Source organism: Balaenoptera musculus, chromosome 12 (assembly GCF_009873245.2).
Source record: "Balaenoptera musculus isolate JJ_BM4_2016_0621 chromosome 12, mBalMus1.pri.v3, whole genome shotgun sequence".
Lineage (NCBI taxonomy): Eukaryota > Metazoa > Chordata > Mammalia > Artiodactyla > Balaenopteridae > Balaenoptera > Balaenoptera musculus.
In genome coordinates, this window is record NC_045796.1 from 71,734,112 (window position 1) to 72,310,827 (window position 576,716).

The following is a 576,716-nucleotide window of genomic DNA, read 5'->3' on the forward strand; positions in this document are numbered from 1 at the left end:
AAAGCTGAAGTAGCAATACTCATATAAGATAAAATAGACTTTAAAATAAAGAATGTTACAGGAGACAAGGAAGGACACTACATAATGATCAGGGGATCAATCTAAGAAGAAGATATAACAATTATAAATATATATGCACCCAACATAGGAGCACCTCAATACATAAGGCAACTGCTAACAGCTATAAAAGAGGAAATCGACAGTAACACAGTAATAGTGGGGGACTTTAACACCTCACTTACACCAATGGACAGATCACCCAAAATGAAAACAGATAAGGAAACAGAAGCTTTAAATAGACCAGAAACAATAGAAACAATAGACCAGATAGATTTAATGGATATTTATAGGACATTCCATCCAAAAACAGCAGATTACACTTTCTTCTCAAGTGTGCATGGAACATTCTCCAGGATAGATCACATCTTGGGTCACAAATCAAGCCTCAGTACATTTATGAAAATTGAAATCATATCAAGCATCTTTTCTGACCACAACTCTATGAGATTAGAAATGAATTACAGGGCAAAAAACGTAAAAAGCACAAACACATGGAGGCTAAACAATACGTTACTAAATAACCAAGAGATCACTGAAGAAATCAAAGAGGAAATCAAAAAATACCTAGAGACAAATGACAATGAAAACACGATGAACCAAAACCTATGGGATGCAGCAAAAGCAGTTCTAAGAGGGAAGTTTATAGCAATACCATCCTACCTCAAGAAACAAGAAAAAAAAAAAAAACAAGAAAAATCTCAAATAAACAATCTAACCTTACACCTAAAAGAACTAGAGAAAGAAGAACAAACAAAACCCAAAGTTAGTAGAAGGAAAGAAATCATAAAGATCACAGCAGAAATAAATGAAATAGAAACAAAGAAAACAATAGCAAAGATCAATAAAACTAAAAGCTGGTTCTTTGAGAAGATAAACAAAATTGATAAACTATTAGCCAGACTCATCAAGAAAAAGAGGGAGAGGACTCAAATCAATAAAATTAGAAATGAAAAAGGAGAAGTTACAGCAGACACTGCAGAAATACAAAGCATCCTAAGAGATTACTACAAGCAACTGTATGCCAATAAAATGGACAACCTAGAAGAAATGGACAAATTCTTAGAAAGGTATAACCTCCCAAGACTGAACAAGGAAGAAATAGAAAATATGAACAGACCAATCACAAGTAACGAAATTGAAACTGTGATTAAAAATCTTTCAACAAACAAAAGTCCAGGACCAAATGGCTTCACAGGTGAATTCTAACAAACATTTAGAGAAGAGCTAATACCCATCCTTCTCAAACTCTTCCAAAAAATTGTGGAGGAAGGAACACTCCCAAACTCATTCTATGAGGCCACCATCACCCTGATACCAAAATCAGACAAAGATACTACAAAAAAAGAAAATTACAGACCAATATCACTGATGAATATAGATGCAAAAATCCTCAACAAAATGCTAGCAAACAGAATCCAACAACACAGTAAAAGGATCATACACCATTACCAAGTGGGATTTATCCCAGTGATGCAGGGATTCTTCAATATACACAAATCAATCAATGTGATACACCATATTAACAAATTGAAGAATAAAAACCATATGACCATCTCAATAGATGCAGAAAAAGTTTTGACAAAATTCAACACCCATTTATGATAAAAACTCTCCAGAAAGTGGGCATAGAGGGAACCCTACCTCAACATAATAAAGGCCATATATGACAAACCCACAGCAAACATCATTCTTAATGGTGAAAAACTGAAAGCATTTCCTCTAAGATCAGGAACAAGACAAGGATGTCCAGTCTCGCCACTATTATTCAACATAGTTTTGGAAGTCCTAGCCACAGCAATCAGAGAAGAAAAAGAAATAAAAGGAATACAAATTGGAAAAGAAGAAGTAAAACTGTCAGTATTTGCAGATGACATGATACTATATATAGAGAATCCTAAGGATGCCACCAGAAAACTACTAGAGCTTATCAATGAATTTGGTAAAGTTGCAGGATACAAAATGAATGCACAGAAATCTCTTGCATTCCTATACACTAATGATGAAAAATCTGAAAGAGAAATTAAGGAAACACTCCCATTTACCATTGCAACAAAAAGAATAAAATACCTAGGAATAAACCTACCTAAGGAGACAAAAGACCTGTATGCAGAAAACTATAAGACACTGATGAAGGAAATTAAAGATGATACCAACAGATGGAGAGATATACCATATTCTTGGATTGGAAGAATCAATATTGTGAAAATGACTCTACTACCCAAAGCAATCTACAGATTCAATGCAATCCGTATGAAATTACCAATGGCATTTTTTTACAGAACTAGAACAAAAAATTTTAAAATTTGTATGGAGACACAAAAGACCCCGAATAGCCAAAGCAGTCTTGAGGGAAATAAATGGAGGTGGAGGAATCAGACTCCCTGACTTCAGACTATACTATAAAGCTACAGTAATCAAGACAATATGGTACTGGCACAAAAACAGAAACATAGATCAATGGAATAAGATAGAAAGCCCAGAGATAAACCCAAGCACCTATGGTCAACTAATCTATGACAAAGGAGGCAAGGATATACAATGGAGAAAAGACAGTCTCTTCAATAAGTGATGCTGGGAAAAGTGGACAGCTACATGTAAAACAATGAAATTAGAACACTCCTTCACACCATACACAAAAATAAACTCAAGATGGATTAGAGACCTAAATATAAGACTGGACACTATAAAACTCTTAGAGGAAAACATAGGAAGAACACTCTTTGACATAAATCACAGCAAGATCTTTTTTGATCCACCTCCTAGAGTAATGGAAATAAAAATCAAAATAAACAAATGGGACCTAATGAAACTTCAAAGCTTTTGCACAGCAAAGGAAACCATAAACAAGATGAAAAGACAACCCTCAGAATGGGAGAAAATATTTGCAAATGAATCAATGGACAAAGGATTAATCTCCAAAATATATAAATAGCTCATGCAGCTCAATATCAAAAAAACAAACAGCCCAATCCAAAAATGGGCAGAAGACCTAAATAGACATTTCTCCAAAGAAGACATACAAATGGCCAAGAAGAACATGAAAAGCTGCTCAACATCACTAATTATTAGAGAAATGCAAATGAAAACTACAATGAGGTATCACCTCACACTGGTTAGAATGGGCATCGTCAGAAAATCTACAAACAACAAATGCTGGAGAGGGTGTGGAGAAAAGGGTACCCTCTTGCACTGTTGGTGGGAATGTAAATTGATATAGCCACTATGGAGAACAGTATGGTGGTTCCTTAAAAAACTAAAAATAGAATTACCATATGACCCAGCAATCCCACTACTGGGCATATACCCTGAGAAAACCACACTTCAAAAAGACACACCCAAATGTTCATTGCAGCACTATATACAATAGCCAGATCATGGAAGCAACCTAAATGCCCATCGACAGACAAATGGATAAAGAAGATATGGTACATATATACAATGGAATATTACTCAGCCATAAAAAGGAAAGAAATTGGGTCATTTTTTGAGACATGGATGGATCTAGAGACTGTCATACAGAGTGAAGTCAGAAAGACCAAAACAAATATTGTATATTAACGCATATATGTGGAACCTAGAAAAATGGTACAGATGAACCAGTTTGCAGAGCAGAAATTGAGACACAGATGTAGAGAACAAACGTATGGACACCAAGGGGGGAAAGCAGTGGGGAATGGGGGTGGTGGTGGGATGAATTGGGAGATTGGGATTGACATGTATACACTGATGTTTATAAAATTGATGACTAATAAGAACCTGCTGTATAAAAATATACATATATATATATTATTCAAGTCATCCAAAAAAAATAATAATAAAAATAAAACCCTCATCTGCTAAGCCAATATCTAGGCCTCCTCAGGGACAATTTCTATTAACCACTTTTTTCCCTCTATGTATGGGCTATACTTCCTTGTTTCTTTGGATGTCTCAGGTTTTCTTTTTTTGGCTGAGAATTGGACACTGAAAACTGATATAATGTTGCCACTCTGAAATTAGATTTCCTTTTCTTTATTTTAAAATATTGGTTATATTCCCTGTGTTGTACAATATATTCTTGTAGATTATTTTATCCATGATAGTTTGTACCTCTTAATTCCCTACTCCTATAATGCCCCTCCCTCTTTCCCTCTCCCCACTGGTAACTGCTAGTTTGTTCTCTATATCTGTGAGCCTGCTTCTTTTTTGTTATATTCACCAGTGTAAGTTTTTAGATTCCATATATAAGTGATATCATACAGTGTTTGTTTTTCTCTGTCTGACTTATTTTACTTAGCATAATGCCTTCTAAGTCCTTCCAGGTTGCTACAAATGACAAAGTTTCATTTTGTTCTGGTTGAGTAGTATTCCATTGTGTGTATATATATATTATGCCATGCCTTCTTTAACCATTTATCTGTTGATGGACACTTAGGTTGCTTCCATATGTTGGCAATTGTAAATAATGCTGCTATGAACATTGGGTTGCAGGTATTTTTTCTAATTATGGTTTTTGCTTTCTTTGGATATAAACCCAGGAATGGAATTGCTGGGTTATATGGTAGTTCTATTTTTAGTTTTTTGAGAAGCCTCCATACTGTTCTCCATAGTGACTGCACCAAGTTACCTCCCCACCAGCAGTGCGCCAGGGTTCCCTTTTCTTCACATCCTTGCCAACATTTGTTATTTGTGGTCTTTTTGATGATTCTGACCAGTGTGAGGTGATATCTCATTGTGGTTTTGATTTGCATTTCCCTGATGGTTAGCAATGTTGAGCATCTTTTCATGTGCCTGTTGGCTATCTGCACTTCCTCTTTGGAAAAATGTCTGTTCAGGTCTTCTGCCCATGTTTAATCAGATTGTTTGTTTTTTTGATGTTAAGTTGTATGAGCTGTTTATATATGTTGGATATTAATCCTTTATCAGTCATATCTTTTGCAAATATTTTCTTCCATTCAGTAGGTTGTCTTTTTGTTTTGTCAGTAGTTTCCTTTGCTGTGCAAAAGCTTATAAGTTTAATTACGTCCCATTTGTTTATTTTTACTTTTATTTCCTTTGTTTTAGGAGACAGATTCAAAAAATATTGCTATGATTTATGTCAAAGAGTGTTCTCCCTGTTTTCTTCTAGGAGTTTTATGGTTTCCAGTCTTACATTTAGGTTTTTAATCCATTTTGAGTTTATTTATATATATGCTGTTAGAGAATATTCTAATTTAATTCTTTTTCATGTAGCTATTCAGTTTTCCCAGCACCACTTATTGGAGAGACTGTCTTTTCTCCATTGTATATTCTTGCTTCCTTTGTCAGATTAATTGACCATAAGTGAGTAGGTTTATTTCTGGGTTCTCTATTCTTTTCCACTGATCTATGTGTCTGTGGAATTAGATTTCTAACGCCTCTGCCCCTAGGGTTTGTTTTTGTTGCTTTATTGTTGTTTGTTTGTTTAGTGACTTCTCTGGATAAATTCTGTAGAATCTGTATTCCCTACAGTGTGTGACCACTAAAGTCTCAGCTTTTTAAAAAAGTCACTTATAAACAAATTCCTGATTTTATTTTTAAGCCTGTCTTTGTAGGGGTTGACCTGGGTCAGCATAGCTTATTGGTCAGTGTTGACCTAAAATAAGTAGACTGCCAGATATTTCTCCAGCAGAGATGAATTTATTCTGCATCAGAGAGAATTGCGGTTCAGGATATGCAACCATGACAAGCCAGGTGCAAGTTCCCATATAGCAAGGGAAGGAGAACACTTTTATAGAGGAGAAAAGGAATTTGAGAGGTCTGTAGTAAACAGTCCATGGCTTTCCATTGGCTGAGTCATTGCTAGGAAACAAGAGGAGTCTTTCTCCTTCCTGTGGGGCTCTGCTATCTTCACAGGGTGTGAGAGCTCCCCCTTCTGGTCTCTTGACTCTACTTAATTGAGGTTTCTGTTTATTAATTTTTTATAGTCAGCAATTGATTGGTCGAAAGATTTCCTTAAATGCCTTGACCCAGGCACATTTTGATATGAGGAGTGTGTGTGTGTGTGTGTGTGTGTGTGTGTGTGTGTGTGTGTTGGGGACATACCTTCAACTCTCAGGTCATTTATAAGTCTATCTTAGTCTTTATTTCCTGCTTTTGCAGGGCTTCATGGTCAGCCAGGGGAGAGTGATTGGTGCCCTCTCTGGTCCTCCTTGGGCATGAGAACAGCCCTGTACATGTGTATGGTCTTCTAGAGCCCCAGAAATATGTCAGAGCTTTTCAAAGCCCTCTATGCAAGTCTCATTCCTCCAGATCTTCCTTTTATATTTTCTACCAGGCTTCTATTTGCCCCAATTAGTATTGCATTGTTAGTTAAATGGAATTTTAAATAATTGAAGCTGATTATTTCCATCAATGCCCTAGGGACAGAGTCTTTCCTGTGGCGCTGAGCTCTGAATGAGTCAAATACACAACAGCCTGTGAATGTGGCTATTTCAGGGAGCTGTGAGTCAGGTCAGATAGTGACCATGGTCTGAGGATAGGGCTTTTGGAGAAGCTCCAGAGCCTGTCTGGCCCTCTGTTGGCTGCAAGGCTGGTGGCTTTCCAGGCTAATGCTGTGCAGTTGGAGAAGGAGGTAGATAGGAGTAACTCAAGTTAAAATGTCTCAGTCCTTTGTCTTCTTACCAAGGTTTAGTAGTTTTTTGGGAATAAACTCTCTTCAGATGGTTGCAAGCCTTTGGTTAATTTCCAAAGTTCTCAAAAAGTTGATTTTGATAATTTTGCCAGTATTTTCATGGCTTTGATGGAGGGTTGGATTTATGGAGGTTCTGACTCTGTTATTCCAGAAACCTGCCTCTCTCCCAGTAGTTCCATTTTATTTTATATTTTGGTTGTTTCACTCTTCTTGAGCAAAATAACCAGGAAGCATCATTTCTCAATCCAATAAATTCAGATCAGAATTTATATGTAACTCTGGCCAAATACTCTGTTTGTTTGCACTAAAATGATTATAATTCCATGGAAGAAAAAAAATTTGTATCCATAGTGTATGTCCTTGGACTCAGAGGCCTTTTGTTTTCTATGTCTAAGAATGTAGGGGTGGTGTAAACATTCTAAACATTCTGGATACTATTCGGCAATATCAAGTTAAACAGAAAGGATTTGGAACAAATACTGGTGGGAAGGAACCTAACATTTATTGAGAACTTAGTACATGCCATTTTATTAGAAAAATATTATCTTAGTTATCCAATGCATAGTGTAAGCAGTGAATTCTTCTATTGAATTCTTTTACTAGAGGTAAGGGAGAATTACTGGCAAGAAAGTGTTTAGAGTCTATTTTAAGACGCTACCTACCCCTCAGTGTAGTTTTTGCTTTACTCTGAGAATGTTGTGTGTGTACACATGGCAAGTAATAAATGTTGAATGAATATGTTAATACATATATACATTTATGCTTTGCTCATTTTTGCTTTTGCAGATGCTGGTAAATTTTCTTTTGCCCCCTTTTCTCAATCAGATCCTAAGTTATTGGCCTATTTTTTTTTTATTTCATAAATATTGCTGGTAAAAGTCCATCTCTGTGCACAACCCATGTTCAGAAAGTTGCTGACTGATTGACCGTCCACTTCGAAACCTAATCTGACGCTGGAGAATGTCATGGCTATTCCCTTGAAAGAATTCCACCCCAGTTCACAAAAAGTGAAATATCTGTAATTCTTGTCTATAAAAAGTGGCTTTACAGTATACACGGAGGCATCAGTGCCAGAAATATGCCAAAAATGAAGCAGATTTTTGTTCTTCTTTGCTTTTCATAGTAACCAAAATTGTGTGTAAAACCTTAAGGGTGTGTAGTTACCCAGAGGGAGGAAAACCTAGTGTGGATCAAACACCACCTTTCATCTCTCTTTCTCATCCCCTTGACTCTGCTTCCATTCCACTTTACCCTAGTGCACTGAAGTTATACATCACACTGAGACAGACAATTCAGGCAAGGAAGTGGGTGGGAAACCGAAGAGTGTTGGGGACACAGCACATGGAGGCAGACTGGTGCCTCAATGAGTCATAGAGAATAGAGGGTTCTGGATTACGTACTTTCCCAAATATTCCAAAAGTATATGACAGTATTTACTACCTATCTTAGAAATGTGAGGGAACTTTGACGAAAGTGTAGAGAGAAGTCACATTTATTTTTATTATTTTTATTTTTTATTGAAGTATAGTTACTTACAGTGTTGTGTTTCAAGTATGCAGCAAAGTGATTCAGTTATACATATATTTGTATATATATATTCTTTTCCATTATAGATTATTATAAGACAGTGAATATAGTTCCCTGTGCTATACAGTAGGTCTTTGTTGTTTATCTATTTTATACATAGTAGTGTGTATCTGCTAATCACAAACTCCTAATTTATCCCTCCCTCCCTCCTTTTCCCCTTTGGTAAGCATATGTTTGTTTTCTATGTCTGTAAGTCTATTTCTGCTTTGTAAATAAGTTCATTTGTATCATTTTTTTTAGATTCCACGTATAAGTGATACCATATGCTCTTTTTCTTTCTCTGTCTGACTTACTTCACTTAGTATGATAATCTCTAGGTACACCCATGTTTCTGCAAATGGCATTATTTCATGCTTTTTTATGGCTGAGTAATATTCCATTGTATATACATAACACATCGAGAAGTCACTTTTAGATCAAGTTCTTGGGTGTGCTGCTTCTCTCCTTATTGTCACCTCTCGGAGTAACTTTAGGGATGGCAGCAAGGGTTTACTTCTCTGAACATGAACATTTGGCTGGTAGATTGCTGCTGAGTGGGCTAAAGGCTAGTATCATATTCAACACCCTGGGAGCAGCTGTATCCATGTTCAAAAGTGAGCCTCATGTTCCGGAAGGCTTTGGAGCCTCTTTGGATGACTTTGGTCATATTCACCGTCTCTGGGCTGGAGTTTGGAGGACAGACTGTAGTCTGGAACCATTGCACATCTGCTCTGGGTCCATGCTAGAACCCATTATAGAATCTAATTCTAGCGATCCTCAGGGATCCTTTGTCAGCATAAGTGAGAGGAAGTATATAATATAACTTATTAAGTGAAACTGAAATCCCATGTGAACATTTGCATTTAATGCTTTAACTGGTGAAATTAGAAACAGAGGATTAAAATGTCCTTTCAGAATCTTTGGGTGACTACTTGTCCCTCATGGATATAGAGATAACTGTTAGGCTAAGCACAGACTGTTTCAAAACTGTTTATAGGAGTAAAATCCAGGTTGTTTCCGAATTTGTCCTTGCATAACCTCATCTCTCCTTGCACATTATGTGGAAAATGAGTGAGATATGAAGGCATAAACTAAGAACTTAAGGATACACTGAAATCTTAAGACTAGACTAAAGTCATAGGTTTGACTTTATAATTTAGGCTCCTGACATCCTTAGTTCCTATACTACCTCCACCCCCAGCCATCCTGACCTCAGGCCCTTTGAATTCTGCAAACATGATGTTCCCATCATACAAGCTAACTTTGGGGTCATGGGCTCTCTGTCTGACCAAGTCTGGGTGGAAGAAGTAACCCCGGGAGGCTAAGACTTCTTGCTTCAGGAATATGTTTTTGCTCTCCTAAGTTTATCCTTGTCTTCTTGCAGTTAACAATATTTCTGTTTCTCTTTATGTTGGCTTGGACTTCTGTCTGTGGAGGTGTGCCATTGTGAGGTGGGGCATATAGCTGGCCAGGATTTGCTGACCATGAAAAGAGATGATTCCTTTGGCACCTCATGTGAGGTTCTACTCCAGAACTTGTTTATCGATGAAGGTTTTCTCAAGGTCGGGTGTCTAAGTCCGGGTGCTGGGGAAAGTGGTGGAGACCCATTTACTGAGATCTCTCCTCTCCCAGTCCTGCTGTGGTCATGATGTTGGGAGCCTCTCATCTATGGCTTTCATGAAAGTCTGTAGTGATGGGGACCCATGAGGATCCTTCTGCTGCTTCCACCATCTCTTGGAGAGCTGGTTGGCACCTTCTCTGGGTAATTATTCAGCCCGGGAGGGGGCACTTCGGGGAGATGTGGGTTTTGGCCTTGGGGAGGTCACTATGCCATGGAGTGTCTTTGGGAGACCCAGAGGAAGAGGCCAAGTCATTGGCTCTCCCGAACTCTTTCCAATTGCAGCTTGAAGGTGCTGACAAGAAACCTCCTTCTCCATCTTAACAAAGAAGATAAGGAAATCTCTGGTCACATGAAGGACATATAAACAAAGGTGACTTACTTAGCAGGCAAGATAAACAATTGGGTCTGTCTGATTTCACCTATGCCCAAAGTCAAGTGGAGAACTGAGTTAGGAACTAGACCCCTTTGTTTTTGTTTTTACTAATTGCCTGCTGTTTCCTGTTATACCTCCCAGATGATTTTGTGAGGCCCAACAAGAAAATATACACACATCACTGTTCATTCTTTATTTACTAAACTTTGTGTTTGTGATTTGTGAAGGAAACTTTAACATGAGAGTTGGCGTTTTGTAGAATAAAGCTTGTAAGTCTAACGGATTGAGACGACAAGTAGGCTAGGGTTTATAATTAAAACTTTTCTTGTGTGTGTGTTCAATATCTTTTGAATCTCAATGGAAGAATTGGCAATTCACTACATTGAAGGAAAGGCAAGCTTTTACTTGATAGACAACTTACGAGACCTCTGGTAGAGTGGAAGAATTCATTTGCATCACCTGAAGCCCATGGAAGCTGAAGATTATACTTAGGGTTTAGCCTTCTGTATCATGTAGAAAATGTGAGAAATATGAAAATGAGAGTGAGCTGAAAATCTAATGTTAATCTTTTGTCTTGAAAGAAATCATAGGTTTGACTATTTGTAGTGTGGTCTCATGACCTCTGCTAATCCCTGTCAATGGATTAGTCTTTTCTCTTTGCTCTCTTAGCATTTTTTACCGTCTCTGTGATATCACTTCCCACGCTTTGGGCAGCTTACCACCTGCATGTTGTTCTCCCCCCTACATTTTTAGCCACCCCAAAGCAGGGCCTGGGACTGGGCCAGCCCTTAACACAGAGCCAGGCCTCAAGAAGTGCTCCATAAATGCTCGAAGAGTGGAGTTGAGTAGGGCCGCCCACACACAAATAAATCCTTTTCCCTTCTCTCTCTTTTGGTTTTCTATTCTTCAGCCCTCCTATGGTCTTGCTGCCAGCCTGCCCCATGGTACCTATTGTTTTAATTACTCCATCAAAATAACTGTTTGCAATCATCACTTTCCACACTTGCTGATCTTCACCTACTGTATTCATTCCCATTGAATTGTCAAAGTTAGAGCTGGAGAGGACTTATAATTTTCTAGATCTTCCTCCTTTTGCTCAATCACTGATTAGAATCTTCTCCTTGGACTTTCAATGTTTATTGTAACCATATTCCCATTGTACTTTCTGTACAATCAGAACGAAGCATAGTGTATGATGAAACCCTATCTTCATAATCCCCTGGGAAGGAGTATGTGGATTTCAATGCTTTTTTTTTTTTTTTTTTGATGTCACAGTGCACAGATAATAAGTAGCTACTTTAGGTTATTAAGCCAATTAATAGCAAAATCAACAAAACAAGTAGACTTTTCAATTCTCAGGTTAGTGTGTTATCTGGGGCTCTAAACCCCCCTAATTATCCTTAGAAGACTACTAGAAAGAATGAGAGAAAGGAAGGAAGGAAGGAAGGAAGGATGGAGGGAAGGGAGAAAGGAAGAAATAAGGAAAGAAAGAAATCAAGCCAGACCTGTATTCAGTACCTTGGTTTTCCAAAGTGTATCAATTTCATCCTCTTGTAAGATGTGCAGAAGGAAAGAGTGCTTCTTAAGACTGACAAATCTGGATGTGTCATTTTTGCAAAGACCTGGAACTTTTGCTTCTGGAGTCATATGCTTCCTACCATCATGTTTTACAATCATATTCTTCTGTAAACATTGGTGTTATTTCTGAGTTGTTAAAAGAGTACAATGTTATATTTGTAGCAGACTTAGAAAATAATGCTACTAGTTGACTACCAGCTTCTTTTTCATTCTTAAGAGAAGCCATGTGGCTGTGATTTTATTTTGATGCTGCTAGTTGGATGAAATATTTTAATAGCCAACTTCACATTTAAATACCTTTTTTTTTCCCTAAAGCAAATTTATTCACTGGCTCTCTATTACACATTATAATAAAATAGTTTTCTCAACATTTAGGAAAAAAAGTGTCAGTGTTGACTGCAGAGATCTTTAACCATCAGGTCATTTGGGAATTTGCAATGTCACATACATTTCAGCAAGGCGTTCAAACAGTCTCTCAGGATTTTAAACACTCCTGGTTATGAAAACAAATTTTCATCTTTATTTTTCCAAGCTGTCTCCTTACATATAACACTTCAGAAAATTCACCATTACTGGTTTTACTGCCTCATTGCTTAAGAGTTAATTGGTTTAGCACCTGGGCAGGGAGCTATTTTGGCAGAAACTCTGTTTCCTTCAAGTTCTAGCCATAAAATTCTGGATAGTGAATTGTAATCAGGCACAGAATACTAATGTGTAAGCTGAAGAAATTGCAGAGCCTCATTTGGAATATGGAAGTAGTTTCTCGGTCATAACTTGGCGCTAAAGGAATACATTTCTTACTGGTTTTGGGTCTAAATTTTTTATATTCATTTAAAACATATAAGTTAATCTTACATACTTTCTTCTTACCACAAATTCTCCCTGAATGTATTATTTCATACCATTAGATAAGAAAGGGACTTGATGCCCTAAACTTTGTCTCTAATTCTCCTAAGTTGTTAAATTAGAGAAGGGAGGAGGAGAAAATGGACTAGTATATTTTAAATAAGGCCACGCCTGATAAGTTTCATACCTATGTTTCTCAGCACCTTTGATGTTGTTGTCATATCTTTTTATTTATTTATTTATTTATTTATTTATGGCTGCGTTGGGTCTTTGTTGCTGTGCGTGGGCTTTCTCTAGTTGCGGCGAGCAGGGGCTGCTCTTCGTTGTGGTGCGTGGGCTTCTCATTGCGGTGGCTTCTCTTGTTGTGGAGCACGGGCTGCAGACGCGTGGGTGTCAGTAGTTGTGGCGCATGGGCTTAGCTGGTCGGTAGCATGTGGGATCTTCCCGGACCAGGGATTGAACCCATGTCCCCTGCATTGACAGGCGGATTCTTAACCACTGCACCACCAGGGAAATCCCATTGTCACATCTCTTATACAATCTTTGTCTTAATTTATGGTGGCCAAAATTTGTGAGATGGGTGTTCACAGCACACTTCTCCATACCCCCAATCTGACAAAGAGACGTCTAATTGTTAACCCAATAGTTGGTGTGGAAGGAACTACAGGGGTGCAGCACGGGGACAGGAGAGATGTGGAGCTTTAGTAAGTGTTACTGAGGACTGTGAATTGGGATCCTCATTATGGTTTTCTAGAAATATAGCAAAGAGTGGAATTCCTTTTAAATTACTTTTGGCTACCGAACTGTGTTTTTTGAATGCATTACCACTCCAAGACTGAACCACATGGGGCCAGGTTTCATTAGGGTTACATGTTTGCTATAAAAAAGACAACTTCCTACATGTTTTGGGTTGGCCAAAAAGTTCGTTTGGGTTTTTCCTATCTTTTCTTACAGAAAAACCCGAATGAACCTTTTGGCCAGCCCAATACTTAGCTTTTTCACAATTCTTTGCCCATTCAAGCCTTTCTACCCTGTTCTTTAAGAGGAACAGAGCATTGGTAGGTTGCTCTGTAAGACTTCAACAGAGCTCTGTGTGTTAACCGCCACCCCAATAGGAGCATTTTTTACCCAGTTATATGTAAAAGAATATTACTTTCACCTTTGAAGTTCCCTGTATGCTGCTTTATAATCTCATTGCCTGTCCTTTCCTTTCATAAGTGAGCATGATTCTAAACTGTGTGTGTTTTTCAGTTTCTGCTTTTCTACATAGTTGCACCACATTTTGTGTGGTGGGCTCCTGAAATTTCAAAACTTAAGCCTTTTAGTTTTGGGAAACTTTTTTGGAATGATTTCTTCAATTATTCCTTCCAGTCTTCTCCTTTTGAAACTCCTATTATTTGAATGTAGGATTTCCTAGAACACCCTTCAAGATACCTTATCTTTTCTTTGCTATTTTCCATCTTTTAATATTTTTTATATACTTTCTGTGAGAAGATTTTTCTCAAATTTTCCTACCAGGTCTTTTACTGAGTTTATCATTTATATGATAAACTATGTTGTTTGTTTCCAAGAGCTCTTTTCTTATTCTCTGAATATTTCTTTAAAGTAATTTAAAAATAGTGTCCTATTCTTGTTTTATAGTTGTAATATTGTTTATCTTTTTGATGACAGTTATCGTAGTATTTTTCCTTTGCTCTCAAAGTCTTTATTTCCTTAAGTTGCTCTTGTCCTCTTTGTTTTGGGCCCTTACTTTAAAGCTAGAGGCCTTCCCCATTTGTTGGCTCTTCTGTGTCTGCCTAGTCAGATATAAGAGTGGGGCCCTGAAAGGCTGATTGGAAAATGTGTGCCGATGGGCGGGTCTCCATGACAGACTTCACGGCAGCGTGACTGTGTAATTTCCTTGGGGAACCCTGATGTTTGTATCTTTAGGTCTTTTCTTTTGAGATGGTTAGATTCCCCAAGGAAGACTATTACAGTATCCAGTCTGGAGGCTCTTTGCCTGGTTGCCAGCATCCTGAGAGCTAAGTGGAGAAAGAGTGGGGAGTTTCAGTATTCAATGTGTAAAGTGTTGTTTAATCTCCTTTTTTTCATCCAATATTACATGCTCTTAATTGTGCCTAGTGTTCCTCAGTCCAGAAATCTGTTTTGTCTTCTCCAGATAATAAAATTCTAGTCTATTGCTGACATGAGGGAGGAGATGGGAGGTGATCACTTTTTAATTGGACATTCATCCAGTCTTCCAGTTTTTACTTCTCCCCACCCCATATCACTTTCCAGAAGTATCTGGTGTCCCCAGTTCTTGAGCCTTTGGGTATTCTACAGTGGAAACTGGATTGAGTCATGGATTTTCCACCTGGCTTAGTCCTTTCCCAGGTTAATTACCTATCATGCATCTGTTTTCTAAGTTCCAGATTTTTGTTGGTCTTATGTCATCTTCCCTTCCCTCCTCCTCCTTCTCCTTCTTCTTCCAGATTTAATGACAAAAGAATCATTAAAGGAAAGCTTTCATGGAGAGGAGGAGGGGAATATTGGTATTTGTTCACACTAGACTTAACATAGAACCCCATATTACCTTGGATTTCTGCATTTAAAGGGTCAAATGATGATAGTTAATAAGGTAATTGGTAATTTTGTTTCTTTTACTTTTGATGATACTGATTAGAAAAGGCAAAAGAGAGGGGGAGGAATAGATAAAGTTAACCTGAATCCTATAAATATGCAAAATCCAAAGTTTATTGTTCTGTGCAATGTTTTTTTTAACATGGACAGTAAAACAAATGAAACAAAGAACCCATCTTAGACACTTAGCATGAAGAATAGTATCCATTTTCAGTTTTCAAATTTTAAAGGCAGAATTTTAAAGGCGGAATTTTAAAGGAGGAAAGTGTCCCAAGAGTCAAAGGAACAAAACCTGCAGAATTTCAGTTGAAGGGCGAGGTGAGGGTGGAAAGAGAGTAAACTCTATAGTAGAAAAGCAGTTCTGGATAATAGAAAACAAAATTCTCTAGGGATCAAATCAGCTGTGGGCCAAATTTTAATCTCTCTTCTTTTCCAAGTTGAGAAGTTCCCTGTTGCACATGTGCCTTGGATGTTAGAATTGAAACCCTTTCTTTGCCTGCCAAATCGCTGCCTGCCTGATTTTAATGATCAAGCTGTAGAGAAGCTCCAGTTATGATGGTTTTAAAAGGAAAGATGGAAAATCAGTAAGAGGTTTGCAAAGCAAAGAGGGAGCCAGGAAGGGAAAGTTATTTTAACCTAGCAGTCTATAGAAAATACACCATATACCTTGGTTTTTTGGCTAGTTTACAGCTGGTGAAAGGATCTGAAATATTGTCTAGACAGTGGGAGGAGAACGTGTTGGGAAATCTCTGAAGTGAGTGAGGTGCTAAAGGATCTTGGGGTCTTTCTCATGAATATGCTTGTCTCTTCTTCTTGTCAGGGGTGGAGACGTGGCTTTCACTACTAGATTCACCCAGGTATCTGTGCCACGTTGGCAAACCAGGTGACAGTACTGTCTCTTGGGTACCCCAGACTGTCCAAATATGATCCAAGAATGGAAAGAGCCCAACAATTCAGAAGAAAGTACCTCCAATGGGAAATGGGGTTCAGAATTTCTTGAACTGGTGCTTTGTACTGTCACCTAACTGTATAACTTCCCATGTGTTTTATCCATGCTTCCCTATCGAGATCACCAGAAGCTTGAGGCACAAGCCAGGTTCATCATTTATTCACTCAACAATTGTTTATTGAGCATCTCTGATTATTGTAGTCACTGTTAGTGTAGAAGGATTTGAAGATTCACATATAAATGATATCATATGATATTTGTCTTCCTCTGTCTGACTTACTTCACTTAGTATGATAATCTCTAGATTAATCCACGTTGCTGCAAAGGGCATTATTTCATTCTTATTTACGGTTGAGTAATATTGCATTGTATATATGTGGAATGATATAAATGAGCTTATTTACAAAACAGAAATAGACTCACAGACTTCAAAAGCAAACTTATGGTTACCAAAGGGGAAATGTAGGGGGGAGGGATAAATTAGGAGTTTGGGATTAACATATACACATTGCTATATATAAAATAGATAATCAACAAGGACCTGCTGTATAGCACAGTAGGTCAATATTCTGTAATAACCTATATGGGAAAAGAATCGGAAAAAGAATAGATATATGTATATGTATAACTGAATCAGTTTGCTGTACACCTGAAACTAATGCAACATTGTTAATCAACTGTATTCTGATATAAAATAAAAATTAAATTTAAAAAAAGGATTTGAAGATGACTAGCACAGTCAAGGAGTTTAGACTACAATTTTTAGCATTTTATCGTTTATAAACCAATTTTCTTATACATTAATTCCTAAGTGATTTAGTCTTTAATAACAACTATTTGATATACAGTTGATCTTTGTTATTTGTAGATTCTATACTTGCTAATTTGCCTACTTGCTAAAATTTACTCATAACCCTAGAATCAACAGTTGTGCTTTCGTGGACATGTGTGTGCTTAGAACAGTGAAAAATCTGAGCCGCCTGTCATACTTGTTCCCAAAGCAACTGATCAAAGCAACTCTTTGCCTTCTTATTTAGCTCTTGTGCTGACAACAAGTGTCCTTTACGCAGTCTATTTAGTGTTGTGTTTTTTGCATTTCTGTGTTTTTTGTTGGTGATTTCACTTTTTACAATGGCTCTCAAGTGTAGTGCTGAAGTGCTATCTAGTGTTTCTAAGTGCAAGAAGGCTGTGATGTGCCTTATGGAGAAAACACCTGTGTTAGGTAAGCTCCGTTCAAGCATGAGTTATGGCACTGTTGGCCATCACTTCAATGTTCATGAATCAACAATATATATTAAATAAGGTGTCTTTAAGTACAAACACACATATGTACTGAAGGGGTGACAAAAATGTTGTGAGCAGAGATTTGCTAGGATCAACCCTATATTTCCCCTAGGAACAAGAATTTAGTATTTTCCAATTCAATGGAAAATTAACATAAACACACTACTATATATGAAATAGATAATCAACAAGGACCTACTGTATAGCACAGGGAACTCTACTCAGTATTCTGTAATAACCTATATGGGAAAGGAATCTGAAAAAGAATAGATATATGTATATGTATAACTGAATCACTTTGCTGTACACCTGAAACTAATGCAACATTGTTAATCAACTGTATTCTGATATAAAATAAAAATTAAATTTAAAAAAAGGATTTGAAGTTGACTAGCACAGTCAAGGAGTTGGACTGTGCTAATTATGTTCATGGGGATTTTATAGAACATAATTAGCATGAATAACAATAATCAACTGTGCATGTTACATTTATTCTCATTTTACAGATGCAGCAATTGCAGCTCAAAAGAGGGAATAGCTTTTTTAAAAATGTCACTTTGATAGTGAAGTTGAGGCCCACTATATGAAACTGTATCATCTGATTCTAAAGACCACAATTTGCCCACCATAGCATATTGTTGAATGTCTTTTTATTCACCAGATGCATTGCCCATAGTAAACCTTCCAATATGAATGGAATAAACCATGTGAAAACCTCTTGGGCTGGGAAAGTTCCAACCACAATTTCAAATTTATACAGCTAAATATGAATATGAACTAATTGAAACTAACCCAGTTTCAACATTATTAAATAGCACTTAATGACATATATATGTACTATATATACATTATATATTATGTATGTATATAGAGCTAGATTTCCATTTGAATTTATATAAAAAAGAAAGAAAGAATATCTGAAGTTTTTTTGATGAGATAGGTAGCTCTGTCATTTTAATTGTCAAGTTTTTTTTTAATGCTTCTGGAGGTCATAATGTAATCCGAAGATGACATTTTTACTTTTAAGCTTTTGTTTTTTCTTTGATACTTGACTAATTTCTTCAATAACAAGTTGTATGAAGTCATCATAGAAGAAGGCCTTTTGTTCACCAAGACACTGATGATTTCTGAAAGACCAGGTTCTATGGTGTTTGCCGTGTAGTTCAAAACAGCAGCATTGTGATCTTCAGTTTGGAGTCTGAAATGCCAAGGAAAGAAACGTTTTCTGAACAAGTGAAAGTAGAGTCATGAACCCAAATGAACCAAGTTTCCATAATGCTTTCTTCTAAATGACCATGCACCAAAGTTCATCAGTATGATGTAAAATTCTCCCAGAAATAAAGTTTTACCTGGTTTTCCTTACATACTGAGAACAATACAAGAGAATTCCTAGAATAAGGGACTTTTCCCTTAGAAATATGACTTTTGAGGTTGACATGAAATGACAACCAGGGCCTTCTCAGATGCGTTTCCCTGAGAAGTGCAGTGCTCACTGGGGGTGGTTGCATGGCCTCAAGCCCTGTGATCATTCTTATGTGAGTTACTGTGCTTGCACAAGAGGGGTGCATCATTTACCTACCCCAGTCACCACTATGTTCCTTTAATGTTCTGAAGGCATCCTCAGTGGGTCTGCTCTTTATATAGTTGCAAAATCCTTGACGTTAAGGACCTATATTTTGGTAATAAAGAAGTACACATCATTGCTTCATCTTCCCTGAGTAGAGAGGTCTTTAACTAGGACCCATAATGAAGAAAGAGGGCTTAAGTTAAATATAAACACGCTCTAAATTAGTTGTAGCTGGTTACTGTGGCAAGTAAGATCTTTTGCCTTTGGTTCAGTGCCACTAGGAATGTACAATGTATTTGCAAAAGCTTCATTTTTGTAGCTGTGTCTGTATGTATGGAGAAGTCAGAGGCAGTGGTGTACCCAGCAATGCTTTTGAGCTATTTTGATCCTCATATGTTGTCCTGTGCACAATCTAGCCTGCTCTATCCCCACTTCCGCCCCCAAGCCCCTGTGCACTAGCAGCATAAGGTAGCAGCATAAGAGACTTGGGATTGGCTGTGAAGTTTCAGAGGATGATAGTCCTGAGGATATGGGAAGAGGCAGGGACACTCAGGGAGACAGCGATCTGGTCTGTCCCTCTGATTCTGGGCATAGATGAATGGCTAAGAGCACAAATTCTGGAATCAGACTGTTTGAGACTGGAATTCTAACTCAGTTTACTGACTGACTATTTTTACTTAATCTCTTCCTTGAAATTGCTTGTGGTCTCAGAATTTCAGAGGATTATGGGATTAAATTAAATGGATGAATCTATGTAGCACTTTATGTATATGGATGATACTTCAGCACAATGCCTGGAGCATGGTAAGCACTCAATAAATGTTAGCTATTATTTCTTCCAGGTAAAATTGGTAAGCTTGAAAATCTATATCGTGATAGTTGCAAGAGTTGTTGAAGAAGATGGTGAAGATTTCACTGACATACTTTAGAAGTGAGATAGCCTTTCTGACATTCTGGTGTGGTTTAAGGTGCTCTTGGACCTGATCTTGGCCAGGGAGGTGGGGGAGCTTTATAAGATCCTTTGTGATTCCTTTTAGTTCACTAAATTGATGACTTGTATTTCTGTCTTGATACACCTGTCCCTCTCCTATGGATCTCTCCATTCGTTCATTACTTTTCATGGAGGAAAAGTGCCAGAACTTGAAGGAAGTAGATTGTTCCTCAATATAACTCATTTTTCCCCCCAAATCCAGCAAACTCAGACATTTGTTAGCTGTTTATAGGCTTTCATAACAGAATCTATCTTATAGATTAAATTGTATCCCAGAAGTTCATGTATAAATTAGATGTCCGGAACTTTTCCAATTTCTCCATATAATTCTATAAATGGCATTTCAGTTTTTAGACAAGCCCAATCAAATATATTTAATACTAACCATTAGTAAACTCAAAATGCTTATTATACTACTGTGTATTCTAGGTTGTGGAAATCAGGGGCATGTAGTAAAGGAGGAGGGGAAGGAGATAGAAAGCTCTTTATCCTTTACAGCGTACAAGATTGAGTTCAATGAGATTTCCAAATGGATATGCTTTTGGAGGGAGTCACTTTCCTATCACATTTTTTGCACCCTGGCTTATTCCCTAGCTCTCCTATCTTTGGAGCTCTTGGGCTGCAGAAATGATACACTTTTCCTTTCCTGGAAATCACAAGTTTACCACTGAATATCCTGAGGGCAGCTGGTGCCAACTACAAGCTAACAGGAAAACAATCTGATTGAATTTCTTCATACTAATATATCAATGGTTGGTAGTTACTTAACTCTTCTAGTGGTATAATATTTTTAAAGAAAGTTCAAACAGATGTTTAAGTAGCAGAATTCCAGAGAATTTAAGAAAGTGAAATGATACATTTAAGCAGAATTGGGGCAGAAGTAAGTGTACTTTGGATGGAAGAAACACTCTGTAAGGAAGCCTAGTCTGTCCTTCAGAGCAGATATTCAAGTCTTGCTTCTAAAACTGGCACTCATATGTTGGCCTGGGCAGGGGATGTGTTATATATTCCTGGAGTGTCAGTTTTCTTTATGGTAATTAATTTAAAGTATACAAATATTGAAGCAAATACAGAAGTATTGGTGATAGAATGCAGACTCAGTTGAATAAAATACTAGACTTCAATTACATTTCCTGTTTACAGTGGGCTACTTCCAGCTATGCCAGCAGACTCTCTTCAGGGGACCAGTTTGCAGCTCTGCTATCCTGGATTCTCAGAGGAAACATTGGAGAAACACTACACAGAACTTTTTCTGAGTTTCCCAGTTTTTTTTGTTGTATAATCCCACAGTTTCCTTAAAGGTTCCAAGTTCTCCCGAAAGGTAGAGTAGGGAGGAGGGACCAGAAAGTGAATAACTCCCCTACTGAAAGTTGGGGACTAGTTGTACTTTAAAACTTTCAAAGTTTCAGCCAATTATAGTTGAACATTTCTGAAACAAAAGTAACAAGGTCTTCTAGACCCTCCAACATTTCCCCCATTTCAATCAAGTCATTTCAGGGCTGTTCTCAAAGAGAACGTCATTAAAATAAGTAAAAGATGGTGGAGCACATCAAGTTATTGTGTTATTGTTGATACTGTGTTGGAAAGGTTTTTTTTTTTTTTGGAGATTAAAAATGCAAGAGAAAGAAAGATTTTTTTAGTTCCCTTCATTTCTTTAATCTAAGATATTAGATAAAATCAATGATTTTCCAGAACTGTAAGAAAATTCTAAGGACAAAACTTTTCTGGACCGTAGAGTGGATTGTTAGGCTAAGGTATTTGACCTTTGACTAAAGTGTATAGAATCCAGGGCTGATTTGCAAATGCCTTGAATGTACTATGACCTTAAACCAAGGTAGGAAAAGAAGTGAGATTTTCTTCCCTCCTTCTAAAAACAAAAATGATTAAATCTCCTAATCTAGGCTTAGTGTAGAACCCAAACCACACAGTGTAATCAGGAACAGGAAATTCTTCCATGTGGACACCTCTACGATTCTTCTATTTTCAGTATTAAAAACAGGCCTGTTCTCAATGAGCCTATAGTGAACCTTTATTAGGGCAGATACTTCCAGTTTGGCTAAAGCCTATCCCTGTGGTACTGAGAAACTCAGAGAAGTGAGGGCACAGGTCATAGTTTTTAGTTTTTTTCTTTTTTTTAAACATCTTTATTGGAGTATAATTGCTTTACAATGGTGTGTTAGTTTCTGCTGTATAACAAAGTGAATCAGCTATACGTATACATACATCACCATATCTCCTCCCTCTTGCATCTCCCTCCCACCCTCCCCATCCCACCCCTCTAGGTGGTCACAAAGCACCGAGCTGATCTCCCTGGGCTATGTGGCTGCTTCCCACTAGCTATCTATTTTACATTTGGTAGTGGATATATGTCCATGCCACTCTCTCACTTCATCCCAGCTTACCCTTCCCCCTACCCGTGTCCTCAAGTCCATTCTCTAGTAGGTCTGTGTCTTTATTCCCATCTCGTCTTCCTCTAGGTTCTTCATGACCTTTTTTTTTTTTTTTTTTTTAGATTCCATATATGTGTTAGCATAAGTTATTTGTTTTTCTCTTTCTGACTTACTTCACTTTGTATGACAGACTCTAGGTCCATCCACCTCACTACAAATAACTCAATTTCATTTCTTTTTATGGCTGAGTAATATACCATTGAATATATGTGCCACATCTTCTTTATCCATTCATCTGTCGATGGACACTTAGGTAGCTTCCATGTCCTGGCTATTGTAAATAGAGCTGCAGTGAACATTGTGGTACGTGACTCTTTCTGAATTGTGGTTTCCTCAGGGTATATGCCCAGCAGTGGGATTGCTGGGTCGTATGGTAGTTCTATTTTTAGTTTTTTAAGGAACCTCCATACTGTTCTCCATAGTGGCTGTATCAATTTACATCCCCACCAACAGTGCAAGAGGGTTCCCTTTTCTCCACACCCTCTCCAGCATTTCTTGTTTGTAGATTTTTTGATGATGGCCATTCTGACTGGTGTGAGATGATATCTCATTGTAGTTTTGATTTGTATTTCTCTAATGATTAATGATGTTGAGCATTCTTTCATGTGTTTGTTGGCAATCTGTATATCTTCTTTGGAGAAATGTCTGTTTAGGTCTTCTGCCCATTTTTTGGATTGGGTTGTTTGTTATTTTTGATATTGAGCTGCATGAGCTACTTGTAAATTTTGGAGATTAATCCTTTGTCAGTTGCTTCATTTGCAAATATTTTCTCCCATTCTGAGGGTTGTCTTTTCATCTTGTTTATGGTTTACTTTGCTGTGCGAAAGCTTTTAAGTTTCATTAGGTCCCATTTATTTATTTTTGTTTTTATTTCCATTTCTCTAGGAGGTGGGTCAAAAAGGATCTTGCTGTGATTTATGTCATGGAGTGTTCTGCCTATGTTTTCCTCTAAGAGTTTAATAATATCTGGCCTTATATTTAAGTCTTTAATCCATTTTGAGTTTATTTTTGTGTATGGTGTTAGGGAGTGTTCTATTTTCATTCTTTTATGTGTAGCTGTCCAGTTTTCCCAGCACCACTTATTGAAGAGGCTGTCTTTTCTCCACTGTATATTCTTGCCTCCTTTATCAAAGATAAGATGTCCATATGTGTGTGGATTTATCTGTGGGCTTTCTATCCTGTTCCATTGATCTATATTTCTGTTTTTGTGCCAGTACTATACTGTCTTCATTACTGTAGCTTTGTAGTATAGTCTGAAGTCGGGGAGCCTGATTCCTCCAGCTCCATTTTTCTTTCTCAAGATTGCTTTGGCCATTCGGGGTCTTTTGTGTTTCCATACAAATTATGAAATTTTTTGTTCTAGTTCTGTGGAAAATGCCAGTGTTAGTTTGATAGGGATTGCGTTGAATCTGTAGATTGCTTTGGGTAGTATAGTCATTTTCACAGTGTCGATTCTTCCAATCCAAGAACATGGTATATCTCTCCAACTATTTGTATCATCTTTAATTTCTTTCATCGGTGTCTTATAATTTTCTGCATACAGATCTTTTGTCTCCTTAGGTAGGTTTATTCCTAGATATTTTATTCTTTGTGTTGCATTGGTAAATGGGAGTGTTTTCTTAATTTCACTTTCAGATTTTTCGTCATTAGTGTATAGGAATGCAAGAGATTTCTGTGCATTAATTTTGTATCCTTTTACTTTACCAAATTCATTGATTAGCTCTAGTAGTTTTCTGGTGGCATCTTTAGGATTCTCTATGTATAGTATCATGTCATCTGCAAACAGTGACAGTTTTACTTCTTCTTTTCCAATTTGGATTCCTTTTATTTCTTTTCCTTCTCTGATTGCTGTGGCTAAAACTTCCAAAACTATGTTGAATAATAGTGGTGAGAGTGGGCAACCTTGTCTTCTTCCTGTTCCTAGAGGAAATGGTTTCAGTTTTTCACCGTTGAGAATGATGTTGGCTGTGGGTTTGTCATATATGTCCTTTATTATGTTGAGGTAAGTTCCCTCTGTGCCTACTTTCTGGAGGGATTTTTTCATAAATGGGTGTTGAATTTTGTTGAAAGCTTTTTCTGCATCTATTGAAATAATCATATGGTTTTTATGCTTCAATTTGTTAATATGGTGTATCACATTGATTTGCGTATATTGAAGAATCCTTGAATTCCTGGGATAAACCCCACTTGATCATGGTGTATGATCATTTTAACATGCTGTTGGATTCTGTTTGCTAGTATTTTGTTGAGGATTTTTGCATCTATGTTCATCAGTGATATTGGCCTGTAGTTTTCTTTTTTTGTGGAATCTTTGTCTGTTTTTGGTATCAGGGTGATGGTGGCCTCTTAGAATGAGTTTGGAAGTGTTCCTCCCTCTGCTATATTTTGGAAGAGTTTGAGAAGGATAGGTGTTAGCTCTTCTCTAAATGTTTGATAGAATTCACCTGTGAATCCATCTGGTCCTGGACTTTTGTTTGTTGGAAGATTTTTAATCACAGTTTCAATTTCAGTGCTTGTTATTAGTCTGTTTATATTTTCTATTTCTTCCGGATTCAGTCTCGGAAGGTTGTGCTTTTCTAAGAATTTGTCCTTTTCTTCCAGGTTGTCCATTTTTTTGGCATATAGTTGCTTGTAGTAATCTCTCATGATCCTTTGTATTTCTGCATTGTCCGTTGTTACTCCTCCCTTTTCATTTCTAATTCTGTTGATTTGAGTCTCCTCCCTTTTTTCTTGATGAATCTGGCTAATGGTTTAACAATTTTGTTTATCTTCTCAGAGAACCAGATTTTAGTTTTATTGATCTTTCCTATTGTTTCCTTCCTTTCTTTTTCATTTATTTCCGATCTGATCTTTATTAATTCTTTCCATCTGCTAACTTTGGGTTTTTTTTGTTCTTCTTTCTCTAATTCCTTTAGATTTAAGGTTAGGTTGTTTATTTGAGATGTTTCTTGTTTCTTGAGGTAGTATTGCTATAAACTTCCCTCTTAGAACTGCTTTTGCTGCATCCCATAGGTTTTGGGTCATCGTGTTTTCATTGTCATTTGTTACTGGGTATTTTTTGATTTCCTCAGTGATTTCTTAGCTATTAAGTAGTGTATCGTTTAGCCTCCATGTGTTGGTATTTTTTACAGATGTTTTCCTGTAATTGCTATCTAGTCTCATAGCGTTGTGATCAGAAAAGATACTTGATATGATTTCAATTTTCTTAAATTTACCAAGGCTTGATTTGGGACCCAAGATATGATCTATCCTGGACAACGTTCCATGAGCATTTGAGAAGAAATTTTATTCTGTTGTTTTTGGATGGAATGTCCTATAAATATCAATTAAGTCCATCTTGTTTAATGTGTCATTTAAAGCTTGTGTTTCCTTAGTTATTTTCATTTTGGATGATCTGTCCATTGTTGAAAGTGGGGCATTAAAGTCCCCTACTATTATTGTGTTACTGTCAATTTCCCCTTTTATGGCTATTAGCATTTGCCTTAGGTATTGAGGTGCTCCTATGTTGGGTGCATAAATAATTACAATTGTTATATATCTTTCTTGGATTGATCCCTTGATCATTATGTAGTGTCCTTCTTTGTCTCTTGTAATAGTCTTTATTTTAAAGCCTATTTTTTCTGATATGACAATTGCTACTCCAGCTTTCTATTGATTTCCATTTGCATGGAATATCTTTTTCCATCCCCTCCCTTTCAAGGGGTATTTGTCCTTAGATCTGAAGTGGGTCTCTTGTAGACATCATATATACGGGTCTTGTTTTTGTATCCATTCAGCCAGTCTATGTCTTTTGGTTGGAGCATTTCATCCATTTACATTTAATGTAGTTATCAATACGTATGTTCCTATTAGCATTTTCTTAATTGTTCTGTGTTTGTTATTGTAGGTCTTTTCCTTCTCTTATGCTTCCTGCCTAGACAAGTTCCTTTAGCCTTTGTTGTAAAGCTGGTTTGGTGGTGCTGAATTCTCTTAGCCTTTGCTTGTCTGTAAAGATTTTAATTTCTCCATCGAGTCTGAATGAGATCCTTGTTGGGTAGAGTAATCTTGGTTGTAGGTTTTTCCCTTTCATCACTTTCAATATGCCTGCCACTCCCTTCTGGCTTGCAGAGTTTCTGCTGAAACATCAGCTGTTAACCTTATGGGGATTCCCTTGTATGTTATTTGTTGTTTTTCCCTTGCTGCTTTTAATATTTTTTCTTTGTATTTAATTTTTGATAGTTTGATTAATATTTGTCTTGGCCTGTTTCTCCTTGGATTTACCCTGTATGGGACTCTCTGCGCTTCCTGGACATGATTGACTATTTCCTTACCTATATTAGGGATGTTTTCAACTATAATCTCTTCAAATACTTTCTCAGTCCCTTTTTTTTCTCTTCATCTTCTGGGACCCCTATAATTCGGATTTTGGCCCATTTAATGTTGTCCCAGAGGTCTCTGAGGTTGTCCTCAATTCTTTTCATTCTTTTTTCTTTATTCTGCTCTGCAGTAGTTATTTCCACTATTTTATCTTCCAGGTCACTTATCCGTTTTTCTGCCTCAGTTATTCTGCTAATGATTCCTTCTAGAGAAATTTGAATTTCATTTACTTTGTTGTTCATCATTGTTTGTTTGCTCTTTAGTTCTTCTAGTTCCTTGTTAGACGTTTCTTGTATTTTCTCCATTCTATTTCCAAGATTTTGGTCATCTTTATTTTCATTACTCTGAATTCTTTTTCAAGTAGACTGCCTGTTTCCTCTTCATTTGTTTGGTCTGGTGGGTTTTTACCTTGCTTCTTCATCTGTTGTGTATTTCTCTGTGTTCTCATTTTGCTTAACTTACTGTGTTTAGGGTCTCCGTTTCACAGTCTGCAGGTTCGTAGTTCCCCTTGTTTTTGGTGTCTGCTCACAGTGGCTAAGGTTGGTTCAGTGGGTTGTGTAGGCTTCCTGATTCAGGGGACTGGTGCCTGTGTTCTGGTGTATGAGGCCGGATCTTGTCTTTCTGGTTGGCAGGACCATATCCGATGGTCGTGTGTTTTGGGGCGTCTGTGAACTTAGTATGATTTTAGGCAGCCTCTCTGCTAATGGGTGTGGTTGTGTTCCCATCATGCTAGTTGTTTGGCATGGAGCGTCCAGCACTGTAGCTTGCTGGTTGTTGAGTGGAGCTGGGTCTTAGCGTTGAGATGGAGATCTCTGGGAGAGCTTTTGCCGTTTGATATTACGTGGGGACGGGTGGTCTCTGGTGGACCAGTGTCCTGAACTCGGGTCTCCCACCTCTGAGGCTCAAGTCTGACACCAAGCCGGATCACCAAGACCCTGTCAGCCACACGGCCAGGTACATGGGGAGTTTCTTGCCTTTTGGGAAGTCTGAGGTCTTCTGCCAGCGTTCTGTAGGTGTTCTGTAGGAGTTGTTCCACATGTAGATGTAGTTTTGATGTATTTGCGGGGAGGAAGGTGATCTCCACATCTCCTCCGCCATCTTGAAGGTGCCCTACAGGGCATGGTTAATAAGGCATAAGAAAGGTGAGAATTAATTACCTGTTTTTGTACAGTAGCAAACTCAGTCATTTCCCATTACTTCCTTCATTCAGCCATTTGTCTCTCCTTGCTTCCTCTATATCAGGATGTTTGGGAAGGTCATGAAATTCACAGCTCCTAGAGGGAAATCCTGATTTAAAAATTAAGGAAAAACCCTGAGGCTTTGTGCATTAATTCACTGATCTTAGAGTCCCCCAAAGGCAAAATACATATACTTATGTATATATGTATATATGTGTAACTGAATCATTTTTCCGTATGCCTGAAAATAACACAACATTGTAAATCAACTATATTTCAATAAAAAGTTTAAAAAGAAAGGAAAAAACTTTGCCCATTACCCAATTTCTAATTGTAGTAGTTAGATAAACATTTATCCCCAAACTAAAGTTTAGCCATGTCTTGTGAAGATTTGAGTGCTTATTTTAGACAGTTAAATTTTGAAGGTCTTCTTTCCTATTCTGGAAAATTAGTATATGGATGAGTGGGAAGAGAAGAAGGGAGAAAAAGAGGTGGAAAGAACGAGAGAATAGTTTTGACTGATGTATTATGAAGCTCTTGCATAACAGCAATCATAAAAGAGTTGAAAAGATTATTTGTCCCACTGTTAATGTAACTCTCAATTTTCCAAATTTCATTTTCTCTTTATGTTCTTTGAGAGGGAGGTTGGGCTAGTGAATTCGCCAGGCAATTTTTGCCATCTTGTCTTGCACATCCTCGTTTGCATAGAAAATTGAACATGAAAGCAGTTCAATTAAGTAAGGAAGGCAGCCTTTTAGAGATAGTATGAGTGGCAGTAGTCACAACTGGTCCATTCTCAGTTTGCACAGTCTAAGTCCTAACGCACAGCAGCATCAGCAATGCTTTCTGACGGCCATTCAGTTACTTTTGGCTTGTATACTACAAGACGGGTGGTAGAAGCCACTGGCTAACCCAAAAGCAGTGATATTCTTATAAAATCACCATCCTTGGGCTGTCATCTCAAAAGATCTCAAATGAATATTGTGGGTTTCTTGTTATCATATTGGGATACAAATGTTCCTAGAAAAGGTTCATATTGAACACTTGAAAAATGAAATGGAGAATTCTCCAAAGTAACCCAAGATACTCTGTGCCCTTGGAATCTGGCCATTTTTCCTTCCTGAGGTTTGCTACCCAAAGTAGAGACCAGAGCAAGTTACCAAAAGAGATTCCAGGTAGAACACTGCAGATTTCACCATTTGCCATCTTCTGATGCAAAGAAGATGCTTGATACTGAATGGCTTCAATGACAAGGTGCCAGTCAACATGGCAAGCACCCTCGCCCCTCTGTCAAGGGAAAGGAGAGGAACCAACTGAAAAGAAACCCTGCTTTAGGACCGGGAGGATGCTATAATCTCTCAACAACAGCATAAGATGTATGATACTTTCCTAGTTAGTGTACCACTCTGTCTCATAGAGAAGAGAAGAATAGTTAAGCCAAGATTATATTTCTTAAAAATAACTGTGGAGTTTGAGTCTCTCCAGCCCCATGAAAGACTCCCTGGGACTTGTATCTTTGGCTCTTTATGTGTGTCTGTTTGTAGCACTATGTGTTGCAACAAAAGGATGTTGAAAATGTCTCAGAAGAGAATCCGAATGTTGGTCACAAATTCCTAATGGGTCTGGTTCTATTTCTTGTAAATTTATCTTATATTAATGTAATTTTGTATTTTCCACCCAGGGCTAGACAAGTTGAAATCCAAAAATACATCCCCAAAAAACAGTTCTCCGGGGTTGCAAATGAATTTTCATTGTGTCATATAGATGGCCAGTGTTGAAGCCATAGAACAAATTTAGTACATTTTTCCAGGTCCCAACCTCACCTCTTTGTATGTTCAGTTAAGGGCCCCACGTATTAACTGTGGCTCAGAACATTATTTTCGCCCAGTGAGAACATAGCGGCTTTGATCTGCCTTAGTGCATTTGTGGTTCTTGGACACTGCCCGACCCATCTCCACGCAGATAACGTTGACCCTTGCCAGAAGCATACTTGCCAACACTTTTTCTCTTTCAGTGCTGTTCCACTGCATTGTGATGTTTGCAAAATGCATTTAGAATTGACCTTCAGACGTGAGCTGACAGTAAAATAGGATTTACATGGTGTGTGTGTTCAAGTTGGGTCTCTTTCCCCACTTCCATATCCTGCCTTAGGTGTGAGTCACAGTCTCTGATTCCCTACAAAGCACCCTTTTCCTGAGATTTGAATGGGACTCTCAGGTTCATTTTTGATGATAAATTTATGTTTTGCTTATTTCCTTGCTTCCACGCAAAGCCTGGAGATATATGACTGCTCAAGAAATGCCTTTCTAGGGCAGAGGCCGGCTCTAAGCTATGGGTGTGTGCCAAAGGGGTATAGCCTTTCCTACAGTTACTTTGCCTGCTTGATGGTCAAAACTAGATTCTCTTTTAAACTTTGAGGGAGCTGTATGGTGGTGGGAAGAAGACATATAGAGTTCTACTCCTTTGTGAACACACAACTTCAGAAACTGTGTGCCAAGTTGCTGACTCCTGAACCTATGGGAGAGATGAGAAGAACAGAGATGAGAGGGATGGGAGAGGATGGAGTGAATGGTCCAGCCCCGAATGTCTCACAACCCCTCTGCTGGATGTTCCCATCTGCTCTTCTGCTTCTCTTCTCCACCCTTCTCCAGCCTGCTTTCTGCCCCGAGGCCCACCTGTGTGTGTTGAACTGGTGGACTCTGGAAACTTCTGGCTTCTTTTGGGTTCAGCCAGTGGGGCTTGGAGGGAAGGAAGGTGGTCAAGGTGTTATTCCCTGGCCCTGTCTCGGTTAGGCTGTCTTGGACTGGCTGCTCCCCTGACGTAAGGTAATTTCTCCTCTCTAGAAAGCCAGTGCTCCACGACTCTCCTTCCAGGTTCTGGGACCCTTTTCTGCCCTTTGTCCCTTTGGGTCTAGGAGTGGTGGCCGCTCTGCTACTGTCAGCCCCGTGTTCCCACACTATCCCTTGTGGTTCCCCTACATCCGCTGATGACTTTGTGATCAGTTCTTTGTAAATGATCTCTCTTTAATTTATCTTCATTTGAACATATTATCTGACTTGTTAGGACCCTGGCTAATATACCCCATCTTTGAACTCACTAGTTAAATGAGTTATTTGGTTAATAAGCTCCTCATTTACCAAGGAAGTACATCCTGGTAGGGTCAAGCCTGTATTCATACTAGAGTATGAACGACAAATCAGATTTTAAGGAATCTGAGAGGGACTTTCCTGGTGGTCCAGTGGTTAAGACTCCACGCTTCCACTGCAGGGGGCATGGGTTTGATCCCTGGTTGGGGAACTAAGATCCCACGTTCCGTGTGGTGGTTTAAAAAAAAAAAAAGGGAATCTAGGATTTTTAACTTGGAGATTTGAAGGGAGGGAAAGAAAGGGAGCCGTTTTTTTTTTTTTTTTAAATTAATTAATTAATTAATTTATGGCTGTGTTGGGTCTTCGTTTCCGTGCGAGGGCTTTCTCCAGTTGCGGCAAGCGGGGGGCCACTCTTCATCGCGGTGCGCGGGCCTCTCACTATCGCGGCCTCTCTTGTTGCGGAGCACAGGCTCCAGATGCGCAGGCTCAGTAGTTGTGGCTCACGGGCCTAGTTGCTCCGTGGCATGTGGGATCTTCCCAGACCAGGGTTCGAACCCGTGTCCCCTGCATTAGCAGGCAGATTCTCAACCACTGCGCCACCAGGGAAGCCCCAGGGAGCCGTTTTTGAAGCATAGAATGGGGGAGGTGGGAATGTACAAAAGCCAAGTGTGGGCTGCATCACAATGCTTTACCCCTGCTTATCTCTGATGATTATCCATGGCATAATGAAGGGGGTGGAAGAGTGCCTGTTATTTCTCTACCTAAAAGAATTTCTCCATAAGCATTGCCACACCCCTGGATGCATCCTGTCAGAAGTGTGTGTGCCATGGCCCCTTCAGCAAGTGGATTAAGCTGATTTTCCAAGCACGCACAGTTAGGAAGTAGCAAAGTCAGGCTTTCAACCCAAGGGGTCTGACATCAGACACCAGGCTCTCAACCACTATATGCACGTCTTTAACTGTGCGTGGTCTTTAGTGGCCTTTATGTGTCCAGGCCACAAAATAATGGAGAAACCATTCGTTTGGTGGGAATCTTGGGATTTCCAGCATTGAAACCTGGCTGAGCCAAAGAGATTAGAAACTTCTGAAAACTACAGAGACTTATAAGAAAGCAGAACAAAATCCATTTGGAATTTGTGACCAACATTCAAATGTTCTTCAGAGACATTTTTATCATCTTGTAGTGGTGAGACTTCTTGTAAAGGGACCGAGGAAGGAGCCAGAACCATGGGGAATGATCAGGTCCAAGAAGACCTGTAAGGAAGTAATAATGACTTTCACACTCACCAGCAACCAGGATTTCCATGCACTATCAACCAAGTTTGTCACTGAATCAGACACCTTGAGCCGAAAAAACTCTTTATCCCACTAGTAATCCTCTAGGCCACTTAAGCACTGGATTTAAATATTTTTCAGCTGTTTTCCAGCCAGGCTGTGGCAAAAGCTGTTTTGGGATGGAGGTGGCAAGTGTTAATATTTGAGAGAAGCAGCACTTCTGAGCAGATTGCCTGCACCCACATGAGGTCATGTTTTTAGTTTGGGGCTTAGATTTAAGCAATCAGGCGGGGAGAGCCTGCACACCGGGGGATGACTGGGAAATCTCTGCTCTGATGACAAAATGGTCATTTCTATGGTCTCCGTGCTCCTCGGCCATCGGCACATTGCAAAGAAGAGGAACTAGACATAAACAAGCAGCTGGGTTCGACTTCTACAGGCAGTGGTTCAAAAGGTGATACACACCGTGTGTTTAGTCCAACCACTGCGAATTTGAGATTTAATTTTAACCGAGACCCGATGATACATTAACTTGAAAATTTATTAGCTGTAGCAGAAAGTAACTCTTCCACTCCACTGAAATCTCTGACATGCTTTAAAGACAACAGCTGGTTTATTAATTTAGTCAACTTACGTGAAGTTTAATCATGCCTCAGCCCTCCGAAGGACCTTAAAACTAGATGCGCACAAATGATGAACAAGCACAGTGACTGTCGGTGTTTCCTTTGTGGATTTTTGTGTTGGATGTGTTGAGTGGAAGTCAGAGCTAATGCACACTTTGGTTTCCCCCAAAACAAAACAATTAAATGAGAAAAACAAAACCTCACTATATTCTGATTACATTCATCTTTGGACGTTAGCCATGAAAAAGTACTTAATCAAAGACTAGCAAAGCTAGGAGGACTGCTAATCTAGTAGGTTTCTTTTAAATCTGTAAATTTACAGGTAAAAATTTTTGCTTTGACAAACTCCCCAAATCTAGGTTGAAATTTAGCAGAATCCAAAAGTGGCTGAAGAAGCAGTGGGAGGAAAAAATCTTTAGGCCCCATCTGTTACCTTCTCATTTTTTCTTTTCTTTGTTTTCCTTATTTATTTTTTGGCCATAAAACTATATCTCAAGAATGGACTTGAGGACACGGGGTGGGGGAAAGGGAAGCTGGGACGAAGTGAGAGAGTAGCACGGACATATAAACACTACCAAATGTAAAATAGATAGCTGGTGGGAAGCAGCTGCATAGCACAGGGAGATCAGCTCGGTGCTTTGTGACCACCTAGAGGGGTGGGATAGGGAGGGTGGGGGGGAGACACAAGAGGGAGGAGATATGGGGATATATGTGTATGTATAGCTGATTCACTTTGTTATAAAGCAGAAACTAACACAACAATGTAAAGAAATTATACTCCAATAAAGATGTTAAAAAAACCCCTATATTTCAACCCACTGTCTTTCTTCATATAATCAAATGTTATTAATTTAGGCTTTTCTAGATTAGACATTGTGGCCTTTTGGATACAATGATTCTGACAATGTTCTTTGCAGTTTTTATGAAGGAAAAGACTTGTTAAAAGAATGAAGAGTGCAAACATGATTTTCGAGGGATGTTTTAAAATTAAGATAAAGTCCTTTAAGAATAGATACATGTGTATGTATAAAAAAACAGAAGTTTATTTATAAAAACTTCACCCCAGCAGGCTGTAACTTGCTGACCCTGAGTTTATAGAATAAAGTCTGTACTCTAAAAAAATCAATCAATCAATCAATCAAAGGGGGAAAAGAAGATAAAGTCCTTTGCAGACTTTCTCCATTGACTGTAAGCTACTACAGACAATTGAATCTTAGGTTGCATCAGGCAATAAGATGATGAAGTGCTTATAGAACTTTGGCACATTAGTTAATAATGGGCTTTTCTTCCTTAAAGCCATCCCATTTGACTTCTTGGACTCAATTGGTGAGCACTGGTATATTTTCATACAAGTTTCACAAATTTTAAACTTGAGCTTTGTGATTAGAATGTTCTGCTTGAACTCTTAATGGCGGATGGAGGACAAATGGCTTGTTAACATTTCTAGATGATTCAGAAGTCCATTCAGTAAAGAATTAGGAAATCCCTGCTAAGGCCCCGGTGGTGTATAGGGGCTAGCTCGGCAGTGATGGTGACAGGGCAGTGTATAATGGGGAGACCCATGAGCCAAAGGATGATGACCCCACAGGGTGGTAAGAGCTCCAAGGCAGGGAAAACAAAATTTGTTGGAGCTGGAGAACAGGGAACTCAGCCAGCCTGGCACGAGGATCAGGATTGTCTGAGATAGCTTCATGGAGGACGTGACGTTGGATGATGCCTTGAAGAACTGATCAGGAGGACTTTAAGATGTGTTCCTTTCAAATTCTTGTGCTGCTTTGGATTTGAGACTGAAGTAAAAAGTTGACCACAAGATCACAGGGGCTTCATATCTTCAGGATACCACACATCTTCAACAAGACAACTGTGCGGCAGCTTTGCCCAGGGATAGGTGATGCATACGTGTGATTTCTTAAACTGAAGGTGGGGAGAAATGCTTTCCGTGACACACTGTCCTTCTCACTGGCCAGGGTTCCCTAGCTCTAAATCCGCAGGGATTATCACTCAGGGTTCCTAACCTGACTCGGGGATTTGGTGATTTACTCGCATGGACCAGACATCCACTTTTGGACCGTTTTTCTGATGAGCAAGCAGTTCAGGGGCCATGTAGGAAGGGCTTGCACAGTGAGTGCTTAACTGCTCCTGAGAAAGACCCTCCAACTTCATGGTATTACTCAATCCAAAATCTGAAAGATTTACAAACCAGCGGACCAAAAAGTTCACCTCCAGCTGAGAACGCTTTAATTCTTCTTAGCAGCAGTTGGAGAAAGAGGGTCAATGAATACTTGATAAAATAGTCAGTAAAAACATTTTTTTATAGCAGCAATTCTCATGGGAATAGAGATGCAGGAAAATGGGGTGAGACATTGTCTTTACATAAGATCGCTTAATTTTTGGCTTTAAATTCTTGAGTTTTTCTTTTAGTCAGCTTTCTAGGAATGTTTGCTTTAGCTTATGCCTGGCATTTTGTAAGTTGTCATTTACATTCCACTAGATTGTAAAGTTTCTTATTTGACAGCAGAACCACGATGAGGCCAAATAATATTGGCCTTTTAATCCAAACATTGCCTCTCCAGCCTCCACACCCCCATTCCCTATCGCCTTGGGAAACTGGCTCCCTTGGCTCATTTTTGTTTTCTGCCTAATCCTTCTCAGAGTGGAATCTCAGCTCTGCTTCTCTGTGTCTCCATTTCCTCATCTGTAAAATGGGATATTACTATCTACCTCATAGGGTTTTATATGGTTTGAAAATGTTCACATAGGTTAAGCGCTTAGAGCACCTTGTAAAGTGCTCCACTGATATCAATGACTGCTATTGATATTATTATTATCATCATTATTTTTTTCTTGCACAATTTGTTTCCACAAAGCCAGGAAGAAGAACAGCTTTTGCTGATCATTCCATGTAAGGGGAGAGGACAGTGCCTGCTGGGTGGCAGTTATGGTTCAGCAGGAAAAAGCTGGCTCCACCTGGACAGCCAAGGCCTCAGAGAGGTCAGAGGGAGAGAAGGACCCAGTGGTCCCCAATTCAGGGCCTGCAGAATTTCCCCTAGACACAAAGGCAGCAGGGGGACAAACAGAGCTTTGCTCCTTGGGGTCTTGGTCTATGTAAAACCACCAGTGAGCATGACTGGCCTGAAGAACTCAGGGCTGGGGGCCGTGTCCCAAAAGCTGTAAACCATCAGTGAATCGCACAGTGAGACTGACGGCCAGGCTCCTCTGAAGCCCACACAGCAGATCTCTCAGCTGCAACAACACAGTTTGGTTTCAGGGTTTTATTACTTCAGTGGGAATCTCTCTGAATTCAGGTAGCAGTTCTTGAAAAACAGCAACAATTTTTAAGCATGAGGAATTTTTCCTCTCAAGATTATTTTGTCAAGCTTATTTGGAATAAGATAACATTTTGAGAGAAATCACAGAATGGTTTTACAGACAACAGAGTAACTGCACTTATAAAATGCTGAATTTGGATTTTTAAAAATTATTTTTTGGTCGCGTGGCTTGTGGGATCCCAGTTCCCCGACCAGGGATCGAACCCTGGCCCTCAGCAGTGAAAGTGCAGAGTCCTAACCAGTGGACCACCAGGGAATTCCCCTGAATGTAGATTTTTTTTTTCACTTGCACTTATACAACATTTTAAATGAGACATCATTTGAATTAATATACTACATGATAGCTTAATATGAAAATAGACTCTGTGTGTGTATCATACATTTCCATCAAAGCATCCACTATTAAATTTCCACTACATTTTGAAATAATATCACTTCACCTGGAGAAAAATGCCATAACTCTTAGTGCTGCCTCCTGAGATCCTTTGAGCCTGTGTTTTAAAGAATTAACGTCATAGTCGGCTGGAGTGATGAAATAGACATAGACGTTTATACTTACCAACAATTTCGATGTTGCTGTGTTCATCCAGAATAAAAATTTCAGCCTTCAAGTTCCTAAATAGACCAAGAAAAATAAGTGTTACCTACTAATATTAGTGTTTTGTATTTGAGAATATTGCAGCTGTAGGCTAAAGGGGATTCTTTCTTGACTTGAGTCTTAAAAGTGATAATGGATTAAAATTCTGAGTTCCCAGAAAAAACATCAGAAAACAGGGCAATATGCTTTCAGATTTCTGTTCATAGCTGTGTCTTGACATCGACAGCCTGCTAACTTGAGAATCATCTCATTTTAAAGTGGGAAGCTTGTTGAGAAATGAATGATAAGCAGTCCTTATATGAATCATTAAGAAATTGACCAGACAAATGGAGCTTCTTCTTTTCTAATCAAATCATAGTTGGAAAGAATGCAGTTAAAATCACTGACTGGCTCCTAGGTGACCATCCAGAATCCTGTCTAAATATAGCATTATTTTTGGGATTGTCTTTTAGAGGCATGGGACTCAGGGTAAATCATGCAGAGCACTTTCCTCCTGCCCAGTATTTCAGGCAGGTGAAATTTGGCTAAAATGAATGAACACCCTGAGTATCTGAGAAGGGTCTTCTCAGGAGTCTGCATGGAAGAATTTAGAAATATTGTCATCAAGTATCATAGGAGCCACATTTGTTTTTGTTTTTGTTTTTTTAAGAATCAGCTAACTTAAAAAACTAGAACAAGACTCTTCTAATTTTCTCTCAGTCACCCAACTGTGTGATTCATTTGGTAGGGCCAAGTCCCCTAAGCGGAGGTCCAAAGAAAGACCCCTAATTTTCAGTACCCTTGGGAGGCACCAAAGGCAGCATGGCCAACTCCAGGTTTCCTTGGTAACGTTCCCAGGAGTTTCAAGGGCATTAAATAACATGATAGATTTGTATCTTCACCACTATGTACAAAGATAATGTAGTAGGTGATCTCCGTATATTTTAGCCAGAAATATAACGAGGGAGAAGAGATCAGGGCAGGACTTAAAACAAATAATTAAAATACAATCATTAGAAACAAGAACACATTTTTCAGACCTAGTTTGCCTCCTCTTCCCCCACTGCCACACACTGTATCAGAGCTGTTTGTTCTCCTGTTCATCTCTCCTGTCTTTGGTGTATAGGCTTATTCAAGGGAGAGATGACGGTGTGGGTGAGGATGGGAACCCAGCTGGGACAGCAGGGCTTGGCAGGCCCTTGCAGGGGACTCTGCTGCCTTCTTCTGCCCTGACCTTGCTGTGAAGGACAGCAGAGCCTTCTGCGTCCTCTAGTCATGGCTGTGTTTACCCATCCAAGTGGTTTTGAGTGATCAAAAGTTTGACAGCCATTAGGCAATTAAGTGAACAAGTTGCTTTAAAAATAACCAATTTATGCAAGAGTTTGTCAGAAACCATCTCCCCCATTGCTCAGATGAGTATCTTCAGCATCTCTTCTATTTGAAGTCCATTATTCTCCTTTCTTGGAGTTTGTCCCACTTGAGGAGCCCGTACATCAGTGCCTTCTGTGTGTTATGGAAAAGGGGTCGTGTATATAGGAACGCCAGGATGACCAGGAATGAAAAGCTATAGCACTAAGTTATAGGATGACTTGAAATCCCTTTCTAGCCTCTGGAATTCTACTGAAAAGGAGGGATGGAGAACAGTGACGTGAAATGAGCTATGTATAGTTTAGTGTATTCGGGATCTTGGGAATAAGTTACTGTGATCTTTCCCAAATCATAAGACACTTTATAAGGCATTTGAAAAATCTGGGTGGATGGGAATAATAGACACATTGTAAACCAGCTAATTCCATAGGCTGGCCTCAGTAGAGTTTCCCCCCAATCAGTAAACCCATAAAAGTTTGTCTGAATCCCTCTCACATTCATCAGTGCCACATTCTGTTACTTTGATATATTTTATTTATAAGAAGAGAAAAAAATCTCCCTCTAAACTGTAGTCCTAGTTTTCACATAAACACAGTTACTTATGAGCTCAAACTGAGCACTGGAAAGGAGAGGAAGAGATGATCGCTGTTGCCTCAATTCTGTTCTCACGTGGATGTGTGAGCTGGTGCTCAATTTCTCATGATGGCGTATCCAGTGAAAAGCTTCTCAAGGACACTGATCTTCCCTCCAGAGAACTTGGCTATGGACCCTGTGCTGGGCTCACTGTCAGTAATTGACACTTTCACTTCCCTTTCACTCAGTTTTTTTTCTTTTTCTTTTCTTTTGATGTGGACCATTAAGTCTTTATTGAATTTGTTACAATATTGCTTCTGTTTTATGTTTTGGTTTTCTGGCGGGGAGGCATGTAGGATCTTAGCTCCCCAACCAGGGACTGAACACGCACCCCCTGCACTGGAAGGCGGAGTCTCAACCACTGGACCACCCGGGAGGTCCCTCTTTTTCTTTTTTAATTGAAGTATAATTGATTTACAGTGTTGTGTTAGTTTCAGGTATACAGAAAATGATTCAGTTATACATATATATATATATTCTTTTTCATATTCTTTCTCATTATAGGTTATTTCAAGATACTGAATAGAGTTCCCTGTGCTATACAGTAGGACCTTGCTGTTCACTTAGTTTCTTTTGATCCCAGATCTCATCCAGGTGGTTGCTGCCAAGGTATAGCTCCATCACCATATAATAAGAGATTTCTGTCTCCAGTGTTCACACAGCTGGGTAATTTTAGGGTGTTTAACCATTTGTTGGATCCAAGATTCATACTTCTTATCCTTTAGAACATAGAAGTCTCACTTGCTTTCTTCTTGTTGATGATTTTGATGGCTACCTACATCACTGGAGATGTAAGTGATGCCCAGCGAAGGTTAACTAATAAAAGCAGCCAAAGCAGTCTCAGTTAAACACACAAACGTGCGCACACACACACACACACACACACACACAGACATACAACAGGGAGAATGCATAATGATAGACATTTTCTAATGTAATGTAATCTTGTTAAATTGGGACATGAATGAGACACCGTATTCTTATGTATACCTGAAGATGAACTTTTTATTTTTTATTATTTTTTTAAAATTTATTTATTTATGGCTGTGTTGGGTCTTCATTTCTGTGCGAGGGCTCTCTCTAGTTGTGGCAAGCGGGGGCCACTCTTCATCGCGGTGCGCTGGCCTCTCACTGTCGCGGCCTCTCTTGTTGCGGAGCACAGGCTCCAGACGCGCAGGCTCAGTAATTGTGACTCACGGGCCCAGTTGCCCTGTGGCATGTGGGATCTTCCCAGACCAGGGCTCGAACCTGTGTCCCCTGCATTGGCAGGCAGATTCTCAATCACTGTGCCACCAGGGAAGCCCTGAAGCTGAACTTTTTAGAAGGTCAGGATTGACAGTAGCTATACTGAAATGTAATTATATTTCAGCAATCTATTAACTACACTGTTGTGGACTTTTCTGACATAGCAGTCAACAAAGCTGATAAGGTTAGCCTTTCAATTGTAAAGGACACATTTATTAATAAAAAATTAATAAATGGTTTACATCTTAGAATGCGTATCAACCAAAACCAAAAGACATAATTAGTTCAGAAAGAAAAATAGTTAAATATGGAAAGAAAACCTATGCACCAATAAAATTAGCTATAAGGCATTCTAGGAAAACTCATTAAAATTCCTCCTTAATTCTTTTCTTTTAATAGTTGTTAGTTTGACAGCAAGAATTTCTCCCTTTGTTTTTTGTAGGAACAGATAAAGAGGCATTTTATTTGAACAAGAAAACCAAATAGAAGTTATGCTGTGATTGTTTTTATCTTGTTTTTTTGGATTTATTTTTATCAATTGTGAAAATGAATTGATTTTAATATATATTAACATGGTTAATTGGGATACACACACACACACACACACACACACACACACACACACACACAGCTTTTCCATCACTTTGGCAAAGAGCCCTTGTTGATCATTTTGCCCACTAAATATGTCCCAACCGTCATGGTATGAGGGAAGGTCATCTCCAGATCACAAGAGATCTTCCTGCACCGTGCAGGCACCTGAGATCCCTTTGTTTCCTCTCCAGGGCTGGAGGTGACTGGGGCTGGTGACAGAAGCATTCACCATTGCGTCCACTGCTGTGGGCATCCTCAATGACACCATCCTCTGTAAAGCATCGGTCTGTGGCCCCAAAGAGGTGACTTGTGACCACTAACAGATGCTGCTCTTGAATTCTGTGCAGACATTTCTGAAGCCCCCGGATAAGGCAGGTACCAACGCTTCCTCTCTCTTCCCTTGCACTCTGTCCCTGCTGTGTGTGCTCAGGCATGCAGGATGCTCAAGCAGAATCAGCATGTGTATTATTAACCTAACATGGTACATGATGTCAGTGAATGGCTTGCAGTTCCCTTGACACCCAATCCCGGGCCTTGTACAAAATTAACATTTCTCTTCACAGAGCAGATAGTCAGACCATGTATTAAATGCCTTATCAGGGAAAAATCAGCTAAATTATAATCAGGGCCTCTTGACTTGCTTTTTTAAAAAAATAATATTCTTTATATTTTAGGACAGAAAAATAGAACAGGTACATACCCGTATACCTCCCTCCCCTGTCTATGGTTTCTCCTATTACCGCTTGCATTAGTGTGGTACATTTGTTGCAATTAATCAACAATAGATGTTGATACATTATTATTAACTAAATTCCATAGTTTACATTAAATTTCACTCTTTGCATGGTGCAGTTTTATGGTTTTTCACAAAGTTATAATTCCTTAATGACATATATGTTGAGTATCTTTCTGTATGTTTATATGTGCCATCTGTATATCTTCTTTGGGGAGGTTTCCAGGTTTTTTGTCCATAGTTAATTGGATTGTTTGTTCTCTTGTTGTTGTGTTTTATGAATGCTTTGTATATTTTGAATACCAGTCCTTTATCAGATATGTATTTTGCAAGTATTTTTCCCCTGAACTGCTTTTGTAGAGTTGGAAACAGCTCTCTTTCTCCCTAAAAGATATTATGCTACATATATAGGTCAATGAAATGCAATTAGCTGCAAACTTGTGGTAAGGGCTTTAAAAGTGCTGAGGTTACGTTGATGCCTGAGTATATATAACCTACCTTACTGCTTTTTACTGTAGCAGAACAATTATTTTTTGCAGTCTATTCTGGAAGTATCTATTTTTATAGTTAGGCAGACTTAAACTACAGCTAAAAGTTGTCTAGATTTTGCATCTTAAAAATCCTTAATGTTTAAGGGATAAAGATGACTATACATTTAAATTCCAAAGGGAACCTTGATATTCACTGTTTAAAGGACAAAGACTATTTTTTCTAATCATATTCTAAATACAGGGTTGTATAGTGCAAATCCTTGTTACCACTTTAAAATACTGGCTGCCACACAGCTAGTGGCATGTCATAGTGGAAACAATTTCTTACCTTGCTTAGGAAGATGAGGGCTGTATTGTGGCTCAGAGCTCATGTTGGATCAGATACTATGGCACCCAGGCTCTAGAGCTTTCAAGCCCCCCACTCAATTCTGCTACCTCTGACACAATAGCAAAGATTGCTCCTCTTTCTACTCAAGGAAAACTTTATGTATATAGAATGTTCTTGCTGGGAAACATTGGATGACATGAGTTTTTTCTTTTCGTTAGAGAAGGTTGTATTTTCTAGACTGAAGGAAACAAGGTCATTTTTTAGCTAGAACAGTCAGCATTTTCCATTTTTCTTAGTTGTCCTACCATAAACCTGCTCCAGAGGTGATGAATGTTGATGAAATTTTGTTAATAGTTATCCAAATAACACGTGATGTTTGTTTTTTGTGGGGTGGTGGAAAAACACAACATCTTATGACATTGATCATCTTCAAAAAGTGAATCCCATTTCAGGAGGAAATAAATTTGAAGAAACAATATCATAGAGGCTAGGAAGTACTCTCCCAGAAGGCTAAGGAAAGGTACTTGGTCTATGCCTTGAGATCAGGGTTTTTTATGAAATGGAGAAATCAGTCTTATTGACCACAACTTGGTGTTTTTAAAAGTCTTTAAATCATCGAGCTCGGGCTTAATACTCTGTTGAAGTTATAGCAGCTTATCCTATTACGTATTAGTGCTTTTTATTCTAAGAAGAAATATAATTCAGTATTTTCCATGCACCAAGTATTAGCCAGGACAAGCTCATTGCTGTAATGAACAATTCCAAAGTCTTAATGGCTTAACACAGTAAGCATTTACTTCTTGCTTATGTCATGGTACAGTGTAGGCTGAAGGGACAGTGTGTGTGGAGGAGTCTACTTCACATGGTCATTAAGGTTCATTCATCTGAAAAGTCCCCCATCTCCAGGCCTTTGGAAGCCTCTTCTGGATCTTCTGCATCTGGCCTGCAATGAGAGATGAGAAGTGGGAGGATTTTTATGGATCAGGCTTGGAAGGGGCAAACATCCTTTCTGGCCCTTGTTCCACTGGCCAGTCACAGAACCCCGCCTATCTGTGCGGGAGGCTAGGAAGTGTAGTCACAAAGTATGCCCAGGAGGAAAATAAAACAAGATTTAATGAATCAAAGTCATCTCTGCCACTTATGACTACACACACACAAATCTGTGGAGAGAAGATGAAGACCTCGGGGAACCCTCAAAATCAGATGAAATTTCTAGTTACATTGCTTATTTAGCCTCTTTCTACACTTTTGGGAATAATTTACTTCATTGACTTGACTTCTTGTATTTTTGGAAATCAGAAACCTAAACCTCAACTTTTCCCCTGAATAAATGGTCATCCGTGAATGCATGTACTAGAAGATTTGGGAAGTTTAAGCAAGATGTCCCCTGAGTGGGATCCCACAGTGCTGGGTGGTTCTTATTCACTCCTGTCTTCTGCTGATCTCTTTTGAGGTGGTGGCAGAGACATGAGAGGGAAAAAGATACAAGATTTGTAATTGCAAAGCACAAATAATGGACTTGAACTAGTGTTTACTTTGGGCCTATGATTGAAGGGAGAGAAGGAGCAAAAACCCTCTTAAAAAAGCCACACACTTTCAAACCTGACATCTGACTAAACTATGGATTGCTGTTATTGGGGATTAGCCCAAATTGACACCTTGAAAACATTCTGGGGTCATGAAATTTCCACAAACAGTTATTAAAGTCATTCTCTTGGCACCTCGTAGAATCTTTTCGGAAAAGAAAATTTGCTCAGGGCCGCTTTTTCTGTTTGGGAATATATTACTTTTATGGACACCTCCGCTCCCAACTGAAGTTAATCCTCAAATGTGAAAGCCACTGCAGATCTAAGGAGGCAGTTTCCCTCAGGGCTGGATTTGCAGCCTGGGTTTAAATGTCCTGCTGCATTGAAAAAGCGTGGGAGAAATCACAGATGCAGCGCTCTGGTGAATGGTTTCCAGTCTGTGGAGAATAAATAGACTTCCGGAGAGAGGGAGTATTGGAAAAGTCCCAGTGTTCATCACGTGGGTTTCTGTTTAGAAAACCATTGTGCCTAAGTCATCCTCCTGGAATTCCGCTGCCCTCTTAATTGTCCTTGTATGAAAAAGGTGTAAGTTTTTGGCCTTTTTGATCCACTAAACCCCTTCTCCCTGAATCAATGGCAATTTAATGAGACCACTAACCACAAATCAACAAGACTTTTTTTTGTTTTTTGGCCGTGTGGCTTGTGGGACCTTAGTTCCCCGATCAGGAATTGAACCTGGGCCCTCGGCAGTGAAAGCACAGAGTCCTAACTGCTGGACTGCCAGGGAATTCCCGAACAAGATTTTTCTCTGTCATATGAATGTCGGAACATTTAGCCAAGTGGTGCTGACTGGCGGTGCAGGGCAGTGGGCAAACTTGTAGGCAGTTTTGGGGTAATTTTGGCTTACATAGAACTACTACAGAATCATAATCTATGTGAGATCTGTGCCTACACTCATTTTTTAGTTTTAGGTTGAAATTAGAAAACCACAAAATCATGTTAGAATCATTGAGTGACACTCAAGGTTGTTCTTCAACAATGATGGAGAAGGTTGGAAATCAGAAAGTGTCAAATAGTTGACAGTTTTTACCCAGTACCCTCAATTTGTGCCACCAGAAAATACCTGCACAGAGAACTCCATACTCCAGTGAGACATTTTTCCTTTTCTTGTTGGTATTCATTTTGGAGCCAGCCACACAGACAGTAACCCTGCCTGTAGGTGACAGTGATTGTTTTTCTTATTGTTTTGAAGGTTACGGGAAAATAAGAAGCAATTTCTGAGGTGAAATAAAGCAGTTTGTGTGTGTGTGTGTGTGTGTGTGTGTGTTTGTGTGTGTGTGTGTTTGCCTGTGAAGCTATAGGTCTGAATAGTATCTAATTAAAATCTAATGTAGAGTCAGTAGCCCTACTGTTGTGTTGAACAATTAATGCTTGATAATGCTAAGGAAATGGTCTTGTAATACTGCTTACTCACTTTCAGAGGATAACAAAGGTGTTTCTCAAGAGTGTGTTTGCCTCTCCTTCTAAGACTGGAGCAGAGGTAGGGTTTGTGTGGGTCAGTTCAGGGACTCTTTGGCTTTAAACTCATGGTCACTCTTGGTTTTCCAAACTCCCCTCTCCCCCACCACTCCCATCTCTAAATCACCTACCTCAGGTAGATCCTTATGAAAGGATCCCCTGTTATCCCAGAAAGGCACAACTTTTATTATACATATTTTCTTATGTTTCCTCAGAAATACAGTACTTTCTTCTGTAGAGTATATAGTGCCCGAAGTTAAGAAATACTAAGCTTTCCACAGAGGTGCACACATTCTGTCAATCAAGCGCAAATAACCACCTCAATAACCCATAATTGTCACTGACTGTATAGTTCACACCTAACATGTAATCATCGCAGACAATGGCTTCATAATTAGCACCCTGACAGACTAAGGCAAGAAGTGTAACAATGGAGGGGGGTGTGCTGTGTAGACCAGTTGCCAATGCTACAGGCAAGTGGATCCACCCTTCCTTGGGCCAGAGAGGAAGGTTACAGCTTCCTCCCTCTCCCACTAATAAAACATGCATCTGCAAGTGTTCAGATTGATCATGACTCTTCCAGTGCCTAAAGAATAATCATCTCTGGTTGCTCTTTGGAGAGAGAGCATTCCCACAGTGCAAAGTTGATGCAGCAAATTATAGGATGTGTGGGCAATTTAGAAGTGAGACTGAAAGAATCCAAGTTGTAAATTCCTGTTCCTTTAGAGTGACAAGTTAATTTTAAATGCGTAGACATCATCCTGGGTAAGGGAGGCCAGAAGCTTTCCCCAGAACCTCCTGTGGTTCACATTTACTTCTAATGGTGGATATACTCAGGTTGGAGTCATTTTGCCCTGGTGACCATCAGCATAGGGAACACTGAGCTGACAAGGAGGCTGTGGACAAAGGCTGTGGAGGTGGGTGGCCAGTGATGTTTGACCCAGGTGTTCTAGCCTCTGACACCATCGCTCAGGGTTTCTTGTGACTAGGAATAGATCCCTGCAGAGTAGGAGTCTAAGGTTCCCCCAGGGGCCTCCTGTCTCCATCCTTGCTCTCTTGGGCTGCTCCTTCCTCTAAACAGAAATACCATCCTTCACACTTCTCTCTCTGACTCTCATTAATCTGTCCTTCCATCCAGTGTATATTTGCTTGGCTACCAACTAGCCCTGTACTAGGCAGTAGGGACACAAAGATGACAGGGCACAGCCTCTGCCCTCAAGGAGTTCAGTGGGGGACAGATATGTGAACAAATAATGTCAACACAGTAGAAGAAGCAACATGCCTAGTACTGTGGAGGCTCAGAGGGGACTTGGTAACTTTTTCTGGGGGAGTTGGGGGTGGGTAGCTTGGAAGAAGAGTTGATGTTTGAGATGGGTCGTGAAGGAAGAGTAGAAGTATGCCAGGTAGAGATGGAGGAAAATTAAGGTGCTCATTTGGCAAAGTTTAGAGTTTATTGTGTAGGCAACATCAATCCATTCTAAGCAGGAGGGGACATGGTTGGACTATTAGAAAGATAACTCTAGCAGTAATTTAGAGGGCACCTTAAAGGACTTTAAGACAAGGAAACAATGAAGATGAGACATCATAGTCTGGTAGGCAAAAGTGAGGACCTGAAACAAGGTGGTAGTTCTATGTGTACAAGAGAGCGTGGATAAAAACGAGTTCTCAGAGGTGGAATCGACAGTTGTTGATTGTTGACAATATTGAGTGCTCCTATCCATGAACATGGAACATCTCTCCATTTATTTAGTTGTTTTTGATTTGCATAGGTACTTTTATCCCTCTTGATTTACCTTTGTGATGGATGGGATTTGGGACTCCATGGCTTTTCATTCAAGTGTCTGGGTAGATGTTGTAATTATTCATTCATTCAGTAAATACTTATTAAGCCCCTTGTGTAACACATGTAGGTAATCAAGATAAAATTACTCTCCTCAAGGCCAGAAATTTTAAATTTTAGCTGGGCACAAGAATCATCTGGGGAGATTTTTGAAATCACAATGCCCAGGTTGCACTTCAGACTAATTATATTGGAATCTCAGATGTGTTTTAAATGTTCCCCAGAGGATTCCAGAGTGTAGCCAGGGCTGAGAGCTGCTGCTCCACGGCATCACAAGCTAGTCAGTCAACATGTCATTGCAAAACAGTGTGATGAGAGCTCTCAACAGAAATTGGGACATGGTCCCCTGGCAGTAGAGAGAAAGACCATCAGTTCTGCTCTCCAGCTCAGAGTGGCTGTCCTAAAGGAGTTGCTGCTTTAGCTGAGGCTGGGAGGGTGTTTTCAGGAGTTTAAGTGGGGTGGGCATTCTATCCAGGGAGCAGCCCCTGCAGGAGAATGTGCCAATACAGAGACTAGTTGAGGAGGAGCAGGGGGAAGGACACAATACTTTCCACTTTTGAAGGATGATGGGCCCATGGGACATTCAGGTAGAAATGTCAGCATCAGTTGGATACATGAATCAGGAGAACTGAGGTCTGAAGATACAGTTTTCAGAGTCTCAGGTTGGTGGCTGAAGCCGTGGGAGTATAAAGGTAACTCAGGAATACTGTGTGCAGCCCTAATGGGTGAAGAAGAAAAGAGGGAACTTGCATAGTAACCCCTTCATCCTTCCCACCAAAGTGCCCATCTCCCCCCCTCCCCACACTGTCCCCTGGAGTTCTGGGATGACTGGAGGGCTTGGATCTGGGTGAGGAGGGAGGATGGAGTGGGGAAGGTTGTGGCTAATGTGTATGCATAGCTGTCCTTTAATATTGTGAGCTCCTGGCATAGAGTGATTTTCTCATTTAGCTTTGTATCTCCCCACAGAGTCTAACGTAGAGAAGAACTTCAATAAGTATCTGTTGAATGAATGCATGTGAATAAAGTTCAATAAACCTCATGTTTTGCTTTTGGAAACATACACATTTATAATATAATGGTAGGGCTTCTATTAGACAGACACAGGATGCATTTCTAAGAAGCAAAGATGCTGAAAAATTTGGCTAGGGTGTTTTTTTAATGCTGGCGTAGCATAAAACACAGCAGATATGGGTCTAGATGTGTGAGCTGGACAGGATTCTGTGTTCATTGTTTATTTAAATTATTCTGAAAATCATATCAGGTGATGATAAATTTACCTCGGTCCTTCATCTAAAAGCTTTCATTATATTTTCAATGTTATCATTTGCTCATCTGTTCAAAGCTGATTAACTTTTTTAGAAATTAAAGTTTCTATTAGTAAACATGAAGACTTTAAAAATTGTCCATGTGTTATCAATGAGTAGCTATAACTTCTCTTCCATATGATCATTATGATTTTTAGTTATCTTTAACTTCTTCTTGAAACTCAGGCTTTTAGATAGTATGAGCACTTTCATTAACTATATGAAAGCTCATTCATCCAGAGTCTATTCATTGTAAGCCAGAAGGTATAAAATATGAGTATTTAAAAATCTGTTAAATGTATTCCTCCCCAAGTACGGCCAGGAATATTCTGCTTAATAGGATGACAGACTGATTTTGGGGTGTGCTTTGGTTCTCTGAATACTAACACTCCTACTAATACTAATACACTGACACTAAAGGCAATAACAAATAAGTCTTTTCTTTTGTTGGGGCAGCTCTGGGCCCTTTGAGATAGAGGGTTTCCGCACTTGGGCACAGTGCCCCCAGGGGCATGTGGATGGTGGGGCAGAGTGGTTGGGAAGGCCTGCTTCAGGGTCCTCAACCTTGGCCTCCCTGGGGCTCCCATCCCAGGCCCCTTGCGGGGTGGCGCAGATTAGAACTGGAGTCTTAGGGGCATTTCTCCCAAGCAGCACTGTCACTACACTTGGCCAAAAGAGCAGAATCTCTATGAGGATAAAGGCAGCTGAGGCCTGTCTCCTGCCACTGCTGATACCCTCTTACCAGAAGGGAGCTGGTGAACAGACTTGGCCTCCAACCTTGGCAAGATTGCTAATCCCTGCTCTGGCACAGAATTTACTTTCCTTTCATCCTTATTCTTTGAGATAACACTGTATTTCTTTAAAGGCGTAATGATTTCAGAGTCAAGTTGACATCCTCAACATTGGCAAGAAATGGCCCTTGTTAAAATTGAATAAGTCACGTGAATTATTTATTCTCTTCACTGAAGAGAAGATGCACTCACAACTTTAGTTAAATTCTTCTTCTATTCTTTCGGTACTGTCTCTGGAGACCTTTGAACTTTTCTTTCCAAAAGTACCCTAGAGCCAAAGGCAGAAACCCGTCTAAGTGTAGAGGAAGCCCCACATCTCGTGAGGAGTAGTGTGAACAGACTGGAATCCTCAGTCTCCAGGATGAGACCCATGAGGATCTGCTGATATGATTTGCTTTATGGCATAAGGCAGTTTTCAGATCTTGTGTTTCTGTGAATGCTATTCTAGGGTACAGATTTATTCGCAAATGTTTTTATTGGATTCTCCCAAGAACTAGTTGATAAACTTCAAAGTACCAACATTTCTGTGGTTATAAAACAAGTGTCAGAGTGTTTATCAGGTTATTCTCTTGGTGTCATTTCTACTCCCTTTCCTAGCCCCGTTTCCGCCTTAATTCAGAAACAAAATTCAAAATCTCATAATCAAGTACTTATTATTAAACATAAAAAGGATTACTATGAAAACAAACATCTTGAAAATGTCTCCCAAATCTGACCAAAATCACTTAAGTAATGCGGATGACAAAGAGACTCAAGTCAGATTTCTTAACTACAAAAGATGCAGTCTATCTTTCTCAGAGGAAAGGTTTTGAATCGAATTTTCAATGGATGAGGCAGTTGAGGTTTCAGAGATCAACTGGTTCGTCCCAGGTGATAAATATAGTTGCTAATTTTCTTTTGTGTGTGTGTGTGTGTGTGTGTGTGTGTGTGTGTGTGTTTTCTACTAGGCTCCAGATGGAAAAGATCCCATAGCCCTTCTCATTTTTCACCTATGAATAGTCTCCCTCCTCATAATCCAGTTATTTCTGGTTCCCTTCTTTCCTACCATGTGCCCATTGGGATTTCCCTGCCCTTACCTTAAATAAATCTGAGCTCCTCAGGAACCCCCCTTGTCCCATTTAGAGGTCATTGCACCCAAACATGCTGTTCTGCTGCTTTCTTTAGTGAGTGACTAACGGTCCATGTGGGGCATCACAGAGATGTCTGTTGCTCAAAAATTATAATCTCCCTCTTCTATCAAGGGGACAGAGATGCATTTCATAAAACCTTTCAAAACTGGTTAAATTGGTGATCATTAAGATGGCCAGCACTATTCATTGCTATCTTGGGCTGTTTCCCCGTTAATAAGAAAAATCTTCCACTCACTTCTATTTGTCATTTATGACAATAGCAGACTCTTGGTGAGGAGAAATGTGACTTTCTGCTTTTAAGCTTAAGACTAATGAGCCCTTCCTTAAACCTTGCCTCCTGAGTTTCCCGATGCATTGTTTTTCCCTCCTGGAGAATATTTCAACGATGGTTTGGGTTCTTTTTTCTGTTTTTTTGTTTTGTGAGAGGACAGCATGAGCATTCATGTGACTGGCCCGCTAAGGACACATGCATATTTCAGTGATAACTCCCAGGGTCCACTCTCCTCCCACTGGCCTCAGACAGCAAAGCTCTTCATTTTGGGGTTAGAACTTCTCTCTGGGATGTGGCACATTTCTGAGCCATATCATTCATGTTCACTAAAGGAGAAAATTCTCCTCCCCTTGTGGGAGGCTCTGGACTCTATCTCAGTTAGGCAACATTTGCTGGTTTCAACCATGATGTTCCCGCCATGGGGTTTCTGTGGGTGTCCTGCAGAGAGGTCGAAAACCCTCCCGGGTACTCATTGTGACTTTGCCTCTGAGAGACTGCGGGGGGCCCCTCTGTTATGCATCCTGACTTCTGGTGTCTGTAAACTCTCCTGGTACCTATACTGCCTCTAATTTCCTCTGGGGAGTCATCCTTTTCCCTCCCCTAGTCCGTGTGATGTAGATAGTGCTGATCCCAGTGGTGGGTATGGGTTCTATGTGTAACCCAGCTCCTCAGAGCCTCTCAGCCAGAAGGGCTGCTTCAGGGACCAGCCTTGAAGCAGAGAGTCCATAAGATGCAGTTACAACTTTCCTGGGCTCCTAGGAGACACACAGGGGCCGTCTTTGGATTTGTGAGGAGAGGAAGCAGTTGCTGTGAGCATCCTGCATCCACATGGAGGCTGAATCTGGAGCCAGTGCCAAGGGAGCAACGCTGAGGAGTGAAGAGTGAGAAATTGGTCCCTGATGACATTGTTTGAGCCTTGAATCAAGCTATATGAAGCTAGTCTTCTCTATTGCACTGCTGATAAATGATCTTTTCATGTTTAAAGTGGTTTAGGAGAGACCTTCAACATGGCAGAGGAGTAAGATGTGGAGATCACCTTCCTCCCACAAATACATCAGAAATACATCTACATGTGGAACAACTCCTACAGAACACAAACTGAATGCTGGCAGAAGGCCTCAGACCTCCCCAAAAGGCAAGAAACTCCCCACGTACCTGGGTAGGGCAAAAGAAAAAAGAAAAAACAGAGACAAAAGAATAGGGATGGGACCCGCACCAGTGGGAGGGAGCTGTGAAGGAGGAAAGGTTTCCACACACTAGGAAGGCCCTTCACTGGAGGAGACAGGGGAGTGGCGGAGGGGGGGAAGCTTCGGAGCCACGGAGGAGAGCGCAGCAACAGGGGTGAGGAGGGCAAAGCAGAGAGATTCCCACACAGAGGATCGGTGCCGACCAGCACTCACCAGCCCGAGAGGCTTGTCTGCTCACCCGCCGGGGCGGGCGGGGGCTGGGAGCTGAGGCTCAGGCTTCGGAGGTCGGATCCCAGGGAGAGGACTGGGGTTGGCTGCGTGAACACAGCCTGAAGGGGCTAGTGTGCCACAGCTAGCCGGGAGGGAGTCCAGGAAAAAGTCTGGAGCTGCCGAAGAGGCAGGAGACCATTGTTTCGGGATGCGCGAGGAGAGGGGATTCAGAGCACCGCCTAAACGAGCTCCAGAAATGGGCACGAGCCGCGGCTATCAGCGCGGACCCCACAGACGGGCATGAGATGCTAAGGCTGCTGCTGCCGCCACCAAGAAGCCTGTGTGCGAGCACAGGTCACTCTCCACACCTCCCCTCCAGGAGCCTGTGCAGCCCGCCACTGCCAGGGTCCCGTGATCCAGGGACAACTTCCCCGGGAGAACGCACGGCGCGCCTCAGGCTGTTGCAACGTCATGCCAGCCTCTGCCGCCGCAGGCTCGCCCCGCACTCCGTACCCTTCCCTCCCTCCCCCTGGGCCTGAGTGAGCCAGAGCCCCTGAAACAGCTGCTCCTTTAACCCCGTCCTGTCTGAGTGAAGAACAGATGCCCTCAGGCGACCTACACGCAGAGGCGGGGCCAAATCCAAAGCTGAACCCCGGGAGCTGTGTGAACAAAGAAGAGAAAGGGAAATCTCTCCCAGCAGCCTCAGAAGCAGCAGATTAAGTCTTCACAATCAACTTGATGTACCCTGCATCTGTTGAATACCTGAATAGACAATGAATCATCCCAAATTGAGGAGGTGGACTTTGGGAGCAAATGTAGACTTGGGGTTTGCTTTCTACATCGCATTCATTTCTGGTTTTATGTTTATCTTAGTTTAGTATTTAGAGTTTATTACCATTGGTAGATTTGTTTATTGATTTGGTTGCTCTCTTCCTTTTTTTCTATATATATATATATATATTTTTTTCTTTTTCTCTTTTTGTGAGTGTGTATGTGTATGCTTTGTGTGATTTTGTCTACATAGCTTTGCTTTTACCATTTGTCCTAGGGTTCTGTCTGTCCATTTTTTTTTAGTATAGTTTTTAGCACTTGTTATCATTGGTGGATTTGTTTTTGGTTTGTTGCTCTCTTTCTTTCTTTCTTTTTAAATTAATTTTAATTTTTTAAATTTTTAATAATTTTTTATTTCAATAACTTTATTTTATTTTATTTTATTCTTTCTTTCTTTTTTTCTTCCATTTCTTCTGAGCCGTGTGGCTGACAGGGTCTTGGTGCTCCGGCTGGGTGTCAGGCCTGTGCCTCTGAGGTGGGAGACCCGAGTTCAGGGCATTGGTACAACAGAGACCTCCTGGCTCCACGTAATATCAAATGGCGAAAACTCTCCCAGAGATCTCCATCTCAGTGCTAAGACCCAGCTCCACTCAACGACCAGCAAGCTACAGTGCTGGACTAAAATTGGAGCAATACAGAGAAGATTAGTATGGCCCCTGTGCAAGGATGACACGCAAATTCATGAAGTGTTCCATATTTTTGCTGGAGAGGGTGTGGAGAAAAGGGAACCCTCTTACTGTTGGTGGGAATGTAAATTGATACAGCCACTATGGAGAACAGTATGGAGCTTCCTTAAAAACCTAAAAATGGAACTACCGTATGATCCAGCAATCCCACTACTGGGCATATACCCTGAGAAAACCATAATTCAAACAGAGTCATGTACCACAATGTTCATTGCAGCTCTATTTACAATAGCCAGGACATGGAAGCAACCTAAGTGTCCATCAACAGATGAATGGATAAAGAAGATATGGCACATAGATACAATGGAATATTACTCAGCTATAAAAACAAACGAAATTGAGTTTTTGTAGTGAGATGGATGGACCTAGAGTCTGTCCTACAGAGTGAAGTAAGTCAGAAAGAGAAAAACAAATACCGTATGCTAACACATATATATGGAATCTAAAAAAAAAAAAAAAAATTGTTCTGATGAACTCTGGGACAGGACAGGAATAAAGACACAGATGTAGAGAATGGACTTTAGGACATGGGGAAGGGGAAGGGGAAGCTGGGACGAAGTGAGAGAGTGGCATGGACTTATATGTGCTACCAAATGTAAAATAGATAGCTAGTGGGAAGCAGCTGCATAGCACAGGGAGATCAGCTCGGTGCTTTGTGACCATCTAGAGGGGTGGTATATGGAGGATGGGAGGGAGATGCAAGAGGGAGGAGATATGGGGATATACGTATGCATATAGATGATTCACTTTGTTATAAAGCAGAAACTAACACACCATTGTAAAACAATTATTCTCTAATAAAGATGTTAAAAAAAAATAAAGTCGTTTAAGTGGTTTGAATGGGATGTTTGGCCACTTGTAGCCGGAACCCTGTCTGCTAGACTCGTATGGTAGCCAAGAAGTTGTGTGTGTGTGTGTGTGTGTGTGTGTGTGTGTGTGTTTTCTTTTGATTTTTCAGGAATAGAAAAAAAGATGATGACTGACCCGTTCCAAAAATGCTCACCAGTAGATTACAGAATTATTTAGAATGACAAACTAGAATTAGTTAATTTTTAAAAAAACTTTGTGAGAAAATAAAAAAATAGAAACATCTAGGAAAAAAAGACTTCTAGGTACAAAGGTCACTAAAAATTACAGCAAAAGGTGAGTTTTTAAATACTTGTATCATTTATTTACTCTTACCCACAGGTATTCCAGGGTATTTTCACAGTTTGATCCTTTCTGTCGGCTATGAAATAGTTTGGTACAAAATACAGTTTGGCGTATTTAATAGACTTTGTTTGGGAATGTGGTTTGTTCTTTGACCTTGGGCAAGTTTCTTCACCTTAACATTTGAGGGATATTATTCTGGACTTAATGTATGTGAAGCTCCTAGATTGGGGCCTGGAATAAAGGAGGCAGTCAAACGTGGGAGCAGCTGCTGTTTATTATTACTACTCATACTCTGGTCACTTGCTAGAAATATGAGTCACCCTCCCCGTGTGCCTATTTTCACTAGTCCTGGTCAGGAAGTGCCTCTGGCCTGTTGTTGGTCTTCCCTGATGGTGTGGAATTAGCTGCCTTGCATACTGATTGTAACTAATGACAAAATGGTCCCTCCTGGAAATTCTGTATTTCTCCTCACCAGTCATTTCTGGACTTCTGATTTTTATTATCAACAAGGAAGAATATAAAATATAGTTACTTAAGGCAGAACTGGGAGATGAAACAACAACAGAAAGTGATGGATTGTCACTTCCCTCTTGCAAACTGGTATGCTCATAATCCTCAGGTTATTTCCTGCTGAGCAATACTAAAAAATATAAAATTGTGCGATGGTTAACTAATATTATTTTATTATGTTATCCCACGGATGGCAAATACAAGACTTCTCTGGGGCCATCTCCCAGTCCCCTGATAATCTTAGCCCCGTTTCTCACTGAGCCTTAGCTTGGGCTTAGATTCCTTCTCAACCCAAAGCACAAGAAATGGGATGCTTGAGTTGGAAACTTTTTTCCCTCTTTCATCCTTGGGCTTCTGCATTTTGAGATTTTATTACTGAAGTTGCTTACATATTTTGAAGTGTTTTAAACTTTTAATTCTCTACATACTTTGGGTTTCAATAGGAGAAGGGATTATTTGTACAGTCATGAGGCTAGAAGCATCTGGTCCCATGACTCAGTTTCCTCCTTTAGTGAAAAGGGACTGTCTTTCTGGGGTTGCTTTCTTTTTTTTTTTTTAATTTTATTGGAGTAGAGTTAATTTACAATGTTGTGTTAGTTTCAGGTGTGCAGCAAAGTGATTCAGTTATACATATACATATATTCATTCTTTTTCAGATTCTTTTCCCATATAGGTTATCACAGAATATTGAATAGACTTCCCTGTGCTATACAGTAGGTCATTTTTGGTTATCTATCTTATATATAGTAGTGTGTGTATGTTGGGATTGCTTTCTATCTTAGCCCAACATATGAGAACAATAAAAACAAACAAAAACCCCCCATACAAAATAGGTAAAAAAGAATATAAATCTAAAAAAGCAATGGTGGCAGATAAGAGTCTGAGAGGAGAAAATCAGGGAAGAGATGTCATAATCAAAAATTCTGGACTCAGTTTGGATTCATCAATAAACATGCAGTGGGACATCTGCTAAGTGAAACACTGGGATGCAGAAATAAACAAGAATAGTTCTTGCCTTTGAGGAGCTCACAGTCTGGTTAGGTGGTGGATGTGTAGAACAAAGCCCGTAAATACCAGGCACTGTGGCAAGTGCTGTGTTGTGTCTGAGGAGAGGGAGATTGTAGGATTGAGTGTCTGAGGTGACCTGATCACATTAAATAAAGGGGTCCCTGCTGATGCTGCCTCACACTGCTTGTTTCATAACCTACAGATTGGGTATTAATAACTAGGTGAGTTGTTACTTGACTTTCTCTTGTCCTGTGTGAAGCTCTAGTATTCCTGGTAAGTCTGAGGAACCAAGTGTGGTGATGAATAGTTCAAAAACTCAGGCTCTGGAATCCGACGGTCCGAGCTTTGAGTCTTGACCTGTGGCTTACTTGCTGTGTGACTCTGGGAAGGTCAATGACCACTCTGGCTCCAATATCTTAATTTAGTAATTATTGTGGGAATTAAAATAGAGAGTATCTCTGAAGTATCTGAGGCACCTTAGGTGATAAGTAAAAAAATTTATTCTTCTTGATTAATTTTGTTGTCTTTATTATCAGGTCAATGATGTTGAACTCTGCTTCAACAGTTGTGCTTTATTTGTCCACTTCCAATTGGAAGTTTATTGTTTCGAATTACAAAGAAAAAGATGAACTTAATTTGGGACCAAGAGACAAGGATTGGGGACTTGGCAATGGTGGGGGGAGACTTTAGACTTTGTGTTTGGGTTGGGAGATAGGGGTTGAGCAATAAAGATTCTGATGGAAGGAGCAGAACCACCAGAGTGGAGCACAGTAGAGGTCCAGGAAGGATGACCCTAGCATGGGGCTAGAAGATGAAGAAAACTGACATGGAGAAAAGTCTGCTCCTAAGCGTTCTCCAGGGGGCCAGAGAAAACTATCGTAGAATTTTGGAACAGTTTTGTTGATGTGTTGACAGCTAAGGTTAGAGAGGTGTTTCCTTCTGAAAATCCCAAGTGTGTAGAGAATGAGTTCTTGCTGAATATTTCAGCTTTAGTGTAACTTGTTCCGGCATAACCAGTGTGTGTGTGTGTGTGTGTGTGCGCGCGTGTGTGTGTGATGTTTGTTTCTTGGCTGCGTGGAGTTGATTGTATCCTAAATAAGTGAGATTTGAAAGGATAGAAGAAACGATGCAGCAGGGGGCAGGTAACCACAACAGTACTTTTATTTGTTTTGTGAACCAGCAGTCAGCAGAGCCCAGCACACTTGATTGATGGGGAGAGCGCATGGGCAGAGGCGGCGGTAATGCAGTGTTCTCAAAATTTGGCTCCATCTCTACCTGGTGACAGCAATTTGGAGTTGGGTAAAAATTCTAGCCCATCAGGATAAGACGGTCACTAAAAGCTGTCTAGAACCTGAAAATTCCAAATAAGTGATGAGAGGAAGCATCAAAAAAAGACATTTGCACTTCAAAAAACAAGCGATAAAAATACCAATTTCCCAAACAAGTGGATTAGGTGGCAATATTACTAGTTAACATTTCCTCATATGTTTCAATAAGTAAATCTCTGAATTTGGTATTATCTCCATTTTATAGTCTCAGAGGCTTGGGGTAGCTTGCCCAAAGTCACCATCTGGTTAGGGACCAAGCTTGGATTAGAACTGGGTCTGACTGGTACTAGAGAATGAACTCTTAACCACTCAGCTCTGCCTCCTTAAAAGATGACTCACCATAGTAGTCCTTACACACACAAACACACACATGCACACACACCCCAAATTAGGAGTTGGTAGCTGAAATAAGATCAAACCATATCTTTTAAAGATTATATCTGAGTCTGGGATTTACATATACACACTACTATATATAAAATAGGTAACCAACAAGGACCTACTGTATAGCACAAGGAACTCTACTCAATATTCTGTAATAACCTAAATGGAAAAAGAATAGATATATGTATAAGTATAACTGAATCACTTTGCTGTACACCTGAAAGTAACACAACATTGTAAATCAACTCTACTCCAATTTAAAATAAAAATTAAAAAAAAAAAAGACACTGACCAATCCAAAAAATAAATAAAGATCTTATCTGTTGTGTAGGACAAATGCCATACTTTCCACAGTGTACTTTTTTTTTTTCCCCCCCTCTGGGATTGGTGTTTTTTGTTTTTTTTTTAACTTTGGGTTTATTTATTTATTTATGGCTGTGTTGGGTCTTCGTTTCTGTGTGAGGGCTTTCTCTAGTTGTGGCAAGTGGGGGCCACTCTTCATCGCGGTGCGCGGGCCTCTCACTATCGCGGCCTCTCTTGTTGCGGAGCACAGGCTCCAGACGCGCAGGCTCAGTAGTTGTGGCTCACGGGCCTAGTTGCTCCACGCATGTGGGATCTTCCCAGACCGGGGCTCGAACCCATGTCCCCTGCATTGGCAGGCAGATTCTCAACCACTGCGCCACCAGGGAAGCCCCACAGTGTACTTTTTTATTGGAATATGTGGATAAATAACTAACTTTACCTAGTCATTCATATAATCTTGTTGGTAGAGCAACAACGTCCTGTTTTTTTTTTCTTCCTGGTGCAACATATCATTTAATTTCCTTTGACAGGTTCAGGTTTACTTTTTTTTTTTTTTTTTTTTAACATCTTTATTGGAGTATAATTGCTTTACAATGTTGTGTTAGTCTCTGCTGTATAACAAAGTGAATCAGCTATATGTATACATATGTCCCCATATCCCCTCCCTCTTGTGTCTCCCTCCCACCTTCCCTATCCCACCCCTCTAGGTGATCACAAAGCACAGAGCTGATCTCCCCGAAGCAACAACTTTCTAATCTAGTTTCTCTGATGCTAAAATTCATTTGAGCAACTCAGGTCCTAGTGACTTTCTATGGCAGGGGATAAGCTAAAATTCTTCTGGATGACCTCATTGCTGGGAATGCCCTTCTCCGGCAAACACTGCGTGTAATATTAGAAGTCCTGGGAGCATATAGGCTTGCAAAATGTGAGGAGCACTTGGCTTGTGAGCAGGGAGAGTATGGTAACCCTCAGACTGCCACTGGTACAAAGTGTCAGAGGAAGCGGTGCATATTACAGGGAAGCTGGAAGAATTAAAAAAGGGGGATTTGTATCATCTATTAATAGTCTGTTTTATTTTTTTTAATTTTTATTTTTTAATAGTCTCTTTAAAAAGTCTGTCTTAGTAAAGCAAAGAATTTTTTCCACAAAATCAGAAAACTGGAGGCTCAGAGCACACGTGTGTTCCAGATCCTTCTTAAATATTACTGAATCTGCAGATGTCTGTCTCCTCAGTCAGTACAGGAAGTGCTGGTCAGTTGTGAGGAAAGGTCAGCTGTCCACAACACAGAACAGTTCTGAGTCCTGACAGTCACAGAAGACAGGGGACCAGACAGGAGTCAGGACTGCAGCAAGGGCGTGTGCAGCTGGGGTGCAGGGTGGCTGCCACCCTCCTCGCCCTCCTAAGCCTCTGGACACGGCCTAGCTTCTGTGACCCGGGGGCCAGAACCACGGACAGTGCAGCAAGGAGCCTGTTCTCAGTCTTAGATGGAGCCCAGGGCTGAAGAGGTACAACACTACAAGGACCATCCTTGTGCCTTCAGAGAATTCAGCTGACATCTGGGAGGTCTGTGGGCAGGGACTCCGGAGCAGGATTGCATATGCTCTTACAGAAGCTGCCTCCCCACTGCATCTTCTCCCCAAACTTTACCCCCCAAGTGAGAGAGGCAAGCCACAAATATTATGGATTCTTTAAGAACCTTAATATTTGCCCCTCTTCTATGGTTATTCATAGAACATGTCATCAGTTTCATTTAGATGAGAAAAATCTGAAAGCATTGTTTGCTCTGGTTATATATTAACACCTCACTTTTCCATTTCACAGAGTTAGTGAGTGGGATGTGTGTGGGTGTATGTATGTAAAGGTAGACACATATGAATAGGAATACATGTTCTCATTAATCCCTGTAACTTTATAAAATAATATTATTCATATATACATATGTAATACATATACCTGTATACATATGTACATATCTATATACACATTAACTTTATAAAGTGACATGCCTATTTTATTAAAGAAAAAACTGGGACTCGGAGAAATTGACTGACAAACTTGAAAAGTTGGCGTTCCTGAGAGGCACAGCCTGGATGAGAGCACAGGGCTTCTGACTGAGTCCCAGGCCCCTTGACCACTCCCCTCGCCCCCAGTTTCAACTCAATGTCAAGCCCACTGACTACCTTCTCCAGGCACGCTTGAGTCAGGACTGTCCTGGGATGTTTAGCCACCTGGCACAAGTCATCAAAATAAGAAAGTCAGGGGACAGACAGTTTTCAGGGCATTAACCCACTGTGGTCCCCTTTGCCTGGCAAAGCAATAAAGCTATTCTTTTCTACTTCACCCAAAACCCTGTCTCTGAGATTCAGTTCGGTGTTCGGCATCAGAGACATGCATGCAGAAGGTGGAAGCAAATGAGCTGGCTGGGTGCTGAGGATGAGGCTCTATAGAGAGGAGATAAAAGTCCCTGTGCTTCTCACTCTCTGGGATTCTCTGGCAATGTTTCAGCACCTTCAACTGAACTTCTGTGCTTTTTGCAAGAAGCAAGATTGGGGTTAGTCTGCTAGCAGGGAGCTGAGCTTTTACAGAGGCAGTGAGTACACAAAGCAGCGAGAGCAGCCCTGCCAAGCTCGCTTCTTTCCCGGGAACCACACTCAGCATCTGAGCATTGAACCGCTGGTTGGGGTCAAGTTCAGCTTTGCTCCAGCGTCCGTTCTCCTGGGACGAGTCGCCTCCCATAGCTGAGTCTGCGCCTTGTGGCAGGACCATCAAAGGGGCAAAGGAAACAAAGAGATGGGGCAACTCTTAACGTTTTGTGTTGAAATGGGTTGACCTCCGCTCCTCAGAGTTCCAAAGGCCAAAGTTCCAAAGTCCATATGAGGGCAAGACTCTTCCCAGGGGTTTTCTCTGATGATGGCGGAGGAGTAAGATGTGGAGATCACCTTCCTCCCCACAAATACATCAAAAATACATCTACAGGTGGAAAAACTACTACAGAACACCTACTGAACACTGGCGGAAGACCTCAGACTTCCCAAAAGGCAAAAACTCCCCATGTACCTGGCCGTTTGGCTGACAGGGTCTTGGTGCTCCAGCTGGGCGTCAGGCCTGAGCCTCTGAGGTGGGAGAGCCAAGTTCAGGACATTGGACCACCAGAGACCGCCTGGCCCCACATAATATCATTCAGCAAGAGCTCTCCCAGAGTGCTCCGTCTCAATGCTAAGACCCAGCTCCACTCAACGACCAGCAAGCTACAGTGCTGGACACCCCATGCCAAACAACTAACAAGATAGGAACACAACCCCACCCATTAGCAGAGAGGCTGCCTAAAATCATACTAAGTTCACAGAAACCCCAAAACACACCACCAGATGCAGCCCTGCCCACCAGAAAGACAAGATCCAGCCTCATCAACCAGAACACAGGCATCAGTCCCCTCTACCAGAAAGCCTACACAATCCACTAAACCAACCTTACCCACTGGGGGCAGACACCAAAAACAATGGAAACTATGAACATGTAGCCTGCGAAAAGGAGACCCCAAACACAGTAAGTTAAGCAAAATGAGAAGACAGAGAAATACACAGCAGATGAAGGAGCAAGGTAAAAACACACCAGACTAAACAAATGAAAAGGAAATAGGCAGTCTACCTGAAAAAGAATTCAGAGTAATGATAGTAAAGATGATACAAAACCATGGAAGTAGAATGGAGAAAATACAAGAAACATTTAACAAGGACCTAGAAGAACTAAAGAGCAAACAAACAATGATGAACAACACAATAAATGAAACTAAAAATTCTCTAGAAGGAATCAATAGCTGAATAAAAGAGGCAGAAGAATGGATAAGTAACCTGGAATATAAAATAGTGAAAATAACTACTGCAGAGCAGAATAAAGAAAAAAGAATGAAAAGAATTGAGGACAGTCTCAGAGACCTCTGGGAAAACATTAAATGTACCAACATTAGAATTATAGGGGTCCCAGAAGAAGAAGAGAAAAGAAAGGGACTGAGAAAAAATTTGAAGAGATTATAGTTGAAAACTTCCCTAACATGGGAAAGGAAATAGTCAATCAAGTCCAGGAAGCACAGAGAGTCCCATACAGGATAAATCCAAGGAGAAACATGCCAAGACACATATTAATCAAACTATCAAAAATTAAATACAAAGAAAAAATATTAAAAGCAGCAAGGCAAAATCAACAAATAACATACAAGGGAATCCCCATAAGGTTAACAGCTGATGTTTCAGCAGAAACTCTGCAAGCCAGAAGGGAGTGGCAGGACATATTTAAAGTGATGAAAGGGAAAAACCTACAGCCAAGATTACTCTACCCAGTAAAGATCTCATTCAGATTCAACGGAGAAATTAAAACCTTTACAGACAAGCAAAAGCTAAGAGAATTCAACACCACCAAACCAGCTTTACAACAAATGCTAAAGGAACTTGTCTAGGCAGGAGGCACAAGGGAAGGAAAAGACCTACAATAATAAACCCAAAACAATTAAGAAAATGGTGAGATTAACCAAGATGGCGGAGTAGAAGGACGTGCTCTCACTCCCTCTTGCGAGAGCACCAGAATCACCACTGGCTGCTGGACAATCATTGACAGGAAGACCCTGGACTTCACCAAGGAGGATACCCCGCGTCCAAGGACAGAGGAGAAGCCACAGTGAGACGGTAGGAGGGGCGCAATCAGAGTAAAATCAAATCCCATAACTGCTGGGTGGGTGACTCACAGACTGGCGAACACTTATACCACAGAATTCCACCCACTGGAGTGAAGGTTCTGAGCCCCACATCAGGCTTCCCAACCTGGGGGTCCGGCAACGGGAGGAGGAATTCCTAGAGAATCAGACTTTGAAGCCTAGAGGGAATTGATTGCAGGACTTTGACAGGACTGGGGGAAACAGAGACCCCACTCTTGGAGGGCACACACAAAGTAATGTGTGCATCGGGACCCAGGGGAAGGAGCAGTGACCCTGGGGGAGACTGAACCGGACCTACCTGCTGGTGTTGGGGGGTCTCCTGCAGAGGCGAGTGGTGGCTCTGTTTCACCGTGGGGATAAGGACACTGGCAGCAGAGGCTCTGGGAAGTTCTCCTTGGCGTGAGCCCTCCCAGAGTCTGCCATTGACCCCACCAAAGAGCGCCGGTAGGCTCCAGTGTTGGGTTGCCTCAGGCAAAACAACCAACAGGGAGGGAACCCAGCCCCACCCATCAACAGTCAAGTGGATTAAGGTTTTACTGAGCTCTGACTGCCACAGCAACAGGGAGGGAACCCAGCCCCACCCATCAACAGTCAAGTGGATTAAGGTTTTACTGAGCTCTGACCGCCACAGCAACAGTCAGCTCTACCCACCACCAGAGCCTCCCATCAAGCCTCTTAGATAGCCTCAACCACCAGAGGGCAGACAACAGAAGCAAGAAAAACTACGATCCTGCAGCCTGTGGACCAAAAACCACAGTTACAGAAAGATAGAGAAGATGAAAAGGCAGAGGGCTATGCACCAGATGAAGGAACAAGAAAAAAACCCAGAAAAACAACTAAATGAAGTGGAGATAGGCAACCTTCCAGAAAAAGAATTCAGAATAATGATAGTGAAGATGATCCAGGACCTCGGAATAAGAATGGAGGCAAAGATTGAGAAGATGCAAGAAATGATTAACAAAGACCTAGAAGAATTAAAGAACAAACAAACAGAGATCACCAATACAATAACCGAAATGAAAACTACACTAGAAGGAATCAATAGCAGAATAACTGAGGCAGAAGAACGGATAAGTGACCTGGAAGACAGAATGGTGGAATTCACTGCTGCAGAACAGACTAAAGAAAAAAGAATGAAAAGAAATGAAGACAGCCTAAGAGACCTCTGGGACAACATTAAACGCAACAACATTCGCATTATAGGGGTCCCAGAAGGAGAAGAGAGAGAGAAAGGACCAGAGAAAATATTTGAAGAGATTATAGTCGAAAACTTCCCTAACATGGGAAAGGAAATAGCCACCCTAGTCCAGGAAGCGCAGAGAGTCCCATACAGAATAAACCCAAGGAGAAACACGCCGAGACACATAGTAATCAAAGTGGCAAAAATTAAAGACAAAGAAAAATTATTGAAAGCAGCAAGGGAAAAACGACAAATAACATACAAGGGAACTCCCATAAGGTTAACAGCTGATTTCTCAGCAGAAACTCTGCAAGCCAGAAGGGAGTGGCATGATATACTTAAAGTGATGAAAGGGAAGAACCTACAACCAAGATTACTCTACCCGGCAAGGATCTCATTTAGATTTGATGGAGAAATCAAAAGCTTTGCAGACAAGCAAAAGCTAAGAGAATTCAGCACCACCAAACCAGCTCTACAACAAATGCTAAAGGAACTTCTCTAAGTGGGAAACACAAGAGAAGAAAAGGACCTACAAAGACAAACCCAAAACAATTAAGAAAATGGTCATAGGAACATACATATCGGTAATTACCTTAAACGTGAATGGATTAAATGCCCCAACCAAAAGACATAGACTGGCTGAATGGATACAAAAACAAGACCCATATATATGCTGTCTACAAGAGACCCACTTTAGACCTAGGGACACATACAGACTGAAAGTGAGGGGATGGAAAAAGATATTCCATGCAAATGGAAATCAAAAGAAAGCTGGAGTAGCTATACTCATATCAGATAAAATAGACTTTAAAATAAAGAATGTTACAAGAGACAAGGAAGGACACTACATAATGATCCAGGGATCAATCCAAGAAGAAGATATAACAATTATAAACATATATGCACCCAACATAGGAGCACCTCAATACATAAGGCAACTGCTAACAGCTATAAAAGAGGAAATCGACAGTAACACAATAATAGTGGGGGACTTTAACACCTCACTTACACCAATGGACAGATCATCCAAAATGAAAATAAATAAGGAAACAGAAGCTTTAAATGACACAATAGACCAGATAGATTTAATTGATATATATAGGACATTCCATCCAAAAACAGCAGATTACACGTTCTTCTCAAGTGCGCACGGAACATTCTCCAGGATAGATCACATCTTGGGTCACAAATCAAGCCTCAGTAAATTTAAGAAAATTGAAATCATATCAGCATCTTTTCTGACCACAACGCTATGAGATTAGAAATGAATTACAGGGAAAAAAACGTAAAAAGGACAAACACATGGAGGCTAAACAATACGTTACTAAATAACCAAGAGATCACTGAAGAAATCAAAGAGGAAATCAAAAAATACCTAGAGACAAATGACAATGAAAACACGACGACCCAAAACCTATGGGATGCAGCAAAAGCAGTTCTAAGAGGGAAGTTTATAGCTATACAAGCCTACCTAAAGAAACAAGAAAAATCTCAAGTAAACAATCTAAACTTACACCTAAAGAAACTAGAGAAAGAAGAACAAACAAAACCCAAAGTTAGCAGAAGGAAAGAAATCATAAAGATCAGAGCAGAAATAAATGAAATAGAAACAAAGAAAACAATAGCAAAGATCAATAAAACTAAAAGTTGGTTCTTTGAGAAGATAAACAAAATTGATAAGCCATTAGCCAGACTCATCAAGAAAAAGAGGGAGAGGACTCAAATCAATAAAATCAGAAATGAAAAAGGAGAAGTTACAACAGACACCACAGAAATACAAAGCATCCTAAGAGACTACTACAAGCAACTTTATGCCAATAAAATGGACAACCTGGAAGAAATGGACAAATTCTTAGAAAGGTATAACCTTCCCAGACTGAATCAGGAAGAAACAGAAAATATGAACAGACCAATCACAAGTAATGAAATTGAAACTGTGATTAAAAATCTTCCAACAAACAAAAGTCCAGGACCAGATGGCTTCACAGGTGAATTCTATCAAACATTTAGAGAAGAGCTAACACCCATCCTTCTCAAACTCTTCCAAAAAATTGCAGAGGAAGGAACACTCCCAAACTCATTCTATGAGGCCACCATCACCCTGATACCAAAACCAGACAAAGACACTACAAAAAAAGAAAATTACAGACCAATATCACTGATGAATATAGATGCAAAAATCCTCAACAAAATACTAGCAAACAGAATCCAGCAACACATTAAAAGGATCATACACCACGATCAAGTGGGATTTATCCCAGGGATGCAAGGATTCTTCAATATACGCAAATCAATCAATGTGATACACCATATTAACAAATTGAAGAATAAAAACCATATGATCATCTCAATAGATGCAGAAAAAGCTTTTGACAAAATTCAACACCCATTTCTGATAAAAACTCTCCAGAAAGTGGGCATAGAGGGAACCTACCTCAACATAATAAAGGCCATATATGACAAACCCACAGCAAACATCATTCTCAATGGTGAAAAACTGAAAGCATTTCCTCTAAGATCAGGAACGAGACAAGGATGTCCACTCTCACCACTATTATTCAACATAGTTCTGGAAGTCCTAGCCACGGCAATCAGAGAAGAAAAAGAAATAAAAGGAATACAAATTGGAAAAGAAGAAGTAAAACTGTCACTGTTTGCGGATGACATGATACTATACATAGAGAATCCTAAAACTGCCACCAGAAAACTGCTAGAGCTGATTAATGAATATGGTAAAGTTGCAGGATACAAAATTAATGCACAGAAATCTCTTGCATTCCTATACACTAATGATGAAAAATCTGAAAGAGAAATTATGGAAACACTCCCATTTACCATTGCAACAAAAAGAATAAAATACCTAGGAATAAACCTACCTAGGGAGACGAAAGACCTGTATGCAAAAAAACTATAAGACACTGATGAAAGAAATTAAAGATGATACCAACAGATGGAGAGATATACCATGTTCTTGGATTGGAAGAATCAACATTGTGAAAATGAGTATACTACCCAAAGCAATCTACAGATTCAATGCAATCCCTATCAAATTACCAATGGCATTTTTTACGGAGCTAGAACAAATCATCTTAAAATTTGTATGGAGACACAAAAGACCCCGAATAGCCAAAGCAGTCTTGAGGGAAAAAAATGGAGCTGGAGGAATCAGACTCCCTGACTTCAGACTATACTACAAAGCTACAGTAATCAAGACAGTATGGTACTGGCACAAAAACAGAACCATAGATCAATGGAACAAGATAGAAAGCCCAGAGATTAACCCACGCACCTATGGTCAACTAATCTATGACAAAGGAGGCAAAGATATACAATGGAGAAAAGACAGTCTCTTCAATAAGTGGTGCTGGGAAAACTGGACAGCTACATGTAAAGAATGAAATTAGAATACTCCCTAACACCATACACAAAAATAAACTCAAAATGGATTAGAGACCTAAATATAAGACTGGACACTATAAAACTCTTAGAGGAAAACATAGGAAGAACACTCTTTGACATAAATCACAGCAAGATCTTTTTTGATCCACCTCCTAGAGTAATGGAAATAAAAACAAAAATAAACAAATGGGACCTAATGAAACTTCAAAGCTTTTGCACAGCAAAGGAAACCATAAACAAGACGAAAAGACAACCCTCAGAATGGGAGAAAATATTTGCAAATGAATCAACGGACAAAGGATTAATCTCCAAAATATATAAACAGCTCATTCAGCTCAATATCAAAGAAACAAACACCCCAATCCAAAAATGGGCAGAAGACCTAAATAGACATTTCTCCAAAGAAGACATACAGATGGCCACGAAGCACATGAAAAGATGCTCAACATCACTAATTATTAGAGAAATGCAAATCAAAACTACAATGAGGTATCACCTCACTCCTGTTAGAATGGGCATCATCAGAAAATCTACAAACAACAAATGCTGGAGAGGGTGTGGAGAAAAGGGAACCCTCTTGCACTGTTGGTGGGAATGTAAATTGATACAGCCACTATGGAGAACAGTATGGAGGTTCCTTAAAAAACTAAAAATAGAATTACCATATGACCCAGCAATCCCACTACTGGGCATATACCCAGAGAAAACCGTAATTCAAAAAGACACATGCACCCGAATGTTCATTGCAGCACTATTTACAATAGCCAGGTCATGGAAGCAACCTAAATGCCCATCAACAGACGAATGGATAAAGAAGTTGTGGTACATATATACAATGGAATATTACTCAGCCATAAAAAGGAACGAAATTGAGTCATTTGTTGAGACATGGATGGATCTAGAGACTGTCATACAGAGTGAAGTAAGTCAGAAAGAGAAAAACAAATATCGTATATTAATGCATGTATGCGGAACCTAGAAAAATGGTACAGATGAGCCAGTTTGCAGGGCAGAAGTTGAGACACAAATGTAGAGAATGGTCATATGGACACCAAGGGGGGAAAACTGCGGTGAGGTGGGGATGGTGGTGTGCTGGATTGGGCAATTGGGATTGACATGTATACACTGATGTGTATGAAACTGATGCCTAATAAGAACCTGCAGTATAAAAAAACAAACAAAACAACTAATACTAAACTTTCATTGGGTTATTTGTATGGAAATATGTTAATATAAATGTTTCAGACATTACATGAAATTTCTAAAAATCTTATATTTGTATTTGTATGGAAATATGTATGGAAATATGTTAATATAAATGTTTCAGACATTACATGAAATTTCTAAAAATCTTATATTTGTATTTGTATGGAAATATGTATGGAAATATGTTAATATAAATGTTTCAGACATTACATGAAATTTCTAAAAATCTTATATGTTCTGGTATAATGTTATAAGTAATAATCCTAGTTATTACTTTAAAATGTATATCTCAGAAATAACTAATTTTCTTGTCAACTGCATTATTATGAACTTTCATCAAATCTTTAACCGTGGTCATTTTTAAGTCTTTTGTCATTTACAGACAGTTCTGGGTGTACTCTGATGATTTTGCAAATATGTTCCTATAAAAGGGTTTCATCTTCAAGAAATTCATGGAAAAGACTCTGACAAGTACAGGTTTCTGGTAACTGACTGTACTGCTGAACTGAATGAATAAGCATTTTCAGAACTCTAATGAAAAACTGATGAACTCATAAAAGTGCTAACAAAAGATCAAGATGAAAAAAAAAATTAATTACATGGGACTGAGTGAACTGATGAGGATGAGTATAATTTTTGTGACTTTCTGTCTGAATTTAAAAAAAAAAAAAAAAAAAAGAAAATGGTAATAGGAACATACATATCGATAATTACCTTAAATGTAAGTGGATTAAATGCTCCCACCAAAAGACATAGACTGGCTGAATGGATACAAAAACAAGACCCATATATATGCTGTCTACAAGAGACCCACTTCAGACCTAGGGACACATACAGACTGAAAGTGAGGGGATGGAAAAAGATGTTCCATGCAAATGGAAATCAATAGAAAGCTGGAGTAGCAATTCTCATAACAGAAAAAATAGACTTTAAAATAAAGACTATTACAAGAGACAAAGAAGGACACTACATAATGATTAAGGGAACAATCCAAGAAGAAGATATAACAACTGTAAATATTTATGCACCCAACATGGGAGCACCTCAATACATAAGGCAAATGCTAACAGTCATAAAAGGGGAAATCGACAGTAACACAATAATAGTAGGGGACTTTAATGCCCCACTTTCACCAATGGACAGATCATGCAAAATGAAAATAATTAAGGAAACAGAAGCTTTAAATGACACATTAAACAAGATGGACTTAATTGATAATTATAGGACAGTCCATCCACAGACAACAGAACACACTTTCTTCTCAAGTGCTTATGGAACATTCTCCAGGATAGACGATATCCTGGGTCACAAATGAAGCCTTGGTAAATTTATGAAAATTGAAATCATATCAAGTATCTTTTCTGACCACAACACTATGAGACTACATATCAAATACAAGAAAAAAACTGTAAAAAGTGCAAACACATGGAGGCTAAACAACATGCTACTAAATAACCAAGAGATCACTGAACAAATCAAAGAGAAAATTTAAAACACCCTAGAAACAAATGACAATGAAAACACGATGACCCAAAACCTATGGGATGCAGCAAAAGCAGTGCTAAGAGGGAAGTTTATAGCAATACAATCCTACCTCAGGAAACAAGAAGAATCTCAAATAAACAACCTAACCTTACCCCTAAAGCAATTAGAGAAAGAAGAGCAAAAAACTCCCAAAGTTAGCAGAAGGAAAGAAATCATAAAGATCAGATCAGAAATAAATGAAAAAGAAATGAAGGGTACGATAGCAAAGATCAATAAAACTAAAAGCTGGTTCTTTGAGAAGATAAAAAGGATTGAAAAACCATTAGCCAGACTCATCAAGAAAAAAAGGGAGAAGACTCAAATAAAAGGAATTAGAAATGAAACAGGAGAAGTACCCACGGACACTGCAGAGATACAATGGATCATGAGAGATTACTACAAGCAACTATATGCCAATAAAATGGACAACCTGCAAGTAATGGACAAATTATTAGAAAAGGACAACCTTCCGAGACTCAACCAGGAAGAAATAGAAAACATAAACAGACCAATCACAAACACTGAAATTGAAACTGTGATTAAAAATCTTCCAACAAACAAAATCCCAGGACCAGATGGCTTCACAGGAGAATTCTATCAAATATTTAGAGAAGAGCTAACACCTATGCTTCTCAAACTCTTCCAAAATGTAGTAGAGGGAGGAACACTCCCAAACTGATTCTACGAGGCCACCATCACCCTGATACCAAAAACAGACAAAGATGTCACAAAAAAAGAAAACTACAGGCCAATATCTCTGATGAACATAGATGCAAACATCCTCAACAAAATACTAGCAAACAGAATCCAACAGCACATGAAAAGGATCATACACCCTGATCAAGTGGGGTTTACCCCAGGAATTCAAGGATCCTTCAACATATGCAAATCAATCTATGTGATACACCATATGAAAAAATGGGAAGATAAAAACCATATGATCATCTCAATAGATGCACAAAGAGCTTTTGACAAAATTCATCACCCATTTATGATAAAAACTCTCCAGAAAGTAGGCATAGAGGGAGCTTACCTCAACATAATTAAGGCCATATATGACAAACCCACAGCCAACATCATTCTCAACAGTGAAAAATTGAAACCATTTCTTCTAAGATGAGGAACAAGACAAGGTTGCCCACCCTCACCACTATTATTCAACTTAGTTTTGGAAGTTTTAGCCACAGCAATCAGAGAAGAAAAAGAAATAAAAGGAATCCAAATTGGAAAGGTAAAACTGTCACTCTTTGCAGATGACATGATCCTATACATAGTGAATCCTAAAGATGCTACCAGAAAACTACTAGAGCTAATCAATGAATTTGGTAAGGTAGCAGGATACAAAATTAATGCACAGAAATCTCTTGCATTCCTATACACCAATGATGAAAAATCTGAAAGAGAAATTAAGGAAACACTCTCATTTACCATTGCAACAAAAAGAATAAAATACCTAGGAGTAAACCTACCTAAGGCAGACAAAAGACCTGTATGCAGAAAACTATAAGACACTGATGATAGAAATTAAGGATAACACAAACAGATGGAGAGATATACTGTGTTCTTGGAATGGAAGAATCAACATTGTGACAATGACTCTACTACCCAAGCAATCTACAGATTCAGTGCAATTCCTATAAAACTACCAATGGCATTTTTCACAAAACTAGAACAAAAAATTTCACAATTTGTATGGAAACACAACAGACCCTGAATAGCCAAAGCAATCTGGAGAAAGAAAAACGGAGCTGGAGGAATCAGCCTCCCTGAGTTCAGACCCTACTACAAAGCTACAGTAATCAAGACAGTATGGTACTGGCACAAAAGCAGAAATATAGATCAATGGAACAGGATAGAAAGCCCAGAGATAAACCCATGCACATATGGTCACCTTATTTTTGATAAAGGAGGCAAGAATATACAATGGAGAAAAGACAGCCTCTTCAATAAGTGGTGCTGGGAAAGCTGGACAGCTAAATGTAAAAGAATGAAATTAGAACACTCCCTAACACCATACACAAAAATAAACTCAAAATGGATTAAGGACCTAAATGTAAGGCCAGACACTATCAAACTCTTAGAGGAAAACATAGGCAGAACACTGTATGACATAAATCACAGCAAGATCCTTTTTGACCCACCTCTTAGAGAAATGGAAATAAAAACAAAAATAAAACAAATGGGACCTAATGAAACTTAAAAGCTTTTGCACAGCAAGGAAACCATAAAGAAGAGGAAAAGACAACCCTCAGAATGGGAGAAAATATTTGCAAATGAAACAACTGACCAAGGATTAATCTCCAAAATTTACAAGCAGCTCATTCAACTGAATATCAAAAAAACAAACAACCCAATCCAACAAAGGGCAGAAGACCTAAATAGACATTTCTCCAAAGAAGATATACAGACAGCCAACAAGCACATGAAAGAATACTCAACATCACTAATCATTAGAGAAATGCAAATCAGAACTACAACGAGGTATCATCTCACACCAGTCAGAATGGCCATCATCAAAAAATCTACAAACAATAAATGCTGGAGAGGGTGTGGAGAAAAGGGAACCCTCTTACACTGTTGGTGGGAATGTAAATTGGTACAGCCACTATGGAGAACAGTATGGAGGTTCCTTAGAAAACTAGAAATAGAACTACCATGTGACCCAGCAATCCCACTACTGGGCATATACCCTGAGAAAAGCATAATTCAAAAAGAGTCATGTACCACAATGTTCATTGCAGCTCTATTTACAATAGCCAGGACATGGAAGCAACCTAAGTGTCCATCGACAGATGAATGGATAAAGAAGATGTGGCACATATATACAGTGGAATATTACTCAGCCATATAAAGAAACGATATTGAGTTACTTGTGGTGAGGTGGATGGACCTAGAGTGTCATACAGAGTGAAGTAAATCAGAAAGAGAAAAACAAATACCGTATGCTAACACATATATATGGAATCTAAAAAAAAAAAAAAAAAAGGGCTTCCCTGGTGGCACAGTGGTTTAGAATCTGCCTGCTAATGCAGGGGACACAGGTTCAAGCCCTGGTCTGGGAAGATCCCACATGCCACGGAGCAACTAGGCCCGTGAGCCACAACTACTGAGCCTGCGTCTGGAGCCTGTGCTCCTCAACAAGAGAGGCTGCGATAGTGAGAGGCCCGTGCACCGTGATGAAGAGTGGCCCCCGCTTGCCACAACTAGAGAAAGCCCTTGCACAGAAACGAAGACCCAACACAGCCAAAAATAAATAAATAAAAAATAATAAACAAAAAAAAGAAATGGCATTCATGATATTAAAAAAAAAAATTGGTTCTGACAAACCTAGGGTCAGGACAGGAATAAAGACCGAGATGTAGAGAATGGACTTGAGGACACGGGTAGGGGGAAGTGTAAGCTGGGACGAAGTGAGAGTGGCATGGAGTAATATACACTGCCAAATGTAAAATAGATTGCTAGTGGGAAGCAGCCACATAGCACAGGGAGATCAGCTGGATTCTTTGTGACCACCTATAGGGGTGGGATAGGGAGGGTGGGAGGGAGATGCAAGAGGGAAGAGATATGGGGATATGTGTATATGTATAGCTGATTCACTTTGTTATAAAGCAAAAAGTAACACACCATTGTAAAGCAATTATACTCCAATAAAGATATTGGGAAAAAAATGAATAGCTTTCTATAAAAATTAAATCAAATATAAAAAAAGAAAGAATATACAATGGAGAAAGGACAGTCTCTTCAATAAGTGGTGCTGGGAATACTGGAAAGCTACATGTAAAGAATGAAATTAGACCACTCCCTAACACCATACACAAAAATAAACTCAAAATGGATTAGAGACCTAAATGTAAGGCCAGACACTATAAAACTCTTAGAGGAAAACATAGGCAGAACACTCCATGACATAAATCACACCAAGATCCTTTTTGACCTACCTCCTAGAGAAATGGAAATAAAAACAAAAATAAACAAGTGGGACCTAATGGAACTTAAAAGCTTTTGCACAGCAAAGGAAACCATAAACAAGATGAAAAGACAACCCTCAGAATGGGAGAAAATATTTGCAAATGAAGCAACTGACAAAGGATTAATCTCCAAAATATACAAGCAGCTCATGCAGTTCAATATCAAAAAAACAAACAACTCAATCCAAAAATGGGCAGAAGACCTAAATAGACATTTCTCCAAAGAAGATATACAGATTGCTGACAAACACATGAAAGGATGCTCAACATCACTAATCATTAGAGAAATGCAAATCAAAACTACAATGAGGTATCACCTCACACCAGTCAGAATGGCCATCATCAAAAAATCTACAAAAAATAAATGCTGGAGAGGGTGTGGAGAAAAGGGAACCCTCTTGCACCATTGGTGGGAATGTAAATTGATACAGCCACTATGGAGAACAGTATGGAAGTTCCTTAAAAAACTAAAAATAGAACTACCATATGACCCAGCAATCCCACTACTGGGCATATACCCTGAGAAAACCATAATTCAGAAAGAGTCATGTACCACAATGTTTATGGCAGCACTGTTTATAATAGCCAGGACATGGAAGCAACCTAAGTGTCCATTGACAGATGAATGGATAAAGAAGGTGTGGCACATATATACAGTGGAATATTACTCAGCCATAAAAAGAAATGAAATTGAGTTATTTGCAGTGAGGTGGATGGACCTAGATAGAATCTGTTATAAAAAGTGAAGTAAGTCAGAAAGAGAAAAACAAATACCGTATGCTAACACATATATATGGAATCTAAAAGAGAGAAAATAATGTTCTGATGAACATAGGGGCAGGGTAGGAACAAAGACGCAGACGTAGAGAATGGACTTGAGGACACGGGGAGGGGGAAGGGGAAGCTAGGACGAAGTGAGAGAGTGGCATGGACATATATACACTACCAAATGTAAAATACATAGCTAGTGGGAAGCAGCCACATAGCACAGGGAGATCAGCTCACTGCTTTGTGACCACCTAGAGGGGTGGGATAGGGAGGGTGGGTGGGAGATGCAAGAGGGAGGGCATATGGGGATATATGTATGCATATAGCTGATTCACTTTGTTATACAGCAGAAACTAACACAACAGTGTAAAGCAATTATACTGCAATAAAGATGTTAAAAAGAAAAAAAAAGGAAAGTCAGAGTGCCAGCACAGCACATGCAGAAGCACGCCTCCTGCTCATGGGGTCTGATTTCACTGAAGTTGACTTCTTTTTTGCAGGACTGGGGTTAGGCTTTCATTGGCTGACCTTCCACAGTGGGGAGTTTAGTCGATTGTTCAACAACGTAGGAGGTGATGTGGTGTGGAGGAAAGAGGGGGTCGGTTTGCAGCTGTACTGACCTTGGTTGGAATCATAACTCTAGCACTTAGGGGACACTTATGTGTCCTCTGCAAATTACTTTGTGAACTTGCTTTCCTAATCTGTGAAGTGAGGATGACAGTACCTTCCAGAGCTGCGGTCTGATGCTTGGTGTCGTGGCAGGTAACTCATTGTAGCTATTATTACTGCTCCCAGAGGCACAAGTGGCCCAAGAAGTGGAAGGTGGTGTCCTACATAGCCATTGCCTAAAGGTCCCAATGACCAATATTTAGGGACCGAATGTCCCCCAAAATGTGTTTCTACTCTTTCCTCACCTGCGAAACCTCTGTCTGGCTCTCTGCCTATCTTTCCATTTTGCTGATTGGATCAGCAGGGAGATGCAATCCAAGAGCTTCCCTCCTGCTCTGAGGCCCCTGGTAGTGGCCTCTAGAGCTGTGTTCTCTAAAATGTGCAGTGCAACCGTGTGGGCATTCCGGTAAGCCACAGCTATCCTGGCAGGATCTGGGCAGTGGCTTTTGCATACCACAGACCAGTGTCACTGCAGTAGAAACAGGATTTCCAGTCACCCCACTGCTTCTCGGGACTCACGGGGTGGGGGGGGGACCACTTCTGACATCGTCCTGGAGTACTGTAGCTGGCTGACAGCAGAGGGCACCTCTCGCCTGCGCCCGGAATGCTAAGGGACACCCACGCCCCTCCCCCAGAGAGCAGAGAGATGAGAAATAACCCATCGCCCATGGTGGCCACACTCACCGCTGCTCCCTCAAATTCTCTTGCCGCAAAACATTGCATGTGTTTCACCCGCGTTTGTTCCTGACTCCACCACCTCCCGTGTCTGCTGGGACAGCCCGTTGGTCTTTCATGACTTCTGAGTGAAGAGAGAGCTTTGGACTCGGAGGAGGTGGCTTCCCCAGAAAGCCTGGGGACAGCCTGCAGTCACTCCTCCGGGCCTTTGTTGAGAGAGGCCTTCCAGTCGTGTGTGGAACTTTGATTTATTAAATCTGATGAGTTCTATATTTCTGCCACATGTCATAGATCACCCACGTTGACTGAGCCCCGCCGGAGCCGGGCTGCTGTTACCCTGAAATGAAGCCAGCCTTTTTAAGTGCATGGGGGTAATTCCAGTTTGGTGCAGTAAATTATATGGTTCTGCCTGATTTGCTGTGCTCTGGGCTGGGAGCAGTGACGATGGAGCATATCTTGCAGTGTGTGTGTGTCTCGGGGTGGTGGAGCAGGGGTGAGTGGTGGTGAGGGAGAGAATTATAATTTTCTATAGTGAGTGGGTTGAAGAATAGATACAAACATAGCCCCTGGCCTTTCTTTTCCATCCTTTTCCCCAGCTCAGCTTCTCCTTTCTATTTTTATGCTTTCAAAACTTGGGAGCTGGGCTTCCCGGGTGGCGCAGTGGTTGACAGTCTGCCTGCCAATGCAGGGGATATGGGTTCGAGCCCTGGTCTGGGAAGATCCCACATGCCGCGGAGCAACTGGGCCCGTGAGCCACAACTACTGAGCCTGCGCGTCTGGAGCCTGTGCTCCGCAACAAGAGAGGCCGTGATAGTGAGAGGCCTGCGCACCGCGATGAAGAGTGGCCCCCGCTTGCCACAACTAGAGAAAGCCCTCGCACAGAAACGAAGACCCAACACAGCTAAAAATAAATAAATAAAATTAAAAAAAAAAAAAAGTAGTAACTATTATTAAAAAAAAAAAAAAAAAACAAACAAACCTGGGAGCTGGCTTTCTAAAATTCCAGGAGGAAATTTGGGGACTCAAGTTACCCGTGAAATGTGACAGAATTCCTTGTGCTCCTGTATACTTCTCTGTCACCAGAGGAAACTTTGGGGACTTAGAACACCAAGAAATATGCCCTTTAGAAATTCTTTTTTCTTTTTTTCTGTTAAGAGGCTGTTCAGCTTTGAAGGAGGATGCTGGAGAGGGGCGATGACCATTGGTTCTCACACACATTTAAGTGTGGCTAGTTTTCTGGGGAGATGCTCAAGGAACTGCATTGTTAAGGAAATAAGGTTTAAACCTTATCTTTCTCTTAATTAAATAGGAGATTAGAATCATCTGGACTTTAGGAGCAGGGGACTAGTATGTAAAACACATTATGGGAGAGTCCAGAGAGGACAAAGTTAAAAATCTGCTTTTAAGTTCTGACTCTGCACCAGTTCCTGATCTCTCTTAAGACTCGCTTTGTGAATCTGTGAAAATGGGAGTAAAATCCATCTCACAGGACTATCACGAGGTTAGGTGAGAAAATGTGGGTGAGTTCTACTGTGACATCAAGAGAGCTTAATAAACTTTTTTTTCTTACTTTCACACAGTTCTGAGGGGTGGATTCAGGCTGTTGTCAGGGAACATTTGTCTTCTGTGACTTTTCTTTGAAGGGGGCAGTGCTGAGCAAACCCATCAGTGTGACTTTCCTGGCCTTAGAGGTCAGAAGAAAAGCCTACACATCTAAAAGGACTTCTGTAGAGAAACTAGGAATCACATTTTGAAGACACTTTGTATTTATAAATGTGCCCTTCATTTATTTCCAAAACAGATAGATTTAAAGAAGCCTGAGATTTATTCCTTATTCGGGATCACTATATGTAATTAATTCCAGGTTTGGAACCTTACAAATAAAGTTTTAAAAAATTTTGGTGAGATCCATAAAGCATCTAAAAAATTCCTAAGTGAATAAAACACCTTTTTGCTTTAAAAAATCATTTTGGAAAAGCTTAGCTGACCAGAGTGGTGAAAACTTCTTTCTTATTATAACATTTATTTGCATTTGTACCACGTGGGATTGAGTTGAGTTGAAGGTGGCTGCATGGTAATGGTGGATGGCATCGTGGACTTTCTTCTCCACATCATGTGATTTGTTGGAAGCTTGGGCTCTGGCGAGAATCACTGCTATCCAAGTAAAAATGAATCGCCTTGCTTCGCTGTCTCTTTGTTTTGTTCTAGAGGGTAAGCTCTCTGCTTTCTGGATCGCACCTAAACACCTATTTTAGGTTAAAAAATTTCTTAACATTTTTACCTCTTATAACCTTGTGGATAAAAAGCTTAAGCAAAATTTTAAAGAGCTGCTAGATTGAAAAAAAAAAGATTTAGAATCCTTTGGCAATCAAAGGATTGAGCTGGGAAGACTTGCTCATGACCGCAAGAGGCTGCCCTGTTAGAGAATCTGCTCTTTTACTTACACCTGTCACCCTTCTCACTCTGGGCTTCCCAGCTGTTCCCCTACCCCCCCCCCCCCCCCCATCCTTTACTCTTCCTAACCTAGATACCAGCAAGCACTCTGTTTCTTCACGGTCTCTGCCTGGGGATGGCCATTCTCCATCACTCAATCTTGCCAAGATATATTATTACAGGAAATTAGCTAATAATAGTGTTGATATCTGTTTCTTTCAGCTCTATCTTCAGATTCCCTGACTATGCAAATATTCACTTTTCCCACTGAAACTTTTCACAGTGATATCTTCTCCTCTGTTCGACCTGCCAAAATGCAAACCTATTCATTTAAAATCTCTTGAGTAATAGATTTTGCTCTGTGGAATCACATGGAATTTGCTAAATCTTTCCTGAAGCACTTTACTGTAGAATGCCACATATATATCTACTTGAATTTCCCCAAACTGCACTATTAGTAGAACAAACACTTATGATTTTTCTAAGTGTTTCAGAGAGTGAACTGGTGCTAAAAGTAAAGAATCCTTTTCAAGATGAGAAAGAAAATTAGGCAGGCTTTGAAGATAATTGAAAGACCCTATAGTCATCAAAATGAATTGGAATATTTTAAGAGCTCACTACTTGTTCTCATAGCCACAGGATTTATATTATTTAATTCCTTGGACTCTAAATATATGTCTTTTACACTTTTCTATTTTCTACATCATTAAAACTCAATACTCATTGAGTTCCCCTCTTGTGCTAGAAGATATTATATATCACTGGGTAGGACTTGAAATGGACAGAAAGAGGCACGAGACTTCATCAGCTCTGACCACATCTCTGCTCTATTTTTAAGAATTATTTGCTTTATCTTTGAAGTGGATCAGCATTGAAGGCGGAAGGGAGATGGGGGTGGTGGGCCTCAGAGAGGTTGGCACCATCTCTGGTAGAATTTAGGATGTAAATGTAACTATATTTTAACTATATTTTGTCCTCCATATGTAATTTGGACAATGTGTACTTACTTTCCAACATCCATCAAAGAACTTCCTGATTCTTACTGATTCCCCCAATTCATTCAATACACACTTGCCAAGCATCTCAATATTCACAGCACTGGTTTAGCCAGAGGGGGAAGCAAAGCCATAGAAAATAGCACCCCACCCCCAATATGTTCATGGTTGCAATTAGGGAGAAAATACATAAAACACAATATATTAAGTAACAATGAATCAGTAAAAGAACAAATGAAGATATTAAATACAATGAGAGCCACATCAGTGCATTTTCAAGGGGCTCAGAGGGAGGAGAGAGCACAAATATGGAGGTGCCAATTTGGTGGAGTGGAGAAAGTTTTATGTGTTGGTTATTCACACACACACACACACACACACACACACACGCACACACACACACACACCCACACCCTTTTTCTGCCCTGCTCCTGAGTCTTGGAAGGCTGACTTCCATGGACTGCATCACCGGCTCCCTTGCCCTCTGGCTTCCTATTGGTTCAACCAATGGGAGGCTTGCCAACAGCAGGCAGGTGGAGAGGCTGGTGTAGTTCTCCCTCATCCTCTCCAATTTTGGCCATAGCTCTTTTTAAAAAAATAAATAATTTATTAAATAATAATAATAAATTAAATAATTATTAATTATTAATTTATTAAATAATAATAAATTTATTTATTTATTTATTTTTGGCTGCGTTGGGTCTTCGTTGCTGCACTGGGTCTTTGTTGCTGCGCGCAGGCTTTCTCTAGTTGCGGTGAGCAGGGGCTACTCTTCGTTGTGGTGCACGGGCTTCTCATTGAGGTGGCTTCTTTTGTTGAGGAGCATGGGCTCTAGGTGGGCAGGCGTCAGTTGTTGTGGCACGTGGCCTCAGTAGTTGTGGCTCATGGGCTCTAGAGCGCAGGCTCAGTAGTTGTGGTGCACGGGCTTAGTTGCTCCACGGCACATGGGATCTTCCCGGACAAGGGCTCTAACCCATGTCCCCTGCGTTGGCAGGCGGATTCTTAACCACTGCACCACCAGGGAAGTCCCTGGCCATAGCTCTTCTCAGGCAGCCCCTCTTCCATGTAACCTGTTCTCTCCTCTTGCTGAGCAGGTAGAGGGGGTGACAGATCTCCCTTGCTGGGATTCCCAAATGCTGACCACACCTCTGTAAAGAGTCCCTTCATTTGCTATGGGTTTTGAGTGCCACTGTCCTGCCTCCTGCTGGGACTCTGATTGACACCAGAGGTTTTCAGGTGCAGAAAACAGAATGGATAGAGACCAAGTGCAGAAACAAGCTTGGGCAAACCCAATCAGAGCAGAGGAATGGGTTAGGTGAGAGGATGTACCACACAAGGTAAGTTTGGAGAAGATGGTAGAGGCCAGGTAGGGGAAGACATCAAATACCAAGATGTTGGAGTCTTGTGAAAAGGAGAAGTCACGGGAGGTTTGGGGGTTAAAAAACATAAGACAAAATAGTGTAGAAAAATCCATCTGGTAGTTGAATACAGATTAGAATAGAGGCAGGAGAGACTGGTGGTCAGAGAACTGTTTGGGAAGATATGACATAAATCCTGGAACTTTTGTTGAGGAAGTGTCCTGGTCTGTCAGGTAGAAAGCACTGAGAACGTGAGGTTCCAGCTCTACAGACACTCCTGAGGCTGAAGAGGTCACAGCTTGGGTATCCGCTGAGACTTCCAATATACAGATACATAGGAAATAATTATTGGCTTCTTTTGGATGATTGTAGAGAACACCTTAGCAGCTGCGAACACACCTTTGCACAACAAAGGACTTGGCAGCAAGGACCATTTTAAAGGGGACATGTTTTCAGGTTAGTAATGTGTTTTGAATTAGGGATCCAGATATTACATTTCTTACAGATGTTGGAAGAGCATCTGCATTTCCCTGATTACTTTCTGGTGGCTGCAGCTGTGCCCCACTGTTAAGCTGTGGTCTGGAAGTCCCACAGTTTGGATGCTGCAAGTAGTGAAGCTGTGGGGTTTTTGGTCCTCTGTAAACACAGTTGGCTGGAGATTATGGGAACCCTTCAAGGACAGGTCTCAACTTTGCTGACAGAGACTAATTTGAAGTCCCACAGGCAGAGATGATACAGAATGAGGTCTCTGAGTGATGATCAGGGCTCTTCCTCTGTGTTCATGTGCATAGGTGGACTTCAATACGGTATCGCTGTAATAAAGAAACAAGATGCATAAAGATGCTAAGAACAGGGCTTCTCAACAGTGGCACGATTGACATTTTGGGCCAGGTGATTCCTTGGGAGCTGTCCTGTGCATTGTAGGATGCTTCGTGAAATCCTTCGCCTCTACCCACTAGATGCCAGTAGTACTCTACTCCTCCCTCACAGTTGTGACAACTATAAAAACGTCTCCAGACACTATGAAATGTTCCCTGGGGGCAAAATCAGACCTTGTTGAGAACCACTCCTAAGAAAAAGCAATAATAAAGGCACTCTCTTTGGTAAGTTAAACAATTCTTTGCAAGTGGCCAGTGATGCCCATTCGCAAGAAACTGATAGCGGTAAGAGCTTGGTGTGATACAAATAAAATAGAGAAATTGATTGACCCATGACCTCAGCAACACCAGCATGATGCTTTCACTCCCTAATCAATCAGCTAAAGACAACGGCAAGCAATACATTTTCTGGCTAGGAAGTCAACAGGACCGTCCATGGCTATTTCACTTCAGCTTGGGAATTCCTTATTGGAATTACCATGGAAGCTACTGACGCCTTGCTGCTGTTTTATTGTATGGTCTTGGAGTTTGATTATTCATTTAGGACAGGAAAAAAGAATCCATATTTCTCTGTCCTTATAAGGTTTTGGAGACTCTCTAGTAGCTAGAAACATCTAGGAATCTCTAGATCAATGTTTTTCAACACTGGCACATTAGTTGTATCCCATTTGTAGATCAGAAAATCATTAGTGAGCCATGATCAGTATTTTTTTTTTAAATGAAATAAAATTGAAAATACTAGATTGCATCACACAAAGTAGGAGTAAATATTGAATTGAGAACTTTTCATTATGTGTGTGTGGGTGTGTTTGTGTGATGGGTTGTCATTTCTTACAACAAATCCTGGTTAAATTTTGAAGATCACTTCTCTTTATGGATGAAGAAAGAGAACTTTTGGGACTTCCCCAGTGGCGCAGTGGTTGGGAATCCGCTTGCCAGTGCAGGGGACACGGGTTCGAGCCCTGGTCCGGCAAGATCCCACGTGCTGTGCAGCAACTGAGCCTGTGCACCTCAACTGCTGAGCCTGTGCTCTGGAGCCCGCGAGCCGCAACTACTGAAGCCCGTGCGCCAGGAGCCTGTGCTCTGCGGAAGGGGAGGCCACTGCAGTGGGAGGCCCGCGCACCATAACGAAGACCCAACGCAGCCAAAAATAAATAAATAAAATAAATTTAAAAAAAAAGAAAGAGAACTTTTGATTATTCACTACTGGCAAATCATTTGGTTTGGAATCATCACGTGGAAGAACCTTCAGCTCGATGTAATCTATAACTCAACCGCTTTTCTTTGGGTTCTTACAAAGTGACAAAATCCTTGATGATTATGAACAAGGCATGATGCTAGGAGCTGTGGGGAGTTTAAAGTTGAAGAGAATATAATTCATGTCTTCAGAATTTAAGAAATGCAAGTTTCAAATTCTGGCTGAGGATGATGATGAAGCTTTGCAGGTTCTAGTTGACAAATATGCGGAAGAGGTATGGGCTGCTGTACGACTCCAGAGATCTCTGAGGGCTGGGACTGCTTGTGAAAGCTGCCTGGGAAAGACTGGGTTAGGGTGTGCTCGAGCCCATAACCGAAAGAGGATGTGTGGGTTTGTGTGGGAAGGGGAGGTGGGGGCCGTCCAGGCTGGTGGTAGAATGTGATGGGAGACGGTGAGTGGACAGTTTGCCAGAAGGTTTTTATCTAGGTAGTTTAGAGTAAATTCTAAAGTTTACTTTAGGGGCCAAATTTGAGGGTAGTCCAAGGAGTCTGACTTTTCATCTTAGTCTGGCAAAATCATGGAAGGCTTTGGGACAGGGGTTCCAAGATGAGCAGGGTATTTAATTTATTCTTTCACTGAACAGAGTTATCAGTCACTTACTCTATAAAGAGAAGGGATGAGTGAGGTCAAAAGATGCATAATATCTGGTTCTTTACTCAGATTTCTTAAGTCCAGAGAGAACCATACACACTAGTAGCCTCTGGAGTAAGACAAAGAAGGGATTACAAGCAATCAGAGGAAAGGGAGCTTGAGTTTGCCTGATCCTTCAAGGAGTTTTATTTGTAGAGATGGGCAAGGACTTTAGGAGCAAAGTCAGAGGTTAAGAAAGAGGAACGAGTAATTAATCCAGTTGGGCTGGGGCATAAACATGTGAAAGTGAATCTTTGAAGATAAGACTGGTGAGGCTATGGGGATCCCGAGAAGGAAGCCCTTGGACACCCTTTGGTGTGTGTCCTCCCTTTGGCTGCCAAGAGTCTGTCCACCTGGAGACATGCAGTCAGAGTGCTGCTTTAATGTGAGCAGTCCAGAGGTCAAGTGCAGAATGGAACAGCGTGAGAAACACTGGATTTCATAGCATTGCACTATGAACTCCTGTTGTACCCCATCCTTCATCATACTCTGTAGTCCAGGGTGAGCCAGGCTTTTTGTACCTGGGATTGAAGGAACCAGGTGAGTGTCAGCAAGTTAACAAAGAATAGCAAAGCATGATGGCCCATGCTAAGTGTATTGTTCATTGGATGAAAGACGAATAAAAACAATAAAAGGATTTTTTGTTCAACTCCTTTTTCTTTAAGTGATTTTTTTTTTTATTTAAACATTGAAAAAAAAAAACCAATAAAAGGGCAATATTCACACCGCTCCTAAAACATGACATCAAGTCTACACTTTATTTCTAGGGCCCACAGCCCTGGAAAGCAGCTTGTACAATACCAGATTTCTAGAGTCTTTGTATTTCCTTCCCTCTGTGGATCAATAAATTAAGCAACACGTCGATACCGAGATAGCAGATGAACATCTGTCAGGGAGGACGGGTCCTGGGGGCTTTGTGCTCTGGTATGGAAAGTGTTTGATCTCGGTGTGCCGTCATAAAAGATGGGAGAGAGTTTATTATCTTTTATGATCCTGACTTACTAACAATACCTGACAGGGTGATTGTGTCTCGGCCTCTGGTTGGAACTTGGGATGTTCTCGTTGGCTTATGCCTGTACGAGGAACAGGACTTGCTGGTGAAACATCAAAACAAGCTATAATATGCCTCTGACCACGGGATTCAGAACAGCTGCGGGGCTTTCTCCTATCAGGGGCTGGCAGGAAGAAGAAAACGAAAGTAGAGCAATCAATCTCTACAGCATTCTATATATTAATAACGTTTGCCAGCTCCAGACACTGTCTAATCAATGCCGGATGCAGGAGTTTGCAATGGTTTGTAAATACTTTGCGTGCCTTGTTGAAACAGCCTGAGCCCGTGGCCTGGGGAAGGGGGCGTCCATAAATGCTCGTCCTGTGCATCCTCTGGTGCCTGGGCAGTAAAGGTGCTAGGACCTGGAGCTTGACTAAAAAGCTAATTCTTGACATTTCATCACAAGAACCAATTTCCAAAGAGGCTGGACAGCCCACTGTTTACCCTCCTTTTTGTCTCACACTTCTTGTTTCTGAGTCCTTCAGTGAATCCTAAGAGTTTTCCCAAGAGAACAGCAGAGGAGAAGCGGGGTGCAGCCGCCAGGGAGAGCCTGTCGGTCAGAACCCACAGAACGCTCTGAGGTCCAGAAGACAAACGTTGATTTCATGGAGTTCTGGGATTAGAGATGATTGTAAACACTTGGGAGACTCACTGAGTGCAGACATTTGTAAAACAGTAAAAGTACAAACGAAAATCATCTAATGCCATTGAAGAATGTTATTTAGTTTAAGTTTGAAGGCACAGAGAAGGATTTTCCTCTTTGGAAGGTTTAATTGCTGGTAGGCAATGGGGAGCCTCCGAGCAGTTCTTGCTAGCACAAAAGTAGGATGTAGCAAACACAGGTAGGGGTGCTGTGAGAGAGGCATTTCGGCTTTCACAGAAAACTTCAGTGTAATAAGTGGATTTATTTTGATGCAGTCAGCTGTCATCAGTAAACTTTTCCGGTTCTCGTGTGCACTGTTTTAAAAAATTCATCAAAGTAAGTCTTTGCTGCAAACAAAAACAAAAAAAGCAAAACTCCAACCCCAAAGTTCAGCCCTTTTGCTTTCGACAACTACCTTCCCTGCACTCCCCCTGACATATTTTGGCAACGTCATTTAAAGACTGAATCTGCTGAGAGGTTGCCAAGTAAAAAGTGTGTGCACACACATGCATCTAACAAGCTGAAAACAAAAGCTGAGGTGGCAGTTTGCTCATAAACCAGATAATTAAGCATGTGCCAAACTACCTGTAGGGGACCCGGGATTTATCAGTAGCTTTTATTTACTGTTTAATAGTATAGCATTTTATATAAACCTTTAAGTAAAACAATTTGATTATAAAAAATAGCCTTTTCAAAGTCACAGCACCTCCCCTACAGAGTTCTAAAATCAGTGGAAAGTGGGCAGCATCCATAAACACGGGGACTTATGTCAATAAATGTTCTGCCCACCCGGGTACCTTGTTACCCGAGAGGTGTGTAAGGGCCAAGGTTTAAAGACGAAGATGTTTGCCAGTTCTCCTTCTATCACTAGGATCTTAGAAATGTAGATATCTTTCAGCATAAATGTGAAAACTTCTTTTTTCGATGGATCTACTTGAAGGGTAGTCCTTTCTGCCTATATTTCTTGTTTCTGTATTTTCTTATTTTTTCGAGGCTGATTTTTGCTCATGGGACTGGAGCAGTGGTGCTGAAACCTGGCTGCATGTTGGAATCATCTGGAGAAGTTTCAAAAGTACTGATGCCTCAATTTCAACCCCAGAGGTTCTGATAGTAATTAGCCTAGGGTTTGATCCCCAGATTAGAATTAAAAAAAAAAATTGCCCAGCTTGAATGTGCATAGTGATGACCTGGGAATCTCTGCAAAAACTGACTCCGTAGGAGGGTATGGGGGGGGGGTGTCTATATATATATATATATATATATATATATATATTTTTTTTTTTTTTTTTAATTTTATTTATTTATTTATGGCTGTGTTGGGTCTCCGTCTCTGTGCTAGGGCTTTCTCTAGTTGCGGCAAGTGGGGGCCAGTCTTCATCGCGGTGCATGGGCCTCTCACTATCGCGGCCTCTCTTGTTGAGGAGCACAGGCTCCAGACGCGCAGGCTCAGCAATTGTGGCTCACGGACCTAGTCGCTCCGCGGCATGTGGGATCTTCCCAGACCAGGGCTCAAACCCGTGTCCCCTGCATTGGCAGGCAGATTCTCAACCACTGCGCCACCAGGGAAGCCCCTATATTTTTAACAAGCTCCTGGGTGATGGTGCTTCTGCTCTCTGAGAACACACTTCTTGAGCAATGGGTGTTTCAGATGAATCTTTGAACTGTGACGGTCGATATGGAAGGGAGACAGGAGGTGGTGTGGAAGGCTCTTTCAACTGTCCTCTTAAGTCTCACACTGTGGAATTTCTGGGCCCATTGGCTTAGATCCTTTCACTACTTCTAGTGTAGGTAAATCCTGTTATAAGGTTAAGATTTTCCTCAGACAACAACAATCTGGTCTTGAATGCACCATGCTGGGTGGTGGTTCACTTAAGGTAAGGTGTTTCCAGGGATGGCTAGAGGCAACAAAGGAAAGAGAAACACATGTTCTAACCTTGGTTGAGCCCTTACTATGTGCCAGGAGCTATGCCAAGTTCTTTGTGTGCTTGTGCGATTGATCCCCGGAAGGTGAGATTCTGTCTCCCTTTTCACAAATGCAGAAACCATGGCTAAAGCGGAGAAGTTACTCCACCAAGAACAGAATTAACGGGTTGGGGGTGGGGATGATGTCTCTCTGCTGTCCATCCGCGCTTTTGGGGTCCCGGCTACTCCCTGCGCCAGCCACAGTACCTGTCCCTCTTTGGGAGCCTGGCTTGTCCCGTTGGGATGACCTATCTTCCCATTCTTTGTCAAGACAATAAAGTCTTCTCTTTGGCTGGGTCACAGCTACTCTGGTAAACTGATTTATGTTCACATATTTTAAAGGGTTTTGTGGGTTCATTATCATTGTCCCGTGACATAATTATTAAGTGTTTTCTCTTTCATCTTCATTTAAAAAGGATGAAGTTCTGATTGAGTTTCACTGTTTGCTTGGCGGCTCTTAAGTGATGCCAAAGTAACCAGTCAGTTCATTAAGAAAACAAATCTGTCAAGTGGTGTATTTGAGATCTTGCGGAACAAGCAACTGCTTGACTGACCATGTTGTTTTCTTTTCCTCTGGTTTGGTTGGCATTGGATGAACCTGACCACAGAATCTTAAGTACTTATTTTTAAAAACCTACCCGCTGACCTGCGTCCAATCCGGGTGGCTTTCTCGGTGCACACAGTAACGTCATTCATCACTGCTGGCTGAGGAAGATGCAGGGGGAGGGGGGGGGTTAGAGCCTGAAGTCTCAGGCAGGCCCTCCCACCCTCAGCTGACCCTACACCTCCCACTCTTCATCCCTCCAATCCCCAGAGCTCCCTTGGGGAGCAAGATGGGGATTGTTCTCTTCTTTTTCCCTGTTGAAACTTTCTAAAGCTTGGGGCACCGACTGTGCAGATATTTGTGTTGGGGAGAGAACAGTGGTTCTGATGGATGCATGAAACAGGTAGCAAAGACTTCAGTTACCACTCCCCGCCCAAAGCTGCCTCTCCCCACAGCTGCAACTGCTAAAACAATCTTGTTCTTTTGTTTTCCACACTTAAAGAAAGGCCTTCAGCCAAACGGTCGCCCCTGACCTTGCTTTATATTTCCAACGTGCATTTTATTAACTCCTTTTTCATATGGTACATATGGAGCCTGACTCCAGATGAGAAGGAGGCGAATTTTGCGATCCTGATGGAAAGAGCATCGGTGAGCCATGAGAGATGCGATGAACAATTTTTGTAGCAAGTGTATCTCCTGTGTTGAGCTGAGCTCCATTTGGGTAAATGAGCTGCAGGCAGAGATGACAGAAATGCATTCAAGTTGTACAAGACATTTTAGTTAAAAAACAAATACAAACCAACCTACCATTAGCCATGCATTGGAAGTCTTCTTGGAAGGGGAAGAAGTCATTTTGACTAGAAGATAATTGACGAGAACTAAAGGAAGATGCTCTGCCTGGTGATGGAACATTTACTTTTGTTCTTCAACTTGGCAGTTCACTGGGGCTGACTTAGGAAGAGGCTGGAGTACTGTATCGCTTTAAAAAACGAATCCAAATCAAACTCCATCTTGCAAACCCTTTCATTGATTTCTAACAGCCCTGTTCTTTACATAACAACAGCCTGGAAAATGATTTCTGTCTATGGAAGAATGATATACTGCCACTTTTTTTTTTTTTTCAAAAGCAAAGTTAAACTTTTTTCCTCGTTTTTCCCCCCAGAGCGTGCGCCTGTGTGCAGGGGTGTCTATCTAATTGGCCACAAGAGGGAATGAAACGAAAGAAAATCACTATCCACGGGGGGCCTCTAAATATGCCTTATTAATTTGAAAATTTTTGTAGGTTATAGTGTAATTCAAGCTTTTCAAGGTTTATTAGTGCATAGCTGTTCACAGGGGCTCCCCGAGCTCAAGACTCCCAGTCCGATCCGCCTGCCGTGGGTCATGGTGCCTTTCATGTGCCGAACGCCCTACAGTGACACGACCTTCAAAAAGGCCTCCCTCCCATCAAACACACATCAATAAAGGTGACTGAAGGGAGTTGAAGTTGGTAATTTGTGCTGCTGACTTGACACCGCGTTCGTCACTCCCGCTCCGAGGAATTCTGACAATTCACTGTTCCGCCCCGGGACGCGGGGCATGACGATAAAGATGTTGCTGGCAGATGGGAGTCAATGCCAGGGACCTGACGCGCCCGCCGCTGCGGAGTCAAAACACGCCGCTCTGGGTAATTAATCGCTGCGAGAGGAAACAGACCAATGGCGCCTTCTGCTGTGAAACTGTTAATGGGGAACTTATGGAGAGAAAGTCAAGTCCTCCCATCCAAATTGGAATGTGAAAGAAATCTGTTGGAAGGTGATGACAGAAATGAAGTAAAACAGTTGTTTCCTGATCCGCGTGCCAGGTGTGTCTCATACTGTGATAAATAAGATCTGCGTCTTACACGCCAGAAATTGGGGATATTACAAGCGTTTATTATGGAGAGGCACACACAAAAATCTGCACTTGAAGTGCTTTGTTTCTCCCGGCACCAAACAGTGAACGGTTAGGGCACAAAAGTCTGGAGCTGCTAATTCCTTTGTTTAGGTTCTAGCCAACCTGGCCTATTAAAAGCTTAAATTCAATTTTATTGTTAAGGTATTTATTAACTGATTATGAAAAGACATTAAAAGACTCAAAATTGGCTCCTTACCTTGATTAATTCTCCCCTTTTCTTACACCACAGAAACGATCCGTGTGTTTGGACGGAACTGTTCACCACCTTGGCGTTACTTGTTTCAGCTCTCACCTCTGCTCCAGCCAGAGCCTTAAATTAAGGGAAGCTGTGAGAGCCGGGGGCTTAGGGTTACCATCGTTCCCCCCAGCTACAGTTGTGTGCAGTGCTGATGTTCACTTTAAAATTGCTGCCGTGTTTGACCCGAGGAGGGTGTGTGAATGATTCCTGACAAGTTTTGAAAGTAGCTCACCCTTACTTAAGAGGCCGTTGCTAAAATGTTCATGTGCACACGTGTGAAAATGCACACTCCAGGGAACAGGGGATGTGATGTACCCCTCAGGGACTTAGGTAGCTTATTTGTGGCTATCCATGTTAAAATGGTCATTCCACTGAAATGATTTTCCTTTCTTGTTTTTTAAAGTTTAGAAGTATTTCGATGTATTTCATTGACCGATTGCTTTCTCTAGAAACTTCAGGAAGAAGAGATAGACAATATTTTCTTCTTAAGGACAAAAGAAAAATTTTATGAAAAATCATTGAACATCATGACCATAAATTATAATCTTTTTAACTGTATAAAATATAAATTTATTTAAAAAAATATATATCTTTTTGACAATGGAATTTATTTATTGAAACTGTTTGAAAAGTTTTTTTTTTTTAAGAGCAATAATTAATTCTTGGATAAACCTTACTGGCTGCAATCCTGCCAGTAGTCAAAGCAGGATTTGCAACTAAAAAAATAAAGGAATTTTAATAACTTTGAAAACACAAAGTATCCAGCTACTGTTGAATCATATATTTTATTAAAATCTTTGATTTTAGTACCACATCTCCCTGCTACTGTGCAATCATTTAAAACTGGTTTATAAGATGAGGAAGCTTAATTCTTAAAGAGGCCCCTTAAACATATTAAGGAAGTTAAACATACTTAAGTAGATTTGCCTGCATAACGAGTATGACTTACAAAATTATAAAATATCGAGTATAGCTATGCTTCCCTCAAGGATCAACTATAAGTTTTGTACTCATGTGTATCATCGGGAATTTATAGAACTAGTACTAAAATTTTGAAAAAGATCTTGCTTTAAAAAAAAAATAATATGAGTATGGCCAATTTGAGGAAATTGCAGCTTGGTATCATTTGACTTTTTTTAATGTTGAGTTACTGCTAATTTCAAAAATTTAAAATAAATGCTCACTAAAACTAATGTTCTTACCCTGCACAGTAGTCTCAATGTAAAGTTATCAAAATAAGCGTTGTTTGCCATTTAAAGCTGTCTTGTTTATTTCACAAAAATGTTACTTGAGAGATCAAATCACTATTTCTGAAGTAAAAATAGTTTTTCTTATTTGTTATTCATAATCAATAATTTTTAAAATAATATTCTTTATGCAGTACTTGTTTAGGAAAAATAAGAATTATTTTCTCTGAACTATTCTCATTGGAATTAATTTACCAGTCATTTTCCCTTCATTGGTGAAAAAACATAAAAATGGGATTTTTGTAGTTACCATGCATCTTGAAAATGTAAGATCAGCCTGTTTATTTTTCAGTCTTTCAATAGGGTATTTCTTTCATTCATTTCATTCACTCACTCACTCATTCGACAAGGATTGAGTCTCTATAATGGGCATTTTGGGATCCTAAGGACTGATAGTAGTAATAAAACACAGTCTTTGTCCTTGAAAATCTTGACTGAACAGAGGAATGTGTAAAAAAAAGTGGATTTGGGGAAAAAAACATGACCCAACTACCTGTTTTGTCTCTTCATACCTTGAGTGGAGAATCAGAGAATAAGAATCTACAAATGATTCATGTTTGACTGTGGGTAAAACCATCTACACGATTGTCTCATCTCTCCTCCCACTGATCAGGCCTCTTTTCTGTCTCTGTCTATGGCCCTTTCTCCAAATCTCACAGCACACACCTCACGTCCAGTACATCCACAGCCCACAGCCCTTTTCTGATGGTCCCTGATGTCCAGCCAGTGTCAAATCACAGCCTCTCTGCCTCTACATGGTCTGCTTTGGGCGGAAGAAAACACAGTCCCCACAGAGGGTGTATCTACTTCTGTGACCTCCCCTACTGGACTGTGTTGGGTTCTAGGCTTATAGAAGGCTTTCGAGCAAAGGAGGCAACTGAAGAACAATCCCATGTCCTTCAGAAAGTCCCCCTGGGCGTCCAAATGGCAAGAATGATGGGGCCATGAAGGAGCTGTCTCTTAGTAACAGAACACCCATCCTCACCCCGGGCTGCCCCAAGCCAATGGTATCTGGAAGGCAAATATTATCTGGTGCCGGACTGCAGCCAGCACATCTCCCACCACCTGAGTCAAGGCCTGTTGGCAGCTACAGGAGTTAGGTGTCGCTGACTGACACGTGATTATGGCGGACAGAAAAATGTAGATGTGTTAGCAAAGTCAATATTATGGAAGCCTCTGTCTTCCCAAATATTGCAAATTAAATGATACTTCTAGGGTATAGCCAATTACATTCTCTGTTTTTATGACCAGTCACAAATGTATTTTTTATTAGCTGGTGTGTTCAATGTTTTGAGTGCATAGTCCTTATTTCAATCTCATTTTAGTTTGTGGTAAGTGCAAAAGGATTTTTGCTGACTTGAAATAGTGAAGCTGCTCTCTGGGAACTGAACCGCTGGGCCTGTGGCACTGAGAGTTTATTCCACAGCCTTCTGTGACTCTTGACTGGAAATTAGTCTGTGAAGTGGTGTTTATTGCTGAACCGGGAGGTTAAGACAGCCTGATTCTATGTCTGTGCAGGAGGAAACACCATGTCCTCACCATGAGCAATTATCCTGTCCCCTTTTCACAGCTTAATCTAGCTCCAGCTAAGAAGAAGGAGGAGATGGCCTGTCTTCACTACAGACTTAGCTACCATGCGTTTTCAATGTTAATTAGAAATTTTGTTCACTGGAAAAGTGACTTCTCCCATAAGTCAGCCTCCTGCCAAGTGGATGGCATCTGGTAAGGCGACTTGAGGTGTCTTTGTGGATTTGATCTCTAATTTTACCCATGGGACAACACACACGTGGGACTCTTGCTACGCTCTCAACTCTGTTGCCTGGTGCCATTTTCCCTTCTTTGTACATTTAAAGCTCTATATGGCAGGAGAGAGACTGTTAGGATCCTGGGGCTCTGTGTAACTTTTTTTCTAGAAATGAAAATCCTGCTTATCCTAAGGGACTTTTTCTTATGTTAAGAAGGATGTAGCGAATGAAAACCAGAACGAGATCAGCAGGTCAATGTCTTTAAAGTTGGTCATAAAATGTATCACAACAAAGAATCCATGGGGTAGGAATGGCATGCCAAAATACTCTGTCTTTGTTCTTGGACACTTCTCTGTCACAAGGACAGCATACTTCTGGTTCTCTTCAAAAGCATTTGGCTTATATTTTTCATGCACAGGCACAGGCTGAAGTCTTACGATGCCTAGGTTCAATTTCCTCTTAGGAAAATAAAGGATGCCCTCATGTCTTCTCGCACTCAACCAGAAATGCTCATTGTCACTGAAACGAGCTGTTCTCTAAGAAACAGCATCTCAAGCGTGGTCCAATCTGCTCTGAAACGATGAGTTGCCTCTAGGGAAATAGACTTCTCATTACTAGCAAATTTCCAGGCTATCACTCAGTTCTCCCCCTCTTTATCCCATTTCTATGAGTTTTGTTTCTAGGATGAAATAACATCTCTCCTTTCTTTCTTTCCTTTTTCTTTTTTTCCCCTTTCAGCTCTCAACTTTCTTTGCTTCTTAAACAAGACTTCAGCAAGACTCCCTTTCCTTATTGGTTAACCCTTTCCGGGTTCTCCGTTAGCTTAACTTAGTTTCTCTTTCTTTTTTTGCCTCTGATTATTCACACACTGTGCTGGAGGTCCAGACAAGAAAAGCCGGAAAGCAGTATGGAGAGGAGGTTGAATGTTTTTCCACTCCATTTATTTTAAGAACCTAAAACCTTTTCACCATGTTGTAGGACAGCCAAGAATTCTAGGGTGATCTTTTGCATCTTTTTCTCCTTCCCACTTTCTTCCCTGCCTGTCAAAGGAAAACGATTGGGGTGGATTGAAGCTGGCAGAGCTTTCTAATATCTTCCTTATTTTGAACTTCTTTTCAAAAACTGCCTGAAAGACCATGTACATCTCCCAGTGAAATCATATCAGAGCTCCCTAACCACTCTCCTCCTATTTCATGATATGCCAGTGACTTTTTCCAACTAGAAACTGCTGACCTTTTGGCTGGCCTATCATACTACAAGCTCATTCATTTAACAGACATTTGATGAGCACCCACTATGTGCTAAACCTTATTCATATAAGGCTGCTGCTGGTTTCTCAGACTTTCTGTGCTGTCCTAGAGCACATCTTTGTTTTTTGACACATAGGTTTTTTTAAAAATTTTAATCCAAATTTCTTTGAAACGGTTTTCATCTCATGAAGCAGCAGTCTGTTTTGACCTTTCAACTTGCCAGAGTGACAAAGAGATTGTCTTCCCTAGAAGTGTGTTGATATTATTGAGTCTGGTTAATGGTGATCTGGTGGGGTTCTGGGGCAGGGGACAGTGCTGTGGCCATAGTCCCCGGAGAGGTCTCTCTCATATTTTAAACCATGACTATCTTTGACATCCATTCTGCCTTAGCTCTCTCTTTCTATCAGGGAGTTACATGAAAATGACAGGAAAACTTTTTCGCAATGGGAATCTATTTTCTAATTAATACATTTGAAAGGGGCCCTTTGGAGTTTGGAACTCAGATTTAATCTGGCTGCAGAAAGCCCAGGTTTAACCTCTGCACTCTGTCTCCTCTCGGAAGGCTGGAGAGTTTACAACCCTAAGTCCAAGGTCACGTGGCTCGTTAGCAGCAGACTGGGGCTAGACCACAGGGTTCCTGAGTTCCACTTCAGCACTCAAGCCACACACCCCGTGGAGTGACGGCCTTTGTAGCTCAAGGCACCGTCTGCCATATTATTCAACAGCTCTAACCTTGACTTTGTTCAATGTCAGTCATCTTTAGAAAGTTTTCAAAAGGATTGCCAGAGCATTCTTCTCCAAGTCCATTTGAAAACATAGAAATAAACCTTGAGATAAAATTCCATAGCTTATATTAAATTTGTGCTCAACTTTGCCTCACTCCTGACTTAAACTTCAGCTTTAACCAGGTTTCTTGGGATTGTTAAGTCCAAATTAAAAGCTAGCCGACTCTGTCTTATATTCAAAAGTGCTGGTGCTGTGTTTGTTTTGAAGTGAGGAGAGGGAGAATTAGTGTTCTTCTGCTATAGGGAGGTTTATGGGACGAGAAGGTAGCAGCATCCGACCTCAGGAATTCCCAGGAAATAAGCCCTGCTGGGGAAGACTGCTCCCCTACATGATGACCCAGTGGATTGGAGAGAACACTTGAGTCCTGGCTTTGGGAGGCGGGTTAAGGAGGACATGACAGAAGCCACCACGAGACGTGGAGGAAAGAACCTGGTCATCAAGGGTGGAGAGACTCAGGTCTGAATATGGGCTCTGCCCCTTCCTGGCTGTGTGCTCTTGGGGCAGTTTTCTAGCCTTTCTGAGCCTGCTTTCCCATCTCTAAAGTGGGGCCCATAGCGCTTAATTCACAGTGAGTCATGACTGGCGAAGGAAGGGATGGACTATGTATCATACATAACACTGTGCCTGGGATGCTTGCTACATGCCCATGCCCCTTGGTTCCCACAGGCAGGCAGCATGCTCCCTGATCCCCTGCATCTCGGATGCCTGATGACATATGCTTGACCAGTGATTTTCACACTGCAGCCTGCAACCCATTAGTGAGTTGAAAAATCGATTTATTGTTCATGGTTATGGTAGGCTGAATAATGGCCCCCCCCCGAAAGATGTCCACATCCCAATCCCCAGAACCTGTGAGTATGTTACATGGCAAAATGGACTTTGCAGATGTCATTAAGGATCATCAGAAAGGGTGATTATTCTGGATTTTCCGTGTGGGTCCAATAGAATCACAAGGGTCCTTTTAAGAGGGAGGCAAGAAGACCAAAGGGGAAGTAGAAGCTTTTACAGCAGAAGCAAGAGGTTGTTGGAGTTATGTGAGAAAAGGGGCCATGAGCCAAGGAATGCACGTGAGCTCTTCAAGCTGGAAAAGGCAAGGAAATGGATTCTCCCTATAGAGTCTCCAGAGAGAACCAGCCGTGCTAATGCCTTGGTTTTAGCCCAGTGAGGCTTGATTTTGGAATTCTGATCTTCAGAACTGTAAGATACTAGTTATGTGGTTTTGAGCTACTAGTTTTTAGCAATTTGTTACAGAGGCCATAAGAGCTAATCCAATGGCCAACATGTTATGACAAATGAAACAGAAGAGCAAATGCAAGTTTGGTTTCAGTACACATGTGTGTGCACATGCAAACCCACATACACACACATGCATATCGCGTGTATGCACTGGATTGCCGTGGTACTGCACGGTATTCCTAACTGTGGCCTGGGGGGAGGTGGCCACTGCCTCCCTGGGTGTTTCTGGATGGACACCTCTGGCTCCTCTGTGCTGTGCTAACAGCTTGAGGAGTCCTTGCTCTCAAGAGCGGCTGAGTTGGCAAGACCATCTTGCCTCTCCCAAACCTTAATTATTCTTCACAGCCAAAGCCAAATGAAAGTCTGGCTTATAGGAGGCATATGGAGAAAGTGCTGACTTGGGCTCGAGAGCAACATATGAGCTCATGGACAAATCACGAGGTTGTGTCTGACAGCGTTTCACATTAAAGTTAGAAGTGGTTTTTCTGTTGGTGACGTGAGTCAAATGTGAAGTAAACTGAGGAACGCTGGGACTCAGCTGCAGCTGGAGGACCTGTGTACATATGAATTTGGCACACGGTAGGTGTGTTGCTGATAGATTCTTACAGGAAATAGACTAAAAAAAAAAAATACCAGGACCGATGGTCACTGGACTGTGTATTTGCAGGTGCGGTCTGTGAACTCAGAATGAGTTCTTTTCAGAATGCAGGCAGGACTTATCCTGAAATAAAAGTGTAACTCCTGAGTGAGGAGTAAATCTCAACCCAATGACGGCAATGGCCAGCTAGCCGAGTCCTTAATGACAGACTTTCAACATCAAACACAGCTTCAGGGCAAGTTTTGTCAATGACACCTCCTCTGTCTTAGCATCAAGTGATGGGCAAGATTTTCCAATAATAACATCTTCTGCTGGGATGTGGAGAGTGGAACCCAGTCCCACCAGTACTTGTAAAGCCTCAGGAGAACCTCTGTCATTCTGCCTTAATGAAGACACATAAGGGCTTTTCCTAAACCACCTCACCCCCACCCCTTATTTCCCCTCTCTTTACTAACTAGATGCATTAGCAAGTTCCTGGTCCTGGTGACTTGATCACGTCTTCAGGAAGCAACATAATACAAAGATTAAGCAATTAGACTTTGGCATAAGACAGCATGGGTTACATTACTTACTAACCACGTGACCATGACAAGTTACTTCACCTACCCAAGCTTCAGCTTCCTCACCTATACAATAAGGACAGTAATAATACCTACCTCATTGGGTTTTTGTGACAATTAAGTGAAACATCACAGGAAATGCTTGTTCCAAGGTAGCTGTTGTTAATATTTTCCTCTCATACTAAGGAAGTGTAAAATTATCCAGAAACATTATTTTTATAACTTATGTTTATGTTAGCCTGGATACAATGAGAACTCACCCAAAGGGACCGAAAATGTAAATATCCTTTGTTGTTGTCTTCCTCTCCTCAAGTTTAAGAGCTAGAAAGATGACAACTCAGACTGAACCCCAAAGAGGCTCATGATCCTGTGATTTCCTCGAGAAATCAGAGGTAAAGAGTGCTATTATGTGATGGCGCAATTCAATTCTTCCTTTATCTAATAAAAAACAAGTCCAGTATAATGAAACAAAACTTTCTATAATTACAAAAAGAATCCTCACCATTTGCTGCTTCATTAAGGAATCGTAAGATCTCCGGGGAATTGGGATATCATAATTTCTCCTCTCTGTGTTCAGGCCAAATCGCCACATGTCTGTGTCTTGAAGAGTCTGGAGGCAAACAATGAACGGATGCTCAACACCACCTCAAGGTGTATGTTGCACCTGCATTTTTTTCACCTGTAAATCTTGCTATCTGTGTGGCCAAAGAGCAACTAACTAGTGAAATCCATCCTGGAATTTCAAACTAAAAAGCTGTATTTTGCAAAGCCACCAAGCATTTGCTTAGGAAAAAAATTTTGTTAGCAGCCGGGGGAAAAAACTAGAAATTTCTATCAACATGGATCGTCATTTAAAAAATTGCCTTCCAATGCATGGTAACTTAAGTAGCTTCATCTTGTTAGGATTATCATGATAATAAATCAAATATATTAGTCTTCTTTTGAGTAGTGCTGGTCTCTTAAACCATCCTTGTGTTCTATATATAGAAACTCATATACACAATTTCCAGAGGTACTGAATTCTTTGGTTTCCTCTTTGCAAAATTCTGATAAATGCAAAATGGAAGAGGTATGTATCAGAATACTTGCGACAGGGGAAAAAATGTCCTCATTTTCAAAATGTAAGAATGGGTTGGCTCAAGAGAAATATTGATATATTCCTGGAAAATTTCTAGTGTAGCTAATTAAACAGATCACTTGTAAACAGAATGGGAAACAATGTAGTAACCAGGATCCAGAGTTTAATAAAAATAAGTTTCACAAAACTGAACTTAACTTTTTTTTTTAGCGGGGTTAATACATTTTTCTTAATTTCATTTGGTAGAACCACTTTCCAAATAGTTAAAGATCTCAACTATTCAGGGGTTGAGTAATTCACTCATAATAGTATTCCTGCAGCTGCCCAAAACTGGCATGGTCCCTAAGCTAGAAGTCCAAGGATTTCAGCAAATCCTTGGGGATTTCCTCATGTACAATATGGAGAAATGTGGGTAATGATTGTTTATCTTGGCCCATTGATAGTTGCTTGAACAGTTGCTCCCAAAGTGGGTTGATTAATGGATCAATGGCAACCAAGAGATGAATGGCTTGCTGAATACCAGGGGGCTCTGTCCCTGCCCTGGCTGGGGAGCCATTGAAGACTAGTCAGACCTGAGGCAAGCACAGATCTGGAATGTTGCAGCAGTGCAAAGAGGAATTAAATATTCCAGTGACAACCTTTAAAAGAGGGGCCAAAATCATGTGCTGACATTTAAAAATGAACAATTATGTATTTGTGTTGAAAAGCCAGTAACACAACTATTGAATGATGACACTTTGCTTGTGAGCAGTTAATAATGAAAATAGACCACAATACTATATAAATAGTACAAAAATAATATAAAAATGACACCAGTACCAGCCTATGCTTGCTGAAGACTGTTTTCAAGCACTCCTAAGTTCTTGCTAGCATTATCTCAGTTCCTGTGGGAAAGAACCATGTATGATAAAAAGTAAATACAATCTGAGATTCTACAGACGAGAAGTGAGTCACCCTGTACTCTGTACTGACCACTCAACAACTACATAATCAGGTCCCGTTCCAGATGCCAGATGTTAAGTAAGTGTGAGGAAGAGCAGCTTTGGTTGAGGAGGTAGGACTGCCTTAAGCGTGGAGCTGAGGTGGCGTGGTAGAGGGCTTCACCTACTTGGATGAGGCATAAGGTGGAGGCAGTGGGGCAAGAGCCCCACCACAGGGTCGAAAAAAACGTGAAGACTCTTGACTTCCTAACCAGCAGAGCCGTGAGGCTTCAACACAAGCCACTCCATGAAATCCTGAGCACTCTGGAACTGTAAAGATTCAAACTGAGGTTAAATGCCCATTTTTTAGAGATGTTAAATGTAAGATCATAAAATCAATTGAGAGAATAGAATCTATCTCTATATCTTTGTATCCATCTGTCTATCTACCTAACTACATATCTATCTATCTATCTATCTATCTATCTATCTATCTATCTATCATCTATCTATCTATCTATCTATCTATCTATCTATCTATCTATCTATCTATCTATCTATCTATCTATCTATCTATGTATCCATCTATCTACCTACCTATGTACATATCTATCTATCTATCTATCTATCTATCTATCTATCTATCTATCTATCTATCTATCATCAATCCGTATTATTTCTATAAAGCTTCATGGATTTCAAGACACTGATCAACAAAGTCTTACTTTATGTAAGTCTTTTTTCAACTCTACAAATCCTTCATGCTAAGTTTTCTGTGGTCGATGATGTTGAAATTCCTCTTGCCCGTCTTTCTTGTCCACTGAGGTTGGAAGCATGGGGCTTGGGTCTCTCTCGTGTTCGGAGAAGAGCATCATGGAGACAGGCCAAGGGGGGAATTCTTTCCTGATGATTTCAGTCTAATCAAAGGGGCCACTGTGATGACAACTATGCTTCCAGGTCATCTGCTCTTCTTTGTCTTTGTTCCACAATTCGATCCTGCAAATGCTTAAAATGGAACTCCCTTTTGCTTTTTGCATCAAAAATATTGAGAAAGATGCATGTATTTCTTTAGGGAAACACCCATCTCTGGTATCCTGTGTAATGAGCATTTTGTGATCATTGTAACTTCATTGGAGAATGCGGGGGGACCAAAAATGTCACTGGCTAAAAAAGCCATTGAGGTATTATTATGCATGCTTCCCTATTAACAGCCACGAAAGTCAGTGCTAGTCATCAGCTGTTTGCTTTCAAACCCACGCTCTGCTCTTCCTCCTCCAATGTGGACTGAGGGGCTGACTCCTGAAGACTATCAGGTTCAGCCAATGGGAGGCACTGGAGGGCAGCTGAGAGGTAGGAGAAAGGGCCAAGTCAGGGCATTTATTCCTTCTCTCTTCCTTCCAGATGACCTCAGAGGCAGTGTTTTCTCGAAGGCTCCAGCTCCTTCTTGACAGACCTTCCCTTTGGGATCTCACTCCCTCTGGGAGGGCTTCACTGCTGTGCTGCTTTCTGTGGGCAGCCCTCACTCCCTTTCTTGGGTGCGTTCAGCCCTGGGGCCGGCTGTAGCTTCTGGCTTTGTTACTTGACCTAGTTTTCTAACCAGGCTTTTCAGCTCTCCCAATGCCTTTGTAACTATGTCCTGATATTAAATCCTCCCTACAGACTACTTAACATGGGCTCTATTTTCCTGCCTGGATCCTGACCAATGCGATATCTAATCAAGGTTTGTCACAGACAACATCAGTGTTTAGTGCCAAGAAACAATAAACTTTGGCTGACAAGTTATAAGATTCTTTTCCTGGAGGAGTATTCTAAGGAGATGTCAGGCTGGATCCTGAGCCAGAAGGGGCTCTTGATCTTCCTGGGACCCATAGCTAATTGTGGACTTACTCAAGTGTGGAACCAAGGTGTGTCAGATACGAACACCTAACCAAAGTGGCTCAAATCAAATAGGACTTTACTTTCTTACATAACAAGTGAGGAGGTCGGCAATTGTTGATCCTTGTTCAGTGACTTCACAGTATCAGGACTGTAGATTGGCATCTCTGTGATTCCCTGAGGGCAGTCTAATCAAAGGGGCCACTATGATGACAATTATTGTTCCAGGTCATTTGCTCTTGTCTTTGTTCCACAATTCAGTCCTGCAACTGCTTAAAATGGAACACCTTTGTGCTTTTGCATTAAAAACATTGAGAAAGATGCATGTTTTTCTTTAGGGAAACACCCATCCCTGGTATCCTGTGTAATGAGCATTTTGTGATCGTTGTAACTTCATTGGACGATGTGTGGGGGCCAAAAATGTTGGCAGTTCTTTCCCTCATCCTCTCAGTGCAGCTATAGCTGCATCCATCTTGGGGTTTAAAGCATGAGGCAGGAAGGCAGGTCAAGCAAGGTGGTGAAGCTAGCTGCATCTGCTACTTTTATCAGGAAAGTAAAATCATCAGAGCAGATTCTTTCTTGTATCCCTTTGGCCAAAACTAGGTCACCCATAACGACAAGGGAAGTTGGGAAAGTGGGGAACGGGGGTGTCTCAAAGAATGTGAGGATGGAGAGCTGCTGCTGACAGTGGGAGAGATGCTTTCTCCCTTGTTTTCATTCTGTTTCACTATTTAATGCATGCTCTCTCTCTCTCTTTCTCTCTCTCATTGCAGGGCTCTGTGTCAACCCTGATTATATTATTGAATGAGCGCAGAAGCCAAAATTTATTCTTAGTCTTATCTGTTTCTTAGGGAAATGTCAACATTAAAGAATTTCTTTAGAGTTTCTTACATAGAGTTTCTTACATAAATTGCATAGCAACCAGCAATGATCATTTTGCCCTCAACAGGAGGCACCTTGTCCCAGGGAAGTTGCTTTGCTATGTGATGAGAGCTTATGACACCTGGGTGGAGGGATTTGAATGTCTTTCTCCAGAAAAACCAAATATCCACATGGAAGAAAGTTCTAAGCTTAGGCAAGTACCCCGACGAAGGCAAGTTCTGTTTGGCATGGAAGCCAATCATTTGGATGGAAGCATAAATTAAAAAATTGGGCCCTTTAATCAGGGAACGATCTGCTGCCTACCTAATGCAAGATGTTTATGAAACATAACCACATATTAAAGGAAAGCAACCAATAATTAAAATAAGAGTTAAAATTGATTTCCGTGTCCTGCCTCACAGTCCTTTTAACTCCTCTAGGAGCAGCTGTGAACCAAGTACAGTAATGGTTGCCAGATGCTGTTTCTTGGTGAGTGTGAATCATCTGCTCTTGGAGGAGGGGGACAGTGCACTTTATAACATGTATTTCTTGTTCGAAGTTACCATTAAGGGGGAGCTTGGAAAAAACCAAATTGCTTAACTATCACAATGGAAAAAAAACCAGTACCCTCTACCTTTTGTGTCCAATGTAAGCAATTAGAAATTACAGGGCCCTTGTAGTCTCTCTGGAATATTGATGTCTTTGGTGAAAAGAGATCCTGCCAGCAAATGGGCCTTAGTTGGTCATGTTATCCCAAGACTCCATTTTCTATGGCTCTGTCTGGTATTCATTGCCTGTCATGATACCATAGGATGAAGGTAGAATTTTGGAGTTGAAATGGATTTTAGGAGCCATTAATCCAAAATTTTGTCCAACAGCCTTTTAACTGGTATCTCTGCCTCTGATTTGGTCCCTTGCAATCCATTTTCTCACACTGCACACATTTCTCATATTGCTTTCTGCTGCACCTTGAATAAAATCCAGCATCTCTCTATTGTCTGCAATGACCTTCTGGTCCCAACTTACCTCTCCAACTCTATCTTGTATTCTTTCCCCCCTTGCTCAGCCACATTGGATGCTTTTTCTTCCTGAAACATGCCTGCTTCATCTCGACTCAGGGCTTTTGTTCTAGCTATTATCCCTGCCTAGGGTGCTCTACCACCATGCATCTTCCCATGGGCAGTTACTTCTTGTCATCCAGAAATCGGCTCCAGTGACACCTTCTCAGGGAAGCTATTCCTGACTGCCCCATCTCGGGACCCCTATCCCACATCCCAGCATAGAAAGACTCATTGCACTCATGGCCCTTCTTAAGCTCTGAAATTATATTTTTCGTAATTTATTCACTCATTTATTATTTGTCTCCCCTTGCTAGAATGGGAGCCTGATGAGAACATCAGTCTCATCCATTTGATTTACTAAAGTATCTTCCCAGCACTCAGGATAGGAACTAGTACATACTAGGGTTTTGGTTGTATCTCCACATAAAGGGGGAATTGGAGTACCCAGGAGAAACTGTGGAACCATGTGGGCTTATTCAAGTGAAGTTATAGAGGAACATCTTAAATAGATGCTGCCGTTGGCACAACTGGTGCACCTTCTTAGCTGAAAATTCAACTGAACGACTTTCTGACAGTGATATTTGGGGCTGGGGTCAAATGTTAACTAACCACAGTCTATCAGAATGCACTTGTTACACTTCAGGGAAGATTTTGCTCATGCTCTATTTGAACAGGAATAATAAGAAATCATTTGGTGTTTTCCAGTGGGGTTGTCCTTGGCATTTTGAAATGGATATTAGTTAGCTGTGTCTGACTTTCCCAAGCATTAATAGGACATTTAACATTTTTGGTCCCTGCCCACTGTTAGTGGCCTGTCACACCCCATCACTGTGACAGCCTAAAAATACCCACACATTTGCAAATGCCCCTGAGAGGAGTAATGATGCTACACCTGGTTGAGGACCTTAATTAGAAAGTGTTCCATAGAGTGATCTTTACCAATCATTTGAATAAGTTAAGAAAAGGAAAACACTCCCCCCCTGTTATGTGCATTTTAGTAAGGGGCGTCTTCATCTTCCCCTCTTCCTGATGGGCCTATGAAGACCACCGGGAAGGCATGGTGTTGAGACAGGCGGGCCCTGGAAGGTGAATGGCCTCTGCTGGAGAGAAACGTGATTCCTGCTCAAATGATGATGACCAGGTAATGGCTAAATTTATTGAGTACTTATTATGTGTCACACACGATTGTTAACAATATCCAGTCAGTCCTCCATATCCATGGGTTCTGTGTCCATGGATTCAACCAACCCAGGTTGTTTTTGTATTTGGGGGGTAAAAAAAAGGGCCAGAAAGTTGCCAAAAACAAAACTTGAATTTGTTGTGCTCTGGCAACTATTTGCATAACATTTATAAAATATTTAAAACTATTTACACAGTAATTTACATTGTGTTAGGTAATAAAAGTAACCTAGAATAAAGATGTTAAAAAAAAAAAGTAACCTAGAGATGATTTAAAGAATATAGGAGGTTGTGTGTAGGTTATATGCAAATACTGTGCCATTTTATATAAGTGACTTGAGCATCCTCAGATTTTAGTATCTCTGGGGGGTCCTGGAACCAATCCCCCATGGATACAAGGGATGACTGTTTGTGTTTTAAATCATTTAATTCTAACAGCAATCCAGTGGGTGAATATTATAACCCCATTTTATGTTAAAAAAACAAAACAAAACAAAACTGAGGCACAGAGAAGTTGATTAAGTTGTCCAAACAGGTAAGCTGTAGAGCTGTGAGTCTACCCCTATGGGTACAAGGCAGACAACATGAACAAGAGAAGTGGGCCAGGTCCTGGAGGTGAGCAGGGTGGTGGGGATAGTGGTGATGTGGAGCAAGTATTCCCTACCTGGGGCAGACACCACTCACCTCCAGCCCTTGTGGTCAAGCAGGAAAGTGGCCAAATCTTCTGGCTTCTTTTCCAGGGATGCAGACCATCTGCAAAGTCAATTTTAGAAGATTGACTAAAGTTAAAAAATACCCTGTGACCCACATGAGATATTGATTTCTGCAACAGGAGAACTCCATGTTTCTGGACATAGGTTTCTTCCTATCCAAGCGAAAACCATAGGCTCAGGTCAAAACGAAAACTCTAGATTTCAGGTAATGAATAAGATGGGGTGTGCCAGATTTTCTCCATTCTCTTTTGGCTCCAAGAATGTTCTCTTTCTGTTTTCTCAAGTCACAAACATCTGTTTATGGCCATCCAGCTAATTGGGCCCCACTGAGTGTTCTAATGAGGGCAGAGCGAGCAAACGAGTGGATTTAATGCCCGTGGAAATGCATGTTTCTAATTGTGCTCCAGTGAAGGTGGAAAGGTTAAAGTAATGAGCTGCTCTCGAGAGTTCTGGCCAAGAGAGAGAGGGCTTTGTTGTTTCACATTCCATCTTTGTTATTGTCACTGAGATGTGCACTTATTTCCACCATGGCATTGATTGCCAAGAGGTTCTGCTATTACATTTCATTATCATGCCATTTCTGAAGGAAGGAGTCTGCTCTTACTAAGCAATGACAGTGTGCAGGCAACCATAATCTCCTCTCTCTCTGCTGCACTCCCCAACATCTTGTATACAGCTGTGAAGGGCTGTATTAGTGCCAGTTAATCTGGGGGAGGTTTCCTGAAGGAGGGAGTGCTGTACTGTACAAAGGGATAGTGCCTGAGTTTTCCAACTGGAATTTCTACAGAAGATATGCTATCCGAAAGGAGCAGACAGACAAGGAGGCTGTCAGTTTTAAGTATGAGTAAGGGATTGACATCTCTCCCCTGTTCCTCTCACCCAGCTTTCCAAGTAAGCATGAAGACAGGGTCCAAATCAAAGGGCTCGATTTAGTCTCTAACCCAAGGGATTAGAGCTGGAACCGTGTGTTGTTTGAAGACCTTGTGAAGGCCTGCTTTAGTCGAGTCACACTCGGTTAACTTAGTGACCATTGGTGATGAAGATGAGTTGCTATTCTAGAAATGAAGGGTTTCTGTGGCAGGGAGACCCAAATGTTGGGGCCCTGAGGCCACAGGATAATTGGGTGTGGTAGAAGGAATCTTTTCCTTTCAATGATGATGCGCATCTTACATGTTCAAACTGTCGTAAAGTAAATAGAATCATGACTTCTGTTTCAGAATTCAAAGTTCTGACGGTTGAGAATTTTTCCCCATTGTGCCTTCTTTCTGCCACCCTCATTGATCAAGTTGTGCTAACCAGGGCCTCCTTAAAGTCAACACTTTGAAGGTTAAGTATCTCATTTAGATGATTTGGGTTTAAAATATAATTTAAACCCTGGCATTGGACTATATTTTCATATTCAAGGGAGATGGGATGAAACTCCAAACCCCTTATTTTGGCTGACCTGGCAGGTCCGACTGAGCCCCTGCTTAGCCAGCTCCCTGGTGCTGTCTGGGACCTGTGGCCCCCTCTTGTTCTCCTTTAGCCGTATGGGTCTTCTTTCAGTTTCTTGACCCTTCTCACTTCATTTCCGTCTCTGAAACTTGGCACATCCTCTTCCAAAGTGCTTCCCATCCCCAGGTTTTTGCTTAGAGGTTTCCTCTTACCTGTTCAGTCTCAGCTTAAACATCACCGAGCTCCTCTGACCATTTCACTGATGGACATTCCACCTCCCTCCCTCCCTTGGATCCATACCAAGATCTCCATCTAAGCACCATTAATTCCTTTTTAACAGTTACAACAAAAACTTACTTTGTTAGGTTTGCTTTTTTCTTCCCCACTAGACTGTGAAGTTTCACAAGAATTACAGTTCTCTTGTCCCCTATATCTCTACTATCTGGTTCATAGTAGGTCATCCATAGAAATGTAGAGGGGATAATTCAAAGATATAAAATAAAAGGATTCAGTGTTAGTTGTTTCATTTTGAATTCCCCAATATCTGTCTTCTATGCTGGATTACTCAGCTAGAGGACTTCTGTACCAGGTGACAGTTAAGAGGTGGCTTTTGCCATTGATTACTGCCTCGACCCTCATTTCCTAGGAATAGAGACTGAGGCAAAGCTTAGCTTTATTGTAGGTGAAGAGTAAAGGAAATGAGGCAGGGAAAGAGGGAAAGCAAATACAAAGTATGTTGCAAAGCTGGCTGTAAGAAAACACACCCTGGAGCTTTGTCCTGTGGTTCATTTCTAGATAGACTTCCTGGAAATTTAGTACCCTGGAACAGTCCTTCAAGTACCCCATACAAATGTATCTGCTGGTTCCTTCCTGTCTTTTGTCTTTCATTGGCCAAAATTTGCCCCTTAGGGCATCAACTCCCCCACCCTCTGGGTTGTGTTAATTGCCCCTTTGGGCATCTTCGGGGAAGTCAAACCCAGTGGCAAACGTTGCCCCAAAGCACAGGGCTTAATCTGGGTCCAGGTGTAGTGGGAGGATCCAGAACCTCCAGGCATCTGGTTGGCTTGGGCTTGAGGCTCCATCAACCAACGGAGGTGCAATGGAAGCCTTGCCCAACCGAGTCCTCATCTTAAGAGAGCTTAAGATAACTGGTGGAATTCAGAGATGAGGTGGCTAGCTGGAACTTTCTGTTGAGTAACTGGCCAAGGACTTTGGAGGCAGGTAGGAATGGACAAATCAGACGAAGCACATAAATCAGATACAGTGCAGACTCCCTCTCAGTTTCTGGGAATTTGTAATTTTATACAAGCCTATGGTATAGGGGCTTGAGTTATTTTATTGGAATGTCACACTTTTCTTAGTTAAGTTTTCAGTGACGAACTTCAGAAACAATTCTTCAGTTAACTGTCACTGACTCCCATCTGTGCCATTTTATACACACACACACACACACAAACATATATATATATAAACAGACACATATATATAACAGACATATACACACATATATATATACAGTATATCTTTTCTGATATATATAATTATATTTCTGATATGTATATATATATATCTCAGGAAGAAACTTAATTATGCAAATATGAAGGCAAACGAAATATATTTTCTTTTTTTAAAATTTTTATTTTATTTTTGGCTGTGTCAGGTTTTAGTTGTGTCACGTGGGATCTTCCATTGCAGCATGCGGGCTTCTCTCTAGTTGCGGCACACAGGCTCCAGAGTGCAATGGCTCAGTAGTTGCAGTGCGCGGGCTTAGTTGTCCTGTGGCTTAGTTGTCCTGTGGCTTAGTTGTCCTTGTTCCTTGACTGGGGATGGAACCCACGTCCCCTGCATTGGAAGGCAGATTCTCAACCACTGGACCACCAGGGAAGTCCCCAAAATATATTTTCTACAAAGCATATCATAGTCACCTGAAGTCCATAGCATCTCAGGTTTCTTACACACACACCCGTTGGTGTCCTTCTCCTGACTTGGGCAGCTGCACACTCAGGATTATTTCTATTTGTGCATAAGGAGCTGGAAAATTTCTCACGCCAAGCCTGATCTCCTTTCTAATTGCCAGAACTAGTTGTATAACCCTTGCCCAGGGATGCTTCTTGGATATGAGACCTTTGTGGTTGCACAGGGTCCCAGGCTCAGAAGGGCCCCATATTTGGTTTAATACTCTGTTGTCATAGTCTTGAAATTCTCAGTAATTTTGTCTTTGAATTTGTGGTTTTTCAGTGAAGTCCGATAGTCAATGAAGCATGCAAGTGTATTATGTCTATGACTGTGTGAGTGAGGACACTGATAGCCTTAAGTGGCCATACTTTCTGTTTGAACCAGAACTTCTTTTGTATGCAGAAAAAAGGCAATGGTGTTCTAAGAAATATGCACAACCAAAGAACTTTATCATATGCTTACTTACCATTGCTACTTCCCTGTATTAGTCACTCACACTGAAAACGATGACATAAAGGAAAGAGAAAGATAGGGTAACCCATAGTTCCTTTTCTTTTCAGTCTTCCATACTGATGAGTAAGTTGAAAGTAGAGGGCTTCCCTGGTGGCGCAGTGGTTGAGAATCTGCCTGCTAATGCAGGGAACATGGGTTCGAGCCCTGGTCTGGGAGGATCCCACATGCCGCGGAGCAACTAGGCCTGTGAGCCACAACTACTGAGCCTGCGCGTCTGGAGCCTGTGCTCCGCAACAAGAGAGGCCACGACAGTGAGAGGCCCGCGCACTGCGATGAAGAGTGGCCCCCGCTTGCTGCAACTAGAGAAAGCCCTCGCACAGAAACGAAGACCCAACACAGCCAAAAATAAATAAATAAAGATACCTCTCTATTTAAAAAAAAAAAAAAAAAAGTTGGAAGTAGATAGTTTAGGTAGATTGTGCATGTATAAGGAAATGAAATAAAAATAGTTGAGTTAGTTTTGTGCAGTGTTTTCACTGATCTGGTAAGAATTAAATATACGTGCATGCATGCACCACAAATGCAAGTTGAGTAATTTTGGTAATTCTGCATAGGAATTAAATGCTCTTATATTTGCATTTAAAACTGGCATTGAACAATATGAAGATTAACAGTAAAATTTATGCTAATAGCTTAAAATTTTAATTTTTCTCTCCTGAGAATAATATTATATAGCAAAAAAACCCAAAAATAAAACCAAAACCACCGTAATAAGTCAAGAGAGAGATCACAGACGAATGGAAAGGCTTTATACTTGTTAGTACCATTGACAGCACCTTTTCTCTGCTCTTTGAACAAGGGGCCCCCCATTTTATTTTGCCCTGGGCCTTGCAAATTCTGTAGCTTGCTCTGCCCTTCCCTTATGGACTGCTTCTTGTCCATATGTGTGACTTAGCAAGGAGTCCCGTTTGTCCACTGATTTCCTGTCCTTGGGCACTGAGTGGGGAGTGAATGAATCAATGTGGACTCTTGGTGACAACTGAAGGCCATCAGACCCTGGCCACTGTGAAGGAGTATCTTCTGGAGCTCCTAAGGATGCATATCCAGGGGGCCAGCCTCCAGCTGTTTCAAGACGGCCTGAAGGATGTCAGGCTTCTCAGAGAATGATTAGAGTGTAGGTGATCAGGTGCAGTGAGCCAGTCTTGGGGTGTTGCAGAGGGGGTGTGGGTTTCCCTTTGGCCTGCCCTGTCTCCACCAATATCCCATTGTCACCCCCAAAGCCACCCAGATGGCTCCATGGGATTTGACCTAGGAGCAGTCTTTATTTTCTGTTGTGTTCAGGAGGTCAGCACAAGGATTCAGTTTCCTTTGCAGAGAGCACTTCCTTCTGTGGCACTAATTCCAAAACTGAAGTGGTCAGCTTTTTATCATTGATTAAAAATTGCCATAACTTAACTACATTATAGGAATGCAAAAATAGCATACTGTGCCTCAGAGTGTACCCTGAAGACTATTCGGCCAGCTGAGATTTGGGAAGCATAATAACAGTATACATAAAAGAAGCACTTTATCCTAAAAACGAATTTGTAGATGATTCCTTTTTTTTTTTTTTTTTTTTAGGAACTCCTTTATTTATTTATTTATTTATTTTTTGGGCTGTGTTGGGTCTTCGTTTCTGTGCTTGGGCTTCCTCTAGTTGCGGCGAGCGGGGGCCACTCTTCATCGCGGTGCGCGGGCCTCTCACTATCGCGGCCTCTCTTGTTGCGGAGCACAGGCTCCAGACGCGCAGGCTCAGTAGTTGTGGCTCACGGGCCCAGTTGCTCTGCAGCATGTGGGATCTTCCCAGACCAGGGCTCGAACCCGTGTCCCCTGCCTTGGCAGGCAGATTCTCAACCACTGCGCCACCAGGGAAGCCCGATGATTCCTTTTTGTTATCTTCATTCAGCCAGTAAAAATCCCCAAAAGAATGAAGTAGCACCCACAGTGCCACTAATACAAACCCCCAAACGAGGCACTCAAATCAAACCTTTGGTGACACAGTCAGTTTTCTGGCTAGAATAAAGCCAGCAAATAAATCCCAAGCCCTCCAAAATTCTTTTTCTTTTTACAATCTGGCTTTTACTTTTATTAATGTGCATTCCCACCTCTCCCACATACATCAGTTCCTGCTCCCAGGGAGCAATCACTTTCAACTTAGAACTGATTATTTTTTGTCTATTATTTTTTGTATTTCTATATAACATGCTGCAGTGTTCCCACTTGATTTTCCTAGTTTTAGACATTTCTACTACCTTTCCATTATGAAAAATGAGGGTTTTGATCGCTTTTCACGCCCTCCCATTTCCTAACACTCTATCTCTCTCTCTCTCTCTCTCACACACACACACACACACACACACACACACACACACATTCGCTGTACCTTCATCCTCCCAATATAGTTAGCTTCAATTTTGGTAGATCTTTCAGTAAATATTTTAATTTACATTTTTATTATGTCAAGACAAGTGAAAGCTAAGCAAGATTTTATTATTCCTTTCCCTTTCCTCCATATCTTTGGTTTTCTTGGAAGTTGTAAATGTTTGTTTTTTTCCTTCATTTCTCAATTTTCCATATGCACATCACTATTTTATCACCACACTCTTCTAACCATGTGAAGTTCTTCTGGGTAAATTCAAACATACCTGTTAGTCTATCTACTTTATCTGACTGAACAAATCTCAGCAGTCTTCTGAGCTGACCTGGTAGGTTTGACTGATCTCTAGGCCTCTCTCCGGCCATCATCGTCCTATCATCCTGGATATTCTCTTTGCCACTCTCCTGAGTTGGAGCGCCCACTTCCTGGATTCCATCTTTTCATCCTTTTAAAAAACGTATTCCTTCATTTTATTTAAGCACTGCTGCCGTTTTTCCTGAGAAAAAGTTTATGAGTGGTAAATTTTATGAGACTAGGTATGTCTTTTTTTTAAAATCAAAGTATAGTTAATTTACAATATTATATTAGTTTCAGGTATACAACATAATGATTCAACATTTTTATAGATTATACTCCATTTAAGTTTATTATAAAATATTGGCTACATCTCCTGTGCTGTGTAGCATATCTTTGTAGCTTATTTATTTTATACATAGTATTTTGTTCCTTTTAATCCCCTACCCCTATCTTGCCCCTGCCCCCTTGTCTCTCCCCACTGGTAACCACTAGTTTGTTTTCTATATCTTGTCTGTTACTTTTTTTGTTATATTCACTAGTTTGTTGTATATTTTTGATTCCACATATAAGTGATATCATACAGTATTTTTATTTCTCTGACTTATTTCACTTAGCATAATATCCTCCAAGTCCATCCATGTTGTTGCAAATGGCAAAATTTCATTCTTTTTTTATGGCTGAGTATTATTCCATTGTGTATATGTACCACATCTTCTTTAACCATTCATCTGTTGACGGACACTTAGGTTGCTTCCAGATCTTGGCTGCTGTAAGTAATGCTGTTATGAACATTGAGGTGCATGTATCTTTTCATATTAGTGCTTTCATTTTCTTTGGATATATACCCAGGAGTGGAATTGCTGGGTCATATGGTAGTTCTATTTTTCATTTTTTTCAGAAACCTCCATACTATTTTCCACAGTGGCTACCCCAATTTACATTCCCACCAACAGCATATGAGGATTCCCTTTTCTCCACATCCTTACCAACATTTGTTATTTGTGTTCTTTTTGATGCTGTCCATTCTGACATGTGTGGGTGATATCTCATTGTGTATTTGATTTGCATTTCTCTGATAATTAGCAATATTGAGCATCTTTTCGTGTGCCTGTTGGCCATCTGTACATCTTCTTTGGAAAAATGTCTATCAAGGTCTTCTGCCCATTTTTCTATCAGGTTGTTTGTGTTTTTGACATTGAGTTGTATGAGCTGTTTATATATTTTGGATATTAACCCCTTATCAGTTATATCATTTACAAATATTTTCTCCCACTCAGCAGGTTATCTTTTTGTTTTGTCAATGGTTTCCTGTGCTGTGCAAAAGCTTTTAAGTTTAATTAGGTTCCAGTTGTTTATTTCTTTTGCCTTAGGAGACAGATCTAGAAAAATATTGCTATGATTTATGTCAAAGTGTTCTCTGCCTATGTTTTCTTCTAGGAGTTTTATGGTTTCCAGTTTTACATTTAGGTCTTGAATCCATTTTGAGTTTATTTTTGTATATGGTGACAGAAGGTTCTAATTTCATTTATTTTTACATGTATCTGTTTAGTTTTCCCAGCACCATTTATTGAAGAGACTGTCTTTTCCGCATTTTATATTCTTGCCTTCTTTGTCATAGATTAATTGACCATAAGTGTGTGGGTTTATTTCTGGGCTCTTTATTCTGTTCCACTGATCTATGTGTCTGGTTTTGTGCCAGTACCATACTGTTTTGATTACTGTAGCTCTGTAACATAGTCTGAAGCCAGCTCTCTTCTTCTTTATCAAGATTGTTTTGGCTATTTGGGGTCTTTTGTGTTTCCCTATGAATTTTAAAATTATTTGTTCTAGTTTTGTGTAAAATGTCATGGGTATTTTGATAGGGATTGCATTAAATCTGTAGATTGCTTTGGGTAGTATGGACATTTAATAATATTAATTCTTCCAACCCATGAACACAGGATATTTTTCAATTTCTTTATATCATCTTCAATTTTACTTTTACAATATCAATGTTTTATAGTTTTCTGAGTATTCGCCTCCTTGGTTAAGTTTATTCCTAGGTATTTTATCCTTTTTGATGTGATTTTCAACAGAGTTGTTTACTTGCTTTCTCTTTCTAATAGTTCATTATTAATGTATAGAGAAACAAGACTTCTGTATATTAATCTGGTATCCTGCAACTTTACTGAATTCATTTATTAGTTCCAGTAGTTTTTTGGTGAAGACTTTAGGGTTTTCTATATATATTATCATGTCATCTGCAAATAGTGACAGTTTTACTTCTTCCCTTCCAGTCTGGGTGCCTTTTATTTCTTTCTCTTGTCTGATTGTTGTGGCTATAACTTCCAATACTGTGTTAAATAGAAATGGTGAGAGTGGGCATCCTTGTCTTGTTCCTGATTTTAGAGAAAAGACTCTCAGCTTTTCACCATTGAGCATGATGTTAGCTGTTTGTCATAAATGGCCTTTATTATGTTGAGCTAGGTTCCCTCTATACCCACTTTGATGAGAGTTTTTAATCATGAATGGATGTGGAATTTTGTCAAATGCTTTTTCTGCATCTATTGAGATGATCCTGTGATTATTATTCATATGGTGTATCACATTGAATGATTGCAGATATTGAACCATCCTTGCATCCCTGGAATAAATCCCACTTGATCATGGTGTATGATCCTTTTTATATATTTTTAAATTCAGCTTGCTAATATTTTGTTGAGTATTTTTGTATCTATATTAATAAGAGTTATTGGCCTGTAATTTTCTTTTTTTGTAGAGTTTTTGTCTGGTTTTGGTATGAGGGTAATTGTGGCCTTGTAGAATGAATTTGGGAGTGTTCCTTCATCTTCAAATTTTTATAATAGTTTGAAAAGGATAGGTATTAGTTCTTCTTTATATATTTGATAGAATTCCCCTTTGAAGCCATCTGGTTTTGGATTTTGTTGGCTGGGTGTTCTTGTTTTTGTTTTTTCCCTACAAAGTCAATTTCACTACCAGTGATTGGTCTGTTCCAATTGTCTGTTTCTTCTTGACTCAATCTTGGCAGGTTGTATGTTTCTAGAAATTTGTCCATTTCTTCTTGTTGTCCAATTTGTTGCCATATAAATGTTTGTAGCATTCTATTGTGATTTTTAGTGTCTCTGTGGTATTGGTTGTTATTTCTCCTCTATCATTTCTTATTTTATTTATTTGGGTCCTCTCTCTTTTCTTCTTGGTGAGCGTGGATAAAGGTTTATCATTTTTGTTTATATTTTCAAAACATCAGTTCTTGGTTTCATTGATCTTTTCTATTGTTTTTGGTCTCTAATTTATTTATTTCCTCTCTGATCTTTATTATTTCCTTCCTTCTGCTGACTTTGGGCTTTGTTCGTTCTTTTTCTTATTCCTTTAGATGGTACATTAGGCTGTTTATTTGAGATTTTTCTTGTTTCTTGAGGCAGGCCTACATTGCTTAGGTATGTCTTTATTCTACCCTCACACTGCATTTAGAATTTTGCTAGGTATTAATTTCAAGTTCAAAGTGTTCTTTTCTCTCTTAATTAAACGTATTTTTCAATGTCTACTAGTTTTCAATGTTCTTATTGAGAATCCAAAGCCATTTTTATGCTTGATCTTTTGTATGAAACCTGTTCCTCCTCACTTCTCGTCTACTCCAATTAGAGAGCTTTTAAGATTTGTCCTTTTTTCTTTTTTAAAAACTCTCAGGCAGTCTGAAAATTCACAATGATGTGTATTACAGTTTGGATTACCAGGAAACAGACTCAGAGATGGAGATCAGTATTGGGGAGGTATATTAGGGAGTACTCTTGGGATCAATACCTAGGGAAGGAAGGAAGGGAAGTATGAAAGGGGAGAGAGAGAAGATGACTTGTGATGTAATCTCAAAGAAACCTTAGCATGTGGGGGCTATAACTGGGATAACGCTTCAGAGTTTAGGAGTGGGGAAAAGAGGCTGGTCCTTTATAGCCTCCTGTTGATTGGATATGGCTGCCCCTGAAAGGAAACATGACCTTGGGTAAGGCAGTTTTCTCCTGCTGAGGCAATCCCAAAGAGGGATGACACCTAAAGCACTCCCTGCAGCAAAGGGAATACCTTTCCTAAGGAGAGATCTGAGGAATGCATCACAGAACTGTCACAAGGTGCCTTGTGGCATGGGTCTGATTTTATCCATTGTGCTAGCACGTGGTGAATCCTTCCAACTGGAAACTCATCCATTGGTCTGGACCATTTTCTTAAGCTTCTTTTGTTTGCTTCTTCCATCTTCTTTGTTTTTTCTTTCTGGAACTGCTATTATTCAGATGTGGGATTACTTCTAATTTCTTATCCTTTTGACCCTATTATCCTCTCTTTGTCTTTTTGGCTCTTCTTTATGTGAGTTTTTGGTCAACTTTAATTTCCAACCTGTTTCCTTAAGTTTTTTTTTTTTTTTTTTTAACATTTACTATCTTCTTTGTAATTTCTTTGGGCTTTTAAAATATTCTTTGATTTTTAAACATTATACCATTCTTTTTTTTTTTTAATCTATCTCCTTTTTTTAAACTTGTTCAATATGCTTTCTTTTTTCTTTTTTTTTAAATTTATTTATTTATTTTATTTATTTTTGGCTGTGTTGGGTCTTCGTTTCTGTGCGAGGGCTTTCTCTAGTTGAGGCGAGCAGGGGCCACTCTTCATCACAGTGCGTGGGCCTCTCACTGTTGCGGCCTCTCTTTGTTGCGGAGCACAGGCTCCAGACGCGCAAGCTCAGTAGTTGTGGCTCACGGGCCTAGTTGCTCCGTGGCATGTGGGATCTTCCCAGACCAGGGCTCAAACCCGTGTGCCCTTCACTGGCAGGCAGATTCTCAACCACTGTGCCACCAGGGAAGCCCTGCCATTCATTTTTAATGGGTGTAATGTCTTCTCCTGTCTTTCTGAGAATATTAGCAATAGCTGTTACGAAATTTTCTTTCCTTGCATTGTTTTTTTTAACCCCATGTGGTTTTTAAATGTTTATTTATTTGGACCTTCCATTTTTCATATTAGATGCATTCTTCAAAGTTCGAAGAGTCATGTCTTTGCTCATGTGTAAGGGTAGGGCACTAGAGAGCTAACTGCAAACTCTGTGTATGTTGCTGAGGCCAACTGTGGGCTGAAGAGCAGGATGATCTTTTTCAGTCATTTCCCTGAGGCAGCACCAATGTCAATATCTTTGGGCTTTTTTTCTTGGGATATTCAGATTCTCTAGAGAAGGATATTATAATGTCTTATTGGAGGAAATAGTCCAGGTTTCTGGAAGGCAAATATGGAAAGAGATCTGGAAAGCAGAGGTCCTGATTTCAGTGTATGCCTGTCATTAACTGAGCCTGGTGTCCTTCAGGTCAGAGAGCCTCTGTTTTACCTTCTCTGGAGGATAAACATTTGTTTTCTTCCATTGTTAAGGATAGCAGTCACCTGGCTCTTGATACTGAAGTAGATATTTGGAAATCTCACAAGACTGTCAATCAATAATCCTTTTATTAGCTCTACCTTCACCCCTATTTCTAAAAATCCTAGATGCTGCCAATTCCTGAACCTCTTGGAGGTCTAGGGCATAAATATGGCTTCTTCTTGGCTTTCCCTACTGCTGACTTAGCAGTTAGCTTTATTGGGTCTGCTAAATCTGTTGCTCTCATTCGTTTTCTTTCTGGCATCCAGAATTTTGTTGCTTCTATCTTCTCTTCCCTTGGTCTTGTGGGTTTATGACTTAAACAAAAATATGTTTGCTGTCATTCTAATAGAGTCCCTCCAGTAGAGGGAACAGAGATAATACAATAAGCTTCCATCCTTAACCAGAAGTAAATACACAAAACCCTTGATCTTTACATTTCTCTGAAATACCCTTGAAGTATTTTAAATGAAACCAGATTGATTTCGGTACCTGTTAAAATCTTCAAATGATAATATCCTTCTATTTAATTTCATAATAAAAATGGTAATGTCCTCTAATTTGTAAATATCCTCTGTAAACATGGGAATTAATGTGGAAAACACAATAGATTGACCAAATTATGGATTGAAAGTTAGCAAAAGCACAGCAAAAAAGCTGTGTATCTTGTGCTTGGTAGCATTTTTGTGGTAGAAACAGTACAAGTTTGGATCTCTATCTTGCCTCTGCTACTTAGTAGCAGAATAAAACTTAATCCCTTTGAGGCCTCTGTAAAATAGGCATAATAAACCAATATTGTATTTAGCCAAAGGCAAGGCTGAGTAGGGGATGGATAAAGGAGCCACCGATGTCTAGCATATGGGCTAGTGCACAGCAGAAGTTAGTTCTCTTCCGTAACACCAAAGGGAAGTGGGAAGAATGATGGCAACTCTCAGGGGAGGTGGAGGAGGATGGGAATAGGAAATGCTCCCCATTCCTGAGGGGCCTCAGCTAATCTTTGGAGCCCATAGTTACTCACATGAAACTTACATGTTTTCTGTAAGAAACAGAAAGGAGGGAAAGGAGGCCCTGGAAAAAGAGGGTTCGCTGGAAGTGAACAGGAAAAAAAAGAGACAGAGAAAAAAAAAGAAAAGAAAGTGAGAAGAAGAATAAAATGAGGGGCATGTTGGTAGACATACTGTTGGAAGAATCGGCAGTAGTGGGACATCTGGTCACCTCAGGCATTATATACAGAGTAAAAACATGCACTTAGTAAATTAACCTAAAACCAAGGATAAAACAAGTTCAACTTTGACTCAGGAGTGATCTTCCAGTTAAGGGATTATATGATCTTTCTTCTCCTTGGATCTCCTTCTCCTATTGCCTGACCCTGGCAACTCATTAGTCTTCTCACTAGTGGAAAGATAAGATAAATGAAAGATGAAACTTGAACCAATACTTTATACTGACTAATAACTCCTGTGAAAGTTTGGTAAAGGAGAAGGCAAATGAGATTTCTTGATCATCAGTGCAATTAAGTTATGCCTGCTGTGCCTAGTTTCTATTATTGGGGATAATTGTGAGTTGGCTGCATGTCAATGCAGAGGAATGACTTGTAATTTAAATAAATTATCTACATCTGGAAGTTTCTGTTTCTCTAAAAAGAAATCTAAGGGCTGACAAATAGTTGGATGACTCTCAAAATTTTGAATTTGTCAGATTTTAGCGGTCATTAGTAGAGAAGCAGAAAGAGCAACAAAAGGAAGGTAATCAGTTACCTGGGGAGAGAGACTATTTAAAAAATTGTTGAGGTAACAATGTGCAACTCTGCCCAGGTAAGAAGGAGATTGGGTCAGGCACTGTTCCATGAGGAAGGCTGCTACTTATCCTTTGTCATCATCTAGAATCCTAATTGCAGCCCTCAGTTGGATCCACCCTGTGCAAGTACCTTTATAGAAATCACTGGAGGGGTTTCTTTACTTGGAAATTTGTGAATATAACGAAGGAGTTTGAAAATGATTGGACTTTTACCACTGAGAGAGCTCTGCAGCCTATAAAACAGTCTCTTTACTTAAGAGAAAATATACTTAACAAAGCAGTTCTGATATGCAATGGTCTATCTGGTATTGTTTCCAATTCCGCATCCCTAGGGCATCAGCATAACCCTTAGACAGGTGTGGTTCAGAGAATAGTCCATGCCTGGTTTTGTTCAAAACACCCTCTTCTTTCATCATCTTGTTCTGCACCATTTCTCGTCTTCGGTGTCCCATGATGCTCTGCATCCCATTTGACCAGTTACATCCTTGCAATGAGATGAATATCCGAATTGTGGCAAATCTTACTGTCGCTGCTGTGTTTGCTCAGACTTCATTTAAAGTGTCATCACTAGCTGTATTTCTACTGTGAATATAACTGCTGTTTCTAATTTGCTCACACAAGGCTGATACCTACAGGGCTGAAATATAAAGGAGGACCTCTCTCCTTTACTATGTTTCTCTCAACCCTCCCCAGACCCTTGACCGTCTCTGGGCTCTGTTCCTGTGCTCTGCACATGCTCAGGAATGTTAGAAGTTTTATAGAGAGACACAACTTAAAAATATATATATATGTATATATATATATATATTATTATATATAAACCACAACTTAAAAATATACATTTTATTATATATATACACACACACACATATATATACACACATACATACATATATATACATACATATATATGTATATCAATCTTTTTTGCTGAAATTTCTACCATCTGGAAATTTCTCTCCCACTTTGTTGAAGTCATTGACTGGAGTATATCTCTTGGGCTATACTTTCAAATATTGTTCTAACTGTGGAACTGCAGGGTTTGCTATTTAATTGTTTGGGGTCTATTCTGTGTGGCCATAGAACCGAATAATAACTTCATAATTATCAATACTATGGTATATAATGTAATTTTAAAATCTTATTCTGAAATATGCCATACATAAAAAAGTGTGCATAAAGTTTATGTACAACCAGAAGAAGACTAATAACTTGAGCCTCATTTACCCGCCACTTAGCTCAAGAAATACAATATTGTCAGTCCTTTTAAAACATCTGTGTGCCTCTCTACTCCCATCTTCCTTCTGTCCATCAAAGGTAACATTAGCCTGAATTTTGAGTGAATCATTCTCTTGCTCTTCTTTATAGCTTTAATACATATGTAAATCTCTAAACAATGTATTGAACTTTAAATAAATGGAATTCGTCTGTATGCATTCTTCTGTGAGTCTTTTTCCACTCAGTGTTACATTGGTATAATTCATATCAATGCATATAACTATAGTTCATTCATTTTCATTGCTGTATAATATTACATTTTATGAATATCCTATAATTTATTCACTCTACTGTTGGTAGACATTTGTGGGTTGCATATTTTTTACTCTGACAGTTAGCGGTGCTCTGAACATCATCATGCATCTGTTATAATAAGACCTATGAGGAGAATTGCTGGCTTATAAGGTATCTATGCATGTTCAGCTTTCCTATATAAACACATTTTTTAAAATCTATGCATGTTCAGCTTTCCTATATAAACACAATTTTTTTTCAAAGTACTTATACAACAACTTACCCCCTACCAGCCGTCTATTAAAGTCTTCATTGCTGCATATTCTTGCCAATACTTAGTATGGTCAGATTTCTTAATTTTTGCTAATCTAATGGCTGTGAAATAAACTCTCATTATGTTTTAAATTTGTATTACTTGGTTACTAATGAAGTGAAAACCATTTTAAATGTTTGTTGCACATTTCAATTTTCTCTTTTTGAAGTGCCTTTTCAAGTCCTTTGCTCATTTTTCTATTGGTTGGTATATATATTTATTAATCATCTGTAGAAGTTCTTTATGTATTCTGGATACAAGTTCTTCATTATTAGTAAAAATTGGAAATATCTTTTCCTACTCTATGACTTATTGTTTTTAATTGAAGTATAGTTGATTTACAATGTGTGTTAGTTTCAGGTGTATAGCAAAATGATTCATATATATATATTTATTCTTTTTCAGATTCTTTTCTGTTATAGGTTATTATAAGATATTGAATACAGTTCCCTGTGCTATATAGTAGATCCTTGTCGACTGTTTATTTTATATATAGTAGTTTGTATCTGTTAATCCCATACTCCTAATTTATTCCTCCCCACTTTCCCCTTTGGTAACCGTAAGTTTGTTTTCTATGTCTGTGAGTCTATTTCTGTTTTGTAAATAAGTTCATTTGTATCATTTTTTAGAGTCCACATATAAGTGATATCATATGATATTTGTCTTTCTCCGTCTGAAGTCACTTAGTGTGATGATCTCTAGGTCCATCCATGTTGCTGCAAATAGCATCATTTCATTCTTTTTATGGCTGAGTAATATTCCATTGTATATATATACCACATCTTCTTTAGGTTGCTTCCATGTCTTGGCTATTATAGAGCTGCTATGAACATTCTCTGTGACTTACTTTTTAACTTCCTTTAGAGTGTCTTATGATGAACTACTTTCTTTATTTTAATGTAATCTAATTTATCAATCCTGTTCTTTATTTTTGGTGCTTTTTATAACTCAAGAAATTCTAACATACCATGAAGTCATGAAAACATCTCCTAAAATCTTTTATTTCTTATCTAAAATTGTTTTCTAAATTATTATACATTAGATTCTAAAATCTTTATAGTCTGGCATTTCATAAATAGGTTTTTAATTCTCCTGAAATTAGCTTTTGTTATGTTGTGAGTTATGTTTAAATTTTCCATATGGAGAGCTATTTTCCTAGAATCATTTATTAAAAAATCAGATCTTTTACTCACTGACCTGCATTGCTGCATTTTCCCCCCTAGAAATCAAATGTTCATATTTTCATGGTTTTCTTCCTGGGCTCTCTCTTTTTTTTTTTAACATCTTTATTTGAGTATAATTGCTTTACATTGTTGTTTTAGTTGCTGCTATATAACAAAGTGAATCAGCTATACGTATACATATATCTCCATATCCCCTCCCTCTTCTGCCTCCCTTCCAACCTCCCTATCCCACCTCTCTAGGTGGTCACAAAGGACCTGCTGATCTCCCTGTGCTACGCCGCTGCTTCCAACTAGTTACCTATTTTACTAGTGTATATATGTCAATGCCACTCTCTCACTTTGTCTAAGCTTACCCTTCTGCCTCCCTGTGTCCTCAAGCCCATTCTCTATATCTGTGTTTTTATTCCTTTCCTAGCCCTAGGTTCTTCAGAACCTTTTTTTTTTAAGATTCCATATATATGTGTTATCACACGGTATTTGTTTTTCTCTTTCTGACTTACTTCACTCTGTATGAAAGACTCTAGGTCCATCCACCTCAATACAAATAACTCACTTTAATTTCTTTTTATGGCTGAGTAATAGTCCATTGTATATATGTGCCACACCTTCTTTACCATTCATCTGTCAATGGACACTTAGGTTGCTTACATGTCCTGGCTATTGTAAATAGAGCTGCAATGAACATTGTGAAACATAATTCTTTTTGAATTATGGTTTTCTCAGGGTATATGCCCAGTAGTGGGATTGCTGGGTCATATGGTAGTTCTATTTTTAGTTTTTTAAGGAACCACCATACTGTTCTCCATCATGGCTGTATCTATTCCCATTCCCACCAACAGTGCAAGAGGGTCCGCTTTTTCCACACCCTCTCCAGTGTTTATTTATTGCTTGTAGATTTTTTGATGATGGCCATTCTGACCAGTGTGAGGTGATACCTAATTGTAGTTTTGATTTGCATTTCTCTAATGATTAGTGATGTTGAGCATCCTTTCATGTGTTTGTTGGCGATCTGTATATCTTCTCTGGAGAAATGTCTATTTAGGTCTTCTGCCCATTTTTGGATTGGGTTGTTTGTTTTTTTGATATTGAGCTGCATGAGCTGCTTGTAAATTTTGGAGATTAATCCTTTGTCAGTTGCTTCGTTTGCAAATATTTTCTCCCATTCTGAGGGTTGTCTTTTCGTCTTATTTAGGGTTTCCTTTGCTGTGCAAAAGCTTTTAAGTTTCATTAGGTCCCATTTGTTTATTTGTGTTCTTATTTCCATTTCTCTAGGAGGTGGGTCAAAAAGGATCTTGCTCTGATTTATGTCCTAGAGTGTTCTGCCTATGTTTTCCTCTAAGAGTTATATAGTGTCTGGCCTTACATTTAGGTCTTTAATCCATTTTGAGTTTATTTTTGTGTATGCTGTTAGGGAGTGTTCTATTTCATTCTTTTACATATAGCTGTCCAGTTTTCCCAGCACCACTTATTGAAGAGGTTCTCCATTGTATATTCTTGCCTCCTTTATCAAAGATAAGGTGACCATATGTGCGTGGGTTTATCTCTGGGCTTTCTATCCTGTTCCATTGATCTGTATTTCTGTTTTTGTGTCAGTACCATACTGTCTTGACTACTGTAGCTCTGTATTATAGTCTGAAGTCAAGGAGTCTGATTCCTCCAGCTCCGTTTTTCTTTCTCAAGATTGCTTTGGCTATTCGGGGTCTTTTGTGTTTCCATACAAATTGTGAAACTTTTGGTTCTAGTTCTGTGGAAAATGCCATTGGTAGTTTGATAAGGATTGCATTGAATCTGTAGATTGCTTTGGGTAGTATAGTCATTTTCACAATGTTGATTCATCCAATCCAAGAACATGGTATATCTCTCCATCTGTTTGTATCATCTTTAATTTCTTTCATCAGTGTCTTATAGTATTCTGCATACAGGTCTTTTGTCTGCCTTAGGAAGCTTTATTCCTAGGTATTTTATTCTTTTTGTTGCAATGGTAAATGGGAGTGTTTCCTTAACTTCTCTTTCAGATTTTTTATTAGCGTATAGGAATGCAAGAGATTTCTCTGCATTAATTTTGTATCCTAATACTTCACCAAATTCATTGATTAGCTCTAGTAGTTTTCTGGTAACATCTTTTGGGTTCTCTATGTATAGTAACATGTCAACTGCAAACAGTGACAGTTTTACTTGTTCTTTTCCTATTTGGATTCCTTTTGTTTCTTTTTCATCTCTGATTGTTGTGGTTAAAACTTCCAAAACTATGTCGAATATTACTGGTGAGATTGGGCAGCCTTGTCTTGTTCCTGATCTTAGTGGAAATGGTTTCAGTTTTTCACCATTGATAATGATATTGGCTGTGGATTTGTCATATATGTCCTTTATTAAGTTGAGGTAAGTTCCCTCTATGCCTACTTTCTGGAGACTTTTTATCAGAAATGGGTGTTGAATTTTGTTGAAAGGTTTTTCTGCATCTATTGAGATTATCATATGGTTTTTTCCCTTCAGTTTGTTAATATGGTGTATCACACTGATTGATTTGCGTATATTGAAGAATCCTTGCATTCCTGTGATAAACCCCACTTGATCATGGTGTATGATCATTTTAATGTGCTGCTGGCTTCTGTTTGCTAGTATTTTGTTGAGGATTTTTGCATCTATGTTCATCAGTGATATTGGCCTGTAGTTTTCTTTTTTTGTAACATCTTTGTCTGTTTTTGCTATAAGGGTGATGGTGGCCTCATTGAATGAATTTGGGAGTGTTTTTCCCTCTGCTGTATTTTGGAAGAGTTTGAGAAGGATAGGTATTAGTTCTTCTCTAAATGTTTGATAGAATTCACCTGTGAAGCTATCTGGTCCTGGGCTTTTGTTTGTTGGAAGATTTTTAATCACAGTCTCAATTTCAGTGCTTGTGATTGGTCTGTTTATATTTTCTATTTCTTCTTGGTTCAGTCTCGGAAGGTTGTGCTTTTCTAAGAATTTGTCCATTTCTTCCAGAATGTCCATTTCATTGGCATATAGTTGCTTGTAGTAATCTCTCATGATCTTTTGTATTTCTGCAGTGTCACTTGTTATTTCTCCTTTTTCATTTCTAATTCTGTTTTTGTTTTAAACTTTAAAAATTTTTTTTCATTTTTATTTATTTATTTTTTATTTTTTGTTGCGTTGGGTCTTCATTGCTGTGCACGGGCTTTCTCTAGTTGTGGAGAGTGGGCGCTATTCTTCATTGTGGTGCACGGGCTTCTCTGCAGTGTCTTCTCTTCTTGTGGAGCATGGGCTCTAGGAGCACAGGCTTAGTAGTTGTGGCTCGCGAGCTCTAAAGTGCAGGCCCAGTAGTTGTGGCTCACGGACTTAGTCACTCTGCGGCATGTGGGATCTTCCCCTATCCCCTACATGGGCAGGTGGATTCTCTTAACCACTGCGCCACCAGGGAGGCCCCTCTAATTCTGTTGATTTGAGACTTCTCCCTTTTTTCCTTGATGAGTCTGGCTAATGGTTTATCAATTTTGTTTATCTTCTCAAAAAACCAGCTTTTAGTTTTATTGATCCTTGCTATCATTTCCTTCATTCCTTTTTCATTTATTTCTGATCTGATCTTTATGATTTCTTTCCTTCTGCTAACTTTGGGGTTTTTTTGCTCTTCTCTCTCTAATTGCTTTAGGTGTAAGGTTAGGTTGTTTATTTGAGATGTTTCTTGTTTCTTGAGGTAAGATTGTATTGCTATAAACATCCCTCTTAGAACCGCTTTTGCTGCATCCCATAGGTTTTGGGTCGTTGTGTTTTCATTGTCATTTGTTTCTAGGTATTTTTTGATTTCCTCTTTGATTTCTTCAGTGATCTCTTGGTTATTTAGTAGCACATTGTTTAGCATACATGTGATTGTATTTTTTACAGTTTTTGTCCTGTAATTGATATCTAGTCTCATAGCATTGTGGTTGGAAAAGATACTTGATACAATTTCAATTTTCTTAAATTTACCAAGGCTTGATTTGTGACCCAAGATATGATCTATCCTGGAGAATGTTCCATGAGCACTTGAGAAGAAAGTGTATTCTGTTGTTTTTGGATGGAATGTCCTATAAATATCAGTTAAGTCCATCTTGTTTAATATGTCATTTATAGCTTGTGTTTCCTTATTTATTTTCATTTTTGTTGATCTGTCCATTGGTGGAAGTGGGGTGTTAAAGTCCCCTACTATGATTGTGTTACTGTCAATTTCCTCTTTTATGGCTGTTAGCATTTGCCTTATGTATTGAGGTGCTCCTATGTTGGGTGCATAAATATTTACAATTGTTATATCTTCTTCTTGGATTGGTCCCTTGATCATTATGTAGTGCCTTCTTTGTCTCTTGTAATAGCCTTTATTTTAAAGTCTATTTTGTCTGATATGAGAATTGCTACTCCAGCTTTCTTTTGATTTCCCTTTACATGGAATATCTTTTTCTGTCCCCTCACTTTCAGTCTGTGTATGTCCCTAGGTCTGAAGTGGGTCTCTTGTAGACAGCATATATACAGGTCTTGTTTTTGTATCCATTCCGCCAGTCTGTGTCTTTTGGTGGGAGCATTTCATCCATTTACATTTTAGGTAATGATCGCTATGTATGTTCCTATTAGCATTTTCTTAATTGTTTTGGGTTTGTTATTGTAGGTCTTTTCCTTCTCTTGTGTCTCCTGCCTAGAGAAGTTCCTTTAGCATTTGTTGTAAAGCTGGTTTGGTGGTGCTGAATTCTCTTAGCTTTTGCTTCTCTGTAAAGGTTTTAATTTCTCTGTCGAATCTGAATGAGATCCTTGCTGGGTAGAGTAATCTTGGCTGTAGGTTTTCCCTTTCATCAGTTTAAATATGCCCTGCCCCTCCCTTCTGGCTTGCAGAGTTTCTGCTGAAAGATTAGTGGTTAACCTTATGGGGATTCCCTTGTATGTTAATTGTTGCCTTTCCCTTGCTGCTTTTAATATTTTTTCTTTGTTTTTAATTTTTAATAGTTTGATTAATATGTCTTGGCATGTTTCTCCTTGGATTTATCCTTTATAGGACTCTCTGTGCTTCCTGGACTTGATTGACTGTTTCCTTTCCCATGTTAGGGAAGTTTTCAACTATAATCTCTTCAAATATTTTCTCAGTCCCTTTCTTTTTCTCTTCTTCTTCTGGGACCCGTATAATTTGAATGTTGGTGCATTAAATGTTGTCCCAGAGATCTCTGAGACTGTCCTCAATTCTTTTCATTCTTTTTTCTTTATACTGCTCTGTGGCAGTTACTTCCACTATTTTATCTTCCAGGTCATTTATCCGTTCTTCTGCCTCAGTTTTTCTGCTACTGATTCCTTCTAGAGAATTTTTAATTTTATTTATTGTGTTGTTCATCATTGTTTGTTTGCTCTTTAGTTCTTCTAGGTCCTTGTTAAACGTTTCTTGTATTTTCTCCATTCTATTTCTAAGATTTTGGATCATCTTTACTATCATTACTCTGAATTCTTTTTCAGGTAGACTGCCTATTTCTTCTTCATTTGTTTGTCCTGGAGGGTTTTTACCTTGCTCCTTCATCAGCTGTGTGTTTCTCTGCCTCTCATTTTGCTTAACTTACTGTGTTTGGGGTCTCCTTTTCACAGGCTGCAAGTTCATAGTTCCCGTTGTTTCTGGTGTTTGCTCCCAGTGGGTAAAGTTGGTTCAGTGGGTTGTGTAGGCTTCCTGGTGGAGGGGACTGGTGCCTGTGTTCTGGTGGATGAGGCTGGATCTTGTCTTTCTGGTGGGCAGGACCACGTCTGGTCGTGTGTTTTGGGGTGTCCGTGAACTTAGTATAGTTTTAGGCAGCCTCTCTGCTAATGAGTGGGGTTGTGTTCCTGTCTTGCTAGTTGTTTGTCTTGGGCTGTCCAGCACTGGAGCTTGCCTGTCGTTGATTGGAGCTGGGTCTTAGCATTGACACAGAGATCTTTTGGAGAGCTATCTCTGATTGATATTACGTGGGGCCAGGAACTCTCTGCTGGTCCAGTGTCCTGAACTCTGCTCTCCCACCTCATAGGCTCAGGCCTGACACCTGGCTGGAGCACCAAACACCTGTCAGCCACACGGCTTATGGTTGAAGGACACTTCCTCAGATTATCTATCTTCTCTTGTCAGATTCCGAGCTTCCTTAGCAGTGTTCCGGTTATAGTCTGACTTCTCACTATAGATTTGCCATACAATTCAGCAATTGCACTCCTTGGTATTGACTCAAAAAGTTGAAAACTTACATCCACACAAAAACCTGCTTGAGGGCTTCCCTGGAGGCACAGTGGTTAAGAATCTGCCTGCCAATGCAGGGGACACGTTTCGAGTTGAGCCCTGGTCTGGGAAGATCCCACATGCTGTGGAGCATCTAAGCCCGTGTGCCACAACTACTGAGCCTGGTCTCTAGAGCCCGTGAGCCATAGCTACTGAAGCCCGTGCGCCTAGAGCCTGTGCTCTGCTATAAGAGAAGCCACCGCAATGAGAAACCCACGCACTGCAACAAAGTGTAGCCCCCGCTTGCCACAACTAGAGAGAAAGCCCGCGTGCAGCAGCGAAGACCCAACACAGCCAAAAATAAATACATAAAATAAATAAATTAAGAAACAAAAAAAACAAAAAAACCTGCTTGAGTGCTGAGGCACCTTCCAGTCACTGTCCGGATGATTTTTTTTAATGTAATCCCTCTTGGCACTGGTGTAGCTGATCTGGGTCTCGGTCTGCACTGCTGCAGCAGTGGCGAATCTGGCCCCTGCAGGTGGTTGCTGCGGGGGCCGTGGCACCCACGCTGCTGCCGCTGCCCAGCTCACTATGGGCCCTGTGGCTGCAGGCGGCCCTGGGGGGCCAGGACGCACGGCTCGGGGGGATGGCTTCGGCAGTTTCGGTCTGGATGAAGAGGCTGTGCAGGGGGGCCGCGGGGCCCTGCGACATGCTGGTGGTCTGGCGGGGTGAGTTGGGCTCTTCCAGATCCTCGCAGTAGATCATGCCATTCTGTGAGACTTGGATGCTGTGGGCGCAGCCCATCCCTCGGCCAGCCTGGGCTCTCATTTGTGTTCCACTGGCCTACTTGTTTTTCCCTGGGATAATTCTACGCTATCATATGTGCTATAATTTTATGAGTCTTTATATTTAGTAGAGCAGATCTTCCTACCTCCTTTTTCTTTCTCAAGAGTGCCTTGATTCTTTACACATCTGTATAATTATCAGAATCAGCTTGTTGAGTTACACACAGACGCATACAATACTTACTGTAATTTTGATTGAGATTGCATTGAATCCACAAGTCAATACAGAGAGAACTGGTAGTTTAATAAAGCTGAGCCTTCCAACGGATGGACCTGAAATCCTCCCATGAGGCTACCATGCTGTAAGAAAGTCAAGTACATGGGGAAACCACAAGCAGATGTTCCTGTCAGCAGTACTAACTTCAAGTCCTCCCAGCCCAGGGGCCGGGCATGTGAGTGAACAAATCCTCAGATAATTCCAGTGCCCAACTACAGGGTCATTCCCAGCCTTCAAGTGTTCCCAGCTTAGGCTCTAGACATCATGAAGCAGAGACAAGACTTTTTTTCCTTTTCTGAATTCCTTACCCACAGAAAATGGGTCAAAATAAAGTGATTGTTATTTTAAACACCTAAGTTTGGTGGTTTGTTGTATAACAATAATAAATAGTAATAGATAAGTCTTCAACTTCTCTCAATACAGTTGTATAATTTTTCACTAAAGGTCTTTTTTTTTTTTTAAACATCTTTATTGAAGTATAATTGCCTTACAATGGTGTGTTAGCTTCTGCTTTATAACAAAGTGAATCAGTTATACATATACAATATGTTCCCATTTCTCTTCCCTCTTGCATCTCCCTCCCTCCCACCCTCCCCATCCCACCCCTCTAGGTGGTCACAAAGCACCGAGCTGACCTCCCTGTGCTATGCGGCTGCTTCCCACTAGCTATCTATTTTACATTTGGTAGTGTATATATGTCCATGCCACTCTCTTACCCTGTCACATCTCACCCCACCCCCTCCCCATATCCTCAAGTCCATTCTCTGGTAGGTCTGTGTCTTTATTCCCGTCTTGCCACTAGGTTCTTCATGGCCTTTTTTTTTTTTTTTTCCCTTAGATTCCGTATATATGTGTTAGCATACTGTATTTGTTTTTCTCTTTCTGACTTACTTCACTCTGTATGACAGACTCTAACTCCATCCACCTCATTACAAATACCTCCATTTCATTTCTTTTTATGGCTGAGTAATATTCCATTGTATATATGTGCCACACCTTCTTTATCCATTCATCTGTCGATGGACATTTAGGTTGCTTCCATGTCCTGGCTATTGTAAATAGAGCTGCAATGAACATTTTGGTACATGACTCTTTTTGACCTATGGTTTTCTCAGGGTATATGCCCAGTAGTGGGATTGCTGGGTCGTATGGTAGTTCTATTTGTAGTTTTTTAAGGAACCTCCATACTGTTCTCCATAGTGGCTGTATCAATTTACATTCCCACCAACAGTGCAAGAGTGTTCCCTTTCCTCCACACCCTCTCCAGCATTTATTGTTTCTAGATTTTTTGATGATGGCCATTCTGACCGGTGTGAGATGATATCTCATTGTAGTTTTGATTTGCATTTCTCTAATGATTAATGATGTTGAGCATTCTTTCATGTGTCTGTAGGCCATCTGTATATCTTCTTTGGAGAAATGTCTATTTAGGTCTTCTGCCCATTTTTGGATTGGGTTGTTCGTTTTTTTGTTATTGAGCTGCATGAGCTGCTTGTAAATCTTGGAGATTAATCCTTTGTCAGTTGCTTCATTTGCAAATATTTTCTCCCATTCTGATGGTTGTCTTTTGGTCTTGTTTATGGTTTCCTTTGCTGTGCAAAAGCTTTTAAGTTTCATCAGGTCCCATTTGTTTATTTGTGTTCTTATTTCCATTTCTCTGGGAGCTGGGTCAAAAAGAATCTTGCTGTGATATATGTCATAGAGTGTTCTGCCTATGTTTTCCTCTAAGAGTTTGATAGTGTCTGCCCTTACACTTAGGTCTTTAATCCATTTTGAGTTTATTTTTGTGCATGGTGTCAGGGAGTGTTCTAATTTCATACTTTTACATGTAGCTGTCCAATTTTCCCAGAGCACCACTTATTGAAGAGGCTGTCTTTTCTCCACTGTATATGCTTGCCTCCTTTATCAAAGATAAGGTGACCATATGTGTGTGGGTTTATCTCTGGGCTTTCTATCCTGTTCCATTGATCTATATTTCTGTTTTTGTGCCAGTACCAAACTGTCTTGATTACTGAAGCTTTGTAATATAGTCTGAAGTCAGGGAGCCTGATTCCCCCAGCTCCATTTTTCGTTCTCAAGATTGCTTTGGCTATTCGGAGTCTTTTGTGTTTCCATACAAATTGTGAAATTTTTTGTTCTAGTTCTGTGAAAAATGCCAGTGGTAGTTTGATAGGGATTGCATTGAATCTGTAGATTGCTTTGGGTAGTAGAGTCATTTTCACAATGTTGATTCTTCCAATCCAGGAACATGGTATATCTCCCCATCTATTTGTATCATCTTTAATTTCTTTCATCAGTGTCTTATAATTTTCTGCATACAGGTCTTTTGTCTCCTTAGGTAGGTTTATTCCTAGATATTTTATTCTTTTTGTTGCAATGGTAAACGGGAGTGTTTTCTTAATTTCACTTTCAGATTTTTCGTCATTAGTGTATTGAAATGCAAGAGATTTCTGTGCATTCATTTTGTATCCTGCTGCTTTACCAAATTCATTGATTAGCTCTAGGAGTTTTCTGGTAGCATCTTTAGGATTCTCTATGTATAGTATCATGTCATCTGCAAATAGTGACAGCTTTACTTCTTCTTTTCCGATTTGGATTCCTTTTATTTCTTTGTCTTCTCTGATTGCTGTGGCTAACACTTCCAAAACTATGTTGAATAATAGTGGTGAGAGTGGGCAACCTTGTCTTGTTCCTGATCTTAGTGGAAATGGTTTCAGTTTTTCACCATTGAGGACTATGTTGGCTGTGGGTTTGTCATATATGGCCTTTATTATGTTGAGGAAAGTTCCCTCTATGCCTACTTTCTGCAGGGCTTTTATCATAAATGGGTGTTGAATTTTGTCGAAAGCTTTCTCTGCATCTATTGAGATGATCGTATGGTTTTTCTCCTTCAATTTGTTAATATGGTGTATCACATTGATTGATTTGCGTATGTTGAAGAATCCTTGCATTCCTGGGATAAACCCCACTTGATCATGGTGTATGATCCTTTTAATGTGCTGTTGGATTCTGTTTGCTAGTATTTTGTTGAGGATTTTTGCATCTATGTTCATCAGTGATATTGGCCTGTAGTTTTCTTTCTTTGTGACATCTTTGTCTGGTTTTGGTATCAGGGTGATGGTGGCCTCGTAGAATGAGTTTGGGAGTGTTCCTCCCTCTGCAATATTTTGGAAGAGTTTGAGAAGGATAGGTGTTAGCTCTTCTCTAAATGTTTGATAGAATTCGCCTGTGAAGCCATCTGGTCCTGGGCTTTTGTTTGTTGGAAGGTTTTTAATCACAGTTTCAATTTCAGTGCTTGTGATTCATCTGTTCATATTTTCTATTTCTTCCTGGTTCAGTCTCGGCAGTTTGTGCATTTCTAAGAATCTGTCCATTTCTTCCAGGTTGTCCATTTTATTGGCATAGAGTTGCTTGTAGTAATCTCTCATGATCGTTTGTATTTCTGCAGTGTCAGTGGTTACTTCTCCTTTTTCATTTCTAATTCTATTGATTTGAGTCTTCTCCCTTTTTCTCTTGATGAGTCTGGCTAATGGTTTATCAATTTTGTTTATCTTCTCAAAGAACCAGCTTTTAGTTTCATTGATTTTTGCTATTGTTTCCTTCATTTCTTTTTCATTTATTTCTGACCTAATCTTTATGATTTCTTTCCTTCTGCTGGCTTTGGGGGTTTTTTGTTCTTCTTTCTCTAATTGCTTTAGGTGCAAGGTTAGGTTGTTTATTCGAGATGTTTCCTGTTTCTTGAGGTAGGCTTGTATTGCTATAAACTTCCCTCTTAGCACTGCTTTTGCTGCGTCCCATAGGTTTTGGGTCGTCGTATCTCCATTGTCATTTGTTTCTAGGTATGTTTTGATTTCCCCTTTGATTTCTTCAGTGATCACTTCGTTATTAAGTAGTGTATTGTGTAGCTTCCATGTGTTTGTATTTTTTACAGATCTTTTCCTGTAATTGATATCGAGTCTCATAGCGTTGTGGTCGGAAAAGACACTTGATACGATTTCAATTTTCTTAAATTTACCAAGGCTTGATTTGTGACCCAAGATATGATCTATCCTGGAGAATGTTCCATGAGCACTTGAGAAAAATGTGTATTCTGTTGTTTTTGGGTGGAATGTCCTATAAATATCAATTAAGTCCATCTTGTTTAATGTATCATTTAAAGCTTGTGTTTCCTTATTTATTTTCATTTTGGATGATCTGTCCATTGGTGAAAGTGGGGTGTTAAAGTCCCCTACTATGATTGTGTTGCTGTCGATTTCCCCTTTTATGGCTGTTAGTATTTGCCTTATGTATTGAGGTTCTCCTATGTTGGGTGCATAAATATTTACAATTGTTATACCTTCCTCTTGGATCGATCCCTTGATCATTATATAGTGTCCTTCTTTGTCTCTTGTAATAGTCTTTATTTTAAAGTCTATTTTGTCTGATATGAGAATTGCTACTCCAGCTTTCTTTTGATTTCCATTTGCATGGAATATCTTTTTCCATCCCCTCACTTTCAGTCTGTATGTGTCTCTAGGTCTGAAGTGGGTCTCTTGTAGACAGCATATATATGGGTCTTGTTTTTGTATCCATTCAGCCAGCCTGTGTCTTTTGGTGGGAGCATTTAATCCATTTACATTCAAGGTAATTATCGATACGTATGTTCCTATTCCCATTTTCTTAGATGTTTTGGGTTTGTTATTGTAGGTGTTTTCCTTCTCTTGTGTTTCTTGCCTAGAGAAGTTCCTTTAGCATTTGTTGTAAAGCTGGTTTGGTGGTGCTGAACTCTCTCAGCTTTTGCTTGTCTGTAAAGGTTTTAATTTCTCCATCAAATCTGAATGAGATCCTTGCTGGGTAGAGTAATCTTGGTTGTAGGTTTTTCTCCTTCATCACTTTAAGTATATCCTGCCACTCCCTTCTGGCTTGCAGAGTGTTTGCTGAAAGATCAGATGTTAACCTTATGGGGATTCCCTTGTGTGTTATTTGTTTTTTTTCCCTTGCTGCTTTTGATATGTTTTCCTTATATTTAATTTTTGACAGTTTGATTAATATGTGTCTTGGCGTGTTTCTCCTTGGGTTTATCCTGTATGGGACTCTCTGTGCTTCCAGGACTTGATTAACTTTTCCTTTCCCATATTAGGGAAGTTTTCAACTATAATCTCTTCAAATATTTTCTCAGTCCCTTTCTTTTTCTCTTCTTCTTCTGGGACCCCTATAATTCGAATGTTGGTGCGTTTAATGTTGTCCCAGAGGTCTCTGAGACTGTCCTCAGTTCTTTTCATTCTTTTTTCTTTATCATGTTCTGCAGTAGTTATTTCCACCATTTTATCTTCCAGGTCACTTATCCTTTCTTCTGCCTCAGTTATTCTGCTATTGATCCCATCTAGAGTATTTTTAATTTCATTTATTGTGTTTTTCATCGTTGCTTGGTTCCTCTTTAGTTCTTCTACGTCCTTGTTAAATGTTTCTTGCATTTTGTCTATTCTATTTCCCAGATTTTGGATCATCCTTACTATCATTATTCTGAATTCTTTTTCAGGTAGACTACCTATTTCCTCTTCATTTTTTAAGTCTGGTGTGTTTTGACCCTGTTCCTTCATCTCCTGTGTGTTTTTCTGTCATCTCATTTTGCTTATCTTACTGTGTTTGGGGTCTCCTTTTCACAGGCTGCAGGTTCGTAATTCCCGTTGTTTTTGGTATCTGTCCCCAGTGGCTAAGGTTGGTTCAATGGGTTGTGTAGGCTTCCTGGTGGAGGGAACTAGTGCCTGAGTTCTGGTGGATGAGGCTGGATCTTGTCTTTCTGGTGGGCATGTCCATATCTGGTGGTGTATTTTGGGGTGTCTGTGGCCTTATTATGATTTTAGGCAGCCTCTCTACTAATGGATGGGGCTGTGTTCCTGTCTTGCTAGTTGTTTGGCATAGGGTGTTCAGCACTGTAGCTTGCTGGTCATTGAGTGAAGCTGGGTCTTGATGTTGAGATGGAGATCTCTGAGAGATTTTTGCCATTTGGTATTACGTGGAGCTGGGAGGTCTCTTGTGGACCAGTGTCCTGAAGTTGGCTCTCCCACCTCAGAGGTACGGCCCTGATGCCTGGCTGGAGCACCAAGAGCCTTTCGTCCACACAGCTCAGAGTAAAAGGGAGAAAAAATAGAAAGAAAGAAAGAAAGAGGCTATAATATAGTGAAGTAAAATAAAGCTATTATAAAGCAAAGCTATACAGACAAAATCTCACCCAGAAGCATATACATATACACTCACAAAAAAAGGAAAAGGGGAAAAATTAATATATCCTGCTGCCAAAGTCCACCTCCTGAATTTGGGATGATTCGTTGTCTATTCAGGTATTCAACAGATGCAGGCACATCAAGTTGTTTGTGGAGTTTTAATCCACTGCTTCTGATGCTACTGGGAGAGATTTCCCCTTCTCTTCTCTGTTCGCACAGCTCCCGGGGTTCAGCTTTGGATTTGGACCCTCCTCTGCATGTAGGTCACCTGAGGGTGTCTGTTCCCCGCCCAGACAGGACGGGGTTAAGGGAGCAGCTGCTTCGGGGGCTCTGGCTCACCCAGGCCGCGGGGAGGGAGGGGTATAGAGGAGGCAGGGCGAGCCTGCGGCGTCAGAGGCCGGCATGACGTTGCACCAGCCTGAGGCTCGCAGTGCGTTCTCCCGGGGAAGTTGTCCCTGGATCACGGGACCCTGGCAGTGGCGGGCTGCACAGGCTCCTGGGAGGGGCGGTGTGGACAGTAACCTGTGCTCGCACACAGGATTTTTGGAGGCGGCAGCAGCAGCCCCAGCGTCTCACGCCCGTCTCTGGGGTCCGTGCTGATAACCGCGGCTCGCGCCTGTCTCTGGATTCTGCGCTGTTAGCCGCGGCTCGTGCCCGCCTCTGGGGTCCGCGCTGATAGCCACAGCTCGCGCCAGTCTCTGGAGTTCGTTTAGGCGGCGCTCTGAATCCCCTCTCCTTGCGCGCCGCGAAACAAAGAAGCAAGAAAAAGTCTCTTGCCTCTTCGGCAGCTGCAGACTTTTTCCCGGTCTCCCTCCCAGCCAGCTGTGGTGCGCCAACCCCTTCAGGCTGTGTTCACGCCGCCAACCCCAGTCCTCTCCCTGCGATCCGACCGAAGCCCGAGCCTCAGCTCCCAGCCCCGCCCGCCCCAGCGGCTGAGCAGACAATCCTCTCGGGCTGGTGAGCGCTGCTCGGCGCCGAGCCTCTGTGCTGGAATCTCTCCGTTTTTTCCTCTGCGCCCCTGTTGCTGTGGGGTCCGTGCTGATAGCCGTGGCTCGCGCCCGTCTCTGAAGTTCGTTTAGGCGGCGCTCTGAATCCCCTCTCCTTGCACGCCGCGAAACAAAGAAGCAAGAAAAAGTCTCTTGCCTCTTCGCCGTCCGCACCCCTGTGGCTGCGCTCTCCTCCATGGCTCCGAAGCTTCCCCCCTCTGCCACCCGCAGTCTCTGCCCGCAAAGGTCCTTCCTAGTGCGTGGAAATATTTCCTCCTTCACAGCTCCCTCCCACTGGTGCAGGTGCCGTCCCTATTCTTTTGTCTCTGTTATTTCTTTTTTCTTTTGCCCTACCCAAGTACGGGGGGAGTTTCTTGCCTTTTGGGAGGTCTGACGTTTTCTGCCAGCGTTCAGTGGGTGTTCTGTAGGAGCAGTTCCACGTGTAGATGTATTTCTACTGTATCTGTGGGAAGGAAGGTGATCTCCGCGTCTTACTCTTCCGCCATCTTCTCCCACCTCTCCCTCACTAAAGGTCTTGCACATGTTTGTTAGATTGACTCCTAAGTGTTTGATAAAGTTATATATCATTGTAAATAACATATATTTTCATATTTATTGATCATGGGATACATTGTTTTATTTAGTTTTTAACAGCTTAATTGAATTGATATTTAAGAATTGATTCTGAACTCAACAACTTTATTAAACTCTCCTATTAATTTAAAAAAAAACTTGTGCACATTTAAAAAAATTTTCCATGTATACTCTTTCTTGTGGTAATTTATTGGCTCACATAACTGAAAAGTTCAAGATAGTTTTGTTAGACATGGCTGGGTCCATGTATACTCTTATCACCTATAAATTCTGCCAATTTTATCTCTTCCTTTTTAATACATGTAAAATGGATGATATTTATTTATTTTTCTTGCATGATTTTTCTGGCTAGGCTCTCCAATACAATGGTGACGATCTCTAATATAGTGGTGTTGGCCAAAAAACTTGTCCTATTCCTGATCTGAAAGACTAATATTTCACTATAGATTTGTTGTGGGTTTATTGTAGGGTTAGGAAGTTATTTTTTTATTTTTAGTTTACTAGGAGTTTTTATTAAATGTTTAAAAAGCTATTTAATGCCTATTCTTCATGTATTTAGATAAACATACATTTTCTATACATTTCTGGGTTTGCTTTGCAGATATTTTGCTTAGACTTTTTGAATTTATGTTTATGATAGGCCTGCAGTTTTACTTTCTTGTCTGTCTTTGGTTTTGGTATCAATGCTATACTAGCTTCATAAAATAAACAGAGAAATATTCCCTCTTTTTTAATTCTCCAAAAGAGTTTGTAAAAATGGAAATGTTTGTAAATGTTTGTTCTTTCAGTATTTGGTAGACATCATGTTTAAAATAATCTGGCCCTGGTGTTTTATTTTGTGTGTAAAGATTTGTAATTCTGGAGTAAATTTTTTTAATCAATAGAAGAAAAGTCAGGATTTCTATTTCTTCTTGAAGTTGTGTGTAAATTTATATATTTTTAGAGAATATTTCATTTTACCTATATTTTAAGTGGTCTCTTTGGTACAGATTCTTTGAAGTTTGTGGACATTTGCTTTATGGCCTAACATTTTTGAATGTTTACAAGTTAACAAAAAGTTGTTCATTATATTCTTTTATTATCTTTATAATCCATGCTGCAAACGTGGAGTTATAGTCTTTTTAGTTCTTAATACTGTTTATTTGTGCCTTCTCTATTTTGTTCTTGATAAATCTTGCAAGAGATGTATCAATTTTACTAGACTTAGCAAAAAAGGAAGCAAACGTTTAGTTATTAGATTTACTCTAATGTGTCACTGTTTTGTATTTAATTAATTTTTGCTCATATTTATTCCATTTATTCTATTTTCTTTGGGGTTTATTACATTATTTTCTTTTTCTAGCTTTTTAAGTTGATGCATAGGTCAGTTATTTCAACTTATTTATTTTAATACAAACATGTAAGGCTTCACATTTTTCCAAGTGTCATTTCCAAGTTTGATAAGTGTTTTTCATGATTGTGCATTTTTTATTATTTTAACATTTCTTTGATATGTGTATTATTTACAAGCATATATTTCAATTTCCTAATACAAGTGTGTTTTTAGTTACTACTTTCTTCTCAATTTCTAACTTAATTTTGTTGTTATAAAGTGTGGTCTTCATGCTATAGAATCTTTGAAATTTGTTGAGAATTATTGGGTCTACTTCTTGTTTAATTTTTGTAAATGTTTTTGTGTGCTTGAAAAGAATGCATTTTCCAGTCGCTGGGTGCCATGTTCTATACGTGTCTACTGGCTCAAGGATAGTACTTGTGTGGTATCATTTGTGTGTTTCTAATACCCTTTGATTGTTGATTGTGAGCTCTGCTTTCTTTTTTTTTTTTTTTTTTTGGCTGCACCCTTTGGCATGTGGGATCTTAGTTCCCAGACCAGAAATCGAATCTGTACCCCCTGCAGTGGAAGCTCAGAGTCCTAACCACTGGACCACCAGGGAAGTCCTGTGAGCTCTGCTTTGACCTGTATGCCTGTTTGCAAGAGCATTCCTTCTGAGCTGACTTTCCTTTGCCTCTGTCTAGTGGGCACATGAGGGCACTGTCATGTGAGGCCATTTTAAACTATATTTTTGGTTTAGATTTTTTTGTTTGTTTGTTTGCTCTTTGACCATGTAGGTGGCATAAATTCAGGCCCCTATATCTGTCCTCAGTGAGTGTGGCTTGAGGTTAGGAATTAATTCTCAGTGGGAGAGGCAGAGGGGGGCAGGTATTGGCATTGTCTCCTTCCATGGAGTGGATTTTATTCTACTGATACTTCACCCACTGAGAAAACTGGTCCCCAGAGGTCCTGGCTTTTAAGTTGGTGTCTGTGACCTGAAGCCTGCCCTGCTCAGAGCACTAATGATTGGCATGTATCTCCCAGACAGATGCTGGCTCCAGCATTTACTTACCCCTGAGGATTTATGCTTTCTCATCATTTCTGACATCTGAGGAATTCCCTTACTCTCTAGCCAACTTACCCATGCATTAAAATCATGATTCTGTATTTTAACTAGCAGTTTTATTTGTGCAGTACTTGGAGGGGTTTCCACATCACTAGAAAGATAAGTCTATAATGTAATTTGGGAACCACAAAAAGTTAGAGTAATCCAGCATCAAACTACGATTTCAGGTGAAAATGGCTCTGGATTTAATTTTCCAATTAGACTGTTCCAGAGTACAGGAAGAAATAGTGGAGTTAAAAGAATAAATGGAAAAAGAACTAAAGATCATGGAAGATTTCTCATTATCTCTATAATGAAGTTAATATTGTTACTTCCCAGATTTGTGAAGCTTTAATAAGGAAAATGCTATATGTGGGACTTTGCATAGAGAAAGAAAGCACTCAGTAAGTGTGGGGTAGTACTTCATGCACATGCTAATCTCAAAATGAGAACTTCGACTAAATCAAATAGAACGGTGATAGACAATTCCACAGGAAAAGAATCACTTTGAAGCAAACATTCTTCTGGGTGCCCTTTAAACACAGGTCTCTGAGAATTCCCACAAAGTTCCAAGGAACATGGGCTCACAGGAACTCAAAACACTTGAAGCCTGATAGATTTTAGACACCATCCTGATTCTTTGATTCTCAACAGGGCTGCTCATTTGTGACGGTGGTAAATGGGAGACAGTTCCCTGGATCATAGAATCAAGGATAAAATGTCAAAACTTAATGCCTGCATTCTTATTTGATTTTTTCCCATGTGCATTTTTTTATAGAGTGGTAAGTTTTAATTTCTGAAAGGTAGAAGAGCAACTTTGGGTCATTTGGGTGTGCAGACTGGGAATCCCGGGATGCTTTACAATCCAGTGAAATGTGGAGGCTTCAACTTGGCTCACTCAGGGTGAGCACAGATTATCTTTGACATTTACTGGATGGGGACATTCTTGCCACAGGAATGAAGTGTTTTCCAGTTTATTTTAAATGGAGAACGCTCAATTCACTGTGATAGTAGGTTTGGCAGAGTTAGTTGCCTTTAAAAACTCCCCCATCTTGAATGAAACTTAAAATGACTCCGAGTCCGGATAAAGAAGGAAAACTTGACAAAGTAACCCTGGGCACTGAGTATGAGTCATAGCAAAGGAAAGACATCAAGGGCATCTGTCACTGCACATCTCAAAGACCTTGAATGATGTGAGGAATGGACTCCAGCTGGTCACCTGGTCACACCCGTAGCTTCCTCCCTGGCACTTGGACCACTTCTCATGTTACTTAACGAAGGCTGTGGAAAAAATTACCTTTAGCATATATCACTCTCAGATCCTTTATAATCTATGCGTGTGCACACATACACATACACACACGTATGATGAAAAGGGCAGTGAAACAAAAGAATAAAGATAAAATGAGGTATTTCCACCAATGGTTAGAAAATTTGTAAGGAAAGAAAGTAGTATAGTGCATGTGAATTGCTGGAAGAAAAGCAGAGTTCATTAAAGAAGCATATTATGGTTTCATTTGAATTTCTTTTTGACTCTGGGCACGTAAGTACGAGTTAGTAAGCCTATAACGTGCACTATACAATGTTAGGCTCTTATCAAAGGCTTGTTATCTAAAATAGTTACATTATTAGATTGATTTATAAGTATGCGTATTTTCCGATGACAAAAATGGGATGCAAAGAATATTTTCAATTACATCTATTATTTCATTATGAATATAATAGCATTAGTTATTCCTATGATTTATTTCACTTGCATACTGGCAATAAAAAGACACGAACTCAGATTATTATGTTACGCTTTCCCGTCAAGAACGTTTTCATAGAACTGATTAAGAGTAGCATCAAACAGGCCCATGTATCAAACGTTTTGGTCCTCTGAAATGAGATACATTTTTCTTTTCTAGAACACTTGATAAAGTTTAGCTCCCTGTGGAATTTAATTTGATTCCAATCTGCAAATCAAGCATTGTGTATTTTGTTAATTGATAAAAATCAGATGTAATCTATGTGAAAACTACAGAAAGATTTTTTTCCTTTTAAACACACAGTTTACTACATTGGGCAAGGGTTCCTATCTGAGGCCATGAATCCCCCAAAATGTGCAATATTTTGTTTGTGAGAAGTAGTGCATCTGTGTAGGTTTGTGTGTGTGTGTGTGTGGTGTGTGTGCATGTGTGAGAGAGAGAGAGAGAGAGAGAGAGAGGTGTTGTTTGTTGATGTCATTTTTTTTTCTGGGGCAAAGTCTACAGCTTTTATCAGATTCTTAAAAAGGTCTGTCATTAAGGACCCCTGCCCAAAAGTAAGAATACTTTCTCAGGTGAGTTATTTGGTTATAAGAGCCTTTTTTCAGCAGATTGAAACAGATTGTGTTGTATTTCTGAAATAATCTTTTCTAATAACATTTATCATCAAAAATCTTAATGTTGGAGAAATTAAAATGGAACCTTCTGCTAGTGTTTAAGAAAGAAGTGTTCAAAAATAGCTTTTGGGAGAGCCCCAGAATTTTACAGTATTCTGCAACTACGGCCTGTTTTCCTGAGACATGAATAATAAAGATATACAGCTCTATTTGACTCAACGTCTTAAGGCTTATAATTTAGTTGTTCCATTTCACTTTGTTGTTTGCCAAGTGTTCACATCCATAGTTCTTCAACAGTGTCTAGAATTATGAAATTCAATTATGAGATGATTGGAACTTTAGGATAGCATTCAAATGACCACCCTCCCTTCCTCCCTTCCTTCTTTTTTCCTTTCCTTCTCTTCTTTTTGTTTTATTCTTTTTACTTTTTGTAGTAGTCTAAAAATGGGTGTTTTGCAAAGAACCCTGTACCATATTATAAATAATAACAACAACAATAAAGTTTAATCATCTAAGATCTTTCTCATATTTATTGCTTATGACTTATTTCTTAAAGAAAAAGGAAAAAAATGTCTCCTACCTCATTAAGTAGGAAAAAATACCTATCCTTATTAAACTAACATCTGATCTACTGTAGTCCTAACTTCCATTTCAAAGCATTAATAACTTCTTATTGGTAGAAATACTTTGAACAGAGTACCGTCCCTGATTGACTGCAGGGCCATAATTCAATCACCAGCCTCTGCTGACACTGTGATCCCCAGGGGTGTGGCTTGAGGCTTTAGGAATGGCAGCTAAGTCCCAAGCCTGAATTACAGCTCCGTTATTCAATCCGGAGCCATGCTTTGTTATTTATAGTACTTAGAAAAAGAGTATGGACTTTTCAAAGAGGAAAACAATAAATCACACTAACAAGATGACTGGCTCTAATATTAAAATGTAAATCTCTGTGATGTAGAGGTAGAAAGATTAATGAGCATATGATGTAGGGTTATTAAAGGTGTGATGGGCAGGAGAGGGAATGGATTATGGGGAAATTAAATGAAGTATTTCACTGGAAGGAACTTTCCGTGGAAGTTTTTAAATGACCAGCTATTAGAGCCAGTTTTACTACCATAGTGACCTAACCAAAACTCATAGGCCTTTCTCAGACACCCTTTCTTTTAAAATCCCCTAGTCTTGATGTAGTGACATACAATCACAATGGCGTGCAAACACAATTACATGTTACCGTATTGCTACTGAGTCTTTTTTTTTTTTTTTTTTTTTTTTTACAGTTATTGCTCTCCTGGGATGGGTAATCATGTCATTTGGGAAGACCTGAAACAAAGGAATAATAAAGTGATGGTTATCAGGAATGATCACCAAGTAATAAATGTACCAAGATCATTTGTCTGAGGTCATTCAAAGATATTAATATAGGTTGGAGGAATGAGAAGAAAAACATGTTTTCTGATGGTTTTGCTTGAGATAATACACCAGTTAAGATATTTATGAGTTAATATCAGAGGATCCCAGATTATTGGCTCCTGTTTCTGTGTAACAGAATCAGTTGCTAAAACCAATTTCTCAGCACACACCTTTTAACCTTTGCTGTGGTGTTTTTGCAATCCATTTACCTGATCCCTCCTTCCCCTCTGCTTCACCATCCCTTCAACACTTAAGCCTCATTTCCTGACTAGCAGTTCATAAAAGAAAAATATCACCCCCCTAACCCTCACCCAGGCCACCCTCCTTTTCCTTCAAATTTATAGGTGTTTGTCTTACAGTTTTAGTTATTGCACCTTTGTTTTAAGTTTATCAACCTGTTAAACCCAGCGAGTCCAAACCTTCAGAAATCTGCAAGTTGATGCTCAGTCTAACAATTGAGGTATCATTTGCTTCAGTGCAGAGTCCTGAGGCTGTATCAGAGGAACCTCTGTGAAATGTGGAAAGGGAGACAAATATGGTGTTAAAAAACCCACTCCACCAAAACAACAAAAAGCCTTAACTAGATACGTTTTATAAGTTTTTTCAGGGTATATGAACATCACTCGAGGTCCAGTAGGACTTGTAGGGCCACCCTGTTCCACATTTGCTGTGACTGCATAGCTCTGGATGCTTTCTGTGCCTTCAGTCACTTGTATGGGGTCTAAGAGGGACTTGACCCTCTGCTAAATTTCACTCCAGAAATGTATTGAAGTAAAATTACAGGGACTGCTTAATATAGTTTCTTATGGAGGAACAAACATTTTAAAATTTGTACGCTTAAAGGTTCTTCTCTATTAAGCAACTGAGCCTTAAAAAAGAATTTTAAAAATTCTTTATATAGAACTTGGTTTGCTAGTGTTAATCAGTGAATTGTTAGAGAACTAATGAGATGCAGTTCCTTTAACAGACACTTCTATTGTTACTTAGAGTATTTTATATTTTTGCTTCTCTTGAGGGGAGAGATGATCTCAGGATGGTAGAACTGAAGAGGATCTTAGGTATCTGTTAGTTTGCCAGGGCTGCTGTAACAAAGTACCACAGACTGGGTACTTGAAAAACAGAAATTTATTTGTCACAGTTCTGGAGGCTGGAAGTCCAAAATCAGTGTGTTGGCAGCTTTGGTTTCTTGTGAGGCCTCTCTGCCTGGCACGTAGATGGCTGCCTTCTCATTGCCTTGCATGGTCTTTTCCCTGACTGTCTGGGTCCTAATTTCCTCTTCCTTTAAGGACACCAGTCAGCTTGGGTTAGGTCCCACCTTAATGACCTCAATTTTATTTAATCACCTCTTTAAAGCCCCTATCTCCGCATACAGTCACATATAAAATACCAGGGGTAGGGCTTCAACATATGAATTTTGGGGAGGACACAGTTCAGTCTGTAACAGCATCATAGTCTCTTTATTTTGGACAAGAAGAAACTGAGACCCAGAGAGACAGAGTAAATTGTCCAAGGTCACACAGCTAATTATTGGCCCATCTGGCATCAGGATTGGATCTCAGACTTTGTAATTATTAGTGTCCTCTTGGCCAACGTTTAAACGAAAACAAATAGAAGCTAATAGAGAATGTGAGGCCCCAGCATTGGGCAAAAAGTAAACATTCAGTAATATCTATTGAATGACTGACAGCTTTTCTTTAATTAGAAATAAGGACTTGTTACAGATTTGGTGGCTTTTTAAAGTGTGTGTAGGCAATACATTTAAAAGAATAAGGAAAAGGAGAAACACTTGCAGAATCCATGGAAGAATATTTGGAAGGATTTAACAGGAAGTAAATATTTTAAAAAGTCTTTTATTGATAAAGATGTATTCATTTTTGTGGCAAAGAGTAAAAATAATTTAAGGGATAAACCGAAGTAAAAAAAGAAATTATTCTATTGAACAGTAAAACCCTCTATTTCTTTAAAAATAGATTTCTTAAAAACAAAATAAGATGCCAGAAAGGAATTTCTGAAGGGGTGGTTTTATTTTGCTTCTTCAGACATGAGTTATGTTAGAAGATTACATGCTGTACATGTTTTATATTCAACAATGTGTGCACATTCTAAAGATAGAAGCAAGACAAGGGCAGTTATTCCCAACAATATGAATAATAAATTCCTACTTACCCTGGAAAAGCTGTCTTCATAGGGACATTTACTTTGAGATAATTTTCCCTATTTTTAGTCACTTAGTGTACTATTAGATATGCCTTTTCTTTTTCTGAACTTCAATTTCCAGCCTCAGTCTAAGTCTGGAAAGTTATTAGAACTTATTTCTTTATATTCTTTTTACCTGTGGTTTACGGAAAGACACATTTCCCAACTATTACTATTTTGATGGACCAAGTTCTTACATACCCTGAGTATTAGTGGGGATATATGTGAATTTTATATATATGGTCATATCTCTAGTAGAAATTGGTTAGAATAGACTTTTAGAGATGCTTACTCTTGCTTTAACAATCATTAGTAGGAATCAACAGAATGGAGTGATGGGAAGACCATGAGCTTAAGAAGCTGACCTGCCTGAAATCGAATCCTTGGCTGTGTCCTTAGGTAAATTATGAAACTCTGAACCATGATTTTCTCACAGTATGATAAATAATGCCCTGAATTTAAATGAGGTAATATATGCAAAATATGGCTCTTAGTGAGCACTTAATACTTTTAGTTTCCTTTCTTTTTCCATCAAGCTTATTTCCTATTCAAAGATAGAATTCTGGTGAACTACATGGGCACTTGGGAACAAGGTTCAAGGCTGATTGATATTACTTAATAAATTCATTGGTTATTCCTGCTAATCTGAACCCACAGACATCCCTGTGAAATCCTGCCAGAGCTCCTTTGGAAGATGGCATTAGTATAGCATTGACAGCTAAGGGAACTAGAAGTAAGCCAAAGGTCATAAATTGCCAAGCCTTTTACAAAGCCAAACATGATGGAAACTATATGCCATTTTGGGGGTGATTTGAAAAGCACATGGTTTGGAGTTATTTTGATGGATTAAGTATTTTTCCTGAATCATCTAGGTTAGAAGATTAAAACTTGATTATAAAATACTAAAATGTTTTTAGATATAGGAATAGTTGAGCATAAATCAAATACTCTGGGTTCCTGAGAAAACAATCAAGTGAACAAGTGATGTGGTATTCTTTTCTGTCTGATATTGGAACTAAGAAATGTTACAACAGTTTATTGTTCATAGAATAATATATTCTTACAGAATTGTTCTGGAACGCAGGCACTACCCAGAGCTGATTGGTGTTTGGCAACACACCAAAATAATGCCCATGATGAAGGAAAGTTATGAGAATGTAAACTTTTCCCCTTAGTACCTTATGTCTTTTACTTCAAATCCAGATAGAGGTGGTTTCTTAACTCTTCTATGGTTGAAAGACATTCCAGGATAGAAGCTTTCTGGCAGAAAAAGTGACATGATTGTCTAAAGCAATGGGGCTTAACTTTTTGAGTCACAGACCTATTTAAACAAGCTTTGTGGAAACACTTAAAGTCTACATGATAATATGAAACCCCCCAAAATGGCTGTGAGGTGCCATTCCAGGTTCTTGGCAGTTACAGCCAGTCTCAATGAGACTTGCCATGTGATGGGAAAAATCCTAACCCTTGCCCCTGATCAGTTCTTTATCCCATTCTCAATAGCTATTCCTTAATTTACTCTTATTTTCCATAATTCTTGCCCAAATGCAGTCTCAGCAGAGATCCTTTTTCCTTTCACTAAAAAATTTTAAAATGGTATGCGCATGAACCATCTTAATATCATCCCCACTCTATCCTCACCCCTCTCTCTTTCCCTCCTTCCCTCCTTCTCAAATTCAACTGCCTGTGCTTCAGACTCCAGGTCCCTTCTATTTCTTCCATAACTTTGCTGGAAGATCTTCCCTTTTTCATGATCTTTGACCTCTTCTTTTCTAGTGGCGATTTCTACCCCTCAAATAAGCACTCTTACCTCTGCCTGCACTTATGCTAAGAAAACTGGAAACAGGAAAGCCCTCTATGTATGCATTGTGGAAAGTATCAGAGGGAAAGGGTAGCCAAAATGACCACAGCAGAGAAGAAAGGGGCGGGGGGTGCAGTTGGCTGGATATGAGAGGAATTTCCTGGCCACTTCTAACAACATGCCTGATTGTGCAGGCTAGCCCTGGGGGTGGAGTGAGCTAAGGACCGAGGGAAGGTGTTGCCAAAGTGAGACTCAGAATGAAGCCCTAGAAATGGGGGAATATGAGCACAGAAGAACATGAACAACACGGAGGCCCTGCATGCCAGCCCACGAATAAGATTAAATATGTCTGGTTGTGGATGAGGTAGATAGATGGTGTAGATCAAAATCACCAGAAATTCTCCCTGTTTCTAGGCAGGTCATCCATGGATGGTTTAAGATATGCTGTACAATATGACATTTTTGGTCCACCAGACTTTTTGATGTGTCTTTGTGGTAAGAATGCTAATTCAGTATTTCGGGTGTACCCAGGGGTACTGGGAGAGGGGTCAGACTAGGAGGAGGAGGGCTTGGAAGATGGGGAAAAAGAGCACATGGCTGAGGTCTATGAATAAGATCTTATGCAATTAATAACCAGAGGAAGTGAATGTCACAAATGCATGGATTGAGGGATGTTTGTCAAGCACATGGCTAAAACAAAGGGCCATCCACTGACTCTAAAGCCCTGATTTACTTCTCAAAGAATTCTACAAAAAAAATTATGTACTCAGAAAGTCTTGAAGAAACAGATATCTCCTTATGCTTGTACAATTATGTTTCATTAATTATCACAATCTGCCACTTAGGTAGGTCAGGATAAGAGTTTCATTGTTCTTCATTTATAGACGAGGAAATTGTTGGTTGGAGCAGTAGAGTGGTTTAATCAAAGAGGGAAAGAGTGGAACTGAATCCCTCTTACCTGTCTAGAGTTCTACTCATTGGAGTCCAGCTTCCCTGCTGCAGCCAAATCGTGTCATGCCATGAATTGACATCGTCTCTGGAGAACACAGCCACTCTGGGGGACCCTAGTGCTCTCCCCACCCATGGGAGCCCGGGAGAAAGCAGCCCCACCTCATGGCTCTGCTGTCTATGGAAGACCAAACTCCTTCCCTTTGCCTTTTAAGGAGTACTTGGTGTTCTCGCTCTTTATAAGCATCAATCAGATTTTGGTTATGGAGGGCTTATTCATACTGTTTTATGGATGTTTTAACGCATTTTCTTAGCTGGAAGCTAGTTTAGGAGCCAGTTTGAGAAGCTTGTAAATGAGAACTACAGGGAGTGGTCTTTCCCTAACAAATTCTGACCAACTGGCTTCTTAATATCACATGAGTTTTTGTCATTTTCTGGGTGGACTTTTCTTCCTTGATGAATCTGAGCCTTGTTAGCTTGCAGAAGAATAAATATGACAATAGTGCATATGGGAAATAATTGTTTGCACAGACTTTTGAAAGCCTTCAAGCCCTGAGTCATGTTCTAAGGGCATGAAGGTTGCCCTGATCCACTGTCAGGAGCCAGCACCTTGAGGGCAGGGGTTGTACCTGGATGGGCAAAAGCCCCCATCCCCAGAACAGCAGGGTCTGTGGGAGTGGAGCCCTTCACCCTCCCTTCCCAAGCCTGGAGGCCTGTGACTTAATTTTTCTTAAAAAAAACTATTCATTGTAGAACAGTTTGAGATTTATAGAAAAATTGCCAAGATAGTACAGAGAGTTCCCATATACCCTAGGCCCAGTTATCCCTTTTATTCACATCTTACGTAAGATGAGTACATATGTTTTCATGAATGGACAAATATTGTTACATTATTAATACTATTAACTAAAGTGAGCAGCTTATTTAAATTTCCTTGCTTCTTCCCTAATGTCCCTTTTCTGTTCCAGGATCCAAGGCATCCCACATTACATTTAGTCATTTAGTTATCATGTGTCCTTAGGCTCCTTTTGGCTATGTGAACTTTTTGGGCTTTCCTTGTTTTTGATGACCTCGACAGTTTTGAGGAATACTGGTGAGGTGTTTTGAACACTGTTCCTCAATTAGGATTTGTCTGACGCGATTCTCATCATTCCACTGTGGTTATGGGTGTTGGGGATGAAAACTGCAGAGGGGATGGGCCATCCTTATCACATCATATCAAGGGTACATATTATCAGCATCACTGTTGACGTTGATCTTGATCACTTGGCTGAGGTCATGTTTCTCCTCTGTAAAGTTACTTTCCCCCTGATACCAGTAGACCAGGGTTCTTGGCCTTCCCCAATCAATAGAAATTGATAAGAGGCCAGTCAAGAAATTCAGGCAAGGCTTTATTGGGGCCCCTGCCGCAGCAGGGGGAAGTGAAAACAAGTAACAGGTTCCCTTGCTCACTCCCCTGTGGGAGGTGAGCTGGTTCCTTATATGGGGTGAAGGTAGAGGTGTGTCCAGGGTTTGGGCCAGAGGGGTGTCTTAGGTGGTTTGCCCACCCCTTTGGTGGTGTTGAGTGCAGGGGGCATGTGCAGTACCCTGCTTTTTCTCCTGGCTCTTCAGAAGTGGCAGTTGGGTGTTTTTGGGGGTTTTTTTGGTCTTTTTGTATCTTATTGTCCAGAATTTGCTCAAACTGCAGTGCACACAGTAATTTTTAGTCATTTATAGTTTCTTTGTATTTTGTTGCTGGACCAGATGCTTGTCCAGGTGCAAGCGCTGCAGCAAAGGGTCCCAGATCCCAGGTCCCAGCCTATCAGCTCTTTCAGTTGGTTCCCCTGTCCCTTTGACATGCCCCTGTTTTATGGGGTTAAAAGTTTTACGTGTTTCCTTGCTTTCTAGCACTACAAGATACTCCAGGCTCATACTGTATATTTCGAGCTCTAGAATCAACCATTTCTCCAAAGAACCCTGGTTCCTTTTACTGAAGAATACTATTAGAAACCATGATCTGTGTCCTAGGTGTGCTGGTTGCTGTTGGAATGTCATTGCTGCACTCATATATATCAGGCGTGCTGATATATATGAGTGTATACTGACCCATGTATCTAGACACATCTATAGATAGTCCCATAGGCAACCATCTGTTTCTATACATAAATGTGAGTTTACACCAGTGTCAATAACTCTAGAGACCGGAACTGAAATTTGACATATGATAGTGGGTTTTCTCCTTTATTCTGGAAAGTTGTAGCTTTCTCCTTGTTTTAACCAAAGATTGGAGGGGCGGCAGATGGGTAGTGCAAGGAATGGGAAGAATTACAGACGGTCCATGGCAACATGAGAAGCAGCAGAGGAAAATAGAGGCAGCTACAGTTAGTAGAAATAGAAGTATCAAGTAGAACATTCTGGGTGCATTTTGGTATAGGTGCAACAGTTTAATAGGCCTATTGTAGCCACCTAATGAGAAGTGTCAAGAAAGAGAGTCAAAACTCCTACAGATTAGAACAGTTTAGAAGTCTGGGCTCTTAGAGAAATAATCAACAATGCCTATAACTCTGTGGAGTCACCAGCACTCTACATTGTGACTCTGGTCACCAAGAAAAGTTGTGGCATGTTTACTCTATTTATCACAGTTAGGGGCACATAATATATTTTGGAAAGATTTCCATTAGAGTGGTTAAAAATTGTTTTGGTGCTTTAAGCATTATTAGATTTGAGTTTTCTGCCTTAGAGTCTACATTTGCTATGAACCCAGATTGCTAAATCCAAGGCCTCCCGCTGAGATTTCTAGAAGCCCAAATTTTGTAAAAAATAAAGTTGCTTATAAGAGGATTTGATTTTAATGAATTTCTGAACTGTGTCCCTTGAGCTGCAGTGTTACTCTGCCCTGCTTTGCCTTGGTCCCTGGCCCTTGGCAGCCAGAATTTCTGGTTAATCAGTCCCTCCATTCCCAGGCCTGGGGAAGTCTGCCTTTTTTGAGATATTCACTGCCTGTTGCTAAATGAAGTCCAAGGAAGCTGCTCCCAGCTGGGTAGAAGGTCTGAATACTTTGGACCCTCAAGAGGTGGCTTCAAGGATCAGAGATGCATGTCATCCACACTAGCCACTTAATCCCCACCCTCCTCCCTTTCTGAACAGCCAGGTTTAGGGGCAGTGATGTTGAGAGGCAGAGGGAGAACAGGGAGAGGTTCTGTGTCTTTCCTTCTCTTCCTCTCCTTCCCCCTCCCCCTCCTTCCTCCCTCTTCTCCCCACTCTCTTATTTGTTCAACAAATATGTCTGGCCCCTTACCATATCCTGGCACTGTGCTGGCTCCGAGGAGGCCAGTGGAGTCATGGACTTTGACATCTTGGAGCCTTCACTCTATTTGGAAAGCAGACATGAAAAAGTGTACTCAGCTCCTCAATTATTCAGTTGTGTTAGGTGCCAGTAGAAATGGGACCTCACCTATTTGGTTGAGGTGGGTTGAGGCTTCTCTGTTGATTGAGATCTAAAGGATTCTGGTGTTCACTTCGACTAACTATAGCCCTGAGCTAAGCACTCTGCCTGTGCTGTCCTATCTAATTCTTCTACCACTACGTCACCTACTTGGCCATTCTTACCCTATTTTATCTCCATTTTACAGATGAGGATCCTGAGATTCAAAAGGTTAAGGAGCTTGCCCAAGGGCACAGAGCAATGAAGTGAATGTTTCAGGACTTGCTTGAGGTCAATCTGGATACAAAGCCTGTGCTCATTGCCACCTAGTGTCCTACCCACCTCCCTGCTCTGCAGGTCTCATCAAGGGAAAAGCAAGCCGGGGGTGGGGGGGGATGTGATCAAATAATGAGTAAAAGTGTCCTGTGGTCAACAATCTAGTCACCTGTTCCACTCATTTCACCAGGGGCCATCGAACAATATTTAGCTATAATTATTTTAAAAAGGCTGACCAAAGGTTTTCCTCTTTGAGCCCCACAGGTACAGGATGGTCCTTGTCTGAGCCTTTCAGGGATGGATTAGAACAGAGCAGTTATTACTCAGACACTGCAGTTATTACACCACATAGAGTGTTCACTGAATGTATGTGATACGTTGACGTTGGTTAATCTGTTATCTTCGAGACCTTTGAATCCTCCTCTCCATCCAGCTGCCACTGCCTTTTTTATTTCTGAGTCATTATCTCTGGCTTAGACCAATGCAATGCAATCTTCATTGGTTTTTCTGCTCATCTCTTCTCAATCTATTTTCTGTTGCCTCTTCTGTTTAAAACCCTATAGAAAACCTCCACTGCTGACAGGATAGAATCCAACACAGCCCCCTCATGGCCTGCGGAGACCTGCACTTTCTCCCTTCTCAGCTGCATCTCCCTCTGCACCTTTGTTCTCCCCCCATGACCTAACCATTCTCAGAAGCCCCCCTCCCCTTTTGCCTGTTATCGTCTGCCTTTGCCCTTATTCCTGGCTGATCCTCCGTGCTTCCCCTCTGCGCAGGCGCTCCTTGGCAACCCATCCCCGCCTCTGTGGACTGTTGCATATGGAACAGATCTCTGTTATCATGCAGTCAGCAGACCTTTTCGGTAAAGGGCCAGATAGCAAATATTTTTGGCCTTGCAGGCAACAGCATCTTCAATGCAATGACTTAGATCTGCTATTGCAGTTTGAAATCCACCATAGTTGATACATAAGCAAATGAATGTGTCTGGGTTCCTATACAATGTTATATACAAAAATTGGCAGCTGGTCGGATAGAGCCCCCAGCCTGTAGTTTGTTGTGGAATATTCCAATCATTTGTTTACTTGTCTCCCATCCTTACTAGCTGGTGAGTTTCCTAAGATGAGAGAGTGGGTCTTGTTCATCTTTCTATTTTCAGCGTCTAATCTGGGCCTGGCACATAGTGAGTGTTGAATAAATCCTGCACGGATGAATATGTGAGTGAATAAATTAATCAAGTCAAATCAAGTTGGAAACTAAGCATTTAATGGTGTCAGTAAGAACCTTAACTGAGTGAATCATGGTGAAAGTAGAAACATCAGGTCTGTACAGGGGAGAATAAATCTTTTTTGTTCATCTCAGGGGACTCAGATATAGTACCTTTGACAGGATCTGGATGAGTGTGGCTAGAAAGCTTTGACCCTTCCATTGTTGGGCTGCCAAGGGTTAAAAGGAGCCTGAAGCCTTGAGCGGTGGGACCAGTTCTCCACCATTCTAGTGTCTGTAAATAAATAGTGTTAAAACTCAAGAGTAAGGTTATTAAATGTGGATTTTGCTTTGTACCTGCCACTTTCTGTGGAGGAATCTTAGTCACTGATGGGTTTGCTCCAGGGGGTGCTAAGGGTTTGCGTGCACAACCCTCAGCCTTTATGCAATTTAGGATTGGAAACTGCTATAGCCCAGCATTTGCTGACACACAAGGGTTGGCCAGGCCTTATTCATTCAGCCCAAGGTACTGCAGGGGTGACCAGTTCCCTGTGGTGGCAGAGTTCATAGACTTTCTAAGTAAGGTCTTCTGAGTTGGAGGAGGCTATCTGGAAAATTCACTTACTCTGAGCATCTCTTTCCTTGACAAAGCCAGAAAATGAAGACATTAGTGTGCTACCAGGGAAACACATCACCACTTGTTGGGTCTCTAAGATACACTTTTTAAAAGAACTTTTCAATGTTACAGACATCTTACTGAGCCAAAGAAATTACAGAGTTATATTGAGTAGCATTTGGGTATTGACTTTTGATTTGGTAGGAGAGGAAAATCATGGGCACACAGGGCATTTAGAAATTTTTTCCCTTGTGTAAAATGGAACAGAGGAACACAGGATAGACACTTTGATTGGAAAAGGGAACAGATGACTTGCACTTAACTGAATTGGATTGATTTTCCTTTTTACTGAATACTTTCCTCTATTTTGTGCTATTTCACTTTGCTTCGCAATACCAGGTCCAACTCCTCCCATAGGATTTCATACCATGAAGAATGGAAAAGTAAAGAGCCATTTCTGTAAAAATCCTCAAAACATAGCATGATAAACCTAATGCATAGATATATTTTCTCTGTTATTTTTGGTCCAAATGTGTAGATTTCCAGAATTCCATAAAGCTGAACATTAAAAAAAAAGATAGCAGACATTCCAACCTTTCAATTGCACTCAATAAATATTTGGTGAGAGCCTCTTTTGTGCCTCTAGGTGTCATACTATAAACTAGGGATACAATGATGACTGAATGTTTCCCCACTTTCCAGGGAGCCCAGAGTCTGGTTGAGAGGTGCTCCAGTTACCTGTTTTTGGGTAACAAACTGCCCTAGACTGAGTGACATAAAACCACAACCGTTTTATTTTGCTCACAGATTCTGTGGCTCAGAAAATCAGACCGGGCATGATGGAGTAGGCTTCTCTATGCCCCACAATATCTGGGAACTCGGCTGGGAACATTCCAGTAGCTGGAAGAGACTTGAGTGGCTGAGGCTGGAATCATCCAGAGGTTTCCTTACTGCCATATGTGGTGTCTGGGTTGGGATAACTCAAAGTGCAGACTCAGCCGGAGCTGTCGATTGGAGCATCTACACATGGCCTCTCCATGTGGCTTTAGTTTCTTCTAGCATGGAAGCTGCCCCCAAAAAGGAACACCTAAGAGGGGCATCCAAAGAGAGAGCTTTCCAAGAGACCAGGTTAGACGCTGAAAGAGCTCTTTTGAACTATCCTTGGAAGTCATGCACTGTTACTTCTTCCACACTCTGTGGCTACAAGCAAGTCACTATGGACACCCCAGATTCAAGAGGAGAGGAATTGGACTTTACCTCTTGAAGGCAGAATAGCAAGGATACCGCAGAAGAGTATGGGAGATGTTGCTGCAGTCACCTTTGGCAAATCTAGCCTGCTGCAGAGAATTAGACATGCAAATATGTAACTATAATATACCATAGGAAACGTTTCAGTTACCTTGCTGGGAAATAACCCACTCCATAACTTACTGCCTTGAAACAACAATTATCAGTTATCAGCTGGTGGGTCTGTGCCATATGGTGTTGAATGGGGTCACCCATTCGGCTGCATTGAACTAGGAACTTGGAATGCCCAAGACGGCTTCACTCATGTCTGCTGCCTCAGCTGGTGTGGCTGGAATGGCTTGGGGGCTCCTTAGTTCTCTTCCACATGGTCTTGTGTCAAATAGTAAACTCGTCCATGCTTCTTTATGTGGTGTCTGGCTTCTTTTAAGGCTTAGTCCCAGAGCTGGCACAGGGTTACTTCTACTGGATTCTAGTCAAGTCACAAGGCCAGCCAAAATTCAAGGAGTGCAAAATACACTAGAGGAGTGGCATGTACATAAAGGGATGGGGGAGGTTATTGGTGACCATTTTTGGAGAAAATCTACCACATTAGAGGTGTCAAAAATGCTCTGAGATCACAGATGGAGGATCAGTTTTGTCAGGTGGCCTCTGAGGGTTTCTGTGTCAGGCTGTGGAGACAGGGTGGGTGCTGGTGAGGGCATGGTAGATAGTGGGGTATCCAGGAAAGATGTAATATTTGAACTCTGAATGCCCTAGGTAGACAAGATATGGAAGCATTATAGGCCCAGGAAATTCCATGAGTAATGACAGGGAAGCTGGAAAGGGCATGGGGGCTAGAGGGAGGTGCAGTAGAGCTACAGCAATATGTGTATATATTCAGGCACAAGAACGTGGTGGATCTGGGGTAGAAAGAAATGTCAGGAGATCAGGCATGTTTGTGAAGGACTTTCTGGGTCCTGCTGAGGTATTTGGATCTCATTATATTGGGAATATGAACTGAGAGTTTTTAAAAGGAGGAAGCATAAGAGATGAACTGGAGGGAGGAGAGATTAGATGTAAGGAGAGCAGTTGTGATGATATTGTGACAGCTCAAATGAGATCTAATCAAGATTTGTACCACAGACAGAAGGGAGAGGAACCTCCATGAGGCAAGATATAGAGAAAAGGCAAAACCATTTGTTCAGAGAAACTGGACCAGCAGGGACATTGTTGTATATAATCTGAGGGCCATCAGGAGGGTAACCTGCCTAAGTCCTCTTCTATTTATTGATATTGTCATTCTGGAATTCTGCTGTTGTGGTTGGTACATTTGTATTAAGACTTGCCTGTTCCTTTAGTCCCCAGAGCAAATCCTAGTGTCCATGACTTCATCAGAACTATTTCCTTGGAACAAAAAAAATCCAAAGTAGTATACAACCAGCATGGAGTTTTTAGAACTGCTGCCTTGGAAGCATTGACATTAATCTGAGCTTTATGGAAGCTAACTGGATACTAGAAGAGTTTCATTTCTACATAGGCTCAAACTTCTTACCACTGTACAGGTGTTTCCAGTAGAACAGACTAGCCATTCACCCATCCAATAAATATTTTTCAAGTGCCTACTACATGCAAAACACTGTTCTTGGAGATGGGTATGGCGGTGAGTAAAATAAAGTCCTTGCTCTCATGGATGTTCTTTATATCCTAGTAACATGGATTTATCAAACCCAGAGCGGCTTTGAGAACTGGATATGGAGTTTTATCAGGCTGACCTGTTATAAGTGATGTCCTCTCCTCAGTGGGATAGGTGTGCATTTTGTGGTGTCTCAGACCATAGAGTTGGCTGCACTTACCACTCATCATTAACTTGGGCGATCACTTATCATTAACAAGGGAGTCATCCTAAGAGTCTGAGCACAGAAGTGACAGTATGTGGCCTCCCAGAGAAGGAAAGGGACATGCTCAAGAGCTGAGACCCAAAGTTTTGTTTGCTTGTGCCTATTCAAAGTCTGATATCTGAGGGATATGTTCATTCACATTGTGCATTTGTTTCCATCCCATTTGATTTATTTTTTAACACCCATTAACTGTCATGCCTTTGCCTCTGAAATGGTTCTCCAGTCATTACTTGATGGGAAGGATTTTGGCTATGAGGGAATGTGTTTCCAATTGCTGCCTTTTCTAGTAGCATGCACAAGTGTAAAGCAGAAGCCTAGGGGCCACATGCCACAGAGAATTAGAGCAGTGCTGCTCTGGGCTGTATGTATGTATGTATGTATGTATTTTTTCAGTGTCTACAATCAATTTTATTTTAATATGATCTAAATACATACCGTTTAGAAAATATCAAGAAAAATTGATGTACAAGAGTTGACGCTATTGCATTTGGATAAAGCTGGCAAGTTCTTGTTACTGGCATAGCCCACGAAACACCGAGGAAACGAATATATTGGAATAGATGTTGTGGTGTTTGGCCCACAGTTTGATAGCTCTAGGGTTAACCTGAAATTGTCTATGTTTGGTACTAGATGTAAAAATTCATCAGTTACCCTGCAACCATTAAGACTTCTTATGCATCTTATATCTAGATTTTTAAGCAGACTGTCATCTCTTAAGTCCAAGTCTTCTGGGATAGTCTGCAGTGCTAATCTTGCAAACAAAATATTAATCTCTATCCCAGCAAAACACAGTTTGATACCTGGTACAAATGCCTCCTCAGCAGCTCTTAAATCTTTTACTTTTTCCTGTAATTTCAACTTACCATAGAATGAGGTGAAAAAGTCACTTCGATCAACATGTCTTGGTGCAACATACAACTCATCAATATTGGCACCTTTTGTATGTACTCTTAATCCATAAGATCCAAATGTGAAAATTTTCCCCCCAACATTATCAATTACAGACTGTGGAAGATTCTTGCTTTCACTGATTTCTTGTATCCACTCTTTTACCAGGTTATTTAATTTTCCCCAAATTAAAATTCTGTGCTGCAGTTCCTCTTCCTCTTCAAAAACCCCCAAAGGCTTCAGAGTCTCAGTTCTTTCCTGTGTAAGTCAGTCTCCTTGGGGGCTGCTAAGCTGTTGGGAGAGGTAATGCCACAGTGCTTCTGTGGCAGCTGTGTTTGTTGTGATCCCTGCGTTGTAACTGGAAAAGGCATCGTCTCCTCCGCGGGGACCGTCCGGTCACTCCCCTGCTGCTGCTGCCCTGGGCATGACCCACTGAGGTGGGAAGGAGGGGGGTGCCTGCCTCAGCCCTGGGTCCAACCCCACTCCTGCACCCTCTCCCATGGCTTTAAGTGCTTCTCCTCTGGGTTGTATAATATTTAGATGGGCACTTAGAGCAGTCCAAGTCTTGACATTAATAAAACTTGTAAGGGCTACTTTACAAGGTAAATATCTCTCTGGGTAACCCTGAATTTCATCTATAGTAAACTTTCTGGTATTTGTCAGAATTCTATTAGCTGGCACTTGCATACAATTGTAGTTAAGTGATATTTCTTGCTAACCATGGTGACTATAAGGCCCAGAAATATTTTGAAAAATCTTTAACTGCCTCATCAAAGAAAGGGGACGTTCTTTTAGAATACTAAGTGTATTTTATGATAGTCTAAATTACTGATTCACATATGGAACACATATTAACCAGAGCATCTCCCTCAGCAACCAGGCAAGATAACTAATAATTTATGATAAATTTTTTTAAACTCAAATTTTTAACTTCCTTTTTTAGCCGACTTGCATTTTTTTTTGGACCATGTTTTTGTTCAATTATGTGCACAGCACTCTCAATGACTTAAATGGTAAAAAATGGTCCACAGTTTATCTGAAATTCAAACAGCTGTTGTCTTTACATTTTTATTAATATGTATTAATGTTTTCAAAGTAATTTTGCTGCTGGAATGAGAGTGTGCTTGTGTGTGTGTATTGTGTGTGTGCACACGCACACACATCATTCTTCTCAGAGGCATTTTTGGCAGATAAGAACATGATCTGAGTAGCAGATATATGATCTCATTTTTTTTCCTGGGTAGTTTGCAATTTGGATTTAGTCTCAAAGGATTAAGTGTTTTAGCCTATGATGATTTCATAGACACCAATGCCTAGAACTTCTAATCTGCACCCCTAAGCTATTTGGTAATTTTTAACTATACAAATTATAGAGCCTCTGTGAGCCCATTCTACTAAGATGGAAAGGAGTGTGATGCCTTTATTTTGAGAAGATGACTAGAACCTTTGAAGCATTTAATTCGTACTTTCAACATTTTGTTCCTCAACAAGGATATTTTGGAAGCAGTAGTAGCTGGAGTTTACTTTTTTTGGAATTTCCTCTACGTTCATTTTTGGTGGCAGTTTTTGATGAAAAAGACACCAAGGGTAACACTCTATGCATACCTATCTAAAAATGAGAAAGTGAGGATACTGCCTTTTAGCTGGAACCCTCAAGGCGTTATCTAACCACTGAAAACTTCATCTAAATAAAAATGGGATTAAGAATATCAGAGATCAGAGGTTAGCAAACCCTCACATCTGCTGTGTCATGTTGCCTTTTCCTATTCATTCATCCTAAAAATATTGGATGAACAGCTATAATGTGCCAGGCACTTTGTGTTGGGGGGGATATATCAGTTAAAATAGATAAAGATCCCTGTTTTCATGAACTTTACTTTCTAGTAGGGGGAGATGGGCAATATAAAATAGACATGATAATTAAGTAAATTGTATGATACACTAGAAGGTGATAAATGTTTTTCAGAGATAGAAAAAGGAGAGCAGGATAAAGGAGATTCTGAAGCTTTGGAACTGGTGGGGGAGATTTGCAATTTTAGGTAACCATATTAGGTCTTACTGAGGAGTTGGCATTTAACTGAACTAGTGAGACAGCTAGTCATACATAAATCTGGGAAAGGAATGTTCTAGGCAAGGAGACTGCCAGTGCAAATGCCCTTCCGCAGGAATGTGCTTGGAGTGTTGGAAGAACACAAGGAGTCCAGTGTGGCTGGAGATAGTAGGTGATGAGGTCATCGGTATCACTGGGGAGTCAGTCCTGTAGGACTTTCCTGGCTTTTGTAAGGCTCTCAGCTTTTTCTCTGGGAGGAGAGGGAAATCACTGGAGGCTTTTGAGTGAATAAGTGGGATGATCTGCCTTATATTTTAAAGGAACTCCTCTGGTTGCCATGTTGAGACTAGACTGCAGTGGGTATATAAATTTCCTAGGTTTTCTGTAACAAAGTACCACAAACCAGGTAGCTTAAAACAGCAAAAACTTATTCTTTCAGTTCTAGAGGCCAGAAGTTGAAAATCTAGGTGTTGGCAGGGTTACCCTCCCTCTGAAGTCTCTAGGGCAGAATTCCTTCTTGCCATTCCTGAGCTTCTGGTGGCTGCTACCAATCCTTGGTGTTCCCTGCTTGTAGCTGCATCACTCCAATCTCTGTCTGGTTGTCACATGGCCTTCTCTTCTATGTGTTCCTTTGTTTCTATGTGTCTTCTTCTTTCCTTATAAAGACACCAGTAGTTAGATTTAGGGCCTACCCTAATCCAGTATGACATCATCTTAATTTACATCTTAATTACTTTTGCCAAGACCTTAATTCCAAATAAGGTCATATTCACAGGTACTGGGTATCAGAACTTGAACGTGTATTTTGGGGAGACACAATTCAGCCCATTAAATGGGAGGTAGAGGAGGGAGACCAGATGGGAGACAGGATCACAGATGATGAGGACCAGAGTGGGAACAGTGGGATAGTGAAAAGTAATCTAATTCCAAATGTGCTTTGAGGGTAGAGCTAATGATTCCCTGACAAACTGGCTATGAGAGAAAAAAAATCATCAAGGATGATGGTATGATCTGAATGTTTGTGTCCCCCTAAAATTTATATGTTGAAATTCTAATGCCTAATGTGATGGTATTAGAAGGTGGGGCATTTGGGAGGTGCTTAGGTCATGAGGGTGGAGCCCTCATGAACAGGATTAGTGCCTTGTAACTGAGGGTCCAGGGAGATCCCTAGCCCCTTCTGCCAGACGAGGATGCAGTGAGAAGGCTCCAGCTATGAACCAGAAAGAGGACCCTACCCAACTATGCTGGCACCATGATCTTGGACTTCCAGCCTCCAGAAGTGTGAGCAATAAATTCCTGTTGTTTATAAGATACCCACTCTGTGGTATTTTGTTATAGCAGCCCAAATGGACTGAGATAAATGACTCCAAGACTTCAGGCCTGAGCAACTGGAAGAAAGAAGTTGCAATCAGCTGAGATAGAAAGATTGGTTTTGGTGAAAAGATCAGGAGTTCAGTTTTGAATTTAATTTTGAGATGGCTTTTAGATGTCTAAGCGGAGGTGTCCTTGTGCAGTGTGGACTGTAATGAATCCATGTTACCTCTGGTGTCACTTAGTAATCTATTAACCACTGAAAATTCATAATTTGGGGATAAACTGCACAGGCAAACCATGGTTTCCATCATGGACAGGCCAAAACCAAAACTTCTTTTTATCCACTAGTTATCTTTTCTTCCAGCAAAACCTTCTAACTTTACTTGTTCTTCAAAAGCCCACATTACTGGGTCTGCTGTCCCTGCCCAGTGACTCATGGAGTAGCATTTGAACAATAAGGAGCTCCTAAATCAGTTGTGGGGAATTACAGAGGGACTCCTGGGCTAGAGTCACCAAGAATTGACAGTCAATGTAAAATGTATTTCTGTTCTCTCATCTGATCACTGTGGAGACTCCAATTCAACATTCTCTCCGAAACTTCTCTGTGCTCATATGTTCTCTTTCCTCTCAGTTTTCTTCATATAAACCAAAGCCTGGCACCACTGAGTGCTGGGTTAGCAAGTGAGGCATGGTAGCTGTGGGGCCGCCCCATAGCCATGAGGTAGCCCATTTCTGATGGGAAACTGCATTCCCTCTGGCCAGCAGAGTCCCTTTTAGTAACCTAAATTCACTAAACACATTGTAAGAAAATTGGCTTAAACTTGTAGAGTTAAATTTGGTTTGAAAAATCATGCTTACACTTTTCACTATTTTTCCAGGAAATCTTTTTCTGGGAATTATGTACATTTATTTTGCCAACTTCTCTTACTTTTAGTCCAGGATAACACTGCACTTCAACTTGTAATTTCCTGCATTCTTAGTCTAAGCATTCTTAGTCCAAGTTTTTGAAACCATTAGTCTTTGGTTCAGTAGGTTCTCTTGTAAATATGTAGTGGTCACTATAACTGATGCTTACCAGTGATACCTTCAAATCATATCTCGAGTATGAGGGAGACTTGTAAGGTTGTAAATTGTTTCAGCTGTTTTGTACCTTTATTCAAAGATTATAATTTTAGAATTTTTTGAATAAGACATTGATATAAAAATCGTGGAATATTAATTTACTCAGCAAATGTTACTCAAGGTAGTGGGGATACATGAAGAACAATATGGACAAAAAAAATCCTGCTCTTGCATAGCCTTCATTCTAGAGGGGAAGGCAGAAAATTAAGAAACTATGTAAATAAAATAGTCTCTCAGATGGTGGTGATAGCTATAGAAAAAAATAAGGTAGTCATAAAGTATGGAGAATGTTGGGGGAAGATGGAATGTTGCAGTTGTAAATAGGGAGACCAGAAACAAATGTTAAGAAGAAGATACTTGAGTAAAGACCTTGAAGAGGTATGAGAACCACGTAAATATGGGGAGCAAGAGAGTCAAGCATCAGAACAACAAGTGCAAAGGCCCTGAGGCAGAAGAAGCCCTGACATGTTCAGAGAAGAGAAAAGAGGCCAAGTGGCTTAGAGTGAAGAAAGTAAAAGAGACTTTAAAACAAAGACTTACAAGAGACAAAGAAGGACACTACATAATGATCAAGGGATCAACCCAAGAAGAAGATATAACAGAACTTCCCTGGTGGTGCAGTGGTTAAGAATCTGCCTGCCAATGCAGGGGACACGGGTTCAAGCCCTGGTCCGGGAAGATCCCACATGCCACGGAGCAACTAAGCCCGTGCGCCACAACTACTGAGCCTGCGCTCTAGAGCCTGCATGCCACAATTATTGAGCCTACGTGCCACAACTACTGAAACCCGCATGCCTAGAGCCCATGCTCTGCAACAAGAGAAGCCACTGCAATGAGAAGCACACGCATCACAATGAAGAGTAGCCCCTGATTGCCACAACTAGAGAAAGCCCGCGTGCACCAATGAAGACCCAATGCAGCCAAAAATAAATAAATAAATAAATTTATAAAAAAAAGAAGAAATTATAACAATAGTAAATATTTATGCACCCAACATAGGAGAACCTCAATACATAAGGCAAACACTTACAGCCATAAAAGGGGAAATCAACAGTAACAAAATCATAGTAGGGGACTTTAACACCCTGCTTTCACCAATGGACAGATCATCCAAAGTGAAAATAAATAAGGAAACACAAGCTTTAAATGATACATTAAACAAGATGGACTTCATTAGATATTTATAGAACATTCCATCGAAAAACAACAGAATACACATTCTTCTCAAGTGCTCACGGTACATTCTCCAGGATAGACCATATCTTGGGGCACAAATCAAGCCTTGGTGAATTTAAGAAAATTGAAATCGTATCAAGTATCTTTTCTGACCACAGCTCTATGAGACTAGATATCAATTACAGGAAAAAAATCTGTAAAAAATACAAACACATGGAGGCTAAACAATACACTACTTAATAACCAAGAGATCGCTGAAGAAATCAAAGAGGATATCAAAAAATACCTAGAAACAAATGACAATGAAAACACGAGGACCCAAAACCTATGGAATGCAGCAAAAGCAGTTCTAAGAGGCACGTTTATAGCAATACAATCCTACCTTAAGAAACAAGAAACATCTCAAATAAACAACCTAACTTTACACCTAAAGGAATTAGAGAAAGAAGAAAAAAAACCCCCAAAAGTTAGCAGAAGGAAAGAAATCATAAAGATCAGATCAGAAATAAATGAAAAATAAATGAAGGAAAGAAGAGCAAAGATCAATAAAACTAAAAGCTGGTTTTTAGAGAAGATAAACAAATTTGATAAACCATTAGCCAGACTCATCAGGAAAAAAAGGGAAAAGACTCAAATCAATAGAATTAGAAATGAAAAAGGAGAAGTAACAACGGACACTGCAGAAATATAAAGGATCATGAGAGATTACTAGGAGCAACTATATGACAATAAAATGGACAACCTGGAAGAAATGGACAAATTCTTAGAAATGCATAACATTCCAAAACTGAACCAGGAAGAAATAGAAAATATGAACAGATGAATCACAAGCACTGAAATTGAAACTGTGATTAAAAATCTTCCAACAAACAAAGCCCAGCACAAGATGGCTTCACAGGCTAATTCTATCAAACATTTAGAGAAGAGCTAACACCTATCCTTCTCAAACTCTTCCAAAATATAGCAGAGGGAAGAACATTCCCAAACTCATTCTACGAGGTCACCATCACACTGATACCAAAACCAGAAAAAGATGTCACAAAGAAAGAAAACTACAGGCCAATATCACTGATGAACATAGATGCAAAAATCCTCAACAAAATACTAGCAAACAGAATCCAACAACACAGATTATCATACACCATGATCAAGTGGGGTTTATCTGAGGAATGCAAGGATTCTTCAATATACGCAATATACGCAAATCAATCAATGTGATACACCATATTAACAAATTGAAGGAGAAAAACCATATGATCATCTCAATAGATGCAGAGAAAGCTTTCGACAAAATTCGACACCCATTTATGATAAAAACGTCCAGAAAGTAGGCATAGAGGGAACTTTACTCAACATAATAAAAGGCTATATATGACAAACCCACAGCCAACATCGCCCTCAATGGTGAAAACTGAAACCATTTCCACTAAGATCAGGAACAAGACAAGGTTGCCCACTCTCACCACTATAATTCAACATAGTTTTGGAAGTTTTAGCCACAGCAATCAGAGAAGAAAAAGAAATAAAAGAAATCCAAATCAGAAAAGAAGTAAAGCTGTCACTGTTTGCGGATGACATGATGCTATACATAGATAATCCTAAAGATGCTACCAGAAAACTACGAGAGCTAATCAACGAATTTGGTAAAGTAGCAGAATACAAAATTAAGGCACAGAAATCTCTAGCATTCCTATACACTAATGATAAAAAATCTGAAAGTGAAATTAAGAAAACACTCCCATTTATCATTGCAACAAAAAGAATAAGATATCTAGGAATAAACCTACCTAAGGAGACAAAAGACCTGTATGCAGAAAATTATAAGACATTGATGAAAGAAATTAAAGATGATGCAAATAGATGGAGAGATATACCATGTTCTTGGATTGGATGAATCAACATTGTGAAAATGACTATACTACCCAAAGCAATCTACAGATTCAGTGCAATCGCTATCAAACTACCAATGGTATTTTTCACAGAACTAGAACAAAAAATTTCACAATTTGTATGGAAACACAAAAGACCACGAGTAGCCAAAACAATCTTGAGAAAGAAAAATGGAGCCGGAGGAATCAGGGGCCCTGACTTCAGACTATATTACAAAGCTACAGTAATGAAGAAAACAGAAATATAGATCAATGGAACAGGGTAGAAAGCCCAGAGATAAACCCAGGCACATATGGTCACCTTATCTTTGATAAAGGAGGCTGGAATATACAGTGGAGAAAAGACAGACTCTTCAATAAGTGGTGCTGGGAAAACTGGACAGCTACATGTTAAAGAATGAAATTAGAACACTCCCTAACACCATACACAAAAATAAACTCAAAATGGATTAAAGACCTAAATGTAAGGCCAGACGCTATCAAATTCGTAGAGGAAAACATAGGCAGAACACTGTATGACATAAATCACAGCAAGATCCTTTTTGACCCAGTAAAAACAAAAATAAACAAATGAGACCTAATGAAACTTAAAAGCTTTTGCACAGAAAGGAAACCATAAAGAAGAGGAAAAGACAATCCTCAGAATGGGAGAAAATATTTGCAAATGAAGCAACTGACCAAGGATTAATCTCCAAAATTTACAAGCAACTCATGCAGCTCAATATCAAAAAAACAAACAACAACCCAATCCAACAATGGGCAGAGGACCTAAATAGACATTTCTCCAAAGAAGATATACAGACAGCGAACAAACATATAAAAGAATACTCAACATCACTAATCTTAGAGAAATGCAAATCAAAACTACAACGAGGTATCACCTCACACCAGTCAGAATGGCCATCATCAAAAAATCTACAAACAATAAATGCTGGAGAGTGTGTGGAGAAAAGGGAACCCTCTTATACTGTTGGTAGGAATGTAAATTGATACAGCCACTATGGAGAACAGTATGGAGGTTCCTTAGAAAACTAAAAATAGAACTACCATGTGACCCAACAATCCCACTACTGGGCATATACCCTGAGAAAAGCATAATTCAAAAAGAGTCATGTACCACAATGTTCATTGCAGCTCTATTTACAATAGCCAGGACACAGAAGCAACCTAAGTGTCCATCGACAGATGAATGGATAAAGAAGATGTGGCACATATATACAATGGAATATTACTCAGCCATAAAAAGAAATGAAATTGTGTTATTTGTAGTGAAGTGGATGGACCTAGAGTCTGTCATACAGAGTGAAGTAAGTCAGAAAGAGAAAAACAAATACCGTATGCTAACACATATACATGGAATCTAAAAAAAAAAGGTCATGAAGAACGTAGGGGCAAGACGGGAATAAAGACACAGACCTACTAGATAATGGACTTGAGGATACAGGGAGGGGGAAGGGTAAGCTGGGATGAAGTGAGAGAGTGGCATGGACGTATATACACTACCAAATGTAAAATAGATAGCTAGTGAGAAGCAGTCACATAGCACAGGGAGATCAGCTCAGTGCTTTGTGACCCCCTAGAAGTGTGGGATAGGGAGGGTGGGAGGGAGGGAGACGCAAGAGGGAAGAGATAAGGGGACATATTTATGTGTATAACTGATTCACTTTGTTATAAAGCAGAAACTAACACACCATGGTAATGCAATTATACTCTAATAAAGACGTTTAAAAAGAAAAAAAAGTAAAATCCCAAGTTAATGTTATTTTTAAAAATTAAAAATGTTAACTTTATCTTTAGATCTCAAAAACTGTTTGCTGAATGAGAAAATGGAGTAATATGATTTTAATACAAATAAAAATATCAATTTGCTAGAAAAAAAAAAGATTGCTTTGGCTATTCGGCATCTTTTGTGTTTCCATATAAATTGTGAAATTTTTTGTTCTAGTTCTGTGAAAAATGCCATTGCTGGTTTGATAGGGATTGCATTGAATCTGTAGATTGCTTTGGGTAGTATAGTCATTTTCACAATGTTGATTCATCCAATCCAAGAACATGGTATATCTCTCAATCTATTTGTATCATCTTTAGTTCCTTTCATCAGTGTCTTATAATTTTCTGCATACAGGTCTTTTGTCTCCTTAGGTAGGTTTATTCTTAGGCATTTTATTCTTTTTGTAGCAATGGTAAATAGGAGGGTTTCCTTAATTTCTCTTTCAGATTTTTCATCATTAGTGTATAGGAATGCAAGAGATTTCTGTGCATTAATTTTGTATCCTGCTACTTTACCAAATTCATTGATTACCTCTAGTAGTTTTCTGGTAGAGACTTTAGGATTATCTATGTATAGTATCATGTCATCTGCAAACAGTGACAGCTTTATTTCTTCTTTTCCAGTTTGGATTCATTTTATTTCTTTTTCTTCCCTGATTGCTGTGGCTTAAACTTCCAAAACTACGTTAAATAATAGTGGTGAGAGTGGGCAACCTTGTCCTGTTCCTGATCCTAGAGGAAATGATTTCAGTTTTTCACCATTGATCATGATGTTGGCTGTGGGTTTGTCATATATGGTCTTTATTATGTTGAGGCAAGTTCCCTCTATGCCTGCTTTCTGGAGGGTTTTCATCATAATTGGGTATTGAATTTTGTAAAAAGCTTTTTCTGCATCTATTGAGATGATCATATGGTTTTTCTCCTTCAATTTGTTAATATGGTGTATCACATTGATTGATTTGTGTATATTGACGAATCCTTGCATTCCTGGGATAAACCCCAATTGATCATGTTGTATGATCATTTTAATGTGCTGTCGGATTCTGTTTGCTAGTATTTTGTTGAGGATTTTTGCATCTATGTTCATCAGTGATATTGGCCTGTAGTTTTTTTTCTTTGTGACATCTTTGTCTGGTTTTGGTGTCAGGGTGATGGTGGTCTTGTAGAATGAGTTTGGGAGTGTTCCTCACTCTACTATTTTTTGGAAGAGCTTGAGAAGGATAGATGTTAACTCTCCACTAAATGTTTGATAGAATTTGCCTGTGGAGCCATCTGGTCCTGGGCTTTTGTTTGTTGGAAGATTTTTAATCACAGTCTCAATTTCAGTGCTTGTGATTTATCAGTGTATATTTTCTATTTCTTCTTGGTTCAGTCTTGTAAGGTTGTGCTTTTCTAAGAATTTTTCCATTTCTTCCAGGTTGTTCATTTTATTGTCATATAGTGGATCCTAGTAATCTCTCATGATCCTTTGTATTTCTGCAGTGTCCATTGTTACTTCTCCTTTTTCATTTCTAATTCTATTGATTTGAGTCTTTTCCCTTTTTTTCCTGATGAGTCTGGCTAATGGTTTATCAAATTTGTTTATCTTCTCAAAAAACCAGCTTTTAGTTTTATTGATCTTGGCTCTTCTTTCCTTCATTTCTTTTTCATTTATTTCTGATCTGATCTTTATGATTTCTTTCCTTGTGCTAAGTTTGGGTTTTTTTTGTTCTTCTTCCTCTAATTGCATTAGGTGTAAAGTTAGGTTGTTTATTTGAGATGTTTCTTGTTTCTTGAGGTAGGATTGTATTGCTATAAACTTCCCTCTTAGAACCACTTTTGCTTCATCCCATAGGTTTTGGGTCGTCGTGTTTTCATTGTCATTTGTTTCTAGGTATTTTTTGATATCCTCTTTGATTTCTTCAGCGATCTCTTGGTTATTAAGTAGTGTATTGTTTAGCCTCCATGTGTTTGTATTTTTTACAGATGTTTTCCTGTAATTGATATCTAGTCTCATAGCTTTGTGGTCAGAAAAGATACTTGATACGATTTCAATTTTCTTAAATTTACTAAAGTTTGATTTGTGTCCCAAGTTATGATCCATCTTTGAGCATATTCCAAGAGCACTTGAGAAGAATGTGTATTCTGTTGTTTTTGGATGGAATGACCTATAATTATCAATTAAGTCCGTCTTGTTTAATGTATCATTTAAAGCTTGTGTTTCCTTATTTATTTTCATTTTGGATGATCTGTCCATTGGTGAAAGTGGGGTGTTAAAGTTCCCTACTATGATTGTGTTACTGTCGATTTCACCTTTTATGGCTGATAGTATTAACCTTATGTATTGTGGTGCTCCTATGTTGGGTGCATAAATATTTACAATTATTATATCTTCTTCTTGGGTTGATCATTATGTAGTGTCCTTCTTTGTCTCTTGTAATAGTCTTTGTTTGAAAGTCTATTTTGTCTGATATGAGAATTGCTACTCCAGCTTTCTTTTGATTTCCATTTGCATGGAATATCTTTTTCCATCCCCTCACTTTCATTCTGTGTATGTCCCTAGATCTGAAGTGGTTCCCTTGTAGACAGCATATATATGGGTCTTGTTTTTGTATCCATTCAGCCAGTCTATATCTTTTGGTTGGAGCATTTATCCCTTTTACATTGAAGGTAATTATCAAAATGTATGTTCCTATTACCATTTTATTAATTGTTTTGGGCTTGTTTTTGTAGGTCTTTTCCTTCTCTTGTGTTTCCTGCTTAGAGAAGTTCCTTTAGCATTTGTTGTAAAGCTGGTTTGGTGGTGCTGAATTCTCTTAGCTTTTGCTTGTCTGTAAAGGTTTTCATTTCTCCGTCAAATCTGAATGAGATCCTTGCTGGGTAGAGTAATCCTAGTTGTAGTTTTTTCCCTTTCATCACTTTCAATATGTACTGCCACTCCCTTCTGACTTGCAGAGTTTCCGCTGAAAGATCAGCTGTTAACCTTATGGGGATTCCCTTGTATGTTATTTGTTGTTTTTCCCTTGCTGTTTTTAATATTTTTTCTTTGTATTTAATTTTTGATAGTTTGATTAATATGTGTCTTGGCGTGTTGTTCCTTGGATTTATCCTGTATGGGACTCTCTGTGCTTCCTAGACTTGATTAACTATTTCCTTGCCCATATTAGGGAAGTCTTCAATTATAATCTCTTCAAATATTTTCTCAGTCCCTTTCTTTTTCTCTTCTTCTTCTGGGACCCCTATAATTCAAATGTTGGTGCGTTTAATGTTGTCCCAGAGGTCTCTGAGACTGTCTTCACTTCTTTTTATTCTTTTTTTCTTTATTCTGCTCTGCAGTAGTTATTTCCACTATTTTATCTTCCAGGTCACTTATCCGTTCTTCTGCCTCAGTTATTCTGCTATTGATTCCTTCTAGAGAATTTTTAATTTCTTTTATTGTGTTGTTCATCATTGTTTGTTTGCTCTTTAGTTCTTCTAGGTCCTTGTTAAATGTTTCCTGTATTTTCTCCATTCTATTTCCAAGATTTTGGATCATCTTTACTACCAATTCTCTGAATTCTTTTTCAGGTAGAGTGCATATTTCCTCTTCATTTGTTTAGTCTGGAGGGTTTTCACCTTGCTCCTTCATCAGCTGTGTGTTTCTCTGCCTCTCATTTTGCTTAACTTACTGTGTTTGGGGTTTCCTTTCTGCAGGCTGCAGGTTCGTAGTTCACATTATTTTTGGTGTCTGTCCTCAGTGGCTAAGGTTGGTTCAATGGATTGTGTAGGCTTCCTGGTGGAAGGGACTATTGCCTGTGTTTTGGTGGATGAGGCTGGATCTTGTCTTTCTGTTGGGCAGGACCGTGTCCGGTGGTGTGTTTTGGGGTGTCTGTGACCTAATTATGAATTTAGGCCGGCTTTCTGCTAATGGATGGGGTTGTGTTCCTGTCTTGCTAGTTTTTTTGCATAGGGTGTCCACCACTGTAGCTTGCTGGTTGTTGAGTGGAGCTGGGTCTTAGTGTTGAGATGGAGATCTCTGGGAGATCTTTTGCCATTTGATATTACGTGGAGCCGGAATGTCTCTGGTGGACCAGTGTCCTGAGCTCAGCTCTGCCACCTCAGAAGCACAGGCCTGACACCAGGCCGGAGCACCAAGACCCTGTTAGCCACATGGCTGAGAAGTAAAGGGAGAAAAGAAGAAAGAAAGACCAAAAATAAATAAAATAGAATAAAGTTATATAAATAAAAATTTAAAATAGTTATTAAAAATAAAAAAATTTAAAAGTAATTAAAAAAAGAAAAAAAGAAAGAGAAAGAAAGAAGAGAGCAACGAAACCAAAAACAAATCCACCAATGACAACCAGTGCTAAAAACTATACTAAAAACAAAAAACAAAAAACGGACAGGCAGAACCCAGCACAAATGGTAAAAGCAAAACTGTACAGACAAAATCACACATGGAAGCATACACATACACACTCACAAAAAGAGAAAAAGGAAAAAAATATATATATCATTGCTCCCGATGTCTACCACCTCAATTTTGGGATGATTTTTTGATCTATTCAGGTATTCCACAGATGCAGGGTACATCAAGTTGACTGTGGAGATTTAATCCGCTGCTCCTGAGGCTGCTGGGAGAGATTTCCCTTTCTCTTCTTCGTTCGCACAGCTCCCAGGGTTCAGTTTTGGATTTGGCCCTGCCTCTGTGTGTAGGTCGCCTAAGGGTATCTGTTCCCGCCCAGACAGGACGGGGTTAAAGGAGAGGCTGATTAGGGGGCTCTGGCTTACTCAGGCCAGGGGGAGGGAGGGGTACGGATGCCGGGCGAGCCTGCGGTGGCAGAGGCCAGCGTGACGTTACAGCAGCCTGAGGCATGCTGTGTGTTCTCCCGGGGAAGCTGTCCCTGGATCACGGGACCCTGGCAATGGCGGGCTGCACAGGCTCCTGGAGGGCAGGTGTGGAGAGTGACCTATGCTCGCACACAGGCTTCTTGGTGGCTGCAGCAGCAGCCTTAGCATCTCATGTCTGTCTCTGGGGTCCACGCTGATAGCCACAGCTCGCGCCCGTCTCTGAAGCTCCTTTAAGCGGTGCTCTTAATCCCCTCTCCTTGCGCACCAGGAAACAAAGAGGAAGAAAAGTCTCTTGCCTCTTTGGCAGCTCCAGACTTTTTCCCCGGACTCCCTCCCGGCTAGCTGTGGCGCACTAGCCCCTTCAGGCTGTGTTCACGCCGCCAACCCCAGTCCTCTCCCTGGGATCCGACCTCCGAAGCCCGAGCCTCAGCTCCCAGCCCCCGCCCGCCCCGGCGGGTGAGCACACAAGGCTCTCGGGCTGGTGAGTACTGGTCGTCACCGATCCTCTGTGCAGGAATCTCTCTGTTTGTCCTGTGCACTCCTGTTGCTGCGCTGTCCTCCGTGACTCCAAAGCTCCCCACTCCACCACCCGCAGTCTCCACCTGCGAAGGGGCTTCCTAGTGTGTGGAAACCTTTCCTCCTTCACAGCTCCCTCCCAGAGGTGCAGGTCCCATCCCTATTCTTTTGTCTCTGTTTTTTCTTTTTTCTTTTTCCCTACCCAGGTACGTGGGGAGTTTCTTGCCTTTTGGGAAGTCTGAGGTCTTCTGCCCACGTTCAGTAGATGTTCTGTAGGAGTTGTTCCACATGTAGGTGTTTTTCTGATGTATTTGTGGGGAGGAAGGCGATCTCCACGTCTTACTCTTCTGCCATCTTGAAGGTCTCCTTCTCGTATTCTTTGAAGTTCCCGCAGTTTTATGAGTTTTCACCTCATTAAAGGTGCACTGAAGAGCTGAGAAAATGTGATAAAGTCACTGACCAAAACTGACAGCCTAAGGTCTGGAGACAAGCAAACAATTTGTCATTGGAAGATCTGTTGCTCTTGGACAAAGGTCAGAGTGACTGTGAACTGTGAGAGAGATGAGCTAGTGGGCTGCAGAGAGGCGGGTAGCAGAGGGCATGGTTTTCTACCTTTGTATGGGAATATCATTTGCATGTTTTAATGGGGTTTCCAGATCATTGATGAGAAAATGGAGATCTGCACGGAGCAGGGAGGGTTGCAATGGAACATTTGAACTCCCCTCATTTTCCCTGGAGCCAGATCAACACCTGGTTGTTCCCACCCACACCTCTCCATGTCAAGCAGGAGACGTCGATGTCTGGACAGGCATGTTTCCAAGGGTCTGGCTCATTCCCTGCTAGGTCCCCGGTGTTTAGTGTAATGCCAGGTACATCAGGGCCACTGTGTACACACTTGTTGAATGAATGAATGTTGAATGAATTCCTCAGTCTCACAGACGTGCAGGAAAAAGTTCATCAACTCAATGTGACAGGTGAAGGATCCTCTCACTTTTCTGCACTTGTTGGGCTAGGAATCCTTGCCCTTAATAAATTTGCTTAGCAGCCCTTGGGAAAGTAACATTGAGTGATGGAAAGAGCATGGAGCTGGGAGTCCACATCCCTGGATCCTAGTGCTGGCTCAGCCATCCCAGGATGTGTGACTCAGAGATTAGATGAGGAACATAGCATCTAGAAACCTTGGTTTCCTCCAAGGAAACATTAAAGAACAGTACCAATTAATAGTTTGTGGAATACTTGGATTCTCTATTTCTTCCCTATTCTTTGTGGAGGAAATGGGCCTCACTGGAATTCAGATGCCAGTTTCCCTCTGATAATAAATATTCTATTTGGTCCACTTCCTTTCATTGTAGTAAAACTAAAATAAATCATTTTGGATTTAAAAATTTTAAAGGATGTGTAATGAGTCAAAAATTCTATATATAATTTATCTTCATAATGTGTTGACTTTCTTCTGTGTTTACATATGAAATCTACCACTTTCCAAATGATTACTGCTCCATGAAGCATTCTCTCTTCCTCCCAACCAGCAGAGACCTCCCCTCAGAGTTTCAATGGGCATCTGTGCCTTTCCCATGGCACAGATGGTCTACTTCACAGCTCTTTCTATCCTATTCTCCCTTCCATCACAGATTCTTAGGTATCAAGGACCGGTATCATTGGGTAATCTCCTGAATGTGTCTCTGGCACGGTGCTAATATTTGTTGAATTAAATTTTATGAGCAAATTACTCATAGTATGCATCTACATGTAAAATTATTCAACACAATATGGGAAATGTACCTAAGGTAAAAATATAAAGTTCTTAGCAGAAAAGCAGATCATAATTTGTTACCTAGTTTTTTAAAAAATTGAAACTATTTCAAGGAAGCAATCAATTAAATGTGACCAGCTTTCTATTCACTTGCAGTGAAGGAACTTCCATAAAATGTGATACTGTGTAACCATTAATAATGTTGCAGAAGTATTTTTATTCCTTTCCGTAGATGTTTGATATTTTATCTAACAAAAAGTGTGAACAAAAAAATGCCTGTAGTATTTTACAGATCTGTAAAAATGACGTGTTCAAGCATACTCACATACACACATATCTCAAATGTCAACAGTAGGGGTTATAGTAATTTTCTTTCTCTTTTTTCTTTTAAAATTTGTATTCTTTACTTTTCTACAATTAATGATGTGTTTTGCATGTAGAATATGTGTACCAAAGCTGTGATAAAGAGACAATCCATCCTCTTAAAAATGTATAAGTGAAACTGATAAATACTGTTCATATTAGTCTTTTTCCCTCCAACATGTTATTTTTCTCTTAGAGTATACAACCTGACACTTGAGTGTACTGTTCTGTGCAGACACAGAAATGAAGTTCAGTGATACTGACTGTAGATGTAAAGGCTGATCCTGGGTCTGACACTATCTGCCTCAATGACCATTGGCAAATTGTCTGTTTTTTTGTGTCTGTAATCATGTCTATAAAATGTAAAAAATATTGACTTATTCCAAGTCTGCAAACCTTGAGAAACAGGAAAACTGTTTGGAAAACTTGGGAAAAAATGATTTAAAAAAATAGCTTCCTAGAAAAGGGAACCCTCCTACACCGCTTGTGGGAATGTAAATTAGTGCAGCCACTATGGAGAACAGTATGGATGTTCCTTAAAAAACTAAAAATAGAGTTACAGTATGATCCAGCAATCCCAGTCCGGGCATATATCTGGAGAAAACTATAATTCGAAAAGATACATGCATCCCAATGTTCATTGCAGCACTATTTACAATAGCCAAAATATGGAAGCAACCTGAATGTCCTTCGACAGATGAATGGATAAAGAAGACATGGTACATATACACAATGGAATATTACTCAGCCATAAAAAGGAATGAAATATTGCCATTTGCAGCAACATGGATGAACCTAGAGATTATAATACTAAGTGAAGTAAGTCAGACAGAGACAAATATCATATGATATCACCTATATTTGGAATCTGAAAAAAATGATACAAATGAACTTATTTACAAAACAGAAATAGACTCACAGACATTGTAAACAAACTTATAGTTACCAAACAGGAAAGGGGTGAGGAGGAGTAAATTGGGAATTTGGGGTTAACAGATACACATTACTGTATATAAAATAGATAAACAACAAGGACCTACTGTATAGCACAGGGGACTATATTCAATATCTTGTAATAACCTATAATGGAAAAGAATCTGAGAATATATACATATATATGTGTATATTCTTTTTTTAATTTCTTTTTTTTAGTTTTTTTTAGCTACATTGTGTCCTCGTTGCTGCACGCGGGCTTTCTCTAGTTGCGGCAAGCAGGGGCTACTCTTCATTGTGTTGTGTGAGCTTCTCATTGCAGTGGCTTCTCTTGTTGCAGAGCATGGGTTCTAGGCACATGGGCTTCAGTAGTTGTGGCACACGGGTTCAGTAGTTGTGGCTCGCAGGCTCTAGAACGCAGGCTCAGTAGGTGTGGAGCAAGGGCTTAGTTGTTCCGTGGCATGTGGGATCTTCCTGGACCAGGGCTCGAACCAGTGTCCCCTGCATTGGCAGGCGGATTCCCAACCACTGTGCCACCAGGGAAGTCCCTATATATTCATATATATATATATATATATATATATATATATATATATATTTGTAGTGTGTGTATGTGTAACCGAATCACTTTGCTGAAACATTGTAAATCAACTATACTTCAATAAAAAAAAAATATAGCTTCCTACCAGGGACCTAACCAACCTAAGCATAGTGCGTGGAGTAACGCAAAGTATTATATAAGCCTTTCTTATCTAATCAGCCACACTGAAGTGCTGTGGGTGACATAAATATATCTGTTGCCTAAGTTGGATGTGGAAAAACCATCTTCCAAGCTGGTAGTTGATGAATTCACACATTTTCTATTGCTCTCTCAAGCTGGGCTGAGATATGAATGAAATTTCCTAGAAGAAAAAGGATGAAGGTGGATGTCACGGCATCTGCCTGTGACAGTGGAGACGGTCACATGTTCCTTAACAGGTAGAGACTTGGACTAAGGACGATTGGGGGCCTACCTTCCTACCACCTTTGGTAGAACTCCCTCTTCCCTTATCTTCTCAGTGACAAGTTTTTCTCCCACCATGTGTGAAGGTGGCAGAGAGCCACAATTCTAGAAACCTGAGTGTGCTTCTAGAAAATTCTCTCTTCCTCACCCTGACATGCAATAGGTCCTCAGCCCTACTTATGAGATTTCCATGAATTTCTTTCCTCTCCATTTCTACTATTTTCACTATTTCTCATCATAACTAACCTCTAAGTCTTCTCCTAAGTGATCCAGGCTTCCCTTTCTGATCCAGTTCTGTGCACCTACTTGTGGCTCCATAAATATGTTAGGCTGTGTTCTTGTCCTCTTGTCAGAAACCTCCTCTTGCCAGGGCTGTTCAGGGCCTGCCTCTATGTACATACCATGCTCTATTTACCTCGCATCACACCCTATGATTAGTGCCCACTTGCTTGTCTTCCCTGGTAGACTTTGAGGCAAGAACAGAGTCCTTGCCCTCTTAATCCTCATCCAAGGCCGCATACTCCATAGGCATCCTTGCCCCACCCATGAACTCCCTCTGCCATTTTGCAGAGCAGATATGAACTCCCAGTTAAGACACTGTGAATGGATGAGCTTAAATCCCACAGTCCCTACTTGGAAAATGAAAGACTGATCACAAAAATTCTTACAGTTTCTCTTTATATAGAAAGTCCCACTCTACAAAATTGAAAGTTCTGAGGAAACGTGAGGAAGTGTGATCCTAGAGAAGGAACTTAGGTGCAAAGAGAATTGATAATTCAACAACTAGATAATAACCTATTTGTCTGGGGGGTTTAGGGGAAAAAAGAGTTACAGTGAGTTTGTGAGTGTGTGTGTGCTTAAAAGTGGATGGCTATGATTTTTTCTTTATACAGGTGTGTTGTCCTACTTCTTCTTGTCTTCAAAAAAATGGGTAAACCAGATCTCCCTCACTTGGGCCATCTTTCAAATCAAGCCTCTAAACCTCATATAATCTACCAGCTCTGGGTCACCTTTCTTTTTGTTCAAGTTCTTCACACCTGGGAGGGCTCTCATGACAAGGTCTTGCTGTAGACCCTGGAGAGAGAAGCTGGAAGAGGATTAATGGGACACGTGGCTTTAGTCACATTACCATCAGCACCTTTGTGTACCCCAGTCTGGCTTTTGCCTTCACAGCCAGCTATTCCTGAGCTCTGTTGATTGAGCCCTGGGTAACAAGCTCCAGCAGCTGTATTAAAACTTGATAATATCCTGCCTCTGCTTTTATCTTTATTTACAAGAATCACTTAGGGGTATGACATGAACTTTTCTTTACCCAGCAACATCAAAACATACTAGTCATCCCTTACCAATTCTCTCCCCTATCCTGCCCAGCCAAGACCCAAGACCCTTCCACTACTTTCTTTTCTGGGAGGCAGGCTGTGTGGCTTCCATTAGGGTGCTGCTGTTCTCAGCCATGAGGCAATCTTGCCATTTGCCTTTTATTTATTTATTTATTTATTTTGCCTCCTTGAAAATTAGTTGGTTGTGAGAGGCAGTAGATGCAGGTGATTATTAGAGGGCAGTCAATTATTTTAATTTGCTTTTAGGAGGCCAACTTCTTTTTTTAGCAGCTGGATCTAATTTTAGGGCACAAGACATAGCAAGATTTATTTCATGCCCAGGTCATTTCAGGTGCTGTAGGAATCCTGAAAAATATTATTAAGGGGTGGGCCATCAACTCAAGAAAAACATTTGTGTGCCTACTATGTGCATGGCCCTGTATAGGTGTATAAGTCACTCTCCCTGAAAGAGAATGGGAGAGAAAAATAAAACCCATAAAGTGATTCAGAGAACCATTGGATGTTATGTCATCTATTACTATCTGTACCAGCGGTGCTCAAACTTCAGTGTGCGTGAGAATCACCCAGAGAGCTTATTCAATCACAGATTGTGGACTCAGTAGGTCTGCACCAGACCCAGAACCACTGGTCTAGAGTTACCATGGGAGGTTAGAGAAGGGAAGAACCAGCACAGGCTCTAGTAGTGGAGAAGTTGAGGTAAGTGTGTGATTCTTCTTGTTTCTTTGCTTGAGTGTTGACCTCACTTTGGGTGGGGCCTGGTGGATCTTTCAGTGGCTTCAAAAAGTGGACGGGGGAAATGGAACTCCAACTGGTTTTGACAGAAGACTGGGGTATTTGGATAGGTCATGATCAGGAAGGGAGGGGAGGTATTATAGACCAGGGAAACGCTATGAACAGAATCACAGCACCTGAAATGACCAGGTCACATGTTGGGGATCATTGAGTAGCCTCTGACTGAGGTGGAAAGTGTGTCCTCTTCCTGCACTGGTAAGAGCTCAGTGGTAAATGGCATCGTGTAAGAATTCTAGATGAAAGCCATACTGGCTGGTCTAAAACAAGAACCAGGAGTATCTTGGCTCACATCCTCCCCACGTGCAGCTTTTTCATCCACTACATACTGAAGCAGGTATGATTTAAAATGTCCTATGAATTTCCCAGTCACCCTGTTGGAGAAGCTCAGCTCCATCCAATCCTAAGTATAAGGCTCCTCTCTCTTCTTTCCAATCATATGACAACTGTATTGACAAATGTCAGTAGCAAACTCAGATTGATGGGAAGGCCTGACACAGATACCATCCAGGCAAATCCAATAAAGGTTACCTCTAGCTTTGTGATATATTCTAAAAGATATAGAAGAAATTGAGTGTGAGCCTGGGGGCAAGGCTCCAGGCCCCCAAAACCTCAGGGGTGGGACAGTTATGGATGACAAAGTCTTAGCAAATGAGGTCACATTAGACTTGTAGAAGCTCAGTCCCCACCCCTACTCTCAGCCTCTATACAAAGAGTGGTTCTGCATTAAGACTAGTCCAGATGTGTGTCAACGACCAGCTCACCTGAGCCATCAATCTGTGGTTGTACAGACTATAACGATTGTACAGGGGATGGCTCGGTATAGCACGCTGGGGTCTGACTACCATCCTTATTTACTGTCCCAGCTCCCAGACTATCACAGCCTGGTCCACAACCTTCCATGAACTTACAGCTGAAAACTCCAAACCATTATTGACATCATGCCCACAGGTCCTCAGACCAGCTCTAGGGCTTATCCTGCACCTTCTTTTCTCTTTTCCTTAATCTGACACAAACCCTTGTGTAGTGCCAGGCACTCAGTTAGGTGCTGTGGAGGTGACGATGAATCAAACTCAAGTTTTCCACAGTCTACTGGGTAAGGCAAACGTGTAGATAGGAAAGAGCAATAAATAGAAGCATGGATGAAGTTCAAAGGTGGCCCGGAGAAGGGAAATGTTAATCTTATTTGGGATTCTTCTAGAATGTGGCAGTCTGCCAGAAGAGGCAATTCAGAGATGGGGTTGGTCAAATGCAGAGAGATCTTGCATGTAGGGCCCAGGGGTCAGACACAGTGACTCCAGGCCCAGGGACACTACATGGAAGGACACAGGGGCATGGAACAGAGCATTTGAGGAGCTACAACCAGGTGTGTTGTTAAATCAGAAGGTGTGAGCATGAGGTGAGGAAGAGGCGGTGGGTATTGAGGTGTGGCTGGGAGTGAGCCGAGGACACCTTCCCCCTGTTATAGTTTATTCTCAAAGGGAAGCCAGAAGTTGTCCTGGTTAAGCTGGTAAAATGGGAGTGAGATCAGATCCCGTTGTCAAAACCCCCTCCCTCAGGGTACAAACCCAAGTCTCCCAGGCCCTACAGCCCCTGTGTGATCGGTCCCTTTTCCTCTCCCCTCTTTTTCGCTCTCCTCCCTGTTCACACCTCTCTAGGCCCGGTGGCCGCCTTGCTGGTCCTCCCATATGCTTAGACACGCTCGGCCTCTGCGCCTTTGGGACCGGCCCTCCTGTCCCCTGGAAGCCTCCTCTCAGCTCTCTCCAGAGCTCACTGCCTCACTTCCTTCCGGTCTCTGCCCAAATGCCACCTCCTCAGTGACAGCTCCCCTTCCCTCCTCTCCCACTTAACACTGCAGCTCCCTCATGGCACTTTTGATCCACCTCCCCAGACCTGTGTTTCTCCATAGCACTCATAATCACTAAGTAATTTTTGTTTACTGCCTGTCTCTCCCGCGAAAATACATACTCCAGGATAACAGAGGTTGTAGATGTTCTGTTCACTGCTGTAGCCCAGCTTCTACAACAGTGCTTGACACATTGTAGACACCCAATCCGTATGTGTCACCTGAATGAATACACATCTTTAAGGCCAAATCGAGGAGACTGGATGTCATCCTGAGATCACTGGAAACCATCAGAGGGCTGTAAGTGGGCAGGAGCAAGAGGGATTTGCATGTTTGTAGATTACACTGAAGGTTGCATGGCTTCTCTTGATTGAAGTGGGGGGCAAGCCAGGGATTGGAAAAACAGGTTATTGCAACCAACTGGGATTTAAATAAGTGAAAGAGGAGCAGTGACCATGGAACAGAGAGAAAAGGGTGGCTTTACAAGATATGGCAAAAGTGAAATTGGCCTCATTTGAAGGCTGATACACAGGATGAGGGAGCAGAGGGAAAGAGTGCAAGATACCCTCCCGGGGCCTTGAATTAAGAGAGGAAAAGTGGGGCAGCAGGAGCAGAATGGATGTTATAGGAAATGAGGTATTAATATACTCTTTCTTAAAAATTAAAAAAAAATTTTATTGGAGCATAGTTAATTTACAGTGTTGTGTTAGTTTCAGCAAAGTGAATCAGTTATACATATACATATATCCACTCTTTTTTAGATTCTTTCCAGGGTCCTAGGTAGGTAATGAAATGGTCTCTGTCAACAGTGTTGCATAGGGAAGCTCCTGTGAGCAGGATGGTTGGTATAGGCCAAGGATTAAGCTTCTCAGTTGAATCAAAGACCAAGTTGAGTGTTTATTCATTCACACTTTCATCAGAATCGTAATTGTTCATCACTGCGGGTGCTGTGGTTTTGGAGGTCAATGAGATGTACTGTGTGCCTAGAATTCAGTCTATAGACAGGGACGTAAACAACAAAAACAATAAACACAACCCACCAAATATTATTGTAGAGGCATCAAAAAAGATTGAAGGGAGTAGAGAGGACCCTAATAGGTATTCAGTGAATGCTGTTTGAATGAATTACTTACTCCACAGGGGTTAGACAGGAAGTAAGGGCCCTGAAAAATAGGAAGATTGGTGATGAGGTGGGGTTGGGGGAGGGAGATGGGGCAAAGAATGGAATTCCAGGCAGATAAAAGGACAAAAGAAAAGGAAAATTGTCTGATATGACTGAGTACAAGACACATGGGTGGGGAGGAAAGTAGCTGAAGGTGTCAGGGCCAGACTAGGAGAGACTTGAATGCCAAAGGATTTAAGCTTCATCCTGTGGCCGAGTGTAATGGACTGTTTTGGAGAAGGGGAGTGATATGAGACTACTGGTATTTTGAAGTTGGTTTGGATAATATTTCAGAGGATGGTTGCAGAGGGAAGGGACTGAGGGAGCAGGGTGCAGGTTGGGGGTGGGAGGTGATGACAGTGGTCCAGGATGGAGACAACAGATGCTTGAACAAGCATTATGATGTAGAGGAGGACATGGAAACGGGAAATAGTTCGTTGATGGAACTGATCAGACTTACAGGCTAATTTAGGCTTATTAGAGACAAAGAGAAGACTGGATGAATCAAATTCTTGTTTAAGAGAGTGAGTAGATGGTGATTTCTTTAACCAAGAGGATGAGCAGATTTGAAGGAGGAGGGAAGTCAATGAGTAGGAGAAGCTGTGTTTCAGAGGCCTGCGCTTGGGACCAGAGTGCACTGGTGAGTGGTTTTTTTTTTTGGCTGTGTTGGGTCTTCGTTTCTGTGCTAGGGCTTTCTCTAGTTGCGGCAAGCGGGAGCCACTCTTCATCGCGGTGCGTGAGCCTCTCACTGTCGCGGCCTCTCTTGTTGCGGAGCACAGGCTCCAGACGCACAGGCTCAGTAGTTGTGGCTCACAGGCCTAGTTGCTCCGCGGCACGTAGGATCCTCCCAGACCAGGGCTCGAACCCGTGTCCCCTGCATTGGCAGGCAGATTCTCAACCACTGCGCCACCAGGGAAGCCCCTGGTGAGTGTTTTGAGTCTGAGTCCCCTTCCCTAGCATTCATCCGGGGGGTTAGACTGGCATTTGTGGCTTCAGCAGGGCTAGGGATGGTAGCAAGAGAGCCTTTAATCCATAGAAATAGGTGTGAGACCAATGGTGAGAGATGTTATTAATTAAGGATCATGGATCAGGATTAGGTCATTGTGAGAACAGTGGTCCCAAGTGGGTCATCCAAGCAGTGGTGGCTCTGGGCTGGTAGCAGGAAGCAGAAATCAAAGCCAGGATGGCAGGAGGAAGTAAGGCTGAGTGAGGAAGTGTGGATGGGGCCGAGCAGGACAGACACTATCCAGTGCTGAGCTCGATGCTCCTCAAGGTGGGAAGACTGCACCTAAGGGGTCCCAACTAGAGTGGAAAGTTTGAGCAGCTTCTTTTAGCAGAACCACGTCTTCTTTCACTGAAAGATCAAATCTGCGCTTGTTTATTTATTTTGCCAAGTTTGCTTACCGACATATCCTTTTGTAACTCACATGGTAGCATGGACAATTTCCTGCCAAAGATAAACTTGTGTCTTCTTTCTGAACAGAGAGGTGTAGGAAAGGAAACTGTCAGGAGCTGAGGTTCACGTCAAATGCAAAGAATGACTTTCTTCACTTGGCAAATGTCTTTTACACTTCATGATCTGGGTGTAGGAATGGGAGAGCCGTTGAATTTCCATTCTACGCCACGAACTCTCACTTACCCACCCATTTATTCACTTGTTCAAAAAGTATTTGAGGGCCAGGCATGAGCTTAGCACTAGGGATGCAGCAATGAGGAAGACAGAAGTAATCCTTCCCTCAAGGAGCCTGGAGAAAAAACTGGGTGATGGCTGAGTGCCGAAAAGGAAAAGTGTAGAGGATGCAGGAGTTTGACAGGTCAGGGATGCCTTCCTGAACAAAGAAGCAGCGTTTTAAAAGCCAAGGGCTGCAGGATAAGGAGATGCTAGCCAGGCAAGGGGAGGTGGGGCGGGGAGAGACTGTGGAGGGGGGTGGCTTCAGTGTAGGAAGACCTGAAGGAGGCAAAGAGCAGGGACAATAGAAGAGCTAGAAACGGGGGGCTAGGTAAAGCTGCAGAGGTGGGCATGGACCATGTGGGTCTTGCAAATTGTACCAAAAGTTTATTTTTAGATAAAGAACAATTGGGGGCCCATTCATAGTGGCCGGTGGTCCAAAAGGAAGTAATAAGAACTGCGGTCTTTTTCCATGTGGGCTGGGATTGTGGATTGTATTCTCCCAGGTGTGTGATGTCTCATGGCAGGCCCCAGGGGCAATACTTTCTTTCTTAGAGACAGGGTCATTGCAAATGTGAGGGGGAAAATGTCAGCTGGAAAGGTCTGGAGGCTTTTCTCTAATCTTTTTGGTTAAGTACAGAGTCGTTTTAGTAGTTCCTCTACATTTTAGAGTCAGTCTCATCAAGAACTACAGCTCAAAGTTTACTGTCAACAATCACTTTAATAGAATTGGAAGCATCCCTCCCAAATTGTAGGAATAAGAACTGCATTGGACCAGTTTCATTAATGTGCGCTAAGGTCTGGAGACAGCAGTGCTAGGGTGTCCAGGTGCAGTATGTCACCTGTGTTGTATGGGAAGTTTCTGTACCGAAAATTCCACCCTCCGGAGTCTTCCCTTCCGTGGCCATCCTCTGCAGCCCTGCCCTTGTAGTTCAGCAGCGCACAGCGTGTTACTCGTACATCGAAGGGGAAGGTAGGATGTGGGGAGGATGAGTTTCAAAGGTGCTAATATTTAATGAAGCCAAATAATAGAAATTCTGATGCATTAAACACATGGGGACAAATACAGGTTTTCTGGTATTATCATTTCCCAGAACAGTACACTTTGTTTTTACAGACCTTTGACACTGAGTTTAACTAAAAATATTATATATTCTATATATTCTTTCATTCAGTGATACATACTTCTTTTGGGTAGCTCTGTCTGCATTTTGGTGTGTTTTCCCACTTTTTATTTTACTTCTATGATCAATGTTTCTTGCTATATTTTTAAATTCCATAATTATGTGTCTTTGTGTTCTCAGTGGGTACAAGCTAGCAGTGCTAGCTCTACAAATTATAAAAGGATGCTCCCTCTAGGTGAATAAAGTACAAAATGATGTCCTTTCCAGGTGATAAAATTACATAAAGGACTCTCTCCTCCAGGCCAAGGTGTAAGGCTTGGCAGCATTTAGGCTGGATTTCAGCCCCTACTTGACCTGCTTGTCCCCTCAGCAGGTACCTTTGTGCAGAGCACCAACTGTGCAACCAGACAAAGTGACCTGTGGTGTTTTTATTGTCTTCATCTTCAGGCTCCTCATAGTTTATTTCACTCAAAAATATTTATTAGACAAGGCACTATGTTAGCAACTCTGAGGGATGTGAAGATGGGGGGTTTTCAGGTGCTTCCCTGGAGCAGTTTACAGTCTAGTACTGACAGTAAGACAAGCACAGACACTAACAACCATATTAATTCTCTTTCTTTGAGTATGTGTATATATATATATATATATATATATATATATATATATATATATATTTATATGCAATGCGTCATCCTACAGAATGTATGTGAAGCTGCTCACAAGTACCTCCACAATAAGATGATGTTGTTACATTTAAATTAGGACATTATTTTTTTTTTTTTTTTTTTTTTTTTTTTTTAGTTGTTTTGTTTGTTTTTTTATACTGCAGGTTCTTATTAGGCATCAGTTTCATACACATCAGTGTATACATGTCAATCCCAATTGCCCAATCCAGCACACCACCATCCCCACCTCACCGCAGTTTTCCCCCCTTGGTGTCCATATGACCATTCTCTACATTTGTGTCTCAACTTCTGCCCTGCAAACTGGCTCATCTGTACCATTTTTCTAGGTTCCGCATACATGCATTAATATACGATATTTGTTTTTCTCTTTCTGACTTACTTCACTCTGTATGACAGTCTCTAGATCCATCCATGTCTCAACAAATGACTCAATTTCGTTCCTTTTGATGGCTGAGTAATATTCCATTGTATATATGTACCACAACTTCTTTATCCATTCGTCTGTTGATGGGCATTTAGGTTGCTTCCATGACCTGGCTATTGTAAATAGTGCTGCAATGAACATTCGGGTGCATGTGTCTTTTTGAATTACGGTTTTCTCTGGGTATATGCCCAGTAGTGGGATTGCTGGGTCATATGGTAATTCTATTTTTAGTTTTTTAAGGAACCTCCATACTGCTCTCCATAGTGGCTGTATCAATTTACATTCCCACCAACAGTGCAAGAGGGTTCCCTTTTCTCCACACCCTCTCCAGCATTTGTTGTTTGTAGATTTTCTGATGATGCCCATTCTAACAGGAGTGAGGTGATACCTCATTGTAGTTTTGATTTGCATTTCTCTACTAATTAGTGATGTTGAGCATCTTTTCATGTGCTTCGTGGCCATCTGTATGTCTTCTTTGGAGAAATGTCTATTTAGGTCTTCTGCCCATTTTTGGATTGGGGTGTTTGTTTCTTTGATATTGAGCTGAATGAGCTGTTTATATATTTTGGAGATTAATCCTTTGTCCGTTGATTCATTTGCAAATATTTCTCCCATTCTGAGGGTTGTCTTTCGTCTTGTTTATGGTTTCCTTTGCTGTGCAAAAGCTTTGAAGTTTCATTAGGTCCCATTTGTTTATTTTTGTTTTTATTTCCATTACTCTAGGAGGTGGATCAAAAAAGATCTTGCTGTGATTTATGTCAAAGAGTGTTCTTCCTATGTTTTCCTCTAAGAGTTTTATAGTGTCCAGTCTTATATTTAGGTCTCTAATCCATTTTGAGTTTATTTTTGTGTATGGTGTTAGGGAGTATTCTAATTTCATTCTTTTACATGTAGCTGTCCAGTTTTCCCAGCACCACTTATTGAAGAGACTGTCTTTTCTCCATTGTATATCTTTGCCTCCTTTGTCATAGATTAGTTGACCATAGGTGCGTGGGTTAATCTCTGGGCTTTCTATCTTGTTCCATTGATCTATGTTTCTGTTTTTGTGCCAGTACCATACTGTCTTGATTACTGTAGCTTTGTAGTATAGTCTGAAGTCTGGGAGTCTGATTCCTCCAGCTCCATTTTTTTCCCTCAAGACTGCTTTGGCTATTCGGGGTCTTTTGTGTCTCCATACAAATTTTAAGATGATTTGTTCTAGCTCCGTAAAAAATGCCATTGGTAATTTGATAGGGATTGCATTGAATCTGTAGATTGCTTTGGGTAGTATACTCATTTCACAATGTTGATTCTTCCAATCCAAGAACATGGTATATCTCTCCATCTGTTGGTATCATCTTTAATTTCTTTCATCAGTGTCTTATAGTTTTCTGCATACAGGTCTTTCGTCTCCCTAGGTAGGTTTATTCCTAGGTATTTTATTCTTTTTGTTGCAATGGTAAATGGGAGTGTTTCCATAATTTCTCTTTCAGATTTTTCATCATTAGTGTATAGGAATGCAAGAGATTTCTGTGCATTAATTTTGTATCCTGCAACTTTACCATATTCATTAATCAGCTCTAGCAGTTTTCTGGTGGCAGTTTTAGGATTCTCTATGTATAGTATCATGTCATCCGCAAACAGTGACAGTTTTACTTCTTCTTTTCCAATTTGTATTCCTTTTATTTCTTTTTCTTCTCTGATTGCCGTGGCTAGGACTTCCAGAACTATGTTGAATAATAGTGGTGAGAGTGGACATCCTTGTCTCGTTCCTGATCTTAGAGGAAATGCTTTCAGTTTTTCACCATTGAGAATGATGTTTGCTGTGGGTTTGTCATATATGGCCTTTATTATGTTGAGGTAGGTTCCCTCTATGCCACTTTCTGGAGAGTTTTTATCAGAAATGGGTGTTGAATTTTGTCAAAAGCTTTTTCTGCATCTATTGAGATGATCATATGGTTTTTATTCTTCAATTTGTTAATATGGTGTATCACATTGATTGATTTGCGTATATTGAAGAATCCTTGCATCCCTGGGATAAATCCCACTTGATCGTGGTGTATGATCCTTTTAATGTGTTGCTGGATTCTGTTTGCTAGTATTTTGTTGAGGATTTTTGCATCTATATTCATCAGTGATATTGGTCTGTAATTTTCTTTTTTTGTAGTGTCTTTGTCTGGTTTTGGTATCAGGGTGATGGTGGCCTCATAGAATGAGTTTGGGAGTGTTCCTTCCTCTGCAATTTTTTGGAAGAGTTTGAGAAGGATGGGTGTTAGCTCTTCTCTAAATGTTTGATAGAATTCACCTGTGAAGCCATCTGGTCCTGGACTTTTGTTTGTTGGAAGATTTTTAATCACAGTTTCAATTTCATTACTTGTGATTGGTCTGTTCATATTTTCTGTTTCTTCCTGATTCAGTCTGGGAAGGTTATACCTTTCTAAGAATTTGTCCATTTCTTCCAGGTTGTCCATTTTATTGGCATAAAGTTGCTTGTAGTAGTCTCTTAGGATGCTTTGTATTTCTGTGGTGTCTGTTGTAACTTCTCCTTTTTCATTTCTGATTTTATTGATTTGAGTCCTCTCCCTCTTTTTCTTGATGAGTCTGGCTAATGGCTTATCAATTTTGTTTATCTTCTCAAAGAACCAACTTTTAGTTTTATTGATCTTTGCTATTGTTTTCTTTGTTTCTATTTCATTTATTTCTGCTCTGATCTTTATGATTTCTTTCCTTCTGCTAACTTTGGGTTTTGTTTGTTCTTCTTTCTCTAGTTTCTTTAGGTGTAAGGTTAGATTGTTTACTTGAGATTTTCTTGTTTCTTGAGGTAGGCTTGTATAGCTATAAACTTCCCTCTTAGAACCGCTTTTGCTGCATCCCATAGGTTTTGGGTCGTCGTGTTTTCATTGTCATTTGTCTCTAGGTATTTTTTGATTTCCTCTTTGATTTCTTCAGTGATCTCTTGGTTATTTAGTAACGTATTGTTTAGCCTCCATGTGTTTGTCCTTTTTACGTTTTTTTCCCTGTAATTCATTTCTAATCTCATAGCGGTGTGGTCAGAAAAGATGCTTGATATGATTTCAATTTTCTTAAATTTACTGAGGCTTGATTTGTGACCCAAGATGTGATCTATCCTGGAGAATGTTCCGTGCGCACTTGAGAAGAACGTGTAATCTGCTGTTTTTGGATGGAATGTCCTATATATATCAATTAAATCTATCTGGTCTATTGTGTCATTTAAAGCTTCTGTTTCCTTATTTATTTTCATTTTGGATGATCTGTCCATTGGTGTAAGTGAGGTGTTAAAGTCCCCCACTATTATTGTGTTACTGTCGATTTCCTCTTTTATAGCTGTTAGCAGTTGCCTTATGTATTGAGGTGCTCCTATGTTGGGTGCATATATATTTATAATTGTTATATCTTCTTCTTGGATTGATCCCTGGATCATTATGTAGTGTCCTTCCTTGTCTCTTGTAACATTCTTTATTTTAAAGTCTATTTTATCTGATATGAGTATAGCTACTCCAGCTTTCTTTTGATTTCCATTTGCATGGAATATCTTTTTCCATCCCCTCACTTTCAGTCTGTATGTGTCCCTAGGTCTAAAGTGGGTCTCTTGTAGACAGCATATATATGGGTCTTGTTTTTGTATCCATTCAGCCAGTCTATGTCTTTTGGTTGGGGCATTTAATCCATTCACGTTTAAGGTAATTATCGATATGTATGTTCCTATGACCATTTTCTTAATTGTTTTGGGTCTGTCTTTGTAGGTCCTTTTCTTCTCTTGTGTTTCCCACTTAGAGAAGTTCCTTTAGCATTTGTTGTAGAGCTGGTTTGGTGGTGCTGAATTCTCTTAGCTTTTGCTTGTCTGCAAAGCTTTTGATTTCTCCATCAAATCTAAATGAGATCCTTGCCGGGTAGAGTAATCTTGGTTGTAGGTTCTTCCCTTTCATCACTTTAAGTATATCATGCCACTCCCTTCTGGCTTGCAGAGTTTCTGCTGAGAAATCAGCTGTTAACCTTATGGGAGTTCCTTTGTATGTTATTTGTCGTTTTCCCTTGCTGCTTTCAATAATTTTTCTTTGTCTTTAATTTTTGCCACTTTGATTACTATGTGTCTCGGCATGTTTCTCCTTGGGTTTATTCTGTATGGGACTCTCTGCGCTTCCTGGACTTGGGTGGCTATTTCCTTTCCCATGTTAGGGAAGTTTTCGACTATAATCTCTTCAAATATTTTCTCTGGTCCTTTCTCTCTCTCTTCTCCTTCTGGGACCCCTATAATGCGAATGTTGTTGCGTTTAATGTTGTCCCAGAGGTCTCTTAGGCTGTCTTCATTTCTTTTCATTCTTTTTTCTTTAGTCTGATCTGCAGCAGTGAATTCCACCATTCTGTCTTCCAGGTCACTTATCCGTTCTTCTGCCTCAGTTATTCTGCTATTGATTCCTTCTAGTGTAGTTTTCATTTCAGTTATTGTATTGGTGATCTCTGTTTGTTTGTTCTTTAATTCTTCTAGGTCTTTGTTAATCATTTCTTGCATCTTCTCAATCTTTGCCTCCATTCTTATTCCGAGGTCCTGGATCATCTTCACTATCATTATTCTGAATTCTTTTTCTGGAAGGTTGCCTATCTCCACTTCATTTAGTTGTTTTTCTGGGGTTTTTTCTTGTTCCTTCATCTGGTGCATAGCCCTCTGCCTTTTCATCTTCTCTATCTTTCTGTAACTGTGGTTTTTGGTCCACAGGCTGCAGGATCGTAGTTTTTCTTGCTTCTCAGGACATTATTAAATTTAAAAAATCTTGATCACATATAAGAAGGGGGAATAACATGAATGCTGACCCTAGAGGTCAACCTAGAGCTTCGAGTTCTGAGTTTCCTGGCATCCAAAGTGAAGAGTGAAACATGTCCGAGTACATAATTCTCAATATCAAAGATTAAGTCCACCCTGAATTGATCAGGATAGGCCAGGTCATGCTGGCTTCAAATCTCAGAGGCATCCATCACAACAGATACTTATTCCTTATCCCATGACTAGTCTGCAGGTAAAGAAGCTCTCCAGGACAAGGCACCACTCTGACTGCAGGGTCCAGGCCACCTTCATCTCGTCGATTACCACTTCAACCCAAGGCCTCTGTGTTGGCTGTAGGAGGGAGGGCGAGAGTGAGTAGAAAACATGTCACTTCTGCTCACAGCTCATTGGCCAGGACGAGTCATATGACCGTGCAAGACTATAAGGGGCCAAGAAATGCAATACTTGGTCAGGTTAACACCTCTGCCACACACACGGGCTGTGCAACCTTCTCATAAAGCGGAATTCTCCGAGAACTCTTTCACATGGGACTTTCTTCAAGGCAGAACCCCAGAGGAATAAACATTGTGTTGTGGGGATTCGGAGAGAGAGATGAGGCTCTCTTCATTTACTCAGGGTGATCAGTGGAGACTGCGTTGGAGGAGGCTGGAAATAAAGTAGGTTTCAAAGGATGAAGGCAACTTTGGAAGAGGTGAAGGAGATCAGGTAGGAAGGAGGTCATTGCCCAGAGAGGAAATGCTGGAAAGTCCTCATTCTCTGCTGGGAACATCCAACGGTCTAGTTTACCTGGTGTTTGAGGAGGAGTGAGGGGATCACCTGGCATGGGCGGTGGCCACAGTGCAGAGAGCGGAGGCATTTGTGTTTATTTCAGTCACCGTTTGGTGGCAGGACGCCCTTGCTGCTACCCTTTTAACGTCTTATATTCTGTGCAGCTGCTGAGTGCTCTCCAAAAATCTTCAATCACGTTTTGAGGGATTAAAAAAACACAGAACTCACACAATTTTTTCCCTCCTCCCTTCAGACACATACCTTAGCAGCGAGAGATATATCCTTAAATATTTCCTCAGGAAAAATTAATGAAGTGCATTAAAACGGACCTTCTTTCAAGCTGTTCCCAACGAACTCATTTTGTAGCCTTTATCGTGGCTTCCTTGCCATTGGGGAAATTTATCTAAGTTATTAAAAAAAAAAAATTCCCTACAATTCTCAGCTGAAAAATTGGCTTCTGTTTTTTTCTACAAAGCTAACTCACCTGATTTGTCAGAACAGCTTGAAAATGAAGTGCTAACTGGTGGGTTTTATTGAAAGGAAACCAAGTGGAACAACATATGTATTTTCTTAGGAAACTCACAGTCACGTGGTGTTCCTCAGGGTGAATTCTGTGTTATGAATTACAACCTGCTTACTGATGACTTGCTAATAAAAAGTGGGCCTGCCGGGCCATTATTTTTTTCCACACAGTACACACAGTTTAGTTTTCTTTCTTTCTTTCTCTCTCTCTTTTTTTTTTAAAGTTTTCATTAATGCACTGAGTGTGAATAAATGTTTCTAATTTGTAATTGTTTGCCCTTCATCTGGACAATAATTTATTGCCAAATCTCACACTTGTCCATTATTAGCAGCCCTCCCCACAGGAGCACGCTTGAATTTTTCTTACCCCCTATCCTTTCTTTCCCCCCCTCCCTGCCCACAACCCACCGCCCTTTTTAAACTGAGGGAATGTGGGACCAGAAAGTTGCAGGATGGCAGGGATCTTGTGCGTGGAGGTCACGTCCAAATCTGGGCTCACGGGAAGCTTGAGGTAACCCAAGCGCTCGTGGGTCTGTCCACGTTGCATCATAAGGCCCACCAGCTGGAGTTGTTCGGAGCTGAGAAAACAAGCTGAGGGAAAACTGTTGAGGCAAACTCGAAACAGATGGTAACCTGAGGTGGTAGGACAACTTTATTTAGCGTGGCAGTTCGACTTTATTTATTTATTTTACACGCGCATCTGGTCGCGCTGGGGCGCCTCTATGCATACTCGTTATTAGACTGTTAATAGTGGATCTGATTTGCCAGGGAATATGAGCAATTAAGTTCACTATGTATTCAAGTCGATTCATATTTTAGGGGGCCTTTGTGAGGCATGTTAGTGGTTAAGGTTTTATGTGGAAAGGGTGTAGGAGCTGCCTGTTTGAAGCTCTAGTGGTGTGGAAAATATATATCTACAAATTAAGGATCTGAAAGTGGCCCCGCCACCGGAGAACATGCCAAGTTGTCCATAAGTGGCCAGCAGGATGCTAACGCATTGCTGTGGGTGCATTCGTTTTTTTAAATTTTTTTTTATATTTTATTTTTACAAGAGATAAATAAACTGACACCAAGCATTGTAAATGGATGACCACAACAAAAGCAACAATGATTGCAATTACCAAACACGAGACACACTCATACTATGTCATGATATTGACATTCAGTCCAGTAATGTGGATGCATTCTTGATTGTAGAAATATTCGGGGTTGCTCCTTTGTGGACAGGTGGACGGCGGGTCCGTCACTGTTTTCATTGGTGGCGTGAGTACAGGTCTAGGGATGGGTTTGGGATGCTTAATTCACTGGTCCATGTGTCCTTTCTCCATCAATAGCTCCATCAACACTTAAAATTAGAAAACTCATTTTGTGACGGGAGAGAACGCAAGATGGAAACTTTCTTTGGCAAAAACAGAATAAAAAACTCAGACTGTTTTTTCTTTTAGTTCCTATTGGGTGTAATTTTCACCCTTCTGAATTTGGTCTGGGTCTTAAATTTCTAAAAAATTGCGATCACTGTGGTGGTTTCCATTGAGTTGCCAGGGCTCGGTCTTTGGGACAGGTGGGTTCTTGCCTGATTTATAGCTAATTTTGCGGAATTGGGAAGCTTAGCTACTTTGAGTTGTCACCTGGAAATCTGACGAGTCTTATCATTACCCAGCAGATTCAGTTTTTCCAACCACTGGGGGCTCATTCCCAATGTGTGCAGAGCTCTATCTGCTCTAAATGTACTGGTCATTCTGACCCTTGAATTAAATCCACAAGGAAGTTGGTACAGAGGACATTGCATAAGTGAGCAGGGCTGCCAGTTATATAGTCGCTGCTCACCTAAGAGCTCCAGAACTTGTAAATAATGAAAATGTCACTGAAGTAAGATTATTGAAGTAAGTGTGTCCTAGTAAGAAGAGTGTGTGTGTTTGTGTGTGAACTAGACCCTTTAGGTATGTTATGATGATGTGAAAAGGATAAACACCACCTGTCTCTCGGCAAATAAGGACACTGCCCTTTTATGAATGGGAGCAGGCACTGCTTTGATCTGAACTTAAGGGGTGTGGGCTGCCATTGCAAATCTGGAGGCTGGCGGGGAGTAGTAAGGATGACGTGCAGGCATGTCACTCCTCTGGGAGTCTGTTTGCCTCTGCTGGTGCCCAGAAGACGGTGCTGTCATCACTAAGCTGGTCCTGCCCCATGGCAGTATCACAGATGAGTGCCAGTTGGCCACTTGTTCAGCTGTAGATGTGGGATGAGAGAGCAGAGACGAGAGACAAAGGAGCTGGGAACTTTCAACCCAGGACATTGATGTCAAAGTGTCATAGAATGTTTAACATCCAGGACAGTAGATGTCTACAAAAATTCCATCCATTTTCACTCAGTCAGCATCTGTTTAATCAGACCCACCATAGATGCACTTTCTTTTTCTCTAGACATTAGAGTTCTGAATAAACAAGGACTGTATCATGACTGGTTATAACCAGAATGTCATGTTCATTGCAGGAATCATACTCGATGGTTGGTGGGCTGACAAATCTCTCACATCTCCAAACACTGAAAAGGAAAGAGTTTAGGCTTTGGGGTCAAACTGACTGGCTGTGTGATGATGAACAGATGACTTAACCTCTCTGAGCATCATAGAGAAACTCATCTAAAAATATCCCTGCCCCAGTTCTTGTGAGGATTAAACAAGATAATGAATGGAAAACACATAAAGATAATAAGAACTTAAGCAAACAGGCAAAATAATCAGTTTCTTCCCTCCCTTGTTCTTCTGTGGAAAATACTTGTTAAGGATTTAAGATTAGATCATATTTTATTCTGCTAATGTGTAGCCACATGTGGAATCTTCATGACTCTTTGAGCCAGATTTAGTCACAACTGGTCAAGGAAGGAAGTTTTCCTCAGCCATCAAAGCACGATGAAGCCTGTTGGAACGGGAATCCATGTCCTCTGAAGTCAACATGTCCTGATAATGGGGTTAAATGAATCCAGCCTTTTTTAAAATCACAATTCACATGAAAAAATTGAGCAGTAAAATATATATTGCACGCACAGAGATAACTGTTAAAACCTCACATCCCCTTTAAAGACAGAACAACATTACAGATGATAAAGGTCAAGCAAAGAAAGAATGGAAGTAGCCGAGAAGCCTTTTGATTAGAGGTTCAAATCCAATGAAGGAGGACCACTTCAATTACCTTTTCTTCTGAGCAAAGGGGTGGACTGGTCTCACCTGTGATGCTTCCAACTAAACTTGTGCCTCCTTCAGTCCCTTCCCTGGAGGATAATTTAAAGAGTCTCTGCTTTCTCACTGAAGGCAACCTGAATTGGAAAAATTCTCTGCAGACAAAATTTTATATACATTAACAAAATCGGTGCCTATGTGTTTGTGTGTGTGTGTGTGTGTGTGTGTGTGTGTTAAACCACACTTAATTCTTCCCTTTGGCCCTGATTTTTAGGACTCAAGCCCAGAAACAATAGGAGCCTAGCACCCTACCGTATGATTTCTTTCATCTTGTTTATTTTTTAAAGCTTGTGAAAAAAAATTCCTGATCCCTTGAGTTCAAAGCACTCATATGTCCCCCATCTCCTAAAGGACTTTCTCCAGCCAGGCCTCTTCTTGATTCATTGAGTCAAATCCTCCTACACAGCCTACTTGTCTGGCCGTGTGGGTCAGCTGGTATCTGGCCCCCTCCTATCACCAGGGACTCTTCAAACCCCCCAGTTCTCATCCCATCGGTGACATTCCCTCTCTGGGCAGGATTTTCTCTGTGTGCGCGTGCGTGTGTGAAAATCCAAGTTTTTACTATCTCTCTCATCGTCTCCAGGGGGAGTTCAGGCTTCCTGTTCTGTGTTTTTCACAAGTCTGGATATTTTCAGCTCCCACTATACAACTTTACACATTCCTTCGTCTGGATATCAGCTGTGGATCTGGGAACATAATGACGCATCTGAGTACATTTCTCAGATGAATAAAACTGATGAAACTCCCAGCGTTTCCATCATGTCTTCACCAAAGGAAACTGCTGCTGTCCTAGGTGTCTCCAGCTTTCCCTCCTTGGTTCTGAGGGCGTTGAAGGATGGGATGTCGGTGAGGCGATGCATGTAGAATCTCTCAATAGGGTTGGAAATATTTTCTCTTCACTGAGGGACTACATATTCAGCTCAGTCCTTGGAGTTGGTAAACAAACTGTTGGGAAAGGTTCAGCTGACTTCTAAACTTTGCCCCGGGCCAGCTTCTTTCTCAAGGTCTGCCCTGCCTGTCACGGTAAATGGGCGTGGTTGTCAGGGCAAAAGGTACCCTGGGAACAGTTGGCGTATCCTCTCTGTCATGAAGGTGGGCTGTGATTCAGCCAAACAGCCATCCTGCCAGCAGTGGCCAGGGTCAGTCTGGCGGGTCCACGTTGTGTTTAGTGGATCCACAAACACATTGTGAGGAAGAAGAGGAGTGATGGAGAAGGCTCAACACCGCCCCCTAGAGCTTGGTGCAAGTTGGAAGTCAGAAAAAACCCCTAGGAAATAACTGGAAGCATTATTTCCAGAGGTCTTTTCAGACCAGGATTTTGCTTCCCTGCCACTCTTCCCCCCAAGAGATTATAAAGACACATGATTTTCTACACACCATGTTTCTTCTCTTGTCTCTATTACAAGTATGACTCCCACTGGGCTTGTTTTACCCTGTTCTTAAAAAACGTTAATACCTAGCAAAATGTTATTTTCAGGGAGCTATTATAGAGCAAAACCTAGACTGAATTAATAAACTCTCTGGTATTGGCTGACTTGTGTCTGTTCAAAATCATATGTTGAAATATGCATAGTACCTCAGAATATGACTGTATTTGGACATAGGTCTTTAAAGGAGCAATTATGGTTAAATGAGGTTGGTGGGATGGGCTCTAGTCCAATATGACTGGTGTCCTTACAGGAAGACGGGGTTCAGACATAGACATGTACAGAGGGAAGACCTTGTGAAGACACAGGGAAAGGTCATCTACCAGCCAGGGTGAGAGGCCTGGGAAGAAACTAAATCTGCTGACACCTTGGGACTTCCAGCCTCCAGACTGTGAGAAGTAAATTCCTGTTGTTTAAGCCACCCAGTCTGGGGTACTTTGTTATAACAGCTCTAGCAAACTAATACACTCACCTTGAGAAAAAAAATTTTTTTCAAAGGGTGCAAATTTACTGAAAACAAGTATATTGGCTTGAAAAACTCTTGAGTGTTTTTCTTTCAGGAAGTTTGTTTCTTCCTGAAGCTGCATTTTACAGATAAAGTATAAATGTGCTAAGATTTCTTGAAAGATTTTTCTTATAAGAAGATCAGCTATGTTCCCCACCAACTTTCTAGCCTATGAATTCACTTAGCAGATTATTTATTTCTTCACTGATAGTAGAAAAATAAGCCTAGACAGAGTGCAGGCAAATGATCATACACTACAAAGGAATGAATTCAAATCAGTTCATTTTTCAGATATTTCAGGGGTTTAAAAACTGGCTTAGCTTGAAATAAAATCTCCTCCATGAAACATATCTAGAGGAATCATGTTCCCACTCAGACAACCTTTGTGTGGATCATCAGTGGGAGTTTTATTCTTGTTTGTCCCCTGCCGTGTCCGACCATTCAGCACAGCCTATGTTATAGTGGGATTGCTTCCCTAGTCTGTGAGTTTCCATGTGGGAAACATCCCAAGACTACTTGTTTTCATTTTTTCCTTCTCTGGGAGAGACTGACAGAGCTAGGAGTTTGTAGAACCTATGCCCCCCTTTAAGTTTACTTAGAAAAAGGAATTGGCATTGGTTCCAAAGTGTGCCTTGCAAAATGCCCAGGGAACACACACTTCTGCTTGCCTCACACACGGCCAGAGCTCAGGAGGCTTCTCTCACCTGCTGAGTCTCAGCGGGGCAGCAGGGAGACCCTCCATCCCACTGGCAGACCTGTGGTTCCCGTGGTCACCCAGAGGATGCAAGAGCAGAGTAGGGACGCATTGCCAAGGTGGCTAAAGGCTCGCGTAGCTGGCTGAAGGGCAGGAAGGGCCTTCTCCCTTTAGGTTTGGTTTTATCACATCAGCCTCCTGCCCTCCTGTGGTCCTTGAGCTGAGGAACGGGCGTTGCAATGATGCAGGGGGTGAAGGAAGGGAGTGAGGATAGTTACTATGGAAAGAGGCAAAACCAGATGAGAAAAGAGGACTCTTGGGGTGGAAGAGAAAATGGGCTGGGAAAAAGGACCCTGAATTAGAATTATTTTATGAGAAGGTTTAACCAGTTCCCAGAGGGGAATTCAATTCTCAGACAAGGGTTCTTATGAAAGGGATTTTCCTCGACCCTCGAAACACATGGGTTTGAACTGTAGGGTCCACTTACACGTGGATTTTTTTCAATAGTAAATACCACAGCCCTACACGATCCCCAGTTGCTTGAATCCCTGGATGTGGAAGCCACAGATACGGAGGAACCATGGAAATGGAGGATTCCCAAATATGGAGGAGTCGCATACATGGAGGGCTGACTATGAGTTATACTCTGATTTTCAACTGCGCAGAGGGCCCGCACCCCAACCCCGCACTGTGCAAGGCTCAACTGTATTAGGAAGCATTCCCAGGGAAAGCCTGTAGGGGGATGGGAAAGCATGAGTTCATGATTAGGAAGAGAAGGCAGGCAATGGTGTAGTATTGGGCCAAGTCCCAAGGAGGGAAACCCTATTCCTTCTATATTTCTGTGTAACAAATTGCCCCAAACAGCAATAAACATTTATCACCTCTCAGAGTTTAAGTGGGTCAGGATTTCAGGAGTGGCTTGGCTGGGCAGTGCCGGCTCGGGGTCTCCTTGTGGCTGTAGTCACAGTATCAGTCAAGATCTCAGCAGGTTTACCTGGGGCGGGAGGATCACTTGCAAAGCAGCTCACTCACCAGGCTGGAGAGCTGGCGCTGGCTGTTGGTGGGAGGCCTCAGTTCCTCTCCACGTGGGCCTCTCCCAGGACTGCTTGAGTGTCCTCGTGCTGTGGGAGTCCCCAGGTATGTAGCCCAAGAGAGAGAGCCAGGCAGAAGCTATCCATTTCATGACCTAGCCTGGGACCACAACGAGCATCACTTCCCCCATCTTCTGTTCTGCAGAAGCACTCAGTCTGGCCTTTATTTAAGGGGAAGGGAATTAGGCTCCACCTTTTGAAGGGAGGAGGGTCAAAGAATTTGTGGACATTTTAAAACTTTGGCTCTGTCCTGCAGGGAAGCTCTGAAGATAACATAGTTTACCCCCGAGACTGGTCTCCATCAGGGGCCGGGGAGCTGGAATACTTGTTCTCTCCTACCTGCCCATCTTTGGATCCGGGCTGCCTGAAGTGGGCAGGGCTTCAATTCCCAGGCTCCCAAGGGCGGAGTCTGAGAACAGCCCTCAGAGGAGCGAGGCAGGTGCTGGCTGTGGAGGGTGGACCACCCCCTCGCCCTACCCCCATGGCAAGCAGGGCAGAGGGACCTGAGGGATGAGAGGCAGCAAGCTGACGAGGTCTTCCTTCCCTTTCTTGTGCGATTTCATCTCTGAGCGGAATTCACTGTCGTCTCAGAGAGCCTGGGAGCAGATGTCGGAAAACTACATAATGAAATCAAATAGCAAAATAGACCCGGGCAGACGCTTGCCCAAAGAGCAGGGGAAGGAGATGGCCGGACACCAAGGGTTATTAATAACACTCTGTACTTTGATGGTGTCTTTCATCTGAGTCTCCAAGAGCTGCACGGCCATTTAAGTAATCCAGGGAGTTATTTTCTTGGATAGAACCCTGAAATCCAACAGGTCTTTTGAAAGTTTGGTGCTTTGAATGTTTTACTCTTTCTGGATTGTTCTCGAGGGAGAAATGATTTTGATTTATAAATCGTATGGAGGTTTTTAAAAGTCAGTTATTTCTTAAAACAATAGATAGTTGCACTGCCTTTGGCAACATTCTGTGGAATTCACAGGGCCTTCTTCTTCCTTGTCCGTCTCAAAGCTGTCTTCATGAAATTATTTAAGTAAGTGATAGAACATTTCTGTTCAGCAGGGAAAACATATCTAAAGATCCTGTCCGAAATTCGAGTAACCATGGTTCCAGGCTTCTAACCATCTGTTACTCCTTCTTCATGAGATGCCAAATGACGGGTTGCAGAGGTCTGTTCTGCTCTTCCTCTACCATATACACCTAGAGAGGGAACAGGGCTGCCGCGGTAAGGTGGCCCTGACATCAAGAACGGGCCATCTCTAAGCTGGTATTTGGCTGGTGACTAACTAAGGACGGAGTCTCTGAGCCAGTTTGCCTTGGCGATTCTTCACCAGAGAAGCGAAGCACAGGAGAGAGATCCCACCTGGACGTGGAACCAGAAGCAGGTCTCCCACGCGAGCCGATGCCTGCCTTGATTAGAGTCAGCCGGCACCAGGCACACTGCGGCTGCGCGGACCTCCTGTGAGCGCCGGCCTGCCTGTGTGCACGCGTGAGGGGCGACCGGGAAGAGGCTGCGGCTGCCTCTCATTAACTTGTCACATCTCTTCCCCCAAAGTGGACGAGCATGTGTTTTGCCTACTGACTGGTCACTGATGGTTTCATCACCGCTGGTTTCAGTCCTAGACTGAAAAGGGCTGCCGCATAGCAAAGCCCAGATCAGGAAGAGAAAGAGTCCACTGCCAGGAATGGAACCACAGCAAAGGATATGTCCCCGAAGGGCCCAGGATTCACCTGCCTTCCGCTGCCTGCAGCGCCCGCTGTGTTTCTCCAGCGCTCAGCATGAGGAGCGTCGCTGGGCCTCTCAGGCCTCCAGGGTGGACTAATAAGGGATGTGTTTGCAGCTGTCAGGAGGCTGGTTGCTGCTGCTCTACGGATACTCTGGACAGGACATGTTTTCTTTTTCTTTTTTTAAATCGGGAAGCAGGAAGTTTTCCTTTCCTGGCCCTTCCCAAGCCTTTGTAGTTACCAATTATATCCACTAGGTGGCAGCACAGAGCGCACGGCCACAGCTCGCTCTACTCTCCAGCCGGGGTCTGCGTCTTAGCAGGACCGGGAAGTCCAGGATGGCCTCCCACCCGCTTAGCAAGGGTTCATTCTGTCTCTCCCTTTCCTCTGAGAAACGACCATTCAGAGGCTTGTGCCTTTGCAGACTGTTTCAGCAGTGGGTCCAACTTCCTCCCAAATGGCCTACTTCTTTGCGTAAGAAGTGAGAGAATATATTCTGCCCCAGCTTTATTTTGGGATAAGGCAGGCATTTATAATTCCATGTGTAATCATGCCACATTTCCTTTTATACGATCTGAAAGTGTGTGGAAATGAATGATTCTCTCTGGAGGAAGGGATTCTGCTCATCCGTTGATCATTTCTTTCTTTTAGAGGGTTTGTCCCCTACCCTTGGTTGAGTCTGGGTCCCCTGGGCTCCAGGACATTTTGCCAAACATGAGGGGAGTGAAAGGGGAGTGGAAGACAAGGTCCTGGCCCTCGAGGGATTGAATGGTTCCTGAGAGCCCTGAGGAACCCAAATAAATACAAGTCCACTTCGTTTGTATTCTGTGAGCTTTGCTCTAGTTTTCTGTTGCATTGCCTTGACACTTAGTTCCAGCGCGCTTCTGGAGGGGCAGTCTGAACAATTTAACGTCAGTTAGTCAGCTCTTCTGGGCAAATCAAAAAACCCAAATGTTGTTGATTCACTGATTTATTCCTCACCGCTGTGATTCAGAGCTCCTGTCTCATTTCTCCAAGTCTTCCCCCGTTCCCAAGCCCCATCACCCTTCCCCTGGCTGCAGGGTAGACAGCACTTCCTGTCTCATCTGTGTTCACTGCCCCCATTTCTTTTTTTTTCTTTTTTTAAAATTTTTATTGGAGTACAGTTGATTTACAATGTTGTGTTAGTTTCTGCTGTACAGCAAAGTGAATCAGTTATGCATATACATACATCCACTCATTTTTAGATTCTTTTCCCATATAGGCCATTACAGAGTACTGAGTAGAGTTCCCTGTGCTATACAGTAGGTCCTTATTAGTTATCTATTTTATATATAGTAGTGTGTATATGTCAATCCCAATCTCCCCATTTATCCCTCCCTTTCCCCCTTACCCGCTGGTAACCATAAATTTGTTTTCTACATCTGTAACTCTATTTCTGTTCTGTGAATAAGTTCATTTGTACCCTTTTTTGAGATTCCACATATAAGCAATATCGTATGGTATTTGTCTTTCTCTGTCTGACTTAACTTCACTCAGTATGACAATCTCTAGTTGCATCCATGTTGCTGCAAATGGCATTATTTCATTCTTTTTTTATGGCTGAGTAAATTCCATTGTACATATGTACCGCATCTTCTTTAGCCATTCCTCTGTCGATGGACATGCCCCCATTTCAACACCCACTTTCTCTTTAGCTTTGTCATTGCCAGGACCCCTACCCTCCCCCCGAGGAGACCTATTAGGTCTGTTCTGAGGAAGGGTGCTAGCAGATCCGAGTTCTCACTGCACCCTGCCTCTCTTCAGCTCCGTCTCTCACCCCAACCATCCCCAAACTCCCTTCCCATCTGGTTTCAGTGACTCTCTCATGGACCTTCTCGATTCTCCTCCTCCAGGTCTCTTTGTGCCCTGCCCCCTTACCTCTGAAAGGGTGACCCTTCCTGGTCTTAGAACCTCACCCTGTGCCATATCCCCCAGGACTCTCACCCATCCTTCTAAGTTCTATCAAGCTTTCTATTTAATCCTCCCACGTGTCCACATTTCCAGTCCTGTCCTAGCTGCCAAGCTCCAATTCCACTTTAAAGATCTTCTGGGCATTTCACATTGCTGTCCCACAATCACCGTAAAGCAGATATGTCTAAAACCAGACTTGTCTCCTCCATGGATCAGAAAATAGTCAACATTTTCCTTCTTGTGCTAATTTTAATGCCATCTTTGTTAACAACCTGAAAAATGTGGTGGTGACTGTGCCGTCTCCATCTCCCCCCACCCAACCCCCTTTACCAATCCACGAGCAAGTCTGTCAACATTGCCCTCCTTTTTTCATTTCTACAATGTGGCAGCTGTGGTGTTCTAGAAAAAGCCTTTCCCTTGGAATTGGAGGGTGGGGTTGGCACCTTGTGTCACGTGTGAGATGCTGAGTGAGTAAGGTTTGCAAACCTGTCCCAACATCATAGAACAAAAAAATCACAGCATCCAGAAATCATATAGTCCATCCCCCTATTTGTGAATAAGAAAACCAAGTCCACGAAGTGAGTTATCTAAGGTCTCTGAGCTGAGATCCAACACTAGGGGTTTAGACCACCAGGCCGAGGCTCTTCCTTCTGACCCACTGGGTCTTCAGGAAGTTCTCATGAAAATGGAAATGTGGCTTTCAGCGCCTAAAGCCTTCGCTGTTACTGAACACTAAGGCCATCTCCCCCTAACCGTCCAGAGTGAAACAAAAGAAAGGCCAGTTCTGAAGGGGGCAAAGGCAAGGAGCCGAGTCCAAGAAAGGCTGCCTGGGAGCCCGTGTCTGGGCTGTTAGCATCCTTTCAATCTTCTTCCTATAAGAGTACCTTGGATTTCTTACGGGGGGACATTATATGTCCCCTCCCCACTGCCGCAGGTTGGGGAGACATGACCCCACCCTCACCGCCAGGGGCAAGACTGATTGGCCTCATTCAATCTGCATATTTAATCCTCCAGGCCAGTTATGGACGCCTTGATTGGGGGGCCCACGTGACCTGTCAGTGTGTTGACCTGTCAGCATGTGGAGCTCAAGGCGTTCACTGGCTCTGCTGAGAACTAGATGTGAACCGAAGAGCTCTTGGCATCCGTCCTGCACTCACGAGAGAAAAGCTGTCACAGAGCAAGCCAGGATGGAGAAAGGAGGGCAGAGAAACAGAGAAGAAGAAACCACATCCTGAGGACGTCACTCGAGCCCCTGGATGAAGCTTTGCCACCAACAAGCCCTACCCTTGAAAATTTTATGAGCCAATAAATAAATACTTTTTTTCAAAAAAATCCAGGGTAAGTGAAGGTTTCTGATACCTATCATCTAAAAATTTCTGGTTGCTGTGCTCTGGGAAGGGTAAGGGTATCTCTGTAGAACATGATGAGAAATGGACCAATGAGGCGGCAGTCAAACCAATCTTCTCCCAGCAGAGTCAGCTGCTAATCCATCTCCATAGCCCAGGGCCTGGCCGTGCTCTCAGTCCGCTGCTCCCAGACTGCTCTCAGAGACAGAGTCCTCCGAGAAGGAACTCCGCCTGGTCCTCCGGTGGCTGGGAGGAACCAACCTAGGGTTCAGGTTGAGAGTTTAGACTTCTAGCACTTGGTGAGGCCCAAAGATTTTTATGGGCTGTCGGAGAAAGTAGCCAAGGAAGAATGGCAGTTCAGTGGTGGAAGGTTCACAACTCGGCAATGGGAAAAATTGTGCTACTGGGGAGTCACGGGGATAGGTTAGGAGAAAGAAGTGTAAGGGAAGAAGAGAAAAACGAGGCGAAGAATGAACTAGGATAAGTACACTCTGAGTCTCACAATTCAGAATTTATGTTTGAACTGAGCCTAAAATGTTAAAATGTTAAAAACTTCCAAAACACATGCAGAAAGATAGCAGGGAGTAGAGAGAAGTGCTAGGTATGTCCTATCAGGCAGATTCTGGTTGCTTTTGCTGAGGCGTGCAGACTTTGCAAGGGAGATCTTCTGTAACGATGAATCTCTTTGCTGTCTGGTGGTCTTTCGTGGTAGCACTTGAGGAATGATATAAAAGTCTCCACTACATTTATAATAGGCTGAGACTTGAACCACATGTTTTAGCAACCATATGAACCCTGCGGAATCAATTGCTGGGTGAAGTTGAGCATGTATTTAAAACATGTGAGGGGATGTTTTGTGTCTCACTAGACTAATTTTACTACATAGAGGCTTCATCTCTCTCTTACCTCTGGGGTTTTAGAAAAAAGTCTACCTTCTGTACATCTGATGAAACTATGCATTTGCTGTAACCCTGTGGTTAGTCATTAGGGCTGTTTGCCAATATTTGGGGCTTCCGGGCACATGGGAGAATTAAACTTTCCCTCTTCCTTTGAACTTAGGCAAAGCCACGTGACCTATTTTGGCTAATGAAATGTGAGTGGAAGTTATGTGGCGGAAGCATTAAAATCCAGAACACAATTTGTATGCTTTTTTTTTTTTTTTAGCCTCTGGCATGGTGACAATCAATGGTTGGAATGGTGGCCGCCCCACCGGTCTGATCCCTGAGTGACTCTGATCAGCCCAATGATGCCACCTCTCCATCTAACCCCAGTCGACTTGTAGCCTAAGCAAGAAACAACCCTTTGTTGTTATAAGGCATTGAGATTGCTGGGTTGTCTGTTACTGCAGCAGAACCGAATTCATCCTGATGCATATAAAACTAAAAATATTCTAGCAATTGTACTTGAAATTGGGATGAATCAGATGTGCCACTTAACCTTTGGTAGCTCACCATCTTGAGAAACGATGTGAAGAAAAATTATAGAAGGCAGTGCTTAAAATATTAATTAAAAACTTTGAAGTATTTTATAATTTACTTTTAATTTCTTTACCTGTGGTATAACTATTTCTTGTTAGTTCTATTCATAATGTACATATATAGATATATTCATGGTTTTTATGCAGTTATAATTATATTGGATATACTTTGGGGTATTTAACTGTCTTATTTAAGATTATTGACAAAACAAGTTTACGCTAGTCTTCACTGTTATGAGGGATATGCAAGATTAAATTAATTTTGATTCTGTTAGATTCCTTTGGCAACGAGTTATAGAAAAACTCAACTCAAACTAGCTTAAGTTACAAGAAAGTTTACTATCTCACAGATAGGGGATATTTCACATATAATGGAAGCTGAGGCTTTGGGATGATTGACTTAGTACCTCAGTGCTGTCATCCTGTCAAGGACCCACGTTTTTTCCATTTCTCTGGGGAGCTCACCTCGGTGTTGAATTCCCCTCTGGTGTATCTAAGATGGCGGCACCCGTGCCAGGGTCCACATCCAGCACAGCACCCAGAGTTAGAAGATGAGCTATTTCTTCCCCTGCCTTTTTCTTAGGAAGGAGATACCTTTCCCCCCAAGACTCCTGAGGAAACTTTTCTTCTCATCTTAGTAGCCAGAATCAAGTCCTGTGGCCATTCACAAGCCCACACTGGCCTGGAGGTAGAATTATTATGGTCATTGGAGATCACAGTGTCTCCATGGACTAACCATAATTAGACAACCAATCTTTTATTGTTGGCTGTTTAGGCCATTTCTTGTTTTCACTTGCTGGAAACAATTTGGTATATGTCATTTCTACTCTCTCACTCTTTTCAAGTTTTCCTAAAGGTGGAATGATTGAGTCAAAGGGAATCAATATTTTTACCACTCTTCCTATGTATTACTAAAGTATTCTTCAATTTGATAAAGATTGTACCAAAGTACAGTGCCATCAGCCTTGGGAATAATACTCTGTTTTATTTCTAACACATGCTGTAGAGTAGTAACTTATTGGCTTGAGTTACCATTCCTTAATTACCAGTGAGGCTGAACATTTTTCCAGAGTTTGTTTACTCTCTTTGGAATGAGTTCCCTCAGAAGGTAGCCTCTCTGGCACAAGGGTCAGAAACATTGAAGTCTCAATTCCCCAAGTAAACGGCATCTGGCTCTATCTCTGACCCAGCAACATTGGAACTAGGGACTGACTCAACAGAAAGTAAACGCAAATTGCCCAGAGACTCACATGATCCAGATGGAACCCATGGGGGACCCTTAGCAGGGAAATGTCACCCAGGCTTTAGGCCAAATAAAAGGAATTGCAGCTCTTGGAACGGAATCCTTGGAGAGCTCTTAAACACAGATTATTTTTATGACCACGTGAAATTATTGAGTTAGAAGCATCAAAAATTTTAAAATGATACCCACGTTTAAAAACTTCGAAGAATGACCTTATTCTTAATAGAATATCTCTGAAGAAAATAAAAAGGGATATAGAACCATATCTTGACCTGGGTTTCACACAAGTTTTGATTTAATAGCAGACTCCTTTGCCTTCACTGAAGCAAAATAGTTTGGGGTGGCAATTTTGTGTTGAATGACACAGCTGTCTTTTTCACCAGTTTCCTGTTTCCTAAATATCTTGATTAAACACTACTGTAGGGTTCAAAGATGTTCCCGTTATTGTTTGCTCTAGAGTGCTACACGTGGCTCTGAGGGGGTCCATGAACTTGACAAGGGCGGTAGTATGTTGTGGGCATGCGCATTCCACCCTGGCGCCCGGCCCGCCGCCGCCAGCGGACTTAACTGCTTTCAGGAAACCAATCAAAGGGCCCGCAGTCATTCCACCTGTAGTTTTCATTCATTTTCATTTTTCCTACAGCTCCCCTTCACCTTCTCCTACCCTCTAGTTTGCTTCCTTTCTATTATTTTTCACTCAATTTCCCTGAAAAACCAGTGTTTTGGCTTGGGCTGCTCGCCTTAGGGTTTCCTCTCTCTGCTGATTTGAACACTTTCTGTGGCTCCTTTTCCTTCATACGGGATGGTGAGGGAACAGGATTTTGTGGTTAAGATGTTACACTGAATGTCTAAAAATTTTTAAAATGTGTTAAAACATATTCAAGGATATTGGACATTATTTATGGGTTCGTTGGTTTAGAAGTTACTTCAGGATGTTTTGTTGGCTCATATCAACATTAATTTTCACTCTTAACAGTAAACAAAGGGTCATTTGTGCTTTCTGGAGTCTCCTTTGAGCTTGTTACATTGGAAAAGTGCAGCAAAATTATGGAAGGCCTCCAAACCCTTAAAGGAGGTAGACCTATCTTGTCTGTCCCTGGTGAGCTCAGCTGTATCCTTCTGGCTTAAAAATTAGATAATTACATGCATGTTTTTTGCTTAGCCCTAAAAGTATTCCATGTACGTAAAGAAGTTCTTATTGAGTTCAGAGACTATAGGATTTTAGATATTTGTTCCAATACCGGAACCTCAGGAGTATATTTTTCTCTCTTCTGATAGAAAATGACAAAGAATAAAATCAAGTTTAAAATTAGATCTTGTGTTTTAGAAACCAGTAGATATCAACGAAAAAAGTAATCTAAGAAACACACTTCTCTGTCAAAAGATGAGTCAGAAACACAAGGGCTGTAATAGAATCTGAAAGGTGGGCTGGATTTCAATGAGCATCAACAAAGTACAGCGTGGCAGGGACTACTACCTCTTTTATTTTTAAAGATAGAAATCCTTTTATCTTTATACAATTTATTTTTAAACATCATTCATGAGACAGAGAGAAAGGCTCAGTGTAGTTGCCAGATAGGCAACATATGATCCCTAACAGGGGACCCCATCTGGGTGAAATATGGCCATGCAACAAAGGGGCAGGGGCTTTTACATTTTATGTAAATCCAGACTGAGTGCTTGAGAACTTCCTAGGAAGAGCCTTGTGCAGAGATAGGCTGTGGATTCCGGAACACTGTGCCTTCTTGACTGCTGGATGCTGCTGAGAGACCAGAGTGAGGCCCACTCTCTTAGTGATGTTTGCAAAGTGATGGTTGAGGTTTTCGTGGCGGTGGTGATTGGTGACTTAATGCCGTGCTCTGATCCCAGCTGGTACCAAGGAGGTGGGAGACCACCCCTGACCTGGAGTTTGCGGGTGTGGGAAGGGGATACGTGGGGCTAGTCTCTTCACCGTTAGGGCACACTTGTTGACTGCATCTGGTTTAGAAGAGCAGCAAATCAAGAGTGTGTGTGTGTGTATGTACGCACACGTGCTGAATTTAATTCCATAATACAAGGTATGTATTTGTTGGTAATAAAAATGTGCATTTGGAGAATTTTATTTCTGCAGTCCATGTTTCTACACAGGCAAAGTCACTCTGAATTTAATTATTTTCTCTCCACATTCACATTTGTTTGCCCTATTTCAATTTAATACATTTAATGGTCTTTTGCTGGTATTTGCTTTTCAATATTTTCTCTCTCCTTTTCTTTGAATTCTTTCTGATCATCATCTATTTCTCTCTTCTTTCCTTTACCTCTGTTCTTCTACACCCCTTTTCAACTTTCTGTTGATCAATTTAGTGAAGCCCAGTTTACCACTCTTCCGAGCCATCGCGTTGACATAGGGTCCTTTTCTTTTTGGTCCATGAAGAGAGTTGAAAATTCTATCTAAAAATCCCTCTCCTTGGAGTTAGTTGCCAAGGGTGGCTCTGGTGAAGTTGGGGCTAGCTGAGCTCTTTCTGGAAAGATAGATGGGTTTTAAGCAGCAGGAAATATGCCTAGAGTATGGACTAGCACTAAAGCAAAGGCACCAGCATAGAAATGACATTTAATAAATACCCTTGGCACAATTTTCTATTTACAACTTTTGAAATCTGAGAGGGGTTAAAAATGAAGAGACCGTAAATCTGCGGTGGAATGCTGGTAGGTGGAGGTGTGGTCAGACCCTGCAAAGTTAAGGCACTTAGGGGCCAGTGCATAAAGAATGAGAATATGAAGAAAAATGCTAGAAATCTCTCTACATGGTGAACGCAGAAAACAATGGGAAATTTGCTTCCAAGCTAGCCTGGATAAGACTGTGTTTATAGCTGTGAGTGTAAACAAGGAAGCCAAGCACCGGGCTCACAGCATGAGGGCGACATCATGTTTTCGTTACAGTGACTGAAAACTATGCATAAAAATTGGAAGATTACTTGGTATTTAAATACAAATGTGAACTTAGTTACAAACCTCTAAAGATGCATTTAATTTTATAATTCCTCTTAACTCTGGCATCTTGTAGCAGGTATTTACTTATTAACCACCCATGCCTAATTTTTGACCTATCAGGCCTTATACTGAGTCAACAAAGTAAATAGATATTTAGGTCAAACGCGAAAGATATCACAACAGTGCTAGAATTTTACATGCCCAAAGGGAGAAGGCTGATTCTGACAGCAGGGATTATAAATGTTTTAAAGTAATTAAAACCTGACTTGCCCGACTTGATGTATGCCGTTTTCAAAGTGTCTAATTGTTTGCACAATTTAAAATAAGGGGGAAAAAAACATGGCAACTTTACTGAGCCCAAGAGGGGGTTGGGTGAAATGGTTCAAGTTCTGTTTAGATTCATGAACGGGTATTTGAAAGAGCTCGGAGGCTGCAAGAAAGGATATTTTTCCAGATGATTAAATGCAAATATTGTTGAAAAATGCTTAAGAAAATGATTTCAGAGTAAGCAGGAAACAAAAAATGATGGAGGTGGGGAGCACAGAGGTGAAGGAGGGGATTGTTTGGGAGGGATTTCTCCTCCTGCCGTGACCCAGTCTTGCCGTCCTGGGATCTGAAGAGTCTTTGTTCTGCGGGAGAGGGCTGGCAGGAAGGAAGATGAGGAGGATGCTGGGGCGGCACTCGGGCCTGCGTGCATGGCTTGCCAAGAGGTACCCAGGATGAACCCTCATCACGTTCCTCTCCAGCCAGGCGGGCAGTACCTACTTTCCCCAGGATGCGTGAGGTTTCCGAGATCACTCGTGTGTACAGACCCTTGAGCAAGCGCAAAAGACCCATCCTAACCCCACGCATCTCCTTTCTAGTGTTCGATACTAAAACCCACACCACAGTGTCCACACCAAAGGACCAGCTGGAAACCACAGTTCCGATACAGCCTTTCCTCCTAAATTCTATCAGTTTGAATTTGGCTTATGTTAGGATTATATTATGTATGAGGTAAGCGAAGACTTATTTTAGTCTGGGCCTTCTGTAGCTGATGGCTGGGCTACATTGCATGTTGGATCCTGGTGGGTGAGTTTGGAAACATCAAAGGCTCTTGTGTCTTAAAAAGGTCATACGGCAGGAGCATGACGGCAACTCTCCCGAAGACTGGGAGCCGGAACAACTGTTAGCGAAGGTTGGGGCAACTGTTCCCCATGGCATTTCTGCTGCGGTTGAGGTGAGACCTGGTGCCATGTCTGTTTACACCCCAGCATTCCTGCTTTTCATCTAACATGAGTTCAGAAAAGGGAAAGCAAGCCCTGAATTGGAGGAAGTTTCAGAAGCTTCAGGGAATTCTGTTTCCCATGGGTTTAAATCGTCTACGTGCTGACAAGAATGTTTTATCAAGACAAGAGTTCTCTTTCAGTTCTGAGTGTCGATCCAACTTACAGAGATTCTGGAGTGGAATTGTTTTAACATTGGCAAGGGAGAAAAGGCGAAGGAAAGGACTTCTAAAGGCTTCTTGGACATCAAATGGCTATTTCACAACAACTTTGTGATGAGTTAAGTGTAAATGAATCAGAAACATACGGACCAAATTTCCTTTGAAATTCACATGGGTGTAAGAAATTAAGGCAAAAAAGTTCTTGGCAAAGAGTATTTTGGGATTTGCCAAATTCAAGCCATTTGAGAAAGAGTCGGAGGTGCTCTTCGCGGACCCCAGAATGCTGCCGGGCTCCATCTCTGTTCGTTCCTCTTCACCACCCATCAGTCGAGGTGTCCCGCAACCTGGAAAGCTTCAGGTTGGCTGGAAGTTGGGCATACAGGAAGTCCTCCGGTGCTTTCTTGGCCTGCTGGGAAGGATCAGCACCAGGCTTTAGAGCCATCAGTAGAGAACAGAGCTTGACTTTGGAGTCAAAGGGTCCAGCAGTTTGGATCCTGTCCACATGGGTGCTGCTTCGCATCAGGGCTGCATCTGGAAATTGCATAGTTGGGGAGAGATTTTTCAACTCTTTTAGGAAGGATTTGGCTACTCAGTGGGGAGTATCTACTCTGGAGGCAGGTAGAAATGTTGGGCAGAAGAACTGACTTCTTTCTCTAAACTTGGTCTTGTTGCTTCTGCCAAAGAGGGAGCATCTCTAGGGCAGAGACTCAGGGGTGGTATTTGTTTTTTGCACACAGACTTTCCTACGGGAGATGTCTGCGATGCTTGTTGTACCGAATTGAGAATGAATTACAGAGGAAGTGGTTTGAAAAACTGCAAAGCAAATTTTCAGTGAGAATCAGAAAATATCAGAGGAAAGGGTTATTTTAGCAATATTTGGGGATTTGGACATCACTTACTTGTTGTGAAGAGGTTTTCACTGCAGTGGAATGTGTTCAAATGGAATTTAACTTAGAAAGTGAGGAAAGGGACTGGAGAGTGGTGCTTTTTTGTAAGAGGAACGGCCTGTAGGTGGGTGATGATGTACAATATCCATCAGGGGAGGGGCAGTTAAGGGGGGACAATGAAGAGAGAAGCTGGAAGTCCGTGATTCAGAAAGGTTAGAGGACCAAGCTGTCCTGTTCCTTGAACCACAGTGAGGGTCCCATCTGCTTGCCAGCATTACTCACTATGCAAGGAGAGCTGATCCCCTCTTGGTGTCCCAGGCCCAGCACATTCTCCCAGAGGTGGTAACCTGAATTCAGACGAGCCGATTCCCTCCTCAAAGCCATGAATGCAGAACCTGGCCCATCCTGGACACTCAATAAAATGTTATCAAATGAATGAAGGCTGTGTTTTGTGGATGGCTGTTAACTAATGCTAAAGGAGGAAAAGGCAAAGAAGACTGAGGATGAATGATCTCAGAGGGAGGCAACAGAACCCCAAAGAGTGAGAGATCCCTAAAACAATGAAGGAAGGCCATCGTGTAGATCGAAGAGATGCAAAAGGAGGACAGAAGATGAGAAGCTATTCGATTTAGCTGTCTGGGACTGTCTTCTAACTTTTCCAAGGGAGATTTCAGAAGAGAGAGAGAGAGAAATAAAAAACCCAGGAGGAGAGAGTTTATGATGGGGAAGTAGAGGCAGTGGATGTAGATGTTGCTGTGAGCTTTCCACTTGTCTGTCATCCATTGACTCATTTTGGCAGCCATGTGATGAGCAACCGCTGTGGGCCAGGCCCCCGGGGAAGCATACACATGAACACTGCCACCTCCAGGAGGCATGTGGTCTTTTAAGAGAGAAAGGACAAGCTCACCAACAATGAACGCAAGCTGATTAAGAGAAACTCTAGAAGGAGTGCACAAATTGCTCAAGTTTGAGAAAAAAGCAGTTTCCTCTGGCCAGCCCGAGGAAGAAGGTGATGTCCAAGGTGCACTCCGTGTCCTGCCTCATTACACCCTGGAGAGAGCTCTCAGCCTCCCAGCCTTTACATGCCTCAGCTTCCCAGCCCGGCTGTGCAGCACCCGCCAGAATTCAGCCTGCCTCAGAATTCCAAGAGTTTCCCTTCCAATCCCAAGGCAGATGCTAACTAAGTAAAGCCAAACTGAAACCTGGGGCCAGGACCACACGAGCCCTCGTCTAAGGGAACACTGCTTCTCAGAGAAGACAAAGGACTTGTGAGGTGGAGGGTCCCAGGGTGTGCGTGCCCACCTGCCTCTCGCCCCCCACCTTCACTGATGCCATAGCAGCCCTCAGGGGTTTCTGTACATCTGTGTCTACCATGAACGTATGCAAGCTGTTTGCATTTCCTTAGAGAAGGCCATAAGATACCAGTTTTCATTAGTTCAGGTGTTTACCTCCTCCAACCGTTTATTTTTGAAGACAAAGACAATCTGCTGTATATTTTCTTGACTGCTTTGAGGTCATTGGATTCCAAGGGTCCAGGGCTCTTTTTTTTCTTTTGTTTCTGTCCAATACTAAGTGCTCTGAGATGGCCTCATCCCTCTCTGACCTCTCTCCGTTCCTTTCCTAGTTCTTATCCACTCAACCGTCTATCCTCCATCCAATTCAAAAGGATTTGGGCATCGAGACCCATCCTAGGAGTTGAGGGAAGCCACAGAACGGGTATATGACAAACTCCCCTCAAGAAACATCAGGGCTTCTCAGAATTCTGCTTAGTCTCCTTGACTTTTACTGACCCCTTGGACCCCTGCCATTCATGACTGCTTGCTTTCTCCATACGTGATCCTGCAGGAAAGAATAGAATTTCTGTAAAAAGAATTAAGCTAGGAAAGAAAAGACATTTTGGCAAAATCTGAAACATAGGCAATATATATATTTTAGGAATGTTTTCCAGAGCTAAAGTCACTTTAGTACTTGGAGAACATTAAAATATGTAATGCAGTCAACAACTTGTTTTGCTCATAAAATGATTATATTTGATATTCAGTATAAAATATAATTTATTCAGAAATAATTGAAACTAGCTAGTTTGAACTTACTTCTAAATGTTTTATATTTTTTTACAAAATAAATTTTGAGTCCACGAGCTCCGTGGAATCTAACAGGTCTACTTTTTGCCATTGTATGAGCTGGCAAAAAAAGTGGAGGACAACACCCCAGACAGGCTAGACTGATTCTGGGGAACTGTAAAAATAACAACAACAACAAAAGCAAGCCTGCTTTTTCCTCCACGTTTTCTCCTGGGACCTTCTTTTTTCCAGTGCTTTCCTCAGGCGTTGGGGGATGTCTAATGAGTCTCTCTAAACTTCGTGTTGTGTCAGCCCCTAATGGGCAGGTTGTTCTCTGCCATCCTGGATCTGACTGCCAACTTCGTAGTTCTTCCCCGACCCTTTGCTCTCTCTAGTTCTCTTTCCACATGGCTGATTTGAAGCATTTGAAGAAAGAAGTAGAGGCGTGCATTGTTTCCATTTTGCAGCTGTTCTCCGTGGTTTTCTGAGTTACTCCATGGTTGTCTTACTCCGTGTGTAGATGGACATCTGTGAGTAACTTGGGAAGTACAGCTGCGATCTGTTGGCAAGGAGGCCTCTCTGGGGTCAGCCTGTGGTCCTTCCTCTGTCATGATTCCCACTGACGAAGGAAGGGTGTGGTTAAGAGGTCTTGATGGTTGGTTGTTAGGATTGGTCCTCCATGACTAGATGACAGAGCCCCTGAGCACAGATCTATTTTTTTTTAATATCTTTATTGGAGTATAATTTCTTCACAATGTTGTGTTAGTTTCTGCTGTATACCAAAGTGAATCAGCTATATGTATACATATATCCCCATATCCCCTCCCTCTTGAGCCTCCCTCCCACCCTCCCTATCCCACCCTCTAGGTCGTCACAAAGCATCAAGCTCAGAGGGCAGATCTATTTTACTCACCTCTGTCTCTCAGTGTTTTAACTGTGTACCCAGCACTGTAGTAGGTGCACAATATTTAATGTTGCTTAAATGAGTGAACAAAAAGTTTAAATCTAAAGCGCCTTTAGTAATAGAGTCCTTAAATGTATATGTATGTTATCTTGGATATTAAAAATATTGGTATGGGGTACTTAAGCCAATTCTATAGTTGTAAGCTCAGTAAAATGTTACCATTGTATCTAAAAAGAAATAATGATACAAAGTATTTAGTACCTGTTACAATTAAAAGTAATCTAAGAGGAGAACTTGAACTTTTTGGAGATTAATGTGGACATAAAACATGATCTTGAAGATGTGCTTACTTAGCACAAGCTTAGTGTTGCCAAAAAGACTTTTAAATCAAGAAATTCCATGAGTTCTATTTTTTTTTTACAAAATATTATGTTTTGTTCATCCAGGTCCTCCAAAAGGAGGACGTAAAGACAGAATTAAACATGCAAGGATTTTATTAAGGGAAGTGGTCTGTGTGAGAGAAAATAGAGAAAATAGGGAGAGGGCTGGGAGACCATGGTCAAGGCTGATCCCTGATCCCGAGTGAAGACAGCAGGAAGGTTGGGCGAAGCATCTTGGACTGCTGTGCCGTCTAAGGAAGTTTCAGCAAAACTGTCCAGAGTCTTTGAGCCAAAATCAGCTGTCAGAGGCGTCCTGGGTCTCTCAGGAATGAAACTGTCTTTGCAATTCTGCCCCAGCCCTCGTTGGCTGGGAGCAGCTGCGGGGGGTGTGGCATGTGGTTGATTACAGAGGCTCCCGGTGATGGGAGGGCTGCAAGTACATTCTCATGGTGGTCACATCTATATTGGATTCATCTGAAACACCCAAGAATAGTGCTATGTGAGGAAACAGTAACTGTCGCTTTACACTTGAAGTCAGATTCATTGGAAATATCAGGAAACTGCCTTATGTTATAGAATAAGGTATACACTTCTACATATAATGTCTCAAGTGAACATTTTAGCAATGACGTTGACAGGACAGTATAGCAGCCTGGCATTGATTTCCAAATCCTATCCCCTCCTTTTGCCTTTGTAATAGAACTCCTGACTTGCAGCTAAGACCATGACATTCCAGAATAAAGATCGATTTCCCAGTCTGCCTTGTAGTAGATGTGAATGTAACAAGCTTCTGACCGACAAAAATGGAAGTGTTGTGTGCAGCTCACAGAAAGTGCATGAATGGGAAGTGGTACACCCTTCTTCTTGTTGGCTGGAATACAGATGTGATGGTTGGAGTTTGAGCAACTATGTTGAACCCTGAGGTAGAAATCTCATGGTGAAAAATGACAGAGCAACAATATAAAAGGAGACTGGAACCCTGATTCATGGGGGTACCCTGGATTGCCCACCTCCAGACATCTTTTATGAGTAAAGGAAATAGACTTCCATTTTTTTAAAGTCACTCTTATTTTTGGTTTCCTAGAACTCAGAACTAAACCTAATTTTACCAATATAGGCAGCTCTTTCTGAAATTGTGTCCAGAGAGACTGAAAGTAATATGCTTCTTATGACACAGCTAATAAGTGGTGAAGTTGGACTTTACCCAGTTCTCCTGACTTTTAGGTTGAATGCTCTTGGAATTAAATTTGAACTATAACTAAATTAAATTTCACTGTGTCACAGTTATCTAGGCATTACTGAACACATCAAGAGAGGTCTTCTCTCTCAGCCTGAGCTTCTTTATAAAATGGAAAGAAACATTTTTGTTACCAAGATTATAGGGTTTCTGAATTATTTTGATGAAATAATAATGACTATGTATCTATCTACTTTGTAAAAGCCAAGTCCTCAGAATGAAGAGTCATTTTATCATCATCAATTTACTGACTTCACGTTTGAACAATAGGAACAAAAAGCTTATGTTCCTTCATACAAGCTGGGACTGACCCCAAGAAGCTTCAGGCAAAGTCCTAATCAGATTATTAGGCATAGACCAGAGCATGAGGGAGAAGAAGAAGAGTTTATCACTTCAGTAGATGATATATGATATTTTCCACTAATTGTTTCCCTGACTTATCATCCCTATGGCATCATAAGCTTCTTAGAATCCAGAGCCATCTCTCACACTTCTGAGTGTCCTATATTTACTGTGTGTGGTGAATGTTTGTTGGTTAATTGGTTGGGTGCTTGATAGTTACTGTGAATATTATTCCTTGCAGCTAAAAACAACTGTGAGATCCATGAATGCTACCATTTTTAAAAGATCATGTTCTTCTAAATTCTTGACCTTACTTTTATCTTTCCTGACTTAAAAAAAGCAAAATAGATACTGATTGCTTAAATTACCAAATTTTTGTTCATTTCTTTTGGTTTTTTGAGCCAAACTCCCCTCTTTTTTAGGTCTTAACTCATAATCTTGATTCTGCCTCTAAAACATGAGGAAAATGATAAAACGTATTTTTCTGAAATTGATTCAGAATAAATTATGTAGCTTGTTTGTATAATTTTTAGCTCAGAACCATGTTTATGTGAATCCATTTGATGATAATGATTAAACATAGTGAAGTAATGGAAATTTTGTTATGGAATAATTGGTGGTATTACAACTCCAATGGAATGAATTAATAAGCAAGAAGTCATAGGGTCATAATCTCCCTACGGCTTGAACAAATGACATTGAATCTCAGATCGCTCTCTGAAGTAAGAGACTTACTTCAAAAGACAGGGATTTAAGCTCTCCTCTTTATATGTTTATATAAAGTAAAGATAACCCTGCCCTGCCTATTGCAAATGAGATCATATTGCATTAATGTGTTTGTTATATTACATTCCATTCCACAAGGTAATAGCAAATATAAAATTGTTCCAGAAACATAAAAAGAGAATCACATAGATGAGCTAATTCACGTACAAGTCCCTTTAAATGTAGTAGCCACACGAGTTATCATTAAGTATTTGAACAATAAATCTCAGGAACTGTGTATAGGCAGGGATGATAGCTATGGTGCTAAGGTATTTAATAATGTAGAGAAACGTTTTAGATTTCTGAAGCCTGCACTTTTTTAGATGTTTAGAAGGAAGCATTTAAGGGATGACTGACACTATTTCGGGTAGCTGTAAAAATGGTCATAGTCACAAAGTGCCCTTGACTGCAACATCATAATATAACCTAAATTTCCAGGTTATGCAGGAAGAGGCAGCATGGAGCAGTGGCAGTAGCCGTAAGTCATGGGTTCAAGCCTCAGCTTAGCCACTAGCTAGAAATGGGACTCTGCACAAGCCTCTTAACTGTCTTGAACTGCACATCAGTTTCATTCTTGGTAAAATTAAAGGTTTGGTTTTGCCTTTCCAAATCGTCATTCACCTTCCAACTGGAATAGCCTACATTCTACTGCAGTGTATGCGCCACACAATTAAACTATAAGACATAAGACTCCAATGCTCATGGAGCTGAAAATTTCATGTATTTGTATTGAGGAAACGCTACACGGGAAATATTGGAAAAGCTGACATCACATTTGGGCTGGGGGCTGACTTGTAAAACAGAGGAATGGTGGGTGCAGAGATTATGTTCCTTAACTGTGAAAGTTTGGAGTCACAAATTCTGTGTGCACATGATTCAGATGAAATCTGAAACAATTATTAGATATTTTCTAACTACCCAGGGGTTTGTAATTGTGTTTGACAGACCACATGGTTGACATCACATTTTTCAATTTTTATCCAGATGTTAGGCATCACATGAACCCAGTCAAAGGCGGTCCATACTTCACAAAGGCAATTGCAAGTGATGAAAAAGATCAGTTCTTTTAGTTGCCACAGAGAACATTAAAAAGCCAAATTATTGACTTGGGCTTGACTTTAGCATGGTTGAGTTCAGCCAAACTGAACTGTGTTTTATCGCCTAACTGGGTGATTATTGGTAAGATCCTTCCCTTTGCTGTTTATGCTATCATTCTGCTTTTTATTTTTTTTAAATATGCCCCACCCCCTTCACTTTCAGCAGACAACTTCATTCTATGGTTTAGGACTCTTTTCAGCAAATGAGAGAAAACTCAGCTCAAGCTGGCTTAAGCAAAAGTGGAATTGACTGGTTAAACTAATTGAAAAGTCCAGGAAAAGATCTAGCTTCAAATGAAGCTCAGAGCAGAGCCTTGACCTCTATCAGCAAGAGCTGATTTTTCTCACTCTCTCTCAGCTCCATTCCTTCTGGTTTAACTCTATTCTCAGAGCGTCTTTTCCCACCAGGGAAACAAGATAACTCAGATCACCTCTGCTTGAAGCCCTGTGGGAAAGTTTACCTGCCTCTTAACCAGAAGCCTCAGCCAATGTCCCATCACATCCTGTTAGCTCCAATTGTAACCCATGCCTAGACCAGTCACTATAGACAGAAAATGTGGTGCCCTGATTGGCTGAGGACGCAATCACGTGCTCCACTCCAGAGTCACAGGGTGGAGAATGGAAGGGGTGGTTCTCCAAGAGAGGTCAGGCTTTGGTTACCAAAAGAAGGGGGCATGGAGGCTGGGTGGCCAAACCGACGTGTCCTCTGCACTGGGAACCTACTTCATCAAGACAAGTGGACCCTTTTCAACTTCCCAGTTCACATCCTCTTTCTTGCCATGGTCTTAGAAGAATAGATTCCCCCTCCTCCTGTTCATGGCCAACCTATCCATCAGTAGCCCTGACTCCTTCCATCTGGTCCAGGATCTGACTTTATCAGTCATGGTTACTATTTCATATGTCTTCACCTTCTTCCTTTCTACTGGCTCTTTTTTTTTTTTTTTTTTTTTTAATATTTTTATTCTTGGCTGTGTTGGGTCTTCGTTTCTGTGCAAGGGCCTTCTCCAGTTGCGGCGAGCGGGGGCCACTCTTCACTATCGCGGCCTCTCTTGTTGCGGACCACAGGCTCCAGACGCGCAGGCTCAGTAATTGTGGCTCATGGGCCTAGTTGCTCCGCGGCATGTGGGATCTTCCCAGACCAGGGCCCGAACCCGTGTCCCCTGCATTAGCAGGCAGACTCTCAACCACTGCGCCACCAGGGAAGCCCCTTTCTACTGGCTCTTGCCTTAGTGTATAAACCTGCTCAGGTCTATCTCATAACACATACACACACACACACACACACACACACACACACACACACTCACTTCAATATTTTGCCCCATCTCCCCTTTCAGCTGCCATCTAATATGTTGCCTCTCCTTCTCATAAGGGTTTTCCCCCTAAAAGTTTGTCTATGCTCCCTGTCTCTACTTTTTTCATGTATCACTCACTCTCAACCTGCTGTCGTTACACCTCTATGACACCATACTTTCTATATTAATAAAGGTTTGTTCATGAAGACAGACCCTATTGTATTTTAAGGAAGAGATTTTTTTTCTTACAGTTTTATTGAGATATAATTGGTATACAGCACTGTGTAAATTTAAGGTATCCAGCATAATGATTTGATTTACATACACCATGAAGTGATGATCACAATAATTTCAGTGACCATCATCTCATATAGGAACTAAATTAAAAAAATAGAAAAAATTTTTTCTTGTGATGAGAACTCTTAGGGTTTACTCTCTTAACATTAACTTTCATATATAACCTACGGCAGTGTTAGCCTTATCATGTACATTACATCCTTAGTACTTATAACAGGAAGTTTGTACCTTTTGACTGCCATCATCCAATTCCCCCTCCCTTCCCCCCCCACCCCCATCCTCTGATAACCACAGATCTGATCTCTTTTTTCCATGAGTTTGTTTGAAATATAATTGACCTACAACATTGTTAGTTCCTGTTACACAACATAGCAATTGCATGTTTCTATGCATTAAAATGATCACCATGATATGTCTACTTATGATATGTCACCATACAAAGATACTACATAGTCATTGACTATATTCCCCACACTGTACATTTCATACCCGTGACTCATTTATTTTGCAACTGGAAATGTGTACCTCTTAATCTCCTTCACCTATTTCTCTCCTCTCCCACACCCTCCCCTCTGGCAGTCACCAGTTTGTTTTCTGTATCTATGACTCTGTTTCTGTTTTGCTATGTTTGTTCATTTGTATTTTTGGTTTTTGTTTGTTTTTTGTTGTTTCAGAGAAAGCACAGTGAGGATTTATTGAGTGGGAGTTCACTATCGGGCAACAGCGGGCTGATGCGGGTGAGCAGCTGCCTTGTTTTGTTTTTTAGGTTCCACATATAAGTGAACTCTTATGGTATTTGTCTTTCTCTGTCTGACTTGTTTCATTTAGCATAATATCCTCTAGGTCTATCCATGTTGTCACAAATGGCAAGATTTCATATTTTTTATGGCTGAGTAGCATTCCATTGTGTGTGTGGGGGGGGTTTGTGTATATATAGTATATATATCCCAGTGTGGTGTGTTAGTGTATATATATATATACACACACACATACCCCATCTTCTTTATCCATTCATCTACGGATGGGCACTTAGGTTGCTTCCATATCTTGGCTATTGTAAATAATGCTGCAATGAACATAAGGGTGCATATATCTTTCCTAATTAGTGTTTTTGTTTTCTTCTGATAAATATCCAGGAGTGGTATTTCTAGATCATATGCCAGTGCTATTTTTAATTTTTTGAGGAACCTCTATACTGTCTTCCATAGCAGCTGCACCAATTTACATTCTGACCAATAGTGCACGAGGGTTCCCTTTGCTCCACATCCTTGCCAACACTTGTTATGTGTTGTCTTTTTGATAACAGCCACTCTGACAGGCGTGAGGTGATTTCTCATTGTGGTTTTGATTTGCATTTCTCTGATGATCAGTGATGTTGAGTATCTCTTCATGTGCTTGTTGGCCATCTGTATGTCTTCCTTGGAAAAATGTCTATTCAGATCCTCTGCCCATTTTTTAATTGGGTTGTTTGTTTTTTGATGTCGAGTTGTATGTGGTCTTTGTATATTTTGGATATTAACTCCTTATCAGATATATCATTTGCAGATATCGTCTTCCATTCAGTAGGTGGCCTTTTTGTTTTGCTGATAGTTTCCTTTGCTGTGCAAAAGGTTTTTAGTTTGATGTAGTCCCATTTGTTTATTTTTGCTTTTGTTTTCTCTTGCCTGAGGAGACATATCCAAAAAAATATTATGAAGACCAATGTCAAAGAGCATACTGTCTATGTTTTCTTCAAGAAGTTTTATGGTTTCAGTTCTTACATTTAAGTCTTTAATACATTTTGAATTTATTTTTGTGCATGGTATGAGAGAGTAGTCAAGTTTGATTCTTTTGCATGTAGCTGTCCAGTTTTCCCAACACTATTTGTTGAAGAGGCTTTCTTTTCCCCATTTATTTTCTTGGCTCCTTTATCGTAGATTAATCACCCATATAACTGTGGGTAAGAAGAGCTTGAAAATGGGAAATTAGAAGCTTTTGCTTCAGGGAGCGAAGTTTAAGGAAGCTGCTGTTAGCTCCACAAAATCATAGTAAAATACAGCCCAAAACTCTGCTGCTTGCAGCACTGAAGGGATGATTTCAGGAAGATGCCCAGAAGCTTCTGTTAAACATTCAAGGCCACCAAGCTCAAGCACAAGCCTTCAGGGAGTCACATCTTCTTCTCTCCTGCCTTCAAATTCTCATGTAAGCACCTTCTATTTACAGAGTTGAATGGAAACATTCCTGTCAAGGGAGTTGGAGAGATATATTTTCTAGGCTTTCAGCCCCTGCCATACAAGGAAGAGCTCAGAAGGGTGAGACTAGTCCTGAATGTGAATACACGGTCTCCGGCACATTATCAGGCACAGGCACTTTGCTCTCCTCTCCCCGTTAAATCTTTTTGCTAAGAGTTCTGTCCTTGCGCTAATACTTGCTTACACTGCAAACTCCCCTTGAGTTATCTCAACTACTCTCATCATTCCGGTCACCTGCAGGCTACTGATGCCTTAGTCTATAACTCCAGGGATTTCTCCATGAATTTCATGTTTGTACAGCTCTCTACTGGACCTTTTCATCCGATTCATACACAAGGACCGCAAACTCAACTTGTTTGAGAATGAAATCTTTATTTCTGCTCCCAAATCTGCTCTTCCTCCAAATTCCCTGTCTCTTTTAAGCACATATTCAACCACTCAATCTAATTTTTAAAATCTTTCCTAGCTTCCCCATCCCTACTCTACTGTCCTGGCTCAGTGACTCAACACCTTTTACCTGGGCCACCACAGCCTGTTACCTGGACTTCCTGTTCCCAACCTTACCCACCTTGGATCTGTTCTTCAGAGCTGAATGGATTGAAGGGATCTCAACACAAATCTGCAATGATTCACTTTTGCTAAGAACCCTTGATTGGCTATAAGGCTAGAAAAAGGAAGCAATAATTCATCAGATAATTCTCAATAATTCGTCAAAGAAAGTACAAGAATACTAAAAGTATTCATTCATGAAAGATCAAATGAAGATGAGAACTGGAACAAGGAGAGAAAAAATTGTATTCCAAATGCTCTGATTCTCATTTCTCAGAATGAATGTTCCAGTGTATTGGGTAAACTTTCAGAAGAGGAAAATCTGATGAAGAATCCAATCTTTTATGCTCTAGTTTTTAATATGGAGTTTATTGGACAGTCTGGTTAAGTTTGCAGGCTCTGTGTTGATGCCTCATGTATTCTTAGTTTATTTCTTATTTTCAGTGTGTGGACTACAACATGTAGACTCTTTAGATACCAGATAGAATGTGATGCGTGGGAAGAAGATAGTCAGAAAAAGACAGAGAGATTAAGCGGAAATAGACTCTGCTACATAAAACAGAATCAAGGGAAAAAATCCCCTGGGAAGCAATAACATCCACCTGCCTTCTGCTACCCCAAAATGCATTTGATTAACCTGAATCACAGCTCTCATTGATAGTGCTGTTCTGGATGCTTCCTTCATCTGAGTCAGTTTGGGTCTGTGAGGAGAAAAGGTACAAGTAATATTGTCTAAATTCCACTTGGAGAGATGCAGAAGGAAAAAATACTGGTAAAGTAACCTTCTCTCTTGAAAGTAGATGTACTTCCACAGACATGTAACATCTGGATGCCAAAACTGGGCAGTGATTTCTGTGGCCATCAATCCTGCCTCGTTTCCTGGAGAGGAGACTTCCTTCAGTGTTGGAAGCTTGGTGTGGACCTCGAGCTGCTTCCCTACTCTATCTCTGTGTGTCTTTCCACATCCTTGCTCTCTCCCTACCTTCACTTTCTATCACATCAAAATTCAAAATGTATTAAAGACTTAAATGTAAGAACTGAAACCATAAAACTTCTTGAAGAAAACATAGACAGTATGCTCTTTGACATTGGTCTTCATAATATTTTTTTGGATATGTCTCCTCAGGCAAGAGAAACAAAAGTAAAAATAAACAAATGGGACTACATCAAACTAAAAACCTTTTGCACAGCAAAGGAAACTATCAGCAAAACAAAAAGGCCACCTACTGAATGGAAGACGATATTTGTAAATGACATATCCGATAAGGAGTTAATATCCAAAATATACAAAGACCACATACAACTCAACATCAAAAAAACAAACAACCCAATTAAAAAATGGGCAGAGGATCTGAATAGACATTTTTCCAAGGAAGACATACAGATGGCCAACAGGCACATGAAGAGATACTCAACATCACTAATCATCAGAGAAATGTAAATCAAAACCACAATGAGATATCACCTCACGCCTGTCAGAGTGACTGTTATCAAAAAGACAACACATAACAAGTGTTGGCAAGGATGTGGAGCAAAGGGAACCCTCGTGCACTATTGGTCAGAATGTAAATTGGTGCAGCCGTTATGGAAGACAGTATAGAGGTTCCTCAAAAATTAGAAATAGCACTGGCATATGATCTAGAAATACCACTCCTGGATATTTTGAAGAAAACAAAAACACTAATTAGGAAAGATATATGCACCCTTATGTTCATTGCAGCATTATTTACAATAGCCAAGATATGGAAGCAACCTAAGTGCCCATCAGTAGATGAATGGATAAAGAAGATGGGGTATCCAATTTTTTCCAGTTCATGTTCCCAGTCTTGAATAAATGGTTGCAATTATATGTGCTCAAGTTTTTCCTTTCTTTCCTTCTTCCTTCCCTCCCTCCCTCCTTCCCTTTCTCCTTCCTTGCTATCTTTCTTTCTTTTTTTTTTTTTGGTTTGGATTTCCTTCTTCTTTTATCCCAAATGACTCACCTCTTAAAAATAACAATGATAATTTATGCACAATTGGGTTTACAAGGTATTCAGGGGAGCATGATGCTACATGTTATATTCAAGGATTAACAATCAGGCCATAGGCTGGGGATTTAGACATACCCACATGCCCATTCTTGGCCACATAAATCCCTTTTGCCTCAGTGCTCTATAATCTGCAACTGGCCATAATTGACATGCTTGTATTTTGCCTCAGGGCTTATTTGTAAGATACCTTTTCTTGTTCTGTACTCAGTAGGAAGGCTCCGTATTCCTTTAGGCCTCTCATGGCTAAGTTGTTTCACTCTTTTGTCACTAGTGTCTGCTCCTCTGTGAGAGATAAAGTCTAAGTTTCAGGGAAAAGGGCTAAATCTATCATTTATGGTGTGTTGACCCTCTAGTAGGTGCTTTATGTAAGTTATCTTCGAATTAAGCTTTATTGTTTCTATCTCCCTTAATCATCTGCCTTATATTTGACATAACGTTGAGGGGTGAACTGGCAGCATGAATTAGAGTTATTTACAAGCTATTAAATAATTGGTGTCAAAGGGTCGTATGCTGGTGGGTCCAGGGTTTCCTTATTACATTCTCTCCATGTTAGCTTGACTATTGATGATGTTCATTTAATATGACTTTCAATTAACATGTTATTATTCTGACTATAAAATCAATATATTTTTTTGAAGAAAATTTGGGAAATCACCCAAAGTAAATAATATCACTCATAATCTCATAGATAATACCCTTGAACATTTTGGTGTTTTTTCTTTGAACGTTTCTTTCATACACCCCACGTTCGCAACCAAATTGGAGTCTCTCACTTACGTATGGCTCTTGTCTCCTGTTTTTGTTCAGTTAGCATTATACAGTGAGAATTTGGTGATATAAAATACTCGTCAAAGACACGATTTTTAAGGCTACACATTTCCTACCTTCAGATTTGCACTATCAACCCGCAGTGATTCCGAGTCTCACTCTAGGTGACAACTCTGGGATAAAATTCTGTCCTTCTCTGACCTTCTGCCTCAGCTTGGAAAGAAGCTGCTTGGATGGTCAAACAGAGTAAAAAGCAGTTCCAAAGCATGGTATGTGCTGGTGCTTCACATTGCTTTACCCCAAGGACCTCGCAGTCCGAAAATGGAAGGATCCCGGTTTGTCCCAGTGATGAGGCTTCCGCTCCAATCTTTTGGTTCCAGGTTCCCAACGAATAAAATCATACAAAGCCCGCATCCCGAGACTTCCCCAGCTGTCCCTGCGCATCTCCCTGCGGCTTCTCCCTGCATCGCTTTGCCTGCCCTCCCTGGCCTCACTCCTGCGCTGTGTCCTCTGCATGACCTGCTCCCCTCCTTCCTCTTTTTTCCCCTTCTATTTATTCTTCAAGTCTCCAGATCTCTTCCTTAATGTTTCCCCCTGTTCTCCACACAATCAGTGGATACTTCCTCTGTCCTTGTAGACATTGGTTCTTCTCTTTTAGTAATTTGAGGAGTTATTTTATTTGTTCATATTTCTAGTTCCCTCACCATGAAAGTGAAGGTGCTTGATTCACCTTTGTAATTTCAGCATGGACTCCGTGCTCCACCCACAGTAGATATTCAGTAAATGTTGAATGTTTGGAAGATGGATAAAAAAGATTAACTAAATACATGGTCCACTATAATGTTACTGGAACAGAATTATGCTATGTTTGCTCTGCAAAGTATTGTAAAATTAGGATTTCTACTTTAATGGAAACACCATTTTTTGTGTTTTTACAAATCCACAATAAATATTTGAGGTAAGCTAAATACAACCACAAAGGTATTCAGTACTGTCCACCTCTCCAGCCTCATTTTCCATCTTCTCAGTATTTCCATGCCAGCTTACTCTGGGTTCTTCCTCCATGCCATGCTTCCACCAGGCATGTGAACCTGCTGGTCCCCCATCTAGAAGTCTCATCCCTTTCTTCCTTACTATGTTAACTCCCACTAATCCTAAGAACCCCCAGCCAGTACTCTTTTCCCCAGGGAAGGCTTTTCTGACCCCCTTTACTAATAGTAATGAAAATAACAGTGAGTGGCAATCATAATAGCTAGCATTTACTGAGAGCATCCTATAGGACAGGCACTGTTATGAACACTTACATTGATCATCTCATATAATCCCCCATAACAACCCTCTGAGACAGGGACCATCATTAACCTCATTTAAAAGTAAGAAAAAGTAACACAACATTGTAAATCAACTATACTTCAATTTAAAAAAATAAGTACAAGGTTCATCTGTCAATGGACATTTAGGTTGCTTCCATGTCTTGGCCATTGCAATTAGTGCTTCTATGAATATTGGGGCGCATGTATCTTCAAATTAGAGTTCTCCAGATATGTGCCCAGGAGTGGGATTGCTGGATCATATGGTAACTATATTTTTAGTTTTTTAAGGAACCTCCATACTGTTCTCCTAAATGTCCATCAATAGATGAATGGATAAAGAAGATGTGGTATGCATATATATGTACACAATGTGTGTGTGTGTGTGTGTGTGTGTATATATATATATATATATATACACACACACACACATAATGGAATATTACTCAGCCATAAAAAAGAATGAAATAATGCCATTTGCAGCAACATGGATGGACCTAGAGATTATCATACTAAGTAAGTCAGACAAAGACAAATATCATTTGATATCACTTATATGTGGAACCTAAAAAAATAGTACAAATGAACTTATTTACAAAACAGAAATAGACTCACAGACATAGAAAACAAATTTACAATTACCAAAGGGGAAAGGGCAGGGAGGGATAAATTAAGAGTTTAGGATTAATAGATACACAGGACTATATATAAAATATATAAACAACAAGGACTTACTGTATAGTACAGGGACCTATATTCAGCATCTTGTAATAGCCTATAATGGAAAAGACTCTGAAAAAAAATATATATATATAACTGAATCACTTTGCTGTATACCTGAAATATTGTAAATCAACTATACTTCAGTTAAAAAATGAAAAAAAAATAAGAAAAAGAAGCTCAGGGAAATTAAGCAGTGTATCCAAGCTAACACAGCTGAAATACACTAAGTTATCAACCATGCGTCCTCTTCAGAGTTCTTATTTTGTTATCCCAGGTGCAGTTCAATGTTCATTTGCATGAGTTGTTGATTAATGTGCCTGTAATCCAGCGGATTATAAACTCAGTAAGATCACTCTATCTCTACTCCTGATACAGAGCCAGATGCAGTTTAGATAATCAGTAAGCACTTGTTGAATGAATGCATTGCTTTGTTTGATCCAATATTTCAGGCTGGTATTGGTCCAGGCAGTGTTACTATTTCTCTGTAACTGTCAGAAGGTAGCTTTAATAGCACGTGTTTAGCTTGTACCCTTTTCATTCGAGTTCTATTTCTCACTGTACCATCTACAATGATAGAGTTTGTGTATGCTGATGTCCAGACAACTGGTCTCATAGAGACATGCCTGTTAACTACACACCCCCTCTGGCCACGAAGGATGTTATTTCAGCCCCAGCAGCCTGATATCTGGTTAGTGATATAGTGCCGTTTCTGCGTATAATCCTGAAACAATATACTTTGTCATTTGAAAAAAAGTTCCACAGCACGTTTGCCTTTTGGCCCAGTGGCAATGTTATGTCAGTCTTCAGGAATGTGTCTTTTGTATCCAAAAGCAAATTTAGCTTAGAGAAATGTTATCGGCAGTTCACCAAGAGGTTTAATTGTATGCTTTGAATGGCAGAAGAGGGGAAACCCTTAAAATTCAGGTTAAATCTATTAAGCTGAACATCCTGGGTTTGGTTGGCTGCCAAAATACATCATGATAAGAGTTTCAAAAGCTAATAACGGAGGAGATTAAATTGGTGTCCATTACAGATTTGTGGAAAGCTATTTCTTTGCATTAAGACTTAACAGCTGAACTGAATAAAGTATTCACCCTTCAATTTTTGTGTTTCATTTAGCTATAATTGCTGTTTTGGCCCATGGACCCAATTTTCTTTATGGTGTTTTGGCACTCTTCCTTCATCAAAAATGTGGTGAAAATTCCATGTAGCAGACCCTACATGAGATCCTACCCTTCAATATGGGAGTTATGGACGGGGAAGATGGGACACCAAATAAACTGTGTTCGAAGTTATAAATTATTTGTGGGTGGTAATTTTAGTTGAAAGTGAGATGTTGTTGCTACTTCTTAACTACTCATTGACAAATCTCTTTGGGGCTGTGTTTCTACCTATCCACTGTCTAAGTTCTGTGGCCAACCAAGTGCATAGGTGGTCTAGATACACACATTTTCCTGCAATATACAATTAATTTGATGAGTTTTGTTTCTCTTGGCATTTTACTATTTATCTTTAAAAACCTGGAGTATAATACATGCTCATCTAATTGCAGAAGTGTTAGAAATTTAACCACATTCCCAGAACTTCAAATAATTTTCTAGAAAGCAGGCGTTCCACGCACACGTTGATTGAATTAGCATGTCCTAGAAGTTATCATGGGCTTGGAATCAGAAGATCTGGGGTCTATTCCTTAGGCTGGCAACTATTTGAGGTAATCTTGAGTTAATCACTTTCATCTCCTGTTTTCAAAGTATGATGTATAATTTCTAAAATGCCTTCCTGTCAGTGTTGAATTGAAGCAATGGGTCAATAGTATTCAATTTTTTGCCACCGTAAAGTTATTTTATTAGCTCCTCCCTTGATATCACCAGTGCTATCCCCCCTACCCTATACACTATTTTATAAACTAATAGTTTTCCCATTTTAATGAGTCAAAAGCCTATTTCACTGTAATTTCAGTAAAAGCACAAAGGACTTTGTTGCTTGAATTAGCCTGTGACATATTTCTCAAGTAAAGGTATGATTTCCATTTAATCTGATTCAATATTTTATTTTATTTTATTTATTTTTATTTTTGGCCACACCGCAGGGCTTTCGGTATCTTAGTTCCCCAACCAGGGATCGAGCCCGTGCCCTCAGCAGTGAGAGTGCAGAGTTCTAACCACTGGACCACCAGGGAATTCCCCTGATTAAATATTTTAATAACTCTCAAAGAATAACATTCAGATAACTAAACAGCTTATAGATGCCCCTATTTTCAGGGGCTCCAAATTGAGAATGGCTGAGCTAGGTAGAAAAGTGTGAGCCTATGTCAATGAGTGCAGAGTTTCTTTAAAGCCTCAGTTCCGAAAATAAGTGCATTTTGAGTTACCTCTATCCTAGAGGTGAGGAGAAAATGTTACTAGGATGTAAGTTCCTCTCTGAGGGAGACCATTTACCATTGAAACCAAGGGCCTTGAAGAGTAGCTGGTGTGGAGTAGACCCTTTTGCAATATGAGAAATAAATGTTGAGGAGTAGGAGGGGTGGGGTGCGGTGACAAGGTGGGCAGGCCACTGGGTGGAATAGTAGGGGGGATCATCAGAAGCTTCCACTGCTCTCTGCTTTCCATTGACATCTGTTGTCATGATAGCAGCACCCTGGAGCCAGCCATGAAGTTATCAGGTCTTAATGTCAAGAATATAATATCAGAGCCTTTTTTTCAGCATTCTGACGTCATTCTGGCACAGGATTAAGTTCTGATCTCATCAGTTATCAGTTACGTGAATTTGAATGAGTTCTATAAGCTCTCTCTACCTCAGTCTCCCAGCTGTAAAATGGGACTAACTATCTGGTAGACTTAAAGTCAGATAATACATGCTGAAAGTCTGTCACGTCAGAGACATGTAACAAATATTATGCCCTTTCCCCATTCTTACCAATAAATTACATGGAACAGACCAGGCGACTGGTCACAAATCCTTCTTTCTAGGCTCTAAGCTAAGACCAATACCTTCAAAGGAGATGATGAAGGTTTTGCCATCCCACTTGGCTTAGCTGTAAATGACTAAGTCTCCAAAATAGTTAAAATAAGTTCATTGAATAATCAAGCTGATTTTTGCTTTTTTTTTTTTTTAAACGCCTCGGACTACAGTTCAATCAAAACTTTGGCAAGTGTTCAGATGTTTTATACCTCAGAAGAGCCAATGACAATCATCATCTCTTGCACAATAGCAGTAAGCGACCATCTTCCACCAATGCTACATTTATTCTTCTTCAAGATAGAGAGAGAAATTGGCCACATGCTGGGCTAAACCAGGTCCAGTACCATTCTTAGAACAATTCTCCACTGAGGGGCCAAGGAATAGGGAGGAGGCCCCTCTTACACAAGTCTTCCATTCACAAAGCTAAGAGACAGACGTTTTACTACAATGCTGGTGAGATGCCAAAAACAAACAGAAACAAGAATAAACACAAGGGTTCTTAGGCAAACAAGCCCTGTCTGGTTAGCATATGGCTCGACACAGAAACAACTGTCCTCCCTCCCCGACCCACCTATGGCGGGAGCAGCTTCAGTGCCATAGCTCTGTGGAAGCCTCACTGACTCAGAAAAGGGAAGAATGTGGCCGGCGAAGAACACATTTTCTACAAGCTGAGCAAACATGGCTTTGACGTCAAGGAGGGAGCCTGTACACGGGTAACAAAGGAGACGTGCACACATGGGGATTTTGTGGTACCTGGGTGGCTGCCCAGAGCACTAAATCCTGGCGCTGAGAATCCCTTTGAAGACCCTTCACAACGCTTGGGAATTTCAAAGACTATCATCATAACTCAGAAAACCCTCCAAGTGTCATTTTACCTTGTTCTTCTGCCTCGCCGTGGTGCTGGCTTTCCCCAGTGAGGGACTGCAGCCCAGCCATGGCCCGGGGGAGGGGGCAGCTGCAGCAGATGTGCACATCTGGATCACCTGCGGCCAGCCCATCGGGTCCCAGATCTCCTGTGGCTTTAGCTTCCACATGACAGGACAAGAGGGTGGCTTCCTCTCCAAAGTAACTGAATCTTTCAGCATGAGAGTTTTAACTACTGAGTAAAATATTCTGTACCATTCAGGTTGACCCGTAAACTACACCTACTCCTCTTCGGTCGATGGAATCTCCTCATTTCCTTGTATGTGAATAAGTGGCTCTTGGAGTGTAGTCCTTATAAAGTATTTTTAAATGAAGAATACATAGCAGGGGGTGTTGGGAGAACTAAAGACATCTTTTGGGTTCTCTTGTTATACGAGTAACTTCGGCAAAAGGCGGCTTTGATTCTCACTCTAATTCTACCTTCCCTCTGTGGGTTTTCAGCACAGTTCCTCTGAATTCAGAGGGAAACCCAATATCTACATGGTGACTTTCAACCCCGTCCTGCCCTATTCAGTTCCCTTGTTTTTAATCATTAAGTGGTGAGTATACAATGACACTGCACATCTGTTTCTGGTCTGAGAAGATCAGTAAGGACGAGGGTGATTGAGAGCTGCGTTAGGTGAAGCAATTACAAAGAAATGTTAAAAAGTGGAAGTGTACCATTTCCCCATTTTATCTAATACATCCAACATCTGGGAAAGGATGACGTGAAGCTTGGTGGATGTGGTACAGTGGGGGTGGTGACTTTGGGTGATGCATTAAATTTGAGAAAATGTCACACTTTGCAATAACTTCACTGCAAACATTGCCTGCCAGGAGACGTGTCTATAAGTGATGGCAAAACCCATTGGCATTTGATGGCGGAGTTTGTCCCCATGTGACTTTGAATATGTGATTGCTTCTTTATGTTTTGTCTTTTAAAACAGTCTGGTACTTAACTACAATTTGGCATTCTCCTTTGATGACATTTCTTCTATGTGGGATTCCAGCTATCTAAAAAGCTTGAGGTAATTTTTTTAAAGTGCCAGACTTGTTTCTAACAAGTAGCTTAAGCGCTAGCAGAAACTGGCATATTAATATTAAACCCAATGGAAATGCAATTTTTAGTTTGAAGAATAAACATATGTTGGGAATTGCAAAAGTCAAAGTCCTCCAAGCAAGGTTAAGTTGCTCTTTAATGCACTGAGTGTACATATTTAGAAGTCTGGGGATTTATAATCGGCCAGAGGGCTCTAACTTTCTCTTTTCCTGATTTGGTGTGTGTAAATTTGTAGCGCAAGTGGTTCATTTCTCTAGATATTTGCATTTAATTTGCTGCTGATTGTAATGTGAAAAAAAGAAAAATAATTTAAAGGTAAGGAAATCATGCTCCAGAATGAATGCGTTACGTTGTGAGGATGACGCTAACATTTTCTGTTGCATGTTGTAATGATACCGTAATCTGATGGAAGTGTGTGCAAAACTCCTCTCAGAGCACCTATTTTTTTTCCAAAACGAACAACTTTTTATCGAAGCATAGTTGATTTACAATGTGTTATTTTCAGGTGTACAGCAAAGTGATTCTTTTCCATTATAGGTTATTACAACAGAGCATCTATTTTGACCTAAAAAAAGTATTTCCAAAGATTCCAATTAGTCAAAGAACCCAATTCTGCCTTATAAAATAATATTTTATCTTGATCTGTGTCTTATTTCATTACTTAAAAGGACTGTCTATCACTTTCAACCTTGATTGTCACAATCCTGTTCGAGGTCACTACTGGTTTCCCCGTGCGATGCGAGTGACAGCATGCATGCTTTTTCCTTTAGTTTCTCACTCATCTCTTTCTTGGATGTCTTCCTTTTTTTTTTTTTTTTTAACTTGCCACTTTCAGGAACTTAAAATCAAAAAGGGAGGGGGGAGGGGAAGCAAATAATTAGAAGAAAGTAGTCTAATGCTGCAGTGACATTTAGACTTAGAAACATTTACAGTTTGTCTGCCTTTGGGAATTCTTATGCACTGGAGATTTGACTCCATAAGGAGATTTTTTTCAGCTATTAGGACCAGTCTCTTGGAGATGGATCTGGCAGCCACCCAGAGAGCAGGAGTCGTTGAACTTGAGGCATCTTCTCTAGTTTAAGGGAGCAAACACGGTGGAAATATGGGATTAAGTCTATCAGGCAGAACGAGTGCACCGGCTCCTGACGGACCTGCTCTGGGCTCCACAAATGCCAGCAGGCGTCCCCCAGACACGCCGTATGCAGACAGTCTATCATGGGGTGAGGATAAAAATAGAGAGAAAAAGGACACATTTTTGTTGTTGCTGTTTACAGAACCCAACTCTTTGGTCTTCAAAGGTCTTAGCCTCATGGAGCTGTAGGTTGTTGTCTTTCACTGATTTCCCCCGAAAGAATGTGAAGGGGTGGGAATATTACAAACATCCCCTGCTTTGGCATTGTTTGATTTTTTTAAAAATTAATAAAAACAGCTCCTAGCAGCTGGTTGAAACAACTCTGCTCTTCACAAAAGCCTTTGCAGATGACACTGAATGTTAAGAAAATAATTCTTTCAATTAGTGTGTGGCCAGTGCACCTGTGAACTGGAATCATCCAAGAAAACATATCTGTGAATGTCAGGGAGAACAATTCAGGAATTCATCCACTCTGCCTTTTTCTTTTGCCACATTTGCACAGATGTTAATCCCGGGGTGCAAACGCTGCAAGGGCCGCCTGCCTATAATCCCAGGAGCATGAGAAACAGGAGTTCAGATCAGAAAAACTATTAATTTCCAACTGTCTGCCATCAGTATCATTTCTCCTTGTTTTTAGGTATGCTTCTTTTTTATATTCTTTCTCAAACTGTGATACATAATTCACTGCTCCTGGTATAGAGTTGGCTGTCAGGTACACTGACAATTTACCAAGCCCTTATTCCTCAAAATCATTTATTGATCACTCTATGTGCACAGCATTGTGTTTGGTATAAGGGATACAAAGGTGAATAAGACCTAACCCCTGCCTTGGAAATGCTTATAACTTTTGTTAGAACCAGTTTTCCTTCTCTGCTTCAGTGGTGTATTATAATGTATCATCATCCTATGTTTTTCAGCGTTCCATTTTTGTCCATGGGTTTCACCTTGTGTATCAATTATTGAATTGCTATGTAGTGGAGCACCTCAAAATAATGGCTTAAAACCGCTACCATTTTTTAATGCTCACAAGTTCGTGAGTCAGCTGGGTCATTCCGCTGACCTGGGCCAGTTCAAGTGACCCAGGAAGCAGGGCTTACTCAGTCATCTGTGGTCAGCTGGTACCTCAGTGGGGATTGGCTCAGTCTAGGATGGTCTCATTTACATGTCCAGTGATTGGCTGGCTCTTGGTTGGAGTGATGGTGGTGACTGGGCCACCTTATCTTTCATCACCCAGAAGCCTAGCCCAGGGTCATTTGAAGAGTGATGACAGGTTTCCAAGGAAGCCTGCGATGGCATGCAAGTTTTTTTTAAAGCCTAGGCTTGCAGTTGGTACCAGGTCCCTTCTCCTCTGTTTAATTGGCCAGAGCAAGTCATAAAGCTATTCCAGTCTCCAAAGGTGGGGAAGTAGACTCTACCCTTTAAATAGGAGGAGCTGGAAAGTCACACTGTAAAGAGTTTGGATTCAGGACAGAGTGAAGAATTGGGGCTATTTTTGCAAACACATCCTTCTTATTCTTTAGAAATGGTCCCGAGAGTAACCTGTCACATCCTTATACCTTATTGAATTTTATGAACCTTGCCCGAGAATCAGGATTCCTCTGAGAATCACCTGAATCTACCTTAATATGTATGGACCATCATCTCTAAGTGATATTATGGATTAGGAAAAAATACGTTAAGAAAAGGGGGGCGGGTGTTGCAGAAGAATTACTCCAGTCCTTTAATACGTTAGTGTGCCTGTGAGTGGCTGTTGCATCTCCTAGTCTTATTTGATCTTTTTTCAAGGGATCACCTGTGTTTCAAGCCACAGTTTGTGGAAAATGGTGCTTCAGGATGTGTTTCCAGTCTTGGACATTCACTTATGGAATGCCAGCTGTGGTAAGAACTGACCTCTAGACCAAAGGGAGAGAGTGACAAACGTGAAAGGACAAACGTAAGGGAGGGGCCTTTGGGTGCTTGGAGCCTGTTCAGCCTTTCCTTGTGAGGGAGGTCCCTGGAGGCAAGTGCCTCTATGCGTGTCACAGCATCCTTAGAGCTGTGAGGGTCCTTGGAGAGCACCTGACGAGAAGTCTCAGACCCTTCGCTCCCACACGGCTTGTCCAGGGGCACACTGCTAGTAAATGCCACAGCTCTGATAGCACAGCTTCAGCAGATGCTCAGAGCGCTTGCAGCGGTAAGACTGCCTCATTCTTGCCCTCATGAAGTTTATGATCAACGCCAGTGTCCACATTCACGTTGACTACTCACCCAAATGATTTGCTCAAAGCCATTTACTAAGAGATAAAAAAGAATTTGATTATAAAAACTATGCTTCTTCCACTAAGTTTTGGCAATTATTCTAGCACACATATTTGGGACATGTATATACTTACATGAGACTCTATATTCCCTTGTCTGAGCTTCTGTAGTCCTCTGATCATTTTGCCATTTATGGTGCTTTTGTTACTATGCCAATATTTCTGTGTGCATCTGCTCCTAAAGTACGCTGTGAGCTTCTCAGGGGCAAGAGCCATGTCTAACGCACCTCCTTTTCCTTTCCCAGCTTTGCCTGGTACTAATAGTTGCTCAGGGCACCTAGAATGACTGGTGGCCCTTGCTGATCAATATGATCATTTATTTTATAGATTATTCATTACAAAATTATACATTTACAAATGAAAGACATGGTTATTATTAATGTGTTGTTTCTTTAATAACAAGAAGTCCTCTTATTAACTGTTTTGCAACTGGAGTTCTTTCTTTCTCTCTTATGTACAAAAACAGATAATCCTGGGCTAAGTAGCTAAGGTTTGTTTCCAATACTCTTAGAAAATTAGAATCAGCTCCAAATAACGCTGGCTATTGATGTCTAATATTTGAGAGGGGGGAAAATAATAGATGTAGAGATTTGGGGCAAATAAATGTTTTAAGGACATGCTATACTTACTGACTTTATGACATTCGTGTCCCGTTGTTTATTTTTATTTATTTATTTACTGGCTGCCACCGAAAATGGAAGCCCTCAAATTGTACTGAAGAACCTCATGGGTCAGGCAAGTTCTTTGGATGGGAAGTTCCTTTCTGAGCTCCTTCTACAGTTAGGGGTAAACTCTGCCCTGTCTGGCTGGGAACCCAGCCCACAGGCTACGACCTGGTGGGCATTGGAGGGGGTGGTTTTCCTTTGGAGGAAGCGTATTTTGCTTGTGCCTTGTTCATGTTAGAGAGGAACGGGGCATGCAGGGGTGCGTTTGTCTGCCTGACACATTTCACAGCGGAGGATCGTTCTTACACCTCTCCACTCACCTGAGCGTCAGAGCTGGGGCTGATTCCAGGTTATTCCACTGGCTTCACTACGGGGCTGACCCGGAGGCTTGCGATCAGTGCGCTGAGAAAATCAGCCGGCGCGTCTCAGTGTGTGTATGTGCTCGCATGTGTTTCTGTGTGTTGAAGATGGGGGCTCTGTATCATCGCCAGAGCATCCGGCACAGCACAAACATCTCCATGAAAAACTGTATCTCATCATTAAAGTTTTCTTCATTGTTCACAAAACCTATGTGGGAGCTCACTAATTCTTCACATATGAAGTTTGGGCAGTGGTCCTGGGGTCTTCTTGTTAGTAATCCACACTGGAAATGTCATTATAAACTGAAGACAGATGATACCACCCGCAACGCCATGTGTCTCTCATTTAGCCTCTTGCCATCCCATCGCAATTACAATCCGTGGCCCCGGCTCCTTCTCGGAGTTGCCAGAGGGAGCGCCAGACCTGGCCCCATGGGGGAGAGAGGAGCATCCTTGCCTTGGGAGCAGGGCATGAAATGAATGACAAGCAGTTTTCAACGGGAATAGAAATCACCTCTCTTCGATCAAATCACCGAGCTCCAATCAAGGACCTTGATGACAAGTGAAATTAAATAAAACATGAGTGATGAAACACTGTAATATGTTTACCGTGAGCTAGTAGAGACAGCTGATAATTAACTGTTGCCCAAACAGTAACTTGGCAGTACATGATTGTAACCAGGACACAGAGCAGTAGTTAATTGAAAGTATTACTAAAGATCTTTGCATCTGTGAAGAAGCACGTGACCTTCAACAGGGGAAGGATACAGGCAAGCCATGGACCCTTCCAGGGCATCAACTGACTGTGGATCTGGATTCTGACCTGCGTTGGGTTTTGGCTTGCACATTCCTGTCCACCGTGGTAATGCTCTTTACGTGGTACAGTCCCCAAGCAAATGTCTCCGTGTGTTCTTTTCTGGGCTACCACCCACAGAATGTACAAAATCTGAGAACAAATAAATGCAGATGCGCACAATTGAAATGAGTTGAAAAACATGTTTTTATTATCTGCCTAGATTCTTACACTTAAAATAGTTTTGGTTTGAATCCTCTTCAGCCCCCTGGTTTTGTATGTTTGTTTGTTTGTTTGTTTTTCTGAATTTGGAGCAACCCTGCAGAGAGGAAAGATAGTATTTAGAAAAGGAAACAAATTCTTCAAATGAATTTAAGCAAAATTCACATATAAAGAGAAGCCAAGAAACTGAAAGGAGGTCTTGAAGATTCCCTGACTGCTTGTAGTCTCAGTTTCCTTATCTGTGAAATGAAGATCGGACCAGGTGACCTGGTGGTCCCCTCAGCTCTCCTGCTTCTTGAACTATTATCAGAATCGTATTCAAAGAATGTGAGGAAGCTAAGGCCAAACACATGTGATTTAAATGTGATTCAGAAGTAGAAGAAAGGATCATAAAATATTACCCCTAATCCAAATTTCTCCCGGGGTTCCCGGGGTTTACATAGAGGGGATGGAGCCACGCCCCAGAGGACCAGAATTTGGTTGATCAGATTCTTCAGCTGGTGCCACACTAATACGTATTGAATCGTGCATGTCCTTCTCTTTTTTTGGATTATATTATTTTCTGTCCTCATCCTATTCCCCTCCAACCTCATAAGCACCCATTCTTGTGTATGTCCTTGCAAATTCCATTTATTTCTGTAAAATGTGTATCCTTGAACAGCATAGTATGTTATGTTTTTAAAAATTTACATAAAGAATATTTGCTACAAATCTCATTCAGTTTTACTTCTTTCACTTATGTTTTTGAGATCTATTTATCTATATAAATATCTCAAAAATATCTACATCTTTGCATTGCTCCTCAAAGCAACTCTTGTGTCATTTGGAAAGAGTTCTTCAGATGAAAAACCATCCCTTTGAGGTGGTGGCCGTGGATGCCAGGAGAAAAAGGGCACCTACAATCTGGGTCAGTGGCATTGACAATGGTCATTTCCCCAGCTTGCCATCTTTTAAATGCACGTCTTGTCTCTTGTGACATTTATTTTCTTCCCCGCCCCCAGGTGTGGTCTTCAAGCTGTCCACTTCTGGAATTTGCAGGTTTCACAATGTGGTACTACTTCTTTTTGTCTGTAGGTTATTTCTTCATATGAATGTGAAGAAAAGCAATATGTTACTAGCTGTTATTGTTTTCTATAGTGCAAAATAAAAAGAGTAAAAGGAAAATTTATATTTATCAGTGCTTCTGATCACTGCATAGTATTCTGTTGATTGAAAACAAGCTCCACTTATTCATTTCCTTATTGATGGAGTTTTTGATTGCCATGATTTTCATCCATAACTCAGTGGAGAACATCTTTATACAAGTCTCCATGGGCATCTGCTTGAAAGTTATCACAGGGCATGTGCTCAAGAATAGAATCGCTGGGTCCTAGGATACGTGCGTATTCACGTGCACTTATTGCTCTGAGAGTCTCTGCCGGAATGAGTGCAGACATCCACCAGTGGTCTGTGATGGTTCCTATTTTCATTCACCTTTGTATTATTTGACTGTCTAATTCTTGACAATCTGATGAGAGGAAATGGTTTCTTACTGTTGTTTGGATGTGCATCCTCTGATTACTCTTGTGGTCGAGGATCTATGACATACTTGACCGAGACCATGCTGCGTCCACTACACAGTCCCTTTTCTAGACATAGGGGAAGGTTGCACTTAACAGCTTCCATTGCAATTAGGTTGTATTCACACGAATGAGTCCTGGCCAACTGAATGTGGGTGGCAGTGTGATTACTATTAACATGTATTATTTTCTGAGGGAGTCTCAAACTGGTTATTCTCACTCTGCCCTTTTCTCTTTCCTCCTTACACAACCAGGAGGGGTATGTTTTGGGCAGTGGGAATCCATTCTCATTCTTGACTTAAGGAATGTGCTATTAGCAAACATACAATCATTGCGACTCAGAGGTTGAGGGACCTGATAAAGTAACACCATGGAGCCCTTGCCTTATGAAGTCCCAGCCAAAACTTGACACATGAAGTATATGGGAAAATGTCTTATTTATGAAGGTTTCATCCAGCTAAGGAAGTCTTCATGGAATTGTACAAAGATTCAGAGCTAAACAGAAGTAGTGAATTTCTGCTTTCAGGAAAGGGCTATACTATAACTATCTGAAGTTGTCACTCTGGGTCATCAGAGTAGTGGTTTTCAGCCTTCCATAGAAGCCAACAAGTAAAAGGAATCTGACTTGAACTTTAATAAAAATATTATATTTATAATGCTCTATCTTAGCAGTGCACTCTTTAGAGAGGGAGTATCTTTATTCTAATATGAATCAAGATATTAGGAGTAAGGAGGTGTATGGTCACAGGTGAGAAGTCGTCCAGCCTATTATCTGAGTGGTTATGTAAACTGGAAGGTTTCTGAATGTTTCACTATATTAAGAAATATAATTTTTCCTACTTTTGAGAGGAGGGAATGACAGTCTTTCCCTTAAAATAACACAGTCCATTTTATTTATGTTCTTGGATACACTTCATCATCATTATCCAACATCAGGCACATTTTCTGGCTCTCGGGATTTATGATGGATCACATAGCCACTGACTGCCTCATTGTGTGCAGCTAGCAATTATTGTTTTGTTCCTTTTGGAAGAGTTTTCATTGTCTTCAGTCTAAAGCTGGCATCACAGAATGACTGGAATGATTTAATAGTACATTTTTAAAGATTTAAAAATATATAAGGGCATAATTTTAGTTTTTTTCCCCCAAAAAATCCACCCCACCCTGCCTCACATTTGCATTAAATCGAGAGTAAAAAAAAATGGGTCCAACTCTTAAACTTGAGTTTTTTTTCAACTCCTCAAATGTTTACGTATTAGATTAATTCAGTCGTTTAGATGGTAGTCTCCAAATTCGGATGTAACATGCCAGTGGGTTAAACAAACAATCCAGAGGGGTGCAGGAAGAAGGTGTTAGGACCGCTACTCATCCGTTGTTTTAATCTAAAAATGAGGAAAGTAATGAAGTACTGTTAGTGTTTAGTGCATGTACTGGCATTGCTTCCCTGCTCAGTCTGCCATCCTGCTGTGAGCAGGGTTTCCTAGGGAAGGCAGGTGTGCACTTTTACTATAAAGTTTGAACCCAACCAATTCTCACAGAATGGTCAAGAGGCTGAAAAAGATTCTTGGGAAGAAACGGTAAGATGAATGCCATCATAATGCAATATGCAAGCAGACCACAAGAAGACAGCAGAGCCGTCCCTTACCCCATGCTTAGCGCCCTGCTCCAGTTCTGCATCAGTCCTTTCAGGAAGGAAAGCAAAGAACCAATTAGCTAATCAGATCTGACAGGAAGGTGAAGAAATGTAAAATTACCAAGAAGACTATCTGAAATGTGGATTTATAGGCGTTCACATTAATGATGATCTCTGCCATGAGCGTACATTGTATCTTGAGACATTAGCTTAAAGTATGAAGCCATCATGATTATCAAGATATTTTAATGTTTATTATTTTCTTCATCTTATATTAACCCCTATGTCTTTCATCTCTCTGTCTCACGCACACTCACACACATATATGATAAACAAGTAAATATTTATATATGAAGCCTGTGCTCAAAAATTGCCTTAGGATGCCTGCTCAAAAAGGTTAAGAAGTGGCTGGAGGATGGTGTGAACGGGAACGAGGCTTGGTTATGCTTCTCCCTACACCAGGTTCACTTTCTCCCCTGAGCATTTTTGTTTTCATGACTCCCATCTATTGATGAGGAGCTAGTCTTACCCAGGGAGCCCTTTTAGGCTCCTCTAGGACATGCTCCCGAGTGCTCCTGACTAGAGCAGGTGTGGGACTTACCCTTGTTTCTGTCTGTTTGTTTTCCTCGGTGCTCACTTAGTTCTCTAGCAAAGAGTAGTATCCTTTGGAGCCTGAATGGCTCAGCTCCAGCATTACCTGGACAGGTAGCTGGTGGCAGGCTGCTTTGGCGTTCTTTGCTGGAGGCTATCGAGAACTGGCAGTGAGGGGACTCATAACTCTGGTCACAAGTTAGCTTTGTTGATCATGAAAATGGAGCATTACAGCCAGATGCTTCAGGAAGAAAGACAATGGCCAAGATCCAGTGAAAGGTCCTGCTCTAGGGAAAATAAGAGGGGATCCTTGATTAAAACACAGAGTGAGATACCTTGAAAGGAAGCCCAAGTGTTGTATCAAATGTTGGCCAGGTCACCCCACGATCTGATCTGGTGCCCGCAGAGCATCTATGGTCGACTGAGTAAAACTGGAAGAAAGAAGTGAAGGTAGGGTAACCCAGAGGCCAGGGGCCAAGAGGCTGGAGCCTACAAAGAGAATACTAAGAGGGTAGCTATCCAGGATGTGATTATTTTTCTAACAACACACATTCTTTTTATTTTTACCATCTGAGTCCTCTGTTTTTCACTCTTCCTTGTTCATAGTTGGTTCCCGAGGAGCAACAAGACCCTCAGACCCGTGTAAGTCCTTGGTAGCCGACTTCTTGGTTGGGCTCAGACCCGTTGCCTTCCTTTGCCTTCCTCACCTGTTCACTGTTCACCTGTTCACCTGCCTTCCCTGGCCAGGCATCAGAGCTGTACTGCGTGGAACCCAGATGCCACCTGGGGACAAGCTGGCATGTAAACTAAGGAAAAGAATGAATGTAGTTTTCTTTCTACACCTTCATTCTATGACTTAGAGGGAATCTGTAAGGCCTTCCCCAGGATAGTTGAGACTATATAAGAGACTTTTGTTTTCATGCTCACTCTTGACTCTGAGCTCTTGGTTCCATGGAATCAATTCAGGTTAGGGATTTTCCTTCATACTATTAGGTACTAGGTTTTCTTAACTATGGAAACCAGACAATGTCTGGTTTTCTTTTCCGTATCACACACATCCCCTTTATGAGATCTTTGTGTGCGTAGCAGGTGGTATGGAGAGTTTGGACAAATGGAGTGTTTTATATTAATATTGAATAATCGGTATTCTTGTTCCCCAAAACCTCTTAGCTGTCACATCACTAGGACTTTCCCACTGACTGTGCCACCTCACAGAATACCTCTGTCTCTTCTGTACCTTCTCTCTCTTTGATTCCTCTTGGAAATAACCAAATTACTATGTTTTTGATTGATACCAATTAGGCTCTCCTTAGCATTTAAACCCCACCTCCAAACTTGGCTCCTTTTAGATATCCAAACTGTGGAAGCTTTTAAGAACTGCTTGCAAGATCGGATCAGAAATCTTAAGTCAAGGAGCCAACTTCATCTTCAGATTGTAACTTAGGTGTGGAGCTGGGTAAAGGTTTCTCAGGTTTCAAGGACACATCCAAATTCTGCATTTGGAATTGTGTGGAATAAAATACACTTACTGAGCCAAGGTCATTTCTAGGCAAGGGGGCTGAGTATAGAGTGTCCATGAATCACTATTGCACTCCCCCAACTAGAAAAGCAACTCCAAGTTCATGATGGATGATAGCATCATCTTAAACATGAAGGTCTGGCACAAGATCTTATTCAAAGGGCAGCATATCCTTAGGGGAAAAATGGAGAGTTACGCAAACACACCCAAACTGTCTGCAAAGGGAAGCTTTATTCATCCCCAAATGCTGTATTTCACTGATTGTGAGATGCAAACTTTTCACCTTTTTAACTGGGATGCACCTTACAGTCGCTGTTAATCAGGCCGTGGTTTTGACATAATTGCTCAGCCTGTGCGTGTTCATACTTGGTCATAGCTGTTCATGTTGTTATCATTTCCTGGAGTTATGTGTATGGCTGATGCTAAAAAAGGTTGAGTTTAGTTGTTTTTTAAAATGTCTTCAAAAAGATTACTCCATGAATTGGCACTGAAGTTTTAGTATGCACATAGAAAAACACAGGAACCGAAAAGTATGATATATAATGAAATCTATACCTCAAATGAGTCTCAAAATAGTTTTCAATAATATACAAATGTTAAATGGTAAGAAAATAGTGTGTCAGTTTAACTGATGGTAATTTTTCTCTTTAGTGGAACATAGAATAATGACAACTTAAATTTAATGGAATATAGCAGTAATGCTACGTGTGTCTTTTCACTAACCTTCTAGGTGAAGGAAGTAGACAACAAAAATCTATACCTTATTTTTCACAGAAATTGGCTTGAAGTCCTTGAAAACTTTGACGGAAAAAGTAACCTCAACGTCCCATTACTGTTTCTTTCAGATCACAGTACTGGATTTTGTATATCCCATAAAAATACCCTCTCTCACCAGGTAGCTCTAGGTCTCCCCTTCCTACAGAACCCCCATCATGGTGTGTCATACAACATACCCACCTCCAAACCACCACCCCTTTCCTCCTGGATTAAGATTGTTCCATTTTTAAGTGGGTAAGGATAAGTAAGAACATCCAATTTAGTGGGGTGATTAGTGGTGTGATAAAAAGCTGGGTACCAGTTAGTTTGAGGAATTAAAATGTTACCGCTTCTTTTCATGGTTCAAGGCCAAGGCTGGACAGCTTCGTGGATTAGCATCTACTAGATGTTTCCCACCTGGAGCTTATACTGTAAAGCAGCACAGCCAACACACCAACTCTTACCATACAGAGACTACACCTACGTACTTTCATTACACTTCAGTGTTACTTCCTTTTCTACCCCTAAGCATGGACAAAAGCACCAATTTTGAGATGATGTCTGATTTTTCACCCCCTGCCTTCCTACTGCTTTTTCCTGCCATGAGTCGTTAATGAAATGGCTGAACACTTTTACTTTCCTGGTTCAAACCTGTCGCATTTTTTTCCCTGAACAAGTTTTCCTATAAGCCAGATCTCTTTCTAGCTAGTCCCAGAGAGGAGTTCTGTGTACCTGAACCCCTGCCCTCTGAATTTCTTAGGCTTTTGTGGATAGTGCTCACCTAGCAAGATCACATGTTGATATCTCTGCATGGCAAACATGTCTTTTCTCCTTGGCTTAAAGGCAGAAGCAAACTAACAGCAAGAACTTTATCACCAAGTATGTCAGAATAATTGATTCAGATGGTAATTTAGTTCTTTTCCTACCTATATTTTCCCTCCCCCAGCCCTTTGTCCAAAGAAAGTTTGGTTGCTAAGAGCAACTATGCCTACAGTCTTGGGCTCTCCCTGTCTTTTGTAAACACCTGAACTCATAGAAGAAACGGAATGTTTCTAGAAGGCAAGGGAGGGATGTGCCCAAGGATAGGAAGACAGGAAAGAAGAAGACATTATTCCCCAGCTTGGGAAAGGTAGAAAGGTGTGCAGATACTTCAACTAGTGGGCGTATTTGACCCAGATCAGTCTCTGGGGAAGTGGCAGAACCTCAGAGGGAAAGGCCAGGCACACCTAGGGAGGCTGGATCCCCTGCGTGGACCAAGGAACAGCCTTGGCAAACATTTCTGTGCTCTACACGTAGCCCATCAGCAAATTGCCCCTGGACTGCAGGGGAGCGTACAGGAATGGACGGCTGAGGATATCCATGATGACAATGGAGTAAAGACTAGGCAACCTCCCCTATCTGCTGGGTACCACTTAAGCCTCCAGATTCTCATGAGACTATCAAGGAAGAGGAAGGAGCCCCAACAGTGACCAAGACTTAACTTCCCACTAGCTTATATTCCCAAATATAACATCAAAATACATTACAATGGTGATAAACTGGAAAAGGAGTGCCAAGTCCCTGAAATTAACTGGATGTGAAAGAGAATCAGTGTAGAAGAAAAAGGGAGTGAGAGATTGAAAGCAAGAATCTTTAAGAGTACAGATTTTATTTTTTATTTTATTTTATTTTTTGGAAATAGAGGATTTTTTTATTGGAGTATAATTGCTTTACAATGTTGTGTTAGTCGCTGCTGTACAATGAAGTGAATCAGCTGTATGTATACATCATATATCCGCTCCCTCTTGAGCCTCCCTCCCACCCACCGCCCCCATCACCACCCATCTAGGTGGTCACAGAGCGCCAAGCTGAGCTCCCTGTGCTATACAGATTTTCAATAAAAAATGGGCCAGATGGGGACCTCATATTAGTTAATTTTTTAAAAAATAAAGAAATATAATATTTCTTAGTCACACTTATGTTGCTATAATAATATTCTCCCTGCTATATAGGAATTTTTGTAGTTAGATAAACTCCTAGAAGGTGGGCTTTGAATCCTAGAAATATTACCTGTGGAATACACGCATTGGGAAGGTGTTTATTTTTAAAGGGCACAACACTAATGTCCTAATCTCCTCTCCAAGTAGAAAACTGCATGACACAGCCAACAATTAGCCTGATCGATATTCCCTGAAGAAGAATTTTTGTCATTCACTTGGATGGTGAAATTGTGTGTGCATTGTTAAAGTGGCAGATGATGTAATTTTAGAAAGTAGCATCTGGTAAAAAAAAATATAACACCAAAATATATTACGACTGTGATAAACTGGAAAAGGAGTGCCAAGTCCCTGAAATTAACTGGATGTGAAAGAGAATCAGTGTAGAAGGAAAAGGGAGTGAGAGATTGAAAGCAAGAATTGTTAAGAGTACACATTGTAAGCAGAAAATGGGCAACACTTGATTCAGTATAGTTAGGGCAGAAAACAATTTGTCACAACAAATTCACAATGAGTAACTACTGTTATCAAAGCAGGTACAATATTATGAACAATTTATCAGAGGATGGCCTATCCATGCCTTCGTGTATTTACTCACTCAGAGAGGGATTACGTAGAGGGTGGTCCAGCACGCAGATAGCTCTCTCTCTCTTTTTTTTTTGCATGTATACTTTTTTTTTTTTTTTTTAATTTATTTATGGCTGTGTTGGGTCTTCATTTCTGTGCGAGGGCTTTCTCTAGTTGTGGCGAGCGGGGGCCACTCTTCATCGCAGTGCACGGGCCTCTCACTGTCGCGGCCTCTTCCGTTGCGGAGCACAGGCTCCAGACGCGCAGGCTCAGTAGTTGTGGCTCACGGGCCTAGTTGCTCCGCGGCATGTGGGATCCTCCCAGACCAGGGCTCGAACCCGTGTCCCCTGCATTGGCAGGCAGATTCTCAACCACTGCACCACCAGGGAAGCCTGCATGTATACTTTTTTAATATTCCATCTTGTAAACTCATTTTGATACCAAAAATGCTATAATTACAAAATGTAATGATAAACAAGTCATACCCATTATTTAATTGGTACAATAGATAGCTGCTTTGTCTATTTTTCTGTGTCTGATTTGGTCATAGTAAAGTTGACTCTGGCCTCATCTATATCAGGGTTTGAAACAACAAAGCTAAGTGCTTACAGATTATTGCAGATGTCAAAATTAGTAATTTAAAAAATTAAATAATATCTAAATTATACACTTGGTGCACAACGCATGCAAGGAAACATAATATACTTAAAGAACTTATACGCTGCTCTGTTGTCTGCAACTTCCTTATTTTAAAGTTTGAATCCTGGCTCAGGTATTTATAACTTATGTGACCTTTGGCTGATTTCTTAACCTCTCTGCACCTTGATTTCCTCATCTGTGGAATGGAGATGAAAATAATATTTATGCCATTGAGTTGTTATAAGATTTAATGGAGTTAATATTTGTAAAGCACCCGGTGAGTGCTGTACAACCAGTGTTAAATTAAATACATACACTCCACATATATTTGTTTCTCCTAGGTTTAAACCACTTCTTTGTGCACCATAAGGATGTCAAAATAGTCCTTGTCCTCAAGGAGGCTTTACAGAGAAAAAACCGGAACTGTATACAAGTCTGAAATCACTACTTTAATTGAACTTGGAAAGTAGCTCAGCAGACACAAAAAGACTATTGAAGGATAAGCGTACTGTAGCTCTTCTAGGGTGACAGTGTAAAAGGACTTCTGGGTTAGTCTGAAATGTAGGAAAATAGAAGTTTTCCTTCATGACTAGCTGTTCTCCATTGCCATAGAAGTTGGAAATAAAACCAAGTGAACAGATGTTATTTCAAGAGGATTTTAAGCTGGTGAAGAAGAGTTTCCTGGCAGAGATAATAGTCACGTGTAAGAATGTGTGACATTCGTGGGGAGGTCTTAGTATAAAGAGGCTGCCTCTCAGAGTCCTGCTCAGTCAGCAATAAAACAGTGGAAAATGCATAATACATCCATTTTCAGATAATACCTGTGAACTTCTTGTTATCAGTTCATTTATGAGTCTCAGTAATCTTACCCATTACAAAAATTGGAGCAGGGTACAAGTTTTGGTAATTTCAACTTCAGATGTACTTTCTTAACTATCAGGTAGCATTTTAATGTCGTTTTTATACAATTATTTTTACTGTGAATATTTAAGTAATGCACGCTTGGGAAACATCACCTCCCCATTTTCTCTGGATGGACTGAATTAATCACTATAGGAGAAGAATTACAGCATCCTCCAATTTAGATCAAATAATGTCCATGCCACTTCTCACAGAGGGAAAGAGATTTACCTTTTGCCTCTCTATAATCCACTTAAAAAAAAAATCAACAGTAAAAAGTTGTCAGTATAAACCCTTTATTCTGGGTTCATACTGTTAGATTTCATGCAGAGCAGCAGGGCAGGAAAGGGTCTTAGAAGCAGAGAGAAGAGAATTTGGAGGCAAACACACTAGTAAAACACCACCACTGTAAGTGATTTCCACCCGAGTAAAGGTGATGATAAAGAAATAAGTAAGCCAAAGCCTCACAACAGCCAAAGAAATTACAGTAGGAAAAGTTTAAAAACAAAAATGATGATGAAATAAAGAAGAGAAATTTTATAAGGACAAAACTATTTGTGAGATGTGTTTTTAATGAAAGCAGAAATTGCCGAAATGCCTCTCTTTTCTGAAATATCAATAATCATTGAGAGATGACCGCACGGGAAGGGAGACATGCAGGAATGTCTGGATCCTGCTTGGCACAGGGTATCAATTCTCTAAGGTAGAAATGCCAGTACTGTTTTCATGAAGAATCTGAACACTGGATTTGTTTTCCCGGGAAGCCTGATGCCCACTCCAGCAGCCAAGGAGTTCAACTTTCACCTGCCTTACAGAAAATTTCTCTGCTTGCGCATTTTGGAGTTTTATGAGTGGAGCCACCTAGAACTAGATACATCCTTATGGGTTGCTTCTCCAATGCCTTTGTGTCACCAGAGCAGAGTCCAGCCAGCGCTGGTGGGTGTGTGTTGTCACCACCCACAGAACACGGGCATCCCAGCCTCTGTGCAGCCTCACCTAACTATGTCCCTCAATGTCAAACATATCCCCTAAATTCACATCCTGAAATCTGCATGAAATCCGGAACAGTACAGGCTGGAAAATTTTAAGAGTTGTTACTCTGTTTTTAAAAATTGAAATCCCTTGGCTGTTGAGAAGGTAGGATTGGGGTGTTAGTGTGACCTGGCATGCTGAATTACTGGAAGCTAAGTTTGGGAGTTTGAAAGTTGTGATGAATTGGTGGTTGGGACCATCTATCTCTGGGAGCCAGTTTCTTGGATTTCATTTTGTAATGCCCAATCCATATCCCCACATGTCTTTAGAGCCTATTATGGACTGAATGTTTATGTCCCTTCCAAATGCCTATATGGGAGCTCTAGCCCATAAAGTGATTGTATTTGGAGATAGAGCTTTTTAAGAAGTAATTAAGGTTAAATGAAGTCATAAATTGGGGTCCTAATCTGATAGCATTGGTAGCCTTATAAGAAGAGGAATATGAGGGCTTCCCTGGTGGCACAGTGGTTAAGAATCCGCCTGCCAATGCAGGGGACACGGGTTTGAGCCCTGGTCTGGGAAGATCCCACATGTCGTTGAGCAACTAAGCCCATGCGCCGCAACTACTGAGTCTGTGCTCTAGAGCCCGTGAGCCACAGCTACAGAAGCCCGAGCCCCTGGAGCCTGTGCTCTGCAACAGGAGAAGCCACTGCAATGAGAAGCCCGTGCACCACAACGAAGAGTAGCCCTTGCTCGCTGCAAATAGAGAAAAGCCCATGAGCAGCAACGAAGACCCAACACAGCCAAAAATAAACAAATAAATAAAATAAAATAGGAACATGAGGACACAGAGAGAAGGGGGTTGTCTGTAAGCCAAAGAGAGAGATCTCAACAGCACCCTACCATGCTGATACCTAAATCTTAGACTTCCAGCCTCCAGAACTGTGAGATAATAAATTTCTGTTGTTTACACTACTCAGCCTGTGGTATTTTGTTAAGGTAACCTGGTCTGACGAAGACAGAGCCAGATTTACCTAAATCTAAATTCTAGTCCTGAAACAGGCTAGCTGTGTGACACTAGGCAAGTTGCTTCCCCTCTCTGATCCTTAGTTTATTTATCTGCAAAGTGAGAGTACTATGAATCTTTTACAGGAATGTTGTAAAGATTAAATAAACTGATACACTTACTGTGACTGACACATAGTGATCAGTAGTCAACAATTATCATTGTCATTTATTATCTGAAAATGTTACAAAAGCCTTTTTTCCTCCTCCAAAAAAATCTGAAACCATAAATTGTTTCTTTAATTTTAATAGAATCCTGCCTTGGCAAATAAAAAATTAAATCCTTTCATTTTAATAGAATCCTGATTTGGCGAATACCAAAAGCCCAGAAAAAAAAAAGGCCTGATGTGTGTTAAAGAGACTGTGTTTACTGATTTCCTGACTTATTCACTCAATAAGCATTTAATGAGCCCTGCTAGATGCTTTGGGAGATGGAAAAGATTATGGTTACCTCGTAGTCTCCGACTTATACCCATGAAACTTCTACAGTTATACATAGCAGTGGAAATTTAAATGCCAACAGGAAAGGTACTGATGGGAATGGATGAAGAAACCCAGAGGAGGAGGGGGAGTCAGGGAGGGAACGCTGGGGTTCTGGGGGCTGCCTCCCAAGAGGGGCGAGCCAGGGACTGCAGGTCTTGAGAGTGAGCAGGCAGAGTAGCATGAGAGACAGAGGGACCCCGGCCGGGAGCACCAGCCTGCTTGGGCCTGGAGTGGGACGTTTAGCACAGGCATGGTGTCCTTGAGTTGTTTGCAGAATGTGTTCCTGGTTCTTGGTCTAACATGAACTGGAGAAGGTGAGGAGACGAAAGAGAAGGAATGAGCCATTGACCAGCAACTGTGCGAGGCACGCTCTGCCCCTCTGCCCGTGGGATAAGTAATTGACATTCAGATGACACTGGGAGGAATGGAGAGTAGGCGGCCATGCCCCGCATGAAGGGAAAATGGGAGGCAGTGGGTGCTGGGAGAATTTTTAGGCAGAATGCATGGGGCTTGGGGCTTGGGGCTTGGCGCTTGGGTAGAATGTCAAAAGCGAAGGAGAAGAAGGGACCAAAGATAACTAACTGGTTTCCACTTGGGATACTGGGAAATGTGGTTCCGATGAAAGAGAATGGAGAAATAGAAAAAAACAAAAACAAAAACAAAAAAACCCTGGTTTTGGAGGGGAAGTTGATGAATTCGGTTTTGGTTTCATAAGACCTGTATTTCTGGAAAGAACCAAGAAATTCTTTCAGATAATAAGTTATTGATATATTGATTTCCAAAGGCAATTCCTCACATTCTTTTTCAGTCCTGCTGTGTCTTGACTTTTTCCCTCTTATATTTTCCTTAATTGTTATAACCTTGTTTTCATGATTTATAAATCTCCAAGAACAAGTGGACCTATTTTTATTTTTTTCTTAACACACTGTTCTCCCCATGTTTAAGCTGTTAGCAGCAGAAGCCATTGTGGTTTTCTAAGACACAAAACCATTCCACAGGAAAAAGTTTAAAACTTCATCGTTAAACAAAGATGGATAGTTTTTCTTCCAGTCATTATTCTCCAAAAATTCCCCATTATAAATAGAGTTGTTTTTTAAACATGTAAACACTGTGTCTGTCAAGAATGTCATTCTCCAATCAATTTTTTAAAATGATCAATGTCAACTTTTCTCCTTTATTTTGGGAAAGGAGAACATAAAACTATCTTTATTTGCAGATGACATAATGGTCCATATAGAAAATGCTTAGGAATCCATAAATATTCTAGAATTAAATGAGTTTATCAAAGCCACAGGGTAACAGGTCAACATACACAATCAATTGTATTTGTATGTATTAGCAATAAATAATTGAAAATTGAGATTTAAAAAATAACAATTATAACAGCATCGACAATATTAAATACTTAGGGATATATTTAACAAAATATGCCCAAGACCTGCACCATACTGGTGGGTCAGAAGGTTCATTATTGTAAAACTATCACTTAAATTGGTGATGCTTCCAATAAAAAGCCCCAGCAGAATTTCTTATAGAAACTGATGTTATTTCTAAAATTTGTATGAAAAGCAAAAAACCTAGGATATGCAAAATAATTCTCAAAAAGAGAAAACTTAGTGACTTATTCTATGTGATTTTATTTTAAACAGAAAAATTATGAATAACTAGGATTAACAGAATGATGAGTCACAACATTTTATAGAGACAGACTTTTCCATTTACCTAATAAGTATTTATTATAGCTGATTTTTTTCAGACAGACTCAAGGCATTTTAATGAAAGTGAACAGTCTACCCAGTTATCGCTGAGTTTTTAATGTCATCTTTTCTTATATGTATTATTGTCCTTTGTATTAAAAACATTGTTAATCTGTTGCCATGTTATTTTCTGTATCGTTAACACTAAGATAGACTTTCAGACCATGGTCAGAAATACTGAATCATTTTAGAAAATAAATACACCTGATTACATACAGGTAAAAGGTTAAGATGGGGTGGCAATTAAATGCATTAATTTAGAATTTGGCATTAGAAGAAAGTGGGGAATTGAGAAGCAAATTCATTCGTTAATAAAGAATAATGATGAATTAAACGCGGCACAGCATTCCCATATTCTTTCTGCCAGGAGAAAATCAGACTGTTTAGTTTTCCAAACTATGATTTAACAATAGTGTCTCTCCTTAGACAGTTGTGTCTAAGAAGAGAAAGAATAGTTCCCTCACATGGTCATTCTATTTTTGCATTTCAGGTCAGTTCTGTTCTTTTTGCATATGTGTCATTTCATTGATGATCTTTCTTCTTTGTCAGTTTCTGTTGATTTCTCCCCCACCATTCATATATTTTATTCCTGCTCTCCAGGTGTATGTAACAGTGTCCCTCCTTCAAGCCATCTGATCCCACTGATTCATCAAGTGCTCAATGGCCTCTGCGGTGTTCCGTCTCTTCAAAGTGTGAGTCAGCCTCTCTAACTCTGGATTACTGTCTAATTTGATCTGGTCAGTTCTGAAGATATTAGGTAATATTAGACCCATCTCCGGCCCCATGGAATTACATGTAATATCTCTCCCCTGTTTTCTGCCATGCCAAAAATCAATGTATAATAAAGATGAATAAATCATTTTTCCAACTGTAATAAGATCATTGCATTTTAATTACTGAGCCAGGAGAATCTTTCCTCGGAGCAGATGTTGAACCCAGGTCATCTGGGAGAACAGGCAAACTCACCAATATAAGATGACCGAAAAGCAGTCTGTGAGGAAAGATCCTTTTACAAGATTTTAAGCAGAGGTCTTGTAATTATAAGGTAATTACTATTGTTCATGTATTTATTTTTTTATTCATTAGTATTTAAGGATGCTTTATAATTTTCAGACTTAAGAAATGAACGAGAGTTATCTGAATTATTTCTGATTTAAGTTCTTTTTGTGCCATGATTGTCCTCAGTCATTGTTAAGATTTGATTCTTAGACGTATGCAGTTATACATGGGCTCATTTCCAACTCTGAATTACTCAGTCATGGAGCTGGGTAAGGAACTGTGATTATGGAACAAAGGAAAACATTTTGTGCCTAATGGTATAGATAGGATAAACCTTTATAAATATTTAAGACATCAATCCTTAAGGCGCACACACACAGTCATGTTTATTACTGTACTCTGATTAATAAAACAAATTTCTTTTGTTAAAAAGCAGTACTCTTAAATAATATACATTAACCAAATTCACTCAAAGTCTAGAGCCCAGAAAAAATTAATTTTTTAAGTAATACTATGCTTAAATATCTAGATTTTTCTTGTATAGAAAGTAGCAAGTAACTTTACTCAATGCTACCATGGTAATTTTATAGTTGTCTCAAAATAGTTGGTAAACATTTCTGTGATGTTCAAAACATAATCTTAACATGTGTTTATTACACTTGAAATAGGTCCAAATGAAACTCAGAAAGCAATCCCGTTCCTCCTTAACTATTTGTACAGTGGATCTGGAATAAGTTTTAGAATGTTTTAGGAAAATTGAAACATTTCACACATACAGTACTGATTCAGGATACTTTTATATAGGAAACATATGTACATAACTTGTATTTATTAAACGGGCATTAGAAACGAAACTCTCTGATTAACGTCCCCAGGGAGAGAATAAGCAAAGCATTTCTCCTTCTATGAACACATTCTTTGGTGTCTCCCTCAATCTCTTCTCCCCTTTTCTCCACCCCTTCCCCAAGTAATTCTAAATGCATGTGTGCACGCGTGCGTGCACACACACACACACACACACACACACACACACACAAACTTGGTCACATATCCTTCATTGCTGTGTGGAAAGGGCAGTGAAACAAAGAGGTCATGTTGAAACAGGAGAAAAAAGGAGGAGATAAAAAATGAAGAAAGGGTTAAAAATGGTCTAATAGAACAGCATTCAAGAAGGAAGGAATACAGATAGAAACAAGATGAAAAGGAATGCAGGGGGAGAGGTAGAGTTTCCGGAAAGAAGTTTAAAAAGAATAAAGAGAAAATAGGAATGAGATATAAGAAAATGTTGAGGAAGGAAAATGATGTACACAAATGGATTATAGAAGTTGATGAGAGAGAGAGAGCGAGGGAGGACCAAGGGGATTAAAGATCAAATGCAGGGGGAAAAATCAGAAAAATTAAAAGGCTGAAGATACCAAGAGTATTAGGAGACAGAGAAAAATGTTGAAGAAAAAAGATATCTGGGGAAAAAGGGGGCTTAGAAATACAAAACTCAGAAATATAAATTTATCTTAAAAATTAAACATATCATGTTTTGTAATAGGAGTAAAAGCTCTCTTTTACTCCTATTCTGGTGTTGTTTAAAAAATAAAAAATAGAAATTAGCAAAGCATTGGGCCTTCAAGTTGTAAGTCTGACATGAATAAGTTCTGTGGCCACCATAAGACAGTGCTTGGTGGCTTGGTTTCCTCATTCACAAAGTGGAAGAGGACATCAGTTGTCCTCTTAACGTCCTTTCCACACCAAAATTCAACGAAATAAAACGGAGCAAAACAATGAAGTAGAAACAAATTTTTAAATTAAAATTAATGTTTGGAGTTCATTAGTTTATTTTTCTCTTATTGAAATTTACAGGAGGTTTGAAAAGCATTTCTAGCAGTTGCTGACAGATGCCCTTCGAACACTGCATTGCCAGCGTGGTGCTACAGGGGACACGCTGACAGATTTGTACATAGGATTCAACTTTTCTGGCACTGTTGTCTCATTCTACTATGGATATTCCAATCTCTGGAAAGCCACTTTCTCTCATCGGTTGTATGCAGAGTATCAAGATCAACTTTGGGTCATTTCTAAGGTCAGAGCTGGGGTTGGGGAGTGTGGCATATAGAAGTGCATCGTTTCTTAGCTGGGGATAAAACAACCGCAAACTGGGAGTGGATAAAGATTGATAAGGAGCCAGGAGGAACAAGGAGAGAGCCAAGTAGAAGGAGTCACAGCCGCTCCTAGGTGCATAGGTGTAAGTCTTCCAAGAACTTGACTAGCTCCCAAAATAATGGACCTCTTTTGCAATTAAAAAATAGCTTTTTCTTTTTTCTTTATCATTATCAATGCCTTTAGAATCAATTGCCCTCAAAATACGGTTTAAGGTAGACTTGGCAGGAAAAGTCAGCAGCGTTACCTAAGCATCGTACCCTGATTCGTAACAAGCTCACTTTGGATTTCTTTAGAAATAGAAGCTCAATGTCATGTCGTCATCCGGGGAAGACATTTCAGTTTCAAGCTCTAAGAGGGATAATCTGGGAGAACAGCAACTTTTAAGAAATGCATAGGAGGGAGCCTCTCTCATACCTTTACAGTGTTTCCTGGGAGCTGGAAAAAGGAGCCTTTATGTCATCTTGCTGGGCTAAAACTTCCTCTTGCTTCGTTTACATTTTCTTTTAAGGCACAGGTCTTTTTGTGGTCCACGGAAGGAAACCCAGGCTCCTTTGTGTTTTAAGCCTTCATTCGGCATCCTGGTCCAGTGAGAAGGAAGAGGATCAGCATCAAACCCTGGACAGGGTCTCCCTGGCTGCCTTTCAAGTCGGTGATGCCTTCAAGCCTTTAGGAATGGATGTAAGTGTGGGCTTTCTTAGTCTTTTACCCGAGTTTCTCACATACATAGCAGAGCCATGAAAACCTTCCTAGTTTTATTCCATAGCCTGATTTTGGACCTGCGAAACGGAGGCTTTGAACAGCAGGCACAGAACGCTGTTCTGCCTTGGAGGGTGGGAGGTGGAGAGAGCCATGCTTTGTCTATGGGAGCTGGAGAAGGGCTGCCAGCACCCAGCTGGGGCGAAGTGGGTTTGTCAGAGTTCTTACTCATTTGCTCCCCTCCAGTAGCTTTAATAGGAAATACGAATCTAAGCCCAAACACGTAATTCAAGCTGAAAAAAATGTGTTGTGCCGACACCGACTTGGGCCTCTTGGGGGCCTTCTAAGACCTGAGCATGTGTGATGTTTTAGCTCAATGATGGGCCTCCACTCATCAACATGAGAGGTGGGAATCAAGCCATTCAATCATTTTGACCAAGATTTGACCTACGTAAAATGCATCCAAGTTTGCATTTTAAAATATGTACTTACTTCAAGGGAATAGAAACAATATTGTTTACTGACTCTGAGGCCTTTGCCAATTGTCTGGAAAAATAAAAGCCTAGTGGTTGATAATTTGAATTGCTCGGTTTTAACCTGGACCCAAAAGGAAAAAGAACTTCCAAGGGTTTGCTGGGCAAGGGGTGGGAGGAGGTGGCAGGAGGAAGGCCCAAATAATTATGGTGGTTTTTGAAGAAACCCATTTTGTAATTTGTTAAGAAAAATCTTTTAATAGAAAATCCCAAGAGATCTTTTAATCATTCTTTTTCTTTCATTATAGTTCAATTCATATGTTGAGCAGCTACCTGATTGGGTTCTATCTCCAGCCCTGCCTCCTGTGAGTACTTGAAGACATGGAAGACATGTCTATCCATGTCAACCATAGAAGACATGGTTGACAACCTTGGAGAATTTACAATCCCATATAAGAAAACAGCCAACAAAGGACCAAGATATTTGGATGTTTGTGAGGTGACTTCAGGATCATTTATTATTCTGTAACACGGCAAGGATCATATCAGTGCCTACTTCATGCGCAAGGTGGTGGCACGAGGGTTAAAATGAAATCATACCTGACGAAAAGAACTTAGCACCATGCCAGGCACACTATGCGTACTTAAAAATATTATCTGTGACATTATGAATATTATAATTATTATGCTACATGACAGGTCTTTTTCTTGGCCTCATCAGCCTGAGACTGAAATAGTCATAACAACAGAAATGAAGAAAATATTTCCCTACCTTGATCTGAAGAATCGGGGACCCTCCTAGACCTGGTAAGTCCCTACTTTCCCATTCAAGCTGCCTTGACTTTCTCAAAGGCTGACCCTCACACTCCACCCCACCCCACCCTCACCAATGGTCTCCAGCATACCTAACCCTCTCTTCACATGGACTTTTCTCTTTCTCCCTCTAGGGGGTGAGTCAGTCTGCTTAGATCAGGAGCATATAGCCACCTGGGTCCCCCACTGGAATAGCTCTACTTCTTCCATAGTTAAGAACGAAGTATGTTTGCAGATGGCAAAGACCATCATCATTCACTTTTAGCTATATTTCATCACTTTAGTACTAATATTGAATTCGTTTCTTGCCTAATCTATGCAGACTTCCTAGGGAAAATAGTCTCCTAAATGAGTTTTGAATTTAATCTGACTATTCCTGGCATAAAAGTCTAAAAAAGAAAGGAAGCCGAGGAGATTCATGAAGAAACAAATGCAGAGGGTAATATACGGGTTCCCCACCCCAGAGGTCCAAACTCAGGGGCATCCAGTGGGGCTCAGAGCCTTCATGTGTGTGTTTACCAAGCAGCCCAGGTGATCCTTCTCAGCGAACTTTGAGACACATTGGGAGGGAGCTGTCAAGACAGGAGAGGAGGTGGAGGATTGGTCCAGGACTTTGAAGACAAGAGCTCGGAATTTGAATTTGCTGTGGTAGGCAATAGGGAAACACTTAATTATAACCAGAAGGATCATGAAATCCACTGACTGTCATACTTCCTGCTTGTCAACTCACATGGTAGGCAGAAGGAGTCTGTTTTAAAATATTTTATAGAAATACAAATGCAAACAATAAGGGACAATCATTTGCAAACTTTGAGAAGTTATAATACTCAATGCTGGCAAAGATGACTTTCTACATTACATTTACAATATAAATTAGTACAACACTTTTGGAAAGCAATTTATTAATACACAGAGCTATTAAAATTTCTTGCTCTTTGACCCAGTAATTCCACTTCCAGCAATCTAATCCAAAATGTAAAACGAGCCATACAGTTGAAGATTCATCACAGCACTGTTTATAATAGTAAAGGGTTATGCAACCTTTAATATGTTAAATATGTTGACATAGAAAAACACTTAATATATAACACTAAGTGAAAAAAGCAGGGTCTAAACCTGTACGTTTGCAACTATTTAAAAGCATCTTTACGAAATAAAAGACCAGAAAAATATATATAAAAATTATAACCATTGTACTTAAGGAGGAGGATTTTATTTTTTTTTCTCTTTTCTCCAAACTTTAGGTCATAAGATTACCTTACTTCCTGATTAAAAATAAAATTATAAAGTCAGTTTGCTTTATAATTAGCTTATATCATAACTCATTTACTAACTATAAATTCAATTTATATTCTAAAACTTCTATGAACCAGTGCCATACTTTTCATGATTTCCTGGAAATGGAAATAAAACGAGAGAAATGTGAAAGCTTTGGTAACTTTGTTATGGAGACAAATTAGTGGACAGAAATCAGCTCTATTTTAGTTCTATCTGGATCTAAACTTTCTCATAAAATAACTCAATATTAATAGTTGAAATGAAGACAGTTGAGTACTTTGGGGAGACAATTCAGCTATATTCATAGAGTAAACTTTCTTTCTTGGATCTAGAGCTTATTACATTCCTGGTGCTTTGGTGTTTTTTCTTTTCTTCCTTTTAATTTTTTTTAAAATAACATTTTATTAGGAAAATTTAAAAAACATACAGAAAAGTTGAAGAATTATGGAATGAATCACATACACACACAACATAGGTCCAAACTTAGCTTTAATTTCTCACCAACTGATTAGTTTATTAGAAGAAAAAAATCATATATATACAATATATATATTTGTTTCTAAAAATCTAAAATATAGTTCATGTTTTATCATTAATGTGGTAGAAACTGAATGCTAGGCACTTGCAGCTTCACTACTAAAACAAAAAATGTCAGATATTTGTCAAGTGGAAGAAAAAGATATAGAAGGTTGTCTGAGCCACCATCTTGGAAGCAAATTTTCCCTCAGAAGTTTCTCCAACAGGGCAGCATTCTTTCCTTCCTTACCTCAAGGGGCTCCTCTCTATTTATGGAATCCAGCACTGTCTTCAGTATAGTATTGCATTATAGAATTCTGTGGTTAATATTTTATTACAGAGGTTAACATTTTACCTTCAATGTATGATTTCTGTGCAGCCAAATACTATGTTTAAAGTGAATTTTCCTCCCATGGAAGACACATCTTTTAAATTATAACATAAACAAGAAGGGAAATAATTCAGTTTGCAAAATTGGATTTCTGTCAACGTTTTCAAGAATACATATTGATTTTCAAGACAAATTTTTAAAGTGATATTTGCCTGAAAACCTGAACAGCTGGTGAGGCAGTCTTTAATAGTGGAAAGAATTTGGACTTCAGCACCCCACAGATCTGAGTTCAAAGCCCCATTCTGCCATTTCCTAGCTGTGGGAGCCTGGAAAAGTTACCTCATTTCTCTGGACCTTCCTTAAATTGAGTTAATAAAATCTACATTGCAATCTTTTTTTTGCAAAGTAAATGTTTAGCACAATGTTTTGCACATAGTAAATGTTTTAGAAAGACCATTTTTATTATTATTATTATTTTATTATTATATAATTACTTGACTTTCTAATTCTCTCCTCATTTATGTAATGGAAGCAGTCACATCTAATTAACAAGAGTATTATGAGCATGAAATGAGGCGTGTAAATGTTCTTTGCAAATTTCTAAAGATCCATGTCATCAATTTAAGATGATTGTTTCTATTATTATAATGGGATGATCCCCAACTTATCAACTGCAAGTGATCCTATCAAGGTCGCTTATGTCATCATTGCTAACTCCAGAGGTGACTTTGCAGATATGATCTTTTGTGACCCCGTGGCTGTTGAGCCCCCTTGGCTCCTTGAAATGTGGGCTTTCTTTTGCTTCTAGGGCCCCGTACTCCTTATTTTCCTCGTGTCCCCTCTGGATGCTCCTTCTCAGTCCATCTGTGACTTCTCTTCCACTAGAGCTCCTCAAACATTGGGCTTCCTTGGGATGTTGTCTCCTCTTCAATTTCTACTTGTTCTGATTGATGAGCTTACCTACATCTTTGGCTTCCATTGCCTCCTTGATGCTGACGACCCCTGTGCCTTATCTTCACCCCAAACCCATCCTGAGCTTCAAAGCCAAACATCCAACCACCCACTGGCCCTCTCCACCTGGACATCCCACAGACACCTCAAGCCCAGTGTATTCAAATGGGCCCTGTTCCATTTGGGCTTTGAAAGGCATCACCATTCACAGATTTGCTCAAGCCAGAAACCTCAGGACTGTTCTCGAATTCTCCCTTTCGCTCACCTCCCATGTCCAATTATTCATTAATACTTGTCAACTCTTCCTCTGAAATAGCTCTCAAAATACACATGTATATGTAAATCTATATTCGTAAATATAAATTAAACTTAGAAATGTAGTACTCTGTGCTATAAGAGACGCTTGTCTCCCCCTTTAAATGGAAATGTTGGTAGTATTAAAAATAGAGCAGCAAGCGCTCATTACGAAAAGATCCTGTGGTTACCAGGGGTTGGGAGAGCGGAGAGGGGAGGTATTAGTCAAAAAGCAGCAAGTTTCAGTTATACAAGACGAATAAGGTCCTAGAGATCTACTGTACAGCATAGAGTGTATAGTTAACAATACCATATTGTATACTTTAAAATTTGCTAAGAGAGTAGATCTTATGTTAATTGTCTTATCACTAAATAATAATTAATAAAGAGGACAGGAGTAAACTTTTGGAGGTGACGTGTATAGCATAGATTGTGGTGATGGTTTCATGGGTGTATACTTATTTCCAAACTCATCAGGTTGTACACATTAAGTATGTATAACTTTTTCTTTTTTTTTTTTTTGGAGAGTTAGTTAGAACACCACATAGGTTATTTTATTTACTTTTTAAAAAAATTTTCTGGTAGCCACATTTTTTTTTTTAATTTTATTTATTTATTTATTTTATTTATTTATGGCTGTGTTGGGTCTTCGTTTCTGTGCGAGTGCCTTCTCCAGTTGCGGCAAGTGGGGGCCACTCTTAATCGCGGTGCGCGGGCCTCTCACTATCGCAGCCTCTCTTGTTGCAGAGCACAGGCTCCAGACGCGCAGGCTCAGTAGTTGTGGCTCACGGGCCTAGTTGCTCCGCGGCATGTGGGATCTTCCCAGACCAGGGCTCGAACCCGTGTCCCCTGCATTGGCAGGCAGATTCTCAACCACTGCGCCACCAGGGAAGTCCTTTATTTACTTTTTAAATTAACTTTTATTGGAGTATAGTTGATTTACAGTGTTGTGTTAGTTTCTGCTAATACAACAAACAGCTGATTTTGTCAACACACAACTGATTCACAGCTAAGTGAATCAGTTATACATAAACATATACCTACTCTTTTTTAGATTCTTTTCCCATATAGGTCATTACAGAGTACTGAGTAGAGTTCACCCTGCTATACAGTAGGTTCTTATTAGTTATCTATTTTATATACAGTAGTGTATATATGTCAATCCCAATCTCCCAATTTATCCCTACCCCCCCGCTTCCCCCTTGGTAACCATAAGTTTGTTTTGTACATCTATGCCTCTATTTCTGTTTTGTAAATAAGTTCATTTGTACAACTTTTCATGTCAATCATACTTCAATCAAGTGTAAGAAAAGAAATGATCCTGATTGTTGGTAGATACTAAATAATTCTAAAGATAAGACGGTCAAATACTGTCATTTGTATCTATAAGGATAAGAAAAGCTACATTGTGTGGCAGGTTATAATGTGTGAATTGAATGTGGTAGTGACATATATAAATAAAATGGCAGAGATCTAATCTGAAAAAAATAGGTGTGAATCAAAGGGGCTGCAGAATCCAAATGGGAAATGCAGCAAATGCCTTTTGCTGTCACTTTAGAGCCGCAGTGGCTTAGCACACGCTTCTCTTATTCCACTTGGCCATCGCCTGCCAAATGAGAATAACACACTTCACATCAGAAGGGAAGTGCCAAAATATTGAGAACTTCTTTTATGACATCAACCTTAAGCTCATGGTCTCCATCATTCAGCCTTTTATTGTTCCTTGCAAAGAGATTTTATCCAGAGTACATCAGCTATAAATGCAAAGGGCATGCGGCTTCAGCTTGGAAAAGTTACATACGAAGTGTCCTAATTGACTTGGATCCTTGAGACTGTCCACATTAGTGGCTAATTAACTTTAAAAAAAAAGAGAGAAGGAAATAAAGCTACTTTTGGCTTAAAAAAAAAAAAACAAAGCCGGAGTTTACACTTTATGTTCAGTCTAAGATCAAGTATGCACTTTTAACCTTTCACCTTCTGACTCTGCTGTGTAAGGGCCAGGTCAGCCTCCAAACAGGACCTCCTCCAAGTGACTGGTATTTTTTAATTGGTTTTCAGTATACGACGTTGAAGTACTTTATTGTCCAAAAGTAATTATATTTATTTAAGACTGTTACTGGAGGAGGGAAAATAAATATCCAGTGGGCCTTTATAAAGTTTTAATATAACTTTCTGTAAAGTATTAAAAAGCATACATACTTATTTCCACTTTTCATACTCTTTTTTGCTTACTAGTCACATAAGAAATATTTATCCTTTCTATTTATGTGCACTAAAAATCCTTAAGGAACTAAGACAACATCACTACCACAATTGTTTTACTTTAAATGACACTATTTTCAAAGATTTAAAAAAAAAAAACTCTCTCTTCCTTTCATCACCAATTACTCTTTCTTGCTCTCCTCTGAGTATATCAGTCCTGGACAGCTAGACCAGACTTTTTAAAATAGTTGCTTTAAGAAAATAAAAAATGGGGAGATTGGGATTGACATATATACACTAATATGTATAAAATGGATAACTAATAAGAACCTGCTGTATAAAAAATATATAAAATGCAAAAATTCAAAAAAAAAGAAAACAAAAAATGATTTAATAAAAAGAAAAAATATATCCTATTTCCTTAGAACCTGTGCAGTATTATCATCTTATATAGTAATCTCTCTGTGCCTCAGTTTTTCCATCTACAAAATAGGAACAATAATAGTACCTATGTTCCAGGATTGCTGGGAAGATTGAACGTGCTAACGTATAAAGACTTAGAACGCTGCCTGGCACGTGGAAAGCACCCTGTGTATAGGCTATCGTTATTGTTATTTTCCCAAAAGGAACCAATTATCTTGCATTCTGTGGAACAGCAATACTGAACTTATAGATCCCCATAGGTACCACACTGCTTGATGGCTTCATTCATGCTGTTCCCTCTGCCTGGAATGACCTTCCTTACTTTGCTTGTCTATTTCCAAGTCTGATTCATCTTGAGAAACCCCTGTTCAGCTCTAACAGCACCTCTTCTGGGAAGACTTCCTTGATAACCTTCTCCCATCCCACGTGAAGATTCCAGATCTCTTCCCCCTGGGCTGTCTCTTTATTTTGAGTATGCTTCCACTATTGTTCTTATGACACTGAATTATAATTTATTTGCTTACATTTCTGTCTGTGTTCTTAAAGTCAGGGACTATGTAGGACTGCCTGATTCCTAGGAGGTTTTCAGTTCATGCTCCTGGAATTGAAGTATTGTTCAGTAGCATCATGTTTCTATGAAGGAAAGAGAAGCAAATTAGATGCCATACATTTTACAAAGAATTAGGATTTCAGAAAGCCTACAATTACTAGTCAGGACAAGGAAAGCCAGCAATATGCAAATCACCTCACTCATCTTTAAAGTCAATTCGTTTCTTCAACACTATTTATTGACCGTTTTCCCTGGGCCTAGTCCTGCCCTTGATCCTTGGGAGTACAGAAATGAGAAAAACAAAAAACAAAAAAACAAAAGCAATCTCCACTCTCATGGAGCTAATGTTCTAGAAGGAGGGAGTCAGACAACAAACAATACATGCAAATAAAAAGTAAATTATATAATGAATTAGAAGATAATAAATGCTATGGAAAAAAAAAAGAGAAGATGGAAAAAAGGGTTTAGGAGGATGAGGAAGGCTGGTATTGGGGAAGTGGCTGTGAGGCAAGAGGAGGGGGGTGTGTGCAAAGTTGTTAAGTAAGGTGGTCAACATTGGCCCCATTGTGCAGGTGGAATTTGAGCAAACAATTGAAAGAAGTGAGTGAGCTAAGCATGTGTCTGCAGGAAGAGAGTTCCACAACAAAGGCCCCGAGATGGGATCGGGCTTGGTATGTTCCGGGAGACCCGTGTGGGTGGAGGGGAGAGCTGACAGGATCAGAGAGGTGACAAGCATCAGAACAGGAGGCCAATGCCTTTCAACTCTCTAGAAAACCAAGTTGAAGAAGGCTCAGAATGTTGTGTTGAAGAATAAATACACTCTGCAAACACTGCATTGTATTAGAAAAGCCATCCAGAGCAGACAGGATTCTCAGAGAAATCCGGAGAAAGACAGAGAAACTCAGGCAACAAGTCTAAAGGAAACACACCGGGAAAAGAGAAATTGAATACGCTTTGCTTCTGTTATCTTTTTTTGCTTTTTTTTTAAACAATTGTTTATTTTTTTAATTGAAATGAAGAATACACTAATGATAATGACTAAGCTCATCTAAAGAAACATAGGAGCTTTCAAATCATCAGAAGAGTCAGAGCCTGGGGAGAGAACTCACTGATTTTGCTCAGTATAGAAATTCAATGGGAGAGCAGAAATTGAGCTGAAGCAGAAAGGAAAGGGAATTATTATTTTCCAAGAATTCTCCCTGTTGTGCCTCTTCTACCAGACAACTTACAAGATCAGAGACTATCATCAAGACAACACTGGGAAGAGGTATGATAATCCCTATTCTACATATGAGAAATCTATAGAGTTTCTGTCATCTTTTTATTAGACCTGCAGGAGACCTCTGTTCATAGGGAGCCTTGTGTAGTCATTTGCCGATGCAATTTTTGTTCTTGAGGTCTAATGGCTTGAAGAACAGAGGAAAAAGCCACACATAAATCTGAGGCTTTCACAGTCATACTTCAAAATGAGCCAGGCCAGGGAAAACATCTAAGAGCTTGGAGACAGTTCTGAGTTTCATCCCAGGCCTCTCAGTAGTTTGTACAATGCAGCAGCATTTGGACAAGAGTGATGGGAAATGATTCCTCTGTAACTTTGGGGTATATTTATATTGTGGAGACTTGGGCAACTCTAATAATATCTTACAATGAATCATTTCATTCATTCATTCAACAATATTAAGTGCTTACTATGTGTCAGGCACTGTTCTAGACCCTAGGGAGATAGCAGTGAATAAACAGCCCAAAATCCTCCTCTTTATGGAGTCAATTGAAGAATATACAAAATATATATGTCAGATGGTGGCAAGGGCTCTGGAGAAAAATAAAGCAGGGTTAGGACAAGTGTCAAAAGCAGTGGAGTCAGGAAGATCACTATTTTATACAAAGCAGCCAGAGAAGTGCTCTCTGATGAAGTGACGGCAGACACTTGAAGAAAGTAAGGGTACAACCATTTAGGATATAAGAGGATTCCAGGCAGAGCAACCGCTAGTGCAAACGGCCTGAGGCAGGAGTGTACGGGAATAAATAATGCTTCATGGTTTATGGATCACTTTCACATTCTTTTTTTTATTTCATCCTCACCAGATCCTTGGAAAATAGAGAAGACAAGTATTGTTTTTTCCCTTTTACCAGTGAATAGACGGAGGGCACAGTAGTGGTTTGGTGAAGAAATGCAAATAAGTGGTTTCTGGAGAACTTGAACCCAAGTCATTCCCAAGTTAATGCTTGTCCACCCACTACCCCCTAGATACCTTGAGGAAGCCAGACATGCTGCAGGACCCCTCACAGACCTTCGGGAATAAGCAAAGCAGCAAGTGAATTAGGTGTTCGCCGTGTGCAGTTTGTGGGCAGGAGCCCTGGAATTGAGCATCCGTCAGAATCACAGAATGTTCACTATTGTTTCTGATCCAGCACGAACAACGCTGACAGACACAGAGGGGACCCATCTCGGTCTGCAAGGAATACGCTGTTTAAGACTTTTCTGAGTCCCTATTTCCTGACCCAGGATCCGACTCTTCCCACGACGCCTGGGAGCGCAAACACCCCTCCCTTCGGGGGGAATCTGACCTCTCACCCACAAGAGTGCGGTCTCAGCTCCGACCCCATTCCCCACCAGGGCGATCGCTGCAGAGCACAATATCCCAACAGCAGTACCGTTCCCAGCCCTGGGGGATTCAGCCTTAAATAATACCACATGTCTGACATTCCCGGACAGTCCTGCTTCCAGCTTTGCCCAGCCCGGCCCAATTCTTTTTTTTTATGGTGGTTTTCCTGCTTGAAGTAAAGGTTATGCCTGCACAGCCCTCCTGCAGCTTTATCAGTCTCAGTTCCCCAGCTCCTGTCAGCAACTGCTCAAACAAGAACACACACACACCCCTGCAAAAGAAAAAGCAAGAGTATACAGGCTCCTTCACAACTTTCACAGAACACTGTTAATTTCAGGTAACATACATATGAACTATCATTGTAGTTTCTCTCTCAAATATATGAGTATATATACATGCACATATATACATATGGACTGTATACACATATACAAGTGCATACACATGCATATACACACACACTCAAATGGCTAAACAAATCATTTATTTAGTTTTAATTGTTTAATATTTATCATGTTCTCAGGATTGGCATGGCAAGTTACTGATTTGTGTGAAGGACTGTTTTAGATTACAGAAACAGTCTTAGAAAAAGAATTCTTGGACAACTTGCAGTTAACTAGGGAATAAGGATATCAAAAATAGCAAAAACTCCCCACAGCGGACACTGGCAGCCAGGCTTCCGGCCCCCCTCTTGCTCTGGGGTTGTTTGACTCCTTAGATTGATTTATAAATCAGTTTTGCAACAGTGATTCCTATAATCCCCCTGGTGAGATTTTTGGCTGCTTCTTCTTCATGTCTTTTAGATTTATATATAAATGAAAGTTGTATATATAAATCATAGTCTTTGGTGTTGGGGGATAAGTCCTACAACCTGATCAGCAGAACATCAAAATGTTCTCAGACCTCTGTTGCTAACAGTAGATCAGAATATTTTTCTTTGTGTTCTTCCAGTCCTTTGCTTCTGTTTTTACTGATATACAGTTAATTTGACCCAAGTAATTTTATACAGCACAAAGAAGAGTTGTAATTGTGGGACTATCCAGTTAGGTAGATGAATATAAATGGCCCGGGTGATGTATGACCACCAAGTCTTCAGTGGACCCACCCTCAGCATTAACCCCTATCTCCTCCACTTTTCCTCTTCAGATTATCTGTTTGGACTCTGAATATCCAACCTAGACTCTAGACACAGCCATAAAACTGAGTTGCAGACACTGAAGTCTACTGTCAGAGCAACCAGTGCTTTGATGTCCTATAACGACATGAGATCAAAAGAGTTTATAATTTTCTCAAGTTTATTATTTGACCATTATTAATGAAATGTGCTGATCATGTAACTTTACTTTTTGTGCTTCCTTAAGTATTGAGGAAGGCATTTATTTTCATAGAGAGCATTAAAAAATGTGATGATTCTAATTCCCTCTGTAACCCACAGTACCTTCTTCTAAAATTTTAGACCCCTTCCTCCTCTGTGTTATGCAGTGATTTTCCCTGGACATTTAGGAGATAATGCGATGTTTTGGCAGAGATGTTTATTTCCAGGCATTACTGCATTTACTATTCTGTTTGACCTCCAAGTCCGGGGTCATGGATGTTGAATGAAGAAATCCCAAAGTGACCAGATGTGAATTACATGTGCTAGACGGGAGATGATTCGAGGAATGGCTGACTGGAAGATGGAACACAGGGCACTGATGGTTTCCTAAGGGCAACATTTATTGGGCAACAGTCTGCCAGCTGGTAAAGGGAGGCACTTGTTCAGTCCTGGTGCTTTATTCTAGCCAAGAGGAAAGGAAAGCCTAAAAGATCAAGGATACAAATGAAAAACAAACATGGAAAGCTGCAAAGTTAAGAACACCAAGAGGGGGAAGCCACAAGGGAACCAGATTATATTTCAGAGTTAAAAAAAAAAAAAAAAAAAAAAAAAAGCACAAAAAAACCTATAATCTGTCTTGTAAATTAATCCCACACTTAATTTTTGAAATTCCTTCCCATCTCCCCAGACTTGAGACAATATGAGGGAAATGGAATGTTATAGGGGAGTGGCAGCCAGGCACTTAGTGGCAAACTAGTTTACTTTCACAATTTCCTTTCATATGTAGATTCAGCCCTGCCTTTTCCTTTGTCATTGCTTACAAAGATCTAAGTTTCCTTCCTGAGGCATCATCTTTTATTAATCAGCTTATCCACAACAGAGTCCAAGAGACTGGAGCTGTGTTCAGACAGATGTTGATAAATGTCTTAAGTTTCTTATAAACGAAATCAAGGCCAGCCATGTTTTATTAATCAGTTATCCTTCATACATATTTTGTCCTCCGTATATTGGCTCACACTTTATATGCCATCCTGTTTACACTGTCCTGATTTAATTCAAGACTGTTAGCCTCTACTTGGAAAGACAGGTAGTCCTGTATGAGTCTTTACATATACTTAAGGGCTAATATAAACAGTCATTTATAGATGCATATTTAGCAAAACAACATTATGTGTTAGTGAGGAAAATGACAATCATGCATTTATGAAGTACGTTTACTTTATTGACAAAGGTAAGAATATAAAAATGGTCAAAAATCTGCTGGTGGAAATGTTTAGGAACTTACCTTTCAGTATCCTTATGCCTCTGCTCAGAAAGTCAAAAACATATTGAACAAACATACTGCTATTAATAGAGCCTCACATGGTCTGGTTTTGTCCTATATCCTAATTTAAGGGATTCTGACTTGGGGCTCCAAAATAGTAAACGCAAATTACTATCAAAGCAGGTCATCTTCCTGATTGTTGCTATAGTGGTTATATTAGTTCAAGGCATATTACAAGGATAAGAAAATAATTAAGCAAGAGAATGATGTTCCACCTATGGAATAAATTATGTATAGTAACAAATAGTCTTCAGGTGTAAACTATGGTGTTAGTCTGGTGTTAATGACCAACTGTTCTATGAAAACCTAGGGTAAAGTTCTTAGTTAGAAGCTAATTTCCTGTCTGCCCTAATTTATACCTTTGCATTCTTCGATTGTCCCACCTTTGGGTCTTCTATATGTGCTGTGCACCTGTGTATCCCACTCTGGTCCATTCTGTGCTCCATCTGGTGGCAGAATTGTTTCTGATTATACAGAAAGTCTCTTGGACTGCAATTTCTTCATGTTCAGGGTTTAAAGAATAGGCCTTCTACCACAAATACACGGGGTTCTGCTCTGCAGTTTTGTCATTTCTATTTTGGTGCCCAGTTGCTATCACTGAGTACAGGCAATGGATCCAGTGCAGGCGTTACAAGCATCCCATCACCCTCTCCCCTGTGCTCTGTGAAATGATCTTTCATCCGCACTGTGCCAGGAAGAGTTTCCTGTACCTCTTTGATTCTGGATGGAATTAGAATACATTCTAGATTAGGAAGCACCTGAAAAACTCTGTCCCATTACCTCAATGCCTATTTCTCTTTGGCTGTTACTCTTTTCTTGTTACAAAAATACCAGTAACAAAGAAACTCTCTGCCCTGGATTGACACTGGGCCTATCAGGGAGGAACCAGTATTTTGCTTATGTGCACGCTTACGATTTGCAAATTGACAAGAGAGATTCCTTCAAAGTAAAAATAGATGATTCTCACAGCATAAAAAATATCTCCTGAGTACGCAAGCTGATATAAAGGCTAGATACCAAAAAATAAACCCTTTCCTAATTTTTTTGTATTTATAATATATCAATGGGCAGTCAGCAGTTATATGTTCCTGGATTTTGGATATAAAACTTGTATATAAGAAAAAAAATAATTTTAGCAAATAACTTCTTAGAATTTTAGAAAATAGGCATTTATGTGTTATGTCTAACCTGCTTTGATCCTATGCTGTATGTTAACCTGAGATAAAATATTTTAAAGATGTTTTAAGATTGATGATTTTTTATGAGCATATTTTTTTTAATTTGAAGTATAGTTGATTTACAATATTGTGTTAGTTTCAGCTGTACAGCATAGTGATTCAGCTTTTTTTTTTTTGTATATTATATTCCATTATAGGTTATTATAAGATACTGAGTATAATTTCCTGTGCTATACAGTAAATCCTTATTGCTTATCTATTTTATGTATAATAGTTTGTATCTGTTAATTCCATACTCCTAATTTGTCCCTCCCACTCTCCCTTTCCACCTTGGCAACCGTAAGTTTGTTTTCTATGTCTGTGAGTCTGTTTCTATTTTTTATATACATTCATTTGTATAATTATAAGTGATATCACATAGTATTTGTCTTTCTCTGTCTGAATTATTTCACTAAGCATAATGTTCTCTGGGTCCATCCATGTTGCTGCAAATGGCAAATTTCATTCTTTTTTCTGGCTGAGTAATATTCCATTGTATATACATATACCACATCTTCTATATCCATTCATCTGTTCATGGGCACTTGGGTTGCCTCCGTGTCTTTGATATTATAAATAGTGCTGCTATGAACATTGGGGTGCATGTATCTTTTCAAATTAAGAGTTTTCATTTTTTTCCAGATATATATCCTGGAGTGGAATTGCTGGATCATATTGTAGCTCTATTTTTAGTTTTTTAAGAAACCTCCATACTGTTTTCCATAGCAGCTGTACCAGTTTTCATTCTCAGTGGCAGTGTACAAGGGTTCCCTTTTCTCCACACCCTCTCCAGCATTTATTATTTGTAGAATTTTTGTAGACAGCCATTCTGACAGGTATGAGGTGATACCTCATTGTGGTTTTGATTTGCATTTCTCTAATATTAGCAGTGTTGAGCATCTTTTCATGTGCCTGTTGGCCATCTGTATGTCTTCTTTGGAGAAATGTCATTTAGGTTTTCTGCCCATTTTATGATTGGGTTGTTTGTTTTTTTGACATTGAGTTGTATGAGCTGTTTTTATATTTTGGATATTACCCCCTTGCTATTTGTATTTTTTTCAAATATTTTCTCCCATTCTGTATAATGTCTTTTTGTTTTATTGGTGGTTTCCTTTGCTATGCAAAAGCTTTTAAGTTTGATTGTCTCATTTGTTTATTTTTGCTTTTATTTCTTTTGTCTTGGGAGACTGATCTAAGATAATATTGCTATGATTTATGTCCAAGAACATTTTGCCTATGTTCTCATCTAGGAGTTTCATGGTGTCATGTCTTACATTTAGGTCTTTAATCCATTTTGAGTTTATTTTGTACATGGTGTGACGAAAGGTTCTAGTTTCTTTTTTTTTTTTTTTACATGTAGTTGCCCAGCTTTCCCAACACCATTTCTTGAAGAGACTGTGTTTTCTCCATTGTATAGTCTTACCTCTCTTGCTGTAGATTAATTGACCATAGGTGCATAGGTTCATTTCTGAGCTCTCTATTCTGTTCCCCTTATCTATATGTCTGTTTTTGTGCCAATGCCATGCTGTTTTGATTACTGTAGCTTTGTGTATAGTCTGAGGTCTGGGAGGGTTATACCTCCAGCTTTCTACTTTTTTCTCAGGATTGCTCTCTTAATTTCCCTTTCTGATAGTTCATTATTAAAGAAAAGCAACAGATTTCCATACATTAATCCTGTATCCTGCAACTTTATTGAATTCATTTATTAGTTCTAATAGTGTTTGTGTGGAGACTTTAGGGTTCTCTTTATAGAGTATCAGGTCATCTGCAAATAGTGAGAGTTTTACCACTTACCTTCCAATTTGGATACCTTTTATTTCTTTTTATTGTCTGATTGCTGTGGCTAAGACTTCCAATGGTTAGAAGTGGTGAGAGTGGGCATCCTTGTCTTGTTCCTGAATTTAGCAGGAAGCTTTTCACTGTTGAGTATTATGTTGGCTGTGGGTTTGTTGTACATAGCTTTTATTATGTTGAGATATATTCCCTCTATACCCACTTTGGTGGGAGTTTTTTTTATCATGAATGGGTGTTGAATTTTGTCAAATGCTTTTTCTGCATCTATTGAGATGATAATGTGGTTTTTGTCTTTCCTTTTGTTAATGTGGTATGTCACATTGATTTGCATATGTTGAATCATCATTGTGACCCTGGAATAAATCCAACTTGATCATGGTGTATGATCCTTTTTATATATTGTTGGATTCAGTTTGCTAATATTTTGTTGAGGACTTCTGCATCTATATTCACCAAAGATATAGGCTTGTAATTTTCTTTTTTTGTAGTGTCTTTGTCTAGTTTTGGTATCAGGGTGATGGTGACCTCATAGAATGAATTTTGGAGTGGTCTCTCCTCTTCAAATTTTTGGAGTAGTTTGAGAAGCAAGGTGTAATTTCTTCTTTATATGTTTGATAGAATTCCCCAGTGAAGCCATCTGGTCCTGGACTTCTGTTTGCAGAGAGTTTTTTAAATTACATATTCTATTTCCTGTCTATTGATCAGTTTGTTCAAATTATCTGTTTCTTTTTGACTCAGTCTTGGCAGTCTGTATGTTTCTAGAAACTTGTCCATTTCTTCCAGGTTGTCCAATCTGTTGTCATATAACTGTTCATAATATTCTCTTATAATTTTTTGTATTTATATGGTATTGGTTATTATTTCTCCTCTTTGATTTCTTAGTTTGTTTATTTGGGTCCTCTCTCTTTTCTTCTTGGTGAACCTGGCTGGAGGTCTGCCAATTTTGTTTATCTTTTCAAAAAAACAGGTCTTGATTTTATTGATCTTTTCTATTGTTTTTTATCTCTATTAAATTATTTTCTTTCTTACCTTTATTATTGCCTTCCTTCTGCTGATTTTTTTTTAAACATCTTTATTGAAGTATAATTGCTTTACAATGGTGTGTTGGTTTCTGCTTTATAACAAAGTGAATCAGTTATACATATACATATGTTCCCATATCTCGTCCCTCTTGCATCTCCCTCGCTCCCATCCTCCCCATCCCACCCCTCTAGGTGGTCACAAAGCACCGAGCTGTTCTCCCTGTGCTATGCGGCTGCTTCCCACTAGCTATCTATTTTACATTTGGTAGTGTATATATGTCCATGACACTCTCTCACCCTGTCACATCTCACCCCTCCCCCTCCCCATATCCTCAAGTCCATTCTCTAGTAGGTCTGTGTCTTTATTCCCGTCTTGCCACTAGGTTCTTCATGGCCTTTTTTTTTTTTTTTCCTTAGATTCCATATATATGTGTTAGCATACTGTATTTGTTTTTCTCTTTCTGACTTACTTCACTCTGTATGACAGACTCTAGGTCCATCCACCTCATTACAAATACCTCCATTTCATTTCTTTTTATGGCTGAGTAATATTCCATTGTATATATGTGCCACATCTTCTTTATCCATTCATCTGTCGATGGACATTTAGGTTGCTTCCATGTCCTGGCTATTGTAAATAGAGCTACAATGAACATTTTGGTACATGACTCTTTTTGAACTATGGTTTTCTCAGGGTATATGCCCAGTAGTGGGATTGCTGGGTCGTATGGTAGTTCTATTTGTAGTTTTTTAAGGAACCTCCATACTGTTCTCCATAGTGGCTGTATCAGTTTACATTCCCACCAACAGTGCAAGAGGGTTCCCTTTCCTCCACACCCTCTCCAGCATTTATTGTTTCTAGATTTTTTGAAGATGGCCATTCTGACCGGTGTGAGATGATATCTCATTGTAGTTTTGATTTGCATTTCTCTAATGATTAATGATGTTGAGCATTCTTTCATGTGTCTGTTGGCAATCTGTATTATCTTCTTTGGAGAAATGTCTATTTAGGTCTTCTGCCCATTTTTGGATTGGGTTGTTCGTTTTTTTGTTATTGAGCTGCATGAGCTGCTTGTAAATCTTGGAGATTAATCCTTTGTCAGTTGCTTCATTTGCAAATATTTTCTCCCATTCTGATGGTTGTCTTTTGGTCTTGTTTATGGTTTCCTTTGCTGTGCAAAAGCTTTTAAGTTTCATTAGGTCCCATTTGTTTATTTGTGTTCTTATTTCCATTTCTCTAGGAGCTGGGTCAAAAAGGATCTTGCTGTGATTTATGTCATAGAGTGTTCTGCCTATGTTTTCCTCTAAGAGTTTGATAGTGTCTGGCCTTACACTTAGGTCTTTAATCCATTTTGAGTTTATTTTTGTGCATGGTGTCAGGGAGTGTTCTAATTTCATACTTTTACATGTATCTGTCCAATTTTCCCAGCACCGCTTATTGAAGAGGCTGTCTTTTCTCCACTGTATATTCTTGCCTCCTTTATCAAAGATAAGATGTCCATATGTGTGTGGATTTATCTGTGGGCTTTCTATCCTGTTCCATTGATCTATATTTCTGTTTTTGTGCCAGTACCAAACTGTCTTGATTACTGTAGCTTTGTAATATAGTATGAAGTCAGGGAGCCTGATTCCCCCAGCTCCATTTTTCGTTCTCAAGATTTCTTTGGCTATTCGGGGTCTTTTGTGTTTCCTTCTTCTGCTGATTTTGGGCTTTGTTTGTTCTTCTTTTTCTAATTCTTTTAGGTGGTAGGTTAGGTTGTTTATTTCAAATTTTTCTTATTTCTTGAGGAAGGCCTGTATCGCTATGAACTTCTCTCTTAGAACTGCTTTTGCTGCCTCCCATAGACATCTGTGAAGTTGTCTCAAGGTATTTTTTGATTTCTTCTTTGATTGCATCAGTGACCCATTGGTTTTTTTTAGTAGCATGTTGTTTAGTCTCCATATGTTCTCTTTTCCCCCATTTTTCTTTTTGTAGTTGATTTCTAGTTTCATACTGTTATGGTCAGAAGAGATGCATGAAATAATTTCTATCCTCTTAAATTTGTTGAGGCTTGATTTGTGACCTAGTATGTGGTCTAACCTAGAGAATGTTCCATGTGCCTTTGAAAAGAATGTGTGTTCTGGGTTTTTTTTGGATGTAGTGTCCTGTAGATATCAATTTAGTCAAACTGGTTTACTGTGTTATTTAGGACCTCTGTTGCCTTACTGATTTTTCTATCTGGATGGTCTGTCCACTGATGTCAGTGGGGTGTTAAAGTCTCCTACTATTATTGTATTATTATCAATTTCTCCTTTTATGTCTGTTAGTATTTGCTTGATATATTTAGGTGCTCCAATATTGGGTGTGTATATGTCAATGAGTGTAATATCCTCTTCTTCTATTGATCCCTTTATCATTATATAATGCTCTTCTTTGTCTTTCTTTACGGCGTCTGTTTTAAAGTCTACTTTTTCTGATATGAGTATTGCTACCCTCACTTTCTCGTCATTTCCATTTGCATGAAATATCTTTTTCCATCTCCTTACTTTCAGTCTGTGTGTGTCTCTCACCCAAAGGTGAGTCTCTGAGCACTTATTTTTTAGAATTAGGCATAATTTACGTACAATAACATTTAGGGAATTTGTTTCCAGTTTGAAGACAATTGGACAATTGTATCCACCTGTGTAACCACCACCCAAAACAAGTTATAGAACATTCCCAGTACCCTATAAAACATTCCCATGTGGCCCATTCCAGTAAATTTCCACCTCAAGCAACCACTTTCCAATTGCTAACAGTTTAGATTAGTTTTGCCCAGTTTGGGCTTCATACAAATGGAATCATACAGTATTCATTCCTTTTTGTCTGGCTTCTTTCACTAAACAGTGTTTGGTAGCTTCATCCATGTTATAGTTGCCAAGTCTGATTGCTTTCTGTTTTCAAAAATATTATGAGGTACATGCTGGATCAAAAAATACTGAGAAATTAGAAAGTATGAAATAATAAGTTTTTTAATGATAAAAATTACCTTGAAGATCCTTCTGCCCTAATTTGCAGCCCAGCTTGTGAGTCTCCCATATGATGCTTGTGCTACCTGGAGCTCTGGCCTTTGTAGGAACATCTCCAATACAGGAACCCATCACTTCACGAGGCATCTAAAGTACCATGAGTCCATACTTTAAAAAAGATGTAAGAATACTATGTAAATTTCCCAGATTATTAGAAATGATCCTTCATAGTTTTAACGTGTGGAAAGGGCTCTAGTGAAGAAGGGAGAAAATTTCCTCAAACAAATAATATTTTGCTAAAGTTTCAGTTTTGTTTCTGAGTCGGAATATCTGCAGTCCTAAAAGAAGGACTCTGTTTCAAATTGCTTTCCTCCTGTAAAGAATTTGCAAGTCGTAGTCATATTTTTTCAGTAATAGATTTCTGTATTTCTAAGGAAGCCTACATAAAAAATCATTAATTTTACATATTTCCTATCTCCTTTATTATTTTACACAGTTGAATAAATTCCCTTCAAGCCTGATCAATGTCCTGGTCAACGCTTGGGTTGTGCTTAATCTTTCATGAAATCAATCAGATACTCTTATGTTTTATTTCCTCAAGTAGCGACAGAATCAGGATTATTAACAATACCAATAGATCACACTCAGCTTTTTGGTTTCCTCAGTGTAAGTTAAGCCCTTAAAAACAAACTCTATAAAACATTTTATTCTGGTTTTCCTATTGTTTATGATTATATTTCCATTTGACTAACTTCATAGTAAACAACAGCAATGCAAGTGATAATGGCAGGGATAAATTAATCACTGAAATTTGTCAGCCAAAGATTATCTAAGCACTTACTTTAAACTGATTTATGAAATTTGAAGAATATCTGAAAGACAGAGACTTTTAAAAATAATGTCACATTTTACTATATATATCAGAATATAGGGCATCAAATCCAGACAGTTATATACAGCATGTGTTTCTTGAGAACAAGGACTTCTTCATCTCCTCTTCCTTTTCCTCCCTTCTCTCCATATTTTTCTTTTTTTTTTTTTTAACATCTTTATTGGAGTATAATTGCTTTACAATGGTGTGTTAGTTTCTGCTTTATAACAAAGTGAATCAGCTATACATATACATATATCCCCATATCTCCTCCCTCTTGCATCTCCCTCCCACCCTCCCTATCCCACCCCTCTAGGTGGTCACAAAGCACTAAGCTGATCTCTCTGTGCTATGTGGCTGCTTCCCACTAGCTATCTATTTTACATTTGGTAGTGTATATATGTCCATGCCACTCTCTCACTTCATCCCATCTTACCCTTGAGCCCTTCTACGTTCTAGTTTGGTACTCAAGTGTAAGTTCCATGTCCGTCTGTTCTCTGAGTAAGATTTCTTACCTAAGTATACAGAGTTGATAATGACAGACATAGGAGGAAGCTTGGCTTCTGTCTCGACCTCTCTCTCCACATAACCAAGTCAATTACATTTTGGCTGCTAAGGCTGTTGCCTCTTCCCAGCTCCACCACTCCTGTTTTTTTCTAGACTCTAAATGAATTTGTACAATTTGTTCCTAAACTGGTCTCCATAACCTGACTCCTAACAATACATCCTCCACATGGTCCCCAGAAGAGCTTTTTATAACTCAGACCTGACCATGTCACCTTCCTGCTTGAACCAGGCAATGGTCCCCCATGATCTCAGGTGAAAAACTAAAATCTTGGCTTAGCCTATAAGGCCCTGTAAAACCTTACCGTTTTCCAGCTCTCCACCTGCATTTTCCACCTGCTCACTGTAGCAACTCAAGGCTGCTCAGGTACATGAGAGTCCAGTCTCTGAATGTATTTGTGCCTGCCTTTTTGTTGCTGTTGTTTGTTTTCATCCTGAAAGCCCATCACCCTGTCTGCACCTGGCTGATCACTATTACATTACCTTGGACTTCCAGGACCTCCCCTCCAGCCCTCATCTTTGGTCAGGTTAGGCACACACAGTAACCTGGGCCCGCCTCTACCTCACCCCTAACCATTAATATTATCTGCATCTCCTTAGATGACATTAGCACCTGATTCTTAGTCTTCTGCTGCCCCTAGCCCAAGTTGTCCTTTTATCACAATGACTCTGTGTGGTTGATCAATTCAATAACTTATCTTCAAAATTCACTGACCTCTTCCACTCTGTTTTAGCAGCTCATTCCCAAGATTTTTTTTTTTAATATAATCATTGCCTAGAGCTCACCCCACTCTGAAATCTTAAACTTTATTATATCAGTGTCCAAGTAAAACCTTCAATGCCTTCGTCCCTTTCACTCCCTTATTCTCATTACATCTTCATGACCGCTCTTACTTTGGCTGCAACTTTTCTAACAGTCTACCCACACTCTGACTCTGCATGCTCCTCCACCAAAGAATATTTTATACTCATTCAATCTACTCCAACACAACACAAATTCATCAGTTTTCAATTAAGACTAGCCCCCCCTAGTCTTTTAATGAAGACTAGGTTTCACTAAAATCATGGAGCAAAGATCACTAATCCCCTCTTGATTAACAAATCCAATGGACTCTTGTCATTCCTGATATTTCTTCATCTTTCCATGGCATTTGCCTCCACTAATTTCTTTCTTGGTTTCTTTGTCACTGACATCCCCTGGTCAACCTGGTTTGTCTTCCCAGTCTTCTTTATGCATTGATTGTTCCAGGGGGCAGTCTTCAGCCCTCCTCTCTCGCAGGCCATTTCCACACTCCAATGGCTTCAACTATGATTCATATACTGATGACCCCAAACTCTCTGCCTTTAGCTCAGCTTTCTCTCCTATATACCAGTGCCCCATGAACTTCATCACAAGAAACTCAAGCCCACGAAATCCAAAATTGAGCCTGCTGTCACTGCCCTAAAATGTTATCTTCCTCTTACATTTTTGTTGTTATTAATAAACTCAATTTCTCTCCACTCACTAACTCAAGCCAAAAATGCAAGAGTCTTCACAAATCTCTTGGTTTTCTCATTCCCCACATTAAAATAGGAATCAAGTTCTTTCTCTCCTATCTTATTCACGTCTCATATTGTCCCTTATCCATTCCCATCACTGTGTGTTGTTCAAACCCCACCATCTCTTACAATAGTCCCTCCAAGCTGACCTCTCTACCCCCAGCCTCACGGTCTTCCAGCCCATTTTTCTCATTGCAGTCAGAGGGAGCTTCCTAAACGCAAATCTCATCTCATTAGGCTCCTAGATCTCAACTTTCTATAGCTGTGGCTTCTACATGTGGTTGCACGTTAACATCGCCTAGTGAGATATTTTTAAAATATCACTCCTACAGATTCAGAGAGAACCGGTTGTGAACAGGATTGGGATGATGGCATTTTTTAAAAGTCCCAAGTGATTCTACTATAAAACCGAAGAGCAATGATTCTACAGAATAAACCCAAAAGCCCTACTTCTTGCTCCATTTTCATATTTTCTGCCTCTATTCATTCTATACACAGCTGTATAGAGTGATCCTTCTCCACTGTCTCTGCTACCTCGGCTTCTTCTGCCTAGAACTCCTTTTCATAGCAAGTCAAGACTCTAGTCATGTTATGGGCTGAATTGTGTCCCCCAGATTTATATGTTGAAGGCCTAATTCCCAATATTTCAGAATGTGACTGCATTTGGAGACAGGGCCATTAAGGAGGTTGAAATGAGGCCCTCGGGGGGGGGCTCTAATCCAATCTGACTGGTGTCTTTAAAAGAAGAGGAAATTTGTACACACAGAGAGACATCAGGGATACATACACACACACACACACACAGGGAAGACCACGTGAGGACACGACCGAGAAGGCAGCCATCTGCAAGCCAGGAGAGAGGCCTCAGTTGAAGGAGCCACCTCTGTGTGGGGCAGTGCAGTCATTGTGACAGAAGCAAAAAGTGGGCATGGCAAACAGTAGGCTGACTCTGAAAACTTCTGCTTAGAAGTGACAGTTAGAATAACAACAGTTATTCTCATCTCTGACTTGACCCTCCCCAAATAGGAATACAGTCTCGACCCATGTACCTGGTAATCAGACTTCCAGCAGCCTCAATTTTCGGTATCTACCTGTAAACCTGAAAATAATTTTAAAAACCATGTGAGAAGCTTTGGAGTACCAAGGAAAAGAGTTACTATCAAGCACATGCCTTTTATTCATTGATGGAATGTAGCACCTTACATAAAGCCTTAGCTAAGGCCCACTAGCAGAAAAGAGTGTCTAAAATATTTAATGTAGAGACAAATATTACAGGCATACCTTGGAGATACTGCAGGTTCAGTCCCAGACCACTGCAATAAAGTGAACCTCACAATAAAGCGAGTCACATGAATTTTTTGGTTTCCCAGTGTGTATAAAAGTTACATTTATGCTATCCTGTAGTCTATCAAGTGTGCAATAGCGTTATGTCTAAAACGCGTAGGTATCTTAATTAAAACATACGGTATTGCTAAAAAGTGTCAAAATAGTAACATCGAAGATCACTGATCACAGATTACGATAACAAATACAATAATAATGAAAAGGTTTGAAATATTGCAGGAATTATCAAAATGTGACACAGAGACATGAAGTGCGCATATGCTGCTGGAAAAATGGAAGCAGTGTTGCCACAAACCTCCAATTTGTGGAAAACACAAATCCGCGAAGCACAAGAAAGTGAGGTCTGCCTGTATAGTGCAATTAGGTAGCAGATGTTCAGAGTTAGAGAATTTAGATGAAGAAATTTTAAAGATCATCTTCTCCTGTGCTTTTATTTACAAATATATATATACATAAAATTAAGGACCAGAGTGGTAAAAGACCTCCAGATCACCTTTCTGTGAACCAAGACTGGATCTCTGGTTGTCCTGACCCTGTGTTCCAGAGACCTTTCCATACACACTTCTGGCATCTCATATCCTAATTCTGGATTGGAATATTTAAGAAGCCAAGGATCTGAGTCATTCCGTTTAAATAAATCTCCACTGGAGAGGTTGAAATTAAAGAAAAATCTGTTCCTGTTGTGAGGCTTGCAGTATCTGGGGAACTGACTTCTCTGGAACAATGTGTTCCCTGATGCTGATGAATAAATGAGGCCTCATTGTTCATAGTTTATTTACAAATGAATCTATAGAAGCATAAAATTTAGAACTGTTCTCGATTAGTTATTCTTTCATGTTTACTCACTCAAGTATTAAATCTTCCACAATCATGAATTTCCTTTGGGAACAAGTCTTCTGGTTTTGATAGTTCCCACTATTGAAAAGTTTTTTATTGATATTTGACCTATTTTTTTCCCATACTTTTATCCCACTTATCCTACTTATCCTGTTTAGATCAGGCCACATCATCTTCCCCAAGTGCTTATGCTTTTCATATATGTTATGACTCATCCAAATTATCATTTAGTCGGGCTCTCCATGTGCATTGCTTTAGTGTTGTTATGGACCTTACTCTCTTTACTAGAATAAATCTCTCGTAATGAGATACAAAGCCCCGGGAATATCACCATACTTGCAGAGAGAGGGGCTAACTGTCCTTGTGTCTTTGTTATTAAGTGTAATATGAGGCGCCTATGCTAAAAAAAAAAAAAAAGAGAGTTTTTCCTTTCACATCACCTAGTACACTTCTGTTAATGTTTAGCCCACTAATTTCTATGTGTTTTTTCCTGTTAATTAGATTCCAACTAATAATAGGTTTTATTCTTCAGATCACATTTAACCAAAGAAATAAGTCAACGTATCCATCAGTATTCCTATTTAATGGCTTCCGTTATTCTTAATTTCCTCACCTGTTAATTGGAGAGAAGAGCCTGGTGCCATACTTTGCACAAAGTAGATACGTAATTATTAGCTTTTTTTCCCTCCTATCATTCCCATTTCTACTTCCCACCAGTGCCTTTTTCTTCCTTAGATACCCCATGAGCTACCTACGCTCTGCCTTTAACCCTAAGGCTTCTGTTGATTGATGCTACAGCTTTCATTAGCACCTTCCCTGGATCATGTCATTATTTCCTTTTGTTTACAGAATTTCAGCCCTGTTTTCCAGCTAAGTGCAGCTTCTCTGTTCCTAACAGAAAATAAATTCTTTTTGTCAGTAAATCTCAGGAGACCATATTATGTCCTTTACTAAAATTCCAATATAACATCTGCTGAATCTTACAGTTCAAGCCAAAAAGAAGTTATTAAGCTTGTATAGTTCGATTTGTTTTTTGTAAACGCTGGTTATATACTGCTAATCACTTGTATTCTAATAGGTGTTCAATTTACCATCATATAATCTATTCCTTCTAGAACATGGATGCAAGTCTATTTTAAAATAACATGACGTTTTTATAATTATAAAAGTGGTACTAGCTCATTGTACAAACTCTGAAAAGTCAGGTGAAGTACAAAGAAAAAAGAAAAAGAATGCCTGCAGTTATTGATACATTGCAGAGATAACTCTCTTAACATTTTAGTGTATTTTGCTCACATACATTTTACCCAAGTTGAATATATGAAACTATGCGCCTATTTCTTTTCTTATAAAACAATACAGTAAACTTTAATGAGTACTATATTGTTTTCATTTTTTCTTTCCTCAACTTTCCACAATTAAATTTTTTCCATATAAGTCAACAAATATTAACCTCCTAAATACAGCATAAATTTAAATCATAACTCAACAGCCAATGTAAGCACATACTGTAGCTCAGTGGACTTCAAAAGAAGTCATTACAGATTTTAAACAAATATGATTTGGGTTTTTTTATTTTCTAAAATTTCTGCTTTTCATTAGGGGCTGACTTTGAAACTCATCATTACATTCTAATGATTCTCAATTTCTCCATTGCCTTTCTCTTGTTATAAATCACCAAGTGGTAATAAATAATAGAAAATCCAAAATTGGCTGACATAAGGGACAATTTTGTTTTCACTGTCTTTCCGTGGACAAACTTGCACTAATTTTCTTTACTTCTAATACAAAGATCCTCTTAATCTTGCAACAATCCATCCATATTTTGGTTTGGCTTTAATCTTCACCTTCCTTTCTTATTCCCATCCCCCACCCCGCCCCGTTCCTTTGTAATGAGTTTTTATTATGTTGAGCATGATTGTTCATCATTGATAGAAAGTTTTCCTAGTATTTTCAGACTTTCAGTGAATTCCAACTAGGTTGACTGAATACAGATGCTGCTTCTTTTTTATGACTCACCAAATTGGCCTATGAATAAATCCGAGACATTCTTGAGAGGTTATATTTTAGCTTTGGAATGATTAGCAAGCTCATAGACAGATGGGTAGTTCTAATTTGCCAGGAGTGCCTACATTTTTTCAAGATTTAGTATGTCTACTTGCAGGGGAAGAAGGCTGTTCCACTTTTCCTTGGGTTGTAGTTTCTGAGACAGATGCCCATTCAGACACTTCGTTGTTGGGCATTTGAAGAGTTCACTGCTGCAACCCTTCCTATCCTACAGTGCTGCACCTACACTCCTTAACGCTCTCCTTCCAGCTGGGAGGATCCTACCACACTTTGAGATTCATGAGCACAGTGACTGGATTTGGTTCTTTTCCGAATCCCCAGTGTCTGATCCAATGCTTGGCACCTAATTGACACTTGAGTTGAAATGATCAATCAGATATGGTAAAGCTCATTCCGTATCAATCTCCTTTATTCTGTACAAATCATTTCAAATGACTAACCTAAACATCATTACACAAAAGTCAACAATACAGTGTTGTGATTAAACTAATGGGCTTGGGAAGTAGTCTGTCTAGATTAGATTCCCAGCTCTACCACTTACTTGCTTTGTGAACTTGAACAGATGACTAAATTGTCTCAAATCTTCTGTCTACAAAATGGGAATGATCCTAATACCTAAATGACAGGATTGCAATTAGATGCGCATTTTTCAGGACAGTACCTTGCACGTAGTACTTGTTCAATGCATACTAACAGCAATTATGGGTATGGAAGGTCTCTGATGGAACACAAGGGAGCACTCATTTACACTGGACTGTATTAGTGTAAATCAGTATAGTCTAAGTGTGATGGAAATGAAAAGAAGAACACAAGCGTCTCAAAAATACTTCTGGGCATATAAATTTTGATCTAAGAGGAAATGCTGAAGGAGTTCCTTTCTGGATAAGAAAGCACAGGGAGATCACACACAATAAAACAATGTCATCAGCACTTGTCTGATTAAATTCCATCTCTGGAATCCTCTTTCATTGTATCTCAAGCCTAAGTCCAGTCTCCCCAACAAGAGTATAAGTTCCTTGGGTGTCAAGTCTGGGTCATAAATTTCTGGGTGACACAAAGAGCGGGTTGGGTTAATAAATAAAAAACAAATGGATTACTCTTACAACTTTGTTAGATTGTTTCCATATATCAGTCCTATTAACTTGAAAAATAAAAAGTGAATTGAAAGATTAACTTTATTATCAATTTAGCCCCAATGTTTCCTTTCAACCTCGTATGAACTCACTGGCCATCCTCCTCCTCCAGCAATGCACTAATCCCCTATTTGTAGACTCTTCTGACCCTTTGGTTTCAGTTCCCACTTTCTTTACCTGGAAGTTAAAGAAACCAACAGCTACTGTTGTGTTTTTAAGATCTTCAAAAGCAGGAGAGAATGCCAGCTCATTGAGAACAGAAGGGGTGGTCTACTCTTCGAGCAACAATGTTTAAGCTTAGGTGCCCCCAGGATTTGTGATATCTGAGACCAGTGAGTAGCCTCCTTGAATGAATATGCTTGGTTCAATAAATCACTGTGGAAGAAATAAACTAATTTCCTAGTTTAAAGAGGCCATTGTCTCCTGAAATACTATTGTTTTTGTAAAACTGGGAACTAAGACAATATTTTTTTAGACAAATGTCTGATTTGGTGGTTCTGGGTAAGATGTGTTGTCACTAAAGGTTTGGTGAACCAGCAGTTAGTTCTGTCTTCATCAAGAATGGCAAGATAAAAGATAGCAGAGGAGGTGGGTTTGGATATATTGGGTTGGCCAAAAAGTTCGTTCGGGTTTTTCATGCCACCTTATTTCGGAAGAACCCAAACGAACTTTTTGGCCAACCCAATAATAAACTTAAACCGTAAGGTTTAAAGCAGATTTCTAAGGTGACCAGGGTAGCCTCTCCTCTGGAGAGCTTTAGTGGGCTCAGTCAGGGGCTTTTGAAACGGTTTTCCTTTGATTCAACAAAGATGTTTGGTTATTTTGGACAATAATTTGTCACCCATCCCCCTTTCCCCTTTAATTTGTCTATTGTCAAATAAAGTCATCTTTTTTTGATAGCTGGAATTCAGGAGGCATTGACATCTTGTGATGTGAGTTAAACTCTTTTGTGGTCACTGCCCCCATTACCTGGCCTCAAGCCAGCCTGAAGTCCCCTCTGATGTATAAATCTCCTTTGCTAATCTGGCATTTATTTGGCCCCTTTCTGTTCATCATGAATCTCCCTAATTTGTGAATCCATGCTCTCCTTAGTAGTCATTCATCAGAAGGATCCATTTTATCTCCTCAAAGAAATCAGATTCATATTTTTCTGTTATAAAAAACAGTCATCCAGATGAAAGGGCCATTGATCGTTAAACACTGAAGCACCTGCCAAGGGAAGGTATGGCTTTTGCTCCAGAGAAACTCCTCAGGTCCCAGAGCCATATGTGGGGTGACTTACAGAGTCCTGTCACAAGGCAGGGTTTAGGCAGGGCCTTCGTGAGCAGCGGTGTTCAAGCTTCAGAGCCTCAGAGCTCATTCTAGAGATGAGTAACTTCAGGGTCAGAAAGGGACCATGAGTACGAAGGCAGGACTTCGCTTAGAATTCTACAAAGCTTTGCAATAGTAAGTCCAGGAACACTGGCTGAGATTAAACCCACGCTGAGTCAAACAAATTGACTCCATTGGACAAAGATGCTGAAACATCATGCTCCCCTTGTTCTACTTTGTCCCTGCCTCTTCCACATGGCTCCCCAATGTGGACTGGTGGCTTTTCAGTTAGTACACATTTCTCGAAATTTGAACCCTGATCTTTATAAATTCTGCCTAAATATATGCACATGTGTTTTTCTAGCTATAACATTTACATAATGTTGAAGAAGCAAAATAATATTATCCATTCACTTTTGTTTCTCAATTTTCAGAAAGTCTGTATTTCTTCCCTCTAAGTTTGGACTATGTGAACAGGTCATTCCCAGAGTAAAGCATTCAGGCAGATGTTTCCTTCAGGGGCAGACCGCGTAGGAGGAAATCTCTTTGATTCTTTTCTCTCTCTTTCTCTCTCTTACCCTCTTCTGCTTCTTTCATACCCTCTCCTGTTTCTTCTCACCTTTTCTTCACAGCATATGAGAAATGAGGATTCAGCAGTCACCTTTCAATATAGACAATATAAAATCTAAACAAGATAACCCAGGCCCTACAGAGGAAACAAAAGTGAGCTCTATAAAACATGAAGAAATGGAATATGCAACATAAACACAGAACAAACCTTGTTTCTCCAGAAACTGGTCTTCTTTAGCTATGGGTGGTAAGTCTTGCTTCCTGGAGATGACCACTGTAAAATGGATAAAAACACACCCGTGAAACAGATAATCAAGTTAATCTTTTGACCCTAATCCTATTATTTTAATCTTTAAAAAAGAAAACAAAGGCTATTCATTATTGTTAAGTCAGAAAACATTCTAGTGTGATTCACGTTTTATCCCACTTTCTAAGAGGCCAAACAGCAATAATTAAGAACATACAAGTGCCAAATAGGGCAAAGAATAAGGAATCCTTTCTGCAGAACTGGAAAAACCTGTATTTGATTTACATAAGGACCCTTTCTTTTTTCTTCATTTTAGTTAAATATACCAGTTTCAAAAAGCGTTCCCCATGACATCGATTTTGCCACTACAAAAGAAAAGTAGAAGGATTAAATGTACTCTGTTGGGTATTTATTGTTATAATAATTAATAATAATAATAATAATTATATGAAGGTTTGGTTCTTAGGAAACAAGACGATTATCAAGGCTCTTTTCCAAAGACCTTGGTTTTGAGGAGTGAGTAAGGAAGATTGCTGAACATCTTGTCTTTCTATCTTTCATATAGACTGCTCCATTGTTTATTAGTACAATGCAGAAATGATGCATCCTTCCTACTTTGTTTCCCTAAAAAGAATTCAATTGTACTGTAAGTCTTATAAAATAGTAGAATCACTTAATATATATTTCTTCTATATTTGCTTATATGTGTGAAAAATGTCTCTATAAACATTTAAGAGATTAACTTTGACTCTCCCATTTGGCTTCAAGTCCCCTGAAATTAAAAATGTGCTATTTATTTTGATGGAACAGGACATAAAATTGGTAAGCCTTCTCCGTTTGTCACTCACAATTGTCTTTTTTTCTCTCCTAAATTTATGAGGTCTTTATATCCACTCTGTTTTCTTTCCTTTTTCCTTATAGTTCCTCTTCCAACAGTGTTTGCTTTTTACCAGTCCCTGAAGAGTTTCTGTTGTCATCATTTAACATTTGAATGGCAGTAATATTTTACAAAATGCTTTACAATTGCTTTTTACAAGTTATTCTCATGCCTTCAATAACTCTTAGGTTATTATTCGCAGTCCAGAGTTTTGCTGTTATTTGTAAGCACACAGGCATTCCTCTTGACGCAGCCTTTTCCAGTAGGTTTGGAAATCTTTCATTGGAAATCGTGTTCAGTGTTTTTTTTTTATGTTCAGTCTTAAGCTGCACAGGTTTTGAATATATTAGTTGTAGGAGCCTTAAAACTTTCTTGTGGTTTTTTGTTCTTAAATAGGAAATGCCATTTTAGATCAAAAGGAAAGTATTTTATTTTGTCTCTTCAGACTCTCTGAAACATAGAAGAATATGGGGTAATTTGATGCACACAATATTGAACCTGGAAAATCCTCAAATAGTAGATGAGATAAAAAGTACAGAAGTCCTAAGAAATACGAGTTATTGGAATACATATTTAAAACTTCAGACCAATTCCTGGATGGGATTTTAAAATAGCATATTTTTTAAAAGATTCTTTGTGTCTCCACAGTTAACAGAAATTCTGATCTGTATCACCACTCAGTTAAAGAATTTAGTATGAATGTTGATTTATTGATGTACGTTATTTTAAGAGTATATTCATGCTTCTTCCCTTCCTGTTCCCAGATAGTCGCCAGAAGAGTGAAGCTTTGAAGCGATTTTCCCAAATACCAAACTCTCTCAAGTTCTGTAAGATTCAGCCATTGACTACAACTTCAGACAACTTCTGTACGTGGTCTTTATAAGAAACCACAACTAATGCCCATACAGGTTTCAACCATTAGCGCATTGGGAGCCCCATTAGGGAAATGTGGCAGAGGATGGGTGTGCTGCTTTCTGGAGTGTCTTTACACTCTGATGTCTGAGGAGACCACACGCTCCTTTAAATCTCCTAAGAAACAACTTGAGCTAAAGTCACATGTGAGCTAATGTCAAGTCACACTTTTCTCCTTGGTAATATTTTTGACTTTTGGGTTATCTTGGTCTTTTCATTGCTCTACTGTACTTTGTCTAACAATCAGTTAAATTCATTCCCCTAGGGCAGTTATTCCCAAGCTTTTTCATATCAAGTCACATATAAAACGATTGTATTTGTACAGCACATCAGAGTAAACTGGGGAGGATTTTGGAGGTTTCTATATGGCACTTGGCACTTATATACAAAAAAAAAAAATGGTATTTTCTTTACCTGATATAGATATGCTAAGAAAAGCAAACCACAAATGCTAGGGAGAATATTACATGTTGAGTTTGTATACAATTTCCAAATAAAATCTTTTCACATTTTAAAATGAGAAATTGGAGCTTGCTTTAGCATAATAGCATTTTATGATACAGTTTTATGGCTTGCTGGCCACAAATACATCCTAATCAAGATTTCTTTAATGATGATCTTTTCACATTCTTGATAGAAATCATCTGTGAGAAACTTTGCTCACAGGAGTAGGAGGTAGCAAATAGCAAAAACATATTTATTACTTTTTCTCCTTTTGACAGACTCCTTCATACCATTTAGCACAATTCAAACAATGCAAACTCTTTAAACATCAATGGTATATCAATGTTTTAAATATAACACCTCTTCCTTTTCCTTCATTGATAAATATAATATTTGAATTTCTTGTTATACAAAAACAAATTTCAAATCCAATCGGTATTTTTAAAAATCAAGTATTTCAAATACTGATGAAGATTTTCCTCAACAATACACAAATGTTACTTGGTCTTAATAAGTTTTTGTAAATACGCAAATTATTGTATTGACTACACATCCCTTGCAAATTATTTTAATCTCAATTTACTAAAGTTGAAATTTTTGCTTTGTCATTACATATTAATACATTTTCCATAACCTTTGCAAATTTCCATCAAATAAGCTATTTTGAAGCCAAAACCTATGCTTCAGCATATCTGCAAAGTGAAAAATGTCCAATTTTTTTTCAGTTTCTCTTTTAGTTTATAAACTGTTGACAAAACTCTTTCTTTGGACAGCCAATGCAATTAAATATGAACCAGCAGAAAGTGGTATTCTGATGGTATTTTTTGCAAAAATCTGAAAATAGATAGGACTGTGGCTGCTTGGATTTTATTAGATTATCATTTTGATAATATGTGTAATTCAGATCTATAGACTGACATTTATATCTGAGAGCACCTGTATAAATAAGACAATATATTACTTAGTCTCTGGAGGTTCAGAAGGAATTCTTGATGTAAAAGCCTTCTTGCGGTGCTACCATAATATATTACTTCTTTCTTTTTTTTTTAATATAGATTTATTTTATTTATTTGTTTGTTTGTTTTTTGGCTGTGTTGGGTCTTCGTTGCCGCACGTGCTTTCTCTAGTTGCGGCGAGCGGGGGCTACTCTTTGTTGTGGTGCGCGGGCTTCTCGTGGCGGTGGCTTCTCTTGTTGCGGAGCACGGGCTCTAGGCACGCGGGCTTCAGCAGTTGTGCCTCGCAGGCTCTAGAGCACAGGCTCAGTAGTTGTGGCGCACGGGCTTAGCTGCTCCGCGGCATGTGGGATCTTCCTGGAACAGGGCTCGAACCCGTGTCCCCTGCATTGGCAGGCAGATTCTTAACCACTGCGCCACCAGGGAAGCCCATATTACTTATTTCTAATGACTGTTGCAACTCCAGTAATTTGTTAGGAAATTTTCTTGCAGAGTAAATATGGTTCTCCCAAGTATTTTTCTTTAGGGCTCTGACAAGCATTATTACTATTACTCAGCAATGAAAACTTTTTTTGACTTATAATCGTCTGGGTCAATGTTTTCTCTGTCACCTGACATGTTATCAATGAATCTACAAATATTATTATTTAAAAATAGGCCCTTTTGGATTTCTTTTCCAGCTAGCTCCACTTGATGTACGAGTATGTCTCATGCCGTGTGGTGAAAAGAACAATTCTGTGATAATGTGAGAAAGTTTGACTTTGGTTGTTAATTATGCCACCTCGGAAGGAGGTTTTTTGATTTCAACATGCTGCCATTTTTAGAATTAATCTCTTTGTAAAAATCATGTTTCTTATTTTGTACCTTAAAAAGTTCAAATTGTTTTCTGTGTCTAATGACTCTTTTATTGTAAGATGTCAGTGTTTTGTTTAATTGGCATCATTATTTCATTTGATAATTTTTCTATGTAAATAAGACATTTAGGCTGAGAAAGAGAAAACTTATGAAAGCATATGAATCTGTATCTGAAATAATCATTTTATTATTGATTTTGTAACTTACACTTTTTATTTGGACTACTAGGTTTGTCTTGTATACATATGAAGATATATGTACTTTGTTGTGTATTTGCTATGAAAATAAATACCTGTAAAAAGTAATCCTATTTAAATATAAAGTTCTTGACTGTAGGCCTTTATGATTCATGTTTAATTTTTTTTCCAAATGCATTTTTAGGTTGTCTACATTTTCAGGAAATTTTTAAAATATCAACACGAAAACTGAGTCAATTTCAAGTAGTGAAACATTCATTTCTATTTAATTCAATAATTAAAATTCTAAAAATTAAAAAGTACAAATAGCACTTTAATATGACAAAATATTTTCGAGTTTGATTTTCTGAAGCTGTAAATTTTACAGTCCCCTTAAAAATTGATTTGATAGAATTACTTTCAATGATTATTTTTTTAAACACTGGGTTTTTTTTCTAAATTTCTAAAAGCAGAAAATAATTCATTGTGAAATCCACTTAAAAATCAGGTCTCAGCCAATTAACCCCAAAAGCTAATGAAAATATTTTTAAAAAGAGAATTAAGAAAATTAACAAAATTACTTTATCCCTTCCTTGACCTTCTGCTTAGTTACCCTGAGCTACAGAGAATTTTGTTGGTTCTATTTTTCGTAAGTAGAAAATTCTAAAATCCCTTTTGGGAACCATCATGGTATTAAATAATTGAGAATTATTTCTTACATAATTGAGATTACCAATTTTCTCCTTGTTTGTTTCTTTAACCACTCCACTTCCTTCCCTCTTCTCACTGCCATCACCCAGGGTCAAGTATTCAAAAACTTCCACGTTGTTTCTGAATCCAAGGACACTCCCTGGGCCAAGCCGTCCTATGCACAGCTAGCAGTTTGGTGTGAAATCTGATTATGGGGCAACTCTGCCCAGAAGGTTGAATGGCTTCTGGTTGTCCCTAGAGCCAGCTCCACACTCAGTGTGGCATTCAGGACCCTCCACAGCGTGGGTCCAGTTTGCCTTTCTAATCTGGCTTCTTGTTCCTCCACTTCTGCATTCTACACAGTTAAGCTCAGTGGCCTTTGTTAGAATCCTTGTAGGAAGAGTGCAACCAATAACTAGCAAGTGATATGGGGAGCTAGTTCTAAGTGGAGGTACTAACATCAGGAGAACTTGGGCCAATTTCAGTGATCCTAACATGTCCTTACCTAGCCAGTCTAGAGCCACTTGGAATACTTTGTCCCCATAGCAATCTCTGAAGGGATGTACTAACAGTTAATTTCAAATAACTTCTTTCAGGAAGTCCCATCTGATCAACCACCCAGGCATCATACTTTTTCTTTGCTTCATAGAACAATGTATTTTGCCATTTATTGAACTCTGCTATAGCTGTTTTGGTTTCCTTGGTTTATCTCCAACTATATATTTTTGCTATACCAAGGTAGAACCCTTAATGTATTGCTTTATGTATGTCACATGGTCCCTGAAATAATCTTTTTCGTAAAAGGAGCTTTACCAATACTTACTGAATCAAAACAAATGTGTTTATAAAACCTATTCAAATGTTGATATATTTTATTAATACAACTCACCACATTTGAGGCAGTTTATCTGTCAAGAAGATGGTATTTAAAGTGACTGGGGTTTCTCAGAAGCCATAAGAGGGTAAAGTCACCTCCTTCTTTTTTGGAGAAAATATCTGGTATTCCATAAGTTTAATAACAATAATGTTAACATTTAGAGAGAGAACAGCAACTCCTTTATTCTCAAAATAAGTGTGAATATATTTAATGACAGTGACAATTCTCTATTACAAAATTCAAAAAGAGATCAGAGTTTGCATGCAAACCAGTTTTATATGTATCAAGTGCAGGAAAACGTGTGAAGTAGTCAGTCATTAAAGGTACATTCTGAATCACAATCAAAATGCTCAACAATCTTCTATGAAGAAGGTAAAAAAGTGCACTCTAGAAATTAATAATTGTTTTATTCCTGATATTTAATACTGATTTTGAATACATATAAATACAATGGTTGCAAGTAACATTTTTGACTTGCACAATCATATCTAATTAGTTGCTTATTATAAGGAGTAGGAAAGCCAAGTAGATGGAGCAAGTTTGTATTGTTTTGCAGTAATGATGCTATATTTATGGTTTCAGGGTTTTTTTACTTTATTAGGATGTTTATAAATGAGTTCACCACTTAATATTGTACTTTGTTCTATCATATGAGCCCCCTGGAAAATAAAATAAAATAAAATAAAATAAATAAAATAAAATAAAAGTAAAATAATACAAGATAAAATAAAATAAAATAAACACACACTTACCTTCGGAGAAACTTTGTTTCCCTTCCTGCAGTCAAAAGTACTAGCATATAGGCTTCCTAAAATAATCTCCAAGAATATTTGTATGATCAGACTTGTTGAGAAGTTTTGTGGCAAATCAGGCTGTAATCCTTTGATATCACTGGACTGAAAAAAAGGTTTGTCTTATTGAAGAAGGGAAATAAAAATCATTTTTAAGGATAGTTTGTAAAAGATTTAGATTCACAGACCATGAAAGCTGGAAAGGACCTAAGTAGCATAACTCCTCATTTCTTTCAGAGAAGGAAATGAGGCACAAAGAAGTTTCACCAAATGACTATTTTAACGACAAGCCTCATGGATGAGAGAGAGAGAGATGTAAGAATGTAGGTGTCCTGAGTCCTGGTGCAGTGTTCTCCCCACCGTTCTCACTTTACTTCTGCTAATGACATTCTAGTTTTATCTGTAAGGCTTGGGAGCATGAGTATGCCACACTGTCTTTTACAAAACTAAGAAAACTTCAGCCAGATGAGCACCTCTCCAGTTAGCTGCTCTTGTATCTTTAATGAGGAGGGGAAAGCAGCTGGGGAAGGAGGGGCAAAGATAATTGCAGGAGAACTATCTGAAAAGGAGACTGTGGGAGGTTTTCAGAGGATTGTGGTTGCAACTCAGGTTACAGAGTAAAATGCTCCTACTGTCTAGCTCTCGTATCTGACCACGAAGGTACTTTGCTCCACATGGCCACCAGTTTTGCTTGCCTAATGAGTTGGAATAGGGTCAGGTTGGTGACAAGGTCAGATGGGGATTTGGAATCACTTGACATAGAGTCCAGTTTACAAAAGAGAACTCCCTCCGCAAAGGATCGCATTTCTATCACCGCTGGGTTCCGTCACCTGCAGAAGCACAACTCAGGTTATTCTTCCTCAGTCCCTTCATCAAAACCTCAGACACTATCCATGTTATTTTTTCAAATATGGGAACAAAATCATTCTATTCATGGAAGAAATGCCCCTCTAACTTATAAATTAAACCTGAAGAAAACTTCCCCCTTTCTCAGGAATGTTTATAAAGAAAAAAAAAATCATTTTTCATGACTGAGAAAAGCTTTCCCGTTGACTGGTTGATAAAGGGCTTTGGCCCAAAGGTCTGATTCGACCTAAAGAAAAACTATCACACTGGAACAGTCTGGGAAACGTTTCCATTTTCAGAGTATGGGTGAGAATAAACTTACACTTTTCCAGAAGAAATAATTTCTGCAAGTTAATCATATCCTTATGTTTCAAGATAGAATTTGGAGCCAAACTGGCAAAGAAACATGGCACAACTAACTTTTTAAATCCATAGTCTATCTTCTTTCTCTCTGCAATTATTTAAAATTTAAACCAGCTTCCTCAGATGTTTCTATGTGTCTCATTTCTATGAAACTCATCCTTTCAATAATCAATGGCAATTATATTTGGTATAATATTTGTTGAAAAATTGTATCATTTGTTGCAAAGACAATAATCGAAAGCTTTTGGTTATTTATTGAGTGTGATCATCCCCACTATTTCTTCGTTAGTTAAGACAGTCAAGAATGAGTTGTCTTTAAAGCCATGAAGCAAAGCCTGGTTAGAACTTGGAGATTTTGATTTGTGTTGCCCCTTAAATTCTCCTGAGATAAGTCATACAGGAAGAACATGAAGCAAATTTCTTCCTGATCCCATTTCTCTCCACACACAAGAACATTTTAGGAAAAGGTTTCTTAAATCTATCAATAAACACCGATAAAATTTTGTACAATTATACATATTTTAAATGTTTCACTTTTATATCTATTACTTGAAGTTTCAAAAATTAAGCTGCTAGCTGTCACCTTGATGAAACAAGTTTAAATGCAGCCCTTTAAAAAAGAAATTGCAAAAGATGGTTTAAAAAGTAAATTAACCAAACTCTATAACATTATTAAACTCTATAACATTATTATTCAGCCTCTTGCTGAAGCTACGGTGAAAAGAAAAGGACATTATCATAAATCCCTGTTGGAAATGCATATTTTTAGAAAATCCAGAAGAATTTCTAAGCGATCCATAGCAACCATTGGTACTGCAGGCTAAGAAAACCACCTTAAATGTGTACAACCCACTTTAGCCTCAAACTCTTTTTTGCAGCTTGTTTTATGAATAGACTTCTTTAAATAACAAAAAATAGTATATATATATATTTTTAATTAAAAGAACACTGAAATAAAGAAAAGTAACCTGTATTCCCAGCACCCAGAGAATTACTATTACACTGGTTACATATTAATGTATCTCTAATTTATTTTCTGTATACACTTACTAAAATATGAAATGTATTCCATATAGTGTTTGTAAGCTACTTTGTATCTTAGTGTACAGGACATATTTCCATATCACTAATATTATTTAATAAGTTATCATTAATTTTAAACTTTATTTTATCTTCTGTTATTGGATCTTTGCATCATTTCCAAGTTTTTGTTGTCTTAAACAATGCTGTAATCCTTCTTATCTTTAAGCCTTTGAACACATCCATAATTATTCCCTTAAGAAAATGTCCTACAAATAGAATTTCTGGGTCAAAGATTAGTATATATTTTAAGACTTTTAATACATATTGCCAAAGTGCCTTCCAAAATTGATACAATTTATCCTCCCAGTATCTGTGAACAAATGTTTCCACCTCTCAATCTTTAACAACCTCAAGTGTTATAATTTTTAATCATTCTTTGGCAATTAGGTTGGTAAAAATTGCATTCCTTTATGGGCTTAGCTTGCATGGCTTTAATTGAACCTTTTTTTTTAAAGGAACTTCAAATAAGTTAGTAATAGGTGATGTCAAAGAATGCAACCCAGTGTTTTTGTAATTCACAAGCCCTATGGTGCAAATTTCTCCATTGCACCTCCATTTAGCAGGCCCCATCACTGGTCTTAAAGAATGGGTTTCACCCCAAAACTAAAACAATAATCTATTAAAATTATATTATCATACATATTTTTAAAAGATCTCCTAGAAATATTTTTACATATATTCTTGAATAGCTTCTGTATTTTAGTATCATTCTAGGAAAGACCACCAGCTATACCATCAGTATAGTTTCTCTATTTTAGTATCATTCTAGGAATTCCCCACAATTCACTGGCAAGCAGTGGAGGCATCCAGGGAAACCCAACTGTCTATGTGTTACAGTGTGTTCTTACTGACTGAGAGCAAGCTGGGTCAACTCAAAGGCTCAAATCAACTATTTTGACTGAATTTACCCATCACTTAAGGAAGTCACTTACTCTGAATAGAGCTTTGACTAGTAATTTGTCAGAACAGAAATCACTTCATTTAAAATGGCTCAATGATTTTCATACATAAACTTAGCCTCCACAAAATATTCGAGAAAGGAAAAATGGAGTCATTTGGCCATGAAATGCAAGGGAGGAAACACATCTGTAATCAATGAACAAGTAATTGTTCAAGGCTTATTACCTGCGGAGCATGGTGCTAGAAGTACGAAAATTAGGAAAGAAATATAGCAAAGTGTTTCTGTCCTCAAATTGCTTACAATCTGGTTGAGAATTCATGAATGATTACAAGAATTATCCTAGGAGCAATACAGGACAGTAAGTCCATCCATGCCAAATGACGCAGTAACGCGTATTTTACGGGAGTGAGCGCAATTCAGGGTTTTGGAAGGACAGGAATGTGATGGGAAGAGAAGACAACAGTGGCTGAGAGCAGCCGTGCAGGAACTGGCCTCACTCCCGGCTGCCTGTGTTTGTTTCTTTTTTTTCTCCCTCAACCTGAATAGTCTTCTTCCTCTGAACAGATTACTAGCTTTGACTTTATCATTTATTTTAAAATTCTGTTTAGGGAAAAAAAAAACAAATAAAATTAAAGGCAAATTATGAAGCTGGGAAAAAGATTTGCCACATCTTTGACAAAGGGTTAATATTCTAAGAGCAACTGCCAATCAGTAAGGTCAGACAAACACACCAACAGAAAAAACCAAAAATGAGCTAAAGACCATAAGCAGGCAACAGTCAAAAGAGATACGACTGGCCAATTACAATATGACAAAATATTTAACTCTATTGACAAAGACAATTGAAATCTATGTACTATCCGGTAAAATTTGTGTGTGTACTAAAACATATACACAATAGTACATGCCTCACCATGTAAGACTCTTGAAGGAGTTGCCACTGAAGGAAAATAAGCTGCCACCACTTTTGAAATGTGACAGATGTGGCCTTAAAAAGTGAATATTAATTTGCAAATATGCTATTCACTGGGCAAGGGCCTGTTTTCTGCTATGCCTTTGATGACAGATCAACATATTTAAAAGGTCTAACATATTAGACTTAAAAATAAAGAAATTTCTAAAAGTTAACTATAGAGAAGACTGAACTTTCCTAATCCGGAATTTGAAACTGACTTAGTGTGCGGGTTAGAGTATAAGCAGTAGTAGGTCTTTGAAGCTTAAAGTTTAATCCTTTTTAGATCATCAAGAACTTGAGTATGTTCATGTCTGTTTCTCATAAATGCACATTATAAACACTATCTGTCATCATCCCATGAAGTGTGGTACAGTTGATAGTTTTAGTGAGCAAGAAATCACTTTGGGGTAAAAGTCAGTTTTTAAGACTAGTGATGGGGTCTGCTAAATAGAGGTGCAATGGAGAAATATGCACCAGAGGGCTTATGAATTATGTAAACACTGAGCTGAATTCTTTGATGCCACCTATTATTAACTTATTATTTGGAATTGCTCTTTTTTTTTTTTTTTTAAAAAAAAGGTAGTTCCTATTACCACCCAGTAAAAAATGTACTCTGCAATCTTTTCTTGTTTTGCATATGATTGGTAGCATACCTTTTAACTGCTGTAAGTAATAAAAATATATATGTGCAAGTTGGCTATAAGAAATGCCCAAGTTTCACCTAATAAAATTTTGGTATGCCTCAGTTTTCAAAGTAAATTTGATTTATTTGAGCCACCAGCCGTCCGATGACAGCCCTGTGTTTTTTATATGAGTCATGTCCCAAGGGGTCTAGAATATGCCAATGGTGTACCTTGGAATGGATCCAGTGTCCGCAAACAGGTTTTCATTAGACTTTGATGCCAGTCACATTTGGGAGCAGAGAGGCTGCTGAAAACCAGCTTTACTTTGGGATCACTTCTTTCTTTTAGAAAAAACAACAAAGATCTTTTTTAGCAAAGCTTTGTGCCTCCACATTGTAGGTGTATGGTAATATTTTAGAGAGCAGTAATCTGTTATTGCAGGTGGTCGGGCTTCAAGCACTTCCGTATTTTGAGAATAGATCAGACGAAGTGCAACAACTTTTATTGAAAAATTGCCGAATTTCAAAATTAGAAACACATTTTCTGTGGCTAAGATTAAGTTAGCATGTATTACAGTCACTTGGACTTTTCTGTAGCACTAAGGGGAATATAATTACATAGGTTATTTCACATGTCATGAGATTGGAACCTTAATCACAGTTAGAAACCTTTATCATGCTGATGTAGACCCTTACACTTTAATCTCTAGTAATTGAGGGACTTTTCTATTTTTTTTATTAAGAATATGGAGTATGCAAGTCAATGAGAAATAAAACAAACCCACCTTTTATTTTTATGCATTAGAAGCAAGTTTTATTCCTGATTTAAAAAAAAAATAGTGTATCCTTTCATGGTCTTAGAGAAGGTTATATGTGAAGATGGAGTCCAAGATTATCCTTTAAAATCTATTTTTTAGACATACATATATATCCATGAGAATATATGTATGTGTGTGTGTATATATATATATATATATATATACAAAACATTTTTATGGAACTTAATTTAAAAATGAGATTTGGAGTCTTACTGCATCTACAAAATGTAAATGTATATTGTTTACCTTGTGGCAGTAAAGTCTAAGAGTTTTATCGAATGAAAATTGTTACCACCAGAATAACCAGATCAAAAGAAAAATGAAGGGACAAAAAAAAGAAAGCCCAAGAGAATCCTAGGGGGCCTAAGTCAACAGAAATATTGCCAAAGATTCAGAGCATAAACATGACATTAGCTGTCATCCAAGAATATAATGACATTGTCTTCTGACTTAGAAAATCTGTCCTGTGTCATTCTAAATGAGGAAGAAGTAGTTTATTGCTCTTCCCGTGATACAGACTAGGGTACAGCATCTTTTTTGAAAGAAAAAGGCATTTTGAACCCCCCGGTTTGGACCAAAGTCAGTAATATAATAAACTACTTCAATCGACCAACCAAACAAGTACAGAATTGACCAGACTTTTATCTATTTTATCAAATAAAATAGAAAGAAAACACTACAGAGTAAACTATTATATAATTAATGATCAATGATAAGAGGTAGGCTATTGGTTTTCAGTCATTTGTGCTTGGGTAACCCTTACATTTTTTTATTAGCTAGGAGCTCCCTTCTCTTATTCTTAGGTTGATATCTGAAATTGTTTATTATAGTTTTATACAGATACATCAGATACAATCTCCAGTGCATTGTAAATATCAACATTTTCACTCTTTTAAATGTATTCAGTGAAATCTAAATAACATAGCTATTTGATACCCATTGTTTTCTATTTTTAGAATATGCAGATTGACTGCCAGTGGGCTCAAGGGTATTTCTGGGATAATGGAGATGGTCCGAAGTGGGAATGTGGGAATGCTGCACTACTGTATACATTTACTAAAAACCACACAGTTGCACTGTTACAACGGGTACATTTTACGATATACAAATTATACCTCAAAAAAGTTGTAAAAAATACACAAACAAGTTGGAAATTTTACATTGTTTTTTTCCCCCTCCTTTGACCTGTATTTCCATCCAACTTCCCCTGTAGAATCCCATCCTACTGGAGTATATTTTCAGGATTAAGTGTCTTCTATTGAGGATCCGATATTTCTTTGCAACAAAAATGTGTATATAAATTTAAATTTAAATATTTTTGTATTATATGACATGAGGCTCTAAATATTAAACCATTTATTCTATATTGGATTATTATTATAATTAGCACACAGCTGATCAAAAGCAACATTAATATACACTCAATTTTTTATAAACATAAAAATGAACATTTATTAGACATGCATCATTTAATGAAACACATGGAACTCTTTTTTCATTTAGTTGTTCCTTTTCAATTAGTCATTGCCAAATTAGATAAAATTCAACATCAATTTTATTCCAAGGTTTTGGTTTTATAGATTTAAGCACCAAGAAACACTTTTTTGCATAAATCATAAGACGAAGAAGGAGCTTATGTAAACAATATGGCCATGGTTTTTTAAAAATTTTTTTCTTTCAGTATTATACATCTAGAGTGATCTAGTATTAAAATGCTTTAATGATCTAAACTCAATTAGGTCCTTTTGCAACTTTACTGAAAGGAAAAAATTGAAAACCACCAGACTTACAAGTCAGTCATTATAATCAATCACTTTCTTAGCACTGACATCAATATTTTGAATATTTTCTTTGCTTGGCACTGTGAAGATTTTTACAATTTTGTAAGATTTCAGTTGAGTGAGAGGTGTGTCTTTCTTTGTAAACTGGGAGAAGGCTGATTGCTAAAGGGAACACCTTAATCCTAGGTGAGTTCTCACGCAGATCAGTGCTACGAAAGAGTAGACATGGAAGTTGAGGATCTGGAAATTGGGTTCCTTAAAGTCATCCTCAACTGTGTATCGCCTGGAAAGTTTCTGCCCACTTTAAACAGTATCACGCTCTAGTGGGAAGACTGATCTGGCCACCAAGAAGCCAGAAGCAGGAGAAAGTATATTTGGATGCCACTAGCGGGAAGGGAAGCAGATGCACCCAGGCAGTTGGAACTGATCCTGGGCTACAGGAATGGGTAGGCTTTAGATACTGAGAAAGAGGCAGGGAGGGCATTCCAGGCACGGAGATGGAATTGACATGTTCTCTGCAGGAGAAGAGAAAGAAACTGCCTAGAACACGTGTGCTGGGTAGGGCCAAAGAAAAATCCAACTCTAAACGCAAGGAGATTGGCTCTGATGTGGTGAGAAGGGCCTTCAAGAATCATTCTATTTTATTCCTGAACTCTATCGATTCAAAATGGCAATGGACAAATATGATTAATAAGACCATTCTTAGATAAAATCAGCACTTGAATTTAACTGAATGTCCAGAAAAGAGCTTTAGTGAAATCACTTCACTGTCTGTCTAAAGATGTATGTGGGTACCTGGAATTCATTCATTCACTCAACACATTTATTAAGTCCCAGCTAGACCATGTGCTAGGCCTTGGGTGGCTTTATGGAACTCTTTTCAGCCCATACTCCAAAATCCAGACTACTCATCATACCGGACTACCCAGAACTCTGCTGCTGAAGTGATGCTGGATACAGGATACTAAAAATATGCACTGGTGTAAGGGGCATCCACAAATACCCTTGGTGCCGTATCCTGCTTTGGGGGCCTCCCTAGTCTATATTTCCTATGCACCTACTCTACACGTTACCTAAGTTACCTAGATGGAATAAAAGATTGCAGACTGCTGACTGCAGTTGGCATCAGCACTGTAAATTGTTTTCTAAGCATAAACAGATATAGACACAGTCTGTATCGAAGTTTATTCACCTCCAGTTGGTGAAATAAGCCACACCCAAAATATAAATTTCCCGGAAGAATTTCCTTTCAAATGCATTTCTGTCAGAAATAGTCCCCAAGTTGTTTGTGGCCACTGATCTTATATTTAGGGTGAACCATTCTTAGGTTAACCCAAAGGTTTTTCATTCCCTTTAGAAAAATGACAAAAATGAAAGGGAAAGCTTAAACCTCGAAGGATTTTGAGTCCAGGTTTCCTCTGTATGCTGTACTCAACTTCCACTCTACAAGCCTGAGTTGCTTCTTCCCTAACTTCCCTCCTATGACTCGGCATCTTTGAACACAGCCGCCCTGCATTAAGACCATCCCCTTGGCCGTTCTCTCCAGAATCCCCGCTCCAGCATCCAGCACTAAGTCACCCCATTTTCCTGATTCCCCCCCATCCAGGGTGCACTCTGTCCTTCCTATGCCCTGAACCAGGAGTCCCCAACCCCGGGCCTGCAGACGGGGCCACACAGCAGGAGGTGAGTGGCCTGAGATGGAGCCTGTTACATTGTTGTAGCCGCATTACGTTGTTACTCATCTTTGAATCCCTGGCACTTAGGAAGGTTCTTGACAGGTGACTGTTGCTCAGTACATGTTTGTTGAATGAATGAGCCGACTAATAAGGCCCTAGTACCCACTATGTACCTGAAGAAGAAAAATAGCCTAACAGCAACCATGGGTTCCAATTTTATTCCTTAGGATTCACGAGTCATCGTGGGTCTATGACATGTAAAGTGAAGGATTTTGGGTTTTGTTTGTTTGTTTGCAGTTGTTTTGCCTTTCAGCAGCAAATGTGTATATGTGTGTGTGTGTATAAATATGTGTTTGTAGCCTTCACCATCACCTACAAATCCTAGAGTTAAGTCTTGTTTTTCTACCTTTATTCTACGCCCTCACAATTTTCTATTCTCTTACCATATCCATTTGCTGCCACACACACACGGACACACACACACACACACACACACACACACACACACACACACCCCTCAGGTCTCTCCTACGGGAGATAAAATACAGAAATATGGAAACATCAGGATCTGCACCCCGCCACTTTTCGGCGACTCATCCAGCCAACTCAAAGTGAGATTTGCCATTTTAATTGCCTCACCAGTAAGTCTCTTTTGGGGGTAGTTTGTGGGTTTGGGGTGTTGGACATTAAAAGTAGCAATGTTGGAAGTAGAAACTAAGCTGGATAAACATGAAGGACCCTCAGGGTCCTTGGGCATGTGGAGATCCTCTGGTGGAAAATGAACTGGCATGTCTAAGATTCCTGCTGATGTAGGGAAGGGGCTAAGTAATGACCCAGCTTGTGAAATCAGCCTTCTGGGGCTGGCATAGAGTCCTATACAAGGCCAATTAAATTCTTAGAGGAAAATATAATCGTGTCAACTTCAAATGTTGAGTTGAACTAGTCAACAGTGAGCTGTTCTTTTAACTGCTCAGCGTCTGAGCCCACCTCTTCCTATGTTATGCCAGCAGCTAAGGGCAGCTCCAGGCTTAGGTGTCTGGGTGCTAGGAGTAATAAAGCCTTTTGCCCAGAATTTCAACATCCCAAAAGGGAAAACGGAAGTGATAGTGACGAGACAAATGAGAATTGGGGACTTAGAGTTGATTCGTGAATGGGTTAAGACTTTTGGGCTGGGGTGAACATATCTGCATGTGAGAACTACGTGATTTATGGCAAACGAGAGGGTGGAGGGTTACGGGCTGAACTGTCTCCCTCCAAATTTCATATGTTGAAGTCCTAACCCCGAGCACCTTAGAATGTGACTGTATTTAGAGATAGGGCCTTTCAGAGGTAATGAAGGTAAAACGAGGTCATTTGGTGGGCTCTCACCTGATATGACTGGAGTCCCTGTAAGAGGAGATTAAGACACAGACTTGTGCGCACGTAGAGGAAAGACCACATGAGGACATGCAGCAAATTTTAAAATTGCAAAGGGCTGACAAACTCAAAAGACATAATCATGCAATCGCGTGGCAGGACTCTCCCCAGTGATGTGCAGGGAGGGGCCCCGAGGCTCACGCTAGGTTAGCTGTGTGGTGAACTGCCTGTTTGAAATGATGGGAAGAGACTGGATACCTCGAGGGGTAGACTTTCTGCCTTCCCATCCTCTTGTTAGCTCCGTGACAGTAGATTTGTAGAGAGGGCTTCTTTCTCACGAGCCTCCACCAGGCTCTTACATTTATGTTTTCAGTCCAGTCAAATAATCTTTTTGTAAAAATGTGCCTTCTGGAAAAATCCTTGCAAATATCCTGCCCTGTGTGGTAATTAATCATGGTCAGTTACTCTTTTCAGTGGCATTTGATGGAGATCTCTGGACCTGGGCTTTCTGGGCCCTGCCAGTTGCAGGTAATAGAGCAAAGGGGTTGAGGGGAGGGTCCCTGGATGCAAAGGAAAGCTATTCCGCAGTTGCACTGAGAATTTGAGGATTTTGGTGAAATTTTTCAGTTTCAGAATTCGTTGGATCTCAAATCAGGTTGCCAGTGCTGAGGTCATTTGCATGACCCTTTTACCATTTTCAAAGGCAAAGCTTCCCTCTTGCTGAAGACAAAAACTCATAAAACTGTGCCAGAGAAATACGATTTTTTTTCACACACTCCACAAAGCTGTCAAAAAGCCTAGGTTTGCCAGTTTTGCTTTTAATGTGCAAAACCTTTCACACGGCTCCAGGCACAACCCGGGATCTGGTGGCCAACCTGTTGGATTTCCTTCCAAAGGTAACAGTAGAAGCACTGCTGGGAAGAGGATGGCTTGGCTTCAGCTGGAGCTGGAAGGGATGTTGCTCATACTCAAAAGTGTGGAAGCACTGGCTTCTACAGGGACAACCTTTAGTTTAGAAGTAGGTTTAAGAGCACACACACATAGTATGTGTGTGTATTTGTGTGTGTTTTTGTGCATGGTATTTAGGCTCTAGCAGGGAACTCTGGTCTGTGGCTCTACCTATTCATGGGAGGACAGATCCAGATGACGCAGAATGCTATTTTGGAAACAACTGAGGCCTTGAGTTAACTGCTCTGGATTTGAGTCCTGGCTGTGCTAGACCACAAGCTGTGACCATGGGCAAGTTACTTAACCTCTCCAAACTTCAGCTTCAACATTAGTATAATGGAGACAATAATTCATGAGCTCCTTGTGAGGTTATATTGGGATTATGTATTTAGAAGTTTTAGTACAGTGCTTGCTAAAAGGGTGATGAATGTAATTAACATTCTTGTTACCTACCTAATAGGGTTATTGGGAGAGGGAGAGATGATGAAAATAAAACTCCAGGCACATCATGGGCCCTCAAGAAATGGCAGTTACTTTTAATTTCTATTAATAAATGCAATCATGTTCAGGAGTACTAGCCGTGATGTTTTCTCCCCAGGCGAGTCAGTTGGGCAGAGGTTGGCAGAGCCAGAATCTGGGGCGAAGGATTATGGAACAACTGGGGTCCCTGCATTTGATTATACTAAAAGTAGTTCAGTGAGTACTGAGAAATATGCCATGGATTTCATCACTTGAATGTTAACCTTTTCAACATTTGAAACACTGAGTTTTGGAGAAAAGAGTTGGTGAATGGTCACAGGATATGGAAAACAAAAGACACTTCATGGACACCAAAGGGTTTTTACATATTTTGCTAAAAGGGATACAACCAAAAAAAAACAAAAACAAAAACCCAATGAGATTCAAACTGAATTTGTCACGTCTACTTTGCTTTAATCACACTAGGGATTTGTTGCATGCACTTGGCCAGCTGTGTGTTCTTAACTGTGGAGCCCAGTCACAGACTGTCTGTCTAAGGGGACTCCAGCAATCCTACCCCATCTGCACCTTGGGCTCTGGGTGCAGACTCATCGTCTAGGGATTGTGTTCATATGCTTTCTTAGTTTTGGTAAAGTTTTACTGAAAGTCAAATCCAAGTTGCACATATAGAATGCAAGAGTAGCTCTGGGGTACAAATCTTTATAAAAATAGAAGTTATTTATTATAAATAGAGTTAATTTGTTTCCTAGCCAATTTATTTTTCTTTAGAAAAATAAACACATTTTATAAGACTGGAATATTTGGAGTTTTGAAAAAAAAATTTAGTAAAGGATGAACATATAAAGCACCCTATAATCTCTAGAGAGGTGAGGCAGGAAATACCAGCTTGAAGATTACAAAAATGGTAATGACCAAATCTCCTAAGAAAGTAATCTTATAACATTTTATGGTCATCAGTCCATTTTACACATGAGTAAACAGTGATAAAATGAGGTGATATATAAGCAAGTTTGTAACCAGCTGTGCCTTTTATAACTATATAGATGCCCTAAATCTTGACAGAACAGGAGTTAATTTCTTTAGTTGAGGACAGCAATCATTACATTTACTCATGTAATTCTCTTGCAAGGGAATAATCCTGTGTTAATTAGTGAGTTAACACATGTATTGTTTATATTTTTATTTTTTGTATATTATGATGTTTTGATACCTGAAAAACCTGGCTGGGGAGAGACTCCCCTCCTGGGGCTAGCCTCAATTCTTAGAAATAGCTAGGAGCCCAGCTGGGAGCGTGCATTTCACGTACAAATTAACCAATCCAGAGCCACACCTCCTTTATGTGGCCCAAGTATCCTTGGAGGCAATATTCCTCTGCCTTCAGCATCCCAGGGTTTATTCCAGGAATGCAAGGATTCTTCAGTATACGCAAATCAATCAATGTGATACATCATATTAACAAATTGAAGGAGAAAAACCATATGATCATCTCAATAGATGCAGAGAAAGCTTTCGACAAAATTCAACACCTATTTATGATAAAAGCCCTGCAGAAAGTAGGCATACAGGGAACTTTCCTCAATATAATAAAGGCCATATATGACAAACCCACAGCCAACATTGTTCTCAATGGTGAAAAACTGAAACCATTTCCACTAAGATCAGGAACAAGACAAGGTTGCCCACTCTCACCACTATTATTCAACATAGTTTTGGAAGTGTTAGCCACAGCAATCAGAGAAGAAAAAGAAATAAAAGGAATCCAAATCGGAAAAGAAGAAGTAAAGCTGTCACTGTTTGCAGATGACATGATACTATACATAGAGAATCCTAAAGATGCTACCAGAAAACTACTAGAGCTAATCAATGAATTTGGTAAAGTAGCAGGATACAAAATTAATGCACAGAAATCTCTTGCATTTCTATACACTAATGATGAAAAATCTGAAAGTGAAATTAAGAAAACACTCCCGTTTACCACTGCAACAAAAAGAAGAAAATATCTAGGAATAAACCTACCTAAGGAGACAAAAGACCTGTATGCAGAAAATTATAAGACACTGATGAAAGAAATTAAAGATGATACAAATAGATGGAGAGATATACCATGTTCTTGGATTGGAAGAATCAACATTGTGAAAATGACTCTACTACCCAAAGCAATCTACAGATTCAATGCAATCCCTATCAAACTACCACTGGCATTTTTCACAGAACTAGAACAAAAAATCTCACAATTTGTATGGAAACACAAAAGACCCCGAATAGCCAAAGCAATCTTGAGAACGAAAAATGGAGCTGGAGGAATCAGGCTCCCTGACTTCAGACTATACTACAAAGCTACAGCAATCAAGATAGTTTGGTACTGGCACAAAAACAGAAACATAGATCAATGGAACAGGATAGAAAGCCCAGAGATAAACCCATGCACATACGGTCACCTTATCTTTGATAAAGAAGGCAAGCATATACAGTGGAGAAAAGACAGCCTCTTCAATAAGTGGTGCTGGGAAAACTGGACAGCTACATGTAATAGAATGAAATTAGAACACTCCCTAACACCATACACAAAAATAAACTCAAAATGGATTAAAGACCTAAATGTAAGGCCAGACACTATAAACCTCTTAGAGGAAAACATAGGCAGAACACTGTATGACACAAATCACAGCAAGATCCTTTTTGACCCAACTCCTAGAGAAATGGAAATAAAAATAAAAATAAACAAATGGGACCTAATGAAACTTAAAAGCTTTTGCACAGCAAAGGAAACCATAAACAAGACCAAAAGACAACCCTCAGAATGGGAGAAAATATTTGCAAATGAAGCAACTGACAAAGGATTAATCTCCAAGATTTACAAGCAGCTCATGCAGCTCAATATCAAAAAAACAAACAACCCAATCCAAAAATGGGCAGAAGACCTAAATAGACATTTCTCCAAAGAAGATATACAGATTGCCAACAGACACATGAAAGAATGCTCAACATCATTAATCATTAGAGAAATGCAAATCAAAACTACAATGAGATATCATCTCACACCGGTCAGAATGGCCATCATCAAAAAATCTAGAAACAATAAATGCTGGAGAGGGTGTGGAGAAAAGGGAACACTCCTGCACTGTTGGTGGGAATGTAAATTGATACAGCCACTGTGGAGAACAGTATGGAGGTTCCTTAAAAAACTAAAAACAGAACTACCATATGACCCAGTAATCCCACTACTGGACATATACCCTGAGAAAACCATAATTCAAAAAGAGTCATGTACCAAAATGTTCATAGCAGCTCTATTTACAATAGCCAGGACATGGAAGCAACCTAAGTGTCCATCATCGGATGAAAGGATAAAGAAGATGTGGCACGTATATACAATGGAATATTACTCAGCCATAAAAAGAAACAAAATGGAGGTATTTGTAGTGAGGTGGATGGAGTTAGAGTCTGTGATACAGAGTGAAGTACGTCAGAAAGAGAAAAACAAATACAGTATGCTAACACATATATATGGAATCTAAGGAAACAAACCAAAAAAAGGTCATGAAGAACCTAGTGGCAAGACGGGAATAAAGACACAGACCTACTAGAGAATGGACTTGAGGATATGGGGAGAGGGAGGGGTAAGATGTGACAGGGTGAGAGAGTGGCATGGACATATATACACTACCAAATGTAAAATAGATAGCTAGTGGGAAGTAGCCGCATAGCACAGGGAGATCAGCTCGGTGCTTTGTGACCACCTAGAGGGGTGGGATAGGGAGGGTGGGAGGGAGGGAGACGCAAGAGGGAAGAGATATGGGAACATATGTATAACTGATTCACTTTGTTATAAAGCAGAAACTAACACACCATTGTAAAGCAATTATACTCCAATAAAGATGTTAAAAAAAAAAAAATCATCCCAGGGTTAGGTGCCAGGCAACCAGGGACCACGCCCATCACTTAGGGTCTGCCAAAATTATTCGAGCTAGCCAATCCTAAACTGATTGCCTTGTCCTTCTCAAAGAAACTCCAATAAAGGCCATGGCCTAGACGCTCCCCTCACCTTGGTCCATTTAACCTCCTGACGACACTGGTGCTTCCACATGTGGTGTTGTCTGGCCTGCCTCCTGTCTCTAGGGCCTGTGAGTATAATACATTTTGTTTTCCTGACCCTCTCCTAGTTTCCTCTCGTGGCCACACATGAATGACCATCATCTAGAAGAACACATAGCTATATGTGGCAATATGGGTGACATCAGGTTTCTGCTACTAGATGCCATGCTCCCCTTTCCAGATGGGCAGAAGCACAACCGTGGAGCCAGGCCACTCTTGAGAACACACGTGAACAGAGCTAAACACGCTTTTGTCCTCCTTGTCCCCACACAGTTCCCAGTTTCCCTCTCTCTGTCAGCCCTTTAAGCCTACTTTCAGCTTAGTGGTTCTTGCACATTGCTTGCTCAGATCTGGCCACTCACCTGCTGACACGTGGTTCTTGACCCTGGACCTCTTCTTCCTCTACCTGAACCCAAGGGTAATACTGCCCAGTTCCTCCCCAACCACCCATATCCCTCTCACCTGGCAGCTCACTTTAGTCCATGCCACACTACATCTTACTTGCTGAACCCCCCGTCCAACACACACACACTCACACATACAGTAAGATGTGACATTTGCCACAGCTACCTAAAATAGGCAGCTAGGTTTAGTTCAAAACACTAAATAAATAGAAGTTTAATTAGTCAATGTGTTAATACTTTCTCCTATTTTAGGATATTTAGGAGTTATGTAAATTCAACCTCAAATTATGTATGCATGTGAGTACACTGCCTATTACACTGTAGGAATACAATTACCATGTCACTAACTAACAAATAAAAGAAAGCTGTTTTCTATTACTGAAAAAATGGTTTAAAGAATTTCTCCCTGTTGACACTAACCGATATTTACTGCTGTCTCCGTTTTAATGAATACAAATTTCATTTATCTGTTTCTATACGATTGCTGTGCTAAAGTAAGCAAATCAGTAGCACTATGTTCTCTTCAAGCTAAACAAGCCCCTTGAAATATTTTTTTAGACCACTAAATAGTTTGCTAAATATTTACTTAGAAGTGGTATAAAGACCAACTTAAACCTGGATGAAATAAGCACAAATAGAATAAGCAAGTCTTGTGATAACTGTTTGCTGAATCTTATACATGACACAAAGATAAACTTGGATCAAAAAAACACAAATAGAAATAATAAGCAAAAGTTGCAATATATATTCGCATACACAAACCTGTAAACAGTTTTTAAAAACTCCCTTGGGTGACATTCACCACTACCCCTGTTAACCCTTCAAAGGAAACTCACCTTCTCACGCCCTCCTATGAGTAGTAAGTAGTGACGTCTCGTATCTATGAAAACCTCACTACGTTCCAGACGTTGTTCTGGGTGTGACACACGTGTTACTTAATCCTCCTAACTACATGCAGTAGGCGAGAAAAGTAACTCACCCCAAATTCCTAACAAGTGGTCAGTGACGAATCCAACCCATTCTTCCTCCAGGGCCGCCGGAGTCAAAGCCCCTGTGCTCCACCGCCTTCCTCACCAGAGATCAGAATCCCTCCACGGAGTGGAACTTGAGAGAGGCCGCAGAAAACTTTGCGGGACCACCATCTAACTTCACTCCTTCCCTCAGCCCCAGTGAAAACAGCAGTGAAAGGGATTTCTTTTAAAGACAAATTCAGACAGACGGGAAAACAGGAGATGAGATGGCAGCAACAAAATTTAGAAAGCTGGAAAAGCTGAAGGATGAGTAGGGACTAAGTAGCTCATCCAAGAAAACTGAGTCCTAAGTTCCCATTGGGGAGCCTAATTGTAACTAACTAACACCCTCCCCCAGCCCCCATCACCACCCCGCCAATGGACCAAAGTCCAGTTCTCAGGAATCGGTGGAGCCAGGAATCTCTGGCCTGGGAGTGAGGGAGAGAAGTGTGGGTGAAGTCCTTGAGCAACAGATTCTTAGATCCCACCCTGCCCCAGAAAGTGTTCTCCAACCTCCGATTTCCCTAAACCTGTAAGAGTTCCTCCTACGCTTGGTAGTTTACCAGTGAAACCATCTGAGTTCGGAGTTTTAAAGTTTTTAATTACAATTTCAATTCCTTTAATAAGTACCATGTCATGCTCATGAGAATGGTTAAAATATTTTTAAAAGACTGGCAAAACCAAATATTGCTGAGGGTATTGTATAACCAGAACTCTCATCTGCGGCTGGTGGAGGTGTAAAGTAGTATGACCACTTTGGAGAAGGATTGGAAGGTTAAATTTACGTTTATCCTGTCACCTACCAACTTCACTCCTAGGTATTTATTCAGTCAGTACACTGTAACTCTTTCCGTATCTGCTGCCTGTTTTACTGGGCATAGGCATATGTAACCATTTGCAATCACGGTTTCAAAAGATTGTTTCTGTTAACACTTTATTTCTGGCACAGTTAGGATATATGCTTGATTATGTTTCAGTCTCTTGCACTTGTCTTAAAGACATTTGAAGGATGAAATCCTTGCCCTCCTTTTCTTCAAAGCCAATTTGTTTGGTATGAAGTTATAACACAAACAAACCACACTTAAGCATTTGCCACACTGATCAATGTTTTGAGTATTTTACATAATTCCACTTACTTAGTCCTCGCAAAAATTATTTGAAGGGACTGTTATTATAATATAAAATCAAGGCCCCATTTATAAATATTTTACAAAAATGAAACAGAGTGAAAGAAACACTGTAAGTGTAGGAGCCAGGATTTGCAATCAGCCCTCCTACCCCAAAGCCTTCCTCACGCTGCTTATGTGCCATCCTCTTAACTGCCCTCTCAGCAACTTGGAATCACTGATCAACAAGACTTGACAACATTTAGTTGTGCACATGCAGGTGTGTGTGTGTGTGTGTGAGAGAGAGAGAGAGAGAGACAGAGACAGAGGGAGAGAGAGACAAGAAATGAGCATAGATGGTAAGAATTTTTGTTGGGGGTGGGTAGAAGATTGTAAACAAGGGGAAATTTTCTTTTAAATGTCACTTGCTAAAATGCAAAATGAAAATGTCATTTTTGAACATCTAGTTCATGGTCTGAGGCTGTTAGAAATTTTAAATGGATGAACAAACAAAGGCTGAGTTCTAGGAACAGGAGAAAAGTTGAATAAAGTTAGCGTCAGATAACAGTAAATTTCTAGGCTGGAAATTTCTTCCCTCATTTAAGGAAGAAAGTTAGAGACCCATTAGACATAGAAAATGAGACTTTATGTAGTAAGAATGTTGCAAAGAAAATTATTTCTTGTCTAAAAATAATGACTCCTTAAATGAAGAGGAATTATCACAAGATAGATATTAGCAACTCACTAAATGTATCTAACATAATATGAGCAATTTTTTTTTCTGTAATTCAGTTTCTGATAGGTATAAGATTGTTGCATGGAATGAGACTTAACCAAGACGTACAAGCAGAGTATTATATATAATAACCTTACATATAATAAATACTATTAATTTATTGTATTAAGTAATAATAATGATATAAAAGGGCACAATAGGAAAACCTGAGTTTATATTTTATCTTATTTTCTAAAATGGTAGTAAATGGTAGATTAACCGAACCAGATAGATTGAGCACTTCAAATTGAAACAAAGTTATAGAAATAATAACAGTTTTGATCTCTCTTTGAGTTGTTTTGAACTATTGCATCCTGCTGCTTCTAGATGAGGATTTCTGAAACCATGAGTATGCAGGATTAGTCCTGGACCACAGCAAATACAGTCAAGGAACCGAGAGGTAGGATTGGAAGAAGAGGGAGCGGGTGTTGGCTAGCCAAAGTCAATATTGAAAAGTCATGAGGACGTGTTAGAGCTAAGCTAGAAAAGTGGAGCATGCAAGCACAGCAAGTAGTTTCCAGAGCAATCCACGTGTCTTTACAATGGTTGAAAATATACATATTTGCTTTTGCCACATGGTATCTTAAATATTCTGTCTTACTTGACCCATTGTAGAGTTGTTGAGACATTTAACTTTCTGAAATTTATCAGTATCACTTATGTTGAAAAAGTAATCATGTTCTGCATACATTCCTAATTAGACAACTAGGACTGGGCTAGAAATATCAGCATGAGAAAAATTAACTGTATTAAACCTACAGCCATACTTAATGGTGAAGTAGTAGTGTGCCTCCAAAGTCACACTCCGAGAATCTCCAAACAAACAAGATCCTGCTCACTATTACTATTAGTACAATTGGTTTTCAGGTTTTGGTTAACACAGTAAGACAATACAGAGAAACATCACGCATGCCTAAAGAGAAGGGAAAAATTATTATGTGGATGTGAAATTCTGTCAGAACTAAAAAGACACAACTAAAAATTCTTAAAATAAGAAAGACACTTCAGCATGATGATGAAGTTCAAGATAAATATCCAAAATAACTTTTCGTTATATAAGCAATAGCCAGTTAGAGAATTCCATTCACAATAGTAACCTAAAACATAAAATAACTAGACAAAATACTAACAAGAAAGTGTGACTTTTTTTTTGAAGTGAACCACAGAAGTAACTTTTCTGAAGTAAACCATAACAGTAATTCAAAAGATATGAAAGAAGAGAAAGATATGTCATGTTTCTGAATGACACTAAATATTAAAGATAAATTACTCATTTACTAATCAAAATTTATTTTTAAAATTTTAGCTTATTGAAATGATTCTAACATTGAACTAGCTCATAAAAGTAGAGGTATGAGAATGGCTTATAAAATCTTGAACAAAGGAAATATTGAAGTCAGACTCACACTACCATAGAATAAAATGTAATATGGAACTCTGGTGATTAAAACCATATGGTATTGGCAAAGAATTGACAGATCAATGAGACAAAATGGATAACTTTAAAACAGACTCTAGTATGTAGAAGACATATTATGTAATAAAGGAAATGTCACAAACTGATGGGGAAGGCTTTTTCATCTAAAAAATAAGATTGAGAACACTAACAAACTTCAGAGAAAAGCAAGATCCTCAGAGAAGAAGAAACACAAATGGTGAATAAACACATAAAAATGCTCAATCTTGCTAGTAATTCAGGAGATGCAAATTAAGACCACATTGATTTATCTTTCATACTCACTAGATTGGCAAAAGTTAGCCAACATACCGAAATTGGAGAAAAGGTGGATCAAGGCAAAATCTTATATCTTGCTGGTAAGAATACAAATTGGTACAGTCACACTGAAATTTGAATTACCTTTTAAACTTAAGGCGCACATCCCCTACAACCTAGCAATTTTAATTCTATATATACACTTCACAGAAATTCTTGCATATGTGCACCAGTAGACTTGTACAAAATGTTCTTAGAAGCACTGTTCGTATTAGCAAAAAAAAAAAAAAACCCCAGAACAACAAAAAGAACAGTAAACAAACAAAATATTCATTGACAATGGAATTAAAACTACATTGGGGTATATTCACACAATGAAATAATATACACCAGTAAAAATAAATGGACAAAATGATAAACGACTACTAAAACAAACTATTGAGAAAAAAAGGAGGTCACAGAATACTACATGCAGCATGATAATATCTTTATAGAATTCCAAGACCAGCAAAAGTAAATTACATATTATTTAGGAGATCATATGTATGACAAAACTATTGTTTTAAGCACAGTCATGATAAGTCGAACACAGAATAGAAGAGAGTTTCTCAGCCTTGGCACTACTGGCACTGGAAGCAGATAACTCTTGGTGGTGGGAGACTGTACTATGCATTATTGGATGTTTAGCAGCATCCTTGGTCCCTATCCACTAGATGCCAGTTGCAACCTCCATCCCAGTTGTGACCACCAAAAATGTGTCCAGACATTGTGGACTGTCCCACAGGAGATAAAGTTGCCCCCAAATGAGAATCCCTGGAATAGAGGTTGCTTCTGGGTTGGGATTAGAGAGCAAAGCAGGGAGACTGTAGAGGAGGAACCCAAGGGAAGGTGCAAGTTACTGATAATGCTCTAGTTCCTAGTTTGAGTTGTAAGTCAGGGGTGTCATTTTATAACTGTGCCTCGTGGCTTATATGTTTTTTGTATATATCAGATAGTACATGATTTTAAAATTAACTATATATGGTAATACACAGTGAAAATACTAGAATAAAATATCCCCAAATTAGCAGTGTATATTATAGGTGAAGATTATTGATGGTTTCTAGTTTCTTCTCTGTATCGTGTTTTCAAAAGAAAAAAAGAACATGTATTAGTTGTACAAAAATTGTTTTAAAAACCTTTACACATGAGATGACATGACACTGCTTAATTATCAAGGTAGAGTGTGACACCAGCAGAATCATTTCAGAACTCATGAAAAAGTTCATTCCTTATTTGTTGTTTATATTTATTGTACATTTAATTTTGAGAAACAGCATTTGATCTGGCATGATATGGGTTCTTCCCTTGATTGTCTGTGTCTCAGAGAATGCTTATGAATCTAGTATGTATCCAACTTTATTTTTGTAAAGGATAATAAAAAAAGGATTTGAAATTATTTAAGGGTTTGCTGTATTTGAAACTGCTGGCTTGGGTAGTCCCAGGCCTGTGATAAACCCTGGCGTTTGTTTAATCTGTTCTCTACTGGCAGCTGACGCACAGCATGCTCTGCTCTTTATATTTCTAATTTTTGTGACCCCTTTGATCAAAATCTGATGATGTAAAAAACAAAACAATAGGATCAGTGGCAGTGGCAGCTAAATGAATTCAAGAAGTTGTTTAAAGCATTGTCACAGTTGAGAAAATCACTCCTTTCCTTCGAACTAGATCCAAATTCTGGATGTTAAAGGAGAGAGAATTAAAGATTATTTTATTTATTCCTGGTGCGAACGGGCTGCTGTAGCACCACTGATAAATATCCAATATGAACGCCATGGAGCCCCAAATTCAGGGGTCATCTTAGCCAACATGTACTGGAATTTCTCCCTGTATCACAGGGAAGGAGACAATCTTTCTGTTTATGGGATACATAACTAGGTATTTTTATGGTATAAGCATATGCCACCTGTCACTATTGAACCTTTGTTTTTAAAAGAAGTCAGAGCAATAGAAACCCTGGATTTGATACGAACACTTCTTGTATAATCTAGAAAAAAATCACGTAAACTCTCTGAAATTTAGTTTCCTCAACCATGAAATGAGAGTAACCAGAACCCTTGACCATTTTACCTTACAGGTAGTTGACAGAATTGCTTAAGGTTCTGTCTGAGAAAGTGTTTTGGGAGCTATTTGTATCTGTTTACCTATACCTGTATGTATGAATGTACCTATAACTCTATAGACATGTAGTGTGTAATAATTAAATTCATGGGCTTATTATGATCAGAATGTTTCAACTCTGGGGCAAACTATTCATTTTCACAGGGGTCACAAAGGGTAAGTGAAACAGTTTGTGGAGTGCGTGTTTGCTTGTTTGTTTCTTAAGTGGCCCCATTTATACAGCTCACAACCCCTGTCTCTTTTCCCAACAGTCAAGCATTCTGACCACCAGCCCCACGGCTTGGAACACTGTTGCTTAAGCTAAAGGCCAGTGCCTGGGCACTCATCTCAAAGACTCCAGGCACAGATTTGTCTAACTCAGATGTTCTCAGCCAGGGCCAATTTTGCTCCCCTTCTTCCAGGGACAAATAACAATGTCTGGAGATATTTTTGGTTGTTACAAGTAGGGTGGAGGCACTACTGTCATCTAGTGGGAAGAGGCCAGGGATGCTGCTAAACATCCTGTGATGCACAGGACAGCCATTCTCCCCCAACAGTAAAGAATTATCTAGCCCTGGATGTCAATAATGCCAAGGTCGAGAAACCCGCATCTAAGTAAACATTGGGCAATTGAGAAATGGTCCAAGTGCTCATGCATCCAGAGTAACTAACTGATTTGAAAGGATTTCAAATGGTCCTACTTGCTTTGGCTCACTTACATCATTGTATCAAGAGGTTTGAATAGGTGTGTGTCCATCTCTCTCTTTACAATTCATTAGACAGCCTCTGGGGAATTGAGCCAACTGGATATCTTGATATTGGATTCAAATGCTGTCAAGTAGAATTCTTCTTGGTCTAATCAATATCTCTGATTTTCTCTACATTGGGTCTCTGCAATTGGTTCCTCTCTTTGGAACCAATTCTGGGTCATTTGCTCTGAGTTTAGGTAGAGAAGCTCCTACTTAGCATTGAACAATTCTACTATATCTTAAAGACATTCAATCAGGCAGGTCCTCCATTATATTGGAAGGAATTCTAATCAGCCAGAGGGCAGGAAACAAAGCAGCGAGTAAGGGATGGCAGATGGTTTTCCAGGCAAATGAGGAGGCAGCTGCAATGCTGGATTGGCAAGAGCAAACAGTCGGGAGCCTGGGGACACCTCTATCAGTTTAACACCGTAGACAAGAACCCTGGAGGATTATCACTTTTCAGTATATTTGGATAAAAATGTCTCCCTGCAATCATCAACACACAATATAGAATAATAAAACCGTTAACTGGGTCAAAGTTATACAGGCAATAAGACACTATACAAAGTATCCTTCATTGTATTCTTATTTATCATTACATGCTAATGTTTTTATTAAGCTGGTAATATAGTACTACAAACTGACCTGTTGGAAATGTTGTTACATATTTTTTAATAGCTCTCTTAGATTCCACTGGAATTTGGGAAACAATTTTGAAGAAATGCTTCCAAAGAGAAATCATTACTGATTCTCATATGAAGATAATATGTTTTTTTCCTTTTTCTTTTCTGTCTCCTAGACATTGACAGTGTGACTAATGTGCTTGGTGGTATGAGAAATCCACAAGGCAATGACATCACAATATGTAATTTTTCCCTTGTGTATTGGGGAAAGTCAAAGTTCTCTTGTACACTTAAAGAATCAAAAGGCCTAACTTGAAATTGGAATAGTATCCAAAATAAACAAGTTGTAATGTTCTCTTTCCCCCTAAACCCAACCTTTTCCCCTGTAGTTTTAAAGTTTGGAATTAGGCTGTCATAATAGTCTGACTTTCATTTTTAATTAGTCAATGATTTAAAAAAGAAAGAATGAAAGAAGAACTTTGCTGTGCATTAAAATCATTGATGTGTAGTTTTCTTTGGGTTCTGGTGTTTGAAGTGCCTTACACTGATTTTTTTGTTGCCAGCAACTGAAATACCTACTAATGCTTTCTGGCTCTAAAAGAATTGCACATCATTGGCTACATATGTTTACCATTATCCACAGAACTGTCAGACCCTTTATTCCAGTGGAGGCATGCATGGAAATAGGCCAGAACGCGAGGGAACACAGTTCCGGTAGTGAAATTAGCAACTGGACAACATTCCCAGGGAAGCGGCTGAGTTCAGTTCTGGCAGAAATCCCATTGCTGCTGGTACAAAAGAAAAAAAAAAGAGGAAAGAAAGAAAAGAAAAAAGAAAAAGAAATAACAGAGGATAAAAAAAAAATTTATCTGGGGAATCAAAAGGAGGTAAATGCATGTGATTTGCACAACCTATCAAAAAATAACCCTGATCATTCTTTCCATTTATTGTAAAGTTTTGGTTATCGGGTGACTTCTGATTTTGAAATGGCAAATGCTTTTATGAACCTGGATTATGAATGAAGGTTTAACACTTAAGACTGTCAACCTTTTGAACTTTGAAGAGAATTTTAAGAGTTTATCCCACTGCTGTGGTCACAGGATTTGAAAGCCATCATTATGGTTGAATTCAATTGTAGCCATTATTTTTATTTCCACCAAATTGTATCAATTCACCAAACTAAATATGGTGAAATGGAAAAAAAATCTATTTTTTCAGTGTAATCTGCAAAATTTTAGTAGGAGTAACTTAAAACATGGATAATCATTAGATGAGATGTTACCAATTTATTGTATTTATTTCATGTTCAATTAGGTTGCTAGGTAACATGAGTGCATTTGTAAAATATTGCTGAAAATTCAAAATATCAAGGAGGGCATTTTAACATCGCAAAACTTGCTAGGGACCAGGTAAAATCTAAAATTATACAAATCTGTATAACCATAAAGCAAAATATATCTTGGCCCTTCGGATTCAACTAACAATACTATGTGTTAATCATTGTATATTTATTATTCCCTTTATGCTTAACAACAATTGCTGAAATCAGCTTTATTATCCCTTAAAAGGCAAGGAAATTGAGACATGGAAACTCACGTAAGAATTCTTTGTAGGGGCTTCCCTGGTGGCGCAGTGGTTGAGAGTCTGCCTGCCAGTGCAGGGGACACGGGTTCGAGCCCTGGTCTGGGAAGATCCCACATGCCGCGGAGCAACTAGGCCCGTGAGCCACAATTGCTGGGCCTGCGTGTCTGGAGCCTGTGCTCCGCAACAGGAGAGGCTGCGATAGTGAGAGGCCCGCGCACCACGATGAAGAGTGGCCCCCACTTGCCGCAACTAGAGAGGGCACTCGCACAGAAACGAAGACCCAACACAGCCATAAATAAATAAATAAATAAAATTTTAAAAGGAAAAAAAAAAAGGAATTCTTTGTAGAACTAGAATTTGAACCCAGATCTGCCTGACTCTACACACACACTGTGGGCTCACTAAATTCATTTCCTCTTCTTCCTGGAGCCCTTGTAGTCCCTTGTAGTTAGATTTGGTCATGTGACCAAGTTCCACATACTGGATGTAAATAGAAATGATGTGTACCATTTCAGGACTGGCCCATAAAATCCTCCATGCAGAACGCTACTTTATGCTATTTTTCCTTCCATGGGCTTGAGGCAAATATGCATAGACACCTTGGATATGGTAAATATGACGGGAGCACAGGAAGGAAGGTGCTGGGTCTCTGCTTTGTTGCTTGACAAAAGTGTCATCTGCTAATCAGACACATCTATTTTGGAATTTACGTGAATGAGAAATAAACTTCTATTGTATTTGAACCATTATACATTTGGGGCTTTGTTACAGCAGCTGGCATTGCTTTGCCTATATATTACCTGTACATTATAACACAGGTCTTTCTTCATACTGAAAAGACCTGGAGAAGCTTATACAGAAGGGCAAGATAGCTACTGATACATATACTGGCAAATGTTTATTAATAAAAGTTATTTAAATAACTTTTAAATAGGAATCTGGAAAGATCTGAACAAATACGGAGACTCTTTCAAGAGTCATCAACTTTTTTAAAAAAAATCATCATTTAGAAAGGGCATCTCTTATTTTTCTAAGTTATCAACAACATCTCAAGAACCTGGTTTAGAATCATAAAGATATAAAATCCATCCACTAATGGATATTCAAAAAATAGATATACTGTAGACCAGTACCATGTACACAGAAATGTTCAGTAACCATTTTTATTTGATAGATTTTATTCGAAAAATTCAGAAGGCAAGAGGAAAGAAAAGCAAGAAGACTCAGTATACCTAAATGGGATAATTCAGTTCAGAGCAAACAAGAGTCACTTACAAGTCTGTAGAATTTTCAAACTCTTAGGGATATTAAATTTCACTTCTGTAAATTCTAGTGATTGAGAATGAAATGGGACTCCTTTAAGAATCAACATTCATGTGATGAGGTTTCAGGGTAGTTATGTTTGTATGAAAAAACATCCCTAAAAGCCTACATTTTTGTGCATGTGTTTTCTCATATGAGAAAAAAGTATTTAAAGAAGGCTTTGAGATGATGCTAAAGCTTTGTAAGATTGTCATAAAAAATTTATAACTAACTCTTAATGTATGCAAGGAGAGTAAGGCGGTTCTGGGTGGAGTTGGGACAGTGGAGCAAAGGCTGCCTCTTCCACAGCTGTCCAAATCCATGTCCAATCTGGTCTGGCATTGATATCTGAGTGTCCTGTGTGGTGGCATCTCTGGAGGATGGGGTCTTTAAGGATGGTGGATGAATAGTGTCAAAGTTCCAGAGACGAGGGGTTGGAAGGTCATAAATTCTGGAATCAGAGGCACCTGCCTCTTCTACTTTGTAGCTGTTTAGCTGTAGTTAAGGCATTAGATATCTCTAATTCTGAGTTGTGGTTTATCTGAAAAAGAGGACAATGTTATCTACCTTGAATGGTTTTGGCGAGAATTTCCAGTAATATACAATGAGACCCTGGCAGACACAGATAACAAGCAGAGTGATGGCTGTTGTCGGAGCACAGTTCAGCCAGCGAGCAGAGTTCAGTCTCCATGGAGGTAAGTTGACAAGACTTGGCTAGAAGGCTCCCAACTATGGTCTAAGGGTCAGAATAGCGTTCCAGTTCAAGAGGGGAAAAAACTGGGACACAAACACATGGAAAACAGATGCTCAGTCATGAGGATGGAGAGAAGATTTCAGGGAGCATATGAAGCCACTCCAGGATCACTAGATACGAGGCTTATGACAGCATAGCTGCATCCAGAGCTCAGTCGCTGAGGGGATGGAGCTCCTAATACACGGACAGACATGGTAGGACTGTCTCAAGAACTGGATAAGGCTGAATCTTCAGGCTGTAGGTATATAATGCATGTGTCTGTGCGAGGCAGGCAGGGACTGAATACTGTTATGGAAAGTGAGCTAGAGTCCTCATTTTTTTTGCTTTTATTTTTATATCACATTCAACTATCAACCCTTCCCAAACTTATTTGCAGTCATGAGAAAGAATCCTTCACATGTATAGGCTTATATCATGAGATTTACACCTCTATATCTTCTAAATTCTAGATTATTTATGATTCTCACTGTATTTCTCCTTGAATGAACTGGACCTGCCCCCCCCACCCCGCCACCAGGACTGAAATGGGGGGAGAAGATAGGAGAAAGGTAAAGGGTAGGTCTGCAGGAACAAGCAGAAAATATCCACACATTTATCTTTCTAAGAATCTTTTATAGATACTGAACATACAGTTACTGAATTGAGTATTATGCTTTATCAGTTTATAAAGACAAGAACAAAACAAAACAAAAAACCCCCACCAAATTGCATGGCCAACATTGTCTTTTCATTAAACCTCCTTTTGTAAATCCCATATCCCACCCCCCTGTTTCCTTCCTTCCTTTCTTTTTCTCTCTCTTTCTTTCTTTCTTTCTTTCTTCTCTCTCTCCCCTTCCTTCCTTCCTTCCCTCTTTTTTCCTCCAACTGAAATTCAGTCTCATGGGGCTCAGAGATGTAAGGTGATGCTATTCACTATGATGAGGGCTATAAAAGGAGGTACAGAGATGTGCACAAAGGGCTATGAGAACAGAGAAGAGCAGTTTCAAGTCTTCCACAGTGAATCAGGAAGGTTGAGGCAGGAGATGTTCTTGAAAAATATTCCAGGTCTGTCTGACAGAATGAGAAGCAGGAGGACTGCTCAGATGCTGGCCAACCATGAAGAATTTCCCACTGCTTCCCTAACCCCCATGTTCAGTCATGGGCTCTGTGAGCAGGGTGCAGGGGTGGCCCCTAGAGACAGTCACTCCTAGGGCCCCCTGGCTCTAGTGAGAGGGAGGGAGTCTCTAACTGGGGTGAGCGTCTCTAACTGGAGGAACCCCGACTCCAGAAGTCGGCCTTCACCGCAGGCCTCCTAAGGTTGGATATGGATACGATTAGGGTCTGCAATAAGTGACATCTGTTTGCTCTGACCTTTGGGTAATGTGGCGTTTCTTTCTCTGGGGCAGATGCTAGAAAGGTGTTTATTGTGAGTTGACAGGGGTCTTGGTGGGTGGTGAGGTGTAAGTCAAAATTCGACTATGCATTTTGGCATTTTGTCTACAGATGTTTCTCAGATGTTTGTGGGCGGGCATGTCTTTAAATAAAGAAATACTAAATGTGTGTGTTTTTTGCGTGGGGGGGAAAGGAAAAAAGTCGTACTTGAAAACTTGGCCCTTTTATGCCTTCCATGACACTCTTGTTTCAGGGCCAGATTGGAATTAGTTGTTGCATGTACTTTCTGAAGAGAAAATTTGCTCATTTAAAGAAAAACCATCTGTTAGTTTGAAATTACATGCTGATGAAGAAGCTGAATATGGCAGTGGGGGAAGAATGGAAAATTTCAGGAGGTACCAGATAGTAGTTTTATGTAGTCCAGCCTTGCTTCATCCTCCCAAGGTACCATCTCCCCCTACCCAGGCAGGACACAAGAAAACTTTGGTAAAGCTCATTCCTAACTCCAAATTGTCCCTGCAGTGAGAGTTAGGGGTGTCTTCAGAATTCACAATCTACACCCATTTGTTACACCATGGAAGTCATATCTTCTATTCCAGATGCCAAGATGCTGACTTGATAACATAGGAGAGAGAGGGAGAGAGAGATAGAGGGGTGATCTTGAAGGACATTCAACTTTTAATTCCTTTAGAATTACCTTAAAATATACTGAAAAAAAGAACTGCAAAGAAATGAGGAAAATCAAACCACATTTTTGAAATTATCTTCTAAAAAATGAAAAAGTTCACTTTGGTTTTGATTTCCAGAAATCTTCTGAAGTTCTAAAGAAATCCTCTAGCTTTAGCTTAGTCTGAGAAAATCTACTTGAAAAACTTCACAAATGGATGGAAGAAACTCCTTACAGAGTTGATTAATCTCATTAGCGAATAAACGGAAAAATAGTGATGATGGGATGTGCCTGGAAACCAAGAGCTTAAACATTACATAGAGTTTTCCTGCTTTGTATCAAAACTTCTTGAAATAATGTTTTCGAGAGATGCTCACTTTGACCTCCACTTGTTAGCAGTTATATGGAATTTACCCTCCCCCCCAAAATTTATTTTCAAAAGAAGTTTGTTGTGTATGGTTAAAGAGACCAACTTTTTCAACTTGGCTCACTTAAAATTCTAAACCTTAATGACTATCTTGACAGGAAGGAAATGTTTTATCTAATCTTGCTTTTTGAAAAAGATAGCTGATGAATGATTATAAGCATAGTTCATTGCAAACAAAATAGTAAGACTTGTTGTTACATTTGTTAGTGACTTTGTTCTGAATATAAAACTTGCTTTTTAACTTAGCCGCCATCTAGATCTACCCTCTAGGTCATCTACAGAAACGACACAGAGAAACATGAAATGTGGAAACCCCTTAAAATTTGCTCACAGTCTTGATTTCCTTCTCCTGAGTTAGGGTAGTTTGTTCCAGCAAACCTAGAGAACAGAGCACCTTAAGTACTTAAAGTACACAATTTCTTCACTTCAACTCATTGGTACACTAATGACTGACTGTGGTCATCAAAGTCTTGCGGAAAGTGGGCCTGTCTCCACCGACATTTGGGGCACTCACAAAGCTTAGTTGTAGCCACTCAGTAATTGTTGCTCAGTCAGAAAATCACATGCTGTTTCCTGTTTTCCTTATCTTCTCAGTCTTACGCTACTTCCTCCATCCCTTTCCCCACTCCTCAATTACATGGAGGGAAAAATGGTGGAAAACAATGTTTTTTATCCAAAAAATGTTCAGCCAAATGTCCCAGGAACAGATCACCTGGCTTTCCTCGCTATTGTAGCAGGACGGCAATCGGTGTTTATGAAGCTCAGTACTATATGCTGCTCCAGGATGTTCAAGGCAAATGTCTCAGGATAAGTCAGGTTATGTTGTGCAAACAAACTACCCAACACTCTCAGAGACTGAAAGCAATAAAGGTGTATACCTTGCTTACACTATACACCCAAAGCAGATGGGTGGAAGGCTCTGCTCCCTAGACCCAGGTTGACAGGTGCTCCCCGTCATGGGAAACTCCCTTCTCTTTTTAAAAAATTATTTATTTATTTATTTTGCCTGTGCCGGGTCTTTGTTGCGGCATGTGGGATCTTTAGTTGCGGCATGCGGACTCTTAGTTGCAGTGTGCCTGCAGGATATAGTTCCCCGACCAGGGATCGAACCCGGGCCCCATGTATTGGGAGCACGGAGTCTTACCCCCTGGACCACTGGGGAAGTCCCAAGGGAAACTCCCTTCTTATCCAGAGCTTAAGGGTTTGCTGCAAGAGGGAAAAAGAATAGGGAGAACTGGGGAGCCATTGTCCTGGAAGAGACATGTGTCACTTCCCTCCATTTCGTTGGTCAGAATAAGGGACATAGTCATGCTTACCTTCAAGAAGATAAGGATTGGAATTCTCTATGTTCCCACAGGTAAGGAGAAATACTAATGTTACCACAAGTCTACAGATTTCTTTTTTAAAACTAACCCTCTTAGACACAGGCACAAAATAAAGCATCTCTGAAATAAAAACTACTGTCTTTCATGTAATGAGCACTCAATAAATATTTATGAGTGGCAGTTTATTATTTGTCTATTGCTGCAGAGCAAATTATCACAAATTTGGCAACTTAAAACCACACCATTTATTATGTCACGGTTCTGCAGTTTGAAAGTTCAGCATGGTGTGACCAGGTTCTCTGTTCACAGTATCTCAAGGCTAAAATCATTGTTAGCCAGCCTGAATTCTCATCTAGAGGCTCTGGAGAAGACTTTGCTTCCAAGCTCATTTAGGCTATTGGTCAAATTCAGTTTCTTGCAGTTCTAAGGCTGAAGTTCCCATTTTCTTGCTGGCTGTCAGCAGGGTCACCCCCAGCTCCCAGAGGCTGCAGGGAGTCCTTGCCACGGAGGCCTCCCAAACTTCAAAGCCAGCAACAGAGAATCGCCCTCGCATTGAATCCTTCATATGCTTTGAATCTCTCTGACTTCCTCCATCTCTGACCTCTAGACCCATATTTTAAGGGCTCCTATGGTTAGGTCAGCCACACCCAGGCAATCTCCTTATCTTAAGGTCAACTGATCTGGGGCCTTAATTACAATTGCAAAATTCCTTTTGTATATAAAGTAATGTGATCGAGGAGTGCTGTCTCATTATATTTACAGGTTTCACGAACACTTTGGAAGAGGAGATTATTTAGGTCATTAGGCATCATGTTAGAGTTCAGTCTCCCACAGGCAGCTGGGGCAGAGTGAAAAAAGCAGTATTGAATTGAGCCAGATGACTTGGGTTCAAGTCACAGGCTCTACTAGTTAATAGCTGGATAATTTGAAACAAGTCATAAAGCTTTTCTTCTCTCAGTCTCAGTTTCCACAACTGTAAAATGGGATTATTATTCCCTGCCTTGCTAGCCCCATAGAGTAGTTGTGAGAATCAAATGAGATTATATAAAAACATTTTGTGAACTTAAAAGACCAATACAAATGCAAGTTATTGAGTTTGAGTTTTATTTTACTTCTGAGGACCTATGAGACCAGATCTTTTAAAGACAATGCTGGAAGAGGAGGCAGCCATAGGGGCAGAGGAAGGGTCTTTAGAGACACAGGCTTTTTGGCTTTCTGTCCCCACAGATGCAAATCTGATGAACTAATCGTAAAATACATGAAAGCGTTTGCTACATATTTCTTTTTTAATGCATGAAATAGGTGTAAAATTTTAGAGAATCACTTTGGCAAGAGGCTTTTGGCCTCTGTTCTATATAATGGTAATAGTATATTACCATATGTTTATGTGGTGTTTTCTGAGGGAACTAAAACACTTTACAGACAGTACTCTTCCTCTTCTGACTATGCCAATGAGGTAGTAGCAGATGTGAAGCATTTATCCATGTATAATGTAAGCATATAGACCAGGCCACTCCAGAACACAGGACCCCAATGCCACACATAAGTATTTTTTCCCCCTGATTTATGTTATTTCCCACAGTTAAGGAAAGTTCGGTACTTTTATGTACCCCAAGCCCCCCCTGTTAGCACATGCTTACTCCATATTTCTTTTATAGTGGGGGGTTGGGCATGAGAGTAAATGCATGTTTTCAGCTGGACATTCTCATTTTGTTATTGGTATTAAATACATAAAAGTTCATATTGATTGAATGGATTCTTTGAAGGTATCACTTAATGCACAGCCTTCGAAGTAGCTGGCTTATACACAAGTACACAAAGTGATAGTTAGACACCCAGTTATGTCTTGAGACATAGGACTAAAGAATTCAGATCAAGATGGTGTTGGAGGACGTGTAGCTCATCTCTCCCCTTGAACACGTCAAAAATATACCTACATGTGGAGATTCTCACTGAAAACTAACTAGAGACGGGCAGAAAGACACTTGTACAAGCAAGCCTGTAAGAAAGATCCACATATAATCAGGTAGGAAGGGAAGAGAAGTGAGCAGGTCAGGACTTTTGCTCCTGGGAGGGGACACAGAAGAAGAGGGGGATTACACGGGCTTAGAGATCCACTCTAGGGAGTGAGCGGTTTAAGCCACATACTGGGGGCTCCAGCCCTGGGGTCTGACACCAGGAAAATGAGTCTCCTTAGCTGGTTAGAAAACCAGTAGGACTAACAGGAGAGCTGTAAGAAACCTAGACTCTGCTTGTGAAGACCACACACACATTTGCTTACTCCTGAAACAAGCTGGAGAAAGCAGATTGCAACTGCAAAGGACTCTGGCCAGTTTCCTCTCACCATTCCGGCGTGTGCCCCAGCCTGAAACGAGCACCCACTCCAGCCCCTGTTGCTCTGTGACACAGCTCCACACTAGGGCAAGGGCTGCTGGAGCTGAGGGGAGCACTCAGCTGTAAGGAATGGAGCCGGTTTGGTCCCAGAAGAGCATCTGAAGGGGGCGGGGGCAGCCATTACTGGCACTTAGTGAGGCAGTTCATCAGAAATGGTCCAGAACTCTGACTGGAACTGGAACCACCACAGTCCAAGCCCCAATCCAAACCAAGAGCCCATTCCAGCTGCTATTGTTCCAACACTGCTCCCCTCTGGGGTGAGGATGCTGGTGCTGAAAGGCAGGAAAGCACATCCTTAGAGGGAACAGAACCAACTCAGACCCAAACCTCAGGGCTTCTGCTCCACCAACTTGGGACCCACTCCCACTCCTAATAGGGTGGTGTTGGCCACTGGGCAGAGGAAAAACCCCAGTTCAAACATGGCGCTGGTTCTAGCCCCTCCATCTCCAGTCCCAACTCCTGCCAAAGTGATAGCTGTAAGCACACACTGGGGAAAGACATGACTCCTGCTCACGTCAGATCCAGCTCCCCCATCAAAGCCACTGGGCACACACAAACTATATAGAGATGGTCCCACACAAGGACACCCCTTCAAGACAGGAATATGTAACCGTTTCCCCTAATTTCAGAGAGACAGAGAAAATTAAGCGAAATGAGAAGACAGAGGAATTTGTTTCAAGTGAAAGAACAAGAGAAACCTCCTAAACAAAACTAATGAAACAGAAATTTGCCAGATTAAGTGTTCAAAGCATTAGTAATAAGAATGCTAACTGAATTAGAGAGAAGATTAGATGAACACAGTGATAATTTTAACAAGGAACTAGAAAATATAAAAAAGAACCAGTCAGAACTGAGGAATAAAATCATTGAAATGAAGAGCGCACTAGAAGGAATTAACAGCAGAGTAGGTGATACAGAGGAACACGTAAGTGATTTCGAAGATAGAATAATGGAAATCACCCAAACAGAACAGCAAAAAGAAAAACAAATTTTGAAAAATGAGAACAGTTTAAGGGAACTCTTGAACAACATCAAGCATACCAACATTAATATTATAGGGGTCCCAGAAGGAGAAGAGGGACAGCAAGGTGTCAAAAATATATTTGATGAAATCATGACTGAAAACTTCCCAAACATGAACAAGCAAACAGATATCCAGGTACAGGAAGGACAGAGGGTCCCAAATAAGATGAACCCAAGCAGACCCACACCAAGACATATTATAATTGAAATAGCAAAAGTTAAAGATAAAGAGAGGATTCTAAAGGCAGCAAGAGAAAAACAAAGAGTCATATGCAAGGGAGCCTTCATAAGGCTATCAGCTGATTTCTATGCAGAAACTTTGCAGGCCAGAAGGGAGTGGTGTCATATATTTAAAGTGCTGAAAGGAAAAAATCTACAACCTAGGATACTCTATCCAGCAAGATTGTCATTTAGAATTAAAAGAGAGATGAAGAACTTTGCAGAAAAGCAAAAATGAAGAGTTAATCAATACTAAACATACCCTAAAAGAAAAGTTAATAGGTCTTCTCAAAGTGGAAAAGAAAAGACTACATCAAGAAGTAAGAATCTATAGGAAAGGAAAAAACACCCCTAACTAATGGCAAATATATAGTAAAAGCTATGGATCAACAACTTAAATAAGCTATGAGGACGATAAAGAGACAAAAAATTGTAAAATCAACTGTAACTACAATAAACAGTAAAGGGATAAACATGGCAATGTAAAACATGACATCAAAAACACAAATTACAGGGGAGGGGAGTAAAAAATGTAGATCTTTTTAGAATGTGTTAGAACTTAAAGGACTACCTGTTTAAAACAAGTAGATATAGCTATAGTTCTACATATATAAACCCCATGGTAACCACAAGTCCAAAACCTACAATAGGTAAACAAAAAATAGGAAGGAACACAAGCATACTACTAAAGAAAATCATAAACTACAAGGTAAGAAACTAAAAGAGGAAGAAAAGAACAGAGAAGAACTACAAAAACAGCCAGAAAACAAGTAACAAAATGGCATCAAGTACATACCTATCCATAATTACTTTAAATGTCTGAATAATGAATGACTGAATACTCTCCAGCCAAAAGACATAGGGTGGCTGATTGGACAAAAAAAAAATACCATGCTGCTTACAAGAGACTCACTTCAGAGTTAAAGACACACACAGTCTGAGAGTAAGGGGATGGAAAAAGATATTTCATGCAAATGGAAATGACAAGAAAGAGGGGGTAGCAATACTCATATCAGACAAAACAGACTTTTAAACAAAGGCTATAAGAAAAGAGAAAGACATTGTATAATGATAAAGGGATCAATACAAGAAGAGGATATAACACTTGTTAACATATATGCATCTAATACAGGAGCACCTAAATATAAAAAGTAAATGTTAATAGACACAAAGGGAGGAACTGACAATAATACAATAATAGTAGGGGATTTTAACACCCTACTATTTTTACATCAATGGACAGAGCATCTAGACAGAAAATCAATAAGAAAACATTGGTCTTAAATGACACACTAGATCAATTGGGACTTAGTAGATATCGACAGGACATTCCATCCAAAAGCAGCAGAATACAAAGTCTTTTCAAGTGCACATGGAATGTTCCCCAGGATCGAGCATGTATTAGGCCATGATCAATTGGGATTTATTCCAGGGACCCAAAGATGGTTCAATATCCATAAATCAATCAATGTGATATACCACATTAACAAAAGGAAGCATAAATATCACACGATCACCTCAATAGGCACAGAAAAAGCATTTGACAAAATTCAACATCCATTCATGATAAAAATTCTCATCAACATTGGTATAGAGGGACCATATCTTAACATAATAAAGGTCATTTATGACAAACCCACAGCTAACATCATACTCAGTGGTGAAAATCTGAAAGCCTTTCCTCTAAAATCAGGAACAAGACAAGGATGCCCACTCCCACAATTTCTATTTAACATAGTATTGGAAGTTATAGCCACAATAATCAGACAAGAGAAATAAATAAAAAACATCCAAATTGGAAGGGAAGAAATAAAACTGTCACTATATGCAGATGACATGATACTGTATATAGAAAACCCTAAAGTCCCCACCAAAAACTATTAGAACTAATAAATGAATTTAGTAAAGTTGCAGGATACAAGATTAGTATACAGAAAGGAAAATTAAGAAAACAATTTTGTTTAAAATTGCATCAAAAATAATTTTAGAAAACCTAGGAATAAACATAACCAAGCAAGTGAAAGACCTATACTCTGAAAACTATAAAACATTGATGGAGGAAACTGAAGGTGATACAAAGAAGTGGAAACATATCTCATGTTCATGGACTGGAAGAAATAATCTTGTTAAAATGTCCATACTACCCAAAGCAATCTACAGATTTAACAAAATCCCTACCAAAATACCCATGACATTTTTCACAGAGCTAGAACAAATAATCCTAAAATTTACATGGAACCACAAAAGACCAATAGCCAACGTAATCTTGAGAAAAAAGAACAAACCTGGAGGTATCATGCTCCCTGACTCCAGACTATAAAATCTATAGTAATCAAACAGTATACTGCAAACAGTATAGTACTTATACAAAAACAGACATATGGATCAATGGAACAGAATAGAGAGCCCAGAAATAAACCCATGCACTTATGGTCAATTAATCTATGACAAAAGAGACAAGAATATATTGTACAATGATGAAAAGACAGTCTCTTCAATAAGCAGTGCTGGGAAAACTGGACAGCTATGTGTAAAAGAATAAAATTAGAACATTTTCTCACACCATATACAAAAATAAACTCATAATGGATTAAACACCTAAATGTAAGACCTGAAACCATAAAACTCCTAGAAGAGAACACAGACAGAACACCCTTTGACAAAAATTATAGCAATATGTTTTTGGATCTGTCTCCTAAGGCAAACAAAAGCAAAATTAAAAAATGGGACCTAATTATACTTGAAAGCTTTTGCACAACAAGGGAAATCATCAAAAAATGAAAAGACAACCTATGAAATGGAAGAAAATATTTGCAAATGTTATGACTGATAAGGGGTTAATATCCAAAATACATAAACAGTTCATACAACTCAATATTTAAAAAACTGGATTAAAAAAATTGGGCAGAAGACCTGAATATACATTTTTCCAAAAAAGATATACAGATGGCCAACAGGCACATGAAAAGATGCTCAACATAGTTAATTATTAGAGAAATGCGAATCAAAACCACCTCATACCTGTCACAATGGCTATCATCTAAAAGAATATGGAGAAAAGGGCATCCTAGTACACTGTTGGTGGGAATGTAAATTGGTGCAGCCACTGTAGGAAACTCTACGGAGGTTCCTCAAAAAACTAAAATTAGAGCTACCATATGATCCAGCAATTCCACTCCTAGGTATATATCTGAAGAAAATGAAAACACTAACTTGAAAAGATACATGGACCCCAATATTCATAGCAGCATTATTTACAATATCCACAATATGGAGGTCACCTAAGTATCCATTAACATGAATGGAGAAAGAAGATGTGGTATATATTGTACAATGAAATATTACTCAGCCATAAAAAAGAATAAAATTCTGTCATTTGCAACAAGGTGGATGGACCTAGAGTGTATTATGCTTAGTGAAATAAGTCAGAGAAAGACAAATACTGTATGATATCACTTACATGTGGAATCTAAAAAGTAAAACAAAGGAATGAATATAACAAACAGAAACAGACTCAAAGATACAGAGATCAAACTAGTGTTACCAGTGGGGAGTGAGAAGGGGGAGGGCCAAAACTGGGGTAGGAGATTAAGAGATACAAACTACTATGTATAAAATAAATAAGCAACAAGGATATATTGCACAGCACAGGGAATATAGCCAATGTTTTATAGTAACTTTAAATAGATTAGAATCTATAAAAATATTGAATCACCATGTTGTACACCTGAAATTGATATATTATAAATCAACTATACTTCAATAAAAGAAATTCTACCACATTAAAAAAAAGAAATGGGACTAAATTCTATGGTCTAAATCAGTTACCAAGGACACTACCAAGAATGTTTTGAATAAGTCTACCACTTCTAGAAATGTACTCTCAACATCATTTAAACTCTTTTTTTCTCTTCAGTACTTTCTCCTTATCCTGTGGATGTTGGAATCTAGCTGATTTTTTTTCCAGTGAAAACTATACAAGAGAAAAGATTTTTAACAGGCATCGTGGGAAATGAAGTTAGATATAAGGAAGAACTTTCTGACAGTAATAGTCACTCACTATTGCAGGGAGTTTTGTGACTTGCTCTCAAGGAGGATTTAAAAAGGGAGGATGTGTAAGACATTGGTTCCAGGGTGATCCTAGTGATGAATTTAGGATCAATTTATAATGGCATCTTTCTGTGATTCTCTTTTTCTTATTCCTTTAGCTATTTATTTTTAGGCTAAACTTAGAATGGCAACACATCTACTCTAAGTTTTTATTCCTAAAATCCTTTTTTAAATATTCAGTTATTTTAAAATCATGATCCTCCCCTCCCCAAGCCATGGTACTAGGTTTGAGATTCCTAGTAAAGTTCCTTCACCCAGTGGATTTGTTTTTCCCTCAACTCTAACATTTCTGACCCTCCAACACCAAGAAACCAGGTTTTCACTAGATTTTGCAGGATTATCATCGAGAGGAAACTATCGGTGGTGGCACAGACTGATAACCTGCCTACACTTGGCTGTCATTTGGGTCCACATTCACTGCAACCAAAAATAGGTGTCATCTGTAACTCAATAAGTAAATAAAACTATCAATTTTAATGACACACATCCTTTAAAACAGAGGTAGTAAATACCTTTATTACTGCCAAAAAGTATACATCATCAGTTAAAACTGCCCAAAATATTACATCATTTAATTTCTGAAGTTGTGACAAATTTCATGGAATTTGCCTTATACCTCACGGTCATCTAAAATTTCAGTATCATTTAGATGCTTAACAGTAAGACAGAGGATCAAGTTAAAGCTCTCTCTTTCTGATAGCAAATTTTCCATCATAGGAAATGATTTCAAAGTGACAACAGAACTTCTAAGTTTTAGATATGGGTAGACTCTGACTACTAGTGAAACTTAATAATGATAATGTCATATCAGATAGCAGATTAGTTTTTGTTTTCTTTTCCTATGCTAAGGCTAGATACACAGTAAGATTTTTTAAAGTGAATTTATAGCCAATTAACTTTGGAAAAGAAAATACAATAAAAAGACCACCCAGTTGATAGCAACCCTTAAATAACCCGTTAAAAAATACTTATAAGGGACCTTTAAAATGGCAGAGGAGTAAGACGTGGAGATCACCTTCCTCCCCACAAATACATCAGAAATACATCTACATGTGGAACAACTTCTACAGAACACCTACTGAACGGTGGCAGAAGACCTCAGACCTCCCAAAAGGCAAGAAACTCCCCACATACCTGGGTAGGGCAAAAGAAAAAAGGAAAAACAGAGACAAAAGAGCAGGGATGGGACCTGCACCAGTGGGAGGGAGCTGTGAAGGAGGAAAGGTTTCCACACACTAGGAAGGCCCTTCACTGGCAGAGACGGGGGTGGGGGGTTGGAAGCTTCGGAGCCATGGAGGAGAGCGCAGCAACAGGGGTGCGGAGGGCAAAGCAGAGAGGTTCCCGCACAGAGGATCGGTGCTGACCAGCACTCACCAGCTCGAGAGGCTTGTCTGCTCACCCGCCGGGGCGGGCTGGGGCTGGGAGCTGAGGCTCGGGCTTCGGAGGTCGGATCGCACGGAGAGGACTGGGGTTGGCTGTGTGATCATAGTCTGAAGGGGCTAGTGCGCCACAGCTAGCTGGGTGGGAGTCCGGGAAAAGGTCTGGACCTGCCTAAGAAGCAAGAGACCATTGTTTCGGGGTGCGTGAGGAGAGGGGATTCAGAGCACGGCCTAAATGAGCTCCAGAGACGGGCACAGAGCCGCGGCTATCAGTGCGGACCCCAGAGAAGGGCAAGAGACGCGAAGGGTGCTGTGCAGCCACCAAAAAGCCTGTGTGCAAGCACAGGTCACTCTCCATACCTCCCCTCCAAGAGCCTGTGTAGCCCTCCACGGCCAGGCTCCCGTGATCCAGGGACAACTTCCCCGGGAGAACGCACGGTGTGCCTCAGTCTGCTGCAACGTCACGCCGGCTTCTGCCGCCGTGGGCTCACCCCACATCCATAGCCCTCCCTCCCCCAAGCCTGAGTGAGCCAGAGCCCCCTAATCAGCCGCTGCTTTAACCCCGTCCTGCTTGGGCAGGAACAGACGGCCTCAGGCGACCTACACGCAGAGGCGGGGCCAAATCCAAAGCTGAACCCCAGGAGCTGTGTGAGCAAAGAAGAGAAAGGGAAATCTCTCCCAGAAGCCTCAGGAGCAGCGGATTAAATCTCCACAGTCAAACTGACGTACCCTGCATCTGTGGAATACCTGAATAGACAAGGAATCATCCCAAAATTGAGGCGGTGGACATCGGGAGCAACGACATATATATATTTTTCCTTTTTCTCTTTTTGTGAGTGTGTATGTGTATGCTTCTTTGTGTCATTTTGTCTGTATAGCTTTGCTTTTACCATATGTGCTAGGGCTCTGCCTGTTCCTTTTTTTCTTTTTTTTTTTCAGTATAGTTTTTAGCACTGGTTATCATTGGGTGATTTGTTTTTTGGTTTGGTTGCTCTCTTCTTTCTTTCTCTTCTTTTTTCTTTTTTTTATTACTTTTCAATTTTTTATTTTTAATAATTATTTTTTAATTTTATTTTAATAATTTTATTCTATTTTATTTTTTTCTGTCTTTCTTTTTTCCTCCCTTTTCTTCTCAGCCATGTGGCTGACAGGGTCTTGGTGCTCTGGCCTGGTGTCAGGCCTGTGCCTCTAAGGTGGCAGAGCCGAGTTGAGGACATTGGTCCACCAGAGACCTCCTGGCTCCACGTAATATCAAACGGCGAAAGATCTCCCAGAGATCTCCATCTCAACACTAAGATCCAGCTCCACTCAACGACCAGCAAGCTACAGTGCTGGACACCCTATGCAAAACAACTAGCAAGACAGGAACACAACCCCACCCATTAGCAGAGAGGCTGCCTAAAATCATAATAAGGTCACAGACACCCCAAAACACACCACAGGACGTGGTCCTGTCCACCAGAAAGAGAAGATCCAGACTCATCCACCAGAACACAGGCACAAGTCCCCTCCACCAGGAAGCCTACACAACCCACTGAACCAACCTTACCCACTGGGGGCAGACACCAAAAACAATGGAAACTACGAACCTGCAGCCTGCAGAAAGGAGACCCCAAATAAAGTAAGTTAAGTAAAATGAGAGGCAGAGAAACACACAGCAGATGAAGGAGCAAGGTAAAAACCCTCCAGACCAAATAAATGAAGAGGAAACAGGCACTCTACCTGAAAAAGAATTCAGAGAATTGATAGTAAAGATGATAAAAAAAATCTTGGAAATAGAATGGAGAAAATACAAGAAACATTTAAGAAGGACCCAGAAGAACTAAAGAGCAAACAAACAATGATGAACAACACAATAAATGAAATTTTAAATTCTCTACAAGGAATCAACAGCAGAATAACTGAGGCAGAAGAACGGATAAGTGACCTGGAAGATAAAATAGTGGAAATAACTACCACAGAGCAGAATAAAGAAAAAAGAATGAAAAGAATTGAGGACAGTCTCAAAGACCTCTGGGACAACATTAAACACACCAACATTCGAATTATAGGGGTCCCAGAAGAAGAAGAGAAAAAGAAAGGGACTGAGAAAATATTTGAAGAGATTATAGTTGAAAACTTCCCTAATATGGGTAAGGAAATAGTGAATCAAGTCCAGGAAGTGCAGAGAGTCCCAAACAGGATAAATCCAAGGAGAGACATGCCAAGACATATATTAATCAAACTATCAAAAATTAAATACAAAGAACAAATATTAAAAGCAGCAAGGGAAAAGCAACAAATAACATACAAGGGAATCCCCATAAGTTTAACAGCTGATCTTTCAGCAGAAACTCTGTAAGCCAGAAAGGAGTGGCAGGACATATTTAAAGTGATGAAAGGGAAAAACTCACAACCAAGATTACTCTACCCAATAACGATCTCATTCAGATTTGACAGAGAAATTAAAACCTTTATAGCCAAGCAAAATTTAAGATAATTCAGCACCACCAAACCAGCTTTACAACAAATGCTAAAGGAACTTCTCTAGGCAGGAAACCCAAGAGAAGGAAAATATCTACAAAAACAAACCCAAAACAATAAAGAAAATGGTAATAGGAACATACATATCAATAATTACCTTAAATGTAAATGGATTAAATGCTCCAACCAAAAGACATAGATGGCTGAACGGATACAAAAACGACCCGTATATATGCTGCCTAAAAGAGACCCACTTCAGACCTAGGGACACATAGAGACTGGAAGTGAGGGGATGGAAAAAGGTATTCCATGCAAATGGAAATCAAAAAAGAGCTGGAATAGCAACACTCATGTCAGACAAAAAGACTTTAAAATAAAGACTATTATAAGAGACAAAGAAGGACACTACATAATGATCAAGGGATCAATCCAAGAAGAAGATATAACAATTGTAGATATTTATGCACCCAACATAGGAGAACCTCAATACATAAGGCAAATCCTAACAGCCATAAAAGGGGAGATCGACAGTAGCAAAATGATAGTAGGGGACTTTAACACCCCCCTTTCACCAATGGAAAGATCATCCAAAATGAAAATAAATAAGGAAACACAAGCTTTAAATGATACATTAAACAAGATGGACTTAATTGATATTTATAGGACATTCCAGCCAAAAACAACAGAATACACGTTCTTCTCAAGGGCTCATGGAACTTCCTCCTGGATAGATCCTATTTTGGGTCACAAATCAAGCCTTGGTAAATTTAAGGAAATTGAAATCGTATCAAGTATCTTTTCTGACCACAACACTATGAGACTAGATATCAATTACAGGAAAAAATTTGTAAAGAATACAAACACATGGAGGCTAAAAAATACACTACTTAATAAGCAAGAGATCAATGAAGAAATTGAAGAGGAAATTAAAAATATACCTAGAAACAAATGACAATGAAAACACGATGACCCAAACCCTATGGGATGCAGCAAAAGCAGTTCTAAGAGGGAAGTTTATACCAATACAATCCTATCTCAGGAAACAAGAGACATCTCAAATAAACAACCTAACCTTACACCTGAAGCAATTAGAGAAAGAAGAACAAAAAAAACCCCAAAGTTAGCAGAAGGAAAGAAATCATAAAGATCAGATCAGAAATAAATGAAAAAGAAATGAAGGAAATGATAGCAAAGATCAATAAAACTAAAAGCTGGTTCCTGGGGAAGATAAACAAAATTAATGAACCATTAGCCAGACTCATCAAGAAAAAAAGGGAGAAGACTCAAATCAATAGAATTAGAAATGAAAAAGGAGAAGTAACAACTGACACTGCAGAAATACAAAGGATCATGAGCGATTACTACAAGCAACTATATGCCAATAAAATGGACAAACTGGAAGAAATGGACAAATTCTTAGAAAAGCACAACCTTCTGAGACTGACCCAGGAAGAAATAGAAAATATAAACAGGCCAATAACAATCACTGAAATTGAGACTGTGATTAACAATCTTCCAACAAACAAAACCTCAGGATCAGATGGCTTCAGAGGCAAATTCTATCAAACATGTAGAGAAGAGCTAACACCAATCATTCTCAAACTCTTTCAAAATATAAAAGAGGGAGGAACACTCCCAAACTCATTCTACGAGGCCACCATCACCCTGATACCAAAACCAGACAAAGATGTCACAAAGAAAGAAAACCACAGGCCAATATCACTGATGAACATAGATGCAAAAATCCTCAACAAAATACTAACAAACAGAATCCAACAGCACATTAAAAGGATCCTACATCATGATCAAGTGGGGTTTATCCCAGGAATGCAAGGATTCTTCAATATACACAAATCAGTGTGATACACCATACTAACAAATTGAAGGATAAAAACCATATGATTATCTCAATAGATGCGGAAAAACGTTTTGACAAAATTCAACACCCAGTTATAATAAAAACTCTCCAGAAAGTAGGCAAAGAGGGAACCCACCTCAAAATAATGAAGGCCATATATGACAAACCCACAGCCAACATCACTCTCAATGGTGAAAAACTGAAACCATTTCCTCTAAGATCAGGAACAAGACAAGGGGGCCCACTCTCACCACTATTATTCAATATAGTTTTGGAAGTTTTAGACACAGCAATCAGAGAAGAAAAAGAAATAAAAGGAATCCAAATTGGAAAAGAAGAAGTAAAGCTGTCACCCTTTGCAGATGACATGATACTATACATAGACAATCCTAAAGATGCTACCAGAAAACTAGTAGAGCTAATCAATGAATTTGGTAAAGTAAAAGGATACAAAATTAATGCACAGAAATCTCTTGCATTCCTATACACTAATGATGAAAAAGCTGAAACAGAAATTAGGGAAACACTCCCATTTACCATTGCAACAAAAAGAACAAAATACCTAGGAATAAACCTACCTAAGGAGACAAAATACCTGTATGCAGAAAACTATAAGACACCGATGAAAGAAATTAAAAATGATACAAATAGATGGAGAGATATACCATGTTTTTGGATTGGAAGAATCAACATTGTGAAACTGACTATACTACCCAAAGTAATCTACAGATTCAATGCAATCCCTATCAAACTACCAATGGCATTTTTCACAGAAGCAGAACAAAAAATTTCACAATTTTATGGAAACACAAAACACCCTGAATAGCCAAAGCAATCTTGAGAAAGTAAAATGGAGCTGGAGGAATCAGGCTCCCTGACTTCAGACTATACTACAAAGCTACAGTAATCAAGACAGTATGGTACTGGCACAAAAAAGGAAATATAGATCAATGGAACAGGATAGAAAGCCGAGAGATAAACCCACACACATATGGTCACCTTATTTTTGATAAAGGAGGCAAGAATATACAGTGGAGAAAAGACAGCCTCTTCAATAAGTGCTGCTGGGAAAACTGGACAGCTACATGTAAAAGAATGAAATTAGAACACTCCCTAACACCACACCCAAAAATAAACTAAAAATGGATTAAAGACCTAAATGTAAGGCCAGACACTATCAAACTCTTAGAGGAAAACATAGGCAGAACACTCTATGACATAAATCACAGTAAGATCCTTTTTGACCCACCTTTTAGAGAAATGGAAATAAAAACAAAAATAAACAAATGGGACCTAATGAAACTTGAAAGCTTTTGCACAGCAAAGGAAACCATAAACAAGACAAAAAGACAACCCTCAGAATGGGAGAAAATATTTGCAAATGAAGCAACTGGCAAAGGATTAATCTCCAAAATATACAAGCCTCTCATGCAGCTCAATATCATAAAAACAAACAACCCAATCCAAAAAATGGGCAGAATACCTAAATAGACATTTCTCCAAAGAAGACATACAGATTGCCAACAAACATATGAAAGGATGTTCAACATCACTAATCATTAGAGAAATGCAACTCAAAACTACAATGAGATATCACCTCCCACCGGACAGAATGGCCATCATCAAAAGATCTACAAACAATAAATGCTCAAGAGGGTGTGGAGAAAAGGGAACACTCCTGCACTGTTGGTGGGAATGTAAATTGATACAGCCACTATGGAGAACAGTATGGAGGTTCCTTAAAAAACTAAAAACAGAACTACCATATGACCCAGCAATCCCACTACTGGGCATATACCCTGAGAAAACCATAATTCAAAAAGTGTCATGTACTCCAATGTTCATTTCAGCACTATTTACAATAGCCAGGACGTGGTAGCAACCTAAGCGTCCATCGACAGATGAATGGATAAAGAAGATGTGGCACATATATACAATGGAATATTACTCAGCCCTAAAAAGAAACGAAATTGAGTTATTTGTACTCAGGTGGATGGACCTAGAGTCTATCATACAGAGTGAAGTAAGTCAGAAAGAGAAAAAAAAAATACCGTATGCTAACACATGTACGTGGACTTAAAAAAAAAAGAAGAGATTCTGATGAATGTAGAGTAGGACAGGAATAAAGATACAGACGTAGAGAATGGACTTGAGGACATGGGGAGGGGGAAAGGTAAGCTGGGATGAAGTGAGAGAGTAGCATCAACATATATATACTACCAAATGTAAAACAGACAGATAGCTGCATAGCACAGGGAGATCAGCTCATATCTTTGTGACCACCTAGGTGGGTGGGATAGGGAAGGCAGAAGGGAGATGCAAGAGGGAGGGGATATGGGGATATATGTATACATATAGCTGATTCACTTTGTTACACAGCAGAAACTAACACAACATTGTAAAGCAATCATACTCCAATAAAGATGTTAATACAATAAATTAAAAAAAATACTTATATATCAAAGTGATACCCACATACAATTCTGAATTTTTTTTAAGATTGCTTGTTTACCTCTTGGTTAAAATAAAATCAACAACAGAAAAACAGAAATTTGTGAAATTGCTCATGGAGCTGTACAATATTCAATGACGTAAAGATATTATATATAGGGCACAAATCAAGTTCTCTAGATTGTAATTTCAAGATAATATAAGAAAGTATAATAGTGTAGAAAATATGGAGTGCTGATGTATTTAATAGGATACACAGCAATAAAAAATTAGTATACTCTTAAATCTTACTCTTAAATAAAATACAGTGCCAGCCCCATACATACTCACACACAAACACACTCCTTTCTGACACCCAGAGACTAGACTTCCCACCACATGAAGGTATAGAAGAAGAAACTGAGAAGGCTGGCATGGTCCAGAAAATCTGAAGTGTCCAGCTCTGAAATCCTCCCCTGCCATCCTGGACATCACCTGTAAGGTTCTTCTCACATAAAAAGATGAATAAAGAGTCTGGTCTGACCATATTGGTGGCTTCTGAGCTATACTGTACATTTTATTTTTGTGAAATCTCTTTGGTGCCTCCATATGAGTACCCAGCAGATTTAAGAGTCTTCTGGTTCCTGCATGGTTCCATATTTTGTGAACATGCTAGAAGGTGATCTAAAGCGTTATTGCTTTATTGCACTTCCTTTAGCCAAGGCTGGGTGAGGCAGGAGGACAGCAGGACAAATTCTGAATCTGTGTTGTTCACAGGGAAAGGCCAATGAGACGAGCTTGTTAGCTGTTCTCAAATGTGAAGTGCTCGCATAAGCAACCTTGCAGGTGGATTCTGTATAAGCATCATCTCCACTTCACAAGTGGGAAATGCTTATAAGATGCCTGGACTCCGCAGGGTATTTTTGCACATTTAATTCTATGAAGAATCGTAGGTGGTGTATTAACATCCCCATTTTACAGAAATGGTAACTAGGATTCGGAGAAAATAAGAAACTTGCCCACTGTAAGCTGTGACTCAAATGTCAGTCTGACAGACTAGAAAGTCGATATCCTTTAGTTTACTCATTTCCTTCCAACTCCTTAAAGAGGCAATTATAACATTTTTCTTGTATCATCCAGTACTATTTGAATGCCTAGTTATACATCCAGCAGGACTTCTATACGCTTCGTTAGGAAGTCTTTATGGCAGGAACTAGAAAACTCTGGGGTGATATGTTTCCAAAGGAAGGGTTAAGTGAATTAGCTGCAACAACTTAGACTGTCTTTTATCAAAACTCTATCTAAGCCTTAAAAACCTGGGGTAGGATGACTCACAGAACCCAGAGGCTCTCGCTGACTTAAAGGGGAGCTGCAGTGTGTCAGGGGCGGTTCTGCTTAGTGCAGACTGTTCTATGAAGGATCCAAATTCTGACTAAATGGTCCTTTCTAAAATTTCTAGAAGTAATGCTACCCTCCTAGACTGCACTCTTCTGTGGCACCAACATGATATTATGGCTCTGATGTGTTGACAACAACCAGAGTGACATCAGAATGTGAATTCTTCAGGACATACACTTTTGGTGGTTTTGGCACAGTGGTTTCTACTGAGTCTTGTATGTTTATGGGAAATATTAAACAATCATTTGATTGGTGATTGGAGATAACAGATTGAGGAGCTGGGGAATATAAAGGGGTGGGGTCAGAGAGATTTTCTTGACTATAGAAGATAAGGAGTTATAGTTTGTGGGAAGCTTTTATGAGATAGAGCAGTCTCTATGCAGAGATTCTAGGCTGGGTGTGTGGGCATGAAGCAATTAAGTCTACAGACTAATAAAAATATATTTCCAAGAAATTTTAAAGGTGTGGAGAATTGGGGAAGACAAATGGAAGAGGAGAGACGGCAAGCTGACCTGACAGACTTGCTGGCAGAGTAATTGAAAGTTCTTGACCAAAAGTGCTAAATGAATAGAGTCATGCATATTTCCTCAACAAAGAGAACACCGCAGAAATGCCACCAAATTCCAGAGGTGCAAAAATCACCACTTGTTTTATGTGAAAGACACAAAGCTTCAGGAAAAAAGCCAGATGGCTTCATAACAATTCTGGCCGTGATTGAGGCAGGGACAGAGATATTCAGGTTACTTTACACCTCGACCAGAAATCTTAGCCCAAAGCTTTTGTGTTGAGCTATTGAGTGACCCTATAAAATAAGCACCCTCAGATTTACAACGGAACTTGAGGCCAAAATGTGGAAGAGTGATGTGATTTTGCATCATGGTGGATTCAGAAAACATAAAAAACAGGAAAGGACTCTTAATTTCATTTATCAACTCTGCAATAGTATCTCACTAAACCTTGAGTCTGGACCCTCAAGGGGCAACTTTCGTTGTGTGGTTATCTTGCTGTTTACCAACAATGAGTCAGTTTTACTCTTACTGTAAAAACACTTGTGAAGAAGAGTCTTGGGCAGGCTAGAGGAGCTGGTCTGAGAGGCAGCAAGAGGCCACAATGCCACACTCTGGGAAACATGAACAGGAAGCTGTCAATCCTCCGAGGTACAGGCAGGAACACCAGATGGAACTTAGGGAAGGAAATCAGATCCTAAGGTGGGGTGGTGGTATGCCCCTAGTTTGAGAATCCTTGGAATATAGTACAGGAAACCAGAAAGAAACTTGCCTGAAGAGGTTAAGGAAGATGCCAGTTATAGGAGGAGGGCATTAAGACAATAACTCTGAACAGGTATCCAGGCATAGGGGAGGTGGCACCAGGAGGAGGAGACCCTGAAGATGGGTGAGCTCTGACTCAAGGCCACACAGAGAAGGTTATCATGAGTAGAGAAGGCCTACCGTCAGACTCAGCAAGTAGTTCCAGAGCCCCACACTGGGCCCTGACCTCTGCTGCGTAGGAATACTTGGCCCCAAATGGCTGCTGGGAGTGGTTCTGAGATGGAAGGGGGATCGGGGCAGTGTAGGTTCTGGCTCAGACAGGATGGCGTGGAGAACTCTGATGGGTATTATCATTCAGGCAAGGCCATTATAGACCTGATGGTGAAGCACCAGGGAAGACAGGGGAGATTGAGTGAGACCAAAGGATGCCCAGAGAAGGTAATGAAGTTCTCTGGTTTATCGTTTCCAAATTCGTCATGTCCAGTCCAAGCCATCATCAGCACCAAAGGAACCAATAAATCTTATAAAATGGATTCTTTACTTATTCCAGTCTGAGTCTTACAGTTCCTGCCTGGATTGTTGGAAGAGCCTCCTAATTGTTTTTTCTTAACTGTGGCTGACAGACTAGAAGGTAGCTTCCATGCTCCCCCACCTCCTGGTACCCATACCTTTGTGTAATCTTCTCCCTCCCTTGAGTGTAGATGGGGCCCATGGCTCACTTGTAACCAATGCATTTTGGCAAAGTACTGGGATGTCACTCCACAATCCTGTTCTGTGATATTAAGACTCTATATTGCTAACAGACTTGCTCTAGAGTCTGGATCTCTCCCTTTCTCTCTCTCACAAGCTTTCTCTCCCTCTTTTTTCTCACCATGGCTAGTTTTGAAGAAGACATCTATATGAATCCTATAGCTGCAAAAGAATGAACTCTGTCAACAACCTGAGGGAGCTTGCAAGTGGACCCTTCCCCAATTGAGCCTCCAGATAAGGCCTCAGCCCTGGCTGATATCATGACTCCTGCCTGCAGGGGACCCAGCTAAGTAAGCTGTGCCCACACCCCTGACTCAAAGAAACTGTGAGATCAGAAATATGTATTTTTTAAGCGGCTAACTTTGTGGTAATATGTTACACAGCATAGAAAATGAATACACTAATATTAGCAGCTCTTCCCAATAATATCTATTCTCAATACCACAGCCAGAAAATCTTGTTAATTTGGAACTACTTTCTCTATTTAAAACCCTCCAGTGTCTTGTTCAATACAGAGCAAAAGCCAAAGTTTATACCACGGCTCACAAGGCCATTTGTGCCCACTGCCTCTCTCACCTATTACTCTCTCACTGCTCTCTTTGTCCATGCTTGTTGCCCTGCCAACTCTCCAACATGCCTGGCACCCTCTGTGGGTCTTGGGGTTTGTCCCTCTATCTGGAATACCCTTCCCTCCAATATCCACATGGCCACTCTTCCAGCTTTTGCATGTCTTTGCTCAAATGTCACTCTCTCAGTGAAGCCTTCCCTGATCGCCCTATTAAAAATTGTAATATCCTTCCCACCCCATCACCCCTCACCAGCCTTTGCTGTTTTACTTTTCTCCCTAGTATTTATACCATCTGATGTATGTTTTACTCATTTGTTTATTGTCCGTCTTCCTGCAGCAAGACATAATCTCCATGAGCACAGGGACTTTTATCAGCTTTGTTCACTGCTTTATCTCCAGCACCTACAACAGGTCTGACACATAGTACATGCTCAATAGATGTCTGTTGAAATAAATTTCAAGAGGCATCATGAAATCTGCTTTTAGGTTATATTTCCAAAGTTAAAGTAAAATCTTCCATTTAAGCATGACATAAGCATCATCAAAAATTCTCAAGCCTCTTATCCAGGTTACTTGCTCTATGACCAGAAGTGTGGGCCATTTTAGGAAATCCATTTTGTGCCTGGAAGAAGGCCAAGATCAACCCGACTCAGTGAAACCCTCCACTTACCCCAATTTTCCTTAGATTTTACAGGAGCCCAACTCTCTACCATAAGAGCAGACTGCCCAACAGGGAACTGACAGAAAACTAAAGCACCAAAATCAAGATGCTCTCCTTGTGACACAGGAGTTCTCAAACTAAAATTCTACCAACTAACTTTCTCTATGGTTGCAAAGTGAGAAAACTTGTTTCTTTAAGCAACTTTAAAAATAAATTTTGTTAACACCTATTTATCACTAGCTGGCAGAACCAGATATGTCAGGCCTTGCAGCTAGAATCTTTATCAATTCTGCTGAGCAACAAGCATCCCGGCTTGGTCCTGTGACTAGGTCCCCACGCTGACCAGGACTGTGGGGCAGGGAGGTGGCAAGATACCTCCAGAGCTGCTGTGTAGCAAGCAGAAGTGTAATAATTACACACATATTGGAGAACACCTGCTTGAAAAGAGGGAGCCTTGGTGTATGGAAAGAGAGTGAATCTTGGAGCCAGAAAAACCTTCTTAGTTTAAATCCCAACTCTGTTCCTGATGCCCTGACCTTAGGGAAGTTACAAATTTTCAGTTCTTCATTTCTTTATCTATAAAATGGGAATATAGTTCCTGCATCATGGAATTGTTATAATAAATTAATGTGATAATATGTGTAAATTCCTTGGAATGATGGCTGGCACACAGCAGGACCTTGGTCAATCGTAGCTACTATTAATAATAAAGACACATTAAAGAACAACTTCAAGCAATACATTATTGGTGTGGACTAAAAGCAAACACTAAAGAACAGTTTGAGCAGTGCATCGTTGGTGTAGCAAGAAAAACAGCACGGCTAGATTTGAATAAAGAGAGGTATATCCCCAGGAGAGAGCACAGAACTGGAAACCAAAGAACTGTCCTCACATATATACCTTGTAGGCATTTGCTTATGTATAGATTTGACCTTTTGGTGACCCATGTGGATGATGACTGAAGAGAAAGATTTTCTGACATCTTACACACACAAACACACACACATACATGCACACACACATACACCACACATACTGGTTTGATGATTCATGTTTCTGTGTAACTGGAGAACCAATATTCTGCTTGGTTTTCAGTTTATTTATTTGTGGTTTAGTGTACTTCTGGTACTGGCAGGATGGAGTAGATGGCTTCCAAATTCCCCTCAAGCCCTGACTCTAGGAAAAGCTTCATCTAGAATACCTTTACTCTCTTAGGGTAAATTTCTGGAGCATACAATTGAGACCAATTGAGACAACTCAACTTTCATACTCACACCATCATGCCTGTCAAGAATACATTGCCCCGATGTTAGGTAAGGGGTGTAGCAGCACGAGAGACCCTGCTTCCCAGAGCCTGTGTTCTATTGCTACTATCATAGAGAGCAGGGGAGTCCCATGGGGACCTTACAAGCTGATCCAAACAATAACCAGACTTTCCAGCTGGGGTGAGGGCTCTCAGCTTGGCGTGGTTTCTGGAAACAGCTTCCTGGATTGCAGCCACATTTTCTCAGAATGTGCTGCTTCAGGAAGGTTTGCTTTCTTATGGTGAGGGTGGTGTTCTTTGCTATGGGGGTGGCGATAGCACCAATGAAATAACACCCCACTGTGGTGTCATGAGAGCTGCAATGCCTCTCCTTGGCCCTTTTGTTCCTGTGGTCAATGACGTTGTGGACAGCTCTGTGGTCATGTCAATCTCACCTGCCTATGCAGTCCTTCACTGTGCTGACCCCTCGGGAAATGCAGTGGTTCAGATAGGGCTCCTTAAGTCAGCCCACACTATCCCCTTCTATCAGGCTTATGTGCAACACAGGAGCAGATATGGCAAACAAAAAGGAGAGTCTAGTGGTTCCCACGTGCTGGAATTTCAAGACAGCTAAAGTTTTCCAAACTAAAAGCGTTGACAGAAAGTAACTGCAATCTACTATCAGAAAACAAAGTTTAGGGGGAGGAGCTTCAAGATGGCGGAAGAGTAAGATGCAGAGATCACCTTCCTCCCCACAAATACATCAGAAATCATCTACATGTGGAACAACTCCTACAGAACACCTACTGAACGCTGGCAGAAGACCTCAGACCTCCCAAAAGGCTCTTGGTGCTACAGCCAGGCATCAGGGCTGTGCCACTGAGGTGGGAGAGCCAAGTTCAGGACACTGGTCCACAACAGACCTTCCAGCTCCACATAATATCAAACGGCGAAAATCTCCCAGAGATCTCCATCTCAACGCCAAGACCCAGCTCCACTCAACGACCAGCAAGCTATAGTGCTGGACACCCTATGCCAAACAACTAGCAAGACAGGAACACAACACCATCCATTAGCACAGAGGCTGCCTAAAATCATAATAAGGCCACAGACACCCCAAAACACACCACCAGACGTGGACCAGCCCACCAGAAAGACAACATCCAGCCTCATCCACCAGAACACAGGCACTAGTCCCCTCCACCAGGAAGCCTACACAACCCACTGAACCAACCTTAGCCACTGGGGACAGACACCAAAAACAACAGAAACTATGAATGTGCAGCCTGCGAAAAGGAGACCCCAAACACAGTAAGTTAAGCAAAATGAGAACACAGAGAAACACACAGCAAAAGAAGGAGCAAGGCAAAAACCCATCAGATCTAACAAATGAAGAGGAAACAGGCATTCTACCTGAAAAAGAATTCAGAATAATGATAGTAAAGATGATCCCAAATCTTGGAAATAGAATGGAGAAAAATACAAGAAATGTTTAACAAGGACCTAGAAGAACTAAAGAGCAAACAAACAGAGATGAACAACGTGACAAATGAAATTAAAAATTCCCTAGAAGGGATCAACAGCAGAATAACTGAGGCAGAAGAACGGATAAGCGACCTGGAAAATAAAATAGTGGAAATAACTACCACAGAGCAGAATAAAGAAAAAAGAATGAAAAGAATTGAAGACAGTCTCAGAGACCTCTGGGACAACATTAAATGCACCAACATTCGAATTATAGGGGTCCCAAAAGAAGAAGAGAAAAAGAAAGGGACTGAGAAAATATTTGAAGAGATTATAGTTGAAAATTTCCCTAATATGGGAAAGGAAATAGTTAATCAAGTCCAGGAAGCACAGAGAGTCCCATACAGGATAAATCCAAGGAAAAACACGCTAAGACACATATTAATCAAACTATCAAAAATTAAATACAAAGAACAAATATTAAAAGCAGCAAGGGAAAAACAACAAGTAACACATAAGGGAATCCCCATAAGGTTAACAGCAGATCTTTCAGCAGAAACTCTGCAAGCCAGAAGGGAGTGGCAGGACATATTTAAAGTGATGAAAGAGAAAAACCTACAACCAAGATTACTCTACCCAGCAAGGATCTCATTAAGATTTGACGGAGAAATTAAAAGCTTTACAGACAAGCAAAAGCTAAGAGAATTCAGCACCACCAAACCAGCTTTACAACAAATGCTAAAGGAACTTCTCTAGGCAGGAAACACAAGAGAAGGAAAAGGCCTACAATAATAAACCCAAAACAATTAAGAAAATGGTAATAGGAACATACATATAGATAATTAACTTAAATGTAAATGGACTAAATGCTCCATCCAAAAGACATAGACTGGCTGAATGTATACAAAAACAAGACCCATATATATGCTGTCTACAAGAGACCCACTTCAGACCTAGGGACACATACACACTGAAAGTGAGGGGATGGAAAAAGATATTCCATGCAAATGGAAATCAAAAGAAAGCTGGAGCAGCAATTCTCATATCAGACAAAATAGACTTTAAAATAAAGACTGCTACAAGAGACAAAGAAGGACACTACATAATGATCGAGGGATCAATCCAAGAAGAAGATATAACAATTGTAAATATTTATGCACCCAACATAGGAGCACCTCAATACATAAGGCAAATACTAACAGCCATAAAAGGGGAAATCAACAGTAACACAATCATAGTAGGGGACTTTAACACCCCACTTTCACCAATGGACAGATCATCCAAAATGAAAGTAAATAAGGAAACACAAGCTTTAAATGATACATTAAACAAGATAGACTTAATTGATATTTATAGGACATTCCATCCAAAAACAACAGAATACACATTCTTCTCAAGTGCTCATGGAACATTCTCCAGGATAGATCATATCTTGGGTCACAAATCAAGCCTTCGTAAATTTAAGAAAATTGAAATTGTATCAAGTATCTTTTCTGACTACAAGGCTTTGCGAGTAGATATCAATTACAGGAAAAAATCTGTAAGAAATACAAACACATGGAGGCTAAACAACACACTACTTAATAACCAAGAGATAACTGAAGAAATCAAAGAGAAAATAAAAGAATACCTAGAAACAAATGACAATGAAAACACAACGACCCAAAACCTATGGGATGCAGCAAAAGCTGTTCTAAGAGGGAAGTTTATAGCTGTACAAGCCTACCTTAAGAAACAAGAAACATCTCAAATAAACAACCTAACCTTACACCTAAAGCAATTAGAGAAAGAAGAACAAAAAACCCCCAAAGTTAGCAGAAGGAAAGAAATCATAAAGATCAGATCAGAAATAAATGAAAAAGAAATGAAGGAAATGATAGCAAAGATCGATAAAACTAAAAGCTGGTTCTTTGAGAAGATAAACAAAATTGATAAACCATTAGCCAGACTTATCAAGGAAAAAAGGGAGAAGACTCAAGTCAATAGAATTAGAAATGAAAAAGGAGAAGTAACAACTGACACTGCAGAAATACACACGATCATGAGAGATTACTACAAGCAACTATATGCCAGTAAAATGGACAACCTGGAAGAAATGGACAAATTTTTAGAAATGCACAACCTTCCGAGACTGACCCAGGAAGAAATAGAAAATATGAACAGACCAATCACAAGCACTGAAATTGAAACTGTGATTAAAAACCTTCCAACAAACAAAAGCCCAGGACCAGATGGCTTCACAGGTGAATTCTATCAAACATTTAGAGAAGAGCTAACACCTATCCTTCTCAAACTCTTCCAAAATATTGCAGAGGGAGGAACACTCCCAAACTCATTCTACGAGGCCACCATCACTCTGATATCAAAACCAGACAAAGATGTCACAAAGAAAGAAAACCACAGGCCAATATTACTGACGAACACAGATGCAAAAATCCTCCACAAAATACTAACAAACAGAATCCAACAGCACATTAAAAGGATCCTACATCATGATCAAGTAGGGTTTATCCCAGGAATGCAAGGATTCTTCAATATATGCAAATCAATCAATGTGATACACCATATTAACAAATTGAAGGAGAAAAACCATGTGATCATCTCAATAGATGCAGAGAAAGCTTTTGACATAATTCAACACCCATTTATGACAAAAAGTCTCCAGAAAGTAGGCATAGAGGGAACTTTCCTCAACATAATAAAGGCCATATATGACAAACCCAAAGCCAACTTCGTCCTCAATGGTGGAAAACTGAAACCATTTCCACTAAGATCAGGACCAAGACAAGGTTGCCCACTATCACCACTATTATTCAACATACTTTTGGAAGTTTTAGCCACAGCAATCAGAGAAGAAAAAGAAATAAAAGGAATCCAAATTGGAAAAGAAGAAGTAAAGCTGTCACTCTTTGCAGTTGACATGATACTATACATAGAGAATCCTAAAGATGCTACCAGAAAACTAGTAGAGCTAATCAATGAATTAGCTCTACTAAAGTAAAGTAAAAGGATACAAAATTAATGCAAAGAAATCTCTTGCATTCCTATACACTAATGATGAAAAAGCTGAAATTGAAATTAAGAAAACACTCCCATTTACCAATGCAACAAAAAGAATAAAATATCTAGGAAAAAACCTACCTAAGGAGACAAAAGACCTGTATGCAGAAAACTATAAGACACTGATGAAAGAAATTAAAGATGATACAAATAGATGGAGAGATATACCATGTTTTTGGATTGGAAGAATCAACATTGTGAAACTGACTATACTACCCAAAGTAATCTACACATTCAATGCAATCCCTATCAAACTACCACTGGCATTTTTCACAGAACTAGAACAAAAAATTTCACAATTTGTATGGAAGCACAAAGGACCCCGAATAGCCAAAGCAATCTTCAGAAAGTAAAATGGAGCTGGAGGAATCAGGCGCCCTGACTTCAGACTATACTACAAAGCTACAGTAATCAAGACAGTATGGTACTGGCACAAAAACAGGAATATAGATCAATGGAACAGGATAGAAAGCCCAGAGATAAACCCACACACATATGGTCACCTTATCTTTGATAAAGGAGGCAAGAATATACAGTGGAGAAAAGACAGCCTCTTCAATAAGTGGTGCTGGGAAAACTGGACAGCTACATGTAATAGAATGAAATTAGAACACTCCCTAACACCATACACAAAAATAAACTAAAAATGGATTAAAGACCTAAATGTAAGGTCAGACACTATAAAACTCTTAGAGGAAAACATAGGCAGAACACTCTATGACATAAATCACAGCAAGATCCTTTTTGACCCACCTCCTAGAGAAATGGAAATAAAAACAAAAATAAACAAATGGGACCTAATGAAACTTAAAAGCTTTTGCACAGCAAAGGAAACCATAAACAAGACCAAAAGACAACCCTCAGAATGGGAGAAAATATTTGCAAATGAAGCAACTGACAAAGCATTAATCTCCAAAACATACAAGCAACTCATGCAGCTCAATATCAAAAAAACAAACAACCCAATCCAAAAATGGGCAGAAGACCTAAATAGACATTTCTCCAAAGAAGATATACAGATTGCCAACAAACACATGAAAGAATGCTCAACATCACTAATCATTAGAGAAATGCAAATCAAAACTACAATGAGATATCATCTCACCGGTCAGAATGGCCATCATCAAAAAATCTACAAACAATAAATGCTCGAGAGGGTGTGGCGAAAAGGGAACCTTCCTGCACTGTTGGTGGGAATGTAAATTGATACAGCCACTATGGAGAACAGTATAGAGCTTCGTTAAAAAACTAAAAACAGAACTACCATACGACCCAGCAATCCCAGTACTGGGCATATACCCTGAGAAAACCATAATTCAAAAAGTGTCATGTACTCCAATGTTCATTTCAGCACTATTTACTATAGCCAGGACATGGAAGCAACCTATGTGTCCGTCAACAGATGAATGGATAAAGAAGATGTGGCACATATATACAATGGAATATTACTCAGCCATAAAAAGAAATGAAATTGAGTTATTTGTAGTGAGGTGGATGGACCTAGAATTTGTCATAAAGGGTGAAGTAAGTCAGAAAGAGAAAAACAAATACCGTATGCTAACACATATATATGGAATCTAAGAAAAAAAAAAAGGTCATGAAGAACCTAGGGGCAAGACGGAAATAAAGACACAGACCTACGAGAGAATGGACTTGAGGATATGGGGAGGGGGAAGGGTAAGCTGTGACAAAGTGAGAGAGTGGCATGGACATATATACACTACCAAACGTAAAATAGATAGCTAGTGGGAAGCAGCCGCATAGCACAGGGTGATCAGCTCGGTGCTTTGGGACCACCTAGAGGGGTGGGATAGGGAGGGTGGGAGGGAGGGAGATGCAAGAGGGAAGAGATATGGGAACATATGTATATGTATAACTGATTCACTTTGTTATAAAGCAGAAACTAACACACCATTGTAAAGCAATTATACTCCAATAAAGATGTTAAAAAAAAAAAAAAGAAACAAAGTTTAGGCTGTAGAGTCAGACTATCTACTTTGTATCCAGACCTTGAAGAAGATGCTTAACTACTCTGTGCCTCAGTTTTAGTCTCTTTACAGTGGTGATGACAGCTGTACTCACTTCCTAGGCTTCTCCTGAGAATTACACATAAATTACCTGCTAAATGCAGACAAAGCACCTAGCACCATGCCTGGCACATGCTGTTATTATCCTCACTATTTTAATTTCAAAAGAAAGATTACTTTAATGCAAAAAGGTTGGAAGTATCTCAGGGTAAAGGAAAATCATTTCTGAGAAAACTCAGCTGGCAAAATAAATACATATGTATTATATATATTTGCATGTGTGTGTGTGTGTGTGTGTGTACACAAAAATGATCACTTAAAGTTTCATTTTATAAATGACAAAATACAATGTTTTTTTGAGACCTTCTGGTCAGTTTGCAGATATATTCAACAATGTAATTGAAATGAAAGTCAAATTCAGCTCAGTTCTGTACTTTGTTGTTTAAAATGGAGAGTGTTGAAATTACAGTTTCTCTTAGACTTCTTTTGGAAAATGGAAGGAGCACAGTGCTAATACACCTAATCCAAATATTTGGAGCTAATTAGGAGAGCTCAAATATGAATAGCCCCAAGGAACCAGAATGGTAGTCAGCTCAGTTTCAGCTTCAGGAAGGTGGCAGGGAGAGGGCTACTGGGTGATCCTAGCTCAGAGCCCCTATACCAGGGCCCAGTCTATCGGAGGGTTGTCATACTTGTCTGCCATGGACCTGAGACTACTTCTCTAAATACCTGGTCTGGGACTCCCAGCTCTGTCTTGAGTTATCATGCTTTTGTTACGCTGTCCTTGTCCATAACCCTATTCCTGTCCACCACTTGGAAGAAGAATGACATGAGAATGTATACATTGTTCTATGTGCTGAGTGATTTCCATACTATTGGAAAATTTATCATGGGCTTATACTACCATATTTAAATTCTCCCTACATGAAGGGGATGAAAGGCACAGTGGTGTAGATTCCTGTCTGTCCTTCTGTTTCACACTTGAAGCAAGACAATAAATTAGTTGACCTCCCAAGGTGACCTCCTAGCCACCATAACCAATTACCACATGTCACAGCATTAGCTGATGGAAATTATATTGGAAAGATATAGAAGCAGGACAATGGATAGTATACTGAAAAACAGAAAATTCAAAACCTAGACCTGAAAATTTTCAAAACACTTGCTAACTACAACAATGACACCGTGATCCTTAGTTACTATTATCCTCATCACACCTAACACAAAAGCAGTGTTTTAGTCAGGGTGTCAGCTGAAGACAGAATACACTTGGGGAGACACCCAGCTGCTGACAGAGGGGCAGTGCTGAAATAGCTAGGGAGAGAGGAAGAAATACCTCAAACCCGCTTTTTCTTCCCACCCTGTCGCCTCTGGCCAGTGTCTCCTATTGGGCTACTGGGTGAACTCAACTGGCAGCCAGCCAGCAAGAAGGACACGGTGATGCCACTTGCAGGGGCCAGTCTTGCGGGCACCAGGCAGAGCAGGATGGAGAATGGATGTGGGGCAAACAGAGGATAACTAGAACGAGCACTTATGCCAGGCCCTGGGCTGGGTGCCTTTACATGGACGATTTTATCTAACTGTCAAAAAGCTTCTATTATCCTTGTTTTACAGGCATGAAGATGGAAGCTTACAGCGGTTAAATAACATGCTCAACAGAGCACACTGCCTGCAAATAGTAAAGCCAGATGGTTTGACTCCACTAAATAGTCAGAAAAAAAAAAAATGAGGAAATAAAATTTGAGATGTTACACTAATCAGGGTGTCAGAAAAGCAGACCCTTGGGCCAAATCCAGCTTACCACCTGTTTTTGTAAATAAAGCTTTATTGGAACACAGCCATGCCCATTTGATTATATTTTGCTGCTTTCACATTAAGGCAGAATTGAGTAGTTGCATCAGTGGCCAAATGTCCCACAAAGCTTAAAATATTTACTAGCTGGCCTTTTACACAAAAGCTTGGTAATAGAAGAAGAGATTTTACTTGGAGCCACTTCCTGACTTCTCTGATTCTTAAAAGACCACCTGATACCACCACAAAATACACAGAATGGACTCCCTCTAATTTGGGCTCAGCCTATGCCTGCCTGATGCCATCTAGGCACGGGAAGACATGGATGTCAGCATGGCACTGGGCTCCAGATGGAGGCACTGATTAAAAATAAATTATTAATTTCAAGTATTAAAATTATTAACATTCACTGCACAGAATTTGGAAAATACAAGAAGTGTGAGGGGGACTTCCCTGGCAGTCCAGTGGTTAAGACCTCGCCTTCTAATACAGGAGGGGCAGGTTCCATACCTGGTCAGGGAGCAAGAATCCCACATGCCTCGTGGCCAAAAAACCAAAACATAAAACAGAAGCAATATTGTAACAAATTCACTAAAGACTTCAAAAATGGTCCACATCAAAAAAAGAAATGTGAGGAAGAAGATAAAAATTATGCCACTCAACAATATGTTAATTATACACAGACATATGTAATTTTTACTTTTCACAAAAATGAGTTTATACCACGTATACTGCTACGTAATCTACCTACTGAACTGCCTTCTAACCTATTCTATGACATTATATATTTTTCCTCAAGGATATTTTAATGGCTATTCAAATAATGATTCACATTTAGGTAATTATTTATTTGAATCGCGTTAGTCTTACCCAAAATTGATTGAACATCTTTTATATGCCAACACTCCACTAGGTGCTGGGGATAAATCAATGAATAAGAGGCATTTTATATGCCTTCAGGGAACTTGTATTCTGGAAAGGAAGGCATAGAACAAGTTAACAGGAAAATAAATAAAAGAATTGCAAATTGTGATCAGTGTTATAACAGAAAGAAAAGAGTAAGAGTAACAGAGAGAACTTCTGTGGAGGTGCTTTATATAGCCTAGTCAGAGAGGGTTTCTCTGGGGGGTGGAATTTTAGCTGAGACCTAAAATAATGAGAAGAAACCAGCCATGCAAAGAATGAAGGAAGTGCATTCCATGCAGAGGGAACACCAGATGCAAAGACCCTGAGGATTCAAAAGAAGCTTGTCCAAGGAACCAATCAAAGATCAGTGTGGCTGGAGTTTAGTGAGTACAGAGAAGAGTATCATAAAATGCAGTTAAAGGTAGGCAGGAGATTAATACCTGGGGTATACAATGAACTACTACTCAGCAATAAAACGGAATCCTGTTATGGGCAACACCATAGATGATCTAAAAAATCACTGTGTGGAGTAAAAGGAACCAGACACAGAAGAGATGATACCATGTGCTTCCATTTATATGAAATCCTGGAACAGGCAAAACTCATTTTTGATGATAGAAATCATAACAGTAGTCCCTAAGTTAGGGAGTAGGGCAGGGATTAACTGAGAAGGGTATTTTTCTGGGGTGAAGGAAATGTTTTATATCCTGATAGGGGTGTGTGTTACATGGGTAAATACATTTGTCAAAACTCATCACATTATACACTTATATCTTATAAATTATAATTCAATATAAAACAAAAAACAAACAACAAAGGACGCATACACACAAACAAGAGTAACTGGGGCCATTTCATGCAGGGACTTTGAAGTGGTGGTTTAGATTGGTTTAGATTTTATTTCAAGCACAGTGGAAAGCCCTTGGATGGTTTTCAGCAGTGGAATGACACGATCTGATTTATAGTTTAAGATCAGTGTCGCTGCTATTGAAGAATGTACTGGAGGAGGACAAGTGTGAAGATCTCAAGACCAGCTAGGATATACTGCAGTAGTTCAGTTAAGAGATGATGGTGACATAAAGTGGGGAGTATCTTGGGTCTAAGGTGGAGGCAGTGGGCTGGTATTCAGCATGTAAAGGTACCAGGATAGGCCAAATCAGCCCCTTAATAAGTGACATTTGTTCTGTTCCCTTTTTGTATTATTTCCATTATAAGCCATCCTACACCCTTATAGATCAATGTTTGAGCACATCTATGGTCACATTCTTGGACTAAATAAATTCTTAGAAGCAGAACTGCTAAAAGAAAGGGAATAAACATTTTTATTTAGATACAGGTTATCAACTTATCCAGAAATCAGCAAGTTTGAACACCCATGTCCCTGAATCTGCATTCAAACTGGCTGTTAACGATGATAATAATACTGTTAAACTAAAGAATAGCTTCTTGTTATTTTTTATTACTACAAAATTTGATTTTTTAAAATTGTTTAGGCATTTGAATTTAGTTTTTGAGTTATCTATTTATTTCTTTGGAAGGTGGTCGTTCTTTAATAACTCTCCATGGTATTGATATTAAGCTTTAAGCTAAAATAAATCATTTCTAAGACTTGCAATTGGATTTCATGAGTTTCTTCCAACAAAAAAAGACAGAATTGCACATTATAAGGACATCGGATAGCCAGGTTCCATTTCCCCATGTGGGACTTGATTTAGCATACTACGTTGGGTGAGCTATTTGAACTCCCAGTGAATTAGTCTTCTAGCTGGGTAAGCATCCTTCTAGCAGTATCTGCGTGACTGTTTTCTGTTTCTCTCTTCTCACTGTCATACTGAGATAGCGCCAGAGAGAGCAGATGACAACTTTGCATGAGATCCCAGAAGGCCTCTGTCTTCTTGTTTTCTATGCCTTAAGTGCAATTAGTAGAATGAAGTTTGTTTTAATGGTTGAACCTATTGAGTGTACTCCTCCAGAAGCTCTTGTTTCTCAGCATTTGCTTCTCCACAGTTGATGTCCTTAGAATCTGTCAACTGAACTGGGATCCAGTTTTCTCTTGTGTTTCCCAATGTCCCTCTCTCCAAATTCCTTTCAATATCTATGCATTCTCATTGGTCAAAGCCATCTGTCAATAAAGATTTAACATACATTCCTCTCATGGAGACTTACAGTAATTGTGACAAGACTATTGTCTGCATTTCCTGACTTTTATTAAAACAAAAATTCATGGATATTTAACAACTACTTCAAGACAAAGGATTTCCATTCTTACATGAAGGCTTCTAGTATGTTATTCACCCAAGTTCTCCATTCTTATCATACGCTTCCCATATTCTTCCTAGTAATGTTCAGTATACATCTTGCGTAGTCATCATCTATAGTGGAGAAAATAAATTCCTATAGACTAATGGTTCTGTTCGGAAGGTTGTTGGACTTTTCCCTTCAAAGGTTCTTTGTTTTTTTCAAAGTGGTTTCAGAATCTTCCTAGTCTTTTCCACAATCATTTGACTTTATTAAGTTGGTTATTTGAATTCTTGACACACATGGCACAGGTAATGGCTGTACCACCAACTGGCAGTTGTTATCATAGTGATTTATGACTTTGTAGACTTTTAAGTTCCTTAAGGACCAAGACCATGTCTTGTATATCTTTAGTTGCCTTTAACCAATTTTTTTTTTTTTGCCAAGTGCCAACCAACATTGTCAACACTTGACATAAGTTTGTGGACAACCTAATGAAAGAATGAATGAATGATGGGTGAATGGTGAATTAAGAAAACAAAAATACAGTCTGTGGCTGTGGAACAGTCTATGAAGGGATGCTGTGTATTTTCTCTCCTTAATAACACAGTATAGCCAGTCACACTCTCAGAACACTGTAAAGCTTAAATTATAATATATTTAATTCAAGTCCTTATCAAGCACCTTAATATAAAATAGGCTTATTTATTTAAAGAATTTTATTAGAAGTCTGAAATCCTGGATATTTTTCTCCTATGCCTAGTTTGACATTGTGCAAGGAATTTAAACATGCTGAGCCCTTTGTTACCTGTGTATAAAACTCTTGAGAAACTCATAGTTAAGATTTATGAAAAAATATTGGGAAGTTGCTTTGAAACTACTGAATTTATATAACTGTACCATAAAAGTACACACCAACAATCATAATCATCATTAAAAATAAGTGAATGTTTTAGGTTTCCTTTAAAAATATATTTAGTTCTGGGGGCTTCCCTGGTGGCGCAGTGGTTGAAAGTCTGCCTGCCAATGCAGGGGACATGGGTTCGAGCCCTGGTCTGGGAGGATCCCACATGCCGCGGAGCGGCTGGGCCCGTGAGCCACAATTACTGAGCCTGCGCGTCTGGAGCCTGTGCTCCGCAACAGGAGAGGCCGCGATAGTGAGAGGCCCGCGCACCGCGATGAAGAGTGGCCCCCGCTTGCCGCAACTAGAGAAAGCCATCGCACTGAGACGAAGACCCAACACAGCCATAAATAAATAAAAATAAAATAAATTTAAAAGCTGCAGTCTCTATAAAAAAAAAAAATTAAAAAAAATATATTTAGTTCTGAAAAAAAGATATATACAATTCAGTCAACAAAGTATGTACACAAATTAAGTTTTTTTAATAGAAAATTTATATGTAATAAATGCCTAACCCTGGGAAAATTGCTGTAAGCTAAAGTTCAATAAATATGACTGAGCAGGAATGAGAGTGAATGCTAGGAATGGTGAGAAACTTCGTTACTGCCTATTTCCTGGAAATAAAACCTGACTTCTGGGTGAAAGTGCTCTAAGTCTGTGAATTTCAGGTATGATTCTAGGATACGGATGACACGAAAGGATCCTCAAAATGGTGCAGGCTAGCTTTTTGTAGTGCTGCAGTAATACAGACAATAAGGAAATGCCTCTAGTTTCTATCATGAATTTGTATTTATTTGCCATATTTAATACAAGGACGTGCTTGTGCAATGTTCTTGCTCTTCAAGGGTTTACATTCTCTTTGAGAAGAGAAAATGAAATAAAAACATACGCCTAATCCAGTTAAAATAGTGTGAACAATGCTTGTCAAACTGTAGGTCATAATCTGTCATGGGTTACGATATCAAAGATGAAAATATCAGAGGGCATCATCTGGAACAAGGCAAAATGTTATTTTGTGAAAATATTGTAAAAGTTGTGTGTTAGTGTTTAGGTATGTATCAAATGTATTCTTGTGTTTTACTGTGGGTTGTGTCTCCAAATGTTTGAAAGCCCCTGAATTAGCAGGCCAGAGCAGATTTGCTATATAAACTAAAATAATAAAAATGAAGAGCTGCAGCCCAGCTTGGGTGGTCGGGCCATTTCTGCAGAGCAGGTGAGCTGCCTCCTGAGCTTCCATCAGCTGTCAGGAGTGGTACAGCTGCATTCGAATGTAAGGAGCTGAAGAATTCAGCCTTGCCTTCAATGACAACGGCAGCAGAGGGCCCTGTTGGGAACTCTCGCTGGCCATTCATTCGCTGGCCCGCGTTCACACAGAGAGAGCAAGTGACAGAGCTTAGGAGCAGAGTGTTGTAAGCTTTAAGAGACTCTGGAGACCATGAAGCCCAGCCCTTCGTATTATATCCTAGCCAAGAAGGATGTGTGAAAACCTCCTGGTGTCCAGGGATGGCTCCAGAGCTTCTCTCCCTTTCCCCTACCTCCACTCCTCCACCAGATAATCCCGCCTGACATGAGGGATTTGATAGGATAGAAGTATGTTGGCATCCTCAAAATTGGGACCTCTCCATTTTACATAAAGCTAATCAACACAAGGTCTTTCCCAAGTTGAAACTTGCCCATGATTACCAAATGATGTACGGTTGTTTTTGATACAGATAACATTCCAATAGGGACCTCACTAAATATCCTCTAAAAACTCCTATTAAACAAGACCTCTGGCTGAACTTCAACCTTCTGCTAAGGAGTGAAAAAGAGTCGTGCTGTATCTGTTAACACGCCTCTCCCCAGCTCTATTCCAAATCCTGGAATTGTTAGGCAAATTACCCTATTTACCTTGTAAAATTTTGGACAAAGTGAGGCATCAACCTCCAGAAGAGTGTAATTAATTAAAGATAACTGGACTGATTGAATTTAACATTCAACTCTGGAGTGCCTATAAAAAGGACAAGGTGACCATCTATTATTAAGTTACTTAGTAGCTTTTGGCTTTCTTTACAACAGATGTTTTCCTGTGTTGGTCAATAGTATCCTATGGGTTATAAAATAAAGAAAGAAGTCTGAACAATTGATTGGCAAATTTCCCAAACTTAGGTCAGCCTCAAGTATATGAGAAATGATGCTACACTGAGGGCAAATACCAAAAAAAATCAATCTGATTCTACAAAATCTATCTTAGTTTGGCTGGATGCTCCCTGAACTCCCACTGAAGAGAATGGCAAGCAGACAGTGCATGGTTCCAGAAATCAATATCAAAAATGTGTTTGTGTGATTGTACTACACAATCTCTTTAGATTTGCTATGTAGGTTGCTATTAAGCTAAGAGAGTTGTTCTGTGTTTGTCATTGGTATTTTCCCTTAGAGTGCAGGGTAATATGAATATACTCTAATTGCAAGATTATTTTTAAAAATGAGAAGATTAAAAATCCATCCTGATCAACACTGACCAAATATTAAGTGTGATTGAAAAAGTATTTAGACTTTCTAAAAACCAGACATACCAGAATTTATACATCTCAATAAAGCCATTTGAAAGGTTGCAAATATCATCTAATTTCCTTGTTCAGAATGTAATTAGAACTCATTCTTTGGCTACTTAGAATTGAATTACCTTGGTCAAGTGTTTTAAACTCTAAGAGCCTCCAAGTCCTCATCAATAAAATGGGGATTTTTTCCATAGACATCTATCAACAGAATACAAATGCAGCAAAACTGTAAAACTATTTTTGAGGATTAAGTAAAATAACATATGCAAAGTTTCAAACAGCAACTAGCTCATAGTAGGCTCTTAATACATGGAAGATGTCATTATCTTTTATTTATATACAACTCCTTCCACAAGACATAAATCTCATTCTTTCTTCCGAAACAGTATCTTCAGAAACAAAATAAATAAATAAATGACGGTACAAAGGTCATCATTCTGCCCAACCATCACTGTTTCTGTCCATTCACTGCATTACAAACAGCTTTGTTTGGGGGGAAAAAATCCATTTAATATCTCTGTTTAAGGAACTCTTCAACATATTGCACATTTAGACTTCTTAACAATCTGGCCTCTGCCTACTTTTCATTATAACCTCCACACTGAATCCCATCACTAGTGCACAATACCATGCCTTTTGTGGTCTGAAAACAATTCCCCTCTGCTTGCAATGTCTGTCCTTCATTCTTTATCCAGCAACCCCAATATAATAATATCTTTTTTTCTCACTTCTGCAGCACAAGTTATTCTCTCCCTCTGCTGTGCTCCAGTATTACATTGTACATTCTTTTTTGTTGTTGTTGTTTGCTTGTTGTTTTTTAGGTTTTTGGAGGGTTTTTGGCCACACCATGTGGCATATGGGATCTTAGTTCCCCAACCAGGGATTGAACCCGTGCCCCCTGCAGTGGAAGTGCGGAGTCTTAACCACTAGACTTCCAGGGAAGTCCCACATTGTACATTCTTGATGCATTCAAATTACTTGCTTGATTTGAACAATCTACATGAACACAGAATAATTTGAACATAGATGCAAAAAGACGCAACAAAATATTAGCAAACTGAATTCAACAATACATTAAAAGTATCATATACCGTGATCAAGTGGGATTTATTCCAGGGATGCAGGGATGGTTCAACATCCACAAATCAGTCAATGTGATACACCACATTAACAAAATGAAAGATAAAAATCGTATGATCATCTCAATAGATGCAGAAAAAGTACTTGACCAAATTCAACATTCACTTATGAAATTGAGGGAACATACTTCAACATAATAAAGGCCATATATGATAAACCCATAGCTAACATAATACTCAAAGTGAAAAGCTGAAAGCTTCTCCTCTAAGATCAGAAACAAGACAAAGATGTCCACTCTCACCACTTTTATTCAACATAGTATTGGAAGTCCTAGCCAGAGCAATTAGGCAAGAAAAATAAATAAATAACATCCAAATTAGAAGGGAAGAAGTAAAAATTGTCACTATTTGCAGATGACATGATATTATACACAGAGAACCCTAAAGACTCCACCAAAAATATAAATTGGTACAACCACAGTGGAAAACAGTATGGAGGTTGCTCAAAAAATTAAAATTAGAACTACCATATGATCTAGCAATTCCACTTCTGGGTATTTATCTGAAGAAACAAAAACACTAATTCAAAAAGATACACTCATGCCCATGTTCACTGCAGAATTATTTACAGTAGCCAAGATATAGAAACAACCTAAGTGTCCATCAATGGATGAATGGATAAAGACATTTTAGGTATATATCCAGAAAAAAAATGAAAACACTAATTCGAAAAGATACATGCACCCCAGTGTTCATAGCAGCATTATTTACCATTGCCAAGATATGGAAGCAACCTAAATGTCTATCAACAGATGAATGGATAAGGAAGATGTTGTATGTATATATACACAATGGAACACATGTATCTATATCTATATAAAATAGAATACTACTCAGCCATAAAAATGAATGAAATTTTGCCATTTGCAATAACATTGATAGACTTGGAGGGCATAACACTAAGTGAAGTCAGACAGAGAAAGACAAATACTGTATACCAGTTATATGTGGAATCTAAAAAATAAAACAAACTAGTGAATATAACAAGAAACAGACACAGATATAGAGAAAAAACTAGTGGTTATCGGTGGGCAGTGGGAAGGGGGGAGAGGCAATATAGGGGTAGGGAATTAAGAGGTACAAACTATTATGTATAAAAGAAGCTACATAAGCTATGAGGTTATATAGTACAGCACAAGGAATATAGCCAATATTTTATAATAATAATTATAAATGGAGTATAATATTTACAAATTGTGAATTACTATATTGTACACCTGTGACATATAATATTGTATATCAACTATACTTCAATAAAAATGATGCACAAATAAAAGGAATTTTAGTTTAACTATACAGTGGACTATTATTCAACCATAAAAAAGAATGAAATCTCACCATTCACGACAATGTGGCTGGACCTTGAGGACATCATGCTAAATGAAAGAAGTAGACAGAGAAAGATGAATACCATATGATTATATGATCTCTCTTATATGTGGAATCTAAAAACAAAACAAAATAAAAAGCTCATAGGTATGGAGAACAGGTTGGCGGTTGCAAGAAGCGAAGGGTAGGGGGTGGGAGAAATAGGTGACCTGGTTATGTTTTTAGTTTAGATAAATTGAATAAAAATGTTAATAGCAAAACAAACAAACAAAAACCAAAATTACTTGCTAGCACATTTGTACCCTCCAATAGAGTTTTTAGTAGTATCCTAGAGTAAAGACGATGGAAGACATTGTGTGGAGGTTAAGAGCACACATTCTAGAGTAGAACCAACCAGGGCTCTGCCCTTTACCAGCTTGGGTGGGTGACTTAACCACTCTGAACCTCAGTTTGCCCATGTAGCAAACAAGGATCCTATTAATACCTGCTTTATAGGGTGATTGTGAGGATTAAATGAAATGATGGGTATTCAAGACTTCACACCATTTCATGGCATCTAATAACTGTTAGCTGCTTTGGTTTATGTATTTGTTTGTGGTTTTTTTGCTTATTTATTCCTTGAGGCTTTACTGCAGCTGTAGCCTAGAACATAGTAAGTCTTTGATTAAAGTTGAATGAGTGAATGGTGACTTAAAAAATATCTCAGAGATGTATCTCCTTACATGTAAGAAGTATTTAAAAAAGGATAATCTATGATTCACTTGAATAACATACTGAAGTAGCTTACAATTCATACAGTGAGAGATGTGACAGAAGAGACATGATGAAAGAAAGATGATTCTCTTAAACATGTACTCTTGTTAGAATTTTTATGTTGTTATGATTTAGGTGCAACTCAACAAAAGTGCTACTTTTCGGAAAAGTCGCTCCTATGTGAATCATGAAATAGGTGAATTATTCACATTGACTTCACAAAGAGAGACCTTTCCCATGGAAAAATGTTATTGCAAAAGTACACTAAAAGGGGCAACAATCTCCACCTCTGAGCTTGGAACTATAAGAACCGTCCTCAGACTAATCGGTCTTTTTGTTGCCACAGTGTTCCCCAGGGTTTCAAAGGTTGTGGGTACGGTTGCCTGCCTTAATGGAAAGCGAGGTACCTGCCTAACAAGTTCCTGACCTGGGATGGTACCTGAAAAGCCTGGTCCAAGGTTCGCATTGGTGGTTTCACTCCTATCACAGGAGCGATAGGAAGACAGGAAGGGAGAGAAGTCCTGGATTCTTCTACTGTCTTTCATTATGTCGGGAGCTCTGCTAAAGATAAGAAAATATGAATCCACTTCTATTTTATGCTTTGCTATAAAATGCTTTTCATGGGATTTATCTGTATCATTATTATTACTATTATTATTATTCATACCTTTTAAACAAAACCTCACCCTATAAATTTAAATGCATTATATATTTGACTTCCTATAAAACTTTTCAGGGCTTTTAAAAGAGCAGTTTTACATTTATAGGAAAATTAAGAGGAAAGTAGAGAGATTTCCCATCCACACTCCTGCCCCTACATGTGCATAGCCTCCCCTGTTACCAAATTCACCACCAGGATGGTACATTTGTTACAACCGATGAATCTACATTGACACATCATAATCACCGAAGTCCACAGTTTACGTTAGGATTCACTCTTGGTGTTATGCATTCTATGGTCCTGGACAAATGTATAATGACGTGTATCCATCATTGTAGTATCATACAGAATATTTTCACTGCCCTAAAAATACTCTATGTTCTGCTTTTTCATCCGTTCCCTTGCCAAACCCTCTTTAAAATTTTTAGTCTATCCCTGTAGCTCCTCCTATTCTATTGATACTATCTCTTAAGCGTGTATAAAGTACTTGTTTCTTCATTGGCAGACAGTAGATGGTGTAACCTTTGTTTTATATATGCAGGAGGTGAAGTTTTCATTATGTTAAAGATTTGTGTTCTGTACCTTTCCCCAGCAATATATTTCAGGAGGAAATCTGCATTCTTTATGAGTCTGGCCCTAAAACTCCATAGATTTCAATTATCCTCTGAGTTTAGTTATGCATCAAAAGATCTCTTTTTTCTTTTCCCCAAAAATATGGTGCCTAAAATGAAAAGCTGCTAGGTTGTTCATACACTGTGCTTTGAGGAACAGCTTTTCACAGATGGAAAGGCATAAAAATGATGGGCTGTTATCTTGTAGCCTGAAACTCCACGCTCTGAACATATGAAATATTGATATTAAATCAAGCTGTACCTGGTTTCTCCCATATGAATCCTTCCAAGTTCTTGACCTCTCTTCTGTTGCTGTTTCATTTTAGGCAGAATTCCAGAGGCAGGGGGCGGATAGAGGGGATATGTGGCCTCAGTGAAAGACAAAATGAAATTGGACTAGCCTGTTCGTGTATTAGTAAATTCAGGGATGGCAGAAAACAGTAAAAACAAGGGTAGTGACAATATGGTCAAACAGATAAACATTTATTCAGTGTGAACTGTTTCACTCATGTACAATGGCATCATTAAAAGCTGACAACAGCACTTCTAATATTCATAAGTAATAGATTGTGAAAGAAAATAAATTCTATACAAGATTTTAATTACACAGATTATTAGTTAAGGTAATGCGTGCTGCTGTGAAAACAAATCCAAAGCTTGTAACGGTTCAAACACATATTTCTCACTCATGTATGGCCAGATAAGTGTTCCTGATTTGATGGGGCTCACCTCCGGCCACTGATTCAGGGTACTGGGCTCCTCCCATTTGTGGCTCCATCAGCTTTAACACAGAGCTGTTGCCACATTCCTCTGCATCAATTCACGTGAAGGAAAACAGCCTAGAGAATCTATCAGGGGAGGTTTTTATACACCAGGCTCAGAAATGCTACACGTCACTTCTAACTCATTCCATCAGCCACCTGGCTACATCTAAGTATAATACAGTCTTATAAAATGTTATCTGGCTGTATGGCCTGGAAGAGGAAGAAAAGCTTTCGTTGATCATCTAGAAGTCTTTTCCATAGCTGGCATATTTTCAATAGGAGCACCTTCAAAAATTTTCTTCGTAGATAATTGGACAAGATCATGAAACAAATGGGTTATTGGGATAAAGGGTGGTTTTCACAAAAAAGGGGGGAAAAAAGATATCTCATATTTTTAATACATCCTGAAAATGTAGTTTGCCTTTTCAGTCCCTGTAATTGTCTTACCATTCTGTCTGAAAGCAATATAGTAAAAGAAAGTCATACACAACTGGATTTTCCACATTCACAAAGATATGAAGGCAGACATAGCAATTAACCTCAGATCAGTTGTCAAAGCCCAAACCATCAAACACTAGAAGATTCTGCCTTTCATTGGCTGCCCTGGGTCTAGTCCAAACCTTGGTTCTTAATATCTGGTAGAACAGCTACAGAGTCATGAGGACATGGAATGAAATGAAGAGGAAAAATTTCTGGAGTATTAGTCATAAAAACTTACAGTGTCAGTAACAGGTAATTACTGCTCTTTCCAGGGACTCCTATATAGGTAACAGTTATTCCAAGTTCTTTGTAATAACTCCCATCTAATCGCAGAGTACTTATATCCATCCTGGGGATAAACTGTACACTTTTTGGAGGTTAACTGTTTCAGGACCTGACATATAATTTAGATTAAGAATTCACTAGTTGGCTCCCAGGGGGCCCAACCACCAACAGGAAAACTAATTTCCAAGATCATCTTTGCAACCAAATTCTATTCATATAAATTTTATTTCTAGCTTTAAAACCTTGTATTTCAAAATCAATTTTGTAAATATTCTTTGAGGTATACTAGCAAAATAGAAGAGTGACAATGTTAAGCTGAAATTCACTGACAGTTTACCATCTCAACCCCTGATACTGGCTTTTATCCAGAAGCTTTGCCCTCTTCTGTGCTCTGTTGTGTTAGTTTATCTGTCTCAAAAATCACTTGGAAAATCAGAAAATTTTTCCAATGTCACATATATAATCAGTAATTTCTTTTCTAAACACATGGCTTCTGTGACTCACGAATTAAGAATATGTTTCTTAGAGAAAAGAAATATGCCATGGATTAAATACATATATTCAGTTTCCACAGGTTTATGAGCATTTTTTTGAACATCCACTAGATGAAGACATCATAACACACTGAACATACAAAGAAAAAATGGGCATGTTTTGCCCCCTATGCGGCAAAGGTGGAGAGGTAATATATTTACCCAATATGAACCAATGATATTCACTAAACAATAAATAATAAATCCTCTCATAAGGAACAATAAGTCAACAAATGAAAAATCCTCTCCTAGGATGGCAGGCTAAAGAAGTATTTGCTTTCAGGCTAGATCATGAAATTCCAGAAATGAATTATTTAACTGAAATTAATATGCCCTTGATGTGTTGTTAAACAAAACAGTTAAGAAAGCTAAAGGGTAATCTAATAATCTGGTTTAATATTTAGGATTCATAAGAAGGAGTAAATAAAGTAATGTGAAAATATAAGAATTAATTCCACAAATACAGGGGTTAAAAAAGAAGAGACCCCATTAATGAGAATTATTGCCTTTCTGAGCATAGATCCTTAGAAATGTCTTTTAAAATACCTCTGATTTAGCAAAGTGGGTGGAAAACTCCTGGTAACTTCAGTTTCTTATGCTCACTATTGTTCTTGCATGAGAAAAGAATAGCTAATTCCTGATCCCACTGCTCTTTTATGATCTTTCAGAGATAAGGTGTTTTTAAGATATAATCCACAAAAGAAGACCTGGGGAAGTATATATTGATCCCAGAAAAGCATAACCTTAAGGAAAATATTTTAGCAGGAAACTTCACACAGTGATATTATAGCATGGTTTGATATCATTAGCCAATACGGATAAACATTCTACTTTAAACCAAAGTGGAAAATATAGATTACGCTTCAGGTAAAAAATTATTTCACCAAATTAATAAGGGAAACCTAGGCCTAAGTTACACAGCAATCAGGATATGCTAAAAAAGAAAGTGGTGAGCCAAGTAAAGTTGGAAAGCAAATGTATTCTTGGTCTAAAATCCTTTTCGAAATGTAATTGCACCAAGTTGACAGAAAATCAGTTTCTTTTGATTCCAGGGGTCTTGACTGTGCAATTAATAATTTGCACTCTGAATTTACAATGGTTGGAAGCAATATGGTGAAGATGACACACATCTGGACCCAGAGCCCACATGCACCATCTACGGGTTCCTAGCCTTGTGACCTTGGGCAAGTCCCTTCAACCCTCTATGTCTTGCCCTGACACCGTATGTACTGGAGTGTCCTCCATCCTGCCTGCTGCCTCCCACTGTCCACCATGCTGCTCTCAGCATTCTGACCAGCGAACAACCCCAAGCTGCTGGATGACTGTGGTAGGGTGAGTTTGGAAGATGGGTGGTCACACCGGAGAGCTCTGGAGGGAAAACCATGCTGGATGAGGTCTTTGAGGGTCTTTAGAAAAGACAGCTCATGCATTTCCAGAGTCATAAATTGTCACACGAAGCCAATGATCTCACTTTAGTGATATTTGTTGTTGAAAGAAGTATGGTGACAACTTGTCTTAAAATCATTTCATGACGTTGTGGTAAATAATGTCAGTCCAGCCCCGAGCACTGGCATCTCACGCTGACTTTAAAAGTGAACAAACCAACAAAAATGAAACTTCTTGATCCTCCTCCAACCAAAAGAGGTGGAAGTGCAAAATCATCATATCTATTTGAAATTATAGAGTATACCTCCATTTTTGTCGTGAAGTACAGTGCCGTGTTTGCAAGATTATTTTTATTTTGTATGTACCCTGTAGTGCTCAACATTTTAATTGCCACTTCCTCAATAAAGTTATTGGAAATCTTCCATCTTGCCATTAGCGCTTGCAAAATAACTGTTAACAATAGGTTATCCAGACACAGAAACTTTATAATTAACGTTGGAATAGTCTTCAAAGCCTAGTGACTAAAATATATCCTATAAAAATTACTGGACTTCATTCAATGCTGTTCTGCTGTTTTAAAGTTCAATAAATGTGTTGAGGGGGAGATATTTGGCAACCTAAGTTGGGCAGTCTGGCAGTGAGACCTGAGATGCTGGAGGGTTTGATTTCTGTTTTGTGGTAAATGCAGCAAAGGCCTCCAGTTTCAGTGCAACCCCTGAAAGGCTGAAGGAGATCTGACCAAATGCAACCCCCGGTGGGAATCTGAACAGTCATCTGGGGCTGTATGCCCACCTTGTCAGTTGATGAGGTACTGGGACAGGTTCCATTTAAGCAATAAAACACAACAGGCCATGTATATATCTGGGTGATTATAGCATAACTCAGATTGTGTTATAAGTCATGAGGCTGAAGGCCAAGTGTCTTAACTCCATGAGAAGTGCAATATTGGCCCTGAAACACACTGCCTGAAGTGTCTTACTGCTGTCAAGAAATGGAATTTCTATAGTACATTAAGAAAAGGAAAACACTTAGCACAGTGGATTTAAAATAACCATGGCTATGACATCACTGACAGCTAATCAAAACTCTAATTGCAACCAGAGTTCTGAGGCTATTGTATGAAAGGTCTTAACAGACCCAGTCATGGATACAAGGAAGAACAATGCCGATGCCATGAGCAAAACTTCAGTAGCACAGGACCTGAAGCAAGAATGGGGTAGGCTGGCAGATTTCAGACAATCTCATTAGCAGTGAGTTGGTAACGTTGCAGTGAACTCACCTTGAGCAAGTTAGCCAAGAAAAAGCAGTGCAAACACTCCTTGAATACTCTTTCTCCTTCAGTAGCAACCTTCATTTTCATACAATTAAATATTTCTTTAAATGATTAAAAGATAAGGCAGAATAAATGGGAAAAAACCATCCAGTTCACATGCTCTAGAAGAAATGAAAGATTATAATGAACTGAGAGGAGCTTGGGGGTCACATGTTACTCGTGATCTGTGCAAGGAATTTCCAGTGATATTAAGTTGAAGTTGCCCAAAAGGATTGAAGTCAGTATGTGGTCATAAGGACTCAGTTCAGATTTTACATCTGAATCTGTGTAGCTCCACAAAGTGGAACGTGCCTTTCAAGGTCCAGGTAACAGCCTCAATTAATTTAGTCATGCCAAAGCACACACTGAGAAGTACATTCAGAAGGCATGTATCAGGGAAGCATATAACATCATAAGTGAGAGCAAAAAGAGGGCTTGTCTCAGGAGCCAGAGGATTTGAGCCTAACGATTTTCTGGGTCACCATGGATAAGTATTTAATTTTTGTGGGCTTTAGTTTACCTCCAGTGAGCTCTCTTGGACTCTGGTTATAGATGTTGCTTCCTCAGACTCAAAATGGAGCTACTCTGCCATTTCCTGAAAGTTTATTGACAATGCCATAAAGAGGTAGATTATAATTAAGAAAGGCTACCTTTCACACATCATGGGACATACATGTACATTTGGAAATAAAAGTTACATACGAACTTTACATCAGTTTCAGCAAAGATAGCCTTAGAGATAAGCCATTACTAAGGATCTCCGATCGATGGTACTGGAAGAAAAAATTATTCATGTTCTTGTGGGAAAAAACAAGGAGGAGTTTGTCCCATTAGAATCCATTCAAGTTCTGGAATGAACACACCACAAAAACATGTTTCTTTCTTCTCAATTCATTGAAAAATTTTACCTATATCATATCCGTCAGCCATGATTATACTAATATACAGGTAATAATTGTACCCTAGCTGTGACAAAATATTTTTAATAGTTTTATTTTTATATATTTCTAATAATCTTTATTTATATCAGCTTGGGTTCTTTTGGAACTATAAAAATGTTAAATGGGTAACCAAATGACTAAAATTGGATATAAGTAAAATTATTATTCCTTAAAAATATTAAACTCTTATTCTTAAGAAATAGATCAAACAGTTATTTTATCGTGTCAAAATTGTATATATCTGGATTTTAAAATTCTGCTTTTTTTAGTCAATCCATTAAAAGGGTTAAGAGTCCTGCTGGTTTTAATGGCATCTGAATGGTTTTAATATATATTTTGGTTTAACTTGAAATAAGCCACATTTCCAAATTCTTTTTTAATTAATGATCCTGCAATAGACCTTTCATAGACTAGATCCTTCATAATTATAATACCTTTCTCTATGATAAGGCAAAGAACTAGAGTCCAATATATATACAGTTAATGACTTAGGATCTAAAATATTGTCACAACCTCAAAGCTAGTCACTGAATAGTTTAATAAAAAATATTCCAATAACACCACTATTCCTAGAGTGTTGTGTCCTGTAAAACTGAAGTATTATACAGAAATCCAAGCTCTAGGGTCTAATGACCAGCTAGTAACACATTAGTCAGAGCCACTATGAAATGATATTCTCTTTCGTTGTACATCAACACCATGAATAAGTGCAAAACTGCTGTTGAAGTACATGCTTCATACTTCCTGTAACAATCTAATATAGTTTCACCTCTGAACTGACCTGCCTAGGACATACTATGGGCTCCCACAATGGGGACAATTCCTAATATTTGAACTAATGGATGGCCTGAATGAGTTAAGCCAGCAAATAAACCCAGTTCTCTTATGTAGACATTGCTTGTAACATACTTGTTAGAACTGTTGCTGGGATGTTGACATATTTGGCTAAACGATCCAAAAAATACATATTCTGCTCTAACAATCACCTCTCCTCAGAGGTTCCTGCTGTGCCACATGCGCGCACACAGGTAAAAGGAAGCAAAGTGCAAAGTGCTGGGGTTGTTTCTTGGATTTTATTGGCTTAGCCCTGCCCAGTTACCTCCAGTGCAAAATGAAGGTGAAAACTCGGTTGGGCTGTGTATGCAGCATAGTCTAAACTACAAAGTGGAGCCACTTCTTACCCCTACTCCTAACCCATATTAGGCTCTTACCATCTCTGGCCAGTCACATGGGACAGAAATCAGAGCGATGACCAACAAGTGCAGGCATACTTTGAGGGGAGCAACAAGACAGCTTCAGGCCTTCTCACTGCACCAGCAGCACCATGGAGGGGCACAGAAGAAAGCCCATGGGTGCACGAGCATGAATACAGTAACCCTGATCATCAGACCACCAGTCAATATTCCTGGACTCTAAACAGTCAGCTTAGCAACTCTTCCTACTTGGGGAAGGGTGAGGAAGAGGCTTGAGCAGAGAGGGCTTGGAAAAGCAGAAGATCTCTCTGTTCCCATGTTTCCTCTCTGCCCAACAATCCTTAAATTCTACAGGTTTAATTATTGAAAACATACATTTGCTGGGAAATGGGAGAGAATTGTGGGATTCTTTCAAGTAATATATTAAGAGAGAGCAAAAGGAAGTCTGTTTGCCAGAGGTGTTTTCTAGGGAGTAGTTTCAGAAAAGACAGCATGAGGAAGGAAGACGTTGTAGAGTGGGCAACAGAGAACAGGATTATCTGGCAGGCATTTTATTAGAGTCTATGGACTGTAAAACACCATATGGAGAAGCCTGCTGACGGCTCATTATTCACCGAAATCTCCTTCCCCCACCAACAAATAATCCTCCAGGTAGCAAAGGGACAGGGAAAATATGAATATACACCCCATGAAGGGGAGTGGGGGGGGTGAGACAAATCCTTGCCCCACAAACAGAGCCTGTCTGCTGTGTAATCACCAAAATGATGTAACTTAAATCTTTCTCCGCTGGATAAGCCAATCAAATTTTTTTTAAAAAAGAAAGAAAAATGGCTAAAAAGATGTGAATCAAGTATCAAAGGAGAAGAAGAAAAAAAGACAAGCCTAAAAGAGTCATAAAGCGATGAACCAACCCTTGAGTAGTTACAATGGATTGAATAATGTTCCCCCCAAATTTATGTCCCCCCAAAACCTGTGAATATGACCTTATTTGGAAATAGGGTCTTTGCAGATATAATCAAGTGAAAATGAAGTCAAACTGGATTAGAGTGGGGCCCATGTCCAATATGACTGGTATTCTTACAAAAAGAAGGAAATCTGGACATAGGCACAGGGAGAAGATGGTCATGTGAAGATGGAGACAGAGATTGGGGTTGATGCTCACACAAGCCAAGGACAGCCGGGGATTGCCAGCACCCACCGTAAGCTAGGAAGAGGCAAGGAAGGATCCTCCCCTAGAGCCCTCAGGGAGAGTACGGCCCTGCCAACACTTTGATTTTGGACTTCTAGCCTCCAAAACTATGAGAGAATAAATTTCTGTTTTAATCCAACCAGTTTGTGGTAATTTGTTATTACCACAAGGAAACTTGTGGTAACTAGCTCAAGGAAACTAATACAGACACTAAGGGTGTATTACTAAAACTTGTATATTAGTTACATTGTTCTTTCTTTACATGACAATTTACTCTATTCACATACCAAAAATTTAGACTTTTGCATAGGAAAATAATATTATTTACCCGCTCCCAGAAAAACATGGGCTTGGAGTTTTCTTCCACTTCTACAAATTAATAGGTACCAAACCCTCTCCCACTTCCTCTCCATTCCTCTTGTGATCATCATCATGCATTTACAAACTGGAATATCAGACTATGAGTACAGTTTTCAATCATGGTGTAGAATATTTCTCTGTGCTATGAGGACTACATGGAGATAAAATCTGCAACCCAACCTCATTAAGACTATTATCTCCTCGATGACAAAATATACTAACTGATCCAAGCCACAATGAGACCATTAGAATGATTACACAGATAATGTGGATAAATTACAGCATTTCTTTTAGGTATTGGTTTCTTTTCATTGTAATATATATTCAGGAATTATAAAGCATTTAGGATGAAATAAGTCTTGCTTCTCTAAGTTGTAGTAATGTCTTTTGAGGTGCTTAGAGGGTTTTTTCCTCTACCTCATGCTACTGATTGAGAATTCCTTCTCTAAATTAATTTAATTTGCATCAAGGGAAGTATAAATGGTAATGGCACTAACCTTCGGCCTTTAAATGCACTCAGAAATAATGATGATCAGAACAATCCTGCTGTGAGTTGTATGTTGGCAAAGTAGATTTATCATGCAATGGGGTCTAATGGGACCCAAGTATCCTGACTTAAGTGGAGGTTTTGGATGAAAGCCCAATTCTCAGCATTCTTATCTCGGTCCCAATGTCCAGGACCTGAATAAAAATTATAATCATAATGATAACAGTACCAAGAGCGACAGCTAACATTCATTGAACATTTACTATGTTATAGACACCATGCTAAGAATTTTACCTCATTTAACCATCACAAAACTTCTATGATATAGGTGCCATTATTATCCCCATTCTATAAGTGAGGGAACAGATTTAGAGATGAAAAACAATCGTACCTGTTGAGATCCACCCCAGCAGGGAAGAGATGTCACCCCAAAAGGGGTAAAGAAAGAGAGTTAAATGAAGTGACTATTTACAAAGTTGTGGGTAAAATTAGGGGAAACCAGCAAGCAATGGTGAGAGGCTAACCCCATCAGGAAGTTCTTACTATTGCAGGCTGGAACACTATAAGACCAGCCAACAGCTTTTGATAGAAGGACACAGCCACTGCCAAACTGTGACCTGGCAGGCAGGTGGCTAGGAGAATAAATATCCTGACCTCTGTCTCCCCTCTCTCTGATCTCCTGAACCATATCACATTGGTTGACTCAACTAGAAACCACAGGACAGGGGAACTTGGTGATGCAGTCTCTAAAGGCCAGCCTCCCAAATACAGAGCAAGGAGGAGAAGAGTGGAGAACAGATCTGGAGAGGCAAATGAAGTATAGGCAGCACGGTAACACACCCAGGACATACAACCACTCAATGTTGAGTAAAGGCAAAATGTTAATATGGGTAGAGCTCCTGCACTTAACCACTATACTGTCTACAGAGAAGGAAGAAAATTGTGATACAGAAACCAATGGAGGATGCGAGAGGATTTTTCTCTCCTCTACCCTTCTTGAAATCCACCTATAGCCCCCCTGCTCCAGCTGAACTCTTAGTCTTTGCAGAGAGCTCCTCTGATGCAGACAGAGAGGGTTTCTGCAGAAACAAGGGTACACACAGCCTTCTCCCACTGAAACGTAAGCTCTATTAACACAAAGATTTTAATCAGCTTGTTCACTGCTATATCCTTATAAATTCAATCACTGGGTTCCAAGAACTCTTTTGGACCAAGAGATGCTGAGCTGTCCATTTCAAAAAGAAACCTGCTAGCAACAGAATGTGATCACTGAAACATTCTGACCGCCCTGCTTATCTTTCTTGTATCCGCTCCCCTGTTTCTTTCACTTGTGTCGTTGTGAAATGGTGCTAGTCTTTGATTAACTGTTTAATATTTTTTACAGTGGAAATCTAATGAGTGCAACATGTCCTGTTTGGTGCTAAGAGCTTTATGTAGATTTTCTTACTTGATCCTCATCATCACATTCCTCTGAGATCAACACTATTATTATCCCAATTTTACTAGTAAGTAGACTGAGACTCAAACACAGGTATATCTTATTTCAAACACTGAACTTTAAACTACTTACCCCATTCTGCCTTTCTGACTGTTTCTCTATCACTGTTTAAAAGTAACAACTCCGTTGGTGAGGCCCAGACCTTGATGGTACTAGGCCCTCACACCCACCTTTGATGGCTCCTGAACCACCACTAAAGTCTGACGCAGGGGGAGAAGCTTCAAAATGGTGGAAGAGTAAGACGCGGAGATCACCTTCCTCCCCACAAATACATCAGAAGTACATCTACATGTGGAACAACTCCTACAGAACACCTACTGAACGCTGGCAGAAGACCTCAGACCTCCCAAAAGGCAAGAAACTCCCCACGTACCTGGGTAGGGCAAAAGAAAAAAGGAAAAACAGAGACAAAAGAATAGGGACGGGACCTGCACCAGTGGGAGGGAGCTGTGAAGGAGGAAAGGTTTCCACACACTGGGAAGCCCCTTTGCGGGCGGAGACTGCGGGTGGCAGAGGGGGGAAGCTTCGGAGCCACAGAGGAGAGCGCAGCAACTGGGATGAGGAGGGCAAAGCAGAGAGATTCCCGCACAGAGGATCGGTGCCGAGCAGCACTCACCAGCCCGAGAGGCGTGTCTGCTCAGCCGCCCGGGCGGGTGGGGGCTGGGAGCTGAGGCTCGGCTTCGGTCAGATCGCAGGGAGAGGACTGGGGCTGGCGGCGTGAACACAGCCTGAAGGGGTTAGCGCACCACAGCTAGCCGGGAGGGAGTCCGGGAAAAAGTCTGGAGCTGCCGAAGAGGCAAGAGACTTTTTCTTGCCTCTTTGTTTCCTGGTGCGCGAGGAGAGGGGATTAAGAGCGCCGCTTAAAGGAGCTCCAGAGACGGGCGCGAGCCGCGGCTATCAGCGTGGACCCCAGAGACGGGCATGAGACGCTAAGGCTGCTGCTGCAGCCACCAAGAAGCCTGTGTGCGAGCACAGGTCACTCTCCACACCGCCCCTCCCGGGAGCCGGTGCAGCCCGCCACTGCCAGGGTCCCGTGATCCAGGGACACCTTCCCCGGGAGAACGCACGGCGCGCCTCAGGCTGGCGCAACGTCACGATGGCCTCTGCTGCCGCAGGCTCGCCCCGCATCCGTACCCCTCCCTCCCCCAGGCCTGAGTGAGCCAGAGCCCCCCAATCAGCTGCTCCTTTAACCCCATCCTGTCTGAGCGAAGAACAGATGCCCTCAGGTGACCTACACGCAGAGGCGGGGCCAAATCCAAAGCTGAACCCCGGGAGCAGTGCGAACAAAGAAGAGAAAGGGAAATCTCTCCCAGCAGCCTCAGGAGCAGCGGATTAAATCTCTACAATCAACTTGATGTGCCTGCATCTGTGGAATACCTGAATACACAACGAATCATCCCACATTGAGGAGGTGGACTTTGGGAGCAATGATATACATATTTTTTTCCCTTTTTCTCTTCTTGTGAGTGTGTATGTGTATACTTCTGTGTGTGATTTTGTCTGTATAGCTTTGCTTTTACCATTTGTCCTAGGGTTCTGTCTCTCCGTTATTTTGTTGTTGTTGGTTTTTTTTAGTATAGTTTTTAGCACTTGTTATCATTGGTGGATTTGTTTTTTGTTTTGGTTGCTCTCTTATTTTATTTTACTTTATTTTATTTTATTTTATCTGCTTCTTTCTTTCTTTCTCTGTCTCTCTCTCTCTCTCTCTTTCTTTCTTCTCCCTTTTATTCTGAGCCGTGTGGATGACAGGCTCTTGGTGCTCCAGCCAGGCGTCAGGGCTGTGCCTCTGAGGTGGGAGAGCCAAGTTCAGGACACTGGTCCACAAGAGACCTCCCAGCTCCATGTAATATCAAATGGCGAAAATTTCCCAGAGATCTCCATCTCAACGCCAAGACCCAGCTCCACTCAACAACCAGCAAGCTACAGTGCTGGACACCCTATGCCAAACAACTAGCAAGACAGGAACACAACCCTATCCATTAACAGAGAGGCGGCCTAAAACCATAATAAGGCCACAGACACCCCAAAACACATCACCAGACGTGGACCAGCCCCCAGAAAGACAACACCCAGCCTCATCCACCAGAACACAGGCACTAGTCCCCTCCACCAGGAAGCCTACACAACCCACTGAACCAACCTTAGCCACTGGGGACAGACACCAAAAACAATGGGAACTACGAACCTGCAGCCTGCAAAAAGGAGACCCCAAACACAGTAAGTTAAGCAAAATGAGAACACAGAGAGACACACAGCAGATGAAGGAGCAAGGCAAAAACCCACTAGATCTAACAAATGAAGAGGAAATAGGCAGTCTACCTGAAAAAAAATTCAGAATAATGGTGGTAAAGATGATCCAAAATCTTGGAAATAGAATGGAGAAAATACAAGAAATGTTTAACAAGGACTGAGAAGAACTACAGAGCAAACAGACAGAGATAAACAACACGATAAATGAAATTAAAAATTCCCTAGAAGGGATCAATAGCAGAATAACTGAGGCAAAAGAACGGATAAGTGACCTGGAAGATAAAATAGGCGAAATAACTACTGCAGAGCAGAATAAAGAAAACAGAATGAAAAGAATTGAGGACAGTCTCAGGGACCTCTGGGACAATATTAAACGCACCAACATTCGAATTATAGGGGTCTCAGAAGAAGAAGAGAAAAAGAAAGGCACTGAGAAAATATTTGAAGAGATTATAGTTGAAAACTTCCCTAATATGGGAAAGGAAATAGTTAATCAAGTCCAGGAAGCAGAGAGTCCCATACAGGATAAATCCAAGGAGAAACAAGCCAAGACACATATTAATCAAACCATCAAAAATTAAATACAAAGAAAAAATATTAAAAGCACAAGGGAATTTGGTAAAGTAGCAGGATACAAAATTAATGCACAGAAATCTCTTGCATTCCTATACACTAATGATGAAAAATCTGAAAGTGAAATTAAGAAAACACTCCCATTTACCATTGCAACAAAAAGGATAAAATATCTAGGAATAAACCTACCTAAGGAGACAAAAGACCTTTATGTAGAAAATTATAAGACACTGATGAAAGAAATTAAAGATGATACAAATAGATGGAGAGATATACCATGTTCTTGGATTGGACGAATCAACATTGTGAAAATGACTCTACTACCCAAAGCAATCTACAGATTCAATGCAATCACTATCAAACTACCACTGGCATTTTTCACAGAACTAGAACAAAAAAGTTCACAATTTGTATGGAAACACAAAAGACCCCGAACAACCAAAGCAATCTTGAGAAAGAAAAACGGAGCTGGAGGAATCAGGCTCCCTGACTTCAGACTCTACTACAAAACTACAGTAATCAAGACAGTATGGTACTGGCACAAAAACAGAAATATAGATCAATGGAACAGGATAGAAAGCCCAGAGATAAACCCACGCACATATGGTCACCTTATCTTTGATAAAGGAGGCAAGAATATACAGTGGAGAAAAGACAGCCTCTTCAATAAGTGCTGCTGGGAAAACTGGACAGCTACATGTAAAAGAATGAAATTAGAACACTCCCTAACATCATACACAAAATAAACTCAAAATGGATTAAAGACCTAAATGTAAGGCCAGACACTATCAAACTCTTAGAGGAAAACATAGGCAGAACACTCTATGACATAAATCACAGCAAGATTCTTTTTGATCCACCCCCTAGAGAAATGGAAATAAAAACAAAAATAAACAAATGGGACCTAATGAAACTTAAAAGCTTTTGCATAGCAAAGGAAACCATAAACAAGACAAAAAGACAACCCTCAGAATGGGAGAAAATATTTGCAAATGAAGCAACTGACAAAGGATTAATCTCCAAAATTTACAAGCAGCTCATGCAGCTCAATATCAAAAAAACAACCCAATCCAAAAATGGGCAGAAGACCTAAATAGACATTTCTCCAAAGAAGATATACAGATTGCCAACAAACGCATGAAAGAATCCTCAACATCTTTAATCATTAGAGAAATGCAAATCAAAACTACAATGAGATATAATCTCACACCAGTCAGAACGGCCATCAGCAAAAAATCTACAAACAATAAATGCCGGAGAGGGTATGGAGAAAAGGGAACCCTCTTGCACTGTTGGTGGGAATGTAAATTGAAGCAGCCACTATAGAGAACAGTATGGAGGTTCCTTAAAAAACTAAAAACAGAACTACCATACGACCTAGCAATCCCACTAGTGGGCATATACCCTGAGAAAACCATAATTCAAAAAGAGTCATGTACCAAAATGTTCATAGCAGCTCTATTTACAATAGCCAGGACATGGAAGCAACCTAAGTGTCCAACATCGGATGAATGGATAAAGAAGATGTGGCACATATATACAATGGAATATTACTCAGCCATAAAAAGAAACGAAATTGAGTTATTCGTAGTGAGGTGGATGGACCTAGAGTCTGTCATACAGAGTGAAGTAAGTCAGAAAGACAGAAACAAATACCATATGCTAACACATATATATAGAATCTAAAAAAAAAAAAAAAAACGGTCATGAAGAACCTAGGGGCAAGACGGAAATAAAGACACAGACCTACTAGAGAATGGACTTGAGGATAAGTGGAGGAGGAAGGGTAAGCTGTGACAAAGTGAGAGAGTGGCATGGACATATATACACTACCAAACGTAAAATAGATAGCTAGTGGGAAGTAGCCGCATAGCACAGGGAGATCAGCTCGGTGCTTTGTGACCACCTAGAGGGGTGGGATAGGGAGGATGGGAGGGAGGGAGACGCAAGAGGGAAGCGATATGGGGACATATGTATATGTATAACTGATTCACTTTATTATAAAGCAGAAACTAACACACCATTGTAAAGCAATTATACTCCAATAAAGAGTTTAAAAAAAAAAAAAAAAGTCTGAGGCAGCTCATGGCCTGGCTCTAGCTCTGCTGGGGTGAGTCAGGATACCATCAGCCCTTGACCCTGCCAAGCCTCAGTCCCTTCTCTATTATGCCTCCTACGTAGGCTACTTCAAACGCAAACAGCTGCTGTCTCCTCAAGCTCTCAGTGCCCTGATCCATCAACCACCCCCTTGATGAGTGCTGGAAAGTTTGCTTTGTGGTGCAGACTCCCCAAGCAAGCAATGAAAATGCCTGTTCAACTTTACTGATTTGGGGAGAATAATTGACTAGTGCCTCTCCTCCCCCTGCTGCCTCTCTGAACTATTTTCACACCAAGGCCACATTTCCCACCGGCCACTCCCAGGCAATGCCTGAGCATGGCAGAGGCGTTCTGCCAAGATGTGGGGATTCTCTAATACGTGGTGTTGTTTGAGGACTCTTCATTAGCCTGCATGAACTTTTCTTGAAATCACATCACAATACAAAACTAGACTCCTCTTTCCCATCCACTTTCTTTCTCTCTCACATTCCATAGATATCAGACCTACGTGTGGCCTGAAGCCTCTCCCCACCTTCTCCAGCTCCTTCTCCCAATAAATCTCTTACATGTCTAATTCCATCTTGGCATCTGCTTCTCAGTAGGCATGAACTAATGCAAGTGATACTGGAGGTGGTCTGAGAAACAGGTGGTAAGATAAGAACATGAGACTGGCTTACTCATCACAGTAAGGCAAAAAGGATGCTATCCTGAATGGTAAGTGGAGCATAGATAGTTCCTGACACAAGTTGGCAGCTCAGTTGCTAGAGAATTCACTAGTGGTTACCTGGGAAAATGTCTGAGTGGAAGGAAATATCTTTGCAGATTAAACAATCCAGACATTTGAAAGATGTGAAGTAACAATAAGAACAGTGGAGGTGACTACTTATTTCTAAGTTGTTTTGATGTCCTACAGAGGGATGACGAGAAACTGAGCCATTAACAGGCGGTTAAGAGCTGAGTGTGAGAGCCAGAGCATATCTTTGGTAGCTCACTAAGAGGTCCTTAACCCCTGAGCAGAAGAGCAGACACAGCAGAGCAACATCCTAGAGATCTAGAGATCTGACAGTTGAGTGTCAGAGCTCCAGAGATGCTTGAATGCTCACTCTGTTAGGCTAAGAACACTGGCTGGGAAAAACTGAGTCCCTGAAATATGGCATGAGGCCATCTGGATGGATGCCCCTAAAGACGCTGGTTCTGCAGAGCCCCTTCAGGCTGTTGGAACTGTGTGTCTTCTCATTTGGGGGAAGGGTGAGAATTTCTTTACTTGTGAGGAAGATAGCTCTATCTCATTAGGAAGAAATAGGGAGTGGTACGGTTGTTGCCTGGGAGTTCTCACGGGTGTACAAGAGTGTATATGGACCTGAACAGCTTCCACTGGTGACCCCACAGCCCTTGCCTGGGCCTGGTGACCACCTCGCTGCAGTTGCCCTATCATCAACACTGGTGCACTCCAGGACTTGCACTGGAAGTGGCAGCCCAACTCCGTCTTCATGCCTACCCACCAGCTTCAGCTTACCTACACTCCAAAGAGTTACGTCCTACTGCCTGACAATGGCAGACCAACTCTGACCCAAGAAACCCAGCAAACATCTCAACCATCAATTGCAACCACACCTACCACAGTGAGGTCTGAAGCCTGGCCTTGGGGACGGAGCCTCCCTTCCAAGCTGTTCCTTTCACGGGTATGCTTCCTTAGTCCGAGGGGTTCCTTTAGAGTTCTTTTTGCATCCTTATAGTTATTGCATCCCTTATATGGTTTAATCATTATTTATATTAAAAATCCCTTGTTCATATTACACTGTAGTTTCTATTTCCTGACTAGACCTAGACTGATACAAGTATCCAGAATGTACATCAAATAATCCAGAATATAAGATTAAATGAGCAAACATTGATTGTCCACGCCAGTATATTTACATCTAATATCTTGGTAAGGATCCCAGGTGATGCAACAAACTCACTGCTAGAATAGCTCTTAGAGGCTTCTAAAAAAACTATGGCCAATGCTGAGAGAAATGGAAATGCTTGGGTTGCCTTGCCTGATGGTAAAGGAGGAAATAAAGAGGCTAAGGGAAGTGGACATGCTGGGATGAATATATTAAAAGGCCAGAAGATTATGTTCTACAGTGAAGTCTAGAGAACAGAACGTATCATTCACTAAGGCCATTAAAATGTCAATGGTGGGAGGGGTGTGAGCAACAGTAAATATTCATGGTGGCCCTTCTCTGTAGGCTGGGCTCACTGTAGGGGAGGCAATCATAGAGCTGAGCTCAATAACATTCAGCCCCAAAGTACTAGAGGCTACATGGGGGTACTTACCCACCAGAAGCCAGTTACCATAATTACTACATGCAAGACCAGAGGGGCAGCCAAGAGGTCTTGATGCACAGGGAATTGCAGAGATGGTTAACATAACATGGCGGCGTCTGTAGGGGCAAAATAGACCACTGAGAGACAAGGATGCTGCTTTACTTCTACAATCAGAAAAAAAGTACCAATCCCTTGCTCAGTTTTCAGATCCAGAATCCCTTGACTTGAAAGGGTCCCTTGAAAGAAGAACACTACAACACTGCTATAAGGACATATTGTAATGATTTCCCCTGTTCTTCCCCAATGGGATCTATGGGCATATACTTGGGTGACTGGATATACTGGGGAAAGGGGAATACCCAGACATATCGAGGCTACTGGATTCAGAGTCTGAATTGACAGTGAATCCCAGAGGCCCAAAGCATCATCATGGTCCCCCTGCTAGATTGGGGGCTTATAGACGACAGGTAATAAATGCAGTTATGGCTAAAGTCTGGCTTACAAGTTTTAGAGGCCTAGCCAGTGGTCATTTCCTTAATTCTCTACCTTATAATTGGAATTGACATGTTAAGCAATTAAAGTAACCCCCATATTGGGTCCTCAGCTTATGGAGTAAGACCTATCATAGTAGGGAAGACCAAATAGAAACCTTTGAAACTGCTCTTGTCTCAAAGACCAAGACAGTAAACCAAAAACAATATCACATACCAGGAGGGATGGTGGAGATCAGTGCCACTATTAAAACCTAAAAGATACAGGGATGATGTTCCCAGTTATATTTCTGTTGAATTTGGCAGTCTGGTCCTTGCAGAAACTAGATGTCTCCCACTAAGCCTTGGGCATCTTCACACAGAAACAGAGCACATGTTGTTATTTTGTTGTAATGATTATTGGGCACTCAAATTTCATCATTTGAACTCTAATTTATCACTCAAGTTATTGAAACTTATAGATCATATCAAATTAGAACTAGAGAGAGCAATATGGGTATGATTTTAGATAAAGAAGATTACCTTCTGGACATACTATAATCATCCTAACTGTGTTCCATCAGCAATACACTCCACAACATTCTCCAAAAAGGCACATTGCTGCTTGGTGCTTTACTGCTCCAAGCTCCTGTACACGGACTATTATTCACCCTATATTTTGCCAGGTACACTACAGCATCTATTTTAAGACTCAACACAAGAGCTACCTTTTCCGGGAAGTCTCCCTGAAACCCCATCCACACACTAGGCTAGTTTAGAGGTCCTTTCTTGCTGCTCCAGTAATATCTCCTGAAGTTTTATACTTGCCAATAATCTCTCACCTTGTTTTATCATTGCCCATTAATATATCTGTCTCCCCACTACGCTGCGAGCTCAAGGGCAGGGATTGTATCTCATTCATCTTTGAGCCTCTGTGATTTAGAATAGTGCTTGGCACACGGTTGGCAGCCCATAAATACTTGATGAATGAAAGAATAAATAATTTAATAAATTTAAATATTCTGTGTTGATGTTTGGATTGAGTACCAGTTCCTCAGAATGCAGCACTCTATGAGCGATTTCTTCCAGAACACGTTAGACTGTTTCATGAATGTGTATGTAGGCACATTTCCAATTTATCCTTTTGAACTGGAACAATACCCTGCTCCAGACCACCCAGCAAGAACCAGTCTGTGCAGTCACTGCTCTGTAACCAGACTGAAACATCAGCTTTCAGTCTATTCTGGATGGAATCCTCGGCACAGTCCTCTCCACAGAAGGTCAGATGACCTATCAACAGCAGAACTATTGACTGGGGGTATGGCCGGAGCCTGGCACCTGGCTCACTTTCCACAGAGGGGCCGAGTCTGCCAAAGGTCCCTTTAGGTAACACGGTTCTTTACTCTCCGCTTAAAGCATCACTTTACCAGGTTCCACAGAATTATGTCTACCGTGTGCCAGAGAGAAGAAGGCTCTAACATGGCAGTGTGGTCAGTTGTAGCTCAACCTCAGAAACTACCTTAGGTCAGATCTTGTACTACTTCTCAAGCCACACAAGCCTGCTCTTGCCATCTGGAAGGAGCTGCTGCAATCAAAGCTACAGCCAGGATCCAAGTGTCCTGCTTATAGAAAGCCATGCATTACAGCACAATTAACATAAGTGATTGAACCTTCAAACATCTCTACACAGCAATGAATATGGTGGTTACCCTTTTGTACCTGCTTCCACTGTCTGATTTAGTCTGCCCAGGTTTGAAGTGTAAAAATATGAGACATCAATAAATCCAGATGTATGTCTTAACCAGTGCAGAAAGGATCCAACTATACATTAGGACCAAACAACAGCACCATCATTGTTCCATCCTTCATCATTGTTCAGGGGTGGGAGGGAAAGAAGGAGGAAGGTGGCTGTTGAACTACACTAACTTGTATTCTCATCCAGGCTCTACCACTTCACAGCAGTGTGACTGTGGATAAGTCACTTCATCTTATTAATCCTGTTTCACTGCCCATAAAATGGGACAGTCTGTTTAACTGCAAAACTTGAGTTCTTTTCATCATATCATGCTGCTTCCCATTATAAGACATGATCTTTGCCCTTGGATAGCGAAAAACAGAAAAACAAATAATTAAAATACAATCTAAACACCTCCCAGTTGCTCATGGAAGGCTTGGCCCAGGTTTCCAGGGAAACATCACTGGTTTAAGATTTAGAAACAACATAAACCAATGTCTTCCCCAGTCTCTGATACAGAACAGACTATGGAATAACAATATCATGACCACTTAAGTTCAGCTGGATCAAAGCTACCCACTTAGTCACCCTTCTGGGAGCCCCTACAGATACCAAAATCCACAGATGCTTAAAACCCTTATATAAAGTGATCATAGTACAATGAATACAGTTGGCCCTCCAGACATCTCAGCATAGTTGATGCCAAAATAAATCTTAACTCCACTAGTTACTTGACTGCAGCTTCTCATCTACACAGTTGACTTTATAATACATACCTCACAGGGTCAGAGTGAGAATAAAATATGATAGTGTATCCATTCAAAAACATTCCACAAATAATTATTAGGTAACCATTCTTAAGGAGTCTTAAGTGAATGCTCATAGCAGAGGCCTGACACAATATACTGCTCTATAAATAGCAGTCAATAGAAATAGAATTCTGATAGCTAGAAGGATGTTCAACTGTATAAAGTCACAAGGGAGACATTCTGAACCCCTTGTCTACAACAAAATGCTGTGCCTATGGTCCCTAATAGTCTTTATTACACAATTTTGTGGCCATGGGCACACTCATAAATATTATTTCAAAGTATTTTAGTTCTAGAGGACTCCAAGGATAATTTATACCAACCCACAATAAAAAGCTCCCACTGATATATATACTTTTAATGCCTCCTATGTATATCATTTCTTTAAACTTAAGAAAAAAGAAGAGCATTTAGTTCCAAAACATATTCCCCCAAGTTGGATGATACTACTTATTATCTATGCATGGTTTTAGGTATATCAACCTAAACTGCATTTTATAGAATTTCTTCTGGCTGAGCGTCTGTTTTTCTCATTCCACACTGAGTAAGTTATCAGGTCTAATTTTGAAATATGAGAGCTATTATCCAAAATGCACCAATATTTCCAGGTGCGCTTTATGGAAGTGTAGAACTACTTCTCAGAAGCATAAAAGTTGTTGAAAAATGCTTTAAAGTGCCAACAAGTTAGACGTCTTATGAGTTGAGCAGGGTCAGGCTCAGAGGAGTTGAACCCCGAGGTCCATTTGCCCCAGCCCCACAGTCATGATGGGCCTGATGTCCAGACCTCTGACACCTTACAGTCAAAAGGGAATATAATACATTCTATTTTGAGGGTTAAAAGCTCTACTTTACTTCATGTAAGCATTTAAAATATACCACACGATTTTAACTCCATTTGGCACTTTATTGGTTTATACCCTGCAAGTCTCAAAACTAGCCCAGGCTCTCTCAAATTCAGAGAAGATCTGGAGGAGAAGAAACCGCTTCAGGCAGCCTTTATATTCTAATACATTTGATCCGCAGAGCTTCAAGCGGGAACGTCAGTGATCTTCTCTAGTGATCAGACTTTTGGAAAACTCACATAACTGTAAGTCATGAGACTGATTTATGGCAAAATCCCAATTCAGTGATTTACTATTAGAAGTACAGTATACAGCTTACGCACAGGTAATCAGTGCATTTATACGAAGGACAGGAAAGATGTTAGGAAAGCCTACTTAGGGAACCCGTCATGAGGAGAAAGCAGTTTGCTGATTTTGTATCTTTTATTTCTTTAACCAGCATTTACTGAATACCTAAAATGTTCTGGGTTATATGCCAGGTGCTGTTCAGAAAAAATAAAATAAAATAAGACAATTGCTTTGATTCATGGAGCATTTATACTATGTCAAATATTTTGCAAAAATGATCTCATTATCTCATTTAATTATTACAAAAATGTGAAATGTTACAAGGCCCGCTTTAGCAAATGAGAAAGTTGAGGCTCAGAGAAATAAACCTGCACAATTACACAGCAGTAAGTAGCAGGACTAGGAATCAAATCCAGATCTATTTTTCTGCCAACTCTAGCTCTTTCCATCACATCATGCTGCTTTTAATTTAATGCAGGGGTCAGCAAACCAAGGCCTGTGTTCAAATCCAGCCTATAGCTTGCTTCTGTAAATAAAGTTTTATTGGAATACAGCCATGCTCCTTCATTTATGTTTTACTGTGACTGCCTTCTCTCTACAGGAGCAGAGCTGAGCAGTTGCAACAGAGACCATATGGACTACAAAGCCAAAAAGTATTTAATATCTGGCTCTTTCACAGAATAAGTTTGTTGAACCCTGATTTAAGACATGATCTTTGCTCACAGAAATATCAATCTAAAGTGGAAGAGAGACAGGAAAACAAATAATTAAAATACAACTTAAAAGCCTTCCTAGTACACATATGGCTATCTTAGCCTGGTTCCCAGGAAGACAAAACCTGAGGCAGGTTATGTGCTAATGCTCTATTAGCAAGTGCAATCTCAGGCACGAAGTGGGAAGTAAGGCAGGGAAAAAGAGGAAGCAAATACTAAGTAGTGCATTACCCAGATTGGCCAGTCTCTGAAGAACACATAGGTGGTTGTCAGCCATGTGGGATATTTCCAAAGAGGCTGTTGGGAACAACTGCATCTCAGAACAGTCCTCACCCCTCAGGGGAAGCTGAGACCACCAATGGTATTGGAAGATGAAGTGAACTGCAGAACCGGTGGAAGCCATCACTGTGGCTGCTCAGGCTGGAAAGCGACACCAGAGACCCAGGGGATAAAAATGTCGAGCAAATAGGGATTGGTGCACAAACTGGTCTAGTACAATTCACCCCGTGCACCTCTCAGATCTGTTCTCACCCTTTACTATAACCAAATCTTATACAAGAACAAGATGTCCTCACTTCCTCCCTGAGAGAAAAGGTGTCTCATTCTTGAAATTAATGGCCAGTTGTAATCTCCTAAATAGACTTCAACAGGATTATCAATCTAAGCTATAATCACTGATGCTGCAGCAATTGCTCTTGGAGCCATAGTTAATAGGGATAATCTCCCTCGTCTACCTCATTCCAGACTTCCCTTTCCCTTGGCCAGCATTGTACTAACTTAGTGGAATTAAGCTGATGATCATTCCCAAGGGGTCTAAACCCTAAATTGTCTTGCCATGGTTGATGCAATTACCCATTCACACTTATCCCTGGCCACAGAAGCACCAATATACAATCCAGTGATTTTCTTGGGCATCAGACATAGTTTTTCTAGACCCTCAATTTTGTAGTCCCCATACAATTCCTCATGGTAATTAAGGCTAGTTATCTCAGCCTTTGTTGGGTCACTTTGTTGGTTGATGCTTAATTCAAAATGGCCAAGTGGTAATCACAGCTTCCAGTTCAGTGGATCTTGCTTTGTCCCTGAAGGAAGTACCCCACCATCTATGACCAAGGAATATAACTCGACAGAGCCTAACGTTACAGGAAGGGGAATCAGAAATTCCATAAACGGACAACTGGGAATGATGGCAAATAGGATCAATCTCACTCCCACCTTATATTAGTTTGGATCAACGAAGAAATATTCCCCTCCAAAATGGGATTATTTGTATAAGTTATTCATTAGGGGAAATGCCTGTGATGGATAGAGGGAAAAGGAACAGGAATAGGCAGTGACAGAGTACAATGCAGGTCTGATATCTATGAAAGGAGATAGGGGAGGCATAATGCTATCCCTGTTATATGATATGCTTTTGATTCTTCCTGCTGCTAGAGATCAAAGGAAAGCATTCCCCCAAATTAATAGCTGCATACTAGGTGTCAGAGTCTTACTGATGCCATGGCAGCTGAGAGTGAAGCTACTAATGCCCCCCTACCATTACCACACATGTACATTAAATATACTGTAGTCCACATTCATCAGTTGTGATCCATCTGGGTTTTCTGGAGGTCTAGTAGGTAAATTAATGGAGACCTGATGAAGACCACTTAGCATCTTTTAAGTGTGTGATAGCGCTGCTAATATTTTCCATACCTCTTAGAATGTTATACTCCTTCTGGCATGCTTATCCTGGCCAGGGAGAGTAGGGGATTAATTTCAGGGGCTTTCAATGGGTCCTTCTATGTAAGAATTCTATCAGCTGCTAAGTATATATTTGGAGTATAACCATAGGGTGGATCTATGAAGCCACTGGACTCATGATGAAAAAACTTGGGCTAAAAGTCCATATATTATCTGACCTCTATAAATCCCCACTCTACCCAGACAACCAACATGGTATTTCAGGTCTCCTAGTATTAGTATCATCTCAGCCCTCATATTTTACAGTACTTTAGAAGCCTGGGTATTCCACAGAGGACAATTACCTTGACCACAGGGCCATTAAGGGAAGGACCTGTCCCACTGGTCTATATGTCTGTTTTTGCCACTACCATACTGTACTTGAGATGGCATTTCAGGTTCTTTTTCAAAAGGACTGATCTCTTTTTTAATATACTCTGGCTCTGTAAACTATCCTATATCTGGAAACAGGGTAAAGTACCATGATTTTTCCACTGCTGAAACTGACGTTCACCTTCTGCTTGCTGGGTACCAGTTGTTTTTATATACAAATCAACACCCAGGTCAACTTCCCCTCTGTATTAGCCCTAAGAAATCTGTACTCTATTAGCCATCACCATAGATCTCTGAATCAAGGCTCACTTGTTGCCACTCTTGTCTTTCTACCCATTATCGTAATTATGTCCCCTTACTTTTGGTGGCCAATGCTGTCACCAGCACCTGTTATTATAAAATCCCATCATTCCCAATAATATTGGGGATCCAAGTTCCATAGCCAAGCTTCTCAAAGATATTTGGAGTCCCCTTCAGCAGTGCATTTCTTACAGTTTTAGAGAATGGGGTTTTCTCTGTTGCCTCTCTCGGAACATAGGTATTCCACACAGTAAATCCATCTATTCTAAGATTTCCACTACACTGAGCCCTCTGACTACTTCTTCAATCCTCTGCCAAGAAAGTTCCATTTACTGTAGGCCATTGCTATGTCCAAGTTTCAAGGAGTTATCTCAGCAAATTATTAAGACCAGAAACAGACATACTTCCAGAATACTGAGTCCTGAGTCATATGTAAGATGCCCATGACAATGAATTCTCTCTTACTCATATATTGCACCTACCCCTAGTTAGCCCCCTCAATATCCTAATGTATTCCTATGTTCCTACTGATATGTGTGTATATCCTGGAACTACAATTCTTTTGCGATGTAAGTGCTTCTTCTTGAAGCAGGCTTGTACTTCCCTGCTCAGCCTGTGCTAAAACTTGACCCAGGTTATTATCTGGAGGCAATAAAATATGGTGAGGGGCAGACCTTGATGACAACAAGCATCATCTTCTGAGGCACCTACTTAAAGTAAGATATATAATTGAGTACTTTCCAGGTAAGGGGAGGTGTCTGCAAGAAGTAAGGACTTGCTTCTAATGGCCAGAGAATTCAAGAGAAATTGGGGGTTAATGATTCTCAGGCTCATGCACACAAATGTTCCTATTCTAATTTTCAGGATCCTAACTTTTTCCCTATCAGAGTCATGAGTTAGATATAGAAGAACTATTGAGGCTGTACATTTAGTTTTCTTTGCTGACTTACCACCCTTATACTCAGATCAAATGTTTGAATTTCAGCCTAGTTAGTCTCGCAGCTGCAGGAGATGAAAGTTTTTCTGAAGCTGCCATGAGGTCCTTTGGCTCTTACAGCAGGACACAGGTTAACAATTGTCTAGAGCCTATAATTTTTTTTGCAAGGCTTCTGATGACGTCAAAAGCAGCCACCCAACAACATAATCCTTATGATTATCATTGTTCCCATAATGTTCAAGTAGAGAAGACACAATGTTCTTATACCATGTCATTCACCTGTACTTCAGCTCAATTAACAAGAGGCGAAAGCTTTAATAATTGTAATGCCACAGGAGTTGTTACTACAACCCTTTTCACACCAGTTACTTTATCCTATATATTCTACAGCGATGCGACTCAAAATGTGGTCCATGGACCAGCAGCATTGGCATCACTTGGAGATGGTTAGAAATGCAGAATCTGAGGCCCAGCCGAAGAATATTGAATCAGAATCTGCATTTTGTTGAATTCCCCAGGTAATTCTTATGAACATCAAAATGGTCCAATTTCATTTTTTTCTTTTTTTTTTTTTTTTGCAAGTGAATATCCAGTTTTCTCAACACCATTTGCTAAAGAGACTAATTTCTCCATTGGATATTCTTGGCTCTCTTGTCAAATATTAGTTGACTGTTTACGTGAGGGTTTATTTCTGGGCTCTTAATTTTGTTCCATTTGTCTGTATGCCTGTTTTTGCCACTACCATACTGTTTTGAATACTATAGCTCTGTAATATAGTTTGAAATCAGGAAATGTGATGCCTCCAGCTATGTTCTTCTTTCTCAAGATTGCTTTGGCTCTTTGGGGTCTTTTCTGGTTCCATACAAATTTTAGGATAGTTTTTTTCTATTTCTGTGAAAAATGCCATTGGAATTTTGATGGAGATTGCATTGAATCTATAGATGGCTTTGGGTATTGTGGACATTTTAGCAATATTAATTCTTCCAATCCATAAACATGGGATATCTTTCCATTTATTTGTGTCTTCTTCAGTTTCTTTCATCACAGTCTTATAGTTTTCAGCCTACGGATCTTTCACCTCCTTTGTTAAATTTATTCTTAAGTATTTTCTTGTTTTTGATGCTATGCAAGTGGGATAGTTTTCATTATTTCTTTTTCAGACAGTTTGTTGTTACCATACAGAAATGCCATTGATTTTTGTATGGCTTCTTTCACTTGGCATAATGTTTTTAAGGTTCATTCATGTTGTAGCATATATCAATACTTCATTCCTTTTTATGACCAAATAACATTCCATTATATGGATATACAACATTTTATTTATCTATTCATCAGTTGATGAATAATTGGGTTGTTTCCACCTTTTGGCTATTATCAATAATGCTGCTATAAACATTCATATGCAAGTTTCTGGATGGGCATATGTTTTCATTTCTCTTGGGTATATATCTAGAAGTGGAATTGCTGGGTCATGTGGTAACTCTATGTTTACTCATTTAAGGAACTGCCAGACTGTTTTCCAAAATGGTTGCACACTATTTTACATTCCCACCAGCAGTGTATGAGTGTTCCAGTTTCTCCACATCCTCGCCATCACTTGTTATTATCTGACTTCTTTATTCTAGCCATCCTAGTAGGTGTGAAATGGTATCTCGTGTTTTTGATTTGCATTTCCCTCATGGCCAATGATATCCAGCACCGTTTCTTGTGCTTTTTGGCCATTTATATAACTTCTTTGGAGAAATGTCTATTCATATTCTTTGCTCAGTTTTTAATTGGGTTATTTGTCTTTTTGTTACTGAGTAGTAAGAGTTCTTTACCTATTCTAGATGCAAGCCCATTATCAGGTATGTAATTTTCTAAATGTGTATAGCATTTTATTTGCATGTTTTGGTAACTCTCTACATGATCACAGTCTTCTTTTAGACACATTTCCTGCATTCAAGTTAACGTCAAGCATGCTTTATAATTAAATCCTTCAAATTAAATGCATTGGATACACATTCAGTATCTTGCTTTCCCTCATCAACATTGCTATTAGATTCACAATACTATATGCACCAACACATGGAGGTGTTGTATAGTAGTGGCTTCGCAGGGGAGAGGGAGAGCTCTAGAGGTAGAGAGCCTGGGTTCTACCACTGCCTCCACCACTTACTAGCTGTGGTACTTGGGATATTACTTCCTAAGGTTTAATTTCCTCATCTGTAAAATGAGGCTAATGATAATATATACTACATAATAATGTGATAGTGATTAAACTAGGCTAATGTGGTAACAACTTGACCATAATTTCAGACAAAAATAGTGGTAGCTATTATGTATATTATTGTTGTTATTATTGTGTTTACTCTGTTCCAAGTAATCTAAAGATTTTATGTATATTATTTAATTTAATGCTCAGAACAATTATATGAAGTTGATATTATCATAAATATTTTCCTTTTCTTAATATGCAGACACAATCTTAAAATATTATTATTATATAGCCATAAAACACCACACTCAGTAACTATTGCCTACCTAAGTATAATTACTGGATTAGAATATTTGTAAGACATATTTAAATTTTATTTCTCAGAATCCTGGTTTGTTTACCTAGTCTTGTAGATTCATTATTTAAATATAGTGTGACTTAAAGGAATACTTCATTTGTTTAATAAAGAATACTGACAGAGTTTGTTTTGGCTTCCTATTAAATTCTTTAGCAAACATTCACATTTTTATTTGAATAGATTTTTGTAGTCTTTCCTCAAACATGTTTTAATGATTTATATTCACTCATCACATTAATGAAAGAAATGTTGACTGGTTAATTTAAATGTTTATTTTTAAAAGTGACCAGAGGAAAATATTTCAGGAGATGGAAATTTTGGAACAGCACATATTTAAAGAGAAAGAAGGAAAAAGCTTTGTGGTATGTAGTATTAAATTCCACTGTCCCTGAAAACAGTCATCAAGCCTTTTATATTTGCTCAATTTATAATTTATAGATGGCACTGGAGTGCCAATTATAAAAAATATTTTGGAGGACTGCTGGAAGTTTGTAGAGGCAGTTTTTATTGTTAACAGATGCATTTATGTATAGGCTTTTTGGCCTTGGATAAACAGTGTATATGCTCAGATTCAACATTATTTATTTGAGCACTAAACACAGGTGAATGCTATCACAATACTGATATTTCATTTATTCCTAAGAACAACGCACAGAGGTAGGTTTTATTATTACTCCTATTTATACAGAATAGGAAACAGAAGTTCAAAGAGGTTGCATGTCTTGACAAAAGTTCTTCAGCTTCAAATATTTAAGAAAAATCTATTTTATTGTTTTTCCACCAGGAGGTGATGAAGTCTTAATTAGTGAGGAGAGTGGGTTTTTTTTTTTTTTTTTCCATCTTTCCAGGAATTCTTCCTTTAGGAAAGTCTCTTTCATCCCCAAATAATCTGATCGTTTCCTCTCTGAAGTACTATAGCAGTAGTTCTTCAAGCATGATCCTGGATCAGCAACAGTGTAGAATTACCTGGCAACTTGTTAAAAATGCAAATATCCCAGACCTACCAAACAAGCCCTCCTGCTGATTCTGATGCACACTGAAGTTTGAGAATCATCACTCTACAGAAATTGCTCTCTAAATAGTCTCTGTCATTCTTAATTCCAAATCAGTGAGCTTAGTCCTCATGAAACTTTACTCTGTGGCGGCATTTAATAGAATTCACCACTGTCTCAATCTCAAAACTGTACTGTTTTCTAGAACATGTTGTTATCTGATCACCCATTCTTATACATCCTCACTACCTCTCCTCTTTATTCCTATATGAGATTTCCTAAGGTTCCTAAATTCTCTTTTCACCCCTCTTTAAGCTTTTGATTGTTCATTTCTTCAATTCCCACAGACCCAAACATCACACATATACTGCTGACTTCCAAATACCTATCTATTCCCTAGACCTTTCCATCAGTTGAATTATTTAGTCATTATCTCAATATATATTTGATACTGTGCAGTGGTCATAGTCAAACACCGTTTGTTGGGGATACCACAGGAAAAGAGATAAACACAGCCCTTCCCCTAGGGAGCACATAATTAAAATTTGTAAATGCCTGTAGAACATTAAACCTTGATGTTCTTTAGATCTTATCTCAACACAATCTGATTGATTAAAATCCCCTTCCTCCCTAAAGGTAATCTTCCTTTTGAGTCTCATCTCAGTTAAAAGTGTCCTCAGGCTCACTGAAACTGTAACTGACTCCCTTTCTTTCATCCCACATACATAGATACAACCAACCTTTGTCCAGCAAGTCTTCTTGCTTCTTTAAAAACGTGTCTCACAAGCATCCGCCTTCCTCGTAGCCAATGTCTTGGGTCCTGTTCTGATCTATAATGCAAGAGATCGTAGTATATATTATACTGCAGTAGGTTCCTACCTTTCTTTTCTATTCTTTTTCCCATTCAATTTTTCTTTCACAGAGTTGTCTGACATTATTTCCCTAAGATTAGATATTTTGTCATATCCTTGCCCTGCTTAAAAACACACAAATAACAAACAACACACTTCAATGTCTCTCAATTGCCCACAAAGACCAAACTCTTAAATAAACCATTCAAAATCCATCTAAATGTGCCTTCAACTTCCCTTTACAGCTACATGCCTCCACCTCCTTGGGCTACTTCACCAATATGGCACCCACTGTCACTCTGCTATGGCTCTCCTGAGCTATGTCCCTACGTGGAGTGACTTTATCAACAACTTCTTCCTCGGGTAACATCCCACATCAGGACCCAGCTCCAATGTTACCTTTTCTGTGAACATTTCCCACCCCTCCTAACAACCTTGCTCCCAAACCAGACAAAAGTAATAGCTTCCTCTTTAACGCTCCTAGAATATTTTGTGATGGCACTAATAATGCCCCACTGGATTTTAAACAACTTGAGACTGAGGATTATATTAGTTCATACACGGATGCCTGGCATCCAGTTCAGTGCTTGGCACGTAAGTAGGTGTTTAATAAATAGAGGTGGAATTGATCTAACCCAATTTTTATACTTTTGGTTTCCATGTTGCAGCCATCTGGAAGCAGAAAAAATTTAAAGGAATATAGTCCTAACTTTTAGATGCAGGCACACTGAAAGTAAGAAGTGGTAGAGCTGACAAGGAAAACAATCTTATAAGCACAGTCCTCATAAACAAGTAGTTGTGGTCTCCTGGATGATGGCACATATATAGCCCTGTGTTGTGATGCTTGTTAATCATAAAGAGATTAAATCACATTTTGAACTCTCTGTTTAAGGATTAGGGAAATAAAGTGTGTTTTGTTAAATAAATATTTTAATACAAACATCAGGATTTTAAAATTGTATCGTTAAGGACTGGGTTCAGCAAATAAATAAAACACCATTGAAAACTATGGAATCTAATTTCCTTCTCTCACATCCATCTGACACTGCAGCTGGGGCTGATGTGCCACACTGAGTCCATGGAGAGAGGGGCTGAGGCTCCACCTGTCCTGTTGCTGTGCTTTACAGGGCCTGCACTCCCAAGGCAGCCAAGCATATCAGTGTTGGAGCCCCAGCAGTTATGTCCACATTCCAGGGCTTTCCCTTTCAGGCTTCCCAGAAGTTGCCATGCCACCTCTGCTTATATGCTACTGTCCAGAATTTAGCAAATGACCACACCTTGCTACAAGGAAGCTGAGAAATGTAGTTTTTATTCCAAGGGTCATGAGTCCAACCAAAGATTATGGGTTCTAATACTAAGGAAGAAGAAGAAATGGAGGTTGCAAAACAACCAGTCTCCTTTTAACCAGTATTTTAAGCTTCTATTTTCTGAAGCATTCACCTATATTAAGTTTCACATTCTCATTCTCCAATAATGACCCATAAAGGAAGCATCACTGTATTTGAAAGATTAGTGCCCCTCCCACATCTGCATTTACAAAGTGTCAAAATAGAAAACAACTTTGAGACCATGCACTCCATTGAAAGTCCATAAACTGTTATCAGTTCACAAAGATCAAAAACAAAATAAACACTTAAAAACTTACAGTAATTTGATATTTCTGTGACATGCAAGCCCACAATCAGTAGTATACTCATCTCGTTGAACAGAATGTAAACCAGTTTGGGTGTCATCTAATTCACCTGGTAAGTCACATGTGGCACAAGCTGAGTGTATGTCATGTACACCAGGACCATATGTCAATCCAAAATGGGTTGACATTCAAAAAACTAATCCTGCATAAAGAGTTTGAAACACTGGTTTACATCAATTTAAGGGAAACACTGGGGCCAGAACTTGGGGTTCCTGACCTCTGGCTCAGCACTGGCTGCTTTGGTCCTTTGTTGCTCTCAGATGCTGACACTAATGTCACCAGCCCACATCTCTGACCACCTGAGGGGCTCCAGAGCCATTCCCTAACCACAGCTCTAAACCCACTGTAGGTGCTTCTGAAATCTGATTGGCTTCTCTGTGTCTGAACTCCAGTGTTCATGGGATGGGCCCCGTGCACCTGGGTTCCAAGGGCCGTTTCACCCCCAGCATTTGCCTCCCCTCCTACCTTACCCTCAGTACTATTCTGGATCCTGCTCCAAACTGAATAAACTATAGAAAACTATGAGTCTATCTCTTATTGAGCTCTGAAAATCTCCATTACCTAAATGCCACTACTGCAGTGCTCCCCCTTCCTCAACACACACACACACAGATGGGGAAAGCAATTTAGATCCAACCCACTCTCATCTGAATCAGTGATCAATGGTCACCCCTTACTGGTCTGACAAAGTTTCTGAATGACCAATTCACTGAGTTATTGTTGAATTTTTTCAAAAGATTAGTTTTAGTGATTGTTCGCACTAGTAGTTTTCACAAATGACTGGATAGGGCAGCTCAGTTATCAATTTCCCATGTGATTCACATTTCAGATGCTGAAGCAATTCTCCAGCACTCAGCATTTAAAATGTGGATGGATGAGCTTTCCTTTAAACACACTTTACAGCCTTTTCTATTTCTGCAGGTGTATGCCCTGGCCCTGCCTTCTGCTGGTGAAAAGGCTCTTTACAAACCTTCTCCACCCTGGTAAAAGATATATACCTGATGGTTTCCTGCAATTGGTAATTTGGCAAATTGATTGTCAAAGAATTGATCTGGAGCCATCACCAAGTGCCACATACTACCGTACTTATGTTTCCATTCACGTAGCAAATGATTTTAGCAGCTGGAAGTGAACTTTGGGGGAAAAAATGGTCTCTACCAACATTACTGTTTTTACATGTACTTATGGTGCCAAACAACATACCAAAAAAACAATCGCCTCCACATCACCTCCACCCAGAGCCACAACAGTTTGTGTGTGGACGTGGGGCTGGGAAGCTACCTGCACAGCACTTTACCGTTCTAAAGCAATTTCAAATATACTGTCTCATCTGATCCACAGTCAGTTAATGTGTTTGCCAGGGTCCACATTACTCTATTTCTTGGTTGAGGAAACAGAGCCTCCTAAAAGTTAAAGAACTTCCCTCAAAGTCATACAGGCAGTAAGTTAAAGGATCTGCACCAGAAACAACCTCTCAACTCCTATTCCTTCACTTGACCCTGACTCCTATTTGGGCGTTTTTTAAAATCTTTCTGCATAAAAGAATACCAGCCAAATATTTTCACCTTCATTTCCTTTAGGTATTATCATTGGTTTGCCTCTGACCATGCTTCCCCTGCCCTATTAATACAGTTAATTTATTTTTGATTTTTCACACAGTTCATTCAGCTATAAACTACTGAAGGTAAAGGCCAGGTCTTCTCCACGGTCAGTATAGTTCATGACATATGTCTCCTGGCACTCAAGGGATCCCCATTTAGCTTCTCTCTTTGGCCAGAGCCTTCCTTAGGTGCTTTGAATCCGGCCAGTGAGCATTAACCAATCAAGTGGCTTCTAAAGTTCTGGCAGGACTTCTAAGACCTCCTCACACATAAGTTCAGGAATGAAAATAATAAGTCAGGCTATTTTAAACAATAAATGCAACTATTCTAAGAACAGACAGCACAAAGGTTTTTCTAGTCTCTTCGAAGACTAGAACTACAGATCAATGTGCGATGTCCATCATCTCTCTTTAAAAAGAGGAGATTTAGAGTTTTCTTCTCTTAACTATACTGCTCATCTGGAAAATCTGAGCGTACTGGTGTTGAACCAACTATCCTAAATGGTATTACAATATACTGTTCAGTGAGAAAGTAAAATGCAAGAGTGTGTTGGGAAAAGAACTTAACAAGAAGGCTGCAACCACTTTAGAAGTGTAAAACTCTGTCCACAGGGGAGTTGGGACACTAAAACTTCCATCAAAGCACATGAAAATGACATCAGTGGTCTGTTATCCCCTCATAAACGAACCAGACCCAGGCAAGGACGTTCGAGCAACGTCAACCCTTGTCAAACCCATAACAAAGTTTGACATCTGTTAAATCATTAAAGGTACAAATAAAATGTTAACCAAGACAGAGAAGGAAGGGAGAGTGCTGATAGCATCTATTAGGACTAAAAGTAAAAGGCCAGAAAAGACATGATTAATTCCTGGATTTTGGAATATCACTATAGCTTGTTGGCTAAACCTTCCCAAGTTCCAAGTCACTGGAAACTACTCTGGCAATAAAAACACTATGGAGATCTGTAATAGATGGATTTAGGGCTTTTAACACTGATACAGCTGTTTCCACAATAAGTGGAGATCCTTTGGCTTGTCACATCCTCATTTTCCTCCAGACACCTTGTTTCAATTCCATGGAATGTAATTCTCCCTGACCTCAAAGAGAACTTTGTCCTTGAATCAGCTCCGTAAAAGCAAAAACCAAATATTGGCCTATAGTACTCATCTTAGTTTTTATACCTGATTAAACAGTGCATTCTATTTTCTCTGTCCTTTTGAGTCTGGAGCATACTAGCCTTGGACATTCCCTTATACAGAAAAGAGTAGGGTTTCCCTTCAAAACCTGTAACAGAGAAAAAGCTAGGTAATCATCAATTTTACTTCTATTTTCCTGGGAAAAAAAATACTATGTTCCCCAGATTCCTTTGCAGGTACATGGGGCTTTGGGATTGCTTTCCTGTGTGAACAGAGGTCATAAGTGTCACTTCAAAGCTGAGGTCATTAAGAATAGGTGTGCTTTCCCCATACATTCTTCTGTTTCCATGGCAAACTTGGAAGTCAAGTTCCAAATGGCATAGCTACAAGGAGTCAGCCTGGGTGCCTGAGTCACCAACTGGAGGAGAGATGCCACCTGACCCACACGCGGCTCTTAAGTGAGAAGTAAACTAGTATTGGGTTATTCCACTGTTATTCAAGGATTGTTTGATATATAGCAGTTAGCATTACTTTCCATGACTAATACGTAACTTCTACAATGCTGACATTTTCTAAAATAAGTAAGCGTGAAACTTATATGATAAATGCACCATAAACAGATGGGGATGAATGTGCATTCAACTGAACTCAAGGAAACCTAACTGGCCTGAAGGGGACCAGCAACCAGCCTTCACATGTGGGTACATGGGTACTTCCTGCAGCTACAAGGAGGTGCACAGGAAGTACCATTCCATACCTTTGGGCCTGCCAGTCAAAGAGGGGACCTTTAGAAGGAATGGCCAGAGTGCATTAGCTCACTTCTACGGCTGTGTGGGTGAAGGCAGCGAAGGAAGAACCAGGAGAATCCACAGCAGGAAGAAAAGACAAGTGATCTGGACCATCCCAGCCCAACCCCACACAGGCAAGAAGGAAGCACTTTAGCAGGGCCTCCAACATCTAAGACCCAAGCATGTATGCAGGCCCAGCGATGGGAAGTTGGGGTGACTGTGGAGATAGTATCAGTAACTAAGGCAACAGGCAAGTTCAGCAACTTGGTGGCAGCAAGCAATAGTAGCAGAAGCTCTAGAAGCACCAGTTTTCCAGGGAGGAAATGCAGGAGCGCTGCACCAGCTGGCCCAGGCTGAGGCTCTGGGTGGGCCACAGCATGAAGGGCTGCTTGGAGGAGCTCCAGTTAAAGGTAAGCATAGAGGACGAAGGGAGGGGCTGGGTTGTAGGCTCAATGACCCAACTGATAGAGGAAGCAAGGAAATGCCTTGTGAGAATTTACTGTATCCTTCTCTCACAGCATTGTTCTAGAAAACAGTCTACTGGTTCTGCCTTCAGCCTTAATTCTGGAATCCATTAAAACCAGCAGAGGAATTCAGATTCATATACTTTAACAGAGTATAGCTGTCTTCTCACTCCTTCTTTCCCTTCCCCTGAGAGAGCTTCAGAGAGTTGGCAAACGTGGCCACGAAATCCATGCCACAGGAACAGGCAGGCCTCTCTAAACCCCTTCCCAGGGCCAGGTGGGCCCCACTGCTGGCTGCACACCACACTGCTCAATACCCACTATGCACCTAATTAGCTGGGAAAAAATCCATCACAAAAAGCCATCATAAAGCCTGCTTCCCTTCTGCCATATTCTGTGCATCTGCTAAGGAGAGAAGCTGGAGATTTATTCTGGATCATTTCGCCTGTACTCCACAAACAACAAGCACAAGTGTGCTTCTTGGCATCTTAGTCTTGGGGCCACCTCAACCTGAAACAAATGATCTGCTGTTCCAAATTCAGTCAATGCATAAACACCATGATGTTTTTGACCTTGGGATGCTTACAATCTTGTAGAACAGGTCACACATGCACATATACACCTCCATTCTTTTCTAAGATACAACTAACTTGGAAAATACAAAGACTTAGATACACTAGATTGATATTTAATCCATTATCAACCTGCAAGCTTTAGCAGGAGAAAGGTGAGAGTTTAGTGGGTACTGAGCAGGTGAAAGAGGGGAGACAAAAAGAGAGGACCTCTTGGAGGCCAACTGCCTGGATAGTCTTAGGTGGTGGATCCAGGACAGAGAACCTGTCTCCATAAAACCTAGAGCCACTACTGGATTCTTCGCAAGTACTCAGTTTAGAAGCTCTACACAGTAAGAGGGAGGGTGAGGGAGGATGGGGGAAAGGGGAGGGTCACCTTCTATTTAGCTCCTGCCCCAAATCCTCAATACTTACGAGATTACTGACTTTCTATAGTGACCTGCAAAACTGTAGTGCTCTTTTCCCCTCCAAAAAAATACTCAAGAGATCTATCTACCTTCTCCCGGAACTCATTCATGGCATGACTCACCTCATTATCAAGGTCATCCAGACAGCTGCCATCCCCACTGGTGACTAGGAGTGGCGCTGCTGTATAGAACCCACCTGTGGACCTGCAGCCTCAGGGACTGACGCCCTCTTACACTTGCTGGTTTAAGACAAGGTCCATCTTACCAATATCCCCTTCTCTCCCCAGAAAAATACTACAGGTAAGTAGGGAGAGCAAAGGACCTCAGAGACCTTGCTCATATAACTGTACTGACAGGTCTTCAAGTCTAAAGCCTGGCATTCTCATTTGCTCTGAGGCCCAAAGGTAGAAGTGCCATTGAATGCTGTGTAGCTGTGGAAAAGGGGAAAGGAAACTAACATTTGTGTTATGTGAAGGAAAATAAAAACAGCAACAGCCTCACACATAGAGTTTCTTAGTGTCAGGATGTAGAAAACCCTCTCCTATAAGCCTATGGGATAAACTGTCTCCACTTTATAAAGAAAAGTGGGTCTCAGAGAGACAGAGAGAGATTAAATGCCTTGCCAAGGGTTACAGCAGAACCCTAAGTGCAAAAGCCAGTACTGAATTCAGATGTCTCTGATTCCGAAGTTCCTTCCAGATGCTAAACTGCCTCTATGCAGAGAAGCAGCTTTTAGCCTAACTGCAACAAAGTAAAAACAACCCAAGAAGAGTATCTGAATGTGTTGGAACTTGGGAGGCAGGGAGGGGAAGGGCAGTTGATCTCCCAAATGGAACAGCTGCTGCCGCTAGCATCATTACTATCATCATCATTATCATTTTAGGGAACTATTGCTTACTAAAAGGAACAGATTAGATTTCTCCCTGTGCACTAAAAGGATCTTGTTTTGCTCTTTACTCTTGCTGCTAGGAAGCTCAGAGACAAATCCAAAGTTCCTGTTTAATAACTGTGTAATACTCCACATGCATATCAGAGTTATAGTCTTCTTATCTTGATCCTGGATTGTGATTTCTATTTTACTTGGTTCTAACCTTTACTTGCCATTTATATATTTATTCATTATATATATTCTCAAGAGACTCCTCAAAACTTTAGTGGAATAAGGTAAGGTAGGCATGACATTAATTTAAAAAATAATTTACCTGGGTACAGCTTTCATCTGTAGCATCACACACATTCTTTAGTCCTTTGAATTCTATTGCTAAAATATCTGAAAAAAAAATCAAGACACCATCTGGTGCCTTTGGAAAGACAGAGGTAATCAGGTCTTTGATCTGCTCTGCATATGGACTGGGAGAGGGAAAGAGGACCAAATCTCCCTGACACAGACAATCATTTGCTTTATTAAACAAGTGTCTTGTATTACACACAGAGGAGTGCACTATTTGGATGCACAAGAAAAAATTATGAAAAGTAGATACTGAGCATACTGAGCACTTTGGGTTTTGAAACATTAACATCACAGCTGTTTCTAATAATTTTTCTCTAACTGCAAACTTATTTCCACAACATGTACTAATGTAACTGTAACTGCCCCAAAATGTTTTTCATTTTTTCAAATGAAGTCTTCTTAGAAATAACTACGCAACTGAGAGCCCATAGCCATCTTAGCTCACTATCCCCATATACAGGTTATTTTGTATTCATTTTTTCCTCTGCTATATGATTCAAGATGGGACAGCTTGCAACAGTTGACCTACTTACAAACTTGCGAGATGTGCCATTCTAAACAACAAAACAAACAGCAACAAAAAACCCAAGAGAACCTCACTAATGAGAAAAGTCAAGAAAGTTCATCAGTAGCGTGCCCTTTAGTTATAAATGGAAAATGACAATGAGAAAGAAGCTCATTCCTCGCCCACTATCTGGAGCACTGATAATGATAACAGGTCACGGGAACTGGCCTGGGAACTATGCGCTAGCAGGCCTAGGGCCTGGAGAAATTTAAGTCCTTTTTTGTTTGAGGGTTAACCTGAACTCAGGTGCAAAGAAAATGTACATTAATATTCCTTTCAAGTTCCTCTTTCTATTTACCTTTTAATTCTCAACTGTTTCCCTCAATCCATGTGGATGCTTCCTTTTCTAGATGGTTTTATAGTTTTGTGAAGAGTTGGTGGGACTTTTTCCTTTGAGACTCTCCGCGGAGGTCTGACCATCAGAGGCCAATGTCTTCTCCGGGACTGGTTTTCCTGCGAGACTCAGGGTCGCCTCAACTGCGTCCGCAGATCAGGACAACCTACAGGGCTTCCCTTTCTGCCTGGGTTCAGTCGGGGACGCTCAGCTCCAGATCTGGCCAGAAGTTCCGGAGTCTCCTACGGCTGCTGCCCGCGGCGAGACGGTGGGGTCCGCGCAGAACCGAGTACAGGGTGCCGAGAAGGCTGCTCCGCCCCAGGCCGAGCTCGGGACAGTGAGGCGAAGGTCCCCAAAAGCGCCACGTGCCCCCGCCGGAAGCGTGGCGGGCTCTGCGCAACCTAAACAACCACGAGCCCCTTTCTTCCGGGAGGTCGCAGGCCGGGGGCGAACTACCCCCGCCCTCCACCCTCCAATCTGGGAGGGCTGTGAACGGCCACCCAGCGGAATAGTTGACAGTCTCTGCCAACCCTCCTCACTCCTCCACCGGAATATATTATCCAGCCACCACCTGGCGGGCGAGCCGGCAAGGATTATTATCCCCGTTGTAACGCTGAGGAGGTTAAGGCCGGGACACGGCCAGGGTCCCGAAACAGATGCGTGCGGAATCGCGTCAGGAGGGGAACTCAGCCCGCCTCTCCCCAGCCCAGAATCCTCAGAGCCGGGCGGTCCGCGGGCCATGGCGCAGGCCGAGGCCCGAGGCCGGAGTGGATTCGGGTTTACGCCCTCGGGGGAGGAAGCGGTGGGCGGCGCGGCTGCAGAGGTCAGGGGCCCGGGATTGCCGAGCCGAGCTCGAGAGGAAACCTGCGCCGTGGAGTCCAGGAGCCGCGAAGAGGCCCAGGTGCCCCGGGATGCGGCCGCCCGACCTCAACAGCGGACGCGGTGGGCGACCAACTCCCGTGCGCTAACCCCCGGAAAAACGGGGCCCGCGCAGCCCCGGAACTAGAGCTTCCTCCGGCGGAGGGGGGGGGGGGCTTAGGTTTTCACTCACTTTGTTCTTTAACCCATTTTTAAAAGGAGAGTCTTAATTCAAATGACCTCCTCTCCTCTCCTCCAGACACTGCCCGTCTCCCGCGGCCACCGGGACTGACGGCCCGCGGCGCATCCGCACGCACACGCACGCTCACGCACGCACACATGCGCACACGCCGCGCACGCTGTGTCCGGGCTCTGCGGCGCAGCTCAGGCTCCCCAGGCAGGGTGGGACGAGGCTCGGGACATCGTCAGCGTGGTTGTGCGGTCTCCTGGGTCTGGGGACGTCTCTGAGGGTTTTGATGATCCTTATTATTAGTTCCCCTCGGAGGAGCTAGCGCCGCGCCAGGCGAGTGGTGCGCAGTGGCCGGGGCAGCGCGCCCTTCTCAGCCAGCGAGCAGAGGCGCAGGCGCGGCGCGGAGCGGGCGCCCGCTCTAATCAATAGCCCTCAGCGGGCTCTGAACGGCAGGGGGCTGAGAGGCCTTTCCGAGAGAGCCGCCCCGGGAGATGATGTATTTATTCTTCGCACTTACTGTGCACTTAGCACCGAGAGGGCTGTTCTTTGCTCTTAGCAACAGAAACCCGCGGCTCCTCAGCCTTGACTCCCTGTGGCCGCTGAGCGCGAGTCCGCCCGGGGGCGCGGGATCTTAGGCTTGGTCTCTCCAACAGGTGGCGAGGGCCGGCGGCAACCGACCCGAACACCTTCCGCCCTGCCTGACCCATGTCTCCTGGGTGTCGCGGCCAGCCGCCTCGCTCTGGAGAAGGGGGCGAGGACTCGGAGTGTGCACTGGGGAGTGAATATGCAGGCGGGCTCCGGACTCCAAGCAGTTACAGCGCTAGCGCAGAGAGCTTTCCAGGCGCCTTCCTTGATTTTCCGTAAAATAGGTTTAATTAATAGCTGAGACGAATCTACTTTTCAAGTGACTTGAGCAATGAAAGAAGCTCCTCTGGGATCCAGAGACAGTCGGGGGTTGTTACTCCCTGCTCAAGCCCCCACCCCCGAGTTTGCCTTCCTAGTCCTCTTGACTTCACTCGCACACAACCCACTGGAGAAGTCTCAGTGATAAATTACGGAGTCGCTTAGGCGTGGCCATGCCTTTCTCCCCTAACATGTCCCTTCCTCGGATGACTCTGAACTCGGGGTGGAATCCGATTCCCGCTCGGATCCCCGTGGTCGAGCCTCGCTCACTCAAGCCAGGCGAGCCCAGCGGCTGCTGGAAAATTGCGGCTGCAGCGGGCGCGCGGCTTCAAGCGCGCTGCTTCCCGAAGCTGCCAGGATACTGATTTATGCTCCAGCCGCTCGCGAGAACCCCAACGCTTTGGCTGAGTTAATTTTTGTCAATTGTTCCTCATCACACTGAGATAGTTTGCAGCTTGAGGCGTGTTTTATTTATCACCCTGCACATTTGAAATACAGTCAGACATAAAAATAACTGACTCTGGGACTCTGGCGCAATATTGGAGCCGTCGGGGAATAATTTGGCTAACTGACTTGGACGTTTCACCTTCTAAACAGAAATGCAACTCTCAGTCAAACTGTAAATCAGATTGTCTTTGCAAATGGGAAAGAAAAAAAAAAAAAAAAGGCACCAAACCCAGGAGGGAACGGAAACAAAATGAAAGAAAACGCAGGTATTGACCAAAGCAAAATGAGCTTCAGACACCCAGACTGGATTTTAATTTTAGGCGTGGAACCTCATCGAGAATGTGAATTCGTAAATGTTTTACCAGTCGGATCTGCCTTGGGGTTTCTAGGGTACCCCTGGAAACTGGACTGATTTCTTTATTTCTTTTTACCGTTACTGCTGTTTTTGTTATTAAATAATATATGCTATCTTGGGGGGTCCCCTTGAAGAGCTCCAATTGTAAATGTTAACGAGAACCGTCTGGGCAGGACAGGGTGGGAGCTCTGGAAACGACCTAAGACTTGGAGAAGGAAACCAGAAATTTCTCGGCACTTTCCATGTTCCCAAATTTCTGTGAATAAGCAGAAAAGAATCTGATAGTCTTTTCTGCTCCTCAGGCATTCTTCTCCCCAACCTGTCTGGAAGCCCCCAATAATGAAAGCTCGATATCTTACCGCCGCACATAGATCGAATGGTCTAAAGCCTGGGCAGGACTGGCCTTAAGTAAGGCAGTATCTGGAAAAGAGAAAACCCACTCAGGCGACCACTCAACAATTGATCACTTAGGGGAATTCAAAACGCAACCAAATAAAAGTTCTGCCAGGGTGGAGAGCATCTGCTATTATTTTTGCATTATTTCACACAACCTGCACCCCAGCAAGTAAATTTCATTCTAACACAGCAAAGCGGAGATCAGGCACGAGCGTTTCCCTAGCTTCCACAAGGGGAATCTGAAGACGGTTTTCTTGACGTGAACCCACAGCGACCTTAAATGTAGGCACCTGCCCCAGTCTTAGGGTATTAAACAAGTATATATTTGTTTAAACTTCTTTTTGACCAAGATCATTCATATAACATGCTTCTAACATTTCTCCAAATAAAATGGAACAGGAGAGCTGTGACTCTTAAAATCCACAAATTAAAATTAAATTTAAAGATACCAAAGGGGGCTTCAGGTAGAAAGTTGGAGGGATTATTTTCAAATAACTTTGAAGGTTTAAGAGAAGATACTTGGTAGTTGATAATGCTTGGTATCCATACCGAATATATAATATTAAATTACGACTTCAAACAAAACGTTTCAAAGGCGTTAAATAAAATAAAATTAAACCTAATATTTTGATGGGGAAAAAGATCAGCAAGTAGTTGGAAATTTTTCTCAAAAACAAATATATTGGTGTGGTTTTGACATTTGTGTGATCCAATTCTTAATCTGGTGTTTTTTATATCGACCCCAAACTGGTTTTGCTCAGGTTGACATCTCTGCTTCTTCAGAGCTGGAACTCAGTAAATGCAGCATGCTCTGCTGACGGGCAACTCCTGTGTTGTGAGTAATCCTTTGCCAATAGATGGTCTGAAGTCCTTTTCAGTGTAACCAACTGGGAAATTAAAAGAAAAATGTTTGCCTCTCCACATATTTATTTTTATTTGTTGTTTTTTCTTTATTTCTAACACATCAAGACGAGTTCTTTCTCTTAGAATCCCAAACCACAAATTTCTCCTAAAAATGTGTTTTTCAAAAATTAAATCTACAGGTGTAATACATACTGTGAACCCTATAAAATGCATTTACAATGCTGACTTAAAGAAAGAAATTTATAACTTTCATATGTACCTTCCTTTTGCAACAGGCAACTGCCATATGTTTCCGACTTCCATAATTCAGTTTTTCCTGGACATCTGTAGCAGGTAGTGAGTGCTTCTTAAAGTACATTTTATGTAATTTGAGAAGGAACCTGCACCAAAGAGTAAAGGTTAACAGAAAAAAGCACAAGTCTTCTAGAAATGCTAGTTATTCAAAATTTACATCACCTATTGTGCTTGGCCTGGATAGCTTTTTTCCTCTCCCTCTTTCTTCTTGAGACTGAATTTGGAAATGCAGTGTTTTATGTGCTGAGAATTCTTTACAAGCAACATTTCCAAAATTTCTAAATGTTTTGGTAAAGATCCTCTTGTTATTACTGTTCTTTTGCTTGACGATTCTAATTTGGCTCTTCCTGAAAACCCAGGTTGGAAGTGTATTCCAGTAAGATTATTTTATTTGAGAAAAATTTTAATATTTTTATATCCAAAATGGGGAAAACCTTAAACTCTTTCATTTTTCAGCTATCTTAATTGTTCATCTTACACTCGTTAAAGGATGGAAAAGTTTACACAATTAAAAGTGAAAACAAAGCAAAACCAAAAGTAATGTAGAAAAGTCAAAGCTTGTTCTCAAATTTTTTGCCCATGTGTTTAAATTCAGGGTTCATTCTTAATACTATTTTTCAATAGCTCACTTCTTTTTGTGCAGTTCCAGTGCTAGCCTTAAATTAATCTGTTAAAAGTCTTTTCATTCAGCTGAAACTGAAATGCCTCATCTGTCAGTACAAAAATATGAATAAATTTCAGCCACATTCTTTATTCATACTTTCAGCAGATTATATAAATGCCCACAGAATTTTCACTGTTTAATAACTGGGGGTATCTACAGATGTGAAATAGGACAACAGGGCCCAATTTACAGCCAATTAGAGGGTGTAATAATTTGTATAAAAAGCTAAACATCCTACCTAGTTATTGGAGCCTCAGGCACTCAGTTCCCTTTTCAATTCATTTAATTAAACCAGCAGACTCAAGAAAATCTTTGTTTATGGGGAAATATAGCATTAAATATTTAATTCAAAGAATATGAAGCTGCATATCTTAAATATCAATTTAAACATTTTATAAAGCATAAACTATTAAAATGCCCATTAACTATTTAGAGAATATTATTTAATTTCCCCATTCATTGCCTCAGTTTGATTTATGTCCAAATTAACCTGTTGCAATTCAACAATGTCCATCTACCCATCTTTGGGTATCCATTTACATCTAGGTGTTAATTTCATTACCTCCTTGAAGCCAGCTTATATTTGGATCAGGTATTAGTGATAGAGACAAGTGTTTCCTTCTTGGACATTTCTGTTACTACCCCGTTACTGTAGTAGTGTCGTCAGAGGAGTGTAGGTCAATGAATGAGGAAGTGAAGGGGGCGGTTTTTCACGCACAGGGTGAAAAATAATTCCAGCATCGTCTGGAGGTAGAGCAGATACTGCTGGAAATTGGACATGAGTGGCGAAGCTCATTCGTCCAGCCCAGTGAGTTTTCTTCCGGATACATTACAGGTTCATTACGTCCTCACAGCCCCTCGACTTGGTGGGTCAGAGGCCTCACTTCTCCCTTCCTTTACCTTTCCCTGGAGAACTGGAAGTGGAGGGAGGGAGGGAGTAATGACGACAAGCTTACCATTAGAGTACACGCCTTTTGCTCTCTCCAAACAGCGCACCTCCCCTAAACCTCACCGAGACACGATCATTGATTGAAAAACCAGCACTAAAAGGAATCTCTCCGGACCCCAAACTGAGTTTGGGCGCTCGGGAGCCCCGAAGAGCACTTCGGTGGGCTGCGCGATTTCTTTGCTATTGAGACTCGGTCTCAGCTGATGAGAATACTTAAGAGACTTGTTGTTGGAGGAGGAGAATGGTAAACAATCGCCAACATGTTGGATAGTGCTGTGTGTGTGTGTGTGTGCAAATCCACGACAGAAGCGAGCCGCGAGGAATCGCGGTTCTGGATCGCTTTCTCCACGGGGCCTGGGTTTGCAGCTGCAGCCGGAGACCCGGCAGGAAGGAATCCCTCGAGAGCGCAGCGGTCCAGCCCCCGGCCGACTGAATTTACTCCCGTAAATTACTCTTTGTAAACTTATACAGGTTATAATTATTGTTTTTATTAACCCAGATCAGAGGGAGAGGCGAGAAGAAGAGCAGGGCAGATAACGAAGAGAGTGGAAGACGGTAAGGGAAGGAAGGGAGGAGAGAGGGAGCCCCAGCCAGCGAGTAAGGTGCTGCCTGGTGACTCCGCGACTCTGACGTCCACGCCCCCAATTAGGCTGTACCTTCTTCCCAAATTGTTACAAATTAAGGCAGCCGAATAAGTACCCACCTTGGTGCTAGGATTGGGCCCTTGCTCACCCCCACTCTCCCATCTATTTCTGTACTTCTCGCTAGGTTAATCTTCTAGCTAATAATACCTTTTTTTTTTTTTTTTTTTTTTTAGCGCATGGAAGTCCGGATCCCGCCTGTTTGGAAATTTGGGGACCACCTGAAGCAACTCCCATTCAGTGGCCAAGAACAGACTCTCTTGTAGCCAGGGCTCACCTCCTGTGTCATGTCTTGAGTGTGGGAAATTAATCGTAAGGGTTAGAAACTCTTATGGCCACCGTCAAGTTTAAAAGAAAAAAAAAGTCTATCTAGAGAATGAAATCCTAACGCATAGGATTTTTAAATTTAGAATTTAAAATTTAGAATTTAAATTTAAAAATAAGTAACTGTTTATAAATACTGTTTATAAGTAACTGTTTATAAGTAACTGTTTATAAGTAACTGTTTATAAATACAAGTAGCTACGTCAGGTAAGTGGAAATAGCAAGCTCTCTCCAAACATATATATATTACACTGTATATAGTGTAAACAGGCTCTAGGCTGAGAAAGCACAGCGGGAACCGACATAATGCGTTTAAAAAAACTTTCAGAACTGTCCAATTTTAAAATGCACAGAGAAAAATAAGGAAGAGGAACTGACTATGCTTTTCAACGCCCACCCCCCTCCCGCGATAGTTTTGCTAACTGGCTGGACACAGATTCCACTAGGTACCATTCGCAAGGCTCTTGTGTCCTTCCCTCTCTCCCCGCCCAAGTTCCTGAGAGAAGCCCACTCTGATAACGTTCTTCCCTGGATGACTTTTATTTGAAATAGAGCCGTGCTATTCTTGCCAGAGGCCTGATAGTTTAATTCAGTTTTAATCGTTTCCTTAACATAGCTCATACTGGGAACAGACATTTTCTCTCTTAAAGTGACGAGAGGCACACGCTCCCCGGTACACAGGCCCACCCATGTTTACACCCTCGCAGGTGCACACACGCGCATCCACGTACATACAGGCACGTGCACGCGCGCACCCTGTCGAGTTTTTCTCCCGCCAGTTTGCGCCCTGTCCGCGCTTCCTTTGCTCTCTTGACTGGCAAAGTGCAAGGCCCTGGCTCGACTCTGGCACGCGCGTGCCACGCTTTTGAGAAAACGCCCGATTAGGGTGGTGGCTTCGCCAGCGCTTCGAAGGCCGCGACTCCTCCAGCCTGCCAAACCCGCCTTCCTTCCCTCAGGCTCCTGGAGAAGCTCGGCTTCCCCTCTCGGGAGCGAAGGTCGGGGGTGAGCTGAGGTCTGCGACCTTCTGCTTCGTGGGGTCGGGGGCAGCTGGTCCCGCTGGGTCCTGGAGTCTGAGCCGGATTCCATGCGAGCCCAAGGTGGAGAGCGGCGGTGCGGCTCTATCGCTGTGGTTCCCAAAGGCCAGCCTGGACTTGGACTAAGGAGACCAGAGCCTTGGTCCTGTCCCGGGCGCCCAGGGCACATCTGGATTATTTCTAAGGGCCACGTTCTATCTGACATAGTGGATGTGTGTGAGGCCCGGCTTTTCAGCTTGTCTGTGGGGCCCAAGTCCCCGGTGTCCGCGCGTCCCGAGGGCTGCGCCCCTCGCTGCCCGGGGTAAAGGAGAAAGAAGCGGTGTAGGGATATAGGAGGCCTTGGGGCCCTGCAGGCCCGTGTAGTCCCTTCTAAATCAGTTTGAGCTGCGGGGCCTGTAAACGGACAAGCACCCGTCTACAAAGCAGGCTTCGCGTCTGGAAAACCGCGATCGTCCCTGGCGGCCTGGGGTTTCTCCAGAAGAGCCGTTCCCCCGGAGTAGGCCTCAGGGTCCCGGCGACTCCACCCTTGGGCCTCAGCGCCTCCACCTCTCCAAGTCCGCAAGGGCAGCTCAGAGGAGCCTCGGGTCGCTCCTCCTTGGGGCCACTGAAAGCCTGGGCGTGGAGCGGGGCGCTCGGTCCCCGCAGGCTGCGGATGCTGGCTTCGGATGCCCCGGCCGCGCGGAGCTCGGTGCGCAGCCTGCTGCCAGGTCTGCGGCCCTCCCTCCACCGCATCCGCCTCCCCACTCCCTGCCCCAGCCCTCCAGGCGGCCACTGCGCTCTCCCGGGCTTGCGCCCGTCTTCGGGCAGGCTTCAGAAACCAGGTTTGCACTTACTTTTAAGGCTATACTACCCGCCTAGGACGCCGCGGAGTCTGGAGGTCCACCGAGGTCCGGACAGCTCCAGACCATTCGCAAAGCCTTTTTTTGCAAGTGCAAAACACCTCCTCCTGGTTGAGTCTGGTTCTCAATCTTTTAAAAGAGGCCTCCTGCTCAGGTTGTTGGGGAGTCGTGTTTGACCCTGAGGCTGCTGGGCCCGCCGGGCGGCGCGTGCGGAGACGCCTCTGAGCACCGCCTGCTCTGGTTCCCGCTCTTCTGGTTTCCTTGGAGGAACCGCGAGTTCCCCCTGGAGCTACGGTGAAAAGATCGCAGTGGCGAAGCCACTGCCTGAATCACTGTACTGGAAACTGAGAGAAGTAAGAGATAATGGGGCAGCCAACAGTGTGGAGGTTAAACAGAGCGAGGGAGAGAAAACAAACAAAAAACAAACCAAAAAAAACCCTCAATCCTTTGTCGTGTATTTTATACCAAAGATTTAAGAGTAATATCCATCATGAGTTTTATTCTACAAAGAGACTTGCTCTATTTGCATCACATCCATTATTTTTGTTAATCCAGAGCAAAAGTCGAGTTGAAACTACAAAACAAACTGTACAGAGACATGTTAAGTGTTATTCAATTAAAAAGAGGTTTTAAAAAAATTGTTTTAAAGAAACATGTTGGCTCTTTAAAAGCCTGAGAAAAGAAGTAGCTAACTGGCAAAAACAGGGCAAACATGAAGTTATGTTAAATCACAGAGACATTTTCTAAAACTGCAATGGAAATTTTATTGCATCTTAAAACTTATTTCACTCTGCGAAGTGTTTAGGGGTCTTAAAGCTAAGTCCTTACCATTAAAAACATAAAAATTAAAATACCAGGTTTAAATTAGCGATCATTGTTCGAAAGAAATGGGAGGCTCCGGAAAGAGCGTGCTTTTTCTGACTGGTTCATATAAAGGACTGAGCAATAATGGGGTAAAATTTTGCTCTCCTAAATATAAAGGATTGAAACGTATCTTGAATTCCCCCTCCCTCCCCAAGAAAAATCCACGGAGTAAAACAAATAAGTCTAGTGCCACTCCCGGCGCAGAGTGGGTGTTACTAAATGCAGGAATGTGTCCATGAGAAAAGACGGGCCTGGTGGCTGTGAATTCTCCCCACTCCTCAAAATGTTCTGAGTTGTAGCAATATTAAGTGATAAGGGAATGGGACTGGAACTTAAGGTTTCTTGAAAGATTCTTGATATTCTAATGTGGTGATCATTTCGGTTTAAAGCCAGGAGCCTCAGCCTTTCCAGGTCCTGGTGGGGAAAGCTGGAGGCTCCCGGGATGTACTGGCTGTGGGAGGCAGGGAGACTGACCCGGTTCAGGGCCCGGGCTGGCACTTCCAAGCCAGACGGCGGCGCTTTCCACTCTAGGTTTTTTGCGACCTTGTAAGGAAGTGGGCGCGGGCGGAGCGGAGTCGGCGCCTCTTGATTGGCTGGCCATCTCGGTGATTGACAGGGCCCCGGACTCCGCCCCCGCCCCTTTATTGACACTAATGAGCAAGTTCTTCCCACCGCTCTCCTGCCTGGAAGTGCTGACAGATCAAGGCAACAAATTTCAATTACAATCCCTAATTTGTGTCCGCAGAGTGTTTTTTACCCATGTTAGTCCTCTCTGGCGCATCAGTTGAGGCAGATCTTGGAGCTGCAGGAAGAGGTGGAGGGGGTGGGAGCGAAAGAGTCCATCACTGAGAGAGAGCGCGAGAGACCGAGGGAAGGAAACTTGGCGGGCGCGTCGCTGGTTCCTGGGATCCCAACACAAGCGCGAGAGAGGAAACGCCAAATTTGTTTTTGCCCGGGCGGGGAAGAGGGCAGATCTGGGCCTGCGGGAGGCCCCGAGAGTCGTTCAGATTTTGGTGGGGGAAGGAGAGCGAGTGTGTGCGTGTGCCTGCGCGTGTGTATATGAGCGAGGGGCGGGCGCCGGGCGGCGGGGATGGCCGAGAAGCGGAGGGGCTCGCCGTGCAGCATGCTAAGCCTTAAGGCGCACGCCTTCTCCGTGGAGGCACTGATCGGCGCCGAGAAGCAGCAACAGCTTCAGAAGAAGAGGCGAAAGCTGGGCGCGGAGGAGGCGGCCGGGGCCTTAGATGACGGAGGCTGCAGCCGCGGCGGCGGCGCCGGAGAAAAGGGCTCCTCTGAGGGAGACGAAGGCACTGCGCTCTCGCCGCCGGCTGGGGCGGCATCCGGGCCCATCCGGAGCTGCGCAGACCTGGAGCGGAGCTGCGGCTCCCGCGGAGCCGCGGGTGAGTCGGGCCCTTCCCGCCTAACTTCTTCCTTAGACGTCCTCTCCCAGTCCCGCGAGCCAGTACCGCCGCGGAGAACCTGAACTACTGCGAGTTGTGGGCGTGCGCGCGCGCGGTGTCCCTGTGCGCCCGGGGCAACTCAGCCATCAGCGCGCTAGCCTAGGTGTCAGGGCGCAAAGCTCGCGCTGCCCTGGACTCTCTCGCCGCGCAACTCGGGTCACCCTCCAGACAGTAAAATGCCGCTTTCAGCCTGGTTTCTCAGGCTGCTGCTGCCGCCGCCGCCCACTCACGCCGCGCCCTCAGCAGCTGAAGTTTGCGGCGCTCGGCGGTGCAGATCTGTGCTTTCCGCATCTGCCTCCCTTGGGCTTCCAGCCCCTGGGTGCTCTTTTTTCTTTCCTAACTTTTAAAAGCATGGGAGTGGGGGGAGCGACGGCATACCCCCACCCCCCCGAAACCGAAACGAATGCCTAAAAGGTTTGGGCAAACCAGGAAGAGGGTGGCGTATTTGCAAACGTGGTTTCCCGAGGGGTAGCTGAGAGGTTCCCTTGCCTTCCTCTCTTGATTCCCGCTGCCAAGGCCGACGGCGATCGTGGGCTTGTTTTTCGTGCTCTTCTCTTCCCGCTAGCTGCTTTGCTAAGAAGCTCCGGGCGGCCGGGGAGTTTGGCGAGAGCGGTGTTTGAAGAGCTTTCTAGAGGATGCCTCCGGCCGGGCCCGGAGCAAGGCGCCTAGGACGCCTATTGCGAAGGGAGGCCCAAGCGCTTGGGACCAAGAGCCGGGGCGCCGGGCGTTTTTGCTCCGTGCTCTCCATGGCGTGGGGTGTGTCGGGGCCTGCACTGCGGATCTGGACTCGGGGACCCATCTCAGGCTCCGCTGGGCATGCATCCCAGACTCTGGCTGCGGCACAAAACTTATTTTGGGGCCTTGACCGGGCGGAAGCAGGGAGGGTGGGGTGGACGCTGGCTGCACGCCTCTGCGGGACTTGAGACTTGGGGGCCGAGAGGGCCCTACTTGAGCGTCGAGTGTCCGTCCCTTTGGCTGGCTGAGCGCCTATTTACCCACCCATGGGCCTGTTTGTTGTAAGGGCCGGATGGCAAGAAAGCTTCCCCTTTCCTCGCGGTCCTTTTCCTCTCCCCAGCCGCCCTCGGGGGTTCATCTCCCCACCAGGCTTCCCATTTCGAGCCCTCACCGGTTACCCCTCTCTGCCCTTTGCTGCCCAGGCGGCTGTGAGGACGGCTTCCTGCAGGGCGCTTCCCCACTGGCATCCCCAGGAGACTCCCCGAAGGGGTCCCCGGTGCCCACCCTGGCCCGGCCCGGGACCCCGCTGCCGTCGCCGCAGGCCCCGCGGGTGGATCTGCAGGGAGCTGAGCTCTGGAAGCGCTTTCACGAGATCGGCACGGAGATGATCATCACCAAGGCCGGCAGGTAAAGGGCACGCTGGCGCGAACGGCCCCGGCTCTGGCCTCACCCCACCTCTTGGTGGGTTGGGAAGAAGGACCTGCCAGAGCGGTGGGGTCTCTCGTTAGCAGTTTCTGCAGACAAGGCCCCGGGTAGTGGTTCATTTTTGAGACTGGCTTTGCCTACCTAACCCGGAGTGCAGTCGGCGAGGGGCACAGCCCGGCCGTCCTCTCGTTGGATGCTAAGGAGAAAATCACTGTCGCCGCGGAGGCGGTAACGGTTACTGTTGATAATCCGCACGCAGGGAAGCTATAGATTCGTGATCATACTTAATATCTGTTCAGGCATTTGTTTAGGCTTTAGTTATGTTTCTGAAATTAAGGAACAGATTATCTCCCCTCCGTTTTTAAGAAAACGCAGTTTACTCTTTAGCAAACTATCATTTGCTTTTTTAGATCCGAAACTTCCAGTTGGTTCTTTATCAAAAGATTTGCTGGCAGTATGAGAATGTGATGTGTTATGCTATTTTGATATTAGATTAGGATGAAAATTAGTGGAATCACCAGTAATACATGCTTAATCCCTGCAAAAACAATTGCCCCGATTTTAAATAAACCATTCTTTTTATAGATTCACAGTTACGTGGTTACTTCTTTTTCTAAATGAAATCCAACAAATTAGCCTAAATTTGCTGAGGAATACCAAAAAAATTTGTAAGTTATATCCATTTTTTTGAAAGTGTGAAATTTGCACATCCGTCAGTTAGTAAAATAAATTGATTTGTTGCACAGATCATGTTAATGTGAGGGAGGGACAGAAATATTTGCGTTTTAAAGTTTTCAGTTCATTTAGTGCAGTGAAATCGGTGAATACTATCTTCCTTAAAAGAAACTTTAAAAAGCACACACAACTCTTTCAGGGAGTACACATGGCAAAAACCTGGATAGCATAAAAGTATCCAAACTTATTAGAAATTACAAAAACATATTTTATTGAATCCATATGCTACCGTCTACATTTTCACAGAGCTTTTTATTAATGGTCCAAATTCAGTCTTCAACAACACAAAGCAACAGTTGTCTTATAAAGGATGGAGTTAAAGACCTTTACTCTTTATCTTACAGGTGCACTGAAATAACACTAAAACAGCCAGCGTATTAAACTGTTCTCATGCCTAGTTAGGAATAATGGACTTTCTTTTCTCTGGAAGTGGTCTTTAATGGCTTTATTGTTATAGGAAACATTTCTGGTAAATAACAGTACTAAAATTTGTGTTATAAGGTTAAATTAGCAAAAATTAGAATAACCGGAAGGGTCCTAGACATAAATCATTAGATGAAAGTTTTTTGTTTTTTTTTTAAGGAGAACTGCTTTATTTGTTTTTTTATATACAATAATTTGCTGTTGTATTCCTTGCTACTGTGCCCTTTTTAAAAGATAGATGCGTTTATTTTAGCATCTCCTTTTATATGCGTCTCTGGGAAGCCAAGAGAAATGTGGATTTTCATTTGTTTTAATTAGCAACGTTTTGAGTAAGTGTGGTTAAATAAGAAAGTATTTTCAGGGTATGGTGGGGGAAGGAATGATTTGGTAAATATACACTGTGTTTAGTTTCTGCTTTCAATAAAGAAGTTTTACTATACCTTTCAAATTTAGAGCAACTTTTGCACTTCACCTTTACCATGCTGCAGACAGGAAGTCCTGTCTCAATAAAGAACATATTGTTTGGTTATGGCATGGCACATTGGCTCCTTGTGCTTTTTTTTATAACCCTTTTAAAATTTCACATTATAATATATTTTATCACTTTTAGAAATTCAAATTTTCTATTTCTACCATTTGGAACACTTTATTATTTGTATTATTAAAGTCTATCTGCTTACCGATTTTTGTTTAAAAAATAAAGTGCTTTCTGTGCCATTATTTCTTCAGTGTACAATTTTTCTTTTTTGCTTTTAGCTATACTGACATTTCAGTAAACATGGAATGCAGGTACAGGGTACAACAAATTACATTTAAATGACTCAGTTTTGATACATCCTGTGTTCAGATTCTTTGAATTACATTACCAAAGTGAATGTTATAAGTTTTTCCATGTGAAAAATACAGATTCGAGAGTTTTCTTTGCTTATTCATTCTCCAAGCGTAATCATAAACAAAAACAGAACCCAAACCGTCTTTCCTCCCCTCCCTTATTCATAGGCGCATGTTTCCAGCAATGAGAGTGAAGATATCAGGATTAGATCCTCACCAGCAATATTACATTGCCATGGATATTGTGCCAGTGGACAACAAAAGATACAGGTACAGTGATCAGATGGGTACAGAGGATAAGAAAACCCTGGGATTTTACAGGATACGCCTATTTAATCTGTGCTGATTATGATATTTGTTTCCAGAAGCCTGTAGAATTATCAGATCCATAATCCAAACCCTGTCACTTCCAGTAGTCTAGATGGTGCCTTCTCTTGCAATAAGCGTGAAAAAAAAATTTGTTTTGCTTTTAGTAGATACAGAAATGTCTTTAAGTGTTGAGGAATTTTAATAAGGGGTCAGTTTAGTGTTGCTAAACTAAATGTGACTTTAATGTTGATTCACATTTTGATTAGGATTTTGAGACGAAATGTTGAGTCAAGTTTGTAGATATACATAATAGTTAACAAATTGTTCCATTTTCTTCGCAAATTTTTGGACATTTAAATAAATTCCCTTTATTGTGTTACATACAAAATCATAACTCTTCACAGGCTTTTTTCCCTTTAATTTGAGAAAATTATTGAAGATTTTTTACAATTTAGAAAAAAAAATCTCAATTCATTACTATATTAAGACATCTTTAAGCTGGCAATGAATTTGTTACCTTACTGTTGTTTTTTTGGCTGGTAGTTAACACAGTAATTTTTAAAAAGTTTTGTAGTGTTTGGATTTTGAGAGAATATATTTATCTAGATATCAAGTAAAGTTGGAAAAGATACTTTCTTCAGTATCAAACCAACCTTTGCTTTTCCTTCTGCAAGTAAGCAAATCAATAGTCGTCAATGGCAATTCTTTTTATTTTCCTGAGGAGCTGAACTGATTCACTTTGTTATAAAGCAGAAACTAACACACCATTGTAAAGCAATTATACTCCAATAAAGATGTTTAAAAAAAAATGCTAACATTTAAAAAAGGAAATTCTGAGTGGAAAATCGGAAGATGCTTCTTTAAATTTCTTTGTTTCTGTCTTTTAAATAAACAGCTAGAGCATTTAGTAAGTTTTTAAATGAAATCAGATTTGGTTTTTATTACTCTTTAAGATTTAGGGAGTCGCTTTTTTGAAACAGGTTTATGGTGTCAAAAGTGTACAGATTTAATTAGTACAGGCACATATGGGATACTAAAAATATGGGTAATAAAAAGGACAGTTTTATTATTTGTGTTTTGTGTATAAATTGTATCCCTTATTTTAATTAAATAATTCATTAGGGAGCTTTGCTAAAATTATCTACTACATGATAGAAGCTAGAAGACATTGAAGTTTATTCTTTAAATATACTTGGTTTAAAATCCATATTCTAATTTGGGTTTTGCGCTTAGGAAGACAATGTACTTCTAATGAGCTTAGAAATTATTCCTTTTTCTTCTAAGTTTGTCTTCTATTTCTTTCTCCAAATCTCTTCCATATATTTTGGATGGTTTATTTTTCTTAACTGATCCTTATTATTCCCACATAAAGCAAGAAAAATTTCAAGTATTAGTATTAAGATGCCATATTATAAAAGATCAAATTATAAAACATAAATTTGGTTTCACTTATATTGCTTCTCAAGAAAAAAATTGTTTTTAGCATTTGTGTTGAGAATGTTTCACAAAGAATATGTAACATGTAGCATTTATTCTCTTAGTGGGTGTGGATTTTTGAACTATTCAATATGCATACTTTTTCAAGGTTTTGACAGAGCATATTACTCTATTTATTTTGGCAATAGCTCTATATCCATTGTGCTGCTTTTCTTGCATTTCTAAGATTTGCATTTTATTTTCCAACTTTTTCAACAATGGTAGAAACAAATACTTTTGGCTTATTCTCTGCTATCAAAGAATGGTATTTGGTGAAATGAAAGGTGATTGTGATTTATTAGAATGTAAAATTAATATTCATAAAAGGCCATGCATTTAGGAGCTTATTTATTGAAATTGCATTATATCAATTAAGGGGAATTGTTTTTATTAATTTTGTGATAATGTATTTTTTCCCAAGAAAAGGAATTAAAGAATAGAAGGCATATTGGACTCAATAGAGAATGAAATGTGTGACCATATTGAAACAGTGAGCCTTACCGGAGATATTATGAAAATGTTTCATGCTATTTTAAAAAGAAATTTGCAAATATACTGGTAGAATTCTCTGAGACTATTTGTAAATTGTTGCTTTAAATTGTATGCCATATTTTAAAACAAATGGAAGAAAAACATCCAAGTATATAATTTCATTTTCTACCCTTTTCTAAGTCAATCATCAATATACTAGTTTCTAGTTTTTGAATTAGTGTATTTTAAATTAACATTAATAAATGATGGTCTGAATATAAGACTAAACATTATTATCTTGTATACTACTTGAAACATTGTTATTTAAATGATTATTGTTACAGAGTCAATATAGTTGACATACACAAACAAATAGAATAAGATGTTTTGTCTCTTAGAAAGGTAATGCTAATTAGATATATCATAATTTTTAAAGTTTGATGTGTATTTTAATTAGTGGTATAAAAAAATTTAAAGAATTTTCTTACAATAGTCAAAAAAAAGAGAAATATAGGAGATAAAGGCCTATGTTTTATGATTTTACAAACTTTTAAAATTAAACGGAATATCCTCAGTTTATAGTGTAATAGAGTTAGAAAAAATAATTATAAATGATAATAGATGGAACTTTTTTCCCTATGAAAATAAATTTACTGAAAGTTCTGACAATTTCCCCTTGCCTTTCTACCATCTATCGCATCAGTTTGAACATAAGCATAAAATGGGAAGTGATAAAGAAAGTGGGACACTTTAAGATATAACTCTCAAGTATTTCTGAGATTTCCTTAAAGGGGAGATTGACAACTTAATAGTTTCTTCATGTCAATTGAACATCCAGATGAAAAATGGAAAACATCAGAATACAGACAGAATGTCTAATGTGTTTAAGTGTGATTCATCCAAATTAAAATACTTGCATTTATGGTGGGAATAGGGTGCATATTTTTCACTAAATCCTTAACATACCACTTTGAGTGGTCAGTAGGTTACCACTGCTTCAGAGAGTTTTAAAAAAGTGCTTGAATTCTTATTTTATATGCATTGAATGTAAAGAGCAAATCGTCGAATTTTAGACTTTTTAAAGGGGACACATTTTGTCTGAGTCTACTGAGTTGGAAATTCCAAGAAAGCAACAGTTCACAAACTGAGCCTTGTCATTGCCTTCTAGGTATGTTTACCACAGCTCTAAATGGATGGTGGCGGGCAACGCGGATTCCCCTGTGCCACCTCGGGTGTACATTCATCCGGACTCGCCTGCCTCAGGGGAGACTTGGATGAGACAAGTGATCAGTTTCGACAAGCTGAAGCTCACCAACAACGAACTGGATGACCAAGGCCACGTGAGTACATGGCCTCCCTAATTTGCCTCCATTGGGTGGCGTGGGCCATATCTGTACTGTGCCTGCCTGAAGGAAATGAACTTTTCTAAGATCATGAAATTCCTCTCCTGGTTGACTAGCCTGAGCACAGTCTGTGCAAAATCTAGGTTATAGTTGCATCAGAGATTATGCCTGTGGCCGGAGTATTCTATGAAGCATTTAATAGGGAAAACTAGATACTGCATTTGTATTGGAATGGAAGAACCTCAGGCAGCCATTTTTAGCCAAAACATTTGTTTGAAATCCCGTGAGGTGCCAATTATTATACTCTGAATATGAATTCTTGGCAGTTGGGTGAACAGTGATAATAATTTATTGTGTCCTGCCTGCATCCAGTTCTTTCTCCCGCAGAAGCTCATGCTTCTCAATAACGGCCCAGGCTTATGCTGTTTGCGTGTTCCACCTGCAAGCTCCCAGTTGTTTTGTAATGACATCTAAGGTGTCAAATACGTTGTAATAATTCCTTTTCGTCTTAAAACTGCTGAAAAATGATATATATGCTAAAGCCAGCCATTTCAATAATATAGTCATTTTTAACACCTTATTAATTTTTACACAGTATTGTTCCTAGGCAAGACTACCCTTATTATTTTAATAAATAAGTAACTCTGGATACATGCTGATTTCCACTCAATGCTAGCATTTCTATTAGGTTTCTGTTATTTGAGAGGATTTTGACTGAAGCAGGATTGAAATGCCTTTTTAAGAGCATATATCGTACATAAAAGGAATACCAACTAGTTCATTTCTCAAAGGGGTGACATGAAGATAGCATATTTATGGGCCAATCTTTTCAAACAAAAATGCAAAGTGTCATAAACTAGTAATACAGTGATGACAGGATGTGATTTGTAAGTTGCTAGATAATATCTTAAGCAAATTGACCTTAATGAAGACATTCAAGTACAAATTTCATTGTGGTACAGATGCAGCATCTGGATTTTTAAGACTCATTCATCTCTCTAAAACTGCCAGTGCTTTTGTTTCTTTGTTGCCTTTCATATTCTAAACCAGAATCAGAAAAGTAACAGTGTACAGTTTATTTCTGAATCCAACTTCATGCGCTGTACTTTAGTGCATTACTTTGCTTCTCTTCTTTTTTTTCTGTATATACACAGTCAGGTTGTAACAGTTATTTTTCATTTGATTTCAATGAAAGAACACTAGTTTCTTCTGTCTCATTGAGGGAGCCAACTGTGAAATTTTGCCAGTGCATCCATTGAGGAGTCTTTAATTTTTTTTTACAGTAAAAATTTTAAAAATAAATGGCACTGGGGGCTTCCGTGGTGGCGCAGTGGTTGAGAGTCTGCCTGCTAATGCAGGGGACATGGGTTCGAGCCCTGGTCTGGGAGGATCCCGTGTGCCGCGGAGCAGCTAGGCCTGTGAGCCACAACTGCTGAGCCTGTGCGTCTGGAGCCTGTGCTCCGCAACGGGAGAGGCCGCGATAGTGAGAGGCCCGCGCACCACGATGAAGAGTGGCCCCCGCTTGCCGCAGCTGGAGAGAGCCCTAGCACAGAAACGAAGACCCAACATAGCAATCAATCAATCAATAAATAAATCTTTAAAAAAATAAAAAATAAAAAAAAATAAATGGCACTAAGTGTTACCTGTTTTCAAAGCTTAAACATACCCTGCTTTTCTGAGTTCTATAGTTTGAGAATATATCTTTTAAAGAGATAAGTGGGTCTAAAAACTATACACTGTCATATATAAGGGACAAACTCCTTTAAATAATTTAAATAAATATAGTCATTCTATAATTCAAATTCTTTCAGATCAAATTACTGGCTTTATATCTAATATCTACCACATCTACAAAATTAGATATAGATCTAGTAATTTATCCATCTATCTGATTTTAACTTCATAATTTCACTAGACTTTATTTAAAACAGCATTCTCTAGAGAAACAGAACCAATAGACTGTATAGATATAATTATAGATATATATATAGATATAGATAGAAATAGAGATAGAGATAGAGGAGGGATTTATTTTAGGGAACTGGCTCACACAATTGTGGCGGCTGGTAGGTGTGAAATTTGCAGGGTGGGTGGGCAGGCTGAAGACCCAGGGAAGAGATGATGTTGCAGCTTGAGCCTCGAAGCAGAATTTCCTCTTCCTCAGGGGACCTCCACCTTTTTTCTCTTAAGTCTTTCAACTGATTGGGTAAGGCCCACCCACATAATGGGGGGTATCTGCTTTACTCTACTGATTTAAATGTTAATCTCAACTGAAAAGTACCTTCACAATGACATCCGGACTGGTGTTTGGCCAAACATCTAGGTACCGTGGTCTAGCCAAGTTGACACATAACGTTAAATATCGCACAGCATTTGTTTAAAATACTAAAGAGTAGATTGCAACTTGAGCCACAATTGTTTATACCTAAATAATTATAACATTTCACTCTTAAAAAAAATAAAAACATAGCAGAAAACAGATAAAATCTATAGAAGTGCGTCATCTTCCAGTAAAATTCTTTTAAGGTTGTGACAGGATGTAATACTTTAATAAAGAAAAGTAATTAGTGTGCGCAGGGAATAGGGAGAGAATAATATGTACCTGTGCATTTTGGAAGCAAGGAAATTGCCTTTGCAAATAGTAAAAATGTACCTATTGCTTGATACTAGAGGAGAAGGTAGGAGGGAAAATGCTCTTTTCTGTTCTTTATTTAAAAACAAAGTTTCGAAGACTTTGTAAAATGTAGTAAGAGATAAGAAGCCATAGTCTCTGCCTTCAGTGATCTTCTAGCCTAGATGGGGAGAGAAGACAGGCACACAGGTGATCGTGATGTCAGAGCAGTGCAGCTGCCACATTGTTCCAGCCAGGAGAGATTGGGAAGGCTCCGTGAAGAAGGTGTCTGTTGTGTTTCTTTGCTCAGTTGATGACCCTAAATAAGGTTAGATTAGAGATTAGGAAGTCATTTCTTATTCTATTGCTGATGTGATTCAGCGTCTGAGAAGACAGCAGTACCATTGTGATGGGACTAATTCAGCAGTCCCTTTCCTGATGCAGAGACCTCTCAGGGACTCTCACCTCTCTGCCCTCATACAGTCGAGCCTCCCCGCCCCCTAATTCTAAAGGAAGTGACACTAATCTCTAACCAATCAAGCTGTAGATTCAAATGCGAGGTAATTTTCTAATTTGCTTTCTAAATTAGTTTACTACTTTTTGTCCTCTCAGTTCCCAGTTTTATTCCGCTAAAGATGTACAAGTGTTCAACATGGTGACTTGAGAACTCCATGTAGACCTGGGACTTTTATTAAACACAGAGAGATTGGAGGAAACAAATTGTCACGGGGCTGTGAGTGGACCTAGGGCTGCACAAAACATGAGATTATGTGCCATTGTGATTTTCCCCAAAGTGATTTTTCATCTTTCCAAACACCAAGAATTGTTTAGAGAGGAACATTGGTGAGAATCTAGAGATGTAGAAACGTCCCACCACTCCACAGCTAATCTTTTTTTTTTTTTTCTGTTTAGCATGTCAACTTTTTATTAAAGTTAAGAAAAATTAATCTTATAATTTTTAGGACTACACATGTATGTCTTTTTAACATCTTTATTGGAGTATAATTGCTTTACAATGGTGTGTTAGTTTCTGCTTTATGACAAAGCTATACATATACATATATCCCCATATCTCCTCCCTCTTGTGTCTCCCTCCCACCCTCCCTATCCCACCCCTCTAGGTGGTCACAAAGCACCGAGCTGATCTCCCTGTGCTATGCGGCTGCTTCCCACTAGCTATCTATTTTACATTTGGTAGTGTATATATGTACCTGCCACTCTCTCACTTCGTCCCAGTTTACCCTTCCCCCTACCCGTGTCCTCAAGTCCATTCTCTACGTCTGCGTCTTTATTCCTGTCCTGCCTCTAGGTTCTTCAGACCTTTTTTTTTTTTTAGATTCCATATATATGTGTTAACATACGGTATTTGTTTTTCTCTTTCTGACTTACTTCACTCTCCACAGCTAATCTTGAATGTTGTGAAGACTTTATAATCCCTACTTGCCCTTTGGGGAGACCATAGTCAGCTTTGTCTTGGATTGTATACAAACCAAGACTGGTCCTTGGGTTACCTGGGGGCAGATGGTCAGCATGCTTGGGTGGGGTATTTCCTTCTCATCATGTGCATGTTTCACTTGGAATTTGCTGTCTGGAGGGAAACATTTAGGTGAACATTTCCCTGCAGAATTAGAAGACATTTAACAGGTAATGGTGTACCTTAAACTGGGGCAGGACTTGTACCCACAGTGCTGGTGTACTTTGGAAGGAAGCACAGTCAGGCGTCCACAGCCAGGAAACTTGTCGGAGGGTCTGTTCTTCCAGCTGCTGAGGATTCACTGATACAGTCACCCTAGCTCTGAGTTTGTCCTCACCCTCTTCCCATTTCTGCTCGAGAATCAGATGGGGAAGCAAGAGGTCACAGGGGAGATTGCTAGATCTCCCTGATGGAAGGAACTTGCCATGGCTTAGAGGTCTAAGGTTCATAAGCAAAAAACTTTTATTCTCTGGGCCTTGGTTCTCTCATGGGTTATATTGGAACCAGAGAATTCTGAGTGACTCAAACGAGCTGATGAATTTGAAAGTCCATATTTGTAAGGAGTGCTTCATACACAACGTCACACTTGAAACAAAACCCAGGCCACTTTGCTATGGAGCTTGCGACCCTGTGTAACTACCCTGACCCCTACCATTGAAAGCAAGTCCGCATCTGGTATCACCAAAAATGCAGGGAGCCAGGTTTTTGTTATCTGCTCCTTCTTGGTCCTTTGCTTGACTTGTTCCAACACTGGCATTTAGGTCATGTAGAAAATTTCCAGAGTCAGCAGGTAGTGTTTCCCTATTGAGCTGTTTTGTAAGGGACAGGTGGTGTATCTGTCAAACTACAGGCACTTTAGGCCCATCAGATCAGAAATACGTAACATCGTGCTTCTTTTGACTCAAACCTAGTATCTTTAATGTGGGAAAAAACTGTATTAACCTTCACATGGGAAAGCACCCCGTGTTTATGGACAGAGGTCTATATGACTATCTGTGCTACTAGGTAATGCCCCAAAGAAAAAAACATCCTCCATCTGAACAGAACAGAGAGCGCGGAACATGCAGATCAGATATAATTACTTGAGTTTCAGAAATGGGCATTATCATTGTGGTCTCCTTGTTTATAAGGCCAGTGGCTCTCCTCGTTCTACTTGTTCTATTAAATAAGCAAAATATTCTTGAACACTTGTCATTATAACTTTGATAGTTCATTAAAAAGCAAATAATGCTATTTTATGAGAATAACTAGGGCTCGTTTAGCGTTCTCTTAAAATTTACAGGGATATACTACATTCCTATAGATCATATTGAAAGTATATTATTTTTCTTGAATAATTTTCAGGTTACTATTGACAGTTACCCTTTAATGTGCAAATATAGGCATGCCTCAGCTATTTCTGTCCCTTACCCCAGTATACCCCACCTTAAGTCATTTTGGAGATTCCGTAAGGATATAAACAAATAAATGAAATTAAAGTGTATATAGCTATATAGAGAAATCTGCTTGAGAGAACAAAGACTTCATAAAACAAGAACCCACTTTTCATAGACTAGTAAACAGAAACCCAAATGAATTTTTGTTTCCTTCACTACAAGCCAGTTCACTCTCGTCTTCTTGGCTATGCACTTTATTTTTGTTTGTTTAATGTAAAGTGGCTTTTTCCAATTTTTCATCTGCTCTGGAATTTGCTAATCATTAGAATCATTAGAATTAAATCTTGCTTTTTCATACTTTTTACCTGACTCACAGCCAGACATACATTTCATGTTAGACTTAGTATACACACACACACACACACACACACACACACACACACACACAGAAAACAGACAGTGTTTTGGAAAACAGTACCCATCCTTACTACAAGCAACACACTCTATTTTTCTGCTTTATTTTCTAATTTTACTTACTTAAAAAATTTCCAGTTGCAACACTCTAAACTGATTTTGTGAGCCATGAATGAGTTAGTTGAAATTCTGTCCTTTTTTAAACCTGGAAAAAGACTTTTCCAGAGGTTGCTGATTTGTATTGTGTGTCCCTGGGTGATGATGAAGGCTATTGTCCCCTCTTGTCCTTTCCTCAGACTCATGCTGTCGTTCCATCAAGAACGTCTGGTGGGTACCATCATTAGATCTGCTATCCAGGCATTTCCTCCACTGATAGAAAGAAAATTTTAGGGTTTAAAAACCCCCAAAACTGTTGGTTAATAACAGAGTGTAAAGACATCCTTTTGGGGCAGCAAACACACTCTACAGGTAGAGGGCTATTTGTGTTTGGGCTGACCAGTGATTCTGAATTTGGCTTATTAAACTGTGCACATCCTGAAAAACATGAGGCAGGTCAACCAACCACTGTGTTTTCCCCAGACCTTTGTTTAAGCATTTCTCCAAACTCCTAACTCCTCAAAACCTGAATTCAAATTGTATAGTTCAGGAAAGATATAGATTCATTAACTAAACTCATTAGCGAATACCTTAATTTGGATTCCTGGCAGCAAATAGAAAATCCCATTGGATAGGTCTATTTCTTTCTTTTTTTTTTAAATCATTGACATATACTATTTTTAATACACAGTCCATATTCAAAATTTTCCAGCTGTCACAATAATGTCTTTTTAGTAATGTTTTTTCCTGTCTGGGTTCCAATCCAGAATCACACATTGCATTTATTTATTTATTTATTAATGTCTTTATTGGAGTATAATTGCTTTACAATGTTGTGTTAGTTTCTGCTGCATAACAAAGTGAATCAGCTAAATGTATACATATATACCCATATCCCCTCCCTCTTGCGTCTCCCTCCCACCCTCCCTATCACACCCTTCTAGGTGGTCACAAAGCACCGAGCTGATCTCCAGAAAGTAGGCATAGAGGGTTAGGGCTATTTCTTTACCCCGCCTCCTCAAGCTTGACAGCATAAAACATATAAAGAAGAAGAAAACATTCACGCACAATTCCATCATCCAGAGCTGTGACCACTCTTCATATCTTTGTATGGGTCCTTTTTACTGTCTACTTTTATGTAGTTATGGTAAGTTGAAAACCAACTTGGATCCTTTATTCTAATTTAAGATTTAAAAAGAAGCGTTTCATTATGTGGTTAAAAATGTCCTAAAAGCGTTAGTAATGGCTGAATAATGCTGTATCCCACTGTGTGGACTTTCATTTACCTAACCAATCTACTCATGTCAGTGGTTTATAGTTTTTCCACTGTTATAAATGGTGCGCCGCACATCTTTGTATATGAAACGCTTTTCTGGATTTGGAATATTTCCTTAGGATAAATTCTCAGAAGTGGAGTCTTTGGGCAGAAGGCAGTTGAACCATATCATCAGATTCCCCTAGCTGAGTCTGAGAGCTTTTGCATCGCCAGGCATCTGGGTTTTGAAAGCCTTGTTATGATGGGAGCACGGACGCTGGGCTCTCCAGGCAAACCAGAGACTTTGTGAGCCACGCATAAGTCACACCCTGGGGTATCCTTAAAATCCCTTTGCCCTTGAATAGACATGTTGTGGTCACCAACAAGGGAAAAATGTTTCTGAAGAAAACCTTGGTGTGCAGACACTTATTTTTAGGGGATGGGTGTGGTAGAATTCAAATAATCATTTCAATCTCATTTTTAGTTTTATTGTTTTGGGCTCTGTGTTCCATTAGGCTCATTATAAATAAAAGGCTTATGAATTTATTCTTGTGTTTTCAGAAACAGAAAATTTGATGTTACATTCGTACGGTTATACACAGGGTTCTGCCAAAATAGTGATTACTTTTTTTTGTTTGTATTTTTATGCACACTTTGCAAACAGCTTCCTAGCAGTCTCAGTCCAATTTTGATATACACTATTAAATTGGCACTTTCAGTGCCTTGGATATTTTTATTTCCAACTGGGAATCGGTTTGCACGTTAAATATTTAGTCAAGGCAGAAGTTGCTGACAAATTTGGCTTTTCTTTCCTTGACATAGATTATTCTTCATTCTATGCACAAATACCAACCACGAGTCCATGTCATCCGTAAAGACTGTGGGGATGATCTTTCTCCCATCAAGCCTGTTCCATCTGGGGAGGGAGTGAAGGCATTCTCCTTTCCAGAAACTGTTTTCACCACTGTCACCGCCTATCAGAATCAGCAGGTACTGTTCTCAGAATTGGGATCTTTCTAGACGTTTAATTTCATGTACAGATTGAAAGCTAGCTCTTCTTTTCACTGTAGCTAAATGTTATGAATTTTCATAAAGCATTTGCCATGTATGACATCCAGAATATATATGTATTGTAATAACAATTATTTATGCATTATTCCCCATGTAAAGCTACTCTAGTGAGGATTTCTTTAGACCAGAGTGTGTCTCATGACTGGCAGTGTAGGTTTACTCTCCATTTTGAGACATTGAATCCTGATGTCATAATTAAAATTAGAAAGCATGTGTATTGACTAGGAAATAGACACGTAGGATATGAAAGTGAGTTGTGTCACAGGGCAAGGGATTTGACAGCTCACTTTATTTTAAAGCTACCATCCATATATTATGGGAAATATTTCAGAAGCATTTATCCTATGCAGTCATTTTAGTATATATATACAAAAGGGCTATTTCTTTCAAGATATGCTTTAATTGTGATAGAGGGTGATGCATATGCTTATAGTCTGAGAGATGAGCGATTATGGAGTAATCCTTTCGTAAAATTAGAAATAATTTGGGAAGTGAAATACTTCTTTTCTGTATGAATAAGTATATGTACTTCTTTAAGGCTGTGTCAAGCTGGTGGAGAATTGAATTGAGGCAATTATTTGATCCATGCAATTCTGGCCAGTTTTCATAAGAAATAGCGATGGAGTTGAGGCTGATGTGGTCTGTGGTAGATTTTTTTAAAATTTCAATGGTCAGCAGAATTATTCTAGGTTTCCACTTCTCTTTACATTTATATACATCTCAGTTAACAATTTTAGGCTTTATAAACTCTCTGTTGTGTTTTCTGTTGTTTTAAAGCTTCTTAGGAGATTCGGACCCTGTCCTGCGTGTCCTCCTTTAGGGCTGAGAGGCTCATCTGTTCTCGTCCGTGTGGCGACACCTGTCCCACAGCCCAGGCTGTCCTGTCCTCTCATACTCACGTTGTCACACTTCTATACAGGCTTTTGGGAGGGAACATGAAATTAACCTTTAAAAGGGCTGGAGATAATTAGGAAGATATTCTTAAAATATGTCAGGTGTAGAAAATGAGTTTCTTTTTAAAGGAAAAATATATAATGTATGGGGAGAAAAGAGCAGAGGCATTTGTTACCCAGTTCATCTTTTTTCTCTGTCTGCCTGTCTATCTATCAGTCTCTCTCCAACACACCCAATTAACTGTATTAAAAGTGTATTTTCTACTAGCCTCTGTGATACAATAAACGAGCTACACTGGGCTTTTGGTACACGTTGGTGACTAACACCAATTCACAAATGTTGACAAATCAATTAAGAGGATGGAAAAATTAGAAGAAAAGAAAATTGATAATGAAAAACCATGTTCATTTTTTTAAACTTCCTGGCTGCTATTTTGAAGAACTTTTGGAAAATTGGTAAGCAGCCCATGCTTGGTGGCTACCAGCGTGGGCTCTAAAGCCTGGGGTGCTAGCCCAGTTCTATGACCAGTTAACCTTATGATCATAGGAAACTTAACCCAGTATAAAAGAAGCATAAAATTGGGATAATAACTACATCTAAGTTGCTATGAGAATTCAATAAAATAATATGCACAAAACTCATATTACAGCATACATGGTATGCACTCAACAGATGTGATGTCAGTAATAAAAATCATTATAATAGTAATTGTGATAAACCTGTATTTAGACAAGGCACCATTATATAAATCGGTACTCTTTTTTAAAATACTATTTTAAATGAGCACTTAAGTTATTAAATGTTCTTTAAACATGATTTAAATGAACAGATAATTGAGCTATAATGAATTATAAAGAATTCTTTCAATGGCAGAGTGGCAGACATGGTGAATTACTTAGCAGACTCTTACATTATCTCATTTATAATGTAGTTTTATCCACAAACTGAGACAGTAGCATATGGAGTACACCTACCCCAGGTGTTGCACGGCTGATTGGCAGATGGTTGAGAGCATACACAGCATAATACAGGGGGATTGCAGACGACTTTCCAAGGGTGCCTTTCTTTGCCTTAGTGTCGTCCAGCAGTGTTCATTTGTCCTTGGCCAAAATGGCACAATAAGAAACAAGGATGTTCATTAACTTTGGAGATTCCACTAAACCAGGGAACACAGAAAACAAAGCATGATGTGCTCTTTAGAAAATAGGCTGTTAACTCCTTTGGGCAAAGTGGAGATCTGGTAAGAAACAAATGGGATGTTGTTTATTAGTGTCAATTTCAGGATGGTATAACTAAAAAAAGTTGTTTTGAATGGAGAGGATTAGACCACTTGCAAAAATGTTTCCCTCAAATCTTGGGGTCTTCCTGGGCAAAAATCTGGTTGTAAGTCAACAAATTACAACTGTAGTTAAAATGAAGCCATTATTTATTTCTTCTACATATATAAGATTGAATCCCATTAGAACCTTCAAGTCATGGTTACCTCTGGTTAGACATTCACTGTAGTGCTCTGACCAGGTCACGACTCCACAGATAAAAGAGGAGATGAGAGCCATAAAGATGATTCAAGGAGAGACAAAGTTAAAGGAATGTATATTGCCTATTTCTGAAGAAGGTTAACAACATTCAAGCATATAAATGGCTGTTAAATAGAAGCTGGATATTAGCTGTTCCCCATCACCACTACTGCAAGAGAAACAGACACATGTCACAGAGTTAATAAAGGGAAGACCTTTAGTTTAGAGAGATTGTCAAACAAAGGGCAAATTATCAACAGACGATTCAGAATCTCCTTCTCCAGGGATATTAAAAGCAAAGCAAGCTTTATTACAGAGCTTGAATAGAGGCGGGGGAATGTCCTTTTCATAGCAAATGAATGTCTAGATGATTTCTGAAATTTTCATGTAGCTTTGCTACTAATATAATAAAATACCTGAGAAATAGGGAAGAAGAACACAGTACATCCTCTGACAGTTAATTTTGGAGTTACTTATAGTTCTTCCATCATTTCCATTTTTAATAGCCTTCCTTGACATTTATAATAAGACTTGATGTGATTTTTTTTTCTGCTCTGCAGATTACTCGCCTGAAGATAGATAGGAATCCCTTTGCCAAAGGCTTCCGAGACTCTGGGCGTAACAGGTGAGTCTTAGTGAAAAACATTCTGGCTGTGATAAATATATTTGATTTTTTATTGTGAATTTTCCATTACAAAGTAAACAGTTAAATTTACTGACATGGTTTTAAAATCACTTCTGATGAGGATTTAAATTTACTAATATCATTGAGCCTTGGATGTAACTTATTTTGGGTGTGGCATTTTGCCCATTTCTAAGGTTAACGTTGATGTGAAATGCTGGGGTGAAAACGGAAGTTCTCAGGGTGTACAGTACATGCTGCCTCTGAAGGGGCCTTGTGGAAACCTGCCCCTCAAGATCCAGGGGCTTTAATATCCCAAATCAAAATACTCTCTGCATCTGCTCTTGGTTTAGAATTTGCTTAGTGATGTCACAACTATGTATTGATCTGTCTTCGAAATAGGACAGAGACTCTTGTTCACTCAGATTTCCAACTAGAATATGAGACTACTCCTCACTGCCAAGACAGCTGATGTTCTTTGGTTTCCAAATTTGTCTTGGCTCTACTGACAGCCACACACTTGTTTATTTTTTCTGTGTCGTGTTTTATGGTGTTTGTACTAAGTGGGAGAGCTACAATAATGAATTCTACTCTATTACTTTTTATCAAAAAGCAGACCACCCTGGTCTGTGTGCCAAGAGTTTTTGAATTTATTGATATGATTCTATCCCAATACAGTTTGGTGCAAGATTTTCTAAAATAACTGTTGATAGTAATAATAGACTAACGTTCTCCAGATGCCCTTTCAGGGTAAGACTTTGACTTAAATGTTTTTAAAAGCACTGTGTTTTTAAAAAATATTTGAGACATTTTTTATCACTTTACTCCAGAAATACTTCTTGAAAACTTGGTATTGATAGGCGGTGTCTACATGAGGTCAAAATCCCTGATTATCTTATTTTAGGAACAATTTCGCTTAAAATTGTAGAGAGAAAACAATCAAGCAGTAGTGCAGACTTTTAGTTCTTTCAGCTGATTAGCTGGGCAAGGTAGTGTAGACAGAGACCTTTTCTCAGAATAAACTCAAATGCTTGCAGAAAGACTTGATTTCATCTTCATATGCAATGATTCATTTAAACACCATGCAATGTGAGGGCTAAAATGTATGAGAGTGGAGTAGCCTTTAACTTAGCGCAGGCAGATCAACAAGACTGACTAATAACAGGGCTTCACTCTGTAGGAAGATTTGCAGGTATTCCTACTATACACTGTCTGCTGTATTGAGATTATTCTGTCATTTTAGATGTCTCTTTCCATGTGCAGAAAAACTTTGTTTAGCTTTTGTTATGTTGCATTAGCTCCTGGTTAACTTTGTTTTTCAGAGGAGTTTCTGAAAGTTGAATAATCTAGTAACTGGGGTGGTCACTGGTAAGGTGACTGAAGGAAGCCCCTGGGATGACTCCTTTTCTACCTTGCCAAATACTTTGATGGAATCTTCTTGTGGTTTTCGTTATAGCAGAAGAGTATTTATCTATTTATGACCCTTGCATTTCTTTCAGTTCTTTTTTTTTTTTTTAAGCAGAGAATAAATTTATTAAAACTCACTGAAACTCCAGGAGGGCAGCATTTAGGCTTGAGACTATACAGCCAGGAACTAAGTCCAGGCTCTCCTGTAGGATGGCTCTGGCAAAGACCTCACTGCTGTTGACATTGGGGGGTCACATGGCTTGTACACAGTCTTTTTTTTTTTCTTCCACTTTTATTGAGATGCAATTGACATACAGCATGCCTAAGTTTAAGGTGTACTGCATAATGATGTGACACACATCATGAAATGATGACAATAAGTTTACTGAATTTAGTGAATCCATCATCTCATATAGATACAAAATTAAAGAAATAGAAAAACAATTTTTTTCCTTGTGATGAGAGCTCTTAATTAAGATTTCCTCTCTTAATAACTTTCCTGTATAACATACAGCAGTGTTCATTATATTTATCATGTTGCACATTACTGTCAGTTCGTTTTTGAAGCAATAACTTTAAACATATTTTTAAAGGTGTATTTTGGGTAGTAGTCATAGTGGATAAGCCTATAAGTAGAAGTGAGATGATAGGATACATATTACAAGGTTTCAGGAAGAATTCTAGATAAGTCAGCACAATGAAAAGACATTAGTTTTTAAAAATTTGATCAGTGAAAAAAACTCAGAGGCATTGGTGAAAATAAACCACTAAGTCTCTTGTTTGGTACCATGAGGTCAAATGCTAGGTCTGATAGAAATTTTTTCTTCCCTTTGGCTGTTTCAGGAGTATATAAGCATGGCATCCATGGTGCTTGCTACTGTTTATTGCCTGACTCTAAGCCTTTTAAAGTTTTTAATGGACATGCAAAAAATAATAAATTATGCTTTAACAGTTTTTAAAGGTTGTTAAAATTAAAAATTTTTATTTTACTCCAAATGTTTAAACAATATCTTAGTATAGGAAAAACATGTTGAACTTATATGTAGCTTTCTTGTTAGTGAAATGAATAGTTTCACTTTTTTTCTCATTTAAATGACTTCTCCTGCTTATCATAGGAAAGCTCTTCAGTGCCCATTTTGGAATGCTAAATATCTGTGAATCAGTATTCCCGGTTTTAAAAAAATCTGATTTTAACATTTTCCACTGATAAATGCAAAAGACACTTATAATGAAAAGAGATAATTTGGTCAGCTTTAAAGATTTCTAACTTATGTATTATTTTCCTTAAAAAAAAAAGTTATCTGTAAGACCAGGAAGGTGCGTTGGTGCTGAGAACTTGGGGGAGGGGTGATATGTTTTCATATATTAATAGAGAAAAAAGCCCATGAGAAAAAATTCAAAATATTTCTTTAATACCCCCAGTTTTCTTGCACTGTTGTTACTGCTTTTTAATACACATTCTGTTTTTATTTTTCCCTAGACATGAAATAAACAAATTATGCAGGACAAGAAAGAAACTTGGACTTGTGATTTTTTTAAACTTTATAAAACAATTTAATTAAAAATTATACCTTCCTGGCTATTTATGGTTCTGCAGCCTATTTTATAGGAATCAGTAGCTTCAGCCCTTAAAAGCTCTCCTGCAAGACATTTGTTACGTGAAGGAGAATTTATGTGCTGAGAATAGTTTCATTCTTCAGTTAGGCCTTAGGGTTGACCCTATAAAATGTTTTACTCAGGAAGGTACAAAAATTTCTTCTCTTTAAATACTTCAGGAAAAACATAACCATTTTGCTAAATAAACTTGGCCATTTGATAGCATAAATTAGCGAGGTGATAAAATGTGGAAATTGTTCAAAAGCATCTTGTATAAATTACCGTCTTGGCTACACTCCTGCAGGAGGTGTCTTTTATCTTTTCTTTAGCTAGATGGGAAAAGTCTCCATTACTGGAGAAAATGAAGGCTTTTTAAAAAAAAAGTCCAGATTCAGCTAATAAATATTTTATAACTGTTTCCTGCAAAATATCTGAAATCCTTTCTAGAACTTGCAGTGTGAAACAGCAGCTTCAAGAAAAATATCAATAGGTCCAAATCAGATCACATGTAGCTCTGTCACCTTCAGAACATCCCTTTAAAGCTTAGGGTTATATATTTGGGAGGATCAATAACTTCTCCCTAAAAATTTGGTCTGTGGGTTTGTATTTGAAGCATCATAAAGTTTACACTGCTAAAGCAAATAATGCACTGATTCTCATCTCCACAGCTAATAAATTTCTAGGTCCCATAGATGCTCATGAATTACCTCTTAGTAAATTCCCCTTGAGATCACTCCAGGACTACTTTGGTATCCTGAATATTTAAAACTACAATTACGAAAACTCATCTATGTGGTTTAACAAAGCAGTTTATACAAAACTGTGTCCTAACTTCTTTAGCTTGAAAAAGCTTGTTTCTAGAAAGTCATAAAAATTGAGTATTAGTACAAGCTAAAAATAGAGTAATCAGCTAAACAGCACCCAGCATTCATAAGTTGAGTATTAAATGAAACCTGCAGGTTATGTGGGGCTTTGGGACCGACCAGGCTGCCAAACTTCTCCCCAGTCAATACTTTAATGTACATAAAATATTGCTGAGTCGAGTGGTCTTGGATCTGGTTTGTAGTCAGCCACAGATAGCATGTCTCATTTGGAAAAAAAATCACTTAGTGGTAAACAACTTTAGAGCTAGGAGAGGGTTTAAAGCTTTGTATTCCAATCCTCACTTTGTAGGAAAATGCAGTCCAGGGAGCTTCAAACATTTACTCAAGGTTAGTGGGCTGTAGTCACAGCCCAGTTCTCCTGATCTCCAATCCAGTGTCCTTACCACAAAACAGTCCTCTCTCTGGGGCACACTGATTCCATCTGAAGCCAGACTCTGTCCTTCATGCTCAGGGCAGCCCAGGGCAGGCAGGGGAAGATGGTTTTATCTGCACGCACAGGTCACTTACCATGGGTCTTTAGAGAGCTCTCGCCATGTTGTATAGGGGGTATGACTCTGTGAGGGGGGTTTTCTCTAGTCTTAGCTCATAGCTCATGACTTGGGGATGGAGGGAAAGTAGCACGTGGAATCTAAGCTATTAAAGATAGACCCTGTCTTTAATATCAGCATTAAATACAGATTATCTGTATTAAATAAAACTGTATCTGACTATCACAAGAGATGTTCGTGTGCTGTTTGGCACTCAGGAATCAGGCATTTCCTACAGTGGAGCTATATATTTCATGAAAAGCACAATGTTACCTAGATTAACAAATTGCTTAGCACTGAGATGGTTGAGGAAATAGTGGTGAGGCCTTGAGAATGTGCTAGTTGAGTGAAGGGCCTCATTTCTATGACCTGGAGGACTTAGTTATCTGATGGATGGAAGTGATGTCTGAATCCCTTACGGTAGGAGATACATACATTTATTATGTATTCAGAGTAGTCACCCTTGTTTTAAAATATACATATATCCATGTAAGTAGCCCATAATGAAGTTATCCTGTCTCTCTAAGTGTCCATTCATTAAGTGTATGTAGGGGCTTTAAAATAATGTCTGATGCTGGTACTAGCTCCGTATACTGTAGCGCCCTGTGAGATCACCTTGCTGTGATCATCCTGCAGGCTGGGCTGAGAAGCCAGGGCTGCCCTCTCTTCCCCAGAGCCCACCTGGCTGCCCTGGGTGTGGTGATCATGCCTCTGAGAGAGAAGTCAGTTTTCTTTGGATGAGTGCTCTTCTCAGCTGGCTGCTGAGGCACCGAATGATGGATAGAAATGCCTCTTTAAAGGGCGTGCTTTTGTGGCAGAGCTCTCCACATCCGAGGGGGAGTGGTGTAACAGGGAGAGAGGATGAGCTCCAGATCACGGCAAAGCCTTGGACTCACGGCAGCTAGGATGGACTCTCTTCACCCCAACTTCCTAGTACAAGGGGACAGCTTTTTATCCCCTGAGATCAGCTAAGTTTTCTGAGAATGTTAACAGGACATCCTGGGTGGTTTCCATCCTCTTGTGCTCCTGGTGACAGAACAGTAGCTCATCTCTGAACCATTATTTTTTCTGTTTGTGCCGAGCTCCTCACCTGCCAATGTGAGGGGCCACTGTCAACACCAGTGGTGTTTTCTGAGCTGCTTGTTATGGGTGCAAACTCCAACCGCTCCTAACTGGGCTTCTTGTGTTCACCCCCATCCTGACCCTTCCATTTAGAATGGGTTTGGAAGCCCTTGTGGAGTCATATGCATTCTGGAGACCTTCACTACGGACCCTCACCTTTGAAGATATCCCTGGAATTCCCAAGCAAGGTAAATCACAAAGTCTCCTGGGTCAGGGGCTTCCCTGGTGGTCCAGTGGTTAAGACTTCACCTTCCAATGCAGGGGGTGCAGGTTCGATCCCTGGTCTGGGAGCTAAGATCCCACATGCCTCCCGGCCAAAAAACCAAAACATAAAACAGAAGCAATAGTGTAACAAATTCCATAAAGACTTTAAAAATGGTCCACATCAAAAAAAGTCTTAAAAACAAAAAACGAAAAAAAAAAAAAAGTCTCCTGTGTCATGTATATAGCCAGGTCCTGCCTAGATGCTCAGGCACTGAAAAATGCACACGTCATTGCTTGTCCTCTGTAATGGCAACCTCATTACCAACATCCTCCCATTACAGGATCCCTCTCTTTTTTGTCTGGTATGGGGATGGGCCAGGAAAATGGCCGTTGTGGTCAAAGGTTAAGTCTTGGATGTTTTAGTCTGTTTATATATTTCATAACCTTTACTTTACCCTAAATCTCTTCTTAAAATTAGAGGTAGACTAGTTGGCCCTGGTACTAGGCATACTTCACAGATAATTGCCGATGCTGGTCTCGGTTCACCCTTTCTCGCCAGCTTCCTCTTCCTTCAGCAGAATTGCCTCTAGGCAGCGTTCTCTTGTATTTATGATGAGAAGGTCAGGCACACTGAGGCAACCTTCCCTGAGCTCCCCTTTGAGTATTTCCTACAAGCACAGGGCTGGTGTTTCCTCAGAGGGAGCAGCACGGAAAGGGATGACACTTCCTTCTCTACTTGGTAGGTAGGACTCGCAGCCCCCTCCTGTGCTCAGGCATTTTACGCCTGATCCTGCCCAGCACCCCGTTGAGAATTTAGCATTGCTGGGTTTTAGATAATTATCATTGGGCAGATTGGGCTTTTAGATTATTTTGAGAAGCTATATAAAACACTGTCACTAGAGCAATGAAGGTTTTACAACCTATCCAGCCCATTGGAATTCTCTTCTCTCCCTAAGTTCCATCAAGTTGCAAACATCAATCTGTCAGCAAATCCAGAGGGGGGAGTCAGCCGCCACCACTGTTATTGATTGGATGCAGGGTTAACCCCCCTCTCTATTTCACAGGACTGTTTATTTGCTGGACCTCTGCTCTTGTGTTAGCATGTGATTCACCAAACCATTGTCTGTTTGGAAATGAGATACGTATACGTGTAGCTGATTCACTTCGTTGTACAGCAGAAACTAACACAACATTGGAAAGCAACTATACTCCGATACAAAAAAAATAAAGTTCTAGACCGTAGCCTTATTTCAGTAGCCCTGAATGGTACAGTCATTGATGCACACAAGCTTGCAGTGGGAAGTTGCAAGTTTGTTTGAGGCAGGATGTGTCTTTGACCAATTTGGCTCTTTTCTTTGAATTCCTTCTTTTTTCTTGCAAGAAAATATATTGCTCCAGAGGAAGCTCTGCTGAAAGAAAGAGTAAAAGTTGGGTAGAAGTGAGGTGATGGAACTTTTGGAACAAGATACAGAGTAAGATGAAATTTATATTTTCTAAAGTTGCCAGGAAAGTCAGTATTTGTAGTGTTTATTATTACAAAATGAGAACACTTTGAGAAAGCTAATTGAGGGAGAAAATGTGAAAATTCTATGTGATAGTGTCCTAATATCTTCTGGAAAAAAAAAAATCACTCCTTGGGGAGATAGTTTCCTTGAAAATATTGAGAAGATCTGTGTTTAAAATATTTCAGTCTGAATTCAATGAAATTACAATTCCTGAGAGCGGAGACCATCTCCTTTTCGTCTTTGTACCCGCCCCTTGTAACAAGTCCGTCTAGCTCCTGTGTACACAATTGAAAGGAAAAGATGCTCTTTACATTTCAATTTCTTCTGCAGGAAATACAGGTTCCTCCACCTTACTCCAAGGTTCTGGGAATGGCGTTGCGGCCACCCACCCTCATCTTCTGTCCGGCTCCCCTTGCTCGTCTCCAGCCTTCCATCTGGGACCCAACACCAGCCAGCTGTGTAGTCTGGCCCCGGCTGACTACTCCGCGTGCGCTCGCTCCAGCCTAACCCTCAACCGGTACAGCACGTCCTTAGCCGAGACCTACAACAGGCTGACCAATCAGACGGGCGAGACCTTCGCCCCGCCCAGGACTCCCTCCTACGTGGGCGTGAGCGGCAGCGCCTCGGTGAACATGTCCATGGGCGGCACGGATGGGGACACCTTCAGCTGCCCACAGACCAGCTTATCCATGCAGATTTCTGGGATGTCCCCCCAGCTCCAGTACATCATGCCTTCACCCCCCAGCAACGCCTTTGCTGCTAACCAGACACACCAGGGTTCCTATAACACGTTCAGGTTACACAGCCCCTGTGCCTTGTATGGATATAACTTCTCCACATCCCCCAAACTGGCTGCCAGTCCTGAGAAAATTGTTTCTTCCCAAGGAAGTTTCTTGGGGTCCTCACCGAGTGGGACCATGACGGATCGGCAGATGTTGCCCCCCGTGGAAGGAGTGCACCTGCTTAGCAGTGGGGGTCAGCAGAGTTTCTTTGATTCTAGGACCCTAGGAAGCTTAACTCTCTCATCATCTCAAGTGTCTGCACATATGGTCTGATGAAGCCTTTAAGTTAAACTACATTGGAATCTGGCTAATGTATATTCTTTCTTCGTTTTCCTTGTCTTTTCTTTCTGGAAAGAAATATGAAAAGAAACTTATCAGTAGCTTGTAAAATGTACATATAATAGAAAATGAAGGCTCACTGAGTTTTTTTGACTTTCTCATGGTGAGATTGTAATTATCTTTGGTACATATGTATACTGTATATGGCATGTGGAGTTTTGCAGCCTACAAAACCACATCCTCCCTCTATTTTTCCCCCAGTTACACAGAGTATTGGCATAAATGTAGTATGTTTAACCAAAGTTCTCATACTTTTTAAAAAACCAAACAGCAAACTTAAAACTTGGCAATGACACTAACCAGACTAAGACGTATAACTTAATTTATCAGGAAAATGCTCTACACAGTTTCCTACTTGAGGGTTGATAACCAGCAGTAACCAGCACACAGAGTCTTGTGATTTCTGTTATTCTTGGGCACAATGTGAGAACCTAAGTCAGTAGAAGTCTTAGTAATAGTACTGAGGTATTTGTAATCATGAAGGATTAGCTTTTGTGTTCCTACTTGCTCTTATTTATCACAGGTATTAGGTGACTTTGGTCCTATAAAAATTCATAGTCCATAATAATTACTTTCTTAAGGAAAATGGAAAGGCTTGTTTGTGATTTTTTCACTTTCTATTGGACATGTAAGAGGTATTTATTCATCTGCAGAGAATAAATTTCCAGCATTTTGGATGTTTTGCTCATTTTATTTAGTATCAAGTAGACTATTAAAGAATGTCCTATAGACATTTTTAAATTCCAGTTTTCACCAGGGGAGGAATATATGATATGACTGGAATGGCAAAAAGAAAATAAATCCACCTCAAATTCTTTGATTCCAATGAGAAATGTCTAGCTTTTTAAATCAAGAAGAAGAATGTTGTTAGCTATCCCTTAGGTTTTTATAGTGGTTTTTTTTTTTTAATTCAGGATTTTTTTCCATCTTGCTTTGCGATTCCTGACCCATGGTCTATTAGTAAGGGAAAAAGGCATTTATGCTACTTATTTATGTCTCATAACTCCTACAAATTGAAACCTTCCCCCCTCCTGAACCTTGTCCCTTTGTCTGAGTCTTTCTCAAAACAGATAGATTCTAGGCCTTCATGGTGTTAAATAACGCTGTAAGGAATTTCAGGGGGTTATCTCCAGCAATCTGTCTTTTGGGGGTTGCAGTGCAAAGGCCAAAGCCCATTACTATAAAGTTCCTCTTGGAAGACTAAGGAGGAAGATACCAATTATGATAAAGGAGCTGTAAAACTTTTAACCTCAACATCATTTTTAACCTCGAAACTGAAAAAAAAAAAAACGAAAACAGCATTATTTTTTAAAAACCCCTAAAACAATGTATACAGGGTTTCGAAGCATGTAGTAACTTTGATAGCACATAATGAGATGAATAGGAAAGGCTAAGAATGCAAGGTGAAGAGCATTACCATATGTCTATTGAGGATAAAGTCATGTGTCCACTGACTCACTACATTTCATATATTTGCCAAGCGAAAGCAGTGTGTTTCAGTGCTAAACAGAATGGCTTTAACCCATCCCTAGGTTAGATGGGGCTAGGGCAAAGCTCCTGGTTTGCTTCTTTACTTTAAAACAACATGGCTGTTACATCTTGAGGGAGATTACTATTTAAACAGTATTTGTACAGAATGTGACTCTGTTTATATATACTGATAAATTTCCTCATGGGTTCTCTAACAGTTTGTCAAATTAGTATTGATCTTTAAATTTAAAATTAGCATGAAGGCACATGACGTATATCCAATAGGTAGATCTACATAAGATGTTTATGTATGGTATTAATAACTTGACAAAGATTTGGGAAAAGTCCTTATTATGAGTACATCCCAGCCTCAGTGCTTGGTATAATTTAAGGAGAACAAGAGAGTTTTCCATCTGGAGAAAACATAGAAAGTAATGATCTGTACCTATATGCATTAATAAGAAGAGAATTTTCCTTTTTGCTCTTTGTGATTTGAGATGACACCGCAATACAAGTAGAATTTTTAATTAATCTTTTCTTTTCGATTTGGCAATATTGTACAAATGCTGTTTCCTTTAGGTTTTACTGTAAATATTAATCATCATGTCACTTCAAAGACTAGCCTTTTATCATTATATTAAATGACATACAGGCATTGATAATTATAATTATATATCTGTATTTTATTAAAAAATGCTTAAGAAATTATATATTAAAGTGTGTTACTAAACCCTTTTATGGCTTTGGAGGGGAATCATTTGAAGTGTCTATAAATGTTCCGAGAATAGGCCCACACATGCATACTCCAAACACAAATTTTGTAGCTTATGATTACAAGGCATGAGGAAATGGGCCTGGTATTCATTTCTGATGTGTTAAATATAATTTCTTGGTGCCTTGACCATGTCATTGAAGGTGAAGACCTGACAAATGTTGAACACATGAAAATTCAAATGTGAGAAGAGGAGGGCAGAGTGGGATGTTTTGTTTTGGGTCCGGGGGGGAAGGGCAAGGATATAAGAATGAGCTGCTTGTACCACTGACCAGTGATGACAGATCACTTTTAGACCCCTTACTCAGAAAACATTCCAAGGGACATTGTGATGAGGTGAGGTTGCTGCTATCACAACCAGTCACATTTTGAAAATTAACACTTGCTTCCATACAGGCTCCCTCCCAGAGGTCACCAGCTTTTCACAAGCAGGGCACCCACTTGCTGACCCCTGATTTCTGGAATGTAGGGGGTCAGGAGACTTTGGTGGCCCCCAGAGAAGGTTGGGGCACAGGGTTGCTGATATAGCAAAGGATCACACTCACTCTTTATATTAGTGGAATTTTGAGCAAAATGCACCTCACTTTTAAAATGTGAATTCCTCTTGAGACCTCACTCCCTAGATTTAAACCTATTAGCAACTCACACCTTAGTATGAAATAGATAAACAGAAGTTTTAGAGATAGCTGGAGGTTTGACTAAGAGAAGGGAGTAATTTTTGGAGTAGGGAAGTTCTGGGAAAATATGAATGCGAAGGAGAAGGTGCAAGAAAAGTGATCACTAACCAAGCCTGGTGTAAAGCCATTACACCAGCCATTATTTAATTTCATGAGTTTCTTTCAGGAGTCACGGTAGAGTTGGTGGATGCTATGCCAGTGCTGTCTTTAATTAGACAGGTTTGTAAAGAATCCTTTATTTCAAAGTGTAACTCTGCTGGGTTTCCTCATGGGGAGTTTATTGACTCATCTGCATGGAGATTTTCTTAAGCCTTCCATTGGTAATTAAGTCGTTTTATTAAATTATTACCATATTGTGTTTTAATCTCATTGATCATCATTCCTTAAAATATGTGCTCAGATAAACAGTAGGTGAAGTTGAACATGTGAACAGTTAAGTAGACATATGTGATTACGGCCTTCTAGGAGCTTAAAACTTGAAAACAATATCAGTGATGGAAATGAATAAATATATATATGTATATATTTTTTTCAAGTATAGAAACATCCAACAGATGTTTATAAACTTAGTATCCATCTACATGCTGATAGATTTTCAAATGGTGAATTTTCTTTTTTTGGGATTTTGCTATGGTGAGATCATCACTTCCTTGAGAATAGGGAACTTGGTTTCAAACAATGGGTTTCCCAATCATGATTTTGGACAAAACGTAACCACTTTAGATCTCAGTTTTTTTATATGTGAAAGGAGTGTCTGGGATGAGAATCTGTACTATTCCTTTCAGTTTCAAATTCATATGACCTTAGTGCATAAATAATATTCAGCTTGATAGGAGGAAAATAGCTTTATAAAAATGTATCTTTGGGAGATATGTACATATATTTGGATATATATATTTCCAAAAGGTATGTTTTTATAAAACTATTTTAGATATATATCTATCTTTATAAAGAACATTACACCACCAGGATTATTTTAAATTTATTGGATTACTTAGAATTAAAAAAAAAATGGAACTGTGCTTTATTTAGTTATATAAGACATACGTTTGTATATTAGTATTTGAAGGAAGCCGCACTTAATTGTGTATTTGCTACTTTATAGTGAACAGAAAAAGATGTTAATAAAATTTCCTTTTCATGATGCTCTTAATGGCATGGCATAAAATTGTTCCACTTTGGAAATAAGTGAAATAATTATGGCATCTAGTAAAATATTTAGAGATCATTCCAAGCCATTCAAAATTCATTTAAATCTTCACTGAGAAAAAAACCTGAATTTGTCTTTTTGAAGGGTTTTATTCATGCTGAGACTCAGATTAAAAATATAAAAAAGTTGATTACTCTGCAATTCACTGAGTTTACACAAGGCTGGATCAACATACCAATCCTTTGTTCATTTAAAAAATTATATTAATTTTAAAATAATATTTTAAAACTATATTAATTTTAAAATATTTGATAATTTTAGATTTTTAAAATTATATTAATCAGGTCACTAGAATAACTTAATAATAAGCAAAGACATTTTTCTAAATAACAGCTTTATTGAGATATAATTCACAAACCATACAATTCACCTGTTTAAAGTGAACATTTCAGTGGTTTTTAGTGTAACAAGAGTTGTGCAACCATCACCACAATCAATTTTAGAGCATTTTCATCACCCTGCAGAAAACTCCATGCCCATTAAGTCACCCCTTTTCCCTCTACTCTTTCTTTAACCCAAAGTCCTAGGCAACCACTAATCTACTTTCTGTCTATAGATTTGCCTATTTTGGGCTTCTCACTTAAATGGAATCATACAATATGTGGTCATTTGTGACTGGCTTCTTTCACTTAGCATAATGCTTTCAAGGATCATTCATGTTGTAGCATGTATCGGTATTTAATTTCATTTTCTTGCTGAATAATAGTCCATTGTAGGTATACACTACGTTTTATTTATCCATTCATTGATGGACATTTGGATTGTTTTCATTTTTTGGCTGTTAAGAATAATGCTGGTAAAAACACTGGCATACATGTTTTTGTGTGGACATATGTTTTCATTTCTGTTGAGTATATGCATAGGAATGAAATTGCTGGATCCTGTCATAATATTTTGTGGAACTTCCAGACTGTCTTCCCAAGTCATTGCACCATTACACATTTTTACCAGCAATGTGTGAAGGTTCTGATTTTTCCATATCCTTACTAACAGTTGTTATTATCAGTCTTTTTGAGTATAGCCATCCTAGTGGGTGTGAGTGATATCTCATTGTGGTTTTGATGTTCATTTCCCTGATGACTGACGATGTTGAGCATCTTTTCCTGTATATCTTCTTTACAGAAATGTCTGTTCAGATCCGTCACCCATCTTAATTGGGTTGTCCTTTAATTATTGAGGTGTAAGAGTTCTTTATATATTCTGGATACAACTCTCATCAGATATATTTCTTGCAAATATTTTCTCCCATTTGGTGGGCTGTGTTTTAACTTTATTGTTCATGTCCTTTGCCTCACAAAAGTTTTTAATTTTGAAGAGACTCAATTTATCTATTCTTTCTTTTGTTGCTTGTACTTTTGTTATGTGGGCCAAGACATTTTGATGAATTTTTAAAATCTGCCTTTTCACATTCTTAGTAGAAGTAGTAGTAACAGAACTGCATTTTAGCGTGCTTTTCGGGTGTATAAATTTAATAGTACTTGATAAATTACACCTCCTCCCAACATACCTGAAATGTTGTCCTTGGGTAAATAATTATACATCCTTAAGTGCCTTAAAAGGAAAGTGAAAAGATCCCAAAGCATCATGACGTTTTTATTACCATAGAAAAAGGCTGGCACATTCAGTATTTATTCAATCAATAAATATTTATTGAGCATCTACATTGGCATTATTTTAGACATTTGAGGTATTGCAGTGAAAAAAAATGTTGGTGTCTTCAAATGCCCTGTAAAAGTTGAAATGCTGGTTTCCTAGGGAAGAAAACTTCATACTGTAACATATCACAGTTGGCAGGAAAAAAGTGTTGCCTCTTGGCTTCTCTGTGAACTGGTGCCCTCGCCCTTATTATGATATTACATATTCCAGATGGTCACTGCAAAATGCTTGCTCCTATGCCAAGGTACAACAGGGATGCATTATCGCCTTAATTCTGAGTTTGTTCCGTGGTTTTCTTTGGAAACCCTAACATCATTTAAACGCAATTGTTTCAGTTTGGCTCTGTTTACAGAACTTTAGTAAGATATTTCCCTATTAATAACAGGAAGGGGAAACCTTACTTGTTTAGGGTTTTGGGAAACTCCTGCATATTTTTCTTAAAGGTATTTGGTGAAATGGATTGCAGAGATTTGCAGATTTCTTTTTCTTAATTTGCCTAAATGAATTTCAAGGGAAAATTAGTTGAACCGTATGTTTTTCAAACAACAGAAGCTCTTACTCATCAATGATAAAGACAATTTCAAAAGTCATTTCTATCAAGGAATGTTACAAAGTTCCAGTAGTCCCTGGCTTTAGGGACTAAGGAATGAATGAACATCATGGCAGGTCCCTTGTAGCTTCTGCTCGTTTTTTTTTCTTCTGAATTTGATGACCTTGGTGTGTGGAGAAAAGAAGAAATAGCAATTGCCTATGTTTAAATGTCTGCTGTCCACTCAATTTTACCTTGGGAGGGCATGATGGGGAGACAGAAATATAAAAATTAGAGCTAGAAGGGCCTGAGTGGTCAAGTAAGAGAGTTGTATGTGGAGAAGCAACTGACCTTCTTGTTACCTCATTGAGGTAACAATGTTGACTCAACTACAAGCTTCAGACAAGATATTCAGAAAATTTCAGTGATAGCCTCCATCAATGACATTAAACACTTTCAAGCTTCCTTGTCTTTCTTCATGGTTTCCCCTCAGCCCTGAATGTCCTTCAAGCCTACATTCTCATTTTTTAAGGAATTACTTACTCTTTCTTCAGTGAAGCCTTTCCCAATTTCCATTCTTTCCATATTCCTTTCCCCAGGAGAAATAAACTTGCCCTCTAGAATGTTACCACAGCACTCCATGCATACCTCTCTTAAAAGAAAATACCTCAATATATGCTCTTCATATAGGCCAACCAGCCCAGCTACAATGGGACATCCATAAGGGAGAGAGCTGTATCTCGTTTGTTTTTGCCACAGCATACAGTGAAGATAAAAAAGTGATTAATGAAGCAGTGGATACATGAATAAATATGCGAACAAATTAATAAAAAATTGAATAAATTTTGTAGGCCTACAAAGGAACCTAAAATTTGGTAGGTCTGGAGGTTTTGCTTGGTGAGCTGCCAATTTGCCATTATCAGCAGAGACACAGAGGTCAGTAGTTCCTCACAAAAGGACAGGAAAGGAAAGACTTTCTCCCTTCTTTCCTTCCTTCATTCCTTCCTTCATTCCTTCCTTTGTTTCTTCCTTCGTTTCTTCGTTCCCTCCTTCCTGTTAGCATTGTGCCTGACACCTACATAAGATACTCCTCCCTATATTCTATGTATTTTATCATGACTGTCTTCAAAAGCTATTAGGATATTATATGAATTCAAAGGGGAAATACTCCTAAGGGGAGAATGTATTATATGCAGCATGGAGATCATTCATTCTAGGGAGCTTCAGCAGGCAAAGCTATAGTTTCAGGAACTGACTGTTTATGTTGCAGGCATCCCTAGAGTCTAGTCTAGAAATAACAGGAGGAAAGTGGGGCTTTCTACATCCTAGGACACCCAGCTGGACACAGATGTGTTGTTGATTGAAGTGAGATGGGTAGAGAAGTCCAGGTTTCACAGGTGATGGATGTATTGTATCCTGGGAGCTATGGGCCCAGGGGCTCTAAAGGGATTGAGGTTACTAACATAGTTACTTGTAGGTTATTAGTTGTACATCTGTGCAAGTGAGTTGATATTACAATAAATATCATTTCATCTAGAAAAAGCGCCTATTTTGTAAGATTAAAAAATAAAATTACAGAAGAGAACCTAGAGATCTCTCCAACTCACATGGATTAGGGGGTGCTCTGTCAGGATAAAAATGTTTTCTCTGTTGGTGGAGACCCAAGACACCTTGGAGAAAAACTTCTTTGCTGTGAGGAAACGCGTAACAATGACTGTTGACCTAGAAGTTGGTGCCATCTTTGGGGTGAACAGCTTAGATGAGCGAGGCACTGCATATTGGGGCACACATGCCCCTTCTTGCTCTCTGCCCGTTCCTTTTTCTCTGGTATACAGGAGAGAACTTGGCTTGGTTTTTCTTCAGATTCTAGTAGTAAGATCTACCTAAGAGGTTGGGGGTGACATAAGCAAAGACTAGGGGAAGGCAGCATCCACAAAGCGGGCAGCCCCACTGTGTTCACAAAGTAACTTCTACCATAGCTGTGCTTTGGGGGTACCAGCTATCTGCCCAGATTGATAAAATTGTACTTTGTTTCTGTTTTTTTTCTATTTTCCTGTGTGTGTGATGCATCTGTCAGAACCCCAGGGAGAAGGCTGTGAATGACACCCTGCCCTCCTAATACATGTGTTTGCTTATTTACATGCGGTTCAATCATTAATTCATCCCTGCATTTAGTGTTTGTGGAACACTTGCCACATGCCAGATTCTGTTGCTGGAGATGTGATTAGCAAGAAGAATTTGCTCTTTGTGGGGGGGTGCTCAGAGCCTCACCAGAGGGTCCCATGTGTTAAACACAGAGTCCTGACACAATGTAGTAAATGTTAAAATAGAGGTAGTACCAAGAGCTGTGGGAACATTGGAGGGTGTGACTAAGGTTATATGGGGGACAAGGAAGTGATCAAGAAAAGCCGTGAAGCTGAGACACTATTTGATAAAGGCCAGGGAAGGCTGGTGGAAGTGAGGAATGAGTATTCTGGAACAGAATACTCCAATAGTCCAAAAGAGCTTTCTGCAACAGTGACAATATTCTCTATCTGCACCAACCAATACAGTAGCCACATGTGGCTACTGAGCACTTCAAAATGAGGCTAGTGGGATTCAGGGACTGAATTTTTAACTTTAATGAATATTAATTATTTCGAATTTAAGTTAAAAAAAAACCACACGTGGCTAGTGGCTACCACGTCGAACAGCGAAGCTCTAGAAAACTCTGTGAAACAGAAAGCAATGCACGTCCTAAGAGAAGTGTGGATAATGGGCAATGGAGAGAATAAATCTTCCTCAATACGCAGTTCACCCCACTGTGTGAATGATACTTCTGGAGGGTTACCACCAGTAGGTGGTGACTGCACCATCACTGAAAACTGAGTAGGCTACAAGACTCTGCCTGGCGACCCATCCATGATGTACATGTTTATTGAGCACCTATGCAGTTCTCCTCTGTCCTCCACATGGCTGGGCTGGTTGCACAGTCATTTGGCGAAGGGCCGGGCCTCAGGTCATTTCCCTTCTATCAGGCAGAAGCCGAGAGAGTCCTTTCGGGGGCATTTACACATTGTAATTCTCTTTGACAAGGCTTGTTTTGGGAAGAGCGGTTATTAATTCTGAAGCAGGAAAGACAGTTTCTGGTATCAGTGGTTCTCTTCCTGGCTGAGGAGACTTGGACGCCCTGGCCCCTTTCTCCTTGCTCTGCTCCTTACTCTCTCCGTGCAGTACCCACTGGTGAATTACAGGATGAAAGGCTGTCATCCTCTTCCCTTGATTAAAGCCCAGATAATCGTTTATTAGTGAATGCGATTCTTTCTCTCGCCTTACCCCCATTAAATGAATTAAGAAGACAATTCCTCCTAGTGGAAGATGGGGAAAAATTAATGCAAAATATTCCTCATATGAGATATTAAAAAATGACTAGCGTTTGCATAGCATTTTATAGAACATACTGCATAATCACATACATTATTCCATTTAGTCTTTACAGCACTCCTGTGAGATGTTTTGATCCTCAATTTATAAGTGAGGAAACTGGAGCTCACAAAAGTTAAGGACTTGCCCACAATCACTGGGCCATCAGGTGACAAACTGGGGTTCAGCCTGTTTGCTGATGCCTAAAGAGCATCTGACAGCATGGAAGGAAGGAGATTGGGGCAAAAATAAAGACTGAGGGGAAATCCTGACTGGGAGGGAAGGGAAGAGAAAAAGGGAAAGAAAGTGCTCCTTGCTGATTCCGAATGACCGAAACTCCTGCCAGGGGAAGCAATTGGTTGGCAGGAATAATCCCCGAAACAAACCCTTCAGCACAGCTTTCCTCTCTCTTTTCACCAGCTTCCCGGGAACAGCCCCTACCTTGGATGGGTAGCTAAGGGATTCAGAGCTGGCTCGAAGCCAGTGGGAAAGTCTTGGTTAAATTAAGAGTTGTTAAAAGATAAACTGAGGCATATTAAGTGTTTTAAGAGTTTATTTGAGCGAAAATCAGTTCTAATCTGGCAGTGCTAAACCGAAGTGGTTAGGAGCACTCCAGAGACAGGAGCTTGGGGTCAGACTTTTATAAACTCCAAAGCAAAGCAAAGCAAAGGGAGGGAATTACTGCTTGACTATTAGCTTACAGCCTAGCCTAGTTGACTGTTTGATTGGCTGTCCCTAGGAGTTTGATTTTGGAACCTTGAAGCATTTACAGGCTTAGATTTGGGTTTGCTTACATAGGTGACCTTAGAGCCACAGCAGTCTAATGGCCACATTGTGTAATTAATTTAAGTTTACTTCAATTCAAGGGATTGAAAAGAGGAAAAATGAAATGGTCAGCTTTTCCTCTTATGATCCCCCTGGAAATATGTGTACAAAATGTCAAAATGCTATGGGAAATTATTTCTGAAGTGAAGCCTTCATCTGAGAAAATTATTTTTTCTACGCCTCTTAAAAAAGGGAGCAAATATGTGGAGATAGTGAAGATAGAGTGGAGAAGAATTGTATCAACTTGTTTCTTGATGGAAAAGTTGACCTCATGCCAAAGTTCACTGATCTTGCTGTATTGGCTCAGGGAAAACCACAGCAGCTTCAAATTTAAATATTATGATGGTTGGTGTCATTGCCTGAAAATCTTTTAACATGAGTTGTGATCCCAAAGCTCCTTTACGTGTGTTAATTTTAAAAATCCTAACAAGTATTATTTAGTACAATTTTATAACTAAGCAAACTGAAGCAAAATAAGGGTCTGACCTAGCCAGGGCCACCCAGCTGGAAAGGAACAAAATCAGGATTTGAACTCAAATTCATCTGATCCCAGATTTGTTTTCGCAGTAATCCCTGTGTTACAAAACATAATGCGAGGCCACAGAAGATGAAATAGATAAATTGGACTTCATCAAAATTAAAACGTTTGTGGATCAAAGGACACTATCAGCAGAGTGAAAACATGGGAGAAAATGTTTGCAGATCATATATCTGATAAGGGATTAATATCTGGAATATATAAAGAACTCCTACAACTTGACAACAACAGCAACAAATTAAAAAAGCAACCTACTTTAAAAATGGGCAAAGGACTTGAATAGGCATTTCTCCAAAGCAGATATACAAATGTCCAATAACCACATGAAAAGACACTCAACGTCACTAATCATTAGGAAATGCAAATGAAAATCACAATGAGATATTACTTCATACCCAACAGGATGGATATCATTTAAAAAAAGAACAGGTTGGCGAGGATGCAAAGAAATTGGAACCCTTATGCATTGCAGGTGGCAATGGTGCAGCCACTGTGGAAAAAGGTATGGTGGCTCCTTAAAAAATTAAAAATAGAATTCCCATATGATCCAGCTATCTCACTTGTAAATATATATCCGAAAGAGTTGAAAGCAGGGACTTGAATGAATATTTGTACAGCCATGTTCACAGCAGCATTATTCACACAAAGCCAAAAGTGATCCCAGTGTCCATTAACAAGTGAGCAGATAAACAAGGTGTGGTCTACACATACAATGGAATATTATTCAGCCTTAAAAGGAATGAAATTCTGATACATGCTACAACATGGATGAACCTTGAAAGCATTATGCTAAGTGAAGTAAGCCAAGCACAAAAAGGCAAATCTTGTATGATTTCATTTACACGAAATACCTAGGGTAGTTAAATTCAAAGAGACACAAAATAGAGTGGTGGTTGCCATGGACTGGGGGAGAGGGGAAGGGGGAGTAAGTGTTTAATGATACAGAGTTTCAGTTTGGGAAAATGAAATTGTTCTGGAGATGGACGGTGGTGTTAGTTACACAACAATGTGAATATATTTAATTCTGTAGAAGTGTACTCTTTAAAATGGTATATTTTATGTTATGTATATTTTACTAAAGTAAAAAAATTTTAAAGCATAATGCTAGTACATTCATAGCACTGTACTAATTCGGTGAGAAAGACTAAAAATAATCCTTGTAGCTTTTAGAAAATAAATCTCACAATCATGTGTGCATTCATTCTTTCAATCTTTAACAAATATTTATTTAACATCATTTATGAATCAGATCTCATTCTAGACATTGGAATACTAAGTATTGGAATAAGACACAGCTGCCTTGCACACATAGCGTGTATGATCTAGCAGAGGAAACAGACATAATCAAATAATAACAAATAAATATAAAATCACTATGGCATAAGTGTTCTCCATGAAAAGGGCATCCAGGGTGCTATGAGAGCATAGACTAGGAGAAATGTGATTGAAGAAAGGAATGTTTGATTCTTGATTTTAAGTTTTAAGGTTAAAAAAACACACACGTTTGTGTACAGGACACACTATACTGCGGCTCCACATATAACATGAGTGGCACTGGTTTCCCAAGTTCCTCATTTCCATGAGCCAAGTGTATTTGTGAAATTGCTTTACTAAGAAAGAATGGGGAATGTTTCCTGTGCAACTGCCAGAGTATGGTATTGAAAACATAAGCCTGATACACAAATGAGCCTGATACAAAAATGCAAATGGCATGTGTTTGAGTCTTATCTGTCATCTAACTAGCAAGCATTTGATTCTCCTGGCAATTAAAACAGCCTATCAATATTATTTTGCAAATCTCTATGGTCATTCCTATTAGACTTTAAGTAAAGAAGAAGGGAAGATTAATTTTGTTTACGGGCAAGAGGGCACAGGAAAATTTCATCATTTCTGTAATTGAACGTTGCTCACCTATAAAAAATCAAGTGATTCATATTTTAAAACAGTCATTTAAAAAAGTAACTATATAAATTTACCCAAGCATTCCCTACGTTAGAAGGGAGAACAGGGAACAACTTATTATTTACCAAAGACAAAGATGTCTCTTAGGAGTGTATCACTGGGGCCCAAAATAGGCTGAGGGCACAGTTCTTCATGACTTTCTGTCTATATATTTACTTACACATTGAATTTTTTGGAATCTAACATGTGTCGTCATTTTTTTGAACCACTAAGGAAGAAAAAAAGATGCCAGTTCAACTTGACACAAGGCATTACCCATCATGCTGGGCAACACATGAATCAATCACACCAGTCTCTTGTTGCTTTGCAATTTCTTCTGCCTTCCACTGCATTGTTTGGCATGCAATAGGATATTGTTTTGTACATGTCTCCAGCAAACTAGAAGGTGGCTTTTTCTGCTTGTTGAGTTCCATAAAGCACTTAGATGTTGCTTTGTAAGAGAAGGTGGACTTGACCTCATTCCTCCAATGATGACTTCACTAATATCAATTTATGCCCCATCTTCCTCTCTCTCTAGATGTTTTTTATGAGCACAATAGCTTTTTTTTCCTTAACATCTTTATTGGAGTATAAATGCTTTACAATGGTGTGTTAGTTACTGCTGTATAACAAAGTGAATCAGCTATACATACACATATATCCCCATATCTCCTCCCTCTTGCGTCTCCCTCCCACCCTCCTTATCCCACCACTGTAGGTGGTGACAAAGCACCGAGCTAATCTCCCTGTGCTATGCGGCTGCTTCCCACTAGTTATCTATTTTACATGTGGTAGTGTATATAAGTCCATGCCACCCTCTCACTTTGTCCCAGCTTACCCTTCCCCCTCCCCACGTCCTCAAGTCCACTCTCTACTTCTGCGTCTTTATTCATGTCCTGCCCCTAAGTTCTTCAGAACCTTTTTTTTTTTTTAGATTCCGTATATATGTGTTAGCATATGGTATTTGTTTTTCTCTTTCTGACTTACTTCACTCTGTATGACAGACTCTAACTCCATCCACCTCACTACAAATAACTCAATTTCGTTTCTTTTATGGCTGAGTAATATTCCATTGTATATATGTGCCACATCTTCTTTATCCATTCATCTGTCGATGGACACTTAGGATGCTTCCATGTCCTGGCTATAGTAAATAGAGCTGCAATGAACATTGTGGTACATGACTCTTTTTGAATTATGGTTTTCTCAGGGTATATGCCCAGTAGTGGGATTGCTGGGTCATATGGTAGTTCTATTTTTAGTTTTTTAAGGAACCTCCATACTGTTCTCCATAGTGGCTGCTTCAAGTTACATTCCCACCAACAGTGCAAGAGGGTTCCCTTTTCTCCACACCCTCTCCAGCATTTATTGTTTGTAGATTTTTTGATGATGGCCATTCTGACTTGTGTGAAGTGATACTTCATTGTAGTTTTCATTTTCATTTCTCTAATGATTAGTGATGTTGAGCATTCTTTCATGTGTTTGTTGGCAATCTGTGTATCTTCTTTGGAGAAATGTCTATTTAGGTCTTCTGCCCATTTTTGGACTGGGTTTTTTGGTTTTTTCACAATGAGCTGCATGAGCTGCTTGTAAATTTTAGAGATTAATCTTTTGTCAGTTGCTTCATTTGCAAATATTTTCTCCCATCCTGAGGGTTGTCTTTTTCTCTTGTTTATGGTTTCCTTTGCTGTGCAAAAGCTTTTAAGTTTCATTAGGTTCCATTTGTTTATTTTTGTTTTTATTTCCATTTCTCTAGGAGGTGGGTCAAAAAGGATCTTACTGTGATTTACGTCATAGAGTGTTCTGCCTATGTTTTCCTCTAAGAGGTTTATAGTGTCTGGCCTTACATTTAGGTATTTAATCCATTTTGAGTTTATTTTTGTGTATGGTGTTAGGGAGTGTTCTAATTTCATTCTATTACATGTAGCTGTCCAGTTTTCCCAGCAGCACTTATTGAAGAGGCTGTCTTTTCTCCATTGTATGTTCTTGCCTCCTTTATCAAAAATAAGGTGACCATATGTGTGTGGGTTTATCTCTGGGCTTTCTATCCTGTTCCATTGATCTATATTTCTGTTTTTGTGTCAGTACCATACTGTCTTGATTACTGTAGCTTTGTAGTAGAGTCTGAAGTCCAGGAGCCTGATTCCTCCAGCTCCGTTTCTCTTTCTCCAGATTGCTTTGACTATTCGGGGTCTTTTGTGTTTCCATACAAATTGTGGAAGTTTTTGTTCTAGTTCTATGAAAAATGCCAGTGGTAGTTTGATAGGGATTGCATTGAATCTGTAGATTGCTTTGGGTAGTATAGTCAGTTTCACAATGCTGATTCTTCCAATCCAAGAACATGGTATATCTCTCCATCTGTTTGTATCATCTTTAATTTCTTTCATCAGTGTCTTATAGTTTTCTGCATACAGGTCTTTTGTCTCCTTAGGTAGGTTTATTCCTCAGTATTTTATTCTTCTTGTTGCAATGGTAAATGGGAGTGTTTCTTTAATTTCTCTTTCAGATTTTTCCTCATTAGTGTATAGGAATGCAAGAGATTTCTGTGCATTAATTTTGTATCCTGCTACTTTACCAAATTCATTGATTAGCTCTAGTAGTTTTCTGGTAGAGTCTTTAGGATTCTCTATGTATAGTATCATGTTATCTGCAAACAGTGATAGCTTTACTTCTTTGTTTCTGATTTGGATTCCTTTTATTTCTTTTCTTCTCTGACTGCTGTGGCTAAAACTTCCAAAACTATGTTGAATAATAGTGGTGAGAGTGGACAATCTTGTCTTGTTCCTGATCTTAGTGGAAATGGTTTCAGTTTTTCACCATTGAGAACATTGTTGGCTGTGGGTTTGTCATATATGGCCTTTATTATGTTGAGGTAAGTTCCCTCTATGCCTACTTTCTGGAGGGTGTTTATCATAAATCGGTGTTGAATTTTGTTGAAAGATTTTTCTGCATCTATTGAGATGATCATATGTTTTTACTCCTTCAATTTGTTAATATGGTGTATCACGTTGATTGATTTGCGTATATTGAAGAATCCTTGCATTCCTGGGGTAAACCCCACTTGATCAGGGTGTATGATCCTTTTAATGAGCTGTTCGATTCTGTTTGCTAATATTTTGTTGAGGATTTTTGCATCTATGTTCATCAGTGATATTGGCCTGTAGTTTTCATTCTTTGTGACATCTTTTTCTGGTTTTGGTATCAGGGTGATGGTGGCCTTGTAGAATGAGTTTTGGAGTGTTACTCCCTCTGCTATATTTTGGAAGAATTTGAGAAGGATAGGTGTTAGCTCTTCTCTAAATGTTTGGTAGAATTCGCCTGTGAAGCCGTATGGTCCTGGGCTTTTGTTTGTTGGAAGATTTTTAATCAGTCTCAATTTCAATGCTTGTGATTGGTCTGTTTATATTTTCTATTTCTTCCTGGTTCAGTCTCAGCATGTTGTGCTTTTCTCAGAATTTGTCCATTTCTTCCAGTTTGTCCATTTTATTGGCCTATTGTTCCTTGTAGTAATCTCTCATGATCGTGTGTATTTCTGCAGTGTCAGTTGTTACTTCTCCTTTTTCATTTCTAATTCTATTGATTTGAGTCTTCTCCCTTTTTTTCTTGATGAGTCTGGCTAATGGTTTATCAATTTTGTTTATCTTCTCAAAGAACCAGCTTTTAGTTTTATTGATCTTGCTATTGTTTCCCACATTTCTTTTTCATTTATTTCTGATCTGATCTTTATGATTTCTTTCCTTCTGCTAACTTTGGGGGGGGGTTGTTTTTCTTTCTCTAATTGCTTTAGGTGTAAGGTTAGGTTGTTTATTTGAGATGTCTCTTGTTTCCTGAGATAGGATTGTATTGGTATATACTTCCCTCTTAGAACTGCTTTTGCTGCATCCCATAAGTTTTGGGCCATCATGTTTTCATTGTCATTTGTTTCTAGGTATTTTTTGATTCCCTCTTTGATTTCTTCAGTGATCTCTTGGTTATTTAGTAGTGTATTGTTTAGCCTCCATGTGTTTGCATTTTTTACAGATTTTTTCCTGTAATTGATATCTAGTCTCAGAGCGTTGTTGTCGGAAAAGATACTTGATATGATTTCAATTTTCTTAAATTTACCAAGGCTTGATTTGTGACCCAAGTTATGATCTATCCTGGAGAATGTTCCATGAGCACTTGAGAAGAAAGTGCATTCTGTTGTTTTTGGATGGAATATCCTATAAATATCAGTTAAGTCAGCCTTGTTTAATGTATCATTTAAATCTTGTGTTTCCTTATTTATTATCATTTTGGATCATCTGTCCATTGGTGAAAGTGAGGTGTTAAAGTCCCCTACTATGATTTTGTTACTGTCGATTTCCCCTTTTATGGCTGTCAGCATTTGCCTTATGTATTGAGGTGCTTCTATGTTGGGTGCATAAATATCTACAATTGTTATATCTTCTTCTTGGATTGATCCCTTGATCATTATATAATGTCTTCTTTGTCTCTTGTAATAGTCTTTATTTTAAAGTCTATTTTGTCTGATATGAGAATTGCTACTCCAGCTTTCTTTTGATTTCCATTTGCATAGAATATCTTTTTCCATCCCCTCACTTTCAGTCTGTATATGTCCCTAGGTCTGAAGTGGGTCTGTTGTAGACAGCATATATATGGGTGTTGTTTTTGTATCCATTCAGCCAGTCTGTGTCTTTTGGTGGGAACATTTAATCCATTTACATTTAAGGTAATTATCGATATGTATGTTCCTATTCCCATTTTCTTAAATGTTTTGGGTTTGTTATTGTAGGTGTTTTCCTTCTCTTGTGTTTCTTGCCTAGAGAAGTTCCTTTAGCATTTGTTGTAAAACTGGTTTGGTGGTGCTGACTTCTCTTAGCTTTTGCTTGTCTGTAAAGGTTTTAATTTCTCCATCGAATCTGAATGAGATCCTTACTGGTAGAGTAATCTTGGTTGTAGGTTTTTCCCTTTCATCACTTTAAATATGTCCTGCTACTCCCTTCTGGCTTGCAGAGTTTCTGCTGAAAGATCAGCTGTTAACCTTATGGGGATTCCCTTGTATGTTATTTGTTGCTTTTCCCTTGCTGCTTTTAATATTTTTTCTTTGTATTTAATTTTTGATAGTTTGATCAATATGTGTCTTGGCATGTTTCTCCTTGGATTAATCCTGTATGGGACTCTCTGCGCTTCCTGGACTTGATGGGCTATTTCCTTTCCCATATTAGGGAAGTTTTCAACTATAATCTCTTCAAATATTTTCTCAGTCCGTTTCATTTTCTCTTCTTCTTCTTGGACCCCTATAATTTAAATGTTGGTGCATTTAATGTTTTTCCAGAGGTCTCTGAGACTGTTCTCAATTCTTTTCATTCTTTTTTCTTTATTCTGCTCTGCAGTAGTTATGTCCACTATTTTATCTTCCAGGTCACTGATCCATTCTTCTGCCTCAGTTATTCTGCTATTGATTCCTTCTAGAGAATTTTTAATTTCTTTTATTGTGTTGTTCATCATTTTTTTTTGCTCTTTAGTCCTTCTAGGTCTTTGTTAAACGTTTCTTATATTTTCTCCATTTTATTTCCAAGATTTTGGGTCAACTTTATTAACATTACTCTGAATTCTTTTTCAGGTAGACTGCCTATTTCCTCTTCATTTGTTTGGCCTGGTGGGTTTTTACCTTGCTCCTTCATCTGCTGTGTGTTTCTCTGCCTCTCATTTTGCTTAACTTACTGTGTTTGTGGTCTCCTTTTCACAGGCTGCAGGTTCGTAGTTCCTGTTGTTTTTGGTGTCTGCCCCCAGTGGGTAAGGTTGGTTCAGTGGGTTGTGTAGACTTCCTGGTGGAGGCGACTTGTGCCTGTGTTCTGGTGGATGAGTCTGGATCTTCTCTTTCTGGTGGGCAGGACTGCGTCCAGTGGTGTGTTTTGGGGTGTCTGTGACCTTATTATGATTTTAGGCAGCCTCTCTGCTAATGGGTGGGTTTGTATTCCTGTCTTGCTAGTGGTTTGGCAATGGGTGTCTAGCACTGTAGCTTGCTGGTCATTGAGTGGAGCTGGATCTTAGCGTTAAGATGGAGATTCCCTGGGAGAGCTTTTGCAGTTTGATATTATGTGGAGCCGGGAGGTCTCTGGTGGACCAATATCCTGTACTCGGCTCTCTTACCTCTGAGGCACAGGCCTGACACCCAGCCGGAGCAGTAAGACCCTGTCAGCCACACTGCACTCTCTGAAATGAACATTATATAAGCTGTCACTCCCAAATTGCAGGTGTAGATAGACCTGTCCACCTCCTTTGGAAGGCTCCAAGGCAAGTTTCAGGTATCATGGAGATGACATTCCTACAAAGAATGTATCTTCTTCTCTGTCCATGGCCTTCTACTTTGACCGTGACGATGTGGCCTTGAAGCTCTTTGCCTAGTCCTTCCTGCACCTCTGGCATGAGCAGTTGGAGAGGGTCCAGGGCCTGATGTGCCTGCAGAACCGGCCCGGGGGCCTGCAATAGCCTTTTGTTTCAACACAGTATCCTTATGTAATCTTCTTAGAGACATTTTATTTTGCAGTTAAACTCAGCCCTTGTTGTACCAACAGTGCAAAGAACTCAAAGAGGGAGTTCCCTGGTGGTCCAGTGGTTAAGACTCTGTGCTCCCAATGCCGGGGACCTGGGTTCGATCCCTGGACAGGGAACTAGATCCCACATGCTGGAACTAAGAGCCTGCATGCTGCAACTGCAAGATCCGGTGTGCCACAACTAAGCATCTCACACGCTTCAACAAAGACCTGGTGCAGCCAAATAAATAAATAAATATTTTAAAAAATAATTCTGAAAAAAAAAAGAACTCAAAGAAAGTGATTAAAATAAAACCAGTATGACTGAATGGGCACACGGCGTGCAGGCAACAATGATTTCATCGTAGCTGCTGCCTGGCTACAGCGATTATAAGATGCCATCAATTCGAAGAAGTATTTCTGTTTGGAAGATGTTAAAAATGTGAAAAAAAAGTTATATATCCTCAGATCTTTGAAATATGATCTACTATAAGTTACTTAAAACATGTTATAGAATCTCTATGGAAAGTCTTATATCCGACTGGAAGTTCAATGGAAGTGAAATTAAATGTGATATCTGATCTCAATTGACTTGTCCCCCTATGTTCCACCTCCACTTTGTCTCTCAATCTGTCCAAGACTTTTCTCTCCTTCTAGGAAAGCAGAGGCTTTGCAGATACCCTTGAGGTGTTGTCATGAACTTAAACCTGCTGCCGATTTTTGACTAATCTCAGTGAGAGAGGCCCCTACAGCAAAGGCTGAACAGCTTTTCTTCCTGCTCTGTGAACACTTGGCAGAAGCGTTGATGACAGTTGCAAGAACGTGATGCACAGCAGTATTCTTTACAGCAGTTTAATCTGTGTCATCAAATCCCCAGAAACCATGATTAATAGCAGCTCTTGAGTTTGTTCTCAAGTTGTATATTTGGCAGTGGTGAACTTTGATCTACGGTTTCACTTTAAAGAATCGTTATGACACAAACTTTTCCTGTAATCCTTCCATCTAATCAAGCTCCACACAGATACCCTGTAGGGAAACATTTCATGCCATTGCTGTAAGCTGTGTGTTTATTATACCATTTGAAGCACTTTGATAAGAGGAGGGGACATGTCATGTCCAGGCATTTAGTCAGTGTCACACAGAACAATCTCAGCACTCAGAAGTGGCCAGTGAAGGGTTTTGGTTAGGAACATGGAATGGAAAATTAACCCTACAGGGAATTATGAGCCAGTGGTGTTGTCTCAAATAAAATTACTTTCCTATCATAAAGTTAGATGGGCTAAATTAATAGTTTCTCATTTTTCCCTCCTCTATCTTTCTCCCCCTGCATTTCAGTGTAGAAACTACTCTTTCAATTCTCTTTATAATTCTTTTCCAGAACACCACTACCCAATAGAAATATAAAATGAGCCACATGTGGATATTTAAATTTTCTAGTGATCACATTAAAAAAATCAACAGATGAAATTAATTTTAATTAAGCATTCTATTTAACCCAATATATTCTAAATATTATCATTTAAAATGTAATTAATATAAAAACAATTAATGGGACATTTTACATTCTGGTTTTTTTGGACTAAGTCTTTGAACGCCAGTATCTATTTTACACTAACAGTGCATCTCAATTTGGATGCTAAATTTTCAGTGCAGCCCTTCCAAAACTAAAGTTTTGTTTAATGGAAAAATATTTTACATTGCTTCTGTTTTTAAATTTAAGCTTAAATTAATTAAGATTGAGCAAAATTTAAAATCTAGTTCTGTAGTTACATGAGCAGTATTTCAAGTGCTCAGTAGTCACACGTGTTTAGTGGCTACCATATTGGACAGCATAATCCTCAAGCTTCAGTGAGAGCCAGATCTCTGTGATTTGGGAATTTAATTTCATTCTATTAAACACTTGAACATATGCAGTCTTATAGCCAAGTTATTGGAAAAATGAGAAGTATGAGCATTGTAATCCCCAGGAGGCCTTGAATGGGACTTGGAGCTAAAAGGGCATCTTTTCTTTAGGAAGTAAAGGCTGAAAAGAGAAACTCATAGAAGCAGAACACAGGATCACTGTAAGTGATGGCTTAAAAAGCAGTAGCCATTACTGTGAATTTGTTAGCCTTATATTAATAGTATGAATGTAAGATCCTTGAAGTCACAGAATGGAACTGACACATAATAGGTACTTACTAAGCGTTAACACCCTTTACTTCTTTTCTCATATCCATTGTAGTAGCCATGCATAACTTAATCAGTAAAAGGATAGAAACAAGCTTATTTATCCCAATGGGTAGCTAATGGCTGTGACTCAGGATAGATTCTCATAAAGACAACCATTGGAAGATTGTTGCAGAAAAGAGGAATTTCTTTTATACTCCATGAAAATGATTATTGGCTATGACAAGTGTTAGGTATACCTGGTATGCTAGAGTGGTATGTATTTTGGGAAGAAAACATAGTTGAAACTGGATTTTGGATTTATTTGCCACTATAATAGAAGTGGAGGGGGTCACGATGGGGCAGTTTGTATGGAAGCAAGTAAAAATTGCTCAGAGAAATGTGGAAATTTGTGGGCTGGCCAGTGGAGCTGTTTTGAGTGTGGCTGATTCTGATTCCCTATTGTTTGGACAGTAGAGGTTTGTTCCCAGCCTGAATCTTCCCAGGATAGCCCATCTTTGGCTCCTCTCTCTGCCACATGGTTTTAGATGTAATCCAGGCTTTCTGAGAGGGCACCATGCCAAGACAAGGCTGGAGGACAAGATGATAACTTTTGATGGAAATGTGTCCAGCCTGCACGATGCAGCGAGTTAATTAATGATGTTCAAAGTACTAAAATACCCTCAGCTGTAACAGTTACAGGAGCTGAGTCTCCATGACGAACACTGAAGTAATGGAAATCCAATAAAAAGTAGAGTTGGCATTAGATAAGGGGAAAAAGGCAGCTATCATAGAGGAAGCTGGACTTTATGTCTGTTTAGCTGACCCATCATAAACTTCAAGAAAAATCTGCTGGGTCTCAACACCATCTTTCCTCCTGAAGTGAAAATAGGTTGGATAGGGAGGATTATCACTGTAGCTTCTAGAGACTATGATCTCTTTCTGCTCTTGCTGAATTTGTAAGAAGAAGAGAAAAATGTGCTGTTCCCAAAGTGACTCATTTATGGGCTTCCACACTGGGATGATTCTGTAAGTCCTTGAAGCATGTGAACCTGAACCATTCAACCCTGATGAGTGTCACTTTTTGAGAATGGAACAAATGCAATAGCTCATGAAGATTATGATCCTATTAAAGTCATTCTTTAATTCCTCCTGCTCTGCCGCTCTATTGGCTATTTGGCTTGGGTTTTTTGCTTGTTTGTTTGTTGCAGGCACAAAGAACTGAGGTCACTGGCCTTTAAAAAACAATATTTTCTTCCTAAGTTCTTTGAAATTTGGTCTTCATGTTGATTCTATTAAAGGTAAGTCTCTTTTCCTGAGCAAACAGCCTGGGGTTTCTCCTTAGCCCATTTCTTTTCTATCAAGCATGAGGAGAAGGCTTTTTCAGTTGCTTAACAGTATCTGAAAGGAAGAAAGGCAGAGACCTGGGAGGTTTCCTTTCTCTTCCTTCTTCCTGGTGGAGGCAATTCCTTCCCTACACTCCTCCCTGACTAAGGGGTAGCCAGTGGCAATAGTCATAGCTGCTCTTAATTGTATACTTTCTATGATTCAGATACTCTCTTAAGCCCTTCCACTACTTTATATCATATAACCTATGTAACTGTGCTAGGAGGGAGGAAACATCATTACCCTCATTTTACAGATGAGGAAACTAAGACTCAACCAGATTAAAAAATTTATCAAGGTTGCACAGCTAGTGAATATTCAAGACAAGACTCATACCAGGTCTGATTCTCTCCAAAGCCCACTTTATCAAGGGTTCTTAAATGTAGAAGGGAATAGCAAGTGAGAGTCTTAAACTTCAGTCTCCTTGGCCCCAGCCCCTTCCTCTACCTACTGCCTTCTCTCCAGGCTCCTGTGCTTCCTTTTCCATTCCTAATTTATACGTACAACATGCCCTTTGGGTTCTGCTCCTGCTTGTGTTTTGGGAATGGAAAGCTTCCAAAATTTATAATGCATAAAAAGTTGGCAAAGGAAGCTTACATTGATTAAAAGACACACACAAAGTTGTAAAAACAAGGGAATCAGGAAATCCAGGATAGAATTGGGCCAAGTGAGGGGTGAAAAGAGAAGGATGCAGAAACAAGAAAGGAAAGTTTTGATTTTCTCATCTGATGGCTTCAGCTCTGAAATAACACCTTTCTTTTGCGTGTGTGTGTATGTGTGTGTGCATGCACGAGCGTGCAGATGTGTGTTTTAAAGGAGCAATCACTTACATAAGGCTTTCTACGCGCCAAGTAAAATTCTAAATGCATCATATGTATTAACACATTTGGTCATAAGAATAAACCTCTGTAATAGGTTATTGTTATTACAATTACTATCACCCTCATCTTATAGATGTGCACTGAGTATCAAGGAGAGATCAAATAATGTGCCCAAGGTCACACAACCTGTAGGTTTTGTACCCAGTTAGGATTTGCACCCAAGGACTCTGGCTCCAGAAATGATGCTTTTCATCACCGTGCTATCCCCCCACCTGTGCTATGTTAGAGAACGTCAGGGTTTCCAAAGCATCTGAGCAGTGATTGAGGCTCACAGAGCAGGGGGGCTGCAAGGCTGCGATTCAGCCCCAGGTCTTGTCCCTGTCCAGGACTCTGTGTACTTTATGTCACACTGGGTTGTTTTCACAGTAATATGTGTTGAATAAATGGATATTCTAGAAAGGAGACAGGGAAAAAGTTTTTTTTGAACATTGTGATACTGGGAATAGATACAGGTATGCTGTGGGAATGGATGGATATTCTTAATTCCCAGCTGTAGGACACGGTCTTCATTCCCTCACTACACACACACGCAGACAATACCCTATTTCGTTTCCAACTGGCGCACTATCCAAAACCAGCTATAGGTGTCAAGTTCCTGCACAAATGCATCCCTTGAGCAGTTTCTTGCTGAGAAAGAATAAGTGTAATTTTCATGGATTGGCAAGAGGTATTTCTTATTTTATACCCTTTGCAGGGATCACTTGCCCGGGCCCCGGCACAGACCCACAGAGCAAGCAGAGTGGACAGAGAACGACGGTCCAAGCCCGTCCCTGATTCCCCAGCGGACCTGCCCGTCCCAGTGTCCGAGGACAAACGTGTGAGCCAAAACACACGAGCTCTTGAACGCAGCCTGTTTCTTTCCTGGCAGCTCTGTAAAATCAAAGTTTGAGGCACCACAGGAGCTCTTTTAAAACGTCCTGGCCGGCGTGCTGCAGCCCAGATGTTGTTCCAGCCCCGCCGCAAACTCCAATCAGCGCACGAGCTGCTCCCCCCGGCTGCAGCCCCGCTCGCCTCCGCTGGCGCTGCGCCCTAGATGTTACAGATGCCACAACTCATTTCTTTGAAGTCAGTGTGTTTTTTTAAAAAACACCCCTTTCCTCAGATTTGGCCCAACTTCTCATTATATAAGCTGATCTGTTGGAACATCTGTCACCATTGCGGCTTCAGCTCCCATCCTCCATTCAAGTATCATAACTTGACATTAATAAATAATGAGGCGGTGCTGGGTTTAACGCACATATTAGGAGGCATGGAGGCTAAAATGGCAGGCTTTCATCTTTCAGGAAGAGTGGAAGCCTAGATTAAGCAAACAGGGGAAACGCAGCTAGGGCCCGGATGAAAGCTTCCAACTACTCGCTTAAAAAAAGAATGATAGCGTACCTCGTGTAATTGACTGTCTCTTGCTAAGACAGATGGACCCAAGGTTAATGGGAAGGACTGCAGCTTCGTAGCTGGAGACACATTAACATAGTAACAACCATTCTGCACCCTCTTGGTTTCCACTCCTCGAAATGCCTACTTCTGCCCAGAGAAAGTATTTTCTTAGCAGAAACATCTGTTATAGTTCAGTCTCATGTTGACATCTATCACACGGAATAATGCCCTTGTGGTAATATGCACTTAGGTGACACCAACACGTGAGAAATCTCGTTGGTGCTGTGAATGTCTGTCCTTATTCTTCCGTGAGGGTCATCTTGAGAACTTGCTATGTGAATACCTTCTGGGAACATCTTTGTGAATGCCCTTTGGGCAAATAAAAAAGGAGGCAGAATCTGGTTATTCTCTCCTGTGAACTCCAGGGCTTTGGAAATTCAAATATATTTCCATATATTAATGGTCAACGATAACCTAAAATCAAGGCAAACACATGGAGTTAGAAAGATGGCCAATGAGATGTAGCTGCAGGTATTGTTCTTTAGTGCACAAGCACGCGTGTGTGCGCACACACACACACACTCACACAAATCTGCACACTCTTGCCCTGTACTTAAGTGCTCAGATTCCGCCTGTGCTTTGCATCACGAAAGCTCTTTAAAGCCAGGGACGGAGTCTGTCTGGTTTAGCCTGTACAGCTCCAACTTTGTGTCACGCATGTGGATGCTTAATAAATATTTAATGACAAAGGAAACAGCGCTGTAAGTGAGGACGGCTGCTATTATTCCCACTGCAGAGATGAGTGAATGGAAGGAAAGAGATGAATTGCCTGAAGCCCACACGGTGAGTCAGTCGCAAAGTGCAGCTTGGAAGCTGAGTCCCTGGGCTGTGCCTGCGTTTCTTCAGATCTGGGCATTGAACACTTACCTTTGGGGTTGGCTTAGAAGCTTGCTGAAATGAAAACAAAACAAAAAACCCTGACATCTGGGAGCTTATATTTTAAAGAGAAGATAGTGCTGAGGCCAAAATAAGAGTACCAGCAAGAAAGCCCAGCCCAAATTAGCAGATACTGGTGACAGAATGGAAGAAAGATGGGAAGGTTTCCTGCTGTTGCCACACCCAGGAAAGACTTCTCCAGAGTTCCTTTAAGGAATGCTTACACATAGTTCAAGGTGGTTATGAAAAAACTCCATTTTTTTTTCCTCCAGGTCACATTTCAGCATCGTCTACCAGAGTTCTTAGAGAATGTGACTCACTTGAGCTTGCAGGCCAGATCACAAAAACAATTGCTTCTGCCCATCCTGACATCTAGAGTTGACCTATCTGAAAGCGATGGAGGATACTTTTTTTTTTTAATACCACACTTGCATTTATTTTCCATTTTAATGCAAATTCTCATATAGAAACTGATTTACTGTCGTTCTGATTCTTTTCCTCCAGACTGATGCTATATAAATATACAATTTTTGCTTGGCTCAATGCAAAAATATCCATCACCTCAATGTGCCTGAGCTCAAGTTGTTTGCTACAATGCTGAGTGATTTTGATATTCATTTTTATTCCTGGACTAGGTTTCTTTTAATTAGAAAGAATAGTTGGGTAGTCAATGTTCTGGTAACTTAGCTCATTGGGTATACCACCTTCTGTTTCTTAGCAATTCATGATTTGGTCTCAGAATTCAGAAGAGAGAACAAAAAGATTGTAAAAATATTTATATCTGGATGTAATAATTTTCTTTACATTCCATCTGTCTAGAGTTGACTGGTTATAACAAAATCCTATGTCACTTCGTAGGCTGCTATGCAGAGCTTATCCCTGCTTGATTGATGTATTTGTCTAATTTCCGTTACCAAAATATATTGTAACCTCTTTGCACTATTGGCTTTGGGCTCTTTGGGAGACACTGCAAGTTGCCTACCCAGTAACCATTCTGTCTTTCTTCCTCACTATCAGAACTTCAGTTTTCTTTTGGGAATTATTTGCCTTGCCAGACTCCTTTGCAGCTGTTATTGACTATGTGAAGACTTCAGGCCAATAAGATATAAATTGATGTGCTTGAAAAAACTTGAAAAAGTTTTGCTTTCCTTTGTGCCACAAGTGCCACCTTTGATTTCTTATTCCCTTCCACTTTTATTCTTCTGCTCACTTAAAACAGATATAATCACAGAGGTGGAAGAGACATTTTGTGAACATCAAAATCAAGGCACACTAAAAATAAGTTTAAAATGGAAGATCTGAGCAAGATGCAGAGGTCTTGTATGTCAGACCATGAACTGTGGACATTTCCCAGGGGGCCAGACAGAACCACTGACAGCTTTAAGCATAAGAGTCGCAAGGGTAAAGTGGCATGTAGGGTCAGCTGTAGAGAGGGGAGATGCTACAGAATTGCAGGTCGGAGGTAGGAACGTGAGGAGGCTGGGCTTTAATCAAAAGACTCTAAAGTAGGATCCTGAACCATATTATGGTGAACACCTGAATCACTAACTAAAACTAGGTTGGGGTGCCCTTGATGTAAAATTGATTGTTAATAGAATCTGGAACCTGACTTTTAGGTAGAGATGAACAATTTAGCTGAATTGTCACTATATATGAAAGTCCTGTTTTTCCTACTTGCTTTCCCCCTCCTTCTCTGTCTCCCTCCCTCCTTCCTCTTCACCCTCCTTATTTGTAGCTTTATTCGAATCCAGGAATGCTCACTTTGGGGAACTTAGAGATTTCATTACATACACGTGTGTGTGTGTGTGTGTGTGTATTCACACATGCGTACATTTAACCATCGACCTAGGGTAAAAATCGATTGATAGGACACACCGAAGAGATACTATCCAAAGGCATTAGTGGTTTATGTTATGTTATGTTCATTAACATCAGTTTACAGTCCCCAAATCTCCCTTCTTTGGCTCCCTGATGTTCGGAACTTCACTGTTAGCTGGAACCATAACCTCATGACCCCACGGTGGTGAAAGCTTGGCAAGCTAACTGGTAGGTCTCGTGCTCTACTTTCAAACACTGCTCTTTGGTCTGGAGTGAATTTTTGATGGGAAATAGCCTAGATATGCATAAATTAAACTGAATACTACTTCCTGCCCTCACCCTTCTCCCTCCAGATTAAGGAAAATCACTGTTTTCTGGATTTTTTTTTGGCCTCCTGCATATTTGGAAGGCATTCATCTCCTTCATTTAGTTGACTGCTATTTGGGGGTGGGCTTGGAAAGTGAGAACATTTTTGTTGCCCTTTCTGTAGACAGTCAGAAACAAACAAACCAAGAAAATCTATAGGCTCCTAACAGATGGGCTTTAAAAAGTAGGTCATGTTTTGAGCCCACCAACTTTGATGACATCCCTGTAACAGAAACTGGATTCCTAAGTTTCAGGATAATACAAATGAGGTTCTAAAATGGTCTCTGGATCTGTTACTGCTTCCAAGTACAGCTGGGAAAAAGTTGTGGAGGGAAGTCTCTATGGATTCAGGAAAATAAAAACCATGCTGGGAAGCCCTGAATCCACTGCTCTGTCTCCCCTCCGCCCACTCCCCCCACCCCCCCCCCCATAGAAGACACTGGGATTGACTAGGTCCTGAAGGGATTAAGATGATATGGAGATTTCAGGAGAAGAAGTGTGCGTGTGTGCACATGTGTGTGTGTGTTGGGAGGGCTGAGGACCATTTTTCTCCTTTTCAGTGAGAAGCTTACTCAAACAAAGCCTATGGAGGGTAAATAACTAGGCAAAGAGATTGTTCCTGCTTTGCTTTACGGTGGTTTGTTTCTGGCACTGAAAAGCTAGAAGGATAAGGTGTGTGGCCTTTGACGAGGGAAGAAATTCACTCATCTTCTTCCTGGCCCGGGATGTGTGTATCACGGAGCCCTCTTGATAATAAAATTACATACAGATCAAGTTAATAAGCTTGAAGCTCAGAGGAAGAGAGCTATAGGTCTATGAGAACTCACAGGACTAAGATAAAGTACCCTTGTGTATTTTCCACTCTACAGCCCTGGAGAAGGGAAATAAAATACCTTCTTAGATCCAAATATCTGTGGTTTCCCAGGCTTCATACCTCACTGCTGAGTGAGAACAACAGTTGGAAGCCAGGAGACACATTTATACATCAACACGATTTTGCCTCCAATGGAATGAAGGACAAAGTGACCTCACCAGATTACGTCTTGTTGATTGTTTGACTGACCCAAATCCTTGTCCATCAGAAATCCAGTTCCCACCTCAACTCCCTCAAAATATTGTTAGGCTAGAAATACTTTTTCATTACTTTTTGTCTTGTCTAAAGAGTGTTTGCCTTTCCTCTCTCCCTCATGATCAATCTGTGGCTGAGATCCATAAACATGTTTTCTTTTATAGCTTTGTCATCTTGAATATACACATTGACTGATACAGAAATTCAACATCACAGGATGTTTACCAGGCATTGTCACACATGTTGCCTCTAAGGTGATTTTTGTACTCTTATATTCCAACATTGATGCTTCTATAGAATAGGTCCACACTTATGAAGATGAGCGATTTTGTGTCATCAGTTTAGCCTTTCCTTTCCAGCCAATCCTATTGATGGCAAGCATTTCATGTTCACATTGGGTGAGGAAAGAAGGGGGCAAGGCAATATAACATTTGCAATAATAATGATAATATTTGGCTAAAAAAATATGTATATATATATATATATAGAGAGAGAGAGAGAGAGAGAGAGAGAGAACATATCTTGATGGTATTTGAATTGTTCTTAAGCATCCCCACCCTGCCTCTTTCCTCTTGCATAAAACTATTGTGGGACAGAGGTTTACCTGGTGTGTGGAAGCTATTGTCCAATTGTATGGAGATACATTGTTTCATCTCTGAAAATCCTAAAGTATACCTACAATTAGGTTAATGGCTCCTGCACTACTCTATGCTATTCACATGCAATTATTCAGGACCCATTCTGAAATAGCTCTGTGGGAAGAATAATGATGATATAAGATACCTGATTTCACCCCAACTTTCAACAGGGAATGTGTATTTTGTTTTTAATTTTGTATGGATACTTTCAGCTTTCCTATTCTTATAAATAGAGAATGGAAGACCCCGTAAGAGAAAGAAAATCAAGGAAAGTTGATAGTCCACATAACTTAAACTCTCCTGAGCTTTGACTTCCTTACCTGTTTTTAAAATGACCTCAATTATCATGTTTTTCATCTGACATTCTTGGATAGTTCTTTGGGTTCTATAGGTACAGAAAAAATCACTTGCTTTCTTTATCACATTCTTATGAAAGGGACTTTGTGCTAAATTTGCAAGTGCACGTTCAGGTCCTTACACTTTCTAGCTTTGAGACCTTGCACAGGTTCCATAACTCCTCTGAGTTTCTCTATCTGTAAAAAAGGAGATAGAGACTTCCCTGGTTGTAGTGGTTGAGAATCTGCCTGCCAATGCAGAGGACACGTGTTCCATCCCTGGTCCAGGAAGATCCCACATGCCGCAGAGCAACTAAGCCCGTGCGCCAAAACAACTGAGCCTGTGCTCTAGAGCCCACGAGCCACAACTACTGAGCCCAAGTGCCACAACTACTGAAGCCCATGTGCCTAGAGCCCGTGCTCCATAACAAGAGAAGCCACCACAATGAGAAGCCCGTGTACTGCAATGAAGAGTAGCCCCTGCTCGCCACAACTAGAGAAAGCCCACACGCAACAACAAAGACCCAACACAACCAAAACTAAATACATAAATAAATAAATTTATAAAAAAAAGAGGATAATAGTAGTATCTACTTCACTGAGATGTTGTGAGGTTAAATCATCTCATATATGTAAAGCAGTTAGAACAGTGCCTGTACAAAATCAGCATTATGTAAACACAGCATCACTAACTTAAGTATATGTACCAACCAACAGAATTTCTATAAAGGAGAAGCTTGGATGCCATTAGACATGAAAAATGACCATCAAGTTTTCTAGGCTATTTTTTTAATTAATTTTTACTAGAGCATGGTTGCTTTACAATGTTGTGTTAGTTTCTGCTGTATCTAGGCTGTTTTTGACCAACTAGAGTTGGTCGGGGGAAAAGTTGACATTATACCAACTATACAATATACAGTATGGAAACTATTATGTCTGAGACCATTGTATCTTCATTGTAAAGGGGTATTCCTTTGCATATCAATTTTCATTTGGGTCTTTATTTATATTAAATTTTTTTTTTGTAGTATAGTTGATTTACAATGTTGTGTTAATTTCTGCTGTACAGCAAAGTGAATGAGTTATACATGTATCCACTCTTTTTTAGATTCCTTTCCCATATAGGTCATTACAGAGTACTGAGTAGAGTTCCCTGTGCTATACAGTAGGTCCTTATTAGTTATCTATTTTACATATAGTAGTGTGCATATGTCAATCCCAATCTCCCAAAGGGCCTTTAAAATATGGAGTGTGCATAAGTATTACCCAGGATAGCTTAGATTTTGAACATAGGCAGCTCTCAAACATGGGAGGTGGAGACATACACACAGGTAGCCATCTCTCTTACATGTCCCATAGTCAGATTTTCTTGGGGTCCAACAGGTATATTGTGAAAAAAACCTCCACAGATCAATCTGATGAGCCCCTCCCTCATCATCTCCCACCCCTTCCCCTTGAATCCAGTTGAGAATCCCCAGGAAAGGTGATCTGTCACCATTTATCACTTTACTCCCCACTATATAACATCAAAATGGAAACTGTGTTTTCAAAATAGAAAATCAATGAATTGAAAAAACGTTTGGCAGTTGCTTCCCAAATGGATTTGTATCTGAAGGTTCTGTCATGTTTGCTAACATTAGTATATAATCTAAGATGGCTTCAGTTTTTACTTCAAAATTTATTTGACCACCTTACTTATTTTTAAAAATGGGATCAATAATAATGAAATTAAGCTTCCTCTGTTCAATGAGTTGGATATTTCAGTGTAGAAAGGGTTACACATATTTTAAAGAAATACACCCAGACAAAGTCATGAACCATGCTTATCAAGATGTTGAAATCAAATACAGAGTCTTTGCAGTATCAGAAATCCGAATCCATCACTATAGGATGTGATAGACAATACTTGGAGAGTCCTGTTTATTAGGTTCAGCTTTTAATGGCTTTTAATAGAATGCATAGGTTAAATTGTTCCATTCAGTTGCTCAAAAAAATCAATATGAAAGAAGATGAATAAGATTAATAATAATTAATTCAGTAAACATTTATTGAGGTACATTCTGGGAAAAACGACAGCCTTCCCTTTTCCCTCCATCCGAAAAAAGCATTCAATTAAGAAAATTTGCAACAAATAAATTCAAGGAGGATTTAGCAAAGCAAGTGAAATACTATAAATTCTGAGCTTTAGAATTCATTTTCATCTTTTTAGAACTTGACCAGTCACTGTTAGGTTCATCTCACCAAGTTCTGAGAGTTGGCAGGGTATAGATACTTTTATAATAAATAATTAAGTGAATTGTGATCCTCAAGAGGGCAAATCTGGGTGACGAGAAACCAGCTTTCTCTTCCTTGGATGCTCTCTTTTGTAAAATCTATGAACTATACACAGGATCACGATTCTAAACTTCATGATCATCATTTCACAATAGTCCAAAGACCTTTTATACATAAGCAATTACTTAACATTAATACATGCACCCAAAGTTATGTCATAAGCAGAGTGTACAAAATGTATACTATTTTCTTACAGAGTTAGTATACTTTATTTAGACAGAAAGGGATCATTCTGGACATAATTCATTCATTACTTTAATCATATTAAGTGAGAAATAAATACTAAGCATTCTACTATGTGCTGGGAATAGAGGTAAATGGTGACTACCTCCAAGAAATGTATAATTTAGTATTTTAGGAAACAAATACAGAAATAAAAGGTTGAAGATGCTATGATTAAAATACATGTGGGATCCAGTAGAGTCACAAGAGAGTAGGTGATGATTCTATCCAAAGCAATTTGGTAGGAAATAAATTAAGGGTATATTTAGTAAAATAATGAATTGGTCAGAAGTTAACATTCCCAATTACTTCTTTTTATGATATTGGTAATTTTGTTGTATATGGGAGCAGTTTTTCAAATTTGTTATTAATCTTAGGCATAGTTGCCCATAATTTTGTGAGCATTTCCTCTTTTAAAACAAATTAAAAATTAAACAAACAGACAAACAAAAACAGAAAGGATACCACCTAGGAGCAAGGAAAGATTCAGTCCTAAATCCTACTGGTGTATGTAGGGGAACAAATAGAATATGGTCATCAAAGTCTTTCTAAAAGTGAAGTTTAAGCTGAGTTTTGAAAGCTTCCAAGTAGATGAGAGTCATGCATGGAGCTGGGGCAGGAGACCATTTCAGGCAGAGGGAGTTGCCCTTTGCCCAATTTAATGCATTTTATTTGTATGCTACTTTCTCTGCCTTCCCTGAAACATGTGGCATGAGCATCCCTGATCTTGGTTCAGGGCAGCCAGAAGACTTGATGAGCTGGGCTGAGCATGGGTGACTAAGATCAACACTGCAGAGGTGGGGACTTGGGCCAAAGCAATAGGGGGATTGGAACAACAGGGTGTCAGAGCAGTAGGGAGTATACCAGATCCTGCAAGTAGCTTGGAGGAAAGAATCCCTATACCTTTGAGGCTGTGTTACTACAGCAGCTCTGTGGTGAGGATAGTAAGCACTGGAATAGCAGTGAGGAGAAGTTGAACTGGATCTCTGGCTCTGAGCTAAAACTGCTTAGAAAGGCTGAAGTAGTTCCAGGCCATAGGTACTCATTGATGACCAGTTGAGGCAGAACCAAACTTTCTCTGAAGGAATGTCTCCCCAAATTAGGGCTGTAGGAGTTCCACAAAATACAATCAAGCCATAAAGTCACATGCAAGGATTACCAAACACACTAGAAGGAAGACCACGATGAAGCAGAGGTGGTAGAAAGAACAAACAATAGATTTGGACCTCCATGGAATACTAAGTTTTAAATGTTTTTTTTTAAAAAAAGGATGCAATTATAAAGATTAGCATACAACAAAAAACAGTCAAAACTTTTTAAAGAACACAGTACATAGTGAGAACTATATTTAACAACACATACACACACACAACCAAATAACTGAAACAAAAGTCTAATGAAACAATATGTGATACAGTATAATTTTTTTATCCTATCCTATCCTATCCTATCCTATCCTATCCTATCCTATCCTATCCTATCCTTTTCTTTCTAAAAATTGCCTGTTGCAATCCACTAAACTGATTTCATGTCCCACTAACAGCTACAACTCACAGCTTGAAAAATACTACTTTAGAACAACCCCTTTGTTTACTAGAAGAGAACACTGGAGCTCAGAGACAAGAAAAGAGTTGTCCGAAGTCACTGTTATTGCAGAGCTGGGGTCAGAGCTCAGCTCTCTTGGTCCAGAGGGTCATGTTCTTTTAGGACAATTTGCAGCTCACTTTGAATCCCTTGAAACAGGGATAAGTGTAAGGACACATGCACTTATGGCTCTGCTCTGCCTTCTCTCTCCCGCCTCCCCCGGCAGAGGTTGGCAGGGAATGTTGAGCTCTTCCGCTGAAGGTAAGTGGCTCCTTGTGAGATCCTCCACTCCAGGAATGCAGGGACGTGAAGACAGACTGTATGTTTCCTAAGCTAGGCCACTTGGTCTGAAGGCGAACCAAACTGTAGCACAAAATGTGAGGTGAGCTTGCCTAGACCCTTCATTTATCCTCCTTTAATCAAACAGACAGAACATTTTCATGGGAAAGAGGAGGTTGTTATCCTTGGCTTTCTTGTGTCTCCAACAGTATTTTTCTTAGGAATGTGTTAATAGCTGCAAAAATTTTAACACATCTTCAAGTGCCTCTCATGTTAGGAGATTCTTCTCAGTTATGGGAAAAGTGGTTGTCGGTTTGCCTGGTGTTTAAGCAAAACCAAAGTGTTTCTGACAGGTAGATTATGCTCTTACTTCAAATGTCCCATCTTTAGTGAATGTGCAGCTGGAAGCATCAGAGGAGAGACATTTTTCTTGCCAACTCTGATTCCTTCAGTCCTCATTCCTCCCGAGGCAGCTGGGTCCAAAAAATGGTTAACTCCAGGGCCAGTGGAGGAAAAGACTTGGAAGGTTCCGATTTCAAGACTGTGTGTTTTGGGCCCTTTTGCAGAGAGCAACTTTGCCCTGCTGATCAAACTCCTTTACTTTTACATTTTGTTTGAAGAAACAAGAACATTTAAGTAACAAATAGGAAGTATATTATGTAGAAGGCAGTTCCAAAGGAAGTTGAGAGCCAAATGCACAAAAAAAAAGAGAGGAGATTCCTAAAAATAGCTATTAAAGTTTTTGTTACCCTTTCAAAATATATTTATTTAGTGGAATCAAAAACTAGGGTGGAGTGGATCCGGAATTCATCCAAGGTGACAAATTCCTGCATATTCCATTGAAAGAGAGATCTTTCTCTGTGGACATAACAGAAAACAATTGGCCTTCTGTGTCCATATAACACTTCCCAACTCCTATTGCCTCAGCAATGAATGCTTTAGGGAAGATACATAAATGCTTCCAAATGGATTTTTAAAAATTTTCTGTGGGTCAGCTTGACAGCTTTTCTGATCTGGGTAGCTTAACTAATCTCGGCTCAATTCACTCCTGCCTCTGAAGTCAGCTGGTAGATATAGGACGGTCTCCTGCCCATGTGTGACACTTGGCTCTTTGTTGGTTGAGGCAACAGTAGTGATTGGATCATGTTTTCCTAATCATCCAGCAGGCTAGCTCAGACTTCTTCTTATGGGTTCTAAGAGCAAGAAGAAAAGGCAAACTCGAGTGCTTTCCAAGTCCCTACTTGCATCACAATTGCTATTATGTTTAGACTATCTCAATAAAAGCAAGCCAACACTATGAAAAGAATAAATCTCAGGGTAGTGGTCTGAATGTGGGTGTCAGAGTAGTGCATCCAAGGCAGTCAGTGTTAGTATAATAGTTCATCATTCTTTCACATGTAAACTCTTTCTTTTTGTCCAAACTGGAATTCTCTCTATTGTCTTTTGTCTTGAGCTCTTTTTCCTTTTCTTTACCCCTCCCTCTCATTTCCTCTTTAACTTCATTACTTTCTACTTCCTTTCTCTTGATTTTTCTCCTTCTTTCTCATCCACTGGCTAAGATCCATCATTTTTACCCAGAGACCTACTTCAGCTCCAAGGAAGTGGTTTATAGAGTTAAAAAGTTTGCTGACTACTGAGGTACCTGGAGCATGTATGCCCAGAGATTTGTCTCCTAAAGTGGGATCACTTTGCCCTGAGAGGAGAAAAATTCAGCAAAGCCATTCTTCCCCTTTATGACTTGTTGAATGGAGTTTTCTCTATGCTATTCCCTATTCTGGTGCCAACACGCTTCCCTTATAACACCTCCCCTCTATTCTAGTTCTATAAAGGTGGGCAGGGAATAGGATGGAATGAATGAAATCCTTCCCCTGAGCAAGCTTCTCCCACTGACTGAAGGGTTTAAGTTTTATATACCCTTTGGAAGCCAAGCAAATTATTAACTAAAAAGTGTGCTTCAGAGGGCAGTCCTGGAGGGAAGTGAAGGCACTGTTCACAAGCTCAGCAAGAATAAAATTTAGGCTTTCGGTCACTAGACAGTAAGTTCTTTGAGCTCAATTTTCATCTTCCTTGTATCCCAAAAACCAACAAAGTATACGGTACCTGGTAAATAAATGTTTGAATAAAAAATGAAAACCTTTGAATTAATATGGATAATGGATGGGTTTATCTGGAGCTGTTCAAACAGATGGCTTAGAAATGAATTTCCAGTGTGGTCATTTCATCACCTTAGTCAGGAGGCAGTCTACACCTAGACATGCACATCCTATTTCAAGACCAGAGTTGGGTCCAAAGAGAGAAAAACATCTCTGAATCAAGTGTTTGCCTCCTAATCAAGAGACAGAGTGTACGGGCTCTTGGCTCATTCTGCATCCCTGAGTGATATAGAGATAAACAAAAGAAAATGGGTATTTTTTAAAGGCTTTCATGTATCTACTAGTTCCCTTGCAAACTTACTCCAGAGCCTATTACAGCAAGTTCTGTGGCCTTGGGCAGGCTAGAAAATAGTTTTAATTTGCTCAGTGCCCTAAATTATATACTATGTATTTGCAACTGTTTTGAACTAGTCAGCAAAGTCATAGTTTTCAACAGGTTTTAAAGAGGCATTTCAGCTCACAGGTCATAGTGTTTTAGATTATTTTGTTGCAAAATAAAGCAAATTTAGGCTTTTCTTTTCCCCCTGAGGAGTGAGAAAATTGAGCAGTGTCCAAGAAAAATGAATAATACTCATCCTGTATTAAATTACTCATCAGAACACGTAATTGTTTTTCTCTTAGTTTTACTCATTTTTATTTTTTGGCAACTTTCAGTTGCAACAGGTACTCAAACTGGCCAATCGGGGGTAGACAAGTGATCTTCGTGAGATGTATATTGGGCTGAATTTGTCTCACAGGAACTGGAATCCTGTTGTAAGACACATGGTTTTAATTAAAGTGCTGATAGATGTGCAACCAGAGTAAACATTCATTAGACTGTAGCATTTTAAATTCAATAACTGAGTGCTATATATGCTAGGTACTTCACAGTTACATTTAAACTTTGCTAACAAGTATATGATGTACTTTTAAGCTTTTAAAAACTTTGTTGTCACTGACATTCATCATTATGTTCTAATATCTCATTTTTTTTTAGTATCTAATAATTGTTTGTTGAACACAGGAAAGGACATCTGGGTTTCCTTTATGTACTGGAGAGGTTTGCATTTCTGAAAACTATTCCTGCAATTTCAGGCATTTCCACCAGGTGGACAAAGGAGCTGCTGCAGTTTGGTTAAGGCAACTAAGAAGGGAAATAAAAATATGAATGAACCTGTTATTTTTTAGAAAAATTAACTGCTGGTTTCTATGTTCTTACAAATTAGATAAGTTGGTAAGAGATGAAATAAACACAAAGGAAGTGTACAGCAAGATTTTTTTGTAAGATATAGTATTTAGGCATAATGTGTTCACTCTTACTCAGTTTGCACAATAACCACTAACTTTTTTCTGGTTTCCTCCTTTATTCTCAAGACATCTTACAAAACAAGTACGAACATTGTCTTATCTACAAACAGGTTACTCTTAGATTATTCATAAGCTGTTTGCAAGCTTTAAAATTAAAATTCCCTCAGCAATTTTCCCCTGCTTGTTATGAGATCTATTGCTTCCCAGTTACTTATTTAAGGAAATTCCCCCACTCAGCCTCTGTTTTCAGATTTTGTTACTTTCTCTCTATTCATTCTCTCCTAAGGGAAACACCAGAGTTTTTGTTTTCAATAATACTCTAAACTTTCAAAACACTGTTAAAAATGATATCCTTCGTTTGTTAAGCCTGGGAACTATGTGTTCCAAATACATTTTAAAGAGGAAAAAGAAATCTCTGAATAAACATTACTGTTTCCTTGTATAATTCCCAAAGTGATTTCATTAAAGAATATTAATAGAGCCTCTAGCATTATCTACTTGCTGTTTGATTGTAGATTACCCAAATCAGTTTTGGATGGAATAAATAAGATAGTTTTACTTTCTTTAGGAAGTAAAGGCTTTAGACCATAATATTATTCTGTACTATGATATGTCAATAAAAAAGCTCTTCCCATGGGTCCCAGGTTGAGCAAGTCATGATATCTCTGAGCCTTAATTTTTACTTATTTTTGTTTAATGGAAGTGCCCACAATGTTTCAGGTAGAACATTAGGTTCCAGGGATACAGTGATACACAGGACAAAGTCCAGGCTCCCAGGAACTTACAATCTAGTGGAAAGTGAATAATAGAAAAATGGGAATAATAATATGAACCTCACAGTGAAGTTTTCGGGATTAAAATGAAATAATTTATATGAAACTGATCTGTAAACTCTATAACATTAATTAAGTACTAGATATATTAAATTGCATGGTACTTTTAAGAATCCAGTGAGAGGGGATATGAATATATATATTATATGCTTATTTTAAAGGTGAAACAGCCTTAGAGAAATGATGTGACCTACTTCAGATCAGGTCATAAGCTCTATAATTTAATTAAACATTATACATTGTGTTAAATTGCTTTATGTTTTTAAAAAAAATCACTAGTGAATGATTCACTAGTGAATGACTAGTGTAAGTGTGCGTATTATACATGTATTTTAAAGATGAAACTGAACTTGTGACAGATGATGTGGTCTGTTCCAGGTCACACTGTTTGAAGTCGTACCGTTGGTTTGAGCCTAGGTGTTCCAACTCCGATTTTCATTCTCTAAACATTTAGGACTCTCTAGCCCATTCTGTTTATCTTTGCTGGTTCATTAAAGTATGCATGTATTCCTTTCTTATTTATGTCCATATACATTGTTGAATTGACAAAGCAGTCCTTCCAAGCACCATCTTCCAGAAGTAGGCTGGACTCTGTCTGTGCTCATTGGATCTTCAGCGTGCAGTTTGTCAAGTGGACACAATAGTTCCGCAGTCCGAATCAGGTTCATGTAGTAAAAATCAGCTGCAGTTCTTCATGCTTCAAAATGTTAAAGAGCGTTTTCGGAGCACCTGCTGTGTGTAGAACTCTGGGTTAAGTGCTTTAAGAGGATACAAAATAAATGATAAGGCTGAGCCTCTGTTTCAAAGAGCACAGAGGCAGGGTCTTCCCAGGCTCCATGCAGTGAAGTGCCACAGAGAACAACTTCTCACCATTAATCCTGGGTAGACCATGCTCCAGACTCAAGTGGGACTTGCATGACACCATTCACATTAAGATCTGGATTAAGCTCCTTTCGAGAAAACAAACAAATGCCAAAGCAACAGTAATAACAAGCAAACAAAAAATAGGGCAGTGGGGCATAGAGGGGTGTGTGTGTGTGTGTGAGTGTGTGTGTGTGTGTAGTTAATCCCACCATGTCTAGTAAAGAGATATCTCAAAGAGAATTTGATCCACACTGTCTCCTATTCCTTAAATCTCCCAGGGGGCAGAAAAGTGACTCAAACATCACAGGTTCCAATGTTCAACAGACTGAGTTCTTTCAGTGTCTGTAATTACATATCCCATAAAGCACTTCAGGTGCCTTTCTTTTTGTTCCGTTTATTCATTCCCAAATATTTATAGATGACCTATTATGTGCCAGTCATTGCGCTAGTAGCAGTTTAAAAGAGTCATAGAAAAGAGCCATGGTCCCTGCTTTCATGGGACTTCTTAAGAATGACTTTCTGAATCACCAATATTTTTTAAAAGACTATTTTCTAGATATTGCTTTCCCAAATTAACACATTAACTGAAGAAAAATAGTGAGGACTATTATTTTTAGTCGCTCTACTCATTCATATGATGTTCACCAGTCCAGAATAGAAATGATTTTATTTATTTGTACTTCAGATGCAGAGAAAACTGAGCTAACCTTACTCCTTAGTTCATGGCACACTGTTGCTATTGGTCTGTGTGCAACTTTTCTCTTGTTTAATTTTATTATCTTAGCTTCCCCCCATCATTCATGAAATCCACTCTTAGTCCCATCTTTCTACTTGACAGATGCTTTAGCATATATATCCTTGGATATGCAAGCATCCTTGAAACATATATAACGTTGTTTTCTGGGAGTATATCATTTTAATTAATACATGATGTTATTCTACATATTTTTCCTCTCCTTTTCATAATCAAGGCTATGTTTTTAATGTCTACCCGTGTTGCTGTATATATATGGAATTCAGTGCTCCTAGCCACTACATTGTATTTCATAGTGTGCATTTTACTTATTAATTCACCTACTGATGAATGTGGAGGTTGTTCCTACCGACTAGTTACCACAAACAACAGTATGATATGTACATCCTCATAAATGTCTTCTTATGAATCTGTGAGAGTTTCTTAGGAGTATATCCAGGAATGAGATTGTTGCGTCACTGGACATTTGCAGAGATAATTTCATTGAGAACTGAATGGCTGTTCTAGTTTATATTTCACCGTGATGTAAGGTTTCTTGGTACCCCATACTCTTGCCAACAATAGGTATTGACTTTTGGACTTTTGCAAATCTGTTGGGTGTGAAGAAATAAATTTTGTTGTTTCTGATGTGAATTTCTCTGATTGAATATGAGGTTCTTATATTTGTTAGCCAGTCAGATTAGACTTCTTCTGCCATTTTAAAATAATTTCTTGCTTTCTTATTAACTGGTAGACGTTTCTTGTATATTACAAATCAATCCTAGTGAATTTTAGAAGGGACAAGTATCTTCTCTCAGTCTGTTAAAGATTTGTTACCTTTGTTTTAAATTTGATGTAAAGTACGTTGATTTTTCCTCCAATGACATGTTTTCAAAGATTTTGTCTTAAGAAACCTTCTTCTTACCAATGTAAGCATTTTTCTATGTTTTTTCCATTACCTTCATAGCTTTTAAATTTTACATTTATTTTTTGATTTGGTTGGAGCTCACCATTAATAACTAGAGATTCAATTTTACTTTCCTCCATCTAGCTTTCATAAGAGTATCTATACTGAGTCATCCACTTTTTGTGATGCTACATCCATCATTCCGCAAGTTGAATTACATATTTATAAGTTGTTTATTGAGTTTAATTTTGTATTAATCTGTTGCTGTGCCAGTAGTATATTGTATTTATTACCATGACTTCAGAAGGTGTCTTAATAATCTGGCTGAATGAATCTCTTCTTTTTCTTCAAAAATTTCCCATGAATTTTAGAATCACTTTGTCACGTTCCCCTGGGGGGAAAAAAAAACTAGCTATGATGTCTTATTTTACAGCTTTATTGAGATATGATTGATCTACAATATCTGCACATACTTTAAGTACACAATTTGATAGTTTTGCCATTTATATAAATCATCATCCCAATCAAAAGAAATACATCCATCATTCCCCCAAGTTTCCTTGTGCCCCATTATAATCACACTCTCCCACTGCTTCCTGCTACCCCTTCAACTCCCAGGTGATAATTGATTTGTCTTCTATCACTATTGGTTAGTTTGTGTTTTCTAGAGTTTTATAAAAATGGAAAAGAAGTCCAATATCTACTCTTTTTTTTTTTGAAGTGTTCAATCACTGAGCATATTTTGGGATTCCTTCATTTTGTTGTGTGTATCAGTAGTTCATTCCTTTTTTATTGCTGGGTAGTATTCATTTGTGTAGATTAAAAACAAACGCCTGTTGAAAGACATCTGAGGTGTTTCAGTTTTTGGCTTTTACAAATAAAGTCTTTGTATAGACATATGTTTTATTTCTCTTGGGTAAATAACTAGAAGTGGAGCGGCCAGGTCATATGGTAGATGTATGTGTAGCTTTTTGAAACTGCCAGACTAATGGAAAAGGGGTTGCACCATTTTACAATGACATCAGCAGTGTATGAGAGTGACTTTGAATTCTTTACTCTTGGATTTCTTTTATGTCCTTGAATAGACTTAAAACTTTTTACTATAAAGAAAGCATTTTAAATTCCCTAGATATAAAAGTAAATTTTTGTAATTTGATCTTATATCTGACAACATTACTGAAATCTAATGTCTGTTGATTTTATTTGGAGCCCTGTGTAGAGTTAATATCTACACATCTGCAAATAACTACTATTCCTTTTCTGATTATATTATGTGAGGACTTCTGTTGTTTCTATGTTTTATAGTAATAATAATGGCTATCCATATCTTATTCTTAACTTTAATGAAAATATTTCTAAAACTTCCTTATTACTTATATTGTTTGATCTACTTTTTTGGGTAGATTGGCTTTGTCTTGTTAAAAACATTCCTTTCTATTCCTATTTTCATTTTTTAAAAAAAACTATAAATGTATGCTAAGCTTTATTGAATGTTTTTCTCTATTAAAATAATATGACTTCCTCATTTTTTCCAGTAATGTGCCAAATATCTTGATAAATTTTCTCATGTTAAACCTTGAATTCTTAGAATTATTTTTAACATCCTATTAGGTTTAGTTACCTAATATTCTGTTTAGAATCCTTACACCTAAGTTCAAAAAGGAAATTTGGCCTATATTTTCTCTCCTTCATTTCTTTTCATCTTGTTTTGGAATAAAGATTTAGTTTTGGAATACATTTCATACTAGTTTCATAAGATAAATCAGGCAGATTTCCTTTTTTTCCCCCCACAACAACTTGTATAAAATAGGGATTTTCTGTTTCTTAAAAGTTTAATAGAACTCACATTTTAAACTAACTGGACTTGGCTCTATTGGACACAGGAATGGAAATTAATTTTTAACCATTTTATGTCTGTAGAGATTGTTTATTGCTCTATTCAATTTTTAAAATTTCTTCTTGTGCAAATTATAACATTTTATATTTTTTCATAAATGTGTCCCATTTTGCCTGGGCTCTCATATTTATTAACATATGGTCATTTAAAACATTCTTTTGTGATGGTAAAAAAACCTCTATTTATAGTTATCTCCCATTTTTATTATGCATTGGTTTATTTAATTTTTAAATTTAAAACACTTTTTAGTGATTTTTTTGGTCAGTCTTATCAGCTGTTTATCATACTGATCTTTGTGAGAACCAGTTTTAGTTTGATTAACATTTTGTTGTTGTTGCTTATGTCAGTGATTTGTATTATTTCCTTTTTATGTTCTTCCTTCTAGTTTTTTGGTGGGGGAGATAATGGCTTTTTGGGAGGGTTTGCCTCTATTCTTTTCCTAGCTTTTGTGTTGAAGCTTGAGCTTACTGTTTTCAAGCTTATTTTAGGATGAAAACATTTGAATGTTTACATTTTCTGTTTATCACAAATTTTGATATGCAGTGCTTTCTTTTCTTTCAATTCCCTGTATTTCATGTTTTCCTTGAAATGTCCTTTTTAACCTAAGTTTTTTTTTTTTTTTTGCCGCTGCCTCTTGTTGTTGTTTGCAGATTCTTTTAATCAATTTAAGTAGTGTGTTATTTCAGTAACCTAAGTCAGATCTTCCTTTTTCCCATCTCTCCAGTCTCTTCTCCATTAGATAGTAATTCGCCTACATTGTTAGAAGCGCTACGCTATCCCTTCTCATCTTTGCTCTTGTTCCACTGGAGCTTCTTTTCTTTCTCCTCTCTTATATGTTGGCCTTGGTTCGTGGTGTTAGAGGCAGCAAGCTATTACCTCCAATGGTTTAAAAGCCTGAGCCTGGGTTTTAGGCAAGCCTGTGCTTAAATCCCACTCCAGCATGAACCAGCTGTGTGACCCAAGGTATCTCAATTAACTTTCCTAAGCTTAACTTTCTTTTTTTTTTAATGTTTGATCAAGTTTATTTATTTATTTTTATTTTTAAATTTTTTTCTTATTAGTCATCCATTTTCTACTCATCAGTGTATACATGTCAATCCCAATCTCCCAATTCATCCCACCACCACCCCCCACCCCGTGCCGCCTTCCCCCCCTTGGTGTCCATACATTTGTTCTCTACATCTGTGTCTCAATTTCTGCCCTGCAAACTGGTTCATCTGTACCATTTTTCTAGGTTCCACATATATGTGTTAATATACGATATTTGTTTTTCTCTTTCTGACTTACTTCACTTTGTATGACAGTCTCTAGATCCAACCACATCCCTACAGATTACTCAATTTCGTTCCCTTTTATGGCTGAGTAATATTCCATTGTATATATCTACCACATCTTCTTTATCCATTCGTCTGTCGATGGGCATTTAGGTTGCTTCCATGACCTGGCTATTGTAAATAGTGCTGCAATGAACATTGGGGTGCATGTGTCTTTTTGAATTATGGTTTTCTCTGGGTATATGCCCAGCAGTGGGATTGCTGGGTCATATGGTAATTCTATTTTTAGTTTTTTAAGGAACCTCTATACTGTTCTCCATAGTGGCTGTATCAATTTACATTCCCACCAACAGGGCAAGAGGGTTCCCTTTTCTCCACACCCTCTCCAGCATTTGCTGTTTATAGATTTTCTGATGATGCCCATTCTAACTGGTGTGAGGTGATACCTCATTGCAGTTTTGATTTGCATATCTCTAATAATTAGTGATGTTGAGCAGCTTTTCATGTGCTTCTTGGCCATCTGTATGTCTTCTTTGGAGAAATGTCTATCTAGGTCTTCTGCCCATTTTTGGATTGGGTTTGTTTTTTTTAATATTGAGCTGCATTAGCTGTTTATATATTTTGGAGATTAATCCTTTGTCTGTTGATTTGTTTGCAAATATTCTCTCCCGTTTTGAGGGTTGTCTTTTTGTCTTGTTTATGGTTTCCTTTGCTGTGCAAAAGCTTTGAAGTTTCATTAGGTCCCATTTGTTTATTTCTGTTTTTATTTCCATTACTCTAGGAGGTGGATCAAAAAAGATCTTGCTGTGATTTATGTCAAAGAGTGTTCTTCCTGTGTTTTCCTCTAAGAGTTTTATAGTGTCCAGTCTTACATTTAGGTCTCTAATCCATTTTGAGTTTATTTTTGTGTATGGTGTTAGAGAGTGTTCCAATTTCATTCTTTTACATGTAGCTGTCCACTTTTCCCAGCACCACTTATTGAAGAGACTGTCTTTTCTCCATTGTATATCATTGCCTCCTTTGTCATAGATTAGCTGACCATAGGTGCGTGGGTTTATCTCTGGGCTTTCTATCTTGTTCCATTGATCTAGATTTCTGTTTTTGTGCCAGTACCATATTGTCTTGATTACTGTAGCTTTGTAGTATAGTCTGAAGTCAGGGAGTCTGATTACTCCAGCTCCATTTTTTTCCCTCAAGGCTGCTTTGACTATTCAGGGTCTTTTGTGTCTCCATACAAATTTTAAGATTTTTTGTTCTAGTTCTGTAAAAAATGCCATTGGTAATTTGATAGGGATTGCATTGAATCTGCAGATTGCTTTGGGTAGTATAGTCATTTTTACAATATTGATTCTTTCAAACCAAGAACATGGTATACCTCTCCATCTGTTGGTATCACCTTTAATTTCTTTCATCAGTGTCTTATAGTTTCTTTCATACAGGTCTTTTGTCTCCCTAGGTAGGTTTATTCCTAGGTATTTTATTCTTTTTGTTGCAATGGTAAATGGGAGTATTTCCTTAATTTCTCTTTCAGATTTTTCATCATTAGTGTATAGGAATGCAAGAGATTTCTGTGCATTAATTTTGTATCCTGCAACTTTACCAGATTCATTGATTAGCTCTAGTAGTTTTCTGGTGGCATCTTTAGGATTCTCTGTGTATAGTATCATGTCATCTGCAAACAGTGATAGTTTTAATTCTTCTTTTCTGATTTGTATTCCTTTTATTTCTTTTTCTTCTCTGATTGCTGTGGCTAGGACTTCCAAAACTATGTTGAATAATAGTGGTGAGAGTGGGCATCCTTGTCTTGTTCCTGATCTTAGAGGAAATGTTTTCAGTTTTTCACCATTAAGAATGATGTTGGGGGCTTCCCTGGTGGTGCAGTGGTTGGGAATCCTCCTGCCAATGCAGGGGACATGGGTTCGAGCCCTGGTCTGGGAGGATCCCACATGCCGCGGAGCCACTTGAGCCCATGAGCCACAACTACTGAGCCTACGCGTCTGGAGCCTGTGCTCCGCAACGGGAGAGGCCGCGACGGTGATAGGCCCGCGCACCGCGATGAAGAGTGGCCCCCGCTCGCCGCAACTGGGGAGAGCCCTCACACAGAAATGAAGACCCAACACAGCCAAAAATAAATAAATAAATAAATTTATTAAAAAAAAAAAAAAGAATGATGTTGGCTGTGGGTTTGTTGTATATGGCCTTTATTATGTTGAGGTAGGTTCCCTCTATGCCGACTTTCTGGAGAGTTTTTATCATAAATGGGTGTTGAATTTTGTCAAAAGCTTTTTCTGCATCTATTGAGAGATGATCATATGGTTTTTATTCTTCAATTTGTTAATATGGTGTATCACATTGATTGGTTTGCGTATATTGAAGAATCCTTGCATCCCTGGGGTAAATCCCACTTGATCATGGTGTATGATCCTTTTAATGTGTTGTTGGATTCTGTTTGCTAGTATTTTGTTGAGGATTTTTGCATCTACTTTCATCAATGATATTGGTTTGTAATTTTCTTTTTTTGTAGTATCTTTGTCTGGTTTTGGTATCAGGGTGATGGTGGCCTCATAGAATGAGGTTGGCAATGTTCCTTCCTCCACAATTTTTTGGAAGAGTTTGAGAAGGATGGGTGTTAGCTCTTCTCTAAATGTTTGATAGAATTCACCTGTGAAGCCATCCAGTCCTGGACTTTTGTTTGTTGGAAGATTTTAAATCACAGTTTCAATTTCATTACTTGTGACTGGTCTGTTCATATTTTCTGTTTCTTCCTGGTTCCATCTTGGAAGGTTATAGCTTTCTAAGAATGTGTCCATTTCTTCCAGGTTGTCCATTTTATTGCCATAGAGTTGCTTGTAGTAGTCTCTTAGGATGTTTTGTATTTCTGCGGTGTCTGTTGTAACTTCTCCTTTTTCATTTCTAATTTTATTGATTTGAGTCCTCTCCCTCTTTTTCTTGGTGATTCTGGCCAATGGTTTATCAATTTTGTTTATTTTCTCAAAGAACCAGCTTTTAGTTTTATTGATCTTTGCTATTGTTTTCTTTGTTTCTATTTCATTTATTTCTGCTCTGATCTTTATGATTTCTTTCCTTCTGCTAACTTAAGGTTTTGTTTGTTCTTCTTTCTTTAGTTCCTTTAGGTGTAAGGTTATATTGTTTATTTGAGATTTTTCTTGTTTCTTCAGGTAGGCTTGTATAGCTATAAACTTCCCTCTTAGAACTGCTTTTGCCACATCCCATAGGTTTTGGATCATCGTGTTTTCATTGTCATTTGTCTCTAGGTATTTTTTGATTTCCTCTTTGATTTCTCCAGTGATCCCTTGGTTATTTAGTAAAGTATTGTTTAGGCTCCATATGTTTGTGTTTTTTATGTTTTTTTCCCTGTAATTGATTTCTAATCTCATAGCATTGTGGTCAGAAAAGATGCTTGATATGATTTCAATTTTCTTAAATTTACTGAGCCTTCATTTGTGACCCAAGATGTGATCTACCCTGGAGAATGTTCTGTGCACACTTGAGAAGAAAGTGTAATCTGCTGTTTTTGGATGGAATGTCCTATAAATATCAATTAAATCTCTCTATTGTGTCATTTAATGCATGTGTTTCCTTATTAATTTTCTGTTTGGATGATCTGTCCATTGGTGTAAGGGAGGTTTTAAAGTCTCCCACTATTATTGTGTTACTGTTGATTTCCTCTCTTATAGCTGTTAGCAGTTGCCTTATGTATTGAAGTGCTCCTATGTTGGGTGCATATATATTTATAATTGATATATCTTCTTGGATTGATCCCTTGATCATTATGTAGTGTCCTTCCTTGTCTCTTGTAACATTCTTTATTTTAAAGTCTATTTTATCTGTTATGAGTATTGCTACTCCAGCTTTCTTTTGATTTCCATTTGCATAGAATATATTATTCCATCCCCTCACTTTCAGTGTGTATGTGACCCTAGGTCTGAAGTGGGTCTCTTGTAGACAGCGTATATATGGGTCTTGTTTTTGTATCCATTCAGCAAGCCTGTGTCTTTTGGTTGGAACATTTAATCCATTCACGTTTAAGGTAATTATAGATATGTATGTTCCTATTAACCATTTTCTTAATTGTTTTGGGTTTGTGTTTGTAGGTCCTTTTCTTCTCTTGTGTTTCCCACTTAGAGAAGTTCCTTTAGCATTTGCTGTAGAGCTGGTTTGGTGGTGTTGAATTCTCTTAGCTTTTTCTTGTCTGTAAAGCTTTTGATTTCTCCATTGAATCTGAATGAGGTCCTTGCTGGTTAGAGTAATCTTCGTTGTAGGTTCTTCTCTTTCATCACTTTAAGTATATCATGCCACTCCCTTCTGGCTGTTAACCTTATGGGAGTTCCCTTGTATGTTATTTGTCATTTTTCCCTTGCTGCTTTCAATAATTTTTCTTTGTCTGTAATTTTTGCCAGTTTGATTACTATGTGTCTTGGCGTGTTTCTCCTTGGGTTTATCCTGTATGGGACTCTCTGTGCTTCCTGGACTTGGGTGGCTATTTCCTTTCCCATGTTAGGGAAATTTTCGACTATAATCTCTTCAAATATCTTCTCGGGTCCTTTCTCTCTCTCTTCTCCTTCTGGGACCCCTATAATGCGAATGTTGTTGCATTTAATGTTGTCCCAGAGGTCTCTTAGGCTGTCTTCATTTCTTTTCATTCTTTTTTCTTTAGTCTGTTCTGCAGCAGTGAATTCCACCATTCTGTCCTCCAGGTCACCTATCCGTTCTTCTGCCTCAGTTATTCTGTTATTGATTCCTTCTAGTGTATTTTTCATTTCAGTTATTGTATTGTTCATCTCTGTTTATTTGTTCTTTAATTCTTCTAGGTCTTTGTTAAACATTTCTTGCATCTTCTCGATCTTTGCCTCCATTCTTTTTCCAAGGTCCTGGATCATCTTCACTATCATTATTCGGACTTCTTTTTCTGGAAGGCTGCCTATCTCCACTTCATTTAGTTGTTTTTCTAGGGTTTTATCTTGTTCCTTCATCTGGTACATAGCCCTCTGTCTTTTCATGTTGTCTGTCTTTCTGTGAATGTGGTTTTTGTTCCACAGGCTGCAGGATTGTAGTTCTTCTTGCTTCTGCTGTCTGCCCTCTGGTGGATGAGTCTATCTAAGAGGCTTGTGCAAGTTTCCTGATGGGAGGGACTGGTGGTGGGTAGAGCTGGCTGTTGCTGTGGTGGGCAGAGCTCAGCAAAACTTTAATCCACTTGTCTGCTGATGGGTGGGGCTTGGTTCCCTCCCTGTTGGTTGTTTGGCCTGAGGCGACCCAACACTGGAGCCTACCCAGCTCTTTGGTGGGGTTAATGGCAGACTCTGGGAGGGCTCACGCCAAGGAGTACTTCCCAGAACTTCTGCTGCCAGTGTCCTTGTCCTCACGGTGAGCTGCAGCCACCCCCTGCCTCTGCAGGAGACCCTCCAACACTAGCAGGTAGGTCTGGTTCAGTCTGTATGGGGTCACTGCTCCTTCCCCTGTGTCCTGATGCACACACTACTTTGTATGTGCCCTCCAAGAGTGGAGTCTCTGTTTCCCCCAGTCCTGTTGAAGTCCTGCAATCAAATCCCGCTAGCCTTCAAAGTCTGATTCTCTAGGAATTCCTCCTCCCGTTGCCGGACTCCCAGGTTCAGAAGCCTGACGTGGGGCTCAGAACCTTCACTCCAGTGGGTGGACTTCTGTGGTGTAAGTGTTGTCCAGTGTGTGAGTCACCCACCCAGCAGTTATTGGATTTGATTTTATTGTGATTGCGCCCCTCCTACCATCTCATTGTGGCTTCTCCTTTGTCTTTGGATGTGAGGTATCTTTTTTGGTGAGTTCCAGTGTCTACCTGTCAATGACTGTTCAGCAGTTAGTTGTGATTCTGGTGTTCTTGCAAGAGGGAGTGAGAGCATGTCCTTCTACTCCACCATCTTGAACCAATCTCACCTAAGATTTATGTTGAAGTATTTTTTCTAAGTTTCTGTGTTATTTCGGTGATCATTTCTTGTTGATTTCTAATTTTGTTGCATTAGTGTCAAAGAAAATAGCCTGTATGAATTGTATAAACTCAATTCTGCATAACTTATTCAGGATTTACATGTTTCCTAGTACAATTTTGTGAATGCTTTATTTTCAAAAAGGATATGTTTCTCTGTTTATTAGTCTAACTTATTGATAATGCTACACATATTTTATATTTTCTTTATTTGCTTGATCTATCACATTCTGAGAGGGATGTGTTAAACCTCCAAATCTTTAAATTATTAATTAATTAATTTCCATAGTTCTATCTCAAATATATACATACATATATATTTATGCTTTCTTTTATATTTTATATGTATATTTTATATTAATGATTTGCTTTTCTTTTCCTAGTACACAAATCTTCCTTTATATCTTATGATGTTTATTATCTTGAACTCTAACTTTTCATATTAAAATAATACTAAATAAAGTGGGTAATGAGCTGGTCAAATACATACAGTCAGCTCTGTGTGTCTATGGGTTCCACATCTTCGGATTCAACCAACCACGGATCAAAAATCCGCGGTTGGTTGAATCAAACAATCAAACAATCAAACATTGTATTTACATAGCATTCACTTTGTATTATGTATTGTAAGTAATCTAGAGATGATTTAAAGTATAAGGGAGGATATGCATAGGTTATAAGGAAATACCTTGCCAACATAATATAAGGAAATTGAGCATCCACAAATTTTGGTATTCATGGGGTGGGGGTGTCCTGGAATTGATTCCAGTGGATACCAAGGGACTACTGTATTTGGAGAACAGCATATTTTTGGATCAGATATTTTCTAAAAAGAACACGATATAGAAAGAGAACATGGGTTTTAGAATATACAGACCTGGGTTCTGATCCTAGCTCAACTGTATGATCTGAGTGACCCAAGGAAAGTTGTTTAATCTTTAATAATCCTGTGATAATAATGCATACTGGCAAGGATATTGTTAGGTAAAATAAAATAATATTTGGAAAGAACTTCACACATAGTTGATGTTAAAATGGTACAGGCATGCGAAGAAGATATTATGGGTTCAGTTTCAGACCACCACAATAAAGTGAATATTGCAATAAAAAGAGTCACATGATTTTTTTTGGTTTTCTGTTACATATAAAAGTCATATTTACACTATACCATAGTCTATCAAGTATGCAATAACATTATGTCTAAAAAAAATGTATAGACCTTAATTAAAAAACACTTTATTGCTAAAAGGTTATATCCATCATTTGAGCCTTCATCAAGTCATAATCTTTTTGCAATAGTAACATCATAGATTACTGATCATGGATCACCATAACAAGTATAATAATAATGAAAAAGTTTGAAATATCGTGAGAATTACCAACACGTGACACAGAGACGGGACATGAGCAAATGCTGTCAAAAAGATGGTGCTGATAGGCTTGCTCAACACAGAGTTGCCACAAATCTTTGATTTACAAAAAGTGCAGTATCTGCAAAGCACAATAAAGTGAAGCTCAATGAATGAAGTATGCCTGTGTTATGATGAATTAATATAATTAATTAATATAATTACTTTAAAAGTATTAATGCTTAAATATTTGCTAAATTTTTAAAAATGACATTTTATTGCTTTCAGTATGCATGGTCATTAAATCTAGATTGTAAACATATTTCCAAATAATAGATCTTGAGAAATTAGTAGTTTGGAATTAGCATCTTAATTTCCTATGCATTAATGGGTATTTCTAAAATACTGAAACTCAATTTATTCTAAAAAATAATTAGATATTTAAAAACTATTGTCTGTGCTATTAATTTGCTTAGCAGACTTTCTCCACATATATTTGCAGTGATGGTGCTCAGCCTTGCCTTTGTCCAAATAATTACTGACGGGGATGCAGTTATATCACTGAGCTTTTACCACTTTGCTGAATTGAACTAGCCACATGGGGCCAAATTTTTCATTTATTGCAGAAACTGACAGTTCTTCCTTTACAAAGGAGTTATTAAAAAATATATGAGACCATTGTTGGAGATCATTTCTACCTGATGCCAGAAATCTTGATTAGTTTTTCTCCATCTCAGTATACTTACTCCCCTCCCCTCAAACCCCCTCTCCTGTTGATTGACTGACTGCTTTGGTGTAAATAAAACGATGATACTGACAAGAACAATGGCTGACCTTTGTTGAGCTTCTCCTATGTGCCAGACCTTATTTAAAGGGAGCTTTACATACAACATTTCACGTAATTACTGAAAAATCCTATGCAGCAGGTACCGTTAGTGTCCCTATTTTTCAGAAGAAACATGTGAGGCATAGGAAGATGCAGTATTTTATCCAAGGTCAGATAATTTGTGTCAGAGCCTAGATTTAAAATAACAGTAACAAACATTTATTGAGAGTTTACTACGTGCCAGGCATTAAGTGCGTTCTATATGCTAACTTATTTTTATCAGCCCAGTGGCCCTGTGACAGAGGTACAATCATTTAGCAAATGATGAGATTGTAGCAGAGAGAGGTTTAAATAACTTGCCCACATTACACAGCTAGTAAGTGAAGAAGCTGGGAGCGGGCTGGCTCCAGAACCCGTACTATCCTCCTTTAAACTTCTGTCTCAACCAGACAAAAGGATTTACCAAGCACTTCGGTGTGCACAGTATTCTGAGGACCAGAGAAGAAACAGAGCTTTGTTTCCGTTGTTTGATGAACTTACTAACTTATCAGAGAAGTAAAATGAAGACAAATGAGTCCATTAGTGGAAAGGGAGAGTGCTAAAGTCTCAGTTACAGAAACTAGAAGACGGGGTTTAGAGAAGGAGAGGCGAACATGGACTATGTGATTCTGTGACGTCTTAATGAACCAGGTGTGGTGGGGGTTATACCTTTAAGTACTATGAGTGATGAGGAGAAAGGAGGAGAGAGAACATTCTGGAATGTGGACTAACCTATGAACGCTCCATAAACAATCTGCTTCTAATTTCAGGGTTAAAACTCATTTACCTTGGCATTTTTCCTCATTAAGGAAAAAAAAAATCAGCCTTTCAATATCTTGCTTTATAGTCTTTTCTAGTAAGACTAAATGAACTCTGTAGAGCTTTTCAAAAATCTTCCAATTCTTCATTCCATGAGAGTAAAAAAATGTTTCATGTCCTCTGACATTAACTGGGAGAGCTAATTTCCTTCGCCTTCAATTTTGGCAATACTTTCCTTTATGTAAATAATGACAAGAAGGATAACAATTCCTTGTGACACTTCAAATGTAAATTTGATTAAAATGACATCTCCTGATGCGCACAGGACATTTATATGTTTGGATCCAAGACTTTTCTTTTTTGGCAGAATGAAAGAGAATTAGCAGGTTGGTTTAATGGAGAGTCATCTGTTTTATTTTTTTGTTTGTTTTGTTTTGTTTTGTTTTAAAGTTTAATTTTATTTATTTATTTATGGCTGTGTTGGGTCTTCGTTTCTGTGCGAGGGTTTTCTCTAGTTGTGGCAAGCGGGGGCCACTCCTCATCGTGGTGCGCGGGCCTCTCACTATCGCGGCCTCTCTTGTTGCGGAGCACAGGCTCCAGACGCGCAGGCTCAGTAGTTGAGGCTCACAGGCCTAGTTGCTCCGCGGCATGTGGGATCTTCCCAGACCAGGGCTCGAACCCGTGTCCCCTGCATTGGCAGGCAGATTCTCAACTACTGCGCCACCAGGGAAGCCCGAGTCATCTATTTTTAAAAGCTTATAATAGGAGATGGTTTTTCCTTTAATAACACATCACTGGAAGATAGAGTAATTTAACAATATATTCACGCAGCATACCCAAAACTGAACTATCTTACTCCTCAAACCTGCTCCCACTCATGTGCACCCTGTCTCAGGTCTCTGTATCTTCAGTTGCCCTGAAGGTGACTCTGCCCCTCCCCCATCACTCTCTCACCCACCAACCACTGAGACCTGTTGATTTTCTTGGATTATCTCAAATGTCTCTCAAATGTCAAATGTTGTATTTGACACAGTGGGTCAAATACAATAGGCCTGAGGGGGATGTGGCCCCATGGGAATGGGACTCTGTCTAAGGAAGAGAGCAAGGGCTCTTTACTGCCAGGTGGAGTGCTGTGGTGTGGATGTGACTCAGTACTGCAGATTTTGAATTTCTTTTTTTTTTTTTTCTTTCCTTTTTTTTTTTTTTTTTCTGTCTCTACAGATTTTGAATTTCTAAGGAGGAGTTGGAAATTTCGATCTTATGTGAAATCAGTCTCTGGATTTTAAAATCCTGGCAACGAATTCAGGCAAAACAAGCTTACATTGCATGTAGTTCAAACAAAACATTTACGACAAGGTTGAAGTTGCAAGCTGTTTGTGATGTTTTTTCTAATCCTATTCTTTTTTTTTTGGTTTTTTTAAAAAATCGAAATATAGTTAATTAACAATGTTGTGTTAGTTTTAAATGTAGAGCATAGTGATTCAGTTACATATATATATATATGTATATATATATACTTTTTCAGATTCTTTTCCATTATAGGTTATTACAAGATATTGCGTATAGTTCCCTATGCTATACAGAGATAAATTAGGAATTGGGGATTAAGAGATACACACTACTATATATAAAATAGGTAAACAACAAGGACCTACTGTAGCACAGGGAACTATACTCTAACCCTATTCTTGTTCTCCATTCTCACTGCTCCTGTACCATCTTTTGTCAGCAGCGTCCTCACTGTTCTTGACTTCTGTCATGTTCCCACTAATCATGCTTCATCCTGGCTCTTGTGTGAAGATTTAAAAACACACAGTTGATCATATTACTCCACTGTTAAAAAGACAAAACAGAACAAAGCATGTTTGATGATTGCCGTGGCCCTCAGGCTAGACTCTGTGACCTGGCTGGACCTTCCAGGCCCAACATGATGTGGACCCTCCCAACCTTCCTAGGCTCTTCTAGGCTTCTTCTCTTCCTAGGCTCTGTCTCTGTGGTTTCCTTAACCATAGCCTTAGTTTCAGCATACTGAACCACTCATGAGTCTCAGAAGAATGTGTAAGTTCTTTTTGGATGTTGGTCCTTTAGCAGGGAATATCTCTCTCAATTTCTGCTTATGCTGCTCAACTCAAATATAATTTCCCCTATGAAATGCAGGGTATAGTATGCACTCAAAAAATCATTGTTGAGTGAATGACCAGCTAATAATTTCTCTAAGCCTGCTCCATAGCAACCATTACCACTCTAGTCAAAATTAGTTTCTTCACGTTTGTTTATACCAGTAGTTTTGCACCTGTCACTCTGATCATGGTTAGAGGTACAGTGTGCCTATATTTCCTGTATTGAATTGTGACCTTCCCCTTTTCACAGATTCTAGCACAATGCTTGACATATGATAATCAGCAAAGAAATACTGGGGAGTTTCAAGGTCTGGCTTATACTCTAAGAGTTCTCTTGGCCTCTATGTGAAGGATGGACTATAGGGGGCAAGGGTGGAGGCACAAGACTGGGTACAAAGATTTGTGGTGAGAGATAGGAATAACTTGGGCGAAGGTGGTAGCAATGAAAAGGGCAAGAAGTGGTCAGATTCAAACTGTATGTTAGAAGTAGACCTAACAACGGGATGATGGATTGGAGACAGGATGTGAGAGGAAAAGGGGAATCAAGGATGACTCCTGGGATTTGGTCTGAGCAACTAGCTGGATAGTGGTACCACTTATCAAGAGGGAGAAGACTTGGGGACAGTGAATTAGGGGAGCAGGATGAGATTTAATAGTTCTGTTTGGTCTGTGTTAAGTATGCAGTGAAAATTAGACAACTAGAGTTGTCAAGGAGCAGTTGGATACATAAACATAGAGCTTAAGAGATTGGTCAAGCTGTAAAATAAGATTTTGAAAATCACCAGTTTAGATATACTATTTTTTTCAGCTATATATACATATATATTTTCAGATTCTTTTCCATTATAGGTTATTATGAAGTACTGAATATAGTTCCCTGTGCTATACAGTAAATCCTTGTTGTTTATCTATTTTACATATAGTGGTATGTATCTGTTAATCCCATACTCTTAATTTATTCCTCCCCTGACCCCTTTCCCCTTTGGTAACCATAAGTTTGTTTTCTATGTCTGTGAGTCTGTTTCCATTTTGTCAATAAATTCATTTGTATTATTTTTTAGATTCCACATGTAAGTGATATCATACAGCGTTTGTCTTGGTCTGACTTATTTCACTAAGTATGATATCCTATAGGTCCATTCATGTTACTGCAAATGGCAATATTTCATTCTTTCTTTATAGCTGAGTAATATTCCATTGTGTATATATATATATATATATATATATATATACACACACACACACACATCTTTTTTTTTAACATCTTTATTGGAGTATAATTGCTTTACAATGGTGTGTTAGTTTCTGCTTTATAACAAAGTGAACCAGCTATACATAACATATATCCCCATATCTCCTCCCTCTTGCATCTCACTCCCACCCTCCCAATCCCACCCCTCTAGGTGGTCACAAAGCACCGAGCTGATCTCTCTGTGCTATGTGGCTGCTTCCCACTAGCTATCTATTTTATATTTGGTAGTGTATATATGTCCATGCCACTCTCTCACTTCGTCCCAGCTTACCCTTCCCCCTCACCGTGTCCTCAAGTCCATTCTCTACGTCTGCGTCTTTATTCCTGTCCTGCCCCTAGGATCTCCAGAACCTTTTTTTTTTTTTTTTAGATTCCATATATGTGTGTTAGCATACAGTATTTGTTTTTCTCTTTCTGACTTACTTCACTCTGTATGACAGACTCCAGGTCCATCCACCTCACTACAAATAAATCAATTTCATTTCTTTTTATGGCTGAGTAATATTCCATTGTATATATGTGCCACATCTTCTTTATCCATTCATCTGTTGATGGACACTTAGGTAGCTTCCATGTCCTGGCTATTGTAAATAGAGCTGCAATGAATATTGTGGTACAAGACTCTTTATGAATTATGGTTTTCTCAGGGTACACACCCAGTAGGGGGATTGCTAGGATGTATGGTATTTCTATTTTTAGTTTTTTAAGGAACCTCCATACTGTTCTCCATAGTGGCTGTATCAATTTACCTTCCCACCAACAGTGCAAGAGGGTTCCCTTTTCTCCACACCCTCTCCAGCATTTATTGTTTGTAGATATTTTGATGATGGCCATTCTGACGGGTGTGAGGTGATACCTCATTGTAGTTTTGATTTGCATTTCTCTAATGAGTAGCGAAGTTGAGCATCCTTTCATGCGTTTGTTGGCAATCTGTATATCTTCTTTGGAGAAAAGTCTATTTAGGCCTTCTGCCCATTTTTGGATTGGGTTGTTTGGTTTTTTTTGATATTGAGCTGCATGAGCTGCTTGTAAATTTTGGAGATTAATCCTTTGTCAGTTGCTTCATTTGCAAATATTTTCTCCCATTCTGAGGGTTGTCTTTTCGTCTTGTTTATGGTTTCCTTTACTGTGCAAAAGCTTTTAAGTTTCATTGGCTCCCATTTGTTTATTTTTGTTTTTATTTCCATTTCTCTAGGAGGTGGGTCAAAAAGGATCTTGCTGTGATTTATGACATAGGGTGTTCTTCCTATGTTTTCCTCTAAGAGTTTTATAGTGTCTGGCCTTACATTTAGGGCTTTAATCCATTTTGAGTTTACTTTTGTGTATGGTGTTAGGGAGTGTTCTAATTTCATACTTTAACATGTAGCTGTCCAGTTTTCCCAGCACCACTTATTGAAGAGGGTGTCTTTTCTCCATTGTATATTCTTGCCTCCTTTATCAAAAATAAGGTGACCATATGTGCATGGGTTTAGCTCTGGGCTTTCTATCCTGTTCCATTGATCTATATTTCTGTTTTTGTGTCAGTACCATACTGTCTGGATTACTGTAGCTTTGTTGTATAGTCTAAAGTCAGGGAGCCTGATTCCTCCAGCTCCGTTTTTCTTTCTCAAGATTGCTTTGGCTATTCGGGGTCTTTTGTGTTTCCATAAAAATTGTGGAAGTTTTTGTTCTAGTTCTATGAAAAATGCCATTGGTTGTTTGATAGGGATTGCATTGAATCTGTAGATTGCTTTGGGTAGTATAGTCATTTTCACAATATTGATTCTTCCAATCCAAGAACATGGTATATCTCTCCATCTGTTTGTATCATCTTTAATTTCTTTCATCAGTGCCATAGTTTTCTGCATACAGGTCTTTTGTCTCCTTAGGTAAGTTTATTCCTAGGTGTTTTATTCTTTTTGTTGCAATGGTAAATGGGAATGTTTCCTTAATTTCTTTTTCAGATTTTTCATCATTAGTGTATAGGAATGCAAGAGATTTCTGTGCATTAATTTTGTATCCTGCAACTTTACCAAATTCATTGATTAGCTCTAGTAGTTTTCTGGTAGAGACTTTAGGATTCTCTGTGTATAGTATCATGTCATCTGCAAACAGTGACAGCTTCACTTCTTCTTTTCTGATTTGGATCCCTTTTATTTCTTTTTCTTCTCTGACTGTTGTGGCTAAATCTTCCAAAACTATGTTGAAAAATAGTGGTGAGAGTGTACAACCTTGTCTTGTTCCTGATCTTAGAGGAAATGGTTTCAGTTTTTCACCATTGAGAACGATGTTGGCTGTGGGTTTGTCATATATGGCCTTTTTATTGTTGAGGTAAGTTCCCTCTATGCCTACTTTCTAGAGGTTTTTTTTTTTTATCATAAATGGGTGTTGAATTTCGTCAAAAGCTTTTTCTGCATCTATTGGGATGATCATATGGTTTTTCTCCTTCAGTTTGTTAATATGGTGTATCATATTGATTGATTTGCATATATTGAAGAATCCTTGCATTCCTGGGGTAAACCCCACTTGATCATGGTGTATGGTCCTTTTAATGTGCTTTTGGATTCTGTTTGCTAGTATTTTGTTGAGGATTTTTGCATCTATGTTCATCAGTGATATTGGCCTGTAGTTTTCTTTTAGACTGATTTTGGTATCAGGGTGATGGTGGCCTTGTAGAATGAGTTACGGAGTGTTCCTCGCTCTGCTATATTTTGGGAAGAGTTTGAGAAAGATAGGTTTTAGTTCTCTAAATTTTTGATAGTATTCGCCTGTGAAGCCATCTGGTCCTGGGTTTTTGTTGGCTGGAAGATTTTTAATCTCAGTCTCAATTTCAGTGCTTGTGATTGGTCTGTTTATATTTTCTATTTCTTCCTGGTCCAGTCTCAGCATGTTGTGCTTTTCTAAGAGTTTGTCGATTTCTTCCAGGTTGTCCATTTTATGGCATATAGTTGCTTGTAGTAATCTCTCATGATCCTTTGTATTTCTGCAGTGTCAGTTGTTACTTCTCCTTTTTCATTTCTAATTCTATTGATTTGAGTCTTCTCCCTTTTTTTCTTGATGAGTCTGGCTCACTCAGGCCAGGGGGAGGGAGGGGTATGGAATGTGGAGCGAGTCTGCGGCAGAGGCCGGCGTGACATTGCACCAGCCTGAGGTGCTCTGTGTGTTCTCCTGGGGAAGTTGTCCCTGGATCATGGGACCCTGGCAGTGGCGGGCTGCACCCGCTCCCTGGAGGGGAGGTGTGGATAGTGACCTGTGCTTGCACAGAGGCTTCTTGGTGGCTTCAGCAGCATCCTTAGCGTTTCATGCCTTTCTCTGGTGTCCACGCTGATAGCTGGGGCTTGTGCCCTTCTCTGGAGCTCGTTTAGGTGGTGCTCTGAATCCCCTCTCCTCGCGGACCCCGAAACAATGGTCTCTTGCCTCTTCAGCAGGTCCAGACTTTTTCCCGGACTCCCTCCCAGCTAGCTGTGGTGCACTAGCCCCTTCAGGCTGTGTTCACGCAGCCAACCCCAGTCCTCTCCCTGGGGTCTGACCTCCGAAGCCCGAGCCTCAGCTCCCAGCCCCCACCCGCCCCAGCGGGTGAGGCGTAAGCCTCTCAGGCTGGTGAGTGCTGGTTGGCACCAATCCTCTGTGCGGGAATCTCTCCGCTTTGCTCTCTGCACCCCTGTGGCTGCGCTCTCCTCTGTGGCTTCGAAGCTTCCCCCCTCCACCACCCGCAGTCTCCGCCCGCGAAGGGGCTTCCTAGTGTGTGGAAGCCTTTCCTCCTTCACAGTTCCCTCCCACTGGTGCAGGTCCCGTCCCTATTCTTTTGTCTCTGTTTTTTCTTTTTTCTTTTGCTCTACCCAGGTACGTGGGGAGTTTCTTGGATTTTGGGAAGTCTGAGGTCTTCTGCCAGCGTTCAGTAGGTGTTCTGTAGGAGTTTTTCCACATGTAGATGTATTTTTGATGTATTTGTGGGGAGGAAGGTGATCTCCATGTCTTTCTTCTCCGCCATCTTGAAGGTCTCCATATGTACATCTTCTTTATCCTTTCATCTGTTGATGGACACTTAGGTTGCTTCCCTGTCTTGGCTATTATAAATAGTGCTGCTAAGAACATTGGGATGCATGTAGAGATACTACTAAAAGGCATGGACTAGGTGAGAACACCCAGGGAAAAAATTACAGAGAAGAAGGAAGAGAGTAGATCCCTGAGGCATTCCCAGATTAAGAGTTACAAGAAAGGAGAAAAATCCTGCGAAAAAGTCCCAAAAGGAGGGCCAGTGAGGTAGAAGGAAAAGCCAGCAATTGCAGTGTTATGGAAGACGATAGCACAAAATATTTCAAGTAGGGTGGAGGGATGACTATAGTCAATACTATCTAGAGGCTAAAGAAAGATAAGTGATGTTGACTTTGCCATGATGTAGTATATTTGTGACCTTGATCAATGCAGTTTCAGTGACAAGTTAGGAATAAGAGTCCAAATGGAGTGGGTTAAGGAAAGGACAGGAGATGAGGAAGCTGGGCTTTGCTGAGAAAAGAAAAAGAACTTTTTGTTTTTTGAAAAATATTAAGTAACTATAAAACACATTCATAAACTCTGTCCCACCTACTGTCAAAACATCTTACTCTTCACACAAATCTGTACGTAAGAGTTTGTCATTATTTATTTCAAACATGATTTACTCAGTATTTTACTTCTACAAAACTTGGATGTTGGTAGATCCAGCCTTGTAGATTACACATCTTAGATCATTTCCAAAAGAACTGACAACAAAAGCTTAAGACACGAACATAATTTTGAGACATTCTTAATTATTCTGCTCAGAACAATACATGAGGACTTATTAGTACATAAACTTTAGAAAAACAGTTTTATTAAATATGTCACAAACTTAAACTTAAGCAGTGACCTTTTTGGTCATTCTGGTATTCTTTTCCAGTTTATCTTTATCCTGGTTTCTCTGCTCTTTTCTTGGAAACATTGTTTATATAATAAGATACAGACACAGCATGATCTTTGGCCCTCCAACCAGATAGTTGCCATTTTGATCTGCCAGTCAAACTCAAGTGTCTGCCCTGAAAGTTGAGACAATCAGTCATAGTTTGGACACTTGAGAAGTGTCAACTAATTTTAGTCTCCAAGGCTGGGATGATGTGAGCAGTGACTGGCAAGGCACTTGTTCCAAATCCCAGCAAGGGTTACGACTGTCCTTATGGTTAACAACTGCACAAATAGAAACAGGCTGAGTATGAGGCTACCTCCTATCTGTATTTATTATTCCAGCTCTTGGCATAACGTAGATGAAAAACTCTGTTTACTTTAAGCTTTCCCATTAAAGGCTCAGTGATGCTTCCCTTCCCTACTCTGTGTGTACATACCAACCACATGTCTAGTTCAAGACACTACCTAAACAAAACCCCAAACAACCCTCCACCCGCACCCAAGTATGAGGTCTGTATGAAGAGCAAGTCTCCTTGGCTTTACCTTTCTTCCTTCATAAATTTTGGGGGGATAGGGAAGAAATGAGCGAAACCCTACCTTGAAACTGGAATAAATACCTTAAAAAACAAATACAGGAAGTGAAAGTTTTAGAGACTTGGCAAGTTTTTACCCTCCCCTGTGATATGTTTCTTTCATGAAGGAGCCCACCCAGAACTTCAGACAATATACTGGGAGTGTGTGTCTAGGAGTCTTTGTGAAAGGTTCTGGATGGGAATGAAAAAGCCTGTTTGCTACTTTTCAGTTGCCTTATGTGTTGGACACAGATAACAGAAGATGACATACAAAGAGATCTATTCAGGTTTTATGGCTCTTTTAGGTTGGCATGCTCTCACATGACTGCCATTGGCTTGGAAGCTGGGGAAACGTTGACCTGTCAAGATTTTATTGTGTCCATAGCTGCCCATAAAGCAGCTTCCCAGCTTTCCAGGTTTTGTGCCCAGAGTTCCTGTAGTTTAGCCACCACCCACAACTTTCAGAGTCTCTAAGTGATTGCTGTCTCTGATGACAGTGATGTCCCTTAATCTATTCTGAGCCAAAATTGACTTATTTTTGTACTTGACTGAAGCAATGTTTTTTTATTTAAGGTGTTAACACTCAAGGTGTTGAAACACAAAACCTAAGAATTTAGACTCAATTTTTTTTAAATTAATTGTTGGTGACAATTTAAATACATTTAAAATCTTTAATTTTTAATTACAAAATAACAAATACTCATTGCAAAATTTTAGAAAATACAGCAGCATGTAAAATAAAAAATTCTCTTCTTCCCAATCGACTGCTAGAACCTTAGAGTTTATCCTGGCAGAGATTTTATTCTATGTATATAATTCTATATATTTGTAATTATACACATACACATATGTATATTCTTTTTAAAATCGCAATTTTTTACTTAAATTTGTCAGAAAAATTTCTCCATGACACACATAGCATGTCAGAGATAGATAAAAGCTATTCGTCCAGTCTTTCAATTACAGTACTATATAAATGTACAAATGAATGTATATTGGAACATTCATTTATTCACTTACAAGCATTTATTGAGTCTTTAATATATTCTAGGCAGAGATGAACCAGGTTTATTTTTCAGTTTGCGAGATCTTTTTCAGTTTGCGAGATTATCCATTCACTTTGTACTGCGAAAGATGAGAAGTTTGTACTGTGAAAGATGTGAAAGATGAGAACTAGAGTAACTCTAGTTACTCCAGACGCACACCATATACCCACACCACACACATACATACACACACAGACTCACACTTCTTCATACATCTCAAAATAACTATGTAACTTTTGTTAAAGCAGTATTCAAGTTTTTCATTATTATGACCATGTGACTTTATTCACAGCTGAGCCACACTGTATACTTCGATTCCTCTAATTTCTCTCCGCAGTGTTCCTGAGGGAAAGTGTAGCAGGAGAGTAAGAACAGCAACTTTGAGACCAGGCTGCTGGAATCCATACCCCTTCTTGTCCATTTACTAACTGGGGTGACCATGGGCAAGATTTTCAACCTCTTTGTGCCTCAACTTCTTCATAAGAGTTACGACTTCACAGGAATTCTGCAAGGCTTGAGTGAGTTACTATATATCAAATGCTTAGAACACTGCCTGGCACACACTGAATATTATGTAAGGTTTGTTATTTTTGTCATTACAGTCTCCCAAGAAAGGACATGTGAGGTCATTTTTTCAACCTTGTGTCTTTATTCTATACCCTCACTTGATTAACAGTCCTGTGTATAGGAACTAGGTTGAAAATCATTTTCCCCCCTCAGATTTTGAAAGCATTTCTCTATTGCCTTCTCATGAGTGGAGTCTCTTTTTTTTATGAATTCTAATGTTATTTCATGTCTTTTTTTGGTATGTTTGTTTATATTTGTTTGTTTGTTTTCACTGGTTAGTTTTGCTTTGTTTTGTTTCTCGGATTTTTTAGTGACCTCTCCCAATACCTAGATGACCCAATATTTCATGCTGACATGCTTGATTATGGATCTTTCTCATAATTGTTTGGGATATATGTTGGGTCCTTTTAAACCTGGACATCACATCATTCAGTTTGGAGAAGTTTTCTTGTATTATTTTTTTATTATTTACTTTCCTCAAGTTTTTCTGTTTGTTCTTCCTGGAACTCTTACTAGTTACATATTGACCCCTCCCTGGAATAAAACATCTAATTTTCAAATCTTTTGCTCCCTTCTTTCCATCTCTTCATCCTTCTGTTTTAAATTTAGGGTATTTCCTCAACTTTGCTTTCCAACTTGTCTATTGAAATCTTTATTTTAATATGTTTTAGATTTCAGTGAGTTTATTCTTCCTTGAATAGCCATTATCATTTTTCAGTAACATTCTGTTGTTTCATGGCTGCAATATTTTATCTTATCAACAAATATTGGTCTTTTACAGCCGTCTCAGCTCTGTCCATTGCTATGTCTCCTCCAATTTCATTTACTTTTGTTTGTTTAGATCTCTGTCTTCCAAGTGAAAGGCTTCTCCAGAGAGTATGCTTCCACTTTCCTGGACCAGGGAGAGGACTTGGGAGGGCCTCAATACAGACCTTCAACCAACTGTCCTGTTTTCATTTTTGCACCCCACCTTGGCTTCCATAAGTACCTTGAACCCCCACTCCTGGGCCTGGCTCAGTTCAGTAGCATGAATTGTTCATGACTTGATGGCTTCCTTCTCTATAAGCATGTAGGTTTCTGAGTTCTCTACCGTGAAATCAATTTTCACTCTTTCTTTAGATTTCCTTCTTCAATTTTTTTTTGATGTATTTGTTTGCTTTCATTTTCTCTGATGCGTCTTTGTCCCTGTGGTCTATACCTTATTTTATTTATTTATTTTTTTGCTTTATTCTCATTTAATGGAGTTTCAGGAGGAAGTGGGATAAACAGAGGTGCTCTGTCTGTCATGTTTAACTGAAGTCTACAATACTTTTTAATAAACATTTTTTAAAATTCAGGACTTTTATTAAGTGCCTACTATGTGCCAAACTCTTCTTTGGGAGCTGCTTCTTGAACTTTTAGTGTTTACACTATGTTTCAGTCTTCATTAAAACAAATCCCCTAAGTATTTCTGCTGAACAATCAATATATTAAACAAATGACTTCTTCTGGACTGTTGAAGTTACTAAATGTATTTGCAAAGAAAAAAGTTAAATGGTATTATGTTATAAAACTGGCATAAATCAGGTCATTTTTCTTCCAACTAGTGTAATACAGAGAGCCTTTCCTTTTACGTCTTCATGCTTGTGATTGTACATGTATTTGTGCAAGTATATGTACGTGTGTGAGTGAATGTGTAGTGTGTGAGTGTATATATGTGTGTGAGAGTGTGTGAGTGTGAGTATGGGTATTTCCATGTGAAAGTGTATGTGTATGTCTGTGAGCATATGTGTGTGCCAATGTGTGTGTTTGTGACTGTGTGAGAGTATATCTGTGTCTATATACGTGTGTGTGTGTTTATGGCACAGATAGAAAACAACTCTGCTGGTGACTCTAGCACCAAGGTCCTTGTAATCCTTCTGTGCTCCTGTTTCTCCACCTAAAAAAATGGAATTACCATTCATCTTATAGATATAGAAATACATCGTATTATAAAACACTTGGAAATAGCTCTATTAGACATAAAATAAACTGCTGCCTATAAAACTGGGATTAATGAAACATTAGAAGCAAAGGCGTTTTCACTCACGAGGCTTATGTTCCACTCAGGCAGGATTATTGGGTCTGGAATTGTTCTTGCTTCCTGGAATTATACTGCTTTTCGTCTGAGAACCCAGTAGCCAGTTAAAGACGAATGTTGGTGAGCTATCACAGGGTTGCCTTTGTTCTTTGCCCAGAGGGCTGGTGGCAAAAAGGAAAGAGGAAGAAGTTGGAAAGCAACTCATCACTAGTACTAAAGGCCCTCCAGGGAGAGCATTATAAAATTTAAATAAAACTGAGTAAATACCACTTCCTTTCAAACCTTGCTGTGCAACACCAGGAATGTTCACATAACTAACCAGCTATCTAGTCAGCATTCAGAGATATAAATAAAAGACTTCTTTCAACGTGATATCATAGGGTTTTAGATAGCGAATATGCCATCCTTCAGTCTGAAGTAAAGAAACACTTACTTCATTCAACAGTTAAGTGAGCTGCTATCTGGCCCTCATTATATCTGTGATTTACAAGGACTGTGCAGGCCTGTGTTGCCCACGTCAGAGACCACCAATATAAAATGCAGCAAATGGGATTTTTATCTTTCAGCACGCCTCAGAGTTGTTGCACAAGATACACTTCTCAGTCTGCATATAATCAATCTAACGTAAACCATTATCTCTGCACAAAAGACTAAGTTGAAAGCCCCTATGCTCAGGATCATACTTAAACATGCCTGACATTCACAGCTCCCTGGATTCCTTGCAAAACCCTGGGCCGTGCAAGATGTTCCATGCTGAGACCAAGCTGGGCTGAATGTGAGAGTAAAAAAGGCACTATCTCAAGAGGAGTTTGTTGACAGGCTGGGGAGTGAACATTTCACCAAAAATCAAAGGGTGATTTGTTCCCAAGCTTCCAAATTAACTGGTAAATGCTGGCATATCAGGAGTGGGATTGTCCTTAAAGTTCAAAGTCAAGGTCGTTACTTTTTGTCTCTTGCCATTAAAAAGATGTACATGGGCACCTCGTATTGTCTTTGTTTGCTAGCAATAATTTAGAGATTCTGAAAGATAATTGAATTTAAGCTTCTTTTAGAAATGACAAAAATGGCATTTTTTGGTAAAGGCCAGAAGAGTAGGCGACTTGCCCTACCATTTTGGCTTCGTATATTTTTACGTATTATTTTGCTTTTCAAAGTCCTTATTAAACAACCATCTTCAGGGTGAATGTTCAACACATATTCTCACCTTTCATTCTCAGTACTGATTTATGCCTTGAGTCCGGAGCTCATTTTCTCCTCAGGTAAGGAGTTTTGCTTCTTACATTATCAACGTCCATTGGGTCTTCACCAGCACTCACTTTGTAATGAATGAATAAACATCTTGATGTCAGCATAAATGACAAGTGAAGCCTGTGGTTCCAGCAAGGAGTCTGGGAGACCAGGCCACGTATTAGATGCTCCCTCAGGCAATTAGCTTGTCCATGAACTGCTAGGACAGGCCCTCTAGTCTCACAAATATACCCTCCTAGACACAAAAGAACCCAGAAAGGTGTGTGTGTGTGTGTGGGGGGTGTGGGTGTGTATAAAACTTTATAAATTAAATTATCAATTTTTTTTTGTGAACTCAATATGTGCCTTATTTTGAGAGAAAGTGACAGCATATTACTTTTTTAAATGAATTAGTTCACATAAGACTGAAAATGGAAAGGAGAGATTGATTACTACCATAGTTTCTCTGTTTCATATATAGAATCTGGGTTAATGTTGACACTGTCAGCATTAAGAAAAAGATTGTTTTAAAGAAATAAAAGGGAGTAAACGAAATATATCAGGTTCCTACAGCTATCTGGAATATTAACAAAGACTTCAACATAATTGTGATAATCAGATTGTTCAAGTAAAACTCTGAACACCTGTGAAGACATACTTTTCAGTTCTCTAGTAATCTGAGAAAGTAACTTTTCAAATAACTTTTGGTAATTCTACGGCAATTCCATTGTCTCTGGGGCATCACAGGCAGAACAGGCTCCACAGCCCGGACAAGACCTCTTTGGCATTTGTCTTCTGCAGCCTTGAAGAGTCTTCGCTGACCACTCTGGGTAAGTAAAAATGCCACAATATTTATTCCCAAATAGTTAAACTGGTTTTGGCCAGCTTCTATTTTGGGAAATTGCATGTTGCCAACATAAAGAATTTCCCACATCATTTCTGTTACAAAGTATTCTTCATTTCCTGCTCTGTAGTGGAACAGTGCTTTTTTTTTTTTTTTTTTCCCATGAAACTGGCTGTCTTGTAGGGAGGAGGAGGAGGTGATTTCTTTATTTTGGGACCATTTTTCAGACAGCAAGCTGCCAAATCCGTTTGAGTATTTTCCAAGAACCAGCATTCTTATACTTCACCTTGTAGCTGTTTAGGAGATATCCCAGAAACTTCACTTATTGGGTACCATAAAACTCAAGGCTTCGACATAATTCTTTTCCTATAAAAATAAAGATATGTGGTAAGGCAAGACATACTAAGAACAGCAACTATGTGGATAACAGGCTCACAGAAACTTCTCCTTCCCTTTCCACCCCATTACAGGCACCAGCAATGCCAACATTTGCTAGAAAATCATGATGGCTGTCATGCTCGTTGGGACCACAGCTTGACTGTGAAAATTACAGCTCACTTTTGGTTTATGGAAGTCCTGGTGTATATTGAGCTGATGAAGCTAAGAATGAACAGTAATTTCTGCTCTAACTCAAAGTGACCAGCCACTGTGAAGCTGCGTTCTCCTTTGCTGAGACACAGCGGTCAGCCATCAAACTGAGGCAAAAGGCAGGGGGCCATTATCCCAGGATCAGTACTTGCAAACCTGTTCACAGTGTTACGCTTGCCCCTAATGTTTCTGAGGTCCTAGCAAGACTACAAATAGAGGTCTAAATATTTATATATAAAGCTAAGAAACCAATGCACAATATATTCTGTCCTCCTACCTTGACAAGTACACCTTCATGGTGACATGGAAGTCTTAGACTTTGTCGAGTTAATTTATACTATAATGTGAAGGACAGATTTGAGAGAGTGACTTCTAATGGAAGGGGTGGGGCTGTATTACAGAGTCTTGGTAGAAGATGCAGAGAGAAGATATGGATATGCAGGGACAAATGTAATACTACTCTATAACTTTGTCAACTACTGGATTTGCTGTGCTACTTAGAATAAACGTATCAGACATGGAAAGACCTCTGTAGATCTTTTTCCAGAGGTCTCTTTTAGACCATGGTTTAAAATAGGCCTACAGGTATGTTTTATCTCAGTCTTTCTTTCCATTCACCTCTCTTACTGCTTTTTTCTGGGTTGGGGGCCCCAGGCAAATGAGATCGCTCCCACTTCACCAAGCCCATGTTGTTCCCATTACTGTATGGAGTTCTTCCTTACTCACTACTTCTCTATGTCAAATCTTCCAACTTTCTCCCTGCCCATCTTCTCCTATTCAGTTTAAATAGAAAGAGAAAAGTTTCCTCCTCCTTCCAGCTTTCCTTAAGCCCAGGATTGACTTCTTTCTCTTTGGATCACCTAAGCCGTTTTCTATTTCTCTATATGGTCTTATCCCATTGGTCTGCTCAGACTTGTCTTAAATCCTACTAGACTGAGTGCTCCCAGTGATGGGCACCTTGGCACGATTATCTTCATATGTCTTATATTGCCCTCTGTAGTTCCAGGAACATATTAATGTGCAGAGAACATGTTTTAAAATTAAAGATGAATAAATAGCTAAAGTTAGTGTTTGACCTCAAGAACCCTACCTTCTAGTTGAGGAGAAAATCCTAAAACACGAGGCAGTATAGAATTATATCTTTGTTTCACCATCACTAGTGTTATCATGTGTGATTAAAACTGGGTGGTAATGCCTATGCTTGGGATTTGGGGAGAGAAGCTCTATGAGGGCTGCCATGATGGGAGAGGCTTCATGGAAGAGACAGGACATGAACTTGACCTTGCAGGATAGAACATGGCATGCAGTAATATTACTAGCAGCTAACATTTACTGAAAACATATTTTGTGCCAGACACTGTATCAAGCCCTTAACGTGCCTGATTTCATTTAATTCCCATAATATTCCTCTATGGACACTCTTTTTATCCCCTGTTAATTATTAGGAAACAGAAGCTTTTGCTGTAGAGTCATTAACTATCCCAAGGTTGGGGCAAAGACGGAATTTGAACCACACTTCCGTATAGCTTTCAGGAGTAAGTGCTGATAAATAGGAGGACGGGAACAGTTTGCTGAATGACTAAGTAATCACATAATAGCTAAAAGAAGATGAGGCAGGGGTAGGGTATTCCGGTCAAAAACAACATGAGCGTATGGGAAGGCGGACTTTCAACTCGCAGAGGGTTTACGATGGGAAGGTTAAGGAGAGAAGGTTTTATTCCCAACACAAAAAGAAGGAAATTGTGGATTCTTACTCAATCCCAAACAGTGGGCCTCTCAGCCACTCGTCTTTCTCCAAGACTCAAGTCGCTCTTCCTGAGAGTTCAGGGATTTTAGGTGTTCATTTCACTAAATTTTGAAATGCAGGGCCTCGTAAGTTCTAAAAGGATCCTAGTGGGGTGTTGTGTGGACAGCAGGCAACACACCTCCTTCTCCTAACTGCTGACCCCCAGCATTGCCTCACTTTTACAGCGAACTTTCACAGGCATTAGCTACTCAACAAGTATTAATGATAGGAACAATGACTATGAAGTTTCAAAAAGTACATTATATTTGTAATAAGTTTGCCATTTTAAAAGCTGTTTTTTTTTTCATTTTAATTATTGTTCAACTTTCTATCCTCCCTTGTGTGTTATGATTTCACCATGTTGTGTTCTTCTGGTAACTCTCCTCATTGCCCAACAGTATGTGTTCATATAAAGTTATGTGTTGAAAAAATAATTTTTCACCACAAATCCACCAGGCAACACCATAAGCAAGAAAACATTATTTGTTACCATGGCAACAAAGAACCACTCTTCTTTCAAAAGTATATTTGTGGACTTACCAAACAGTTCTTTTTCCCTTCCTTTCATCACTGCCTAAAAAGAAAAAAATAACTAGACTACTGTTAAGTTCCTTTGTCAACATTGAGGTTGTTATGGAATTTTTTCCTAGGATTCTTGCCGTGTCTTTTGGAAAGTAATAATTGTACACAAGTGTGAGTAAAACTTCAGGTTACAAGCAGTATTTTATTACACAAAGAGAGAAAAGTATAATTATTTCATTTTTCCATGTTTGCCCTGTGGCATCTTGTTACAGGGCATCTGGTTATTTCTGTCATTGCATTCCACATTTCTGATGGATGACTTAACACATGTCTACTTTGAACATTTCAAACTTGGAAAAGTAAACTCTTCAGTAAGTTTCCCACCACCTACCCATCCATCACGGGGGTAAGCAGTTGTGTTTCACAGTATCATCTCCTTCGGAGCACTGCCAGACTCTGGAATATGGTGTGGAACTGGGGAAAAACAGATAACAAAGGTTTTGTATAAGGTGGCAGTTGACAATTCACTTTAAATAATCTGGTTACTTTAATATGTCAAACTCTTGACAAATGTACAGATTTAGAAGAGGAATATGATGTGATTATTTTTTTAAAACAGGAAAAAAAAAAAAGAAATATTGGCTCTGATTTGGGTTAAAGAATTGTGATACTTTACATGATTTAGTTTGGTGTGGATTTAATATTGGGGAATTCTTCATTTGGGACCAAGAGTAAGTAAAAATCATGACAGTCAAAAAATATCCATCCAGAATGTGAAGGTGAATGGAGAGTTAGGGGGTGATTATTGAAGAGTACAAAGAAAAAACAACCATGAGAAATTAAGTGGAAAATATTGGAAAGGAAAAATACATATGGCTTGAATTCTTTATCAATATTAACAATACATAAGATTTATTGAGGGTCAGGTACTGGTTTAAATGCTTTGTAGGTGATATTTTATTTAATCCTCACAACAATTCTTTAATTATCATCTCTTATAAACACGCATAGGGACATTACATGACTCAACTCCACAGCCAGCAAGTGATGGAGATCCATCCCCTGATGGACATGGTTGAACAATGGAGGTTCCACCCGCAACTACATGACACCACCTTCCTCTAATATTCCTTAGAGGAAAGTCAACTTCCTTAAAAGAAATGCTCTACTAGCGATGTACTCCTCAGCTGCTTGAGTAGGATCATTTACACCACATATGGGGTAAATCCAAAAATCACTCTTCTCGGGCTGCACCTAATGTCTCAGGGTAGGACAAAGGATGGCTTCTGGATGGACAGCTAGTATCTCTCCTCCTGAAAGTGGCTATCAGAAGGGTGGGGTGGTTGTTGCCTATAACCTCCAAAGCTCTCAAAAGAAATACGTGTGTCACCCCCCAAGGGCAGAAGCCACGTGGCATGGGGAAAAGACATAAGACCTCAAGCGATGCAAATTCTTTTTTAACAAAAAACAGTACTTTAGCAATCTTGAAGCCATAGAATTAAAATTTCTCATTTAAATAAAGAGGCAACTGCAGTCTTTTCCTAGCTTCTTAGGAGCCCCTCCCCCTCCCCTTGTTTGGATCATAATATAGCTGTGTATTTTCCATAGAGCCGGTCAAAAATGATAAAAGACTCTTGCCTCGAGATACATCTTCCCTTTATCCTGAGGGATTTTTGCAGTTTGTAAGTGTGGAGACTGTATATATACACTCACAAATCCACGTTTAACCTTTCTTATACAATTCTTGCTCAGGACAATCTTGTCAGGAATATTAACATATTAACCCTACCCTTATTTTTCTACTGCTTCCTCTTATCCCTTTCCATATATATATTTTAAAGGTAAGGAAGTGAAGCAATAAAATACACTCCCAAGAATTTCTCATTGGCTTTGAAGTGAGGCAGACATCAGTTTGAATCTTAGCTCTGCCCTTCTTAACTCTGAGATCATGGGAAATTCTCTGAACCTCATTTTGCTTATTTGCTAAATGGGGCTGAGGTGAGGAATAATTTAAGAAAATGTACAGAAGGCCTATACATGTGTGTGCCCTGCACAGAGAAAGTACTTAATGAATGATGGTCCATTATTTTAAGGAAGTTAGGGGCCAAAGCACATTTAAACCTCAACACCTCCACATATGCAGGCTCCAGCTAAACCCCATGCGGCTTGTTTTCCTTAAAAAAAAAAAAAAAGCAAGCAATGTCTTGGGGGAAATGGGTTAACGACAAGTGTTCTAACAGTGCTGTAGCGTTAAAATGTCTTTCTTCCTACATCTTTTTCCATTTTGTCCTTGACAAGCACCACCTCCCAAGTGATGAGTAGGTAATACATGATCTATGAACGAGCAGACGCATTTCTCTCACCACCACATTTCTCTGGAGGAGCTGAGAAAAACTGGTGTTTTTCAGGAAGAGACACTGCCACTGCTTCAATCACCTGCATATCAATCAACTTCTACAAGGCCAGAGTTCAATTAATTGATGACACCCTGGAGACACCCAAAGCAGTTAACAAGTCTCTAGAACTTTGTGAAAAAACAAGTTGCAAGATTCAATCTCCCAGAAATTCCCATTGTGGGGTTCCATCTCCTAATTTATCCTTGTACAACAAATACCCCTCTGTTAAGAAATACTTTGCAAGAAGATAGCATAGAAGCCAAATATTGAAAGGTCACAGCATAACAAATAAATATTGGGACAATACCTTTTATCTATGACCGTGAAGGGATAGCATTTTGTTTTAAATCCTATAACATAATCCATTTTTAAAAGAATGCATGGGGAGTTTCATAAAGTAACACCCCTCTCGCCAGCATGCATTTCAGTGTGTCAGCAAGTCAGTGTTCATGTTCTTAAATGTGATTGTCAAAAAGCTGGACCACAATGGGCCATGACTCTGCATGATGTCCTCAGGTATTACAGAGAGGTAGTAGCTTGGAGAAGATGTAGTGTTACAGTACTGATGCTGGGATGAGTTTTGTTAATATAATTAAACAAGGAGACCATTAGGCTGAGGTGGCTTTTGTTATCTATGAGGATACCTTGGTAACCTAGCAAGCAAACCAAAAACCTAACCCCGAGTCAGTGCACTGGAACCTTAGAAAATGAAACTTAAAAACAACCAATAAGAAACAACCAACTAGGCTTTCCCAAATAAGGCAACTGTTTAAGTTGTAGCCAATCAAATAATTTCTAGGCTGTGCTTCCTTATCTTCTCTAAAAAAAGCTTTGCTCCTAGTCTCTGTAGGAGGAGCACACCTAACGGCTTCCGCTTTGGCACTGCCTTATATGAATCACTCTTTTTTAAAAAATTTATTTTATTTATTTATTTATTTTTGGCTGCGTTGGGTCTTCGTTGCTGTGCGCGGGCTTTCTCTAGTTGCGGCGAGTGGCGGCTTCTCTTGTTGCAGAACATGGGCTCTAGGCATGTGGGCTTCAGTAGTTGTGGTTCTCAGGCTCAGTAGTTGTGGCTCGCAGACTCCAGAGCGCAGGCTCAGTAGTTGTGGCGCACGGGCTTAGTTGCTCTGCGGCAGGTGGGATCTTCCCAGACCAGGGCTTGAACCTGTGTCCCCTGCATTGGCAGGCGGATTCTTAACCACTGCGCCACCAGGGAAGCCCTATGAATCACTTTTGAATGAAGTAAACTCTTCAGAATTTTAATGTGCCTCAGTTTATCTTTTAACAGTTCATTTATGCCACTTGGTAGGTGGAGGAAAACTGGGTAAACCAAGGCTGTTCTCTGGCCCTTGACTCAGAAGCTGAATCCAAAGTTCCTCAGCTGGGACCCCTTTTTCAGCAGTCTCTCTGGGAACCTCCAAAGGGTCTAGATGATAGCCATACCTACAACTGAGAGAATTTGAAGGTGGAAATTACGGAGGAAGAGGACTTAGGGTCCAGGGACAAGATCAAATTGCTTTTTTCTTTTTCATTATACCAGCTAGCACCTCCAGGTAGTAGCTTTCATAAGACCTACTACAGTAACCACACACATTTGATGGGATCATCTACATATCATATCTGTACCCAGGGGGGAAAACGGGGAGCCTTCTAATTCATCCCTTTCATTTTCCAATCTGCAGCACAGCCCTCAACCTGCTACTTTTCTGGTCTCATAAATATTCTGTTTATTGGCCCACATGATGTTTGCCTGTCTGACCCTCACCTGTAATGCCAGTCCTTTGAGGTTAGGGTTAATGTCTTTTCTATTCTGGATTTAACCAAGTGCTCAGAGCCATAAATATTGGCTTACTATCAGTTTATCTCACAGCTCTTTCAGGGTTTCTATATAGGTAGCATATTTTATTCTCCAACTTGTATTTTAATTCTATGCTTAGTTTAAGAGAGAATACTCTTCATAGAATCATTTGGTCTGTCATCAATTTTGGAGCCACACTGTCATGTAAACAAAACTAATGTTTCTAATCTCCAATAAAGTGAAGTACAAAAAAGTTCAATGTGCTTCAGTTTATAATGAAATATATAAATACTTCTGCATCTCATAAAAAAACAACACTGGACATATTGTAAGCCATTTGGATTTGGCATCACTCATTTTAGCATTAGTGTTTCATTTAGAGACAGATTCCTGAAAAATAGAACCGTGACGAGACACCTTTTATAAATCAAAGCCATGTTGTCATGAAACTATGAGGTCAATGGGGAGGGGTGAGCCATATGCCGACTTTCATAACATAATGAGGGTACCTAGGGTTCCATTCCATGTCCCTATCTGGGGCCCCACCAGAAAAATGCTTTAGGACCAAAGTGGAACCCATTAATTTCATTTGTCATCCTTAAAACATGCATTTTGTGTGAGTTTAATTGAAATAGAACTAATTTCTTACATTTTTCTTTATTAGAAATCATGAAAATATTTAACATACCCAAACTCATCTCATATTACAACTGCTAGTTAACCTTTTGCTAAAACAATTTTTGAAAGGTTACACTACTATTCTACTTTGCAGTCAAATTTTTTATCTCAGTATAACAACTGTTTTACCCCAAAGCCCGCTAAATAAACATGCTAGCAGAAGTCATGTATTGACATTGTGATTTCAGGCAAAGACCCATTACTTGACAACAGCAGTTTCTAATTGGAGAATATCATATGGAACAAATTTGAATTGTGTGCCCTGAGTGGATGAACCCAAGATGCTTTGCTTTGCAAATATATATCAAATGAAAGGGATAAAAAGGTAGTGTCTTCTATGATTCTCCATTCTATTGGGCATGTGAGCTCTTTCCATGTGCTTCAAAGCTCTCTTGTGCTCAGCATTTATTTTGTTCTAAAGATGTGTTTCTGTTCTCTAACTTTATACTGTGTGGTAGTTTGTTGCAGTAATGACATCCAATTTGTTCAAACTTCTTTCCACCTGTAGGTTTTCTTCTTTCACGGTGACAGAGCCCAGCCGTATGAGTGGCTTTAGCCAATGGGACAATGGCAAATGTAATGCAACAAGAGGTTTGGAAAGCATCTGTGCATTGGGGTTTGCCGTTTCCTGCTGCTCTTTGGACCCTGAAACCACCCAGAAAAAGCCCAGGGTAGCCTCCTGGAGAGTGAAAGATACATGGAGCAGAGATGAGCCATCCTAGCTAAGATGCTGTAGATCAGTGGTTGTTCCCAAGATGTGGTCCCCAGGCCAACAGTAGTAACATCACCTGTGAACTTGTTACAAATGCAAGTTCTCCAGCTTTACCCCAGTTCTATAACTCAGAAACTCCGGAGGTGGGGGCCAGCTATTTGTGTTTTCATGCTCTAGGTTATCCTAAGACATGCTCAAGTTTGAGGACCATCCTCTAGACCAACCAACTTGCTAACTGCCAAACACATGAATGAGGCCATCTTACACCAGGGGTAAGCAAGGGACACAGCCACACCCATTTGTTTACATGTTGTTCTGGCTGTTTTCACACTACAATAGCAGAGTTGAGTAGTTACAACTGAGACAACAGAGCCTGCAAAGCCTAAAAATATTTACAGAACAAGTTTGTCCACTGCTGTCCTAAACCAACCAGTTCCAGCTGAGTCATTAGCTAACAACAGGGATCAGCCAAGCTGGCCTGGACCAAAAAAACAGCCCAGTTAACCCACAGAATCATGAGAAATAATAAATGTTTGTTATTCTAAGCCATTAAAGTTTGGAGTGTTTTTGCTTGCGTTAAAATATGCAAGATAACCAGGAGCTCAAAAAGGTTGCCTGTGTGAAAGTCGATCACTGACTCACCACCTTTTCCAGAAAATGACTCGCTTACACTTCGCGTCCAGGCTCCCCACCTATAATCAAGGCTTTTCTTTTTTTTTTTTTTTTTTTTTCTTTGGTGAGTACAATAAATCTTCATTACATTAAATTTTATGATCAGACTGTATTTATTTACTTTTAAATGATTGCTGTTTATAGAAACGGATTTCATCATTAATTTGATATATTTTTCTATCTGTACAAATCGTTTGATACCTTACATTGGGGTGGAACATGTCATTTTTGCCATTAAAATTAATGGAAACAGTTTTGTAATTTAATGACTTTTCACTTAGCAGCAGGGTTTGCACAAATGAATGAAGTTATTAAAAACATAAAATCTGGAAAGAAATAGATGTTAGTAGTTACGTGTGTTTAGTAGGATTATTTATGCTTTTTAACTTTTGTAGGTGTGCACTTTCCTTTGTTTTCCCATTTAAAAAATCATGAATACATATTATATTAAAAGTGGGACTACTCTTTGTCCCTCACAACAGATATTATTCACTAGTTGTTTTTTTTTTTTTAACTTAGATTCAGTTGTGTAGTGTGTTCCAAAATATTGCATATGTAATTTTAAATGACTAATGCCTCTGGGTTTTATCTTTACTACTTATTATTTATTGAACTTAGGGTGTGGTGGGAGGAGGTCTAATTTGAGACATGAAATGCACAAGTCCAAGTTAATTTCACCAGAGTAGACACTGCAAAGGACAGCTTCTCTGATTTGGCAATTATCCGTGGAAGTGAATGAGACCCACCGCAGCGAGAAAGTGAGAAGAAAATATGTCCACTGGTTGGTAGCGTTCTCCAGTTCTTACGAAAATGGAAAAGGAGGAAATGAGTTTTCCTGGGGATAGAAGGGTCATAGCAAAGGACATTTAATGGGGGAGGGAAGGGCAGATTCAAGAGCATTGCCAAGGTAGGGGTGAAAAATGTCCTTTTCTGCATCCCTTTCAACCTAGATTAGACTACCATCCACTTGGTACTGTTGAGATGAAGAGCCTGCCAGAGACAGAGGGGTGGACAAAATGACCTGTTGAACCCTCAAACCTTGCGATTTTGTGAAAATAAACCAGGAATGTGAGTTTTCTCAAGTAAATGTTCTGCATTTGTTTCAAGTTACCCATAGTGACTCCTGATTATTCAAGGAAGTGTGTGAGCATCTGGCGCTGGGGTGGATTCCCACTCATGGACAGATTCCTGCACAGTGTTTAACAAAGCAGCTTCTATGTGCAAGCAATCCTGGATAGATTGCTGATTGCATCAGCCAGCCTGGCTCGAAAGAGTCATGAATCTAATCAGACGGCACCAGCCTATTTCAGAAAGTCCAGTTAGATTCTGGCAGAAGTAGATGTGATGTGTGAGGTTTAATGCTAGAGGTTATGTGAAAACACATTCTCTACCACTTTCAAAATGTGGAAAAGTGGAAAAGGAACCTTAAATTTTCAACTAAATTAGAAAAAAAGATAAGTAATTTGTCCAGAGACATTTACAGTAAGGTCAGCCTACTTCTGCTTCGGTAAAGTTATAAGATTTTTATGAAGCAGAAGATCTCATCAGTTTGCAAGTACCCCAGATGGGGATCCTTGGGCCTGATTCAGAGAGAAATGCCTGGAATGGGTCCAAATTCCAAGCTGGGGAAATAGCAGGGATTGCTTTCTCCTGACTATGTTCAGTGTTTTTAGTATAAATCACTTATCAGTCAGAGGTCCTTGTAACTTATGTACTAAGGTATTTTTTGTATGTGGAAAAAAAGTATCAGGGGAAAAATGAACTAATCTCTTTCATAAAACTCTGGTATTCAAAGCTCTTTTGGACGCAACTGACAATGACTTTCACCACCCAAGATGAGGCAAACAAGCAAGTCTAATGGTCTTACATCTTCAGAGATGAGATGACAGCTGCCACTCACATACAAAATCTTATATTGCTACAATATCCCCTGAGTTATCACTGTGTATGAAAATAAACAAATTCCAAGCTGGAAGGGTTTTGCCTGATTAACAATAATATTTCAGGGCTTCATATGAGTGTGAAATTACCTGGGACTATTCCAAAACACTGGATATTCTTCTTCTCTTTCGGCAACTGATTTTTCTCAGGGTTTCTCTTTGGCAGGCACTTAGGCTAAGATTGCTTGGGGTCCTTGGACCAGCAGGGGTCCATCTGTTGGTTGTTCTGATCTACAAACAACGTTTCTTCTCTCTGAAACTATTTCAACTCTTCCTAAGAATTTAGGCCCAATAGTAGAATGTCTTGTGATGAACCTTACAAATCTCATCAAACATACTAGAGGGGTGAGTAAATCAGTGCTAGCAGGTGCCTGTTGACATAGCCAGATACTTCTCAGAAGCCAATTGCTGTGGTTTTATGTCTCTAACTGAAGACAGAATCAGACCTGCTAATTGGCCGAAAAAGACGGCAGGAAGCAGATGAGAATCTGACCTCCGTTGCACTGCTTTGAAGGTCTCAGCTGATCAGTCCTGGCAGGTTGTTAATCCACTCAGGCAAGACAAACCCCAGGGCCAGCTCTCTTCGGCGCTGCATGCTGGGAAGTCTACTGTAGTAGATTGCTTCGTAGGAGAGCTCTGTTCTGTGTGATGTAAAGAATATTAAGCATTATCTACAGAGGAATGACAAACAGAGGTCCTGAGAAAGTGGAAGTTTATGCAAATGGAAGAGCTAGTTCTACAAGGAACTCCAATTCCAGTGCTCTTGGTCTAATATCCATACTATCTTTATCATGGGTGGAGAGTAGAACTATGACCTGGGTAGACATGAGATCCTCATCATCATAGAAATTGTTTATTAGGTGCTTACCATATACAAGGCACATTGTTAACAGAAAGTTGCAAGAACCAGTCCCAGGTCTCAGGGAGAAGGACTAGAAGGTGATGGCTAATAACAGTGGGAGTTTGAAGGGAAGATGGACTTGGACAAGGCAGGAGAAACAATGACCTCTTAATATGTGAAGATATGTTTCTCTCAAGTGTAGCGTGGGCACTTGAGTTTAAATGTGCCCACAAAAATTTTATGGTGTTGGCTCTTTGTTTTAGTCTTGCCTTTAATTTTAAGAAAAATTTCCTCTGTAGGCTATGAGGATAGAGAGGGTGCTTATTGATCCATTTACTTGGTAACTCTTTGGGTTTGCCAATTCACAGTTGAGTGGCTTTAGAACAGGAAAATAGAACAAAGATCAAATCACCTGAAAATTTGCAGCAAATCTATTATTAGAATATTGAAGTTAATTGGCTTATGCAATTAATTTCTTCTGCTTTTAATGGCTTAAAAATCCTTCAAATGCACTGTATTTTCTATTTATATTCCCAGTGACATGCTATACTACACTGGATTGCTTTAAATCCCATCTGGCCCGAGTCAAGGATGGTTCCACATGAATGGATCAGTTATTTGTTACAAATTGAAAATGACTATTTTCTATAAAGAGGACCCTTTTACAATATTCTTCTCTGCCAGGGCTGCCATCTACAGCTGAACAAGGTACAGACTGGGCAACTCCGCAAGCGTCGCTGGGGATTGTGCAATGTTGCAGCCCTGTAAGTGATTCATAAAATTGAAATGGCTCTATTGACTCCTAATTAGCAAACACATCATGATAAACTGTAGTGTGGTCTTCCCAGATTGTCTAACTCCTGATTCTCTTCTGCTTTAACCTATATGTGTTATACAGAATGACTGAAGCAGGACAAGGTGATGCCCTGTACAGGTATATCAGTTAGGATTTGATCAGGGAAGTAGGACAACTCTGAATGATACAGAATAAGGGATCTACTATAGAGATTAGATCTCACACAAGGATGGGAGGTGGTGAAGAAATCTATGGAAGACTATTGCCTGTATATCTGGAGTGGACCTGAAGTCATTGCAGGCCAACAGGACCAGCTGTTAGGATAATAAACCAGACATGAAGTGGAGGAGAGCATGGTCAAACTGGAACCTGTGAGGACAAACCAGAACCTACCTAGATAAATTGGAACCTGCCTCTGTCTCTCACCATCTCCAACCTCAATGCCTTGGAGACTTGAAGAAATAAGTACCTTTACCATGAAGCTGTATATGCAATGGGCCCAGGGCCTGGAGAAATTGGAGGAAGAGATCCAGCAGGTGGCGCTGTGGACCTGGCTGCTGCTCGATGAGCAAGCACCGGGTGACAGGAGGGGTAAACTACCACAGCACCTGGTGCTTTTTTTTTTTTTTTAAATTGAAGTATAGTTGATTTACAATGTTGCACCAATCTCTGCTTGCAGCCAAAACATAGAAATGACCTAAATGTCCACCGACAGATGAATGGATAAAGAAGATGTGGTACATATATACAATGAAATACTACTCAGCCATAAAAAAGAACAAAATAATGCCATTTGCAGCAACATGGATGCAACTAGAGATTATCATACTAAGTGAAGTAAGTCAGAAAGAGAAAGACAAATACCATATGATATCAGCACCTGGTGCTTCGTACCAATCTTCAAGGTGCAATACCAACATCACTTTTGCCTTCTAAATCTTGTGCAAATTTTTCCTGTGTCCCTTCCTTAACTGGGGGCCATAGAGGATGGGAATTTAGGGAAATGTTGTTCTAACTCGGTAAGTTGACCTAATACAAAACCAACATAGCAGATGTGTGGAAGACACAGTGACTCACTTTATATTTTTTGGTAGAGAGGGCAAAGCTAGGTGGCACACATATAAATATGTTAACTTGTTGTTCTCACTAAATGAGTCAGTCGCAGTGAAACAGTAACTGATTTGAGTAGACATGTATTCACGGTATAATTTTATTTTAAAAACTGCTATTCTATTCACTTCCAAAATGAGCCAGAGCTAATGTTCCTTAGAGTCACAATTTTTTCTCAAAATCAAATTATTAAAGAGGCTTCAAAAATTCATCTTGGCCACTCCTTTATTGCCTGCACTGAGCTAGATTACACTGCATTCGTTTATTCAGCAAACACATATTGATCTGCCATTGATCCACATTCTGAGGCTAAAAAGATGATCAAAATACAGTCCCAGCTTCAGGTCAGCCAGTCATTACAACACTGGTTGAGATGTTCTTAACCTGAAGGGCAGTACCAGGTGATATAGGGGTGTCTGGGAAAGCCTCTCTGGAGAGACAAATCTGAACTTAAATCCAGCCTTGGTTGAGAAACAGAATTTTTATTTTGAGAGGAACCTGAAAGACGAGTCAGTGAGACTATAATGTGAATAAACTTGAAACGCCCACTCACCTTAAACTCTTCTTCTGACATCAGAATGACACTCAGGAAGGGGAGCCATCCATCTCCTCCACTGGAAACAGCAAAGAAAATAAAAGAAAAGCATTGTGCTTTCCTTACAGTCACTAATCACTACAAAAGAAAGGAGGTTGATGTATCACCCTTTAGAAAGTCAAACTTGATGTTCTGAGTCAGATCATTCCTAAAAGTGAAAATCAGAAAAATTGCCTAATGGTGATAATAAAAATAGGTAAGACAGGTTGAACCTTTTAGGCCAAGACTCACAGGGTGTTGCAATATTTGGGGACCATCTCAGATTCTGAATCTGGTCCCCAACACTGCAATTGGAAAGTCTTGGTTTTGTTATTTCTATCCCAATGATCAGGCTCTAAGGAATTGATTTATGTCCCAAAGACATAGAAGATTGATTCATAAACCCAATATTAAGTTGTAAATCTAAAGGTTCTTAATGATCTTCAAATGAGAGTAATGGAGTTGGACATTCTTTAGAGATATTTGTATCAAGATTGATGGATTACACTTCTTTACTGTAGAAGCATTTGTTTTTATCTAAAAAATGTGATGGGCCATTTGAAACAGAGTTCCCCCCTGCCCCTTCCCCCCAACCTCTCTCTTCAACTGGGAATCACAGAAGAAAATTGTGCTGTGTGCGGGCTTATCAGTTCTGTCCAGGAATTGTGATAGGGTTCTATCCTGCTTGCAGGCTCTAGTATGCAACAATAAACTGAATATGAAGAAATTTTTATCAGAGAAGCAGGAGGAAGTTGTGGAAGTTTGAAGAGAGCAGAGAAGTTTTGAAATAGTCATTATGGAGAAGGGAGCGTGAACTAACCAGGGATAGTGATGGGAAGATGACTGGGGAGGGCAGTGGTCTTAAACTTATCCATCTTCCTTAGGAACTAATCCATGTCTGTCCACAGGTGCCCAGAGAAGGCAGGTGCTTGGATTCACCCAGGATTGAGCTCTGCCAGGCAAGCAGGTACAAGGGGATGAAGGACCATTGTGTGCCCTTCTCCACATCCCAGATAAACTTTATCTGCCCAACTCTGAGGAGTTCATTATCCATATCTCAACAAACACTGAATTCAAAATGAAGCATCTTTTTTCTCTAACCCCTGGACAAAATTTAAATGTTCTTTGCTAAACACAGAGGAACGGACAAGTAAATTTAGCAAAGATTTCCTGCTAAGCTTTAAAATACTCGTTTCCAAAACACTTGGATTTTGGAGAAAAGTGTTTTCACATACAAGGCTTTGTAGTACTTCTAGCTATTTTGTGTCTTGGACTTTATTTAAAATCTAAAGAAAACTGTAGCCATGTGAACATTTACAAAAATTTCCAAATGAGTTTAGTGATGAAGTCCAGGTTAAGAACTCATTAGACATTTTATTAACATTAACTGGTATTTTTGCCTCTGAACGTTTACTACCCTTCCAACAGCATGATGATTTCATTCTGAGGAATAGCTTCTCTCCCACTCTGGGTCCTCTCAGTGGGGAAGTAAAGCAAGATACTCTATCCTCTCATAACAAAGATGTAGTCACAAGGTCCAAGCTAGACCAGTCAGATGTTTGCCCTGTATGCTCAATCACTAGCCAAGTTACAAAGATGACCGGGTAGGAAGGTGGTAGGTAAGATGGCTGGAATGCATAAATTCATTTTGGACAATTAGAAAGAAAATTTACTTAATTAGCGTTAAGTAGTAAGAATTATGAGTCTGAAACAATCATCCATTTACTCATTCCACAAACAATTATTGAATGCCTACCTTGTACCAAGCAGTTCATCCAGGGCAGAACTGATGTGTAAGAAGTAAATGGACAACTACAATATAACATGGTAAGTTGTACTAGGGGAGAAACAGGTGCTATGGGGGCTCAGAGAAGGGGCAGGACTAGGTGCTCATAACTAAGATATGAAAGACTCCATCAAGTAGCGGCCTTCTGAGCCCAGTTTATGGGAAAATGAAGGAAATAGGCACTACAAAGCTAAAAAAAGAAATGAAGCTCAGGGACCCAGCCTCAAGGGGAATGCCCAGGGAGGGGGACAATGGATGGACATTGAAGATGAAGAAATAGGTGAAGACAAAGAAGATAAATGGCAGTTCTCAAGCTTTACTACACGGGAGAATCTGGGGAGCTCGCTTAAAAGCTTTACTACACGGGAGAATCTGGGGAGCTCACTTAAAATGTAGCTTCCTGGATCCTGCTCCCCCAAATTCTGATACAGTAGGTTTGGGGCAATGCCAAAGAAGCTGCATTTCTAAGAAGCATCCCAAATGATTCTGATTCAGGTGGTGCCTTCTGACCTCACTTTGAAAAATACCTTGTGTTTTTAAAAGTCCCTGTCACAGTATGGTCTCCTCTGCTTGCCCACTTCACCTGGATCTTCCCCGTGATCACATTTACACATCTTTCCTGGCACTCAAGTGAACAGGTATTTTGTAAATTTCTTCTAAAAAGATGCTTTCTTTTAAAAAGTCTTCAACATTTTGCAAACATGATGCATTGGTGATTGAAGCTCTGCTAACACCCCTCTCTGTCTTTGCTGCCTTTTCCTATCCTTGGGGAGCAGGGTCTAGACACCAGGTTCTGTGGAGCCCAGACGTGAGCTGCTCCCTGGGTAACGCGGATGCTATCGGCAGGATAGCAAATGTGACCTTTGTCCCAACGAGTCTATTTCTCAGCTCACATCCCATCTTCCCCAGTACCTTCTGTGACCCCTCTGGAGCATGTGAAACTCTCTCTGTAAGCAAAGTAGGCTAGCATCCTGGCTTTGATTGAAAATTGGAGCAATGGAAGGCGTACTGTGAAGCAGTAGCTCCCCACAGCAAGGGTAGACCCTAAAGTATGATTTATAGTTACGCCACTCTCTTCTGTAGTTTACAGACCTCTTTCCCTGAGCAGGGAGTTAAACATGTCTTATTAACACTGGCAATTTTAGCACTTCCTTCCTCATGTCGTAATAGTAACTTCTCTAAGGTTTCGTGTTCGGGAACAAGCAGAAGTTATTGACAGACTGTAGAATCTTGCTGCTGGCCTTCCCAGGGCCGTCTGCTAATTAGCCTGGCTGAGTAAACTTGGTGAAGCCTAAGATTCAAACACACTTTAAAACATACTGCATTTTAAATGTGTTTTGAATGAATCGGATCTGTATTCCAAGAGACTTTATTTTTTTTATTTTTTATGACCTTTTTAAAACTCGCACATATGTAATGAGAATTACATAATAGACCCTCTGAGCTCCATTACCCCAAATCAAGGAATATCCTGATTTTTCCATCTTACTTCTGTTTCTTTGGATTACTTTTTTTTTAAACTGAAATATTTGAAAACAAATCCCATCCAATGTTGCTACATCCTTACATATGTTGAACATATTTCTTTAAAAATGGGCATTTTCTTATCTAACTACAGTGTCATTATCACTTTTAACAACAATAATTCATTGATATCATCTGGTACCTGATCCATAATTAAAATTCCTGAAATGTCTCAAAATGTCTTTTTGCAATTGGTTGGTTAAAATCGGTTTCATAATGAGATATACCTTTTAATGACTTCATTTTAGAGTTGGGTTTATGAAATCGTCCAATCTAATCATAAGGTGTTTTTTTTCTTTCTTCCTTTTGGTTCTGTTTTTTTTCTGAAACAAGCACAAGATACTGCACTGGTTCTTTCTGCTACTCTCTTTCCTTCAGAAACCTTAGGATCAAGAAACGTAACCTCTTTTCTCAGGCCATCTTGCATTTCCTGTCTGTGAGGCTTAACTTTAAGACAGGATTAATATGAAGTCACATTAAACCACCTTCAGACTCCCTAAGCCTCCCTTGCGGTTATTTATGATGAAAATAGGTGGGAAGTTTGTTGTCAGCTCTGTATCCTGTGAAGGAGCTTAGCAGGGTTTCTACATACCCCTCCCCCTGAACCACATTTCTGCAATATAAAGTGATGGAGCAATAGGAACCCGATGTTCTTTTTTTTAAGGCTACACTCTCCAGAACCCCCTGAGACCTGCCACCCTGTTCAGACATTTCTAGTTAAGGCCAGCGTCAGAATGACACAGTACAAGATTTTAGCATCAGCTACCCCTGATTCAAATACTCTGTCCTCCCTAACTGTACCAGCAAATAACTAAATGTCTTCGAACTTCAATGTTCATATCTGTAAAATGGGTATAATGATGCCTATATTAGAGGTGAATTTGTGAGGATAAAATGGGGTAACCTGACTCACCTTGAGGCATAACTGCATTGTGGGCACTTAAATGTGACTTCCTTCCTCTGCCTCCTTTCCTCTTAAACTACTAAAGAAATAGGAAGCCTTTGACAATTTCTTACAAAATGTGTCTTGTGGCCCTTAATCTACTTTGCAGTACTTTCTTGGAGGGATTTCTCTTCACCTGGTAAAGTTACCCTAACTTGGCAAAACTGACATGAAAATGGGACGGCTGTTACTGGTTTGAGGAGATAATACATGTAGACGGTGGATGGTTTAGAGACAATTTACATGCTGGTTTAGCAGACAAGCCTCCCAAGGCCTCTTTATATCCACACTGGCCAACTGCAGCTTAATCTGACAAGGATAATGTGCAGAATGTAAATATTACCATTTGTTCCATGTCATCTCAGATCAGACACTAATTTGCAAATGTAATTTATCATGTGTAAAGAAAACCAAAATGACAGCTCTTACCAGTATTTGGTATTTTTGTGTTAACAATAGTTCATTTATGATTGTTATTGTTTCAGGCAGAAAATATGTCTCAATATGTTCTGCTGACAATGTGGGCTTTTATATCTCAAACCTCTGCTAGCCTTTTCCATCTTCTCCCTTGTTGCACGCTATTACCTAGGCTGGTCTTTGGATTGCTCCTCTCCACTACGCTTTTATGCAGCTGAAGGAAATGTTGTGCTAATATTCCAAGTTCTGGGATCTGTTTTCGGATGTAGGCCAACGTGAAGACTGAGGGTCACATTTGATCTAAAGTGCATTTTGTCTGTTTTCACTAAGGGTCTCCATCACAAAGGAAACACATAGAGCAGCGAAGTTATTGAAAAAACTGGCTAAAGCCAAAACACAGATGAATTCAGGCTGGCCAATTTGTGACACTCAACTTCAAGGACTAAACGGTAGGTTCACGAGAAGCCACAATATCCAAATTGACTAGGTCTTACGGATCACAGAATACTAGATCTGCCCCCAAGGCAAAACCATCTATCTGTGCAGAGGAAGAGGGTTCACTGTGTTTTTTATATTAAGTGGGTTCCCATTAGTTCATAATTTGTTATTCTTTCTTCCTCCTCTTCATGTCTCTTTAAAAGTTGGCAGGAGATCCTATGTTGGCAAGTTGATAATCTCTTTTATCTTTGTAAGACCACTGCCACACCTTGCCCAGCAAGCTGTAGAAAGATCAATTTGTCCTTATGTGACTGCTGGTGAGTTAGATGCCAGGAAAGAGGGAGGGCAGCGAATTGCCACTGGCCCTGGCAGTCCTTGTTTCAGAGTGGAGGCCTGCCAATCCCAGTAAAACACTCATGACATTTCAGAAGAACTACGGGATCTTTCTGCCTCATTTCTCACATGGAAAAATAGGAAGAATCAAGTATCCCCATCTGGAAGGAATATGTTTTTGTTTATCTTTAATTGAAAACAATGTTCCACCATAGAATTTATACCAGGTCTTGTGCTTCTCCCAGTGGTGAATGGCACAGGAGATAAGAATAGAAAGGGTCCGGGAGGGGCCCAGGACTGCAGATAACCCTTTTGTCATTCTGATTGGAAAAGCTTGTACAGCTGCTTTGATTCAGTAAAGCTAAATTTCTAAGATTTCCTTGACCTTTACTTAAACTGCTTTTGAGACAGTCTATTTTTATTATCACCTGATGAGCTAGACAGAGCTTATAAATTAATCTCAGTGTGAATAAATCATTTAAAAGTGCAAGATAACTGACGAAGAGTTCTGAGCTGAGAATTATCACCTGGTTGATGGCAACAATGTAAACATTATTCAAGGAGCCAGAAGTTGGATTTTGTATATTTTGTGCTAGTTCCTTAATTGTTGTGGGCAATGGTTGTTTCAGACATGCATTTGGGAAGACTCACTAGTATTAACATAACTTGTGTGAAGCTCTTGTGAGTCCTTGCATGAAAAGTCTTAGCTTTGGAGTGGGCTGAATTTTCTTCCAGAGCATCAATGTCCACAGGGGCTTTTCTTACAGCTTTGCAGTGGTTTTTGAGATAAAGTAGATACCACCACCACCATCAACACCGACAATGACAACAACAACAAAAACAAAAAATCTCTACATAACTCCATAGGGCAAAGGATTAGGAACTTGGTAAAATGAAGATTACAGTGAAACAGAGAGCGATTACAACTCTACATTTCTGCCGAACATAACTAAAATTCAGTCTCTTTGTTAGCCTTAGAAGGGTAGCTTGCTGTAATGGATATAATCTGAAATCCACGCAAGAGTATTTGGGATCTGTGCCATTGATTATTTATTCAACCTCACTTTATTATTAAAAGATGTATGTTGCATAGTCTTCTTGATTTGCTATTATTTGTTAAACATATACTACCCTCCATTATGTAAAAATAAAACAAACTCAAACCTCCCAAGTATGATTTTCTCTTAAAATAAACTACATTATAGTCTAATCATCAATCATTTTACAGATTCCAATCATTTTACATTTCATAGACTACTTTCATAGTTTCTTAATTCCTACAACAAATAAATATTGAGTAGGATATGGCCAAGATGGCAGAGTAGGAAGAACTCAGGCTCACCTCCTCCCACGGGTACACCAAAATTACAACTATTTACAGAACAGCCACCTATGAGAACTATCTGAAAACTGGCAGAAAACATTTCCCACAGCTCATGATATAAAGAAGGAACCACTATGAGATGGGTAAGAGGGACAGAGACACAATATAGTCAAGACCCACACCCACAGACAGATGACTCACAAACAAAAGGATAACCACAATTGCAGATATTCTCCTCAAGGAGCAAGTGTTCCAAGACCTACACTGGCCTCCCCAGCCCAGGAGTCCTGCACTGGAAAGACAAGTACCCAGAGCGTCTGGCTTAATGCATGTCTGGCTTTGTGTACACCAGTGGGGCTTGCATATGGGAGAGCCAGAGAGCTGCAGGAAACAGAGGCTCCGCTCTTAAAGGGTGTGCCCCAGACTTCACATACTCCAAGGCCTCACACAGAGACAATAATTTGAAAAGACCTTGGGTCAGCTGCACTTGCTGATCTTGGGGAGCCTCCTGGAGAAGCAGGAGGCAACCAGGTCTCCTCCTGGGCACAGAGAAGCAGATAGCAGCAGTTTGTAGAAGCTCGTGTACCACAAGGACACTGGTGCTGGCAGGAGCCATTGTGGAGTCCTCCCTCTAGCCTACTAGTGTTGGGGGCTTACCCACCTTACCGCAGGGCTGAAGGCAACCCCACGGCAACCCGGACCCCCCAGCCAGCTGCACCGGAACACGGCTGCACCACACAGCAGGCTAGCAGCCACTCCACAGGAAAAGGCCTGGCAACCAACGGGGCCACGGGTCAGCCCTGCCGACCAGCACACCCACGGCAGCCATCCTATCATCACAGAAGGACCCATGCAGCCCACATAGGGTGCACTCCTAGACATAGAGCTCTGGCAAGAAGAGGGGCGTGTACTGCGAAGATCCATAGGACATCTCCTGTATAAGGCCACCTCTCCAAGATCAGGAGATATAACTGACCTACATAATACATAGAAATAAACACAAAGAATTTGGCAAAATGAGGAGGCAGAGGAATATGTTCCAAATGAAGGAACAAGACAAACCCCTAGAAGAAGAACGAAGTGAAGTGGAGATAAGCACTATAGCCAGCGTCACCCTGATACCAAAACCAGCCAAGGTATCACAGAAAAAGAAAATTACAGGCCACTATTACTGATGAACATAGATGAAAAAAATTCTCGACAAAATGCTAGCAAACCAAATTAAACAATACATTAAAAGTAACATACACCATAATGAAGTGGAATTTACCCCAGGGAGGCAAGGATGGTTCAGTATCTGAAAATCAATCAATGTGACATACCACACTAACAGACTGAAGAATAAAAATCCTATGAGTATCACAATAGATGCAGAAAAACATTTTGACAAAATTTAAAATCCATTTATGATAAAAACTTTCCACAAAGTGGGAATAGGGAGAATATACCTCTACATAGTAAAGGCCATAATGACAAAACCACAGCCAACATCATACTCAACAGAGAAAAGCTAAAAGCTTTTCCTCTAAGATCAGGAACAAGACAAGGATGCTCACTTTTATTCAACGTAGTATTAGAAGTCCTAGCCACAGCAATTAGACAAAGCAAAAGAAATAAAGAGAATACATTTTGGAAGGGAAGAAGCAAAACTGTCACTGTTTGCAGATGACATGATACTATATATAGAAAATTCTAAAGATGCCACCAAAAAGCTATTAGAACTAATAAATGAACTTAGTAAAGTTGCAGGATACAAACTTAAAATATAGAAATATGTTGTGTTTCTATACACTAATAATGAACTAGCAGAAAGAGAAATTAAGAAAGCAATCCCATTCACAATTGCATCAAAAACAATATACCAAGGAATAAATGTAACCAAGGAGGTAAAAGACTTGTACTCAGAAAACTATAAGACATCGATGAAAGAAATTGAAGATGACACAAATAAATGGAAAGATATATTGTGCTTGTGGACTGAAAGAATTAATAGTGTTAAAATGACCATAGTACCAAGGCAATCTACAGATTTAATGCAGTCCTTATTGAAATATCAATGGCATTTTCAGAGAACTAGAACAAATAACTCTAAAATTTGTTTGGAAACACAAAAGACCCCCTAATAGCAAAAAGCAATCTTGAGTAGGAAGGACAATGCCTGACATATCACACTCCCTGGTTTTAAACTATACAGAGCTACAGTTATCAAAACAGTATGGTACTGGCACCAAAATAGACACATATATCAATGTAACAGAATAGAGAGCCCAGAATTGAACCCACACTTATATGGTCAATTGATCTATGACAAAGGAGGTAAGACTATACAATGGGGAAAAGACAGACTCTTCAATAAATGGTGTTGGGAAAACTGGACAGCCACATGCAAAAGAATCAAATTGGACAACTTTCTCAAAACATATAGAAAGATAAACTCAAAATGGATTAAAGACTTAAATGTAAGACCTGAAACCATAAAACTCCTAGAAGAAAAGACAGGCAGTATGCTTTTAGACACTGGTATTAGAAATATTTTTTGGATATGTCCTCTCAGGCAAGAGAAACAAAAGCAAAAATAAACAAATTGGACTGCATCAAACTAAAAAGATTTTGCATAGTGAAGGAAACTATCAACAAAACGAAGAGGCAGCTTGCTGAATGGGGGAAGATTTTTGCAAATGATATATCCAATAAGGGATTAATATCCAAAATATGCAAAGAACTCATACAACTCAACATTGAAAAAACAAACAACTCAATTAAAGAATAGGCAGAGGATCTTAATAGATATTTTTTCAAAGAAAAGATACATGTGTCTGGGATATCATCAAAAAGATAACAAATAACAAATGTTGGCTAGGATGTGGAGAAAAGGGAGCCCTTGTGCACTGTCGGTGGGATGTAAATTGGTGCAGCCACTATGGAAGACAGTATGGAGTTTCCTCAAAAAATTAAAAATAGAACTGGCATATAATCCAGTAATTTCACTTGTGGCTATTTATCCAAAGAAAACAAAACACTAATATGCACTCCAGTGTTCATTGCAGCACTATTTACAATAGCCACTATATGGAAGCCACCTAAATGTCCACTGATAGAAGTATGGATAAAGAAGAAGTTTTACACACACACACACACACACTCACGATGGAATGTTACTCAGCCATGGAAACATGAAGTCTTGCTATTTGCAATGACATCAATGGATATAGAGGGTATTATGCCAAGTGAAGTAAGTCAGACAGAGACAGACAGATGCCAGATTATCTCACTTGTATGTGGAATATAAAAGCAAACCAAATAAACAAGCAAAAGCAACTTGTAGATACAAAGAACAAACAGGTGGTTGCCAGAAGGGAGAGAGTGGAGGGGTGGGCAAAATAGGTGAAGGAGATTAAGAGGTATAAACATCGAGTTATATAATAATTAAGTCACAGGGATGTAATATACAGCATAAGGAATAGTAATAACTTGGTACAGGGACAGACAGTTACTAGCTTTATCATGGTGATCATTTCACACTGTATGCAAATGTCAAATTATTATGTAGTGCACCTGAAAGGAACATAATATTGTACATCAATGTCAACTGTATTTCATTTTTTTTTTTAAAAAGCATATAAATAAGTAGATATTGAGCATCTGGGCCTTAGTTTCCTATCTGTAAGATGGAGACAAAACAATACCTACAAGTGCAGGATTGTTTTGACTTTGCATGAGATAAAATTTGTAGAGCACTTATAAGAATTTTTATTTTTTATTTATTTATTTTTTAAAATTTGTATTGGAGTATAGTTGATTTACAATTTGTGTTAGTTTCAGGTGTACAGTAAAATGAATCAGTTATACATATTCATACATTCACTCTTTTTTAGATTTTTTTCCCATATAGGTCATTACAGAGTGTTGAGTAGAGTTCCCTGTGCTATACAGTAGATTCTCATTAGTTATCTATATTAAATATAGTAGTGAGTTTATGTCAATCCCAATCTCCCAATTTATCCCTCCCCACCCTTTCCCCCTAGTAACCATAAGATTGTTTTCTATGTCTGTGACTCTATTTCTGTTTTGTAAATAAGTTCATTTGTACCATTTTTTTAGGTTCCACATATAAGTGATATCATATGATATTCGTCTTTCTCTGTCTGGCTTACTTCACTTAGTATGATAATCACTAGGTCCATCCATGTTACTGCAAATGACATTATTTCATTCTTTTTTATGGCTGAATAATATTCCATTGTATATACATACCACATCTTCTTTATCCATTCCTCTGTCGATGGACATTTAGGTTGCTTCCATGTCCTGGCTATTATAAATATTGATTTTTAGATCATTATTGTAAATAATGATTTTTAGATCATAGTAAACACTCTGTATGTTAGTGATTTTTCTCATCATTTATTCTGAACACAGAATTATTGCCAAGGTGGGGCGTGGTGCTGCAGATATTAAAAATCATAAATTGTGAATACTTTTCTCTGTGATACAGCTAGGGAGGGATACCAACCAATATGAAATAAGTAGGAATAAAGACCTGGAACTAAAAGATTATTATAACAAGATGAGGAGCAACATCTGGGAGTGGGGAGTTAGTCTGAGTTGGTATATTTAGGAAAGTCCTATTAGAAGGAAGATATAAGACTCTTTCTGAGGGATAGTCTGGATTGAAAAGAAAGGACAGGGACACTGCAGACCTGGTAGCACAAGATCAAAGACTTTATGTAGGGTGAATGGGGAATTTTTAGGATCAGAGGGAAGCCTTAGTTGAGTAGAGAATGCATTGAGGGAGGGAGTACAGGCTAGGCTGGGAAGTATTGGGAGAGGAGATTCTTTGGATAGGCACGCTGTGAGACTATGCATGCCAGATTGAGGAATTTGGACTTGAGCCTAAAGGCAGTGGAGAGCTACTAGAAAATTTTGAGCCAGAAAGAAACCAGATAATAATAGTTCTTTACGAAAGCTATTGTGTGAAATGAGAGACCCTAGAGGAAAGTGCAAAGATGAATACGTAAGTTAAGGCACAAAAGGATCAAGATTTAGATCTTAAAAATAATATTTGGGAATTAATAATAACCCATTTTCTAAAAATTTCTTAGGCATATGTCTTTGAGTCCACCCTGTAGATTAGATAAATTACCATCCATATCTTACCAGTGAAGAACTTCAGGTAGAAAGAGTTTGAATGACAGAGTCACACTTAGTCTTATTCATTAAGTATTTATTGAGTGCCTGCCATTTTCCAGGTTATATGTTATGGCTAGTGATGAAATTGAACCACAAACACTTACAAACTGTAAGAAAAATTATACTGTGAGTGTAAACAATTGGTATTTGGGAAATGCTTGTAGAAAGAGTGATTGACTAAAAAGGAGAATGAATAAACCACATTACTTATAATGCTTTGGAGTGGTTTCATATCAAAAAATAACCAAGCATGCCTTTAGCCTTCTAATTCAACAAGTACGCACACTCTATTCTTAGTTTTATCCACTTTGAACTACCATAGGTCAAGCATATCTGAATAGCCACTTGGAGGATACAGGAGTTTTCTGTTGCTGTTGTAACAAATTTCCACAAACTGTGGCTTAAAATAATTCAATGTATTATCTCAAAGTTTTGTAAGTCAGAAGTCTGATATGGATCTCATGAGGGTAAAAACTAGGTGTTAACCAGGACTGCACTTCTTTCTGGAGGCTCTAGGGCAGAATCTGTTTCCTTGTTCATTCCAGTTGTTGGTAAAAATTAGTTCCTTGTGATTGTAGGACTGAGGAGCTGAAACCTGGTTGTCAGCTGAGGACTGTTCCCAGCTTCTGGATGTTTACGGCCCCTTTCCTTCTATTTCAAAGAAATAGTGGTTTGATTCCTTCTCACACTTGGCATCTCTCCTGCCTCTTCTTCTACCACATCTCTCTGACTCTGACTAACCACTTTTTCTGTATTTGAGGGTTCATGGGATTACATTGGCCCACGTAGATAATCCGGGATAATCTCCCTATTTTAAGGTCATCTAATTAGTAAACTTAATCACATCTGCTAAGTCCCTTTTGACTATAACCTAACATATTCATGGGTTCTGGGAATAGGGTGGGGACATCCTTGAGGAGTCATTATTCTGCCTTCTACAGAGTGAAATGAACCAACAACATTTAATGGTTAAGATTAGGAGTAGATAGTTCTTTCATTCAGGATTGCTGAAGGCATGTTTCTTAACTTCATCTCCTTTTCCCATTTGTACACTCACTATATCATATCTGAGGAAGAAAAAAGACAGAGGTACATATTGCAAGAAATACTACTTTATTAAAATGTTGAGACTTTATGGACCAGGCAAAATGTCCTTTATGTGTGAGGAGATTTGCATGTTCAGGTGATGCATTTGTTCATCTCAAGTATTTTCTACTGAATTCATGGCTTTTTACTGGCTACTGTGGATATATACAAAGACAAACCCTTACTCTCAAGTTGGTGATGTGGAAGATGTGATTAAATGGGCAAATGAGTTACTACAGTTCAAAGAAGCCCTTCCTACTATACGCTACCATAATGGAAGTACAATGTACTGTGGCGAATAGAGGATAAAAAGATTATCTTCCATCTGAGAAATCAGGGATTAATTCATGGCATTCGGGTATGGAAGAATAGGTAGGATTTCAACAGGCAGAGAAGGAAAGAGGCTTTTTGTTGGGGTAAGTTTGGCCAAACAAAGTTGAGAGCTGTGTATCTTTAAGTACTTGGAATTCCTTCAGACTGAAAAAAAAAGGGGCTAGGTAAAACGGTTTAATAGGATGAAAAATGAAGTGTTATATAGATTGGAAAAAAATACTTCAGAGGGTCACATTTGTCAGGAACAAGACTTTCAACATTTTTTCCCATAGAGAATGGAGAAACAACAAAAGCATTTGAGCAGAACAAGGGCAAGAATAGTGCCAGGCATCAGGAAGTTCCTAACAAGTGAGATGGAGAGAAGTAAGAGCCTGGAAGTGGGGAGACCTGCCAGAAAGCACTTATAGCAGGTCAGGAGAGAGATAATGAATGACTTCCTAATGAGAGTGGAGATGGTATGAACTTAAGAGAAAATGAGAAGGACATTGAGGACATAGAATAAAAAGGAATGTGGCAGTGATTAGAGGTGAAACAGAGGGAGAGAAATGTTAAGTCCAAGATAGTTCTAAAGTTTAGAGCCTGGACAGGAGGCTCTAGGAGAATAAAGAAGGAAATCAGGAGGAGGAAAAGTTGGGTAGAAGAGTGAAGAATGTGAGATTGGTTTGACCTGTGAATCCAGAGAAGCTGATAGAAAATTCAAGTGATGTTTGATGTAAGAGAAAGTTCCAGCACAGATGAGATGAGGGCCAAGGAGAAGAATGTCTACACTTATGGGGTGAGAACAAACTGATGATCAAAGAAGATGGAGAAGATTCATGGTGAGCACAATGGCATGGGAGGTTTTCAGAAAAGAATCTTAGCCAAGATGCTGGGAAGGCCCTGAAGAGAAAAGCAGACATTGTAGCCAGACACCCACCTCCATTCCACATTTATGACTCCCCTTGTCTTTGGCAGGAGACTTTGGAGAGGAGAGAATCAAGGTGTCTGATCAATTTAAAGAATGAGTTTTTGATGCTGCTGAGTAAGTATTCTGAGAGTAGAATTTAACTTAACAAAAGGGGGAAAAGCCATGGAATATGACAATGTTGGCAAGTTGTCTAAAGCCAATTTGGGTGAGATGGAAGATTTTAACTCCTGAATTTTATTTGCTTTTAAAAACATCTTTTTAAACTTCTGAATAAGATAAGTACTTTTGTTGTTGTTGTTTTAGACTAGAAATTCTAGCAGTAGGATTCATATGCATGTGAATCTCCAATGTATATCCTATTATTAAATAACTTGAATTGTACATAAGGTTTCTTTTGAGTGTAAAATGCCCAGTCCTGAATATTAACTGACAAGGCTATTGATTTGCCCACAGCATCCCAGCTGAGAGGACAGGAAGGACATTTTCCTGATTTCTACCAGAGGCACCACCTGAGCAACAGGATTCGGAGATTCTCTGGTGTTCGACTGAAGAGTGGTCTCTGGGAATCAGTGAGCGTGAAAGGAATGTGCTGTGAGCCTCTGTCTCCTGTTTATCTGGGAGGGAAGGGCAGATAGTGAGCTTGACAGTGAAATTCTAACCCTGAAAACTGATGAGATGCCAGCGTTTTCCTGCCTCGCTGGGGCTGCCAAGGTATCTCTTCTTACTTCATAGGGGAGTGACTGGTATTTGAGCCCTGATAACAGCAATCTTGGTGGGGGGCGGGCTGAGTCAGGGAGGAGATTCCAGAAAAGCAAATGGCTGAGGAAAGAGCGGGGGCCTGCGTGAGGACAGAGGTGCAGGACCTGGCTTCAGCTGCCACCACGCAGGCAGGAGGGCAGGGCACCAAGGGGGGATGGCAGGAGCATTCTTGTAGAGGATGACCAAGCACTCATAAGCTTACATTTTTAAATAGGAGTGGTGAAGAGAAGAAGGAATTATGTTTGGTCTCTGGCCTAGAATCACACGGAACTTTGCTGAGGAATTTTTCATGTCACTGATGGGCAGCTGGGGCAGAGAGCCTGGGCTATGGAAATCCCGTCTGAACAGTTGCCTCTTGAAAATCAGATCTACATTCAATAATCCCAATGGGATAACCCAAAGGAAAGATTATATGTTAGCTTAAGATTTCTCAGAACACTATCTGTATACTATGTGGACTTTTCACAGGCAGTTGTATTTCTGTCCTTAGTAACTAAAAACCATAGAACACTCTATGGTGACCAATCCTTAATTAGACCCCCAAAATTAAATTAAAAAGCTTCCTACCTTTTCGTCTTGGATTAGAGTGAACCCAAATCTGTATGGGAGGAAACACCGAGACAGAAGAGAGTGCGGGTTGCCATCCTAAAAATCAGCACAATATTTGGTGAATGTGTTTCTAAATTCTAGGTTCATTTGTCATCTTTAGATGAATTTTAAAGAAGGTGTAAACTTGTTAGGCCAGCAGCAAGGGATACAATAGCACTGTGTATACAAACAGTGGCAAGAAGGAGAAGAAAAGACTGGTGGAGTAAGACATGGCATGGGCTCAGAGGATTTCAAACTGGCCTGGTGGGACCACAGTGCCAGCCTTGAGACAGAACAAATTTAAATCTTGTGTCATCATAAATACTTTAATGATGGAAAATCAGCTTTAGCAATGGTATCTGCTCCAGGGACGCACATTTATTATCTTTCTGAGTAATACTAAAGCTCATCCTCTGATGACACCATAGTGTTCTTAGACAAGACGTACAGTGGGTTTGTACATCCTTGCCCTCCTTCCTTTCAAAAGTCCCCCAGTGAGCCTGCTACGTTCTACTGAGTTGGATATTTAGTCATTATTTCTTTCCCTAATCACTTTCCAGAGTTTCTTGCCTTCTTTTGCTGTTAACTTTTTGGCTGCAAGTGTCTGGATTTCCCTGGCAGAGGGCTTGGCAGATGTCAAGTACCCATGCATTACATAAGCATTGGATGGGTTCATGGCTTCATTCTCCAAAATATCTCAGAGGCAGAAGGCATTTGCTTTTAAGATGCTAGCCCACTTAAGTTAAGAGGCAATGTTGTTTCCCTGAAAGATTTGTAATGAAGACAGAGAAGTGGAGTCAAATTCCTTATATATAGCAATTACATTTTTATTATGCTCATTCATTTTCTCACGTTGATAATGTTCAACTCCACAGTTTGTGCTGAACTTCTGGCGATCTGCACCCATTTCTCCAAAAGGCTTGGGAAACATCCCCTGTTTTCTATGAAACTCAAGCCCAGGGTCAGACATGGTTTATCCACCAATCAGGCTTAGCACTTTGTTAGTTGTTTATATCTCCCAGTGTCAGTATAACACACCAAGAAAGCCATTGCTTAGACAATTACTCTCTTTTTAGGACTAGATTAGATCAGAAATGCTTGTACTCAAAGAAACACTGAGGATGGAGTGTGAGTTTAGTCGGTTGCCCAGTTAAAGATGTTAGAGATGTCTTGGTCTACACTTGCGGTATCCCTCTATCAACTGTATTTGAAATACTTTCTTCTCAAAAATATGCAAAACAGATATCGTATGCATTTAACTGCTTTACCAAAGAAAATGAGAATTTCATTTAACTGAGAAGAAAAAAGGAAAATTTAAATGATCCTTAAGAGGGAAAAGCATATTTTGATTGTGGATCGGTGTGGGCTGCTAAATTAATTTTAAAATAATTATAATAATTTCTATTGTATATTGAGCATTTACCCTCTGCCAGGTATCATGCTTAAGGTCTTTGTGTGCACACCATCTGAGGATCGTATGTGTTTCATGTCATTTGAACTAAGTAGCATTATTATTTTCATTCTACATATGAGGAAACTGGGGTCTGAGAGAAGACTTGACCGAGTAAAGCCAGGACCCTTCACCTCCAGAGCCTGCCTGCTTACACCTTAGTTTGGCTGCTTTAGAAGCAAATTACTTAGAAGATACAAAGTAATATGTAAGGATAATTAAGTGTATGCGCTTCTCGGTGAAAATGAGTTTAGAAACTTACTAGTGGGTAAGGTATCTTATTATTAAAGAAATTGTCAGGGCATTTCTTTCCTGTGCAAGGCGGAAGGTGTTCAAGAAATAAACATTTCTTTTCATCCCATGCCTGGATTCTTTCCTCATAGTTCCAAGAAGTGTAATATCCTGTTTCTCTGAGCTGGAGAAAGGGAATTGTGGTTGGCAAGTTGACAGCCAGGTGACTAGGGGGTTGTAGTGGCTGCTACGTTTCAGGTGACTCCTGCATCACCGTGATGGTAGCAAAGAATCCCCCAGTAAACTTCCTGCTCCACGTGATGTGAAGGTCCTAGCTCTGCCTCTTTCCTCACCGGGTCCTCTTGTTTGCCTGGGAGCATAGCTGGAACTCTCCCCAGAAAGTGCAGAATCACAGTGTCACTTTCTCTTTGATTCTAGTTTCCACAGGTGGGTCTCATTTTGTTTGAAATAGATGTATTCCTGAAAAGTTGAGGATAATCACATTTGAGCTTATTGATTCGTATTTGAAATGTAATGTGGTGATACCACTGTTTCCATTTGTCTTCTTAGCATTGTTAAATAATAAAACTGCAGGGAACTTAATAGCTACAGATATTAAGATATTTGAAGGAATCAATGAATGCTATGGTCATTGCTTTTCTGTGAACTTCTTGAAAGGTGAATCACCTTTGTTTTTAAAGCTCTTCTTTCACTTAGTAAGATATCTCAAAACAGAATGTATCTCTGTATTAGGCTTCCAGACAATAGTAACTAGTACATTTTCACATACCAACTGTAAAGTTGGACATTTATTCATTTTCCCTAGTTCTCAGTTTCCTCATTGTGAGGAAGTAGGACACATTAGTCACAAGATTGTTGAGTGGATTTGACGTACTGCAGTGTGGTCAGTACTGGCCCATGGTGGGGACCCAATAAGTGATAGTTGTTGTGTTTTTTTTAACATCTTTATTGGAGTATAATTGCTTTACAATGGAGACGCAAGAGGGAGGAGATATGGGGATATATGTATATGTATATGTATAGCTGATTCACTTTGTTATAAGTGATAGTTTTTAATAGCAATCAGTTTGAAATCCAGAAAGTTCTGCCTGAGAGTAGAGCTCTTTGATTTTAGTTTCAATTCCAGCACCTACTATCTCTGTGACCATGGTTACTTCATCTCTAAAATGGGAGTGAGAGTTTACTTGTCCAAAATTTAAAGGACTGGACCAAAATATCTTTAGAGGTTTGTGCTAGGTCTAAAATTAGCATCTATAACCCCTAGAAAAGGTTTAATTCAATTAAATAGTTTAACTTGGGAACTAGTAATAACCAGTTGCTTCACTAAACCTAGCACTTGTTTCTTCATTGTTTTATATCGTCTTGTAGTTACCACCACCATTAAAGAGAAAGGGGATGGGCTGATTTCATGAGGGCTCATACACATGGATAACCCTCTTCTGTTTTATGTCAGTGGCATTTTTCTTAAGACCTTCATTCCTTTCAAATTCACCATACTTCTTCTTTTTCTTACCTTTTGGGTTTGTTTTTTTTTTTTCCACCAAGAGGGCTGACTTAAAAAATGAGTTCAGCAGCTCAGCATATTTCAGAGTTGTGATTAATTCTGTGCTCTTGCTCATTTATTAAAAGCTCCAATTTCTCTCTCATCATCCTTTCCTCCTGATAGATTTGCCCTCTTAATACTCTTTAACCCTTTGGGTTTACCTTATCTCCCTTGGCTCTTGTGCTTCTCTTATCTCTAACCTGTTAGACTTAACTGATGTAATTTGTTTTCCTTGGGTTTCCTCCTCCTCTGTAAAGACATGAATACTCACTCTAAATATTTCTCACCTCCTGCATTAGTCTTTGTCAGCTGAATCCCAATCTACCCCACTTTTCATGAAAGTTCATAGCCACGTCCAGACTTTCCTCTGCATTTTCACTCCTCTTTGCAGAGTGTCACATTATACTCAACAAACCGAACTCCTGCAAATTTCTTTTACATGCTGTTTCTCATTTTCTGATATGGAATTGGTCTTGGTAGCAGGTTTCGGCAGAATAGTCCATTTCAGCTTTGAACAAATATTCTCCCAAATGACTTGACCTGTACCTTGCTGAGCTGGCTAGACTTGGGATACATTGTATGTATAGTTTCTGGTCTCCCTTGTAGTCTGGTCTTGGGTAGGTCTCTATGTCTCTATGGTCTTCAGTATAATGCCAGATTGGATATATCATCATTTTCCAGACCTAAACGTCCTTGAAGATAGCAGTCAGGTTCTAAGAGCATTTCTGAATTTTATTTCTAAGATTGCATAATCTCAAATTTCCTTGCCTTGGGTTAGTAATTATTTCAAGTTATTGTGGGGTGAGGATCTTGGATCAGAAGCTCAGACTATATATATTTATATGGATCTTAGATGAAGAACATTGGCAGATATAGTTAATTATATTTAACATATTCAGTTCAATTGAACAATTTTTTCCAAAGCCATGGTCCACAGCTGAGATGAGGGGGAGGAGATAGAAGGAATCTTGGCTGCAGGAGCACTTGGGAACTGTGGGACTCCAGGGTCCCAGAGGTCTCTGCTGGTTCTTTGGTTGCATGAGTACATGGCTCATTTGGGGTGGGAATCTATCTACCGAGGAAGATCTCAGGTCTCAGGGTCTTGACTCTAGTTCAGTGGTGGGATAGAAGCAGGAGATTTTGCTCTAAGAAAGGGTCAATTGTCATTTTCTGCTTTCACAGTGGGTTTGACTTCACACAGGCCAGTGCCTCCTTGAGAATTTATTTAATACTCTGGAGTTTAATATGAAGCAAATGTTGCTTCAAGCACACTTTTACACTGTCCTTTCTTTCAGTCTTCAAGCTACCAGAGAAACAACCCAGGGAGAAATTTTTCTCTCTGTAGGTTCTGTTGATTGGGGTGACAAGAATTTGATAAGTTACAAGGTAACCACAGAATCTGACATGAGTTACAGGCCTAGAATTCAGTGCCATTTGTTTTCTCAGGAAATCTCAAAATTATTGGGTAAGAACCTTTGACTCATCTGGAGAATGAGGTGTCATAGATCGTATAAAACAGCCTATATAAACCTTCGTATCATGGAGTTAGAAAAGAAGGCAGAGCAAAAAAGATGATCACATTCCCCATTTTAAAGTTGTTAGGTAACTGGAATAAATGATCAGATAACAACCTAACTGGTGACGTATTTATAGCATATTTGCAACATAAAGCTAAAATTCTAAATGATAATTACATGACATAGAAAGTCATTGCATTAACATGAAAATGATAGCTTGTTCTATGACATAATTTCGAAACGTATCCATGAAAATTAAAGGAGATGTATGGCAATGTTACAGTGAATAGAAACAAAATTTAAAGTTAAAAATAAGGTATTCATTTAAATACCTATTGCCATACACAGAGGTTGAGAGTAAGGAAGGCCCTGAAAAGAGAATGCCTGGGCACAAATCCTAGCTTCATGGCTTACTAGTTGATGACTTTGGATGACTTACCTATCATTCTGTGCCTCTGTTTTCTCATATGGTAAAATGTGGAATACATTGGCAGTAGTGCCCACTTCATAGATTTGTTAGATTAAATGATAAATACATATAAAGCACTTAGAACAGTACCTGGCACAGAGTACACATTCAATAAATATTGCTGTGCTAACTAAGGCTGTGTACATCTTCGAACAATCAGAAGAACTACAGAAGATCCATGGATGAAATAAAAGTTCTTAGGAATAATTGAAGAAAGATGACCTGTTTCTGTGGACAAAACCAGTCTCCCCAGGAAATCATAACTGAAAATTATTTGAAAATGTTAAACAACCAATATTTTGTTAGATTAACCAACACATTTGACTTAATATATAGAGAGATTTTAATATTGAACCAACTTAGTTTGGAATCATTTAGCTCTTCCCCACAACAAGCAACATATGAAACACCAACATATGACAGACACACATGAAATACCAATAGTCAAAATAAAACTAAAATCTGATGTTACTGAGCCAAAAATAAACAGGCTAAGAAAATATATAGACATCAAAGTTTTCATGTACAGACATGATTTCCCTACAGTGATTTTGTAGGCAGTGAATATGCCCTTTTTAATTAGGACACTGTATGTGATTATAATCATCTCACTAGTTATTCATGCAAATGGAGTGTTTTGTTTAACTTTTTATTTTTGATTGATGTATAGTTGATTAACAATGTTGTGTTAGTTTCAGGTGTACAGCAAAGTGATTCAGTTATACATATACATATATCTATTCTTTTTCAAATTCTTTTCCCATTTAGGTAGTTACATAATATTGAACAGAGTTCCTTGTGCTATACAGTAGGTCCTTGTTGGTTATGCATTTCAAATATAGCAGTGTGTACATGTCAATCCCAAACTCCCTAGCCATAGTTATTCATCACTATGGCTTAGTATCTGGAATTATGATTTGTCCTGCATGTTTCTATTGCTTTCTTGGATCCCTAAAAACAGTACGCCTTGAATCATGGTGGTCTTCTTCATTTAAGGTTTATATCTGACAGATAGGTAATACTTATTTAATCATTCACTCAACATATGAACACCCACTATGTGCCAGGCAGATGGGAATATTGTAATGTGTTTGTGAATAGGACAGACATTCTCCACACTTATGGGTCTTACAATTAAAGAAGAAGACAGACATATCAAAATTTTATAAGCAACTGGATAACTGTAATGCAGATATGTGCTATGATGGAAAAGTCCAGGTGTTGTGAGGTTTATATTCATAGAGGCTGGGAAAGGCTTCACTAAAGAAGTGACATTAAACTGAGCCCTGAAAGAGAATGAGGAGTTAGTGAGGTGAAGGGTGCAGGTCAGGGAGGGAGAGGAGGAGAGACAAGCATCTCAGGAAAGGGAATAGCATGTGTGAAGGAGCTGCAGTAAGAAGGAACCGCAAAGCCATCATGGCTGACGTGAAGTGAGTTGTGGGGAAAGTGGCTCAAGGTGAGGCCTCGAGGGCCATGTTAAGAATTCTAAATGGTTCTAGAGGCAATGGCAGCTATGATGAGTTCTAAGTGGAGCTGGTCATTATCAGGCTAATGGTTTATAGGGGTCACCTGTCTGCCAAGACAGATGAGAGGGCATGGCAAGAGATGAACTATGGAAATAAGTGAAGAGGCTGTTTCTGAAGACCAAGACCAAGATTTGGGGGGTTGACTGGATGTAGAGGTAAGGACAAAGGGCGGTATCAAGTTGACCAGCTTTCTTTATGAGTCTGAGGGGTGGTGTTGCCATTTACTGAGATGGGGAATGTTGGTGCAGATGGAAGTTTGGAGAGATAATCAAGGGTTCCACATAAATATGCTGGTGAGGTGCCTAAGTGGAGCTGTAGAGTGGACATCTAGATCTCCATAGAGGGTCTAGATCTCCACAGAGGTTGATGAATGCCCAGATAGGCTAAGGTCTAAAATGTCCACTGAAATTAGTTACTTTGAAATGCAAAAAAAACTGCAGTGAGGTGTCACCTCACACTGGTCAGAATGGCCATCATCAAAAAATCTACAAACAATAAATGCCAGAGAGGGTGTGGAGAAAAGGGAACCCTCCTACACTCTTGGTGGGAATGTAAATTGGTACAACCATTGCAGAGAACAGTATGGAGGTTCCTTAAAAAACTAAAAATAGAGCTATCATATGATCCTGCAATCCCACTCCTGGGCATACACCTTGCAGCACTATTTACAATAGCCAGGACATGGAAGCAACCTAAATGTCCATCGACAGAGGAATGGATAAAGAAGATGTGGTACATATATACAATGGAATATTACTCAGCCATAAAAAAGAATGAAATAATGCCATTGGCAGCAACATGGATGGACCTAGAAATTGTCATACTGAGTGAAGTAAGGCAGACAAAGACAAATATCATATGATACCATTTATATGTGGAACCTAAAAAAATGGTACAAATGAACTTATTTACAAAACAGAAATAGAGTCACAGACATAGAAAACAAACCTAGGGTTACCAGGGGGGAAAGGGAAGGAGAGATAAATTCGGAGACTGGGATTAGCATATACACACTACTATATATGAAATAGATAACTAATAAGGACTACTGTATAGCAGAGGGACCTCTACTCAATACTCTGTAATGGCCCACATGGGAAAAAAATCTTAAAAAGAGTGGATATATGTATATGTATAACTGATTCACTTTGCTGTACACCTGAAACTAAGACAATACTGTAAATCAACTATACTCCAATAAAAATTAAATAAATAAATAAGTAAATAAAGTACTAAAGGCTCTGACCAGAGGAGGTTTTTTTGGAAAAGGTGGTTTGACAAAATTGACAGGGTATGATAATTGAAGCTAATCATGACTTTATTATTTGTGAAAAGATTCACGATGAGATAATTTTTAAAGAGTGAGAAAGGTAAACTAAAGTCCCCTTTCTACAGTTGCCCTTTTGCAAGGTCTGGGGTGAGTGCTCATATTTCTTTTCTCTTTTTTATTCCAACCAATTTATTTTGCAGGTGATTCTAAACTCTAAAGGTGCAGGCCTAGAATGATTTAAACCGCACTCTTAATGTTTTATTCCCTGTTACATTGCTATTTAATTGCTGCCTTGCTGCTTCTTAAGTGGAAGTTATATCTTCCAGGTTTGAGGGTCAGGTTATTGGCTTCCATTTATTTACTGGGGTTTCAAAACCAAATACAGGGCCAGGCATGTACCTAAATGGCTTAAGTAAGCAAACGTAGGGAAATTGTGGGAACTGTGAGGCTGGCCAATGCTCCCTCCCGCATCCCTCTAAGGGTCCATGGATTCTCAGCGTCAGGTGTTTGCTGAGATCATGATGAAATGTGGGCCTCCCCCAGGTTGCTAGATCTCTCAGTTTAAAAAGAGGAGCCAGATATCTGCAATTTCATGTGAACTCTGATCTTCAACATATTTGCAACTAAATTTCTTTTTTTCTCAAAACCCTTAAAGCCAAAAAAGAAAACAAAAACAAAAACAAAAACAAAAACAAAAACATGTCTGCTGGAGCGGTCTGGCTGATGGGTGGCCCCGTTGCTCACCCTGTTTTAGTATTTCCATACAGCATCTCATTTATTGCTCTAAAGAGAGGTTACACATCAGTACAATCATCCCACACTCTGCCAGTGGGTAACATTCAGCGCTCAGTCTCTTAAAATGTTGGAAGTTGTTGATAACTGTGTAAAACAAACCTCGTCACATTCCTCTGTAATCAGGAATTTTACTCTGTTGAAAACGCCTGGGTGATGATGAAGCCTCAATGCCCCTACAATCCATCTCTCCTGGGGCTGACTATCAAAGTGCCTCTGCGGACGGCCACGGCTCCCCGGCGGCACTCGTCTGCATCTCCGCGGTGTCCCCGCCCGCCCGGAGTCCCGGGAGCAGGGATGCTCTCCTTTTCCTGGGATGCAGCGTTGAGGCAGTTTCTTCCAAAAGCCCATAAAACAGATGGTGAGGTTTTTAAACAATATAATGTTTTCAGACTAAAAGAGAAATTGCATGGCCCAACTCTTGTTTAGGCCAATTTGGAAAAATTGCTTTCACCTTTTCCTCTCCTGGCCGTCTCTGCCTCACCACGAGCTCTGGTTGTGGTTCTCTGCACGTGTTAGGATAGCGGTGATAAAACTGTATATCTTACAACCTACCAGCACTTGACTGGTACTCCAGGGGGTCACGGAATAAATAGGTGTTTGATTAAATGTGTGCCTGAAAACATTGGGAGCCTTTGAAAGATAGTGTCAGAGGGCCGGGCCCGTGCTTCTCGGGAAGCTGGTTGTAACAGGCCATGTACTTTCTCCTTTCATCAACTTTCTTTAACGGCTTGATAACATTTCTAGAAGTCCATCTAGGGGAACGGTGTGAGTGAGGATTTGCACAAAATCAAGGCTATTTCCCCTCCCTTTCTGAAGGTGATGTTTCTCAGACTTGCTAATTAGAGAGCAAAGCAGGAAAGGATGCCTGAGTCATTGTCTCCAAAGCTAGTAAAACTAACCTCTGAAGGAAAAAAAAAAAAAGATTTCATTGGAAATGCTCACAACTTAGTCACTCTGTTAAAACATAATTGACAAAACCTCTTTTCCTTTCAGGCCTCGCCTGAAACAACAGTTAAATCCGTGAATCAAGCTGAAGGCTCATTCTCCCCAGTTTGTTGGACGTAATGGGGTCATTGCCCAGACTGTCATTAAACTGTTTCCATTCTGATGATTGATTCTAAAGGTCTTAAGGTGGATCCAGAACTCCTCTGGACAAGCCTTTGAATCATCTGTCCACCCAACGCACAATGTTGCCAACAACAGTGATTTATTTTTTAAAAGGGAAGCAATGATTTTTCTGTTAAACAAAAAGCTCAGCTTGGAATCAAAAGATCTGGGTTGGAAATCTGGCTCTACTCCTTATTCACTGTGTGTCCTTGGGCTCCTTATCTAACCTTTATGAGTCTGTTTTCTTACTCATATAATTGGGACAATAATTCCTAACAACAGGATTGTTGTGTGAATTAAATGAGGTAATACATTCATTGATTCATTCATTTATATGCCAAACAAACAATATTTCTCAGTGTAAGTTGGCACTATTTGATCTTAATGAGTAACATAAGCTACAAAAAGAAAAAAGATGATTATTTACTTCAGTTCCTTTCCATTTGAATAGATTCCATCAGTACTGTAACGAATGTCCTTCCTTAAGAGTTATCCCCTCTTTCTTGATGCTCCATGCTCCTGCCTTTCATTTGCTCTGTTTAATTTGTTTTTGAATCTTAAAACTACCAGTAAGTATCAAATTAGTTTTTATATTCTCTGGAGATGTATTCCCTTTAAAGATATATTTTCCTTCATTTTCAGGGAAGTTGCGTCAGTACGTCCTTTGGAGGGTCTTCCCTCCCCTCTGACCAAGCCTGTCTTAGGGATGAGTTGTGCCATCATTCATGGACCTGTGAGGGTGGACACAGGTTCACCTGTGTTTGGTGTGTTTATTTGTGTGTTTTTAATCCTCAAAATCACCTCTTAATCAGCATCTTTTATTTTTGTTATTTAAAAAATCTGTGGAGCCATTCACCCATGGATCCCAATTCTATACAACCTTTTGGCTGTGGGGAAAGACCTGAAAAATGAATTCAAAACAGTGACTATGTTAAAAGTTTGGGATTGTTATCAAAAGTAGAGGAAAAGAAGAAATATCCTTTCTGCCTTTATTTCACGGCACATTTCTCTCCAGGGATTCTCTGATGTGTGGTGACATGTTCAGGACACATCACAGATGAGTCCAAACACCATTCATGGCAAAAGAGGAGGAAGAACTGAACAATATGTTTTTACCTCTGCTATTCCTCCCCTGAAAGAACCTATCTGTAATTCCTGCATTAGTCAGAGGAATTTTTTTCTTTATCTTTACTTTCAGGACAGGGCAGAAATAATACAGTGTGTTCTTTTTTAAACAAACAAACAAATCACTTTCCTGTCAATAACTGTCTAACCTTTTGGGAACCACAGAAACACATGAACATTTATTGAGAACCAATTATGTACAAGGTATTGTACGATGGAAAATATAAAGATAATAGGTGCCTGTCTTCAAGCAACTTATGGTCTTCTTGGGCAGATATAAAACATACCATATATAAAACTGTCATCCAAGGTAGTGGGTAGCACATGACATCTGAATTCTATGAAGGTGCTATGGTAGGGGATATATTGCCTCTGGTAGAGAGGTTATTGTAAACTTCTGGGAGGAAAGAGCCCTGAGGATTGGTAAGAGTTTGATGGTCACAGATAAATAGCTATTCCAGGTAAAATAATAGAATTATATGGGTAGAGCTTAATGACTGAATGAATAACAAAATGAATAAGTTTTGAATAGCTAAAAAAATGAATTTAATATAAATGCTAGGAGACAATTTAGTGTGGCTGCTATAATTTAAATTTTTGAATTTCAGGGGAATTCCTACCCAACCATGATGATGAAAAGAGTGCATACTACAAAATGCACAAATACAAACAAATGTTAGATGATGCAATCCAGATGGTCAATCCTGGCCTCAACTGCTTGTGGTCCTTGGATAAGAAGAAGTCAAAAATCAATGCCCAGAACTCTGAAAGTCAGCCAAATTCCCTCTAAAATGTTTGCTATCTCAAGGTTGCTCTGGGGTCAAAGGAATTTTTGATTCTGGACATTTCATCACAAAATAATTTAGCTCATATCCACAGTCCATGCTGGGTTTAAGTTTCACAAACCCTGAGGGAGATATATCCAGTGGGAGAAGATCTGTGTCATCCCTGGCCATTTTCTTTTGGATGGAGAGTACTCCTCTAACAAGGTTGCCAGGCACCAACCCCACAGAGCAGTGCCTTGTGCAGGAGGATTAATTGGCAAGGCAAGGATCCACAGCTATCAGAATCACCACTGCCATTCACTGTAGGCTGCCCAAGTGCCAGGCACTGTGCAGCCACTCTGCGTACACTGTCGTGTTTGCTCCTCGTGGCAGTTCTGGGGGAGCTACTGCCATACACAGTGTGTGTTTTACGTATTAAAACACAAAGGATGAGAAAGATTAGAAAGCCTGTCTAGGGTCTTAACAGATTCAAACTCAGATTCAAACCCACAAAGCCTGTGTTCTATCCATTTGGGATTGTGACAATTCTAAATAGTACATTATTTGAGAGTTATTCACACTTGCTAAAGGAAAGTCTTACTGTTAAGCAAACAAGCAAATCAACCAATCAATAAATTGACCCTATTAACAAAAACATGCTTGGGAAATACTTTCAAGACCTGAAACAATGAGTTAGGGGAGAAGTTACTTTTCCTTCTCTGCTGGTGTTTGCAGTGACACAGGAGAAAACTACACACCTACCCCAGAGCTTTGCCAAATTCCTCAGGCAGGTTGGCAGATAGGCTAGGTTTTATTTGTAAATATTTTAAATTGAGGAGATTTATTTTCTAAATGCTTTCTATTAAAGGTCCCAGAATTCTAAAGTGGAGGTGAAGAAAGAGGAAGAGGAAGAGGAGAAGGAAGAGAACAAAATCTATTGGTTAGTGTTACCTGACAGTTTTTGAAATTCCCTAGTTTTATCAATAAATATTTTCCTAGTCATTCGTTTTCTTCTTCTAATGTCCCAATTGTTAAGAAAGAAATTTGAAATAAAATGTTAACTTTCCCTTGAAATTTCTCAACTCAATCCTTATTTCCAAAGGAGTGAGGCACAATGTCTTATATGAATCATCATCAATTATCTCACATACTGTTTATTAAATGATCTCGGGTGGTTTATTAAAGTCAAGCATCAGATGTAAGTGTAATTCATCAGACTGATGAATCCTAGTTTTCAGCTCAATACACTGAGCTGAGTATATAGTATTCAATATACTATAACATATATACAGTAAATAATGACAATACTGAATTCCAAGGCTTTTACTTAGTCTTGAGCCTTAAGGCTATTCTACAATTATACAATTTTTCTCTTCTCTTCAGAGTATGCTTGATCAGTTATAGATGTTGACGTTTCCTTCCATGTTAAATATTATGTCATCTTTATGTATTGATGTATGCACATACCATTTCTAAAGTGTTGGCTGCAGTTGCAATGCATTTGATGCATTTGGTGGGGAAAAGTAAACTCTGCATGTATCATTCTCCATTTCTCAAGAACAGAGCATAATGTTTTGAATAGGAACTGATGCCCAGCAAATGTCCTGTACTCATTTTTGTGTTTGACCTTGTCATTATAGAACTCACCTTGCCACATGAAGACATTGCTAGCATGGAGCTCGAATAATTCCCACTTTAACCAAATATTCAAATATTTGGTTAAAATATTTGAATAAAATAAATAAAACGTATCTGCATTCAGAATTCTATGAATTAATGACAATACTCATTTTAAAAAAAACTCAAAAGGCTAATAAATAATTAAATCTAATAGAAAACTACCCAACTTTTCTTAGGGAAAAAGTACCACCTCTTCTAAGCCCTGTAGATATAGCACTTGAACATCCAAAGGCAGAATTGAGGTATTACGTGCTAAATATTTTTTTTCTTAAAAAACAATTCGGGAACAACAAGATATATTTTTATGTCGATAATAATTTTTTTCATGCTTACGTGTGTATTTAACAGGTATCTGAGCTCTTTGGCCAAGATCAGGGAACTATGGGTCATAAGCAAAGTATGTGTTGGATGAGCAAACTCAAACCGCCAAAAGGTATTTCCATGGACTTGAAAAACATTTTTGAGGGGAACATTCAGAAATATAGCTCATTTGGACCAGATCTTTTTGATTTTCAGTTTCCTTTTTTTTCCAAGTCATGGAATAAATTCTTTGATGGAACATACCAGGTTTGCACAGGCTAATGAAAAAGCCACATATACTTTTTTTTTTTTTTTTTTTGAGGCAAAACTCCTGGTAATGTTGTTCAAAGAAGACAAGAGCCTTGCAATTAGGTTCATTAATGTAGCTTAGGGTCTGGTTTCCTTTACTCCATGGCTTCCAAAGGAAGATCGATCTCTATCCTTGTCTAGTAAAAGTATCAGTTTATAATGAAAGCATAACTCTTTGATGTATTTCTTTGTAGAATTTGCTCTCAGAAACTTTTGATGCTTTGCTCTATCTCCTCCTATTAGGGCTTTTAGCTAACCCCCAAAAGTCACCCACTAAAGCAGACACTCTGAAGTCCCACTGGGCTCCCATCAGTCCAGTAGAGAGGGCTGACATGACATATTAGTCTTAAATCTAAAACATATGTTTGGAAAATGCCTAGTTTCCTGGCAATAATTAAGAATGAGACTTGGCAGATTGGCAGCCACATAAAACAATCGTTAGTAAACCCTATATTTATTATGTTCCCATTTTATGGAAATGAAACCCACATTACAAATATGTATAGGAAACTGGACCCAAAATGATGCACAGGTAGAATTAATTATGATGAAGATGAAAAGAACATTGGTAGTTTTTTTCTAATTCACTTTCCTTATCCCAAAAAGGTCTCCCCCAAAAGGAGCCACATCAAAACATTTTAAAATTTCTTTCTATTAACTTTTAAAACCATCTTGGATAAATTTCCTCATCAGTACTCATCTGTCAGTGTGTCTCACTAAAGAGTTCTGGTGTACAACTAATTAAGATAAGATCCTGGAGTCATAGGAGACTTTTGGTTTATAAATGTTGTAAAGAAAATTGCAGATACTTAAAAAGCCCCTTCAACCGTTCTGTGAGTACATGCATTATAACCTACATAATATATATATACGTATACATTTATATAATAAATAGACACACATATTTAGGAATGATACGCACTAAGAATACACAAGTATAACTACATTTCTTGTTAAAATATTGAAATAATTCTGACCCAGTTCAAAAATATCTGCTGCCTCCCATGTGTAACTCTGTCTTTTCCCTTTGGACCCATTGGATCTCCCCATAATCTAGCAAATAGTTAATGGCTCCGGCCTCTGCTCCGTTGTCCTTTCTGTTCAGTGGGTGCCTGTGTTGTACTGGTTGTTATATAACTTGAAAATCGTTTCTGCACACAAGTATTGCCTCATGTGCATGACCTGTCCACACATGAAGTGAGGAAACTCTCTACTCTGAACGGCAACAGTGTTAGTAGAAGCCACATGGTCAAGAAGGCTATGGAACCAGCCAACCAACAGCAAGTGGGCAAACACACACCCACATTATTTTAGTTATTAATGAATGTACAGCAAATTGTCTCGATATTTTTCTCCTAAAGAAATAAATAAGTTGCTGTAGTCTATATCAAAGAGAGGCAAGTCGGTCCAGTTCAGGAAATGTTGGAAAAGTGGCCATGGCCATGAAGTGTGTATAGGACCAAAAATATAGCTGGCAAACTTTCCCATGGTGCATCTTCCATCTATAAAAGTGAAAAACAGAAGTTTTCATTCTCCATTTGCCTGGTTCTGTGTGAAATAAACCAGGTCATCTAAGCAATAACACTTATTTTGTTTTCGAAATTGCTGACTCTGAAAAAAAATTCTCTTTGTTACAAAGTTCAAATTCCAAATGAAACCGTGGGATGGGGAATTCAAAAGAGGGTCTGGAGAAAATGTTTTAAAATTAGAATCATCTTAAAATACGTTAGAGACTATGACACTAATTGTTTTCCTTTTATCTTTAATTATTTGCATTTTTATATTATCATTTGCCAATATTTTCTATATAAATTTTAGAGCATTTTGGCCATTTAGATAGTAGTTTGTACATTATTAAACAAGAATACTAGTTTCATTCTTTCATACAGTCTTTCACTTTACATGTATTTACTGATTCTGCTTGGGAGTTTTATTTGACTTGGTAGGATGTCCTACCAACTCTAGACATAAGTGCACTTAATAAGAAATCAATAATTAAATTTAACAACCATATATTGTATCCAGTATTTTGTCACAATGCAAGTATTCATTAATTCAATTGAATTAAAGTGGTTTGCCATTTATCAGTGGTTTTTAAGCAACTCTATGTGAGTTCTAACCATGATTTGGAGGCTCTCCAGAATTATAATGATTATAGCAAATGATGATGGTGGTATAATCTTGTGGTTAAGCACAGAAGCTCTGAAGGTGAAAGACAAGCAAAGTAAACAACCAGTTAGGTTTACACCTGAAACTGCCAGTTACTAACCCTATGACCATGTGCAAATTATTTTAACCTCTCTCTATCTCAGTTTCCTTAGCTGTAAAATGAGGGTAAGGATTAAATAGAATAATGCGTGTGTCTGACATATAAATAAATAAAAGCCAGTAGTAGTAATAGTAGCATCAGTAGTAGTATTAGTAATTATCATAAACTATGAAGACTGATTCTCAGAAAGTTATGAAAGCAAGTTCTTCATCAGATCACATAAAAACTTAGCCTCATGTCCAGAATATAATCTCAACACTGGAATGTTTTCATCAGCTCAGAAGAACTGTTAACTTTGACTCTTTTTTAATCACCTCCTCTTTATCCTTTTGGTGAGGGAGGGATTCCCGCCCTAGGGTTATAAGGTTGACCAACAATAACCAACACTGGACGGATGAGATCAACAGCAGTTTGTTAGTCACATATACTCACAACCCAGAGGGTGGGGCACTGCATGCCGTGGGGGGCCACATGAAGGCTGTGCTCAGGAACAGAGTGATAAACCAGGGGCTGTAGATGTATCAAGAAGATGAAGTGCCCTCTGGTTTCCACAGGAGGATATGATTGACTTGTTTGAATAATTCCTTAGACCGGCAGGGAGCTAAAGCCCACTACTTAGGAATAAGCAGGCACTGTGCCTGGTCCCCTTGATAAAGAGAGCTGTTTGGCTAGGAGACCTCACCCGCAGAACAGAGTATGGAGGGGATTTTGCAGTTAGGCCAGAGGAGTCCCTCCTGATTGCACCAGATGTCACAGCAGCACATATATTGGGACTTAATATAGGCCTTACATCACATCTCTTCTCCATGATGTCATTATTCTCAAAACAAAACAAAAAACCTGAATGATACTCAACTAAGTTGACTGAGTACTGCCAGGTACAGGAATTTTAAGACCTGCTGAGGTTATTCATCTAGGCATTGTTAAGTCTCACTTGTGGGAAGGAAGATACCACCCATGGTTACATCACCACTTTTCAGAGTGAAATGGACACCTGGCCACCTGGTACATGGTAAGGGAGCTGCGTCAGAGAATCCAGGTCTACAGACATGCAAATGCTCTACTTGTGCTCTGATTAATTCAGATCACCCATCTACTGGGTCATTATATAATTATGTGACCAATATTGACATCATTTTTTGGTTTAGAGACCAGGCTGCCAAATAACATTGCTCTCCTATTAGTCCTCATCTGTATGTACCCAAGAGTCTACTTCATGCGGCTGCCCAGCTAGCTATTTCCAGATGGCAGGCAAACAAAGAGCTAATTGCTTTCTCTCTTTTATCTCACTGCTCTAAAATGTGCTTTCGCATAGGGAATAGTCTCTGTTTCAGCAAGTCAAAGGTTAGGTGTCCTCATTATACTATTATTTGGGGAAACATCCAAGAATAACCATACTTTTCCTTGTGATCAGCACATCATCAGAGTTGCTTCTTTAATCAAATATTTCCATTTTAAAGAATGAAATGTTGTCAATGGCTTAGATATCATTGGATATTCATTTTTCTTGTGTCATTATTGTTTCTCTTGGGTATAAGAATACAGAGACATTTTAATTTTTGTCCCAGAAAATTTAAAAACCCAGTATTTAAATTTTAAGTACAGAAATTAAATTCTCAAACCCTCAGCAACTGGCCTTGAAGCTTCTGTCAAGGGATGAACCCAGAGCAGCTTGGTGGGTCTGGGTGAGTGTTTACAGTCAGCACCTCATAATTCAAAAGCCTACAGTTTATTCCTTTCCTGCTGTTTTTCACTCCTCTGGAGATAGGGCTTTAGGATTTTACTTTTTCATTAGTATCTCCATCACAGATTTTGTAGGGGGCATGAAAGAAGAAAGAATTTAAAACCATCAATTTCACTATCTTAGCAACTCTGGTGAAAAAAAAATTTTAAAGAGCAAAATTAAAATTAAAAATGACATTGGATTATTGCGGAACTCGGTTATACAGTCTCACCCTCCCTATATCATATACATCTGATAGAGCTTGAAATGGTGTCATTTATAATGTGACATATGGCATATACGAAGGGGTAAAAATGCACATAGCAATTTATTCAATTGGCTTATGTCAACTAATTCCAAAACAAATCAACAATTAAGTTTTTGCATCTACTACATATACAATGTTGCAACATTGGTGGTCAGCCCTGTAGTTAAATATGTGTCATTTTACTTAGCTTCAAAACTTTTAGAGTTATTTGACTAGCCATGCAACCTAATTACAGTTGACCTTTGAACAACACGGGTTTGAGCTACAAGGGTCCATGTAATACAGGGACTTATTTTAATAAATAACAGTAATACATTTTTGCAGTTGGTTGAATCTGCAGGTGCAGCAGAACCGGGATACAGTGGGTTGTCTTTGAGACTTGAGCATCCATGGATTTTGGTATCCACTGAGGGTCCTGAAATCAATCCCCTGAGGATACCCAGGGCCAGCTATATGTGGATTTTCAACTGCGCAGAGATCAGTGCCCCTAACCGTGGCGTTGTCCAAGGGTCAACTATAATTTCTTTGAATCTCAATTATAATCCAAATGATGGTCTGTAGAACTCTATGAATTAATGAATAAATAACCTCAAATAGTATATTTTAAGAGCTAAAATATTAAATGTTAAACTAAATATCATCTTACAGCCCATAAATGCAGTAGAATTTTAGATAAATATTCAAGAAAGGCCTCAAAATTTTTAAACTCTAGAATTTGGACCCTGTAACTTAATCCTTGTATCAATCACAGACTCACCAGGATGGCAAAGATTTTGGAATATTTACAACAGAGGGGGATTTAGTGTAGGGATTGATTACACAGATGATGGAGAATCTGAGAATTTAAAGAGGGGATGTTGAGGTAATCAAAGTTTAGCAATAGCAGGAAGCCATTACCACTCATCAGCTGAAGACATAAAGGAAGGAAGGGGTGCTAGTGGTGCCCATGGCAGGAGTTGGGAGCTAGAGTTACAGCCACTGCAGCGTCATCACCAGAGGAGGGAAAGAAAATGAGAAATACCCTAAGTTCACTCTTCCTCTTGCCCTCCAGCCTCTAGGTGTGTTTCCCATTGGCCGAACCCCTTTGGAAGCCAGTTTATATGGAAGTTAAGAACATGGCCTGCAAGGACCAGTATTCTACCTCCCCTGCTCCATTTCCTATCACCTCCTGACCCTGAACCATGGAGCAGAGCAAGAGAAGCACAACAAAAAGACGCAGTGGCATACGGGCCTACAACTGGCACTGGCACAATTCCTACATGTTTCATTCTAAACAATCTATAGCACCTTCATCAACACATAAAAGTGCCTAATTATGAACTTCTTGTCATAACAATTATATGGAGATATCTATGTAAATCCCTTTCGAAATATGTGAGAAATAGTTTGCAAACTGCATTATCTAGAAGAAAATATTGTGAAAGAGTTATGTTATATGCTGTATGCTTGATGCAGGTCTCTGTATTGTATACAAATGTTATATCTTGCAAGTAGTTAACAAAGGAGTATAACGTACATATGTTGTAAATTCTTTTGTTTTTATAGAGCTCAAATATTTTAATAAAAATAAGTGCAGTGATTTTTCTTTATTAAATATGTATTCATGTTGACCATCACCCATTGTTTCTGAAATTCATTGTCCTTTTTCTGTAACACTTATCTCTGCACTTTACAAATTATCTATCCATTTTTCTGTCTATCTATCATCTTTCTACCTATTGAGAGATTAGTTTATTAAGATCCTTAAAAATCCTTTTTCATTGGGCCTAAACTGCTGAAAGCATTTCTTTAGGTCACCATGCAGCATCCCCAATACATAATGTATAAAAATATTTTTTATAAACAGTAAAGAGCATTCTTTTTAGTTGACATAATTAGAACCAAGGATTGTTTTGCTAATTTAAAAAACTAGATAAAATCAGGAATCATAAATATCTCTATATTAAAAGTTTCATTTAACTTTACTATACACTGATTTGCCAGTCTTTTCATGCCTTGTGGTTTTCGTTGGGGATGCTTTATCAATAATGCTTCATCTAGATGCCCAGTCCCCATTTATTTAGAGCTGAGTGAAATATAAAAAAAAAAAAAAATAATATAAATATATAAAACATATAAAATAAAGTGACAAATATAAATTAATATATAAAAAATTATAAAGTATTTGCGGGCAGAAGCATCCTAGATTTTTATGTTGCCCACATTTTTGTTATTTGCACATATCTAATTCAACAAGATTATTTTTGCAATTTGTTTTCATCAAATATTTCACAGGTTTAAACTTAGTTTTCAGAGAATAAACAAGTTTCTTTTCACATCCCTGTTTCATTAATATGTTGATAATTAATTTACCTACATACATGGTAAAATATTATAGGCATAATCAGTTTTAAGGATGAACACAATGGGCTCTCAGTAAGTGTACATCTTAACTAGTAGGAAGGAGGCATGCACAGGCAAACAAGAGATTAGACAGCATTGGTCATAAATATTCAGTGAGCTCCATGGCTTGTATAAGTATGGTTTGAAGAAGAAGCAGAGAGAGGTAGTTAAGATATTGAGTTCTTTACATATGAGGATTAATGAAGCTTAAGAGGTAAATAAAGCTTCGGTACAGAGATAAAAGAAGACATAGAAACTCTAAGGCAAAAACTCACTGGAATTAGAGGCATTAGGAATTAGGGGATTAAAGGTATTAGAGATTAAGTACAACTAAATAGAGAATTAGTGAATTGAAAAATATACAAGAGAACATTACTCAGAATGTAGGCAGAGTAAAAAAGATAGAAAATATAAAAGAGAAGATAAAAAACTTGAGATAGAATAGTTAATACATCTATTAAGTTTTCTGAAAGAGGAAAATTATAAAAACAGGATGAGACAATATTTGAAGTAAAAAAACATGGACATTTGCAGAATTGAGGAAAGACATAAGTCTTCAACTTGATGGAATATACTGAGTCTTGAGTAAGATAAATACAAATGAATTCAAGACTAAACTTATGGGAATGAATTTGAGGAATATCAAACACAAAGAGAAAAACCTTAAAAGCTACCAGAGATAAAAATTAGTTACATACAAGGGAATACAACTAGACTGAAAACTGACTTCTCATGAGCAACAACAGATGCTAGATCCCAATGGAATACTATCTTAATAAGGTGGAGGAAAAATTAGAGCACCTAGAATTCCATACCCAGGTAAACCATCATTTATATGACAAAGATAGGTGTAGACAGATTAAAAAGACTATTTATAGATATTTGCTAAGAGAATCAATAAAATATATTCTTCCTTAAGAAAATAATTTCAAGGCAAAAAATGTAGAAAGGGATAAGCAACAATGAGCAAAGAATCTAGAGAGTATATCGGTAAATATAAGTAAGAATTGATAATAATAATAATAATAATAAATTTTTACTGGGGATTCAGTGGGCAGAAAAATGCCACCCTCCTCTCCCTTCCTAAAAATGTCATGGGAACCTGTGGATATGTTACCTTACATGGCAAAAGGGACTTTGCAGATATGATTAAGGTTAAGGTCCTTGAGATGGGGAGATTATCCAGGATTATTCAGGATAATCCCTTCTTAGGTGCCATCTGATCTAATCATCTGAGTCATTAAAATCCAAGATCCTTTACTGGATGCCATGAAAGAGATGCAGCAATGTCAGAGAGAGTGCAATGTGAGAAGGATGTGACCTGCCATGGCTAGCTTTGAAGATAAACGGAGACACAAGCCAAGGAATAAGGGTTACCTCTAGAAGCTGGAAAAGCTTAGAACACAGGTTCTCTCCTAGAGCCTTCAAAAGAGAATATAGCCCTGCTAACATCTTTATTTTTGCCTGGTGAGACCTGTGTTGAGTTTCTGATTTATAGAACTGCAAGATCATGCATTTTTATTGTTTGAAGCTACAAAGTTTGTGGTAATTTGTTACAGCAGCAATAGAAAACTAACATGGGGTAAATAGGCAGAACTAAAGGCAATAATAAGAAGAAAATTAGGAAGGGGAATAGAAGAATTCTCTTAGAATGTTTGTGAATATGATCAAGACATTGTGTAATGTTAGATTTTGTTGAGTGAAGTAAGCAAGTTAAAAATGTAAGTGTACACTTTTGTGTTTTGTACCGTACCTTATTAGATACTCAGATTGTCCCTCCCATTGGGAGAAAACCTAAAAATTCTATATTAAGTATTTAAATTTTGTTTTCTTAAAAACATCAAAAAAGATGAAAATACAATCAAGACTTATGGGCCCGGATGTGATGGAAGTGCGTAGGGAAAGTATTAACCTGTGTAACTGGTGTGACTAGGGAAGATATTACCCTGTGTGCTGGGGAAGGGTAGGAAAGGTAGGGGAAAAAAAGACTTGTAAGACCAAAATCTAGCCCCAGAGATATTGAAGCAGCTTTTGCTTTGAGGTTCTCTCTCAAACCTGAGTGACTTGCATTTTTATTTTCATTAACTCTTGGGATGGAGTTCAGGAGACATAGCCCAGGCCTTCTCAAGGTTGGAGGCTAATAGGAGATCCTCTGCTTTTAAGTTTGGACGTTAAAAGTCTACCTTCATGGTGAAATGGTGAACAAGAAATAAATCTCTCCACCTTGCCACACTCAGGAAAAGTTGCCTTATTCCTGTACAAAGCAAGGTGTGGAAATAAGGTTTATCAATGGGTTGTATTAATAATTTCTCCTCATATGGATGTTCAGTCCATATTCACATCACTTGGGTGACCCAAAAACCTTCAAGCTGTAAATTTAAAATGGTTCCATACTTTCAAGTAGTGGCGACTGGAGCCATGTAGAAGCAAAACTAAATCTTGCCTAGAAGACTGAACTTTAATCCTAGGTTTCAAAGATTGCCACAAAAAATTCTCCAAAGAAAATGAGTAGCTTATGGTCAAAAATACCTAAGCAATTATATGAACATAATGGGCACAAACAGGCAAAAAAGACAGATAACAGAAACAGGGTAGCAAATATTTTCAATGTTGATATTTTCAGCCACAGATTACAAAATAACAAACCTTGAAATGAGAGAATAAGAAACTGCCAAAAATGACCTAGCAACCTTGTAGCACAGTGAGCGCCAAGGGCAACCAGAGTGCTTTCAATCAGAGGGCTCTGTAGAAAAGATATGGATAGTAGTATATCCACTGGCTTGCCCCAGAGCTTTGTTAACTGCTGTTAAGTCACAGTATAACTCACAGGGACCTTGATCATCTTGACATCCCACAGAACGTCACACTGCTCACCAATATTGATGACATCATAGTAATTAAATATTCTAGCAACAGAAACTATAAAGTATCTCATAACATATCTAACAAAGAATGTGCAAATCCTTTATTGAGAAAATAGTAAAACATTATTGTAAAACATAAAAGACTTAAGTAAATAGAGCAGTATACCAGGAAGAATCTATATTACAAATACACCAACCTTTCTACATTTTATCTATAAATTAATATAATTCCTAACCAAATTCCAAAAGGGATTTTTGTGAAACTTGAAAAGCTTACTTTAAAATTTATGTGGAAGAATAAAGGGCACAGAATAACCAATAAAAATTGAGAAAAGAAGAAAAAAGAGTCAAGAATTACGCAACAAGATAATAATTGAAACAGTGTGGTATTGGTGCACAGGAAGACAAGCCAATGGGACTGAGAGAGAACTAAGAAATAGACCCATGCATTTATGGAAATGCATTTTGTGACAGACCTGGCTTTATAAAGGAGTAGGGAAATGATGGACTCTAATAAGTTGTAGTGGGACAAGAAGCCATTGATATAGGAAAATGTAAATTAGATCTTCAGTCCACAGCATACACAAAATTAATATAGGTAGATAAAATACCTTAATTTGGAAAGAAAAACTTGAACATCTTTAGAGAAAAAAATAAGAACATCTTTATGACATTGAACAGGAGTAAATCACTTAAGGCACAGAAAGTAGAAGCAAGAAGAGATTGATTAAAATGACCACCTTAAGGGGAGGGAGATGGGGGAAGGAATGAGTGAGAGGTTGGGCTTAGTAGATGTAAGCTTTTATATACAGAATGGATAAACAGCAAGGTCCTACTGTATAGCACAGGAAACTATATTCAGTATCCTGTGATAAACCATAATGGAAAAGAATATGAAAAAGAATATATATACATGTATAACTGAGTCACTTTGCTGTACAGTAGTAATTAATACAACATTGTAAAGCAACCAGACTTCAAAAAAATTATATATATACATAAAATAGAGATGTTTCTAAAAATAAAAAGACCACCTTAAGATAAAAATTGTATATCACAAAAAACACAATAAATACCAAAATAAGCAATAGTTTGGGAAAATACATTTGCACAACATAAAAGCGAAACATTAATGTCAAGACTTTATAAGGGTTTCTCCTAAAATCAATTTTTTAAAAGTAGCTGAACAACCAATGGAATTGGGCAAAAATATATTTAAGGACAATTCACTAAAGAAGAAATGCAAAAAGCCAATAACATAAGAATAGATGACCAACTTCAGAAGGAATTGGAAAAATGCAAATTAAAATAAGACGTCACTTCATACTTATCAGATTGGTAAAATTTTTAAAGTCTGAGAACAAATGATGAAGAGATTTAAAAAACAGAACTTCTCTGGGTGATGTATACATTGGCACAATAACTATGGAGAATAATTTGCTGATGCCAATAATGATTATGATGCGTACACCATACAACCCAGTCATTTTACTCCCAGGTATATACCCTAGACAACTAGCTACCTAGACAACTTCACAAGGAGACATGTTGCAGTCATTTAAATGGTGCATCTCCACTACTGTGATTATTCTTATGGACTCAAGGAATATTACCATAGAAGATCACCATCTTCATCATCATGATCACCATCCCAAATGTGGACTTTCTTTTCAGAAGTTCCCATAGCACTGAGTACAGTAAGTGAGACAAACACAGCCCTTATCTCGGAGGGCATGAAATTTGGTACACACACACACACACACACACACACACACACACAAACTATAAAATCATTTGACAAACTCATAAACTATTTATGTAGCGACCGCCTAATTATCAATGGTAATGGAATACAGACTTGCTAACATCCTGAAGAGGCTGATTATTATGAAGCCCAGACCTTATTTTAGCCAATAATTTTAACCTTCTTGCCTGTCAGCTTTTATGAACTTTCTCATTTATTGGAAACTCTATTGAGGACATAACCCTAGCCTAACTGGTTAGGGTTATGTCTCACCAGTCTGATGTGTAAGACTGGAAAAACCAGCAAATAGCTGAGGAATTTAAGGTCATCAGTTTTCTTTGCCTAATTAGCCACTCTAGGGTGTTTTTCTCAATTCTCTCATCAGAATTCTCTGTTCTCAGTTCTGTAGTGTCTATCAGGTTCCTCTCCCCTGCGATCTTCTAAGTGAAGAGTTGAGCTCTTTATTAGTAATACTACTAAATTGAGATGAAAGGTGGACATGCAGAAAGAAAAGTATGAGGTCATGTCAATTAGTTACTAACCTACAAAACAAACAGTCCTTTCCAGATGTTATGCAGATGGGTTTACAGTCTTGGTAATATTGGATCAGAAAAGTTTCCCCAAAGCTCCAAACCCAAACGTTGGACACATTTGTGTTGAAGTATCTGAATCTGTGAAGTATACCTGTGTACTTGCAAATAGCCACCAGCAGCATTATGCAGAGTTTAAATCAATGGTTGTCTTCAGCACGTAGTTTTGGGACTCCAGAGAATTTTCATTCAGCCCCAAATTCTCCTGCCACTGAACTTGCTGACTGCTGAGATTGTACTATCAATGATTCATTTCAATCATGTAAGAGTTCTTTCACTGCTGAAATGTAAAAATTCTCCAGGAAGTGAATGAATTAAGCATCATCAGTCATTTAAATCTTAATGGGAATGAGACTGCAGGACCAACACTACATCTCCTTTTACAAATGATGGATTTCAATGTCTTTGAAACTCAGGTATCGTATGTACTCAATAATTTCATTATTTGAAAGAAATCTGGCTGAAAAATTCTTGTTAGGTTTTTATTTTGTGGATCTATCCAGATTTCAGGTAATATTTGTATGTTTGAATCTGGTTTCCATATTCCTTTAGATATTTTTTGGTGAGGCAAATACTGGAAATATTTTTTAAAAAATAAAAGTATATGTTGATGTGTTTATCCCAGATTTGCACATACATGCAACATGTGTTCATGTGTATACAGAAATTAAAGTTCATAGCAATAATAGTTAGTAGAGAAATGTGGTTGGTTTTGCCTTTCAGTAAAAATTTGATTTTTTAGAGTGAGAGTTATTCTAGATAGTCTTATTTTCCCAAATAGCTCAAGGTTAGTCCTTTAAATTCTGAAAATGTAACATTTTTAAAATTAAAAATCATGGTAAAATATAATAAATAGTTACCTGAATTTATTTTAATATTAGATTTAGTTTTCATTAAAATTACAGTTTGACTTAAGCTTTATTCCCTGTCAAAATGGAAATATAGGAAATAGGATACTTTAAAACTATAATTAAGTATTGAAAATAGAAATTAATAAAGAAAAAATAATCTAGTCATGTGTAATATCCTCATTCAAAATAATCACAGTTAACATTTTGTAGTACTAGTTTATGTTCTTCCAGTCTTTTCTCACGTGCATATGTATTTTTAAGATAGTTGTAATCAACATATAAGTAAAAGTTTTATACTGATATTCTCTAAACTTTATAAGAAGAACAGTTTTCCATGTTTTAAATAGGCTCCGTATCTGTAATTTTACTTAACAACAAAATATTACAATAAATTACTTAATTCCCCTATGGTTGACTGTATAGTATTTAAATACCAGTTTTTCAATTTATAAATCGTACAATCGTATAAATCGTGTAAATCGTATAAATAAATCGTATAAATCGTACAATCATTAATATCTTCATGAATGTAGCTTTTTTACAGATCTAAGATAAAGTCCACGAAATAAAATTCCGAGTCAGAGAATGAGAGAATTTTCTAAAAACTCTTCTTACGTGTTGTCAATTTACCTTATAGAAGTTTATTTTTTACCAATTTATACAGGTACAGTATGCATGGGAATTCCCGCTACCATAACAGAGTTCATTAAATATAGTTTAATATCTTCTGATCACTATTATGATTATCAGGGGTAGAATATCGGCACAAAGAGTTAAAATGTCATGAACCTCTGAAGAAATTGCGGATTTTGATAAAGCACTTGATGTTGGACAGTGCTTTATCTTCTCCCTCCCTTCCTTTCTTCCTTCCTTCTTTCCTTTCTTCCTTCCTTTCTTGTTTTTAATTATCATGAGGAGGAGTGGTGGTACATTATCTTTTTTCTTATTAAGGTTGAATGAAGTCAGGTAGATGAATGACCTCTAGTCAAAGTATTAAATGTTTTGTTATAAAATTAGCGAGTGAAAGGTGAAGCAACCTCCTTTTAGATTTTACCCTCTGGAAAATCAATTTTTTCCTCTATTGCTGCTATCAGTGTGCTTTAAGTTGAAGCACATTAAAAATAGAATCTCTGGACGTATAGGTTGCTTCCATGTCTTAGCTATTGTAAACAGTGCTGCAATGGGACCTACTGTGTAGCACAGGGAACTCTGCTCAATATTATGTAACAACCTAAATGGGAAAAGAATTTGAAAAAGAATAGATACATGTATATGTATAACTGAATCACTTTGCTGTGCACCTGAAACTAACACAACATTGTTAATCAACTATAGTCCAATATAAAATAAAAAGTTTAAAATATATATATACATATATATGTGTATACATACATATATATATATAAATCTCAGTGTACTTGTGGACTCTACTGGACTGCACACAGCTCCCTGAGAGTCTGCACCCAGCGTTCTATCCATTGGCCTTGGTTTGCCAACAGAGCCAGATTCTAACTGCATTTCTCAGTGTGATGTTTTCATTGCATCATAGCGGAACTACTGCTATGCGGCTCTTCTCTTTAGCAGGGCTAATACATGCCCTGAGGGGCTTCTCATCACTACTAGGGACTTTTCCTCCTAATCTTGGCTCTTTGGTCTTTTGGGACACTGGATTTCTTTATCTCCACTTTCTTCCCTTCCCTGAAGAAACGCTTCCTGTTCCATTTATTTTCTAATCAGCAGGCTGATGACCTCTGCATCCCCTCCCCTGTCTTCAAATCCCAGCTGCATTACTTACTAATGGCGTAACCTAATGGAAGTTACTTAACTTCTCACTTAAGTTTCCCGATCTTTAAAATAGGAACGATATTACTCATCATGTGGTTATTGTGAGTGCAGAAGGTTGGAGTCTCATCCTCTAAACTCACGTATGCAAGAAATCTAACTTCATTTGCCATAATGTACATTCATTTCTGACTCTAAGCCTCCTTGCCTGGCCTGTAGTACATTTCAAAGCATTTGTCACTGGAACCACTCACATCACAACTGGGAAGACTTGCATGTTGCCTGGAAAATGGGGAAGGCAGTTTGGACCACTGGTCTCCAGAGTTTCATGAGCATCGCTGATGTCCTGTTAGGTCCAAGCCAGCAGTAGCACCTGGAGCACATTAGCATTCACTTTTCTTAGGATTTGGTCATCTTTGACAAGGCCAGGGACGCAGTTCCTGTGATCATCCTAGATGCACCCTAGAGCTATTTCTCCTCCCCGTGGGCTTTTGCCCAGGAGAAGAGCCCTTGGTGCCCCTTCCTTGGAACCACAAACCTCCCCCTCCTGCCCAGACTGGAGCACATATATGTGTGTGTGTGTGTGTGTAGTGTTCAATTGCTGTTTGTCTGGGGGAAGATTTTCACTCTTGAATCTTTTGGAAACCACTGCTGAAAGAATATTAAGAGAAATGGAATTAGCTTTTTAAAAACAAATCTAGACAATCTTGCTGTTTCTGCTCTTCCCTGTAGAGAGGACACACAGAGCTTGCTAACATCATGAATGAGTGAAAGGAGACAGGGACAAATACAAGGAGAAAGAATCCAGTTATTAATAATCTCAAAATTTCATCTCGCCTCGTGGGGATTTAACGAGATTCCTCCTTCTCTTCTTTCTTCTCTCTGTATTTTCTATATTTCGCTTCTTCTGCTTCCTACTTGTTACTAGCAAAAAGCTGGTGCTGGGTTCTTCTGCTTCCTACTTGTTACTAGCAAAAAGCTGGTGCTGGGAGGTGCAGAATGGTCTTTTATCACCTTCACAAGCCAATCATAATGCTCCTTTCCTTATGAGTAATTAATGGACCAATCACAGTGTGTCTGGAGCTTGGTTCCTCTCTGCTGTCACTTACTGGTTACTGGAAATTCAAGACTGTGCTGCAAGAGTTATTTGTTCATTTTTCTGGTTATTTCTGGGCCTAGAATTGTTCTGGAGACCTGAAGGTCTTGGGAACTTAGACACTAGGAAGCTGGGGTTTGCTGTGTTAAACCTCTACATGTTTTCTCAGGATGTATTGACCAAAATGTCCAATGTAGTATACCACTTTTACTTTAAGGGCACTTAGCAAATCCTTGTTGACTAATTGGCAACAATTCCTGGTCTACTTGTGGGAAAATGGGGAGGTAAAATAAATTAACCAGGCCACCATGTTTCCTCAGTCACCCGAGGGAAGAGTTATTAGTGGCTACACACAGTAACTGAAAATAGACATCTGGTCAGAAAAACCTAAAGAAAGAAAGACTACTGGGGCTGCTTTCAGTAAACACTTACACAAGATATTTCAGTAAAATGTGAAGGAGTGTTTGAGGTAAGCTTTTTTGGGAAATCATCAGAAAAAGCCCTTATTACCAACAGAGAGGTCATTGAAACATGAATTACTAGTTTAAAATATGATGTCAGAGAATTTTCTCTTTTCCAACTCAGAACTCTCTGCTCTAACAGATGGGAGACTGCTTCATGAAGTAGCCAATCTTGTTTTAAGGAATCCTAAGCAATATTCAATGAAAAATAGTCAATGCTTATTTGGTTGTTTGACAACATTAATGAAGTTCTACTCTAGTGAAAATTAAAATATAGCTAGATATAAACTTACTTTGAATTTCTCTTAGAATCTAGGCTTTCCATTATTTTGGAAGAATAGGTGAACATATGTTCCTCCATATACACTTATTTATGGTCTCTGGATAGAAAGCCTTTTTTTCTAAGATGAGGATCTTGCCTTGATGCCTTTAGCCAACATTTGGAGTTCTAGCCAAAAATCTCAGGAAAGTTGACAGCCTGGTTTATCCCTGTAGGGTATTAGTCACCCTATAAAACTTTAGAAGTATTTATATCAGCTATACAAAGACACCTCTTCTATCTGAGCGGGAAAGGCAACCCTTTTCACTTAACTTAAAAAACAAATCAAAAGTCAAACTGGGATGATGTAAACCTCACATATGAAAGATCACCTTTAAAATGATCTGTAAATGCTGGGCCTTCTGAGTTCCACACGCATGTGTAGCTCATGAATCACATATTCTTTATTTCAGTTCATTTTAGCTTTTACAACAATCAGAAGAGCTCTTCTGGGGTCACCAACTGCCTTCTGCTAACTACAGCTGATCAATATTACTAAACAAATCAGGAGAGTGGAGGGGATGTCACTTGGAGGAGGGGAGGGCAGGGTGAGCAAAATCTCTACGTTTCTACAGTTTGAGGAGATGTTTTATGCCAATGCATGTTTTATGTCAATCAAACATATAAAAGTTACCATGGCTGCATAAGGCCATAAAGATGCATTTTTAAACTCTTAAAAATAAGGTACCGTAATTACATCTCATAGAACTGTGCGTCCCATGAGTCTCTCTGCTGTTTTTAAGATACCCATGGTGAATGAGGTAAAGGAAGGGAGAGGGAAAGGGGAGAGAAACCCTTTAAGTTCTGTGTGTGGAAAAATGCAAAAGTTGTCCAGATTTGCATGTAGGATCTCTCTCTTTCTCTCTGATTTATTAACTTTAATAACTGTGGGATCTCTCTCAACTTTGGGTTTGAGAACTGAAGTCATTACAGTTCAGGACTAATTTTTTTTCCCTGAAGTAATCTCTGGTGGTGTCTGTCATCTGGGAAAGCAAAACAGCTTCGTTCCTTTTTCTTTCTTTCTTTTAACCCTTAACTCACATCTTAGACATTTCTGCTTTTGAAATTGAACTTTTGTGCATTCATGATGACAATATCTGTTCAGCAGTAATAAACTTAGACATCACAAATGTTTGTAATTGAAGTCACTAGTTTTATTGGCCAGCTCTGAGGGTCTCATTTCAGAGAAATAAGTTCACCAGCAGCAGAGCTTCGTAGGGATGTTGCAAAGGTGATAGGAGAGGGCTACTCCTTCAGCCTCTGTGCTGGGAGCTGGCTGACCTGGCAGAGGTGGCACAGTGTCCTCTTTCAGAGGCAGAGAGATTATATACCTGTCTTCCTCTGTCTTGTGGTTCTTGATTCTCTGCACATCTTAAGTCTGTCCAGAGCTTTGCTGAGCAAGAACAATGACCTAGACTCAGGAGTTCATGGAGAAAGTATTAGCCTTGCCCTTAACTAGTGACATATACAGAACATTTTTCTCTATTAATTTCATTTTTATTTTCTGTGACTAGATGATAACAAAGCAACTTTGAGCAAATCGTCGTGTTCCACTTGAAGACTAGTGCGTGGGGAGGCCCAGTGATGTGGGCCTTATGGACAGGTCTTTATTTGCTGGAGATGCAATGCTTCATATGATTCCAAATGTATGAATCTCAGTGAGCCAGACTGCTCAGTCTGAGTATACAGTGAATAGGCTTAATCATATTTACTAATCCCATAAGAGGGCCTACCTATGGGGCAACACTGGTTTGATGTTACTGTCATAGAAAGGCCTAGGAAGTTGTGATTCATCTAAGCCTTGAGAGATTTCCACAATTCAATTGGACCTCATTTGTATAGTCCTATAGACAGGAAGAAAATGAAACAATAAAAGCTTAAAAGTCCATTTCAATTTAAGAATCAAATAAACAGCCTTCTCTGAGTTCTCTAGGGACGAAGACTACAAAGGAGGCCACAAGAACAACTTAAGGATTAAGTTATGAAGCAATCCCTGCAGTAGACCCATCAGTGTCACCATCAAGAATCTAGTACATGTATACATATAACTGAAACACTTTGCTGTACACCTGAAACTAATACAACATTGTCAATCAACTATACTCTGAGATAAAATAAAATTTTTTAAAGTGCCTCTACTAGATATAAAATAGATAATCAACCAGGACCTACTGTATAGCACAGAGAACTCTACTCAATATTCTGTAATAACCTATAAAGGAAAAGAATCTGAAAAAGAATAGATAGATGTATACATATAACTGAATCACTTTGCTGTATACCTGAAACTAACACAACATTGTAAATCAACTACAGTCCAAAATAAAATAAAAAAAATTTTTAAATGGAAAAAAAAAGAATCTAGTAGCACTTCTGATTCATGCAGCCCCAAGTGGATAAGAAGGGACTCCTCAAATTTTGCTGGGTGAGACATCATTGTTTTCTTAGTAGGCTGGAATCTTTTAAGTTCAGGATGGTTTGTAATTAAGTATAAAATGTTTAAAAGAATCAAATACACAGCATTAATAGTTTTCTGCTTAAGAATATGTGCATGTTTAATAATTCATATCATTGCAATATGTAAGAGAATTTTACCTATTAAACAGGTCTGTTTTTAAAATTTTCAATTTAGAATGAATAATTGAGTAACTGCTTTATATTGTGCTTTTCAAGTTGAAATCTTACTAAATATATATATAGCATTATAACATTTAAGGGAAGTGAATTCTCATCATATTTATAAGTTTAAATCATTAGATATATGAATTATGTCAAGAACTTGGGAAAGGTTTGTTAAGTCAGATATTTGAGCTACCCCTCCAAAAGAAATCAAACATATTAAATGTACATATGCCATTTAATATATTTAATGGAATTTTATTAAAAGTTTGTAAATTATTCAAAGTCTCTTAAAAGTGACTGCTGTACTGGACTTTAAAATAATAAAACTGCAAGCTAGACTTAAAAGCTTAAGGAAAATTAGGCCTGGAATTTGTAACTTTAATAACTCAGATAATAATTTTAAAGCTAAAGAAAGCTTCACAAACTTTTTTTAAGGTGAACAAAACACATCATTAAGAAAACTTCATATTTGATAGTTAATACAGTTTAAACTGACTTAAAATGTTGTGTTTAGACTTGCCTTAAAGAAAAATGCATTATTTTTAAATCCACTCCACACAAAGGACAACCTCCCTTTTCCTTCTCCAAAGGTAGAACAGGCTACGTTGCTGTGATCCATAAAGTATAAACCAGATAGTCACTATTGAAAAATATTACCCCTCCAAATCTCTGTGGCTTAAACAAACAAACAAACAAGTTCCTATCTCACTGATACCATAGTGAGTGATTCTCAGGGACCAGAAGTGTTGGGGTTGGAGAAAAGACCCTAGAGACTGTGTGAGAGGTACACACCTCCACTCCCTCTCCATTGGCTAAAGTCAGTCACGTGGTTGGGAAACCAGCCACTCTCTGTATCCAGGAGGAAAAAGAAATTGTCTGATGGACATGTAGCATTGTCTCTGCCATACTTCACAAGTTAATTTGCTCCTCTAAAACAAATCCATGGGGCTTCCCTGGTGGCGCAGTGGTTGAGAATCTGCCTGCCAATGCAGGGGACACGGGTTCGAGCCCTGGTCTGGGAAGATCCCACATGCCGCGGAGCAACTGGGCCCGTGAGCCACAATTACTGAGCCTGTGCGTCTGGAGCCTGTGCCCCGCAACAAGAGAGGCCGCGACAGTGAGAGGCCCGCGCGCCGCGATGAAGAGTGGCCCCCGCTTGCCGCAACTAGAGAAAGCCCTCACACAGAAACGAAGACCCAACACAGCCATAAATAAATAAATAAATAAAATTTAAAAAAAAAAAAAAAAAAAAAAACAAATCCATGATAGAAATGTATCATTTTCATAGAAAATACTGATTGTGACTTGAGTGGAAGGAGATATTTCCACAGTGTATGTAAATGAACAAAGCGCTATGAGTGAATTTTACCCCCTTACCTTAAGAATGCTAAGCCTTTATATGTGTTGGTCCTATTAACACAGCCACAAGAGCAGGGGAGACTTGGCAGTTACTAGTTAATCCAGGTATTCTGCATTGAGTAATTTGCGTTCTGGGTCCCCTGAAATGTCTTCATCAGTTGTCTGTATACCCTAAATTAAAGATATAAATGCTATATTATCTCTTACCTTTGTGTCTAGTAAGTCCAGATTTCATCACAGAATAGAGAAAGTAAAAAAATTTTCCCAAATGCCGGTATATGTTTTGGAACTATTTTTCTAATAAATCATTTAAGATTGATCCTACCATTTCAATCCAATAAAAACTATTCCTTTGGAAAGAGAAACTTTAGAAATGAGAAAAAGGGAAACAATTTCATTACATGCACAAAATTATTCATTATTATTTCTTTCAATAATAGTATCTATATTGTGAATGATGTACTCATCGATTGGTTATTTTAAGCCCAAAAATATTTGCTTGACTATTTCATATTTTTAATAATAAGCATGTATTAAACACTTACCATGTGTCAGATTATTAAACATGTATTGTGGGTCATGCATTTTGATTATTTCTG

At 39.6% G+C, this 576,716-nt stretch overlaps 1 protein-coding gene, 2 long non-coding RNA genes, 1 other non-coding gene and 1 pseudogene across 7 annotated transcripts; 3 read left to right on the forward strand and 2 right to left on the reverse strand.

Moving 5' to 3' along the window:
* Positions 1-40,989: 40,989 nt before the first annotated feature.
* Positions 40,990-261,719, forward strand: LOC118904900. Of its 3 annotated transcripts, none has more exons than XR_005022119.1 (7): positions 40,990-41,097; positions 253,047-253,138; positions 253,348-253,491; positions 255,300-255,392; positions 256,108-256,277; positions 257,077-257,133; positions 261,699-261,719. It is a non-coding gene; the product is annotated as an uncharacterized LOC118904900 (long non-coding RNA). The 3 variants fall into 3 exon arrangements; XR_005022118.1 differs by lacking the exon at positions 40,990-41,097 and adding an exon at positions 102,946-102,994; XR_005022120.1 differs by lacking the exon at positions 40,990-41,097 and adding an exon at positions 102,946-102,994 and having other exon boundaries at positions 253,352-253,491.
* LOC118905558 lies at positions 53,554-53,656 on the forward strand. Its single transcript, XR_005022264.1, has one exon. It is a non-coding gene; the product is annotated as a U6 spliceosomal RNA (small nuclear RNA).
* Positions 157,403-158,248, reverse strand: LOC118904898 (annotated as a pseudogene).
* A 3,550-nt stretch (positions 261,720-265,269) lies between the features above and the next one.
* Positions 265,270-293,533, reverse strand: LOC118904902. 2 transcript variants are annotated; one of them, XR_005022122.1, is made up of 5 exons: positions 293,412-293,533; positions 286,837-286,902; positions 280,416-280,465; positions 276,413-276,539; positions 265,270-269,817 (listed from the first exon to the last, which is right to left on the reverse strand). It is a non-coding gene; the product is annotated as an uncharacterized LOC118904902 (long non-coding RNA). The 2 variants fall into 2 exon arrangements; XR_005022123.1 differs by having other exon boundaries at positions 276,413-276,560.
* A 122,291-nt stretch (positions 293,534-415,824) lies between these two features.
* On the forward strand, positions 415,825-445,452 carry TBX18 (T-box transcription factor 18). Its single transcript, XM_036870858.1, has 8 exons — positions 415,825-416,523; positions 417,741-417,945; positions 420,121-420,222; positions 423,377-423,548; positions 431,600-431,767; positions 434,820-434,884; positions 440,511-440,605; positions 442,457-445,452. Exons 1-8 carry the CDS (start codon positions 416,217-416,219, stop codon positions 443,179-443,181), a joined length of 1,839 nt encoding a protein of 612 aa, XP_036726753.1. The 5' UTR covers positions 415,825-416,216; the 3' UTR covers positions 443,182-445,452.
* The last annotated feature ends 131,264 nt before the right edge of the window (positions 445,453-576,716 follow it).

Bases quoted from the DNA above. Each gene is read 5' to 3' on its own strand.
- TBX18 (XM_036870858.1), top strand. From the start codon at position 416,217: ATGGCCGAGAAGCGGAGGGGCTCGCCGTGCAGCATGCTAAGCCTTAAG. The intron at 417,946-420,120 runs GTAAAGGGCACG...CCTTATTCATAG, and splicing joins ATCATCACCAAGGCCGGCAG to GCGCATGTTTCCAGCAATGA. The intron at 440,606-442,456 runs GTAAATCACAAA...TTTCTTCTGCAG, and splicing joins CCCTGGAATTCCCAAGCAAG to GAAATACAGGTTCCTCCACC.